At 41.3% G+C, this 576,716-nt stretch overlaps 1 protein-coding gene and 1 non-coding gene across 6 annotated transcripts; both read right to left on the reverse strand.

The window, feature by feature from the left end:
- Nucleotides 1-98,404: 98,404 nt before the first annotated feature.
- On the reverse strand, nt 98,405-357,125 carry NLGN4X (neuroligin 4 X-linked). 5 transcript variants are annotated; one of them, XM_065900330.1, is made up of 8 exons: nt 356,650-356,978; nt 300,870-300,914; nt 282,747-282,757; nt 229,516-229,575; nt 226,142-226,294; nt 112,570-112,755; nt 108,187-108,976; nt 98,405-99,254 (listed from the first exon to the last, which is right to left on the reverse strand). In XM_065900330.1, exons 1-8 carry the CDS (start codon nt 356,757-356,759, stop codon nt 98,405-98,407), a joined length of 2,205 nt encoding a protein of 734 aa, XP_065756402.1. In that variant the 5' UTR covers nt 356,760-356,978. The 5 variants fall into 5 exon arrangements, with proteins under 5 accessions (XP_065756402.1, XP_065756400.1, XP_065756399.1 ...); XM_065900328.1 differs by lacking the exons at nt 282,747-282,757; nt 300,870-300,914 and having other exon boundaries at nt 356,654-357,125; XM_065900327.1 differs by lacking the exons at nt 282,747-282,757; nt 300,870-300,914 and having other exon boundaries at nt 108,187-108,992; nt 112,559-112,755; nt 356,654-357,125.
- A 190,873-nt stretch (nt 357,126-547,998) lies between these two features.
- Nucleotides 547,999-548,103, reverse strand: LOC136143179 (U6 spliceosomal RNA). The gene has a single exon (XR_010657874.1). It is a non-coding gene; the product is annotated as a U6 spliceosomal RNA (small nuclear RNA).
- Between the last annotated feature and the right edge of the window lie 28,613 nt (nt 548,104-576,716).

Below are 576,716 nucleotides of genomic sequence, written 5' to 3' on the forward strand. Positions count from 1 at the left end.
TCACCTCATTTAATGTTTGCTCTTTGCCCCCAAATTCATCATCCTGTGAGATGATGGGTCCCTTTGTGACACGGTCATTGTCACATGCTGAGCTGTTACCAAGGAGATGCTGAGATGGAGGTTGAGTAAGGTATTTGGGGGTCAAGGCAGAGGAAGCAGGACTCAGAAAGAGTCCTCCCAAGGGAGCTTGGGAAATGGTTTAACAAGGTGTCAGCCAATCCAGGTGAGCTCTGGGGTCTCTGAGATCTTGTCTCTGAGACTTGGGGAGGGGGGCTGGGATGATGAGACTCTTATGCCCCTGACATGGAAGGAGCATAACTTTCTGAGGTTACTCTCTACAGAGGAGTCAACCATGAAGTTGCTGAAGCTGCAGTGTTGATAGCTCAGAAACAATAGTACTTCCCTAAAAGGGGCATCTAAACGTTACCCATACCTGCTTAAAAAAGAAAGGACTCCCCCATACTAAAACTGAAATCCTAGCAAAATAATGGTGATAATCAAAATGACTGATGCTCATATATAGCTCTTACTATGTGTTAAAGAAGAGGTGGGTAGGATCATTATCCTTAATTTTTACAGATGAGGAAACTGAGGCCCATAGACATTGAATCACGTGTCCAAGATCACAGAACGAGTGACAAACTCAGGAAGGCTGACTCTAGACTCAATGGGCTTGACCACTACGCCATCCTGTCTCCAGGATGGAGTTCCCTTTGCTCTGTTGACACACCTAAGGGGAGGTGTCTTCATTTCATCCCACTGGTTTTATCTCTTCCAAATATGGTTCCAAACAAGAGTAGTCAAGATCATTATCTCTGGAGTCTGTCCTTGTCCCTCTTTTCTCTTTCCTTCCCTCTAAATTCTCTCCTGGGATCATGACACTCATTCTTACGACTTGAAAGGGACCAATATTCTGATGAGGCCCCCAAAATGTGTCTCTAAGCACATCAACTCTCCAGGGTACCAGACATATACAGCTCCTGTTCCTTCAGGGGCTGCCGACACCTAGAAATGTCGATGTCTGAAAATGAAATTTCTACAGCCTCCTCGAAGTTGGTCCTCGTGAACTGCCTTATCCTTGGTGAACGGCCCCGCTGTCCACAAAGCTGCTCAGTATCACTATGGGTCATCATTGATTCTTCCTTCTCCATCTTCCTACATTCAGATGACCATCGTTTCTCATGGAACCAACCTTTTGTTCCCCTATATTTTGAATCTCATGGCTCGTTTCCATCCTTGCTGCTTTGATGCAGGTTCTCATTACTCCACCCTGCATCCCTGGATGGTCTTCTTAAATGCATCCCTCTGTCCAGTTTTTATCCCATCAGTTCTTCTCCACAGCAGCCACACAAACTCAAAAGGCAGCTCTGATCATGGTACCCACATGACGGTAAGTATCTCAGGGTCCCAGCCCCGGAAAATCTTCAGCAAGATGCTCTTTCAGGATTTGTCCCTTCCCTTCCTCTTAATCTCGTTTTCCTGCCAATTCTGCCAAGTCTCTGTTGTACCACCTCTCAAACTGCAACTGTACTAAATTATTTGCATATCTTAGAGTGGGACATGTTGTATCTGGCCTTATACCCATGCTATTATTATACATACAAAACACATGGGGGTCTTGAAAAAATGCGGATTCTGACTCAAGAGGTCTGGCATAGAGTTGGGGCATCTGATTTCTAATGATCTCCTGAGGGATGCTGATGCTTGGTGTAGTGAGTTGAACGGTGTCCCCCCCAAAAGACGTGTTGAAGTCCTAACCTTAGTGAATATGACCTTATTTGGAAATAGGGTCTTTGCACATGTAATCAAGTTAAGAAGAGGTTATACTGGATCACAATGGGCCCTATATCCAATGACTAGTGTCCTTCTAAGGAGGGGAGATTTGGACACAGAAACACAGAGGGAAGAAGGCCAGGTGAAGATGGAGGTGGAGATCAGGGTGATGTGTCTATAAGCCAAGGAATGCCAAAGATGCTGGAAATCACTACACAATGGAAGAGGCAAGTAAGGAGTCCTCCTTAGAGACTTTGGAGGAGCTACGCACTGCCAACATTTGGATCTCAGACTTCTGGACTCCAGAATGGCAAGAGAATACATTTCTGTTATTTTAAGATCCCCAATTTGTGGTAATTTGTTACAGCAGCCTAGGGGATTTATGCACTGCTGGTCCTCTGGCCATACTTTGAGTATCAAGAATCTATACCTTGCTACCAAGAAGCTGGACTAAGGTTTTCCTTTAAACCCTCCACATCTGTGCCCTGGTTCCCAGGACACACCTGAGTGTTGGTTCCAGGAAAGACACACACTCTAGGAAATGTTTCCAGACACACTCCTGATGGCTTTCAGGAAAGCTTAGCAACTGTCCAATTACTTCTGAGTATTTCCTATATGCAAGACTCTTGAAGTCAATGTCCTAGACATTCCCATCTTTTCATGCACTGTCCTTAGCACAGGGCTTGACACACCATAGGCTCCCCAAGCCTTTCTGAATAAATTTATGTGTATAGAAGCTCAATAAGAAGCACAGTTGATTTCTACAACTAAGGAACAGTAAACCCTTTTCTCTCTTATGCACTGAAATGGTTAAAGAATCAGGGGGAAAAAAGTACTACTAAATTTATGAAATCATTAGATGTCAGAGTATTTTGAATAGTGCTCCAATTATGGGATTTTAAATCTCATTCTAACCCTCTTCCTCCCGCAATAGTGCTAAAATCGTCCTTTGAGGTTGAGCGATATGGCTTTGTTATTTCTAAAAGTCATCAAGCACTTACGAACGTATTTATAAATACAGATTGCATCACGGGATATTTACTGCATACAGTAAGTAAGATGTCATCCACTTTCCATGCCCGGAGAGCTGAATGATCATTTGTGAAAGCAATCGCCCTTTGAATATTGCTTCTAATAATCCCACCCTTCAATCATATATTTTTTTTCTTACTTCATCCGTACACCATGTTAAATGCAAATACAGATCACCTTCCCAATATCTATGAAAATTAAATCCCAACACGAATGAAAATTTACAGCCCCAGCTTATATAGAGCAATATTCCTGATAGTTAAAGCATTCCAACACAGTTAAATAAAGTTAAGTGAGAAGTCTAACTGGCTGTTTTAGTTCAGCCTTGCAGTCTTTATGGCTCTTATTCACTGTGTGAAGTGACAGTCACCAGGTGCCTGCCTTGGCTGTTTATGTATTTTGAGCTCAGAACTGGGAATGGCAGACAAAACCCTAATTCAGAAAGACACATGCACCCCTATGTTCATAGCAGCAGTATTTACAATAGCCAGCGCATGGAAACAACGTAAGTGTCCATCGACAGATGAATGGATAAAGAAGATGTGGTAACTATGTACAATGGAATATTACTCAGCCATAAAAAAGAATGTAATATTGCCATTTGTAGCAGCAGGGAAGGACCTAGAGATGATCATACTAAGTGAAGTAGGCCACACAGAGAAAGACAAATATCATGATACCTCTTATATGTGGAATCTAAAATATGACACAAATGAACTTATCTACAAAACAGAAACAGACTCACAGACAGAGAGAACAGGCTTGTGGTTGCCAAGGGGGAGGGGAGGGGAGGGGAGTGGAGGAGGGATGGATTGGGAGTTTGGGGTTAGCAGATGCAAGCTATTATATGTAGAATGGATACACAACAAGGTCCTATTGTAGAGCCCAGAGAACTATACTCAGTATCCTGTGATAAAACATAATGGAAAAGAATCTGAAAAAGAATAGATATATGTATGTATAACTGAACCACTTTGCTGTACAGCAGAAATTAACACAACATTGTAAATCAATTATACTTCAATAAAATAAATTAAACACAAAAAGAACTGAGAACGGACCTGTGGGGGGAAAATAACAACCCTCAAAAATGTGCACATCCTAATCCGTGGAACATGTGAATGGCTTACCTTACTGGGCAGAAGGGATTCTGCAGATGTGATTAAGGACCTTGAGATGCTGAGAAGATGCTGGATTATCCAGGTGGGTCCAGTGTCATCACAAGGGTCTTTCTAAGAGGGAAGCAGAAGGGTCAGAGTCACAGAAGGACCTGCAAAGACAGAAGCCGAGGGAAGAGTGATGTGCTCTGAAGTTGAAAGTGGGGTTGGGAGCCACGGATTACCGGCACCTCTAGAATTACAGGCACCTCTAGAAGCCGCACAAGGTAAGAATATGGATTGTCCCCTAAAGCCTCCAGGAGGAATGCAGTTCTGTGGACACCTATATTTTAGCTTAGGGAGACCCCATTTTGCTTTGCTTTGTATTTTTGAAAGATTTTTAGTTTTTTGGATGTGGACTATTTTTAAAGTCTTTATTGGACTTGTTACACTATTGCTTTTGTTTTATGTTTTGGTTTTTTTGGCTGCGAGGCATATGGGATCCTAGCTCCCTGGCCAGGGATTGAACCCACACCCCTGCATTGGGAGGCAAAATCTTAAACACTGGACCCCCAGGGAAGTCCCCAGGGAGATCCCAGTTTGGACTTCTGACCTCCACGACAACATGATAAATTAGTGTTGTTTCAAGCTGTTACATTTGTAGTGATTTCTTACAGCAGCCCTAGGAAACTCAGGCAGACCAAACCCCAGATTGCCTTCATTTTGGTGGTTTTAATCTCCAGTGCAGATGTCAAGGATGACTCGGATGGCATGCATCACTCCTCAGCTGATACGAGAACATGCAAGAAAACAGCGAAATCTAACTGTCCCTTTAGGCTTGCAGTATGTCTCTCTACATGGACTGAAAACCCCATCATCGGTGGGTAGGACGATGTGGAACCCAATTACTGTGTAAGGAGAAAGAAACACAGAGCATGAGAGAAAGGAAAGACCATTGCATGGTTCTGTCCAGATCTGAAGTCTCATGCAAGGAGAGATTCCCCTTTACCCTGTTGCCCATCTTCCACTGACAAGCATCCTCTCATGCTGGAGAGACTGAGGTTGATTTGTGTCTTTCTCCTCAGTCAGGTGTTTGCAGAAGGCAGCATGAAGATTGATATCCCTTTATTTTAACCCAAGCAGCATAATCACAGGTTGACGACCGTAGCCCCACCTAAATCCTTTTCCTAACGCTTCTGTGCACCCCAAGGCAATTCAGCCCTTTGGCCACCTGCTTGGTTGTAATTAGAGCTTTGATGAAGATAAAGCATGTTTGGGTCTTTCTATTGAACAAGATATTATCCAGCCATGAAAGTATCACTCTCCCCAGAGCCAAAGGTCAGTGTACCTTGGGAGTGACGGATCTCTACTCCGCTCACTGTAGATGCTCACTCGGCCAATATTAAAGAGCTAGAGGGCTTCCCTGGTGGCGCAGTGGTTGAGAGTCCGCCTGCCGATGCAGGGGACGCGGGTTCGTGCCCCGGTCTGGGAAGATCCCACATGCCGCGGAGCGGCTACGCCCGTGAGCCATGGCCGCTGAGCCTGCGCGTCCGGAGCCTGTGCTCCACAATGGGAGAGGCCACGGCAGTGAGGGGCCCGCGTACCGCAAAAAAACAAACAAAAAAAAGAGCTAGGAACCTTCTCGCTGACAATGGATGGTTTCTAACGGCAGGCGGATTGTCTCTTGAGAATAATGTGCAAGGCAGAAAAAGCACAAAGGTTGATTTTCTGCGCTCCAAAGTAACATAGAGCAGGGGAAGGGATTATTCAGAAATCATCTAGCTCCACAAAATATGTACTTTTCAATTACCGATGATAAATTCTTATATTTACAATGTCATCTCATAGCTCCTTGCACAACTGTCTGTGGGAAGGAAGCATTGCACTCAAGTTAAATAGCCTAACAATAAATCATGGTTTTAAATGATTGGACCAAATACGACCATTATGTTCAGTAAGCAACATCTTTTTCTTTTCCTTAAAAGGGTAAACTGTATAAAAATAATGCGATTCTAAAAATATGAGGACTGTACAATAAAGCACACTTATAAAATAATGTACCTTTTTGGTGATTTTTCTTTCTTTTTTTTTTTTTTTTTTTTTTTTTTTTGCGGTACGCGGGCCTCTCACTGCTGTGGCCTCTCCCGTTGCAGAGCACAGGCTCCGGACGCGCAGGCTTGGCGGCCATGGCTCACGGGCCCAGCCGCTCCGCGGCACGTGGGATCTTCCCGGACCGGGGCACGAACCCGCGTCCCCTGCATCGGCAGGCGGACTCTCAACCACTGCGCCACCAGGGAAGCCCATGATTTTTCTTTTTTTAAAGGAGGGGATTGGGAAGAGGAAATCGGATTTTTGTTACGGAATTGGTGTGAGGTCACTGCATGACCCTGGCCACGTCAACAACTAGAGAAAAGATTCTCAGCTCTAAAATTCTAATATTCTCATTTGCAAAACAATGGCTTTGAAATTAAAATTGCAAAGTTCTGCTGTTTATGCAGAACTCAATGGACCCACACACTGGACTGAAAAATATATATATTGTGTGAATACATTCTACATACATATACATATTTATAATGCCATTTTATATATAATACATATGTATTTATTTACGTATTTTCTGCACTCCAAAATAACATACAGCAGGGGGAGGGATTTTACATATTTACATATGTAAAATATTCAATCTATGCATGCATATTTATATCAAATATTAGTTTATTAATATATTATGCTAAAATTACATTCATATTATATAGAGCAATATACAGTGTAACTTTATATTGCATATATATACATATATATTCTTTAATTTCATTTGATCCTAATATTCATACAAGGCATTGTCATAGTGTCTTCCCATTTTGTAGATAAGGAACCTGAGGCCCAGAGAGTTGGGTGAACTTTCCATTGAGATGGAACTGAAAAGGCCAGAACTGGAATATAAATACGAGATAGCTGGGCTTCCCTGGTGGTGCAGTGGTTGAGAGTCCGCCTGCCGATGCAGGGGACACGGGTTCGTGCCCCGGTCCGGGAAGATCCCACACGCCGCGGAGCGGCTGGGCCCGTGAGCCATGGCCGCTGAGCCTGCGCGTCCGGAGCCTGTGCTCCGCAACGGGAGAGGCCACAACAGTGAGAGGTCCGCGTACCGCAAAAAAATATATATATATGAGATGGTACCAGAGCAGCATCCTCTTTGATCAACCTGTCTCATTCATGTACAGGTGTCTTAATCTCACTCCAGACCTACAGAATCAGACTCCTGGGCAGGGCTGGGATCTATAATTTTAATGCATTTTACAAGTAATTCCTAAGTATCCCACAAATCTGAGAATCGCTGCTTTCCCAGTTAAATTGGTTTCAAAGCCATTTTATGTTCTAAGGACTTCAGATGTTCAGTGACAATTTTGCAATGATATTTGCAGATCTTTTGGCTAATTATACACTATATTTTTCATAGAGAGATTTACAAAATGTGACTGTTAATCCTCTTAAAATCTCCACAGGGAAGATAAATGATGAGAACTGTATCACAGATTTGCCTTAATATATTTTTAAGGAAAGATAAAAACAGGAAAAGACATTGAAATTCTATATCGATTTGTATACAGGGAAGAACTTATTCTTAATCTGATGCAAAATTACTTGTTATTATATAGATCCAACATTTGCAGCAACATGGATGGACCTGGAGATTATCATACTAAGTGAAGTAAGCCAGACAGAGAAAGACAAATACCATATGATATCACTTATATGTGGAATCTAAAATATGATACAAATGAACTTATGGTTACCAAAGGGGAAAGTGACTTGTGGTTACGAAAGAGGAAAGTGAGGGGGGATAAATTAGGAGTTTGGGATTAACATATGCACACCACTACATATAAAATAGATAAACAACGAGGTCCTACTGTAGAGCACAGGGAACTATATTCAATATCTGGTAATAACCCATAATGGAAAAGAATCTGAAAATACATATATAACTGAATCACTGCTGTATACCTGAAACTAACACAACAATATAAATTAATTATACTTCAATAAAAAGTTGTTTGGGGGACCTATATTCAGTATCCTGTAATAAACCATAACGGAAAAGACTATGAAAAAGGATCTATGTATATATAACTGAATCACTTTGCTGTACAGCAGTAATTAACACAACATTGTAATTCAACTATACTTCAATAAAAAATAAATTTTAAAAAAGTTGTTTGTTTGGAAAAGAAAGTAACTGTGTTAGTTTCCTAGGGCTGCTTTAGCAACGTGCCACACACTGGGTGGCCAAAAAAGAGAGAGAGAGAAAGAGAAAATACGACATATTCCCTCACAGTCCTGAAGACCCGAAGTCTGCAATCAAGGTGCGGACAGGAAAGCACCCCCTCCAGAAGCTGTAAGGGGAGACCTTTCCTTGCTCCTCCAGCTTCGGAGGGTCCCTGGTAATCCTTGGCATTGTAGCTGCATCACCCCAATCTCTGCCTTCACATTTACATGGCTGTCTTCCCTCTGCAGGTCCCCATCCAAATTCCCACTCCTCCTAAGGACATCAGCCATTGGAGTAGGGTCCACCCTGAGGCGATACAACCTCATCTTAACTTGATGCCATGTGCAAAGACCCTCTTTCCAAATAAGCTTGTGGATGACCATGAACTTGGGGAGACATTGATCAACCCAACAGGTTGATCTTCAAGGTGAAAAATAATTATGGAACTTTTGCATCATTGTAGAAAAGTCTGGGAAAATGGATGGTGGTACTTATTTTGTAGAGGTGACTGTTTTAAAAAACAGAGCTCCCCAGTTCTAGAGGTATGCAGTAGAGCAGTCCCTGCAGTGAACAATATTTTATTACACGCTGAAAAATTTGTTCAGAGTCGAACTCGAGTTAAATGATCTTATCATAAAAACGGGCAGGAGGAAACTTTTGGAGGTGATGGATGTTTATTGCCTTGGTTGTGCTAATGACTTCGTGGGTCCCTACAAATGTTCAAACCTATCAAATTGTATAGACGTATTATATATGTGCAGTTTTGGGTATATCAATGACAACTCAATAAAGCGTTACAAAAAAAAAAAAAGAAAAGAAAACCAAGAAGAAAATGCATATGCTCATAGGTCAGAGGTGAAGCTATGATGGCATAGGTCAGGAACAGGGGTCCATGTGTGTACGCTGGATTCCTATGAAGGTGGATGGAATGTGTATTGGGGTTCATTTTCTGATAGTATGCACGGTTTTCTGGGTGTTCCACTGACCTTTCCATAAATCCGTTATTCTTCTCACATTCCTCTCCACAGACCTTTTATTTTTTTGATGGTATTTCTAGAAGGAAGGCACAGAAATCTATTACATCTTCCTTCCTGTAATCTTTTACGTAAGTGATCTTTTTCCTTCCTTTCTGCAGTGTGATAGCATCCTTCCTCTAAGTACAAACCGTGAAAGCATGTCACGGCCAAGTCACTTCCTTGAAGGTTAATTACATAACCAGTTCTACTGAAGTTACGTAACTCTGTTAATCAACATACATCACTGAAATAGGACTTAAGAGTAGAGCTACATCTTCCTGCTTACTGACTATTTTCCTTTGCCCACATTTTATCCGCCCGTCTAGATATATTCGGTGTAATTTGTTTTATCACGGTAACTAATTTGTTGTTCCGTAAGGCAGATGCCCACTGCCCTTACTGTCTACCTCACAAAGTGATTCCCTTAAGTGTGAAATGGCAACGTCACATGAACAGCAAACTTTCACCAATGGCTTGGCATACCTTCTGATGGATGCTCTAGACCCACCTCCAAGTCCAGCTTCTTCTGCTTCACTGACAGTAAGATTACCAATGATTCACTTCTGAATACGGCAAACAGTACCCTTCTCTATTTTCTAGGAGAAAGTTAATCCTACACAAAGTAAGCCTATCTGTCATGTGGCAAAGTGCTATTTAAATTCTGAACCAGGATTTTGTTACAAAATGTAGTCCTTTGGGACCATGCTTTTTTCCCCTGATGGGAGGAAGAGACCATTGTAAGTGTTGATGGGAACGACTGCATGCAAAGGTGCCAAGGAGGATGGTCTATAACATGGGACATCCTACATGCTTATCTGGTCCCATGTGTACAGCCCTGAGTTCAACTCCACAGGGATGAGCAGCCTGCAAATGAGATCAGGTCAAAAATACCTCCCACTGCAGGTCTACGAGTATTAGATTTGCTCCAGAGGCTTAATCCGGCTCAGCAAGAACATTCATGCTCCTAAGGACGACTGGGCAGATCACGCAAAGCCTGAAACCCTGTTATCACCATCAGGAAGTGTCAACATTTGCAGCGTTGCTAAGGACTCCAGGTGGAATATACCCCCTTTTCTACAAAAAGAAGGTGACATCCTGGAAAGACCATGGGCTTCTGAAGGCTTATGACCTCCAGGGGCAGCCAGTTTCTTGGCTTAAAAAAAAAGATACAGAAGAATTTTTACTTCTTGCATCTATATCTTAGGTAATCACATCTGTATCAATGGTAATACATGCTTATTAAATGCACTATCTTTTTTTTAATTCTTTTTTTTAAATTGAAGTATAGTTGATTTACTACATTGTGTTAGTTTCAGGTATACAGCAGAGTGACTGTCATATATATATATATACTTTTTCAGATTCTTTTCCATTATGGTTTATTACGAGAATTTGAACATAGTTCCCCGTGCTATACAGTAGGTCCTTGTTTTTTTTATTTTTTTTACCTATTTTATACATAGCAGTTTATATCTGCTAATCCCAAACTCTTAATGTATCCCTCTCCATCCCTTTCCCCTTTGGTAACCATGAGGTTATTTGCTATGTCTGTGAGTCTGTTTCTGTTTTGTAAATAAGTTCATTTGTATTATTTTTTTAGATTCCACATATAACTAATATCATATGACATTTGTCTTTCTCTGTCTGACTTACTTCACTTAGTATGATAATCTCTAGGTCCATCCATGTTGCTGCAAATGGCATTATTTCATTCTTTTTTATGGCTGAGTAATATTCCATTGTACATATGTACCACATCTTCTTTATCCATTCATCTGTCGATGGACACTTAGGTTGCTTCCATGTCTTGGCTATTGTAAACAGTGCTGCTGCGAACATTGGATTACATGTATCTTTTCAAATTAGAGTCAAATACATGATCTTATGTTGTTAAACTATGTAGTAATCTAAGAGCAAAAGAAATGGATAGGTTTCCATCTCAACCATTCTGTTGACTACCCTCCTGACTTTGAACAATTTAATTTTTCTGTGCCTCAGTTTCCTCACATATTAAAAGGGGAAGATGATTGGACTTTTCTTATCATGTGACAAATAAATGGGATAATACGTATTGAATGCATTGAATCGTGTCTGCCATATTTTAAACACACACATATCTTGTTTATTAATTTTACAGAGGAAACCCTAATGGTGACAGCTTCCATCATTTGTCAGTTTTCTCAGGGACAAAAATAAAGGCTGCATGGAAGGAGGGTACATTTTTGCTGTGGAGTCCCAGAGGATACCTTTGAGATCTTCAAAGGCAGATAAAAGACAAAATATAGAACCCAATCAAATCACACTTGTTATCAATGGTTATACTTGGAGGATGCAATTGGAGTCCCTGTTATGATCAAATAATGGAAACCCTTTTTATCATTAAATTTTTATTATGGATATAGCTCTCCCAAAGGGAAAAAATATCATTATAGAAGAAAGTATTATCATTTAATTATAAGATAAAAATCTAAATACATGATTTGGCAATAAGCTCACAGCAATTGTTAAACATTAAAATGAAAATTTAAAAAAAGCACTGTTTCCAAATAATGATTATTTCCAAAGTATAGTTTTTTAGTTTGGGTGTTTTTTTTTTTTTAATTGTCCTTTTGAGAGAATGATTAAACTGAATCAAGTTCAATACTTTGCAATGTTTCAATAAGCAAATAGAATTTCCCCAAAGGGCACTTCTGGGACTAAATTGTTTGTTTATAATTTGTCCTCAAAATGTTTTTACAAAGGGAAGATATGTCCTATTTAATTTCCTATTTAAATGATTCTTGAATCCTTATGAAAAGCGCATTATACTGAATTTTTATTCTGGTATTCAGATGTGTACAGGCACAGGTATGCGTACACAAACACTGGCCACTAAGTTAATTTTTAAACTATGATCGACTTTTATTTTCAGCATCCTTTCACCGCTGGCTTTGAAGTTTCTTCGATACTCCCTTTCTTGTATGTCCATGTTGAGCAATCATGCTACTTAAAATATTAATCATTTAGCAAATGGGAAAGAGACAAGGCATCAGAAAGTTAAGTTGTATAGCTAACACTAGTTATTTCTGTGGTGGTAGGATAATGTTGATTTTTTTTTCCTTTGTATGTTTTCTGCATTTCTAAAGTGTTCCCCCTTTAACTTACCTTTTAAAATAAAAGATCTGTTTTTTTTTCCCCTACAAGCTCTTTGTCTTCATCTGGTAGTTACAGGATTTCTGTCACATTATGATCATTTGGCATTAATATACTTTTCCCCTTGAATTCTTTACAATATTAACTTATACTTCCACACACACACACAAAAATCAAGGGCAGTTTTTGAGCTAATGATTGAATATCCTGTATCAATTTACACAACTTTATTTTACATGTATCTAACAACCTGTTTTACCTAAAGTCTTTTTTGTCACCATTCCTTTCCATTTTTTTATGTTTATGGCATTTGATTCTATTTTTTTAACTTTTTATTTTATATTGGAGTATAGGTGATTAAGAGTGTTGTGTTAGTTGCAGGTGTACGGCAAAGTGATTCAGTTATCCATACACATGTATCTCTTCTTTTTCAAATTCTTTTCCCATTTAAGTTGTTTCATAATTTTGACCAGAGTTCCCTGTGCTATACAGTAGGTCCTTGCTGTCCATTACATTTTGTGAAATGCCCTCTCTCTTGCTTTTTCTAGAGTGTGCTTGGATATCTAACATAGAGTATAAACCGTCTTACCATGAAATTACAAGTCTTAATTAAAAGAAAAAAGTTTCTCTCACATACACCCTTTATTCAGGATATAGCTCTTTTGCTAGCATCACAGAGCCTTTGTCTCTTCCAACTTTATACTGGGAAGGTAGACAGAGAGAAAGAGAGAGAAGTGTCACTAAACGTTATAAATATGACGGAGAACCTGGTGTGAACACATCTGGGAAGAATTCAGAACAGGAAGCAAAACAAATGAGAAAATCTACACGGTTTTTGCTCACAGCAAACCCCAGCTTCATCTTGCAACTTAGAAAAAGGATTTGCCATATTTTTCTACAAGGGGACAGATTAACAGTGTTTTTGGCTCTGGGGGCCAGGTGATCACCTCTGAACTGATAAGATAAAAGCAGACTTTGGCCACAGGCAACAGAATGGGGGTATCTGGGTTCCAGTAAAACTTTGCAGAAACAGGTCACAGGGCCTGAGTGCTGCGAGTAGATGCTCAACCTCTGCTATGGACGCCACCTAAGAAGAAGTGAAAACAGGCTTCTCACCACTTACGCAAAGCTGAGGCTTAAATTAAAAACCACCGCACGAAAAAAACCAACTGTGCAAAATTTCTCCAACCCTCCAGAGCAGGACACGGGGTGGTTCTTTACCCAGAGTATCTGCCACCCGTTTCTGCTTCTGCTTCTCTACATCCAGGGAGACGGTGCAGATTCCAGGATGCTCCGTGCACAAGGGTGCAGAAAGCGATCAGCGGCACGGGGTAGGGGAATTTCACTCTAAATAGAACGATGCAAGCGCAGGCAGAGAAAAAGAACCCTGGGGGCCATGCATGCTGTGAGTCTGGGAGTAGCTTTAAAAAAGTGTACTAAGTTCATCTCAGAAAACCACGGAAACAGAGTAAGCAGTAAGGAGGATAATGAACCAGCCCAGGAAGTCATTCGGGGAGTGACATTTGGAACAGCGAGGATGTGAGGCTGTCCATGGCTGCTCCCACGGTTAGAGCAGCTGTGAAGCCCTGAGGCTCAGGCACTGCCCTTCTCCAGCCTGTTCACAGCTATCACCTTACCCAAGATGAGTAAGGGAAAAGCACACACACAAATACAGAATAAAAGAATGGGAACTACATACAGGGCATGCACTCCAAGAACGTAAATCTAAAAATAGCCCATCCCATCAGAATAGGAAAAAGGAATCAAAAAACTGCATTAGAATCAGGATTTCATACGTCTAAATTAAACCTCAAATGTGGAGAATAAAATAGGACATTTCATTACTTTATTCAATAACTCTTTGGCAGCATCCACCGGGTGCTGCTTTACGTCCATGAGGGACCGGGAAGACACTATATCAAATGAGGTATCCCACCCCTCCTGGGAGGGTGGGGGGCTTCCCGCCTAGTAAGGGAAGCACACAGGTAAGCAACTGGTCATGACCCAGGGTTCTAAGGGAGCAGACAGATGAGGGAGACGAAGGGAGATTTCATTGGTGGGATAAAATGCTTTTGCTGAGACTTGACAGATGACACATCAGACAAAGCCAATCTCTGGGCAACCAGAGAGCTTGTCAGGTCAAGGGTCCAATTATGGGGAACGTGATATGGACCCAGTTACCGGACTTTGCTGGCAAAATGAAGACTGTAAGAAATGAAGAAGAATCCATGTCATCAGATTTGGAGGTCCATGAAAGATGGTGTAACCTGATGGTGAAAGCCACGGTTAAAGCTGCGGCATGTTCAACAGCTGGTCCAGATAAGCATCAATGAACTCTTAGATAAGCATCATTGACCTCTTGGATAAGGGTCCGTGACCTCCTGGATAACGATCCATGATCTCCTGGATAAGGGTCCATGATCTCCTAGATAAGGGTCCATGATCTCCTGGATAACGATCCATGACCTCTTGGATAAGGGTCCATGATCTCCTGGATAAGGGTCCATGACCTCCTGGATAACGGTCCATGATCTCCTGGATAAGGGTCCATGATCTCCTGGATAAGGGTCCATGACCTCCTGGATAAGGGTCCATGACCTCCTGGATAAGGGTCCATGACCTCCTGGATAACGGTCCATGATCTCCTGGATAAGGGTCCATGACCTCCTGGATAAGGGTCCATGACCTCCTGGATAACGATCCATGATCTCCTGGATAAGGGTCCATGATCTCCTGGATAAGGGTCCATGATCTCCTGGATAAGGGTCCATGATCTCCTGGATAACGATCCATGATCTCCTGGATAAGGGTCCATGATCTCTTGGATAAGGGTCCATGACCTCCTGGATAAGGGTCCATGACCTCCTGGATAACGATCCATGATCTCCTGGATAAGGGTCCATGATCTCCTGGATAAGGGTCCATGATCTCCTGGATAAGGGTCCATGACCTCCTGGATAACGATCCATGATCTCCTGGATAAGGGTCCATGACCTCCTGGATAACGATCCATGATCTTCTGGATAAGGGTCCATGATCTCCTGGATAAGGGTCCACAATCTCCTGGATAAGGGTCCATTTCTTCCTGGACCATGGTCCATGATCACCCGAAGTAAAGAGGATAAATGGTGAAGACTGAAATCCGTGTAGCCTGATAAATCCATGCATTGGTATACAGTGGAATATGTTCATTGGATACATCTCAGAAACATTTAACCATTTTTTACTCTGTTGAGCAATTGTGCAAGTTGCAATTCTTCTCCCATATAAATAACATGTTTTAAATACTGTTATTCAATAGAAATGACTATACTTCCTAATTATCCAGATAGCAGCTCATTTCCTGTGGAATCCACCTCCAAGGTGTATTATTCGAAGACAGCCTGTAACTAAGGAAGTGGGATGAAAGAAATCATAGAAACAGGTCAGGTTTTAAAAATTAAATTTTATCCTATGGCTTCAGGGAAGCTAACCTAGCAGAAAATGAAATCCCAGACCAAAAAAAAAAAAAAAAAAGAAATGGAAAATGAAGTTTTAGCCTCAGGGGAAATATCAGAAAATGACTAACAGGATGAAAAAAACACAGCTCAGATTGAGAGGGTGGGAAAAAATAAAGGAATGGAAATCATTCCATACAAAATGTATGACCTAGTCTTCAATAATGTACGATCTGTAAACACTAAACTCATGTGACCTGTGCATATGGTGGTTTTTAAAAAAAAAAAAGAAAAGTCATGAAGGGTAAGAGGAAATAGGTAGTACAAAAGAGGTGATTGCATTTGCCAAGGAAGGTGATATGTTGGCTACATAGGTCAGACAAGGATAGTTCCTTTTATCACTGGGCTTCTGTCAGATGGTTCTGTTACTTGTGATTGAAGATGCTCTTTCCCCTAAGACTACTGGTCTCAACAAGGAACATTTACATCCCCTTTCTCCTTAGAACTGCCTTGTTATCCCACCTGAGAACTGTTCAGGTTTCTTGGAACCTGGATTTCCACAAGAAAATTTCGGTAAGAGTACCATAAACTCAGCCGAGTTATGGGTAGCTTTGGTCGAAGACAGCTAGAGCTTCCTCTGTCTTGATTTTCCTGGTGACTTCGTTGAATGTTTTGCATTCTTCAGACAACCAGGTGGGAAACATTTGGGAAAACTCTTCTAGTCATTAGGGCTAACCCTTCAAACAGCCCAGGGTGGGTTAGAAAGACTTGTGAACTACTGAATCTGATTGTTTTGGGTACAGTTTTGCATAGACCACTCATATTTCCTATCAGCTCTTCATATATTGCTACTCTTTCTTTGAGAGCCCAAATAGATATATCTCATACCATCTGTATTCATCTATTTTGCTTCTAACCTTCTGCTTGATGGTTGGACTATTTTTGTTTCTGTCCCCCATTCTCTGCAAATTCCTTCATAATCAGTTTCATGTTCTTCTCTTCTTTTCTTTTTTTACCATTCTATTTCAATTTCCTGAATCTTTCTTAGACACTTCTACACTAAGTTTAATTCTCATTATCGAAGTATATATTTTAAAAATAAGATTTCTCGTTTTTCTTTCCAACATATCTGTTTGGCTCACTTTCAGATATATCATCTCGTTTTAACTCTGCCTTCTTCTGTATCTGTCTTTTTTTTAGATGAGCCTGAAATATTTTTAGCAATAAATCACTGTAATTATAGTAGTGATGATCACCTTGTATTACAGAATAAGGGTACATGATTACTCCAGTAAAGATCTTTCAAGAACTTCACTCAGATCTGATTTTGTACCCCAAGCATAAAGCATGATTTCAAGTTGTGTGTGCAACGTTTTTATTTTAGTGTCTGATGCTTTGACTCATGGTTTATCACAGACTAGAATCTCTTTGTCTCATTTTCTCTTCAAATCTTCATTTGCCTCTACTTTTCAGATAAAATGCTCACATCCCTAAGAATCTATACCCACCTCTTCCAAGGTTTAGTCGCTTCTTTTTTCCTTTTGTATATGTGGTATAAAATGTCTATTTTTTATAGACTTTATTTTTTTAATTATTATTTTATTATTTATTTGGTTGTGTTGAGTCTTACCTGTGGCAGGCGGGCTCCTTAGTTGCAGCTTGCTGGCTCCCCAGTTGTGGCACACAGGCTCCTTAGTTGTGGCATGTGAACTCTTAGTTGCAGCATGCATGTGGGATCTAGTTCTCTGACCATGGATTGAACCCAGGCCCCCTGCACTGGGATCGTGGAGTCTTAACCACTGTGCCACCAGGGAAGTCCCAAAATGTCTATTTTTATAATTGATTTTAACTCATCACTTATATATGCCATCATCAATGTACATCAACCAATCAGGGGCAGGAACTACACAGGGGTTTTCTCCACTTGTCTTATAACACAGAACTTTCCACACAGTACATACTCAAATGTTAGATGAATTGAATTGTAAGTTACATAAATTCTTTTTGAAAATGTTTATATATAATCTTAATCTTAGAGGATTTCAATATTTTGAGTCATAATAGGAAACAAAACAAAAAGAACACTATTTTTTGAGAGAAATCTAAATATTTCTTCATGTAAATACATAATTAAAACAGATTTAATTATATATATTTTGAAATTTTCATGTGGCAGAGACAAAGCTAGTACTTTCTGAGAAATTGCAGGAAGGAAAGGCGGGAAATGAAGACAATAAAGTGAAAATAATTATTTCATGGAATGAAATGAATTCATTTTAACAAACTAAACAACTGTATTGGACTTTTTAACACTTTACTCCATCCTCACTTTATCTGACAGGATTGCCAGCAATGTGGGTTTAAAACAAAGGTAGTTTTACTTAGAAATAAATATCACCTTGTGCCAAAAGAGAAAATGTGCGTGATAGAAACAAAAGCAAAAATAAACAAGCAGGACCTAATCAAACTTCAAAGCTTTCGCACAGCAGAGGAAACCACCAACAAAACAAAGAGACAACCTACAGACTGGGAGAAAATATTTGCAAATGAAGCAACTGACAAAGGATTTATCTCCAACATATACATGCAAGTCATGCAGTTCAATATCAAAAAACCAAAAAACCCAATCCCAAAATGCGCAGAAGATCTAAATAGACATTTCTCCAAAGAAGACATACAGATGGCCAACAGGCACATGAAAAGATGCCCAACTTCACCAATTCTTTGAAAAATGCAAATCAAAACCAAAATGAGGTATCACCTCATACCTGTTAGAATGGCCGTCATCAAAAAGTCTACAAACAATAAATGCTGGAGAGGGTGTGGAGAAAAGGGAGCCCTCCTGCACTGTTGGTGGGAATGTAAATTGGTGCAGCCACTGTGGAGAACAGTATGGTGGCTTCTTAAAAAAAACTAAAAATACAGCTACCATATGATCCAGCAATTCCACTCCTGGGCATATATCTGGAGAAAACTAATTCAAAAACATATGTGCACCCCAATGTTCATAGCAGCACTATTTACAGTAACCAGGACATGGAAGCAACCTTAGTGTCCATTCACAGATGAGTAGATAAAGAAGATGTACATTTATACAATGGAATATTACTCAGCCATAAAAAAGAATGAACTATTGCCATTGGCAGAAACATGAATGGACCTAGAGATTACCATACTGAGTGAAGTAAGTCACATAAAGATAAATACTATATGCTACCACTTATATGTGGAATTTAAAAATTAATACAAATGAACTTATCTACCAAACAGAAACAGACTCACAGACATAGAAAACAAACTCTTGGTTACCAAAGGGGAAAGAAAGGGGGAGAAAAATTAGGAGTATGGGATTAACAGATACATACCACTATATATAAAATAAACAGTAAGGATTTACCATATAGCATAGGGAACTATATTCAATACCTTGTAATAACTTATTATGGAAAAGAATCTGAAATATATATATATATATATATATATAACTGAATCACTTTGCTGTACACCTAAAACTAACACAATATTGTAAAACAACTATACTTCAATTAAAAAAAAGAGTGGAAAAAAGGTACAGGGAATGGATATTATTCAAATTCAATCAAATACAGTTGCTAAATTATAAGGCAAGTACAATAAAGGACTAAAACTTAGCTGGCTATAATTAAAAGGCACATACTCTTCTAGGCACCATGAAAATATCCCCCTTGAATCTACACATCAAATACGAGAGGGAGAGATTATTTTCTTCCATTTACTGTTGAACAACTGAGACAAAAACATACTGCATAGCACAGGGAGGTCAGCTCGGTGCTTTGCGACGACCTAGAGGGGTGGGATAGGGAGGGTGGGAGAGAGGCTCAAGAGGGAGGGGCTATGGGGATGTATGTCTGCATGTGGCTGATTCACTTTGTTGTACGACAAGGCTAGCGCAGTACTGTGAAGCAGTTATACTCCAATAAAGATCAATTTAAAAAAAAAAAAGGTACCCGGTAATTGTCCCAATCACACAACCAGTAAAGCGCAGAGCTTCTGCAAAAATCCAAGTCTTGCAAGCTATTATATATATAGGATGGATAAACAACAAGGTCGTACTGTACAGCAAAGGAACTATATTCAATACCTGGTGATAAACCATAACGGAAAAGAATACGAAAAAGAATATGTATGTATAACTGAGTCATTTTGCTATGCAGCAGAAATTAACACAACACGGTAAATCAACTCTACTTCAATAAATAAGTTTTAAAAAATCCAAGTCTTTTCCATATACTACACTGCACTCCCCCACCCTCCATCATCCCAAATTCTTTTTTTCTTAAATTTTAGAATTTTATCTATTTTTTTATACAGCAGGTTCTTATTAGTTATCCATCTGATACATGTTAGTGTATATATGTCAAGACTTGCCTCACGCACTGCATTGCTCTGGAGTTCTGATGTAGAGAGAAGTAATAAGATATAAAATTATTGGTTTCTGTTCATCTACTCTCCATGTTTTCTTCTTTCCTCCCTTCCCTCTTTCCTTTCAACTTCCATAGTAACTGTTGATTCATAAGTCGCAATTCGAATTAATCTTACAGAGGATTCAAATGTCAAGTATCTTCGTGAGGATGCATCTTTTAATAGCAGAAAATACTTTCTTTCACAATATACAAATATTACATAAGATATGTCCTCAAGAAACATCGGGGTTTTCTTTTTTTCAGGAAAGAAACAAAATAATACCTCCAATATGTATTTCTTATCATTGCTTATTCTGAATAAATAAATGTATATGTGTGTGTGCTTTTATAAATAAATATGCTTTTATAAAACCAGATAGATACGATATAATGCGCTTAAGGTCTAGAACATCAGGACGGTCCACACATACATATACATTCTTATTGCTGACATGAACTGAAAAACAAACAAAAATATGTAGATATATAGGCTCCTTTTCTTGCACAGATAAAGTGGATTTTTCCAAAAACACCATCAAATCCGTTGTCTTAGGATGCCAAGCGGTTGCAGGACAAAAGGTTCTATTACTCCTTCTCTGCCTCTCTAATTTCATACCCCGTGTCATGACGTATTTATGTACAAATGGTCTAATTGTCACTAGACCATCTTCATACTTCAGTATGTAAATCTCCACGACAGAGTTCAAAGGAGGCATTTCTTATACAGACATGTGCTTTAGAGGTACTGCTTTCTACCCCATCTCAAATATACTTTCCTTTTGTTCATAAAACGCTCACGAATTTCAAGGGCAGAAAATGACATTCAACTGTGTCAGGCAGAAAGGGCCCCAGCAAAGATGATTCCTGGGCTCTTCGCGTTCATTTATGGCGTTTTAGGACATTGATCATGTAAATGTGTGTTTGCGGAATTTTAAGGTCTGATGTATCCTGTTGGAGGGGGAACGGAAATATTTACTAATCAGACTCAGGTCATTACCTGCCTAACTTAAACATTTACTTGGATGATCTTTTTTTTTTTTTAAATAATCGAAAGCTGATAGAGAGCAGTGAAGGGCGATTTATAATAGGACACAAATTTCATTTTTAAGCCTCTGAGGGCACTGGTAGAATCAAATACTTCTGCGTTCTTTGAAGAATATAAATTGTTTCATGGCTGGCCGTTCCCTGGGACTTGGTTATTCACTGTCGGGGATCAAAGATAAGGACTGGGGTGCTCAGCTGAAATGAGAGATGTGTACAGTGTTGACAAAAATCAGAGGCCCTTCTGATACTAATGGGCCCATCAAACAGCTCCCCAATACAAATAGCTTCCCCAGCTCTTTGGAATCAAGCGACTTCACTTTCTTAGAGGCGAAGGAATTGTCCTACCTGTCCTGCCTTCCAAGATGGGGCCAGGCTTCGGGGTATTATGCAGCTAGCTTTTCTGGGGCACTGGGTAGCTTTCCTTCAATACATCCCCTGGAAACAGCAAAGACTTTTAGGATTCCACTTTGGAATTCTGCCATCATGTACTGCTCAGACCAGGGGAAAACTAAAGGAAACTCTTAATCTTTCATGCTTCTTCCCAATCTAGCACTTGTAAAAGATATGTGTTTCAGGTGAAGTGGACGGGTATGGATTCCATACCCGATTCTAAATCAGTTTTGCTCACAGTAACATGTTCAGATTTGATTAATAATGAGATGACTTGAGCATAGCACAGAGAACTCTGTTCAATATTACGTAACAACCTAAATGGGAAAAGAATTTGGAAAAGAACAGATACATGTATATGTATAACTGAATCACTTTGCTGTACACCTGAAACTATCACAACATTGTTAATCAGCTATACTCCAATATAAAACAAAAAGTTAAATATATATATATATATATATATATATAAATGAGATGACTTGTAAGGGAACATTGTTACATGTGGTCCACTCTGGCCCACAGTGCCCTTCACTAATCAACCCCGAGTATTTGGGAAAATGTTGGCGTGTCCCTCCTAAAGAGTTATTAGCAAGTTTCCTTAGCATTCGTCCTAGTTACCCTAAGTCCTATGGAAATATTTGCTTTTGTTCTATATTTATTTTTCTGACCCAGACAATATATTAGCATTCCTCTGCTTAAAATGAAAGATGGTATTCTTTGGGGAATTTTGTAGCAACTTGAGAATAGATACAGATTTAGATGTCCATATACAAATATTAGGCTACATACACAGAGCTGCACACAAAACCTGGTATAAACCACTCAAAGCAAACCACAAACATTTACCCCCACTCCGTCTCCATCAAAAGTCTCAACTCCTGTGCTTCCATCAACCACCCAACCCCATAGAAACAGGCCCACATCACTTACCTAAGGCAGAATCAGCACTATTTGCTTTGCTTCAGGACCTCAGGCTTGTCAACACATATGGTTCACACATGTGGAGCTGGGGGGCCCGGAGCAATACAGCTGGAATCTGCGAGTTCCTGTAATTAGTCTTCATCCCTCAGAGGACAGAGGAGGAAATTACAGTAAGTGAGGTTTCCTAATTTTTCCAAAGTTGCAGAGTTCATCCCATTAATAAGAGGGCAAACTGAGACAGCGTACACCTACAACGAATATAATGTGATATGTCAGTTATCTCTCAAGTAAACCAAAAAAGAGCAAAGGTATTAAAATCTAGTTCTTAGCCTTCCAGCTCTCTCTCTCCATTCAGAAAAAAACTGACTGAGTTTCTCATGTGTGTGAGGTCTTTAGCTGAGTTCCATTGATGAATTAGGTAACTAAAATAGGACCAGTCCCTTTCCTAATGGCATTTGGGGAGGCAGACGATAAACAAGAAATTAAAAGGTCATTTAAGTTCCATGGTAGGAGAAACACTGATCTCAGAGAGGGCTACATGCCCCTGTATGGCTTGAATGGATTGTAGGAGAAATTATAATGCATGACCACATATATTTATTCTAATCAGGGCACTAATCCTATGTGAGGACCCCACCCTCATGAACTCATCTAAATCTAATCAGCTCCCCATGTCCAAATACCATCATATGGGGGGGTTAGCACCTCAAAATATGAATTTGGGGAAACACAGATATTCATCCAGATCATGTACATAATGTATGCCTGTTCCTCAGAAAACTAAAAATAGAATTACCATATGACCTAACAATCCCACTCTTGGCCATATATTGAGACAAATCTATAAATTGAAAAGATACATGTATCCCTACGTTCACTGCAGCACTATTTACAATAGCCCAAACATGAAAACCACCTAAGTGTCCATCGAGAGATGGGTGGATAAAGAAGATGTGGTACATATATACAATGGAATACTACTCAGCCATAAAAAAGAATGCAATAATGCCATTTGCAGCAACATGGATGGACTTAGAGATGATCATACTAAGTGAAGTCAGTCAAAGACATATATCATCTGATATAATTTATAGGTGGAATCTAAAATATGGCACAAATGAACTTATCTACAAAACAGAAACAGACTCACAGATGGAGAGAACAGGTTTGCGGTTGTCAAGGCATTGTGGGGGGAGGGTGGGATGGACTGGGAGTCTGGGATTAGCAGACGTAAACTAGTATATATAGGATGGATAAACAATGAGGTCCTACAATACAGCACAGGGAACTATATTCAATATCCTATGATAGGGGCTTCCCTGGTGGCACAGGGGTTAAGAATCCGCCTGCCAATGCAGGGGACACGGGTTCGAGCCCTGGTCCGGGAAGATCCCACATGCCGTGGAGCAACAAAGCCCGTGCACCACAACTACTGAGCCTGCGCTCTAGAGCCCGTGAGTCACAACTACTGAGCCGTACACCTAGAGCCCATGCTCCGCAACAAGAGAAGCCACCGCCACGAGAGGCCCATGCACTACAACAAAGAGTAGCCCCTGCTCGCCGCAACTAGAGAAAGCCCGCGTGCAGCGACGAAGACTCAACAGAGGCAAAAACAACTAAATAAAATTTTTCTTTTAATTAAAAAAGAGAAAAAAGAATGTCTCTATGTGTATAACTGAGTCACTTTGCTGTACAGCAGAGACTGACACAACACTGTAAATCAATTAGACTTCAATAAAAAATGTATGTCTAGATACATTGGATATATTTATTTATCATAAATATAACTATTTTATGCATAATATGTATTTATACTTAACACAAATGTTTGTGTTTTATTTATATACATAAGTATGTATGTATATGCAATATGTATGGATATACATACTTATACATATTGTATAAAACATATATGCACACATCACATACATATGTGTACCCTTGCACGTGTGCCATAATGAATCAAGCTTCATGCTCTCATGGGGCCACCTGGAATGCAGCTTTCTGAATTAGATGAGACAATTCCATTCTAACCCGATATACTGAGCATTTCCATTCTGCCCAAATGCATCAGACAGAAGGCTGAAAAGAGCACTTTTGCTGATCCCAATGTGTTCACAATCTCCTGGGCAGAAAGAGCCTTTTCTGTATTGCCTGGACATGCACATGGATGGACTTCTAGCAGAAAAAGGATGTCTGAGGTTAGGGAGTGGGGCGGACCCAAATTGCCCAGTTAAAATAAACCAGTATTTATTTACGAAGGCCCTGCTATGTACCAAGTGTTTTCTATGTTTCACCGCATTCTATAGATTTTGTACTCTTGGAGATATTACTATCCTGGTTTTACTGGAAAGGAAAACACAGCACAGAGAATTGACGTAAAGTTGGGACTGGAGAACTGCTAAGTCGGGGCCTGATTAGAATGCAGCTGTGCTTGCCACCAACTGCCATCAGCTTCCCTCCACCAGTGGTTTCCAGCCTGTGCTCCTCTGAGCCTTGAGATTCCACAGAGGAGGGAGACCCAGGGACCGGAGAACAAAGCCCTTGACTTTTCTGTCACGTGCTTTTGGCTCAGTATCAATCCAATTGGGAGAAACTCCCACTGCTACGTTTGCATTTGGAATCTACGTGGCTGCACCATATTAAGGTCTGAGAAGCACATCCCATACCCATCTGTACCCCGGCTTTCTGTGTCCTTTTAGAATCATTGGATCCATGCTATCTGTATAATACAGCATTCTAGTTTTCATTTTATGAGGATCCTTCTAATCTTCAGGGTCCCTACTCAATGATTTATTATCGGTCAATAAGATATGCTTTTGTTTCGAAACAAAATCAGGGACATAGAGAACAGACCTGTGGTTGCCAAGGGGGAGTCGGAGTAGTGGCAGGATAGACTGGAGGGATGGATTGGGAGTCTGGGGTTAGCAGTTGTAAACTAGTACAGATAGGATGGATAAACAACAAGGTCCTACTGCAGAGCCCAGGGAACGACATTCAAGATCCTGTGACAAACCATCATGGAAAAGAATATGTGTATATATATATATATATATATATATATATATATATATATATATACACACACACACACACACACACGCATATATACATATTTAAACATGTATAACTGAGTCACACCGTAATTCAACTATACTTCAATAAAAAATTTTTTAAAAATAAGGTATACTTGTCTCCCTTTTTCCTATAAAAACTAAGACATGGTCCCAACTTAATGATCCAAGGGAAAAGATACATAAAAACAACTTAACCAAAGAACAGAACTGACACGAAGGGTCCTGCTGATGTGATGCGCTCTAGGTAACTGTCAGAGCCAGGCTAACCACCGGCCTCTTTGAATTTGTCTTAGCTGATGGATTATCAGTAAGCACTGGAGGGGTCTCCAAGGAAACCATGGTGTCTCCCCACAGCTACAGCATTCTCTTTCCCTACCCTCACTTTGGAGGGTCTATTTTATAAACTCTGTATCTTCCATCCCCTCAAGGTAAGTGAAAGGCATCACTGATTTGTTTCATGTTCTAAAGCAGAAAGTTCTCCTGGGGTCAGGGGGCAGGACAGAAGACACTAAGATTTTTCTTTCTTTCCTTTTCCTCCTTTATAAACTATTTTAGTCCTATTTCCACGACTCCTGCCCCCTGAACGCCAGTCTGGAAATACTAGTGGCAGTGTGGCTAAGAATGTCGCCTACCATAACAGCAAGCAAAGATGTTGCAGCCATCAAGCCCTCAGTCACTGCAGCCGCCCCCCTGAGGGGATTCAGGATAGAGAAAAACAGGATATTGGCCCCAGAGAACTAAGGTGCATATCAAAGGAATGATTTCAATGAGACCAGACTCTCGCATCTTCCCATACACAGAAATGCGCTACATTCATTAACTTGAGATGTCTGGTTCTCTCTAGTTAAATTAACAGTGACCTTTTGACGTTGGCACTGCTAGGTCTTTGTGGCAGAAACCCCTACATATCCAGGCTCCTCCCCTACCTTTTTGGAGCAGTCCCTCAGAGCTATCTGAGATGCTGCTTGCTGGGCTTAAGTCCTCAGAAAGTCCGCCAAACACAACATAATTCTCAACTTTCAGGTTGTGCATTTTTTTTTTCACTTGAGAGCAGCAACTGTCTACATGGGGATCAGAAATGATTCCATGGACAAATGCATTTGAAATGTTTGCTGATCAGACGATGCTGATGGATTTTGTTTGGTTTTTTAAAAATTTTTTTGGAGTATAGTTGATTTACGATGTTGTGTTAGTTTCAGGTGTACAGCAAAGTGAATCAGTTATACATATACATATATCCACTCTTTTTTTAGATTCTTTTCCCATATAGGCCATTACAGAGTATTGAGTAGAGTTCCCTGTGCTATACAGTATGTCCTTATTAGTTATCTATTATATATATAGTAGTGTGTCTACGTCAATCCCAATCTTCCAGTTTGTCCCTCCCACCCCTTACCCCTTGGTAACCGTAAGTTTGTTTTCTACATCTGTAACTCTATTTCCATTTGTGGATAAGTTCATTCGTACGCTTACCATATGATCCAGCGACCTCACTCCTGGGCATATATCCGGAGGAAACCATAATTTGAAAAGGTACACGCACCCCAATGCTCATAGCAGCACTATTTACAATAGGCAAGATATGAAAGCAACTTAAATGTCCATCGACAGATGAATGGATAAAGAAGATGTGGTACATATACACAATGGAATATTAGCCAAAAAAAAAGAATGAAATAATGCCATTTGCAGCAACATGGATGGACCTAGAGATGATCATACTAAGTGAAGTAAGTCAAAGACAAATATCACATGATAGGACTTCCATGTGGAATCTAAAGAAAGGATTTTCGTTTTATAGAAAAAAGGTATGTACACATGTCCCTAGTTGTTCACTGTCGTGTATGAGGTAGGTTTTGAACGCTGCATTTAATATCACTAATACATCTCCTTAGAAGAACTGTTTGCATGAATTAGAATCCATTCCCACCAGCTCCCCAGCGTGGAAAAACACAAACGTGAACATGACATTTACTAAAACAAACTAAAACAGAGGACGATGGATTTTTTTTTTTCTTTATAAATAATTTAACAGGGCTTCCCTGGTGGCGCAGTGGTTGAGAGTCCGCCTGCCGATGCCGGGGACGCGGGTTCGTGCCCCGGTCCGGGAAGATCCCACATGACGCGGAGCGGCCGGGCCCGTGAGCCATGGCCGCTGAGCCTGCGCGTCCGGAGCCTGTGCTCCACAACGGGAGAGGCCACAACAGTGAGAGGCCCGCGTACTGCAAAAAAAATAAAATAATCATAATCATAATAATTTAACAGGATAATTCACTTTTACAGTCTTAGTTGAATGTATTATCGAAATTCTCCCACCGAAGACTGCTTGAATTGAACATGGAATACGAGCAGTGTGTTTAGTGCTCTCTGCAAAGTGTACTGATTCAGTATGTGGGCAAAGAAGTCCTCCCGTTCCTGACCACAATCAGAGGATCATCAAAGTGTCTCCCTAGCGTTCTGTTTTGTTAGCCAGTACACAGAAGTACATGGTGTAATTACAAGTCCCCTTTTTTTCTAGGACAGGAAGAGGAAGGAAGGGGACAAAAAAATATGAGAGGCAGGAGGTAGGAAGTCAGGAGGGAAAACAAGAAAAATCTCTGGGAAGCTATTTTTAATAACGGGAGAGAAACAAAAACAAAAACAGACATACCTGCACGTTTGTGTCCAGATGTGGCATGATTCATTGGCCCTGGCTTTGGAAATGAGTTTCTGAGATGCGCTGACTGTTGTAACGGTCTCTTCCCTTGGGGCTACCGTGGACTCCACACTCCGAAGTCCACCTGCCCACAGGGAAGTGATTACTTCTGTGTCTGCAAGTCTGAAAAACCACATAAGGTTATCTTTAAAAAAACACCTGAAATCGTTTTGCTGAATGAAGGGCAAGTTTTAAATTTACTCCAAATAATAATTCTATAATTAATTAATTCTAGCTAATTTCATGGCTTTTTGATCTTTAACTGATATTCCAAAATTATAACACTTATCAATAGTAAACTTTAGTATATTTAACTATAAACATTTAACTATATACGTAATTATATATATAATCTATCAGTCATCTATCTATACGTCCATCTTATGTATCCAGCCATCCATCTTATCTATCTTGTTTCTATCTATATATATATCCATCTATCAATCCATCTAATAATCTATCTATCCATCCATCATATCTATCTATCTATATGCATACACATCAGCTACATAAAGAAAATTCACTCTCGAAATGACTGCCTATTTCTTCAGCATGCACGTGTCCCAGGAAAGATTTCCACAAAATCTGCAGAGTGTTTGAAATATTCTGACCAAAACTACAGGGGATGTGGCACACCAGAAGCCATTTGGGGCACTCTGAGGGCCCCTCGAAGAACCCAACTGCCTTTGCAACCTGGATTGACATGGAGAGAGCAGTCCCCTTCTGGTCAGGAGAAATGTGCTCATTTTAAGCCTCTCTGGGCAGAGAAAACCATCCAGGAGTTCTTCTAGGGGCCCTGAATCACAGGGTCTTACCAGGGAATAAGCTCTGACTTGCAGCTGCTGGTGACTGAGCTGATTCCTCTCCATCCCCTCCCTGCATCGAGGCTGCCTTAGGGAAAGCAGCAGCTGGATGTATTTACGAGGCATCTGTAAATGATTCTCCCGGGCTAACACTAGCATGGCCCGCTACTCAGTAAATAAAATGCAATCTCTCCAGGCTGCGCCGGTTGCCTCGCAGGACTGATTTCTACCTGGAGGCTAGCAGAGTTCTATCCAATTTTGACCATGAGGAATTGTATTCCAGATTTGATTTGAAGCTGGAATAACATACTCTTGAAATAATGGCCTGGATGACCGTAGTTTATGTTATAACTCTATCTCCTGTTGTTAGAAATAAAATCTCTTTCTCAAAATAAAGATACAGTGGTATCAGATCAAATGTGGCAGAGAACAAAGAGAAATACGCTGGTCCAGGGACAGCGTCGAATGAGCACAGGAGGGCACGTAGAATCTAGAAATACAAAGAGCTTGCTCGCCGCAGAAATGTAGCAAGTCAGTTACTCTGGTTGTTTGTGGATCTTAAAGAGGGAGATGACCCTAGATATAAAAACATGAACCAAGATGACTTCAACCCTCATTTACCTTCCCATTAAAGAGAGATCACTTCTGCATGGTGAATTAAATCAGGGGGCTGGGAGCTCAAATGTAATCACGTTTTGTGGACCTCGGGACCTCTTGCATAGAATCACAGCAAACAAAGGGTTCAGTTCAGACCCTAAAACTAATTACTGGACAGTCTCTCTGCAAAAACACCACCCCGCAGTTTCTGAATGTGAAAAAATGGGCACAGACTTCAGACCTGTGGATATTCATATGTTTTCACGTGCAACCATATGCTCCTTGCTGAAGTTTTCAATCCATTTTATGAGAGCACGCACGCACACACGCACACACACACACACACACGCATGGTAATGCACGTCTCATATATTTCCTCCAATGAATTCTTGTTCTGTCCTGAAACAGGTACTTGTCTTTAGAAATAATCTTTGTATACTACTAGAATCTAAATAGGAAGAGATGATCAAGATAGTTATTTGTGGGAAATACTGTGTGTAATTCATTTTTTACTAAATATGTGCCCGTTGTCAGGTAGCAAAATGAACAGCTAATGGGTAGGGTGCTTTAGAATTCGCACAGTCCTTTGGCAGTGCTTATGCCCAGAATTATTTTTCAAATGTGGATCCAAGTCACCTCCTATGTGTTACGAATCAGCCATAAGTCCATGGGCGAGTTTCTTCCTCCTTCTAATGTCCCCTGTTCTAAGGTATAGACATGCTATGTAGATAAGAATTAACATGTGTAAAATATGTGATGTAAAATCTGGTGATGGAGCCTATTTGGATGATGAGGAGATGAGAAGGAAGAAGATACTGAAATACATTTGCTCTCTTGGGCAGAATTCCTGTGAGGCAGCACCTGATGCATATGACTTATTCATAAAAGATTGTAAGCAAGACATTGCCAGGAGATTGATTCAATATGGCAGAGTAGAAGGACATGCTCTCACTCCCTCTTGCGAGAGAACCGGAATCACAACTAACTAGTGAACAGCCATCAACAGGAAGACACTGGAACTCACCAAAAAAGATACCCCACAACCGAAGACAAAGGAGAAGCCACAATGAGATGGTACGAGGGGTGCAATCACAGTAAAATCAAATCCCATAACTGCTGGGTGGGTGACTCACACACTGGAGAACACTTATACCACAGAATTCCACCCACTGGAGTGAAGGTTCTGAGCCCCACATCAGGCTTCCCAACCTGGGGGTCTGGCAACAGGAGGAGGAATTCCTACAGAATCAGACTTTGAAGGCTAGTGGAAATTGATTGCAGGACTTTGATAGGACTGAGGGAAATAGAGACTTCACTCTTGGAGGGCACACACAAAGTAGTGTCTGCATCAGGACCCAGGGGAAGGAGCAGTGACCCCAGGGGAGACTGAACCAGACCTACCTGCTAGTGTTGGAGGGTCTCCCGCAGAAGCGGGGGTGTGGCTGTGGCTCACCGTGGGGACAAGGACACTGGCAGCAGAAGTTCTGGGAAGTACTCCTTGGCGTGAGCCCTCCCAGAGTCCACCATTAGCCCCACCAAAGAGCCGGGGTAGGCTCCAGTGTTGGGTTGCCTCAGGCCAAACAACCAACAGGGACAGAACGCAGCCCCACCCATCAGCAGACAAGCAGATTATAGTTTTACTGAGCTCTGCCCACCAGAGCAACACCCAGCTCTACCCACCACCAGTCCCTCCCATCAGGAAACTTGCACAAGCCTCTTAGATACCCGCATCAACCAGAGGGCAGACAGCAGAAGCAAGAAGAACTACAATCCTGCAGCCTGTGGAACGAAAACCACATTCAGAGAAAGACAGACAAAATGAAAAGGCAGAGGGCTATGTGACAGATGAAGGAACAAGATAAAACCCCAGAAAATCAACTAAATGGAGTGGAGATAGGCAACCTTCCAGAAAAAGAATTCAGAATAATGATAGTGAAGATGATCCAGGACCTCGGAAAAAGAATGGAGGCAAAGATTGAGAAGATGCAAGAAATGTTTAACAAAGACCTAGAAGAATTAAAGAACAAATACCTAGAAGAATTAAAGAACAAACAGAGATGAACAATACAATAACTGAAATGAAAAATACACTAGAAGGAATCAATAGCAGAATAACTTAGGCAGAAGAATGGATAAGTGACCTGGAAGACAGAATGGAGGAATGCACTGCTGCAGGACAGAATAAATAAAAAAGAATGAAAAGAAATGAAGACAGCCTAAGAGACCTCTGGGACAACATTAAATGCAACAACATTTGCATTATAGGGGTCCCAGAAGGAGAAGAGAGAGAGAAAGGACCTGAACAAATACTTGAAGAGATTATAGTCGAAAACTTCCCTAACAAGGGAAAGGAAATAGCCACCCAAGTCGAGGAATCACAGAGAGCCCCAGGCAGGATAAACCCAAGGAGAAACATGCCAAGACACATAGTAATCAAACTGACAAAAATTAAAGACAAAGAAAAATTATTGAAAGCAGCAAGGGAAAAACGACAAATAACATACAAGGGAACTCCCATAAGGTTAACAGCTGATTTCTCAGCAGAAACTCAACAAGCCAGAAGGGAGTATCATGACATATTTAAAGTGATGAAAGGGAAGAAACTACAACCAAGATTACTCTACCTGGCAAGTATCTCATTCGGATTCGATGGAGAAATCAAAAGCTTTACAGACAAGCAAAAGTTAAGAGAATTCAACACCACCAAACCAGCTCTACAAAAAATGCTAAAGGGTCGTCTCTAAGTGGGAAACACAAGAGACAAAAAGGACCTACAAAAACAAACCCAAAACAATTAAGAAAATGGGCATAGGAACATACATATGGATAATTACCTTAAACGTGAATGGATTAAATGCTCCAACCAAAAGACACAGGCTTGCTGAATGGAAACAAAAACAAGACCCATATGTATGCTGTCTGCAAGACACCCACTTCAGACCTAGGGACACATAAAGACTGAAAGTGAGGGGATGGAAAAAGATATTCCATGCAAATGGAAATCAAAAGAAAGCTGGAGTTGCAACACTCATATAAAATAAAATAGACTTTAAAATAAAGAATAAAGAATGTTAAAGTATGTTTAAAATAAAGAATGCTACAAGAGACAAGGAAGAATGTTACAAGAGACAAGGAAGAACACTACATAATGATCAAGGGATTGATCCAAGAAGAAGATATAACAATTATAAATATATATGCACCCAACATAGAAGCACCACAATACATAAGGCAAATGCTAACAGCTATAAAAGAGGAAATTGATAGTAACACAATAATAGTCGGGGACTTTAACACCTTACTTACACAAATTGACAGATCATCCAGACAGAAAATTAATTAAGGAAACACAAGCTTTAAATGACACAAGAGACCAGATAGATTTAATTGATATTTATAGGACATTCCATCTGAAACAGCAGATTACACTTTCTTCTCAAGTGCACATGGAACATTCTTCAGGATAGATCACATCTTGGGTCACAAATCAAGCCTCAGTAAATATAAGAAAATAGAAAGCATATCAAGCATCATTTCTGACCACAATACTATGAGATTAGGAATCAATTACAGGGAAAAAAAACATAAAAAACACAAACACATGGGGCTAAACCAGACGTTACTAAATAACCAACAGACCACTGAAGAAATCAAAGAGGAAATCAAAAAATACCTAGAGACAAATTACAATGAAAACACGATGATCCATAACCTATGGGGTGCAGCAAAAGCAGTTCTAAGAGGGAAGTTTATAGCAATACAAGCCTACCTGAAGAAACAAGAAAAATCTCAAATAAACAACCTAACTTTACACCTAAAGGAACTAGAGAAAGAAGAACAAACAAAACCCAAAGTTAGCAGAAGGAAAGAAATCATAAAGATCAGAGCAAAAATAAATGAAAAGGAAATGAAGGACACATTAGCAAAGATCAATAAAACTAAAAGCTGGTTCTTTGAGAAGATAAACAAAATTGATAAACCATTAGCCACATGAATCAAGAAAAAGAGGGACAGGACTCAAATCAATAAAATTAGAAATGTAAAAGGAGAAGTTACAACAGACACCGCAGAAAAACAAAGCATCTTAAGAGACTACTACAAGCAACTCTATGCCAATAAAATGGACAACCTGGAAGAAATGGACAAATTTTTAGAAAGGTGTAACCTTCCAAGACTGAACTGGGAAGAAACAGAAAATAAGAACAGACCAATCACAAGTAATGAAGTTGAAACTGTGATTAAAAATCTTCCAACAAGGGGCTTCCCTGGTGGCGCAGTGGTTGGGAGTCCGCCTGCCGATGCAGGGGACGCGGGTTCGTGCCCCGGTCTGGGAGGATCCCACATGCCGTGGAGCGGCTGGGCCCGTGAGCCATGGCCGCTGAGCCTGCGCGTCCTGAGCCTGTCCTCCGCAACGGGAGAGGCCACAACAGTGAGAGGCCCGCGTAACGCATAAAAAAAAAAAAAAAAAAAAAAAAAAAATCTTCCAACAAACAAAAGCCCAGGACCAGACGGCTTCACAGGAGAATTCTAGCAAACATTTAGAGAAGAGCTACCACCCATCCTTCTCAAACTCTTCCAAAAAGCTGCAGAGGAAGGAACACTCCCAAACTCATTCTATGAGGCGACCATCACCCCGTTATCAAAACCAGATGAAGATACTACAAAAAAAGAAAATTACAGACCAATATCACCGATGGATATAGATGCAAAAATCCTCAACAAAATACTAGCAAACAGAATCCGACAACACACTGAAAGGATCATACACTATGATCAAATGGGATTTACCCCAGGGATGCAAGGATTCTTCAGTATACACAAGTCAATCAGTGTGGTACACCATATTAACAAATTGAAGGAGAAAAACCATATAATCATCTCAATAGATGCAGAAAAAGCATTTGACAAAATTCAACACCCATTTATGATAAAAACTCCCAGAAAGTGGGCATAGAGGGAACTTACTTCAATATAATAAAGGCCATATATGACAAACCCACAGCAAACATCATTCCCAATGGTGAAAAACTGAAAGCATTTCTTCTAAGATCAGGAACAATAAAAGGTTGCCCACTCTCACCACTCTTATTCAATATAGTTTTGGAAGCTTTAGCTACAGCAATCAGAGAAGAAAAGGAAATAAAAGGAATCCAAATCGGAAAAGAAGAAGTAAAGCTGTCACTGTTTGCATATGACATGATACTATACATAGAGAATCCTAAAGATGCCACCAGAGAACTACTAGAGCTAATCAACGAATTTGGTAAAGTTGCAGGATGCAAAATTAATGCACAGAAATCTCTTGCATTCCTATTCACAAAGCATGAGAAATCTGAAAGAGAAATTAAGGAAGCACTCCCATTTACCATTGCAACAAAAAGAATAAAATACCTAGGAATAAACCTACCTAGGGAGACAAAAGACCTGTTTGCAGAGAACTATAAGATACTGATGAAAGAAATTAAAGATGATACAAACAGATGGAGAGATATACCATGTTCTTGGATTGGAAGAATCAACACTGTGAAAATGACTATACTACCCAAAGCAATCTACAGATTCAATGCAATCCCTATCAAATTACCAATGGCATTTTTTACAGAACTAGAACAAAAAATCTTAAAATTTGTATGGAGACACAAAAGACCCAAAATAGCCAAAGCAGTCTTGAGGGGAAAAAACAGAGCTGGAGGAATCAGACTCCCTGACTTCAGACTATATTACAAAGCTACAGTAATCAAGACAGTATGATACTGGCACAAACACAGAAATATAGATGAATGGAACAGGATAGAAAGCCCAGAGATAAACCCATGCACTTATAGTCAACTAATCTATGACAAAGGAGGCAAGGATATACAATGGAGAAAAGACAATCTCTTCAATAACTGGTGCTGGGAAAACTGGACAGCTACATGTAAAGGAATGAAATTAGAACACTCCCTAACACCATACACAAAAATGAATTCAAAATGGATTAGAGATCTAAATGTAAGACTGGACACTATAAAACTCTTACATGAAAACATAGGAAAAACACACTTTGACAAAAACCACAGCAAGATCTTTTTTGATCCACCTCCTAGAGTAATGGAAATAAAAACAAAAATAAACAAATGGGACCTAATGAAACATAAAAGCTTTTGCAAAGCAAAGGAAACTACAAAGACGACGAAAATACAACCCTGAGAACGGGAGAAAATATTTGCAAATGAAGCAACGGACCAAGGATTAATCTCCAAAATATATAAACAGCTCATGCAGCTCAATATTAGAAAAACAAAGAATCCAATCAAAAAATGGGCAGAAGACCTAAACAGACATTTCTCCAAAGAAGACATACAGATGGCCAAGAAGCACATGAAAAGTTGCTCAACATCACTAATTATTAGAGAAATGCAAATCAAAACTACAATGAGGTATCACCTCACACCAGTTAGAATGGGCATCATCAGAAAATCTACAAACAACAAATGCTGGAGAGGGTGTGGAGAAAAGGGAACCCTCTTGCACTGTTGGTGGAATGTAAATTGATACAGCCACTATGGAGAACAGTATGGAGGTTCCTTAAAAAACTAAAAATAGAACTACCATATGACCCAGCAATCCCACTACTGGGCATATACCCTGAGAAAACCATAATTCAAAAAGACATATGAAAAAAAAAAAAGACATATGCACCCCAATGTTCATTGCAGCAATGTTTACAATAACCAGGAGATGGAAGCAACCTAAGTGTCCATCAACAGATGAATGGATAAAGAAGTTGTGGTACATATATACAATGGAATATTACTCAGACATAAGAAGGAATGAAATTGAGTCATTTGTAGAGATGTGGATGGATCTAGAGACTGTCATACTGAGTGAAGTAAATCAGAAAGAGAAAAACAAATATCGTATATTAACGCATACATGTGCAACCTAGAAAATGGTACAGATGAACTGGTTTGCACGGCAGAAATAGAGACACAGATGTAGAGAACAAACGTATGGACACCAAGTGGGGAAAGTGGCGGGGGGGAAGGTGGTGGGATGAATCGGGAGATTGGGATTGACATGTATATACAAATATGTATAAAATGGGTAAGTAATAGAACCTGCTGTAGAAAAAAATAAATAAAATGAAATTTTCAAAAAAAAAAAACCTAAAAAAAAAAAGACATTGCAGGGGAAGAAGTTAAGGCACATTGTAGCTTCAGCTGGAGTTCAGCTCCACCCTGATCCTACAAGGAGCTCTGGAGTGTGAAGAATGGGGATGCTCGTCAACAACCTATAATTCACTAAGCAGCCCCCAGCACCACGAATGATGCAGCCTCAGATGCCAATAGCACCAAAGCTGGAACACTCTCGAAGGACATTTTTCTGGAGAAGAATGATGTATGTGATCAGCACACAGGGCAGCTGGTGATTACGTACAATGACCCCATGAAGGGAATCCGGAGGGGTGACAGAAGTAGTGTTCACTAGCGTTGGTCTGTCTGTATTGGGCAACTATTTCAGAAGGGGAACCATTTTTACAATAGTTTCCAATAAACCTCAAGGTTGCAATTCTTTCAAAGTAATGAACTTACGTTCATACTCCATGAATGGCTTCTGAAGAGAGACAGCAAGGTGATGGTAACCCAGCGTAGCCAGAAACTTCGTTTTGCCAAGGACTTGACCCCAAATGCAAAATTAATGGAAGTGCTGCAGGGAAATTCGGGAGGAGCTGATGTACCTTGAGGAAGCAGCGACACGTCACTGCTGTGAGGGGGTTTCTTTGCAGAGTCCGGATGGTTGTTCCCCTAGGGATTCCATTAACATAATTGAAGGGAGGATTATTGTGTTCTGGTTAAGTGGAATGAAAGGGGCTAATTAGAAGCTGCCCTTCTTGGGACATTAATTTAATCTTGAAATTCTTAAGAGCAGAGAGGGGACAGGCTTAAATGTTATACACAATATACGTCTCCAGTTCTCTTGAAGAGAGGGACCGTGGCTTCAGTCCATCTGAATTACTCATGAGTCCATAGTATATTTTTATGCATTTAAGTAGTGAGACTATTTCCCGTTTTTCTCCATGATTGATACATCAGAAGCATGACAAAATAAAGCGAAGAGTACCTATTTGGAAAACACGTGGATTTTCCAGAATGATATAACATCTTGGTCTTTCTTCTGTGACTTTGAGAATACACAATAGAATGTGCAGTAACACATTTTCCATATTAAAGGGTGTTCAGGTTAATCCCCCCGATCATTTGTGATTTCATTCATTTCTAAGCCAACATGTTAATTTAAAAAATATATGTATTAGGGGCTTCCCTGGTGGCGCAGTGGTTGAGAGTCCGGCTGCCGATGCAGGGGACACGGGTTCGTGTCCCGGTCCGGGAAGATCCCACGTGCCGCGGAGAGGCTGGGCCCGCGAGCCATGGCCGCTGAGCCTGCGCGTCTGGAGCCTGTGCTCTGCAACGGGAGAGGCCACAACAGTGAGAGGCCCGCGTACCGCAAAAAAAAAAAAAAAAAAAATGTATGTATTAAATATATAATATAAAATATATTAAAAATATATTGATGGAGAAATCAAAAGCTTTACAGACAAGCAAAAGCTAAGGGAATTCAGCACCACCACACCAGCTCTACAACAAATGCTAAAGGAACTTCTCTAAGTGGAAAAGAAAATGTTACAACTAGAAATAAGAAAATTATAAGTGGGAAAGGTCCCTGGTAAAAAATGATACAAACAAACTTATTCATAGAACAGAAACAGACTCAGATTTCAAAAACAAACTTACGGTCACCAAAAGGGAAATATGGGTGGTAGAGATAAATTGGGAGCTTGGGCCTAACATATACACACTACTATATATAAAATAGATAAACAACAGGGACCTACTGTACAGCACAGGGAACTCTACTCAATATTCTGTAATAACCTATGTGGATAAAGAATCTGAAAAAGCATGAGTATATATAAATATATATATGTATATATATTTGAATCACTTTGCTGTATACCTGAAACTAACACATTGTAAATCAACTATACTTCAATAAAATAAATTAAAAAAAAATATGTACATGAAAGCTAAATTGTCCCCTGCTTCTTAAAAGGAAATGTTTTTGCAGAAACATATCCATTTTATTAAACAAATAAAATTGGAACTACTCTTCTTGACTCACGTTCAAGAGGAAAAAAGAAAGAAATCAGCATTAGATAGCATATCCAGCAAGAGGGAGACTCTTCTAGAAAAGTATTGATGCAAAGCAAGAAAAAATTGCTTCCAATTTTATCATTTTCTGAAATGATAAGATTCAGATTGCTTGTGTCTCTACACAAATGACCCGGCTTCTCTCAGAAGTCTAGCTATAATATGTTGAGTTATGGTATCTTCTTGCTAGGATGGGCTACTCTAGAAAAATTTCAGAGAAGCAGGGATGCACAAAAAGTGATGTCATAGGGTTGCAGAAAAAAATAATAATTTAGAAGAACTAACAGGAAAAGGATCAGGCATAGGTGATGCTGAAAGATGTTCGTTGAGGTGAAGTACTGTGAAAAGAAGGAGTGAAAAGAACACCCAGGGAATGAATTGTTAAACTATTAAGTCTTCCTGAGATAAGCAACATTTTGATTTTAACAGGCGAATTTTAACTCCTTAGTAGCTGAAAATAACCTATGTTTTTGTTTTTTTTGCGGTACGCGGGCCTCTCAATGTTGTGGCCTCTCCCGTTGCGGAGCACAGGCTCCGGACGCGCAGGCTCAGCGGCCATGGCTCACGGGCCCAGCCACTCCGCGGCATGCGGGATCTTCCCGGACCGGGACACGAACCCGCGCCCCCTGCATTGGCAGGCGGACTCTCAACCACTGCGCCACCAGGGAAGCCGTAACCTATGTTCTTGACTCAGGTTTCGATGTAATCATATTTCTGATGAATCATATTTCTGCGTTTGTACTTAAGAAGTGTTATTGAGTGTGGCCGGCGTTTAGGGTAACATATAAATAAGTAAATGGTCATGCTACCTTGGGGGACGGGTTTGGGCCCTGGCTCCCAGATGGCAGGCCTTAAAAGATGACTTCATCAGTCAATCAGCTGCACTTTATCAGGTATGGGGGTGAGAGGGAGGGAGCTTTGGGACGCAAACACCATAAGGAAATTCAGCGGAGACCTCCACATCCAACAGAGCGTGCTTGCCGTGAACTTTCCTGGTCTTCAGAATTGCTGTAGAGTTAAAATGGTCATCACACCTGTGATTGAAGAGAATAAAATCAAAACAAAAGGAGTTAGCACAGACATAGAGAGCAGACTTGTGGTTGCCAAGGGGGAGAGAGTTGGGGGAGGGACAGAGTGGGAGTCTGGGATTAGCAGATGCAAACTAGTATATGTAGGATGGATAAACAACAAGGTCCTACTGTAGAGCACAGGGAACTGTATCCAGTCTCCTGGGATAAACCATAATAGAAAAGAATATTAAAAAAATGTATATATGTGTATAACTGAGTCACTTTGCTTCAATAAAGAAAAAAATGTATGTATCTGTCATGTATCTCTATGCTCAGCTAGGGGCAGTGCTTAAAATTTGGTTTGTTTTTTAAAAAATATTTTTAAAAATTTATTCTTTTTTTTTTTTTTTTTTTTGGCTGTGTTGGGTCTTTGTTGCTGTGCACGGGCTTTCTCTAGTTGTGGTGAGCGGGGGCTACTTTTCGTTGCGGTGCGTGGTCTTCTCATTGCGGTGGCTTCTCTTGTTGCAGAGCACAGGCTCTAGGCACGCGGGCTCCAGTAGTTGTGGCATGTGGGCTCAGTAGTTGTGGCTGGCAGGCTCTAGAGTACAGGCTCAGTACTTGTGGTGCACAGGCTTAGTTGCTCCGTGGCATTTGGGATCTTCCCGGACCAGGGATAGAGCCCTTGTCCCCTGCATTGGCAGGTAGACTCTTAAGCACTGCGCCACCAGGGAAGCCCCTAAAATTTGTTATATAAATGTGTGAACAAGTAAATGAATGGTTAAAAGAGTATACAGCAGCGGAGGGCACTTTAAAAAGCTCTGTTCAGGGATGCATTTGCAAATCTTTGCCAGTCCGGTGCCTGGGCCACAGAGTAATAGCTATACTTTACTGAAGAGCTTCATTGTACCAAGCATTTTAGCTTCATTAAGTCAAATTCTCACAACAGCCCAAAAAAATAGGTGGAGTTTGGTCCATTGGCCAAGAATCCACAGCTAGTAAGTGTCAGCATTTGACTTGGAACCCAAGACTAACGGGCTGTTATATGTGGGGGGTTATAATTCATCCCTGTTTCTTTGGGGAGATAACCCAGAAAATAATTTATATAAAAATACATTCCTACATCCTCAAATCATCATCTCCACATATGAGGAAACCCTAAGTCAACTCTAAGGAATCGATGGGCATTTTTCTTTTCTTTCAATCCCAGCACCTCTTCTGACCGATATTTTTATGACCTTGTTATTACAGGTTACATTTTGTGCGATACAACTAGATGGGTATTTAAAAGTATAGGCGTTTAAAGGTCCAACTCTCTTTTCTCAACAGTAAACAGTAATGCCTTTCATGACAGTAGTGACAAGGAGATTAATTAGCCTGCGTTTGTAAAATACTTTGTGCTTCGGTGCCGATTCATTTCCTTTGGTGTGTTTCCAGTGGAGAGCAGAGAAAATGATGAACTCTGGGAACAATGCCTGGAATATTATTAAATTACCCTTGTCCTGTGCACTGATTTGCAACCTGTGGGACTTCAGACCTTCAGAGCATTTGTGTTCCAGTGATATTCCCAAAGTTCCACCATTGTATCCGTTTCCCTCCGATTTAAAATGTCCATTCGTGTTAAAGTAAAAGGTTTCTTTAAAATATGGCATGAGCTGTAATCACCATGATGGCTCAGTTTGCTTCTGAGTAAATTTAGGAGCTCACGCAGGACATAATAAATGAAGCTGGAAGTTAAAATTATGATAACTGAAATTATTCCATTTGTATTTTTAAGAGGGTGGCTATCATTTATTTCATATTTACCTAATTTTGTCATTATTCATTGGATTCTTTCATCTCACCCTTATTCTGTTGGACTTTATTTCCTATTAGAGGCACTGAAATCATGAAATAACTCACACCACAGGTAATAATGAGAAGTTAATATGCTCCAAAAAACTATCTTTATTTCCTCTGAAGTTATACCCAAAGATATATACTATGTGCCACCAGCCAACAAAGTAGGAAAACTACTTTCCTCCAGACACACAAAACACAACTTTGACTAGCTATTGGAGTTTCATGGTAAAACAAAGCAAAACAACCAAAACAAAAACAGCCCAGTGGGTTCCATACCACTGTTAAAATGCACCATGGTTGCTCCGGTTTTTAGGGTGTTTTCTTTTTCTCATCTTATTCCACTGTGAGCACATTACACTAACATGAATAATATATGTGGTTAACAGATTTATATAGGAAACTGAAGATCTATGTTTACACACAAAGTATCTCAGAGGGTTTCAATGAAAACCTGAATAATTGAATTTTTTAAAATTAAAATTCCATTGATTGCTCTGAGCTTGAGTTTTTATAGGAAGAGTAGGATACATGCTTGTTTCTTTACCTTTATTTCAAAGTCATGAGTGGATTCTCAAGTATTTTCTAAAGATGATCAGTGTGGCTATTTTTAGCATCATACATGCAATACAATTTGTATTTTAATACATTAAAACTGCTATCCTTATTAATGGTCAGAGTGTGTCATCTTTAGCCAGTGGGAGCCCATCCAAGATGGCTCTAGAATCCTTTTGACACCGTCCTAGAAGTCTTAAGACAGATTTGCTTTCTCGTAACTGCACAATTGGTGAAGGAAATTCTCCTTTACAGATCAATTCCAAGTGAAAAGTTAAGAAAGATGGGCATAAGGAAAGTATCCTTATTTTTCAGCCCCTTATGAACAAAGGGATCTCGGCAATGATCATCAAGGTCTTGTAACATCCCCCAAAAGAGAGACAACCATGCCTTTTGTTGATCCTGGTGGAAGAACTCAGTACCATTAATGAAGCAGTCTTGCTAAATTCAAGCTAGTCTTGAAACTGATCAACATTCTAGACCCTGCCATGTAGTTGCAACATAGGTTCAGCCTACCTGATGGGAAGCTCTGGGGCTAGAATGGCCAATCAGAGTTCTCCCGAATTGAAGTAAGTGGCTACCTGTTTTTATCCCTACACCAACCAATCATGGATCAAGGTCCACCCCTTGGGGAGAGGTACAGACTGGAGGGTAGGCAATGCCTTGCAGTCTAGGGTAGTTCTCAGGAAGGGAGTCTAGGAGCCGCCAGCAGCCAAAATTTTCAGCAAAGAAGGATGAGTATGCCAGTCTGAAGACGGGATGCATTAGGAACAGAACATCACCTCTTCAACCAGTCCATAGTAAGTTCTCCATATCAAGCTCTCCCAAGTCTTTGAGATTTTCCTTGATAAATCTCATTGCCAATCACTCCCTGGCAACCATTCCAGGCCAATTTAAGGATATTCTGAAAGCCACATGTATAGTGTATAAGAGGAGAAGTCCAAAGGAATATTAATGAAAGCAAAGAAAACATGAGCTTGGGGAGTGATTTTTCAGGTTCATAGGCTTTGCAGTAGAGTCTAAGTTAATAGTTACCTCTTCTCTGTGGTGTATCGCCAGTCTGATACGACTCTGATTTTTCTTTCTTACCTTTAATCTGGAAGGTTTTCAACTGTGCATCATCTTTTCCCCTTCATCACCCTCCAGGTATCCGTGACCAGGAAGGCAAAGTTGACTGTGAAAATACTAAAGAAAAAGTGAATATTATTGTCATTGTATGTTAAATTACAATATACAACCTTATGTTTCTAGACCCACGATCCTGTAACTGTACTCTAAGCTGTTCAAAATAGTGGCAATATACATTTCCAAAAACATATTTTTAATGGAATCTCATTCTTTTGTTATATAAACATAGACATTGTCAAAAAATCCATATTGCACCAAAAAGCCCAAAGGAAAAAAAATAACCTGCCTACCTAAAGATAACTACTCTTTTTTTTTAAGAGATATCTATTCTTAACATTTTGTTTTATATACTGCCAATCATTCTCTGCATGATACATACTATATGATGTTTTACCATAATATTTACATGCTGTACACATTTTTTGAAATAAGCATTTTTTCAATTGATACTATAAACAATTTCCCCTTTGCTATGAAATATTTTTCTGTCCAACCATAGTAATTGATGGAATATATATATATATGGATATATTACAAATAATTTATCCAGCAATCTATTGCTATCTATTTAGAAAGTTGAAGTATCCTTTTTATAAGCTATAAAAGGTGGTGGGGCTGGTGGTGAATATTCTCATTAAAAACCTTCACACTCTCTCCATCATTTCCTAAAGGAAATTCCAAAAATCAGTATATCATCCCTTTTTTTTTTAATGAAAAAATTACGTTGATAATTCTTCCAGAAAGGGCAAACAACAAATCTCACCAAACCTGAACTGGGATAGAGAGCTCTCATCTACAAGTCTTAGGGAAATAGATGCTTAAAAAATTGTGATGTATTAGCAAACGCACCAGATTTTGATTATTTTGAATGACAGCAATATATATTATTTTCTTTTATTATTTCATGGATGTTTGGAGTAAATTAATATGTAAAAATGGATGTAAGGCATTCACCGTCTAATTTTCCTGTGAATGTCAAAAAGGTTAAAGACCACTTACTATGTATGAGTTTGTCTGTAACAGGAAATTAACTACTCATACAATTAAGGCCTCTGCTTGGAGTTCTCCATCTGACTTTCAAGCGCTAATAAGACAAAATTACCCAAATCCAGGAAAGGAATTAAGAAATGTAAAATGTTAATTAAATTCAGAAACAGAATTAATAAGAAAACCAATGTGAAATGGAAATTAAACAAGGGGAAATAAATACATATATATCTGTTTAGACAGCAGGAAAAAAGAATCCAAGAGAAGTACAGAATTAAAAATAGATCTTTAAAAGGTCTTCGAGTGATTTGCCCACCTTTAATAGATTCAGTGATGGTTTCTGAGAAGGTAAATAAGCATCCAATTTCAATAATCTGTGGATGTTTCCTTCACAAAACCAAAGTCCCATAATCACATCTAATTGAAACAGAAAATCAATTTATTTTAAGATGTCATTGAAATGCCTTTTTTGGATGGAATTTGGTAGCTAGGATTATGGAATAATCCTTAACTTCCTTTCCAAGAAGGGGAATCATAATTCAAATTAAACAGAAGAAGAGAGGCAAGATCTACTATATTAACTTCTCAAGGAAATCTAATCCCTGATAACAGTTCCGTAAACTCTCCAGGCAATTTGGGTTTTGACCAAAATTCAGTGGTTTAGGGATCCTTCCAAATTGGCAATGGGCATTGCAGAGAAATGGCATTTACTGAGCGTTTCCTGATAATTATCTTGTGTTACCACCTTTACCCCTTTTAACCCAAATCTGTTTTTAACATTCTGGGTTGTTCTTTTTTTTTTATTATTAGTGCTTTTAACACATGGTGAGCAAGAAGAACATGCAATTACATTTTCCTATTACCATATATTTCTGATGAAAAATATTATTGAAGAGGACGATGGATTACATTTTTTATATTTAACATTTGATAATGTTACTAAGATCCAACCCGGGATGATAGAGCTGTATCAATATTTCTTAATAAATGTTGTGTCTTTTCAATATGTACTTGTTTTAATTTTTACTTTGATTTACTACATTTTGACTTTTCATACTTAAGTGTTTGTTAACACTTTAAATATGATTTCCTGATGAAAAAATCGTATGTCAGGAAATCGTATTTAAAGTATGAAATTTTGCTGTTTCCCTTGTTCTTCGAGGTCATCGGATATGTGTGTGAGACAGCTGTCTCACCTCAAGAATTTGTGTTCTCTGTTTATTTTGTCCTATTTTTTCTTCTTTCCCTTTGAGATGCCAGTTACAGGTGTGGTTACTGCTTCACAGGTAATGGTACTGTAAGCACACCTCGTAATCAAAGTGGAAAAGGATTATAATTAATGAGATTGATGAAGCTGGGTCCAAGAAAATATTTCAGAAAAAAAAAAGAGATTTAGAGAGTCAGTGGTATAAACCTTGTCTTTTTCTGGATGCATCTGAGTACTATACCCCAGACACAAGCTCTGTAGCCCAGGTGAGTAGAAGGTGAGTGGACAACTCAGATACATATAAGCAAATACATATTTATATTTATATATAAACATTATATATAATATATATAGCAATAGCAATGGGATATCTATATCGATATGGTGTCTATGTAGCAGTGATATCTATCTATATTTAGAGCAATTGTATATACATATATGTTATATGTATACATGTACAAATATATACAAATATATGTGTATATTTATTTATTATTATTTTAAAAATATTTAATTAATTAATTATTTTTCACTGTGCTGGTCTTCACTGCTATATGTGGACTTTCTCTAGTTGCAGCGAGCGGGGGCTACTCTTCCTTGTGGTGCGTGGGCTTCTCATGGCAGTGGCTTCTCTTGTTGCGGAGCACAGGCTCTAGGCACGTGGGCTTCAGTAGTTGTGGCACGTGGGCTCAGTAGTTGTGGCGTGCAGGCTCAGTAGCTGTGGCACACAGGCTTAGTTGCTCCACGGCATGTGGGATCTTCCCAGACCAGGGCTCGACCCGTGTCCCCTGCACTGGCAGGCGGATTCTTAACCACTGCACCACCAGGGAAGTCCCTATCTGTATATTTATAATATATATTTGTATATGTGTGTGTGTGTGTGTGTGTATATATATATATATTTCATCATGATATCATGATGTGCTTCCTTCAGAAAGTATAAATATATAAGTATAATCCATTTTTTATTCTCAAGTGGTATATATATTCCTTTTCCTATTGAATCCATCCATTCGAATCCCTCTCAGTGAGCTTAGGAATACTCTATCTTCTTAAGGATCATGAACAGATCTGTCCATCTGAGACAGAAAAGAGGTGTAGTCTGAAGGATGTCCTGTGGATTCATCATCTTGGACCATTCGGGGACATAGTCTGGAGAGGTAGGAATAATACGGGTTCATTGGAAGCTGTCACTCTCTAGGGAAGGTCGTGATGGAGTCAGGGTATAATGTACATCCATGCTTTCTAAAGTGTATTATGACTCAGAACACTCATTTAATGAGATTCTCTGGGGGAAGAAGGTGAGGGTAGGTTCTGGGGTCAAATAAGATTTACAGATTTGCAATATACATTAGAATATTAAAATCTCCTAAATATCCTGCAATGAAAGATCCTGCTTTTCCAGCACCCACACATTTATGTAAATTGAATTTTCTCCTCCCTACTAAAAATGGGCATAACTTTTTGAGAAATACAGTTAGAAAATGAAAAAATTACTGAACAGTAATTATTTTTATTATTGAGAATAAAAATACAACACAACGTTTGTCTTCAGTGTTCTCATCTGTACATTAAGTCGGTTGGATAAAACAGTTTCTAAGATTCCTTTCACATTGGAAGATTCACATCTGATGACAATAATTACCTGATTTGACTCTAATTAATTTTTCTGCAACATAACAGTCCTTTGCCTCACTTTATCTTTTTTCCATTATGCAGATTTGTTTTTGATAATAGGATGTGTTATCTGGAAACACCTGTATATTATATACAATGTATCCTTTTTCCATATGGCCTTACCGTCCTCCAATTTAGTAAGAACACAAAGAAATGCAACCTTTAGAATATCTTCAGTTGAATTTTGAAATCTATCCATTAATGCTAATTTTTCCAGCTGCAATTCATACATCATGAACACACTCATATATAGAGGGGTCTTGAAAAGATGCGAGACTTCGAAATCTCCCATCCTTCTGGAAGTTGCCAAAAGAACATTGTCTTTAGTTTCAAATTTGCTTCTCTCCCGGAAAAAGAAAACTGCTGACAAAATGAAAGTCTAATTAACTCTCAGGTTTGTAGGAGACATGTGTGAAATTTTTAAAAATGTGAAAGGTGGCACTTTTCTATCTTCATTTATAACATGTCCTGTCATCCACCTGCAAGGTTAGTCATTTCTAAATGTCTCACCTGGAAAATGCACGTCGGCTGTCACGAAAGTAGGCAATGATGCTCAAGGTCATTTTAAGTGGAAGGAGTGGATGAAGTTGAAAATGCTTCTTACAAAAATGCAGAAAACAACTGGTTCTACCACATTCTTTAGTCCACTGCAAGCAACTTCATTTAGATTGGTGTAATATGTAGCTGAACTCCAAAGCAATCTAGCAATCGCAGTGTTTCTAAAAGGTCTGGACAAACATTTAAGGAAAGATATCAGAGGCAACTGCCCATTACAGGGAAGCATTAATATCCCAGATCTATATGCAAGTGGTGTATCGTCTGATCTAGCAAGATGGACAGTTTAATACCAAGGGGTGAAGAAGGAGTGGTGATGAGATCGGGATCTCACAGGGGTACCTGCATTACCAAGTTCGTCACAGCCGTATTCACGATAGCCAAGACGTGGAAACAACCAAAGTGTCAGTGGATGGATGGATGGATAAAACAAAGATGAGACAGACAGGTTGATTGATAGGTAGATACAAAGATAGATAAGATAGATAGTAGATAGATAAGATAGATAGACACTTAGAGACATAGTTATAGATGATAGATAGACACACACACAATGGAATATTACTGGGTCTTTAAAAATAAGTAAATCCTGACATTTCTGACAACATTGAGGGACCATGAGAACATTATGCTAAGTGAAATAAGCCAGATACAGAAAAACAAATACTGCACGATCTCACTTACATGTGGAATCTAAAAAAAAATTGAGCCATAGAGAGAAGCAGAGAGTATAATGGTGGTTTCCAGGGGCTGGGGGCTGGTAGAAATGGGAAGATATTGGTCAAGGGATAAAAAGTTCCAGTTATGCAAGGGAAATATGTTCTAGCAGTCTCATGTACCGCATGGTGGCTATAATTAATAATACTTCACTGTGTACTTGAAATTTACCAAAAGAGTACATCTCCAGGGTTTTACCACACATGAAAACATCGTAACTAAGTGAGGTGATGGATACGTTAATTAGCTTGACTGTGGTAATCAGTTCAAATGGATACGTATCTCAGACCATCACGTTGTACACATTAAACACATAGAATTTTTATTGGTCAATTACACCTCCGTGACGCTAGAAAAACAAAAGAAATGGTAGGGCTTCCCTGGTGGCGCAGTGGTTGGGGGTCCGCCTGCTGATGCAGGGGACGCGGGTTCGTGCCCCAGTCCGGGAAGATCCCACGTGCCGCGGAGCGGCTGGGCCCGTGAGCCATGGCCGCTGAGCCTGCGCGTCCGGAGCCTGTGCTCCGCAACGGGAGAGGCCACAGCAGTGAGAGGCCCGCATACCGCAAAAAAAAAAAAAAAAAAAAAAAAAAAAAAAAAAAAAGAAATGGTAAATTGCACCAGACTATACTAGCAGGATACGTTTGTCACAGAATTACATCCAAATCAATACAGTGGGAGATTAATGACAAAGTACTCACACTCTCTCTTTTTTTAAAAACAAAAAATTTATTTATTTATTTACGGCTGCACTGGGTCTTCGTTGCTGTGCACGGGCTTTCTCTAGTTGCGGCGAGCGGGAGCTACCCTTCGTTGTGGTGCGTGGGCTACTCATTGCGGTGCCTTCCATTGTTGCACAGCACAGGCTCTAGGTGCGCGGGCTTCAGTAGTTGTGGCACATGGGCTCAGTAGTTGTGGCGCACAGGCTTAGTTGCTCCGCGGCATGTGGGATCTTCCTGGACCAGCGCTCGAATCCACGTCCCCTGCACTGGCAAGATCCTTAACCACTGCGTCACCAGGGAAGTCCCCACACTCTGTCTTAAAAGTTGTATAAAGAAAAGTCCTGGCAAGCAGAACACATTGTATTTTCTAGAATTATCCGGAGTTCCAGGTATGATCGTTTGCCTTCTTTAAAGGCATCAGGAAGCATCAGTTCCATAGTTTGGCTATTCCATTAACTTCCAGAGCGACGTCAGCAAACTCATGAAGCTCTAGGGGGTCTCAGTATCAAAAGTATAATTTACCAGTTCCTCCATCAAACTGTGAGTCCTGCTTTAGAGTACGTAAACCCTAGAGCGTCATCTCACCCAGATTTACTATTCTCATGGACATTTGATATGAAAAACACTGAGTCCCAGTGGAATTATTTGCTGAAGGCTGACCTAGTATCCCAACATTCATCTTCCAGGTTTGAATCCTAGGCTCCTTCTGAAACGGCATTCTGCCTCTGAGTTTCCATATTTTGTGTAAATGTACATCCTTCTCTTGTAGAAATCCCCCTTTCCCTTTACATCAGTTCACGTGTTCATGTTTAGATCCATGGAAGTGTTGGGTCAATGCCCCTGCCTTGGACTTTTCTCTGTCTCATGCTTGACTCAGAACAGTTCACTCAGTGACTTCAACCTAATCCTCTGTGATGTCCCCTTACCCATCCATCTCTCAGAACGTAAGTGTATGTTTGACTCTCGTTGATCAGTGAATATTTTATCATCCAAGTTACATGAGAAAGTGCTTATGGAAGATTCTATGATCTGTCCCATTTTTTCCACTTCCTTGCCATGAATCGTATATCCACAACCTTGTCATGTAAGGGTGAAAAAAAGGCCAGCACTGGTAGAATTATTCTTGAGTTCCAGTGGTATGCCACTGTCACCTCTCGCCTGGGCTCCAGGAGAAATACAAAAAGGACATACCGGAAACAAACTACAGACCTGACCCTAGTTACAGGCTGGAGCAGAGTGGCTCAGACTAGCCCATGTCGACCATCCTTTTCAGAATTCAGAAGTGAGGTCAGGTTGAAAAACTGATAGCAAAGGTGACAGAGTGGCCATAAATGTTTTTGGAAGTAATTTACATGTATTTTCAAGGAGTGGCCTTTACTCTTAGTACCTTGCATAGAATATCAACCTGCACTTTTGCCCTAACAAGTGGCCACTTCAAGGCAAGAGAGCACATCAGTGACCAGGATCTACAATTGCGTTTCCAGGAAATCTTACGAGCGAAATTAATGCATGTGTAATCTATCTCAAGTCTTCTTAATGCGCCAGTGTGTGTCAACCATTTTAGCTTTGGCCTTTATAAAAATCAGGTCTTAGAAAAGAGAAAAGGCTTATGCATTCTCCGTGTCACAGGCAGTAAATTGATGTAAGTAGCTTACCTAATGGGAATACTTTTCATGATTTCACAATTAGGGCCAGCAATGGCTGTCATACTAATGTTCCATTTTCCTTCTATTACTTGCCAGCTGTTGCTTTTAAGTTCTTAAAGAAAACATCACTAGGTAGTCTGAAACATCACCTGAGAAAGCAAGTATTAGACTATAGCATCCCCTCCTCAATTTTCCCTGGACTTAATCCCCTTTTCCAAAAGACTGCTCTTAAGACAGAAGCTAATCTCTCCCTGGATCCACCCTCCATGTAAGTCCATCTTTAATTGGGCAAAGTCTTCCAGTCAACGACTCAGTCCTTTAATCTACATCGGAAGGCGAGATCTGTCAACGTGAGAAAGAAAAATAGGATTTCTCCAAACGCATCAAAGGAATATCTAATTTAACTCACTGACCATTTAAATCATCCAAACCATGCATTTCTGAATGGCACGAGCTTCTCTTTTTCAAGAGGATACGAAAACGGTCCTTGAAAAATCTGCAAAAGAATGATTTACCAACCTGCATTCCAAGGATGTCTGGACAGCTATGTCACAACTTTAAGAAATACTGTCCTCAGACAGAAAGAAGGCATCTATCCCAGGACCAGCAAGAAGTTAGTGATGTATAATGTTCAGTTGAACATCAACCTGGGCATACAATGCTCCAGCTACTACTAGTCTATGAATAAGACCAAAATTGGCACCAAAGTCCAGCTTGATTTCTCTATTACATGGGTACTACTCAGAGTCCACTGAAAATCATACTTCACTGTTAACTTACTATTTGCTAACAACTGAAAGAGTAATTAGGGCATAAAGCAGACCAGCTCATGTGTGAGAGCTAAGGGTCATTTTTGAGGACCAACTGTCAGCTCTTCAACAGATTTAAATTATCCACCTGAACAATTTCACTCTAAATCATGTATTAACTACAAGGACAACATCACTGATAAGATTGTCCTTTGAATGGAAACTTGCAATCCACAAAATCATATTTGGGGACTAGTAGGGATATACGTTTCACACCAGGGAGAGGTTAGAATAAACAGGGAAATCTGGGATGAACCAGAGCATGGAAATGAGGTAGGGAGTACAGAGGTGAAAGGTATGAGTTGGTCAAGAATACCAGCTGGTCTAAGGGGGTACACAGCCTGGTAGATTGACTATAATCTTGGTCATGCTTTTTCATCCTTTTCTGTATCCATGTCCTTTCAATATAAATTCCTTCTATAAGGAGGTGGAGTCTATTTCCCCTTCTGTCTCCTGAATCTCTGCTGTTCCTTGTTCCATCCATGCCATCGTAGACAAGGAATCCCTCAAGCAACTGTGAGCCAGCCTCCAGGAGGAAAGACAAGTGTCTGATGTGAACTGGCCAAAGCCAGGAGGCAACTCAGCCCAGCCTAGAACTGGAAGAACCAGGAAGATGAACGCTCCCTGAAGGAATCACTCAAAGAAAGGGCAAACTAAATGATAATCGTTGACGTTTTAACAGCAGCAGGTTAAGAAACACCACCGATGGACGTTTGTCTAGGCAAATTTCATCAAACAAGGAAGAGTATTAGGCAATGGTCGTGTTAAAATGAAAGTATAAAGTATCGGGAATTCAGTTAGGAATGTCAGAAAGTGGATGACTGCATGGAGGAGATATCAGTTCAACCTCTGGTCTTGGGAAAATGTCTTTTTCACTTTCACAGTGTCTGAGCCAGGAGGGCATTGTTTCTACCTGCTCCTCAATAGAAAGGATCGTAGACACTGTAACTCCCAAGAGATTCTTCTTCAAGAGAAAATTCTTAATACCTTTATCTTCACTCTACACGTGCATCCTTCAATTTATAAAGTCAAATATGCCACCTGCCATCACTGTAAAAATATAATTGTTTGGACATTTTAATACGTGAGGTTACAAAGGACTGAATGCTTTCCTAAGATAGGAATTTTGAATAAAACCTATTAATGTAACTTTATAGAGACCTGAATGAGCAGGGATGACAAAATAGTCCGGGAAATGGAAGGGTCTATTGTGGGAAACTTGAGCCTCTTTCTTCTGTATTGCTCAGTTATATAATACTACGAACGAAGGGAAAGGTTTCCATTATTGGACCTTCAATATTCATTCGTTGGACCTTACCTAATGTCGTAAATATAAAAGACTTCACGGTAGATTCACAGGTATGAATTTATGTATAAGTACATAACCATGTATGTGAGTGTGTCCCAAAGGGACTGTGCATTTCCCACTAACTCCTTCTTTTTAATTAATTTTTTTGGAGTATAGTCGTTTTACAGTGTTGTGTTAGTTTCTGCTGTACAGTAAAGTGAATCACTTATCCGTATACATGTATCCCTTCTTTTTTAGAATTCTTTCCCATTTAGGTCACCACAGAGCATTGAGTAGAGTTCCCTGTGCTATACAGAAGGTTCTCATTAGTTACCTATTTTATACACAGTAGTGTATATATGTCAATCCCAATCTCCCAGTTCAACCCACCCCCCCTTCCCCCCTTGGTAACCATAAGTTTGCTCTCTACACCTGTGACTCTATTACTGCTTTGCAAATAAGTTCATCTGTACCATTTTTCTAGATTCCACATATAAACAATATTATACGATATTTGTTTTTCTCTTTCTGACTTACTTCACTCTGTATGACAGTCTCTAGGTTTATCCACGTCTCCCCACTAACTCTTTTTTTTTTAAGTTCTTAATTTTATTTATTTATTTATTTTTGGCTGCGTTGGGTCTTCATTGCTGTGCGTGGGCTTTCTCGAGTTGCGGTGAGCGGGGCCTACGTTTCATTGCGGTGCGCGGGGTTCTCACTGCGGTGGCTTCTTGTTGCAGAGCACAGGCTCTAGGCCCACAGGCCTCAGTAGTTGTGGCACGTGGGCTCAGGAGTTGTGGCTCATGGGCTCTAGAGCGCAAGGTTCAGTAGTTGTGGCGCACGGGCTTAGTTGTTCCACGGCATGTGGGATCTTCCCAGACCAGGGCTCAAACCCGTGTCCCCTGCACTGGCAGCTGGATTCTTAACCACTGCGCCACCAGGGAAATCCTTCCCCTCTAACTCTTAACAGCAGGCTTTTGCTACACATACTTATCTGGGGCAGAGCAAGAGAGTTGCTATATATCCTCTACGAGGTATTCAGGCTCACGCAGGTACTATGTAGCCGCATACCAAAGGCAGGAGTATGGGATGAGACCTAACAGAAATTCTCCAAAGCATCCCTGGTCTTCACACACTGTGAAGCAACTGTCCTCTAAAGGCTGTAGGAAGAGCCTCAGTACAGAGAGAGGTCTCTCCAAAACAGAAATATAGGAGTAGGACTAGGAAACAAAGGGAAAGAAAACAAAGGGGAAATCCTCAGCAAACCGAAAAGCTGGCTGATGCTGGGCCGTAAACAAGAGAGACCACCCATGGAATGAAATCATGCCAGTGCTCTGCTGTAATTGATGCTGAAAAGAAAGCCTGGAGCATGCTTTCAAAATGCTTGAAGCCATTAGTAAATTAAATCCAACCAAAGCTTCAAAAAGCATAAATTTAGCTAAACTAGAGGTCATATTGGCATGGCTCCATACTCCAAGGGCTTGATAGAAAAAAAAAAAAAAAAAAAAGGTGTGTTTTTTCCCTGGAGTAAAAGATTATGTATTTCACACTCTACTATTCTTTTATACAAAATAACTGATATGCAAAATAAAGATCACGAGACATCCAAAGAAATAAAAATGGATAACTTGTGCTGAAAAGAGAAAACAGTCACTGAAAACAGACACACAGATGGTCCAGATGTTAAAGTTATCAGACAGGGTATTTAAAATAGCTAAGACAGAAAGAGAGAGAAAGAGAAGTGGGGGGGAGATGAGAGATGGATGGATGGATGGATAGATAGATAGATGGGACTAATGTAGAAGACAAACAAAAGAACGAAACTAGACAAACAGGAAAATAAACAAATAGGGCCTAATCAAATTAAAAGCTTTTGCACAGCAAAGGAAACCACAGGTAAAAAGAAATGACAACCTATCATTTGGGAGAAAAAATGTGCAAACACTGAGACCAAGAAGGGCTTAATTTTGAAAATATACAAACAGTTCATACAGCTCAATATCAAAAAACCCAAACAACCCAATCCAAAAATGGGCAGAAGACCTAAATAGACATTTCTCCAAAAAAGACATACAGATTGCCAAAAGGGTAATGAAATGAGGCTCAACACTGCTAACCATTAGAGAAATGCAAATTAAAACTACAATGAGTTACCACATCACACCAGTCAGCGTGGCCATCATCAAAAAATCTACAAATAATAAATGCTGGAGAGGGTGTGGAGAAAAGGGAGCCCTCCTACACTGTTGGTGGGAATGTAAATCGGTGCAGCCACTGTGGAGAACAGTATGGAGCTTCCGCAAAAAAGTAAAAATAAGGCTTCCTTGGTGGTGCAGTGGTTAAGAAAACGCCTGCCAATGCAGGGGACACGGGTTTGAGCCCTGGTCTGGGAAGATCCCACATGCCACGGGGCAACGAAGCCCATGTGCCACAACTACTGAGCCTGTGCTCTAGAGCCCACGCTCCGCAACAAGAGAAGCCACCGCAATGAGAAGCCTGCACACTGCTACAAAGAGTAGCCCCCGCTCGCCGCAACTAGAGAAAGCCTGTGCACAGCAACGAAGACCCAACGCAGCCATAAATAAATTAATTAAGTAAAAAAAAAAACTAAAAATAGAGTTACCATATGATACAGCAATTCCACTCCTGGACATATACCTGGAAAAGATGAAAACATTAATTTGAAAAGATACATGCACACCTATGTTCACAGCAGCACTATTTACAACAGCCAAGACATGAAAGCAACCTAAATGTCCATTGACATATGAATGCATAAAGAAGACGTGGGGTGTGTGTGTGTGTGTGTGTGTGTGTGTGTGTGTGTGTGTATATATATATATATATATATATATATAATGGAATACTACTCAGCCATAAAAAAGAATGAAATAATGACATTTGCAGCAACATGGATGGACCTGGAAATTACCATATTAAGTGAAATAAGTCAGACAGAGAAAGACAAGTATTATATGATATCACTTATATGTGGACTCTAAAAAAAGGATACAAATGAACTTATTTGCAAAACAGAAATAGACTCACAGACATAGAACACAAACTTATGGTTACCAAAGGGGAAGAGTGGGGAGGGATAAATTAGGAGTCTGAATTAGCAGATACACACCACTATATATAAAATAGATAAACAAGGGAATTATCTTGTAGTCCAGTAGTTAGGACACGGTGCTTTCAGTGCTGAGGGCCCAGGTTCAATACTTAGTCAGGCAACTAAGATTCCACAAGCTGCGTGGCATGGGCAAAACAAAAAAAAAAAGATAAACAATAAGGATTTACCATATAGCACAGGGAACTATATTCAATATCTTGTAATAACCTATAATGAAAAAAGAATCTGAAAATGGATATATATATACATATAGTAAAGCAACTATATTTCAATTTTTTAAAACAGTAGGTATTTTGGTAAAGATTTGGAAATTATAAAAAGGCACCAAAAAGAAATACTGGAAATTAAAAACTATGGTATGAAAGATGACATATTAACTGGATTCACTCCACAGGAGACTGGAATAGCAAAAGAAAAAGTATATGTACCTTTGACATAGACCAGAAAAGTATCCAAACTGGTCAACAAAAACTTTAAATAAAAGAGTGGAAAACAAACCAAATAGAGCATCTGACATCTGATGGACAACATCGAGCGCTATAACATATGTATAATTGGTATTTCAGAAAGCGACGAGACATGAGAAGGGGCAGAATAAATACGTGAAAGCAAAATGGCCAAAAAATTTCTAAAGCTGATAAAGTACATCACCCAAATAAGGCAACAAGCTTGACAATCACCAAGCAGAATAAATACATAGAAAACTATACTGGCTACTGCATAGTCACACTGTTGAAAATAAAGATAAACCTCAAAGCAGCCAGAGAATAAAGACACATTTATATTCAGGGAAACAATGAGAAGAATGCAATGTAACAATTCCATTTATACAAGGGAGCCTGGAAGACAGAAGAATAAAAACTATAAATTGCTGAAAGAATTGCTCTCGTACAGACTTGCAATAAAAAAGATGCTAATGATGGAGGTTTGAAACGTAGGAAATAATGCTGTTCTAAATGGAAAAAACGCACTCACATTTAGTAGCACAGAGCAAACAGTAAAAATATGGAGGATTTGAATTATGTGATCAATAAAATATACCTAATTGACATAGTTGTAACAGTACATCCAGGAACTTTATTTTTTTCTTAAACATCTTTATTGGAGTATAATTGCTTTACAATGTTGTGTCAGTGGCTGCTGTATAACAAAGTAAATCAGCTGTATGTATACATAAATCCCCATATCCCCTCCCTTTTGCGTCTCCCTCCCACCCTCCCAATCCCACCCCTCTAGGTGGTCACAAAGCACCGAGCTGATCTCCCTGTGCTATGCGGCTGCTTCCCACTGGCTATCTGTTTTACGTTCGGTAGTGTATATATGTCCATGCCACTCTCTCACTTTGTCCCAGCTTACCCTTCCCCCTCCCCGTGTCCTCAAGTCCATTCTCTACGTCTGCGTCTTTATTTCTGTCCTGCCCCTAGTTTCCACAGAACTTTTTTTTTTTTTTAGAGTCCATATATATGTGTTAGTATACGGTATTTATTTTTCTCTTTCTGACTTACTTCACTCTGTATGACAGACTCCAGGTCCATCCACCTCACTACAAATAACTCAGTTTCGTTTCTTTTTATGGCTGGGTAATCCTCCGTTGTATATATGTGCCACATCTTCTTTATCTATTCATCTGTTGATGGACACTTAGGTTGCTTCCATGTCCTGGCTATTGTAAATAGAGCTGCACTGAACACTGTGGTACATGACTTTTGAATTACGGTTTTCTCAGGGTATATGTCCAGTAGTGGGACTGCTGGGTTGTATGGTAGTTCTATTTTTAGTTTTTTGAGGAACCTCCATAGTGGCTGTATCAATTTACATTCCTACCAACAGTGCAAGAGGGTTCCCTTTTCTCCACACCCTCTCCAGCATTTATTGTTTGTAGATTTTTTGATGATGGCCATTCTGACTGGTGTGAGGTGATACCTCATTGTAGCTCTGATTTGCATTTCTCTAATGATTAGTGATGTTGAGCATCCTTTCATGTGTTTGTTGGCAATCTGTATATCTTCTTTGGAGAAATGTTTATTTAGGTCTTCTCCTCACTTTTTGGATTGGGTTGTTTGGTTTTTTTGATATTAAGCTGCATGCCCTGCTTGTATATTTTGGAGATTAATCCTTTGTCAGATGCTTTGCATGCAAATATTTTCTCCCATTCTGAGAGTTGTCTTTTCGATGGTTTAGAATATATATTGCTTTTCAAGGGCACCTGGACATTCGCTAGCGTGATGTTCTATGCCTTACTATAAACCTCAAAAACCATTAAAGCGTTGCAATCATATTAAGTATTTTTGCTGACTAAAAGGATATTAAATTTTATATCAGTTGCAACTAAATATGTAGAAAATGTCCAAGGCACTTTAACAAAGCAAGAGGTATGTCTGTGTATTCTGTCTCTGTGTGTGTGTGAGAGAGAGACAAAGAGAAACAGAGAAAATTCATATATTAGGAACTTAAGACAATATTTTTTAAAACCCAGAGAATGAATACGAAATGACAAGAAAGTTAGGAAATGTTGACATCTGAAGATGAAAAGACCACATATCAATATGTGTGTGATGGAGCTAAACTGTACTTGGACTTAAAGAAAAGCATAAAACCAGCAAAGTAAGATTTGACATTAACAAACTAATAAAGAAGAGCATGCAAAAAAAAAAATAAATAAAATAAAATAAAATAAAAAAGAAGAGCAAAATGAAGCCAAAGTTGAAGAAACTAAATAATAAAAATAAATGTAGAAATTAATATTTTAGAAAACATGCAAAATAGAGATATCAAGATCGTTAAATGTTTTCTTCTGAAAATTTAATACAATTGATAAATGTTTATGAAGACTGCTCAGGAAAAACAGAGAAAACACATATTACTAATGCCAGAAATGGTAAAGGGATAATAGATGTGCAAATGTTGATGAGGGCACACCATGAATAACTTTATGGTAATGGATGCAAAAACTTAGATAAAAATAAACATTTCCTAAAAATATCACCATTTATCAAAACTGACATAAGGGGAAATAAAATTCAAACAGATGCATAACTACCAAGTTAGTCTGAAACATAATAATTTTAAAATACCATAAAAAACTTCCTTCAGGCCAATAGATTTACTGGTAAATTCTCTAAAATATTTAAAGGAGATATGACACTAATACCACATAAACACTTTTAAAAAATAACATGAACACTTTTCCTCTTGTTCTAAAAGTCAGCATTACCTTGATACCAAAACCTGATAAAATTTAAAACCAGCAACAATACAGAACAGTAAGTTCATGAACCTATTGGCAAGAATGCCCAATAAAATCTTAGGCAGTTGAATCCAGCGACATTTAAAAAATTTGTTATATTACGACATTGAAAAATGAGAACAAAGGGAAGATTTACACCGTCTGACATCAAGAGATACTATAATATTACTTTCAGTATAGTAACACTGTAATAGTGAGATGGATAAGTATACCACAGGAAGAAACAGAATATTTAGGAACAGACTCAAGCATATATAAACCATTTTCAATAAACGATATTGGAAAAGAGAACTTAGATTTCTACCTCACAACAGCTAATAATTAATTCTAGATGTGATATACACCTGAATTTAAAAGAAAGACTCTGGAAGAGAATACAGAAGAATTTCACTTTACCCATAGCGTAGCAAGATTTCTTGGACAGGACAGAAAAACAACCAACCATAAAATACCAAATGGAAAAATTGTATTCGGTCAAATTGATCATTTCTTCTTACCACAGAGACCACTGTGAAAATATTTAGGCTAACCATAGACTGATAAAAATTACACATAATATATATAAAATATTATATATATATATAAAATATAAACTCCTACAAACAAGCAATAAAGGGTAAACAATGCAATAAAATGGTTAAAGACTAAAACGTGTCATTCGCAATTCAATACATAAAAATTACCAATAACCATATGAAAATTTGCTCACCATTCAATTCAAACCGTATCTACCAGAATAGTCTAAATTATGAAGACGGATGATTCCATGTTGGCGACTACTGTGGAGCAACTGGAATTTTCTTGCTTTGCTGAAGGAGTACAAAATTAGACAACCTCTTTGGAAAACTAGTATTTTCTTACAAAGTTAAACGCGTGTCAATCCTACAACTCAACAAGTCCCAGTCACATGAAGAAATATGTCCATGCAAAGATATGTGCATAGATGTTTATAGAACGTATGTTTGTAACAGCCCAAACCTGGAAACAACCCACACGTCCAACATTTGGAGAAACGTTAAACAGTCTGTTTGTCCAAGCCAGTACTAAAATGCAATAAAAACGCATGATCTGTTGATACACACAACACCATGATGAATCTCAGAAATGTTATACTGAGTTTAAGATAAATGACAAAACATATAATGTTATCTAATTAATAAAAAGTATAAGAACGGGGAAAACTTTTCCAGAGCGACAGAAGCTAGGTTCTGGTGGGGAGTAAATTGATGGGGAACGGTCGTAGACAGGGACTTTCTAGAATTATAGAAATATTCTGTGCATATATCAGGTGATTATTATATAAACACATAAATTGACAAAAAAGTCCAACTGAGCACTGAAAATCAGTGCATGTTCTGGGTGTCAAAAGGCATCTCAATAAAAATGCGTTTTTGAATCCAACCTTCAATACCTTTTATTGTTTTTAATTTAATATTTTTAAATTATTATTATTATCATTTTTTTGGCCACGCCTTGCATCTGGTGGGATCTTAGGTCCCAGGCCAGGGCTCGAAACCCGGGGCCACGGCAGTGAAAGCACCGAGTCCTAACCATTGGACCACCAGGGAAGTCCCCTAACGTTCAGTACCTTTTAATAAAACCTGAAAGAAAATTACCTCTTTCAAACACAAGGCAATGAAAGAACAAAGGTTTAATACCTAGTTCAAATTCTATTTAAGAACCAAAGGTAAATTGAGTATAACTACTGTGACGGATCTGAGATTTTAGGATGAGAAATAGCTCGCAAATAGGAAAAAAAAAAAAAAAATCCAGTCGGAATCCTACCAATATCTTTGGGGAAGTTTCCATGCTTCATTGGTTTATATTTTTCTTCAAATGATTCAAAAGACACACTCTTTTACCTATTGGCATGATCTGCTGTGTTTTAGGAGTTAAAAAGAAAAACAATAAAGATGACTATGGTCTTTATGGGTCAACCCACAGCCAAAAGATGGATGGAATTACTGGGAATTGGTGGGAAGGAGTTTAGCTCCAGAATTCAAATTCTATTAGATTATATCGCACTTTTTATTCGAGCAATGTCAGCCTCGTATATTTCATTTGATTCTAATTTGATGCTAAAACAAGCCACAGGACTTAAATGGTTTCTTGTTGAATTTGTGACGACCACTATGATATCACTAATCACTTCTGAGTAAGCTGGGTGTTTAGACTCCAGGGAGAATGGATCCCTGACCCCTTTCCAAGTGCAGGCTGTAGCTGGTATAAATAACAGACCTATGTACCTGTGGCAGACAAAAATGGAACTGCAGTCCTAGTTACAAACGTCAGAGAAAAATCTATTGAGACAAGTGGCAGGAGGCAACACAAAGATCATTAAGTTAAACGGGTCTGTCACACTCCTCACCCCACATGGCTTTGCTGAGAATGTGTCGCAAAGCATTTTGGTCTCATTTGGAAGCCTTGAAGATTTCAGATTTAGCATGTACTGAGAGTTTAAGGGGAAAAAATCCACCTCCATGAATTTTCATGAAATGAGTAGGCTTAAAAACTGAACCACTACAGATTTAACCCATTCATATCACAGAATCCTCCAATTTAAGATGCTCTCAGGAGACCCACAATGTTATGTAATAGTTTCTAAGGAGTTGAAAGTTTCATGTTTTTCTCCCCCAATAATTACACTTATTTAAGATGTCTACAAAATGGAAAGATAGTATTTTTCTAGGCTCTCACGACGTTGTAGGTATGGACAGAAAAATGTCACCTGCCATATGAGTAAACAAAGGATGTTGCAGCCATCAAGCCCTCAGCCACTGCAGCCTCCCCCAGCTACGCACCCTGAGGGGATTCAGGATGGAGAAAAGCAGGGTACTGGCCCTCAATAGGTAAGGTGCATAGCAAAGGAATGATTTCAACAAGACCACACTCTTGCATCTTCCCATACATAGAAAGTGCTAAATTCGTTAGCTTGAGATGTCTGGTTTTTCTTTAAATAACAGTAGTCTTTTCAAACTCTCAATGTAGTAGGCTCTACACTGTTTCTCATCTCCCAATCAGCTTTACGCAAAGGCAGAAGTGAACTGCCTGCTCATTTTGCCCATGGTCAAAGGAACGTAAGGAAGAGAAAATGACATCTCTCTTTGGTTGTGAGTTTTCTTGCATATAGTCTCTATATGTCTGTCCTCACTGCTTTTCAATTAAGTACCATTATTGTGCTTGTTGCAAAAATAAAAATGCTTGCACTAAAAAAAAAGACAAAAAAAAAAAAAACACCCCACAAAACAGTACTCTTTTAATGTTCCAAGTACCTAGTGTTTGTTGCAAAAATTCCTATATATCCTGGCTCCTCCCAGGTGTCAGTCCTCAGGATGCCTGCCTAAGAAAACATAATTCTCAACTTTTAGGTTGTGCATTTTCTTCAGGCGACACAGGTAAGATATTCGAATTAGATTAGCGATTGAGTCATGCCCTGCATTTCAATATGTATGACGCACTATATGACATTTCATTATGTCATACATTTCCAGGTGTGTCGTTATTGGTGTCGATGTCAAGAATCGGCAAATCACCTCTTCCTATGCCAGAGCGTGGGCAGTTCTCAGTGAATTTGAAGAGAGAAAAATAGATTTTTGTAGCATCATTAAGAAAATAAACCACCAGATTTTCTTATACCACTCTATTCTATGTGTCCTGTTAAGTTAGTGGATGAAGCAACTAAAGACATTTTGTACCACCGTTTGATCAGTTCTGTTCGCTGAGATTTACTTTGAGTTTTATAGTTCAAACAGTAAAATTAAAATCTCTCCTCCATCTTTCTGCAGGAATGTGTCATTTTTAATCATTCATCAGTGAACTCTTCCACCCAAGCCAGTTTTCCAAAATCTAACCATTTTGAAGGGAAACACTTCTTAAAAACTAGGTTCTAATTTAATATCTTCTTTAAATACTCAGAGCCATTTAAATGAGTGTTTCCCAAATTGTATTGTCGGGCATACTAATCCCACTGGGTGTGATTTGATACCTGAAACATATTGCATAACACCTAGTAAAACCCTGTGGAACTGTTGCTTCCATAGATACATTTTAGCAGATGCTAACTTATTATCTTTAGAAAATAATGGAATTTCAATAAGATACGATATACGCAAAATAGAATGCATACGTCTTAAGTATGCAGCTTCATGAATTCGGACAAATAGATGTATCCATGGAAGCATCAACAGAATAAAATATTTCCATCATCCCAGGAAGGTTCTTCCTGGCCACCTCCAAAAATTTTTATATCTCAAGATAATCATGGATTAGTCTCACCTGATCTTGAACTTAGTAGAATCACCTAGTAGGTATTCTTTTGTATCTGCCTTCTTTCATGGAACAAAATGTTTCTGATGGACATTTAGGCTTCTTTCCAGTTTAATTTCATGTATGCTTGATAACTCGGCATCACAATCATGGAGATCATTGACCGTATGGTGTGCTGGTCAACTCTAAGAGGGACACATTTAAGTATTGCTTTTGTACCATCATGTTAATCCAACTAACTGAAACTGAATTATCTAACTGTATCTGATTTTAATATGGTGAGAAGCTATAATACGAAGCAACTCAAGGAAGTGGACACAGTATCAAAACGGTCCAAAGTAAAGAGGAACCCAGTTAAAGCTACTTTTATAATAGACAATTTTATCTATTGGTTCAATACTCTTAAACAGAACTTGGTAGACAGTCTAAAATGCAACATCAACAAACAAAAAGACAACCCATCACTCTGGCACCCACCAGGAACCAAAAAAAGAATCCACTGGTATCAGATTCTACCTAAGCGTTCTACCTAAGAAACATCCAGCTTTAGAAAATTCTGTTTGAGCATTCAGAATTGTACATTATTCTTATAACAACTTCATGAACGCTAAGGTCATGAAAAATTCTTATGCCTGGAAATCATTTTCCTTAATGCACAGGGATTCAGGATAATGCTGGTAAGATATCATTTCCATTGTGAAGCTTTGCTGGTAGTTTTCCCTTTAAGTTCTTCTTTCTCTCAAATTAAGAAAGGCAGCTCGGGGCTTCCCTGGTGGCGCAGTGGTTGAGAATCCGCCTGCTAATGCAGGGGACACGGGTTCGAGCCCTGGTCTGGGAAGATCCCACATGCTGCGGAGCAACTAGGCCCGTGAGCCCCAACTACTGAGCCTGCGCGTCTGGAGCCTGTGCTCCTCAACAAGAGAGAACTCAACAGTGAGAGGCCCGCGCATCGCGATGAAGAGTGGCCCCCGCTCGCTGCAGCTGGAGAAAGCCCTCGCACAGAAACGAAGACCCAACACAGCCAAAACTAACTAACTAACTAAATTTATTAAAAATAAAAAAAGAAAGGCAGCTTGTTCCTCTGAGGATAATTTACTTTCTGAAGGAGGCACTCCTAACCACTGATCCATATATGAGTTGAAAATCCCTGAAATTGTGTTATGTGCAAAGGCACATATGCCCATTTTTCTGGTCAAGGTCAATCATTTTGATCAGATACTCATACGTGTTTGTGACTCAAAGGATGTTAATAATTGCTGCTTAAATAATGATATCTAACCCTGCCAATACCTTCAGAAATGTCAGAAAAAAATAATTTCTTGTAATTCGGGGAACCACGAAGTTCTTAAACTAAAGACGAGTGATTCCTGTTTTCAAATGGCAGCAAAAATTTTTGTAAAAGCAAAGTTTTCATATTCTGATAAATCCTTTCAAGGTTCAGACTGTTCAAAAACTAAGTAGAAAAATTAAAGGAAACAAAAACGTTTGACAATTTTTGAATCCATGCAATTGCACAACTATGGTTTCATACTTTCTAATCACAAAGAAGATGTACAAAGTACATTCATATGTGATGTTACATCGGGACAGAGTAGAAAAGTTGTACTCATAGATGTCCTTTTAGGAAAACATAGAATAGTTTCATTAATATTATAATATCATACTTGGCAGGGGGGGTATTAAAATATTTTTCAGTTTAATTTTATTTCGAAGATCTGGTTTACTCTGTCAGTCCACTGACTTAGCATGAACCTGGTTACATTTCTATCTGGTCTTTGCAAAAATAACAAGTGAGAACATTTGGGATTACAGATCTTATTTAAAGAACTGTATCACTTGAAGCTGAAATTAAATATGTAAATGGTTTATTTTACACAAATCAAAGTTGCATAAATAATTTCATATTAACATATGTACAAGTAATTTGCTCTTATTGACCCTGATGGGCTTATCAACTCTCATAAACGTTGAACCACTTATTGGACACATACACACAGTTTTTTTTTTTTAATCATGAAAGCGTAAGAAGTCTTTGATTGAATTCAATCTGGGGTGAAGGAAACCACAATATTAAAATTGCATTTTAAAATTTCCTGACGAGAAAAAAAAAATAATTTGAAAACAGGGATAACCCTGAATCCTTTGGTCACACAAGCCCCAGGGCCAAAATAATGGGTTGATTTAGCTAGAACAAATGGTACTTACTTAGATGCTCCTGAAGCATTCCAAATGTTTAAGAAACTACATGCAACATGTACTTCGGAGGAGCCAAGTCTCATTTGTAACCAAAAGCGGGGAAAAAAAAAAGGATAAGGCATCTCGTTCTAGAATAACAAGCTTCTTCTGATATGACCACGCTTATGTCTGTAGCCTTACCTAGCTCCCTTCTGGAGCAACTAACTTCTGTCTCAGCCATGCCAGTAGGCCAAGGCAGACAACTTCATTCTTGAAAAGAATGTCATACGGATGGGCTCCCTTCTCCTTGTGAATTCACTGTCATTCTTCAAAACACACGTTAGGTTTCTTTCTTTTTTTTTTTTTTTTTTTTGCGGTACGCGGGCCTCTCACTGTTGTGACCTCTCCCATTGCTGAGCACAGGCTCCGGACGTGCAGGCTCAGCGGCCATGGCGCACAGGCTTAGCTGCTCCGCGGCATGTGGGATCTTCCCAGACCAGGGCATGAACCCGTGTCCCCTGTATCGGCAGGCGGACTCTCAACCACTGCGCCACCAGGGAAGCCCCACTTTAGGTTTCTTACTCCATTAGCTGTGCCCTGATCCCCTCTACCATCCCACTCCAAGCTTGGTTAGACAACATTTCTTTGTAGTCCATTAACACCCAGGTGCACCTAAATGACAGTACTTTCTATGATGTATTTCAACTCTTTGTTGGCTCCTAACCTTTACATCGTATATGGCTTGAAGGCCGGCCCTGTGTTTTTCATCCTTACATACATGGTGCTCAACACAACGTCTGGCCATATACTGTTTTTCACCATGAGTTTAAAAAAATGAACAATAACTTCATTGATATCTTCCTTTTATATAAAGTTTAAGAGCATTGAGGATACTTAATTTCTTTGGAATTTATTTTGTTTTTGGAAAAGCTGTTAATCAAATCCATATTTATTGACTGTGAGAATTTTACCTGCATTAATAATCCTTGAAATAAAATGACCCTAAGCTGAATGGCTTTTTTTGAAATATTGATAATTTGAGTTGCAACAATATCTGAATTATAAATTAGATGCTTTCTTAAAAATATTAAGAAATTGAATTGTTTTAAGGAAAGACCTAATTGTGGACAATTTTTTAACACTTTTTCTTTCTTTCTTTGCTCCTACCCCACTCACTCTGTCTTGTGGTTTCTTATATTCAAGTGAATTTATCCCAGTGTCTTATTTTCCATTTCATAGACTTGCATCCTCTATCAGGTTCTTGATACTTGAATTTTCAATTATTGCATAAATGCTTTCAGTTATCTGTCTGCATTTTGTCTCACTTTCCTTTAGTTCATCTCAAAATACGTATTCCTTTCTAAGCAACACTCCAATGTTTAAGAACTTCAATTAGTCCTCGTTATAAGATTCCTTCCATTCAAGACTCCCAGCAATCTGGACTCCAGGAACTTGTCTCAACTTACAACCCAGATTACACATAACTCCATTAATGGAACTTGTACAGACTGCAGTGCCTTTGGCTGAAACAAAAATTACCAGTTCAAATTGGCTCTGAGTATTAGAACTATGTATTATCTCACAAAGTATTACATGCCAAATCAGGGGAGCTCCCGAGTGACAAATCCAGAGACCCAACGATATTTGCAAAGATTCACACTCCTTCCATCTTTCCATTCTGTCAGCTTGATCCTTAAGCTACTTTCTTTCTTTTCTCAAGATGACGGTTGCAATATTACACATCATACCACATATCATAGAAGAATACAACACATCCACAGTACACACAATAATGTCCGGTGACAGAAGAGAGGCTATTTCCTCATACTTTTCACCAAAACTCCCAATACAAGTTATTCAAACTTTCCACTGGTTTCACTCCCTAACTCATTTCAAGAGAGAGTCATGAGACCTCTGAAAATGGCTCACACCAAGAATAATGATCCTTGGATCCAAGGATAGGGTCATGAAGTTTTGAGACACTTCAGGTTGGGTTCATAGTTAAGAAATACCAGAATTATGAAAAATATCTTTCACCTGCCTGTTCAGAGTCATTGCCTATTCTTCCCTCTCCCTTGAGGCTAAACTGTGTGGATAAAATCCTGCGAAAGCTAGAAGACACGTTGGTAATTCCAATGGGATTCTTGATTCTGAATCACTCAAGTGGCCTTAGCATGGTTTTTCAGAAGGTCACATCACAGCTTGACCCACCCAATGAATAACTTCTCTCTTTCTTTAACTCCTTGGGCTGAGAGATGCTGACAGCTCCACTACTGCTAGCCCTGGGTTCCTGCAGTAAGTTCTATATCTCTGAATATAATTCAGCTTAATGACCCAGTTACTTACTATTTAAATGAATCTTCTGAGCTGCTTGTATCACTACCTATAACTTAGATATGGCATTTGGCTAGGTGTTAGAGAAAGAAATATTGCTGTACATATAAGGAAAATGTTAAAAAGAATTAAGAGATTCTAACATTCAATATAAAATGCCCATTAGAACACAAAATTTAGAGCAAATGTAACTAGGAATAAATAAAGGGTTATAATTATGCTAGGGTAAATTCCCAGTCAAATAAGTCAAGTTGTAATGCTACAGTTAGGAAATTAAAAATGCAGACAACCCTATTTGTTGAGTAAATTGAGATTAACGTTAGGGATTACTATAATTTAAAAAGACACCAAGTGTATACACTGTACATTTACAACCCATACAACGAAATCTGAATACTACTGTCAAGGGAAAACTTATAAAATGTAGCCAAACAATTGATTTCAAGGCTTAAACTAATGTAAACTAACATGTTCATATAGCCAAAACGTGAGTAGTTTTTGGACCAAAAAGATCTAAGAGCACTGATAGAATATAAATACTGGCTAAGGGGGTTAGTGGTAAGTGATTTGGGAGGGTTTGAGAGAAAAATCACTTTTTAAGGGCAAAGGCATGAGGAATGATTTTGAGGATATGTCTTGTTCTTTTCTCTATTTTTACAATATTTTAGAGACTAGCTTAATGGTTATTCTTGACTTGATTGGACCCAGCTGTGGTTATACATATGGACAAATAGTAGAAAACAGCTGGAATTTATGTAATGTGATAAATCTGAACTATTTCCAGGGCCATTAAATGCTATGTTAATCAGATGAATGTGAAATGGGTCTTTGAGACATTGTGTTGTGTTTAGGTAAAACTTAAATCTTCCTTTCTTCAATGTAACTTCTGAAATTCTGGGTTCAAAAAAAAATCACTCTGTCCAATAAATTAATTTATTAATTTCTCAAGACTTTGTCCCTCAGAGCAAAATTCTGTTAGACCAAAAATTACCATCACCGTTTTGGACTACAGCATTTGACAAGCACCAATCAAAGTAAAACACTGGAACTGCGTGTTATCTGGAGAGCAATTGGCAATCTTTTTTTTTTCTTTTTTAATGGTGAGATAGTAAATATTTTTGGATTTACGTGCAAACTACTCAACTTTGCCATCTTTGTGAGAAGGTGGCCATAAATAATATGTAACCAGATGGGTATAGCTGAGTTCTGATAAAACTTTATCTATAAAAACAGTTGGTAGATTGGATTTGGCCCACGGGTCTTAGCTTGCATACACCGACCCCCAACTAAAAAAGATGTAAAAAATTACAATCCCAACATCATTTTGTTTTTATAAGTTCTGAAGGTGGAACAGGGATTGCTTTGTTGATAAAAAGGGTTGGAACGCCAGTCCTATTGACTAGAAACGAGTGTAAAGTATTTCAAAGGAAGCTTTAATATTTTCACCAACGTCCAGATAGTCTATGCTGACTCTTCCTAATTTCTAAAAAACAAAAGAAAACCGTTCAATTCTCACTAAATTGCACTCCAAAATCATCAGGGGTCAAGACTTAGTTGGAATTCCATTTGAAGACCTTCCAGTGATGAGTTTCAAGGATGCATAACAAAGTTAACGTTATTTTACATACCAGAGAATGTTTTTGCTTTTTCCTTCTGGAACCATCCCTCCACCCTTTGGGATTCTACTGGCTTTTATCTACTTACAACATTTAATTAGGAATCTTTTCCCCCTTCTCACCAAGGGTTGAGCAAATGACCTGGCTGGGTCAAGAGACTGATGCCTAACATGTTTCATCCATTAAATAGGTGATTGATTAGGCATGCCTGAGCACAGACTGACTTAATTCCACCAACCAGAGAGAAGCAAACTCAGAAACACATGTGACAACACCACTAATCATTAGAGAAATGCAAATCAATGAGGTATCACCTCACACCAGTCAGAATGGCCATCATCAGAAAATCTACAAACAATAAATGCTGGAGAGGGTGTGGAGAAAAGGGAACCCTCTTGCACTGTTGGAGGGAATGTAAATTGATACAGCCACTATGGAGAACAGTATGGAGGTTCCTTAGAAAACTAAAAATAGAACTAGCATATGAGCCAGCAATCCCACTACTGGGCATATACCCTGAGAAAACCATAATTCAAAAAGAGTCATGTACCACAATGTTCACTGCAGCTCTATTTACAATAGCCAGGACATGGAAGCAACCTAAGTGCCCATCAACAGATGAATGGATAAAGAAGATATGGCACATATATACAATGGAATATTACACAGCCATAAAAAGAAACGAAATTGAGTTATTTGTAGTGAGGTGGATGGACCTAGAGTCTGTCATACAGAGTGAAGTAAGTCAGAAAGAGAAAAACAAATACCGTATGCTAACACATATATATGGAATCTACAAAAAAGAAAAGTTCTTAGGAACCTAGGGGCAGGACAGGAATAAAGACACAGACGTAGAGAATGGACTTGAGGACAGGGGGAGGGGGAAGGGTAAGCTGGGACGAAGTGAGAGAGTGGCATGGACATGTATACACTACCAAATGTCAAATAGATAGCTAGTGGGAAGCAGCCGCATAGCACAGGGACATCAGCTCGGTGCTTCGTGACCACCTAGAGGGGTGGGATAGGGAGGGTGGGAGGGAGATGCAAGAGGGAGGGGATATGGGAATATGTGTATACGTATAGCTGATTCACTTTGTTATACTGCAGAAGCTAACACAACATTGTAAAGTAATTACACTCCAATAAAGATGTTTTAAAAAAAAGAAAAAAAGAAAAATGTGAGCTGCAGGTCAAGTAGTTCAGGGCTCCCCTGAATGCCTTCCACTGGAGGTAAGTTGACATTGACTGTGCGAAAAAGGGCTGTTACTAGGGTAGAGACACAGGAGAGATGAGCGCAACTTCCATGGAAGTTAAAGAGTTTGATTTTATACAGATTTGAGGTAACATCAAAGCATTCACATGGCAACGTATTTTAGGCAGTAGAATGGGCACAGGACTGAAATTCGAGAGGATGTTGAACATTTCAGATGGCATCTTAGGCACCTGCTGTTTTGTAAAGTGAGTAGAGCCGTGCTGAGTCATGTTGGAGACATTCCTGGGGAGGTGATTGCATCTGAGGTAGTGAATGCCTGTGATAGATGTCAAAACCAAGGCCAAAACAAAGGATACCCCACAGTCGCGGCCTTTTCTTGCATAATAAAACTATTAAAATTATAGAGGACTACTCTTTCTGTTTTTCCACGAAAACGTATGGATGCAACACATAATTTGAAGGACAAATGAAAACATCTATTTTTGAGATTGTCCTCATTCCTTTGCTTTAAAAAAATAATCTTGATTCAGGCTTGGATGTTAGTCCAGGTGCGTGGAGAAGCAGACAGGACAGAGTTCAATGTGCAAAAGATTTATTGGAAGGATGCTTCTGAGAGAAAACAGGGAGGCAGTCAGGAGGGACTGGGGGAACCAGTTCTCTACTTGAGAACCTAAGAGACTATTAGCCTAGAGCTGCAGTAAAACATTTATAATTGCAACTAGAGATTATCATACCAAGTGAAGTAAGTCAAAAAGAGAAAGACAAATACCACATGATATCACATATATGGAATCTAAAATATGAAACAAACGAACTTATCTACGAAACTGAAATAGACTCACAGACATAGAGAACAGACTTGTGATTGTCAAGGGGGAGGGGGAAGGGGAGGGAGAGACTGGGAGTTTGGGGTTAGTAGATGTAAACTATTACATATAGAATGGATACACAACAAGGTCCTACTGTACAGCACAGGGAGCTATATTCAATATCCTGTGATAAACCACAATGGAAAAGAATATGTATACATGCATATAACTGAGTCACTTTGCTGTACAGCAGAGATTAACACCACATTGTAAATCAATCATACTTCGATAAAAATATTTATACTGATACACAAATTTGTGAGGTGAATAGGTTTAAATGACCCCCACTATCTTAGTCCATTCAGGATGCTATAACAGAATACCCTAGACTGAGTAGCTTATAAGTAACAGAAATCTATTTCTTACAGTTCTGGGGACTGGAAGCCCAAGACCAAGCCTCCAACAGATTTTGTGTCTGGTGAGGCCCCTCTCCCTGTTTCATGGATACCATCTTCTCGCTGTGTCCTCACACGGTAGAAGGTATGAGGGGTCTCTCTGGGATGCCTTTTACAAGGGCACTAATCCCATCATGAGGGTGCCACCTTCATGACCTCATCACCTTCCAAAGGACCTACGTCCTTTGCCATTCATTCTGTGGCATCCAAGGAGCAGCCTCATTGATAGTCTTGTAATAATTTCATTATATATCAACACTGTATATAATATCCCCTTTGGCAAGAAGGAGTGACATCCTTATAACCTAAATCGTTAATATGTCTGGAGAAATTGCTTCTTTCTCTGGCGATGATTTCCTCAGACTTTGAGCTGTTCATTTGATGCCTGTTGTATTTTTCAGCATGAATATCTGATAGGACAGCAACATTCTAAGTCACTGAGGCTTTTTCATGCTTGGATCAACACTGACTATTTCTCTGTCTAGCTAAAGAGAAACTTTATTTATTTATTTATGGCTGCATCAGGTCTTCATTGCTGAGTGTGGGCTTTCCCTAGTGGCAGCGAGCGGGGGCTACTCTTCATTGAGGTGTGTGGGCCCCTCACTGCAGTGGCCTCTCTTGTTGCGGAGCACAGGCTCTAGGCGTGCGGGCTTCAGTAGTTGTGGCTTGCAGGCTCAGCAGTTGTGGCTCATGGGCTGCAGAGCGCAGGCTCTGCTGTTGTGGTCAACGGGCTTAGTTGCTCCATGGCATGTGGGATCTTCCCGGACCAGGGCCCGAACCCATGTCCGCTGCATTGGCAGGCGGAGTGCCAACCAGTGCACCACCAGGGAAGCCCCGAGAAACTTTTTTGATTTGTCATTTAATCTTCTGAGATTTATAAGTTTGAACTGAAATTGGCATAATTCATAGTTATCGTCTAACTGTGGATTTTGTGGTATGTACCATTTCTGGTTACTCCCGTATCCTATAGATATAATTCTGGAATTTAAAAAAATCTGCCATAATTAAAGATTAGTTGTTAGTATAATAAAGACAATATTAAGGTCGTACGTATTAGGTATTAAGAGGGTATTAAGTAAATGAACAGATCTGAACAGATCTGTTCCCAACTCAGCCTTTGCATATATATATAAACTCTTAGTTTGCTGTTTCATCATTGGGAAGAAAAGGAGGTGTAAGTCACTCTAAATTCTGGTATTCGAATGAATATTCAACACAGATGTGAATGCAGTATTTTCCATAGGACTCAAAATATACTCATTAAGGTCATCCACCTTGAAGCCTGAAACAATAACTAAGTAATAAGGAAATGAATTACCACTGTAAATAGAGCAACAATTTTGAGGTGCCGTAGATGTGAATATCAATCTCAAATTGGTCCTATAACTTCAGGACACAGATCATCTCTCTGAATATTTATGATCTCAGAAGTATGAAAAAGTTAATAATCCCAATATGATAAGATAGTGAGGACTAGATATAAAACAGAAGCAAAGTTTCAGGCATGTAATCGATGCCTGTTAAGATGCTTTTCTTGTTTTTATTGAGAAGATGAAATCATGACCTCATCATGACTCTGGTTTCCTTGAGTGGAATTGTGGACTTCAAAGGAAAATACAGCATTATCATAAACATCTTTTCAACATGCGAAGGAATTGAACGGTTTTGGAGGGCACGCACAGCATCAATGATTCCTTGAGGCTGTTCCTTAGAAATATAAATGAAAACCAATTTGTTCACTGAAAACCATGGACAGATGCTGATAATAATTACTGTATTTCCTCAACATGTTGAAGAAAGAATGTGATATTTCCCAGACTGTTATGTCATTGCACTTGGACTTTGTACATGTTAGATTGTATCATTATACACTCATAAAGCCTCCATCCAGAAGTAACAACAGTGGAAAATACATCTTCTTACTTTTATTTTTCCTTGCAGGTGCTTCTGGTTAGCCCAATAGATGAAGAAGAGTCTAGCATGGCCCAGGCTGGGGAAGGCATTGGGACAAGACATGGTACACGAGGCACCTGAAGTCTTAGAGAACCAGACAGAATATTTAGAGCTGATTTGCAAGTCAGTGGTAACCTCTCTGATAACCCAACAGACTTCCTTTACATTTCATTATATAAATATGAAAATAATCTACAGAAGAACAACACCACCCTTCAGTTTTCTGTGGACAAACCTCAGCTCATGTACCTCCACACAACCGTAAAACCCTTTTGGTGCTGATGGAGAACACAGAAGATGACGTATATTATCCCCAGCTGACAGGCACTCTTCATTATATGATTCGGTAGAAATGTCACCTTCTAAATAGAAAATTTAAAACTTTGACATTTCAGTAGACTGCAACGAACTACATACATGGTCAAGATGGGATGATGTTCATATTCACTATGTAGAAACACAGAAGTGGCGCTGAGATAGTTGCACGGCTAAAAATGACACGAAATTTACATTAATTAAAAGAGTGAATAATCACTTTAATAAAATGCGTAAGAAAAGTGTACCACAGAATAATCACAGGACACGGATTTTAGAGGAAGCGTCACTCTGACACTTATTTTTAACGTGAATTATCTCAGAACTGGGATGTCTGGCTATAGTCTTACAAAGGAGTGAAACGTCACTGAAAATTTTACATGAAGAAGGGTAACCAATGTTCCTTTCAAGAACTGATAGTGGTTAAGTAGCATTTCTCATTTTCTTGCAGTGATTTGTAAATGTTTTTCTATCTTCATTACCATAGGTATTCTCTTCTAAATTTTTAGTGACTGTTAAAAATGGGAGGGCTTTGGGACTTCCCTGGCGGTCCAGTGGTTAAGACTCTGTGCTTCCACTGCAGGGGGTGCAGCTTCCATCCCTGGTCAGGAAGCTTAGATCCCACATGCCGCACGGCGCAACCAAAAAAAGAAAAAGAAAAACGGGAGGGCTTTGTTTGTATTGGTATTATTAATACTAAATGTCACAAAGTGTTAAGTATTTTGAAACAATCGCAAAGATTTTATCTGGAGAGGGTGAAGGGCAGAATCGATCAGTTACCATCTTTCATAGCATGTTACACAGAGGTGTGGTTAACAGTCTTCCGATTCTGAATTATATATGTGTGGTTTGGACTCCATCATTTTCATATGCTCTTTGGTTATCTTCTTGGCTTCTGGAGCTACTCCCATAGTAGATGCCAGGCTAAGAAGCAGATGAAAACTGGGAATATCTTTCATCTCTTGTTCAATTACAAACCTCAGCCAGATAGTATCGAGCTGGAGGGTCAAGGAAGTTCCCCACGGGAGACTCATTCTAAAAGAGTCCCTGATGGAAGTAGAGTCACTGATGTAGAAAACAATCTTACGGTTACCAGGAGATAAGGGCAGGGGGGAGATTGGGATTGACATATACATGCTACTATATATATAAAATAGATAACTAATAATAACCTGCTGTATAGCACAGGGAACTCTACTCAATAGTCTGTAATGACCTATATGGGAAGAGAACCTTAAAAAAAAGAGTGGATATATGTATATGTATAACTGATTCTCTTTGCTGTACACCTGAAACTAACATTACCATGTAAATCAACTATACTCCAATAAAATCTAAAAAAATAAAAATAAAAAAAAGAGTCCCTGATGATCCCCAAGTATTGGTGTTCACATCTTTATGAACATTAAGTGTTGGCTGTGCCACTGATTTCCCAGTAATAGGATGTCACTTTTGTGATTAATTCATGAAAGATCTGACTTCTATCTTGTGTGACTCTATCACCTTCTTGACTTATAGGCATTGATGAAATATGCAGCTATGTCTGAGGAGGTCCAAGTGACGAGGAAATTAGGGTGGCCTCTGGCCAATTTTTATGGACTGAATGTTTGTGTCCCCTCCAAAATGCATACATTGAAGCCGTAAGCCCCAGTGTGATGGTATTTGAGGTGGAGCCTTTGGGAAATAATTAGGTCTAAACCTAATATGAGGTTGAGGCCACCATGATGGGTTACTATCCTTATAAGAAGAGAGACCCAAAGCACTCTCTCTCTCTCCCTGCCACTCCTTCTCCCAATGCACACAAAGAAGAGATCATGAGAGCACACAGAGAGATGGTAACCAGCTGCATGTCAAGATAAGAGGACAAAGAATGAAACCTTACCTTGATGACACCTTGACCTTGGGCTTCCCAGTCTCCATAACAGTGAGAAATAAGTGTCTATTGTTTAAGCCCCTCAAGTCTATGGTATTTTGTTAAGGTAGCCTGAGTAGTCTATGACACCAGTTGAGACCCTCCATCCAACAGCTCATGAGCAACTGAATTCTTCCCATAGCTTGACTGAGCTTGACAATGGACCCTTCCCCAGTCAACCCTTCAGAGGAGACCTCAGTCATGGCCACCACTCTGATGGCAGTCTCGTGAGGGACCCTAAGACAGATGACCCAGCTAAGCCATCCCCGGACTCCTAACTCACAGAAACTGTGGGATAATACGTGTTCTGTCTTTTGTCACACATATGTTGTAATTTGTGATACAGCAAGAGATAACAACTCACAAGGATGCACGAGAGCAGAGAGAATCATGGGTTTCGGGTAGAAGGATGATAGTGGCAGGTGTTTTGGAAAAATAAAGTCTACCAGGTAACTATCCAAGGTGGTAAATCAGAAGTGGGGAATGGCTTCCAAGAATCAAAAACATGTCTCATCACTGGCTCCAACATGAGTCTCGACCATTTTCTACTGCATTTCTCCCTTACTTGGTTCATTATTCACAATCCTGACACACGCAAATCCCCGAATTCAAAGTATCTTGTATGCCAGTGCAGCCTTGCTGAATTCCTGTAGTCACTCGGGTCATTCCCTTGAACCTTTGGTTCTGGAGCTCCTTTCCAAAGTTGGGGGGGAAATCAAGAGAGTTTTGGTGCTGGAAAAAAAAATTGGGTTTGGAAGATAGGTCACATCAAGGAAGCAGCTACAGCGGGTTAGGTTGGCGTAACTGCTACTATTGCTGGAAAAGAAGTTCTCTAGAGTTCAAATCAATCAATCACAATCTTCATCTGATAAAATTATTGTTAATTAGGTCTTTTCAATCAACAAGAGGCATCATACATTTGTGAGGCTATGAATACATTCTGGAACAAACTTATGCAAATAGTGATTTTGTTCCTTTAATCAGACGTACTCTGGTCGGGGATAGCACTAAATAAAACATTAGATATCTTCCTTCCTTCCTTTGATGTTGTAAGTCTCTTGTTCATTATTGCAATAACAAGCTCAAAGCACTCACTACATGAAAATCACATAGAACTGAATTACGATAAGCAGGCATAACTCGGTTTAGTCCACTAAATAGCAAGGGAGACTCTGTTCTCATTTATATTTCAGTGGCATCTATCTGTGGAGACCACAAATGTCATCGCTGGCATTTAGCATGAGGATAAGAAGAGATATTAAGGGTGTAGAAGAGAGCGTTTTCTTTCAGCTATGGCAAAAGGCAGAATGAGGAAGGTTGGTCTTACATTTCAACACAAATTAGTTAAGCTGGATTGCATTGAAAATTTAGCGTTCGGAAGGGTGGCCAAGTCCTAGGAATCTTCATATGGCAGAGACAACTATAACTCTTTCCTTTCCAATCCTACACCAATAAAAACAATGAAAGAGGCATCATTCATGACTCACTAATATAAACAGATGTTGAGTGATAAGTTAACTTCTCTAGCACAGGGTTCCAGATTGCAGAGTGTAAACCTGATGCAGCAGAAACAAAAGTCAGCTTACATTGCGAACAGTTAGTTGAGTGAAATCGCTAAATGGGTCAAGTCGAGACACGTGATAGAAAGACGATGGGAAGTTAGAAAATAATGGGAGAAATTAATTCATGTGAGAATTTTTTCCCGGTAATTCTGCAACTTAGCAGAGGGCTAATAAGGAGGCAGTTTCTCATAAAAGGATGATTTGTTAATGATGTAAGGTCAGACTTATGGGTCTTGTCCATCGGTGCAGGGGGTTGGGGAAATGGTTTCTTTGGGGCTACACCCTAGCAGCAAACAATGAGATCAAAAATACTGTTCTACAAACGTATGGACACCAAGGGGGGAAAGCGGCGGTGGGGGGGCGGGGATGGTGGTGGGATGAATTGGGCGATTGGGATTGACATGGATACACTGATGTGTATAAAATTGATGACTAATAAGAACCTGCTGTATAAAAAAATAAATTAAATAAAATTCAAAAATTAAAAAAAAATACTGTTCTAAAGAGTTACTAAGTTAAAGGAATCAGCCCATGGCCGTGATAATACAATAAAAGCATTTTAGAATACATTATTTTCTTGCGAGCATGCATTATTCTATGGTAAAATCACAGCTTGCACTGTTGGTTTCTCTCCAAGCCCAAACTACATCAAACTATGGCATGTATTAATAACTCTGCTTTCCAGTCCACCCATGATCCAAAAGTCTGGCCAGTGTCCAACTTAAAAAAAAAAACAAACGTATTTGATTTACCAATGAACGTAGTAGTCAGGATTGGGGATGGCTATCCAGCTATATTTTACAAACATCTTTCAGGTGTTCATATTTTATCACCATGCCCATTGCTTTATCTTTATTCCATCCACTCCAATCAGTTTGTTCTCCCACCAAAACTACCTTTAAAGTAGTTAAAGGTACCTTTAAAGTAGTTAAAGTTACCTTTAAAGTAGTTAAAGACTTTAAACTTTAAAGGTAGATTCATTCAGCAATCAAAAGACAAATGGCCCAATTTTTAAAGAAAAAGGAATCGAATAGATTTTTCTCTAAAGGAGAGATAAAAATGGCTACTAAACATATAACAAGATGCTCAACGTCATTAGGAAAATGCAAATCAAAATTGAAATGAGATATCACTTCAAACCCACAGTGGCTAAAATTTATTTTTTTAAAAAAGGTGATGTGTTGAGAGGATGTAGAGGAATCAGAAAACCCTGATAACAGTGCTGGTGGGAATGTAAAAGGGGGTATAGCTGCTGCAGAAAGCAATTTGGCAACTTCCTCAGAACGTTAAATCCTCCTTCTTCCCCTCCTAACTGAACACTGTGCTTCTTTAGAAATGACTTCTAGATGGCCAAAAAGCACATGAAAAGATGCTCAACATCACTGACTATTAGAGAAATGCAAATCAAAACTGCAGTGAGGTATCACCTCATACTGGTCAGAATGGCCATCATCAAAAAGTCTACAAACAATAAATGCTGGAGAGGGTGTGGAGAGAAGAGAACCCTCTTGCACTGCTGGTGGGAATGTAAGTTGGTGCAGCCACTATGGAGAACAAGATGCAGTTTCCTCAAAAACTAAATATAGAGCTACCATATGACCCAGCAATCCCACTTCTGGGCATATATCCAGACAAAACTATGATCTGAAAAGATACATGCACCCCTATGTTCATGGCAGCACTATTTATAATGGTCAAGACATGGATACAACCTAAATGCCCATCAACAGATGAATGGATAAAGAAGATGTGGTACATACATACAATGGAATATTACTCAGCCATGAAAAGAATGAAATAATGCCATTTGCAGCAACAAGGATGGACCTAGAGACTGTCATACTGAGTAAACTAAGTCAGACAGAGAAAGACAAATACCATAAGATATCACTTATTTGTGCATCTAAAAAATGATACAAATGAACTTATTTACAAAACAGAAACAGACTCACGGACATAGAAAACAAACTTACGGTTACAAAAGGGGAGGGGGGACGGATAAATTAGGAGTTTGGGATGAACGTATACACACTACTATATATAAAAGAGATAACCAACAAGGACCTACTGTATAGCACAGGGAACTCTACTCAATACTCTACAATAACCTATATGGGAAAAGAATCTGGAAAAGAATAGATACCTGTATATGTATAACTGAATCACTTTGCTGTACACCTGCAACTAATACAACATTATACGTCAACTATACTCCAATGCAATAAAGAAGAAAGGACTTCTAGGCACCTCTGTCTTGGGTATAAGCATCCATTCCCAGATTAGATACCATACACTGTTGACATCTGCCAATTTCACCTCTTCGCTGAGCTCTGGTGTCAAATCCTTGATGTAGACCCTCAAATATCTCATGGGTTCTCGTATTTTTCATGTCCAGAAAAGGCATTTTGATTTCTTCCCTGGAGTTCTTTCCTCCCTTCCTAATGACAAGAAGTCATACTCAGTTTTTGTTTTTTTTTTTTTCCAATGAGTAGACTTTTGCCTTCTTCCATATCTGCCCTTGCCTATCCAAGGGCAAGCCCATGGGCTTCTATGCCCACAACAAACACAGAAGCCATCGTTTCTCTTCTGTATTATTTCATGTAAGCCACCTCTTTTCCCCCTCCCCTCCTTGGCTTGAAACGGATCTCACAACCCGCCTTGGCCTCCCCACTCCGCTTCTGCCCTCTGCCAAGTTTCACGGAGTTCTGTTGATGTAAGCCTCATGTCACTGTTCTGCTAAAACCAGTCATTTCCCTGTGAATTGTCAGCAATCTACCCATCTCTCACCAGAACCACAGGTCATAGATTTCACTCCCGCTCACATTTCCAGCCTCACCTTTTAACCCACCTATTCCGTCTGCATTCCAGCCCTCCAAATCTTCCTTCAGTCCTTATAAAGGTTCTGACCTGTCAATCTATCCCCTTCTATCTTCACCTTTCCTCTCTCCTATCCCTAAACATTTGCACGATGGGGTCTTTCTCATCCTGCAGGATTCAGCTCTGATCAGGCTGTCTCTCTTTCCAGGCAGCTCCTGTCCGAGGATGCACCCCACACACCTATTTTATTCCATCATCAGGTCCTGTACAATTCAAATCACAGTTTGAAACCCAATCCAGAAATGGGCAGAAGACCTAAATAGACATTTCTCCAAAGAAGACATACAGATTTCCAACAAACACATGAAAGGATGCTCAACATCATTAATCATTAGATAAATGCAAATCAAAACTACAACGAGGTACCACCTCACAGCAGTCAGAATGGCCATCATCAAAAAATCTACAAACAATAAATGCTGGAGAGGGTGTGGAGAAAAGGGAACCCTCTTGCACTGTTGGTTGAAATGTAAATTGATACAGCCACTATGGAGAACAGTATGGAGGTTCCTCAAAAAACTACAAATAGAACTACCATAAGACCCAGCAATCCCACTACTGGGCATATACCCTGAGAAAACCATAATTCAAAAAGAGTCATGTACCACAATGTTCACTGCAGCTCTATTTACAATAGCCAGGACATGGAAGCAACCTAAGTGTCCATCGACAGATGAATGGATAAAGAAGATGTGGCAAATGTATATAATGGAATATTACTCAGCCACAAAAAGAAACGACATTGAGTTATTTGTAGTGAGGTGGATGGACCTAGAGTCTGTCATACAGAGTGAAGTAAGTCAGAAAGAGAAAAACAAATACCGTATGCTAACACATATATATGGAATCTAAAAAAAAAAAAAAAAAGTTCTGAAGAACCAAGGGGCAGGACAGGAATAAAGATGCAGACGTAGAGAATGGACTTGAGGACACGGGGAGGGGGAAGGGTAAGCTGGGGTGAAGTGAGAGAGTGGCATGGACATATATACACTACCAAGTGTAAAACAGATAGCTAGTGGGAAGCAGCCACATAGCACAGAGAGATCAGCTCAGTGCTTTGTGACCACCTAGAGGGGTGGGATAGGGATGGTGGGAGGGAGATGCAAGAGGGAGGAGATATGGGAACATATGTATATGTATAGCCGACTCACTTTGTTATACAGCAGAAACTAACACACCATTGTAAAGCAATTATATTGCAATAAAGATGTTAAAAAAATAACAAAACACAGTTTGAAACTTCAGCTCTGTTTCCTGATTCATATTATTTACCTTCTCAGCTAAACTGTAAGCTCTGCTTCTACTTGAAACTGAGTGTGTCCCAGAAGCACGCAGGAAATCAGACACATAAAAATCACCCAATAAAGATCCCTGGAATAGACCAATTTTAAGAAACAGCTTTTGGACTCAAATCATTTAGCACTTTGGGACATAAGTTCTCCTCACCTGTGAAAATAAGAACATCTCCTAAGGGATGCTGAGTGTCAATATATTCTAATACAGAACAGAATTATTTTAGTGGTGCCATGCAATAAACTTCATGATAAAATATAATTTCAAATGAAATTTCCAATGAGAAACGTTGTAGAAACTAGGCATTAGAGCTTTTACAGAATGTGACCTATATGATGCAAAGCCCATACGTCCCAACTGAGGGAGTTACATCACATAATTCACTTCTTTCAAGAACCATAGTTGAGAATGATATATTTGTGTGTATTCCTCTGCCCATCCTTTTGAAATGATTACCATCTTTTCCTAGATCCGATTTTACAAGAACCAAATACAATAATAATTCTCCAATTTGTATCTGAAGCAGTGGAAATTTCTCCAACTGAGATGTCACAAATTCCCACTGTAATATTTTGGAGATTTAAAAAAAAATTTTCAAACGATGTAGTGTGAATCCAAGGATATTAACTCAATAGATGTTCATAGACGCTTGTCGAAAGCTCTAGTTCGCTGCTGATTGATAGTGAAGTCTAGGTTGGGATTTTGCTCTGGGAGACTGAGTGAAAAAAGTGGTCGTTGAGCGGGAAGGGAGTCTACAAGACCAGAGGATCTTCCTCTTTCAAATAAGTTTGACCGTCATGAGGCTACATAGGAAGGATGGTGCTGAGTGCTTTAACAGAGGTTTTGGGAATACTGGTGGGGAGCCTGGTCCCCTGGGTTGCATTTCAGGTCAACAGGGCACTGCCTATGTCACACCATTGACCGTCCTTCCCTGACGTTTTCTCAAGATTTTGCTGTCAGTCCTGACACAGAGCGGATGGCGCCACCTACTGGGCCACTCTTGTGGTTTCGTGGACCACGTTTCATTTCATTTGTGTTTTTCTCTGTTAAAATGTATAGTTTTTCTGATGATACTGTTCCTACACATGCACTGGAAAAAGAAGGAAACCTAAAGATATTTATAATATTCCTATGATTTATATGTCATGATTTACCATAGGAAGGAAGAAATGGAGGATATAAATGGAGGTATCCAAGGTTAAACAGCTAGTCAGTGTGAGAACTGGAATAGGAATCAGTGTGGTTTGAGACCAAGTTCTCTCACCTCTCACAAAATATTGTGTTACAAGAAGAGGAGAAGGGAATGGATGAGAAAATCCTGTCTAATGTTCTTCTAGTGGCACCTTTGCAAACGACCCTGGTCAGCTTCATAGAAAGAACTTTTAATGGCTTAGTAAAACATATGGATGGATAGATAGATAGAAAGATAGATAGATAAAGATAGATAGATAGATATAGATAAAGATGATAGGTAGATGATAGATCGATAGATGATTGATACAGGATTTTATTAGAGAATAAAGATAGATAAGCTAGGGCTTCCCTGGTGGCACAGTGGTTGAGAGTCCGCCTGCTGATGCAGGGGACACGGGTTTGTGCCCCGGTCCAGGAGGATCCCACATGCCACGGAGCGGCTGGGCCCGTGAGCCATGGCCGCTGAGCCTGCGCGTCCAGAGCCTGTGCTCTGCAACGGGAGAGGCCACAACAGTGAGAGGCCCGCGTACCGCAAAAAAAAAAAAAGATAGATAGAGATGGATAGATGATAGATTAGATAGATATTGATAGATATAGAGATATAAAATTTATAAGTATATAATATACATTTATTTATATTTACATATTTCCATACATACAAACATAAATAGTATATATTTACCATCTACCGTATATATTTTACACACACACACGTCCTTAGCCCTACAGCATATAGTGTGTGTGTGTGTCTGAGTACCTCCTTAAAATCTAGTAAAAATATTTTCTAAAGCCGGAAGCAGAAGCTGGCCTCCAAAAGACAGATATCAATCCAACTGGACTGAGGAAAAGTGACCTCGGTACTATCACCTTTTTACATTTTCAAGTAACGGCTTTTCTGTTGCTGGGACAATAACGTGCTTATGAGGGCTTTGCCCCATTGGGTGTCGACTTACGTCTAAGCTGGTGCTCTCTGTCTTTCACAGAGGCATATAGAGACATTATCAAGACCTCTAGTGCCCACACGATGCTCACATGAAAAGACCAAGCTCACGTCCCAACAGTCTTCTTTTGTCTTAGGACTGCTGGTTTAAATGACGCTGAAATGAACGACACAGATTGTGTTTATCTAAAGATCATTCATTAACTAGTCCAAGAAAAGTAAAGATTTATGTTCAAGTATTGGACGGAGCATTTATAAGAGTAAATCTGAAAAAGTAGACAATTGGTGTGCTTCAAAAGTAAAGGCTGAATCAACTATACCCGAATAAAAGTGAAAAAAACGTTTCTATGCCCTATAGACATTTTTCCCCACCAACAGTTGAGTGTGTATATATATATACTGCATATATGTATGTAATACGTATAATATTTATTATATACTACATCTTTATATATAGGATATATTATATATGCACATAGTATATATTATATATATTTTTGTATTAGATATATAGTATTTTTCTATTATATATATAGCCATCACAGATAATAAAATTATATATATATTTTTAATAGCCAGTATAATACTAGAATATATACACCTATATATGTGCACATATACATATCTTTTATAATGTCTCACAAAAGTCTCTTGATGAAAGAAATGAAGGTGTATATATAAATTATAAGTGTATCATACATATTATACTTACTACTACACATGGATATATATTAAGACTTCCTACTGATCAAGAAACATGAGGAAAATTTTCCAATAACTCTTTGTTCCGTAAAAATCTTGGAAAATTGCCAAGGTCAGTGCCATCCCTTCTCTTTAACCACCCCTCACACACCAAAGAGATTATTAGCATTTACACATCCTAACATAGTGTGTGTGCATAGATGTGTGATAACCATGGGCGGACATGTGAGGGCTTTCTTTTTACCATTCACATCTGCTTCCTTTAAGATCAGAAGCATCATGTCTGAGACGCACCCCGCCTACTAAATGCACCTTTCTCTTCATTTTCTCTCCTCCCGTAAATACCAGTTGAGTAGTATTTTCAAAATATTCTCTTTTTCCTTATGCTGTGTCTGCTCCGTCTCCTAAGAGATAAACAAAGCATGTTCTTTTCTTTCTCATGTATCCCCACAGGACCTAGTTGTGTCTTAGCTGTAAAGATACCAGACGAATAAAGAGAAAACAAAACACGAATGATGCCAGGTTGTTAAGCAGAGTTCCTAGAAGTCAGCAGGATAGAGTGGCATCTTTCTCCAACTATTGCCTGGGAACAAACTTGAAAGAGAATTAGACTACCCAGGACCCTTTGAGATTTGTATGCATTTATAACGAATTCTCAAATCTTCCATCTTGTTTTATCTTTAACTGGACCCTGAGGTGCAAACCCTGTCCCTTTGTAGCAGATAAACACATAGAAATTAAGTAACCTGTCTAAGGTCGCTTGACCTTCACTTGGCCAGTGAAGGACAAAGCTCTAGCCCCTCTGATTTTGGTCCCTGGCTCCTGGGTGCTTCCCTATTATTTTGATGCATGCCTTGCAGGTTAACATAACAGGATTCCTTAGCAGAAAGCTCCACGTCTTTCCCTTGGGAGGTTGAATGCAGATTGTTTATACAGGAAGATGGGTTTTATTTTACGCGTCAATGCATCTCCTGTGATCATTCACTGAAAATTTTTAAAAATGTATGTTCTCACACAGAGAACAGACTTGCAGTTGCCAAAGGGGAGAGGGGGTAGGGAGAGGGGTGGATCGGGAGTTCGGGGTTAGTAGATGCCAACTATTACATTTAGAATGGATAAACAAGGTCCCGCTGTAGAGCACAGGGAACTACATTCCATATTCTGTGATAAACTATAATGGAAAAGAATATGAAACAAGAATGTCCCTATGTGTGTACCTGAGTCACTTTGCCATGCAGCAGACGTTGGCACAATACGGTAAAACAGGTGTACTTCAATAAAAAACGGAAAAAAACATGTCCTCAAATTGCTTTTCCTTTATTTGCGATTCTGCAAGAACGTGCCTGGCCACCGACCTTTCTGCACACATATCTTAAGAAACTCAGAGGAGACCACTGTTGGCATCATCATCCATTCCCGCGAAGATGAGTGCAGCCCTTGGGCTCATCTCAGGCTGGAAAGTAGTTTCCACCAATAGCTTGATGCTAACTACAGCGTCAATAAGAGGCTACAGTGAACTACATTTTTCTCTCTTTTTTTCCCTGGTTGGCTCATTAGAGATCATACTGTCCTCACCATCTCTGCAAAGGAGACAGGCTAGCAGCTGGCTTTAGAATGAAAAGGGGCATCACGGAAAGAGACATTCTGCATATATTCTACAGAGAAACGTATATTATTTCAACACCTGACCCTTGGTACTATAACTTCTTTGCAATAGGCTAGCCACAAATACGTGGTTTTTGAAAATTAAAATCCAAGAGGGGTCCGTTCAGGTCACAAAATGCATTCGATTGTCTCTTGGACACACTTCTTTTCACAGTGCTGTTGACAGATGTCCTTTTCTATAAATTAAGGGTCCTTTCCAATCTGATTCACCTGGCTGGGAGAAGCAGCCTTGCTACCCCAAGCTGGAATTGCTATTGGAAACTGCAGGCAGGAGCCACCTTGCTTCCGTGTCACTTTGACGCACCATTGGTCTGATGGAGCCATCATTAAAATTTTAGGCTAACACAGAATAGGGTTCATGACAAATTTACAAGTATGCCTCCTGTAAAACTCCCTTCGGAGGCGATTCTGTTATGGCGGCACAAGAGAAAATAAAAAGGAAGATACTATCCAAATAGGAAGTCTTGCACGACGGAAAAAAATGCTGGAAAGCACAGAGACTAGAAATATAGGTTTGGGTTTTGTGGAACTAGAATATTCAGTGAGAAAAATCCCCTTAAGATATTCAAGAGAAAGAGTGCCACATTCATTGAAAAGACAAAGGATCACTGTTATCCACTTATTTCTGATTTCCTCTCTTAGATATCCATCATCGGAACTCATGATATCCTTAATAAAGTGCTTAAACATCATGCAACAGGGATAAAGTCTATAGGTAAGGGAGGAGTTGGGAAATCTATGAACATCAAAAACAAAGAATTTTTGTCTGTATAAGGATGGTGTATCTTTGATTTGTGACATTATTACAAGGAAAAGAGACCCGTCCGATTAGGGTTGTCATAGATATGCAAACTGCAGCTGAAGAGGACATTTCAATCAGAAATGCTCTCTCTTCAGAATCTTCTCTCTCTGCTTTGCCCCAGCTTTTCCTCCCTGGGTTATCAGTTTTCTACCACATCTTGCACTGGCTTGATCTGGCAATGGTCCTAATGTAACATGGCTGAATCTCTTTGCCTTCCTGTATTCAAACATGCCCACTCTGTGTTCCGTTTATGTCCTTCTTGTGAGAGGCTCTCTGTGATCTGGTCATCATCTTTGCTGTTATTATTAATCATTCTTATTTTGGAACGGAGACTTTGAGCTTTTCTTACTGAGAAATTCACAGGCTACGCCAATGAAGGGAGAGGAAATGGGGGTAAAGAAATTAACATTTTCTTACTGAGAAATTCACAGGCTATACCAATGAAGGGAGAGGAAATGGGGGTAAAGAAATTAACATTTTATAGTCATTAAAGCTGAGAAAACAAGCACTCTGCCCACACACACACACACACACACACACACACGCACACTGCATGATCTGCTTCTCTATTAAAGGAAATAAGAGAAGTAACTTAAAACATGCATGAAATTGAACTGCTGTCCTAAATTATATTGAATTCGAGACAGTTGATATAGCATGTAACTGTAGGGAATTCAGTAAGGGGTCCGCCCATCTAGGATGAAGAAAGGTAGCACGGCTCAAATCATACACTATTTATTTGCTACAGGATTACTATGGTCTTTGTATTAATCATATGGTATATTATATAAGGAAAGTCAAATATTGCATTATGTGGTTCCAACATTTCGCTCAATGTAAGTGAGCAATAAAGTATGTTATGGTAAATGAAAGAATTAAATATAGGGTACCCCAAATGTAAAACAGATAGCCAGTGGGAAGCAGCCGCATAGCACAGGGAGATCAGCTCGGTGCTCTGTGACCACCTAGAGGGGTGGGATGGGGAGGGTGGGAGGGAGATGCAAGAGGGAGGGGATATGGGGATATATGTATACGTAGAGCTGATTCACTTTGTTATACAGCAGCAACTAATACACCATTGTAAAGCAATTATACGCCAATAAAGATGCTAAACAGATATATAAGGTACCCCATGACTTTTTGGTGTAGACAAGAAACCATCCATTTTAGGAATCTTGGCCCCCAAGTGGACACTCTTTCTACTAAATTATTTTTGCGATAAATCTAGGAGCTCAAAGCTCCTATGACGAGAAAGGTACATGCAACATTTGATTTTCATGCCCCACAGCTGAAGGTGACATTTCCTCCGATTGCGGACACTAAACACCCATAAAGATGGCATAATTTTGAAGTTGCACACCATTTCTTCAACATCAGAGGAGTCAAAATTGTCCATTTCTCTCATCAGCCTAATACTGGAATAATATTTCCGGGGACTATTTTGAACAATAACTGTCATCTGCCACATTTTTTTATAAAGGGAATTTTCATGTGTTTTGCTAGCATCTGCAGATCAGCCAATGCTCATATACTTTTGCATATAATCTTTGCAGACATGATATAAATTGTTATTTTCCCTGGTCACCCTGATAATTAATTCAAAATACAGAACTTTAGCTCTCCACATTACATAATATCTTATAGAAGCCCCCAAACTGACAAAGAGACACATCCTAAAACGTCAGTGTGTGCCTTATTTCTGCCGGTATGTAGAATACATTCAAACGTGATCGAAAAGCAATTGGGAAAAACAAGGTGAAATCTTGTTATTTGATGGGTAGCATTTAGGTCTATAATAAAAATGGGGCTCAAGGTTGTCAAAGGTGACCATAGGTCCTGTTAAATGCTTTTTCTATTAGAAACATGACAGCTCATAGAAACATGAGTTGCAGATGTAGGGTGGGAAAAACTGCATAAAAATAGAGGAGAGATATTAAAGGTGGCATTATACTTCCTAAATGACAACATTAAACAAAAGTAGGGTTTTTGTGTGTTTGTTTGCTTGATTTTTACAGAACCTGAGGTCTGGTGTCACTTGGGGTCTGCATGCTCTTCCAAAGATGTGAGGACCACAGAAGGAGTTTTGCAACAGAACCGTGGGACTGGAGACTGCAGCCGCATCAGATAACGAAGGTTTCTGACACTGTGTAAGTCTGGGGAGATGGGTTCCTCCTGCGATCCCATGTGGATGGGTCAGTGCATTGGGACTCATGAGGTTATTAAAACAGACACTTCACAAAGCACGTGCTGAGGCCACATGGGCAGGTGGCCGGCCACGAAAGTCTTGGGCTGTGAACAGGTTTCTCCTTGCTTTCACATCTTTCCAAAGCTGTTTTTTTTTTTTTTTGCGGTACGCGGGCCTCTCACTGCTGTGGCCTCTCCCGTTGCGGAGCACAGGCTCCGGACGCGCAGGCTCAGCGGCCATGGCTCACGGGCCCAGCCACTCCGCGGCATGTGGGATCTTCCCGGACCGGGGCACGAACCCGTGTCCCCTGCATCGGCAGGTGGACTCTCAACCACCATGCCACCAGGGTAGCCCCAAAGCTGGTTTTATAAGGCATTTGGCCAACATGTTGCAGCCAGCACGCCTTCCTCTCCTATGTTATAAATGATTTACAATGTTTCCCCATGTAACTCTATCTCCTTAGATTTTCTAACCTTCCTATGCCGAGTTTCACGTTCTATGTTTACCCACTGAGGTGAGAGGCAGGCACCGCTGGCGTTTTAAAATGTTATTTCAGCAAAAATGAGATTCCAAATGTTTAACGACCCCATATCGTAACTAAAACAGTAGATGAAATTGATGACTTGTGTTTTTAAATCAACCGACGTTCTACAAAAATTCGATAAGCGCACGGAAGGTGATGAGAGTGTGTGTACCAGGGTGGATGATCGGTGGGGTGTGTGTGTGACCGTAGGTGTACCTTAAAAGCATTTTAAAATTCAAGGCTATCAGTTTCCTCGAGGCATAGAAAGATGATAGTGCTTTTTTTTTTTTCTTCTTTTAGATTTTTCAGAATCCCTACAGGGGACATATCTTTTTCTGTACTGACGAGGAACAGAGCAAAACTACCTGGTGTCAAACCCTGGTTATTTTATTTCCTTACTGCGACTTTGAGGAAGTCTTTGAACCTCCTGGGTTTCACTGCTCCCTTTGGTAACATGAAAGCATCTACTCTAGGAGGGTGGTATAAAGATGAAGTGACTTAGTACATCTAACTTACTTAGAACAGCACGTTTTGATTATCATTTGAAAGTTTTAAAATTCAAAACAAGTATGGGTAGATCTTGAAGATACTGTGGATTGGGTCCCAGACCACCGCAATAAGGCAAGTATCAAAATAAAGCGAGTTACAAGAGTTTTTCTGGGTTTCCCAGTGCATGTAAAAGCGATGTTTACACTATACTGTAGTCTATTAAGTATGCAATAGCATTACGTCTAAAAAAAAAAAAACACAATGTACAGGCCTTAATTTTAAAATATTGCTAAAAACTTCTCACCATCCTCTGAGCCTTCAGCAAGTCATAGCAGTAACACCAAAGATCACTGATCACAGACACCATCACAAATATAGTAAGACGTTTGAAATATTTCGAGAGTTATCAAAATGTGACACAGACCCCAAGTGAGCAAATGCAGTTGGAAAAACGACACTGGTAGAGTTATAGACTGTCTATAGACTTATAGACAGTGATAGGCAGGGTCGCCGCAAACCCTCAATTTGTACAATAAAATGAGGTCTGCCTGTAATTGCTCTTTAAACCGTTGACCCAATAATTTAAAACATCTCTAAGCACTTGCTGTAAGAGTTTCTCTGTAAGTGGTGCATTTCCTCCGGGAGTGTTACATATTTTGGCTGTCATAACTTGGAAAAAGTAATTTCAACATTGTCTATGTAACAGCTAAAATAATACCTAAACAATCCCTAAGATAAACCCTGACAATACCTAAAATTCAATAATATGGAATGCCTTGAGATATCTGTTTTCAAGCTGTGTTCACAAACAAATCGTAAAGATTTGACAGATGTTACCACTGAAGCGTAACAATGCTTCTAATATTTGGAATGAGGCACCATCTAAATTCCCAGTTTTATGGGACATTTTTTAGGGCTGTGTTTTGGGGCTCCAGAAATTCATCTCCCCATTTCCCTCCTACATCCGTGGAAACACCCAAGTGCACAGTTCTCTACTGGTCCCTGGGACGAAGCGCTTAGAATAATTTTCCTTTCTGGGCTTCTCCCAGCTGAACCCCGTGGACATTCTTCTGTTTCCAGCAGCTCTCAGTCCCATCCTATTAGAAGCTAATGACCTTAGGAACTAGTCTGAAGACCTCCCTTTCAGCCAAATGTGGAAGAGCCCTCAATCTCCCCTGTTTTCCCTAAAGCTCTTGCCTTGAGAAAACACAGTTATTTGTAGGTTTTGCAAGTATTTGGGCTGGTAGTCACCTTATAGAAAGGTAGACATGTAAAAGACCATTCTCTATATATCCATTTCTTTTTTTAAAAATTTATTTATTTTACTTATTTAGTTTTGGCTGCGTTGGGTCTTCGTTGCTGCACGTGGGGTTTCTCTAGTTGCGGCGAGCGGGGGCTGCTCTTCGTTGTGGAGCACGGGCTCTAGGCGCGCGGGCTTCAGTAGCTGTGGCACATGGGCTCAGTAGTTGTGGCTCATGGGCTCTAGAGCGCAGGCTCAGTAGTTGCGGCACATGGGCTTACTTGCTCCGCGGCATGTGGGATCTTCCCAGACCAGGGCTCGAACCCGTGTTCCCTGCATTGGCAGGTGGATTCTTAACCGCTGTGCTACTAGGGGAGCCCCTATATATCCATTTCTCTAAATAATAAGAACCTGCAGAGAAAGTACCACTTTCCTCCCTTAGCAGAATCTAATTTTTAATTTTTTTTCTAATCAGGCAGCCCAGAAAAGGGGAGGCGATGAATACATTTGGAGGAAGTTGTGGGAAAGAAAAAACACCTCTGCCATCTGACTGCTAGTAACTAGCCTGATAATGACTAAGTGGGGTGGGCCCCACTGTATAATTTGAGGTACCAGGAGATAAAAGTCGTCCGCAAGCACGTGGGGATAAGATGGAAACAAGGACAGTGTGCAACCATGAAAAATGACCCAGATGACTCACCATCCTTGCGTGTAAGTTACTCAACTCCACCAAGATGGGCTTGGTCATCTCTGATGGTGGTGCTTTATCACTTCTGGAACATGCAACTCTAAAACTATTCCATCTATCTATCCATCTATCTATCCATCTATCTATCTATCTATCTACCTACCTACCTACCTATCCCATCTTTCTTCCTCTCCCTTCCTTCCTTCCTTCCCTTCCATCCCTCCCTCCTTCTTTCTTTCCATCTATCTATCCATCTCTCTACCTATCATCTATCTCAACTATCATCTATTTATATCTACCTACCTACCTACTCACATCATCTCTACCAACTATCTGTGTGTCTATGTATCCATCCATCCATATCTGTCTCTATGTTAATAAATCATTATCCATCTAGCATTCATGTTTATCTATCTACAATCTATGTATCTGTATCCATCCATTCATCCAACTGTTCATCCTTTATATCTGTCCATCAATCATCTATTCAATCTATCTATCAATCTATCTATCTATCTGTTTTTTGGGTTTATCATTCCTACTGTGTCCCCACCTCCCCTGACAGGATGATAGTAATTATCAAACAGGCTGCTCTATCTGCTTACTCAGCGGCTTTCACTGCACCCAGCGCCATCCCACCACATTCACACCATCCCCACAACTGCTTCTGGAGGGAACACTCTCGAATCTTGCTCCCCAAAAGAGTTGGGGATAATTGGGAACCAGAAACACTGGCATCATTTTGCAGGCTTGTTGGAGATGCAGAGACTCTAGCCCATGCAATCCCTGCTGGATCAGAACCCGCCCTGTAGCCTGATGTCAGCACATCCTTGGAACAACGTTTGAGAAGCACTGATAAAAATCGCAAATATGGACTTCCCTGGTGGCGCAGTGGTTGAGAGTCCGCCTGCCGATGCAGGGGACGCGGGTTCGTGCCCCGGTTCGGGAGGATCCCGCGTGCCGCATAGTGGCCGGGCCCGTGAGCCATGGCCGCTGAGCCTGCGCGTCCGGAACCTGTGCTCCGCAACGGGAGAGACCGCAACAGTGAGAGGCCCGCGTACTGCAAAAAAGAAACAAAAAAACGCAAATATGCTCACACCACTTTTGCGCCATCTTTTACCGTCTGCTGCTTGAAATCAGGACAAGGTGCACACGGCATGCCTTGTGACTTGAGGCTTGTTATCAGCTGGACGCTATTCCCCTCCTTCCCCACACCTTTCCCGGTGACACCTTCTATTTTTCAGCCAGGACAGAAAAAAGCCATGGTTCCCCAAACTTCCCGAGTCTTCTCACTTTGAGGGTGTGGAGTTCTGCCCTCCCGAAGCATCCACCATCATTGGTTTGTCTGCGTGGATGCCCACATACTTGGAGGGATGTGGTTTGGGGTAGCTTCCTACAGAGCACTGCCCGCCCCTTGCAGACGAGGTTAAGGGTCTGTGTCTAGACTCCCACTGGCACCCTGGGTACCATCTCCAGCACCTCCTGTTGCTTCCTGGCTGTACTTCCCTGCTCTCCGTTTGGAGTCCTAGGATGGAGAGAGCTTCTTCTTTCATTTTTAACAGAAGCCCCAGCACAGAGCTGGGGTGATGGAGAAGCTTGGTAAACATTTGCAGAAATAGATGAATGAATGAATGCATACATTTTTACCATCCGTTGAGTTATTCAGAATGGCCATTCAGAATGAATCAAATGGTGAAAAAAGGAACGACTCCACTATTTCAAAAACTGGCTAGAGATCTAATTTTAAATCCACAAAAATGGCTTTTCCATTAAATAGATATGACATATGTTTATGTATTCATGAAATATTATTTACATATTTATAAAATAGTTACTTATTTACTTATATGTAAACACATATTTTGTATTAATGTAACTCATATGCACTAGAATTATAATATGTATATATAACATGATGTATATACATATCTGCAATATATGTGTAATATAAAATGTGTATGTTTTAAATATATAAAATATATATTACACATTATATCACACATATGGTATGATGTATTATGTATTTTATATACAAATGCTTCATATAGTATAGCTATTATATATGTATATAAATATAAAAATATAATTATACTTTATAAATATATTTATTAAAATTCAATTATACACAATATATTAAAATATTTATTTGTATGTAATATATAAATGTGTATGTATATATACGTGTGTATATATATATATCCTGTGTACGTCACATTCAGCAAACGACCTGAGCCCAACATGTAAAAAAAAATTCAGAGTTCGAATACAGCAGTCACAGTCTTTGCTGTTTTCCTCTACCTGATAATTAGCTAATATTATCATGACATTCATGAACTTGAGTTAGAAATTTTTGCTGCATCCTTCATTGCTGAAGAGTTTGGGCTCTGAACACACGATCTTCCTTTGAATCTGAGTTCTGCTGTTTCTGATTCTCAACATCTTCAGTTCTAAAATAGAAGTAATACAGGTGCCTGCCCCTTAGGGTTATCGTGACTGTTACGATAAGGAATGACCAGGTGCATATGAGGACTGGACAAGTTAGGTCGCATCAGTATGGTAGTAATTTTCTGCCTCTCCAGTTGTATTCAAATGAATTACTTGCTGTCAGAGATTTACTCAAATAAGGCTACTAGAAAGATTTAAGGCATGACAACAAACACAACTCAAAACCCAGCAACATAAGAAGCAGCAGTGGCTGAACTTGATAAACCCAAGTGTTCCATTTCAGGAAACATCCTCTTGTTATGAGTTTCACCAACCAGAGTGCCTTTCTCCAATGTCAGGCCAGAAGAAAACCCCTAGCGGGGACACAAAACCTGTTCATGAGGACGAACCACAAGAAACTGATCTATTACCAACTGAGTGTGCCGTTTATCACCTACGTCAGATGTATCGCTTAGTTTTTAAAGTGAAAAAGACATCTAAAGAAGGAAAAATAAATATGATAGGCCACCTACAAAAAAAGAATGGACGCGTAATTATTTGCACAAAGCATTAGAAAATACTGTGATATTTTATTATTAAAAATGCTGCTGAAAAGTTTATACATATGTGTCCAGCCATATATATCTTCTATCATTACTTAAGGCAAAATCAAAAACAAAATCGCAAAATAATAATCCAAGAAACCATTAAACCCTGCGTGCCAGTGAAGGTCAAGAATAAAAGCCTAGGAAAGTTTTTTTCTAACTTATGGTTTTTTTTTTCTGTTTTTTTTTCCCTCTTTTTTATAGATAGCAAGTATATTTTATTCTCATAGAACTCTATGAAGATTCTATAACTTCTTTCCATGTAGAAATATCATTTAAGGTGTATTAAATTGCTTTTGATCATAATCCTTTGTAAAAGCTAAAGTTATTCACTTAACAAGAACTCTTTTTTTTTTTTTTCCTTACCCAAATGTCACAAGCCTGATACATTACTGTGCATATTGCTAGCAGAAGACAATTGGAAATACTAAACAAATACTGGAATTCACATTACAAACATACCGGACCCACATTGGTGCCAAGCATCACGTCCTTCGTAGTTTCCTGGAGAGCCTATTCGTCGTAGCTTAGCTGGGGTAATGCACAACTTGCAGAAATGGCCTGACAATAGCTTTCAAAAATGATGAACAAAAATCGTACCCATGACACCTCTAGCTGCAGGAGTGATGCTTCTCTCTATGCAAAGTTGGGGTTATATTTCACCTATGTATACACAGAGAATCACTCTTAAATTTAAACCAAGATGAACAACAGAATTTATTGGACGATCTGTATGCATTTTTAAAAGCACTCTCTTTTTCTAGGGGGGCCATTTTCAAACACTTTGATAGACATTGCTACAGTTTTAGTTTAGGGGTTCAATCATCAAAGATTATACAAAGAGACAAGGAATTTGGACTATCTTTGTGGACAATGTCCACCTTGGCAAAGACATATAGTGCTGGGTTTCCATGAGAACCATGCCCAGAGACATCTTCAAATATCTTTGGCTACTATTTCCTGGTGTTGCAATATACTTTTGAAAGACAAAACATGAAGTCACCATGGTTACTATTTTTTTTTCCTTCCACTTTAGGACACTTGCAAAAGATTCCTTAAGGAAAATTAAAAGGACGATGAGAAAATGACAAAGTGTCAGAGGGACAAACTTCTCATCCCTGTCTCACCAATTTAAAATGACTGAATATTTCTGTGTGTTATCTTGACAGCGAAGCCATCCTAACTTCCCGGAAAACCCATGCAAAGCACTTTTAATGTTCTATCCTTTTGTTTGTTTTCTCTCTGTAATACTCATGGATCAGTGACTGATACACAAATGCACAAATGGTAATAGTTTCAGACAAGCATATGTTTTATCCCATAAATGATATAAAAAATAAAAATCCCTGCTTACTGATAAATAAGGGACTTACTGCTTAAACAGAAAGGAAAGACACATGCCCTCTTTCAATCTGATTAGCTAAGCTGAGCAGGTATTTCATCAGCCAAACCCTTCTGCAGCTGCTGGGGAATACAGAGCTGTATTGACTCAGCAGAGCTTGGCCCTACCAAAGACAAGCTTTCTTTTCCTTTTTGGCAGGACCCTGGGATGGGAAGCAACTCTTCCTCAACGGATTCAAAGAACCAGAACTACAGAACGAGACTTGTATTCTGTTTTCCCCCCGCGGTCACTCTGCAGGTGCGTGCGTGTTTCTAATTCAACAAGCTTTAAATAGGCTCCACGCTGGGGATCCATCCTGGGGTTGCAACTTCATGAAGCCTTAACACACAAAAGTAAAAGTTTTCCTAAAAATAACGGTCTCCTAAGAATGCTGTCGCATGCACTTTCCAGCCCAAAAAGGGGAGAGAGAGCCTAGTCGAACAGACGGTCTAGGTCCGCTGTGTGACAATCACATCCTCCTACAAATGAAACACGTTAGAAAACCCCATGTCTGTTGGCCACAAGGAATTAAGAAGAAAATCCTCCTTTGTCCTGGAGGAGACAGAGGTGATATGACTAATGTATATATCGATTTATATACATACAGACCACAATGGAAAGCACAATCTTGCTAAAAGCTCTTTCAAACTGAAAACACCAATAAAAGCTTTTTTTGTTGTTGTTTTTGTTTTTGTTTCTGTTTTTCTCTCTGTGTGTGTTTGTTTAAACGCACAGCTATATACATTTTTTTATTTTTATTTTTACAAAGTTTCTTAAATAGAGTTCAGGCTGGCAAAACATCTCTTTGCACAGAACTCTACGTATGTAACTGCATAGTCAGTTCTTTTATTTTAATAATAAAATTCTACTTTTCCTTCTCTCTGGATTACACCTCCATATGCTGGGTAAAAGCCCATAGATTCTTTCTTCACTTAAGTAGAGCCATCTGTCGTATGGCACAAAAAGAACTTTTATTTATTTCAATTGTAATTAAAAAAAAAAAAAATGTGTCCTCGGCTGAGTTCCAGAAGTGTCAGCTTCTATGGTCACATTGGAAACATCCAGGTCCTTGAAACTTCGATGTCCTAGTTGCACTAAGGTTTGCCGGATGGTGGAGATCTTAAAGCGGTATTGTAACAGCAATGTATACGTTTCACATTTCGTAGGGTCAGAAGTTGATCTCGTTGTACCGGGAAATGCCAATGGAAAGGGTCTGCAAGGACACAGTGGCTGCCCTTTTGCTTTTGTTTTGTCTTAAGCCAAACATTCCTTGTTTGGAGATGTTGCTTCTTTCTTTCTCTCTTCGATGTGGCTGAGGGGAGGCGCAGAGGGAGGGGAAGAAGACGGCAAAGCTATACTCTAGTGGTTGAATGCCCGTGGGGTAAATTTGTACTGTTTTGTCCTCCACTGAAGGTATTGAACGTGTGCAAAGGCTGCATCCCCGTCAGTGTGTTGGGAATCATAGTGATGGTATTTGGTGTCATAAGTGGGATGTCATCGGGGGATCTGCGCAGCGTGAGGGTGTAGTCTGGAGGGCAGGTGAGCCTCAGCGTGTCATGAGCCTGCAGGGACTCACACTCGTGATCATGCTCCAGCTGTTTCATCTGCAGGGACATGATCTCTTCGTTCTGGATGTGAGCAATGTCATTTGTGGTATTTCTCTGGGGACTGGGGCGCCTGTGTGTCTCATGGCGCCTCTTGTCCTTCTTATAGTACAGCGCCGCGAACGCCAAGATGTTAAGGAAGAGTAAGGATGCCCCCACGGCAATGGTGACGCTCAACTCAGTGGAATAATCCCGTTTGGTTTCGATGAGGACGGTGGTGTCCTCGGGCCCCGTTTTATGAGGGTCCTTGGAGTGTTTGGGGTTGTTGGCAGGAGTGATCGCCGGGCGTTTGGTCGTGGGCCATATCTTGGCAGGAGATCGCCGAGTTCCGTAGGGAAAGGAGGTCATGTCCGGAGGAGGAACCTTTGTGGTTGTGGACACATACTGGAATATCTCATTCAAGTTGTGCAAGTGAGGTACGAGTTCCAACCAGAAAGCCACTTTTGTGGCTCGGTAATGGTCCCTCACTCTGGGTTTCAAGCCAATATGCAGATAGAGCTGGTCTTTGGGGTTATACTTGGACCAGGCCACTTCCTCAAAGCGATTGGGTTTTGTGTGAATGAACTTGGTGTCCTGAGGAACTGGCTGATTAGGATCACTGGGGACAGAAGGGAGAAAAAAAGAGAAAGGTCACACTCTTCCACATTTCCCAAGTAAATTTTAATCAAATACAATGAAATTACAATCAGATAATCTCATGTGTTTATTGATATGCACAAAGTACTCAAGTAGCAACAAATACATGATGTTTTAATCCCGATGCGCTACCATTTTGCCTTTTCTTTAAAATCCCCTTACCTTTATTTTAAAAATAATTCCTGATGGCAGTATGATAGCATTTTCGTAACACTTCTACATTTTTTAAATGCGCCCAATTATCTTCCATGATAAAGAAGGAAACCAAAAATGTGTCTTGCATTTCAAGTTTAACTACTTTTGAGTCAGAAATCTCAACCAGGGTGATTTGCCCCCAAGAGGGCATCTGGTAACATCTGGAGATGTTTTTTGGTCGTTATAAGTGAAGGGTGGTGCCATGAATGGGTAGATGCCAGGGTGACCGTTAAATATGCTCCAGGGCACAGGACAGCCCCTCCACAGCAGAGAAGTACCTGGTCCCAGGTGTCAGTAGTATTGAGGCTGAGAAATCCTGATTTAGAGGCTATGGTCCAAAATTTGTGCCATTCTCTTTCTTCCTCAAGAATTGCTTCTTAGGTAAATGAATAGATACTGTGGTTACAACTAAAATGTATGTTAAAAATCAAATAAAAACTGGCTTTTGTAATTACAAGATGTTAATAAATAGAATTATGCATCAATTGTTTGTTCTCTCTCAGAAAGAGAAATATGTATGTACTTGGAAACCTTCTGAAGACTGAGTCACGTAAAGATCAAACAACATTCCGTTGATTTAAGAAGTTTGGTCAGACGGTGCTTTTAGATATGCAGAGATAAGGATTTTAGGAAAAGTACCACACGATGCAAGAAACTGAGGGTTTTTTATAGATTTCAAGTGTGCATGGCGACTATGAACCTAAGAAGTCTCCTATGATTTACATAAGTGGACACAGGCAGAAGGAGAATCACCAAAATGGAAAGATTCTCCACAAAACATGGTACTTGAAACATCTTTGCAACTAACTCTTTTAAGATAACAAACAACCTCCCCCCGCCCCGCAAAGATATATTCTCATTTCTTCCATTTTTTTTTAGGCTTGGTAAAGTGAGCTGTAAAACGGGTTTCATCTTAATGTGTACTGGTTTGGAAAATTTGAGATCATGCATGATATAATGCCACCTAGTTGACACTGAACATTCAGACATGATGTGCAGACCCAGTTTGCTTAGATCTATTGCTCCAGGTGTTCTAACTTCTATTTTCCAGGTAACACTTTTATGAAGCTGCCTTCAGCCACTGCCTGTTTGCTCATGTATCAGAAGGCTGGGGAACCAGAAGGTCCCACTGGAAGACCTAAAGAGTCCAGACATTCCCAAGTAGTGTGCAGGATGCAAACGATGCACTTGACCAACAGATGCATCTGCCAAAGGAAGGACTTTAGCCCTCAGTCTGAGGCTGTCAAAATCATTTCCATACATTAAGTTCTGCATCTCTCCTTCTTTACAAGCTGTGAAATCTTGAGCAAATCCTTAAGCCTCTCTTAGCCTCATCTTCCTCATCTATAAAGTGGATAAGAATACTGGGATGGAAAGGAATATTCCTGGCATGTAGTAAGAGCTCAATAAATAGTATCCCTCTCTGCAATGCATAAATTAGAATACCTACATATTGCTAGCGAGAGAGGACTATAAATAACATACTGTATATAGCCACAGAATATACCTAATACTATACATTCTACATAGTATATGCTACATAAAAGTATACTATATACCAGTATACATGGTACACTAGATATAGTGTATGTTGCATAGCAATATACTGTATATATGGTACACTGTTAATTATATATAGTATATACTGTTTAAAAGTATACTGTGTACATCAGAGCATACATGGTACAGTATATACTGTATATAGTATATGCTATATCAAAGTATACTATACACTGTGTATAGTATATACCACTGTATACCACAGTATATATGGTACACTGTATACTGTATATAGTATACATTGTATAAAAGTATACTATGTATATCATGGCATATATGGTACACTATATACTGCATATGCTGTATCCAAGTATACTGTATACCACAGTGCATACATTATATTATACACTGGGTACAGTATATACTGTATAAAAGGATACTGTATACAACAGTACATACTGCATACTATATACACACAAAGACATATATATATATAGATGCATAGGTATATATATGATCGTAGATGGGATTATATATGTGGTATGCAGGATAAAGAAATTTTACCACTTAACTGAGTACACACTAACTGCTGTGCTCTTATTAGTGAGATGATAAAATATAAAAAATTATAGGTCTTAATACTATGAGCTTTCTTATTTATGTGTTCATTTATAAACATTTATATACTTTAAAATAATCTGCTTTTAATTCATTTTTATATTCTTATATGTTTTCGAAAAATGTTGGATTTAATATAGCACCTCATGTTTTTTTATTTGAGTCTTCTGAAATACATTGTTGGAAAATTCCTATTCAACTGGAATCTGTCATGGAGAAACTTGTCATCGATTTTTATCGTTCTAAAAGCAACGAAAGGGAGCGAGGATTCCTACTATGTTTGCATTGATCTGATTTCACGGAATTGGGTCTTTTAGTTGTACTGACCTTTTACTGAAGAGAGGGCATCTAGGAAAGAGACTGTCTTTTCATGTAGGATATTTGTCGATTTTTTTATGGAATTCGGTGTACATTTGAAAGGTAAGGAAACACATTTATTTTTTTCTCAGAGAATAGAGGATTTTGAAAATCCGGTTAAGTATGCTTTAGCCCGATACAATCTATCAAAGTTCTGGGAGATGCACAGTCAGAAGCCTTAAACCAAGATAAACTCACGGCGCTTATGAAGGCTCATCATTTCCCCTTGTCAAACGCCCCAAAGACAGTAAGATCTCTACGTGGGATACCACTGCCTTGTTGTTTAGACTTCGCTTCAGCACATGGCGTGTTCTAATTCCCATGAGTAAAATTCAGGATGATAATGATTAAGGAGAAATGAAACAGACACACCTTCTTTCTCTAGTAAAAACCTCAACACCTATCCATACTCCTCGTCACCTACACGTACATTTTCACCTGTCATATTTCATTTGCGATATCATCTTAGAAGTGGAGGGTTAAATGCGTCTCCAAGGTCTTGTGGTTCACCTTATTTGTGAGAGATGGGTAACATGATCCCTTTAAAAATACCAGTGAACCCTCTGATACGCTCCTTTGGATGGTATAAGGTTTTCCTTACCCCTAAAACAATGTCGTGGTTGACCATTTGTCCCTAGACCTCTAAGAAGAAAACTACCCCCTGCACCAAGAAGTATGTGTTCAGTCCATCCTATACAACCGGTAGAGATGTTCCTTCACTGAGCTTAAAATACTTTGGGGCAATAAACGTCACTTTTAAAACCAGGCTTTGACTGCAACTCTATCTAACCCATCTTTCCTGTCTGTTTCCTGATTTTTGCAGAGATTGAGCAAAAGTTGAAATAGAAATCAATCACAAGATATGAACAAAATCAAAGTAGAGACGGAATCTGAAAACCAATGAAAAATACGTCATCCCACCCACTCGACCTATACAACTGTATTTCGACATACTGGAATATATGTTGCTCTTCTTACATCATATATATTGGCTTATCGGCCAACAGCCTTCCCATCTCTGAATTCCAAGAGCCTCCGAGGCCTTCCATACAGAATGGTGAAGGTACTGTTCACAGCCATGTCTTCTGCAGACACCCTAATTCTACCCATGTTATCCACCTCTCCTCACACAGAACCCAAATTGCATTGGTCCTTGATCAATGGGCACCTGATTTCTACTGAGTGGCCAGGACCAACGCCTTCCCACCTATTCCCAAAGAGGTTGGATGTGACAAAGAGTTGAAATCTGTGTAATCATTCGTAAACCTTGGGATTAGTTTTCATTTTTCCCAGACATAACTTCTCCTTTATCAAAACTCTCCAAGTAGCCTGATTTCTAGCCTAATACTTAATGTCCTGGCTTCACTGTCCTTTCCCAGCGCTGTTCTGGGTTAGTCTTCTCACCTGGATTATTGAAACAGTCTCCTAGCAATGTCCTTCCATCCTTCTATCCTTCCTTCCTTCCTTCCTTCCATGCCTACCACACACACCATCCCCACATTATCTTTTCTCTACTTAACAACAACAAAAAATTTAATATGACAACAAAAAAAATAATATGAATGATTACACAGAGATTTACACAGATATGTCTACACTTAAGCCTACATGTAAGGTCAGAACCGTTAGCTTCGGTCATATAAAAAGAAGCCCCAGTGTTCACCTCATCTCAGCAAACGTATGAATAGTCAGGATCATCGGGGTGCTGTTTACGAGGGGCAGCAGATGTGAAGTTCCACCCAGCGATCACGGCAAAGCATGTTCTGACACAACATAATCCTTTCTTCTCAGCCACGTGTTGTGATTAGACGTACGACAGGATATTCTTATAACCAAACTCCTGTCTCTGTAGTGCTTACAGGGAGCAGTGGATGGTACTCAAGTGTATTCCATCATATTCTGTGGGTCACTGCCTGAGTATGGGTTCTGGAGAACAGCATTAAGCATCTCACCTCACACTGTGACATCAGGGATGGTTTATCCTATGCTCTTCCCTTGCTGGCATCAAATAAGTTATGAGACCCTTAATGACATGAGAGATGGCTTAATCCCATGCTGTTCCATTACTGGCACCATACTGCCTCATTCTCCTCAGCTAGACCACTTTGGCAGCCCCCTAGGGACAAAGAAATCCTCCACCACACAGGGCTGATCATGCCACTACCCTATTTAAAATCAATCAAGGAATAACTAGCAACCACCTCATAAGCCATATCATCCACTGGCAAACACCTAAATCACTGGACTTTGCTCAATCCCCCATTTTCTGTTAAACCATAAGCTACTGAAATGTGATCCTCCTGACTTACGTTTGAAATTGCACACTGCGTTGCAGGTTAGAGGAGGTTCTGAGTAACTTCCTTAAAAGATGATTTGAGGGTTTCCCTGGTGGCGCAGTGGTTAAGAATCCGCCTGCCAATGCAGGGGACATGGGTTCGAGCCCTGGTCCGGGAAGATCCCACATGCCACGGAGCAACTAAACCCGTGTGCCACAACTACTGAGCCTGCGCTCTAGAACCCGCGAGCCACAACTACTGAGACCACGTGCCACAATTACCAAAGCCCACGCGCCTAGAGCCCGTGCTCCGCAACAAGAGAAGCCACCGCAATGAGAAGACCGTGCACTGCAATGAAGAGTAGCCCCTGCTCGCCGCAACTAGAGAAAGCCTGCGTGGAGCAACAAAGACCCAACGCGGTCAAAAATAAATAAAATTAATTAAAAAAAAAAAAAAAGAAAGATGATCTGAGTCGTTCCAACGACCTTTCCAATGTGTTGTGAAAACTCATTGCATTAATATCCCCAAGTACGATTTCAGCTATGCTCCACATGGACCACAGAAATAAAAATAGCTCCTGCTTGGATAAAATCCAGATTTTTCAGACTGACATCCGAGGCCATCCATTAGCGATATCCTGTTCCCACAGTGAGATCTCTACCTGGACTCCGGTCAGATGATGGCTATTCCTCCAAGCCAAGTCCTTATTCCTTCCCCATCTGCTACTTTAGCATCTTTATGAAATCCAAAAGTATCCTAAACACGCACCACTAGTGGCCACAGGAGTATACTGGGCCAGGGATTAAGCCCAAGCTATCTGACATCTCCACCGCTGTGTTCCCCAGATGAGGGGCGTGAACCACGAGCAGTAAGCGAAGTGATTTTAGGAATATAGAGTCATGAAATTAAAAAGCACTCAACATCTTAAAAACCATTTTAAAGAACACTCAACATTTTCAATCCTCACTTGGTCGTTGACAGGTCCTGGTCACCTATAGGTTTGGTGCTGGCATTTCTCTACCATCTCATGACATTAATTTCCTTTAATTTTTCTTTGTTTTTTTTCTTTTTAAAACAACAAGAGAAAATCCATCTCAGAGCCTTTGGCAGGCAAGCACAGCTAATGAGAATTTAATGGCTTTATTTGGATTTTGTAGTTTTCTTTAATGGTGCAGTTAAGTTGATGATGAATGATCCTGGATTTCCATTTAAGAAAATCATATAAAGTTTATTCCCAAAACACGTGAGAGAAAAAGAAAGTAGGTGGCTTTAACAAAAGTAAGTCATGATCTGTGTTCAGATGTTATGGAATTAACGATGGGTTTGGATGGTGATGTAGTCGATAGGCATGGCCATGGTGTGGGAAACGCTCCTGTGAGTTTTTTTGCTTCAAAAGAAGGCAACACTTTGCAAGGGCAGGCATTACCTATCTGAGTTCTATGACACAATTGGGCATTGGTCCTGCCTTTAAAAGGGGTTATGCACTGAACTGTTTCCCTCTCAAATTAAGATACACTGAAGTCCTAACACCCAGGACCTCACAGTGTGATCTTATTGGAAATAGGGTCATTGCAGATGTAGTCAGTCAAGTTAAGATGAGGTTATAGTGGGAATTCCCTGGTGGTCCAATGGTTAGGACTCTGCGCTTCCACTGCAGGTGGCACTGGTTCGATCCCTGGTTGGGGAACTAAGATCCCGCAAGCCACGCGGCCCGGCCAAAAAATAAAAATTAAAAAAAAAAAGATGAGGTCATACTGGAGCAGGATGGACTCTTAAACCAATATGATTGGTGCCCTTATAAGAAGATGGTCAAAATAAAAAAAAAAAACAAAATAATGCCATTTGCAGCAACATGGATGCAACTAGAGATTATCATACTAGGTAGAATAAGTCAGAAGGAGAAAGACAAATACCATATGATATCACTTATGTGTGGAATCTAAAATATGACACAAATGAACTTACCTACGAAACAGAAACAGACTCACAGACAGAGAGAACAGACTTGTAGTTGCCAAGGGGGAGGGGAGTGGGGGAGGGATGGATTGGGAGTTTGGGATTAGCAGATGCAAACTACTATGCATAGAATGGATAAACAATAAGGACCTACTGTACAGCACAGGGAGCTATACCCAATATCCTGTGATAAACCATTATGGAAAAGAATATGAGAAAGAATGTATATGTGTCTATAACTGAATCACTTCACTGTAGAGCAGAAATTAACACAAGATTGTAAATAAACTATACTTCAATAAAGATAAAAAAGAAGAAGATGGCCATATAAAGACAGACGTGCTGGGAGAGTGCCATGGTATGACAGACACAGAGCTTGGAGAGATGCAGCTACAAGTCAGGCAACACCAAACATTGCCAGCAAAGCGCCAGGAGCTAAGAAGCAGCATGGAAACATTCCCCTATGGGTGTCAGAGAGGACTCAGCCCTGCGGGCACCTGCATTGTGGACTTCTAGCCTCCAGAACTGTGAAATACACTTCTGTTGTTTTAAGCTACATCATTTTTGGTACTTTGTTGCTGCAGCCCTAGGAAGCTGATAAACAGGGGTTACTTAAAAATACTTGCTGACTTGACCTCAATCACCTCCCTGTCGAAAAAAGAACCTCTTGGGGACAGACAAGCATCTCTCCCCTGCACAGTTGTACCGTCTCCGTTTCCCACTGTTTTTCTTAGGTCAAACTTGTAAGATGGGACAGTCCAAAGTGGGTATCGGTACAACATGTTTTCCACTCAAGAAACGTGCCACACTTTTCCTAAGACTGCAAAACCATGAAACCACTTCCCACCAGAGTATTTGGAATCATTGTAAAGAATGATACCTGCTGACCCCCTACACATCCCCGGCATCCCCACTTCCTCTCATGAGAGCTACATGAGGCTCAGGCACTGCAGGGCTGCTGCAGTAGGGGGCCTAATTCCACCCCGCAGCGGCCCACAGGAAGATTCTCCATCCTCCAGAGCCGGGAGGACCTTCACCGTAAATTCGGTACGAGAAGCTCAAGGTTAATGACAGAAGCGCAGGCAGGTAGAACAGAACGATACCTCATTAATTTCCGCAATTAGGTTATTCGACAAGAGCAAATGAAAAGATGCTCTGATATTTGTAGCTCCTTAAGATGCTGGGGAGTCTTTTCTTTCGTTGTTTGCAGAGAATCTGCTCAGTGGAATATGGGTGGACCCTATTGTATATGTAACGCTTGTATACTTCCTACTTTATTTAGCCAGTGAGATTTCTATATGTGTCTATAGATAGATATACAGCTAAATATACACACGTATGAAATTTATATTAATGAAATAAACATGTGTAAATATTTATATATAAACAAAATAAATATATTTTGTGTGCATATGTATATATAGAAAATAAATCTCACAACAGTGGAGAAATCCTATGCATGTACATAGACACATATGCATATATATATCTTACATACACACACACACGGGATTTCTCTACAGTTATGAGATTAGGAGTTATTACATGTGCATATACACATATAATATATATATTATATACACATACAGTATTTCTATATATTTATTATGAGATTCATTTCATTCCTTGGCTATGAACATTCCATGTGGCACATGTATTTTGATAACCCTATTATTTACCAAAGACCAGGTCCTACCTAGATTTGAAACTCCAGGATCAGTTTCCCATAGAATAGCCAAATATATCTAAGTCTGACCCCTGTAGCAAGTGTAGAATTTTCAATATGCATCTAGCACCTTAGCGAAAATCTGACTCGACAGCAAACAATTCAGGGGTAAAGAAAAAATGAGGTCTCCCTAGATGTTGGGGGGAAAAATGACTGCTTTTGTTACTGTGTGTGGATACCTGCACACCGCAGTCTAGCCAGTCGCGGAAACCACACTTACACGGAGGAACCAGACAAACAACCCCCTGATGGGGAGAAGAACATACCCGGTTTTGGCGAAGTTTGTCCAGTACGTCATGACCACCGCGCTGAGCATGACATCATTCTTGGAGAAGTTGCAGCTGAAGAGCTCGGTAGGGCCGATCATGGGGATCCCGAAGACGTAGGGGACTTCGTCGCCATGGGCTGAGTCCGCCCAGCTGGGCTTCATCTCGCTTTGGCAGTGGTGGTAGAAGGCGTAGAAGTAGGTGGGTGAGCCGTACTGTGCGTGCAGGTCCGCGGTGGCCACGGCGGGGGCCACCCACTGGTGGTCAGTGAACAGAGCCACCAAGGTTTTCCGCCGCGTTTCGGGGTTCTCCTTATCTGCCCAGTCCGTGTACATGAACTTGATGGTCTCCCGCAAGGTGTCCTTCCCCTCCGGGTAGCCGTAAAGGTTGTCCACGAAGTTGGACACCAAGAAGTCAAAATCGTTGGGCGTCACACCATCCTCGTTATCCACGACGCCGTCCACGAACTTCAGCCCCTCCCCCTGGTTGACCCCGAGCATGATGTCATAGTTAAGGAATTCCCCCTGCTCCATCAGGATCTGAGGGTCGTCGGGGATGACATCCCCGTCAATGACGGGCCCGAAGGAGATGTGGTACGTGGCCGGGGTGATGGTCTGCTGAATGAGCTCTTTGTAGTTCCTATTCCGAAGGCATTCCACCATATCCGTGGTATCCAGCATGTTGCAGCCGGCTTTATCTGCCAATATCCGAGTGTACTTGGCAGGCTGGTAGTTCACGGCCCAGCTGGACAGGGCAGTCCCGCTCTGGATGATGGCCTTCTGGAAGAGACCTGCAGGTGCAAAATTGTGGACATGCAAATGAAAACCCGCAAGACAGAAAAGCAGCTTTTACTCAGCAAAGAAGGCTCTGATTGTCTCTCGGGCATGTGAATTTCTGGATACTGCAGCATTCAGCGCATTCGGCATCTCTTTCTCTCATTTCTATCTCGTCTTCCCCCTCCCCCACCTGCTGGACAGTGGTCTTATAGGATGCTCTCAGACACACACGCACGCGTGCACACACACACACACACACACACACACACAGAGTTTAGAAAACGAAACTGCGTTTACACTTTAGCTGCAGTGCTAAAAACATACAACCTCTTTCTCCTTCCCCAATTTTGTGTAATATTAGTGTCTCCATCCCCAGAATTCGTAAATAAAGAGTCTCAGAGTAATCACAACCCCCCAGCCTCTAAGAATATGCTTTGTGGCCATTAGAGGTCAAAGGCTGTTTTCTCTTACTGGCAAAACCAGGTACCACTTTATTACAGGGGGAAGATCCACTGAAATCAGTTTCAGAGTATAAATTCTGGAATGCATTTTTATTTCCACGCTCCATATACCGAAGGTACTAAAAACATGCAATGTTTTTAATTAGCTATTCCTAAAGAAATCTTCCCTTGAATGCCCCGCTAAAATGTATCTTTTTTTCCAAAAAAAATCATTAATTTCAAAGTTGCATCCACTCAAAGCCCAGACTTTTGTACAGTTCGTTCTGCCACATTTTAAACGTGTCTGCTTGGTGAGAAACTGGGAAAATATTGGGCTGTTTTATGAGCAAAATTCTGTGTAGCTTAAAATTTCCTATCTGAACAGTCTAGTATGTGGATGTCCAGAAGTAAATGAAAGTCTATTTTTAACTGCTCCAGTATGAGACGGAAGGCCATAAGATCATGGTGTTCTATTCCTTATCTCTTCCTGCCGCTTCCTTGAACTCCAGCATGATCTAGCTGTGACGCCTCGTAATTCACTGGGAGAACAAAAGCATTCAGCGGGGAGTCCAGAAATCCGTGCCCTGTCGACGTTTAAGGCCATACAAGCAATCAGGGATGAAGGAAACATGACTGCAATCAGGAGGATGTGATTCTAAAGACTAGAGGATTGCCTGCCGATGGCACACAAGAACGAGCTGCTTAAAACGATCTGGCTTTGCCCGACACAACATCTAGCTCGTTTGGGGTCAATTTCCCAATGTTTACCAGTCCGTTGGAAATGTGCGAGTACTGACTTGTGTGTCTGGCTCTCAAGGTGAATGTTTTAAAGCACCTTAAGGAAATGATGTCCATATTGGATCTATTAAAAGATTCATAACTGAAGACAACCAGAATTAGAAAAATGTTGCTGGAAGTTACACATTTTCTCTCTGTGTCATAACTGTTGGCCGTGATTGAGGTAGCCATGTATGTGTGTGTGTCTGTGTGTGTGCGTGCGTGCGTGTGTGTGTATGTATGTTTTGGTAGGCAAGTAATACAGTGTGGGATAAAACTTGAAAAATTAAAGAAAAAGTCACCTATAATTCATACTACAAAATAGGAGATACTTCAATATTTTTAGTATCATTCCTTCTTGTTGCTTTCCCTCCCTTTGGTCTGTTGTGTATAACTGTATCCCATATCTGCATAGTATACTGATGTCCTAATTAAGGAACTCCCCCCTGCTCCATCAGGATCTGAGAGTTGCTTGGAATGGCATCCCTGTCCATGACAGGGTCAAAAGGGAATGTGGTACCTGGCCAAGGTGATGGTTTGCTGAATGAGGTCTTCATATCATGCCTCCCAGGTTAATGCATATCTTAAGCACAATTCTTAAATTATTGTTCCTTCGAGTAAATGCACGTGTCATTAACAATGTTCTTGTCTTTCTGGTCTTGTAGCTTTTCCTTTTATTCTTTGCTATGAGAATGCTGTGGTAGAAAACTCCAGGAAAACACCTTTTTCCCACGTGTATGATGACTTCATTAAGTTATATCACGACAAGTGAAATTCGTAAGGCCAACAGTCTGGGTATGTTCATTAATTCTTGATTCTACTGCTGGGTTGATTTTAGAGAGCTACTTTGCAGAAATGATGTAAAGCATTACCATATTCGTTTCTGATCTACTGATTTAAGGAATTAACACTCTTCCCCCATTAGTTTTAGCTGACATGTGTTTGATTACTACTAGAGTTGGTCCTGACTATTTTGTAAAGGGAGAATCATAATATCCATTGAGAAATGGGAAAATACAGGTATTTTCTAAAACGGTATAGGAACCGTTATCACTACTGATCTAATTTACTCGCTGTTTCCTTTTTTAATAGAGGGTTAATACAAACATAAGCTTTTCATTCTACCTCTTCTCAGCCATTACGAAATAAAGAATCAAGAAATTCAGACTTCACAAGACTTAAAAATCATCGTCAATCATATCTTGCTAATGAAGCAATCAGGGCACAGAGTCAGCAACTTGTCCACGATAGTGTAGGAAGAGAGGAAAAAAATGGGATGCTGTCATATGGCACGATGATACATTCCCCCCCCCCTTTTTTTTTAACATGTTTAGGGTACTTTAAAGAAAGATAATATAAGACTCTTTAAAGAAAAATAATTCCTTTAAAGTTTCAGGTGCTTTTCATAAAAATGGTTCAAATAGATGTGGTAAATCCTTAAACCAACCAATGACACAGAAGGGAACATAACACGACCTTGATGATTTAGACTGTTATTATGAATATTCACTTGTACTTGCCAAAGTGCCCCAGGGCTGCATTTTCTTGTTTTGTTTTTATTTTTGTTCTATTTTTGAAGGGAGAGCCAGGAAGTTATTAAGGTGCCTCCAGGCCCACTGCACCCAATTTCTGTTGATTTTTCTCTTAAAAATCTCTCATCTGATATTGCTGGGAACCTCCATCACCAATGGACCAGAGGGAATCAACCTGAATTAGTCCACATCAAAGACGTGGCTTTATAACCATATGGCTACAAGCTTTGTTTATCACGAAATCTAAAACTCTGTAACCATCGTCCACATACTGATTCCCTTTCGTGTTTCTTCTCCCAAGATGAAAACTGTAGTTAATAAAATTTAAAGTTGTCCAAATAAGCTCAGACAGGCAAAAGCACGGTGTAGGCATTTCTAAAGAAGTCATTTTCCTCCAAATATTGTAAGCAACGCTCTTTGCCAGAAGTCTAAGTGAGAAAAATATATCGTTAGGATAGTTAATAATACTGTATTGCGTACTTAAAAGTGGCTAGGAGAGGAGATCTTAAAATTCTCATCAGAAGGAAAAAAATTTGTAACCAAATGGCGACAGGTGTTAACTGGACGTCCTGTGGTGACTGTTTTGCCAATTGGTATATTGTTTATACCAATAGCGAATCGTTATGTTGTACACCTGAAGCTAATCTAATGGTGTATGTCAATCATACCTCAATTTAAAAAATCAGAAAGCAAGCTGAGTTAAGAGAAGAGGATGTGCATACATGTCATCGGGGGGATTTTCTGTGGAGGTTTCAATAGAGACTATGGCCACCCTGCATGTGCCTTGGATAACAACTCAATACGGGTTCATTTCTGGGTCCCAGGGTTCCCTGCGCACTGTGGGGATGCTTTTATTACCTTCTGAATAGTGAGACAAGGTCAAGAGGCTGACACAAGAAGCACCCGCGCCGGAGCCGAAGATGGTCACTCTCTTGGGATCCCCACCGAAGGCCCCGACATTCTCCTCAATCCAACGTAATGCTTGGATCTGATCCAGGAGCCCGTAGTTGCCTTTGGCCGCCTGGTCGCCGGTACTTAAAAACCCTGCGAAAGAACACAGGATATTTGGGGTTGTCACCTACAAAATATACGTCAACATCGCTGCTATCTGGAAAGACATTCCACGGTTTCCTTTTTCATTCTTTACTTTTCCTTCCTATAAATGAGAAGCAACAGTGTAGCACCTTTTCCATGGCAGAAAGGAGTATATTATGTAAATAAGAGTTACAATGGTTTTTGTTTCTTCTGACACTATAATAAAGTGTCTCATCTGGGGGTTTGTATGGGGTTAACATATAAGGCGAAATGAATCTAAAATATTTACAATACACGACAATATCAGAAACCTATACACTTTACTAGATTTAAGCTATCACTCCTGTGTACATGTTGGTTTTCCTTGGGAAAACAAAAAAGACTCCTAGAAGAAGTTTTTCAGTAAGACTGTATGCACCGTATATAAAACCAGTATAGGTTTGCTTTTCCCCATTGAATTCCTCATTAATATTTTCATTTAACTCCTTTTAATGCTTAAATTTCAAAGTAAATTATAGCCATCATGTCATGCCACGCTTAAATAGTTCAGGATGCATCTCTATTTTTCTATATAAGGAAGATATCACAGTTACATGCAGGAACTTATAATTCTTTAATCTCAGCCAAAAGCCAGTGCATATTCAAATCTCCCCAACTGTCCCCAGAATAGCATGGGCTGGTACATTTTATTTTAAAAAAATAGGAGGATTCTGTAAATTAAGCAATTAGATTTCACTCAAGGCATCAGATTCTAAATTCGTCCTTTTTTAAAAGCTGCAAATAAGGCGACACGGGCATTTAATTGTGGCAAAGTGATCAGTTTTCGAGATCTATCTCATTCCCTGTTCCTCTCACACTGCAAAAAGATCTTGACCTGGAAACTCTGTTTTCCTCTGATGTTTGAAGGCATTTGTGTGGAAGAGACACTCTCCCACTCAGATTCAAAACTATGAATATTTTATAAAGCATCGTCCAAGCTTAAATACTTGCACAAACTTTAATCCAACTTTATGTCCAAATCTGTCTTGAATAAGCCTTCTGGGGGGAAAAAAAGTCATAAAACGTTGGGTTTTTTTTTTTTTTCCCCACTTCCCATTCTTACTCGCCCCTACACCAGAGCCCCAATTATATTTTTCCTTTCTGCACCATTTCTTTATTCCAAGGGTCATGACGTTCACCCATTTCAACGAATGCTTATTCAATAACCATGGAAAGCAGCCTCAGTGTTTCTATGAAGACAGACTGATCCAAGCCCTAAAGTAACAGAAATGAGAACCAATGCCTTCCAACACATCCCTAAGCAAAGCTGACAGCAATCCAAGAGGTCCTCGGAGTACCAGCTTCTCAAAACCTAAAACAAAATCATAAAGGATGAGATCTTACACCTACTGAGGAGACTGAGGCTTCCCTTCCAGAGCCTGCCGGAGTACCTGTGGGAAATGGGGGATGGGAGCCAGGAGGGGATTAGAAATGGTCTGGTTCAAAAGAAAGCAGCCAGAAGGGTTATTGTTGCTGTTATGTTAAAATCACAATAATCGGGACTCACGATGGCCTAGCCCTACAGGTAGATGCAAGATGACAACTGCCAAGTTGTACATTTAGGGCACATCGCACAAACCCGCTCCCCTCTTAGGTTCCTGGGGATGCATGTGAGATTAGCTAGGATGAGAGGGGGGGTTCAGATGTTTCCAGGTCCTCCTTGTTTAATTAGCAATTACTAATCAGTGTTTCATGCCTGTGAATGTTATGGGGCCTCCACATTCATCCCTTTTACGTTTTAACGTGCTTTCTCATAAAATGAATCACGCCCTGCTTGGGAGAAAAGCCTCTTTCACCCAACTTTATGGACGGAACGGGCTTATAATGGCAGCCTGGGTGCCGTGAAAGAACCATAAGACAAGCCTCTCTTCCCGCGTTCAGGAAAGAGGTGGTTGATTTCTAAAGGCTCCAGGAATTTTCTGGCAGAACTGTTCTGTTTTTAACTCATCCCGCCTCTGCCCACCTCCCTCCTACTCTCTGCTCTCACGGAATGACCTAGTCGCTTACTGTTTATGGGGAGGATCTGCAACAGCCGGTAAATCGCGAGGCTTTATGAAATCAGAGCCCCTCCGTCCCCAGGAATACATGATTTGTAAAACCTCTCCAACGGCGGGCTCATTAATCTTCCGTACCCTGGCAAATCTAACTTCTCCTAAGAGCAGCCCACGGAAAGCCTTGATCGTGGCAATTCTGCTCGCCTTTCCAAAGTCCTGAGGGAAACAGCTCTCCACGTGTCTCTGAACTTGAGCAAAGGAATGTGGGTTTTTTGGAAGCTGGTGTTTCCATAGCGTCTGCCGTGGAATCTTCATTTATTGCAACATCCAGGGATTGCTTTTTTTTTGTTTTGTTTTTTTTGGTTCTTTTTTAAAATTGAAATGGTAAGCAGGTCAGAGTCCCCACTGCAGGGACAGAATGAATGCAAGTCATTTTATGTTCCCTATGACAGCATATTCCTTTCCGATTCTGACTGTCAAAACACAGTGTTCGATATAACCCAGACAGAGGATGTGTGTGGGTTTCCTAGCGTGGGACTGTATGAACAACACGAGAGCAGCGCATCAACTGGGAAACAAACACACACAGTACCAAACATCGAGCACCCGCAGAAGTCAGTTTCCCAGATGAGCAGATAACTTTCTTTGACTGGCTAACGCCAGTGACTTTAAATAAACAGCTCCTTTCACGGACAAACATTCTTGGGCCCCAAATCCTCTCAGTGTTTCAGCTGATGAAACATTGGTTTTTGAGATTTACTGTCTCTGAACTGAAGCTTGTAAAGCAGTAAGCCGTTACCACTCCCCACACACAACTGAACAACGAAAGAGACGCACAAAGGAGACCATTTGAATTCACACGGATTAATGACGAGATTGATGCCGAGTTTCGTTCAAGGTAGTGGAAGGAACAAAACACACACACAAATGCACGGGATATGCTGAGGGGCTGCGCGGTTATTTTAAAACTCGGCTCATGGAAAAGATGCTTAAAAACCCCAAATCCCATTTCCCACCTGCAGGTTGGATGAAATGAATATAACGTGCGCTGTATTTGGTTTTAATATTGCTCTAGAATAGAAAGTTTCAGGGTTTTAACACAGTTAATCACGATCTAAACGGTTCTCGTTCATTTGAATTGCAGGGGTTATAGGAGAATGAGTCCGGGCCACATGGTTTTCTGTCCACTTCAGGTCAACGGTAAGAACCCAGAGGGGTCAGATGTGGCTGGATTTTGGTTCCTTTTAACATGACTTTAATGCCACAAAGGACTCTATCTCTTAGGAAATAATTCATGACGTAAACACAGTAGGCATTTTTTTGAGGACCATTACACAGACAATAATTACTAAGTGAATATAGAAAAGTATCTTTTATGTTTTCAGGGTGTGTATTCACCTGTAATTCGCAGAATTAATCTAGGGTCTCAACTATATTTCTAAAAGAATTCTATGTATGCGTGCATATATACGTATACATTTGCATAATGACCTATGTTGATTATTTGGTTTCTCTGCGGTAGCAGGAGCATTTGCAAAATACAGCAAACCACAAGCCTTTATTATATCAGAATCCCTCCCTCATATTTGTATAGATATGTGTGCAGACATATATACACACACACACATATACACATATATATATACATACACACATATATATGTATGTGTGTATTTGAGTGTGCGTGTGTATTTGAGTGTGTGTGTGTATTTGTACACATAATATTTAATTTAATAGAGTAAAGGCAAATGTTTAAATGAAATTGTTTCAATGAGAATAGACAGGATTTACTTTAGGTCACACAAATGAGCCCAATCAGAAATCTGTGGGATGAGAATTACAGCAGAGGTAGAAATGTGAAAAACAGGCCAATAAATGCACATCTATATTCTTGGATGTTTACAGGAAATTACTCCCTGGGTGCGTTGATTACAAGGTGAAAGTGAAGTTTTCTTACTGGAAAACCATTTATGACTTAACAAAAGGGCACAGATTCTAAAGGATAGGATGAAAGGGAAGGGGGGTATACATTCAAACTCTGCAGGCGTGATAGGCAAAGCTAATTGAAATTGTGTCTGTTTTTAGTTTTCATTCTACTTAAAAATGACACGAGTCATAACTGATGCTGCTTCCATGGTATCTCTTCATCAGCTCAGTATCACACAGAGCTACCTCCAATGTCAGTAGAATAAATGGAACACACTTATGAAGGACCCATGATTTCTACAGCATAGGTTTCCAAACCTGGGGCCCATGATGTTATTACTGGGATTCCCTGCACTGTTTTCATGAAGTATATTCTATCCCCACAGAATGATTTAGGATGAGGCTGCATAGGTGTCTTAAAGTACTTCAGTTGAAATTATATGGATTCATAAAACTAAGACCAGTTATATTCTGGAAACAAAATACCAAGTGATAAAGTCTGTTTATTACACAACGCCAATGAAAAGGTGAAGATAATTGGTAAACGTGTTTCATGATGATGAAAATTTGGCAACAGCCAGTCTGGAACCAAACCCCCTTTGAGCCAACCTTAGATTCTTTTTGGTTCAAAACCTCATCCTTGGGGCTTCCCTGGTGGCGCAGTGGTTGAGAGTCCGCCTGCCGATGGAGGGGACACGGGTTCGTGCCCCGGTCCGGGAGGACCCCACGTGCCGCGGAACAGCTGGGCCCGTGAGCCATGGCTGCTGAGCCTGCGCGTCCAGAGCCTGTGCTCCGCAACGGGAGAGGCCACGGTGGTGAGAGGCCCGTGTACCGCAAAAAAACAAAAATAAAAAAATAACCTGATCCTTGATCATTTCTCCAGATTTGTTGATGACTCAAGCTCTGCTGGCTCCCAGATCCTTTTGGTTTGATTTCTTGAATAGCTCATATACCTCATCACTCCTAGGATTCTGCACCCACAGTGTCCGAGATAAGACCTCCAGTTCATTGCCTCAACTTTGCTGCTTCCAATGCATTTCTACAGTATCAGTCTAATCACGGCGCTCCCCAACGTATACAAATTGACAAAACTCGTGAAAATGGAAATCTGAACGCCTTTGACCCCCCAGTTCTATTTCCATAAATGCTTTTTCTATAAAACATCTCTATCTGGATGTACAGAAATAAGTCATGCAAGGATCTACAAATAGAAATAGTCATGTAAGAATCCAATCAATTCTTACTGATTATAATTTTGAAAATAAGGATGACAGGAATCTCACCGTCCATGAATAGGAGATTTGTTGCATGAGTTCTGTTGGCTGAATCCATATAACGGGAGGCTCTTTGTGTGTATAAAATGATACAGAGTATTTAAGTGTGTAAACACAAAGCCACATCCAAGTTCTCCTCACAGAAAACTGTGAGTTGCTGAATACTGTGTCTTATGATCCGATTTTTATGAACATCATCAAATGGGTGTGTGAAATACAAACTCCGAAAGGAAATCAAGCAGTTCATAGCATTTCTCTATAGGAAGGCAGCTACAGGTGATTTTCACACTTAATTTTAAATATCTGTGTGCTTTTTCTTCCAACTTGTAACTGCTTTTTTAGCCATCACACACACACACACACACACACACACACACACACACACACACACAGAGCAAGCTTGCTTTAAAGTCAAATGCATTAGTGGGATGTCCAGGGCCATTCCCTGCGGTCCCATCTCTACATCTCTGGACATGCTCTACACACGCCATTTAGCCTACAAATCTACCACATTACACGTAACTGCCCCCTGGGATATGCCCGGCCTTTCTATCTCTCTTTGCCTTTGTATATTCCCTCTTCTCCATCTCTTGCTAGGATGTTCTTTACAGGACTGCTGGCATCCTGAAAGCTGTCTTCCTCCTGTAGATGTGGCCTCACATCCAACCCCACTATTTGCCCATGGGGTACAGTGCCACCCGGAGACCAGCTCTGTCACCTCCCTGGTCCAACCCCTTAGGCAGGAATCACCTGCAGATACAGGCACTGCCATTTTATCTCTTTCCCTCCACCAATGCGGGTCCCTTTTCAACATTTTCCTAAGGGTCTCAATTCTCTCAAGTCAGTAAATTGCTTTAAGTGAGCGTCTATGATAGAACTGACCACTCTATAGGAAGGGTATCTGCCCGCAGGTCTGTAGCCCGGTTATTGCTTGTACTGCAATCAGTCAAGTCAGCCTTGGATTTGAGTCTACAGGAAAGCATATTAGGCAAGATTTCAGAGCCCTTTTCATTTTGTTTATGGTTTCCTTTACCGTGCAAAAACTTGTAAGTTTGATAACTTACAGAATGGGAGAAAATATTGGCAAAGGATGTGACGGATGAGGAGCTTAACTTCCAAGGTAAACAAACAGCTCATCCAACTCAACAACAAGAAACAACCCAGTCAAAAAACGGGCGGCAGACCTCAACAGACATCTCTCCAAAGAAGACACACAGATGGCCAAGAGGCACATGAAAAGATGCCCAACATCACTGATCATTAGAGAAATGCAAATCAAAACTACAATGAGCTATCACCTCACACTGGTCAGAATGGCCATCATCAAAAAGTCTAAAACAATAAATGCTGGAGAGGGTGTGGAGAAAAGGGAGCCCTCCTGCACTGTTGGCGGGAATGTAAGTTGGTGCAGCCACTGTGGAAAACAGTATGGAGGTTCCTCAGAAAACTAAAGACAGAGCTACCATATGATCCAGCAATCCCACTCCTGGGCATATATCCAGACAAAACCATAATTCAAAAAGATACATGCACCCCAATGTTCACTGCAGCACTATTTACAATAGCCAAGAGATGGAAGCAACCTAAGTGTCCGTCGACAGATGAATGGATAAAGAAGATGAGGTACATGTGTACGATGGGATACTATACTCAGCCATAAAGAAGAAGGAAATAATGCCATCTGAAACATCATGGACGGACCTAGAGATGATCATACTAAGTGAAGTAAGTCAGACAGAGAAAGACAAATACCATATGATATCACTTATTTGTGGAATCTAAAATATGACACAAATGAATATATTTACAAAACAGAAACAGACTCAAAGACACAGAGAACAGACTTGTGGTTGCCAAGGGGGAGGGGGTGGGGGAGGGATGGATTGGGAGTTTGGGGTTAGCAGATGCAAAGTATATATAGGATGGATAGACAACAAGGTCCTACTGTAGAGCACAGGGCACTATATTCAATATCCTGTGATAAACCATAATGAAAAAGAATGTATATGTCTGTATAACTGAATCATTTTGCTGTACAGCAGAAATCAACACACTGTAAATCAACTATTCTTCAATAAAAAATACTGGAAAAAAATAAAAGATCTCAAAGCTTCATTCTTCTCAGCTGTGGAATGGAGAAGAGTAAATATCCAGCACATAACATAGCTTGGGGAACGAACAGCACTGTGTCTGATGGACAGTGTGTGTTTAAAGACAGTCACCGACTAGGCTGATTTCCTTGATACGAGAAACACTGCTAATTATTTCTGTTTCACCTACATATAGCAACTGAGGAGAGGTGTCTGTTGATAAGTAAAATGGGTCCGTAGGGAACACGGATAACTGGTCTACTTAGACTTTGCCTTTAAGATGAGGCAGATGATAAACCTCATGGGCTCTCTGACTGCAAATGTGGCTGGTGAATAACTGTGCGTGAAGGTGAGAGATATTTCTTTACAGTCTGTTTATTAAGTTTTAATGAGGTGCTTAAAGTCTAAAGAGAAAGGCAATGCAAAAAATATATCGCAGGCTTATGCATGCTGGGAAAATCATGGAGATGCTTATTCAAACAACATTTATGATATACCACAATGACCCAAGTAATGTGCTAAAAGCTGAGGGAAGATGATACATTAGAGTGGATTTCCATAGATATTTTAAAAACTTACACAAAATCTTTTTTTTTCATTTGTGAGCTTCAATTTGTTTTTAATAAGAATATTTTAAAACCTATTAGGATTGAAAGTCATACTTTTTGCCAACACAATATATTTATGAGACATACGTAAGATATATATTTAGTACCTATATGGTATTCAGGGCACTGTAAATTGCATTTAAGAAAAAGGAGATGACATACACCTCTATGTGACAAATGTGAAACATGATTTGGGTAATTCCTCTTAAAGTGAACAAATTTAAAGTAGGCTCCTCTGTTCTATCCTCAATTGCAAAACAAGCATGATGGTAGTGGGGTTTCCTAGTATTTACTGTTGGATATCGTCTGTGGGCAGACAAGAATTAATCTGATTTGTTCTCATTTATCCATAACATGATCACAACAACTGAACATAATAAAAAACCACGCATTCATTTTCATCTCTATCAAACGTCAGCGATGTCTACTCACTCACATAATGTTTTCTGGGTCCAGAAATATTCCCAAGCTTTCCAACGCTGGGAAACTTGGAACACGATTAAGAAGACTGTTTGTTGATGGTTTCCTTTGCTGGGCAAAAGTCTCATTAGGTCCCATTTGTTTACTTTTGTTTTTATTTCTATTGCCTTGGGAGAATGGATAAAGACGATGTGGTATAGATATACAATGGAATACTACTCACCCACATAAAAGAATGAAATAATGCCATGTAAAGCAACATGGATGGACCTAGAGATGATCATACTGAGTGAAATAAGTCAGACAAAGACAAATATCACATGATATCACTTATATGTGGAACGTAAAAAACGGATACAAAAGCATTTATTTACAAAACAGAAACAAACTCACAAACATACATAACAAACTTATAGTTACCAAAGGGGAAAGGGGGGGTGGAGATCAATTAGGAGTTTGGGATTAACATATACACACTATTATATATAAAATAGATAAACAACAGGTCCTACTGTATAGCACAGGGAACTCTACTCAATACCTTGTAATAACCTATAATGGAAAAGAATATGAAAAACATATATGTAACTGAATCACTTTGCTGTACACCTGAAACTAATACAACATTGTAGAAAAAAAAAGAAGACTGTTTTAATTAAGAAAACCACGGGGATGATCTTAGAGGATATAACACATTAACAACAAGTGAACAGAATGACCTATAAAAGAGCTAAAATCCCAACAGAACGTTTAGTTTCAGTTCGGAAAGGTTATTGAAGAAAGAAGGTGATATTTCCCAGCAATGAGTGTGTATATACCGTCCATGTTTCACACATGAAAACTGTCCCTTTAGTTGGATGCTTTGACCATGCTCTTTGCCCTGTTCTCACTTACTATATATTATAACTCTCCTAATATCAGTGTTTGGGGGACATTTCTGCTATTTTTCTTTCCAAGGATGGCTGGTTCACATGCCCATGACTCTCAAACTCCTGTTGTCCTCGACCACAATGCATACTTGGGACGCCTCTTCTAAGCCCCATTAAAGTACCTTTTCTTCTTACAAGACCCCAAACGGTAGCTAATTTTGAAAGTGAATGCTTTCAAATTGGAAGAGGATTTCACCAAGCGCTCGAGATGAGATTTTGCAATTCTGTGTCCACGAAACAGGACAGACTTTTGATTTGTGAGCAGTTACAAAATCCTATTGTCTCTCTTACTGTACGAATATTTACTGCTATAACTGCCATTGTCATTTTTGATAACTCTTTCCTAGGGGCACATGGAGATGCGGGGAAGGCTTTACTGAGAAATTTGGATGTTAGGAATTAAGCCTCCTCCCTGAAAGAACATAACAAAAAACACAAAATGGGTCACAGAACAACACTGATATGGGCAAATTCATCTCAAGAAGAAGATAACTCTCTGTTCTTACAGATTAGATGTTAAACTACTCTAATTGTGCCAATTTTCTATTCAAGAACTTTTTACACCTCACAAACTTGTGCTTCAACAAAGCAGTTCTCCAGAGTCAAAAACGTCAACTCTCTCACACACAGAAGGCACAAAGAGCCACCTTTGGTCCATTAAATATTGACCATGACCCTTGGGTTCAACAAATGATCATTTACCTCGCAGTGGCCGAAAAGCAAAAGCAGAACCAGAACTGGAGTCGACGGTGGGAAAAGTACAGATTTTAAGATAATGAAAATGTAATCAAGATTAAATATTAACAAGCACATGGGGTTAACTGACAGTTCATTCAACAGAACTTCATGGGTGTCTGGAATATTCCAGGCACTGCTTGGCCTTATGGTGAAGAGAAAGCCATCATTTATGAAGGGGATAAAACTAGATCTTGGACCACCTGAAACTCATATTCTACTGTGTGTAGACAGACCATAAATAAAAACTAAATAATGTCTGTGGTATGAGTTTCCTACTGCTGCTGTAACAAATCACCACCAACCTAGTGGTTTAATACACACATATGTCTTTCTTTATTATCTTCTTTTTAAAATTTATTTTTCATTTTAAAATGTTTTTTAATTAATTATTCTTTGGCCGCGCCATGTGGGATCTTAGTTCCCCGACCAGGAATCAAACCTGTACCCCCTGCAGTGGAAGCAGTCTTAACCGCTGGACCATCAAGGAACTCCCTACACACTTATTTCTTAGATTACAGTTTTGGAGGTCAGAAGTCTAAAATGCTTCTGGAGGGATATTTTCTCGCTGAAGCTTAATGGAGAAAATGTTTCCTCTCCTTTCGTTTTTTTCTAGGTTCAAGAGTGTTGGCAGTCACGATATAAGGGGCAGAGTCTCTGGTCAGGGAGGTCACTGCAGACTTTGGTATGTTATTTTTAATGTCACCTGTGAACCTGCCAGCCTCGGCAAGAAAAAAGGGCATGGAACCTTCCCTCACCACCTCCTCTTTTATCAGCAACCCTATAGCTGCTCTTCATGAAGAGGCAGGAAGAAAAGAGAAAAGTTCTCTCTACCCAGACACAAAAATCCTGGAACCGAGTATGTCTCTCTCTCTTTCTTTTTTGCTTCATCTGCCAGAAGTTGTGACCAATTTTATGCTCAACTCAAGTACCAGAAAGTCTCTGTTCCTTTTGTGTCTCTAGATGGAATCTGGACTCTTATTTTTGGGAAAAAAATGCATGGGGTACTATATTCTGATGTTGCCTCCTCAAACAGTCCTTAAATTGAGTGAAATCAAGTGAACATACATACATATGTGTGTGTGTACCCCTATACATTTTGATGTTCTAATCATTTCTAAGTGTACAACTCAATGGGATTAATTACATTCACAATGATGTTCAACCATCACCACTGCCCTTCTGCAAAACCTTTCATCACCCCAAAGAGAAACTCTCTAACTATGAGGCAGTAGGTCCCACTGAGTCACGTGTCCATAAGATGTGTTACCTACATATTGGGCTAAGTCTGCTTAAGTAGGTGTGATATCTGTATTAATGACCAATGCCACCCCCTACCACTCCCATCTGCAATGATGGAATGGATCCTTTTGTTCCCCTCAAATACATATGTTGAAATCTTAACCCCCAATGTGACGGTATTAGGTGGTAGGGTCTTTGGGAGGTGATGAGGTCGTGAGGTTGGAGCCCCCATGAATGGGATTTACGCCCTTATAAAAGACACCCCAGAGAACTAGCCATGCGAGGATACGACTTTAAGAAGTCGGCAGTCTGCCTCCGGAGAGAGGGTCCTCCCTCGCCCCCAGAACTCGACCACTCCGGAACCCACATTTTCCAGCCTCCAGAACTATGGGAAATACATGTCTCTTGTTTATAAGTCACCCAGTCTGTGGTGTTTTATTATAGCAGGAAATCAGTCTGAGACACCACTACAGCCTGAAACCCAGCAGGACCTTGTGGGACCTGCCCAGGGACAGATCCCTCCCTGATATCCCCTGCCTCTTATATGCAAAACGGCGTTAGCCTCCGAGGCCTTCAAAGAGCAAATTTAATTAGAGAAGTGAGAAAATATAGAAACAAAGGAAAACAGTCACGCAAGACAAAAAAATAATAATAGTTTAGCCATTAAACAAAGTCAAGGACCTTTGGTTTCTCCTCAAGGACTACAGATCATATTCTGAGCCACGTCCTTTGAGCTGTTTTGCAGATACCGAAACCTCCACCAGGTGGAAGAAGTTAACTGCATGACGCCCACCAGCACGCAGACCCCAGACCAACTGGAACCAGAGGGTTGATGATTGAGATTTCTGAAACATCACCCTGTTACCTCACTGTCAACCAATCAGAGAATTGTGCACAAGCTGATCACATACTCTGCAACCCACACTTCTAATGCTGCTTTTGAAGAGCCTTCTCTATTTACAACAGCCAGGACATGGAAGCAACCTAAATGTCCATCAACAGAGGAAGGGATAAAGAAGATGTGGCACATACATACAATGGAATATTACTCAGCCATAAAAAGGAACGAAATAGTGTCATTTGCGGAGACGTGGATGGACCTAGAGACTGTTATACAGAGTGAAGTAAGTCAGAAAGAGAAAAACAAATATCGTATAATATTGCTTATATGTGGAACCTAGGAAAATGGTACAGACAAACTTATCTGCAAAGCAGAAATAGAGACACAGATGTAGGGAACAAACATGGATACTAAGGGGGGGGAGGGGGGGCAGGATGAATTGGGAGATTGGACTGATTGATTATATATACACTACTATGTATAAAACAGATAACTAATGAGAACCTACTGTAGAGCACAGGGAGCTCTACTCAATGCTCTGTGGTGACCTAAATGGGAAGAGAATCTAAAAAGGAGGGGCTATATGTATATGCATAACTGATTCACTTTGCTATACAGTAGAAACTAACATAACATTGTAAAGCACCTATACTCCAATAAAAAATGATAAAAAGAAAGCCTTGTCTAAAATCCACCAGGGAGTTCAGGTCTTTTGAGCATGAGATGCCCATCCTTGCTTGGCACCTGCAACAAACAACGTACTTTCCTTCACTAAAACCTGGTGTCAGTAAACTGCCTTTACTGCATGTCAGGCAAATGGACTCAATTTTGGTTCCATAACACGCCCTTGCTGGCTAAGAGATCTGAACATCCATTTCTCCAATGAAGAGTCCTTCAAAACGTCCACCGTAGCATTCAACTTGTCCGACCCCTTCACATTATTTTGTTGTTACTGTGGACGTTGTTTTGTAATCCACATTTACGTAAGTAAAGCAACTGTGAAATGCATTTACTTTAAGAGAGAAAACAGCAAATGATGGAAAACGGAATACTTTTCGTCTAATTATCCAAGACTGGTTTAAAAAGCAACTACTATTCCCCAACCTAGTGAGGTCTTGGGTCAGCCAAAATGCTTCTCTATCTACAGCAATTTGCTGAATGTGGAATCATGGCGGCTAATTTTCAAAAGCATGACATTGAAATGTGGCATAAAGTTCAGTTTCCAAGAAAGATCCCATTATGTCGATCCCATTACATTTTTTTCCCATAGCTAAATTCTACACTCTTACACACTGAAATGCTTTCAAGGGAAGGAATAAAATGGAAAAAAAAATTTAATTGACCATCACATTTAAATAGAAACTTCAAATAACGCCTAACATCTTTACCCAAAACACCTTATAATTAACAAATTCACTTTGTTTGTGTTTCTTTCAATTACCAATATTTCTGGCTTCTTGAGTTAGGTCTGTGGCTAAACCCTCATATTATTTTAAAAGCCTAGGGTAACACCAAACAGTTGATTAATAACGAGTTATTTTTATAAGAAAACTAGCTGATTCTCATCTAGATTTATTTTTAATCACCCTCCTTGCCCCGGCTCCATATTGTGTACCTGGTAAACTGGGTTAAAAGATTTTTCTTCTCTACCCTCCCTGCCTGCGTTAAACATCTAGAGATCTTTTAAGAAATGCTCATGCCTAATCCCCAGTGGTAGAGATTTTTTTAAATTAATTTTTATTGGAGTATAGTTGCTTTACAATGTTGTGCTAGTTTCTACTGTACAGCAAAATGAATCAGCTAAACGTATACCTATATCCCCTCTTTTTGGATTTCCTTCCCATTTAGGTCACCACAGAGCACTGAGTAGAGTTCCCTGTGCTCTACAGTAGGTTCTCATTAGTTATCTATTTTATACATAGTATCAATAGCGTACATATGTCCATCCCAATCTCCCAATTCATCCCACCCCCCTCCTTGGTATCTATACATTTGTTCTCTGTGTCTGTATTTCTGTTTTACAAATGAGATCACCTGTACCATTCTTCTAGATTCCACATATATGCGTTAATATACGACATCCGTTTTTCTCTTTCTGACTTACTTCACTCTGTATGACAGTCTCTAGGTCCATCCACGTCTCTACAAATGACCCAGCTTCGCTCCTTTTTATGGCCGAGTAATATTCCATTATGTATATGTACCACATCCTCTTAATCCATTCCTCTGCTGATGGACATTTAGGTTGGTTTCAGGTCCTGGCTACTGTAAATGCTGCTGCTATGTCTGACGTACTTCACCTAGCATGATCATCTCTAGGTCCACCCATGTTGCTGCAAATGGCATTATTTCATTCTTTTTGATGGCTGAATAGTATTCCACTGTATATATGTAGCACATCTTCTTTATCCATTCATCTGTTGATGGACGCTTAGGTTGCTAGCCAAGACCAATGGCCTTATTTTTTAATTATCTTAAGGGTTCCTGATGATGGCTGGTGACTAATGCCAACTTTTACTAAAAAAATATCTCCTAAGTTTTTCAAGTGATAGTTTACAACCCCTTGGTGATGATCTTCTAGATCTGTGACTTCATTTGGGGTTTCACAGACTGGAGATTGCCTCTTGCCCTGATTTCCTCTGCATTCATTATCTGGAAATCCAGGCTCCCTCGTCGATTTCTGCAGGTACTCTGAAATTCAGGAGGTACAGGGAGAGTGGAGGGGGCAGCGTGCTTCTGTGCGGACATTTACTGGTGTTCAGAGAAAGGGGTTGTGCTCTGGCAATACGAACACGAGTTGTTTTGTTTGGAAGGCTATTTTTTTAGAGCGGTTTTATGTTCACAGCAAAATTGAGAGGAAGGTACAGAGATTGTTTCATATACCCTCTGCCCTTCCCCCAGCCTCCCCCTTTGTCAATATCCCCACTAAATGGTGCATTTGTTACAATCGGTGAACCTCCATGGACATGTCATTATCACCCAGATCCCATGGTTTACATTAGGGGTCAGTCTCTGTGTTGTACATTCTATGGGTGTGACAGACGTATAAAGACAGGGATCTACCATTACGGTATCGTACAATGCAGTCTCAGCGCCCTAAAAATCCTCTGTGCTCTGCCTGTTCACTGCTCCCTCCCCCCAACCCTTGTCAACTACGGTTCTTTTTACTGTCTCTATAGTTTTTCCTTTTCCAGAAGGCCACAGAATTACAATCCTACAATATGCATCCTTACCAGAACTGGCTCTTTCACTTTCGTCATAGGCGTTTAAGATCCCTCCATGTCTTTCCATGGCTTGGCAGCTCATTTCTTTTTATTGCTGAGTAAGAGTCCATTGTCCGGATGGACCAGTTTCTTTATCCATTCACCGACTGAAGAGCATTTTGTTTGCTTCCAAGTTTTGGCAATTATGAATCAATCTGCTAGAAACATTCCTCAGAAGGTTTTTGGATGGACATATCTTCATCTCCTTTGGGAGATGATTGCTAGACCTCTTATACTATTAGTTTTATAAGAAACCACAAAACGGTCTTCCAAAGTGGCTGCACCATTATGCCTTCCAATCAGCAATGAGTCAAAGTTCCTGTCGATCCAAAATCTTGGAAATAGAATAGACAAAATGCAAGAAACATTTAACAAGGACCTAGAAGAACTAAAGATGAAACAGACAACGATGAACAACACAATAAATGAAATTAAAAATACCCTAGATGGGATTAATAGCAGAATAACTGAGGCAGAAGAACGGATAAGTGACCTGGAAGATAAAATAGTGGAAATAACTACTGCAGAGCAGAATAAAGAGAAAAGAATGAAAAGAACTGAGGACAGTCTCAGAGACCTCTGGGACAACATTAAACGCACCAATATTCGAATTATAGGGGTTCCAGAAGAAGAAGAGAAAAGGAAAGGGACGGAGAAAATATTTGAAGGGGTTATAGTTGAAAACTTCCCTAATATGGGAAAAGAAATAGTTAATCAAGTCCAGGAAGCAGAGAGAGTCCCATACAGGATAAATCCAAGGAGAAACACGCCAAGACACATATTAATCAAACTGTCAAAAATTAAATACAAAGAAAACATATTCAAAGCAGCAAGGGAAAAACAACAAATACACACAAGGGAATCCCCATAACATTAACAGCTGATCTTTCAGCAGAAAATGTGCAAGCCAGAAGGGACTGACAGGACATATTTAAAGTGATGAAGGAGAAAAACCTACAACCAAGATTACTCTACCCAGCAAGGATCTCATTCAGATTTGATGGAGAAATTAAAACCTTTACAGACAAGCAAAAGCTGAGAGAGTTCAGCACCACCAAACCAGCTTTACAACAAATGCTAAAGGAACTTCTCTAGACAAGAAACACAGGAGAAAGAAAAGACCTAAAATAACAAACCCAAAACAATTAAGAAAATTGGAATAGGAACATACATATCGATAATTACCTTAAATGGAAATGGACTAAATGCTCCCACCAAAAGACACAGACTGGCTGAATGGATACAAAAACAAGACCCATATATATGCTGTCTACAAGAGACCCACTTCAGACCTAGAGACACGTACAGACTGAAAGTAAGGGCATGGAAAAAGATATTCCATGCAAATGGAAACCAAAAGTAAGCTGGAGTAGCAATTCTCATATCAGACAAAATAGACTTTAAAATAAAGCCTATTAGAAGAGACAAAGAAGGACACTACATGATGATCAAGGGATCGATCCAAGAAGAAGATATAACAATTGTAAATATTTATGCACCCAACATAGGAGCACCTCAATACACAAGGCAAATACTAACAGCCATAAAAGGGGAAATCGACAGTAACACATTCATAGTAGGGGACTTTAACACCCCACTTTCACCAATGGACAGATCATCCAAAATGAAAATAAATAAGGAAACACAAGCTTTAAATGATACATTAAACAAGATGGACTTAATTGATATTTATAGGACATTACATCCAAATACAACAGAATACACATTTTTCTCAAGTGCTCATGGAACATTCTCCAGGATAGATCATATCTTGGGTCGCAAATCAAGCCTTGGTAAATTTAAGAAAATTGAAATTGTATCAAGTATCTTTTCTGATCACAATGCTATGAGACTAGATATCAATTATAGGAAAAGATCTGTAAAAAATACAAACACATGGAGGCTAAACAGTACACTACTTAATAACGAAGTGATCACGGAAGAAATCAAAGAGGACATAAAAAAATACCTAGAAACAAATGACAATGGAGACACGACGACCCAAAACCTATGGGATGCAGCAAAAGCAGTTCTAAGAGGAAAGTTTATAGCAATACAATCCTACCTTAAGAAACAGGAAACATCTCGAATAAACAACCTAACCTTGCACCTAAAGCAATTAGAGAAAGAAGAACAAAAACACCCCAAAGTTAGCAAAAGGAAAGAAATCAAAAAGATCAGATCAGAAATAAATTGTGACAAAGAAATGAAGGAAACAATAGCAACGATCAATAAAACTACAAGCTGGTTCTTTGAGAAGATAAACAAAATAGATAAACCACTAGCCAGACTCATCAAGAAAAAAAGGGAGAAGCCTCAAATCAATAGAATTAGAAATGAAAAAGGAGAAGTAACAACTGACACTGCAGAAATACAAAAGATCATGGGAGATTTACTACAAGCAACTCTATGCCAATAAAATGGAAAACTTGCAAGAAATGGACAAATTCTTAGAAATGAACAACCTGCCAAGACTGAATCAGGAAGAAATAGAAAATATGAACAGGACAATCACAAGCACTGAAATTGAAACTGTGATATAAAATCTTCCAACAAACAAAAGCCCAGGACCAGATGGCTTCACAGGCGAATTCTATCAAACATTTAGAGAAGAGCTAACACCTCTCCTGCTCAAAATCTTCCGAAATATAGCAGAGGGAGGAACACTCCCAAACTCTTTCTACAAGGCCACCATCACCCTGACACCAAAACCAGACAAGGATGTCACAAAGAAAGAAAACTACAGGCCAATATCACTGATGAACATAGATGCAAAAATCCACAACAAAATACTAGCAAACAGAATCCAACAGCACATTAAAAGGATCATACACCATGATCAAGTGGGGTTTATTCCAGGAATGCAAGGATTCTTCAATATATGCAAATCAATCAATGTGATAAACCATATTAACAAATTGAAGGAGAAAAACCATATGGTCATCTCAATAGACGCAGAGAAAGCTTTCGACAAAATTCAACACCCATTTATGATAAAAACCCTGCAGAAAGGAGCCATAGAGGGAACTTTCCTCAACACAATAAAGACCATATATGACAAACCCACAGCCAACATCGTCCTCAATGGTGAAAAACTGAAAGCATTCCCACTAAGATCAGGAACAAGACAAGGTTGCCCACTCTCACAACTCTTATTCAACATAGTTTTGGAAGTTTTAGCCACAGCAATCAGAGAAGAAAAGGAAATAAAACGAATCCAAATTGGAAAAGAAGAAGTAAAGCTGTCACTGTTTGCAGCTGACATGTACTATACATGGAGAATCCTAAAGATGCTACCAGAAAACTACTAGAGCTAATCAATGAATTTGGTAAAGTAGCAGGATACAAAATTAATGCACAGAAATCTCTGGCATTCCTATACACTAATGATGAAAAATCTGAAAGTGAAATCAAGAAAACACTCCCATTTACCACTGCAACAAAAAGAATAAAATATCTAGGAATAAACCTACCTAAGGAGACAAAAGACCTGCAGAAAATTATAAGACACTGATGAAAGACATTAAAGATGATACAAATAGATGGAGAGATATACCATGTTCTTGGATTGGAAGAATCAACATTGTGAAAATGACTCTACTACCCAAAGCAATCTACAGATTCAATGCAATCCCTATCAAACTACCACTGGCATTTTTCATAGAACTGGAACAAAAAATTTCACAATTTGTATGGAAACATATAAGACCCCGAAACGCTAAAGCAATCTTGAGAACGAAAAACGGGGCTGGAGGAATCACGCTCCCTGACTTCAGACTATACTACAAAGCTACAGTAATCAAGACAGTATGGTACTGGCACAAAAACTGAAAGATAGATCAATGGAACAGGATAGAAATCCCAGAGATAAACCCACACACATATGGTCACCTTATCTTTGATAAAGGAGACAGGAATGTGCAGTGGAGAAAGGACAGCCTCTTCAATAAATGGTGCTGGGAAAACTGGACAGGTACATGTAAAAGTATGAGATTAGATCACTCCCTAACACCATACACAAAAATAAGCTCAAAATGGATTAAAGACCTAAATGTAAGGCCAGAAACTATCAAACTCTTAGAGGAAAACAGAGGGAGAACACTCTATGACATAAATCACAGCAAGATCCTTTTTGACCCACCTCCTAGAGAAATGGAAATAAAAAAAAAACAAATGGGACCTAATGAAACTTCAAAGCTTTTGCACAGAAAAGGAAACCATAAACAAGACCAAAATACAACCCTCAGAATGGGAGAAAATATTTGCAAATGAAGCAACTGACAAAGGATTAATTTCCAAAATTTACAAGCAGCTCATATAGCTCAATAACAAAAAAACAAACAACCCAATACAAAAATGGGCAGAAGACCTAAACAGACATTTCTCCAAAGAAGATATACAGACTGCCAACAAACACATGAAAGAATGCTCAACATCATTAATCATTAGAGAAATGCAAATCAAAACTACAATGAGATATCATCTCACACCAGTCAGAATGGCCATCATCAAAAAATCTAGAAACAATAAATACTGGAGAGGGTGTGGAGAAAAGGGAACACTCTTGCACTGCTGGTGGGAATGTGAATTGGTTCAGCCACTGTGGAGAACAGTTTGGAGGTTCCTTCAAAAACTACAAACAGAAGTACCATATGACCCAGCAATCCCACTACTGGGCATATACCCTGAGAAAACCGTAATTCAAAAAGAGTCATGTACCACAATGTTCACTGCAGCTCTATTTACAATAGCCAGGAAATGGAAACAACCTAAGTGTCCATCATTGGATGAATGGATAAAGAAGATGTGGCACATATATAAAGAAGATGTGGCACATATATAAAATGGAATATTACTCAGCTATAAAAAGAAATGAAATTGAGTTATTTGTACTGAGGTGGATGGTCCTAGAGTCTGTCATACAGAGTGAAGTAAGTCAGAAAGAGAAAGACAAATACTGTACGCTAACACATATATATGGAATCTAATGGGAAAAAATGTCATGAAGAACCTAGGGGTAAGACGGGAATAAAGACAGACCTACTAGAGAATGAACTTGAGGATGTGGGGAGGGGGAAGGGTAAGCTGTGACGAAGTGAGAGTGGCTAGGACATATATACACTACCAAACGTAAAATAGGTAGTTAGTGGGAAGCAGCCGCATAGCACAGGGAGATCAGCTCGGTGCTTTGTGACCACCTGGATGGGTGGGATAGGGAGGGTGGGAGGGAGGGAGACGCAAGAGGGAGGAGATATGGGAACATATGTGTATGTATAACTGATTCACTTTGTTATAAAGCAGAAACTAAGACACCATTGTAAAGCAATTATACTCTAATAAAGATGTTAAAAAAAAAGAACGTATATATGTGTATAACTGAGTCACTTTGCTATATAGGAGAAATTAGCACAACACTACATCAACTATACGTCAATTTAAAAGAACATTAAGGTTCTACTGTTTTCTTTCAAAGCTACATATACAATCTTGTTTGTTTCATCTACTCTTTACTATCCCTTCTCTGTTCAATCAGGTTACTTCTATAAACTATATGTTTCCATATTCATATTATGTCCATTTGATGCTCTCATTACATGAATATTGAATGGATAAATAAATGTTCTCTTAACAGGTGACAGGTGGCCTCCCTACCTTCCCAAAATTCAGGTTTCCAGTATTGGGGTGATTTGAGTGTTAGAAGGGTACAGGGATTGACTGAGAGGATGGCAGAGGTGATTAAACGTACAAAGGTGTACTCCTATCTTAGACTCTTTGCTCGCCAGAGTCATTTATTTTCAACAGATGGTGCATAGCAGAGCTTTAGAGATGTTGTTCATGGATTGCGCAATTATGCATTTAGCAAGAATGCGTGGCATACGTCCTACAGCAGTGATTTCCAGCTGAAAGCGCTGTATCTGGTCTTCTGCAGAAGCCCCTGGGAGCCTTACCTTCCGCTGGCAACAATGTAACATGGATGGAGCTGGCTGCATGGAAAGGGGGACCGCTTCCAACAATGTCACCTTAACCTTGTCATAAAGTTGACTCCCTTGAGCTACTAATTAATCTGCTGAATGGAAAACACAATGCTTGTTGTCTGTCAAGCTTTGTTTTAGAGATACAAGCTTGTCCATTCGGAAGCAAAATGTATATGAGTCTTGTTAACAAATGATTCTACATTAACTTTTGTTTCATATACAGGTATTAGTATAGATAACAGAGACTGCAGATACCTTGTTATACATCACAATGTTTTATAATATATACATATATTCCTATGCTACATTGATATTCTATACAACTGAACTTAAGTGGGCGTGTATAATCAGGGAATTATAGGAGAAAAATCACTAAGTAGGCATCTCTTTATAATTATAGGCTGGAATAAATTAACTTTTAGCTAATATAATACAGATACAGATTTTATGAAAGAGTGGTGGGGCAAGAAAAGGGTAGGGGATTAAGAGGTGCAAACTAATATGCACGAAATAAATTGGCTATAAGGATATAATGTACAACACAGGAATATAGTCAATATTTTATAATAACTTTACATAGAGTACTACCTATAAAAATGTTGAATCACTATGCTGTACACCTGAAACTAATATATTGTGTCAACTAAACCTCAACAGCAACAAGAAAACTTGGTTCTTCAAGGAGCAGATGCACAGATACTGTATAATATCACTTATTTGTGGCGTCTAAGAGATAAAACAAACTTGTGGATATAACAAAAGGAATCAGACTCACACATACAGAGGAAAAACGTGGTTCTCAGTGGGGAGAGGGAAGGACGAAGGGGTAAGATAGGGGGAGGGGAGTAAGAGGTAAAAACTATTATGTATGAAACAAATAAACTACCAGGATATATTCGACAGCACAGCAAACAGAGGCAATATTTTATAGTAACTTTAAATACAGTATAATCTATAAAAATCTTGAATTACGATCTTTACACCTGGAATTTAATCAATATTATAAATCAGCAACAACAACAAAAAATTAACTGGCACTTGACCAGCAATACAAAACAGATGACAATTCACAATTCCTATGATATCAGAGGGTTATATGCAGCGCTATTCAAAGTGTGTCTAAGAAATTGCAGTGACCATAACATAAGGGAACCAGTGAGATGTGGAAATCCTCAGGTCACACCCCAGAGCTACCGAATCCAAATTTGGTGGGGTGGGCTCAAGAATCTGCATTTCAATAAGCCCTGCAGGAGATGCTAATAAATGCTAAAGCATTTGCGTATCGTGTCTTTGGCCATAACTGTCACTACCTGTCTATAACTATATGGTCATACCGATAACCCAAATGCAAGATTCGGATAAATACATTTAAAAGACACTTGATAGACCTAACCACTGACTACAGTTCCACGAACAAGATAAAAAACGTGCGTGAGGATGTCTTCAAACTTATGAATAAATGTGACTGTATTCCATGCTGTTGGGGAAGCAGGGTACTCCCTCCTCCAGATGATACCATCTGAATCTGACATTTGTCTTTGGGAGTCTACATCTAGACGCTTGTATGAAGTCTATGGGATCGAGCTGTGAAGGAACCACCTCTGTAAAGAAGAAATATTCGACAATCCAGGAATACTGGTTTCATCTAGATGGCAAGATAAAAAGAATTTGCTCCAAACATATTGGTCACCTTTTCGATTGCCCTACCTCCTCCTTTGCTGTGTTTTCTGATGTATTCCAAGGTCCTTGGTCCTACTGTTTTACCTTTTCCTTTTCCTATTTTGCCAAATTTCTTCAAACTTCCGGCTCAATGACCTACCCGTCATGAGGGGCTACAGACTCATTTCAGGAAATGCTCCATCATTCCAATCCAAACTCAAGGGATGTTATATTTTTTTTGCCTTTTCACATGGAAAGAAGTTACATATTTCCCCACAAACCAATGGTTTCCTATAATTGTTATTTTTTGGGGGGGGGGGAGGTGAGCGGGGAAGGAGACAGAATGGGACGAGTATGCCCTCTAGAGCTCATCACAAGCCGTTTGTTAAAAAAATCATATGGCATTTTGCTAAGTGAAATAAGTCAGACAAAGACAAATACTGTATGGTATCACTTATATACGGAATCTAAAAAATACAACAAACTAGTGAATATAACAAATAAGAAGCAAACACAGATATAGAGAACAAACTAGCGGTTACCAGCGGGGAGAGGGAAGGGGAGAGGGTTAAGGTAGGGGTAGGGAATTAAGAGGTACAGACTATTAGGTATAAAAGAAGCTGCACGGATGTACTGTACAGCATGGGGACCACAGCCAATATTTCACAATAACTATAAACGGAGAAGAACTATTAAAGCTGTGAATCAATATGCACACCTGTACCACACAACACTGCAGAACAACTACACTTCAGTAAAGAGAAATCATATGGCAACCAAAAGCGTACCGGCTGACTTTAACATATGCTCCCTTGACTGTCAAAACTGCGTAACTGCGTTACGAATAAGTAACCAGGTTTGTATCTGTAGTCATAGCTATGGTATGTGAAATTCTAAACCTGAGCATTTAGAAGCCGTCCATGGCATGGTGGGATTCCTTTGAGAAACAGATCAAAGCCCTTTAGGAAGTTTTTGACAAGTGAATAAATAATAAGGATGCACAGTTCATTTTCTGGGTCACCTTCTACGCTGATGTATATTAACTAACTACAACCCATTAGGTCTACGGGGATGAAAGGAGCTCCCTGCCAGGGAAACACTTCATCGTGTGTCACTCCATGCTTCTCAAAACTCCTTGGGAGAAGGGTGCAGATTTGTTTGGAGGGTTTTGACTCCTTCCTTTAATATACACAAGACAGGAAAAATCATGATAAAATAAGAAGACATTTCTCCTCCTTGTGAGATACTGAATAGCATGGAATGATGCTTTCCCCCCAAAAGTCTACTTTTGAGGAGTTACAGAAGTTAAGACAAAGCATGAATTGGCTGAAAGAATAATAACAACAGAGTCAGCAACGTGTAAGCCACCCTGGAGAGAAAAGAGGTTGGTGACACCCTATAAATGGCGGGTGGGATTGGGTGCAATTTCTGGCAGAGAGAAGACACGGTAACAGAAAGAGGTCAGGTGGGAGGAAGGTCTGAGGCTGACTCCTGTCTCTCCCCATCGATGCTGTGAGCTAACCCCTGTCTAATTCCTCGTCCCTTCTCCTCTTCCCCACGTGACAAAGAAACCTTGAACAGCCATCAGGTAGTGGGACCCTGTGAGGACAGAGAAAAGCTGGGCTGGATTGAGAAACTTATTAAAAACAGGAAGGTCCACCAGCCACTTATGGCCACATGTGGGCGTGTCCTCTTTTATGTCCTACCCATCTGCACTCCCAGGGCTGGTGGAAAGCAAGCAACTGAAGCTGCCTTTTCCCGGCACTGCTTTTCCCAGAGAGTTTAAAGCTAAATTTTGAATGAGAAGCTCTTCCCAATAGGTACTTACTTCACCAAAGGGATCATCAATCATTTATTGTATGTTAAACATACAATACAGATAACTAATATGAACTATATAGATAACTATATAGAAACACACAAAATAGATAACTAATATGAACCTGCACAGGGAACTCCACTCAATACTCTGTTATGGCCTATATAGGAAAAGAATCTAAAAAAAAGAGTGGATATACATATATTTATAACTGATTCACTTTGCTGTACATCTGAAATGAATCTCACATTGTAAATCAACTATACTCCAGTAAAAATTAAAAAAAAAAAAAAAAAAGAAACACACAGACTTGGACCTGGCCTCAGGTCTCAGCAAATCTACAATTACAGCATGCAGTAATGGTTGGGTTTATTCCCCTAAAGGGAATTTAATGTTAAAGGCAAAAATATAACTATAAACACGAATATTGAAGCAGTTATCAAACACAGACACACACACACAGACACACAGACACACACACACACACACGATCTACAGAGAAATGTCTTCTACATGAGACATAATTATAGGAACAGACCAATGTAGAAATCTCAGTAGACTAAATAAATACATTCGGTTATATTACTGCATTATGATTACTGCATGAACAGGTTAAAGAGAAAGCAAAGATAATCTTAAGAGATGAAGAAAATGCCTCAGTGAAACAGATTTATGAATTTCCAAACATCTTATCAAATTAAGAAAGAGAAATAAACATTGCTTAATATGAAAAAGGTCACTGATCAATATTCTACTCCAAACATTGCACATAATGACACAACATTAGAAGCTTTTCCCCAAAAGACAGAAGTCAAAGACACCCAGTCTCATTTCTATTCAACCTTATATTCAGATGCCCTAGTCAGCTCTGTAAGAAAAACAGAAAGTGTGATACAAAAGGAAGATTCTCTACATTATTACAATATTATAGAGATATAATGTTCTCTAATACATATGAAATGCAACAATTTAAAAATTATTAAGACCAATGATAACATATGACAATATATCTGGAGTATTAACATACAAAAGCCAATATTATTTTTATGTATCACTAACAGAGTTTAGGGGGAAAATATTATTTTAAGATGTCATTGCCGAAGTTATAAAATATTGATATAAAAGAAACTATACAGCTTTGGAAGCTCTAAATGGAGAAACCATAAAACTACTTGTTAAAATTTTTGGTCAAAAAACTTTACTTAAAAATTGTCCAAGGGCTTCCCTGGTGGTGCAGTGGTTGAGAGTCCGCCTGCCGATGCAGGGGATACGGGTTCGTGCCCTGGTCCGGGAAGATCCCACGTGCTGCGGAGCGGCTGGGCCCGTGAGCCACGGCCGCTGAGCCTGCGCGTCCGGAGCCTGTGCTCCGCAACGGGAGAGGCCACAGCAGTGAGAGGCCCGCGTACCGCAAAAAAAAACAACAAAAAAAAAATTGTCCAAAATTTTTCAAAGCTCATGGAAATGTACACTGAAAAATCAGTGGATTTTGTATGTAAATGAAACCTTGAAAAAGATATAGAAGTTTACAGTCACAAGATTAGAAAAGCAAAATAAAACTTAGACAATACCTAGTCTACTGAAGATAAAGAACAATGGAAACGCATATACTGTTCTTGGGTGGACGAATGTGCCCAACCGTTTAAAGAGTTTGTGACATTTAAAATATGCAAATATAACACAGCACATACAGTAAATCGATTGATCCATAAAGACATTTCTACAGTATTTCAACAAGAGGTATGCACGGAATATTATAGCTGCCCTGTTTACAAAAGTACAATCTGGAATAAATTTCCGGTTTCAGAAAGCGAGTGAGATATATGAGGAGGTAAGTATATGAGGGAATTCTGTGTCATCAGTGAGCGTAAGTGAGCTACAGCTTCAACCATCACCCTGGTTGAACACCAAAAACATGGCATTCCATGAAAAATGCCAGGTGAAGACTAATAGACAATGATCCAATTTATCGAAAACAGTCTACACTTAGTATATGAATAGGGTCATGCTGGTAGTGACGATTTTGTGTAAGTAAAACGTAGCAATAGAACAAGATTCAGACAGGTTATTACTCTCCTAGTAGGGCCAAAGGGATACAGTTTAGAAGGGGAAAGGGAGGTATCTAAAAATCTTCACTGAATTCTAAGTTTATTTTAGGTGGTGTGTACAAAGATGTTTGTTTAATTATTCATGCCCATGGATGAAACCTTCTCTAATAATAGAAAAGAAAAAAAGAGATTAAAATTGTCTTAAAAAGCTGGTTCCAGGACTCCATGAAGCAGCGAGAGGTATTAAAAAAAAAAAAAAGATAAATCCTTTGTGTATCGCAGGTCAAATTCAGCAGTGCAACCATCAGTGAAATCACCAACCTTAAATTTTCTCATCCAGAGAAGTCAGTGGCTTTAAGTTTAAACAATGGTTGATCTGGAAGGAAGAAAATGATGTTCTAATTCTTCCCTGTCTTCTGCCAAATGCTGTCTCTCAGTGACTAGAAAAAGGGAATCTTCATTAAGTCTCAATCAGTATTTATGAAGGCATTTAGTACAACTTTTTAGAAAAACGAATGTTCTACCATTCTCAGTTGACACATGTGGAGAATTTATGACTTATTATAAATTTTACCAGCAGTTTCCAGACACAGCTGAACACCTGGGATGTTTGTGCAAGGAAGTCCCAGACTAAACCTCCTGGAGATTCTGACCTATTGACTGGGCTCCTGGAATTGGCAAATAATAAGTATTCAGATGGCAAGAACAGTTAAGACAGATGATACACCTTCTAAGAGGATTCCGTCTGTCTGCTGAACTATCTTAATAAAGGCATGACTTCAGTATTATTTTGATGCAGAGAAGCAAAACTCATCTTAGGGAGAGAAGGGACTTAACACTGTATTCTTGGTGACTTCCAAAAGAAGAATAGATCATATACATGCTTCAGCAAATCGGCCAGTTTGATGAGTTGAAACATCCAGAAAAAAATCTCCCATTGTAGGATGCCCGAAAGGTAGTTATCAAAAGGGCCAGGAGATATTCCACTTGAAAGGTTTATCTTCCCATTATTATGATAAAATGTTCTCAGTTTCTCCTCAAATCCTAAGTTAAATCTAATAAATACCAAGTGACACACACACACAGATGAGTGGATTTCTGTATAAACTGAGTAGTAGTTGAGTTTTTCATGTTGGTACCCAAAGTGGAAAATAAACCATCCATATATAGAAGTAGAGGAAATTGGCTCCAGAAATGAACATGTTATTTCTGGAGCCCTCATCCATGCTCTGTAAGAAATTGGCAGAAATGTTTGGTCAGGGGTTCGGACTTCAATGTAGAGTGAAGCTTGGATTTGAGTGGGTGTTAACTATGTCCACTACAAAAATGTCCATTCTGCTGGGCCAGGCACCTCGGTCACTTGTGCTCCTGGCTGTATCCAGGTCGTACCTCTGGTACTCAATAAATATTTGTTGAAAGAATGGATTTTCAGGGATGTGAACATCCACAACTATCTCTCCATCACACAATTACACAAGTATGTAATTGGGAAGATCACAGGTGAAGCCATGTCTATTTCACCTTGAATTCTGTACCAACAGAGGTTGACCATGAACCATTTTTTTTTTTTTTTTTGCGGTACGTGGGCCTCTCACTGCTGTGGCCTCTCCCGTTGCGGAGCACAGGCTCCAGACGCGCAGGCTCAGCGGCCATGGCATGGGGGATCCTCCCGGACTGGGGCATGAACCCGTGTCCCCTGCATCAGCAGGCGGACTCCCAACCATTGTGCCACCAGGGAAGCCCCGACCATGAACCTTTAACACCTGGTTCTCTAGTGGTTGAACCTTTTTCCAAAACTGCACGTGAGAGTCTGTCCGAGTCTGTGGTATCTGTAGGGCTGCAAGTCTGCAAATCCCATATCCACCCTCCAGGACCCAGACACTCATCTGCCCGTGTCAGGGTTAGGGATGGGTTCGGGGTTCAGATGTGTGGTTTTTGGGTCAGGGTTGGGGTTCAAGTTTGGGTTTGGGTTAAGATTCAGGTGAGAAGAAGGTTTTCAGAACAGGTTTGGATTTCTGTACAGGTTAATGGTTCAAAGTCAAGAGTCAAGGGGGAGAAGGTAAAGGGTTGAATATCAAATGTCCAGGGTTAGGTCTATGTTTTGAATATGGATTCAGGTTCAGATTAGGGCAAGGCTAGATCTGTGTTTGGATGATGAGTTAGGGTCAGAGGTCAGTGTTAATATCAAAGAACCGTCTTTTGCGTTACGGGCAGGGGTTAAAGGTCATGACTAGGATCAAAGGCCATGGGGTCAGAGTCTCTCTTTGAAGGTTGGGTTTGGTGTTTGACTCAAGGGTCAGTTGTCAAGGGTTTTGGTCATGGGTCAAGGGTCAATTCAAAGGTTTACATTAAAGTTAGGGGTTTGGTTTGGTTTTGGGTTTTTGTTCAGGTTTGGATTCATGATCAAGTTTGGGTAGAATTAGGATTCATAATCAGCTTCCATTTAGGGTTTGGCTGAGGGCTTAGGTTTAGGTCCACATTCACTGTTTGGGGTCATGGGTCAACTCAAAGGTCAGGAATCAAGGGTTCAATGTCCTGAGCTGGTGAGGGTTGGTGTTACGTTTCAAGTTCAGATGTGGGTTCTGGTCAAGTTTCAGTGTTCAGATCAGGGGTCAAGAGTCAAAGGTCAAATTTCCAATGGGAGGAGTTAGAGTTAAGTGTCAAAGGTTAGAGGTCGGGTCAATAACCTGCATTTAGTTTAGGGGGAGTTTTCACATTTGAGTTTGGATTTGTGTAGATGCAAATTCAAACTCAGTATATTTTTTATTGTGATAAAATATCTATAGCAGAAAATTTGCCATTTTAACCATTTTAAAGGTACAATTCAGTGGCATTGAATACTTTCACAATGTTGTACAACTATCACCCCTAACTACTTCTAGAACTTTTCCATCACCCTCAACACAAACTCAATATATTTTACCTTTCTGCATGTCTATGTAATTGCACGTGTGCCTACATTCTGTCTAGATATATAAACAAGATGTACAAATGAGTATATGTGAGTATCTATACATATGTACAGGCACACATGCATATACGACTGATTTGTTCACTCAGTCGTTTGTTCATTTATGGACAGGATGCAATGCTAATAAATGACCTTTTCCGTACTCAAAGACATCATTTCGGTTTCAAGTGCTCTGCTAACATAAACTGGTCATAGGTCAATGGGAAGAGAAATTTATAATTCATAAATTTATAAATGCATTTTCAGCGTCCTGGTATCAGGATTTATCTGAAAATATGTACAAGGATGTTTCTAAGTGCCTTTTAGGTCCTTTGCTAAAGACCGCCTCGTTCGGCCCTTATTTCTAGCGGGCAGGATGTTTCCAAACCTCTGAAGTCCTCCCAGGAAACTTCTATTCCGCGATTCCAGGGGTGTCACAACATAAATGTTCCAGCTGGGTTTAGCGCTACAGCACATACGGGAAGGGAGCAGCAACGGGAGCGGGCAGGTCAAGGAACTCAGGGAAGCTGCAGGACTTGAGAGGAAATTTGCAAAACACTGCACCCAGAGGAAGGGAAAGTTTGGAAATACTTTACGTAAGTGTGTAAATATGTAGAGGGAATAGTGCCAAAATATTTACAATAGGAATATTGTGAAAAACCTGACCACCGTGATGGGTTATTCATGCGTGTGTGTGCGTGCATACACACACACTCACACACACAATCTCTGTAGCTCCCAATGGCCTGGTCTAGGAAGAGGCTCAATTTGCTCTTAGCTACAAATAGGTCAGAACATCCTTATGTCATCAAGTCAACTGGCTAAATTACTATATTTATAGAACATCCCTTTCCTGATACCTCTTCTGCTCCAAAAATAAACCAGAACAATCTTACTTTTAAAAATAACCTTTCCCCTACCATGCTTAATTATCATATGCTTGATCTCTTCCACTATTTCAGGCTCATACAAATAGGCATCGGTTGTTAAGTGTTCCCCTTTTCCGTGCGTTTTGCTAATTAGGATTTTCTTTCGTAATGATGCAAGTGATAAGGATGCCCTGTGGTGTGCTCAGTTCCCAGTGGCATTCCAAAATTAAAAGAACACGAGGAAAAAAAAAAAATGTCAGAAGAAACATCTAAAATAGTTGGGTTGACTTAGCAGCACGAAGCATATAGGATGTGGTATATCGGCAAGCCCTCTTATTTTTAAGTACCTGGAGGCTCTTTCTGCTTAGACGCTGATGTTTTCGAGTCTTCCCTGGACACCTGCGTTTACTGCCCTGGTAAGATAGCTCTGGAGGCCACAGATGGAAGGGAATGAGCACATATGTGGGGAAGAATCCGAAATGTCACCTCATCACTTTCCCTGGCTCAGCCAGCTGCAGGGCACCGAGACCACACTGCTGCAGCGTTAAATACACCAAAATACGCAGTTTCCCATACATTTCTTCTATTCCAGGCTGCACTTCATGTAAGAAAAATAACTTTTTCTTATACTCATTTGTGGAAATGAAGCCATACTTTTCAGGGATTCAATCAGCACCTACAACTTTATTTTAAATTTATTTGTCTCTCTTATACCAGGGGCAGATTTAAAAGTCACTTCCATATCTTATAACCACATTTTTATTAAAATGTCTATTTTAGGCTAATTCTTTTTTTTGGGGGGGTATAATCGCTTTACCATGGTGTGTTAGTTTCTGCTTTATAACAGAGTGAATCAGTTATACATACACATATGTTCCCATATCTCTTAATTGAACCGCAATTTGAGAGGACGGAGGGCTAAATAGATGAGTCAAACCCTTTCTTAGAGTTTGTCTCCAATTTACTGTCTTGTAAGAAGCTAATTTTGTTGCCTTTAGTAAAATGGCTTAACGGCTATTGTACTGTTAATAAACGGGACGAAATGGTAGAATCACATCCTTGTGAAGATTTGGTGCTGCAGAGTATTTCCATTAACGTTCAAGAGACGACGAGGAATATATAACACAGTGGCAGTGCTTGGTTCTATTTTCTAGGAAAAGCAATTTTTTGTAGAGCTGAGCAAAATGAGATCTGCAGTCAGAAATTACTTTAAACTACCTTTCTTCCATGACTCCATTATAAGCTACCCTGGCCCTGGAGAAGCTGTTAAAACATAAGGACTAGATCTCTAAATCAACAAGGCCAGGCTCTTACTTTCAAAGTCTGAGATGGCACAAGGCGATGGAAAACTCAGATCCAAAGATAAAATGTTGGTCTGGATGTTACGCTAACATTTATTATTAGTCATGAGAGGCGACGAAAGACCATTTCCCACCCAGAGCTCCATTTCCTAAGAAATTGCATCAACCGTACCAGAATGACCTAAGAACCCAAACCGGCAGAGGAAATATAAGGAAAAACAAATATCAGAGAACTTGGGTAGGTCGGATAGAATTTTACAATTAGCTGTCCTTACAGAGCCGTCTCAGGTTGCAAAATGACTGTGAATAAAATAGGTAAGCGTACAGATGCAAGATAAGGGGGCACTGACTCTGAGTTGCAGCGAGAAAACACGGTAAATATTAACAGTACAGACATCTGGGGCAGAGACTGAGAAAAAAGGCAGTGCAACTGTCTTCCTAAGAACAGAAGACTTCCAGGGAACAGAGTGATCTCCCAAGGGCTTGCCTTGTTCTTTGATGTGACTGCAAGCTGATTAAAGATGCAAAGGTTGCCAAACGGCTGATTGATGAAAATGTATCCACCTTTGGATTCACTGCTGAAAACTGATGAAGGAGAAGTTGTAACCTGGGATGATCCAAAGGAACAGAGGAAACAAGGTGGGAATTCAAGGACCCTCCATTACCAAGTCCCTTTAAGATGAGGTGAAAATCGTCCCCTAAACAGAAATATTTAAATCATCACCACCATATCGTCTGAGTCAGTTGATTTCAGGGAGCAGAATTTTGAGAAAAAGACAGTAAAGAGACCACAAAGTTACGGGGTGAAAGGATTTTTGAGTCTTTTAAATAAGAAGGCAGAAACAATTGGGATGGTGTCCAGTCACAACAGAAAAGCATGGAGAACAACTGTCCCGTGACTGTACGCAGTGCCCCCTGAGAATTATTATTTAGACTGGGTCAATGCATAAAAATATGGCAGTACTTTTCTCAGTTGGGCTCTTCTCGGAGATCCCTCAGAGTGAGAAGCATCTAAGCTAGTCTGGTGGGTGCCCTAAGTCAGTGCCAGGGGTATTTCAAGCAATGTCGACATTTGTTTATATAGGGGAACGTGGTAAGCAGAACCGTAAAGACGCCCTCCCAAGACTCCTGCCCCCCTCCCCCGGTTATTCAATCAAACATCAATCTAGGGGCTGTTGTGAAGGGTCTCTGCAAATGTAATTAAGGGCACTAGGCAGTTGATAAGCAAACTACCCTGGCATATCTAAGTGGGTCCAATGCAATTACATGGCTTTTAAAAGCAGGAGATAGAGGTAGGACCATCCGTCAGAGTGATGCCAGGGAAGACGCGCAAGGACAGAGGAGGCAGAAGGGCCGTCAGAGTGATTCAAACCATTCGATGCCGCCATTGTGGCTTCAGAGAAAGAGGAAGGGGTCCAGGATGTAGGAAATGGTGAGGTCCTCAAGAAACTGAGAAAGACCCTCAGCCAGAAGCCATCAAGGAAGTGAGCGTCTTAACCACAGGAAACTGAATTCAGCCAACAAACCAGATGTTCCTGGAAGTCGATTTGTCCCATAGTCACAAGCAAGGAACCCAGCCCAATGCACACACTGATTCAAGCTTTGTGACGCTTAATGTAGAGAAACCAGCCAACCACTCGTGCTTCTGGTCTACAGAACTGGGAGATAACAAATGTGTGTTGTTTGAAGCCATGGAATGTGGGGCTTTTTGTTACAGCAGCCCTAGGAAATGGATACAGGGAAATGCAAGCAGAGTTGAGCCCAAAGATGACCTTGAAGTTGCAAAGAATGGGATTTGGAGAAACAATGTGGAAATGCTCAGAAATATATATCCATGGAGTCTGAGACTCTCAGTACCCAGTGGGTGATGACTTTTCCTTCAAAGGTAGAGAATTTAAACATATAGGATTATCAATTCTTACTAAGTCACTATGCCTTCCCAGTAAGATATAACATGAGTATTGGCAGCTTGCCATAATTGTTTAGGGCTAGAACTGTCTCATTACTAGATGCCTAACTGATAATCCCCAGATAATATCCACAGGGACTCAAATAGGACAGGGGGATTTAGGAGGAAAATGCATTTGTAGGCACCTTCTCTGACAAAAAAGGTTATAAATGCATTGATTTCTTATCTTCTCTACTTGATGGAGGTGACCCAGAAGTTCAATGAGGAAACCCACCTAGTTTGGGGGCACCCCACCTTCAACATCACCCCCCTAATCCTGAGTGAACAAGAGGAGTTCAGACCATCTGATTTGCCCGTGAGATCTGTTGTGTTCCAAGCCCAAGAGTCATTTGTGGTCAGTCTAACCGAGAGAGGAGGCTTCCCTAACTTCTGCAGAATGCTCAGAGGGATAATGTTCCGAAACCCTTGAGACAATTAGATATCCTTTGCTGTGAACGAACCAGTGGGCTGCTTTATGTTCCCATTTTGCAGCTGACCTCACCCCGCCACCCAAGAGGACGCTGACGGTGCGCTGTTCACATCAAGACACAAAGGAATAAAGCACATCCATCGGAAAGAGACTTACATCAGTGGATCACCCCAACCTTGGAAACCCCTCTGGTCTGAAAGAAGAAAGGGGCCAAAGGAGAAACGCTATTGGAGCTCTATTTGAGGGTTATTTTTAGTAGGATTAGAGCAAAGAGCACGCAAAGCACAATCAATGTGGAGCCAGAAGACAGATGTCAGATCCTTAGTTTTGTTGATTCCCAGGTGAGAATTCCTGGCAGGTTATGAAACGTTCTTTTGTCACATGAAATATGAAGGTAATAATAATACCTTTATGTGGAGGAATAGTTGAGGGAACCAATAAGACAGCAATGTTGGAATATGAACCAAAATGGTACAAATATTCCTGTTCCATTCTAAATGTAGGAGGACGAATTCTTTTGGAAAACCGGGTTGAAGGCGATGCTAATCGCATGTCAAGCGTTTGATGTGATCGGCAAAATCCCTATTAGAGGCAGATTTGAGTAACTACCGGGCATCTCTTTTCACTGTCCAACATGCAGGAGTCAGAGTAAGTAACGATAAATGCCATGTCGAGGGCAAAGGGAAACTCATAAAGAGCGTGGCAATGCGGTGAGGAGACCGGTGTAGCGGTCAACGGTTTATAGACAAGACTGGAGGCGGCAGTGAGACCGATGGGTTAGGTCAGCAAGAATCCTTACAAGAAACCACTCTGAGGAAGGACCACTACGAAGGCACTGGAAACAGCAGACGCACAGCATGACTCAAGCTCCCAGAATAAAAGAGAAGGGCATCTGCTTCGGAAAGGGAAAGTGCCATATGATTCATTTTGCCAAAGGTCTCGGCAGAAGGAGGTAGGCTGCCTGAACGCCTTGTTGGTCTGCCCGGAGCGATCCAGTTTGGAAGGGAGTTTTGAGAGGGTGAAGAGGTATTTAACGTTACCACGCAAGAGCATACACACAGAAATGTACGGTGGCAGGGTCATGGCACTCTTGATGAATCAGGAAAGCTGTGTCCTCAGGGAATTTCGTGGGCGCCATATTGTCATTAACACGGAAGATTCTGGAAAGTACCTTACCCCATATCCAGCTCTGTGCTCCAAAGAGAAACTGCAGAAGCACATGGGCAAAATATTACTTGTGAATAACATACAACCAAAGGTTTATTTCTTCCCAAGATCATTTTTGAAATTGGGCATGAACCATGTAAGATAAAAGTCAGTTCCTAGCTGTACTTTGTACTCATCCATATTGTCCTCCATCATCAGTCCTCAACCTTGCCATCACTGACCTTCGGAGATGGGTAATTTCTTATCAAGGGGGGCTGTCTTGGGCAATATAGGATGTTTAGCTGCATCCCTGGTCTCTATTCTCTAAATGTCAGTAGCATCTCCCCTTCCATCTATAGCTGTGGCAACCAGTAATGTCTCCAGATACTGACACACTTCCCTGGCTGGGAACCACTGCCTAGACAATTAGACATCTGTTTATCTACTTTAATCCTTTTAAATTATTTTTCAAAAATGTACTCATCCTTTTTGTAAGCACTGAATACCATTAGACAACCCCGATATTTTTTTTTACAGTCTCTGAGCATGCCCTAAAATAAAACTAAGAGAGCATGACAGTATTGTGTATAGAGGATTAAATCAGTAAGTAGAGCTTCTATGGTTGATAAAGAATTCAACCAGGCCCAGGAAGCACAGCAACGCAGTAAGACGTGAGGAGACAGAAAGACTGAGTGACTTGTAAGCATGAAAAAAAATAATTTGAAATTTAGGAGAGTATCTCTAAGGCTAAACGAAAGCATGCATATATATATATATATGTATATATATATATATATATATATATATATATATATATATATATATATATATATATATATATATCTCATTCAGGATTAGGCAAGGATTCAGAGGGATAAGGGAAAGATTCCAAAGTGTTCCAGGTCTGAGGTACATGAAAATTCTTAAATACCTGTTAGGCAGAGAGAGACCAAAAAGAATTTGAAGAGTATTTTTCAACTTTACAAGAACATCAGGAATAGTTGGGAATGAACTGAACAAAAGAGTTAAGTAGACAGATGCATGCAAACTCATGAAAAACTGGAAGACAGGAAACTTGAAAGCCTTTAGAGAAACAGAAGGAGCTCCAAGTGATTGTTAGACCCTGGGGATGGCTTGATATTTGGGACAGAGGATGTGTTCCTTGTGGGGGAAGAAGATACATTATGTGGATATAATGACATTTTGATGGAGTAGTTATTTTGCAGAAGTTAATGGTATTTCATATATATATATATATATATATATATGTATATATACACACACGTAATACAAAATCCATATCATTTACAAACACACGTGTGTATGTGTTTGAGATGGTCAAATAGGAAAGTAATACACATTTATGAAAAGAAATACACCTTCTGCAAGAAGACACAGATGCCCTTTCTTTACATATGTCTCATCCTTCGAATGCAGATGTTTTTCTACACTAATTTGAGCTGGAAAATGGAAATACGTATCTGTAAGTAGACAATGAGATAAATATGTAACTTAAATACTTGTTAGGCAGGGAGAGACCAAAAAGAATTTCAAGAGTATTTTTCAACTTTACCAGAACATTCAGGAATAGTTGGGAATGAATAGAACAAAAGAGTAAGTAGACAGACACACAGCAATAAAAATGAAGGAAAACTAGTTAGAAATTCACTTTGAACTGAAAGACAGCCAGAACCTGCATATTCTATAAATTGTTACTTTCTGTGGGAATATGTTTTGCAAAATTCATAATGTAAAAATCAATCTCTATATGACTCAAACAATGGAAAAGGCATGGATTATAAGTCAAAAGAAAAATGGTGTTGGGACTTCCCTGGTGGTGCAGTGGGTAGACAGCCATGTTCCCAATGCAGGGGGCCCAGGTTCGAGCCCTGCTCGGGGAACTGGATCCCACTCGTGTGCTGTAACTGTGAGTTCACGCGCCGCAGCTAAGATGCAGAACAGCCTAAATAAATAAATATTTTTTTAAAAACCGGTGTTGACAATTTACATGTAAGTGTAAGAAAAAGAAGTAAAAAGAATCTATTATTATAATTGCATCCCTGACCTTTTGCTATACAATGGAAATTATATTAGACTGAGATTATAAATAACATATACCTCTGAAATTCATGTTCACTACTATGGTCCTTAGGAACTATTAATGATAAATATGTTCATTGGGAAGCCATCTTTCTATTTTAAAAGGCAAATATTTTGGGCTTCCCTGGTGGCGCAGTGGTTGAGAGTCTGCCTTCCAATTCAGGGGACACGGGTTCGTGCCCCGGTCCGGGAAGATCCCACGTGTCGCGGAGCGGCTGGGCCCGTGAGCCATGGCGGCTGAGCCTGCGCGTCCGGAGCCTGTGCTCCGCAACAGGAGAGGCCACAACAGTGAGAGGCCTGTGTACCACACACACAAAAAAAAGACAAATATTTTACGTGACATGGTAAGGTGCTAAAAGCTTTTTTTTTTTTCCTGTACGAGTCTGAATAAGTGAGTCTTTCATAGGGTTCTTTTGATTCAGCCCATTTTGCCAGTCTCCAATTCTCCTCCCTTTCCTTCAAGCCCTTTACCTTTCCAGCTTCTATCAACCATCTAGTCCCAAAGCCGACACCGTATGTTTTTGTTTCATGTGTTTGTTACAACAGCTTCTCACGTCTGGTCTCCTTTTTTTTTTTTTTTTCTGGTTTAGCTAATGCTGTGTAAAAAAACGGCCCAACGTGGGAAGGTTAAAACAATAGCTTGTGATTTCTCTCTCACGATTCTGTGGATTGACTGGGCTAAACTGGAAAGTTCTCTCTTGAGATCTCTTGGGTGCTAGTCAGCTAGAAGTTAGGGATGGAATCATTTAGGGGCTCAAGTAGGTGGCTTGCCCGTGATGGTGCAGTTGCATGGTTGGCAGCTGATGTTGGCTGTCAACTGAGCGTGCAAGCTGAGGTTACTGACAGGGCTAAGTATTCTGGTGTCTGGGTTCCAAGAAGGTTGGTCCCAAGAGCCAGTGTGCCAAGTGGTCTGAGCAGAAACCACATGGCTTCTTACGACCCAGCCCTGGAAGTCTCAGCACTTGGCTACAAGAAGCTTCTACTGGTGAATAAAGCCACTGAGGCCAGCAGAAGATGCAAAGACTCCATCTCTAAGATGGAAAAACAGCTGAGTATGAGTATTTTTGTCAATTTCTATCTATCACACCCAGTGTGTGAAATCCGTTTAATCCCATGGGGTGCTGCCAATTGATGGTTAGTAGGGGCTATAAGCAGAGTGCCACCTCGAGAAGAATTCGCCTCTTGACTCAGATAAACTAAATGCTACGATCAAACAGTGATCTCTGCCAGGAGCAAGAAGGACCAGTGTATCCACTGAAGACGCCGAATTATTCTAAAGTCGTCCCTTTATACACAGGAAACTTGAGATTTAGCACAGATGAGTGTCTGGCCTTCCAACTGCCCAAAGGCATACATTATACACCGAATCATACCTAGGGTGTCGATCAAGAATAAAACTCAAGCCTTCATCAAGTAAATCATGTGTGTTCCAACCTATTCACTAACCATAAAGTTCAGCCACATTGCTGTTAAAATATGGTAGATTCATTTCTATAGCAGTAATGAGGATATAGATGGAATTTGACATTCGTTTATGGTTTTTAAAAATATAGAGACAACAACAGTATACATCTGCACCATCTGTTTCACCTGCAGATGTAATTTTTCATATACAAATTCAACACCGTTGAGGGAGTATTGGATCTGCTACGTTTTGAGCCCCCTTCTAGGCATGGCAGTTGGCTGGGTAGTGAACAACGCAGGCACAGCACACACTGACATGGAGCTCACAACCAAGAACGGAAGCCAGATACACGCTAGAGACCAAAAGCATCACCGTAGATGTGAGGTCAAAGTGCAGGGCAGTGGAGATTTAGTCCAGAAAACCTAGAGTGCAGAGAAGGAAGGGGCAATGGTGTGGGAAGAGGCAAAAAACAGCTGAGCGAGGAGGAGACCGTTTTGAGTCTTGAAAACCACGTGGAGGAATGAGTGTCCAATTGTAGCACTGATCTAAAGATACAGATGAGTTTTGATCACGCACTGCTTGAGACATTACGTGGTATTTCTAGGAGGCAATGGACGTGATGGGGCAGCAGTGGAGGTCTAATAACCATTCAGGGATTGTGTGTGGCTGACCGTTAAAGGAGAAGGGATGATTAATGATGGCGGAAATGTTCAGACTCTCTTTCTGTGATTTCGGAGATGGTAGCCGTGACCACGTGTGGCTATGGAGTCCTTGGAATGTGGCTTGCACAAACTGGCATGCAGTGTAAGTGTAAAATACACACTGGATACCAAATATTTAGCGAATACACGCAAACTATCTCATTAATAGTTTTGTCTCTACTACATGTTAAGTTACCATTTTGGAACCTCTGGGATAAACTAAAGGAAGTCTTAAAATTAATCCTACTGGTTTCTTTTTACTCTCTTTAATGTTGCTACTGGAAAATGGAAAATCATGCATGTAGTTCACAGGACATATCTATGGGACATTGCCACTCCAGAGAAAATTTGTGTTTCTGAGATGTCTTGGTTTCCTACGGCTTGCATAGAACGTAGAACTACAGGGTGCTGGAGTGAACCATGAACCATGGAAGTGACTGGTGTGTGTTCTGACCTGCCTTCACTCTAGCAAAACGCTTCTTTCATTCTCAGAAAGGAGGATGGAGAAAGGACAGCCCCACCCAAGGTGAATGTAAGAAGGCTCAGATTGAGAGTTGTCCTTATACGTCCTTTTCCTTGTGTTTCTATTCACGGCACATCAGAATAATCTCTGAGAACCATAATTAACCTTCAGTGATTAGCATTCCCCTATGTCCAAAATAATATGTTTATTTCTTCCTTGATCGTGAAGGTTACAATGACTAACGGTGTTTTGCACTAATTATTCTTTTACAAGAAGACGCTCTCTCACTTCATAGGAGTATCAGCTGCCCCAAATTCTTTGGCACCAGGAATGTTATATTTATTTACAGCTCAATAAAACAAGAACTTCCAAAGGAAAAAAAAAAAAAGATGTGAGAGCATAAATGACATCCACAGAAACAAACAAAACACAAGAACTTCCAGTCCAAAACTGCACCAGGATCTGACCCCTTTCCTTTCCTTTTTCTATTCCAGAATCCCAAAGAAGCTATTTGATTCATTTTTCTGACATGTGAGCAATTTGGCAACTGATTAGAAGGACCATGACAATTAGAAACAGAAAGCATCTTATCTGTCCTACCTTGTAGGCAGAAAGGCATTGAACTTAAGACAAATTAAGCCCCGTCCTCCTTAGTCTGTCTGTTGGGAGAATAGGGTGTGAGGAACACATGATTCGAGGTGTTTGTGGAATCCTCCAATCCTTCCCAGCATGTCCTGCAACAAAGTCCAACCTGGCTACTTTTCCAAATGCTTCAAGATGGGGCTTCTCAAGCGCTGTCAGTGGAGTGGGATGAAGCTTGAGGGTTAACTTCTGGATTTAGCAAGTGAAAGCCCAACGGTGAACTTGGCCAGAGGAATTGGATGGAGTGGTAGGGTATATATACTAATTGGAGTGGATTCAAGAGAGGATAGGAGAGGACTTGAGATAGTGAACGGGGAGAACTCTTCCAGGAGACTGACGCTACAGGCACAAAGATATGGGACCACAGCAGGAGACCAAAGTGTGGTTAAGTATTTGCAAATGGGATGAATATGAGAATGTTTATGTGTTGCCAGGTATGTCTGGTAGGATAGAAAGAAGGAGAGGATGTAGGCACGGTGGGGTCATCGTGGCAGCAAGGTTCTTGAGTGGGTGTGAGAAGGATGGCGTTTCCAACATAAGATGGTCTATGTTTGGGTCTCCTTTCCTCTATGCATTGTCTATTTTTATACTGGGTTGTTGTTAGATCTCTTTTTGAGTTGACCTGTACATCTGTATGAACATATATGCCAGACAATGAGTTCTATTTTAGTGTCAGTTATTCCAAGTTCTCTGAAAAGCCTAAAATACAAGTGGTACCAAGGTGTATCAAAGTTCTCTGTTAAGTGCATTGGCCTGTATTGGTGAAGTTGATTAAATCCATCTATTTTAAGGAATGGGCTCCTGCCCCTGAGTGGGGTGGCAGGCTGGAAACTCAGGCAGGAGTTGATACTATCGATTTGAGGCAGAATTCCTTCTCTTCTGGGAAACCTCAGGTTTTGTAATGAAGGCTTCAACTGATTAGATGAGGCTCACCCACATTATGGCAGGTGATCTGCTTTACTGAAATCAACTGCTTTTAGATATTAACCACACCCACAAGACGATCTACACAGCAACACCTAGATGACTGTTTGATTAAATAACTAGGTACTGTAGTCTAACCGAGGTGTCCCATACAATTAATTGAGCATCGTACAGGGGACAAATTAAAATTCTGTTATTGGAACTTCCCTGGTGGTTCAGTGGTTAAGAATCCATCTTGCGATGCAGGGGACGCCGGTTCGATCCCTGGTCAGGGAACTAAGATCCCACATGCCGCGGGGCAACTAAACCCACGTGTCACAACTAGAGAGCCCGCCAGCTGCAACTACAGAGCCCACGTGCTATGGAGCCCGTGCGCCACAACTAAACAGGAGACCACGTTTCTCTCAACAAATTGGGCTGTGGAGAGTTTCTGGTGGATTCTGGCCATATGTACTCAGCTGAATAAAGTCATAATTTATGCCTGTATCCCAGAGCTCGAAGAAGAGGACACCACTGGCGTTTTGATTCCAGGCAATGCAGACAGCTGTTGTGAAAACCCAAATTCTGAACTCCATTTCCCCTCAATTATCTGGGAGCTTTAGAGAGAAAAATCGATACTTAGGAAGACCGCGGGATATTTGGGGGAATAGAAAGGGCTGAAGAATCAGCCCATGGTATAGGCAATTCCCAGCTAAATTCCTCCCCTCTACCCTTTACCATTCTCCTCAATTGAGAGTGGATTTGTAAAAGAAATAACAGCTGTCTGTGCCTAACTCAGAATCCACCACTTCAGAGGGCCTTGGGATCATTTGTGTCCTCTCCTTTATCTCTTCTATTTAATACCTGTTTTTAATTTTTTAACTTCTCAACGCTTGTAAAGATCACAACGAGAGACCCAGCTTCAAAGAACATTACCACAGCTAGTATCTTCAGATCCCCACCAGAAGTCGGTCGTGCTGTTTCTTAGATATCTTGTCAGTGATTGTCTTGAAACATGAAAACGCAGGAACGTAAGGTAAGTCACAGACGCCGTCATCAATTTTGATAAACTGATTAATTCAATCCAGTACTCGAAAAACATAAAATTGTCCTGAAACATAGTCTACAAAGTTGCAAAGGTGCACTGGGCTCTGCAACATCTGAAGTGCACCCTCTACCACGATGGGCTTCTCGTCACGCAAACCTTATCATCCAGCAGCACCTCAGGGTTTCACTCAAAGTAACCAGACTGTGGGACGACAATCCACTTAGCACCGGAAGAGCGTCCTTTGTTTATTTATCAGTAATTGACAGAGGCATAGTTCACTGATTTTAGCCACAGCCAGGTTACAAAATCAACCAATCGGATCACCCGTGAGAATTTCAAACCCCCATCTTGTACAAATGGATATTGAAAGCTTCAGTTTCATCTAAAACATATCTAATCACAAAAGGAAATATATTCTTTAGGAAGTAAAGTATTCGCTGAACCAGTAGAAAAGGATGGTAATTTCTAGGCACAAAGGGAAGAAAAAAAAAATTTAGGCTTGGGCTTAATATCTCAGAGGAAACAGGGGTCTCCGTAACCAGTCCAGTCAAATAAAAAAAGTCCCCAGTGGTAGAACCAAAAAAGCGTTCTGAAATAATAATGTAACCTAATGTGACAGAGAATAGCCAAACAGTGACAGAAAGATATTTCATCAGAACATTTAAAAATGTTTTGAAAGTACTGTTCTTTCAGAAATGCATGTTATGACATTAACTTGCCAAAAATAACTCTCGTTCCCAGTTAAGACCAACCTTAAAAATTTGAAGTATTTCAGTATTTATTGAATTAAAGCAAAAAGGAATATAAAGTAAAACGACGAAACGACGGGGTCGGGGTGGGGGGAGGGGAGAGACGGGGAGAGAGAGAGAGAGAGGGGAGAGGGGGGCAGGTGGATAGAGAGGAAAACATACAGAGAGAGTAACAGAGGCACACAGAGACGGAGACAAAACAGAGAGAAATCATTCATTTCTAAGGGACGTCTCAGGACCAGTTTCTCAAACCTCCACAAGCATCTTTCCAGAACCCGGGTGTTTAACAAAGGCCAATTAACAATAAAAATGCAACACAGTCTATAACCGCCTGCCTTTGAATGTGCATGTAAGTAAAATATTAACATGTGCTAATTTATGAGTCCCTCTGTTTGGAACGGGCCCTGCTTTCAAGGGTTGCTTCCAATGCCCATTTTTAGCATCATAACTGCAGGGAGAAACCGGAGGGAAGAGGAAGCACCCGGTTCAGGATTTATTTATTTTTTCACACAGTAAGCGTTCAGTCGCTCTCACATTTAACATATATGATGTGAGGATATCACCTTGGCATTGACACGATCAGGACCAAAGCCCTCCCAGTAAATGTTTATTTATTTAGGAAGAAAATGAGTCATGATGTGAAGTATTCATTCAAACCCCCTTAATTCCACCCCTCACCCCCGCTATCTCCCATGTATATATCCAAACAGCCATGGGTCAGCTCTGCCTGATTTCCAGGTCCCGTGAGTGAACCAAACAGAGCAAGGTAGTGGTGAGGTAAAATCGAAGATATTGAAAAGATTTCAGGATTCTGTGAATTTAACTGGAGCCCTGGAATCACCAGGTGAGCTACTGACAAACAGACATGTGGACGGGTCACAAGTCACATCTGAAAAACAACCCATGTCCACTACAGTGATCAAACAGCACTGGTCCCTCTGTGTGGTCGAAGAGTTTTCACATAGTTTCATGAGTAACTTAACTTCTCCCAAAGAGGAGACGGGGCTTAATTCCATGGAGTTCATCTTCCCAAGAGCATTTAAGACCAACTTTTCCCCCATGTTGGAGGGAAATAAAATATTGGTCCTTTCTTTTTTTTTTTTTAAGTGAGTTTCTTTTAAATGGTCTTTTCCTGGTATTTATTAGCATTGGGTGATAACTGTTTCATACATTTAATATAGTAACACTTTTTTCCTTCTCTCCCACAAGGAAAAGCTTCTATCAAACCAGTCTTGTATACGGCATCTCATGAATGTGTGAAATGCAGTCAGATGATAACTGCTGAGAAACCCCCTCAAACTCAGGGTCTGCTGATGGTGGGGAGCACAGCGCACTGAGGGAAAACGGTGAAAGTTTCTACAAGAGGATAAATGCATTCGATGGGGTAATAACAATTCCAGAACTTTTACAGACTTCTGGACAAAAGAGTACACTATTAGAATTAGAATGTATTAGAATGAGTTTAAATAGGTTTTATCTTTCCTAAAATCAGCGTTATTGTCTATCTATCCCTCATCCATCATCCATTCATCCATCCATCCATCTAACCATCCATCCATCCATCTAACCATGCATCCATCCATCCATCCATCCATCCAACCATCTATTCATCAATCCTTTCATCCATCTACACACCCACCCAATTCATCCATCCAACCATCCATCTACCTGCCCATCTCCCTACCCACTCACACCTACCCATTCATCCACCCACCCATCCACCCACACATCCATCCACTCATCCTTTCATCCATCCATCCATCCATCCATCTATCCACCTACCCACCCTCCTATTCACCTACCCATCCATCCATCTATCCACCCACCCACCCACACATTCATCCACTCATCCACCCATCCATCTACCCATCCTTCTTTCCATCTATCATTAAATAGAGGCAGTAGAGATTCAGGAAGAAAAGGCAGAATGACTAGAGCTACGGAATGATTAACACTGCATCCTCCCGTCCTCCTGTTTCAGTGTCATTAAGTGGTTAAAGAGGTATTTTTTGCTACCTGGGGTCTAAGGAGCAATGCTAAGACCATGGACTCTATACGGCTCTGACAGGTGATACTGAGCGCGTGACACCTCATTAGCACAGTCTTACACATGGTTTTCCAATGTAGTGAGGCCTCCTAAATTTGTAATGGAACAAAAGTATTTGTATCATTTGGCCTTACATTGAATACTCCTGCCTCATCTGTTCCCTAAACTATCCCTCCCCATAATTTTATCACCCATCTCACTCCCTCATTATTTATTTAAGATCTGCCTGTAGCAAATGCATGCACCGTTTCCCTACACAGAAAGAGACTGTGGAAAGTCAAGAAGGACAGCATAGTGCAATTTTATGCAGCCTGGCTGAGTTTCATGCTGTTTAGCTCCGGGGACAGCCCCGGGTCAAACCATAAAGTCAGAGATGCAAAAAGCTCCCTAAGCGAATATGTTTTATGCAAATTCCTAGATTCATTTTGATAGGTAACGGGAACTCCCCCAAACGAAGGAGGTGATGGTAAGTTATTCTTCCCCTCCTGTAAGTCTTGAACCCAAATCAGTCACACATACAATGATTTAGTAGATGCTCATAGCAGAGACACAGAACAGTTGATGCGAATTGTCCTAGGAACCTTCAAGAGGTCCAACCTCTATCTTGTAGCTCCTTTAACTCCCACCTCTCTGAGGACAGCCCAAGGGGTGGTCCTTTAACTCTACAGGCATCAGGAAATGAGGAATCTTCCTTAGTCAGTGGATTTGCACAGCTCTAGTGGGGCTTCAAGCCATGGGTTGTAGGACCATGTCAAAGCTACAGACAGCTGTGGATGTGTATACCTTGATCATGCAAGTGGGGAGATGGTCTCTAAAATATTTCAGCCAATCCATCTATCTTGCATATTTTTAATCCCACCAGTGAGAGTGCATCCTTACATTTATCCCGACTTAACAAGCAATTCATTTCACGAATACAATGCATTTCTGATAAGCTGAGCATCTTCAGCCGAGCTGAAGAACTAGGGTGTGAATTTTCTTTTTTTTTTTTGCGGTACGCGGGCCTCTCACTGCTGTGGCCTCTCCCGTGGCGGAGCACAGGCTCCGGACGCGCAGGCTCACCGGCCATGGCTCACGGGCCCAGCCGCTCAGTGGCATGTGGGATCTTCCTGGACTGGGACACGAACCCACATCCCCTGCATCGGGAGGCGGACTCTCAACCGCTGCGCCACCAGGGAAGCCCTGGGGTGTGAATTTTCTGATGCAGGGCTAGCTGATCACCCCTGGAGTGTGGACATGCCATTAAAATAACTGTACCCTCCTTAAAATAATTAGCACACGGATAAAACCGTACTGTCTATGCCGTTTTTTGTTTTATTACCTCAACTTTCCTTTCAATTGTAACAGATACCCTGAGTTTCACATCATACAAACTACAAGGCATAAGGCAAGGCTGTAAAAAGAAAATGGTCAGATCCTCTTTGAAAGCCTAAATATGAAATATTTTAGGGGTTTGGGGCTCAAGACCCTCAAGGAATGTTTTTGTTAGTTTCTCAGTGGTTTGCTTGTTTCATTATGATTTACATGGCTACTCCAGGCACTGCCAACCTTGCACGAGAAAGATTAGTCTACATTTTATCAGTAACGAAAAGGGTACCTATGGAGACCTGAGTTAATGGGCCCTGTATGTCCAATTTATTCCAGTGATGTTGTAACGTGTCACTGACACTGTGAGAGGGTTAGGTCTAAATCAGATTATTTAGAGAACTCTCACGAAGTACCAAAGTATAAAGGGAGGGGTTTCATTGCAACGTTGTCCATAAATGCCCTCACACAAGGGATCAAACAAGGTGTTAAAAACAAGACAACAGGTCCAAAATGGAGTCACTTATGCTCGCCAGGTCACCCAATCAAGACTGAATTACAGTCTTGGCTCTGCCAGCAATGGAATCTTAAACCATTCAATCAGCACTACTTAGGTAATTTGCCTGATAGACTCCTAACATATTTTATTTATTTTATTTATTTCTTTTGCGGTACGCGGGCCTCTAACTGCTGTGGCCTCTCCCGTTGCGGAGCACAAGCTCCAGACGCGCAGGCTCAGCGGCCATGGCTCACGGGCCCAGCCGCTCCGCGGCACGTGGGATCCTCCCGGACCGGGGCACGATCCCGTGTCCCCTGCATCGGCAGGCGGACCCTCAACCACTGCGCCACCAGGGAAGCCCTCCTAACATATTTTAAAGGGAAGTAACCTCGCAGTAACCAACCGACTTCGCTGCTCAGTGTAACTTCCTTGCTCCGCTGCTTCTGGACATAAAAGCTGTTTCTTTTCTATAGCTTCTCAGAGCTCCTTTCTGTCTGCGTGATTGGATGCTGCCCGATGTGTATCAGTTTTTGCTCAAATGAACTCAGAATGTTAATATGACTCAGTCTATCTGTTATACAGACAAGCAGTTAAATAAACGATACATTCAGTTGAATATTTCTGCAGTGGTTTAAAAATGATTTATTTCCGTAAACTTCCATAAGATGTGGATTTTTGCGAATAAAGCACGTGGTACAGTAGTATGAAGAATATCCCAATTTTGTGAAAAGACACTAAAAGCAAAGCCGGGTATATAAATGCAGGTGTGTGTGTGTGTGTGTGTGTGTGTGTGTGAGAGAGAGACAGAGAGAGAGAGTGTGTGTGTGTGTGTGTGTGTGGTGGTACAACAGCTGTATGTGATTCAAGAAAGAAGTGGATATATATACAGAAAGTACTGATGGAGGAATTTCACTGTGTACATTACACAGTGATGGAGGAATTTCACTGTGTACATTTCTGTATTGTTTAAACATGCTTAGGGCTGAATATGTTTTAAAGGGATATTTTAAAGAACATCACCAAACAATGTCATAATAGAAGTGAGAAATAATGAGCTATGGGAAGGCCAAAGGATGCCTCGTTTTGATGGAGAATAAAGAATTTATCTTGATTATGCTGTTGTCTCTTATACATCACAGTAAAGTAATATAAACTATGTGTGAGAGGCTTAATTTACTATCTCTTCTATGGGGCACATTAATCAATAACCTTGCAAAGGCATGATTTTTAAAGTAATGACAAAATCGAGGGGGATTTCAGGTAAAAGAGTCTCTCAGGTGGGGACGTTTTTGGAAATCAGTGCATATTCATTGCAAAAAAAAAAAAGTAAGATGTCATTTCTTGTCCTCTCTAGCCAGCATGCCATCTGAGCCTGGTCATATGGTCCAACCATTAGTTCATAATGACTATAAATGTTCTACCCGGTTAGTTGAATTCACATTTTACTGCGGCATTTTCCATAACTTACAATATCATTTTAAAACTATTTTCTTCTGAAAATGCTTACTATTTTCACACTGATAACAAACTTTAGACTTTAGGAGGGCAATTTTATGGTATACAAATGTACAGCAACACTGTAGAGCCTTCTTTGCGAAAATAAGTTAAATTTTTGAATAATGATTTTTGTAACGAGAGGTTAGCTTTCAGAGTCTAACAAATACTTTGGTAGCCGTGTAGTAATGTAATGCAATCATGGCAAGGAAAAGCTTCTGGAGCTCTCAGTCGAAACCTACTGTTACTCCATTAATAGAATCTTTTGACTTTTAAAGCAGTTCTTATTACAGTAAATTATGTAATGCCTTCAGAATTTCACCTTTGTTCTCAATGGGGACAGACATGCCTTTCTTGAAATTGATATTCGCAGGCACAGAAAACCTAGCAGAGGCTGGATGGTTATCAACATCTATATTTTAACACCATATCCCTTTAAGCTGTAAAAATGAGGAGGTTAACTTGTTTTATACTAGGTTTCATGACATTTTCTAGAATATTCAATGCCATAAAAGTCAGCACAGCCATTTACATAAGACATGGGAGTTTAAACAGAAAAAGCTAATTCTGATTTACCAAAATGTCAACGTCAATCTGAAATCCTATGAAGCTTGGGAAAGAAGTTCTTTGCCATGGATACCGGAAACCGTGAGTCATTTCACACTTTAACCACGTTTCTACGTTTTTGTGAACCTCTGAGGTACCTTGAGGCGGATTTATCACCTGAACGTCTTACAACATAAAATAGGTATTGAACCACTCAAAGGAGGTGTTTAAGGATAGGCTTATGTCAACTATGGATACGTGAGCAGGCACGCGCCACCTCTCTAAGACATGGGATAAGCCAAACAAAGAGGAACTTGGAAGATCCAGCCTCATTTTACTCAGCGCCACCTTCTACCTGCTTCCCCTTCTGCTCTACATCAAGTTTCTCCGTTTCCACATTCATGTAAATGTGAATCAAAAACTCCTTTTATCTTGAGTTCTTAGGGGGAGGGGTTTCCAAACAATGAGATGAATAGAGACTGCTTCTCCAAATCGGCCAATAAAATAATCCATACTATTTCACAGCAATATTTATATATTGTATGTTTCCATAGAAAGAGGAAACGGAGATTCAAATGGATTACAATAATGCCTAATACTGGGATTCTCTACTCAAAGATATGCAAATTGGATGGATCATTCCATGTATCCCCTTATAAGGCAGGTAGGACCAGAGTCATTGCACTTGAGAAGGGGCAGAATGGGCCACCCCCAAAATGTGTTCTGGGGCATATGGATTGTCTTGAGCTGATTATTTTGAGAAACAGGAGATGCTGAAGGTCTGAAAACAGAGTAGAAGTTACTCTTTTGTAAGAGACATTTACATTTATAAGGGAAACCTCCGTTTGTAAGGGTGTTTCCCTCTCTGTACCAGGAAGGGAAGGATGCTTCTATATCACAAGAAACTCTCATCAGTGAGGAAGGCGCTTAAATCTGCTTAACCTTACACTTACTCACTTTAATTTTCCTGGTCACCTCCCGCCAACTGGTCTCTCCCAGCATTTGCCTTCTGCTGAAGATGGTATTTACGCCTCAATTCTAAGCCACCTCCACAGACTTACTCACTTCTCGTGAGCATCTTCCACGTAAACATAAGGCATACATGTTCAACACCTTCTGGTTGATTTTCTCCTATTAATATGTACTTGGTTACAAGGGTCCCAGCCAAGAACCTAGAAGGTTAGAGGAAACACGTTCTTCCCACACTCATTTTAAGACTCAAGAGACCAAGTTCTGATATATTGGGTGACTTTCCCAAGCTCACATAAAGTCAGAGATGAGACTTCCAGAGAATCCAAAGCCACACGTTGCCCAATACACTGTAACATAATTAAATATGACTACCTACATTCTTTTTCTGAATAAAGGATAACATAGCAAAGGTGAAAGTGGTAGAACCAAAAGCATACTTGAGTGCACTTTAATAAACACAGTAGAAGAGTGAATGGATTTCCATAGTTTCCTTATAACATCTCCTTAGCTCTATAATAAATAACTTAAAGACAAAAATAAGATAAATGTTATCTTAAGACCAATACAAGTAAGTACCTTTAATAGAGGGTTCAGGAAATACCATGTACTCTGGCAGAGGTGGGCAGCGTACCCAGTTCTGAATAACTTGCCAACCATGCAAAAATAAATGAGAGGAAATCCCTTCCCTGGAGGAATACTTGATTTAGAGGGCTGTTAGCACATTCGGGTGATGGACTTATCCAACATAAATCATTAAAATATAATGCAAAGTTACTAACGTTAAGTCATTATACGGGATGCGGAGAATGGCATAATTTAGTCTTAGGTAGTCTAAAAGGATTACGAATAAAATAAGAATGGGCTGCCGTCCAAAGAGTGACAGAAGGAGAAAGGGAAGCAAGCTGGAACTGGCAAATTAATTTCTCCAAAGAACACAGTCCAGCCACCGGATTTCGTTTTAGATGTGGGTCTTTTGTACGAAAATGTAAGTTAACACGTGTAGCTACGTTAATGCTATGCAACTTCAAAAAGAAGACAGGATTCTCTCGGTAAGACTTTCCACAATAAGAGCTAAATTTGACAAAGATGTGAGAATTTCCCCATTACCCTTATGAAATTATCTAATATACACAGAACATCAAATAGGTCTCAATCAATTACAGGCAGCTACGTTATATGGACCATAAGGGTAAGACATACATATGCTGAACTGAAGCAAGAGCTGGGCAGGGATTAGTTGAAATGCCTTCTAACAACATCCTATGTAATTGCCACAGACTGAATGTGTCCCACGTAAAATTCATATACCAAAACCTACTCCCCCGAGGGGGAGCAGAATACATGACTCCAAGACACACCACTTTGGCATATGAATTATTTTGAGGTGAACACAATCAAGGCCCAACAGAATCAGGAGAAAGAGAAGCTTATCTTCCCTTTAACTGCCTAAAAGAATTTGGACAGGGCAGGAGTCCTATGCCAGGACAGTGATATTAGCAGAGGTCTCTTATGTTTGTTTTAAACTGGCTTGCCCAGGCAGAAGGCTTTTATTTTATTCATTCATTATTATTGGAGCACAGTTGCTTTACAATGTTTAGTTTCTGCTGTACAGCAAAGTGAATCAGTTATACGTATACATACACCACTCCTTTTTAGATTTCCTTCCCATTTAGGTCACAGAGGTAACTTTTATATCAGAACAGCTTATTGGCACGGCACGGCAAACATTTGTTTAGCAAACGTTTGTCCTTCTCACCTTCCTGTGAATTGCATCCCTCCCCTTTGAAGCCCCCTTCCGCTTTCCCCTTTCTTCTTAGCTCAGGATGGCATAGAAGGCCCAGTTACCCGACTGCCTTTGGGTCTCCTGTCTTTGGGGCTTCCATGTGTACAAAATTTTTCTCCTGTTCATCTGTCTTATGTCAATATAATTATTAGATCAGCCGAAGAACCTAGAGGAAGGGAGGAAACAGTTTTCCTTTCCTATTCCACCCATCTGTTAGGATCAGGAAGTGAGGTCTTTGGGAGGTGATCAGGTCATGATGGTGGAGACCGAAGGATGGGGTTAGTGCCCTTATAAAAGAGGCCCCAGAGAGCTCCTCCATGTCTTCCACCATGAGGACACAGGGAGAACCAGGAAGTGGTCCTCCCAAACACCAAGTCTGTGGGCACCTTGAACTTGGTTTTCCAGCCTCCGGGACCATGTAAAATACATTTGTGTTGTTCATAAGTCACCCAGTCTGTGGTATTATTATAGCAGGCTGAGCAGACTGAAACACTAATTGAATGCTTTATGAGAGAGAAAAAGGAATGAGAACAGTGCTGGACAAACTTGATGATTCATACTCATAGGACAAGACCATGCAAGCATCACACGTCAAACTTCTGACCTCTACGTCTACCTTGTCTTATTTTTTAAATATATATTATTTTTAAATTATTTGTTACTTTTGGCTGCGTCAGGTCTGAGTTGCGGCACGTGGGATCTCCGTTGAGGCACGTGGGATCTTTTGTTGTGGGGTACAGGCTCTTCGTGGTGGTGTGCGGGCTTCTCTCTAGTTGAGGCGTGCGGGTCTTCTCTTCTCTAGTTTTGGCGTGCAGGCTCCAGGGCACATGGGCCCTCGAGTTGTGGCATGCGGGCTCCAGAGCACGTGGGCTCTGTAGTTTGCAGCACGAAGGCTCTCTAGTTGAGGGACGCGAGCTCAGTAGTTGTGGCACATGGGCTCAGTTGACCCGTGGCATGTGGGATCTTAGTTCCCTGACCAGGGATCGAACCCACGTCTCCTGCATTGTAAGGCGGATTCTGTACCATGGGACCACCAGGGAAGTCCCTACCTTGTCTTATCGAAGGTTACCCTAGAAGCAGCATGTGAGAAAAGCACCAGCGTGCAAGTGGTTTATTTGGTTGGGGTTAAAGTCCGTAAAAGGAGCACGCATGAGTGTGTTTCCAACATGGCCAACTGGAGCTCGGTTCCTGTGGAGAACCTCTGAGGAGCTCTGTAGAACACACCTCAGAACTGTCCCACTAGGGACTTCCCTGGCCGTCCAGTGGTTAAGACTCTGCACTTTCACTGCAGTGGGCCTGGGCTCAGTCCCTGGTCAGGGAACCAAGATCCCACATGCCATGTAGTGTGGCCAAAAAAAAAAAAGTTAAAAAGGAAAAAAAAGAATTGTCCCACTGTCTGACAGGAGACTGAGTGAGGCACTTCTCTACCTGAGCCACCCCTCGACGCTGCTGGCATTATTTCAGCTGCATTTTTGCTGGGTTGTTCCTGCAATGTGCTGTGGTCCTCAACAACTTCACAGCAAGCACTGCAAAGAAAACCACCAAGGCCCCCCCCTTTTTTGGGGGGTGGCGGTGGGGACAGGATGATAATGCAATGCAGTGTTTGGAACTGTCCACGGGCTGGTGCTGAAATCAGGGCAGCAGGAGATGAGTGATAGTACATCATGCTTGCCAGCCACACCGCTTCTCTGATCGGGATATTTGCATTACGAAAGTGATGGACACAAGGACACAAGGACAAGGTAAGCCACTGACCCAATGTGGAACTTTTCGTGAAGAAACCTCATTTCAAACTAAATGTTCTACAACTCCATGTAGCAATGACCCTCGCTAAACAAACGTGTATTTTTGATGGCACAGACGTTTTACAGTGTCACTCAGTTTGAATGACAGGAAAAATTACGTGTGTGTCGCCCAAACCCCACAAAAAATCCAAGGAGCAGGTCTGAGTACCAGTGTCACTAGGCCAGAATGACCATCTTTTTCAGTTAATAAAACGTAATGCCTCATTGGCGGCAAGGGGCCCTGAGGGGGGATGTGTCACAGGCTAAAGGTAAACAAGCCACATGCTGGGATCCTTACAAATGTTACTGATCCTTGATCAGCCTCTCCAGAGAAACTGAAAAGGTACGGCTTTGCCATTTTCTTCGTAGTGGTTAAACAACAACAAAAAGGCATCTGGCGACATGCGCTCACTGGAGTTCTCGAAAGGGTAAATTGTGGTACACTTTTATTGCTCTTTTAATATGCTGTCACATAAAACACGACAGGCAGTTGGGAAAGTAAAGAAGCAGATTTGAGCGTGAGTAAGATGCTGAGTCATGCATCAGCTTAACTTAAATACTAGTAAACACTTAGTAAATTAATCATTTCGATTTTCTAGTGAGATGGCTTAACCTGTCGTGGCATCCTTGGTGGCTTCTTTACAAAGCTGATCTATTCCTATGCCTCACAGGTCATGAAAACTCATGGAGAGAGTATGCTCTGTTGGACAATGTGCAGATGCTGTGCTTGGAGCCTAAGTGGAACAGCCAATAAGGACTCTATACTTTAGAATTCTGAATAGGGGTGATTCTCCATATACCCCAATGGTCAGTTATCATTAACAAACAAATACACTTAAGACCAAATAAATACAGCCAAATGTCCACAGGCTTTTATGTCCCATTCAAATATACTCTGCAAAGATGCTTTCGTGTGATGTCCGAGAAGATAAAAGTATGACAGCAATATATAAAAATTTTAAGTTTGAAATGACCCCTTTAAGATGGCTTCAGCCGCTAAAGCAGAAGATCCATCATTTAGTAAAATGCCAAGGTTCCACTGAATTCCCAGAATGCAAATTCAGGTCATCCGGGAAATCAGCCATGGCACAAAACTGGAAATCAGAAGGGCTTGTTGGGAAACTTGATGCCTTAAAACTTGCAGGGAGAAGGGAACCATGTAATAAAAGCTACACCTGAAACTGGATGAAAAATCTGTAGGATCATTTCCATTTTCACTATTCCCATAAAACACAGTGCCACTACACATTTCTCATCATAACCCTAAATATGGTAGGCTGATGGCTGCAAAGGCAATAAAGATCCCTATCAAACCGGGGATAAATTCAGTCTGCTGCATAAGAAAAAATTCAAGACGACTTCAGCTGACAGAATGAGGCCACTTTGTCACGGGGGAGAAAGTACCGAGTATTCACCACTGACGCAGGGTAAGCTTGATGCCATAGGGGGCCATACATTTATTACCTTCTCGTGGCTTGATCCAGGATGAAATAGGAATTTCTATGGCAAAATGTATTGAGGATTTATTTTAAAATATTATAAAACTGATGACTCTCAGTAGAACGTTTTCGAAACATTCCCTGTCCGGTTCATTTTTAAAAGACCACCTATCTAAAAGCACTACCGTGCTTCATCGTGGAAGCCCTGGGTAATGTAGGATAGAAGAAAGATGTTTGTTTTCCCTCTGTGTCCCGGTCCCTGTCTGGATTTTCCTGTATTTGTTTCTGTAGCAGCACATGAGAGGGCCCTGATAAAATCAAGAGACCTAGAGCTACAGAAAGCTCAAGGAATTCAGAAAATAAAATAAAATACAAACTGAGTCACTCCGCTTCCCTTCGCCTTCTGGGCAGGAAGTCTCCTTGTCACTCAGTGTTACTCAAGGGAGTTGAATCTCAGGAGCTGGGAAATCAGTTCTAAGAAAGGGTTATTTTTATCTGCATCAGCGGCACGATGCCCGACACACCTGGGGGAGAAGCAGACCAGACTGGCTCTCTGTTCTGCAAACCTCAGAAACACTCAAAGAAAAGCACATGGTGGACGCCCAGGAAAGATGGTACCCTAACCTCTGTACCCGTCAGCCCCGAAGGATCAAGCCTCTCCTACTTCCTCCGATTCCCCGGGGAGTGAATGACGTGTGATTTGCTAATGAGTCAACCCTGCATCCATCATAGCACATCGCCTTTTCCCTCTTTATGTACTTAACTCCTAGAAGTCCTGAAATTGACAGCCCTGAAAACTGATTTCCAGTCTGGGTTGGATGTCAAGGAGTATTTCATCCCGCGCTTACCTCCCGAGTGCAAAAAAATCCATTTATGGATATGCCTCCACATCTGACTGTGACCTGAGTCTTTGAGAGGAGAAGCCACAAGCTAAGCGGCTGATCGATAGATATATTGTTTTCAATGAAAGAATCAATGAATCATGCTAAAAGCAAACAGCAAAATCCCTCATGCGGTATTTTTATTCCGACTCTCAGTTCACTGCGCCCTACTGTCCCAGACATTTCATTCTTTTCTGAAAGGGACCGGAATGGGAATTGAGACTCTAAATGGACGTTTGGATAGAAAAGAAGCTTAGTGGGAAATTTATCTTTCTCCCCACTTCCTCCATCAAAGCACATGCTTTCAACGTGGCTCTGCGTGTCTGCAACCTTCTTCCACGTCCTGTTATCTTCTTTGTCTTGTTTGTACCAACTGGATCTGGGAGTGTCATCTTTGATTGCGATGAGGTTCAGGACATGATACCCCCAAATATGGCACCTCTGTACGGTGACTATTTTAAGGTGAAGAGTTTGAGGAAAACGCAGAAGCAGGAAGGTCACTCAGACCTCCCCCTTTTCCCCTGAAACGGGTCGTAACACCCTCATGGGAGAGGGGCCTTCCCTGTACCAGGAGGAAGAAGCATCCTTATCTCCAAGACAAGGGGACATGAGAAGGAGCCTAACAGGCCTTGCTAAGTTTCCCCCAGTTTACCTCACTCGCCTCACACCCCTTAACCTACCATATCCCACCACGACGGTCCATTCTTCATCAAACCTGGCGTGAAGTCCTCAGGTCTGTTTCTCTGGTTCTTCAAGTCCTTAAGAAGGCTCCCGGGTCATGTAAAATACATACTAACTCGATCGTATGCTCTTCTACTTTTATCCTTGTCTTCGGCAGTTTAATTTTCAAACCCTAAGCAACCAAGGAAAACTTTTTCCTACAACTTTGAGTATGTGTAAATACGGTTTATCTAAAATTTCAACTTATTTGAAAGAGAATAAACTCAGATGAATGAATTGAAGCTTCTGACTAATCAAAATCATTCCCAAAGAGCTAATTAAATCTGAGTTCCAAACCTCCAACAGAACGGTTTGTGAGGTTTTTTTTAAAGGTGCATTTTTCAATCTATTATATATAGAATGGATAAACAACAAGGATGTATTGTATCACACAGAGAACTATATTCAATATTCTGTGATAAACCATAATGGAAAAGAGTATGAAAAAGAATACACACACAGACACACACATGTATACACACAACTGAAACACTTTGCTATACAGCAGAGATGAACACATTGTAAAAATAAACTGTATTTTAAAAAAAAAGGTGAAAGCTCTATTCATACTGAACACACAAACACAAATAAAAGTGCATTTTTTAAAAAATTGGCCAGACACTGTAAAACTCTTAGAGGAAAACATAGGCAGAACACCCTATGACATAAATCACAGCAAGATCCTTTTTGACCCACCTCCTAGAGAAATGGAAATAAAAACAAAAATAAACAAACGGGACCTAATGAAACTTAAAAGCTTTTGCACAGCAAAGGAAACCATAAACAAGACGAAAAGACAATCCCCAGGATGGGAGAAAATTATTTGCAAATGAAGCAACCGACAAAGGATTAATCTCCAAAATTTACGAGCAGCTCATGCAGCTCAATATCAAAAAAACAAACAACCCAATCCAAAAATAGGCAGAAGAACTAAATAGACATTTTTCCAAAAAAGATATACAGACTGCCAACAAACACATGAAAGGATGCTCACCACCACTGATCATTAGAGAAATGCAAATCAAAACCACAATGAGGTATCACCTCACACCGGTCAGAATGGCCATCATCAAAAAAATCTACAAACAATAAATGCTGGAGAGGGTGTGGAGAAAAGGGAACCCTCTTGCACTGCTGGTGGGAATGTGAATTGATACAGCCACTATGGAGAACAGTATGGAGGTTCCTTAAAAAACTAAGAATAGAAGTACCATACAACCCAGCAATCCCACTACTGGGCATATACCCTGATAACACCAGAATTCAAAAAAAGTCATGTACCAAAATGTTCACTGCAGCTCTATTTACAGTAGCCAGGACATGGAAGCAACCTAAGTGCCCATCAACAGATGAATGGATAAAGAAGATGTGGCACATATATACAATGGAATATTACTCAGCCATAAAAAGAAACGAAATTGAGTTATTTGTAGTGAGGTGGATGGTCCTAGAGTCTGTCATACAGAATGAAGTAAGTCAGAAAGAGAAAAACAAATACCGTATGCTAACACATATATATGGGATCTAAAAAAAAATCGTTCTGAAGAACCTAGGGGCAGGACAGGAATAAAGATGCAGACGTAGAGAATGGACTTGAGGATGGGGGAGGGGGAAAGGTAAGCTGGGATGAAGTAAGAGAGTGGCATGGACATGTATACACTACCAAATGTAAAATAGATAGCCAGTGGGAAGCAGCCACATAGCACAGGGAGATCAGCTCGGTGCTTTGTGACCACCTAGAGGGGTGGGATAGGGATGGTGGGAGGGAGACGCAAGAGGCAGGAGATATGGGGAGATACGTATACGTATAGCTGATTCACTTTGTTATAAAGTAGAAACTAACACACCATTGTAAAGCAATTATACTCCAATAAAGATATTTTAAAATTTTTATTTATTTATTTTTATTTTTGGATGAGTTGGATCTTTGTTGCTGCACGTGGGCTTTCTCTAGTTGTGGCAGGCGGGGGCTACTCTTCGTTGCGGTGCGCGGACTTCTCATTCCGGTGGTTTCTCTTGTTGCGGAGCACAGGATCTAGGCGCGTGGGCTCAGTAGTCGTGGCGCAAGGGCTTCGTTGCTCCGCGGCATGTGGGATCTTCCTGGACCAGGTCTCGAATCGGTGTCTCCTGCACGGGCAGGCGGATTCTTAACCTCTGCACCACCAGGGAAGTCCCCAAAGGTGCATTTTTAATCGTAAGTTTTCTGGCCCTTTTATGATCCAGCCCCTCAGATTTAGAGGGACTTAGAGGACACACAGGAAGTGCCATTTTTGATGCAGCAGGAACACCACCTGGGGCCGTGCCAGTAGGATCCTCATCCATTTAACCCCCAGTGCTGTCGAAGCTTTCATGGACTTTTCCTCTCAACAAGCTCCACCCACCTCTTCTTTCCAGAACTAGCACGGACCCTGGTACCAGCTCAGTGGAAACACACAGAGCTTACAATGATTGGAATGATTAAGGAAGAAAATGAACAGTTATCGTGAAGTCCTAGCCAGGTAACAATAACTAAACTCTAGAAGCTTTACTTCCTACTGGTCACAAGCACAGTTTCTTTCTCCAGGAGCCAAAGCATTTCCCGTGAGAGCCTCCACCATGTTCGTTCCTGGTTTCCTACGAGGTCTTTTACCTACAATGCCTTATTATCGATACCCGTCTTATTATGTGCCTCAAGCAGTTTATTAAAATTCTGTCTCTTCTTTAGATATTTCTTTCTTCTCTTCTGGCTCTAAGAAGGAAGACCCCTTCAGCTCTACCTTAAGAAATGCACTCTTCTTTACCGACCACACTGAAGTACTTGGAGTGACATATTTACATTGAATAATGTGTGTCTCTTACCTACCCAGAAGCCTCTGCTTTCCACTGCAGCTTTTCACCTTTAGAAGGCAGGACCATACCTTAAGTCAATTTTTAATCAATATAATTGGCAATAATGAGGAACCATGATGACGGGGACTTAAAGAATCTTAGAATGCCAAAGAACCACAGACCTAGTGCAATTCAAATCTTCTTCCAAAATGAGAATCCACTTTGTACCATCTTGGCCACTGTGTCCTTCTCTGTGTCCTGGGGAAGCCCATCCCATGGCTAGAGAGCTGAATTATGAGAAAATAATTGATAGTTATTAGAAATAACTAATAATTACTGGAAACAGAATCATTATTAGAAATAAAATTTCTATTCCTAGAAAGACCCCACAGGCCAGGCAGAGGTTGCGTTTAACCTTCCAAGTAACGGGCAAACCATTCATCACTCTGTCTCTCATCAAGTGCCCCAAAGCACCGGTGCCGAGACATTTTGACCCCATCAGGCGCCAGATCACAGCTTCTCAGCAGATCAATGCTACGGTTTTTTGGGTGAATAATTCCAGGGCTGGAGAACTGCATCTTCTTCCTAGGCACCCTGCACGGGACCAGCCCCTGGACAGTTCTCTAACCCACACCCCATCAGTGCCTGTTCCCACGCTTGGTAGACCAGCTGCTGAGGTTCCCCCCGTGTTTCGGGCGCTCAGAAAAACCACAATTCCTGTGCACTGAGTCTTAACGAAAGCCTTGAAGATGTGCTTGCCGTGATCAGCAATGATTTTCTTCGGCTACAGGAAGCCTGCAGTCATGGATGTGAATCATCACCTCCTCTCTGACTTTGAAACTGTTCCTAACAGAAGGGTCAAGTCATGACGGGTCCGAGGATGATGGACTTAATTTCTCCTTCCCAGAAATGCTTTCAGAGGACAGATGCTCATTCAGCCAAGAAGAAGGGCACGGGGAGTGATGTCAACCCTTGAGTCCTATCAGTCACAATTGCTTCAATGACACTCTCCTTTTTGCAAGGGGATGACACACTTCTGTAATCAACTTCAGCTCAGCTGCCCGAATCATGTGGGTGTGATTCACACAGCAACAGAGACAATGGACTCTGGGGAAATTATGTTTGACAGAATTGGGATTTAAATGCAGCCGCCCCGCTATGCTGCTTCCTCAGTATTTCCTGTCCCGCGTCAGAGAGGTGAAACTCTTAGCTGAATCATAAACTGTGTCCTGAAAGCAAAGACCGTTCTTCGCAGGTAGGAAAAGTGAAGCAGGACATTACTTTAAGAGCGCAACTTTAATGTTGTTTTATTCCCATGTTCATCTTTCTGGCCAGATGCATGAACATTCTGAAAGGCAATGAATTGATTTTTGCTCTGAGAGCAGTTTGAGACATCTTTTAGGGAACGGTAATCTGCTAATCTATAGCACTGTACTGTCTCAATAAACACTATCTAGTGAATGATAAAATTGTTTAGTACACAGAAGTAATATAAAATTTAACACCCCAGACTCAGATTGGTGTGTGTGTGGGGGGGGGGGGGGGACAGGGGGCGGGGGGTATGGGCGTGTCCACAATGTCTCATCCCATTGACTTGATTCACTACAAAGTCCTCAGACTTGAAACACAAATGCAAGCCAGCAAGCCAGGAGAAAATAACTTGGAACGTGTACCCCATTTATCATATTGATTTAACTAAGGAAAACAACCCCCCAATCTAGTTACTCTGTGCCTTCCCACACTCCTTCTGCAGTTTTTCATTTACTCATGAAAATTGGTATTTTGAGAATGATTCCTTAGGGTTATATCCTTCTTATACTAAGAAAGAAAAGATTTGTCACTAAAAATCCAAAAAAAAAAGAGTCTACTACGTATCTAAACAATAATCCCTTACTAAACATATGAAAGGACCATACCAAAGCATTAAAATGAATGTAAAATTAATAACTACTGTAGAAGTTAGTCAACTGTATCCACGACCTATTCTGGGAAAACCTGAATACATGATCCTTGTCAATTAAGAGATCGACATACACATGAAAGGATGCTGTGCCAAACAGAAATGGAAGGACCGAAGGAAACCTTGGTCGGCGTAGGTGGTAACACCCACGGTTGGCTGTCCCAGGGGAATGGTGAGAAACCTAGAAAGCCTCACTTCTGTGTGGGAGAGTGCTGTGTTATCTCGCCTCAGGTAACCGTATCAACAAGTGTTTCCAAATCCCTGCTGTTATTTGTGTCAGCACCCACGTACTGTCTGTCACTGTCACTGCCACATAGGAGGAAAGGTAAGTGGAGGAAAAGAAAACTTTGCCAGAAGGGAAGGGTTTTGAAGAGGACCCATGGCTGGGGAGTGGCCTTGGGAAGAAGACAGGATTTGTGCAGGGTTGTACCGACACGTGACAAGAGGGACGGTTTTAATCCCTATGGCAACCAGCAGCTATAGCTGGGAGAAACAAGGAGTAAGAGAAACCTACACGTGAAGTCCAAAATTGAGCTGTAGCCTCAGTGCTATGCTTATAACTGATAATCTTGCTCAGATTATCAAACTAAATATTTCTGAACCTCAGTTTCCATCTCTAAAATTACAACACATCTCAAAGGAATATGACAAGGAGCACATCAAACACTGCTGGTTGAAAACCCTTAGAAAAGTGTAAAACTGAACACCAATGAGGCACAAATTTTTTATGTCCCACATACCAAAGGGACATAAAATGATTTTTACTTAGTTCTATGTAAAATAGGAATTTATAGGAAAGCCAATACCTGAGACAACAGATCATTACAATTCAAACATGATGAGGTTTCAAATATATAAAGAGCTCTTACAAACCAATAAGAGAAAATTCACTTACAATATGGAAAATAAGCAAAGGTATAGATAGTGAACAGATAATGATACCTAAATGTAGCTTGAACACATGGACGGATTCTCAGATTATCACGCTAAGTAAAATAAGTCAGACAGAGAGAGAAAAATATGCTATCACTTGTATGGGGAATCTAAAAAAAAAAATGATACAAATGAACTTATTTACAAACAGAGACAGACTCACAGACATAGAAAACAAACATATGGTTACCAAAGGGGATAGCATGGGGCAGGGATAAACTAGGAGTTTGGGATTAGCAGATACAAACTACTCTATGTAAAACAGAAAACCAACAAGGACCTACTGTGTAGCCCAGGGAACTATATTCAATATCCTGTAATAACCTATAAGGGGAAATAATCTGGAAAACCATATATATATATATATATATATACACACACACACACACACACACACACACACACACACACACACACACACACACAAATATTCTGAATCAGTTTGTTGTAACCTGAAACTAATACAACACTATAAATCAACTATACCTCAATAAAAACTTGTTTGTTTTGAAAAAAATATTATTATTGTTCTACTGGATAGACCAGGGGTTGGTAACTACAGTCCACAACCCAAATACGGCTTGCCACCTGCTTTTGTAAATAAAGATATATTTGAACAGAGGCATATGTGTTCACTGACAAGTCATCTATGATGTTATCACACCATAATGACAGGGTAGTTATGACAGGAACCATATAGCTCACATGTCTAAAATATTTACTATATGGCCTTTTACCTAAAGTGTGCTGACGTGCTATGGACACATATTACATGCTTTATAATGCTCCCTTGGCAAGAACTTGGTTGAGATGTATTTTCATAGACCATGGTTAGAAGCTACACTGGTTAAACCTCTTAAATTCAATATTCCAGTATCTGTATAAATTTAAAATAGATACGAAATCCAAATCCTGCTCAAAGATGCATGAATTCTGTTTCTATTGCACCATGATTTAGAGCACCAAGAGTTTGGAAAGAACCTAAAAGTCCAACCATGGCAGGCTGGTCTGTGAATTACGCTATGTCCATATACTGGACAGTCATGGAACATTTCTGAAAATGAGGTAGGTTCTTATGTGTCAAAATAGGCAAACTCAATTTTACGCTACTAAGCGGAAAAGGCAAAATGTAAAGGATGGTGTATTGCAGTGGCATTTAAATGTTATTTATGCTGACTTATCTTGGGAAGGAGATCCTCTAGACAAAAGAACAGTGGTGTTTTCTCTGAGAACTGCACGAAAGATGTGCTGGAGGGCCGGCAGATCCAGGCATATCTCTTTTTATTGCTCTTCGCTTTATTGTGCTGTGCAGATACTGCATTTTTTTAAAAAACAAATTGAAGGTTTGGGGCGACCTTGCATCGAGAAAGTCTACTGGCACCATTTTTTCCAACAGCACTGGCTCACTTCCTGTCTTGGTGTCACATATCGGTAATTCTTGCAATATTTCAAATTTTGTCATTACTTTTTTATAATGAAAAAACTTTATTTTATGTGATTACCTAACTCACCAGAAAGTGTTTTGTACACAGTGTTTATATATTTTGGGGTAAAATTACTTTCTAATTTTCCTGCTTATTCTATCCTTTATCACCTTTAAATGACACTAAATTTGAAGCTGGATATTAGATTTTTTAATTTTTATTGAGGTATAGTTGCTGTACAATATTACGTAAGTTTCAGCTGTACAACACAGTGATTTGGAATTTTTAAAGGTTATACTCCATTTATAGTTAGTAAAAAATACTGGCTATATTCCCCATGTTGTACAATATATCCTTGTAGCTTGTTTTATACCCAATAGTTTGTGCTTGCTACTCCCCTACTCCTGTCTTGCCCCTCCGCCCTTCCCTCTACTCACTGGTGGTTACCTTTAGTTACCATTAGTTTGTTCTCTGTATCTGTGAGTCTGCTTCTTTTGCTACATTCACTAGCTTGTTTTATTTTTTAGATTCCACATACAAGTAGAATATTCTTTCAATATTTAAAACGCTGTCATTATTGCTATGTTTGTTATGGTGTCTGTGATCAGTGATCTGTGATGTTACTGCTATGACTCTCTGAAGGCTCAGGTGATGGTTTACATTTCTTGGCAATGAAGTATTTTCAAATTAACGTACAAACATTATTTTTTAAGGCATTATGCTATTGCACACTTAACAGACTGTAGTATAATGTAAACACTACTTTTATATGCACTAAGAAACCAAAAACTTCACGTGACACGCTTTACTGCAGTCTGAACTTGCATTATCTCCTAGGTGTGCCTGTGTTTTCCTGTATGCCTTCTGTTATATTGGATTTTTAACCACAGGTACAATGAACTGTTCAGAAATAAAAACAAACACCTGGTGCACTTGGATGAAAAGTCGTTCAGCTTCGGATTTCTGAAGCGCATTTGTGGATGCAATGGAAGAAATAGTCCATAAAAACAAAGACAAGTGAGGGCTGCATCTAAAGTCCTGAAATGAGTAACGGGAGGAGACATAAGAGCCAGTGAGGATTCAGGGAAAGCAGGAAAGGGGGAAAGAGGAAATTTAAAGAGAAAATGAACCCATGAGTTTCATTTCATACTGACTGACTTAATGATAAATTAAAAATTCTTCTGCAGGATTATCAAGGATCAAGAATTAAAACAATTAAGTTGTGCAAGTACCAATTCAAATTCACCAAAGCAGAAAAGGTGTTTGGGGAGAACACCACCCTTCCAACTAAATCCCTTGAAATATAGCAAGGATATTGTACAAAGAAGACTTACTATAGTTTAATAAAACATGCAGGTGTAACTGTCATTCTACATGGCCATCTTGGGCAGAATTCACATTCCACAATTGTTCAGAGAGACTATCATATAACTTGCTTGACAAAAGAGTGTTGTATGTTAAAAGACAAAGCCTGCTAGTTTCTATTCCTTAGCTGAAACTTCGTATTTTGTATCTCATTTTTTATTTTAGGACAAGGCTCTAAGGGAAGCAACAAGGGGCTCCCAGCCGCAGAATCCCTCCCTCTTTATTAACCCCATAACTGAAATGTTCCTTTTGGGAAGGTCTGTTGGCCAAGAAAGGAGGCATTGTCAATTGAAAACTTCGGTAAACAGAAAGCAACATCTATGGATTACCATGGGATTTCAAAGCAAGGGCATCTTCTTGTAGATATCCACCCTGAGTTAGTAATTACAATGTTTCCAAGAAACATACAGTCTACTTTTAGGATGCTACATTTGAAACTGCAAACACATGACTGTATCCCTTAGGTAGACACAAAGTGACTTTATGTTGCCTAATTACCAAAGGGCACCATATTGAGTCTGGAAGATCAAACCAGTAAAGGCAGAGGTAGGGACCTTCTAGCAAAATGAGAAAACACAAGAAAAATACAAAGGTTCTCCATGCTTCCCATCCTGTGAAAACACATGTGGTAATGGAACCTCTCATTACAAGTATGCTTCTCTCCTGCTGTGAAATTACTCATTTTGGGAGAAGGAGTAATATACACTGATGAGTTTTACCCTTTGGTTAATGTGTTTTGGTTTTTTTTTTGGCCGAGTTGGGTTTTCATTGCTGCATGCGGGCTTCCTCTACTTGCAGTGTGTGGGCTTCTCATTGAGGTGGCTTCTCTTGTTGCAGAGCACAGGCTCTAGGCGCGTGGCCTTCAGTAGTTGTGGCTCGCAGGCTTCAGTAGTTGTGGCTCACGGGCTCTAGAGTGCAGGCTCAGTAGTTGTGGCGCATGGGCTTAGCTGTTCCACGGCATGTGGGATCTTCCCGAACCGGGGCTTGAGCCTGTGTCCCCTGCACTGGCAGGCATATTCTTAACCATTGTGCCACGGGGGAAGCCCCCCGTTAATGTGTTTTTCTGCTCTCTTGTTGCTCAGAAAAGAAACAATCCCCTTTCATGGCTCAGCTGCTTATATCATTGCATTTGAAAGTGAACAGAGCACTTCCAATCCCAACATTCTTTACTTTGGACCTCACAAATGATTTTGCTTCTGAAGATCTCTGCATTAGTATGTTGAAAGTACTTCATTCTAAGTCTCCATCGCCTTTTCATAAAGATAAAGAGTACAATCTGTCTATGCCTCTTGGTTCTCAGCTTCTATAGAAACATGCCCTATGATAGCAGGTTCTGATCATGTGTTTTTCTCAGGATGATAAAAGAAAGATGAACAATTTCATAGAATTATTGAAATTTTCCCATCTGCCTGTGGCATTCAAATTTTTTTTTTAATGTGTCCAAGAGCATTGCCTCACATCTTTCTTGTGAATATGAATGTTAGTAAACACATTTTAAGGCAGATCCACATTTCTTTTCTCAAAATTAGTCTCATGTAGGGGAACATTAAATTCACATGAACGTACGAACTAAAGAGAAAGGCCCAACACTTTTCCATAGATCCATTTCTGTTCCAATATGCGACATAAGTAGAGAAGCAAAATTGCCTTTTATAAGGTAACTAATTACATAATTTAATTTAGTCTCTGTTTAATTACACAGATTATACAGAAAACAATGAGATGAAAATAAAATTGTCTCACTATTGATTAATTTCTAGATATGCCAGACTTCATGGTGAGAGTGATGATCAGGGAGAAATAAAGAAATATTGGCCAATTTTATACCTCAGTAAAGCTGAAGAAAAAAAGAAAAACTGGCAGAGATACAAAAATGTATCCACTACATATTAGGTAGGATTTTTTTTTTCTTTTTTTTTTTTTTTTGAGGTACGCGGGCCTCTCACTGCTGTGGCCTCTCCCATTGCAGAGCACAGGCTCTGGACGCGCAGGCTCAGCGGCCATGGCTCATGGGCCCAGCGAGCTGCTCCGCGGCATGTGGGATCCTCCCGGACCGGGGCACAAACCCGTGTCCCTGCATCGGCAGGCGGACTCTCAACCACTGCGCCACCAGGGAAGCCCTAGGTAGGATTTTTAACTGAAAAATTTAACAAATATTCCTAGATAAATAAATAATTTCAAAATAATCTAGATGCTCTTGAATTAAGAAACATTTTGTAGGAGATTCCTGAAAATCACCTGCTTTGTGCCACATTTTTATCCTTCAAAGATTTTAAACTGTTAAACTTCTGAATCTATTTCACTTAAACCATTCTCAGTAAATACTTGCAACTGGACTTTTCAAAAGAAATTCAATTAAAAAAATCATATGATCAAGTATACTAGCAACATTATGCTATATTTTAAGTTTTTGCATGATTTAAAGATGGTACTAAAATAGAAAATTTAAAGCTAAAAATTAACTGCATTATTCAGATTTAGTATTTAAAATGTTTATCTACATTTTAGTAGACTCTCTTTATGTTATTTTAATAGTTCACATTATACAGTTTTAGGCTAGAAATAACCATTCAATTCAACTCGTTCATTCAGTTTTCAATGCACTGACCTTGCACATATTTTGTCAGATTTATCGCTATATAGTTTGCATATTCATATATCAAATTACCTTTCTGTGATGGATTGGAAATAAAAAAACAACCAAAAACAAAACAAAAAACTACTTATCCGTCACAGATAGTTGAAAACTGTTATGCTATGAAATTTTCTTGAGAAATAGTAACATTTTGAAATGTCTCCATTTCTACAGTATTTGTTAACATTCTGATAACATCTTATGTTGCTCTTGTTTCTGCTTTTCATTGAAAACCTGATAAAAGTTCAACACTTGCTCCCCTGAGCTAGTTTACAAGTTTCATGTTTCACATGTTGGTGTGTGTTCATTTGCTGTGTATGTTTCACTAATTTGAATTGAAATTCACTGCTATTAAAACATACTCCATCAACAGATCAATGGATAAAGAAGTTGTGGTACATATACACAATGGAATACTACTCAGCCATAAAAAAGAATGAAATGATGCCATTTGCAGCAACGTGGATGGATCTAGAGACGACCATATTAAGTGAACAGAGACACATATCCTATGCTATCACTTATATGTGGAATCTAAAAATAATACAAATGAATTTACTTACAAAACAGAAACAGACTCACAGACATAGAAAACAAACTTATGGTTAACAAAGGGGAAAAGACAGGGGGAGGGATAAATTAGGAGTTTGAAATCAACAGATACTCTAAGGTAACAGATACCTTAACTACTATATATAAAATGATAAAGAACAAGGACTTACTCTATAGCACAGGGAACTATATTGAAATCCCTTAATAAACCATAATGGAAAAGAATCTGAAAAAGGATGGATATATATGTATAACTGAATCACTCTGATGTACACCTGAAACAGACACAATATTGTAAATCAACTATACTTCAATTAAAAAAACTTTTTTTAAACCCTCAAAACTGAAAAATTTGGAAGTTGCTCTGCATTCCAAATAAGGCAACTAAATTGTGAAAGGATTCCCAGCAGTCAAATATTGAAAATCATCAAGATAAAAGCCTAATGTGCATTCCTCGAAAAATATATTATTGTTAATATCCCGATAAATTTTAATTTTTGGCATAAAAGACACCCTTATTCTTTTATACTGTGCCTGGATTTCAAACATAAATTCACTGCTATGGGACTGGTCAGTAGATCTACCATCACAAAACCATTATTTGTTGATTATTTAATATATACAAGGAAGCTTGCTAGGTCCTGGGATATACACTGTCTCACGATTTCTCATACTAACTCTGCAAATTAGCTCTTGTGATTGCCACATGACGGATTTAATTCACACACACTCACCAACAGCTGGGAATTACTCTACCATTAATCTTTATGGTCAATGATCTTACATAAAATTATGCAAATATGAATGAGAGCATTTTGATGGGAAAAATTTAAATACCTGAATTTTCAATGAAACACTGGCTTCAGTCATTTCTATTTAAAACACCCATGACTTTATATCTAAAATGGCTCTTCATCACGCATTTTAAAAGATCAAACACTCTCAAGTAAACCAACGGAGTCAAACTCTCAGTTCCCAGGAAATGCTCAAATATTGACTGAAAAGTAGAAAGAAACTTGTGAAGAACTCAGAGTATGACTCGGTGTTTCACGGAGAGACGTTAATGAAAATATCCTCTCATCCATAACTCTAGCAGTAACATAAATCCTAATTAAAATCCAACTTGCATGCGCTGTCTTGTTAAATGATGATTAACTGTCTGAAATTTCTTCGAAGTTTGAGTTGTTAGGAATGAGACTGGCTATTCAATGCCTGTAAAATAAAGTAGTCATACTCTGAATTCTGAACTACTCAAGAGAATATAGCTCTAATACAGTGTTTTGCATTGTCTCTATAAATTGGTATCTCCTACCTTCTCATTTATGTTAAAATTAGAATAAATCAGACATCTACATTAAGTAGCAACAGACTTGGGAATTCAAACCAACCCCCCTTTTGAGAGCAAATTAAAACGTTCATGATCAAAAAAAGTATTTTGAAAAATTTCAATGCTAAAATCGTACTTGGAGATTACAGCACCAACACTGATGAGAAAGTGACGATCCAGGTAGGTAGACCAGTAGGACAGCCCCCACACAAAGCAGCTTTGCCCTAAAGAATTCTCCATTCTGGAAGAAAACATTGTGTAAGGGGGCAAGGGTCAAAGCCCAGTCTCTGTAGAAAGTGTGCAATCTGATAAACTCCTCCCTGATATCTTCCTCCCTCCATGCGTTTCACCCTCAGGGCAAGTATGAGACAAACGCAAACTCAGACTTGAAGGGGCTTGCAACCCACCTCCACAACATCTAGAAAATGGAGAGGACAGCAGGTCTTCACGGATGAAATATCCTAGAATTTTAATGTCCACAGGTCATCTGCCCTGGAGGAAGAAACCACTAACCTATATCAATTTATCACTATTAACATTTTCTTTTCAAATACCGTGTCAAGTTCACAAAGATGCCCAAGCACATAAAGAAAGAAAGAAGCAGAAGTAACAGTCACTAAAACGAGGACTCTCTGCAAATAATTAAGATAGTGTAATTATCAGGCCTATATGATAATCCAGTTTTTAAAAACAATGTTCACAGAACGACAAAACTCTGCAGGGAGTGAGAAATGATTCAAAAGTTGGGTAAAAGATATCTTAAAAGACCAAGTGGACTTCGCTGGTGGCACAGTGGTTAAGAATCCGCCTGCCAATGCAGGGGACACGGGTTCAAGCCCTGGTCCGGGAATATCCCACATGCCGCGGAGCAACTAAGCCCGTGCGCCACAACTACTGAGCCTGTGCTCTAGAGCCTGCAAGCCACAAATACTGAGCCCGTGTGCCACAATTACTGAAGCCCACGCACCACAATTACTGAAGCCCACGCACCTAGAGCCCACACTCCACAACCAGAGAAGCCACCACAATGAGAGGCCCGTGCACCATAATGAAGAGTAGCCCCTGTTCGCTGCAACTTTAGAGAAAGCCTGCGTGCAGCAACGAAGACCCAATGCAGCCAAAAATAAATAAATTAAAAAAATAATAAGACCAAGTGGAAATTCTAGATCAGAGTATCAGAAGAATGAAAAAAAATTTAAGAACTAAAGGATCAGCTTAAGAGAAGATCAGCTAAAGTTGAAGAGAAAATGAGTGAACTTGAGGAAAGGTGAGAAGAAATTATCCAGAATGTGTCACAGAAAGATTTTCAAAAGGTACGGAATATAGAAAAGACAGTTAGAAATAGGGAAAGCAAAATGAGAATTTCTAAGATACTCAAAATCACAATAATTCGCACATGAAGGTATCAGACAGTGAGATCGACAGCCAAGAAAGAGAAACAGACCCAGGAGCGATTGAGATAAAGGAAATGTGACATGCCGAATTTAAGATAACTAGGAAAATACACTCAAGAAAATATAAAATTGAGAACTTCAAAAATGTGGAAATTAGAAGGAGGAATCAAATTCTAGAAGGGAAAAAATATGTAACAAAATTATAAATGTGGTGCACTGCTTGGACGACACGTTAGATACAGAATGAAAGACGATTAGTGAAATAAAGGTCTGGAGAAAAAGTAATGCAGAATGAAGCTTGAAAATAAAATCAGATGACAAACAAACGAAGGATAAAAATGGAGTCACAGAGATAAAGTGTAAGAGATGTGCAATTAGATTACCAATAGGAGAAAAGAAAAAAAAACATAGCAGCAGTATTTGAAGAGGTAATGACCAAGAATTCTCAGAACTTGAGTAAAACACCACTCCAAAAGCTGAGATGATTAACGAATTCTAATTAGATAAATTAAAAGAATACCATACCTAGCTGCATCATAGTAAACCTGCAGAAACTCGAAGGCAGACATTCCTGAGATTTAGATCTAGAGAATGTATCATTTTTAAAGGAGTAACTTTTAAACTAACAGCTAAATTCTCTATAGCAACAATGGAACCCAGAGACTAGCAGAATGATTTTTCTGATGGCCAAAAGCGCATAATTGCAAATTAAAATTCAGCAAGGATATTCTTCAAGAAGAGGGTATGAAAAAGATATTTTTAAGCAAGCTAACTGAGGTTTTCAACAGCTCCCATGCCCTGAAAACCTATTTTACATCACCATTATATGTTTTTAAAGAGAATGCTCACAGATCAAGTTAGCGGCACAAGAGGTAATAACAAAGTGATATAACTGGGGAAATCAAAATTAATGTTGACTAAATTAAACACATTTCCTATAAGATTCCTAAAAAACTCACAAAATCAAATGGGAGTTATAACAGGTAAATTAGATGAATATGGCATTAAAATATATTAATTGTGCAGTATTTTCAGAGCAGTAACAATTGTATTAATTCAAGTTAGTGATTATATTAAGGATCCATGCTGTAATTTCTAAGCTTCTCCACTAAAAGAAAACAGGAAAAGTATATTTTATCTCCCCACAGAGTGGGGAAGGCAGGGAGCAAGAAAATGGAATAATTAAAAAGGAATAAAAACCAAGTAATTTACAAGAAAGCAAGAGAGGAGAAAAAAAGTGTCCTAGTAAAAGCAGAAATTTGGGACAGAAGATTTAAACACAAATATATTCACAAATGTGAATATAAGTGGATCTACAGTTAGGCACAAAATAAAAGTCTGTAAAATAGATTAGAAAATCCATACCATCCCGGGAAAACTTGATGAGCTTATTCTAGTAACTGATGGAACACGCAAATTATCAATAAAATTACAGTATACGTTGACAAAATAAACAACCTGAGTCATTATGTATGTAGACTACTGCAAATCACTACTGCAAAATAAACACCTTCCTCAAGGATACAAAACACATTCCCAAGAAATAAAATCTCAAAATGTACCTTGAGAAAAATACATATATTTGGAAATTAAAGAATTCTCTCAGAAAATTCCTAAGTCAAAGGAAAATCATGAGGGAGACGCAAGAGGGAAGACATATGGGAACATATGTATATGTATAGCTGATTCACTTTGTTATAAAGCAGAAACTAACACACCATTGTAAAGCAATTATACCCCAATAAAGATGTTTAAAAAAGAGGAAAATCAATGAGAGAAATTACAAAATATTTGATGTGAATGAAAAAATATCACTTACTTAATTTGTGAGTGTAAGAAATGCTAAATGGCTAGTGCATTTCTTGAGCCAAGTTTAAGGTACATATGAATAGATTAGAAATTGAGGATATCTGAAAATTAATAAAATAGGCTATTTCAAGAAGATAATAAAACAAAAGTATGATTAATGAGATGGAAATAATAAAGATAAGAACAGTAATTAATGAGTTAAATCAACATACAGTAGACTGAAGAAAAAACAAAAGTTGGTTCATTGGAGAGTGTAATGAAAGAGCTAAACTGATGAGTTATACCAATAAAGTGGGAAGGCATGCATATTTTGGGAATAAAAAAAGAATACAACACCACTGTATGGTTGCAGACACAAAAAGATAAAATTATTAACTTATGTATTTTGATAACTTTGAAAACTTAAAAGAAATGGAAAAACTTCTAGAAAACATATTACACAGAGTAATCTACAGATTTAACATGATACCTATCAAATTACCCATGACATTTTTCACAGAACTAGAATAATCCTAAAATTTATATGGGACCATAAAAGACCCAGAATTACCAAAGGAATCCTGAGGAAAAAGAACAAAGCTGGAGGCATAACCCTCCAAGACTTCAGACTATACTACAAAGCTATAGTAAACAAAACAGCATGGAATTGGCACAAAAGCAGACACATAGATCAATGGGACAGAACAGAAAGCCCAGAAATAAACCCACACACTTATGGTCAATTAATCTATGACAAAGGAGGCAAAAATATACAATGGAGAAAAGACAGTCTCTTCAGTAAGTGGTGCTGGGAGAACCGGACGGCTACATGTAAAAGAATGAAATTAGAACATTCTTTAATACCACACACAAAAGTAAATTCAAAATGGATTAAAGACATAAATGTAACACCTGATACTCTAAAACTCCTAGAGGAAAACATAAGCAGAACACTCTTTGATATAATCACAGCAACAATTTTTTTGAATCCATCTCCTAGAGAAATGGAAATAAAACAAAAATAAACAAATGGGACCTAATTAAACTTAAAAGCTTTTACACAGCAAAGGGAACCATAAACAATGAAAAAACCTACGGACTGGGAGAAAATATTTGCAAATGATGCAACCGATAAGGGATTAATTTCCAAAATGTACAAGTAACTCATACAGCTTAATATAAAAAAAAACCCAAAAAACACCAACCCAATCAAAAAATAGGCAGAAGACCTAAACAGACATTTCTCCAAAGAAGACATCCAGAAGGCCAACAGGCACATGAAAAGATGCCCAACATCGCAAATTATTAGAGAAATGCAAATCAAAACTACAATGAGGTATCACCTCACACTAGTCAGAATGGCCATCATTAAAAAGTCTACAAATAATAAATGCTGGAGAAGGTGTGGAGAAAAGAGAACCCTCCTACACTGTTGGTGGGAATATAAGTTGTACAGCCACTATGGAGAACAGTATGGAAGTTCCTTAAAAAACTGAAAAATAGAGTTACCATATGATCCAGCAATCCCACTCCTGGACATCCATCCAGAAACTCTAATTTGAAAAGATTCATGCACCCCAAGGTTCACAGCAGCACTATTTACAACAGCTAAGACATGGAAGTAACTTAAGTGTCCATCAACAGATGAATGGATACAGAAGATGTGTGTACACACACACACACACACACACACACACACACAATGGAATACTGCTCAGCCATAAAAAAGAATGAAATAATGCCATTTGTAGCAACATGGATGGACCTAGAGATGATCACACTAAGTGAAGTAAGTTAAAGACAAAATATCATATGGTATCACCCAAATGCGGAATCGAATTAAAATGACATAAACTTATTTACAAAATAGAAACAGACTCACAGTTTTCGAAAACAAACTTATGGTTACCAAAGGGGAAACGTGGAGGGGAGGGATACATTTGGAGCTTGGGATTAAAATATACACACTACCATATATGAAATAGATAATTAACAAGGACCTACTGTATAGCACAGGGAACTCTACTCAATATTCTGTAATAACCTATAATGGGAAAATAATCCAAAAAAGAATGAATATATGTGTATGTATAACTAAATCACTTTGCTGTACAGCAGAAACCAACACAACACTGTAATTCTACTATACTTCAATAAAAATTTAAAAAGAAAATCGATAAGAAAAAGATTGATAACCCAATAGAAAAACTGAAAAAAGGACACTTCACCAAACAGGAAATAAAATGGCAGGTCAAGAAACCATAAATAAAAACACAGTGAGTTTCCATGTATACTCACTAGATTTAAAAAAGAAAATAAAATTCTGAGAGTGACAAATGTTGGTGCAGATTTCACAGTGCTGGTGAAAACATTTATTCCCATGTGGAAAACAGCTCATTCTTATCTAATCTCGAAGTGAAGATTTAAATTAGCAATTCCGTAATGGGTAAGTACCTCAGAAGACCCACTCACATAAGAACTGAGAATGTATTTCAAAGAACTGTTAAAACAGTAACGACTGTAATAGCCAAGTCTGGAAATAATACACTCATCTATTAACAATAAAATGGACAAATGCCTTCTGATATAGTCACGCGATGGAATACTATAGAGGAATTAAAATGAAGGAAGTAGACCTACATAAAACAATACACAGGGACTTTAAAAACACAATCGGGCGTGAAGACAACACATCAGAAAAGAACAGAAAGTTCCATCTATTTAAAGTCCCCAAACATGTCAAGTTTAATTTATGTGATTTGGGGATACCTATATTGGTGGGAAAAATATGAAGGATGCAAGAAAGTGATTTGCATGAAAGTCAGAATAATGGTTCCCACCTGGGTGGGGAAGGCATGAAGACCGGAAGAGAGCAGATGCCACTTTCTGTTGCTTGGCAGGGTTAATGGTCATGGGGATATTTGCTTTAAGTTTTTACACCGCACAGAATATTGATGCTTATGACCTTTCCTGTGTGTTCTGCTTCAGAGTTGTTTTCTTTTTACGGGAGCGTAAATTGAGCTGCAGGATAAACGTTGACCAATTTACCTTCTATATCGGTGTGTTCCTCCATTATTGGTGCCTTCTGATGGGTGCCTTTAAATGGTCCATCTTGCCATGGAAGAAGATACCGTTAGAAACATGGCCACATCACTTGAGAGCCACTCACGCTAACGGGGAACACTGAACGTGGCAACTCTGTCCTCCTCTTCCAGTTACTCAGGAATGGTGTGTGGGAAGCTCCCACCCTGAGTCCCCTCAGGCATCTCTAAGTTGGCACATTTTCCTACAACACCAGCAGCTGGTTGAGAGCCCTGAGTCTATTCATTCCCAGATGTCTAACTCCAACATAAACTGAACCATCTATACATCCCATGTGTATACTGATAACGGTAACATGGCCTGAGGCTTACGGGAAAGTTATTTTTTCTGACTGCATGTCTGCATGTGTGATAATTTATTAGTAGTCTAAAAAAGTCTACAGCAAGGACTACCGTATCTTTAGAGATGTATCTAGCCACATGAGATATGCAGAGTTATTTCTATGGAAATGATGTTATAAAATTTTTAATTATTCAAAGACTTAAAAAAAATTATTATTTTTGGCCATGCTGCACGGCTTGCGGGATCTTAGCTCCCCAACCAGGGACTGAACCCGCGTCCTCAGCAGTGAAAGCGTACGGTCCTAACCACTGCAGCCCCAGGGAAGTCTCTCAAAGACATTTTTTTAAAAAAATGACCTAGTTCCATAGAAAACTCATTACCTAGGTTTTAACATGGACCAGGTACCATGATGGGTTATTGGCAACTGTGTAACTGGCCAAAATTAGGTTGAAGATACATGAAAAAGGAACCACTTCATTAAACAGACCTTTAAAGGTGAGGCTGCAAAATGAGCTTTCTAAAAATAAGCATGGTGCAAATCACAGCTCCAGATGAATGCCCTCACTCAGAATAGTCAACTTGGAAAGGTGTATGGGTGGCACTTAGGTGGTTCAAAGCATTTTGATTTGCTCTTTTCAATGTGCCTTAAGAGCTAGTTGAATCAAGCTAACATTTATTTATAGCTGTACCTTGTTTTTGAATTAAAATTGCATCATACAATTTTATTTCAATTGAAATAAAATTGATCGTACTCAGCAGAATCTTGGCTGTTTCCAAATATAAATCCCTCCTTCAGGATTAAGAGCTGCCTCATAGCAAGATACTGAAAATAAATTACCACGGGCTTTCAAGCAATCTAAAGCGAGTAGAAACAAAATAGGTTCCAGCAATCTTATTTAATTGCAATTAGAGTGTTGCCTCTGAAGTGACTCATTTGTATATAACCATGCCGCTTTGGGGTACAGAGTTTCTGATATGCCTGCTAAATTGTATCAGCCTAATTATGTAACAATCAACACTTATAAACCTTCAATATTTTACTATTACTTATTAAAATATTTATCAACTAACATTGTCTTCAGTAGGTGAATGGATTAATAAACTGTGGTCCATCCAGACAATGGAATATTATTCGTTGCTAAAAAGAAATGAGCTATCAAGCCAGAAAAAAGACATGAAGGAACCTTAAATGTATATTCCTAAGTGCAGGAAGCCAACCTGAAAAGGCTACCTACTGCATGATTCTAACTATATGACATTCTACAAAGGGCAAAACTATGCAGACAGTAAACGGATCAGTGGTTGCCAAGGGTTAGGGGGTAGAGAGGCATGAACAGGTGAGCACAGAGGGTTTTTAGGGCAGTGAAACCATGCTGTATGATACTGTAACGATGGATACATTGTCCAAACTCATAGAACGCACACCACCAAGAATGAGCCCCAAGGTAAACTATAAGCCATCGGTGGTGATGATGTGTTGTTGTAAGTTCCTCCTCGGTCAAGAATGTGCTCCTCTGGCAGGGGATGTGGATGATGCGGGAAGCTGTGCATGTGAGGGGACAGGGGTTTTAGGGGAACTCTCCGTGCCTTCCTCTCAGCTTTGTTCTAAACCTAAAAATGCTCTTAACAAGTAAAGTCCTTAAAAACAGACAAATGAACAAACAACTGAACACCAGCCTTTGGAGGAAATGGAGACTCAAGTAATCCCTGAAAAAAAATATTGCACTTTATGAGAATAAGAGAAAATGGTGCATCTATAAAACAAACTGATGACACACACACACACACAAAATCCCTAAAATGTTCTTAAAGTATTTAAATGTAAGAAATAGCATTTTGTTTTATTTAAAAATTATGATTTTTAAAAAATTATTTATTTTAATTTTTAAAATTTAAAAAATTTTCTTGGTTGGCTGTTGCATGGCATGTGGGATCTTAGCTCCCCGACCAGGGATCTAATCGGCACCCTTTGCATTGGAAGCATGGAGTCTTAACCGATGGAGCCTCCAAATGGTTTAAAAAAATAAAAACTCATGCCTAGCCATGCCACACTGAAATTTCTTGACACTAGAAGGTTAAGTCCAAGATCACACGTTTCAAAAAAGAAAAACTCAACAAATTAAAATAATAATTTATGAACAAAGCAAGAGAAGCAGAATCAGAATTATGTATAAAAGCAGGGCAAGACAAATGGACATATTCATTCTGGCTTCCGTGCACTTGCTATTTCAACCAGTTTTTAACTGAAGTATAGTTGCTATACAATATTATATAAGTCACAGGTGTGCAATAGTGATTCACAATTTTAAAGGTTATACTCCATTTATAGTTATTATAAAATACTGGCTATATTCCCTGTACTGTACAATATAACTCTGTAGCTTGTTATTTTATACATAGTAGTTTGTACCTCTAAATCCCCTCCCCCTATCTTGTCCCTCACTCCTTCCCCTCTCCCCACTGGGAACCAATAGTTTGTTCTCTGTATCTGTGAGTCTGCTTCTTCTCTGTTATATTCACTAGTCTGTGGTATTTTTTAGATTCCACACATAAATATCACACAGTATTTGTCTTTCCCTGTCTGACTTCACTAAGTATAATGCCCTCCAAGTCCATCCATGTTACTGCAAATGGCAAAAAACGCGAATTCGAAAACACACATGCACCCCTATGTTCATAGCAGCACTGTTTACAGTAGCCAAGACATGGAAGCAGCCTAAGTGTCCATCGACAGATGAATGGATAAAGAAGATGTGGGGTGTGTGTGTTTATATATATATATATATATAATGGAATATTACTCGGCCACAAAAAAATAATCAAATAATGCCATCTGCAGCAACATGGATGGACCCAGAGATTATCATACTAAGTGAAGTGAGTCAGACAGCGAAAGACAAATACCATTTGATATCACTTATACGTGGAATCTAAAAAAATGACACAAATGAACCTATATCTACAGAAAAGAAACAGACTCAAAGACATAGGAAACAAACTTATGGTTACCAAAGGGGACAGATGGGGGGAGGGATACATTAGGAGTTTGGGATTAACAGATACAGTACAAAAGAATTCCGCCACTTACATAACCATAAAAGATGCAGATTCTAATTTGAAGAGATACATGCACCCCTTTGTTCAAAGCAGCACCATTTAGAATAGCCAAGACATGGAAACAACCCAAGCGCCCATCGACAGATGAATGGATAAAGAAGATGTGGTACATTCACACAATGGAATACTACTTGGTCATAGAAAAGGATGAAATTCAACCATTTATTCTTTTGTTCAACAAATCTTTGCTGAAGTCCTGCAAGGTTCCAGGGATTGAGTTAGATGCTGAGGATGCAGCTGAATCCAAACTGATCGAGTTGTGGGTCACAGACGGGAAGCATGTTAACACAGCGACATGCACCACGCTGAGTCTGCTAGGTGCAGGGTAAGGGAGGGGAGCCTTCAGCCAACGAGGCACCCGTGGCTGGGTGAGTTATGATTAGGTACACCTCCAGCCAGGGAACGCAGCTCCACAGGTGCATGGCTTACAGAGCATTTCTAGGGCTGAATGTCAGGCTCTTTTGTTCCCCTGGCCTCCTGCCTTTGCATAGTGCACAAACTGTACAACCAAAGATGCCCACAGGTGGCCTGTGTGCACACTTTTTAAAATTTTGAATTGCAACGAGAGTGACCTTCCTTGGGTTATAGCCTAGTTTGCCTACCACCGAAACAGCAAATCTGAGTGGGCTGGCACCAAAGAACACAAATGCATCGACCATCTTCTCCCTGTGAGGCTGTCACCTGTGAGATTGGCTGGCACCCAGATTCTATAGGAAAGTCAGAAGCAAGTGGAAATGGTCCTTTATGTGTTGGTTTATTTTGCCAGGGATTAGGAGACATCGTCCTTTGTAGGGAGCGCCTCCTGTCTGCTTTCCTCACGGCTTAATCAGCGCAGACATGCTAGAATCTTCCATCTCAGAGCCCAGAAAAGTGACGGGAGAGTGGAGAAGTTTCTCCCTACCTCGGATGTCCTCCTCGTTTCTAAAAGGAGAGGCAGACCTGCATCCCTAAGGTGCCGGCAGCTGAGAGCCATGCTGGGAGTTTCCACGGGCTAGCGTGTTCTCTGTGAACACGATGGAAACAGGTTAAGTCGAGAAACCTGCTAGAAAATAAGATCTTTTCCTTGGGATGCAGTATTCAGACCAAGACAAGAGATGCTATCCATCCATGCTAATAACAAGAAACAAGTGCACGATGCCAGCCATCAATGAGAAATCCTTACAAGACAGGGGAACATCGACAGCGGCTTGATAAGGCCAATGAGTTATAACTGAATTCGATGATGAAGACACTAGCCATTGCATGTCCAATGAGAAGACAGGCTTCTTGCTGCTTTATTTTACCTTCGCTTTCAGGCTTGCCATCTGATACTGTTTAACGAACAGAGGAAGGTAAAGAGAAATTTAATAAATCTCGATGCGCCGGATTATCTGACAACAGATGGACTGCCTCCAGAGAGACAGAGGTTTGTGTGTAAGGGATCCTCATACAAGCCTTTTCCCACTACCTAGGTTTCAGTTGAAGTCCCAGAGCTGGAAACAGAGAGCTATTAATAGAATAACACTTCCAAAGTGGCCACTCCTGCTCAGGCACTCCTGTCAACTGCACTGACACCTATAATCTGCTTATCTTTAGTTCTGGACCTCATGAGGCTTAGAGAAACAAACAAAGGTTTTCAAGGCACAGAAAGACTAACTTGCGTAAGATCACAGATAGAGCCACAAGTGCCCAAGCTGGGATTCCTTAATCAGGGAGCGTGGCTTTAAAATCTGTGCTCTTGGTTCCTGAACCTTCAACGCCGTCCCCAAGTAGCAGCTTAATGGACACCCCCATATGCATCCTCGTATTGTAAACCAAGCTATCTCAACACTAGTGACACTAGGGCAGGGATGACTCTTTACTCTTGGGGGCTGTTCTGCGAATCGAGGGATGTTTAGCAGCATCCTTGTTCCCTACCCTTTCTACATGCCATGACCGACACCTAGTTGTGACAACCACAGATATCTCCAGACAAAGCCAATCGTCTCCTTGGAGGCAAACTTGTCCCCAGTGAGACCTAATGGCTTAGAATAACTGTCTCTTAAATGAGTAAGACAATACTTTGGCTTGGAGGGTGTCGGCACCGCTGACATCCTGAAGCAGGTAAGTCTGTAGGTGGAGCTTCCGTGTACATTGCAGGAAACGATCATTACGCCTCACCTCCACCATCCAGAGATGCCTGTACCACTCTCTGCTCTCACAGTGACAACGGGAAATGCTTTCTTTTGTTGTTCACCACTGCAGGGGTGGAGTGGGTGGGTACAACTGCCATGGTGGAGAACCACGGTTCTTAATCAACGAGATGGTCCAAAGATGCAAAGCTGCTGAGAGACTTGAGTCTGGCTCTGCCGTCCTAAGCCATCAGCCTTGTTCCGGTCTTACCAGGAAGAGAAAACAATATGGTGGAGATTGAAGGTGCCAGAGGGTTTGCAGAGAGAGGGCCCCTGGGAGCTGTGATGGTGATGGACCTCCTAGGTAGAAGTGTTCTGTGGTCAAATAGAAAGAGGATTACTTCTAGAAACCAGGTAAGTGCAAGAGACGAGATCCACCATGGATGTGAGAGTTCAAGACAAGAGATTTAACGCAAGTCAAACAAACTGCGGTGGGTAGGACCCACCACCAGACCTTGGAAACCAGAAACGCCTTTTGGACACCTGCCATTCCCAGAAGACAGCAGCATCAGATTTTAACTCCACTGGCTGTGTCAGAGTTTGCTTTTTTTCTCTTATTCCTTGTCTACTGTTGATGAGAAAAGGGGCCAACGTGACTCTCCTTTCTTATGGAATGGTTCTCCTGTCTGGGGTTGGCCCAAGAAAACAGAGTGAAAAAGCGTTACACTGCAGGAGACACTGCCATAGACTGAACTGGATAATTACCATCTGTTGAGTGGCCAGAACTGCTATGCCTCTTGCCAGGTATTTCAGACAAAACTGAGGAAGAAGTACACAGAGTGGATTGAAATGTAAGCTGTAGAAAGAATAAACTTGCTTCCCATTTCTGCTATACTGAATAGTGCTGGTCTGCACCATACTGGAACCCATTAGTGGAAATCTACCCACAGGAGGTTGGAGAGTTAATGAACTACTAACGGGATATTTAACCCAGATACCTACCAAGCCTTGAGGGCTGGAGTAAGACAATCCGTGGGGTCCCTTGAATATCTTGTTTTGTTTTGAACTGTCTTTTTAATATAACAGTGGTAAAGATTACATATCCGCCAACCATGACCAACCTGGTGGGTGCATTCTGTCGTTTGCCATGGAGAACCCTGCCAGCAGACCTACCCCTGAGACCTAGTAATATAAGGATGATATCATGTATCCCGGGTCCCTTCTCTGAACGCATGGCAAACCCACGGGGAGGGACCATGAGAGCGTCGGCTCAGTGGGAAGAGCCTCTGACCTCCCGGCCATGCCCTGTAGAATGCAGTGGCCCCAACGGGACTTGCAGACCATTCTGACCTGTCTGCAACATGAAAACGATGACGCAGGAGCTGCAGTGTCCTGATGTTGGCTCCACCCAATATTTGGATATTTTATAGTTCTTTTAATGATCCTTTTTGATACTGTTCCTTTGCCCCTGTTCCTCCAATGAATAGGTATATATTTTTAATAATCCCTCTCAATTTCATTGCATTTTTACAAGGCCTTCTCCACCTCACTTGGTAAACTGAAGTAAATCCCTTGGTGAAGTGCATGAATCCTATTTAACAGAAAAGAACATTCCATGAACGTACTGGTCTCTTCTCTGCTTGAGGAACCTCGTGTGCAAAACTGCTTCCGGGCTTCCCTGGTAGCGCAGTGGTTAAGAAACCGCCTGCTAATGCAGGGGACACGGGTTTGAGCCCTGGTCCGGGAAGATCCCACGCGCCGTGGAGCAACTAAGCCCGTGCACCACGACTACTGAGCCTGCGCTCTAAAGCCCGGGAGCCACAATTACTGAGCCCATGTGCCACAACTCGTGAAGCCCACGTGCTGCAACTACTGAAGCCCGCAAGCCACAACTACTGAGCTCGCATGCCACAACTATTGAAGCTCACGCGCCTAGAGTCCGTGCTCCGCAACAAGAAGCCACCGCAATGAGGAGCCCGCGCACCGCAATGAAGAACATGTGCCACTCGCTGCAACTAGAGAAAGCCCACACGCAGCAATGATGACCCAACACAGCCAATAAATAAATTAATTAATTAAATAAATTATTTAAAAAAAAACTGTTTCTGGGTGTAGAAGGCAGTCTGATACTATAAAAGAAGAGTGGGGTGCAGGAACAAACAGATGAATCAGGGAGAAATCGGAGAGGTGGAAGGTTTGGGTAGCAACCCTCTGGAAGAGCCTCAATCAAAGCATGCTGATTATGTCTGACATTTTTCACCTTTGATGCAAAAAAAAAAAAAATGTAGTGCAGTGGCTAATGCATTTTGCAGAGCGGAAATGGAGGCCCTTTGTGAGGAGCTGGAGAGATCTGACCTCATCCTGGCAAGATGCTGACCGACCGCAAGACTTGGCCAGAGTTTAGGAACTATGGGTGGACTGGGCTTTGTTTCCTGGTTAGATGCTGGCTGGGGAACCAGTCGACAAATGAACTGATGCTGAGGACAAGGCAGGGACACAAAGTTTAGCGGCCGCGATGGCAGACTTCTGGGGACCTCCACGTAAAACACCAAAGAGGAGCGACCTCAAAGAAGCTACATTATTCATTGCTCCGTTGTCCCTGACTTGAATTCCTTAAAAGTTAGGTGTAATTACTTACCCTATGATTGAGGAAGCAGATGGAAGAGAAAAAAAAAACAAAAAAAAAGGAGGAGTCCATCCGGATGTGAAAAGATGAGAAAAAAAAAAAAAAAACCCGAATGAGATTCTATTGTCTATGGTGGAGCCCAAGGCTAATATGTTAGTGTCAGATTGAATTTTTAATGAAATCGCTTTTAAAAAATTCTCCCTACATCTACTGATTCAATTCCATCTGAACATAAAACAGGACAGGGATAGAGGAAGTTCAGAGGGTCAGAGAATGAGATGATAAATGATTAATGGCAAGGTATCGTTGGAAGGCGGTAGAATAAAATGCTTTTGCTTTTCTCTTTCCTAATCCTGTCCCCACCCCACCTCCTCCTTCCCGATGTGATTTAAATAAAGCAAAGTTCTTAGGCAACTAATGTTAACTGCACGCATAGTGCAATGCTTATAGTGGGGCTCTGTTTAAAAAATAAAATAGGGCCTGTGGGATTCTAAAAAAAAGTGATTTATTGAGCAGGGGCTAGCATCAGGCAGGGCTAAGATATAGGGTGCGGCTAAAATGAAAATAAAACATTGCATTCTTTTGACAGCAAGAGCCCTGCTGGGTCCCCCAACACCTGTACCAACGTCCATCCTCATGGCTTCTTTTCTGAGACCTTGATCTCTAGCTCATAATCCCAGAAGAGGTCAGTGGGCACCAGCTGTATACACAAATCCAGGCAGGCAGCACCACCCATACGGCTATATTTCTGTGAAGGAAACCTTTGTCTTGTATTTCAACTTTCTATAAGCCTGGAACAGGTTTCTTTAGAACATGTCACAGGGATAGACAGCTAAAGGTATCCTGTCACCAACAAAGAACGGTTCTGCCATCACAGCAATGCCACAGATGCTTCTGAAAGGATTCCCTCAAAAGGGGGACCCAGTTGACTCATTCAAGACAGCGCCTCTGTGGATATGAAGAAAAGATCAAAATGAAATCAATAAAGCTCATCTGATGTCTAAAGGTGTTCCAGAAGCTCAGTTCTTGAGCCTGAAGTCCAGGGAGCCCCCTTAAGGTAAGAGTGTGGTTTTGACAACTGTGATTATAGCCTCTCTTCCATCCTTGTCTCTGGGGTGTTTTTCTTTGCTGCTGAGTTTGATTTCAGCCCCTTTTCTGTCCACCTGGGTCACTGAAGTCCTGGAAGATTAACAGAGAGCAAAGGATCTAATCCCACAGAGCCCAGGGCTGCAGGAAGCAATTCAGGAGATAATGAACAACCATTGCTTTGAAGCTGGGTCCGAGGACATGAGGGATATTCACAAGTTCAGGGGCACTGTCCAAGGAACAGAATTGTGTGGACCTGCCCTTCAGAGATACCAATAAGAACCCGTGTCTCTTTTTTTTTTATGCAAAGTGAGGCAGTACATTGGAAGAACACAGATAAGTAAAATAATGTCCTCTTTAACACAGTGTGTTTCTAGAAAAGCCCTAAAGGAAATACTGTGTAATATGATCATGCGGTCACCATTAGCCCAGTTTGTTGATCCTACAAAAGTCATGTGGGACTGGAAATTCCCTTTCTTTCAGTTTCCACTTTTTGGGGGGAGGGGGAGGGAGAGGGTTGTGTTAAAATAACAGAGCCAGACTCTGTGAAAATTATATATATATGTATGATATATAAAATACATATGCATGGCATATGTATTACATACATTTAAATGTTATATAACATTTACGTTATATAAAATGTTATTTACATATAAACATTTATATATAAATGTTATTATATGTTATATATAATAACAGAGCCAGACTCTGTGAAAACAATATATATATATATAATATATAAAATACATATGCATGGCATATGTATTACATATACATATATTTATATGTTATATAAAATGTTATAAAACATATTTATGTTATATAAAATGTATGTGTATATATAGAGAGATATCAGTATATACATTCTATTTGTAACAAAATATTATATATATTTTATATACACATATATAAAAAGGCTTGGGGAATTTTATATATATTTATATATACACAACTTAGAAAAAATATATACACGCATGTATATGCTATGTATTTACATATATACATGTGTATATATATTTATGTATATTTAGCATGTATATGTTTATATAGCATATCTACAGCATATATGTATACACATTCACGTGTGCTTATGTGTGTATATGTGCGTGTGTGTGTGTCTGTGTGTGTGTGTATATGTTTCCAAGTCTTCTGCCTAAGCAAGTGTTTTCTCCACAATCGCCTGAGACCCCCCAACATCTGCTGCCTATTCTTTATCTGTTAACCAAAAGGACATCCCTGCACAAAACTATTATTTTCCTTCCCTGCAGGTGGCTCTTGGAAGTTCTCCTATGCAATGGGGACATGAGAGGTTAGTCTGTGGGAACAGAAGAGCAACGAAGGGCTCTGAGCTGGGGACCAGGTGTGGCTGTCAGGGCATCACCCCACTGGCCCAGCGGAGGACAGACACGAGAGGAATGCTTCTGGAGAACAGCAAGGACCCAGCTAGGGGGATGCTGGGAACGGACCACGTGTGGGAAGGTGGTCAAGGGAACCAGGGGAGAGAAGGGCAGGCAGGGCGGGGAGCAGGTGAGGGGATCGGATGAACGCCCAGCCCAATGTCGGCACTTGGGAGTGTTCTCCCAAAGGGCACGTGTGGGGCTTTTTAAAGTATTGCATTTTTCTAATTACAGAGAATTTCAAAGAAGGATAAAAGCAAAATATTAACTCTCACCCAGAGATATCATCTGTGAATATATGGCTATAGAGCTTACAGTCTTGTTTTTACACATATATGTTATTTAAAACTATGAAATCCAGAGAGATAAAGGGGGATAAATAGAGAGGGGTAAATTAGGGTAAATTAGGAGTTTGGGATTAACATACACACACTACTATATGTAAAACACATAACCAACAAGGACCTACTGTATAGCACAGGGACCTCTGCTCAATATTTTGTAATAACCTATAATGAAAAAGAACCTGAAAAAGAATATACACACACACACTCGCACACACACATATGTATATATATGTATATCTGAATCACTGTGCTGTACACCTGAAACTAACACAACACTGTAAATCAACTGTACTTCAATAAAAAATATATATATTTAAATAAATAAATACTTAAAAAACTATGAAATCAAGATCATATAATATACATTGCTCGTTATTTCGATTTTTTTTTTTTAATTTGGAAGCCTATTTTGAAACTTTTCGGTTGCTTTTCTGGATTGGAAGTCTTTCCCCACTTAAAGATTAATTGAAATGCCCTTTATCTTACAGGAAAATATAAATTAAATGGAATCAAGAAAAAGTAAAATAACCTGGAAAGGTTTGGGAGTCGGGGGAGAGAATGGGATTAAAAAAAAAGTTATCAAGGAACTACCTAGAATAAAGTCTTTTAAATCTAGACCAGTTGGGACAAGTGACCTCTTTCAAAGTGTAAAACGAGAAATGGCTTCCATGCTGTATGATCTGCTCAGATCACTAAGAGGAAGGAGAGCTTCAGCCACACGTGAACTTCACTTCCATCTGACAGCTACTAACCAGGTATATGATTTGGGCACATGACGTATCTCAGCTGAACATCTGTAAAATATGGCTAATAATCACTAGCATTTATTTAGCCTTTCCATGCGGCAGGCGTTTTTACTAGCACCTTCTGATTCACTCACAAAGAATCAGAGGAGGGACTTCCCTGGTGGTCCAGCGGTAAAGAATCTGCCTTCCAATGCAGAGGACACGGGTTCGATCCCTGGTCAGGGAACTCAGATCCCACATGCCACGGGGCAACTAAGCCCATGGGCCACAACTGCTGAGCTCGCGCTGCCTCAACAAGAGAGCCCGCGTGCCGCAAACTACAGAGCCCACGCTCCCTGGAGCCTGTGCGCCACGACTAGAGAGAGAAAACCCTCACGCCACGACTAGAGAGAGAAAACCTGCACGCCACAACTAGAGAGAAGCCCCCGCGCCCCAACAAAGATCCCGTGTGCCACAACTAAGACCTGATGCAGCCAAAAATAAATAAAAAATAATAAAAAATAATCAGAGGAGTGCTCTGATCATCTCCACTTTACAGAAGAGACAGTGAGGCCCAGAGAGGTTAAGTCAACTGCTCAGCATTACACAGATCATGGGGCCATAATAGGGCGCTAATTTCACCACAGGTAAAGGCATAAAGCAGGGGAGATGCACTTTCCAGCTGCCTTAATCTACCTTTGCTGAACACTACATCTTGAAGCTCTCTGCATCTCTTCTGATATTTCACAAACACTCAGCATACGAAACTTGCTTGTGCATCTTCTCACGTCCCCTAGAGTTATTTCAAGAACACTTTTATTCAGACACATTTCTCAGCACTGGCACCATTTGTAAAGAACTCTCGGCTGACACTATCCCAAGATACGAAAGTGATTTTGTGTCATGTTTGTATCATGTTTTGTATCATGTGTCAGCAACCTATGAAAATGCTTCTGTATCAAACATATGTTAAAATGTTTGGAGAAGATGCTGAAACATTTTCTCCAGAGTTTTTTCCCCAACGATTCAGGCATACAATGAAAGCACATTGGATTTTTCTTCCAAGAGCTACAATGGCACATTTTAAATTGCCATGGTTCCATTTTAATAAAGTGCAAGCACCTATATCCCTGTGAGGTAGATCCTGTTGAAAAATCTGTTCAATTTGCCTACTCGGTGCTATAGAAATTACTGCACGTCTCTGCCCTCTATTCACAAACATTCTCGCTTTTACGGGCAAGGCTTCTCAGCAGCTTTTTCTAGCAGTGAGCTTTAAAGCAAACACAAATCCAGCTAGGCCCCAGGATGCAGCGGACCCAGCCCTGAGTTCTCCCACTGATCTTTCCTGGTTAATAAGGTGTGGTTGGTTCTGCAAGAGAAGAAATACACATATATTTCTTTCTACTCGTTGCCCACTACTGCTATCTGCCTGCCAGCCCTGCTTGCAGGTTGAACACCCCTGTGCTTTTGTAAACACTCCCAGCTGTGGTTTAAAGGCCAGAGGATTAATTATCAACCTAAAGAAACCTAAGTATAAAGTTCTGTACCTAAAAATGTTAAATCAGTCCACCAGCTTCTTTCCCAACCTGGTCCTCTTAAAATCTTTAAACAGAACTACCGTACAATCCGGCAATTCCACTCCTGGATATACATCTGAAAAAAAAATGCAAATGCTGATTGGAAAAGATACACACACCCCAATGTTCACAGCAGCACTATTTACAATAGCCAAGATAAGGAAGCAACCTAAATGTCCACTGACAGACGGATGGATAAAGAAGATGTGGTACATATATACAGTGGAATACTACTCAGCCATTAAAAAGGAACGAAATAAGGCCATTTACAGCAACATGGATAGACCTAGAGATGATCCTACTAAGTGAAGCAAATCAGACAGATACTGTATGTTATCACTAATATGTGGAATCTAAAAAATAATACAAGTGAATGTATATGTAAAACAGTCTGTATAGAGAACAGACTGGTGGTTACCAGTGGGGAGCAGTTGGGGAAGAGGTGGGAGGGGATGTATGGAATTGAGAGGTACTACCTGTTAAGTATAAAATGCATGGGCTTCAGGGATATATTGTACAACACAGGGAAATGTGGCCATTATTTTGCGGTGAATTTAAACAGAGTACAACCTATAAAAATGTTGAGTGGTTATGCTGTACACCTGAAACTAATACAATGTTGTAAATCAAGTATACTTCAGTTTAAAAAGAAAAATAAACAAATAAATAAATAAATAGAAAGCTATTGTGTTTCTTGAAACCTTAGCAAAAATGAGCTGTATTCACTCATCAGAAACAAGAAAATGTAGACTTCATTTGCTAGATAAACTAAAAGTTTCTTTGTACATACTTGCTGGATCTCAAAAACTAGAATCACATACATTAGAAAACTAATGTTGAACTTGTGACAATTCACGGCTTTACAACTGCAAATAAATTGCAGGCTATCTTTTGCCTGTATTTTCCTTTTGCATTTCATCTCATTCTTTAAACTCAAGAAGCAATGCAGGTGAATGAACGTTCTCCTTGGGCTTTCAGCTACACGATTTGTCTCTGCAGGTTGCATTCCTGTTGCCAGCTCTTGGTGAATTTCAGACCCTTCTCCCCAGTAGGCTCACAACTTACATAGTTTCAATTGGAAGGAAACAAGAAATGGGGGTCACAGGTTGCTCTATGGAATTCAGCTACATAGCAGAGAAAGCTATTGTTCTGCAGTTAACCGGGTACCACTGACCTTGGAAGACTTGACCACAATTACTCAAATCAGAGAAAAAAATTGTTCAGTGTGGTTGGGTCTTAACCAGCCAAAGAAAATATAACAATTCAACTAAAATTCAGAGACATTGGTGTTGACCATCCCCACCCAAGCAAGGTCTATGGGAGAGGTTGTCTGGGCTCTACAAGGAATTCCGCCGTACTAGACATTCTCTCAACCCTAGAATAGACACAGCACCTGCGATCAGCCACAGAGGTGTCTCCCTGCACGTGAGCTACACGACTCTCTTTTGGTCAGCTTCCTGAAATCTTAAACAACAGTCTGATTAAGACTGCATTCCTCTAGAGAAGGTACTGACCATATAGGAGGTCTCATTTCTGCAAATAACACGTTGGCACTCAGGTTCCTAAAGGAAATCTGCAGGTTAATAGCTGAGATGCTGCTGGACAGTCTTTGCTGAGACTTCGACACTGCTTCCTTAGTATCTGGTTTATTTTATTATTGGTTACCCGAGAAACAGCACAGCTGCCCCTGACACCTGGCCTCTCGCCAGATGTTACCACCTAAACCGGAGCACTGCGGACAGCCAGCGTGGCTGGTACAGCCAGGCTGTGTTGCTCTCCTCGGGAACATCAGTCACGTCGTGGGACCGCTACATCGTGCTAAACCACAGAGCGGCACTCATTGGTTCTTTGTAATGATAGCATCTGCCTCCATCTAACTTTTCCTCTCTTTAGATAACCTGTCATAGAATTACCCGTACTTCCTTTTCCTTTCTTTTTTTTTTTTTTTTTTTTGCGGTACGCGGGCCTCTCACTGCTGCGGCCTCTCTCCCATTGTGGAGCACAGGCTCCGGACGCACAGGCTCAGCGGCCATGGCTCACGGGCGCAGCCGCTCCGCAGCATGTGGGATCCTCCCGGACCGGGGCACGAACCTGCGTCCCCTGCATCGGCAGGCGGACTCTCAACCACTGCACCATCAGGGAAGCCCCATTTGTACCCTTTTTTAAGATTTCACATATAAGCGATATCCGATCATATTTGTCTTTCTGTCTGACTTACTTCACTCAGTAAGACCATCTCTAGGTCCATCCATGTTGCTGCAAATGGCATGATTTCATTCTTTTTTAACCTCATGGGATCTTTGTAAGAATGAAGTATGATAATACACGCAAATGTTGGGGAAAGTTCTTGGGAGTTACAAAGTGGATGATGAGGACGGTATTACCCTTATGAGAGCAGTAATAGAGCATCAGTGCTAATTACATGCACTAATTAGAGCATCTTTCACTGGAGAAACAGGTTAGCCAGTTTTTGCATCCCCAAGTCCAGTCAACGCTGTGCCTGGGCCAAGAAAACATTTATGTGTCTGCAGAGACACAGGGTTTTCATGAACAGCTGTCAACTCACCCCACATCGTGCACCTTGCTGAGGACATCTCACTCAGCTTTCTCTAACCGGTATTAAGCTTCCTCTCATATTTGGGCCCTTAACTGAATCAGAATGTGTGGCCTCCGTGGCCCAGAACTTCACCAACACTGCAGAGGATACTATGCTACTATGAGCATTAATACACACTGGGCACCTCTACATCCTCCAGGACCTCTGTGGTTTTAAGCCCAATGGTCTGACTAATTAGGAAAGCGAGATAAAAACCCTGACATCTTAGAATTTTTTTGCCTAAAAAAGATCCAGATGGATATCAACCACGGAGGCAACAAATCTTAAGGGTTATCCGCGTCGCTCCGGAACTGGATCCTGTAATAGGGAAGAACAAAACTGACTCCATAGTAGACCTGTTCCTTTTCCTTTGGTGCTTTGTCGCCTGTGCTTTAGTCACACTGGCTCCGCACCTTTTGTAAAAGAATGCTGCCTCTAGCCTGAAACATACAGGAGAGCCATTCTCAGGGCTCTGACCTTCTAAAGGTGTAACTTTAAAGGTGTAACTTTCCGTTCATATAGGGATAAAGAGTTGCAGAGCAGAGACTACCATGTGTCTTGTTGGAGGTTTACAGGACCATCTTGACCTGACCTGACCTATGTGGAGAGCAAAGGATTCCAGCACCAAGAAGTCTGCAACAGCTAACCATGCCCCTCCCTCACCTTGTCTAAAAATGCTTTGCTGAACCCTTCGGGAAGTTTAGGGTTTGGGGGCACGAGCCACCGGTCTCCTTGCGTGGCCATGCAATAAACCTCGCTCCACTCCAGACTCCGATGTTTCACTTTGCTTGGTGTCACGGTGCGATAGGCACAGAAACTTGCGGTCAGTAACACTTCCAACCGTATCTGCGAAGATTACTAGCCAGGTGGTCGGCAAGGATGCACTCAAGCCCTGAGCCTTGCTGTACTGTTTGGTAGAGGAAAGAAAGTAGCATCTTTATTTTGGTCTTGCGTAATGAATGGGGCAACACAAGCAAAGATCTTTACAACAGGATTGAGGGAAAGAGTAGGAACCATCATTATAATGATTAATCTTAGTGTTATATGGTGACGAAATCCCCAAGGCAGTAGATTTTCCTATTTAGATTTAACTATGCATCATAACCTCTAAGAAGGCGGAAAACATCAAAAGAGATAAACCCTTTTTCCTACATCATTTAAGCATAACAGCAAGGAGGAGTCATCCTAAGGAGGCTGGTTTAATCTGGCTGTTACAGAATATAAATTCTAATGTTCTCATGGATTGATCTGGAATATACTTAACTATTGAAACTTGATATAAAAAGCTTTTATATCAAGAATTCTGTCATAGTTATTGGTAAGTGGAAGTTTTTGGGTCTTCTGTTTTTGTTTTAACCTTTTTGCAATTCACTGGAATCTTTCTCTAAAAAATAGATACACAGTTTGGAAGTTCTTTTTTATTACTGTGTTATTTTTAGTAAATCATGTTAGTAAGAGTAGGATTTTTTTCATTCTTTTCTATGTAACCAAACACCTCTAATAATGAGGCAGGCTGGGACCTGGGACCCTTTATAGGAGGGCTTGCACCTGGACAGCTGTCTCCTCGAGCAATAGATACAAAGAAACCAACTCTAAGGGACTAAAAATAACTGCATATGCTTGCGCAGTTGAGGCTAATTATGGACAACAAGATGCAAAAAGACCAAAAACCCAACGGCCACTTTTGAGAAGCTGGGAACAAAACCAGGGTCCTGTGCACGATCCCTGCAAAGGGCACCACCAAGGGGGTGGGCAGTCCACCTAAGCCACCCTCTGGATCCACCCTCCCTACCCTCACCCCATATAAGGAACCGACCAGCTCATTTCCCCCCCATTACTCGTTCTCTCCCTCATGCTGCAGCAGGAGCCCCAGTAAGCCTTCCCTGAATTCCTCGTCTGACCTCTTATCAATTTCTATTGATTAAATAGACCAAGAACCCAGATCATTATCAATAAAATTTGTTTATGGCCAATAAACAGTATAGTCAGCAAAATTTCTTCGTTCTGTTTCTTCTCTTTAGGTCAGACAGACAATTTCTAAGACCAAAGATCAATTCTACTTTGGAACAGAGTGTGGTAACTACACACATATATGCTTCACGCCCCTTCACAGGTATCCCACGAGTTTATGTGATGGATGGGACACTTGGGTTGCGTCTGAAGAGCTAACCGTCACAACGTGGCAGGCACTACGCATTTATTACATATTGAGTGCTGACTCGTATCGTATGTAAGGACACCTCAGAGGAGGTCTGATCTAGGGAAATCGCCTGCCACAGCAAGCCAGGATCTTACCTATGAAATGACTTACACGTGAATCCCCGTACTTCTGAGCCGAAAAATGTCCTAAACCTCGCTCTTTAACCCCAGCAAGATTTATGTTGCAAACATAAATCAGCAAGAGCCTTTCGCCATGCAGACGTTACCCAGTGAACTGTATAAACCAAATGAAATGGAGAGAAAAGAAAACAGAGCCTACAGTTAATATAGAACCAGCAGACATATGCGGGGCTCACTTAACATAGTTCACTTAAGAAATGGCATAATTTACCATTTGCAGCAACATGGATGGACCTAGAGATGATCATGAAATAAGTGAAATAAGTCAGACAGAGACAAATATCATATGACATTGCTTATATGTGGAATCTAAAATATGACACAAATGAGCTTATTTACGAAACAGAAACAGACTCATAGGTATAGAAAACAAACTTACGGTTACCAAAGGAGAAAGGGGGAAAGGGATAAATTAGGAGTTTGGGATTAACAGATACACACTACTATATATAAAATAGGTAAACAGCAAGGACCTACTGTATAGCACAGGGAGTATATTCAATATTTTGTAATAAACCATAATGGAAAAGAATATGAAAAAGAATATATATATACACACACACATACACATGTATAGTTATATATATGTATATACATATATACGTATGTATATATAACTGAATCACTGCTGTACACCTGAAACTAACACAACATTGTAAATCAACTCTACTTCATTAAAAAATAAATAATTTTTAAAAAAGAAAGGCATAATTTAAAACTGCTTTTTATTATGCTTAGAAAGAGGCAGGCCACATTCATGAAAAGAGAGTCCCAAATTTCTTACAGAAAATTGCTGATTCATGGATCACAATCATAGTTTTGAGAAGATTTTCACCTGCAGAATGGGAGCCCTGAGGAAAGGCAGAGCGGCTGGGTGCACATCTGAGAACACTGAAGGGAAAAGCATTGCATTCGAGGGTAAAAAACCCCACCCCAAACCATTCTCGGAACCAAGTAGAATGACCTGATCCTGGAAGCTGTCTGAGAGTCTTGGCTTTTCAATATTAAATCCACTACCTGTATGTTGAGGTAAACACCAAGTCCTGCCAGAGCCCTTGGGAAGGCAAACTGGTTGCTAATTCAACTTAGGATGAGCCAAAACCCTATGAACGAAATTGAGGACAAATCCAAGATGCAATACATTAGGTTCTATTTTCGTAGAGTGGAAGCTGTTCGATTTTCTTTTTTTTTTAATCTTATTCTAAAGCAAAGGGAAATTTCACACCATGGACACTCACTTAAAGGATGTGGGACATACAAAATTAATTGGCTAAGGAACTTGTAAGGAACTACTAGGAACTGTCTATTTATTTGCTGCATTGAGCTGGAAGTGTCCTAAAATCAGGGAGCACCTGCCATCAGTTGCCTGTTTCTAACCAGCCTGGCACGTGCGTGGTATGAACTCGACAGGAATTTGTGTTAAATGCATGAATGGAGACTTAAAAAATTAAATATTCTTTTAAACCCAGACTACTGTCTTGCACACCAAAAGTATATACACAAAAACACCTTTACTGACAATGAATTGCTGTCTTTCTTTTGGATTCGTATTCACTCAAAATGCAAATACACTTACATTATAAAATTGATGGAGGGCTTCCCTGGTGGCGCAGTGCTTGAGAGTCCGCCTGCCGATGCTGGGGACGCGGGTTCGTGCCCCGGTCCGGGAGGATCCCACATGCCGCGGAGCGGCTGGGCGCGTGAGCCATGGCCGCTGGGCCTGCGCGTCCGGAGCCTGTGCTCCGCAACGGGAGGAGCCGCAGCAGTGAGAGGCCCGCGTACCGCAAAAAAAAAAAAAAATTGATGGAATAAAAAGATAACACTTGTTACGATGGGCTACATGTTTCTCAAACTGGATACTGTCTATTTATATGAGACCAAAAGTATCCCTAAGCAAAAAGAAAGGGAAGGATTTTAGGCACATCTACTCCTAGAAATACTACAAGGTACACAGAGGAAATGAAAACAGCAGTGCTTCATTTGATGTGAAGGGTGGGACAGGAAATGGAAGACAGGGAGGAGGGGGCAAAGATACGCTTTCCTTTTTCTGTCACTCAACATCAAGCCAATTTGTTTGTTCTTTCTGGTTCATTAGGGTTTGTGTTTTTTGTGTTTTGTTTTTTTTTTGCGGTACGCAGCCTCTCACTGTTGCAGCCTCTCCCGTTGCGGAGCACAGGCTCCGGACGCGCAGGCTCAGCGGCCATGGCTCACGGGCCCAGCGGCTCCACGGCATGTGGGATCTTCCCGGACCGGGGCACGAACCCGCGTCCCCTGCATCGGCAGGCGGACTCTCAACCACTGCGCCACCAGGGAAGCCCAGGGTTTGGGTTTTTAAAAGAGGAATCTCGGGTTACCAAAGGGAAAAGGTGAAGGGGAGAGATAAATTAGGAGTTTGGGATTAACATATACACACTACTATATATAAAATAATCAACAAGGACCTACTGTATACACAGGGAACTCTACTCAATATTCCGTAACAACCCATAACGGAAAAGAACCTGAAAAACAATGGATATATGTATACGTATAACTGAATCACTGTGCTGTACACCTGAAACTAACACAATATTGTAAATCAACTATACTCCAATATAAAATAAAAATTAAATTAAAAAACAAAACAGGCATCTCTTGGGGCCAATGAGGTACGTGGCTTACACACTCAGGGGTGTGTTACCCCATTCTTGTGGGTTCCACCACCTTTTACATGAAAACACACCCTTTTTAGATATTAGACAACGCTGATGGTCATTTTCTGCACAGATTTCAATGTCCCCGAAGGTTTAGAGAATACAGCTGTTTATGGCTCACTGTAGCCAGACAAGAAGAAGGTCAAGACAAAGTATCAAGATGTAACTAGATGTTTCAGGATTTATATTAGATGCTGCCACAGTCGGGTCAATATTGCAATGTGACAAATATGGCATTTGGATCAAGGGTGTCAAGTTTCCAGAACCACGCAATGTCACAAAGCCCGAAATAACAACTGAGCAGTCTTTTAAAATTACATTTTACTTTCGAACTACCTAAACGTTTGAAAACTTTTTTAAAAACTATTCCTTCGCAAGAATTATACTGGAAACTTTAAGAAGAAGCTATGATGGAGATCCTGTAGAGATGCACACACCCGCGTTCTCTCACAATGTGATATATCAATATTTTGGTGTGCTGCATTTGTGACTAAAATGAGTCCCCCGCCCCCCCCCCAAAATGGTCAGATGATATTTATACATTTCTTGGACCTCTAAGGGCATATTAACAAATGGTTGAAGTCACACCGCATACCCATTATGTGAGTGCCCAGAGTCCTAGGTGTGTTACAAAGGCATTTGAGATGGTACACCTCTAAGCAGCGTTCCCTGTCTTCATGAACAGGGCAGCATTTATGGTCTGACTTGGAGCCCTCATTATACAGTTCTTGGTCATCTTCAGCGCCCAGCCCTGGCCAGTTCTTCTGGGAAAGGTCCTTGCCTGGTTTTCAAGCCCACAGGTTGATAAGGATAAGAAAATGACAGGTTTAAGGGATGGGAATAGGGCCACCCTTTGGTCTCTCACTGTAGTGTGGGGAAAGAAAAGTGAAGGAAGATTTCCAGTGGTTGGAGAAGGAAGAGAAAATAAGCACCAACTCTAAATGCCCAATAACAATTTTACTAATGAAAATCATCTTTTCACTAAGAGTCCCAAATTTTATTACAACCCAAGCAAAAGTAAATAACATGTTGGCATTTGGCTCAAAGCCTGAATAACCTGGGGGTTATGAAGAATACATTAAGAAATGGTAGAAAACGACACCAAAATGGGATCTCAAAAGACTTAATCATTCTGAAAACATATTTACCTTCCCAAATGAATTTTGTTTGAACCCTGTCCTATTTTATTCACCTCTTTTTAGTACGGGGCTTAAGCATGCCTTTGTAACTAGAAATCATATGGCATTAGAAAATAACTAGCAAATTTAATTTCCCTTCTCTTTGTTAAGTCATCATTTTAACAGGTTACAATACAAGCAGAAATGAATGACCACTGACTACCAAAAAGATGAGTTGAAATTCTTTCCCTTAAAGAATATTCCTTATTTTTTAAATAATCACTAAGGATGCCGCTGCATTTCTTTTCTTCAGAAACAGCAACAAGCATTCCAGTGGTATATATTGGTAAATATTTAAAATCACTACTTTAGCAACTGGTTTTGTCATTTCTGAAGGAATTAAAGTGGGAGGTGAACAGTGGTAAATGCAAACCATAAGTGGTTAATTTTCTCCGCAAACTCTGAATGATTTACATTTATATGGACTCTGAACATTACATAAATTAAAACTATACTTGCTAACAAAACAGTGGAGGCAAATGCAAAATGAAACATGCAGATACGAGCCCAAGATCCCTGTAACTAGTATGCTTATAACATGTAATTGCTGAATGGATACATATAACATTCTCTCTTTTCCATAAGTTTGCAGTTTTAAGGAAATTTCTTAAAATGAGGTCTTTACCTGGTCAAAAGCATAGAATTAGCAACTCAAGTTCGCTCTGAATTCAAGTTGAGACATTGGGGTGTAAAAGGTCAAGTTCGGGGCTTCCCTGGTGGCGCAGTGGTTGAGAGTCCGCCTGCCGATGCAGGGGACACGGGTTCGTGCCCCGGTCCAGGAAGATCCCACGTACCGCGGAGCAGCTGGGCCCGTGAGCCATGGCCGCTGGGCCTGTGTGTCCGGAGCCTGTGCTCCGCAACGGGAGAGGCCACAACAGGGAGAGGCCCGCGTACCGCAAAAAAAAAAAAAAAAAAAAAAAGGTCAAGTTCGGCCCCGTAATAAAATGTGGTGTGCGCTGCCAAGTCCTGTTGGTTTGCTGTTTGGTTTGTTTATATGTTCCTTTTAAGAACTGGCTTCAAACTGGGCTCCTTTTACACAGTTTTATAGAGGGGAGCTCAATGAGGCATGGGCCAGCTTCAAACTTTTTGTCTTGTACTGAGGTGAAATTTACGTAACACAAAATTAACCATCTTAATGCGAACGATGCAGTAGACACCGGAGGTCCCTATGGCAGCTCGATTCAACCCTGACCTCAGGCAGTCTCATCTGCCCTCTGCTAAGAGAACAGACACCTCTGAATCATAAGTCTCCATCTGTACTTTTCTTCTATTACTTCTCTTGTTACATTTTAACTTTCATGGAGATTTGGACTTGAGACTCAAAGTCTAAGTGGGTCCCATACCTAGTTATTCCAACGGGACAGAGAATCAATCAGTGAATGAAATATTGCTAAATATGGATAAGGAATTGCAATTTCATGTCTTGGTTCAGTAAGATGAATCCATGAGCACTAATGCCAGGTGAAAGTAAGGCAGGTGTCGTCTTACCTGTCACGTACACGTTAAGTGACTCACCTGGCAAGCGCCAGTGTGCTGCAGTGTGGAATGCTAACATCAGGAAATACTTCTCTGCTGGCTGGTGAAATGCTGCTGCCCGGAGCCCTGAAAAAGGTTTCCTGCTTGCTGCCCCTATAAGACCACCCCCCATCTCCTCCACGATCCAGAAACGCAAAATGTTAACTCCTGGCTCACTAAGTCAGGACTCTGATACAGAGCCTACCATCCGAAAGAACTGATTGATGGGTTGGTAGGTTGGTGAGTCTACTGTCCTCTGCATTAAATATTTTGATCCTACCTTTTAGGTACTGTGTACATCACAGAACTCTTTACTACATCGGTTTAGTGATTACTGATTTTGAGATGTTATGATCTTTATTTCCCACAGAAGGATAGGAAAGTTCCCACATTTGAACTTCAAACAGATGGCCTCAGGATAAATGATAAAAGGCTAATCTACTAACTTTACACCACTGATGTCTTCAAAAGTTAACAGACAGAAATCCCACGGCAAATTCAAGAAATACTAAATTCCAATGACCAATAATACATGTTTACAGTTCCACCTCTATCTTAAAATGTTTAATGTTCTCTAAATTTATACGTGTGCCAAAACTTTTATTTCCCCATAGTAGACCTTAAAAGTTCTCATACAAGAAAAAAATAAATGTAACTATGAGGTGATAGATGTTAACTGATTGTATTAAACATTTTGCAACATAGACAAATACCAAATTGTCCTGTTATACACCTAAAAGGAATATAATGTTACTTGTCAATTATACCTCAATAAAATTGGAAAATAACTCTCTCAGAGTAAAGAGGCTCTTCATGTAAATTAATTAAGGAAGGAAGATTAATGAATTGGGCCAGTCGTATCAGACACTACTAGGAATCTTGCCCACACTACCCCCTTATATTGAAACCAATCATTTGGCCAATCTGGAGAAAAGAAGAGTATAACTGTTGGCCAAAAGGAAAGGAAGTTTATTTCCATTCCAATGAATCTCTCCCAACAACTACCATCCCCAATTCAGGAATACATATCTTTGCTTCGCAAGTAGGATTCTCTGGAAGTATCCTAGGAAATTTTCTTTGAAAATCTAAAGTTAATTTCCTTATAATGGACACTTTTATTTTCACTGGCCAAAGAGTCTGCTGGTATAGCAATAAGATGAGGTCACCTTTCAGAAAAAACATCACCCCTCCGCGAGCAGTGGGCTAAGGTCTCATGGGGTTTAGGCATCTTTGTTCCCCATCTTGTCCTGTTATTCATCCTCTAAGTTGGACCTCACCAGAGTGCAGGTCCCACCACCAGTGACGGTCACGCCGGCATCCGTGAATCAGAGAGCAAGGGTACCAAATTCTTCCACGATACCTGGTTAAGTCTCTGTGCAAGAAACAATCAGCACTCACCAGTGTCTAAAACCAGAAAAGCGTGTTCAGTGATCTCTTTGAATTAACAGGGAGCAAGTGTGAAAACAAAAAGTAAATAACACCACCTCCCAAACCCTGGACTCCAGCAAACCAAATCTGCTCTAAAGGGCAGTGTGTGAAGCCCCTGAATTTGAAAAGTAACGGCGAGGCATTAGAAGAAGGTCGCTCATTTTTTGACAAGTCCAGGAGTCACTTTAGAACTTGAGATGTATTTAAAATCCCTTCTTAAAAACCCACATGAATCAAAAAAAAAAAAACCCCACATGAATCTTCTTTGTTAATTTTTAGGAGCCTCCACTTAGAGATGGCTTGTGCCCACTTTGCAACTCCCAGATAGGGCATCAAGGAGCATTTGTAATTGGATTTCATAAGAGAGGGAAAATGTGGAGAGAAAACAGCACAGCAACAGTTTTTGCTTTATATTCACAGCTTCGTAATTTAAGAAGAAAATGTGAGATATGGCCCTATGCATTGCTGGGACAAAGGCATATGTTCTGTAGCCAATGAGGAAAAATGCTTTTGCTTCTTTTAAAACTAGTGGGGAAGTTCTAAAGGTTCAGAATGATAATTATCTGAAATACCCATGCAAAGAGTTGAAGAAAAAAAAACCTCTATTAGACACCTCTACTGTTTTGGTTTGTTTTTATAACTGTCAAAATTTGATAAAAATATAAAGATATGCAGATTTAGGGCTTCCCTGGTGGCGCAGTGGTTGAGAGTCCGCCTGCCGATGCAGGGGACACTGGTTCGTGCCCCGGTCCGGGAAGATCCCACATGCCGCGGAGCGGCTGGGCCTGTGAGCCATGGCCGCTGAGCCTGCGTGTCTGGAGCCTGGGCTCCACAACGGGAGAGGCCACAACAGTGAGAGGCCCGCGTACCGCAAAAAAAAAAAAAATTAACTCAAAAGGGATCTGGTCTAAAACAAGATCTAAAACTGTATAACTCTTAGAAAAAAATATAGGAATAAAGTGGTGAGCGCTTAGGTTAGGTGAAGACTTCGTAGAAGCAACGCAAAAAGCAAAGGCAGAAAGAGAAAAGAGATACATTGAACTTCATCGAAATGAAAAACATGTGTGTTTCAAAGGGCACCATCCCAAAAGTGGGAAGAAAACAAAATGAGAGGAAATATTTGCAAGTCCTGTATCTGCTAAGGAACATGTATCCAGAACACGCCATTTTAAAAAAACAAGCAAACAGACATAAAAACCCTCTTAAGTCAACACTAAAAAGGTAAATACCCCACTCAAACACAGGGAAAGAATATGAGTACACATTTCTCCAGGGAAGATATATGAATAGCCAATACTCACACGAGAAGGTACTCAATGTCATTAGCCATCAGGGAAATGCACATCAAAAATGGCACCTTACACCCACTAGGATGGCTGTAGTCAAAAAGACAGACAAGAACTGGTGTTGGTAAGGGCGTGGAGATATTAGAACCCTCATGCTGGAGGGAATGTAAAATAGTGCAGCCACTTTTCTGGAAAAGAATTTGGAAGTTACTTAGCTGATTAAACAGCTTTATCCTACGACCCAGCAATTTTACTCCTAGGTTTGTACCCAAGAGAAGCGAATACATATATCCCCACAAAAAACGTGTACGTGGATGTTCATGGCATTGTATTCATAATCTCCAAAAAGTGGATACAAACCAGATACAAATCAGAAGACAAATGGATAAAGAAAACGTGCTATATCCAGGCAATGGAATAAATATTTGGCCATAAATAATAACCAAGTACTGATATATGCTACCACGTGGACGGATGTCGAAAACATCATGTTCAGTGAAAGATGTCAGACGCAAAAGAGCACACAGCCTATGACTCCCTTTGTATGAAATGGCCAGGAAAGGCAGATCCATAGGGAGAGAGTAGATTAATGGTTGCCTAAGTCCCTGGAGACTGAGAAGAATAAATATTGGGTTTCTCCTTGGAGTGATGAAAACATTCAAAAATTAGGGGGTGTTGATGGTGGTACAACTTTGTGAATATACTAAAGGCCATGGAACTGTACATGTTCAATGCACAACATGGTACATAAACCATTTTAAATAAAGGACACAGACAGCGAAAGGTGGGAGTGGAGACGAACCAGTGGTTCATTTACAAGAAGATGAAGAAAAACGAGGATGCCGCAAAGGCCACTGAAAGAATTCGGACTGTCCTAGAAAAGGCTAACAATGTATGAGTGGTCCTCAGGAGAACCGTGGGGGTGAAGAACTAGGATTAAAGTCGAGGAAGTTAGCTAACTAGAGATAAAGCGGGGAGAAACAGATAAATACGACTAAAATACATATAACTAAAAAAGTGGATAGCATGGGGAAAAAAGAAATGTAGAAATGGATAAGGCCATTTGCACAAGATTCTTTTTTGGAAAGATGTGAACTCTTATGCCTGGTTTAACAAAGAAGTATTACAGGAAAAGATGGGTGGTATTTCTACATGGTATTATAAGTTTATGTTATAAAGAAGGGACAAGAGGATATATATATATATATGTATATCCACATATCTCTCTCTCTATATCATATATATACCTATCCCTCTACATATATCTCTCTACATATATCATATATATACCTATCTCTATTTATCTCTATAATATATATACACCTATCTCTAAGTGTATCTTTACATAATATATACCTACCTCTCTATATATATCTAAACATTTTATATATATATATATATATATATATACCTATCTCTCTATATCAATATCTATCTATCTACCTATCTGTCATATGCCTAAGAAAAAGCACAACTGAGTCATCTAAACCATTATTGGGATATATTAGCAAAGATGTAACAGCCACTTTGAGAGACAGAAAACATTTCTCAATCCAAACTGGAAACAGTTCTTTATTCCAAAATTGTTTTCCCAGCTCCAGTCCAAATCTTAGGTGTCTTTGGTAGAACTGGTAATGTTTCTCTGGGAGATGATCTCATACGTCTGTCTAGAGTGAAATGTGTATCTTTAGAATAATGCGTGTATTCAAGCCACCTGTTGACGACTAGCCCCACTGCACAGGACACAGCCTTTTCCCCCATAATATCGGAGCCTAGAATAAAAGCCTCTGTGCTGAATGCAACAAAAAGCAGTGCCTGCAGTCTCAAATAATTAAAGGGATCAAGAGTCTTGCAATTGATTTATTTGCATGAAGACCCCAGCTCATCCATGTCTAATGGCTGTTATGTCAGAGGAATGTTGCATTTACCATTCTAAAATAGTTCTGGTTTTTTTATACTGAGAATTGCACACTTCTTTCCAAAGAGCTATTATTTTTTTTAATCAAAGGAAAAGCTGCCCTACCCATTAGATGGGACTTACCCAATCCATATGTTACTAAGTAATCTTATTTGAAAAATACATTTTACATGGTTAAATGCACGGCGTATCTGCCGTTTCTGCGTTACGTTTTGATCCCTCAGACATTCACTTTCAGCCTTATGTCCCCAAGGATTTATTTTCATAAAGCCCATGACTGACTGATGTATGACTGGACATACATCAGTAGGAGAGTTATATTAGAACAGAATATGCCCTTTTGTGGTATCACTGCCGTGGTGAGTGTGGACATGTGCGTATTCATTCCACGCTTCCTGTAAAATGTGCAAGCCATACTTTCAGGCAAATGTGCGGGGGAAAAAAAGAAAAATGACCTGCAGGCCACGATTTGTATAGTCCTGGAGTGTTTCAGCCTCTGTGGTCTTTAAAAGTCCCACTCTGATTGCCTTTTAGAGATTTTTCAATGATCTGACTTGGAAGGATTAATTCCTTGAATACATCTAGGGAAGGAAGAAAAGGTACATAGGAAGAATGCAGGTATTTCTCTTTCAGGCATTGTTTTAAAACCATTTATCTGATGGAATGATTGCCAGAGGCTTAATATCTAGCTCACCCCAATCAAGCTAATGTATCTTGGCACTTAAACTGAATACTCCTCCTTGGAACCTTCCAGTTTCTCCACTGCCCGATACTCAAATGCCCATCACACCTTTCCCTTCATTCAGAGTGATGTTCATCTGTGTTCTTCCCCGTTACGACAGACACCACTTTATCCTCATCAACGAAAAATGATCGAGCCTTCTTTTGCTAGGTGAAAAGCAAAATGAGGAAAGCACGCAGAGCAGAGAAAGTGGCTTCTTTCACGTAGAATGGATCATCTTAAGAGACTCTGTTTTGGACGTAAACATGTCCAGGAAAAGAGCATTTTAAAAAAAATGTATACCCCGTGCGATTATTACTGACACGACACCCTGGAATCAATTAAGTGGAAAATATGTACTGACGAAATATAATAAGAGTATCCGAGCATCAAATGTATCGGGGCATTGTGATTTCCGAAAATGGCTATACATGTACAGGTAACAGGCCAACTTCTTTTAAGAAATTCTGAATCGTTCACAAAGAGGTCAAGGAAATTCTCCGTCATAAGGCACACGCTAGTCGATAATTTTGTGCATTTGAGATTGAAAAAAAACGTCTCTTCTGCCTCTTCATCACCACCCCGCATCCTTTCACATTGTCTTTATTTGCTGCAGACTTTTACTTTCCTGTGGCCCTCTGTCACCTCACAGCGAGGGACCCTCTTTGTTCTGTGGCTCATGTCAACCTCTGCATAAAAGGCATCTGTCTCATGTCAGGGTCTTTATTCCACCACAGGGGCTTCCATCTCTACCCCCCGCCGTGTGCCTGCAAAATCCCAGAGGCAAGAGAGATCCTCCACAACCAAGCCAATTCCTTAATCGCAGAACAAATCGAATTAATGCAATGGGCATTTTTGGCCACCAGGAGGCAGAAGAGGAAAACCCAAGTAAATGATCATTGATACAAAACCGGGCTATGATGTTTTTGTCCAGAGTTCTGGTTCTTAGCAACACACGAGCAACAACAGAGTCCAGATTACAGCATTTCCGAATGAGTATTAAATGCACAGAGAGCTACTGATGAAGATGATGAAAGACACTGGGGGGAGAGGCAGGGCAAGGGGGAAGCATCTTGCTTATTTTCTTTTTTGCATAACTTTAGGATCAGGGAAGCTACGCCAGCCCTCCCTTCCCCCATGGGCTGTGTCCATCCTATGACTGTGTTATCTAGGGGGTATACCTCCCTCTAACCCTCAGTCCGTCTTGAGACACATCAGGGAGCTTTGCAGAAATGAGTCCGGGAGCCTGCTGCCAGGTTGGCCGATCACCTCCCCCGCCCACCACAGAGGGTCTTATTCTAAGGGCTTTCAATCTTTCCTTCCACCCTCTTTCCGTTCTGGGGTTGTGACTGGTCCCACATCAAGTGCCTGGCCTCTGCCCCCCATTTTCTCACACTCCTCCCAAACTTCCTGTACTCTTCCACTTTATCTTTTCCCTCAGTGCAATACTTCATCCTTCCTGTCTACCCATTTAGCTTCTTACAGCATTCTTCCATCCCTAAATAACGCGCGGTTTCTCTCTGAGGATGGATAAAGGAAGCTTTTCCCGGTCACAAATCTCATCAGGGGAAATCTGAGCACAGAGGGAACAGGATGGACTTAGAGGGTAGCAGGGAGATCCTTGAAAGGAAAGATGATATTTTTTTCTTTATAGATGAACTTTTTTTTTTTTAATAGATGAACTTTTGACTTGATAAGGAAGATGTGTTCCATGAGTGATTTAAAAGAAAATCCAACCCAATCCAAAAATGGGCAGAAGACCTAAACAGACATTTCTCCAAAGAAGACATACAGATGGCCAAAAAGCACATGAAAAGATGCTCAACATCACTAATTATCAGAGAAATGCAAATCAAAACTACAAAGGTAGCACCTCACACCGGTCAGAACGGCCATCACCAAAAAGTCTACAAACAACAAATGCTGGAGAGGGTGTGGAGAAAAGGGAACTCTCCTGCACTGTTGGTGGGAATGTGAATTGGTTCAGCCACTATGGAGAACTGTATGGAGGTTCCTCAGAAAACTAAAAATAGAGCTACCATACGATCCAGCAATCCCACTCGTCAGCATATATCTGGAGAAAAACCATAATTCAAAAAGATACCTGCACCCCTATGCTCATAGCAGCACTATTGACAATGGCCAAGACTTGGAAACAACCTAAATGTCCATCGACAGATGAATGGATAAGAAGTTGTGGTGTGTACACACACACACACACACACACACACACAAAATGGGATAGTACTCAGCCATAAAAAGGAATGAAATAATGCCATTTGCAGCGACATGGATGGACCGAGAGACTGTCATACTGAGTGAAGTGAGTCAGACACAGAAAGACAATATCATATGACATCACTTACACGTGGGATCTAAAACCATGGTACGAATGAACTTACCGACAAAACAGAAATAAGAGTAACAAATGTAGAAAACAAACTTATGGTTACTGGGGGATTGGGGCGGAGGGATAAATTGGGACATTGGGATTGACATATACACACTACTATATATAAAATAGATAACAAATAAGGACCTACTGAATAGCACAGGGAACTCTACTCAATACTCTGTAATGACCTATATGGGGATAAAATCTAAAAAAGAGTGGATCTATGTGTATGTATAACTGATTCACTTTGCTGTACAGCAGAAACTAACACAACACTGTAAATCAACTAGACTCCAATAAAAATTAATTTAAAAAAGAAAGAAAATCTGTAGTAAAAACAAAGGAAAAAAAAGAGAAAAAAAGGATTTTTAGGGGGAAAAAATGGTGAAAGTACCAAATAGTAAACATCTTTAAATCCCAAGTGAAAGAAAAATATAAATCGGAAATCGACATTTTTCAGCAGCGGTACCTAAGGCATGTTAGAACCACTAAATACCCCTGATGTCATCTGCTTGCGCACACCTGGAATTCAGATCACAGGTCTTTGAAGGCAGGTATCAAGCCCCTCCTCCAGTGATTCCGGACCCCCTTTATGAACGGAAACTGACGTGGAACAGCAATGTATCAAACAGGTAAGGGTGAAACTGCTCTGGCTGACGTCAAAGGGCTTCCTCCCAATGCCAGCCCACCCACCTTCCATTTCAGTGGAGACTAAGACCCCACAAAGGAGACCAGAATGCCACGTGGCCAAGCCATTACAGCACGCATAGAGCTCAAGTCATGTGCCTTTCATTCAAATGCTCTTCCTGCTGTGCGTTTATTTCAAAACCATTTCCATCTTACATTTAAAGTTATGACACCCATGAAGGAAAGTAGTCTTACGCAATTAATAACCTTAAAGAGAAAGGCAACTTCAGAAACACCATTACACAACCTTCCCTGAGATAAAAACTTTGAAGGTAGCTACACTTCTTGAAAAATGAGTAGGTCTTTCTGATGCTTTTTTAATCCTTGAAAAAGTCAGTTATATAAACCTATGGACAACATTTCAAAAGACTGTAAGATACCTGTCAGGTGAGAAGTCCACTGAAGTTAAAACAGCAGGGAAGGGGACAGGGCAGAACCTCTAAAAGAATGACATAGCCCTTGAGGATTTGACATAAACTGATTAGAAGCAATTAGGTCCAAGATGGTGCAAGGTTTGACTTCCAGTGGACCTTGAGCCTCATTGAATGCCCACTGTAATACATTAGCATCTAAATGACATACCTATAGGCGCCAGGACAGTTCCAAGGCCAACGTAAAGGGCCAAAAAGTGGGTGGTGGCCCAATTCCTGGAAATCTCCAGCCCCTCTCCCAAAAACTTGGAATAATACTCCCACTCATTAGCCTATGAAACTACCCAGCCCATAAAAACTAACCACCCCATATTTCATGGCCTCTTGCCTTCTGAGATGGCCCACACTCTGTCTGTGCAGTGTGTTTCTCCCAAGCCTGCTCTCGCCTTTTGAGACAGACCGCACTCCATCTACGGAACGTGTATCTCTCTAAATAAGTCCACTTCTTACCTATCACTTTGTCTCTCACTGAATTCTCTCTGCACTGAGACATAAAGAACCTGAGCTTCATTCAGTTCTGAGACCAGGTGTGTGATCTCAATCAAAGGACAGTGGGTTCAAGTCCCAATGCGGGTTCTGGCTGAGTTTGAGTCCCGGTCCATAGGTTCGAGTCCCAATGTGGGCTGTGCGGTTTCAAAGTCATTCTCTGGGTCAATTGTCTTAATTCCATGGATTGGCCACAGACAGCAACAAGGCAACAGAATGGGCGTAAGAGGTTAGACACCTGACTAGCTGATACAGCCTTAGATCTACTGTGTCTGAGAGCTTTGATTCTACAGATGCCATCGTTGGGGCCGATACCACATCACCATGCACCATAGTAGACCATCCATGATGATTTGATGAAAATGCATCAGCGATGGAGGACCCACTTTGAGGAACATAAAAATACAGTGTAAGCATCGAATTGCAATTTTGTACCTAGATCACATCTGACGTTTTGTGCGATTAGAGAAGCTGGATCTGATATAAAGATCTGCACTGTTTCCTACGGCAGTTCACCTCATTAATACTGTTAGACCAGGGCTCCAACCCCGCTCTAATCCCTACAACCTGTACCACTGTGAGTCCGTCCCATCACCCCTGAGCCTTTGTTTCCCCAAAAGTAAGATGAGGGAACCCTTCCAAGAGAGTGTATGAGGATTAAATGAAGGGGCAGCTACAGTGTCCGGTGACGGCCACACTGCGGGCTCTCCATGAGTTTCGTGCTGAGGCATATAGATAAGATTGTTTCGAAGCAAAATAGTTTAAAGCCTGCATGAAGCATCAAATCATAGGATAACCAAAAAAGTAATACCCTCTCAGCGAAACTAAAATCAGCATTTGAATGGAGGCCTAATTAACCAACTGAAGATGCAAATTAGAGACGATTAATGAAGGAAAGCAAAAGTAAGAGCCACCCATAAATAAATCCCAGGCATTTCCATCAACAAGCCTCAGCGAGGAGATTCCTCTTATATAGCAATGGTCTTTGAACAATCATCACGAAAAAAAATAGAGGGAGATGTGATAGAACTCAACTTTTAGCTATGTATGCTTTCCTAATGACAAAGGTATACAGCAGGACAAATAGGAAATACGCTTTAAAAAGAGATCTCCTTTGAAAATAAACGGACCACCAGTTTGTTCATTAGATCTTGTGTGGGTATGAATAATTACTTTATAGCTGTGATGGTACATCCCCATTTGCCTGGAATAATCCCAGTTCATTAAGAGCATTATTAACAATTTTCAAAGTGTCCTGGATTAGATAATAAATTACATGCTCAATGGCTAGCAAGGTTGTGTGACGCAGTTCCGATTAAAGAAAATATTCACTGTTCAAAAAGCACGTGCGAAGATCCTGTCATCTGTGTCTTATTACGAGCGTCTTATCATCGCTTTTGTTTAATTAAGGTGGTTCCGTTTAGAAGTCAGTATTTGACAGACATTACTGTTTTGGCCAGTTGCAATTTTTTCCAGTGGATCAACAGTCATGTTAATAAGATGTCCAAGGCTATTAATAACACTGGAAATGATCACCCGTCTGGGTTTACTGGTTCCTAGTGCTGGGCTATGAAACTTCACGTACATAAACCCATAGGATGTTTATATGGTATGTACAATAACCTTGCCAGAGAGAGAACGGGACCACCTTTTAGAGAGATTCCGAGAAAATCAGCTGACCTTCTCAATGTCACACCACAGACACCAAGTAGTTCATTCTTATCTCATTATAAAAATCTATGTTCTTTCCACGCCAGCCTCCTGCTTCCCTCTGACCATCGTCCATCTTCCTAAACCTTTCTTTTGGGTAGGAAAACAGCATTTGTTACTCTGTAAAAGAACGGTAATCATCTCAAACAACGCTTTTCCATTCCTTGGGCAGAGAAACAGCATTTATGCATTTCTTACTTTTGAAAAAAAAAAACTCCAACACTATTTCAACATTTTGGTAAAAACATCTATTCCTATCAGAGTGCTAGTGAGTGGTACTAGTGATGTCCTGCAAGCAAAAAGTAAATGGCCACGGCACAGTTTTCCAGAGGATGGTAGCCCATGCAAGATCCCTGATAACAATAAACCAAGTCCCATTTAAAAAACCTCTATCGCCTTGTAGAATCAGCAAAGTTGGCACACTGCGATTCATCAGATAAAAGGGGGTCTGTGGGACAGAGCTTCACACTAACTCATTCGTGGAATGTAAATAGACCGGCTTGGAGAGCCTAAACTGCTTCTTTTATGTCCAGGCCACAACTCTCACAGCCCTCTGTTATCTTACCAAGATTTTTTTTCTTTTTAACTCTCAGCACAAAAGGTAAAATTAAAATTGTTCAATGAGAAAAGTTCTCAAAGCAAGCTATGTTTTTTCTTCTTTTCTTAAAAAAAAAAAAAGAATGAAGGTGTGTATAATTCCCACAGTACTTTTCTAGATTCACAAATGGGCCAAATAGATAAGAGAGCACTGTGTTAAAGCTGATTAATACCAGTCTGGCGTTAAACGGGGGAGAAAATCGATTTCTTTTGAAATCTAACCTTTTAAGTCACGTCACCACCATGTTGTGCAGGCAGGAGGACGCTTTGTTATCCCACTGAAGCAAGGACTCACCCAAAGCCCACTGCTTTGTTCAGAAAGCAACGCCCAGAGCTGGTGATGCTACCGAGGGACGCCCACACTGCCCTCTTTGAAAGGGCTGCTAGCAGCAAGCCCTGGTCCGTGGCTTCCTTTGCCCACCTCTTCCTTAGAATGGACCTTTTGTAAAACATCAAGAAACAACATCTCCGGTTTCAAACACCAGTAGCCAAATCAACTAGCCAGGGGCTTCTGAAAAACATTCAGAGAGGCACGCCACCCTTGCTGTGCGACACGAACGGAAATCATTCCACGAAGATCTGGCTCCTAGCACCAACAAGAAAAGAAAAGGAAATAAAAACCACAAAACAAGAAGGCTCTAGACTCTGAGGCTTTTTGTTGTGTTTCATCCTAAAAACCTGACATTTCCAGTACTTTACCGATGCTCCAAAACGCCCAACTTTGCAAACATCTGTGGGTGATGTGCATTTCTAAATTAGAAGGTCATCTACAACTCATCCCCTTGCTCCGGGGTCTTCTATAGGTGAATGTTTTCAGTAGTGAATGAAATACAATGCTCAAAACAAAAGTAAAACCTCAAGTTGAAAATAAAATATTCTTAGTGATACTCGCCTCTTTGGAGAAAACATTTCAGCCCAGTTTCTTATTTGAAACAGGTCCGTTGGTCCATTTTATTTGTCGTAGCTTTTACCATAACCATCCTATGGCATACAGATCTCATTCTCATAGCCACGCTGCTGTGAGCAATTTTCTGCACCCTCTCAATGCAGTTTTGCCTTGAAAACGAACGTTGTTACATAGGCTAGGAATCTCATTCATGAACTGACCAAGAGCAGGCTAAACCACAGAAGAAGGTAAGCTTCGAAACATTAACTTCAAAATACGTTCTTTATTTTTCCAACCCCCCAGCTGGGGAAAAACGAAGTTAACACCGAAACAACGGAGAGCTGCTCTTGAATTCCTATGCACCTGGCCAATGTCCTTTCATCATAAATCATAAAATTTACATAAGATGAAAAGCCATCAAATTACAAAATTCAAATAGGAGTATTCCATCTCACGTAAATGCAACAGCCATGCAACTCTTCAAGATACAACAGACACAGACAACGCATTAAGGAATTAAGTAAAAGATTTTCCGACAAACGATTAACCGGTTAACACACCTACAAAACCACAAAAGAAAGCTAACGTCTATGGCCATTATCTACCATTACCAAGTTATCACCTATTACCAAATGCGTTCTCAGACACGTCTCCAAACTGTGTTCCTTCCACAGGGTTATGCTAAGCCCACAGAAAGAAAAGTGCTTTCAATAAAGTATCATGTACATCTGATCACCTTGGAGGCTGCATGTGTTTGAGGCGGATCCTAGGAAATGAAATTCCTGGATTAAAAAGTGCAAACTTTGAAAAACAACAACAACAACAAAAAACAGACCGCGCTGTGTGAACGTTAAGGGACAAATATATCTTGCAGCATGAAGTGAGCTCTGTGTAGTAGAGATTTCTAGGAATTAGAGTAACACAGTTGGAATCAACGAGCCCCAAACCGAAAGCAGAACTTCCTCGTGGCCTCCTGTGCGGTGATCAGCAAGACGGAATCACTCACCTAGAATCCCCAGGCGGTAGTTAACTGTGATCACGATGACATTGCCGTAGCTCGCTAGAATACTGCCGTCGATCATGTTGCCTGTGCCCTCCATGTAAGACCCGCCATGGATGTACACCATTACCGGCTTCTTACTGTTCTGATCGTGGATGTCTGGAAAAAAAAGCCAAGTAAGGAAACACAATAAAACAGCATGCTGATTAACTGATGCTAAGTCAAGGGCAAAGGACGTGGGTGACTTTTCCTAGTTTAGATTGGAATCAATCGCATGGCCCCTTTTTAAATTAGGTATGTTCTTGGTAAGATGGCCTAAGGAAAATGGTCCATGTTGTTATATTCTCTACTCATAGAAATGATGCAGGCATTGGAAGGATGCAGTTGTAGGTTTCTGTATGTATCTACAACACTAAATATGCGAGGATGGAGATGAAATACATCTTCCCTAAAGAGTGCTCAAACCCTAGAAGGGCATCTACTACAAAATATATTTTTATCATCTAAGTAAGTGTGAAATCAACGTCAAAATGATAATTTATTTTTACTGTAACTTCTATCTTCAGTCAAAGAGGAGCTTATAGATTCATTTTCAACTTAACAACGAGAACATAAAACTAGTCATGAAACTGTAAGCTCTCAATACAGGGCCCATGATGACAAAAAAACAAATACATGGTTAAAAATGATCAACAGGACAGAAATGTGTAAAAACAAAACAAAATGTCCAAGCAAGTGTTTTTTCTCTAATTTACTGATTGCAGTAATATCCCAACTTAAGTGACAAAAAAAAAAAAGGGAGAGAGAGAGAGAGAGGAGAGCTGGGATAAAAATGGCACAAGATTCCAACCTCAAGGTGAAAGTTTGGCAACGCTACATATTTTTACAGGGCATATAAACTCCCATCGTGCTTTGCAACCAGAGTACCCAGAGTCATCATTATCTTCTTTAACAATGATGTGAAAATCCTATTTTGCAATGTTCTGTGACAACAGAAGTTTGGAGGCCATATGTCTATTTGTAGAGCCTACTTTCTGAAAAGTTGTGATGAAATAACTTGTTTGGTGGAAATCATTCCTTGGGCTTTTTTACCTTGAATGCTGAAGAATCCTGACCTTGATTCTAATGATTTCTGGATATTTATGTATTGTATATACACATATATGTGTGTGTCATTTAAATATCTGTGTATCAGAAGAAAACCAAATGTATCCATGTACATTTATTTTCATTTTTTCTTAAATAAAAACTTTTTTTCCCTGATTCATGGAGACACTTTTGAACTATCAGAAAGGAATTTTAAGGAAACAAACCACCCTTTGGATGGTGGCTGCGTATAAAATGAATTACGATCATGATCTCAGAACAGGCTCCTGGGTGCCACCATAGAGCAGCCCGAAGGCAAAAGAAACCCAGTGGTCACAGTCAAGTGCAGAAAAAGTGTCAAGCTGCCCGTGTCTGCAGTTATTTCATCTGTCGCAGAACACTATTTTCTCCTGTAAAACTTAAATAGGGGGCTTCCCTGGTGGCGCAGTGGTTAGAGTCCGCCTGCCGATGCAGGGGACACGGGTTCGTGCCCCGGTCCGGGAAGAACCCACGTGCCGCGGAGCGGCTGGGCCCGTGAGCCATGGCCGCTGAGCCCGCGCGTCCGGAGCCTGTGCTCCACAGTGGGAGAGGCTACAACAGTGAGAGGCCCACGTACCGCAAAAAAAACCCAAAAAACAAAAAAACTTAAATAGGAAGTAAAAATCATTTTTTAATCCTTCACTCATCATATGCTACATGGAATTTTTAAATAAATCACCGTCCCTACAGGGGTCTGGCGTTTTACACTATCCACCCCTCTCTCTGGACTCTGACTTGCTGTGTTAGCCCTTATTTATGTTACCATTCTGCAGGAGGCGGCACGCTACTCCACTGTGGCAAGGGAAGAAGTTGAGATTTTGAGGGCTGCTTTATGGGGTTCCCTCACAGAAAACGTTAGGTTAGCAGCTCTTACCTCCGAGACACAAAGAACAAGGTTCTCGTGAGGTTGAGGAAGAAATAACCAGATGCCAGATTCGTGCAAAGTTAAGAAGATGATCGTAGTTTCTTGGTATTAAAGGAAAACTAGACGGAAAAAACTAGAAGGAAAATTACTGTTAACAGTAATAAAGGTGACTGGTGAGCACTGGGAAAACAGATCCTAACGGTCAAAAGGGAATAACACACTGAAAAGCCAGAAAAAAGTAAGATGCAAACTAACACTCATAGTTGGCTATACAGGGATATGGACAAAACTACAGGTGTCCTGAGGCCTCATAAAGGAGAGGCTAGGTGCTGCTTCAGGTGCAGGTATGATACTCCAAGGCAGGTCCATCGAGGGCCTTCAACGTTTTAAGGTAAATAAATGGAGATCCATGCATTTTGCTACTCAGATGGGAAAAACATGTTTTCACCCAGCCTACACAGCCTTAGAGCCAGCAAAGGCTGACATGAAACATGTTTTTTCTTTTCTTCTAAACCATTTATTCTGCTGAAGGAAGAGGATACAACGTGCTAATGATGGTTTAGATGTCATGTCAGCTTCCATCTTTAAAAAAAAAAAAATCACTTTACTTCTAGTGTATAATCTGTCAAACAATTTGAGATCCTTCAAGAAGAAACTCTCCACAGCAGCTAAACATTTTTCGGGGAAAAATGTTCTTAAAGCAGCTGTGGTGTGAAGACAAAGATGCATAGAGCTAACTTTTTGAAAAATTTCAGTTCCATCCCCCCCCTTTTTTTCTTTAAAGCTGATAAAAGGCAGTTCTGAAAGAAACAACTTCTCTTTAAGACACTTTTTCATGTATTTTACTGTGAGCCAGAGAAGATTCTTTGAAAACCCCATTTTGGAATCAGTATGTTTGAAAAGAAAAACAAAACACTAAAAACAAACAAAAACAGAAATGCCAGCCCCCTGAAAAGTTCTACTGAGGTGTCTCACTGTCCACAGAAGAAATTAAGAAGACCAAAGCTCCAAAATACAAAATTATAAAATAACATTTGGAAGGAAGAAAAGAAAGCATACATGCATGTTTTAAAATTTCATTTTCTCTTCCTGTGACCAAGCCAAAAAAAAGAAAAAGAAAAAGAGTTTCCTTGTAAATTGTATTTTGTTACTCACTTCATACTGAGAAACATTTATACATGTTCTCCCAGGTGATTTGCAGTCATCTACACCGTCATTGGGACTAAAAATGACAGTGGTTTCCAAACAAGAAGAAAATAAAGCACACAAGAGTGTACTCACTTCAGATAAGGGAGGAAAAACAGGTTGAGATGAAAAAAAGAGAAAAAAAAAGAACGAAAGATACAAAATCATGCACCAAGGTCGAGCTTTGAAAAAAAACAAAAAATACCTTCATCTTCACCACGGTCATTACTGGTTATATCATCAGCGTTTTTCTTTGTGTTGGCTCCTGGTGTCATATTGAGAAGGAAAATAAAGGGAAAAAAGAGAATTCAAAAACAACAGGTTTGCAAAAAAGTCAGAAGAAAGAGAGATACTACCCCAGTAAAAGAAAAAAAAATAATGTCATACAAAAAGTTGAAATCTGTTACATTTGGATTTCAAAAACATGAAATAGGGAGATGCAAAATGCATATAAACATAAATATGTCAAGAAGAACAAATTCAAAATGTTACTTGCAAAAACTATTAGATACTCTGTGAAAATGCAGTGTGAGGGTTAAAATGATACTACTGCAAAAAAAAAAAAAAACTAATGTGAGTTGAAAAAAAGAGAAAATTATTTTAAAAAAGGTTTCCCACATTTTATAAAGAAATGCATATGAAGTATTCAAATGTTCCTCTAGCTTTAACATGTTATAATCTAGATAAATTTTTGAAATGTCACTGATACAGTTTGCTTAGGAAATTCCATAATGTAAGAAGAAACACATTTAAACAATAAACATGAAAGCACTTTAATCAAAATATCTTAAAACCAACATTAGTTTCATGCACAAGAATTTAAAAGCACAACACTTATAATAAGAATCAGAAATGTTGCTACTTTATTTAAATCATGAAGACTCACCTATCCCCAGTAGCTAGAATACTGCACATTATTTATTCCTTTTGTCTACTGTAAACAAACTACCACTTTCAGTAAGTATTTCTGAAGTCAAGATAAAACAGTATAAATAATTTTTTTCTGTGTTTGAAACACTTATTAAATATTGCTTGAATGTTATTGCTATTTGTATAAATAAATAAATAAATGAAGTCACCTACCTGGATGACCTGAAACATAAACCGCCTTGAAATTTCCATGTAGGCAAAATGAACAGAGGGTCCCTTAACCACGCCAAAAAAAAACGGAAAAAGGGTAAAAAACAAAACTCTCCTATGCTCTCCGTATGCAGTGTGCCATTTTGGTTTTTCTATTTTCCAGATACAAGAAGCTAAAACATTCAATACCACTTGAGGTGTTTAATTAGCTCAACTGCCTTCTTTTTATAGACAGGCACAGCCCACAGGTATGCCTATGGCACTTCTGGATAACTCGAATTGTGGCCATCAGTTAAAATGGTCTTTGCCTTCCTCCACGGATACATGGGTTAAGGGAGAGGAAATTTAGTCACTATCACCCACAACACTTGTGGCTGGAAAGCTTCCTTCAGTTCTACATACCTCAGAGGGGCTTAAACATATTTTGAAACCAAGATCTGCTGTTGCTGGTTTTATAGCTCAGTACCGGTTGATTATGGTCAATTTCATGTGGATAAACAAACAGAACTGGGATGGTAGGTGGAAACCGGATCCCTTGTGTTTGTTGATTTTTGAGATTTAAATTTTCCCACTGTAGACAGCTTCAAGTTACCAATCTAATCTAAAGTCATTGACAAGAGCTTGGAACAGAAAAGCCCAAGACCCTTTGAAACTCAAGCCTACTACCAGTTTCACGTCATCTACTTGAAAGTAGAATGGAGTCTTCTAGGAGACCACCTGTTTTCCTTACAGCACGTTCAAGTCCCATCTTTTAGAAAGTACCATGACACAAACGTGTCTGCCTATTAGAGTCATCAGCTTAACATGGAAATCAATTCACGTCCAAGAATTCCACCATGCTGAAAGAGCTTAAACAAACTAAAAAAGAAAAAAAAAATCTCATCAATTTAGCTCCATTGTCTTTTGGGCTGTTTTGGTCAGAGTTTATCAATATAAAACTGATTTCAAAGCTATCTCATGGGCTGAATTTATGGCAAAATCATGTTAAGAAGCGTGTAAGAAATGCCCTTCTCAGAGAAACAGGCTACACAGATGACAGAACTAAAACCCTTCTCATTTCTGAAAAACATTGCAATTTTTTGAAGATTTTCTAAGTTTGTAGAGAAACAGGTCACCTCTTTCATGAAAAAAGAGAAGACACTAGAAAAATAAAGGTGTAGTCAAAACACATGCAATGGATTAGGGGAGAGAAAATGTTGTCTGATGAAGCTGATTCCCTCCCAGAAAATGTGTCCCTTTAAAAACTTTGAGCGGGGCTTCCCTGGTGGCGCAGTGGTTGAGAGTCCGCCTGCCGATGCAGGGGACGCGGGTTCGTGCCCCGGTCCGGGAAGATCCCACATGTCGCGGAGCGGCTGGGCCCGTGAGCCATGGCCGCTGAGCCTGTGTGTCCGGAGCCTGTGCTCCGCAACGGGAGAGGCCACAACAGTGAGAGGCCCGCGTACCGCAAAAAAATAAAAATAAAAAAGTTTGACCAAGTCTGCTGAGCACCAGCCTTCCCACAGCAGTCGGCATTAAGAAAGGTCTTTAATTCGGACTCCATACCTGGACTTTGCCTTTCCCACGAGCCTGTCCTAATATCCCTGCCTTCTTCTGGATTTTCTTCTCATAAAACTTTCTGTCTTCCCAGCTGCCGCTGGAAACTCAGGCACATGACCGCTGGACTGGCTCAAACTCAAACAAAGGCCTTTCTGCAAGGTCTGGGGTGAGTTAAACGCCAGAGCTCTTTCCCAAGACCCAATTCTCAATGTCTTCAGGCTCACCAGCAATGCGTGAAATTTGAATAATCTGAAATTCTCCCCGGGGCAGGAGGAGAGCTAGTATTCAAGGAGACTTCCCTCCAAAGATGGAGGAAGACGTTCTAAAGATCGACGATGCTTTGAAAATTGGTATAACCTAGATACATCACTGATTAAATGGTAATCCAGGGTAGTCTCTTTGACTCTTTACCAAATGCCTTTGTTCAACCAAGTGTGATTTTTAAGGGCTCTACTGAGGTATAATTTTAAATCATAAAATCAACTCATCAAGCTGTAAAGTTCAAGGACTGTGTTCTTAGTCAATGTATGGAGGTGTGCAACTATCAACATAATCCGACTTTAGAATATTTCCTTCACCCCAAAATGATCGCTGGTGCCCAACTGCCGGCATTTCATGTTCCTAACCTCAGTCTCACTTAGTCAACTGGTGACTTAGTCTAGATTTGCCATTTCTGTGCATTTCCCATAAATAAGTTCATATAGTATGTAGTCTTTTGTCTTGCTTCGTTCACTCAGTATAATGTTTTCAAAGTCCACCCGTGTTGTAGCGTGCATCAGTATTTCCTTCCTATTACTCATACAGATGAATAACAGTCCACTGTATGGCTACACCGCATTTTGTTTATCCACTCATCTGCTGACTGACACGCCATTTGTCTTATTTCCACTTGGTGGCCGGTATGAATAACGCTGCTATGAACATTTATATGCAGTATTTTTTATGGATGTATATTTTCTTGCATGTACATCAAGGAGTGGAATTGCTATGTCACATGGCGCGTTTATGTCTAGTACTTTAAGAAACTGACAGACTGTTTTCCAAATCAGCTGCATCACCGTATATTCCCATCGGCAGTATATGCAGGTTCCAATTTCTCCACCTCCTACCCAAGACGTGTTATTATCTGTTTGATTATATACATCCTAAGAGGTGTCAGACGGTGCCTCACTGTGGTTTTAATTTGCATTTCGCTAATGACTTAATCACGCCAAGGATCTTCTCCTGTACTATCTTTGGCGGGATGGCTATTCAAATATTTTCCCCGTTTTTTAAATTGGGTTCTTTGTTCCTTACTCTTGAACTGTAATTATATTTTTTAGAGACAGGTCTTTTGCCAGAAAGATGATGTGCAAATCTTTTCTCCCGGTCTGTGTCTTCTCTCTTGATTTTCTCAATGGTGCTTTCGGAAGTGCAAAATTTTTTAATTCTGATGAAGTCTAACTTACCGACTGGTTTTATTTTAAGGCTTGTGTTGTTGATATCACATCTAGGAAATTCCACCTAGTGAAAGGCCCTGAAGAGTTCATGTTTTTTCCTAGATGTTTAAAAGTTTTACTTCTTATACCTTTCATTTGTTTTGAGTCAATGCTGGCATATGATATGAGGGAAGGTTTGAAATGCATCCTTTATTCAATTGTCTCAGCACCACGTATTGAAGACACTCTTTCCTCAGTGAATTGCTGTGACACTACTCTTGCCAGTCAATTGCATATAAACGTGAGGGTTTGTTTCTGAACTCTTTAATTATATCCCCTTCTATATTTCTATTTTTTAATATTTATTTTATTTATTTAATTTATTTATCTGGTTGCACCTGGTCTTAGTTGCAGCTGGCAGGCTCCTTAGTTGTGGCATGTGAACTGTTAGTTTTGGCACGTGGGATCTAGTTCCCTGACCAGGGATGGAACCCGGGCCCTCTGCATTGGGAGCTTGGAGTCTTAACCACTGTGCCATCAAGGGAAGTCCCCCCTTCGATATTTCTATCCACATGAGTACCCTACTGTCCGAGCTTTAGAGTACGTTTTGAAACAGGGAAAGGCAAGTCCTCCAACTTTCTTCTGCTTTTTCAAGATAGTTTGGTTTTTCTAGGTGCTCCGCCACTCCAGGCAAACGTTCCAATGAGCTTGTCGACGGAAGCAAAAAACACCTGCTGAGATTTTGCTGGAAATTATTTGCCAAACTACAATTTTAAATTAATTTTATAGAGTAGAGTCTAACCCAGAAACATAATTAGATATCGCCTTTAATGTTCTTTGTATATTGAATTTCCCACCCTTTTGTTCTTTTTTCCATAAGCTGCTGCAATATTTGTTCCCTCAATTATAACTAATTAAATGGCCTAAAAACCAACTGAGTTCTCTTGAGTATCTCATTTAGTTACAATCATGAACTTTGTAAACACAGGTGTTGGAGGACACAGGGAAAATGATTCTGCTGTAACTTATTCCAGAGTAAACCCATCCCGCGGCTGCTGAAAAGGCATTTCAAAGTCCAGACAGGCCATGAGTTTTCTCCTGGTCCCCAAAAGACCAGAACAATATTCCTTTACATCTAATAATTAGCATCTCCAGCAAACCTCAGTGGGGAAATGGCTCTAAATATTAAAGGGAATACTGAAATAACTTCAAACAAATATATTCCATTATTAAAATTTAAATATGATTTTATAAATAAAAGATCTCAATGTCCCAAGTCCTGAAAGATGTCCATGGTTTTTTATACCTGTTCTTCTGATGTTCTCTTTCAGTACTTTATCTAAATCATTTTCAAAAGTCAAACTATTTAAAACAGTACTTTGTATCATAAATGTAACAGGAACCCTTTGTAGACAATTCGGAAAATGTAGACCAACCAGAGTCAATGAGAAAATAAAAGTCTATAGAAAACTTCTAGATGCTGCAGTTAACATTTTGAGGCAGGAAACTAATTTTATAAATGTTCTTTTTAACATACATTAAGTTATGGCGCCATCAAAGTGTGCAAATCATGAAATAAAGTCACCAGTGGTGTTATGTGATCACGTTATCTACACAATATAAAGAAATGACAGAACCCCCAAAAAACCTTTCCAATTATTGCTCTTAATGCAAGATATCCTATTAAAATGTATTTATCAGCTCATATTTATTATTTTTTTTTTTCCGGTCCCTTCCAAGGGCAAATTCCAAGTCCTTCTTAATCTTGTTATCTCAAGGAAACATCTTAAAAAGAGCCTGTCTGGCTAAATGCATTGTTCTCCATACAGAGGAAGCTGTATACTGGGGAATGGGAGAGAGAAATGCTTTCTTGGCCATCACAGATGTGATTGATTAGTTAGCCACTGGGCCACGGAGGACCACTTCTTTAATGTAGTCAATCCTGGTAGGAGACCAGCAAGCAATTAAGATACCCTGGGTTCACTCCAGCAATGAACTGACTGGGACTGCCCCACCTCAAGCTGTCCTCATTAGTTTATTCACTGGCACACCCATTCCTCCTGCAAACATGTACTGACACTTCAAGTACGCTGGCCCCGGCCCGGGGAGGAGAGGCAGCTGAGGTAGACACACCCATCCTGAAGGAGGTCACTCCTTGCACCTCCTTGCATCTGAGATCGACTTGCACAGGATGACTCGGATGGGCCTGATGAATGTCTTCATTCATTTACTCTCTTGGTTGGGAGTTGTCTATGATGGGAAGGTGCTTGCTGGCTAAGGACGTGGTGGGTACCAATAAGTAAGCTAGGGTGAGGGCTCACTTTCTATAAGCAACGGAGGTGGGCTGCTCTGAGTGGGAGGGGAAGGGGAACAGGGGCAGTCAAGACCCCAGGAGAGGGAAGCAGGGCAGGAACCCCACTGGGATACCTCTTCTGTCACCCCTACACCTTGATGATGGGCTGTGACAGAGATAAATACTTGTGGATGATGAATGTCGCCTGCCATATCAGTAAACAAAGGATGCTGCAGCCATCAAGCCCTCAGCCACTGGCATCCAGATGGGATTCAGGATGGAGACAAGTTGGAAACTCGCCCAAGACAGTTAATGGGATATCAAAGGAATGACTTCAGTCAGCCCAGACTCTTGCATCTTCCCATACATAGAAAAATGCTAAATCCATTAACTTGAGATGTCCGGTTTTCATTAATGAACAGTCATCTTTTGATGCTCTGACTTCCTGGTCTTTGTTGCAAAAACTCCTATACATCCAGGCTCCTCCCCTACCTCTTTGGGGCAGCCCCTCAGAGCTATCTGAGTTGCTGTGCCCCACACTTAGGTTCTCAGAAAGTCTGCCAAAGAAAACGTAATTCTCAACTTTTAGGTTGTGCATTTTTCAGTCCACACTCTCCACACATAAATCATAACATATGCTCTAACCTCCACGTTCACATTAATTAGCACAGTGAATCTCAAAGACAACATGAAACATTTTATCTGTGGGTCCATCCAATGTATGTGCTGCTTGAAAACTTGGCGCCTACAGAAAAGTTCAACTTCTGCACTTGAAGAAATCAGCATAGCTGACCTACTCCTTCATGTCTGCTTCTCCCTGAAATCAGAATATCTAAACAAGACCAAGTTACATGACTAACAAAAATATGTGTACATCTGGGAAGCTTGTCTAATGGAACCTTCAATAAAGTGATTCCCTGAAACCAGCATTTGGAATGATTTATCTCTCTTTTTTTTTTTTATACGTGCCATGGCAATGCAGGAAGGGCACGTTTGTGATCAGCCCTGAAGGCCACTCTTTCATAACGTGGGGGAAGGGTTTTGGTGACCAGAAAGCCTTAGAAAAAACAACACCTACAAGGGGAGTGTAAGGAAATTTATTGCCATAAAGTCATCAGCAGAGTTATACTTTGAAAAAAAAAGTTCAGAAAGCTATGTCTGAATTTGAAGATCTCTGCCCCAGAATATATAAAGAGATATAGAATCACGGAGTTATAGGATGTAGTTGATTGGCAAAAGTTCCCCAATTTTACAATCCTCCCTGTGATTTTGTGAGTTTGTGTTCCCACCATTTGGATCTTGAAAAGGTTTTATGATTTGTTTTTCCAACAGAAAAAAAATGATGATGGACCAGTTCCAAGCCTGGGACCCCAAGGTCCCCACACCTGTGGAGTTCATAATCCACGTGTGTCGGTCAAGCACAGATGAGCATCCTTGTTGAGAAAGACCTTGCCCAGTGGGCACCTGTGACCTGCAAGCTGATCCCAGACACAAGAACCTCCCAGCTGAGGACACTCAAGATTTCCAACCCAAAGCACCATGCACTAAATAAAGGATGATTTAAAAAGCTGAGATTTGGTATACAAACAGCTCATACAACTCAATAACAAAAAACCAAAAAACCCAATGGAAAAATGGGCAGAAGACCTAAATACACTTTTCTCCGAAGAAGACATACAGATGGCCAACAGATGCTCTGAAAAAGAAACAAGGGCTTTTTCTACTCAGGAAAATCTGCTTCAGGCAACACAAATCAAATATTTATTTAAGAAGAATCTTTCTAGAAATACAAATAGACAAAAGGCACATGAAAAGATGCTCAACATCACTAATTATTAGAAAAACACAAATCAAAACTACAGTGAGGTATCACCACACACCAATCAGAATGGCCATGACCAAAATGTCTACAAACAATAAATGCTGGAGAGGGTGTGGAGAAAAGGGAACCCTCCTACACTGTTGGTGGGAATGTAAATTGGTGCAGCCACTATGGAAAACTGTCTGGAAGTTCCTCAACAAACTAACCGTAGAGCTACCACATGATCCAGCAATCCCACTCCTGGGCAAATATCTGTAGAAAACTCTAATTCGAAAAGATACATGCCTCCCAGTGTTCAAGGCAGCACTATTTACAATAGCCAGGACATGGAAGCAACCTAATTGTCCATCAACAGAGGAATGGATAAAGAAGATGTAGTACATGTATACAATGGAATATTACTCAGCCATAAAAAAGAAGAAAATAATGCCATTTCCAGCAACATGGATAGACCAAGAGACTGCCATACTAAGTGAAGTCAGAGAAACACTAATATTATATAATATCATTTATATGTGGAATCTAAAAAATACTACAAGTGAATCTGTATGTCAAACAGAAACAGACTCACAGACGCAGAAAACAAACTTATGGTAACCAAACAGAGAAGGGGGTAGGGATAAACTAGGAGTACGGGACCAACAGATACAAACTGCTATACATAAAATAGAAAAGCAACAAGGATTTACTTTATAACACAGGGAACTATATTCAATATCTTGTAATAACCTATAATAGAAAATCATCTAAAAAATATAGATGTTTATATATATACTATATCTGAATCACTTTTCTGTACACCTGAAACTAACACAATATTGTAAATCAACTATACTTTAAAAAAAGAAAAGGAAAAAAAGAATTCTGCCACTTAATTTACCTTGGATTGTCATTTCAGGAAAATTAAAGGCATATTTTTGCGATTACACTAAAAATAGGTCTAATTCTTTCTAACATTCTGGCACTTCAAAATGCCTCACTGCAATAATGGGAATAGTAAGCGCAGTGGGTTCTTTTCGTGGGTGGGGTATGTTTACTTTCTCTCTGACTGGCTTTGGAAGCAGATGGAGAAAAATATGAATAATAATTTTCCTTTCTTGTTTAGCTGGAATTAGGAAGCACTGATTTCATACTTTGCCTGGTAGGAATCAAAATAAATCTAAAACTTTATAGGTGTCTGATATATGTCTATGCTTCTTATTAAAATCTCAGGGCACTGCACAGACTTCCATAAGCATTTTTTTTTGGCTGCATTGGGTCTTCGTTGTGGTGCACGGGCTTCTCATTGTGGTGGCTTCTCTTGCTGCAGAGCACGGGCTGTAAGAGCGTAGGCTTCAGTAGTTGCGGCTCGTGGGCTCAGTACTTGTGGCACACGGGCTGAGTTGCTCCGCGGCGTGTGGGATCTTCCCGGACCAGGGCTCGAACCTGTGTGCCCTGCATTGGCAGGCTGATTCCCAACCACTGCGCCACCAGGGAAGCCCCCATAAGCAGTTTTTGTTATGAACTGTGCTACTGAAATATTTCTGCTCACAGGAATGATAGATCCAATTAGATTTACATCAATCTCCCCCAATTTTATTAGCACTTTTACCTGATAGAATGTATTCCCCCTAACAGTCTCTGTGAGTTTGAGATTAAATGACAATGTATTTAAAACTGGAACTAACTTAGTATCGAATTATGCTTGACGTTTTTTATGCATCTTTATTCAGAAAACGCGTGTTGAAAATGCAATTGGCTTTGGTTTGCCCTGAGACCCCTCTTGAAATATAGTTGTACTAAAAAAAAATAAATAAACCTATGTGTGTGTGTGTGTGTGTGTGTGTGTGTGTGTGTGTGTGTGTGAGAGAGAGAGAGAGAGAGAGAACACACACACACACATTCTTGCCAGGAGAGTCTGGAAGATTTTCAGTGGTTTTCCTAGTGTTAACTGTGATCAAAAGCTTCTTTATGTAGCCAGAACACACACCACTGATAATGGGTGAAATCTCTATGTGAGTTTTTGGTGTGGAGGGCAAGAATTACGAGGAACTGGAAGCTTCAGCTTATTCTTTTTCTGTCTAGGTAAAAGAATAAACTGAAAACGATAGATACATAAGTATGTATAACTGAATCACTTCGCTCTATGCGTGAGACTGACACAACGTTGTAAATCAACTGTACTTCAACAAAATAAATAAATAAAATAAAAGAATAAACTGTCTGCCTCAAAAGTGGCTTGTCTATCTTTACCAGGCAAATCCCTCAAGCGGTCTTTGGCTTTCCTTGACTCTGCGTCTAACATGGGGACCTAGCAGGCAATCACGTCCTCAGAATCAAATGAAGTCTAGATTTGTACAAAATCATCCCACTCTTCAATGCCTGACCCTGTGGAGCCAGAAGATGCAAATGATATGACCCTAGTTAAAGGCCCCAAGAAATAGATATTTTTTTAAGAATCACAAAGTCACTGAGGAGTCTTTGGAATGTATGATCGTTATTACTTCAGGTAAGGACTACGGCCACTTCATCCACTTTTGAACTTAGCTGACTGGACACCATAGAGCTGTCCCTTGTTCTGCTCAGTTAGAAACTAAAGGATGTACTGATATAAACAACAGAGATGTCAACCAGAAAACAAACTTAAGGGAAATGACTCTCAACCCTTTTTTTCTTTTTCTTTTTTTTTTGGCTGTGTTGGGTCTTCACAGCTGCACGCGGGCTTTCTCTAGTTGCGGCGAGCGGCGGCTACTCTTTGTTGTGGTGCGCGGGTTTCTCATTGCAGTGGCTTCTCCTGTGGGGCACGGGCTCTAGGTGCACGGGCTTCAGTAGTTGTGGCACGTGGGCTCAGTAGTTGTGGCACATGGACTTAGTTGCTCTGCAGCGTGTGGGACCTTCCCGGACCAGGGCTCGAACCCATGTCCCCTGCGATGGCAGGAGGATTCTTTGCCACTGCACGACCAGAGCACTCATTCACATTCACACACACACACACACACACACAGACACACACACACACACTCAGCCATGTGTACACGCAGACTGGCACACAGCCTCCTAACACCCCAACATACACCTCCATCAAAGAGGTCGTTTTAGATCAGAAACGTGTCTGGTTCTCCAGCATGCTTGATATTTGTAAACCAAAGCCAATGTGACTGTTTTCCCTTAGAAGTACATGCCTCCTTTTCCTATTAACACCCTAATTTTGTTTCTGTGTTATAGAAAATTAACATTCCTGTACTTGGTACTAACTACCGTGTGACTAGAGTAGAATAAAAAAAAAATGGGAACATCAACACAGAATATGAAGTACCCAAATATTTATGGTGACTAAACAAAACGCTACCAGGATTACACCCTAAAATAATGAAGACTAGGAAAGCATTGTACTCTTTCCTTGAATCCAATCGTCAGGAACTTTCTGAAGGGGGAGCTTAAAAGAATCACTTAACCAGAAATACCTCGCCTAAGAATCTACTGGTTCCCTAGTAAGATGTGAACGCTGCCTTGCGCACAGCCGGTGATTCGTAAGCGCTGGCTCATATGAGTGCCAGCTGGTGTTGTTTTAATGGCTCCCCAAGTATTTGCTGCATGTTTCTGCCTCCCAGATTCTCTTACTAGATTCCGAGGCTGTGATCCATCTAAATCTCCCTCCTGGGACTCACTGTCTAACTTCGAAAACCTCAGAACACCCAGTGCAAGTGCCCGCAGCTGTATGGCATGCACCCCAGGGTCTACTCCACAGGAGGAAACCACCCCTCGATTCATGTGTTCCAGCAATGTTTCGTGGGTGTCCCTGAGGACACTATGCCTTGCATGACAATTACATGGGCGTGTCACTTATATGCCCCACAGTCCCCAAGGATGGCAGGTGTATATAGACTCTTTCCTGTGCAACCAAATCCACTTAGCAGAGGAAGACCCTGATCAGGGAGGTGCCAGCACAGTGCTGTGTTAGCATTAAGCGAATCATAATCACTTGTTTTCTACAGGACTCAAGGCTGATGATATGGAAGGCAAGATGTTTTTTTAAGCAAAATCCCATTTGGATTTTAAATGCAAGATATTTTCAAAGTATTTTCATGGGTATCGTACACTAGGATGCTCGAAGCATCTTTGGGAATTACAGACGAAGGTTTGTGATCTGCACTTTTTGCTTTCTTTTTTTTTTTTTTCTCATAAACTTAGATTTTAGGGGAGTTTCACATGTCAAGAAAGATTGTAAAGACCGTAGAGAGAGCTGCCATATACCTCATACCTCTCTTATTAACATCTGGTCCATGTGTTATAATGAGTGAGCCAATACTGAAACATTATAATTAACTGAAGTCCATACTTTATTGAGGTTTCCTTCATTTTTACCAAATATCCTTTATTATTTTTTTTCTGTCACAGGATCCTACATTCTATTTTAGTCATTATGTCTCCTTAGATTCTTCTTGGCAATGACAGCTTCAGACTTTTCTTGTTTCTTCTGACCTCAACACTTTTGAAGAGCTCTCACCAGGTGTTTTGTAGAGTATCTCACAATTGGTTTTTGCTTTTTTTTTTTTTCTTGACGTTTTTCATGACAAGACTGGGGTTGTGAATTTGGGGAAGGAAGCCTGGAGGTCAAGTGTCCTCATCGCATCATATCAAGGGTGCATGTTCTCAATATGACTTATCACTGTGAATGTTGACCTTGATCACCTGGCCAAAGTCACATGTGTCAGGTTTCTCCGTCATAAAGTGACTCGGTTTTTGATATTGAGCTGCATGAGCTGCTTGTATATTTTGGAGATTAATCCTTTGTCAGTGGCTTCGTTTGCAAATATTTTCTCCCATTCTGAGGGCTGTCTTCTCGTCTTGTTTATGGTTTCCTTTGCTGTGCAAAAGCTTTGAAGTTTCATTAGGTCCCATTTGTTTATTTTTGTTTCTATTTCCATTTCTCTAGGAGGTGAGTCAAAAAGGATCTTGCCTGTGATTTAGTGTCCATGGACAGATGAATGGATAAAGAAGATGTGGCACATATATGCAATGGAATATTACTCAGCCATAAAAAGAAACGAAACTGAGCCATTTGTAGTGAGGTAGATGGACCTAGAGTCTGTCATACAGAGTGAAGTAAGTCAGAAAGAGAAAAACAAATACCGTATGCTAACACATATATATGGAATCTAAAAAAAAATGGTCATGAAGAATCTAGGGGCAGGACAGGAATAAAGACGCAGACTTAGAGAATGGACTTGAGGACACGGGGAGGGGGAAGGGTAAGCTGGGACGAAGTGAGAGAGTGGCATGGACATATATACACTACCAAATGTAAAACAGATAGCTAGAGGGAAGCAGCCGCATAGCACAGGGAGATCAGCTCAGTGGTGCTTTGTGACCACCTAGAGGGGTGGGAGAGGGAGAGTGGGAGGGAGATGCAAGAGGGAGGGGATATGGGGATATGTCTATACGTAAAGCTGATTCATTTTGTTACACAGCAGCAAGGAACACACCACTGTAAAGCAATTACACTCCAATAAAGATGTTTTAAAGAAAGAAAGAGACTCTTTTCTCCTCCTTGAATTTTAGAATCTCTGAAAGGCAGTCGGTATGCACAGTCAAACCCAAGGAGCAGAGATTCATGCTCCAATGCCTTGAGGGAGAGGATCTCCATAAATCATTTGGAATGCTTCTGCATGGGAGGTGTGTCTTCTCTCCCCAGTGGTAGGGAGAATCGTGCCACCCTTTCCTCAAGAGGTCCACGCCCTAACCCCCAGAGCCTGATAATATGATATGATGCACAGCAAAGGGAATTCAATTCGCAGATGCCCTTAAGGATGATAGTCACCTGACCTTAAAATAAGGACATTTCCTGGATTATCCCAATGGAATCCCAAGAGCCCTTTAGAGTGCAAGGTGAAGGCAGAAGACAATCAGAGTTAGAGAGAGACTGGAAAATGCTAAACTGTTTGGTGGGTTTTATTGTTGTTGTTTGTTTTGTTTTGTTTTTTGCAGATTAAGGAGGGCGCCTTGAGCCAAGGAGTGCAGGTGGCCTCCATAAATTAAAAAAAAAAAAATTATCAAGAGATGAGTTTTCCCCTAGATCCTCTAAAGGAACTCAATCCCGCCTACACCTTGATTTTAGCCCAGTGAGACCCATTTGGACTTTTTTTTTTGCAGTACAGGGGCCTCTCACTGTTGTGGCCTCTCCCGTTGTGGAGCACAGGCTCCAGACGCGCAGGCTCAGCGGCCATGGCTCACGGGCCCAGCCGCTCTGCGGCATGTGGGATCTTCCCGGACCCGGGCACAAACCCGTGTCCCCTGCATCGGCAGGCGGACTCTCAACCACTGCGCCACCAGGGAAGCCCGGAGGTTTTTTTTTAATACATTTATTTATTTATATATTTATTTTATTTTTGGCTGCTTTGGGTCTTCGTTGCTGTGCGTGGGCTTTCTCTATTGCAGCAAGCGGGGGCTACTCTTCTTTGCGGTGCGCGGGCTTCTTATTGCCGTGGCTTCTCTTGTTGCAGAGCACAGGCTCTAGGCGCACGGGCTTCGGCAGTTGCCGCACGTGGGCTCAGTAGCTGTGGCTCGCGGGCTCTAGAGCGCAGGCTCAGTAGTTGTCGCACACGGGCTTAGTTACTCCGTGGCGTGTGGGATCTTCCCGGACCAGGGCTCAAACCCGTGTCCCTTGCATTGGCAGGCAGATTCTTAACCACTGCGCCACCAGGGGAGTCCCCCGATTGGCCTTTTGACCTTGAAAACTCTAAGATAAATTTGTGTCATTATAAGCCAGTAACAATGTGGTCATTTGTTACAGCAGCAATGGGAAGCTCACATTTCCTGTTTATTTTTTCAGTGATTTAGGACCATATGGGATTGTAGGTATATATGTATGGGATTGTATGTCTTTTACTACAACAGTACTTAATTTTGTTCCTCAAATTGTTCTAGCTTTGGCCAGTGAGAATGCTTTCACGTGGTTTCTGTACCCCTTCAATATACCCCCATCGTTGTGGGTGTTTTCTTTGTTTTTTAAGCACTGCCTTGCTTCCGGGCATGATAAGATGCTTCAGGATCCTCTTGTATCTTTTCTGCCCCATTTCTAGAATCAGACATTTCTCCAAGGAGTTCCAGATCCTTCTATGTGACATCTTTAGTTTGTAGGTCAAGAAGCTGAAGGAGATCAAATGAGGATGACTGGCCTAAAAGATGCTACGACTACTTGGTGACGCGACTAATATTTACGTAACAGGCTTTACATATATAGCTGGGTCTATGATACATGCTAGTCAGTTACAGAGTGAAAATTACCACATGGCGCTCCTTACCCACACCGTACTGGTCCTCCTATTACTACAACGGTTATTTCAGTAGGACGCTATGGTTAACTAAATTGCCATGTTGGCTTAATACATGCAGGGCACTGGTCCATATCCTTTGTAACCGTACGCAAACTTGTCAGCAACTATTTTTGCCCCAACCATAGAGAAGAGACAACTGTACTCCAAAACAGATACGTAAGTTGGTCCAGGAAATCAACTCGCCACAGTCTGGGGATTCAAACCCAGAACTCAAACGCATCCTGGCAAGGCAACGTCACCATTTAGCAAAGAGTAAAAAGCATTGTACGCAAAGTGGTAGGTTAGTCCCTGACAAAGTGATTCCTGTTTTGCTCCCCTAAATACTGGGTTGGCCAAAGCCCTAACGAACTTTTTTGGCCAACCCAGTAAATTATGACTCACAGATGAAAAAGCCAACGATGACATCCACTGGTCTAGTAAAGAAAATGAAAATTATATCTAAATAACTATGTAGATGAAGGACAACTCTTGTTCTGGGAAAGGCAAGAACCAGATGTCGGAATTTGAGTCTCAAAGGAGGGATGGGGAGGAAAGAGTACATGCAAAGAGACCCTTTTGACTAGAGGTAGAACTCTTAATTATCAGAATATCCTTTATCAAGGAAAGCCCATTCTTTAGGCGAGATTGTGGCACTGCACTTGAAAAAAAAAAACGCTTGTGTTTTGAATACAGCCCTAGTTGTTACCGATAAAGGGATTCTTAAGCTTTTCAAGCCACCGCCCCCAAGGACTCAGAATCTACATAAACAGTAGATCACAAAATACGACCCAGCTTTATTAAACACATTCCGATAAGCTCTGATTTACTTCCGTTTTAATATTCTTATATATTTACATTACCATGATAATTAGCATGGCATTGCTTCAGAAAATAGTACGGGGTGGTGATTGCAGGATGGGATTTTCTTTAATACAAACGAATCCCATAGGCTTAATGACTCTAAGCCAATCAATCCCTTCTATTGTAAGTCCATAAAGCGTTTGCTTCAGGCCAAGACGTAAGCTTACTAACTCCCTAGGTATTTACGGATTTACGCTAAATGAGTTTCGTTTTTGAAAGCATGATATTTTGAGAGCCACAGACAAAGTCATTGCGAGCCTGACGATTTCATTTCTTTGGTAATTATATGCAATTTCAGGTATCTATGAAAATCTCTCCAGGTTATGGATTTTGATTATTACTATTCTTACTTTCAATTGAAGAAATAGGGAATGACTAAGTCCAGCTCAAAATATTTAACAGCATGAAGTGAGTCAATAAGAAGATGGTAAATAGTGTTAAAATATATTCAGTTGCCATCCTTCCCCGAGAAAAGCCATTCTCGCTCCCATGATTCCATCTGCTTGCTGGTCAATATCCCAACCAGCTTTCACGATTTGGATGAAACTTCTCTGCAGGAACCTCTCTAAAGAAGTGACTTCCTAGGGACTTCCCTGGTGGTACAGCGGTTAATGCTCTATGCTTTCACTGCAGGGGGCACGGGTTCGATCCCTGGTCGGGGAACTAAGATCCCACATGCCATGCAGAGCACGGTCCAAAAAAAAAAAAGAAGCGACTTCCTGATATGGTGTCCAGGTAGCACCCTCAGATGCAAATTCCCCAACTTAAACGCACATGAAAACAAACACGAAGATCTGAACGTCACAGCGAATCCACAACAGCAGAAAATCCAAGGCTGCTTCTGGTGGGTTTTCTATGAACCCATTAACGACACTGCAGAGAATTCAGTCTACTGCTCAGGAACCTTCTGATGGCATTAGGACACTGGGAATCATTCTATAAACCTTATAGGAAATCAATCAGTGAATCACTGAAATCTCTCCCGCTGAATTCAGCCACCCATCACAAAGAATAGTGTGTGTACAAACCGCAAAACTGGGGAGACTGGTCATTATTTCAGGAAACCTCACTCCAACATCTGTATATATATACCTTCAAATTAAACAAATTTTACATCAACCAAAACAAACAGCAAAGAGGTAGGGCTGGTGCATGGAAACGGCCAGTTGCTCACTGTTGCAGTGTTGGACAATTCAGGAAAAGTCTTAGACGTCCAGTGAAGTTTTTCACACACTCAGCAAGTACAGAGTAGTTGAATGTTAACACGTACTGAGACTGTCTTAGTAAGGGACCATACTGCCTGGAGATGAATATCACATTAGAAATTTGAGAAGGAGTCAGACAGATCAACAATTGCAAAGGGTCTGCATTTCTAAGGAACGCCCAGGTATGTGTGCAGGTGCTCTGGGACCACCCTCACTGAATGACGAGGACAGCTGGACCCTTGGCAAAGGAAAGGACCGTTCACATCTATATCCCTTCTGTTGGCAGATACCTTATCTGGGTAAATCCTGACTTACTCCATGAGGAAAGAGAAAAAATGAAAGACAGTACGTGTTTTGTGTGGAAATAAAAGCAGTGCGGAACAAAAGATAACTACAGCCTTTGGAAGACTCCATGGGAACATTTAGATAACCGCTTGCAGTTTTTCACGGAGCAAAATAAGATGCAGTTTCCTTGGTTCAGAGGCATGTAAAGGGACCAGTCTGAGATAGAAAGAAAAGGGTGAGGTGATAAAGGCTGATGGGAAGGAGTAGCAAGTGGAATGAAGGAATTAAAATCCAGACTCTGTGGGAGGAAAAAGGTGCAGATATGTACCTTAGATCTGAATACAGGGAAATGGACACCAATACACAATATACAGGAACCACATCGGCGTTCCCTCAGGTGTAAAGTCCTTCAGAGTCTCCAGACACAGAAGATCCCATTGGATTTTTCCTTCTCTGCCCAAAACGTTAACACAAATGGCAACAAAGAACTAGAAAGTAACCTCACACGTGGTGATGCCCTCCGGCGACCAGTTTGATAAACAACACAAAATGTTAAACTGAACAACAAAGAAAGAAAAGTATATTGTAATCCAATAAGGAATTAGGGTTACTCTACAGATGGTGGAGACCAGATCCACAGGAAGAAATGTAATACTTCGCTTGCTGTCAACAGTGGAAGGAGAAAAGTCAAATGCCAAACAATGGAATACGGTCAAAGGAGAAAAAAGTATTTGCAGGATGGCGAATAGCATTTGATACAATTAAAATATTTAATGAAAGGATCAGCGGGTCGGCAATATCTATTTTGACAGGGAATCCTTTTTTAATCCAGTTAGTAAGGAGCTGATGTAACACTGCAGGGAACAGGCTTCGGGAAAGGCTGACTTTTCTGAAAATATTAAAGAGGAAGAGTGATTCCTGCCGAAGATGATCTAACCAGAGAAAACCAATTTAGATCATCAACTAAGTAAGTTAGAATGGATGACTTCTTAGTTCGAACTGGATGAATACAATACACAAAATCAACTTCCAGACATATGAGTGTTAACATGTTTAGAAAGAAAGACTTTTCATAGTAATAATAAACCATCTAGTAATAACCTTAAGACGTATATAACTTAACACACTGTATAAAATATACAAAATTATGAGAGATATAAAAGAAGACTTGTACACATGTGGAAGCATTCAGTGGCAGAAACTGAGTAAAAACATTAACATATTTTCAAAGTAACTTATTAGTGACAAAATTTGGGGGTAACTGAACAAAATTATTCTAACGTTGATTCTAACAAAACTTGCAAGTGTGAGTAATTTTGGCTCAAATGAGGTATAAGGTTTTGCTGCTCTCATTATATTATTTATTGTATTACTACTAACGTTACAATGAGTATGATAAAGTCCTTCTTTTCAAAAAGTACCATTAACTAAATATCTGAAAAGAGAGAGATATAAAAACGTCATCGTAAGAGAAAATTAATTCTGGATTAATTAAATATTTATCACGTAAAAAGACAACGAGCGTGTTTGTGAGACGTAACGTTGAGGTTCGTATTCTGAGCTGAAATACATTTACTAATAAAGAGAGGCAGCACTTGGTAACAATGATGTTTGTGTTATATATATGCACAAAAATGATTACGTAGCTTTTACAGTGACATTCTTTGAAAGCGGCCATGACTGAACACACACGCACACACACTTATAGAATGTATATACACATACATATGTAGGCGTATACTTTTATCATTTACTAAAAATTATACAGGAATACCTTGTTTTAGTGCACTTCACTTTTTTGTGCTTTGCAGATATGGCATTTTTCACAACTTGAAGGTTTCGGGCAACCCTGCATCAGGCAAGTCTGTTGTGCCCGTTTTCCAACAGCATTTGGTCACTTTGTGTCTCTGTCACACTTTGGTAGTTTGTTACGGGGATCTGTGATCAGTGATCTTTGATGCAGCTATTGTAATTGTTTGGGCATTTCTTAGCAATAAGTTATTTGTAAGGTCTGTACATGTTTTTTTTTTTTTTTTTTTTTTTTTTTTTTATTTTGCGGTACGCGGGCCTCTCACTGTTGTGGCCTCTCCCGTTGTGGAGCACAGGCTCCGGATGCGCAGGCTCAGCGGCCATGGCTCACGGGCCCTAGCCGCTCCGCGGCATGTGGGATCCTCCCGGACCGGGGCACGAACCCGTGTCCCCTGCATCGGCAGGCAGACTCAACCACTGCGCCACCAGGGAAGCCCTGTACATGTTTTTAGACATAAAACTATTGCACACCTAATAGACCACACTATAGTGTAAACAGCACTTTTATACGCACTGAAAAACCAAAAAACTTGTGTGACTTGCTTTATTGCATCATTCATTTTGTTGTGGCGGTCTGGAACCAAACCCACAATATCTCCGGGGTCCGCCTGCATATTTATAGGTATACAAACCTATATGTATGTGTATATATATAAATATATATTATTTAAAGGTAAATGATAGGGACTTCCCTGGAAGTGCAGTCTTGAAGAATCTGCCTGCCAAAGCAGGGTTCACGGGTTCGAGCCCCAGTCCGGGAAGATCCCACATGCCGCGGAGCAACTAAGCCCGTGCACCACAACTACGGAGCCTGCGCTCTACAGCTCACAAGCCAAAACTGCTGAGCCCGTGCGCCACAACTACTGAAGCCCGCGCGCCTAGAGCCCATGCTCCGCAACAAGAGCAGCCACCACAATGGGAAGCCCGCGCACCGCAACAAAGAGTAGCCCCCGCTCGCCATAACTAGAGAAAAGCCCGCGCAGTAACTAAGTCCCAACGCAGCAAAAAATAAATTAATTTAAAAAAATAAAATAAATAAAAATAAATGATAAAAGCAAATGTTTATAAAATGTATATACCTTTAAATAAATAACTGAATCACTCGGGAAGTATGTATATAACCATATATATTTGTGCACATACATACATATGTATACATATATATTTAAATAAAGATTAGCATCACTTAGGGAATATACATATTTATATATATTTAAATTTTTAAAATATACATATGGTCAGAAAAGGAAGGGACTCAAAGAAGAAATGATATTGTTAGTAAGTCAGGAAGACAGCAAAAGGAATCAACCCGTAAAGAACATAAAACATAAGAGGGAGGATGCAGAAGAAAGACCCAGATCTGTGTGGAATTAAGATAAAGATTAAAGACCATATTCCTGAGATTAACAGCCCCGTCATTTCCAGAATAATACAAGAAAAGAGGTAGATGCGGAGACCTAGCCTGGTAACTTTCTTCAAAATTAGTAACGCAAAGAAAACCAAACAGAATGACAAGGATCCCGGAGAAGAGCACAAATAGCTTCTGTGCAACGGCAGACATCTCTGGAGGCATCCGTCTCGACTGCGTGTCCCCGCATCCCAGTGGAGGTGGGCCACGTCAAAGGCTATGCTGGCCCTCCCTGCCCCCACTCCCAACCCCGCACTTCTGGCTGTGATGTGAGGGTCAGGCGTGCAGACACCCTGGGATACTCATTTTCCCAAAGGAGCTGGCCAGTCAGAAACACGCAAAGAGTCATGAGGGTACAGGTGCCATGAGGAAGCATCAGACTCAGGACGGGCAGAGAGCATTCTAGGCGGTGTTGGCCCACCCATCCCTGGTTCTTGGTCCTGTGACACTCCTCATGGACCCCCATCCTGCACTCCAATGCACTTCTACATTCTTCATACAATCTGGCGTCTCTCTGTCTGCTTGTGATAGGCTCCCCAAAATGTCTTTAGGACCATGACAAACATGAAAAGAAAAATCTCTCTCACCTTAGAATTCTCTGGAATAGTTAATGGAGTCAGATCTATCATATTTTGGCAGAAAAACCCTTGCCAAGCTGTCCTGTGAGAAAGTATTTTCTGAGATGCAAGTGTGAAGAAACTATATCCTTCCTGAGGGCATCTTGTAAAATTCATATGAAGAAATGTTCCAATAATGGAACACACTGAGGAGAATGAAACTCCATCGAGCTCAAGAATTCAAGGAGAATCAAGTCAGAATTAAGGTTAAGGATGGGGAAATCATGACAGAGAAGTACTGAAAATTATGCACAGAAGAATCATCGTTCTAGATTTCTTATGAAACAAAGTAAGAATGTCAAATAAACATTATTTGCAAAAAAGAATATTTTAGCTAATAATGTAATAAGAAACCATGTATAAAAATCACGTGTAGGGCTTCCCTGGTGGCGCAGTGGTTGAGAGTCCGCCTGCTGATGCAGGGGACACGGGTTCGTGCCCCGGTCCGGGAAGATCCCACGTGCCGCGAAGCGGCTGGGCCCGTGAGCCATGGCCGCTGAGCCTGCGCGTCCGGAGCCTGTGCTCCACAACGGGAGAGGCCACAGCAGTGAGAGGCCCGCGTACTGCAAAAAAAAAAAAAATTCAAAAAAAAAAAAAAAAATCACGTGTAGGGCTTCCCTGGTGGCGCAGTGGTTGAGAGTCCGCCTGCTGATGCGCGGGACACGGGTTCGTGCCCCGGTCCGGAAAGATCCCACATGCCGTGGAGCGGCTGGGCCCGTGAGCCGTGGTCGCTGAGCCTGCGCTCCGCAACGGGAGAGGCCACAACAGTGAGAGGCCCGTGTACCACAAAAAAGAAAAAAAAAAAAAAAAGGAAGACCAAAAGAAAAGTGGGAAAAAAAAAAAAAGGTTTCAGAAAAGGGGCAGGAGAGTCTGATGCAAGATGAGAGAAGAGGGTTTGGGTAGCATCAGACCATGGGCAATGCTTGGTCACTGCAGTGAGCTCCAAAGCATCCCCCAAACTCATACCCACCTAGACGCAGAGTGTGACCTCCTTGTTAGGTATGGTCTTTGCAGATGGGATTAGTTAAGGATCTGGAAGTGAGGTCACCCCAGATTCAGAGTGGCCCTAAATCCAGTGATGGGGTCCTTCTAAGGAGAGGCGAGGCCAGTGGGAGACACACAGAGAGGAAGATGGAGAGAAGATGAAGGTAGATCAGGATGTGCAGCATCTACAAGCCCAGGACCACCAAGAATTACTGGCAGCTGGGAGAGAGGCTGGACCAGAAGGAACCAACCCTACAGACACCTCGATATTGGACTCGTGGGCTCCTCAGCTGTGACAGAATACATTTCCGTCACATTAAGACACCAAGTTTGTGCTCATTTGCTGTAGAAGTCCCAGGAAACGAACATGCCAGGCATTTAACAACAGTGAGGTGAACATCCCTTAAGGCATCCCCTAAGGAGTCCTGCCCTCCTGCAGTCCCAGCTGCGTGGATATGAGCTGGGTCTGCAAAGATAGTGCAAGAGTCATCCCTGGAGTAGGGACATTACCTGGGAAATGGGATGGGGTGCCATGTGCTCGAAGAGGGCATGCTGGATCGGATCCTTTCCTAACCAACTGGAGCAGAAGAGTCTCCTGCTGGCCTTGAAGAAGCAAGCAGTGGTGTAGGAAAGGGGCTTCGAGCAGCCCTCCGTGACAGCCCGCAAGAAAGGGGGCCCTTCATCCCACAACTACAAGGAACTGGATCCTTCCAACACGTGAGCGAGCTTGGGAGAGCAGCACGGGCTCCAGAAAGGAGGGGAGCCCAGCTGACACCTTGATGGCATCTCTGTGTCACCCTGAGCAGAGGACCCAGCTAAGAGGTGCCCAGATTCCTGGGCCACAGGAACCATGAGAGAATTTGTGGACGTTGTTCTAAGCTACCGCGTTGGTGGCCTTCGTTTAAGTGGATGGTGTCTTTTTTTCATTTCTTCTCTCTGACTGCACGTCTCAAATTGTAGGAGGACTCTGTTCAGCCAACCCCATGCATTCCCTCAATTTCCAGGTAATGGGAGCTCTCTTACAGACCCAAGGACGGCACGACTTGAAGGAGTGCCAGGGGGCACCAGCCAGCCATCTGGAGCCCAGCCGTGTGCTGGGGCATTTGGCCTGCCTGTCAGCTGCCCTCCCGCAGCCTGGAAGAGGCCCCAGAGCAAGCATCCCCGTCTGTTCAAAGCACACCCCATGGGGCACCTCCAATGTCCATGGGCCAAAGAGTGATGTGCGTGTTTCTTGACTGGAACTAAAGAACACTGCATACTCCACGATCCAGCCACTGCTTCTAAATGCGTAACAGATCAGGGGCATAGCCACTGTGCAGTGATTTCTGAGCAAAGGCATAAATCCCACATGAGCCACTGACATATTAAATTATAACACGGCTGAAACATGGAAGGCATCACTGGATCCCGTCTGAGTTTATCAGCATTCAAGAACCTGGCCCCCCCCCCGCCCGAGGCACTGTCCTCACCCAGACACCCACCCACCCCAAAGTCCACGGGAGATTAACTGTCAAGGCTGGAAAGCCTGAGACTGAGGTTGAGAAAGGAAAGAAAGGTCCCAGGAGCCGGCATGTCCCCTCATGTGCCAAGCCCCCTGTGCCCTTTTGGTCTATAAACACAGAAATCTGGCCTAACGTGGGAGGCTTCAGTAAGGAGGCCTCCGAAGGCACAGAGAGCAACCACTCGGTGAGAAGCCAGCATCCTCGCTTACAGCATGAATTCGAAGGGAACACAAATCACTCAGCAGCTTGTGAGCAATTTGGGAAGACGGTGCGTCTGCACTTGCTGTTCATGCAGCAGACTGGAACTCCAGAAGCCTGCTGGCTCGGGGCACTGCAGAGCTGCTGCAAGCATCCCCGGCCAAACACAAGGGGAGCCAGGCCAGTGGGTGCCCTGCCGCTCAGATGGCACAGAATCATCACGTCAGGGAAGGGGAAAAGAGGTTCTTTATTTTTTAAAGGTCTAATCCCTGTATTTACAGGCGTACGACTCTACGCTTCCATCGGGAGAGATGGCAACTTCTCAGATGTACAGCATAATCCCGTTGCCCTGAAGATCATTTAGAAAACACCACCAAATTTTCCAACGGCATCTCGTAAACATAATCCAAACGAACTCTGGCCTCTGACCAAAGAATCTGTCCGTGCCTGGCACCAGGCTTTACTGAAGAAGCTTTCCCCCCACATGGCGAAGCTAAATAAGCCATTTAAAGCAGAAATATTTCATTTCGGTTGGATGCTTTCACTGCAATTAAAACGGAGCATCAGGATATGATGGCTCCAGGCACCAGGCAGTACCATGCATGTTTTACGTTTCACCTGGAACGCTGCCGTTTCTTTTATCATTAGTCTAGGTGGACCACCTTTGTATTAAGATGCAATCTGCAAAGGGAAAAATGATCTATATTAAGGGATGCGCAGAAGTTACTAAAAATCAATAGATCCCGTTGGCACCGTTGGCATTGGTTACGAAGTAACTAACGATTATTTTCAAATAAAATAATTTTAGCTGCCATTTGTTCAAAAGGGGGTTAATACAGCAATTTTAATGTTTGTCCCCCAATTAGAACATCACATATTTTTTGGAGGAATAACAAGGTAAGCTGCATTCTGAATTTCATCACGTTGAACCATAGATCAAAAACCATTCTTCCAGGGCTTCCCTGGTGGCGCGGTGGTTGAGAGTCCGCCTGCCGATGCAGGGGACGTGGGTTCGTGCCCCGGTCCGGGAAGATCCCACATGCCGCGGGGCGGCTGGGCCCGTGAGCCGTGGCCGCTGAGCCTGCGCGTCCGGAGCCTGTGCTCCGCAACGGGAGAGGCCACAGCAGTGAGAGGCCCGTGTACCGCAAAAAAGAAAGAAACAAAAAAAACCATTCTTCCAGCCACCCTTTTAGAATTCCTGGATGGGGGCAAAGGTACACATTTGGAAACAGCAGTGAAAGAGGCGTTGCATTTTGAGTGTGGATCTCCATGTTGATTCCACGCCTGATAAAACTGCAAGGCTTGCCTTCCTCTGCAGGCTTCTGTGGTTCTCCCGTGACATCAACCGAACATCTTCCGTTTGCCAAGAGGCATCGGCCCACATCATTCAGGTGTGGGAAGGGTCAGCTGTTCTGCTGTTAAGGCAGACACACGCTACAACGACAGAGGGCTGGTGGCCAGTAGCTATCCTCGCTGAGCAGGAAGAAACTCTTTACTGCCTACAGCTCTTGAGCACATGGCATCTGGCCTTTTTTGCCCTGCCATCTCGGGTCCAAATCCAGCCAAATGGAACTATCCCTTCGCCCACCAGACTGGTCCAGTCCTGTTTGAAAGGATGATCGTGCCGACGCAAACAGCCTGATGCCAACATTCTGCTTGTCACGTGCCAACAAGATCGTGAATGAAGGACGCAGTCATTTTGCTATTCATGACCTATCCCTAGTTTACTAAACCCAAACGAAGCGTTTTTATTCCATCAGTAAAGAGCTACAGTTTTAAGTGAGCAAACTCGTGCTGTGGAAAGATGGGTAAGTGAGACATGGGATGAAGCTTAGCCTAAGAGACTTAAAATGAAGCAAACTTCAATGTCATGCAAGTGTCTTTTTAAATTTTTATTGAAATATAGCTGATTTACAGTGTCGTGTTCGTTTCTGGTGTACTTTTAGCAAAGGGAACTCAATATCATGTCAAAACCTATAATGGAAAAGAATATAAAAAGGAATACACACACACACATATATATATAACACATGTATAACGTATACATATATATATATGTGTATATATAACTGAATAACTTTGCTGTACATCATGTAAGGTTTTTGATTTGTTCTCTGTGGGCTGAAGGATGAAGAGTCAGCCTCCCTGTCAGAATGGTGGAGCAATATGTATTAACTGGACAGAGAAATGATTATGTGTGATGTGTACTATTGCTTTGAAACCAAACAATTAGGGAGAGACGACTGGCCATGAGCCAACAATGCATGAGCATCTTTTCAGCGACATATTATGAGCTGACAGGCTGAGCAAAACAGAGCAGATTGGGACCAGTCCACTGTGAAGACAAATTCTATTAATGAGTCTAACACGCACTGCTTTGGATACAAAGTCACAAAATATTTCATACGTCTCCAAGGAAAGGAGGCTACTGACAAAAATCAGCAGAAAGAGACGCACACCCTCTAAATCCAAGCAAATGTCAACGGTAATTGGATCGGCCCAGAAAGCAACACATTCCTTAGCTACTGGGGAGTGGCTTCAGGGATGCTGTGAATATTTTTAACGATACGGATTTAATGAAGTGAAGCAGCAAAGGAAAACAGAAACAACAGGACAAGACACTTAGCATTATCAATGGAGCTGGCTTAAAACTTTCAGGTCATGTGAATAAATGGAAGATGTCTTCAGAGGGTCATAGTGGAAAACACGAAATACGCCAGAAAGCAGGTGCATAATGTTGATTAAGTAAGGTGCACGTGTAGTGGGTTTTTGCCTAGACCAAGCAGCGGAGCTTTGCCAGCTTTGGAAAAAGGGCTCCAGGAACCCAGTCAAAGGAAAATGGGTTCGGTTGGCTGTCGCGAGAGAGTTTGATTCTGCAGAATCAGGTTCAAGGAGTGAGGGCTGCATGGGGTCACGGGATAACCAATGATTCTCAAGCATACCAAGGTCAACATGCCTAGACAGACACCCAGAAGAAAGAGTTGAGATGAAAACCACTAAGAGATTCCAAATTATTTAGAATAAGAATTAGTAAATGCCATGTTAATTGCTCATCAAGCAGATTAAATTACAAAGTGCCTAGATGGATAGATGGATAGATTAGATAGATAGATAAATGGATAGGTAGACAGAAGAATGGATGGGTGGGTGGATGGATGGATGGATGGACAGACAGATGACAGAGATAGAGAAATAGAGATATCTTTTTCATATTTAAAGTTCAATAAAATGCACAGGTATATGTATAAGAATCACAGACTTTATGACCATGGGGTCACCGCTGCCGACCATCAGGCTAATTTAACTTCATGCATCTCCATGTACGCTTAACGTTCTAAGTGTAAAATAATCTACTTAACTTCTTCTGTCATTAATTACACGATGTTACCTAACAGAAGATGTTACATAAATTGACAGAACTATTGACAACCACCACCAAAGAAGACTTTACTTGCAAATAAAAGAATGAAGAGTGACAGGCAAAAAAGAAACAAAAACAAAAACAAAAAAGCCTCCAGAGGAGTCAAAAGCAACTCACCGACACCACACTGTAAGATTTTAGTCAGACAAGTTCACGTTCTTACCTAAAAAGCTCCCAATGTAATCTATCTGATCAACTTACCATCACAAGATAAAACTTGCATATATGGGGTAATGAACATTTCAAATTTTGAAATACCACGAAAAGATGTTATAGACACATGGAAACTGTCCAGTGCAACACAGAATCCTAGGGTATGGGGCAGAATTTCAAGTGTTACAGTCGCAAGGAAGAGAAAAAGAGGCCTTTCGTTTACTAAAAGTGAACTATTACGTCAAAAGTATGTGTATGTGTATATACATCCATTCATGTAATAACTGGAGCACTGACAGCTTGGGTATGGGATAAGTTACAGTTTTCACCTCTAAGACAAATTTTTAACAGTTGCCATTTGCTGTAGACAATTTTGATATCCACATACACAAAATACAATGTAATGCGTTCAACGTATTCAACTGTATGACTGAAGAAAATATATGATACAAATGTATTTACTTAGAAACAGAAACAGACTCACAGACATAGAAAACAAACTTATGGTAAAAAGGGGAAAGGAGGGGAGGGATAAATTAGGAGTTTGGGATTAGCAGGTATACACTAGTATACATAAAATAGATAAACAACAAGGTCCTACTGTATAGCACAGGGAAGTATATTCAATATCTTGTAATAACTTATAATGGAAAAGAATCTGAAAAAGGATATGTGTGTGTGTGTGTGTACACCTGAAACTAACACAACACTGTAAACCAACTATACTTCAATTTAAAAAATACAAAGAGGGTTTCCCTGGTGGTGCAGTGGTTGAGAGTCCGCCTGCCGATGCAGGGGACACGGGTTCATGCCCCGGTCCGGGAAGATCCCACATGCCGCGGGGCGGCTGGGCCCGTGAGCCATGGCCGCTGAGCCTGTGCGTCCAGAGCCTGTGCTCCGCAACAGGAGAGGCCACAACAGTGAGAGGCCCATGTACCGCAAAAATAAATAAATAAATAAATAAAAAGAAAATTAAAAAAAGAAAATGAATATACTCCTAAATTTACTACAAACAGATCATTAAAAACTCCATGAAAATTATTTACCTGAGCATAAAACAAAAGCAAAGGAATATGGAACAAAATAGTTACAGTATTTTGTTAAAATCCTGTTACTGAATTGCCTACTTGTGTTTTTTGCAGGTTTATAAAAATGACCCATTCATTATTAGAAATTTTTATTTTTAGTATATGAGACACGGAAGGAGTATTATGTTTTCTCTTTTAGGAAAAGGCCTATTAAATTAACAGTTATTTAAAAAATAAAAAACTGACACTGGGCAATTGATACAAGTGTTTACTTGTAATTAAAAATCACTGAACATGGGACTTCCGTGTTGGTGCAGTGGTTAAGAATTCACCTGCCAACGCAAGGGACATGGGTTCGAGCCCTGGTCCGGGAAGATCCCACATGCTGTGGAGCAACTAAGCCCGTGCGTCACAACTACTGAGGCTGCACTCTAGAGCCCATGAGCTACAGCTACTGAGCCCTCGCGCCACAACTACTGAGCCTGCACTCTAGAGTCCGCGAGCTACAACTACTGAGCCCGTGAGCCACAACTACTGAAGCCCGTGTGCCTAGAGCCCGTGCTCTGCAACAAAAGAAGCCACCGCAGTGAGAGGCCCACGCATTGCAATGAAGAGTAGCCCGCGCTCGCTGCAACTAGAGAAAGCCCGCATGCAGCAACAAAGACCCAACACAGCCAAAAATAAACATAACTAAATAAATTGATTTTTAAAAATCACTGAACATGATTTTAAACACACAAGAAAAATTATGAGCACTGTAGTTTTTATGTCAGCTATTTTGTCCATCTGAAGTCTGTGCCAACCGCATAACCTGCTTAAAAATAATAAAAGACACGTGAGAATATACAACCAAACGTGCTATGGATTTAATATGAGGGATGTGTCTATCTCTAGCAAAGGATGAATCATTAAAGATTTAGTATTACTGTAATTCCCAAATCCCTGACCTTTGCTCTACTGAAATATTAATCATGGAAATATAGAGAAGAAAACACGGAATTCATATGAGATTACTGATCTAAGTGAATTACATTTTGGAATTGGCATGAAAATATGCACAGGACCACAGTACTTAAGTACACAGGACCTAAGAACGTAGTTGGGCAATTTTCAGAAAAGCAGTGAATATGCTTTGGTTTTGTTGGTAGCTCTACTTCACCTACCACAGAAATGGAAATTCATGACCCATGTGTTTATCTATGAATGAATCTCTCCATTTACGGCATGGAGCAATTCTCTGGTAAAGGAAGAGGAGCTAAGAAACAACTATTTATGGCAATCATGTGAAACTCAGCTAACACTGGTTAGAGGGTAACAATGCAAGAGAAACACAAAACACCCCCTGACAATTTCAGCCCACGTGAATATTTTCTTCAATTTTCCATTATTGTCTAAAAACCACCATCAGCACCTTAAACTATCTGTGTCACCTTCTTCTCTAATTATGTACCCCACACACGCTTGGTGGTTAATTATACCTTCTCTTATTCCCTTAATTGCAGCCTTGTTGGTTTTCCCGACGAGACTCTACGCTTCTCGTGAACCACGTGGAAATCTATGCCCCTTTTCTAAGCCACCGCCTCACCTGCCCAGCACGATATATTTTCAACAAACAGTTTGGGCTAAATAATAATTCACTGTCACAACACTCCATGAGTTGTGACGAAGGCCAACTTCGGCTGAGACACCAAGATAAGATCTGGACCGAAAATGATGAGAACTTACGCCGGCCACTTCTTTACTGAGAACATACATTTTCTGCTCCTTTCTGTCTCCACAATGTATGGCACAAGGACTCTTTCCCGACTCAAGGCATTTCAACCAATCACCGACTAGTTTAGCAGTCACCTAACTGATTATATAGCTGCCTTTATCACAGTACTCTGGGGCACAAATCGAACCCACGACAAATTTCTCCCGTTGGTGTGCAGAAACAGCTGTGACCACTCTCTCTATTTATGGAAAATACAAAAGTGTATCCTCATCCCTTTCTCTTATTTATTGCCTTCGTTCCAAGAATCTACATGGTTCACATTTTAGGGCAAACCCTGAAAGGCGTTCCAACTTACACATGGAGGATTATATGGGAAAAAGGCAACCTAGTAACTCTCTCCAAAGTCCTGTGCAAACTGGCAAATACATTTGTTTCATTCTTTTGTCATTTCCAAGATGGGAAGAGCGATATCTGATCATTCCTTCTTCCAGTTATAGAGGCATAAACTTGCATAAACCCCAATTCCCACACATCACTCTCTCAAATCTTGATTTTTGTTTGGCAAAACCCTAAACCTAGTGAAATCCAACTTTCCATCCAGTGCACACCTACACCTTTGCTGGTGAGCAAAAATGAAGGAAAATGTAGACCCAGGATGGCTGGTCTCACTTTCAACTGCTGACCAAACATCTCCAGTAGGTTCAACCAGGAGATCATACTAAATATCCCTAATAAATTTCCTTTCAAGTTCCCCTAAATCACTAACACCTGCTTCCCGCATCCTCCAATCTCTGATGCCCCTGGTCCCATCTTCATGGTTGGTGTATGAGCTCCCTTCCAATTCTAATGAAAAAATTACAAAAATTTGAAGAAAATATCCATACATCTCCATCCACCCATTTGCCCACATACCAGTAACTACCACAGCTGCAGTGCCTACCTCCTTTCACTATAGGGAAGAGTGGGGTCACCATCTAAGGCTAAGTGTCACACAACAAATCCCATCAACTCTTGCCAATCCAACAACAAAACACCTCTCTTGCTATATGACGGCTGTTTTCCTCTTGTGTTATTGTTATACTGTGTTATTTTTCAAAGTGCTTTCTAACTCTCTGGGTGGGAATATACACCCCCATCTGCTTGATGGCAGGGGTGGCCATGCCTTGCAGTGTCTCTCCCTGGGAAGAGAGTTTACTGCCTCACCTCAATGACATCAGATATAGTTATTTGATTTGCTTTGGTCAACGAATAGAATTTAGGAGTGTTACTTCTACGGAAAAACCTTCAGAACTCTGATGTGGTTCCACCATGTTTTCCTTCCCCTTTGCCAGAAAGTCTGAAATGTGTCTGCTCCCTCGGCCTGTGTCCTAGAATAATGACACGGAGAAAAGCCACAACCAATCCCTAGAGAACATGTAACATGAGAGAGAAATAATACTTTGTGGTCACGTGTCACTGACATTTTAGGGATATCTGTTAACGCAGCATGACTTATACCAGATTGATAAAAGATGTTGCTAGATCATTCCGACAGCCTGTAGACATGCTGTGAGACCTTCCAAGTTGAAAGAAATACAATCATTTTCTCTTGGGTCTGTATATCCCTCCAAGGACTGCCTAGTTCTCTACTCCCTTATAGACAATCTCCTCAAAATTGCTGTCTTCACACCCTGGCTCCAATTCCACTGCTTGGACTCTCTATTAAACCTGTTACAACCAGGCTTCTGTACCTAATAGTCTGTCAAATTTTCTATAGCTCCAGTAAAAGTTACCAGTAGCCTCTGGTTTGCTATGTTGGTGAACTTTTTTTTCATTCCTCTATGTCCAGAACTCTCCCGGCGACCTCATTCAGTCTTGTGACTTTAAATACCATCTATGTTGACTAGTCCAACATTCTTCTCTTTACACAGATCTCTCCCTTGAGCCGCAGACTCTGACATCCCCCTGCCTGTGGGAGGTCTCTTCTCTGACGTCCCATATACGTTTTCAACTTGAACTTCCAAACCCTACCGAATCCCCAAGATTCTCTCCACCAGATCCTTCTCCAATTTCATTCGTGGGGATCTTGTGCTTGGATCAAAAACACTGGGAGTCCTTTCCTTCCCCCACATTCCACATGCAAATCATTTGCAAATCTTACTTTTTAAAAATCCAACAACTTTTCTTCCCAGTCTCCACCGCTCCCATCACAAACGTGTAGTCATAATTTCTCATGTTGACTCTGGTGTTCACCTTCCAACCTATCTCCTGCATTCTGTTCTTGCCCCTCCAGGCTAGTCCCAACAAGGCAGCTAAAGTGGTCCTTGAAACAACACCTCCCCTTATCATTCCTCTGCTCAGTCCCTCTAAGTGTTCTCCTTTGGTTCTCAGAATTAAAACCAAAGTTCTTCATGGCCTCATCCCACTTTGATCCCCGTCTTTCACCCTGGTGTTCCCCGATGCAACAGCAATGCTCCCACCCCAGGGACTCTGCACTGGCTGTTCCTTCTGCGTGGAACACCCTTCATGTACATCATCCTGGCTTCCTTCCTCACCTCCTTCAATTTTTTACTCACAGTCTTCCTTCTCACCGAGGTGTATGTTGACCACCCTATTTAAAAATGCACTTCCCAGTGCAACCCTAATCTACTTTGTCCTCTTCTATGCTTTTCACAGCACTCATCACGTCCCCCAAATAATACCTAACGTATTTAATCCTTAAGTGTATTTTCCATCCTCCGCGTAGAACATCAACTTCACAAGGCAGGCAATTTTGTCTGTCGTGTACATTGATGTACGCGCAATGCTTAGAACAATACCTGACAGACGCACGATAAGCCCTAAAATATTAGTTGAAAGAATCGACAGTAAAAATCAATTATTATAAGACAGTATACTGGGAATATTGTTTGGGGAATCATACACTGCTATACCAATGTATAAAGCATAAAAATGAAGGTTTAAAAATTTCAGAGACCGATTTATTTGAAAAGTCAAATTTTCACATTAGTTGAGAGATAATCATCGAAGGACAATTCAAGAAAAGGTACAGATGTGCTTCACCAAATATAGAAATACTTGAGAAGTCCTTCCAAGGTTACTGAAGCATGACGCAGACGGCTGCTTCCAGGGCTGCAGGTGGCTTCTTGTTTTTGTCACAGGTGAACTTATATTTTCTTTTACTTCTTCCCCATTTCTGTCCTATTTTTAGATATCATCAGTGAATCTATTATGTTCCTTCAGCGTAGACATCTAACAAGTTGCTGAACTGCATCCATTTTCTGGTTTTCTAACAGTTGTTCCTTTATTTCTGTCACCTCCACCCCATGCTGTGCCTACCTACCCCCAACTCCTCCCTCCAGAAATCTGAAGAGTCCTAAAAGGCTCTTGAAAAGCAAGATTCACACTTGACAAGATTTGATCACCGTGTTCTCTGCTGTCCTGCAGATCGGTAGTGAAGGCTTTCCTGGGAAAGGTGTTTCAGTGATTATGAAGCCAACCTCTGACTTTCACAGGAGGACAAATGTCCACATTGCCCCTGAAACACAGGAACCTCTGCTATGCCTCACCGTTTCTGGGACAAACGTTCTAACTTTTTCCTGGGAGGCATTCCACTCCAGGAAACACATGTAGAGTCATCTCATCTTGACACCAGGTAGGGAGGGGCGTGCTCCAGGCTTGACAGAGACCATGACTGGGGAGAGAGAGGTGGCATCTTTAGGTGAGGTGTGTGTGCCATTTGTGTTTGTGGGGACATATGCGGAAACAGGGCCCAATGGTGTAACCAACAAGGGATGCCAGGGTGTGCAGACGAAGCAGGCAGAAATACCCAGGGCAATCAAAAGATGGATGAAAACTACCAAGACACAAATGGATCAGCAAAGAGGAAAACATCTTAATTGCTTCCAGTTAAAAGCCACTGTGTTTTAATTCAAAACTTTATGAAATACACAAAAGTAAAAAAGAAAGGGCACTGAATCGCACACAATGATCACTTTTTTCTTTGGCCACAGCACATGGCTTGCGGGATCTTAGTTCCCTGACCGGGGATTGAACACAGGCCCTCAGCAGTGAAAGTGGCAAGTCCGAAATCCCTGAACTGCCAGGGAATTCCCAATGATCACTTGTATCATATTTTATCATCCAAGTCTTTTGGGGGGAGGGTGGAAGATTTAGACACGGTTTCCTCTTTAAAGCTGATTTCCATATATAATCTCTGGAAATTCTGCTTTGGAGCCCGAAAAATAGAATCTGTTCTTTCTTTAAAAAAAAACAAAAAAAACTCTCCATCCAAATCACATAAGACAGGTCAGAAAACGTGGCCTCAATGATTTGGTGCCTAAATATTTATCTTGCACTTCTTGACACGCCAAGATTATTTTCCTGTTGTTCTCTAGGATGCTTTTCAAATAATTACATTTCTAACTTTAAAATGTCAACAACAACCACAAAAAACAACAAAATAAAACATGCCAAATTTTTCCACCATCCAATTTGATTATATGTTCACCGAGGAAATAGAGTAGATGGTCTCAAATTATAATCATAATCTTAAAATGGATTATTAAGTATACTACTCATTTTTTAAATGACACTATCTGTACCAGGTTTAATATTTAATGTCATGACAGATAAGAGGTTTTAGTAAAGTATCTGGGGTTTTAGTAAAGAGAAGAGGTTTTAGTAAAGTATCTGTGTTTTAATATGGCGTAGAATTAGGTGTGACGTTCGCCATTCACACCCAGGGTTGCTCTAGTCAACAGTGCAACTTAATTCTTCTTCCTCGGTGATTACCTTTCCTTATGGACTTCCTCTACTTTTGAGATGCTCAGTGTTCTATCATTTTTGCCATTTGCAATTCTTTTCTTTTCTTCCTCTGTCGATCTTCTGGCCGTAACTTTAATGTCACTCTCAGACCCTACCGATTTATCTCCATTTTCTCCTCCGCATCCCTTCTTCAGATCCTTGGTGGTCTTCCCACATGGGTCTACCCTGTTAACAGTCACTTTCACTGTTTAAATACTAGTCAAGACCATAAACAAGCAAATGCATACAATTTTGCTTAAGTAGAAATCTCAGGGGACATGTAATTTGACAACCATCCCACACATCAGCCTGACAGTTCTCAGTGTTCATCCTTAAGTGGACATGGCCTTCTGGTGAGTTTCAACTTCCCTGGGTTCATGTCGACAGTATGCAATGACCCTGTGGTCCTCATACCCTTCAGAGATGCCCATTCTCTTCCCATCTTCTCTTTTTTCTCATCTTTACATTCCTGCTTTGATTGTTCCTTCTCTTCCCTCTTACCTTTTCACCACTATTATTTTCATATTATGGTGTTCTCCTGGCACCTTGACCCCAGAGAGACCACACACATATACATACACACACACACACACGCTTATAATAAAGGGTTTGTCTTTGTAGATCCCCTCACTCCAGTGTTACACGCAGATTGAGCTCACTGGAGTCAACTTCCATTGCAATGTCGTGTGTCCCTTCACAATCCAGTGACACTCCAGGTCCTGGCGTATCTCTGAGCACATGCCTGGGTAGACTAGCTCCCCACAATCCGGTGATACCGTATCAGAGACCTCTGCCCTCTCCTCTCACACGGGCAATAGATGGAGGACTTGAGATGATGTGCATTTCATGTTATTATTTTTTATCACTTTCATGAAGTCTAACTCATTCTGTTTGCAAAAAAAATTAACACAGATGGCACACACGTTCATGCTGGAATCACTCATTTAAATGAACACTGCAGTGACAATCCTCTTCCATGTTCTGCCAGATTCTGTTCTTCTCCAAAGCTAAAGGGAGGAGAAATGATCTGTCTTCTGGCTCCATTTATTTTGCTTAAAAACGAAAACAAAAGCAATATCCCGTTTCAAATCCCCCATAATCCATCCACATATTCATGGCATTTTGCCCTCTCTCTGATCCGTATTTTGAAATCCAGTCTCTTTGTGTTTACCATACAGTTGATGTTAGCACATAAAATCTCATCTCTGAGGAAAGCTCACAGTCACAGTCAAGAAGTATTACGCAGCATGTATTGGAAAGCCCAAAGGACTTTTATAAAAGAAAAAGGCGACATTGTTTTACCTGATGAGAAGGCCAGTGAGACATGTTTATGGATCGGCTGGTCAACTATGCCCACAGGAGCCCCGGTCATCTCTCTCTTGCTTGTGACACTGCCATGTTTGGTGTTGAGTCTTACCCTGTCTTCACGCTTGCAGCTCCTGATGTAAGATGACCCTGCAGGTCACCTACATCCAGGTAAAGGGAAGGGAGGTAGTTGGTGCGAGATGTCTGTGTCCCTTTTATTAGAAGAAAGGAAGCTTCCTGAGAAATAGCCCCCAGAAGAGTCCACAGGTGTCTCCTCGGCCCCATGCATCTCTGATGCTCCCCGCCCCCCCGACAATGTACACAGGTCAAGGGAGTGTATTGGGCCAGCCGACCAAGGTGTGTCTAGTCCTAAGGACTGTTTTGCTCCAAATGGGAAATGCCACTGTAATGCCCAAATGCCACTGAACTAAATTTGGATCATTTTTCCGATTCATCACATCCTTCGTCTGAAAGCAACAATGTAAATGAATGCTCCAGCGCGAAGAATAAAGTCAAATGACACAGACGTATCTAACATGCAGTAGGGAAGGGTATCCTGCTTAAGTGCTACGTGAGCTGCAAAAGAATTAGACGGAGAGCTCTGGTGCTGAGCTTGAAGGGACAAGACTTCCGAAAGCAAAAAGTTGACTAAAAATTAAATAACCACAAAGATCCAGACCAGTAAATAATATTATGAAAGTACTAACAACTGTGAAGAGAAACTGCTGTTACAAAGAAAGGTGACCTATCACTAATTAGTATCAGTACTCTTTTCTTGTAGATTTCAAGCTTCCAAGATTAATGTTCCAGAAAGTAACACCAAAAATTTAAGTGAAGCGCCAAGAGTTTAAAAAACTCACCTGGGAATATATCAAATAATCCAGTAGCTCATTCAGAAAGAGAATGTATAAACCATCTCGAATCATTTTAGAGAAGATGACATCCGTTACATGGATGTGATTTGCGGTCGTAACAAGACATGCCCTTCGGTGAGGTGAGAAGCTTCATTGTGAAAATTTATAATAATTTTATCGTGTATCATACGGAAAGGCAAAATGGAGGGAAACTTCCTGGATGCCTACGATAAGATAACTGAGGTAACTGCCCAGAACTGTCGTTTCCATTGACAGAAAATCAGGATGCAGGAATGAAAGAGGCATGAATCTAATACAATAAAAAGCCACGATAATCATCAAGAAGCTCAAACTTAATATGCATTAAGTTTCTTCCCCCTAAGCGCCTGAGACCACACTGTTTGTTAAAGTGAGACAATGCCCCCATTCTTGAGACGTTTCCAGATTAACAGGAAACGTCAATAGCAGAAACAACTATTTACAGTTTATATATTTACTATATATGCATATACACATGTATACACACGTCTGTATAACCGAATCACTGGGCCGCACAGCACAAGTTAACACACATTGTAAACGCACCATACTTGCATTCAAAAAATTAAAAAAGCCAAGAGCTGTAGCCAAGGGTTGGTATTCGTGGTCTTTTTGGATCGCTGGTGGTGGAGGGAGGGGAAAATATGCCCCGTTAAGACTAGCTTAAGCCGAAAGTTAAAGCCTTTATAACAACAGTGAAATGTTCTAGAATAACATCTAAAAGCAGTGAAGCCAAAGTTGTCCAATAATGAGAACTGTCCTTACTGTGAGGAAGATGTGCACTGAAGATGCAGCCATGTTACATGTTTGCAGTCTCGCTCTTCTCCCCGCTATGGCGATGGGACAGGAGGGGACCCCTCATCAGATGGATACCGCCCTAATTCTGGACACAGCCAGCCTCTCTGCACCTTCTTATACAGCATGACGTCACTTACATGCATTGTGCGCTTCACGTGGCTGGCGAATTGTCGGGATGTCTGTTGAAATCCTGGCCGAACTCTGTCACAAGCAAGATCTGAATTTGAACAGGGACAACAAGACTTCCTGCCCAACATCATCGATGAACATACTTGGAGAGTGCTTTTTAGCCTGGCTGCTTGAGAGCATAAAAGCAGCACCCAGGGAGCCTCTGGAGCAGCCCAAGGATTAGGCTTGTCAACGCGACATCTCCATTATAAATTCAGCACCACAGAGAGCCAATGACTGCTCGACAGACTGCAAAAACAACCACAGCAAATGCATGTCCTTTTGTTCCCCCCTTTGCCCCATGAGCAGAGACAAGTACTAGGGTCCAACGGACGGTGTGGAGGGCTTACGTGTCCTCTCGTTTTCAGGGGCCGCGAGAGGAAGCTGGACATAGACTTCCCTGATGTGTGAGGGAGCTTTGGCTGCCTGCATAACCTAGATGTCAGGGATATTTATCTTCAGCTTGACTTTGTCTTTTCCCTTTAAAACAGACGGAACTAATTAAGACCACAGGTGTGAGATTCTGAGCAGCCACTAGTAGCCATCCAACTGTTCCATTTCTAGGGGACTCCTCCATTTTTCTAGCCTTCGGTTAGCTTTACAATTTATGTCCAGTTATCTGCTAATTCGAGCCGCTCCTCCCGACATGAGTATGTGTGTTCGCTTCCCCTTAGCATCTGCCTTTGCCCCTCCCTCCCGCTTGCTGAGGTCACGTTGGGTCCACCTCTGGAATCATCCTTGTGCGTATTAGCTCTTCCCCGCAGAGCTTATACTCTAGCAGAGGAAGCAGAGAAAAGAGCTCCCTTTCACGGCTGCCTTTTTATCCTTTGTTACTCGTGCCTAACTCCTCACTGAACTTCTTGCCCTAAGATCTTGAAGTGAGGTCTCCAACCCCCTCTCCTCCACCTTGGCCCCTGCTACTCAGTGTTGACAGAGCCACCGTTCCAGAAACTAGGGCCAGTCACACCTGCAGCCCAAATTAGCCCCAAACTCTTTACTCTCACATTCAGTGTACTCTGGATCATTCTATCTACTAGATAGTGTCTATCTAATCAAATCTAGCCCCAGGTTCACATTCTGCTCCATCCTGGAACATACTCCACGTTCGACAATAAAGACCCCTTGGTTCTTCCCAAATTCCATCTCACGCTTTCTTCTTCTGCCACTGTCCCACAGTTCTGCTAGAAACCAGTTAAAACGGCACCTTTTTATCACTTCTTTCCTAGTGCTACAATCTAAACAGCGCTAAGCCTCCCCTGTATCCCCACAGCACGAGTCCAGATCATCCCCTTGCCCTATCCTAGAGTTGGTGACATCTGTATCTTAGCTCCCTGACAGCAGAAAGTGAGTTTTTCACTTTCTTCCCCACGGGCGCCCACTGCACTGCTTTGCACAGATTTGGAACTCCATAAATATTAGCTGTTGGAATGAATTAATGCCTCGTATAGAACGACAACAATAGCACCAAACTCATATATTTCAAAACTAGTACAAATTAGAATTAGACTTAAGACTGTTGGTGGACATTGTCCGCGATAGTGAAATTTTACCCAGAGGACCTACGCCATCTTTGCTAAATCTGTGTTACTGTGTACAAACAAAAACAGGATGGAGGCTCATGAAAGGAAATTGTGCCATCACAGTATCTTACGCTTTGAAGAAGAAAGATGAGTAATACGTGCTCTCGACCCTCATGATTGCAGCAGAGGAGGAAAGCACACAAGGATGAGATGAATCAGGGGCGGTTAGGAGACGGTATACAAGAAGCTGTGTCATCCATTAGGAAAGAGTAAAGTGAAGAGACAGAGGGAAAAATTTTCAAAGTGTGGGGTGAAAGAAGACCAAGAAAGAATATTGCAAGAGGTCAAGGTTGAGCTGAGTTTAAAAAGTGATTACTGGGGAAGTACTAAAGTGATTACTGGGGAAGTACTAAAGTGATTACTGGGGAAGTACTAAAGTGATGATTACTGGGGAAGTACTAAAGTGATTACTGGGGAAGTACTAAAGTGATTACTGGGGAAGTACTAAACGGTTTCTCCAGAAGCGAACAGGCATCGGAGAGGAAACTAACTGTTAAGCCAGGATGCTGTGACAGGGACTCTGCTCGGTGTTCTTGAATGCCCACTGAGGATCTTCGTGGGTTCATCCAAGGCCATTGGGATGCCAGCCAACGTAGAAGGACACAGGAGAGGAAGCTGAGCTGGTCAGCAGAGCTGCAGCAGGCATCTGGGAGCTGTTCACTCACAGGTGACAACTCAGATGCAAAGAGCCAAGATCTCTACAAGGTCCGCATCCATGGGGCTTAGCTCCTCCCTAGCGTAGAAACCCCAGATTTCACAGGAGCCAAGACTGCCTACAGGTACCCCACGAGCAGAGACTCCAGGACCCCATAGGGAACCTGACAGTTACAGAAGGCAATGCCCTCGGAGAAGTCTAAGGTTGTGGCATCCCCTGTGAATTCTTTCTGTTTTTTATGGTTCCTCCCGGTCCAGATGTAATTCACGGTATGGCAAGTGGCCAAGATCATTGTTGCCATGCCCTTCATCTGGTGGAGAGGAAAACAGAACTAGACAGTCTAATGAAGGCCGGATTCTCGTGCAACAGAATGAAGGACGTGTTATCATTTTACCGCAGATACTCTGCGTGTCTGAGCCCATTCGATCATCACAGCGATGGCAGACAGTAGGGACAAGTATCACAATTATACAGATGAAGACACTGAGAATCAGAGAGAGGAAGGTATCAGCCCTTGGCCATGCAGGAAAAAGCAGTGAAATCAGGAATCGGGAATGAAACCCAGGTCTGTGCGATGACAGAGCTCTTAGTCATATTGGTTCACACAGAACCAACAGTAAAGGTACAGAGGAAGGATGCTCAGGAAAAAGTGTGATAGCAAAGGGACTTCTCGTAGCTACAGAATCATTTCTGGAGAGCTTGCTGCATGCCAGGCACTGGACTGACACACCTAGCAGTCCATAGTTGTACACGCAAGATTGTCAAGGAAGCAAGTAATGCAACACAAATGCAATGCCTTTGGAAGTTACTGAGAAAGATGCACTTGAGTTGACACGGCTACCCTGACCAATGTGGACACAGAGACCTTCACAGAGAAGGTTGCCTCTGTTAAGAATGTTGAAAAAAGGGATCCAGGGTCCATTGGATGCTGCCCTGGTCCTCACAGACTTGCTCAGCAGGGATGTAGACAGAATTTGATGCTATAAAGAGCAGGGAAGCACTAAAGTGTTTCCAGTGGGAAAGAAAGGGACCACGCCTGCATCTTGTAAAGATAACTAGGTGAGTCACTGAAGATGGAGGTTGCAGAGAGGGAGACGTGGCAATCACATAGAAGGAAGGCGATGGGAACCTGAATGAGAGCAGCAGAAGAATACAGGGAGGAGAGAGAAGAACTGAGGTCACGGGCTTCCCTGGTGGCGCAGTGGTTGAGAGTCCGCCTGCCGATGCAGGGGACGCGGGTTCGTGCCCCGGTCCGGAAGGATCCCACACGCCGCGGAGCGGCTGGGCCCGTGAGCCATGGCTGCTGAGCCTGCGCTCCGCAACGGGAGAGGCCACAGCAGTGGAGGTCATTCTAGGAGCAACCTGTAACTCCAGGGGTTTTCATTCTCTCATGGAATGGTTCCTCAAGCCAGAAACATGAAATCTTCCTAGACGTAGTTCCTTCTTTCCCTCCCAATGCTCATGATCAAAATCAGTCTCCAAGACACACCAGCTCTACCTGCAAAAATCTCTGCATGAGTCTAACTCCAATAGGATACCACGATATCTACACTACAGACCGAAAGGTTGGTTTAGCATGAGTGTCTGGGGGAAACAAGGACAGATCTTGCTTACCCTTTATAAACTATCACAAGGGGAATTAATCTTTAGCATCATAGGCCTCTTACAATGTAAACACAGTGCAACAAAAATGGCTTGATAAACAGCCCCATGAACTGGTGTTACATCAATTCTATCAAACTCAGCCATGACTGTTGGGACTTCCCTGGTGGTCCAGTGGTTAGGACTCAGTGCTTTTGCTGTCCTGGGCCCGGGTTCAATCCCTGGTCGGGAACTAAGATCCCACAAGCCGCGAGCCGTAGCCAAAAAAAAAAAAAAAAAAAGGTCAGCCATGATTGCAACAACTCCGAACACATACATGATCCCAAAAGAGATTAAAAGGGCTTAACGCAGTATCACTTAGGAAGGCAGAGCTTGTGAGTGAATGTGGCAATGTTTCTGGTGCTTCCGATGTACTGTTTTAGAGTTTCATGGGAAGCAAATGTCTTACATATGTAGAATGGTCCAGTTCTGCTCATTTCTTAGCAGCTAAGCCTGGTCGATCGATGATGGAATAAACGCTCTGGGGCCAGAGCTGGGACCCTCTCTTCACCAACTCACAGATGAATTCCACGTGAAACTTTACCACGCAATACATTCTGCCATGTGATTTGAAGAAAGTTGCAGGTGGAAATGCTGGGTGTATTCAGCCACACTCATTATTTCACCACTGACATAAAATACCAATCAATTAGACTAACGCTATTGGTCTTTCTTATTTCCTCGACACAGGAAAACTGGGAGAAAGGAAGTCCCTTAGGCTAATGCTCTTTGCTTTTTTATGTTGCTGCTTCTCGGTGTTTAGCATTTATTCCGAATGCATGCCAAAAACAATTGAGGGACTATTTTTAGAATCACCTGTGATCAGAACCGGAAAGAACGAAGTCCTAAAAATATTTTCATACTAATATGTTCTTTCCTTAAAATTCTAAATTTAACATTTTTTTTTACCTTTCTCCTTTCACTTCCACCTACCTCTTAAATATAAAAAGGGATGTACCACCTGCCATGCCTGACATTTGCACCGATGTGTGTTTGAAAATGTTTATGTTCAAATGTTGGTAACTAACGCATAGAGAGAAATTTATATAATGTGGTTCAACATGTTTTATATGATCTTATTTCATAATTCACTTTAGCCTCATATTATCACATTCTGAAATTTTACAGTTTCATACACCAATATCACCTCATTCCTCCTTAAAATGTTATCCAATCAACTTTTTTTCCCAGCATTAAACAGGAATTGCCCTTTATTGTTTTTCTCATGCACCTTCTTCTTATTTCAGAAAAACGGAGCTAATTATCCATCCAACCACCAACCCACTCAACCAAAATGGAAATTAATATCGAAGTCTGGCTGAAGAAAAGACAAGGAATTGTAGGAAGACACTTCTTCACTGCATTTTTCTTTGCTTTTGGCAAATTATAAGATACTCTTAGTCTTAGCCCATCACCAGCTTTGGAAACTGTAAATGGGATTTACAGCAATGCACCTTTTCTAATCCCAAGAGCCACGGAGAAAGTAGCGTTCTCCATAGAGTGACCCTGAACTTTTAACCGTCAAGTTTATTAAACTTCAGCAAACTTGCAAGGCTCTTTCACATGGCGAAAAGACAAATGTGTAGCCCAGAATCTCTGTCTGGGATATATTTGCCCTGCCCTTTGCATTGCTATATTTTTGTCCTTCACCCATCACCATAAATTCCCCATCTTCATAGAGACCTTCCCTGGTCAGGCAATCTTAAGTATCCCCATCACTCACGTAAGTTACTCTCTCAGCTCTCAGTTCCCTCATCACGGCTCTTATCACAAGCTGAAATGTGTTTTTCTTCAAATTTTCATCTTTAAGTATAGTTGATTTACAATGTGTTAGTTTCAGGGGTACAGCAAAGTGATTCAGTTACATATATGTATGTGTATGTGTATGTGTGTGTGTGTGTGTGTGTGTGTGTGTGTGTATACACTTTTTCATATTCTTTTCCATTATCGTTTATTATAAGATAGGGACTATAGTTCCCTGTGCTATAGAGTAGAACCTTGTTATTTATCCATTCTACATGTAATAGTTTGCATCTGCTAACCCCAAACTCCTAATTTATCCCTCCTTCACCCCCTTTCCCCTTTGGGAACAATAAGTTTGTTTTCTACGTCTGGGAGTCTGTTCTGCTTTGTATTGCGTTGGCCAAAAAGTTCGTTTGGGTTCTTCTGTAAGATGTTATGGAAAAACCCAAAGGATCTTTTTGGCCAACCCAATAAATAAGTTCATTTGTGTCATATTTTAGATTCCACACGTAAGTGATGCCATATGGTATTTGTCTTTGCTGACTTACTTCACTCAGTATGACAATCTCTAGGTCCATCCATGTGGCTGCAAATGGCACTATTTCGTTCTTTTTCATGGCTGGGTAATATTCCATTGCATACATGTACCACATCTTCTTTATCCATTCCTCTGCCGATGGACATTTAGGTTGCTTCCATGTCACAGTTCCTGTGAATAATGCTGCTATGAACATGGGGGTGTATGTATCTTTTCAAATTATGATTTTTTTCTGCATATATGTCCAGGAGTGGGATTGCTGGATCATATGGTAACTCTATTTTTAGTTTTTTAAAGAATCTCCATACTGTTCTCCATAGCGGCTGTACCAATTTAAATTCCTACCAATAGTGTAGTAGGGTTCCCCTTTTCTCCACACCCTCTCCAGCATTTGTTATCTGTAGACTTTTTGATGATGGCCATCCTGACCGGTGTGAGGTGATACCTCATTGTAGTTTTGATTCCTATCTCTCTACTGATTAGTGATGTTGAGCATCTTTTCATGTGCCTTTTGGCCATCTGTGTCTTCTTTGGAGAAATGTCTATTTAGGTCTTCTGCCCAGTTTTGGATTGGGTTGGTTGGTTGGTTCAGTAAGTGGAGGGGCTCCAAAAGGTTCGTTTAACCTGCTCCCATGCATCTGTGTTCTCTCTGTTATAAGGTACTTTGCTCCTGGTCCTTCTCCACTAACTTCTGATCTCTTGTGACTTCTAGCATCTCACTACTGAGTATGTCCATCCTTGCCATGTTGGTTGTGACGGGGGATGAAGGAAAAGGCTTGTTTCCATGACTACAAAGCATTGCAACTCTAACTACATTCTCGTAACCAAGTATCATCCCCAATGTTCGCTCTGTTATCCAATGATCCCAGCCACTGAGACGAGGTTCACCATTTCCTAATTAACAACAAACTACAAGTACAGTACGGAGAACTTTTAAATTTCACTGAAACCATTCAGGAGTGTTTTTCTATTGCTCCCTTAGAAATGGCTTGGGGGCAGCTGAGCGAGGTAATTAAATGGCGGACATGCCCTTGTAAAGAACACTGAGGTGTGCTCTGTTCTTTTATCCTGGTTGCAGGTACGATGCTCACTGGACGTGCACAGTAGCCAGAGGGTCTAGCTGTTAAAGCTGTTAGTCCCAGCCCTACTCTGAAGACTGCTGAGTCATTTCCTTGCCCTAATTTTCCGTTTCCATGTCTATAAAATGTAGTCAATAAATAACCTCATTTTCTGGCCCTACTATGAAAATTCTGATAAGGTTGCCTTTCACTGTCTACTCAAAAGCCAACTAGCAGAGACGCACGTCCTAACTTCCTTATTTAATCTAGCTCCACCTTAAGCCCTGCCAAGCCCCATCCTTCCTTAATAATCACAAGAGTCCCTTATGACCACCTGACCCACTTTATAGTCCTGAGTCTACCTTTTCAAGTTCATTTCCCCACAACAGAACATGCAAGTCAGGACAGCAGGGAGCCATTGGAGCTAAGGCCAGCTCTGTCCTCAGTGTTGGGCACATAGTTGCAATTAAATAAACCCTTGTTTCATATGAGAATAAATATCCTAACACACTTAATCGTATCTGGCACATAGTAAACAATCGATGTGAGTTGCATTTATGTGTCTAAAATACCAAGGAGACCACTGGCATCATTCTCTATGTCATCTTTGTCACACAAAGGGAAAAAGGAACTTATACTTATTGTAAAATTCACAGCTTCAAGGAATGCTTACCACAATTCTATGATGTCTTATTATCCCAGTTTTCCGGGGAGTTGCATTAATTCACCCAGGATCGCACAGGGGAGATTTCAAACAAGATCCATCTGACTCAAATGTACTCTTTCCTCAGGGTGAAAAGGCTCTCTGTTCTAGGCCATCTTCTCTACAATGAGTTGGGTGAAGCAGATATATCCCCATGTCATCTTCAGGAGCTATCTACTTATTTAGGAGGGGAGATGATGCAAATGTATGAAAAATAGAGTATGAGTCCTGTGAACGTGAAAATATTTGAGTTTTAGGTCCAAGCAAATGTCAGTTCCATACAGTTCAATCTCATGTGTACCAAGAAGGAAGTCTTATGTTTCAAGTGAGTGGTCCTGACATTCAGAATCCAAGTCAGAGATTCTTCATCTTTTCTGGGTCACAGACTTTTTTGAGGAGACATTCCTTTCAAGGGAAAATACATTCTCACTTACTGAAGTGCCATAAGTGTTATAGGGGGGGCTTCTTAGGCCCCCTGGGGATCCATGGGGCTTAGCTGACAACATCTAGTTCCAAGGATGCAAAATTATCTTCGGTTTGACTGAAAGGTGATATATAAAAGGTTCATGGTGTCAGACTTTTAGGACTAAATGGAAATTTCAAACCTAAATGAACACATTAAGAGGTACAAACTACCAGATGTAAAGCAAATAAGTCACGGGGATGTAACATACAGCACAGGGAACATGGTCAATAATATTCTAAGAACTTTGTATGGTGTGTACTCTATAAAAAATATCAAATTACTGTGTTGTACACCTGAAACTACCATCATATTGTAAGTCAACTATACTTTAATAAAAATAAATAAATAAAAGTAGCACATCTTTCTTTTCTGATCTAAATGTCTTCTCAAGGGGTCGGCGTGTTTACTGTTAGCCATTCAGGCCATAGAGAATAAAAGCAAACTCCCTATTATTTGGAAGGAATATATTTAGCCTGGAAATTCTCCCTAGGAAAATAACAACCACGGTGCCTTTCTTTAGAAAACAAATTGACCTAGTTGATACAAGATTATAGTATTTAATGTCATACTGAAGCCTTGATAAACAATTGTCCGAGCGTTTCAAACCTCACAGACAGAAAAAGTGACTGCAGTAGATGGACAGATGGGAAGATCTTGGCCAAGGATTTCAGACCAGAGGCTTGTCCATAATACTTCCCTCCCCGGCTACCAACTACTCGTTTGTCTATAGGTAGGATCCACATCTTTATGATAAGGTTTAGACTACAGGATCTTTAGAGATGATTGGAAATCACAGTCTACAGTCAGGGGTGCAGAGATCTGCGTCACTTTTAAGATAATCAACTCATAAGAAGCCTGTTACACAGTTGGTGGGAATGTTAGGTTGGTGCAGCCACTGCGGAGAACAGTAGGGAGGTTCCTTCCAAAACTAAGAACAGAACTACCACGTGATCCAGCAATCCCACTCCTGGGCATGTATCTGCAGAAGACCATAATTTGAAAAGATACATGCACCCCTATCTTCACAGCAGCTCTACTTACAATAGCCAAGACGTGGAAGCAACCAAAATGTCCGTCGACAGATGAATGGATAAAGAAGATGTGGTACATGTGTACAATGGAATATTACTCAGCCATTAAAAAGAATGAAATAATGCCATTTGCAGCACCATGGATGGACCTAGAGATGATCATACTAAGTGAAGTAAGTCAGACAGAGAAGCACAAACATCATATGATATCAGGTGTATGTGGAATCTAAAATATGATACAAATAAGGTTATATACAACAGAGAAACAGACCCACAAAACATAGAAAACCAACATGGTTACCGAAGGGAAAGTGAGGGAAAGAGATAAATTAGGAGTTTGGGATTAACAGATCACACTACTATTTATAAGAGCTAACCAACAAAGACCTTCTGTATAGCACAGGGAACTATACTCAATATTTTGTAATAACCTATAAGGGAAGAGAGTCTGAAAAAAAATAGCTATTTATGTACGTATAACTGAATCACTTTGCTGTACACCTGAAACTAACACAACATTGTAAATCAATTATAGTTCAATTTTAAAAAAAGAAGGCAGATAAAAGATGGTCAAAAAAAAAAAAGGATATATGTAAGAGTCACCACCAAAGCAAAAAGTCACCTGACATTACAGTATGAAATAACAGAAGGTTGTGAATGTAACAGTAATTCTCTTTACCCAATGCCTCCATGCACACTTTCACAAGCAACATGTATGTTGTCTGCAATTATTTTCCTTTTTGCTAGGTTATATTTGTTCTGATGGCCTTTACTGAAATGCAATTAGGTGTCTGTTCAGTCTAATAAAAACATTTAGCTTGCTAAAAAAAAAGTCATCTGATAAAGTAAAAAAAAAAACCAGACTGCCACCAATTAATATGGTAAATATACTCTGCATTTAGACTGTTAGACTACAACTTTAAAATTTTTATTTTATGTATTGGGTTGGCCAAAACCCAAATGAACATTTTGGCCAACCCAATACCATTCTACTTAAACAGTGTGGTTATCAGGTTTTCTTTGCTAACAGAAACAAAATACAAGGTGGGCAGAGCAGCAAACAAGAGAGCTGGTCTACCTCATGGTGGAGAGGTGGCTAATGCTACCTCCAAACTCCATGGACCACTTGATACTGTTCCCTGTGGGGGAAGGTTCCAGAATCACTCCAGGTTGGTAAAGTCCAGGCATCAGGGTGCGAAGATATGTCTGGGCAAGACCTTCCTCTCAGTCAGCTGGTCTGCTGGACAGTGTGGTCCTGACAAGGGGAAAGGATTTGCTTCCCTGGGGAAGGCAGCTGAGAAACATGCCAGAGGCAAACCAATGTCAAGGGCACAAAAGGACATCGGGTCTGGAAGGCATGCCGCCATCTCCTTAGAGCAAATAGTTTCCTTTCATCATTAACTCCACCTCCTGCCCATGTTCTAGAAACCAGAAACCCAAAACCTGGAACAAACCCCAAGAGAAATCAAATGCGAGGCGATGCAAGAGAAATGAGGAAATGTTACTTTCCAACATTTGGACTGTGCTCCCAACAGGCATTATTCTTATTGAAGACTGAGAAGAAAAACCAAGAGACCCCCTACGTTTCTTCACCTCTGCTATGATGCATAAAGGCTTGCACGATTCATGTCTCATTCTCTTAAATTCTCAACACTTCACACAAATAAATATTTTAATAATTCACTGAGTAATTTTCCAAACTAACTCCACACACACACACCCTCTTTTTTGACCTGAACTCACCCGAGGGGATCCTATGGTTCTAATATTCTGTAATTTGGCAAAAAAATGATCTCTCTCATGCATTTGTCAATCCAGATATTATTTGCTAAGAAATATTTAAGATAAATGAGCTAAGCGTCAGAAACACAAACATACATCAACACACACACACGCACACACGCACACAAAACCCCTTTATCTGTCTCAAAAAAAAAAAAATTCTCTCTCTCTCTCTCCTGCCTCTCTCTCCTTCCCTCTCCCTCCCTCCCTCTTCTCTCTCCAAAAAAAAGAAAAAAAATGAACAGGAAAAAACCTTTTCACTGGATTTAATAAATGACTGGGAGCTTCCCAGATGGAGAGTGGGGTGAGGACATCTGAGTACAGCTCAGCCAAAGGAAGGCTGGGGGCGTACGGGAGAGCAGGGTGTGCTCAGGGGCCTGTGAGCTGTTTGCTCGGAAAAACAAGAGCACAGGGTAGATGGGAGAAAGTGGAGGGAACCCAACTGGAAATGGGAGACACGGGCATATCTTAAAGCTCCTTCTGTCTTGTGCAGGGTTCTCCCAGGTGGTAAACAGGGAGCCACTGGAGAGATTCAGTCATGATTTGCCTCCAATTAGGAAATGAAGTCATCAGCTCTGAGAAGCTGGAAGATGCTTATGATGGGAGCACGGAGGATGGACTGGAGGGGCAGGAGTGACAAATTAAGAAGCCACCCAACTGAGATAATGCAAACTAGAAGAACAGCAGTCCCCATGGGCATTGAGCAGGGAGCACGTATTCAGGGATCTTTCCCAGGGTAGAAATGATGGGATAGCGAAGCCATTTACATGAGAAGTAAAACACAACTGAGTTCATATCTTGGACATGTTGATAGATTGGGTACCAATGACCAACCTGAGGGTGCAGAGAGGAATAGGTTTTAGGAGAAAATAATCTGTCAACATACGGATATGTTGAGTTTGGAGGGTCTATGGAACCTTCCAAGAGAGGCTTGTAAGAGCACTGAAGGATGCAAACACTGGAAATGAAGTTGGTAGTCTGGGTTGCAAATAGAGACAAGAATCGTTCACACAGAGGTGGCAGCTGAAGCTACGTGGATGGAAGGAATCACTCAGAGATGAAAGATCAAGAGGAGAATGGAGACAAGAACAGAATCTGGGCGAGGCCAATATTTACGAATAAAATCAGAAGAAAGTGAAGGACCTCTCAAAATTGTGGAAGAGAAACAGAAGCAGACTGACAGACACAGAGAACAGACTTCTGCTTACCAAGGGGGAGGAGGGGTTAGGAGGGAAGGATTGGGAGTTTGGGGTTAGCAGATGCAAACTAGTATATATAGGATGGATAAACAAGGTCCTACTGTAGAGCACAGGGAACTATATTCAATATCCTGTGATAAACCTCAGTGGAAAAGAATATATACTCGTATAACTCAGTCATTCTGCTGTAGAGCAGAAATTAACATAGCACTGTAAATCAACTATAATCCAATAAAATAAGTTAAAAAAAAGAATTGCGGAATAGAACCAGAACACAGCGCTACTATGAAAACCAAGGAGGGAAGACAGGGCAAAAGTGACAAGTGCCCATAAAAATGAGATTTTTAAGACCAGGACTAAGGAGTTGTCACAGGGTTTGGCAGTGTAAACTTTCCTGTCATGCTGCAATGAGATTATTTAGCATGAGATGGGGGAGGGGAGCCAGTTTGGAGGAACTGGAAGGGGAAGAATGAAGTGAAAATTGTGATTTCAAAGAATATGACTATTAATGGAAGGAGAAAGATATGTCATCATGTAACATGGTGCAGCCACTATGGGAAACAGTATGGAAGTTCATCAAAAAGCTGAAAAGAGAGCTACCATGTGACCCAGCAATCCCATTCCTAGGCATATATCCAGAGAAAACCATAATTCAAAAAGATACATGCACCCAAATGTTCACTGCAGCACTATTTACAATAGCCAGGACATGGAAGCAACCTAAATGTCCATCCACAGAGAAATGGATAAAGAAGATGTGGTACATATATACAGTGGAATACTACTCACCCATAAAAAAGAATGAACTAATGCCATTTGCAGCAACATGGATGGACCTAGAGATGATCATACTAAGTGAAGCAAGTCAGACAGAGAAAGACAAATACCGTGTGATATCACTCATGTATGGAATCTAATTTGAAAAATGATACAAATGAACTTATTTACAAAAGTGAAACAGACTCACAGATCTCAAAATCAAACTTATGGTTACCAAAGGGGAAACATGTGGGGAAGTGATAAACTGAGAGACTGGGATTGACACACACACACACTACTATATATAAAAGAGATAACCAATTAGAACCTGCCGTAGAGCACAGGCAGCTCTACTCGGTACTCTGTAACGACCTTTATGGGAAAAGAATCTAAAAAAGAGTGGATATACGTGTATGTATAACTGAGTCATTTGCTGTACACCTGAAACGAACACAACATTGCAAGTCAACGATACTCCAATAAAAATTAAAAAAAAAAAAGAATTCGGAGTGGAACTTGGACTTCAGAGATGATCTCCAGGGTGATGATAAAGACAGCTCAATGCTGGGGAAGGGGTTAGGAACAGAAAGGGGAGAAGTCTGAGGAATGATCACATCCCAATGAGGATGTGGGAGATGGCTGAAATCTTCCAAACAGACATCAAGAAGCTTATATGTGTCCATCCTTTCTAGTTTCTTTGAGTCAATGTTGATTTCGGAGACAGAACACCAACGTTTCAACATCCCTATTAGGGACTTCCCTGGTGGTCCAGTGGTTAAGACTCCGCGCTCCCAACGCAGGAGGCCTGGGTTTGATCCCTGGTTAAGGGAACTAGATCCCGCCTGCCACAACTAAAGATGCTGCAGGCTGCAACTAAGACCTGGTGCAGCCAAATAAATATTAAAAAAAAAAAACCCATCCCTGTTAAAGGACAGAGGGACCCTCATCCTTTAGTTGTATGATGAAAGCACCCTTGCTCCAACTATTTATGTTATAGGCGGAGTTTCGGGCATTTATTGTTATCTGAGGTTCCCCTAGCCAGAGTTCACACTGCACTATTCCAAGTCTGGACAGAGACTCTGTTAACACAGGCTCGGGGAGTGCTTCCCAACATTTTCAATACCGTCTCTGAAGATGCTCCTAGCTTGCTGGACCACTGAAGCACATGGCGCCGGGCACAGAGCAGGGCCTGAAACATGCTCTGGTTGATGATGTGGATCAAGGCAGGCTTCAGAAAGCTAGCGATGCTGATTTACGGTGCCCTTTCTCAGGGGTGACGGACAGCTCAGGACCACTCTTCTTTAAAGGATCTGAGCCAGGCAAAGGGCAGGGTCAAGGAGCAGCCCACACACTGCAAGGTTAACCTGGAAGAGGGTGAGGGTAGCCTGGGGGGTTTTAGAAGACCCAAGCACTCGGCTTGGGCGTGCTCTGCCATTTCTTAGCTCCAGTGTCTTTATTTTTTTTAACTTTTTACTTTATAGTGGAGTAGAGTTGATTAACAACGTTGTGTTAGTTTCAGGTATGCAGCAAAGTGACTCAGTTACACATAGACGTGTATCTATCCTTTTCCTTTTAGTTGTCTGGGTTGTTACATGGGTTCCTGGATGTGACACAGATTCACACGGGCTATTTCACAGCAGCGCTGTAAAAAGCAAGCCAGGAAACTCACAAAAGGACTAAAAAATTTTAACTAGTATTGTTACCACCTCTATTACTATTACTTGCTGGAGGGTGGAGTACGTTTCCATAAAGCTCAGAGGGAATCTGTCCAACAGACTGGATGCTGCTGGAATTATGAGAAGCATGCAGATGTGCGTCAACTCCCTAGGTCTGGGAAAGACAGACTGATGTAGAAGTTAGAGTGGCTTGGGGGAGGCCAGGGAAATAAGGTTTAGGGAAGAAAGAAAATGTTTTCATGTGTAATGGCTGCTTTCAGGATATGAAATATCATTTTTGAAAGCTAAGATGTTATAAATTATGTAGTACATTGCTCATTTCTGCAAGGACTGAGCCAAAAGAAGCAATGAATAATAGGAAACGTTATAATAAAACAGAACTACGTGCAAGCCATAGGGTCCCCTGAGTTGATTCCCCTGAAACGACGAACCACAGGAAAACTTCTGGGAACTTCTGAGATCCCTTGCCCAAATCTCAAAATCAGAGTGATGGATACAATCCATCAACCTTTCTCCGTACTGTTAAGGGGTTGGTCTCCTTTATTGCAATGTATGGCTTCCCTCACGCACAGAAAATTTGACTAAATTGATCTGGGCGGGTATTATCCCATCAGCTGTGTCCAAATCCTAACCTGTGTTATTCTTCTCTGACCTATTAAAATACCTGCCCTGTCCATGGGTTCTCACACACACATAGATCTGCAGAGCTTTCAGTATGATCTTAAAAATATTCACATTTATTGTGAAGAATTCAAAAAGTGCATAGGCGTAGGAATAGTTACAGTTTTCACTTTCTCTGCCAATCTCTACCTCTCCCCAGTGCAGAATACCTTACTCCACTTCATAGAGGTAAAAACCGTTAAGGCGTTTCTGGGCTTTTTTCTAGGCAGTGACATGCACAAACATATTCATGCATGGAACATTTAAAATATGTATGTGTACCTACATGCACGTGCATGAATTTGTATATGCGTACGTACACAAGTAACTCCCTATGCACATACAGATTTCAGAGGTTTATATGAATATTATGTATCTTCATATTTTGCTTTGTTTCTTCCCTTTCAAGTGAAAACTAGTTTATAAGTGTACACAGTAATTCATTTACTCATTCCCTGATTGAGAGAAATTTCAGTCTCTATGGACACTGAGGTCCATGCATGCTACAGACTGAATATTTGTGTCCCCTCAAAATTCGTATGTTGAAATCTAATCCCCAGGGTGATGGTATTTGGAGGTGACGTTTTGGGAAGGTCATGAGGGAGGAGCCCCCATGAATGGAATTAGTGCCCTTAAAAAAGAGATCCCAGAGAGCTCCCTCACCCCCTCCACCATGTGAGGACACACTGAGAAAATGGTCTCTGTGAACCAGGAATCAGGTTCTCACCATATACCAGATCTGTGGGCACCTTGATCTTGGACTTCCAGCCTCCAGAACTGTGAGACATAAATGTCTGTTGTTTATAAACCCCCCAGTCTGTGGTAGTTTTGTTAAAGCAGCTCAAATGAATGAAGACAGTGAATCTTTGCACTTAATTATATAGGACAGATTCCTGGGAGAGAACTGCTGGAGAGAAAAGTAATCTCTTTTCAAATTTTAATATATAATACCCAATTTCCTTCAAAGTTCTCCATCAGTCCATCCACCCAACTAGCAAAGTCTAAGAATGCTCATTTGACCACGCCCACAGATAAATGAATTTAGCTTTGCCATTAAGCTAGGCAAAAGTATACCAGCATAAAGTAAAATAAAACAAAATTGATTTGCCTTTTTCTTTAAATATGAATGTGTTCGGGCATTTCTACTGATGAGTTTTAGACATTTTGCTTCTTCAACTATGAGCTTCCTAATAGCTCTGACAGAGTCACTCACAAGCTATTCCTCTATATATTTTTGGTGCTATTTAATTTCCTGCTTTGATTCTCAATTTGCTGCTCTTATCTACACACAACTTCCATACCTTCCCGGTAGCATTTCTCTGTCTACAATTCACAGTGGGGCAGGTATTTTGCACAAGCCAAAATTTGCAAATCCAGGAGAGGGGAAAGGTGAAAGATGGCCAAAAATGCCAACTAAAGCAGTTTCGTTCTCTATGTGACATTTGTCATTGCTCCACGCATGGAACGTTTTAAATTTCACATCCGACCTTTTTAACAATAGCAGCAAATGCCAAGAGGAAATGTTACTGTCTTCACTTTGTATCCTGACGCCCCTGCAGATGCCATTTTTCACGGTCCACGGCTAGAGTTTATGACAAGACCATCAAGGTGCCTGAAACTAGCCATCAATATGTGAACAGTTTTCCATCAAGGGGAACGGGAGGCACACGTATGGCACCGTGTCGGGGAGCGTGCCTGCCTTCCTCTGCTTTTATTCAGGAACGGTGCTGCGTGATACCACACAACTTGATCCGTGATAAAAAGGAAATCAGCTCTCAATATGGTGTTACGTAGTATAAGCCAAGCAAATCCCTCTATCACCATTTTAAGAACAGAACTATTTTATGCTATTAGGTGACTACAGAGGGCTTGTGGAAGTCTTTCATCAATGACCCTTAGGGATTTAAAACTGGAAAGGAAAAAATAATCTTCCACTTTCTCCATCCAAGCACCAAAGCTACTATTTTATATGTAGCTTTTTAACCAAAGTAATGATAGATGCTGTTGAGTTTTGAAAATGTTTGATGATAATATAAAAATATATAGATATCGAATATAACGCCAGGTTCACATAGATAATGATTTTAAATTAACGAACACATCTCTTTACAAACAATGGGACAACAATTCACATCATACAATGAAGAAAAGGAATATGTCTGGTCATTTACATTTGGGTACACTTAACAAGGAAAGAAAAATAATTTAACTGTAAAAATTGTTGTGATTTAAGAATTAATGACCTAAAATGAAGTGTTAAGAAGTGCCTCTCAATTATTTGGACTACATTGTTTTAAGGAGAATAGATTTCTAGTTATATGGACTTGGTATTAAAGTAATTTAACGACACTGTGTAATAATCTAAATGGGAAAAGAATTTGAAAAAGCATAGATACATGTATATGTATAACTGAATCACTTTGCTGTACACCTGAAACGAATACAACATTGTTAATCAACTATACTCCAATATAAAATAAAAATTAAAAAAAAGATAAAATAAAAAGCCCTATCTGAGTTTAAAATAATAAAATAATCTATTTTTTTGAAATATTGAAAAAATAAACTAACATGGACATGCATTCTAAACTGTGAATTTTCATGTGAAATTAAGGAAAACACAACTATTTAAAAATGTTTAAGTTTTCTAGGAAAACACACCTTGACAATCATTTTTTTCCCAAAATGTTTATCCATTATTTCTTTCATGTATTTTAACTTTCAGTTCATGAAGCTAAAGCATCAGTGTAGGCACTGAGATTTTGTTTTGTTATAAACTGACCGTGAAATGCAACCTTTTTTTTTTTTTTTTTTTTTTGCGGTACGCGGGCCTCTCACTGCTGTGGCCTCTCCCGTTGCGGAGCACAGGCTCCGGACGCGCAGGCTCAGCGGCCATGACTCACCGGCCCAGCCGCTCCGCGGCACGTGGGATCTTCCCGGACCGCGGCACGAACCCGCGTCCCCTGCATCGGCAGGCGGACTCTCAACCACTGCGCCACCAGGGAACCCCCTGAAAGGCAACCATCTTGATGATGACAACAATAATTGCAACGTCAAGAATCCCAGGGATGGAAATTCTCAAAGATGATCATTATTCAGCATAAAGAAATAAGCCATTCTTTTGGTAACTGGCAGGACAGGACTCTAAGGTCTGTTTTGATGCTTCTTAGTAGCCAATCAAGTTAAAGGTTTAAATGACTGCTTTCCAGAAGAAATAAACTAAAGAGATATCACCTTACAGAAGTAAACCACGTACAGCATGTATCAAGTAATGCCACAGATCCTTCAAACTAACAGGAGCATCTGTCATGATACTGACCCGTAAAGGTCCAGGAAACATGAATTTTACATCTAAAATGTTTCACCTATCTTCATTTCCTCATGTATCAGAGGAAGAAGGTCAGCACCTTATATGACATGAAAGGGCAGCACCATCTTGCCCAAACCTACTTTCCCATTGGGGATCCACCATCCTCCCACTGCCCAGAACTATGTACCACCCTGGGTTTGCTCATGTCCGGCATGGGAACTTCACCCCGTTTATTTGTTTGCACTCTGTTCTTTCCACTGAACCCTTCTTTCACTGGCTCATCAAAACCTGATTCAGCCATCAAATCTTAGAAGATAATGTACGGAGCCTCCTGTCTGTCTCCACAACTCTTGTTACATGGGTTCACGCATGACGTATAATGCCACATCTCATTCACAAGACGATCTCAGCCTCAGAACTGTCTTGATCTGTCTTATGACCAAACTCTCTGCCCTACACCACGCCTGGTACCTAGAATGCGATGCATACATGTCTGTTGCCTTGGCTTTGTTTTATCACAGAAGTTAGATGTGAGATTAAAGGAAAATAAAACTACCAAACCATCTTTCGGTTATGATCAAAATGCTTTGCTTATACAGGGAAGAAGTAAATACACCATGTCCTCCAAAAGTATAATTGAGGGAACTTCTTTTGAAATGTTCACTGGGTGACAATGATTATGTCACATGGCATCGGGGTTCATCCTATCTGAGACAGTGATGTAACCCATGGCAACGCCATGCACACATCACGGGGCATTAGTGATGGAGACGGACAGCTGTTTGGCTTTACCATCCAACCAGTCCAGGGGGTCACTCCGCTCACCATGAAAAATGTGCTGTATCTCCTTTATCCTAGTTCCAATATCACATTTTCAAAGCTTGCATTGAGTTCTTTTGGTTGTATCCTCACAAATACAGTGGCAAACCAGTAAAATCTGTACAACCCAAAACATGCATGTTTCTGTACTATGTTTTATGATTTTCTATTAACTGTTACCCCCTTAGGTATCCTATCTTAAATTATTATTTATCATTTATATTATTATGTGACATTTATATATTATATAGGTATATTATTTGTTATACATACTACGCTTATTGTTGATATTATCCTACTTAAAATACTACTACTAATATTTTGCAACGAGGACGCCTGTCATGATGGAAAAGGTTTTCAATGTCGTATGATCATCGAAGTTTGCCAAGGTCCCTAAATCATTAGCACTTCCCTGATTTTCCTTTCAAATACGTATCATTCCTATGAGCATTTATTACAGAAGATTTTCATAATATATATTTATTTCTTTATTTCTCATATATACACTATTATTGATGTTACCATATTTAAATCATTATTCCTTGAGTAATATATCGCACCAAGCATGACTGAGAGGGCGCTGGCCCTAAAGGCAATAGGTTCTGAAATCATAAATCACGACGTTGCATGCGGTAGCTAACAATGCTTTTTTTAAATTTATTTTTTTAAATGGAAATACAGTTGACTTACAATGTTTTCATTTCTGGTGTACAGCAAATGATTCATAGATATACATTTTTTCTTTTTCATATTCTTTTCCCTTATGGTTTATCACAGGATATTGAATAGAGTTCCCTGTGCTCTACAGTAGGGCCTTGTTGTTCATCCATTCTATATATACTAGTTTGCATCTGCTAATTCCAAATTCCTAGTTTATCCCTCCCTCACCCCTGTTCACCTTTGGTAACCATAAGTTTGTTTTCTATGCCTGTGAGTCTGTTTCCATTTCAAAAATGAGTTCATTTGTGTCATATTTTAGATTCCACATACAAGAGATATCACATGGTATTTGTCTTTCTCTGTCTGACTTACTTCACTTAGTATTGATCATCTCTAGGTCCGTCCATGTTGCTGCAAATGGCATTATTTCGTTCCTTTTTATGGCTGAGTAGTATGCCATTGTATATATGCACCACATCTTCTTTATCCACTCCTCTGTCGATGGACACTTAGGTTGCTTCCATGTCCTGGCTATTGTAAATAGTGCTGCTATGAACATAGTGGGTGCATGTATCTTTTCAAGTTATAGTTTTCTTCAGATATTTGCTCGGAAGTGGGATTGCCGGATCATATGGTAGCTGTATCTTTCGTTTTTTGAGCAACTTTCGTACTGTTCTCCACAGTGGCTGCACAAATTCACATTCCCACCAACAGTGCAGGAAGGTTCCCTTTTCTCCACACCCTCTCCAGCACTTATTATTTGTAGACTTTTTGATGATGGCCATTCTGACTGGTGTGAGGTGATGCCTCATGGTGGTTTTGATTTGCATTTCTCTGATAATTAGTGATGTTGAGCATCTTTTCGTGTGTCTGTTGACCAGCTGTGTGTCTTCTTTGGAGAAATGTCTATTTAGGTCTTCTGGCTATTTTTTTTTTTTTTTTTTTTTTGCGGTACGCGGGCCTCTCACTGTTTTGGCCTCTCCCGCTGCGGAGCACAGGCTCCGGACGCACAGGCTCAGCGGCCATGGCTCACGGGCCCAGCCGCTCCGCGGCATGTGGGATCCTCCCAGACCGGGGCACGAACCCACGCCCCCTGCATTGGCAGGCGGACTCTCAACCACTGCGCCACCAGGGAAGCCCCTGGCTATTTTTTTGACCGAGTGGTTTGTTTTTTGATATTGAGCTGCATGAGCTCTTTGTATATTTTAGAAATTAATCCCTTGTTGGTCTCATCTCTCCCAGTCTGTAGCTTGTCTTTTCATTTTGTTGATGGTGTCCTTTGCGGTGCAAAAGCTTGTAAATTTGATTAGGTCCCATTTGTTTATTTTCGCTTTTATTTCCACTGCCTTGGGAGTCTGACCTAAGAAAACATCGGTACGATTTAAGGGCAATGCTCTTTAAATCTCAGTTCAGATAGGAATTTAGAAAAGGAACACTTTTGATGTGAACCTCTACTTGTGTCTGTTGCAATCGTCCAATGTTTTCTATCTGACTTTCCCGTGCTAGGAGGTGGTCTAGACAGAAACCAAGGGGAGGTTCAACCTAGCTTTCCATTCCCTTTCCCAAAGTCTAAGTAAGTCATTAACACCCCTCAGATTTCCTTCCAAAAGGTCTGTTAAATGACTCCATCCGCTCCCCTTCTTGGCCGTCCTGGTCCAGGTGAGCAGCTCCCCTATGCACTAAGGTCGTCTCTCCTGGAGACACGAAGCTGGAACATGTTCTAACCTAATTTTAGTTTATACTTTGTCACTATTTCTAATAATCTTAGGGTTGAGCTAAACTTTTAGTGTTCGGGCTTCCCATATTCCACTGTTACTATAAAAATCAATAGACAGGTAGGCAGATAGATAAATAGGCAGATAGATTCCACTATTAATATCGATTATATATTCCACCATTAATATATTTAGAGAAAAGCTAATTAAAATTATTTTCATCTTAAGAAGTCCAAGAAGCTACCAGAAATAATAGAGTATAAGGTCAGTATCTCATGCCTGAGATGGAAAAATCAGTGAATAATTATAATGCCATATCTTTACCATCCTATTTACTTTTGTCCATGTTTTTTCTCTTATCACGGCCTCACTTTAAGAGATGTAAAAGTAGTTAATATAATTAGATTAAGGTGCACGCCCATTCCCATAAAACACCAAGTTTATGCTGCTATATGAGGGGATATAAAAATAGCAATACAATTTCCTCTTTTTTCCATCAGTGGTGGAAGTAAGATTTTAAGATTCAATCAAAGAGCATCTCTAGAAACTCTGTACAAATACCAACATCTTATAGTCTTACAACTTTAAAGTGAGTGAAATACCTAAAGCAGGGTGTTTACAATATATGGTATATTTTAGAGCAGGGGCTATCAAACAGGGATGAGTTCGCCCCACGGGGGATATCTGACAATATGTGGAGACGTTATTGGTTTTCATAACTTAAGGTGGGGGTACTATGGGGATCTGGTGGTAGAAGGCAGGGACAGTGCTAAACATTTTACGATGCACAAGTAGCCCCTCCCCCCATACTAAAGAAACAGCCAGGGTAAAATGTCAGTAGTGCCAAGACTGAGAAATCTAGTATTACAGGGAGGAGGTGGAGGGAGGGAGGGAGGGAAAGGGAGGAAGGAAGGGGGGAAGGAGGGAAGGAGGGAAGGGAAAAAGGAGGGAAGGAAGGGAAGGAAGGGAAAGAAGGAAGGAAGGAAGGAAGGGGGGAAGGAGGGAAGGGAAAAAGGAGGGAAGGAAGGAAGGAAGGAAGGGGGAAGGGGGGAAGGAGGGAAGGAAAGAAAGAAGGAGGGAAGGAAGGGAAGGAAGGAAGGAGGGAAGGAGGGAAGGAAGGAAGGAAAGAGGGAAGGAAGGAAGGAAGTGGGGAAGGAGGGAGGGAGGGAGGGAAGGAAGGAAAAGATGGAGAGAGGATGGGGAAATGGAGGGAGAGAAGAAGAGGACAAACAACTTGGTATTATGATAGTCTAATATGTGTAAAAAACAGATCATTTATTCCTAAAAGTAACACTGAAAACCAGAAATTTTCATCTCCATTTTACTGTGAGGACATTAATACCTTGTGAGATCAATGACTTGCCCCAAGTGTTGCCGGTTCCAAGATTCTCCTACCTCAAGACATTCTATTTACATCAAGTCAAGAATGAGAGTCAGTGACTTGACATCCTCACTGTTGTAAGACTCGTCCTATGTCTCTTGTCTTTATGTTCCAGAAAACAGAACCCCCACAAAAAGAATATACATTTTCATATATGGACACAAAAATCTGGTTTCTAAAAATGCCCCTTCTTTACAGGATATTAAAGGAGATGCTGCTAACGGTGGAATATCTGCTCCTAGAACTTAGGCATTATGCAAAATCAATACTGGATGAATTTTATCCACACACACAAAAATGGAATTACCCTTTTAATGCTATTTTTCTTCTCAACCTCCTATTTGAGATTAATATTCATCAGTACAACATGGAACTCTGTTCCTGCCAACTGCTTATTACCACAAAATCCCTTTTCATGAAACCTATCCTCTTATGGACCTGTATTACAGGGTACGAGACAGTCCAATTCTGTTCGAAAAAAAATAAGTGGCTCATAGGGTAAGAGCTTATGAGAACTGGTTTTCACACCTGGCTAGGATAAACACCATTATTTCTCCCTCCCTCCCTTTCTTTCTTCCTTCCCTCCCTCTCTCCCTCTCTCTCTATTTCTTTCTCTTTCTTTCTTGATATGGTGAAACTTTCTGAAATGAAAAGCTTCCACTTACATCATCAGCAGATTAAACAACCTTCCAAGAGAACCTCCCTCTGTAGAACAAGTGCACCTGGGTAAGACATGTTGTTAGTGAATTTCCAGGCTTTCTCACACAAGGGAAATATCCAAAGTTGATCTCCCTGACATATGCTGCCCCAACAGCATGGGCTAAAGAATACGTGAGTGTCCTGAATAATGAGAGAACTGGAAAGGGGGATTTGCCATCAGAGAGCACGTCCATGGTTGTACTGACATCAGGGCATGCGAGCAGGCTCCTAAGGGTAGTCAAGTCAGTAAGACGGGAGGCGGGGGGGCCTTCTAGCAAGTTGGAGAAGCTGGATCCCCAAACAGGCTCACATCTCACCCTCGAGCTCCCATCAGAAGGACTAGCAAACCTGTCTGGGGAAAGAATCACCAATGGAGTCCTGCAAGTTCCCATACATTAAGAGCAAACAAACATGAACTCACAGTCAGAGATCAGTGAGCACAAGAGCACTGAGACTTTTAAAGTACCGTATATAAACCATCAACAGCTATGCAGGAAATGTTTAAGGCAATAAAGGATGGAATGTAAGAAGATGAGCAAGATGTAGGAAATTACTGGGAAAGACAAGATGTGAAAAACGACCACGTGGAAATGAAACAAGGGGAAACTACAACTGTTGAAATAAACACCAATCCATGGACTAGTCAAAGAGAAGATCAGACACAGAAGAAAAGAGAATAAATGGAAGATAAATCTGAGAAAATTTTACAAAACACGGCAGAGATATGGAAATTAACAATATGAAAGTGAAATTAGGGGACACGTGTGAAAGTGAGAATGTGTATGATATATGAGGTTCCAGAGTGAGAAAATAGAAAGAACGGAGAAGAGACATTATTTCAACATTCCTTCAATGCCTAGGTATTTAGAAACTTCTGGCTTTTTATATATATATATATATATATGTATGTATATATATACACACATATATACATATATGTGTATTATTTTATATATATATAAAATACACACGTGTGCATTTAATAACTTGAAAAAGTTGAACTATGTTTCCCAAAGTAGATACTTCCTATTATTCATTTATACATACACATCCCAGCACTGAAAGGGGTGACCTTAGTGTGTTTTATAGTTCACAAATAACAGAAATACCCTATTGAGAAGATAAAGCCAATAACGAAAGAATAAAATACTCTTTTTTTACGACCATCCATTTTTTCACCCTAGTCGTAAATAAACATCAAACACGTTCCAATGTTCTTACTTGAAAGTTACCGAAGTTTACAATTCTAGTTCTAATCCATATTCCACTGACTGTGCGCCACACGAAGTGATTTAAGGCATGGTCTCATGCACTGTCAGCATAACCCTCAGAGAAGGCAGGATTCTCTTCTCATTCTACAAATACCACAACTGAGACACCAACAGGTTAAACAGGTTTTTCTAGAGTCACATAACATGTAAGTTTTGCTACAGAATATTTTATTTTTGTCATCGCTCTACCTCAAAGTGTTAGAAATGAAGTAGGGTACCTAAGGGAAGAGAGTTCAAAGTCACTGCCGAATTTCAGACAGCTTTATCTGAAAGCTGTAGGGACCCACTGCTGCTTCCACCAGACCTAAAATTAGAATGACCCCATATACCCAAGTTTGTTTGGGATGGAGGCACTCCCCGCGTCACAGGGCTTTCACTGTTAAAGATGGGAAAGTCTCACACAAACCATGATAAGTAAGTCACCCTCCTGGAGATTTCCATCGTAGGATGGAGGAGATGCTACAGGGTATGCGTTTCATCTCAAATATGCCTGATAATGGGTGAAGCAAATATCCTGTAGGACATTTACAAAGAAGATCCCAGGGAATCGATCTCAGGATTAAATAGCTTAAGTCATTTCTCTTTGTGGTCAGGGACTTGAAGACATAAATTTGGTAAGGGGTCAACAGGCAGTCTCACAGTGAAAATGGAAATCAGTACAACCTCTGTGGATACAAATTTGGCAATATCTACACAGATTTAAAATGCCGTTCCAGGTCTAGGATTTTCCCACAAAAATATATAAATACTCCTGGGTTCATTGTCATGGTTTGTGATAACAAGAGAAGTTAGTGAGGAGTACACACTGTCATGGTTTGCAAGATTAATTTTTTAAACGTATCAAAAAGTAAATGTCCAGTAGTAAGGTGAAGGAACCTTACCAGGGACTGTGGAAGAACCCTCAGCTGTGCGTGTCTGTGTTGAAGTGTGAAGGAAGGCGCGGCTAGGGAGCGTGAAGTTCCCAAGTCAGGGTGTGTACTTCCAGGATGCAACCCGAGGTGGACCACGTGTAAAGGCGTAGAGTGTTCATGAAGAAAGTTGCATCCAATTAAACAGAAAGAACAGGTAATCGCTTCAAATTTTCAGTGGAGTGTTATTTCCTAGGATACGTTTGCCCTACTAGAACATCCAAAACAGTGCAGTGTTCCACGTTTATGAGGTTTAGTTGTTACATTCTATTAAAAATTAGCTAAGGCTTTAAGTGTATGTGTGTGTGTGTGTGTGTGTGTGTGTGTGTGTGTGTGATTAAGGCAATGTTGACAAGTGCATAAACGTAGGCTCTGAATTCCAGGTCTGAGTACACTGTACTCTGGCTTCACACTCTCCATGGATAACGTTCTACCCTGGAGAATACGTGTCACTCTCTACTCTTGAAGCAGGTGTTTAGATGAGTAGGAGGGTAACGATGCCATTGAAGAGTTAACAGGTTCAGCACGCAATGTCTCAATGCAGTGCACAAATCCGCGCCTGTTAAACTCATCAAGGGCACTTTACCTTTCAAGCAATGGCCACCTTAAGGAAGACGGAGCCTTTTCACAACCCTCATTGCTTCGAGACTAAAAGAGCTGTTTTTTGGTTTTTGTTTTTACTATGAAGTGCTATTGTCTGGTTTCTGTAAAGAAGAGATTTTTACCTTTTGAGATGATGTCATATAATTGCAATGACTATCAATAATTATTCAAAGAAATTCATGATCATGTAGGGTTTTAGACCAATTCTACCGACGTGTGCTGAGGAATAATAACAGAATTCGATAGGTTATTGGTGCTCCATGTGTCAGAGGACAAAATACTGCCCTCTCAGCTGACAGGAGACATTTCTGGTTGTTACAACTGGGGGGTAGAGCAGGTGTGGGCAGAATCTAGTAGGTAGGGTCATGGATTTGGCATGGAACCTGCAACGCTCAGGACAGCCCCCTCCACATGTCACCAGCACCCATGTTGATAAGCCCTGCATTTGGGAAAGAAATAGGTGGGAAAATCCCAATGGCCCCTGGCCTGGCTGTACACCTCCCCTGTGTGTAGCATCTGTATCTGGCCATGGAATCTCCAATGTCCAATGATTTGGAGTTTCAGATAGACATCTGGAAATATTCCTCACCATGAAGCTAATTATTCATTACACAAGTGAAAAAATAAAATACAACTGTCTTATATACACAAGACAACAATCATGTCTTCCAGCCCAGGAAGGAGCTAAGTTTCACAGACAAATCCAGATTGCAGGGGACATATCTAGTTGACTCCAAATGGGATGCTGCTTCTAAAAGTTCACCCTAGTGAGGGTTTGGAGAGCAGAGAGGTCAACCAGCTGTGAATCTAACATAGTCAAAGCCTGTCAAAGGGCAAGTCCTTCTATCTCCCTCACACTCTGGTTTTTTTTTGTAATATATATTTATTATTTTTTGGCTGCATCAGGTCTTAGTTGTGGCACGTGGGATCTTTTGTTTTGGCAGGGAGGCTCTTCTTTGCGGTGCGCGGGCTTCTCTCTAGTTGTGGCACGTGGGCTTAGCTGACCCGTGGCATGTGGGATCTTAGTTCCCTGACCAGGGATCGAACCGGCATCCCCTGCATCGCAAGACGGATTCTTAACCACTAGGCCACCAAGGAAGTCCCTCCCTCACACTCTTTTTTGTGTTGTCGCGGTCCATTAACATGGGTACTTCCCTTCTCATCCAGCCACACCGCCTGCATATCAGAGCCAGCCTCTCCCAGGGATTAGCGGCTGAGCTGGAGTTGGAAAATGGAAACAATAATCGCATTATTTGAAATCACTGGCATCAAAAATCCACCCTGGAATGTCCCTTGAGTCAATGTCAACCTTTACCGTGTCATGCCCAGAATTCACCTAGAATACGCATCTCTTAAAAATACATTAATGCCGGTAAGTTATCTCCCAGCACAAGGACTGAATGGACAATGCAATCGGCATTCTGTTTTGAAAAGGAAAGCTCATGTGTCCCGAGACTCCCCAAATGCCTCTCGTAGAAGAATGGACTGTGTAAGTCATTATGTGAGGAATTTTAGGTCAAAGATGTTAGTCTGCTGAGAGCCTCTGTCTGTCTGTCTGTCACCAAAATCTCCTGGACAGAAGAACATACCATACAACCACGAGAGTGTCATCTTACCAAAAAGAAAACGTTTCAGAAATGGTTGGCTAAAACCAACCACTTCTGACCCAGAAAAAGGAGGTTTCCAAATCAAGTTATAAATAAAATTAATCCCTGAACTCATATGTTCTACTAGTTATGTAAATGCACCTCAGGAATGCTTTCCTTATTCCCGAGCAGCTGGATTCCTATGAAGGATGGAAAGATTCTGTCTAATCACTGGGATCTGAGCTGTAACTGCATTGACTAGACCTCGTGTGAGTCACTCACCTCACACACGGTTACCTCATCTATTAATGACGGATTCACACCATCCACCTGCTATGAAGTGAGTTAATACCATTGAAACACTTATGTGGCAGTTGGGATATTGAAAAGTTCTATAAAAATGTGACCAAAGATGGTATAACTGAATGAATTTATAAAATGCTGATTTCAAAGACACTTGTCCTTTTAGTCTATGGAGCTGTATAATACAGGGCTACAGAAGACACAGCATAGATTTTAAGATGTATTTATTTCAAGAAAGGATGATTGTGAAAAGACAGCCTATGGACTGGGAGAAAATATCTGCAAACGATGTAACTGACAAACAGCTCATACAACTCAACATCAAAAAAAAAACAACCAAACAACTCAATCGAAAAATGGGCAGAAGACCTAAATAGACATTTCTCTAAAGAAGACATACAGATGGACAAGGGGCACATGAAAAGATGCTCAACCTCACTAATTATTAGAGAAATGCAAATCAAAACTACAATGAGGTGTCACCTCACACCAGTCAGGATGGCCATCATCAAAAAATCTACAAACAACGAATGCTGGAGACGGTGTGGAGAAAAGGGAACCCTCCTGCAGTGTTGGTGGGAATGTAAATTGGTACAGCCACTATGGAGAACAGTATTGGATGTTCCTTAAAAAACTAAAAATAGAGTTACCATATGATCTAGCAATCCCACTCTTGGGCATACATCCGGAAAAGACAAAAACCCTGATTTAGAAAGATACATGCACCCCTATGTTCACAGTAGCACTATTCACAATAGCCAAGACATGGAAGCAACCTAAGTGTCCACTGACAGATGAATGGATAAAGGAGATGTGGTACATATATACAATGGAATAGTACTCAGCCATCAAAAAGAATGAAATACTGCCATGTTCAGCAACATGGATGGACCTAGAGATGATCATACTAAGTAAGTCAGACAGAGAAAGACAAATATCATATGATATGACTTTTATGTGAAATCTGAAAAATAATACAAATGAACTTATTTACAAAACAGAAACAGACTCACAGACATAGAAAAAAACCTTACGGTTACCAGAGGGGAAAGGGAGTGGGGGATGGATACATTAGGGATTTGGGATTAACAGATACACATTACTACATGTTTATAAAATAGATAAACAACAAGGTCCTACTATGTAGCACAGAGAACTATATTCAATATCTTGTAATAATGTATAATGGAAAAGAATCTGAAAAAGATACATATATATATATATACACACACATATATATAAATCACATACATACATATATGAACGAATCCCTTTGCTGTACACCTGAAACTAACACAACATTGTAAATTGACTCTACTTGAATGAAAAATGTTTCTTTTGAAATTATTGGTCTCAGTGTAGAAGGAAAGGCAAAAGACTCAAGATATCAGGGGTTAAGGATGAGCTAGGTGGAGAGACAGAGAATAATAGTCAACTAAAAGCCATGAAAAGAGTATTCTACATGGTAGAAATCTGGGAAAGCATAGAAATTATTCAGTATTATAAAAAAATAAAATCTATACAAACGGGGGGGTACAGTGAATTTGGCCCTTTGCTATAAAAACCAAAATAAGATGTATAAGACTGGTTTCAATAAGGATTATTAAATTTTAAATACATGACTGTTACTTAGGGATTAATATTTCAGAAGAGACAAATTCAGTAATAATATTAGTATATTAGTGTATCCAATTTTACATCATTTTCAGATATAAAATTTAAGATGTATTATTAGTTTAATTTTAGTTTCAGCAGGAATATGATGACGGTTTATACATGTCTCAGAATTGCAGTCTTATTGTGTGGATACACTTTGATACAGGAATAAATTTAACAAAAGTGGGCAAGATTTCTACATTGAAAATGACAGATTTCCTCAAAATAATTAAGAAGATTCAAATAAATACAGCGCTAAAGCATGTTAATGAATTGGAAGGCTCAACAGTCTTAAAAGTTGTCAAATTATTTAGAGTCATCACCATTTTAATTAAAAATCCCCCAATCCCATTTCTTTGTTAAAAATAATATACATTCTTTAAACCTATATGGTCTTACACAATTTTTGCTAAACTTATTTCCAATATTTTATCCTTTCAGTTGCTATGATTAATAGTTTATTGTAAATTTCATTTTCCAATGGTTTTTTGTTGAATACAGAAATAAAAATGTGTGTGCATCTTTAATCCTGAGATCTTGCTAAAATCACTTAGTGTTTTAGCTGTTTGTAAATGCCTTAGGAGTCTCTATATAAACAAACATGTCGTCTGCACGTAAAGTTGACCGCACATATGTAATTCCCAACTGCATATAGGTAATTCTTTTTTTTTTTTAACCTTACTGCCCTGGTGAAGACCTCTGACTCACTGTCAGATAGCAGTGGGGAGAGTGGACATCCCTGCCCTGTTCCAGATCTTAAGAGGAAAACAATTAATAGCCTATAATTATGTTTTTGTTGGTTATTCTCTTGAAAATGCTTAATGTTCCAAAACGTAAGCCATAGGACAAATCAACTCTAACAAGCAAGTCTTAATGGTATTGCTGTGATTGTTAACAATTGGGATTCTGGAGACTCCCCCACCCTAATCCCAACCAGCTAGCCTCTCTATGTTGACCCTAGAGCAAAAAATTACGGAACCCCCAAAATGAGAGACGTGGTTTAACAAGATGGGGGAAGAGGTAGTGAAAAGCTAAAAATGAAGGGAAACACAGTCAACTCTGAGCTTTTGCCACAGATATGTCCCACGACCTTCACGTACTCTAAGAGGATGACTTTATCACGGCCACTCTCAATTTGAAAAAAAATCCACATCATGCGTCAGTTCAGAGAGGCACTCACACACGACAGCTTAGCAATCACATACAAGTCTAATCAGTTCAACCTCAGGCTTCAAAAAAATGACAGAAGTCCTCAAATCAGGACTCTTAGCAAGATGCCACCTGAAGAATCAACATCTAGCATTTCAAACGCGTGACTGACAAGGTTTGATTGTTTGCCATCTGCCTTTGGAATGGAAAAAAAAGAAAAGAAAAAGGGAACACTTCCACAGTGAGGACTCAATCACTCTGACCTAAACATGTGAAGAAAAGAAACCAATGGAAAGCTAGAAAAGCACCAGGTATGAGGATGAAATTACATGCATTTGAGATTCATGAATCCGGCCCAGCAAAGGTCTTCTGAGAATACCAACTCCCTGACACAGGCAGCATTTTCTAGCTGCCTCTGCATCCCCAAGGCTTTTCATTGGGTTAGATGGTAGTAGACACACAACAAAAAATGTTGATCCAAAGATTGAATATTACAGGAAAGAGGACAGGAGTTCAAAGAATCACGTCTGGGCCCTACACTATTAATGGCAGGCAAAATTCAAACATCTGACCCCTCCCCGCTTTTCTACTTTCCCCTCTTTGCCCAGCTCCACCTCTGCCCTTCTACCACACCTGTACTCTCAGATCCTGGATTATGCCAGCCCCTCTCTGACCCCGGGGTCTTTGCACATGCCAGTCTGTCTGCCACCAAGACCTTCCTACCCTAATGACCCACCGCGATCCTTTGGCCTCCCTCTTTTTCTCATTATCAACGCATGTCCTGTTGACCAGACCCCTGAAATGAGCCCCACCAGCACCAAATACTTATTAAAGTTTGTAATTATCCTTGTGGGTAATTAGTTGATTATTTTTCCTCCAAAACTAGAGTAGAGTTTCTTAGCTTCCCTTGGTGCTATGGACCTTTGGAGTCAGAAAGTCATCACTTTTTAAAAAATTTTATTGAAGTACAGTTGATTTACAATGTTGTGTTAATTTCTGCTGTAGCGCAGAGATTCCATTGTACATATATATATATATATATTCTTTTTTTATATTCTTTTCCATGATGCTTTATCATAGGATATTGACTATAATTCCCAGGGCTCTACAGTAGGACCCCGTTTATCCATCCTGTACATACTAGTTTGCATCTGCTAACCCCAAACTCCCAATCCTTCCCTCCCCCACTGCCATCACCCTTGGCAACCACCAGTCTGTTCTCTACGTCTGTGAGTCTGTTTCTTTTTTGTAGATAAGTTCATTTGTGTCATATTTTAGACTCCACATATAAGTGATATCCTATGGCATTTGTCTTTCTCTGTTGACTTACTTCACTTAGTATGATCGTCTCTAGGTCCATCCATGTTGCTGCAAATGGCATCATTTCATTCTTTTTTATGCCTGAGTAGTATTCCACTGTATATATGTACCACACCTTCTTTACGGGTTGGATCATTCTTTCTTGTGGGAACTGTCTGGTAGCTTGAAGGATGTGAAGTGGCATCTTTGGCTTCTACCCACTAGACGCCAGTAGTAAACTAGATGGCAATGCAAACTGTCTCAAGACATTGCCAAGTGTCGCCTGGGGGCAACATCACCCCTGGTAATCTAAGGTACAAGCTACATTAAATTAGAAACTATGTCTGTTTTGTTCAATGTTCTATTCTCAGAGTGTAGCTCCACAGGGAACACACAGGAGGCGCTCATGACATTCTGGTGGGCAAAGGAATCAATCGGAAGTGACCGTGGGTTCATTTCAGATCTGGTTATAGCTGGTGGAATGTTCTGGGACAGAAAACTCACAGAAGCAAGTTTTATTTTATCAATTTCTACCAAGGTCTGCGCACTGAGTGGCTCTGAAGAATATACAAAAATGCACAAAAGCCTGGCTCGTCTCCTCCCATAACTTCTGTGGTTGCCACAAGGATTCTGTTCTTCCCTCCGCTCTACCTGGTTCCTGATCACTCTCCCTGATGGCAGAACACATCCGCTCATTCCCTCGAGTACTCCATGCCATGAATCCATCACCAGGCATCTGCCTTTCAAAGGAGATGGGGATAAGAAGTCCCCCGCCCGCTGTGACATCATGCAGAATGATGGACATCAGCATGTCTTGTGCAAAGCAAGTGCTCAGTATCTACAGCCCTGGATTGAACTGAATAAATCAGCAGTACTTAGACTTCCACACGAAGGAAGTAAAGGATGCTGGAAAAATGATCAGGGGACCGTGGGATGCAGTCGATATGAAGGGAAGAGACTTGTCTCTGCTTACTTGTTGGGAAAAAATTCCTGCTTCATCAGACTCTCTGAGCTTTGTTTCTGACACCTTTTAAGTCAGGTGAAGGCCTTCCACACCTCGTTCACTGCGTGCTGGGCAAAATCTCTGTGAGTGGCTTGTGCCTTGGTTTTATGAAAACAAAGCCAGGATCTTCAAGTAATCAGGTGTAATCATCTGGAAGGATGGAGTGTTAAAAAATACAGCATAACGTATAGATGCACATAAAAGTCAATGGGAGTTCAGTGGAGGGAGACCTATCTCTACCCAGGAGCAGCTGGCAAAGGCATCTTACAGAGGAGTTATCGGCCATCAGTCTTTTGTTTTTTTCTTTAATTTGCGTTCTTTGTCTTTTTTGTATTGTTGAGTAGTAAGAGTGCTTTATTTATTTAAAATTTATTTATTTATTTTTTGGCTGCGTTGGGTCTTTGTTCCTGGGTGTGGGCTTTCTCTAGTTGTGGCGAGTAGGGGCTACTCTCTGTTGCTATGCATGAGTTTCTCATTGCTGTGGCTTCTCTTGTTGCAGAGCACGGGCTCCAGGTGCGCAGGCTTCAGCAGTTGTGGCACATGGGCTCAGCAGTTGTGGCTCGCGGGCTCCAGAGCGCAGCCTCAGTAGTGGTGGCACACTGGCTTAGTTGCTCCGCGGCATGTGGGATCTTCCCGGACCAGGGCTCGAACCCGTGTCTCCTGCCTTGGCAGGCGGATTCTTAACCACTGCACCACCAGGGAAGTCCTGCCATCAGTCTTAATGTGTGGGAACGAGATACTGGAAAGCAGGGAGGGGAATCGAGGTAGAGGAACATCAGCCAGACCACAGCGATGACAATATTCTGATTCATTTATCCATCCGTGCACTCCACACATATTTATTAAGCACTTCATATGGACGAGGAGCCACAAGTACGGTACTGAAGAAGAAAACAAAACCCTATCGCCTTGGAGTGTAGATTCTGGCGAGGACCGGCAGAGACGACACACTCATACAGTAAAGTGCTCGCTCTCAGGAAAGATGAATGCCTTCATCCTGGTCCTACTCTACATCATCCCCATGACTGACATGTTGACACCTGACACAGACTAGAGACTGAGTGTATTTCAGAAGACAAGGGACTTGTAGGAGCCCCAGGCAGCAGGCAAACTGTGTCATCCAGCGGGGGCATTTGAAAGGAAGAGGGGCATACAGCTAAGTGAGAAGAAAAGAAAAAGAAAAGCAAAGATCAGCAGAGCTTTTTAAAAAGGAAGGCTGATGTGGCTGACACAGGGCCCTCACGTGACATCTGTCACGGTAATCTTATTCTCACATCAAATATTCGGGGATGGATAGATAGATATGATAGAGATGATGGATGGATGGATGGACAGATAGATACATAGATAGATGATAGACAGATACATAGATAGATACAGAGATAGATGGATAGACAGATAGATACAAAGATAGATAGACATGATGGATAGATGATAGACAGATAGATATGATAGAGATGATGGATGGATGGATGGATGAATAGATAAATGATAGACAGATACATAGATAGATACCTAGACAGACAGACACAGAGATAGATGGATAGACAGATACATAGATAGATGCCTAGATAGATACATAGACAGATGGATAGATGGATAGATAGATACAAAGATAGATAGATATGACGGATAGATGACAGATAGATATGATAGAGATGATGGATGGATGGATGGATAGATACACACAGACGTATGTATGCCTGTGTTTGTAGATGAGATCATATATATGCAAATATAGAATCCTGTATATACATATGTATTCATATAGTATATATGTAAACTTACATACATATATGCACATACAGGATCATATATGTGTGTGTGTATAGAGTGTTACGAGGTTACTTAACAAAGCCCTGTAACTCATGTGCTCATCTAAATTAACAGTACATGTATAAAGACTCATTCACGTGCAGAGAGGCTACTTATGAGACAGACAGGGCCAAGATATTCAACCAATTCTGTAAGTAAACACTGTGATCATCAGCAAGTCCCTCAGCTGACATCACGTACGGGTCTGACTTGCTGTCTGAGGAAGCTGCGGACTTTCTGTTTTGGGAAATTATTAAGGTTTGAAAAGACGAGAGAGCACTTCCCGGAAGTATGCAAGGCTCAGCTCCAGGGGGTACGAGTCGGGTGTTCCGAAGCCCCTTCCTTTGGAGGCTTTCTGATACTAAACCCAAGGGAGTAGATATTCATTGAGGCGAATGTTAAGGTTTACTTACTTTGGTTACACACATAAAATACTTATCGACACAAAACAAAGGAAAACAAAATGACATCGTGAAGCTCATGGGGTCGCCCGCTCTACGAGGTCGGGTGATTTGTCCGCTGTGTCCCTCTCTCCCTGGAGGACGCCCTGGACTCTAATGGATCCTTCCCTCCAGTTCCTGAGAGTTGGTACAGATTCCAAATTTCCCTCACCCTTCTTCGAGGCTGAAAATCCAGCTTAGGGTAACTGGTATCCAAGATAAACGCTTCCCCCAAAAGGGTCAGGACCCTGAGGCGAAAATAAAAGTGGTTACACGTCATTCCGGATGGTCTGAGACTCAGGAAGCAGGGAGAGTTCACGAGCCCAATGTCACTGCCTGCAACGTCTGCCCAGCTGTCTTAGAGCGGACGGAACCATCCGTGCCAGGTCTAACACTGCCCTGATGCAGAACGCGAGCACCGTCACCAGGACGGACAGGTGGTCCGCCATCGGGACACAGGGCTTTCCTGCAGGATACAGTTACAGGAGGCCACCTGCTAAGTGCTTCTTCTCACTACAGCTCAACACCTGTGAAACTGGATTTCAAGACGTGAATGCTTCGGGGTCGGGGAGGGAAGGATTGGGAGTTTGAGGTTAGTAGGTGCAAACCAGTATATAGAGAACAAATACACAACAAGGTCCTACTGTAGAGCACAGGGAATGCTATTCGATATCCTGGGATAAACCATCATGGAAAAGAAGATGAACAAGAATGTATGTATGTGCGACTGAGTCACCCTGCTGTACAGCAGAAACTAACACAACACTGTGAATCAACTATACGTCAATAAAATAAATTTTTTAAAAAATGTGAACACTTAATATGTCATTATTTCATTTCAAAGTGTTATCGAATTTTAATTTTAAACATTAATACTTTATAGTCCAGCACTGCAGGGAAATCCACACTATCTCTACAGTATATGAACTGTCAGGGTGTTTCTACCCAAACTGTAAGGTTGGTATACTACACTTATTCCAGGATTGTGTGCCTATCAGAAAACAATAGTTATGGACTGTATCTGTGTAAGGGGTGTGTGTGTGTGTGTGTGTGTGTGTGTGTGTGAGGGATGCCTTTGTGTCTGAGTGGAATGGGTGTAGGAGTGCTCTGTGTGCAGGCATGTGGGAATGCGTGTACGTGTTTGTGTGTTTGAGTGCTCTGTGTGTGTGTGTGTGTGTATATACATTCCTACTCACTTTAAAATCTATTCAATGTTTTTCAGATACTACAGAGATCTCCACTTTAGATTCCGAAACTTGTAGCATTTATCCTAAAATTCACCTCCTCTGCAAACCATTATAATTGCACATTTATTTTCTATGTATTCATAACCAGATTAAATGCATTCTTGGAATTGCAAGTACCTACACATTTCTAGAAATACAGCGAAGAAACCTTATGTTTCCAAATGAGTGAAGAGAACCTACTGCAGAGCTGTGAAAGCTGTTAGCTTTCTTTGTAATGTTCCGTAAAGGCTTCAGACAGTATTACACATGGAGAAATATATTGTTCGCTACTTTCACAGGTGGGTCATCTCTAACTACACGTACCCCTGAGCTGGCCTGGGAGGGTTACATCTGAGCGTATTCATCACATGTCTGTTTCCTTCCTCCTCTTCTCTGTCACTTGCATCCTGCAGGTCTTTCTGAGAAAGATACCCACAGGAATGCCTTCAGGACCTGGTTTTCTCCTGGGGATGTTTACATGGTGAGACTAGTGTTAGGACAAGAAGAGAGGAAGAATGCACAGTTAAAGGGAGAGCGATGATAGACCATCTGGAGACACCCAGAGGTCCCATCATCCCTGGTTCTCTACATATTTCCGGGGGACACGCACTGTCACTGGTAGGTAGACAGTTCTGAGCCACCTGCATGGCGGGCAAGGTACAAAAAACAACTTATATGGGGATGGAAGCGGGATCAATGACCCTCACGCACCGACCGAAACGGAACCAGATCTAGTGGGTGGATCGAAAAGGGTAGGCACGAAACACAACCGTTAGACACGTGTGCTGCCTGAGCTGGAGCAATAATGCATGTGAGCGGGAGCAGAAATTGGATTAACAAGACCGAATCTCTTTAGAGCATTTAATCAACGCTAGTTTACAAATATCTGCAAGCGTCTACCTCCGTTTTATAGGAACTTAACTAATAGCCTCATGTGTGTGAGTCTATCCATATACGGCTTAGAATATGGAATAAAATGTTTAAGCTGATGTGATTTAAGGAAGTCAAACCACAGCCAAAAACAGTGGCTTCAAAGAAGTCTTGCGTTAAGGCTGTAGGTTAGCGTGTTTTAAATAGACTAATGGCCTAAAGATCCTCTGTGCGCCCCTTAGTTATGCCCCACCCCCCACCGAAATCTCTGGCATCCACTGATCTTTTTACTCTCTTCATAGTTTTGCCTTTTCAGGCTGGCTTCTTTTACTCAGTGAAGCTCATTTCTTGTGAGCAAAGAATAATATCCCACTATGTGAATGTACCACAGTTTATTTATCCATTCACCTACTGAAGGACATCCTGGTTGCTTCAAAGTTTTGGCAGTTACGAACCAGGCTGCTATAAGCATTGGTGGGTGGGTTTTTGTGTGGACCTAAGTTTTCAACGTATTTGGATAAAGGCGAGAGAGTGGCATGGACATATATACACTACCAAATGTAAAGGAGATAGCTAGTGGGAAGCAGCCGCATAGCACAGGGAGATCAGCTCGGTGCTTTGTGTCCACCTAGAGGGGTGGGATAGGGAGGGTGGGAGGGAGACGCAAGAGGGAGGGGATATGGGAACATATGTATATGTATAGCTGATTCACTTTGTTATAAAGCAGAAAGCAACACACCACTGTAAAGCAATTATACTCCAATAAATAATTTAAAAAACAATGACTTTCGAATCCTCTTATTTTTAGCTTACCTGTGCCGTTTTGTTTCAGATGTGCCTTTTGTAAGCATCATGTAACTTGGCATTTTTAAAAGCCAGTTTGTGGAGAGACAGATAAGCAAATATAGCAAAATATTAATTGCAGAATCTAGGGAGTATGTGTATGAGTGTATACTGTATAATTCTTTCCATTTCTCTGTATGTTTGAAAAACTTCATGAGAAACGTTGGGGGGGGGAAATGAAAAAAACAAAAAAAATTGAAATAAATAAATATTGTACGTGAACAGATGTAAGTGGGTCCAACACTCCTTGGTGCTTCGACAGTATCATCTCACCTGTCTTATTAAGTTATTACTTTCTTAATCAACGCGAATGGGGAAATTAGCATCTTGCTCTAACTGCCGTGGAATCCCAGAACCATCCCTTGGATATCCTTCCCAACAATGAAGCGGGAGCTTAATTTACAACGTGAACTGCCGTGGAGGCTCATCCCACACCTTTCTCCACAAGGAAATGTCATTACGTTGATGGGTGCCACGTCTATTTTTAAGCTGGCAAAACGTTCTATCAACACCGCCCAGACATTAGTCCTCAGAACTCAGGGAGGGAGACACATTACTTGCCACCTTTTGGAAATCAGCAAATATGACTTCTTACTGCAGCTACTGCCTGATTTCCAGGCTCTGTTGCCTCTTTCTGCACATCTTATGTGTCCACTTGACCACTGACCACCAAGACGCTGGACCTGGTACCTCAGGTCCACCACCGGTGATCTAAAACCCTTGAGGATGAAGATGCTTTGGGGGAAAAGGAGGGAATTTAGAAGTTTTCACTTTTTTCATGCAGAATTGCAACAGACCTAAAGGAACCTGGAACCTCATCCCGTAATCAAATTCATTACTAATTCCACAGCAAACTATCTAAATGTCCACCACAAGTTGGAAAATAAAGACCGTTAATTGACATCTGTCAGGTCGATTTTGCCCTAAATGAGTTACAAGATCATTTGCACGTTTTGAACGGGTTTTGATCTCAAATTGTGCACAAGGGACTCAGGAGGTATATATCTCCTGATCTCCAGGGGCCAGCCCTAAGAAAGCAGGCAAAGTAAGCACCCAAGAACATCCCATTTAGAAAAAGGGCTTTAGGTTAGGATCATCGAAGTTGGTTTAACACCTTGACAGTGAAAAGCCGTGCACGCTGCATGGGACCTGTTATGATGGATATGAATAATTAATTAGGCCATATGAACTTTCTCCAATCATGCTGTAAACACACACACAGGTGGGAAGCAGCAGTGGTCACGGGCACAGTTATCCCTGCCTCAACACTTCCTGCATCTGAGTCCCTGGACAGAACATAGGACCACTCTGAGCCTCAACTTCACCTCCGCAAAGGACAAGACACACGTAGCAGAGGACCCCAAACCACTGGTTAATCGTTCAAATAGACGGAAATGAGTGATCCCCAACTTCCCCAGGTTATAAGTGTACTGAACACAGTAAGCCCTGGAGCAATGGTAGCTGATGTCGCTCTTGTTGTTATAGTAATATTTTCATTATTCTCTGTGATTACGTTTTAGCAGCATCCAGAAAACTAGATGTGGAATCAGAAGACCAGGGCTTATAATAAATGCTGGAATGGGTGTGAAGAAAAGGGACCCTTTGTACACTGTTGGTGGGAAGGTAAATCGGTGCAGCCACTATGGAGAACAGTATGGAGGTTCCTTAAAAGTCTAAAAATAGACCTGCCATATGATCCAGCAATCCCACTCCTTGGTATATATCCAGAAAAGGTGAAAACGCTAATTCGAAAAGATACATGCATCCCAATGTTCACAGCACCACTCTTTACAACAGCCAAGACATGGAAGCAACTTAAGTGTCCACTGACAGATGAATGGATAAAGAAGATGTGGTACATATATGCGATGGAATATTACTCAGCCATAAAAAAGGAACGAATTAATGCCATTTGCAGCAACATGAGTGGACCTAGAGATTAGCATACTGAGTGAAGTAAGTCCGACAGAGAAAGACAAATACCATATGGTATCACTTATATGTGGAATCTATAAAAAGGATACAGATGGACTTCCTTACAAAACAGAAGCAGACTCACAGACATGGAAAACAAACTTACGGTCAGCAAAGAGATAAATTAGGAGTATGGGATTCACAGATACACACCACTAAAACAGATAAACAATAAGGATTTACTGTATACCACAGGGAACTATATCCAATGTCTTGTAATAATCTATAATGGAATAGAGCCTGAAAAAAATACAACATAACTGAATCACTATGCTATACACCTGAAACTAAAACAACATTGTAAATCAACTATACTTCAATTAAGAAAAAAAAAAAAAAGACCAGAGTTTACATCCCATCACGTCTTGTTTCCATGCTGCCCACTGGGAAATTGATTTCCCTAAGACCATCTCCTCCTATGTCAGCACCGATGGACTCAAAAGAGCCTTGTTTACTTGCCCTGAAAGTCAGTTCATCGGGGCCCTGATTCCTTCGAGAGACGGTGACAAGCAATGGGAACAGAAAACGCGGTTCCTGGCGTTTCTGAGGACATGTGAAACATCCCGTCTTCAGGCAGAACGTTCATTTCTCTTTAGGACAAACTGGAAATTAGAACACCTTGAAAGGAAGGAGTTTATCTAAGGCTGGGCTTGCTTGGTTACTATTTTTGGGCATATACTCAAGTCACTCCTTCAAAGTGAGGCTGTCTCTCATTTCTGTCAAGGGATCTGCTAAAATACTGGAAGATTTTTTGATTTTTTTTTCATTTTATTGGAGTACAGTGGATTAACGATGTTGCATTAGTTTCAGGTGGACAGCAAAGTGATTCAGTGATCCATAGACATGTATCCATTCTTTTTCTCATATAGGCTTTTTTGATCTTCTCACTGTCTAAAACATGGAGCTGCTTTGGGGACTTCCCAGGGCCAGAAGCACTGCTTCCCTAACCAGAAGGCTATGGTGACAGATCCAAGAATCGCCATTGAAAACACGTGCAGATACCTGGAAGAAACTGAAGAATTCTTAGAAGTCACTGTGGTTCGAACGACCTAAATTCTGAAGTGTGGATTTATCGTTTAGCCTCTCCTGACTCACACAGGGGCCCGCGGGTCTAAGGACAAGTCAGTAATGAGCGTGAACTCAACACAAAGCATCTTTACGGTGAGCTTGAATTCGACACAAAGAATCGATTAGACTTTGATACATCTGAGCCTCACTCAACCACAGCAAGCAGTTCTGGCTTCACTGGAGAGGTGCACTGGTTACCTCCTGGCCACCCGGCTTTTCTCAGCCATTCTTGTGGTAACCGAGGCTGCCCAGGCTTCAGCCAGCTTTCTGGAGGTGCAAACTCATCTCGCACCTGCAAACCTGTCTCTCTCTTCACGCCCTGAGGTTTCTCTGATGACTCCCAGGGAACCCCCGTGGAAACCTACTTCCACTGCCCAACAGGCTTGGGGGAGATCACCCCCAGTGGACTCACGAGAGAGGAAAGTTGTTGAGGAAACGGTCACTCCATTTTTCCCCTGGGAAGGTCCTTCAGGCCGCTGGGTCCCTCATTGCTACGCTTGACATGTTATTCACAATGAACTCGTACAACATTTTCCCCTAGGCTTCTGCTTTTAGGGGAACCTGGGCTGAGAACCTACTCTTCAAGTCAGCATTTTCTGTATTGCCATGAAAATAAAAAATCAGGAAGGATTGGATTTCCGAAGTGACAGCCACGTAGCCACGTCAAACACCCAAGTCTCATTTTGAATTGAACTTCCGGGCAAATCCAGTTTTCACTAAAATGTAAGCGTACGTTCACTTCTTGTGGAACTTGCACTGGGAGTCATTGTTTCATTAAAAAGACTGTTAGTGCGTGTGTGTGCAAAATAGGATTCCACTCCTGGTTATATGTCCAAAAAAACCAAAAACACTAACTCAAAAAGAAACATGCATCCCAACGTTCATAGCAGCAGTAGTTCCAACAGCCAAGACATGGAAACAACCTAAATGTCTGCTGACACATGAATGGATAGAAAAGATGTGGTACAGGTAGACAATGGAATATTACTCAGCCATAAAAAAGAATGAAATAATGCCATCTGCAGCAACATGGATGGACCTAGAGATGATCATACTAAGTGAAGTCTGCCAGACGGAGAAAGACATATCATATGATATCGCTTATCTGTGGTATGTAAAAAATAGAATAAACTAGTGCATAAAATGAAAGAGAAGCAGACTCACAGAGATGGAGAAAAACGAGTAGTTACCCCTGGGGAGAGGAAAGGAGGGAGGGGCCAGACAGTGGCAGGGAGAAAAAAATAGTTATTATGGGATTATATGAAATCGTGTGTGAAACCTCTAAAAACTGTAAAGCACTCTAGAATTTAAAGAATCTTTAATTAAAAAGAAACAGAAAAAAAAATTAAAACAAAAGAGCAGAGGAAACATAATGCTTAGATGGAGAAGTCCCTTTTCCAGACCATCCAAGGTATTGACTGCAGAATTTTGTGTGTGTGTGTGTTTATTGCCTGGTACTCCCATCCCTTCTCAGCTCTCAGGTTTTGGCCAAAATTGTTCTTCCTCTAGGAAGCCCTGCAGGCTGTCTCCAAGATCAGCTCAGATGTGGCTACTAGCTGCTCCCAAGCAGATCGTTGTTTTAAAAGCAGCATGAGACCAACCTCGTTTTAAACTAGTATTTATTTACTGTCTCTCTTCCCTTCTATCAAGAACTCTAACACCCGATGCAACACAATGACAATGTTATAGACCTTCCAAAATCAAGTTAACACCTGGCTGCATACTGTACGTGTGGCCCAAAGCGTTGACTCACATAAAAGATGGGCGTTATGTAAGGGTGAAGCCAATAGAAGGAAAGCAAGAAGTACATAGAGGATGGGGTTAGACAGGACAGGACCCAACTTTCGTAATGATGGGAAATATCAACAGGTTTTCCTGTATTAGTTGTCTGGCTAATCCTACTGAACAAAAAGAAGGCAGGAATCGATTCATCGATTCGTTCTTCAGTCTCCTGATCTCTAACTTTTGGGCCCATCAATTACAAACCCAGACTCTCAATAGCGGCAAACATCAGATGTGCGTTGATGACACGGGCACTTTGGGTTTATTCTCTAAGCAGTCTGGGTGAAAAATGATGCCAAAGCCACCCTCCCCCAAGCAAAAAAGAAGTAGAACGTGCCAACACCGTAGCTAAATCTACTGTCTATTTCTCTTTTGAAAGGAATGTTTTATTTTGTGACTGCGAACCTTTTCCGGATCCGTTGGTAACAAGTCTCCTAAAGAGAGTAGTAACACCCCAAAGGGAAGGTTTCAGAACTAAGCCAGGTAAGATTCCAGCACCCCCTGATGGGTAGACGTGTCCTGGGTCTGGCCACTCAAGCAGCAGAGAAAACACTTTTCTGAAGCAGAAAAGGAAAAGTCCCAGGTTTCACTCCACCACATGCAGGGCTGTGGATGTCTATACTCTCTTCAGCCAAGCCACATGGAAAGGGAAACGTGCAGCCCCAAGGAAGAGACCACGAGCCACTGGGGAATGACAGCAATATCTCTATTAGCAGACAGGTGTGTTGCTGAGATAGATGGCACGGCCAGAAGCTTCGCTTACAGGTGAAGAGCAAATCTCGGGTTAGAGGGAGCTGGAAGGATGCAGTGTAGACAACAGTTTCCAGAGTGCCCTGGCATGGAAAGGCATCCGCAGTGCTCTCCCCTGCCAGCCGAGGTCCCTCTGCCCTCACACCCCCCACGCAAGAGAATCCTGCCCACCAACAGTGAAGGCTCACAAGGAAGGATGCTGGGGACCCTCGCATGTGTACAGCTGAGCTATCAGAGTCCTGGGTGTCTCTGAGTCCCCCATAACTGGGCTCCCACCTTACTGGCAGGTACCCCTGGCAGGTTGGTACTTCCTAATGTGCTGCTCTAGCCACAGGGAACCTTCATTCCTGAAATATATTTAACTGTAGAATCCTGAAGTAGCGAAGCAGCAGTGAAAAGAATCATCTTCAAAGCCCGGGTTCTACAGAGGTAAGAAGAGTCAGAAGTACCAGTCTCACTAGGAGAAGCACATCTGGGCAAAAATGCTGGCAAGAAAGAATGAAAGAAATGCTGATCTCGGTCTTGGAGGTGCTCCTAGTGTCTAGCCAAGAGAAAGAGGTTCCGTGTGCCTTTGGGAGTCATGGTTCCCAAATCTTCGAGGGTCTCCTGTTGGGTGTAATTCTGAATAAAGAGGTTGCAGGGATTGGGAACAGAAGTGAAAGGGAAAGTGGGAGCGGAGATACAGGTTTCCTCCACTCTCCAAAAGTAGAGCTCGCCTATGGAACCTTCCAGAACCCGAAATGGCATAAAGCCAAGAAGCAAGGCCCTCAGGACACACCTTGCTCAGGGATGCACGCGAAAAACCCAAGCAAAGCACAGACGTTCACAGACACAGTTCAAGGTTATGGCGGCTGGATGCTGGGATACGGAGACGCTGAGTGTGGTCCCCGGGGAAAGTGCTCGGCGGCGCCCCCTGGCTGCTGGGGAGCACGCTGCCTCTTTGCTCACGCTGAAGGCCATTTTGCTTTTCGCCTTTTCTCTTCAAAACTGAAAATCCTCCTCGAATTTCTTTAGGTTACCGAAAACAGGTTCTGGTGTAGGTCTTCCGTAAAAACACGGTGGTGTAAAGTGGACTTTCAAAAGTGGGGAGGCGGGCCGGTCCCTGTACTTATTCCACTTAACAAAGCCAAGCACCTCATGACACCCACAAGAGGGGTAAAGCCCTGAAGAGGTCGCGACGCACATCCCGGGGCCATTCCCAACTGTTATTTTGTGATTTACAAAGTGCTGTTGATTTCCTCATGTGGTTGTGTTTCAGGGAAAGAAAAAATATCTGAAAGCGCACTCAAGTCCAAGACACCCGTAACCTAACGTACGCCATTAGATCTTAAATTCATCATAGATAAAATGTCATATGCTGGGGATCTGTAGAACTCTAACCACATCTAAACTATGACACCAATGAACTTCATGTATGAAACAGACTCAGAGACAGGGAACAGACTTGCGGTTGACAAGGGGGAGGGGGGTGGAAGACGGATGGAGTGGGGAGTTTGGGATGAGCAGATGCAAACTGTTACATATAGGATGGATAAGCAACAAGGTCCTACTGTACAGCACAGGGAACTATATTCAATATCCTATGATAAACCATAATGGACAAGAAAAAATATACATATATAAAAAATTTTCGTTTCCAGATTATTTCCTAAAACCTGCTGTAGATAAATAACACAATACTGGATTATAACCCAGTATAAAATAAATATCCATTGGGTCCACCTTTGCAGAAGTAAATGATTGAATAAATAAATGGGGGAAGACGGACACATCTCTCAGGCAGCAGAACTTCAAATGATTTAGCTCATGTGAAGATACTCTGTCCTCAAGGAGAGAGAGCATTAGGTCCCATTCCTGAAGTGTGGAGCGCACACTACCGCCTTCTTTCCAAAGAGGACAGCAGGCAAAGGGGGAAAAGTCCCGTCGTAGTAGAGAACCTGAGGAACGTGACCTCAGCCAGGTGATCAAGGTCACACCATCAGCGATAAGTCGTGTTGAGGACAGTATACCCCTTTGATGCGATGTGACCAGAAGGGCAGTGCACCTCTGTGGGCTTCCTTTGCAGATCCACAGCCCCAGTCTAAGCATGAGGAAAACATCACACAAACCCTGATGGAAGGATATGCTACAGGATACCCGATCGGTCCTCCTCGAAACTGTCAAGGTCACAAAAGACAAGCAAAGGAGAGACTGTCACAGCCGAGAGCTGTCTAAGGAGCTATAAAGGCTAAATGTATTATGGGATCCTTGAACAGAACCACATAAACGATGAAAACTGAAGCAACCTGAAAAATGTGTGAACTTCAGTCAGTGACACCGTATAAACACAGATTCCCTAGTTGTATCAAATGTACCTTAGTACTAGAAGATGTTCATAATAAGGGAGTCCAGGGTGGTATATGGAAACTCTGTGTCTCCGCAACAACTCTGTAAACCTAAAACTAGAATTGAAAGTTAAGTTTAAAAACAATTTTTGACAATATTTTCTCAGGAGTGTAATTCTTACATAGTTTGTTTTCTCAGGAAAGTAATTCACATACCTAAAAACCTAAAAGAAATATACTTCAATTTTATATTTCAATTTATATATAACATATGTCTTTAAACTTGAATATTTTAGTAGAAAAGAAGAATCTAAAAATAGAAAGTAGTGGAAAAAAGTATTTATAAAGGACATCGGTGGTTCAGGTTTTTAAACTTACTAAGTATTACAGGAAAAAAAAACCTAGAGGAATTTACAACTTTGCAATAAATCCCAAATTCTGAAAGAATAAAAAAGACCCACATTTATAGCACCTAGCATCATCAGGGTCCTTTTGAACACCCTGGCTCTGACCAGGTCACTAAGGGTTACTTAATTCAGGTTGGGACATGCTTGGGTTCTCAAAAAATACCTATGATACGATTAACAGATAGACTTGAAGACTCCCCTCAGATCTGAGCTATTGCAGATTTTCACAGAATTAGAGCTGCTTCTCTTAAACCTATGAATCTTAAGGTGGTCAGCATTTTCATATGCCCTCGGTTTCTTCTCCCCTGTTTCACAATCTAAAGCTTCAGAGACTTTAAACTGCTTTTGACAAGAAGCCTGTAGGAAAGAATAGTCTCAGCAGGATATGTGTCGCTTTTGCTTATTTATTGAATATACATTTACTGATGGAATTCATTATTGAGACAAATCCCAACACTCAGCTCTTGTTTATAGCCTGAGGCAAAAGCGTCCTGTTGACCCATTCCCATCTGGGTCATTACCAGATGCTGCTGACTTAAGTTAAGCCACATCCTCCCATCTTCCCTGACATACGCCATCGGTGTTACAACCAAGTTAAACCTCTAATGTAATGGAAAGCTCTTAACAAGAGCTAGCCTCTGTAAAATCTCTTCTTATCCGATTTGGCAATCTCGCAATCTCTCTCTCTCTCACACACACACACACACACATACACACTCCAAAATTTGATGACCTGAACTACTGAAGTTGAATTCTTCTGTTCATTATTGACTTTTCTGCTTTGTTACTGTAGCGTCAGGGAAACTAAATATCAAATCACAGAATCTTTTCCTTCATACATACAATTACTAAAATGAAGATACTTGGTACGGTTGTCAGTGCTGACTGCAGATGGACAACGTTTTGGTGAATCTGTGAATTACTTTATCCTACAGGAAGTTCAGTAAACATCCTGCCCACGTTCTAAATGCCTGCCTTCTCAGAAAGCACCATCTTCATCTTGCAAACCACACAAACCCTGCTGATAAACTGCTATACGACATGTTCTCGCCTTCATTCCATCCAGAAAAACAATCCCTAACAGAAATACACACCAGTCACCATGTCTACAACTGTTGCCATCTGTAACCTAGTTCTGAAGATCAACCCATTTTCTAAAGTGGGTCTTCATCTCTAAGTGGCTTCCGGGAAGAAAAAAAAAATTGAGGGATAAGGACCCTGTGATGAAAGAATGTGCTCTTTTATGAGCGAGCGGCGGAGAGGACCGTTTAATAATTCAGCAACAGGTACTCCAGGACACACTCATTACTAGGAGTGGAGGTGGGGCTGGGAGCAAAAGGGATGAATTTCACATGGTTGCAGCAGTACAAAGGAGAACAAAATCATCCCACGCCGGGTCTTGAAAATAGAGGCTGTGGCATGTGTGCTTTTCTTTTGATAAAGAGCTGGAAAGGGAATCTGAGTTCAGTGCGTGCATTTCTCTAACAGAGCTTATGGAACGCCTGTGCTATTTCAGGTGAAGCTGGGCAAAAACACGCCTGTGTTTTCAGGGGCTTTGAGTCTCCTTGGACAAAAAGACAAGTCAACCCAAGACCTAGCATCCCAGTGATCGAGTGCGAGCTGGAACAGTAAATACTAGAAAGAAGCATTCAAGAATAGGGACGTGCAGAGACCAAAAAAAGCACAGAGATGGATGGTCCCCGTAGCGAGAGAAATGCTTGGAGAAGTGGGGAGGCTAGGAGGCCAAGGAAGGCATTTTGGAATTCGTCAGAATGTTTCCAGGCAACACTCAGAATCGCCCCTGCATCAGGCACATCTGACCATGCAACCTCCCTGCCCCAAGGCATGCCACCTGGGTGAGATGTCCAGTGGCTTCCTGTAAGCTGTTAGGATGTAGGACAGGGTCTACAGTAGGGTGGTCCCACCATCCAGTACAGTTTTACCTTGTCTGTCTGCTCGTTGAGTTAGGGTTATTCTTACACAAGTAATAAAGAAGTTGATAAACACTATGAAAGAACAGAAGTTGGATTCACACACGCACCCTCATTCAACAAATGTTTATCAAGCCTTACTAAAGGCCAAGTTATCCAGATTCTGGGGCTGTGAGTTCGACAATTAGCACACTTCATTGTTCTAGCTGTGTGTGTGTGTTTAAACATTATAACTGTGGTTTAATGGACTAAATGCATTTGTCTCTTAGTACCTTTTGGTGTAATTGTGTGGCGTTGGCTTTTCCACATAACAACATCACGACTTTTCTCTGTTATTCTACGAGGACATTTCTACCCCAACTGCACTAACGTATCAGTTTAACAGCATCAGTCAGTCACTCTGAGAAGCTCACCTGCATCCCATACCTTCCAATCCTACCTCTTCCTGAAAGTGTGCCACTGGCCACAATGTGGATGGGCCTAGAGGGTATCAGGCTTAGTGAAATAAGTCAGACAGAGAAGGCAAATACTCTGTTACCATTTCTATGTGGAATCTAAAAAATAAAACAAACAAAGGTATCTGTCAAAACAGAAACAGACTCACAGAGAACAAATTAGTTTGTTACCAGTAGGGAGTAGGAAGGGAAAGGAGTAAGATAGGTGTAGTGGACTAAGAGATACAAACTACTCTGTACAAAATAGATACAAGAATGGATTATAGGGCTTCCCCGGTGGTGCAGTGGTTGAGAGTCCGCCTGCCGATGCAAGGGACGCGGGTTCGTGCCCCGGTCCGGCAAGATACCACATGCCGCAGAGCGGCTGGGCCCGTGAGCCATGGCCGCTGAGCCGGCGCGTCCAGAGTCTGTGCTCCGCAACGGGAGAGGCCACAGCAGTGAAAGGCCTGCATACCGCAAAAAAAAAGAAGAATGGATTATACAACAATACAACATAGGGAATCTAGTCAATATTTTCTAATAATTTAAATGGAAAGTAAACTACTAAAGTATTGAGTCATTAAGTTGTACACCTGGAACTAATGTAATATTGTAACTCAACTCTACGCCAATATAAATAATTAAATAAATACATAAGTAACCGATACGAAAAGAAGAATCCTAGCCTTTCCCCTCCCCTACCTGCCTCGAGTCTGCCCACATCTTGGTTAGGTTTCCTGATCCATCCTTCTGGACGGCTCTCAAAGCATCACCCGTTGCTGGTTCCACCCAGCTCCTGCCTCCCCAGCACCTGAGTAGGAGGGTGTGGCCGGAGAAAGACCTCATCTCAGGGCACGTTCCAGAGCCTGTCACAGTGCGCTCTATCAATCCGTCTCGTAGAGGGACTATTCTACACCCTCTTGGCCAGCTCCTCCGCAGCCTCAGTCTCCGCTGAAGCTCTGAGAAAGCAGAAGCAGTCAGAAGAACACTGCTCCAATCTCCTGCCAGCCCAGCCTCCTGCCTCTCAGCCAAGCGTCCCCTCCCCTCCCAGGCATGCGCAGAAAGGTCCCTTCTTTCCGAGCGCCCCACTCCGTGGGAGCATGCAACCCATCGAACTCAGTGACGTCACCCTGCAGTGGTCTCTTTCCTCCTGTATCTTAACCTCCTCTCTTGACTCGATCACACAAACGCGCTCTAGCCTCTTCCACCTTTGAAAATCTCCCCTCCTCCAACCCACCTTCCCTACAGCTACTGACGGGCCCATCTCTCTGCTGCCATTTACGGCACAATCGCTGGAACGGGTTGCTTTCAGTTTCTGTTCTCTACTCTTTGCTCACCCCTTCAAAGACACTTTAGCCCTGACAAATCGATGACGTAGCTCCTGCCAGGTCACCACGACCTTCAAGCAACAGGCTCAGTGGTCAGTCATTCCTGCCCCTCAAACCGTTATACTCCGAGGCAGCATTCAGCACAGTCAATCCTTTTTTTTTTTTTCCTAAAACACCGCAGGCATCGCATCCTCGCATGCCTGCCGGAACCTCATCTGTTGTTCCCCTGTCGATCAACACCCACTGCCAGGCTCCTTGCAGAACCTCCCCAGAGGAGGGGCACGCGGTCTGGGCAACCTGAGGTGCGTGGACACGGCACACCCCACACCGAAGCAGAAGCTTGGAGGATGCTTGCACGTTTCCCCTCTGCCACAGGTGCAGTTTCCCGGATTTGGGCGGTTCCCCCAGCTCAGATTCTGGAATGAAGACAAGGTGCAATGGGGGGAGGGCTGACACCAACCCATCGCCGGGGTGGCATCAACAGAAAGGAAATAAACCACCCATACTGCAAATAATTGGGCTGTTGGTTTGGGGTTAGTGCAGTTAGACTCCACGCGTCTCTTTCTCTTTCCCTCTCTCCCCTTCCTCTTCTTCCTTTCTTCTCTTCCTCTTTCTTTTTCTTTGGCCACACTTGCTTCTCTACACTCATTTCTCTTGAAAATATGATTCGGTCTCGTAACGTTAAATCCCACCTACTTTCTGACGTCTCCTCAATGAGCATCTCCAGCCTATGCCTCTTTCTTCCCGTCCACACTCTTACAGCCAGGTACCAATCAGACACCTCTTGTGGTTGTCCTTAATTTGCACACAGTCAGTCCCCTTATTTCTACACTGCTCCTCCTACAATGTCCCTGCCCTCAGGAAATGCCAACTCCATCCTTTCAGATACTCTGGACAGAGGACCTAGTGTCAGCCTTGAGTTGTCTCTCATTTCACGTCCACCATCAATCTCTTGGTTCTGCCTTGGAAACACTCCCAGAATCCGAACACTTCACCTGGCAGCTCCCTATACCTCCATCATCTCTTGACTGCATTAGCACAAGGTCCACCTAAGTGGTCTCCCTACGTGTGCCCACACCTCCTGAGAGCTCATTTTCCAACCAGAACTCACAGAGCTCCAAGAAAAATGGAAGTCATAGCTTGTCCCTCCTGTGCTCGGAGATCGGCCGAGGCTTCCCATCCGCATCACTGGAAAACTAAAGCCCTTTCAATGGCTTGGCAAGGTCGTGCACGGTCTGACGGCAGGCGTCTTGTCTACTGTCATCTCCACTGCCCCACCTTCATCCTGCAGCTCCAGCCACATGGTCCGCGCGATAGTCCTTGAACAACACATCATGGTCTGCACCTCTTCAGGGACTGCGCACATGCTGTTCCCTACTTCCAGAAAGCTCTTCCCCCACTTCCTTCAGACCTCTCGGGGTGGCTTCCACCAACCTCTGCGCTTAAAGCAACAACGCGTCAGCCCATTCGTGTTGTGCCGCCTCCTTTAATCTGCGTTATTTTCCTCCACAGCATGAATCGCTATTGAAAATACTAGATATTCTCTTCTTTATTCATTTAAATTCCCTAAAGGGGAAAGACACTGTCCACGGTAGTCTAATATTTTACTATCTAGGAAAGTGCCACGCTCACAGTAGGTGCTCAATAAATACTTGGTGAATGATTAACTGAATGTCTATGCTTAGGAATAAAGTAGCTCACAGATGGAAGATACAGGACGATAGGGATCTTAATCATACTCAGTGTCTACTTGGATAATTATATATTTATACACGTTAGGTCTCGATGAAAATATCAACAGAAATGTTGTACTCAGTGAAGCGAGCTGGTGGATATGAAAATTTTTGAGTCAATACTTGGTGCTGAATTACTGATTTTTTTTTTTTTTAGTGCAAAACAGCCATATGAGAAAAACATAAATTCAGAGATATTTTCACAAGAAATACAAGAGTCAGGTAAGAATTAAGGAGAAAAATATCAGGCAACACACATTCAACCTGAGTGCTGGTAACACATTAGGGAGTGGTGGGGAGTGTGGCTATGTGGCAAAGGGAACGCTGCCTCTGAAGGAAACACTCCCTCCTCATCCCCAGTCAACCACTGGCCCAGAGTTGCCAAACCTTACATAGTTTCGACACATGTTGTAAATGTGGATTTTTTTTTTTTTTTGGCCAAAATTTTCAGCATCTACATATGGCCAGAAATTTTGGTTGTGTACACTGCTTTTCCAGGGCTTGCAAAGTTATGAAAATGTGGCCTCTTTACGATACGATCAGGGCACCGTTATAGAGATCTGCCTCAACTTATGATGGGGTTACATCCCAATCAACCCACCGTAAGCTGAAAACGCCAGAAGTCGAAAATGCGTTGAATACACCTAAGCTGCCCGACATCATAGCTTAGACCAGCCTACCTTAAATGCGTCCACAACACTCACAAGAGCCTACATTTGGGAAAATCAACCAACACAGAGCCCACTTTACAAGGAAGTGTTCACTATCTCATGTAATTCATGGCATACTGTGCTGAAAGTGGAAAACAGGATGCTTGGATGGGTCTAGAAGGGTTGTCAGTGTATCTCTTGTTTACCCTCGTGACCACATGGCTGACAGCTCACCACCAATGCCCAGCAACACGAGAGAGCACCAGACTGCATAGTGATAGTCTGGGAAAACCCAACATGCAAACTGTGATTTCTACTGAATGAGGATCGCTTTCACACCACCAGAAACTCCAAAATTTTTTGCATGTTCAACCACTGTCACATCGGGACCATCTGTATTTATGTTACCGTTGGTAGTGCTGGCATATGTATTATGAGGAGAGCGACACTCCAGAAACAGCCCTAAGTGAAGAGGAGAGCAGTTAATTAATCCCCAGGAAAAAAAAAAAATGCATTGTATCCTGTTACTGATTTGCAAAGTTGCTACCTAAGCTTCACTATACAGGACAGAGGCAGGAATCAACATCTAGAGTACAAACGGGCATCGCTGAGCAGGACAGAGAAAGGCCAGTCCACAAAAAGATGGGCACTTTGAATGCAAACACTGTTTTAGTTGCTGTCACTCACCCAGCCCCCAGCACAACGCCTGGCACTTACTTGGAGCACAAGAAAAAAATCTGCGAGTCAGTTGAGTGAAAGAACAGTATGGGAGCAGGTGAGTTCCTCAGTAGCGGAGACAAGTCATCGTAAGGCTCATCGTTGCTAATAAAATGAGTAACTTCTGGCAGATGCAAACTAGTATATGTACGATGGATAAACGACAAGAACTACTGCATAGCACAGGGAAGTCTATGCAGTATCCTGTGATAAACCATAATGGACAAGAACATGAAAAAGAATGTATATATATGCATAACTGAGTCACTTGGCTGTAGAGCAAAATTAACACAACACTGGAAATCAACTACACTTCAATCAAATTTTTAAAAATATTAGTAACTGCTGGCATTAATTAGAAACCTCCCATGAGTCAGGCGCTGTGCTACGAATTTGCACAAATTACCTCAGGAATCCTTACAAAAGCCCTGTGAGGTAGGCACAATTTTTAGTTTCCTTCTACCATCAGATAACTGAGGTTTTCAGAAGGCATCTCATCTGCTGAATGCCAGGCCTCAGGAGAGCAAGGGTATTCAAAATCGGACTCCCTCACCGCATTTCTCCTGCACATTTTTTGGTTTTTTTGGCTGCGTCGGGTCTTAGTTGTGGCAGGTGGAATCTTAAGTTGCGGTGCGTGGGCTTCTCTCTAGTTGTGGCGTGCAGGCTCCAGAGTGTGTAGGCTCCGTAGTTTGCGGCACACGGGCTCTCCAGTTGAGGCGTGCAGGCTCAGTAGTTGTGGCACGCGGGCTTAGTTGCCCCGCGGCATGTGGAATCTTAGTTCCCCTGACCAGGGATCGAACCCACGTCCCCTGCGTTGGAAGGCGGATTCTTTACCACTGGACCACTAGGGAAGTTCCTCTTTATTCTATGTCAAGTGGGACACTGGTGAGCTTACTGATCAGATTTGGGGGCACAGATCACGTTGGGAAGGGTGGTGAGCACTTGTATGAAAGCAAAGAAGAAGAAAGAAAACAAGTACAAGGCAGGCATGAGAATGACAAATCCGCACTTGTCTGACGCCATGTAACACACGCCCGAGGAACTTCAGGGAATACAGCTGGTCCCGCAGGCACCACTCACAGTAAGTAGTATCTATGATGACAAACCTCAGTCAACAAGACTGGGTCTTCTATCTTCTCACTTCTCGCTAAGGAAGCATGAATGTATCTTTCAATGAATTACAAAAAGCTTCATCCAAAGTCTTTACATTCCAGGGAAAAACCTGTTTAAAGGGCTAAGGCCTCTAAAAACATACCTAATTGAAATAAAAAGCGTATTACGCTAAGGGTTTCAGGTAGGAGAAATCTTACTGTAAAGCACCGCCTGGGTTTCAACGTATAATATTCTAGAATACTCAAAATGCTTTCTGTGGTGATTATCTTACGACTAAAGCCCACTGCGTTGTTTGTCTCAATTCAGGTCTTTGAGATGGTCATCAGGTCATTAAGTGCAGGATATGCAGACACCAATAGTAGGGCAACGATAAAAACACAACCTGACATAAGACAGGCATGTCAGGTTCTAATGCAACGAAAACTGTTGGCAATCCAAAAGCCCCAGATTTTTGTAGGTCTGTTGGCTCACAAGTTTTTTTTTAAGACATCTGGAAACTGCTTCTTTTTATTTACAGAAAGTGCAAAACCACTCTCCAAAACCCCTTCAGTCACAGAATTTTCCACTCCATCTTCTGAACAAGCCACTTCAATTCCTTTCTCTGTTTCTGTGACCCAACTCGTTACCTCTTCTGAGATCACTACCAAAATTGAGAAACGCTTGGAGAAATAAATAGCAGCTGCGTTCTGTGGTGAGACGAAGGTGGTGCCTAAGACCTGAGCCGCCCAAGGTGGGCATGACGGGCGAGCTTCTGGATGGTGTGTTCATCCTTCCCTCTCGTTGGGTGTAGGGGTCGTGGCTTTTCCTCTCATCAGGACCCTGAATCAGGAAATTCATGGGGCAGACCTGGGAAGACCAAAGGTCCCAAGGTTCCCGGGCACTCGGCAGACATCTGGTTTCCCACTGGAGTTGTAACCGAGCAGGACCCTACAAGGCCTTCCCAGAATAGACCCCTGCCTGTGTCCTTCACCTGCCTTTTGTCTGTAGAAAAACTTCAGTCGTAGAATACATTTAATCCGAGAAGTGAGAAGATGCAGAAAGACAGGAAAACGGTCAAGGAAGACAAAAGAGTAATATTTAGCCATTCAGCAAAGTCAAGGACCTTTAGTTCTTCCTCAGGGTTACAGATCATATTCCGAGCCACGTCCTTTGAGCTGTTTTGCAGATACTGAAACCTCCACCGGGCAGGAGAAGTTAACTGCGTGCTGCCCACCAGCACACAGACCCCAGACCGGTTGGAACCAGAAGGTTGATGATGCTGACTCCCGATGACCTCACCACCAACCAATCAGAAGAGTGTCCACAAGCTGACCACGCCCCGTTCCTTGAAGACTGTAAGACTTCTCAGGACACCCTTCAGGGCGGGACACACAGTCTGGAGGGCGTTAGTCCACTGTGGCCCCCTTTGCCTGGCAAAGCAATAAAACTATGTCTTTGTACTTCACCCAAAGCTCTGTCTCCGAGATGTAATCCGACCCCGATGGCAAATAAAACAACAGGCTAGTTAAACACCGGAGCATTCTCTCCCCACGCCCTCCATGCAGCAGGCTGCATATTTACGACTCAACTTTGTGGGTTTCTCAGAGAAGAACCTGCCTGTAGAGGGGAGAGGGGAGATGGCAGAAAAGGGTACAAAGTCCTTGGTTCAGGAGCCAGAACAAGGATTCCAGAGGCCCTCCTAGGGGGACCCCTCTCCCTTCTCCAATATACCCAGAGGCATTAAATCGAGAGCAGAGCTTTCCAGTAGTCAGTGTATATAAATTACCCACCAAGGTATCTGCTAGCCCCAAGGAAATACATGATAAACTCATAGGAAATACTGTGGAGCCCGTCAGGAGCACAAACATGACAAAGAAATAGAATCATCTATTTATTAGAAAGATGAATGACTGGAATAAATATAAGGCATTCACTAAAAGTATATTAAATACCCCCCAGTGAATGGCAACAGAAACAGGAACAGTTATGAAGGGGGTCAAAAGAGACACCGGGAAAGAAAAGCAATATGGTTGAACTGAAAATTTCAAAGAACTGGCTGAAATGAAAGAATCCAGTGAAATCAGCCAGTGAATACATGTTATTCATGTATTATTCATGAAAATAAAGTTATTTTCCCAGAAGACATCTGGGATGGAGAAATGGGAAAAAAATCCCTTATATGCCAAGATATGGAAGACAAATATACACATCATCTAAGAGGACATTCATAAAAAGACAGCAATACAGATTGAAAGGCTGAGAGGAATTCTATTAGAAATAATGGCCAACACTCAACTGTACACTTTTTAAATGATTAAAGTGACTCATTTTATGTTTACATGAATTTTACCTCAATAAAGAAAAAGACAAAAAAAAAAAAAAGAAAAAAGAAAAGGAATAACAGGCTGAGACTTTCCAAGCAGTAAAGAAAAATGTGTAAGGCTTAGGCTTGAAAACTCGCAAGTTAAAGAACGAGCTTATTTTTAAAATAAAACCGAAAAATCAACTTCTGGACCAATTACCACGATTTTTAGTAATATTAAGGACACACAAAATATGTTTCAAACTTCCAGTGAGAAAAACAGCAAATAATGTGCAAATGAAGGGAAATCACAGTAATACGGGCTTTTTCACACCGACGCGGGATAGAAACAGCAGCACAGGATCTAAGTGGAGTATTACTTTCTACAAGTTAGAGGGAGAGGAAGGAAACCTAGGATTTTATATCCAGTGAAAGCATCTTTTAAATGAAAAGGAAAACAAAATTTGCAAAAGTCTTATACAATGTACTGCCTTAAGCCCTCTTGAGAATACTCTTGGAACGATTTATTTCTGCAAAGAGAGACATGGGTCCAGAACAAAGCATTATAATAAAGGTAAACATAGAGCATTAGTAGCCTCAGAAAACAGTCACTTAGAGCCAAAATTCCCTTAGCATCCAGCATGGTTGGGGGTGCAGGGAGATTGAGGAGAGACATGCAAAGAACATAGTAAGTCTGTATCTTGTTCTGGGGAAAATTATGAATACTGAAATGTTTGATAGGTAATACTAAGAATAGTTATAGGTCTTAGGTTAAAATCTAATTGTACACCACAACTTTCAAGTAAGGAGAGGAAAACTTGATGAATCCACCCTATAAGACGACAGAGGAAAAAAAACAGTATAACAATGAAGCTAGCAATAGAAACTCAGAGTTATACAATGCACGTTAGGAAAAGCAAAGAAAATAAATGAAAATCAGGCAAGCGTGGTAAACAGACTATACAAAAAAATGACATGAATTATAAGCTCTAGAAGAACTATCACTGCAAAAATATAAGTGGGATAAACTGATACATTAAGATTACAAGCAGTTTTATCAACCTATTGTTGACAGTAGATATATTTAAAACCGAGGGCCACGTAAACGAGATAGAAGAGACTAAAACGATAGAGTATAAGATAAGTTCACTGAAAAAATATCTGGGATGCAAATTTAATACCAGATAAAAAAATCATAAATGTCATGACGGGATATTAAATGCTGGGGAGAGAGCAGATGAGAGAAAAGATGTAAACGACATACTTATGTAAATCCCTCATAATAAAGCCTGAAACTGTGTAGAAAAGTAAATAATATATGTTATACATGTATATGAAGTATATGTAATTTATATTATTAAATAACATATTTATATATTATTTAAATATTATATTTGTAATATTATGATAATTATACATAGTTATATGTGTAATCTATAATCTATCTATATAGTATATAATACATAATTTAATTATATATTTATAGATATTCCATTTATTATATTATATATTACATATAACATATATTAATATATATTAATGTATAATATTATTATATAATACATAACATTTAAGGTAAAAGAAATGAAAGAAAAATAAAATATTACAAGAAATTAAAATAGCACCTTCTTGGAACCGATCAAGTTAGGAGAGAAAACATGATCTGGGGGCTTCCCTGGTGGCGCAGTGGTTGAGAGTCCGCCTGCCGATGCAGGGGACACGGGTTCGTGACCCGGTCCGGGAAGATCCCACATGCCGCGGAGCGGCTGGGCCCGTGAGCCATGGCCGCTGAGCCTGAGCGACCGGAGCCTGTGCTCCGCAACGGGAGAGGCCACAACAGTGATAGGCCCGTTTACCGCAAAAAGAAAAACAAACAAACAAAAAACATGATCTGATAGATATATATGGAAATCTATGCCCCTCCAAACACACACGCAGACACATATTTGTAAATATGCATATGCATGTGTATAGCACGGTGTATGTGAGTATGTGTGTATGTGTGTGGCTTTCAAGCACACACAGAATGTTTACAAAATGTTCCACTCGTAAGTCGTACTTTAAAGAAGCAGCACGATATACCAATATATTCTTTGACCATAATTCAAAAGAATTAGAAACCAATGGCTTAAAACATCCCATGAAAGTGTTAGGACAGGGCTTCCCTGGTGGCGCAGTGGTTGAGAGTCTGCCTGCCGATGCAGGGGACGCGGGTTCGTGCCCCGGTCCGGGAAGATCCCACGTACCGCGGAGCGGCTGCGCCCGTGAGCCATGGCCGCTGAGCCTGCGCATCCGGAGCCTGTGCTCCGCAACGGGAGAGGCCACAACAGTGAGAGGCCCACGTACCACAAAAAAAAAAGAAGTGTTAGGACATTAAATATGTCTTGTGTGTACACCTTTAAGGTAAAGTAAACTTACAAAATACTTGTCATTCAATGATAATTTAGGCATCAACTATAAACATTTGACAGGTCTAAAGAAATGCTTACAGGGATAATTAAAACTTCAAATACATTTACAAGATAACAAGAAAGATTGGAAATAAATGAGCCATGGAGGCAAATAAAAGACTAGAATGCCAGTAAAACAATAAACACCAAGTGAATAACAAAATCATGTCTGACACAGATGAGTAGAAATCTGTGAAATAGGGAACAAGAAAACAGTTGAGTTAATTATGAAAATGAAACATAATTTATTGAAAAGCTTCGTAATATAAGTGAACATCTGGTAACACTATTCGAGGAAAATCGAGAAATAATGAAAATAAATGAACGAAGGGGGAAATCAGTGTAAGTAATCCTAAATAAAGTAAAAATACAAACAAAGAAAACTAGAATAATATAAGCAATCCTGCTAGAAAACCTAAATTTAAATAGATGTTTGAGAACATACTAATAAAACTTACACACCAATAGATTTAAATAAACTAGCTAAGGACTATTAATAACATGAATCTCCCACATAAAACTCACCAGCCAAGATAATGTTCAGGCAATTTGTAGTACATGCCTTTCTATTGACATTTTGTTCAGAAAATATAAAATGAAAGGAAGGAGCCAATATTTTCGTAAGATTAGTTTAACTTAGGTATCGAAAGCAAACAGGGACTGTGCGAGATCAGAAAACCAAGTCTAGAAAGTGTGGATGAAAAATGTCGCCTGCCATAGCAGTAAACACAGGGTACTGTAGTCATCAAGCCCTCAGCCACCACAGCACAGACCCACGCCCCCCACGCCCCCCCACCCCACCCCCAGCCAACCAAGTTGAGCCCTGAGGGACTCAGGATGGGAAAGAACACGATGCCCGCCCCAGGTAGCTGAGGCGCAGATCAAAGGAATGCTTTCAAGGAGCCCAGACTCTTGCCTCGCCCCACACACAGAAAAGTGGTAAATTCATTAACTTAAGGTGTCTGGTTGTCTTTAATTAACAGTAATCTTTTGATGTTCCAACTGCCTGGATTTTGCTGCAAAAACTCCTCTGCATCCAGGCTCCTCCCCTGCCTCTCTGGAGCAGTCCCTCAGAGCTACCTGAGACACTGTCTAAGAGAAGTCCTCAGAAAGTCCACCGAATAAAACAAAACACAACTCTTAACTTTTAGGTTGGGCATTGTTTTTTCAGTCAACAAAATCAAATCAAATTCAAATAATATTATAAATCAAATTCACTTAAGAATGTACTGATGTAAACATCCTAAGTGAAATATTAACAAACCAAATTTAAGAGAGTACTGGCCGTTTTTTTAAAGTTTGCATTATAATCAAAATGGGGTTGTTTCCAAAATGCGCTAATACAAAATAAATATATTAAATCAGGTGAATAGAAAAAAGAAAAGAGAGAAATCATGTAATCAACTGCAGATATGCCAAGATGTGTTTACAACATTCACTACCTATTTATACTTAAAAAAAACCTTCAACTTAGTAGAAAACTGGAAATCAAAGGTAATTTCTTTTATCTGATAACAGCCATTTGTAAAACATCTCTAGCCAATATCACATTTATTTATCAAAGAGTGTTAGGCTCATTTCCTATGAAATCATGAACAGGGATATAAGTTTGCGCTAATGTAGTTCAATACAACACTGGGTGTCCACGGTCAATGCAATGACACAAGGAATAAAGGCAACAAAAGTATAAATATTCAAAAGGAAGGGAGCAACTGGTCGTTATCTGTGGATAGTTTGAACACTGTTTTGGAAATCACGCACTTTAATAGCTAAGGCACTACAAATAGTAGACAATCCAAAAAGATTGCTCAATATACAATCAACGTACCAAAAGTCAAGACATTCTTTTACACCAGGAGCAGAACATGACATAGAAAATAAGGTAGTATTTACCAAGAAAATAAATAGCCTAACATATAATTTTAATAAAGCTAAATTCAGAATTCAATCAGCAGTGAACTGTGCCAGTTCATGGATGGGACTACATGAATTTGGAAAGGTATCTGTTCTTCTTAAACTAATCTTTCAATTCAATACAGCTCACAACAAACACAGCAGAAGTTTGCAGAATTTGACACATTGATTTTCAATTGTATGTGAAAGAATAAACATCTTACAAAGAGGAAAGAGAACAGTAAAGAAGAAAAAATAGATTATTCCATTTGATTCACATCTTGCTCTACTGCAGGAACTGACTGACGGATGGGACCAAATACAAAACCCATAGGTTGCCCTATGTAGTTTTGGTGGACGTTAGTTTTTATTGCGTTATTTTTGGCAGGCTCTTTTTTTGAAATTTATTCTCTCAGCTTCACAGGGAATCACTCTTGCCTCTGGCCTCCCCTGGGTTCAGCCAAGGCAGATAACAAGCAAGCAATCTGGAGGGCAGGAGAGAGTTCCCTATATATGCAAGACCTCCTGGCAGGTATGCCCAGCACAACCTCAATGGGTATTTGTAACTTCACATAAAGGCTCCCTACTATAGCTAATTCAGGGTTACTGCATGACCCTGTGCTGGTTTCCCTATATCCTGCCCCTAATCTTTTAATATACTCCTTTGCACGTGGGTCATCTTTCCCTATCAGGACCCAGGCTGACACCACAAATCACTGGGAAGGGATACATTGTTTACCTTATATGTTGAAAACACTGGTTCACGATTTGGAGGAAAATAACCCTGGATCCCTACCTCACACCATACATACAAATAAATTCTGTTTAGATTAAAAATGCATGGATCAGGGGGAGGAATTGGGAGATTGGGAATGACACATATACACTACTGATACTATGTATAAAATAGATAACTAATGAGAACATACTGTATAACACAGGGAACTCTCTACTTAATGCTCTGAGGTGACCTAAATGGGAAGGAAATCCAAAAAAGAGGGGATATATGCATATGTATAGGTGATTCATTTTGCTGTACAGTAGAAACTAACACAACACTGTAAAGCAACTATATACTCCAATAAAAATTAATATAAAAAAGGCTAGGACAAACCCTAACACTCCTAGAAAATTAGGCAGGAAAACAATTTTGTGATCTTTGGGGAGATCAGGATTTCTTCAATATGTCCTGCTTCGAAAAAAGGTAAGGGAGAAAAAACATGTCAAGGGTTCGTCACTAAATCGAAACTATTCATCTTTGTTTCAACAAAGGGCATCAGAAATAGGGGTCATGATGGGAGGGAACTGGGGGAAGATATTTGTACTGGAGAAAATTATCGACGGCTGACCTTTTAAACCAGACCATGCTCACCTGTGCGCCTGGCGCCCTGTATGTCTCAGCTGGAGAACCAAGACATGGGTTCATGAAGGCAGGTGTGGCCGGAAGGATACACAGCCGCCTGGCAGGCTCCTCCTATCCCTGGCAGCCTCTCCTGTTTACACCACTGTAAATATTCTCAATACATACTGTGCCACCCTGTCATCGTTTTCTACTCTTGTCATAATAAGAAATAAAACTGAGAAGCCCTGGAGTAGATCATACAGGGGAACTTAAAAAGACTGCAAGTGCAATAGAAAATAATACTATTAAGATGCTTTTACAGAACAATCCACTCTGAATATTACCCCTATCACTAAATATTATCCTATAATGCAATTTTAATGGCTTGTATTCTATGCTTATATTGTATCTATAATTACATAACAAATTCTAGACTGGTAAAAACTGTTGCATCCATTTTATTTTTCTTTTTGCTATCCTAAGCGCTTGGCAATGAAAATCCCATATACCGGCGTGTTTCTGCACATGTCCAAAGACCTCCTGAGAATAAAATTCCTTGTCGTGCAATGTATTCCTGGCACACATTCCTAGCATTTGCTACCTATTGCCATGCTTTCTCCCAGGAAGATTATGACAATGCGCAAACCCTCCGGCACTGCGTGTGTAGGCACTTCACCCTGTCCGCAGCTCATGGGGTTTTACGGGATGGAAGAGGAAATGATTCTGTGAAGTACAACAGCTGCAGACAAAACTGAAGTCCTCCTTCCAGACACAAAAAGAAAACACAGGTCTGATATTTACGCAGAAATTTATGTCTATTTAACAGATAATTAGCATCAGTTATACTTTGCATGCCTCGGTCATTAGCAACTTCAAAGACTTATAGGGATGAATACAACCCTTGCCTGTTGGTAGAGTACTACTTGTTGGTTTAGAAGGGAGGGAAGCAGGTCACCTAATGAAAACAGGAAAGGATGGAGAACAGTTCAAAGGGCAGATAACCTCCCACACAGACAGGAGGTAGCTTTGAGGTCAGAGAGGCAGAGAAGGCATTTTGGAAAGAAGCTTAGTTGAATCCATTTACTGACGTGTGATGTTGCCTGTCTACATTTACAAGCTACACAGACAAACAGGCATCCCTAAGTATACTTGTGCCTCCAAAGCTTTCCATTCACAGGTAGCAGACTGCTTTTTAGCAAGGTCTTTACCTTGTCCTTATTTTTTGCAACGTTTCTCTCTTTCCATTAAATGATAACAGATGGCAAGTGTAGGAGTTGCATCTCTGTGCCTGAAAGAGAACTCTGCTTGCTTTCTGGGTCTCCTTCAAGGGTGGGTGAGAAACTGAAGAAATCTGTCTGTGCGGAGTACTTTGTGGCAAAAATGTATGCTAACATTTCAAGATCCAATGAAAGAGTTCCCTCCCCCCAAAAAAAGCCCACAAAGCAAATATAAAACAAAATCATACACAAACACCCAAGACTGACAATTTTTCAATACTAAAATGTTTAAAAAATCCTATTTGGGGAAGGAACCCAAGTGCCCATCAACACTTGAATGGATGAAAAAGATGTGGACTGTATACAATGGAATATTACTCAGCCATAAAAAACAGTGAAATAATGACATTTGCAGCAACATGGATAGACCCAGAGATAGTAAGTCAGACAAAGACAAATATTATATGATATCACTCATGTGAAATCTAAAAACATGATACAAACGAACGTATTTACAAAGCAGAAATATAGACATAGACATAGAAAACAGTACGGAGGTTCCTCAGAAAACTAAAAATAGAACTTATCACATAATGCAGCAATCCCACTCCTGGGCATATATCCGGACAAAACTCTGCACCCCTAGGTTCACAGCAGCACTATTTACAATGGCCAAGATACAGAAGCAACCTAAATGTCCATCGACAGAGGAATGGATAAAGAAGACGTGGTACATATGTATACAATGGAATACTACTCAGCCATCAAAAAGAATGAAATAATGCCATTTGCAGCAACATGGATGGACCTAGAGATGATCATACTAAGAGAAGTAAGTCAGACAGAGAAAGACAAATATTGTATCACTTCTACAAGGAATCAAAAATATAATACAAATGAGTCTATATACAAAACAGAAACAGACTCACAGACATAGAAGACAAATGTATGGTTATCAAAGGGGGGAGGGATAAATTAGGACTTTGGGATTAACAGATCACACCACTATATATAAAATAGATAAACAACAAGGACCTACTGTATAGCATGGGGAATTCTACTCAGTATCTTTTAATAGCCTATAATGGAGAAGAATGTGAAAAAAGTACACACACACATATACACACACACACACACACACACACACAGCTTTATATATATATAAACCTGAATTACTTTGCTGTACACCTGAAACTAACACAATATTGTAAATCAACTATACTTCAATTTAAAAAAACCTATTTGGGGCTTCCCTGGTGGCGCAGTGGTTGAGAGTCCGCCTGCCGATGCAGGGGACGCGGGTTTGTGCCCCGGTTCCAGGAAGACCCCACGTGCCGCGGAGCGGCTGGGCCCGTGAGCCATGGCCGCTGAGCCTGCGCGTCCGGAGCCTGTGCTCCGCGACGGGAGAGGCCACAACAGTGAGAGGCCCGCGTACCGCAAAAAAAAAAAAAAAAAAAAAAACCTATTTGACTATCAAATGTATGGTATTCAATCTCTATACCAATCGTGAAAAAAGCTTCCTAATCTTTACAATATTCCCCATGCCACATTTGTTTCTAGAAGTGTCCATCTTATAACTGGATTTTGCCTCAGTCCCTCATACAACAGTGTCATTATATTTTACCATATTGAAATTCCACAAGAAACCTTCTGAAATGGAGAAAAGTCCTCAGTGTGAATTCACTGTTGCTGCTGTTGTTAAAGGCCAGACGCTTACCTAAAGCAGACGTGCTGTTGCAACCAAGCTTTCTTTTCATTTTTCAGATTCTGTACCTCAGCTTTTTCCCACTAAACTCTGCTGCTGGTGGCATTAATTCTGTTTCACGCACTGCTAATAAATCACTGCGGCTCCACTCTCCTGGCTCTTCTGTAAATCTGGCAACAATGATGTTAATCGTGCATGAAAAATATATTAAAACCGTAAATCATCGCTATTTTCAAGCAGGATGCGAGTAACAAATCTAAAGTAACAAATCAGTCCCTCTTCCCTTTGTCCGTATTTGGCCAGAGGCCATTATATTAAAAGCACAAAATCACAGGCTGTCTTTCATCAATTAGGCCTTATTGCTCGTTTCTGAATCTAATCAAGAACAATATAAAATGTACCACAAATCCCAGGATAATGAGCACTGACTAATTTTGTTAATGCTGGTGGAAGATTCTCTTTGTATGGTGCATTCTTTGGAGTATTCTGATATGGGGACATTTTTGTACCAGTTGTATATAAAAGGGCCAAAGTATTTCTTTTTGATGTTTCCTGCTAGCTATAATCATGGCACAGAGGAAGGAGCTCTTGGGTAATTCTCTATCACTTCCTAATGGCCACAGCTGAATTCTGCTTTACGTTCCAGGCAATAGTAAATAGATTATTTTTTCTACCAAGGATGAAAGATGGATCTTTTATTTTTAAGTGTACCTATAGGTACACGCCTGCTATAGGTACTCCCTTCGAATCTTGCTACACTGCCCGATGTAGACAGCAGCACAAAAAAAATTCTTATAACCTAACTTGGGAAGCAGAAGCGACCATATATAATACCTACCAATAGACTTTTCTATGCCAAAATTAAAAATAAAAAGTAATTGAGACAACAGTCTCCTATTTTTCTTGTATGCACTCTCTCCTCCTCTAAATGCTCCATGTCTGGATAAAGAAGCTTGGCAAACTAATCATCAGATAAATTAACCCATCCGTCAACTTGCTGGATGGATCATCTAATCCATTCTCGCTTCTCTGATGGTCCCTGGCAATGAGGTGCCACAATGGACACAAGTAAGTCTTTCATGGTCAGAAACTCAGGCATGAGGCCAAGTCAACGACGGGACAGATCACCTCTGCAGAATACATCAAATGACACCATCTAGATGTCAGCTGAGGCCAAGATGAACGAGTGAACAAAGAACAGGCCGTCTGAGTAATTAATCTCCAAATGCAAATCAGAGTTTGTCATCTGACTGCTTAAAAACGTTCCTTCATGGGACTCTGGCTGTCAACAAGCCAATGCCCAAAGAGGACAAAGGAGATCATACGTGAAACACGCCTGCTGTAGTGCCCGGCACTTGTGCACGTGGTCAGGCAACGTTGGGCCCTCTCCCCCCTTTACTGCCCCGCTGGAAATCTACTGCAGGTTGGCTGCAGTCTGCCTCTGGGGGACTTTATCTGACGGATCACACTGTTCTCTGTCGTCAGTGTTTCCCAAGCACTCCAGCAGGTGGGCATCAGGGAGACCCCTAAACGTGCACATTGCACACGACAGAGGATGTCAGTAGTCCTGAGGCTGAGAAGGGCCAATGGCGGGACAAACAGTGGCTGAACGCTGAGATCATAATCACTTTGCCACCACTAACGTTTCAGGAATGTGTGCATTTATCCATGAGGAATATGCACTTGCTAAAAATACTAGACCTACACATATATACTCTGCACACGTAGGTTTCTTTGATGCTGTTGTTCAGTGTTCTGCGACGAAGTTACATGAAGAGTTGTTGCAAAGATGACAAGAATGTGTTCCACCAAGAGCAGAGTGAGGTCTCGCTCCTATATTCCACACTGACATGGTCTCACCTTACTGATGCGGCCCCCGTGCAGAGGGCTGCGGAAGAAATGGGAGACATATATTTATACAGTCACATCTCCCGTGCACCACACGTTAACCCGGGTACAGAGGATGTAGGGATCTCTAAAACGTGAAAGAACAGCGCCCGTTGAATATCCTCTTATCCTCATAGCAACCCCGTATCCAACACACCAGCCCTGGGTTCACTCCTAAAGCTTGCACGTCAAAGTCTGACATCTATTATTTAATCATCTAATCATTTAGAACCAAAAGATGGTATTACTGACGGAGCCGTGGATTATGCATGTTAGAGGTCATGGGAAAATGACACAATGGGTCTATAATCTGTCCATGGTGTGTCTCAGGACATGCAGCTACCCATGCCTGAGGCAGGTTCTGAACACAGACCTCAGCTCCTTGTTCCTTCACGGTCAAGGAGTTCTAAGGAGACCCCTCTGTGTCAACTGTCAGCAGTGGGTGTGACCCCAGTTACCACCTTCCATCTTCCATAGCTTCCGTCCATCACCTGCTAAGCTCCGGATTTGCTGGTGCCAGGGCAGGCATGTGCTGGTTAGACTCCCTGGCTGGATGTGCTAGCCACAGAAGGGCCCCGATGGACTCCAAAAGGATCCACGCTATAGAGCCTGGATGCACAAGCTGTGGTCCAAAAGGAAGAAGAATTCAAGGCAGACTAGTTCTGCTCTCTGCCCTCGACTCTGGTTATAGCCAACTTGCTCCCGTACTTTATATATTATTCGTAAGCGTGTACTTACATGCAATAAATGAAAGCAGGCTACAGTACTTCATTCCATGAATATATCATAAATTACCTCTCACCTGTTTTATTTATCTTTTATTTCCCCTATCACAAATGTAAATTCTTACCCATAAATCTCTAGGCGCATTTTAAAAAATTATTTTGTTAAAATGGACTGCTTGAGGCAGAGCTACTGGTTCAAAAGTTATGGACATTTTTATTCTTTTCACACAACCTGCTATGTTGCTTTTCCAAAAAACATGCTTTTGCATATACCAATTTAGAAAAATGCTTACCAAGAAAAGTCATGCATACACCATAAAACTCTTAAAAGAGAACACAGGCAAAACATTCTCTGACATAAATCATAGCAATGATTTCTTGTATCAGTCTCCCAAGACAAAAGTAACAAGAGCATAAATGAACAAATGGGACCTAATCAAACTTAAAAGCTTTTGCACAGCAAAGGAAATCATCAACAAAACAAAAAGACAACCTACGGAATGGGAGAAAATATTTGCAAACAATGCAACCAGCAAGGGGTTAATGTCCAAAATATACAAACAGCTCACACAACTCAATATCAAAAAAAAAAAAAAAGTAAAAAAAAAAAAAAAAAAATGGGCAGAAGACCCAAGTAAACATTTTTCCAAAGGAGACATACAGATGGCCAACAAGCACATGAAAAGATGCTCAGCATTGCTAGTTATTAGAGAAATGCAAATCAAAACTGCAATGAGGTACTACCTCACACTGGTCAGAATGGCCAAAAAGTCTACAAATAATAAATGCTGGAGAGGGTGTGGAGAAAAGGGAACCCTCCTACACTGTTGGTGAGAATGTAAATTGGTGCAGCCACTGTGGAAAACTAAAAAACTAAAAATAGAACTACCATATGATCCAGCAATCCCACTCCTGGGCTTATATACAGAAAAGAGGAAAACTCTAGTTCGAAAAGATATATGTACCCCAATGTCCACAGCAGCACTTTTTACAACAGCCAAGACATGGAAACAACCCAAGTGCCCATCAACAGACAATCGGTTTAAGGAGATGTGATATATACACACCAACACTGAAATATTACTCAGGCCTCAAGAAGAATGAAATATTGCCATTGGCAGCAACATAGATGGACCTAGAAATGATCGTACTAAGTGTCGTAAGTCAGACAGAGAAAGACAAATATTATATGACATCAATTATATGTGGAATCTAAAAAAATTGTACAAATGAACTTACAAAACATAAACAGACTCAGACATGGAAAACGAACTTATGGTTACCAAAGGGGAAAGGTGAGAGGGACAAATTAGGAGTTTGGGATTAACAGATACAAACTACTATACATAAAATAGATAAACAACAAGGACCTATTGTATAGCACAGGGAACTATATTCAACATCTTGTAATAACCTATAATGGAAAAGGATGTGAAATGTATAAAACGGAATCACTTTGCTGTACACCTGAAAGTAACACAATATCGTAAATCAACAAAAAAAGTCATGCATACACATTACTTTGGGCATAGAATATTGTTTTATTACATCTTTGCTGACATTATAGGTGAAACTGTGTTTTCTTTTATTAAATCACATTTAATTACTCTTAAGAAAATTACATAGGCAAGAGTCAGACAGACTTAAAGCCAAATTCTGGTTTTTTCCTTTTACAAACTGGCCAATTTAGATAAAGTATGAACCACCCCCGGCTTCACTTTCCTCATTTGTGACATGGTATTCTGGAGTGCTATTAGGTGTCCTCACTGATAGAGGATGCCCAAGTTTTAATGCAAAGTGTCTGCTATACAAGCTCACTCACTGAATGCCACCTACTATCACCTTCATTACCACCACCATCAACACCCTCCTCACCTCTCTCACTGTCATTATCATGTCCACCATCACAGTCATCATCACCATGACCACCACCACAATTATCAACACAAAAGCATCATCTTCATTGCCATCACCAACACCACCATCAGTAGCATGAAAACTATGATCATCACCATCACCACCACCATCATCATCACCATCACGGTATCACCATCTCCGTCACCCTCATCTCGTCATCATCACCACCACCATCATCGTTATCAACACCATCATCTTTTTCATTGCTCTCGTCCTCAGCATCACCACCAGTATCACTACCACCAGAATCATCTATTATTATTACGACTGCTACAATTATTATCTATATTTATTCATCTATGGGCTGGTTGTTCACTTTGGTCACTGGGACGTTAGTCTTTTATTTAAACGCATTCGATTTTAAAGATCTACCCAAATAAACCCTTGTTGCATGTCCGTTAATTAAACTGCCTACAGATACAGTTTACAACTAGATCCCCTAGGAAGTCACTTCAAAAAGTTAACCTGGGGTAGGCTATTTGGACCATGGTTTCTTTAACTATTTCATCGTTTTTTCCTATTTTTTTCCTAATGGCAGAAAGGAGTATTTGTTTACACTTGGTTTAGAAATGTGTCAGGTCGAATTTTCTGAGGTCCTTTCTGTGCCTACTATTCATACAATTTCACATATCACGAAACATATGATATTCAAGTAGTGATATAACAGGACTATTATTATTATATATAAACACATCTTGTTCATGACTATTATAGAAAAGATCTTTGTCAGCATCACCTTTGGGGTCATTACAATGCATATTCTTGGGGCCCATCTGTCATCATCGTCTTCAGGGTCATTAAAATGCAGATTCCTGGGGCCCACTCCACCAAGTTAGTGAGCCAGTGGGGGCCTGGATGAAGCCCAGGAATCTGCGTGTGAAAAACTTCCTGGTTAGTTTGGGAACAACTGCTCTGTAGCATGAAACTCTGGACTCTGTCCTGCACGTCTGCGTGTTAACTAGGAGATTCCCAAACGACTTCATGAAGGTATTTCTTTACATCAAAGGTCAGCAAACTTTTTCTATAGAGGACAAGATAATACGTACTTTAGATTTTTAACCTATATGGCCTGTTTTGCAGCTATTCAACCCTGCCACTGTAGTGTGACAGCAGCCACAGAAAATGGGCCAATTATTGGGTGACGTTTTTTGCCGAGAGAGGCAGTAGCAGCCTCTGAGTTATACTGTCCACTCCTGCTTCACGTTTTCTGCAAGGCAGTGAGGTTCTCTTTTAGCGCAATACTTGTCCTTGCTGGGCTTCTCAATTTTCGTAAGAGCACATCTGTCGATATTCTCGGTAGCCCAGTTGATGACAGAGCACGTTGCCGTGCAATTAACTGATCACAGGAGCTGCGCTTCGCGTGCTTGAGCAAAGACTTCCAATTCACTCACTCGGTCTTTTAAACAATGCTCAGCTCAGAGGATCAAATGAACATCAGCCTCTGGGCTGCATCCCTGAACACGTGATTCATGCTCCGCACAGCCATTCGGTCAATCACGTGTCCTTCCAATTCCTCCTTAGCGTATTCTGACCCTGTGAGTCTGGAGCCCGCGTCCCTTTCGATAGTTCCGTATCTCCCCAACTTGCTACGTCATAGCGTCGATTATACCTAGTAGTGATTCCAGTTGGTTGTCCATCTTCTCCTGTGTGTTTGCAAGACAAGGGATGGGACCACATTCAGCAAAGTGGCCTGACAATTAGAAGCTGCCCAATAAGTAATCCACTGAACGCATGAATCCGAGGAAAAACTGTGTATGTGTTAATGTCAGGGCCCGTAGAGTAGGAAATGTTAACAGAGAGTCAGTGATGTAAGGTTACTAGTGGTGCCTCCTTGGATTTACAGAGCTGCAGGAGAACAGAAGACCAGGTTTGACCACCATCCTGAGAAGCCGCCCACCTCAAACCCTCGCAAGAAAAGCTCAATGGGCAGCAAGCAGCAGCGGGGTATGACCTCCTGTGCTTCTTGCAGAATCCCCTAATAGAGAACGGAGGAAATGAACTAACTTGTCAACCAATTTCCCAACAGCCGCCCACCCCCGCCCACTGCAGCTTTTCCGTTAAAGGCTTAGGCTGAAATTCGTTCAAATACAATTTCACTTTCCACCAGATCAACTCCCTAAACTGGCTGATCCTTTAGCAAATCCAACCCTTTAGCTGAAATTTTTTTTTTTCTTTGGCTGCACCAAGCGGCCTGCAGGATCTTAGTCTCCCGACCAAGGACGGAACCCGCGCCCCCAGCAGTGAAAGCGCACAGTGCCAACCACTGGACCACCAGGGAAGTCCCTAGCTGGAACTCTTAAAATAAATGGTGGGCAGATCAGGTTCCACCCTGTCCTAACCCGTCTGCCCCATGTCAGGTCAAGTTTTCCATCTGGAGTTACAGCGTACGTTACCCCTGATTTTGCCATCAGCGAACACATTCCAGACCCAGAAGTGTCTCTGGAGTGTTGATGCCCAATGTGGATCATGACTCAACTTCCTCCTCGGCTGGATGTTCCTGTCACTTTATATTTATGTCACCAAGAGGTTCAGATACTCACAAAACAGCAGTTAACGCCTCATAAGCGAGGTTTCTCATTTTCAAATCTCTAGGTCCTTCTTTTGGCTGAAAAGAAACCAGTCTAGGGAAGGCTTTGCCCCCCTGCTCACTTCCTATTCCATTATGCCATACTACTCTGTCTTGTCTGGTTACTATCCCGAGTATGAGGAATAACAATGAACATCAATGAGTGCTGCTTGTTCAGCATTCGATTTCCCTTTGGAGAACCATCTTTTCTGAATCTACCGTAAGCTAATTTCCTGCTGGACTCACCCATCCCTCTTCCCCATCCAGAAATGTCTACCTAACCCAGGCCATGCCAATCCAAGGGACTCTTGCCTCTAGATATGGAAATTGGTTCAAAGTTGGCCTGTGACCCAAGGTGGGTCAAAGAAGATCATCCCCAGGCCAATACGCTTCTCTGAGTTCAATGGTGACGTCACAGGGAAATGCCGGGGACCATTTTTTGCCACCAAATGAAGACAGCCTCTCTGAGAAGAAAGTCAACATAGAGAAAGAAAGATGGACCCAACCTTTCCGGTGACTAATGGCAATGATTCAGATCTGAGAGCACCACCTCTGAAGCTACAACCACTGCTAGAACTCTCAGTGCGCAGACCCAACGAACCCCTTTTTCCCCTTAAGTGAACTGAACTTGAATTTACTTCACGTGCCATCTAAACATTTCTAAGTAATAACCAGTTTGATGACCTCAAAATCCACATCCCTCCAACCAGTGGGACTTGAGTTATAATTTGGCCAAGTTTTGAAATCCATTTATTTTTCCTATCACGTTTGCATCCATTATTGAACGCTTCACATAAAATGAGCACACACCTAAATGGCTTACAGCAATCTATTTTTTTTTTTAATCACAGTTTCTGTGTATCAGGAGTCCAGGTACAGCTTCACTGGGTTCTCTGTTTGAGCATCTCTCATGAGGCTTCAAACGAAGGCGTTGGCCAGAGCTGGGGTCTCTTCTGAAATCCGAGTGACCGGGCAAGATCAGATTCCAAGCTCATGGTTGGATTCAGTTCTTTGCAGCCTGTTGAACTGCGGGCTTCAGTTCCTTGCTGGCTGTCGAGCAGACGCAGCCTTCCGTTTCCTTCCATGGGGATCTTTCCGACATGGCAGTTTATTCCAACGAAGCATGAAAACCAAAAAGGCAACAGAAATGATCTGCTAGTAAGACATAAATTCCAAGCCAGTGCCATGTAATCACGGCACTGACATCCTATCCCCTCCATCGTGTCCCATTGTGTCCCATTGGTTACAGGGAAGTCCTATGTCCTGCCCACCCGCAAGTAGAGGGAACTCCACGAGGGCATGACTACCAGGACACCGGGGTAACGCGAGGCCTTGCTGAGTCAGTCCACCACACACGTCTACACCAAGTGGTGGTGATGCCTGGAACTTTCCAGGGAAAGATGAGAACACTTAGGGCCCGACAGATATGGACTGAGATGTCTCAGAGGGAAGAGCTGGGCCTGCTGATAGCCTGAAGTTGATTCTCAAAGAAGAGAAGGAAGTATAGGATGCAGTAGTAGGATGAGTCCTCTCAGGAACGAGAGTTCAGTAGAAGGACGTCACATTCATTTTCTGGATCATTAATGCATAGAATCTTCCATGTGGAAAACCACTGCCTTGGGGGATGGGAAGCCAAGATGTTCTTCCCTGGTGAGGAGAGGGGGAGAAGACATCCAGGAGACCACGAGGGTGTCAGAAGAGCTTCCCAAAGACAGAGACGGTTTTAGGAACCGTGAACGTGGACGACAGCTGTTCTAGCTTCTTCTGGCCGAGGCAGGAGGTAAAGACAGAAAACAAAAAGTCCACGTTGTATTAAGATTGCTAGCACTATTGGGACAAATGACTGCCAACTGGGTGGCTTAAATCAACAGAAATTTAAAGGTCACACTGTACTGCAGGACAGACATCCAATATTAAGGAGTCAACAGGGCTGGTTCCCTCTGTAGGCTCTCAGGGAGACTCTGTTCCTTGCCTGTGTCTCAGCTCTGAGTTTTTGGTGTTTTTCATCAATCCTTGGTGGGTTTGGGCTTGGAGGTGCATCTCTCCAATCTCTGCGTCTCTGCCTCCATCTTCCCGTGGTCTCCTCCCTGGGAATCTCTGCTGTCTTCATTCTGTTCTCCTCTTCCCCCCTCTACTCCCTCTTCCTTCTCCTCCTCCTTTTTCTCCTCCTTCTTCCAATTTAAGCACTCAATACCTATTTATTAAATTCACCATTTGGTCACAGTGCAGCTGTGAACACCTGTGCTAAGATTCTAAGATCCAGTCTCTTACTTTTAAGAGCCTTTTTCCCAAGAGAGACAAGAAGGGCAAAGTGTTCTTGGTGATGTGTTTGACTATCTTTCCTAGGAAGGAAAGATTTAGTTTCTTTCTGACACGTTGAGGAAAACTCCACTTGGATTCCACGGGCGAAGCTTCACAGAGAAGGTATGGCTTCCCGGAAGTTTGTTTTTTCTTTTTATGGAGTCCTAGACATGAAAGAAGTGAGACTTACAGGGCTCTTTTTCTTCTTCTCCCACTCCCAACACCCACCTCTGGTAACCATCAATCTGTTCTCAGTAACTATGAGCTTGGCTTTTCTGTTTTTTGTGGAGTTTTGAGGGGGGGGGTTAGATTTCACATATAAGGGAAAAATACAGTATTTGTCCTTGTCTGACTTACTTCATTTAGCATAATGCCATTGAGATCTGTCCACATTGTTGCAAATGGCAGGATTTCCTTCTTTTAATGGCTGAGTAATATTCCACTGTATATATAGCACATCTTCTTTATCCACTCATCCATCAATGAGCACTAGATTGTCTCCATACCGTGGCTATTGTAAATAGTGCTGCAATGAGCATGGGAGTGCAGATATCTTTCCAAGTTAGTATTTTTGCTTTCTTTGGATAAATACCCAGAAGTGGGTTTGCTGGATCACATGGCAGTTCTATTTGATTTTTTTAAGGACCCTGCATACTGTTCTCCATAGTGGCTGCACCAATTTACATTCCCACCAACAGTGCAGGAGGGCTCCCTTTTCTCCACGCCCTCGCCAACACTTTGTCTTTTCAATAGTAGCCGTTCTAACAGGTGTGAAGCGATATCTCGCAGTTCTGATTTGCATTTCCTTGATGATTAATGATGTTGACCATCTTTTCAAGTACCTGTTGGCCATCTCTATGTCTTCTTCAGAAAAGGTCTATTCAGATCTTCTGCCCATTTTTAAACTGAACTTTTTTTTTTTTTTTTTTTAACAAATATGGTGTCTTAAAAGGACACCAGTCATAAGGACACCAGTCTTAATAAGGACACCAGTCATAATAGATTTAGGGTCCTGGTTAATACAGTATGACCTCATCTTACCTTGATTACATTTGCAAAAGCCCTATTTTCAAATAAGGTGACATTCATAAGTACTGGTGGGGGGGTGGTTAGAACTTCAACATATCTTTTGGCGGGGGACACAGTTCTACCCGTAACTCAGGTCAAGTCAGAGCCTGTGACAAGAGAAAAGTCTGAAGACTACATACCCGTGGCATGGTCTGTAAAAGTCTTTAAAAGATTCCGACTGGTATTCTGCAGTCTTAGAATAACCATTTCATATCTCACAAGCCCCCAGATTCCTCACAGCACCTTCTCATAGCTGGTCTAATTTAAATCATGAACACAGTAAGAATAAAAACAACGACACAATCTTCATTTGAAGAAAATGCTAGCGGAAGTTCATTTCCGCCTAAGTCTAGAGAAAGGCATATGAGATGTTGAACTCTTTTCCAACCTGTGAACTTTAATTAATTTCTTGGAAATGATTCTACCTCCATTAAATCAAATTATAGATGATTGCGTTTATTTTTTTTAATTTATTTTTGGCTGCGTTGGGTCTTTGTTGCTGCACACGGGCTTTCTCTAGTTGCGGCGAGCGGGGGCTACTCTTCGTTGAGGTGCGCGGGCTTCTCATTGCGGTGGCTTCTCTTGTTGCGGAGCACGGGCTCTAGGCGCACGGGCTTCAGCAGTTGTGGCAATGTGGGCTCAGTAGTTGTGGCTCGCAGGCTCTAGAGTACAGGCTCAGTAGTTGTGGTGTCCAGGCTTAGGTGCTCTGTGGCATGTGGGATCTTCCCGGACCAGGACTCGAACCCATGTCCCCTGTGCTGGCAGGCAGACTCCCAACCACTGCACCACCAAGGAAGCCCAAGACGACTGCATTTAAAATCAGGCAACCTATGGCGTTCCCCAAACTAGGAACCCATTACTGTGTTGGCCATTCCGTCACAATTTTCCACCTCCTTCCTTTGTAACACCTCTGGGACTTTGTATTTCAGGGAAACATGCAGTAAAGAGATTTTGGCTGGGCTGCAACTGGTAATTCTTGTGCAGGCGACGCCCTGTGAGAAAATCCAAGCCTCAGCTGCAAATTTCTTCATCCTGGTGCATGCGATTCGTTTGCTGTAGGAAGCAGAGGGATCGTATTTTCTTTCACGTTCTAAGTCATACTGTAAAATATATTATTGTTTTCTAAAAAAATTATGAAAACATGCAGTTTCAGGTTCAATATACATGAGCCAAGAGCTGAAGGCATTTGCCAAAGAAAAAAACTAACATGAACTCCAGGTATATACAACACATATCATGATTCGAGAGCAAATGCATGCCTATGGGTTGACATCGGCAATAATTCTTGGTACCAAGACATCCACCTAAGAGTAAGACACTCAATTGATAGGCTCCCCACAGTTGGCTAGGGAAGAGGATGAGAGGGTCCTAAAGGCATCTGCAGGAGGTGGAACACAGTATCTTGGCTTCAATGATTTCCAAAGCAAGAGGCTGGGAGAGGAAGGAATCCAGTTGGCTTTCCTTTAGCTCTGTTGGTAGAGATGGCACATGGACAGATCACCAGCCCTTTCCAACGGTGAAAGGAACTCCCTTACAAACCTGCAAACGTCTTCATCGGCCACCTCCAAAAAGGGCTGCATGTCCAGGAACTGTCCGTCGTCCATTTGATCCATACATTTAAGTAGATGGTTCATTAAGTTCACAAATGCTTTCAAAGGTTTACAGTCTCCTGGGGGTATAGCCTTGTAAAATGATTGGAGTGAAGCTCTAGGAATACGGAGAAGGATGTTTCACCTCTGCTTACGGCTTCAGGGGGTTAATGACCAGAGGAATACTGCATTGAGAAAGTCTGGGTGAAATGGGTCCCACAGCTCCTTCTATGTGGAAGATTTCACAATTCTGTGATTTATGTGCTAGTTGATGCCATCACTCACCCCCAGGTAATATGATGATTGGGTAGTAGGATATTCAAGGTACCACAATCCCTTTCTTTGAAAAAATTGCATGAGATGCAAACATCCTTGTACAATGTGCTACAGTGGAATCTGATCTCATTATCTGATTTAAACTCAGAAGGAAATATCTAATCTAAGCTAATATGTTTTTACCAGTGTAATTTTCTTAGGGAAGATACAGTTTTCTAAGGTTTAATACTCTATTTTTAAATCTAAACTACTTTTTTAAAACACACAAAATATTATAGCAATATCACATTAGCTATCCAGAGGTACACATTATAAAATATAGAGTTACGAAAGTATTTCACTAGGTAAAAATTGGGGGGACGCAGTAAAGCTTTTAATGATTTTTTAAAAAAAATTCCAGGCGATAAGTACATCTGACTTTGGTAAGAAAGGAACCTCGTGTTCCTTGATTTAACTTTATTGCAGTCTGTTGAGAAGAAAAATATGCATTAGCATTCCTTTGGATGGAATTCCATTTATGAATCCTCCAATGTCGAAAATATAACAATGCAAAAAACACCCAAGTGAGTACTCTGCATGTTAAACTATACCATCAAAGCACCTTCCTATAGTTCTGTCATGATTTTATCCCTCCCTCTTTCCCCATTTTATTCTTTTTATGTCTTGGTCCATCTAGAGAAGCAACATTTAATAAGCTTCATTTTGGGGGATTCAGAAAGCCCTTCTTCATTCCACAACACAGGAGTATATGCCTTGGATATTCATCTCAAGATTGGTGGAAACCTTTCCATCATGGCTCCTCAATGGAAAACATAACTTTCAAACTGTTTTCTTTTTTCTTTTTTTTTTTTTTCGTGGAAACGTAAAGCATTCCCTGCTTGAATTCACTGCGCCAACTGATCCGTTTCTGAAATTTTAGTTTTTGTTCGGACTCATTTACTTTCCCGTCAAAGGGCTTACATTTCTTTACATCACCTCTTGGACTTACCCAAAGCCCTGCATATGTTAAATGCAAATAGTGATTTATCAATATTCTTCAATGAATCACCTAAAAAAGGTTGTAAAGAGAATAAGGAATGGAGGAGAGAAGAAAACACACAAAGAATCAGAGTTGGGACCTGGAGATCCATCGACTATCTGGCTGGGGTTAGAACTACAGTGAACACATGGGATGTGTAGATAGGGTAGATGGGATGTCAGGTGAATACGCTCATTTTTTGATGGAATGATGGATTATGTCATGTCGTAAAACAGACAGAACAGAACATTGCTCAGAGCATACATTTTAAAGAAAACTGATAGGAGTGTTTCGGAACATGTAATTTTCAGATTGTGTCAAAACCAACTACGAAAGCTCCTTTGCTTGAGACAAATCAATACTTGCAGTGTTCCTCTCTTTCTGATGGGAACACACACTCTTCCCCAGGGCAAACTTGACTATTGTACACACAATCACATTCACAATGGACGAGAGACCACCTTGATTAAGGAAACTTCAGAGTGCCTGGAATTCAGAAAGGACAGCAGAGTCTTGTCATCTCCATGTGCTTTTTGGCTTTTTCCAGAAAATTGTAACACACTGGATCTTAAGGGAATCACGGATGTTTTTTCCTGTGGGCTTTCTTCCAACATCCTACACACAAACACAGCCACGCAGACACACACACACACACACACACACACACACACACTACAAACTATATACCAATGCCAGTCATCACCTCTCAAAATAATCAGACATGTGAAATCTAACCAGAAAAATTCTTTTCATTTTTTTTTCTCTGTTTCCAATTGTGGAAACTCACTTTGCCAAGCTTAAATAGAATATTCGATTGAATTAATAAGACAGAGACTACCGTGTCTCTCGTCTTCATTTTGTCTTAACAAGTGGTTAGCACATGAATAGATCACTCTTTTTCAGACTCTCTCTCTGCCTTGGTTGCCTGTGAGTTCCTGGATGATTTGTAGGTCTGATTTATTTATGCAGGGCTGCTGAAGACAGCCTGGTTTAGGAAAACCAAACAACAGACTAGATAGACAGGAGCCTACTCCCCATCTGGGCACTCAAGGAACTTCAGTGCTCGAATGACAGATACTGTAATGAGATGAACACTGAATTACCCAAAAATTAAAGTTATAAGAACATACTAATTTTTTTCTATTTTATAATCATTTCTTACACAGTAGCTTACTCCAAAATCACTATAACCCTGATATTCACAGGAAGTACAGTACTGTTGTTATTCATAACTGAGGTCACTCAACGTTAAAAAGGTTGACGGCTTTGCCAAGACAGTAAGCCAAAGAAACAACAGTGTCCAAACCAGCAGTGTCCTTGGCAACAAATGAAGCTATTACATGTCCTGGGGGCGAGACTGCACGAGTAAATAAGGAGGAGATTTCTGGACACCGATACATACTCTAGCAGACTAACTGCACCTCAACTTTCTATCTTGAACAGTTTGTTTGCGACGTTTATAATACGCATGCATAGCAAAGGTTTTTTTTTAATACATCCTACGTCATTTGGACTTGTTCTAATTGTGAAAAAAATTACAAATTGCTAATGGAATTGAGTTAAAACTCTTGTTTTGGAAAATGACAAGTGTAAGGGGAAATTCTCTTCTTTACACAACAGTTTTTCTGAATTACTCTAACAAGTATAAGGCCCATTGACCAAACAGCATTATTCATAATATATATAATTTCTAAACCCACCACAGGATTATTTTTCTATTGGTGAATCTCTTAAGCTGGGAGAGAAACACATGTTGTCAGAAATCTACTCTAGTTTAACCGTGTTCACAAAATACTAAATTCTTTTCAATTAATCCTCGTCAGGGAGATACTTATTAAATAATCTTTCCTAATTATCTTCACTTACAAGCCACGTCTACACGGCATCAGAAATCCCCCCTGACAGATGAAAATGGGAATCATTTAATGATTTTCACATAGCTGCATGCTGATGTGGATTGGCTAAAACATCTTTCTCACTGTGTTAACTTGGTCAGCTTTTAGGTTTTGCCGCTAAAACTAAACTTTGCCACTCTGCCTACAACTGAACTAGACTTTGCCACTCTGAATACAACCGAACTATTTGTGACGTGATGAAAAGAGAAAGGCAATTAATTTTTCCGTTATCTCACAGAAAAAAATAGTGCTATTGTCGTTGGATGTTCTCAGATCCTCTTCCAAGAAATGAATTTTAATGCTTTCTTGATGATTAATTTCTGTACTTCAAACAGGATGCTAAAAAATCCATTTGACAACTCAGGCTAAAAAAGATAAAGCTTAGGAATAAAGCAGAACAAGATAATACTCTGCTCTTTAAAAAAAAATGCCATTCCTGAAATAATGCCATTTGCAGTGACATGGTTGGGGCGAGAGATTCTCATACTAAGTGAAGTCAGTCAGACAGAGACAAATATGATATCACCTATATGTGGAATGTAAAATACGACACAAATGACCTTATCTACAAAACAGAAACAGACTCACAGAGAGAACAGACTTGTGGTGGCCAAGGGGGAGGGGGATGGAGGAGGGATGGTCTGGGAGTTTGGGGTTAGCAGATGGAAGCTATCATATATAGAATGGATAAACAACAAGGTCCTACTTTAGAGCACAGAGAACTATATTCAGTATCCTGTGATAAACCAAATGGAAATGAATATGAAAAAGAATATATATATATAACTGAGTCACTTTGCTGTAATGGCGGAAATTAACACAACATTGTAAATCAACTATACCTTCTATTTTAAAAATGTCACTCCTCAAAATTCCCTTTTGTTAAAGCCATACTGGGAACTGTCAGAAGTGATGGATGCTTGGTCCTGTTTCTTAAGCTGACCCCTCCAATACTATAGTAATTACTTATGTTATAGACAATACACATTTATTATGTACTGGACATTATATTAGACCAATATGCATATGCAAATTAGCTGAAAAGTTCTGGTTCTCTTTTCTACTATTAACTATGCTCCACCAACATCAGATTACAGAGTCATTATAGGTACAAGATACTAGACAAAGCACTTCATATGGATTAATACCTAAAATCTCCCAGCTCATCTTTATTTTACACACAAGGAAACTGAGGCATGTACTGGCCAAGGAACTTGTCCATAATCACTCAACTGGTAAGGGAACAGGCTGGCATTTGCCCCCTGGCAGGCAAGTTCCTGACCAATCCTCCAACCTGAGCTGAAGGAGTGAACTGAATTGACGTTAGAAAGGGTACAGAAAACGTGTCTGCACCCCTCATGTTCATAGGGGTTCATAGGTTGTTTCCAAGCAATGGACACAACCTAAGTGTCCAACTATGCATGGACAGGTAAAGAATTTGTGGTGTAGATACATAATGGAATATCACTGAGCCATAAAAAAAGGAAATTCCTGCTATTTCTGGCAACGTGGATGGACCCTGATGGCATCACGCTAAGTGAAGTTAGGAAATGGCAAACACTGTATTCACTTCTATGTGGAATCTACACAAAAAACACATGATATCATTTACACGTAGAATCTTAAAACTATATTACAAATGAACTTATTTACGAAACAGAAACAGTCACAGAGGTAGAAAACAAACTCATGGTTACCAACAAGGGGGAAAGCGGGGGAGGGGTAAATTGGGAGATTGGGATTGACGTATACACAAATATATATATAACAGATAACTAATAAGGACCTGCTGTAGAGCACGGGGAACTCTACTCAATACTCTGTAATGGCCTCTATGGGAAAAGAATCTAAGAAAGAGTGGATCTATGTATATGGATAACTGACTCACGCTGCTACACACCTGAAACTAACACAACATTGTAAGTCAGCTATACTCCAATAAAAAATGGATTGAAAAAATAAACGAAAAACGAACAAAACCACCCAACTCGTAGAAAAAGAGATCAGATTTGTTGCAGCCAAAGGTGGGGGTAGAGGAATGGGGGATTGAATGAAGGTGGTCGACAGGTACAGACATCCAGTTCCACGACAAGTACTAGGGGTATAATGTATAGTGCCGGTGACTCTAGCCACCACTGCTCTATGAGACACAGCAAAGTTGCAAAGAAAGTAAATCCTAAGACTTCTCATCATGAGGAAAACAACTTTTCCTTTTTTTCCTTTTTCTCGTACCTGTATGAGAGGACGTATGTTAGCTGAAACTACTGTGATCGTTTCACAATATGCGGAAACCATACCATCATGCTGTCCCCCTTAAAACTGTACAGCAATGGATGTCAACTATATCTCAATAAAACCGGGGGGCGGGTAAGAATTAACTGACATTCTGTCAAATACATTCATCAATAAATTATTTTTTTAAAGGATAGAGAATCACTTTCCCCATAACAGATCAGATCTTGAGGTCTAGAGGGAAGGAATGGGGAGCCCAAAAGATTTTGCTAACACAGAAGAAGACATTTAGAGGTACAGCTGCCTTCCTGAGGGACATTTTGCAGAGACAGATGAGAAAAGATGACCATTTGGATGTTTTGCTCTATGCCATTCACTGACACCTACTCTGGACATCTGTTTTAGATGCCTGGGAAATCTTAAATACTCCTTCATTATGTTCCTGTGTAAAATCAGTGAATCTTTTGAATATGACATTTAGTAAGAGCTGCCATAAATCTGTTCTAAAACGAGGAACCAAAAGTTGGGTGTCTACTTTCTACAGGTTAAACCTCAGATCTGCAAAATATCCACCCACCAACGGGAACCAACTCTGTCTCCTTGATATATATAAGGGAAAGCAGCACATGTTAACGACCCACTGTTAAAATGAGTGTGTGGGTTGCTTGTTTTTTAACCAGTTATTCTGGAGGTCGAAAGGGTAACAAACGAATTAGCATCTCAGAATGGGGAGCAACTCAGAAAGCTTAGAACAACTCTTCAGTGCTGTGTATGTTGCTTTCAATTACGGTATTTATATTAAAGGCCGGCAAAACTCTATGAGCTTCCGTTGCCGCTGTGACAAATTGCCACCAATGTTGCGGCTTCGAGCGGCAGATGTTCAGGATCTTCGAGTTCTGAAGGTCAGAGTTCCACTGGGCTAAAACTCAGGGGTGGGCAGGGCTGTGCTTCTCTCTGGGGCTCAAGGAGAGAACCCATCTCTTGCCTTTTCCAGCTTCGACAGGCTTCAGGGTTCCTCAACTCTTGGTTTCGCCTTGTCCTCAAAGGCAGCAATGGCCACTGTGCCTTTTTTCCATTGCTTCCCTCTGGCCCTCATCACCTTTTCTGCTTCCTTATTCACAACAAAGCGTCTTTGTTATTAAATATGGACCCACCCAGATAAACCAGAATATATTCCCTCCATCTTAAAGTCAATGGATAAGCAAATACCATAACCATAGGGACAGAGTAAAGGGACAAAGTAGGTAATTTAATAGTTAATCCCACTAGGGGATTGTACATAAAGGAAAAAGTATGGGAGACCCCGTAAGTTAATGATCATTCAAGAAAGCAGGCGTGCTGAGCCACAAAGCCAAGCAGCCTTATTAGCAACAAAACCATGCAACAGAAGTACAGGACATGCCCCAAAACAATAAAAAAAAATGGTGGTATGAGACCCACATCCTGCCCAGTGAGCTCAGTAAGTTAATACCCCTAGGACATGCTCTCTGCACACATAAAAAGCAATAATTTATGAAACGGTGACATTTCAAAGTGAAAGACCCTCACTGTACTGAGACCTGAAATAATTCTTCCATGTGCCATGACAGTCCCAGCTTGACCATGTGGGGGGACAAGAAAACTCCCCTGCCTGATGTGGTGGACAAGCTAAGGACGGAAGCCTGACGTCTACCCAAGAATGAGGAAGAGGGTGGTCTTCTCCCCTTCCCCACTTTTCCTTTGATTATAAAACTGCAGCCCAGGGATTCCCTGGTGGCGCAGTGGTTGAGAATCCGCCTGCCGATGCAGGGGATGCGGGTTCGTGCCCCGATCCAGGAAGATCCCACGTGCCGCAGAGCAGCTGGGCCCGTAAGCCATGGCCGCTGAACCTGTGCATCCAGAGCCTGTGCTCCGCAACGAGAGAGGCCACAACAGTGAGAGGCCCGCGTACCACCAAAAAAAAAAAAAAAAAAACTGCAGCCCACTAAGTTCTCAGTGGCTCATGGCACCCTCTCGCCTACCTTCTTGTAAGCCTCACAAGTGTCCTATTCTAATAAATCACTTCTTATCTATCACTTTGCCTCTCACTGAATTCCTTTTTTTTTCTTTTTAATATTTATTTATTTATTTGGCTGTTCTGGGTCTTAGTTGTAGAATGCAGGATCTAGTTCCCTGACCAGGGATTGAACCCGGGCTCCCTGCATTGGGAGCACGGACTCTTAACCACTAGACCACCAGGGAAGTCTCTCACTGAATTCTTTCTACACTGAGACATATAGAACCGGAGCTCCTCAGAGCCCGCCAGAAAATGCCACCTCGCGGTTTCAATTCCATCAGCAACCTTCATCCCCTTGGCCCTGTATGGTAACATATTCAAAGGTTCCAGGGATTAGGACGTGCCCTTCTTTGGAGAAGGCATTGTTCTGCCTACAACAAGTCTCTGTGTGTCTCTCGAAATTAAGCATGCTTGCCTCTGTTGCCATGCCAACATGTGAAGCTTGACTAGCACAGGATAGGAACTCAGAACTACCATTGGTAGGGAAGTCAGATGGCCACACCGTTGGATGAATGCATCACGACAAACCTGAAAAAACTAATGGAGCACCAGAGTGGAATACTGAATTCCAAATAGCCAATATGGCTGTGCACACATTTAATGAAATGCACTGTTATGAATTAAGATATGCCCTAAAGCAAGGTCTTCGGAGACATCAGCACGACGCCGTAATTTCCATGTGTTATTGTACAAGTGGGGTTTATTCATTTAGCAATAACCAATAATTAAATATCTAAACCTCCATGTTGATTCACAAATGGATGCAAATCATCTCTTTTTAAACCTTCAAAACTCCTGACCCAATAGGCTGTGATTTTCTGTTTCTGCAAACACACGGGCATATAGCTTCCCTCGCCGGCAAAATTCCATTATGTATCTATTGTAGGGAGATCAAAGTTACCTATTCAGCCCCTATTAGATTTCTGATTCTCCCGCCAAGATGCTGTGAGGTATCGTGTGCCAGAGTGCTCTAAAAAGCCCAGAGGAATCAACAGGTAGCAGTGCCTTTATTCTTAAATTTAGATTGCTTCTCTATTAGGCAGCTTTTTTCGCGTGTTCCTATTCCCAAATTCCTATTCAGTCCTGAACCACAAAGAAACGGCCGAATCGTTTACGGGGTCAATCCACACAACTGCACATCTATGGGTCTGTCATCAAGGAAGCTACTGATTTGTCTTCCTGGGCGGTGTAACTGCTTCTCAGAAGCAGGCCTTCTATGTGAAGTGTCCTTGTTTGGAAGGTGAACGCTATAAAGTCACCGGTTCAGAGACACCAGCATATCAAATTTATGATGAAAGCAATTTTATTTTATTTTTCTTTTATTTTTCTTTCTTTTTTCTTTTCTTTTCTTTCTTATTTTTCTTTTATTTTTCTTTTAAAGGTTTTTTGTTTGATGTGGACCGTTTTTTAACATCTTTATTGAATTTGTTACAATATTGCTTCTGTTTTATGTTTGTTCGTTTGGTTTTCTTTTTTGGCCATGAGGCACGTGGGATCATAGCTCCCTGACCAGGGATCAAACCGCACCCCCTGCATTGGAAGGCAAAGTCTTAACCACTGGCCCGCCAGGGAAGTCCCATGAAAGCAATTTTAATCCTTTACCCTGTTTTGTTTCCACCACCCTGTCTTTGCTTCTTTGTATTCCTTTCTTTGAATAGTTCATGATAAGGAAGACCATGACCCAGGTGGCTTTGAACTGAGAACTCTAATTGGTTTGGGTGGGGTTATCCATCCTCTTACATATGCACCAAGCAGCTACTGAGCACTACGGCAGCTCAGCGCAGGGCATGGAAGTAAGGCGTCCAGTGTCGGTTTAACCCCTTGAACCCTATTCAAGACCTAGACTTTACAAGGTAATTGTGAGATCTGTCACCATCGTGACAATAGTCACATGCCAGACACTACTAACGTAAGGAAACTCAACCCTTTCACTTTCTCTGGGCATTCCTTGTCATCTCCCTAACAGACTGCCCCCATCCCGGTTTCTCGAGAAAGGTACCCACGCCACCTCTTTGCATCTGCACGGAGAAAGAACGATATGGCAGATGCGATCCGACTTTGGGTATCACTGAATAATGTCATCATTTATGGCAGACTTTCAGCCAAAGCTCACTGACAAACATCTCCCAAGGATTAAAGGTAAAAAAAGGAAAAGAAATGTCTGCATGAAAGTTACCAAGGACAAGGACACACTTCAGTTTCTATAGTAGACAGTGGTGGCTATGATTCCTCTCAATTACTTTTTTTTAAGTTCCAGGAAGATTTCATTCTATGTTTTTCCTTCTCCTTGTATAAAAAAGAGCACATGCAAACAAGAAATGAGAAACGGACTTTCATTGTAGACGAACTTGAGTCTGGCTGGTCTTTAGCAAACATTTTAATTTAAGGTCTACTTGAACAAGGAGGTATCCAAGTTTTACTAGTATTGGATTAAGTTAATATATGGAACATGACTGTTTTCACAGATTTTCACTGTTGTGTTATCCAAAAGAAAAGGGGCATTTTGTTCAAGCAAGAAAATCATTTTTCTAACGTAGTTCGAATCATCTGACGACACACATTTGCCATTTGATTGCAGTGGATATTGGCAGGAAATGAAGTCCAAATTTATATCAACAACATGGATTCTAAACAATCAAGTCCAATGGTTTTATCAAATATCCCTTGCTTGTGTATTTAAAACAATCCCTTTAAGACTCAAAAAGTGCTAATATCTTAAGGCATTAGAGCCAAAGGAACCATTCCTTGTATAATCTTCAGGCGCTCACTTCAGCATGCAAATGTTCTTAATTCTATTAGTTTCTCTAGATCCATTCCTTTACAGATGATTCAGGTATGACATAGAACACTATATGCTCAGACTGGTAATCACCTGCAAATAAAGGCTACAGCAATGCTAAAAAGGCAATACATGGAAAGAATTAAGTCATTAATTATGGTACTCTCCATCGATTAGACACTGCGTCAATTCAAGTTGAACAAGTGGTACGTTACTGAGATAACTGAATATGAAAAAAAAAATGGTTATAGAAAATATCACACACAGGACATTATATTGGCAAATCTGAGGCTGAGCGAGCAGGTGTTTTCTGTTTAGAATAAGTACTTACCATCCTCCGTGGGCACATAGATATTCAAATAAAGGCAGTCTTCATTCTGATCTTGAACGTAGGTCATCAGAGTATCCAGATTGGCAGTAAACCAGATGGGCAGCATGTCATGCAAGAGAGACCGCTCATCCAGGTGCTGGGGGCACACGGCAGCAAACTGAGTGGCGTTCCGAACCCCAGTCCACGAGGAGGGGGGTTCCGGGGGCTGAAACCGCCTTTCCCCAGTAGGAGGCGAGGCATAAGGGACCCCCAAGTATTGCTCCACTGGACCCAAAATCTCATTGGGCAGCGGTGTTCTCAAGCCCCGGATTTTGCCATAATTGGTGTTGACCACAGGATACTGCGCCTGGCTGTCGATGAGCGTGAACTTGATGGCCAGGGCGGTGATCCACAGCAGGACGTTGGAGTTCACCATGACACAGACGGGGGTGAAGACCAGCGGAAGCCATAACAGTCCCTGGGGTCTCGACATGGTTCACCACCACATCCGCGGGCGCCCGTGCGATGCAACTCCAAGCAAAGCAAGCCGTGAAGGGAGCCTGCAGAGAGAGACGGCTTTCCAGGGACCAAGACCCTGGAGAGGGGAAGGGCTTGCTAGGAAGCCTCTCTGATGGGTCATAGACAGAGCCCAAGGTTAACAACAAACCCGGCGGTCTTCTCGGCAGCCCATTACGGGACAGCAGCCCTCTCTTAATCCTGGTGCCGAATTCCAGCCCGTGCGAGGCTCCAAGGAAGCGGTGACCATCCAACACCTCCCCGGGGCAGCGATCACTTAGGAGACCTCCAAGGCAGAGCGGTCAGCCTAATGGGAGAAAAAAGCAGACAAGGCTAAGGAAGGCAAGACTGCCACCAATGGCGTTTGCTGTGTCTTCCATGCAACCCTCAACATCACGCAAGGAAATTCTCATTCACCGATGAATTTGTAGAGCGGCATCTGCGGGCAGTAGAATTTCGCCAGACAATCACTTGTCTTAATTTCTACAGTGAGTCCCATCAGCGAGAACGATGCCAATACTCCGGAAACATTCAAGTCTTTGTTGAATGAACAAACAGACTGCCGAAAGTTACACACATTGCACAGATAACTGTACTGATGTCTCCAAATTGCACTATTATTGATAATATTAGCCCAGCAATGGATAGGCACTCCCAAAACACTGTTTCTCAGATGTTTAAGAAAACTGTCACTTTATATATAAAATAAACAAGGACCTACTGTATAGCACAGGGAACTATACTCGGTATTTTGTAATAACCTATATGGGAAAAGAATGGATATAGGTATATGTTTAATTGAATCACTGTGCTGTATACCTGAAACTCAACATTGCAAATCAACTATACTCCAATATAAAGTAAATATATTTCCTCCCATTCTGAGGGTTGTCTTTTCGTCTTGTTTATGGTTTCCTTTGCTGTGCAAATCCTTATAAGCTTAATTAGGTCCCATTTGTTTATTTTTGTTTTTATTTTCATTACCCTAGGAGGTGGGTCAAACAAGGTATCACTGTGATTTATGTCAAAGAGTGTTGCAAAGCAGAAACAGAGACACAGATGTAGAGAACAAACAAACAAACTTCCCCAAGGGGGGAAGGAGGGTGGGATGAATTGGGAGATTGGGATTGACATATATACACTACTATGTATAAAATAGCTAACTAATGAGAACCTACCGTATAGCACAGGGAACTCTACTCAATGCTCTGTGGTGACCTACACGGGAAGGAAATCCGAAAAAGAGGGGATATATGGATACGTAGAGCTGATCCACTTTGCTGTACAGTAGAAACTGTAATACAACACTGTAAAGCAACTGTACCCCAATAAAATTTTTAAATAAATTCATACATACATAAATACACAATAAAGACATAAATAAATGTAAAAAAAAAACCTGTCACTTTTTCCTAACGTATTATGAGTGCAGCTCTACAAGTTTTCCAAGACGGGTAAAGGGAAGTGTGCATCCAGACCAGACTGGCTTCACGCCAGGTGGATATTTACCGGCGAACATAAAGGGAGCAACATGCAGTGGAAAGAGCATCTACACTGGACACTCATCCTCCTCAGGCTACGCAGGGGCACGTGTCTGTAGGCTCCAGACATCATCGCCCTGAATCTCAGCTTCCTTGTAAGAAATTGAACAAGATGCTGTATCTCAAGTACATGCTGTAGTGCTTGTCACATCAAGACACCATCCACAATTAAGAGTGTTGATACAGCGATCCCGATTTTCATGTAAAGCACTGCATGCCTTCAAGGGTAAACCCTGCAGCCTATTAAAGAACCTTCTGGTACAACTGAGTCACCTTCCTACTGAGTCTGGGAGGAGTTAACTTTTAAAGAGTGACCTCCTTGGGAATTCCCTGGCGGTCCAGTGGTTAGGACTCCGGCGCTCTCACTGCCAGGGCCGCGGGTTCAATCCCTGATCGGGGAACTGAGACCTGCAAGCCACGTGGCGCCACCAAAATAAAAAAAAAAAAAAAAAAAGGACCACCTCAATTTGTCCCTACGGGGATCACATGACGACTCTTCCCAGATAAACCACTGCGCATAGGACATTCAAGAATGTCGCACATGAGTACTATAAATGATGCATTAGAAACAGAAAACACTTCATGAGGTGTTGCAAGGACTCTACCTTTTTTTAATCAACATTTTTTTTACTGAAGTATAGTTGATGTACAACGTTGTGTTAATTTCTCTTGTCCAGCAGAGTGATTCAGTTATACATACACATAGTTTTTTTATATATTCTTTTCCATGATGGTTTATCATAGGATACTGAATATAGCTCTCTGTGATACACAGTAGGACCTTGGTGTTTATCCATCCTATACATAAAAGCTCACATCTGCTAACCCCAAACTCCCCCTCCATCCCTCCCCCAACCCCTCCCCCTTGGCAACCACCCGTCTGTTCCCTACAGGACTCTACCTTTAAATATAGCATTCTTCAGCTGAAAATAGACAGATGTGTTTCTAAGGACACAGATTATTCTGGGTTATTCAGAGTCTTTCTGGACTGGAATATAATTATGCATTTCATTTCAGGGAATGGTTGAGTAGAATATGTCAAACAGATAATTTATTTTCTAATGAAACATATCTGAGCCAGACTTATCACGGAGCTAGAATACGTCTGGGGGAAATTTTGTCATCCATGACATCCTGGGCCAAGTTAATCAGAGTTGGATGAAAATGCACTACAACACGGGATGGTAGCATTGAGAGTGAAAATTCGCATCACACCCAATGGCTGATTTATGTGTTTGCTTTTATCTTTGTACTGGAGACAACATTTGGATTTCTGCCACAGCATGATCCAATTGCTGAATAATTAAGAGACAGACAGAAAACGTGAAAGAGGTGCTGACTTGTCTGAAAGCTTGTGTTCTGAAGGCCCTTCTGGTTTAGAACCAGCATCAGTACTTCCTTCTCAAGCCTTCCTCATGGTCATAGGAGATACCAGTAATTTCTGATTCTGATAGACCTGGGTCCCCAAATGCTACCTCTCTGTGAGCTGGAGAAGTGAGCCAACCTCTCTGAGCTTTAAGTAGATGGCATGTCATGCCTCCTTTGTGGGGCTGGGCTGAGCCACAAGGGAGCAAAGGGGCAGGGCAGAGAAAAGGTCTCCTCAACACCCATGAAATGCCGGGATTTTGAACACAGACCTGCTCAAAACACTCCCGGGTATGGAGACAAAATGCACTGAAGTCAGCCCAGGGTTGGCATGAAGCAGGTATAGAGCGAGTAGTTTAAATTCTTTGAGCCTCTCTTTACTTATGTGTTTCTAACTCTCTGGGAATTAACTGAGCTGGTCCACACGAGGCATCACATAGTCCCGGGCCCACAGAATTCCATAAAGGTAGAATTCAGTTGGCGGATTTGTCCCAGGACTTACAACGTGAATGCCTTGAGGAAGTCTGGTCCACTCCATCATTTCTCCAGCTCCATGTGGAAGACAGCACCTCTATGTCACATATTCGTTAAGATTGAGCAAGTGAGGGCACACGTACACTTCCTGCTTCACCTGTATGATCAAGCCTACCTCCCCGCAAGGTTCTGAAGGCCAGAGAGAGACCATGAACCAGCCGGACCTAAGAGGAGGGGAATGGGGGGGGCGGGTATCTGGACACTCATGAAGCCCAGGCTAGGCATTCAAAACAATCATACGTTCCGAGCTATCTTACTTCCCGATGCTCTGGAATTCAGCAGTTTGCACAAATGGAATACCACCAATGCCGAGCACTGTTTCTCAGACTCTGCACTGCTGACATCTGGGACCACACAGCTCTTTGTGGCGAGGGCCATCCTGAGCCCTGTAGGGTACGTAGTAGCACCGCTGGTCTCTACCCACCTGAGGCTGGTAGCACCCGCCTCTCATTTTTAACAATCAAAAATGTCTCCATTTGTAAATGATTTGTAAATCATCAAATATGGGATCATGGTGGCCACGTAAACGACTGAGCACCTGTGGGTACATTTGAAAATTATCAGTGGCACTAGATTTACGTTTGTGTGTGTATATATATGTATGTGTGTGTGTTTGTGTGTGTCACATTCAAACATCTGGCAACTGTAAAAGTTTTAGCAATGAAGGTTTAAAAAATAAACCTATTTTAAATATGCATCCTCATTTAAAAATCATTATAAATTTATTTTGGGGAGGACCAAAAAAAGACTTCTCAGGTAAACGTCACACTGAAAATAATTTTACAAGGAGTGAAATGCTGTTATAGCTACACATAATATATGTGTACAGTTAGGATATGTATAATACACATATTTATAAATATGTTACCTATTTTCTCTATAATATGTATTTATATATTTTCAAATTTTTCCACAATAAAAACAAGATACTACAGGGCTTCCCTGGTGGCACAGTGGTTGACAGTCCGCCTGCCGGTGCAGGGGACGCAGGTTCGTGCCCCGGTCCGGGAAGATCCCACATGCCGCGGAGCGGTTGGGCCCGTGAGCCGTGGCCGCTGAGCCTGTGCTCTGCAACGGGAGAGGCCACAGCAGTGAGAGGCTCACATACCGCAAAAAACAAACAAAAAAAACAAGATATTACAAAGGAAATTCTTGAAGAAAAAATTTTAATGAAACAAATGAGAACAAAAACTGTAACTTCACTGCATACATACAACTGGGGAGTTAGGAAGGCCTTGATAGCATGTTCTCCCTGCAAAAGTTTCACACAGACTAATTTCTCAGAGTGGCATTTCGACTTGATTTATAACTCGATTAGGTAGTTTAGAATGATCTCTACAGGACAGTCATTCTGTATGAGGCTGTAATTGAGACTTGGCTCCAACTACTCAGGCAAGCTAAACTATAAATGAGTCAAAATAAAAATGGCAATAAATTTCTTTCCAAAGTGCAGATCACTCAAATTGAGATTGGTTTAATTTTACAATATATATTTAATTTAGGTGAGCCCTGATCAAATTTATCTTGGTGTTTTGGCCTTCCAAGGAATAAAATCATGTCTCCTGGGTGTTCACGGCCTCACCTTTCTGTGGCTGCGAAATACATTACAAGACAGAACTCTGTGGATGCATCTTCCAAGGAAAAAAAAAGAAAAGAAAAGAAAAGAAAGGAAAAAAACATGAGAGGATTAATGAGGTGGCACAGCCCTCCCCTGATGTGACCCTCAGCTCCATCGAAGGTCTGGGACGCGCGATCTGCTACCAACAGTCTGCTGACACCAAGAGGCACTTGGAAGATTCACTTTCATCTCACATCCCAAAGCATCAGGGAACCAAGAACAATAGATGCTGGTAAAATTAATGAGCTTGTAAAACAATCCTGCCACACTGTTTCCTAGAAAGTCTGCAACAGCCATTCCCCAAACTACAACCTGTAGACCTCCCCGGTTTTATTTTTTCTTTTATTTTTGGTGAGGCCACCAATGTTTCATGGTACCCAAGGGGGGTATGGTTCATCTTTTATCCTACAACACAGATGTCTACCGTGAGGTGGCCCAGGGCACCTGTTATCTACGTGAACAACCTCGACATTCTGCACATGGGCTGACAACACACACGTGTGTGCACACACACACACACACTCCCTATTCAAGATTCCTTGATGCTGGCAATCAGCCAGTTATTACATTTTTGTGTATTTTTTAATATGCTGGCTTTGATTTTATCTCCTGGATGGGCACAGTCACAATCTACTGTGTCTTTTGTCAAATCTTCTAGCTCTCTGCACATCTATCCCTGTACTTCCTTTCAGTTCTAAAAACCAGATCCCATCCAAATCCACCCTTTTGAACCAAGAAGTTTAGATGTAAATAATTACAGAGTGAAGATGCCATATGTACTATCTTCAAGGTTGCTGTATGCCCAGTGGGGGCTTCAAAGCATCAACTCCATCACCTCCGTCACCATTTCGGTTCTCACACTGAAGTTTAATGGCTCAAGAAAACAACAGGGCCACAGTCGTAGGAACTGGAGTTTGCAATAAGAGCCAGAACCCAGACTAAACCCAGGAAAAAGAGTTAATGGCTTATAGGTGGTCCAGTCAAGACACTGGACAGACTGGGCATATATTTGGACAAAATTATAATTCAAAAAGATAGATGCGCCCCTATGTTCACAACATCACTAGTTACAATAGCCAAGACATGGAAACAACCTAAACGTCCATCAACAGAGGAATGGATAAAGAAGATGTGGTCCATGTATACAGTGGAGTATTACTCAGCCATAAAAAGAACAAAATAACGCCACTTGCAGCAACATGGATGGACAGACCGTCATACTAAGTGAAGTAAGACAGAGAAAGACAAACACCATATGATATCACTTACATGTGGAATTTAAATATGACACAAACGAACTTACCTATGAAACAGAAACAGACTCACAGACATAGAGAACAGACTTGTGGTTGCCAAGGGGGAGGGGTTTGGGGGAGGGATGGATAGAGAATTTGGGGTTAGCAGATGCAAACTATTATATATAGGATGGATAAACAACAAGGGAACTATATTCAAGATTCTGTGGTAAACCATAATGGAAAATATAAAAAAGAATGTATACGTATGTATAACTACAGCACTTTGCTGCATAGAAGAAATTAACATTGTAAATCAACTATACTTCAATTAAAAAAGGATTGACTGGATAGAAAGATACACCATGGAGATGTAGGCCAGAGATATGATCAGGAATAAAGCATGGATGTTTCTTCTAGAGCAATGATGTGGACAACAGAATCTACAGTGGTCACCGAAATAAAACACCAGCACTTAGTCATAGATCAGTATTTCATAAAGATCACTATTCTAAGTTACTGGGACATGGCGGGAGATGAGACAGAATTCCTGCCCACTTGAAGATTATACTCTCATGAAAGTGTCCCTAAAAGCGGTGCTTTTTTCCTTATTCGTTGTGTGTACATCTAAAGCAAGCACAGGGACTGGCATGTACTAAAAGCTCATTAAATGCTTGACTTTCTGTGTCTAATTCGACTGATACCTAACCTGATTTCCAAATCTATATCAAATGTTCATAGAAGCAATACTACTTACGATAGCCAAGACATGGAAGCAACCTGAATGTCGACAGACAGATGAATGGATAAAGAAGATGTGGTACATATATATACCATGGAATACTACTCGGCCATCAAAAAGAATGAAATAATGCCATTTGCAGCAACATGGATGGACCTAGAGATTATCAAACTAAGTGAAGTCAGTCAGTCAGAGACAAATATCACACAATATCTATCACTTATATGTGGAATCTAAAAAAACATGATACAATTGAACTTACGTACAAAACAGAAATAGACCCACAGACAGAAAACAAACTTATGGTTACCAAAGGGGAAGGGAGGGAGGGATAAACTAGGAGTTTGGGATTAACAGATACACACTTCTATATATAAAATAAATAAACAACTAGGTCCTACTGTATAGCACAGGGAACTGTGCTCAATATTTTGTAATAACCTATCAGAGAAAAGAATCTGAAACAGTATATATATATGTATATATATGTGTGTGTGTGTGTATATATATATATGTATATATATATAAAACTGACTCACTGTGCTGTACACCTGAAACACAACATTGTAAATCAACTATACTTCAATAAAAAATAAATTTCAAAAAATCTATTTTGATCACTGTAGCCCTAGGGCAAAGAAAAATGTTCAACACTTAACAGAAAATTTAATAAATACATGTTTAATTTTTTAAAAACTATTTATTACCAAACGTGATTCCCAAATCTAAATCAAGTAATTTGCAAATATGTCCAGGGTTTGTGTGGAGCTCTCTCACCAAACTCAAGTCACAGATCATCAAGGTCAAACTGTCATGCCTTCAAGACAGCCGGTCTCTGAAAAATCTCATTTCTGTGCTCCTCTAACTGTCTCCATGCTTTTGTTCCACAGTTCAATAATTAGTACCATCCTTTTTCTAGTTATTTAGGTAAATGCAAAGCCACCTGTGGTGGCTCCCTTTCCAAGATTCCACATACACTAAGTCCTCACATCTGCTGAGGGTCTTAACACAGGACCAGAGACGTGGTTACCGGTAACCTCACTGGTTACTGGTCAAAGAGAGGAGAGATCACAAAGGGTTAGCGAAAATGCAAAAGCCCAATGGCACCAAGTGTTGGGCACGGATGTTGAGCCCATCCCACGCCACGCCGGTGACAAGTAGTGTGGCCACACAGGACACAAATTTGTGTCACGGAGGAAAGTCGAGCATGCAGAAGACTTTGGTGTAGATAAGCATACACACACCTATATACAAACTATATAGTTTAAATCGTTTGTATCTGTCCCATAGAGCTTCTTGAATATTCATGTCGGGAGATAGACATTTCCATTTGCAGCCGTAGTCATAGTAAGAAAAGAACAGGAAGAAGCCAGACATTCACGAAGAGGTGAATGGATAAATGCTGGCATATTAAAACAGAATACTACACACAGTGAAACATAAAAAACGGATCTGTAAGTTAAAACGGATAAATCCCCCAAATAAAAAGCAAGTCACAGAAGAATACATATGGTGTGATGTTACTGATATGATATTGCATAAAACTAAACAGTACATTACTTAGAGCTGTATTTGTACTGAAATACAAAAAACAGGAAGGGCATGATTAAAACCAAATTCTGGGACAGTTAACTCCTATCCAGGGTCACAATTCACAATACAAAGATATAGGTAATGTTCTATTTTCTAGTAGGACCGTATGTGTATTTGTTTAGCGTCTATGTGGGTATTTATATATTTCCATGTAGTGCACATTTTATGAGCATGGTTATTTCACAGTGCAAATTTCCATCAAGAGATGCATGTCTATATAGGTTTGCCCTCACTTTATTTTCCCAAGCACTTAATAAAATATCTGAGGGGGCTTCCCTGGTGGCGCAGTGGTTGAGAGTCCGCCTGCCGATGCAGGGGACGCGGGTTTGTGCCCCGGTCCGGGAAGATCCCACATGCCTCAGAGCGGCTGGGCCCGTGAGCCATGGCCGCTGAGCCTGCGCGTCCGGAGCCTGTGCTCGGCAACGGGAGAGGCCACAACAGTGAGAGGCCCATGTACCGCCAAAAAAAAAAAGAAAAAAATCTAAAATTTTAAATGAAAATATCTGAAATTTTAAAAGGGAAGGAAAAAGATCAAGGCCAAGGTTACATGCCAAGCCCAAGGCAATGGGCCATCCGCCCACACAATCCATAAAGAGCAGCAGTGGCTGACAGCATCGCTAAAACTAGAGTCAGGTCACCTAAGACGCTACTGCCTAGGTCGCTAACTAGCCAGGCGACCTTTGACCCATCACTCAGCACCCAGAGCTTCAGCTCCCTGGACCGCGCCATGAAGACCTGGAGGACGTGCCCTCTGCTGTGGCCTTCAGCCTGAGGATCCCCGGGAACCACAGACGGCTATCCTCAAAACTGAGTGTACGTGACATAGGGAAGCGGTGGGAACACAAAGTTCTCCAATGAGGCAGAAAGCCATAATTCAGGGGAGACCATTGGCACTGAAGAACACGGGAAGATGTGCGGTGTCAGAAGCAGATAAAACAGGCTTACAACCCTATTTCTAAAAAATGTACTCTTCAGGACCACAAAACCTCTATGGGCAGGATAAAAATGTCACTAGATTTACATTCACCTGAATTCTACACCCAGATTCATAATGAATATTAATTCTTGTTTTCCCCGATATTCATGGATTCCTTGTACTCACTATCCTATACAAAGAATCCATTGCCACCTTCTCATATCTGACTATATGGGGTTATTTTGCAAGAGTTCGTACTGGAAATTATGCATACATATATATAACTATATGTATATAGTTTTAAAATATACACATATATAACCTAATAATATAATATGATGCACGTGTGTGTGTGCGTGCACGTATGTGTGTGTGTGTGTGTGTCTCCAAACCAACCCACTGAGGTATTAAGTTCCTTTTGTTCAGGTACTATGCCTTCTCCATTCTTTGTAAATCTCTCCGGCACCTTGTGCAAGGCCCTTCATGTTGTACGTGATCAATAAAACATATTATACGTGATGTGGATTACCCATTGCTAGATAGTTCGGTCTAAGTGTGAGCAACCTGAAAAACAGGCTCAAATACACACCGCTGGGCATCGCAACATCTACTCATCCGGCTGTTAAATATCTGGAAGGAGTACGGGCAAGGGTTAGGGACGTGCCTTCTGGACTTGGGCTGCCCAGAATTCAACGCCGTCAGCAACCACTGAAGGCTGGAAACCATTGATGCCTCCACACTCCTACCTATAAAATGGGCACAGCATAGGATGTAACTTAAGGATATTACTGCACGTAGGTATAGGGGCATATACGTGTGTGTGAATACATACACCACATATGCATATGTACGTGTACGTAAATATATATACATGTGCAACAAGGAGTGTTCTCCAAAGAAACGAGAGCTAATTATAACTACTTCCTGAGGTTTTACTCAATGCTTCCACCGTGACCCACTTTGATCAACATGACGATACATAATCAAACTCCCATCTGAATATAGTCTACATTCCAGATGATGAGGTCAAGGCTGTATTTAAATCTCTACAATTAAGCAAATGCGTGCTCCACTTCTTCCCAGCCCCTCCTTCTGTGGCACTGTGGGCTTCTGCAGGTTGGAATTTGGAATGGAGTGTCTAAGAGACGCATTGAAACTTCTAGATACATAGAGAGAACTGGCCCCAAGGGCTTCTGTCAGATGGTAAGAGAGGAGTGAAGGACTGAAACTCAAGAATGTGAATACAAGCCTACCAAGATTTACAGACAGTGGGAAAGTTGTACCAGGAAGGAACACACATTATTTCAGAGTCAATTCACATTAATTGCTAGACGATGAGCACCTGAAAGGCAAAGACCACAGATGATTAACCGTTAAACTTGGGAAAGAGAAGGTCCTCAGCAAAGGTTATTTAATCAAAAGGAAGAGACAAGATACTGAAGGAAGTCATAAGGAACCTGGACAAGAAAGGCAGAAAAATGGCAAGTCAGCATCCACGATGCTCTCGTTAGCTGATTTCCTGTGGGTACCATAGTAAACCCCCTACCAGCGACTCCATTCATACCCCCAACATAAACCTCCTGTGGGCCCCATGCTTCAGCCCCTACGGTTTTTGCCTGTATGAGTTTCATTGTGAAGACAGAGTGTCTTGGGTTTGCCCTTTGACACAAGAATGAAAAGTGTTATTCTGTGGCCCTTTACCAGTCTCAGTCAATTTTGATGGAACCTAACTTTAAATACTAAGGTACAGATCCATTTCCGAGGATCTATTTGTGAGATCTCTGCAAGTAAAGTAAGGAGTCCCAGATGTTAAGCGCTCTATTTTTTTTTTCTGCTTATTATATCTCTTTTAGTCATTTTTAAAATTGAAGTATAGCTGATTTACAATGTTGTGTTAATTACTGCTGTATAGCAAAGTGATTCATTTATGCATATATATATATATTTTTTTTAATATTCTTTTCCATTATGGTTTATCATTTATGGTTTACTGAATATACTTCTCTGTGCTATACAGTGGAACCTTGTTGCTTATCCATCCTATATGTAATAGCTTACATCTATCTGCTAACCCCAACTTCCCACTCTATCCCTCCCCCAACCCCTCCCCCTTGGCAACCACCAGTCTGTTCTCTATGTCTGTGATTCTGTTTCTGTTTCATAGATAGGTTCATGTGAAGCACTCTTAATACCATTCACTATAAAAGGCGTTCCCAGAGTTGTATAACAGGGGCTGAAGTGATCTTGATCAACAAAAGGAGGTATTTATGACAAGAAGTTGAGTGAGTTCCCCTGCAAAGGAAAGCTACTAGTGTGAGCAAAAAAGAGGAGTCTAGACAGCCCAGTTTGACCTGGGGTTAGTACCTTAGATGTGGTGGGACCTCACCCAGTCAGATGGGGGGGCCTGCCGATCGAAGGCTGAACACCTGGACACTTTGGGGTTAGTCTGGATGAGAAGAACCAAGTCTTCCCAAAGGAGACAACGATCAAGAACCATTTCAGGTGATAATGATAAGTGTGTGTCTTTAACAGGTAGCTTTGAAATGGCTGCTTATAGCCTCTACCAATGAACTGTACAGTGTCCAACAACAGACAGTGTCTTCAGGATGTTTCCTGAGACACCATCCACGACTCAAGGACTGGCTACAGCTTATATAGACCCCAGCTGGAGTGTCCCACTTCTCCTCTGAAGCCTGTATCCTATTTGCCTAAAGCATACTTCATCTTATGGGGAAGGCTGTTTCATCGTATGTGGAAGACCCTGCATCTTGGAAATTACTATTTTCAGTGTGATGCTCACTGTGACAGCTGTAATTCTTCTCTCCTGTGTTTCTGATGGTGTAGAGTCACTTCAAGTGATGAAAGCTGATGTGCTTATACACTGTAGGACTCTGGGTGATTAAACAATCCTGTTCCCACACACTGTACTCGCCAAGCACAACTCTATCTAAGCTCCCAGAAGAGGCGGGTTTGTTTTCTGTCTTGACCACCACCATCTCCACCCATTCCCCAGCACGTTTCCTCTGTCTTCCTCAAACAGGAAGATTCATGTGTGAAAACCAACCCTTTTCCCAGGGATTGAGACACTCCAGAGAGGTTTCCTGTCTTAGCATCAGAAACTACCTGAGTTGAGACCTTTCATCTCTAGGAATTGACTGGATGTGGAATGTAGGCGAGGGCTCTTCTTCCCTGAAAACCTTTGTGTCTCACGTTAGTGTAGAGAGGGAGGAGATGAAGGAAGAAAAGAGATGCAAAAGGAAGGAGAGAATTCACAAAGGGAGGAAAGAATAAGAAGTCTGTAGTCAGAGACAGATTCAGGGTCAAGGCTCAAAGGCATCTCCTCATTAATCCCTCAAAGCCCTACAAGCATTATAACAAAAGTACAATTCATGCAAATGAAATGTATTGTGCCAATAAATGCAGTAAATAGCGTTCAACTATCATTGCCCCTGACACCTTTAGTTTTTAAATAAAAATGAGGGAAGATTCGAATCCACTAGATTCCTTACTTTATCTTCACATGCAAACACTCTCACACTGTACCCTCTCTATTGGAGCCTAATTACTCTCTCAATCCCAGCCTGTGGCAAAATTCCTACCTACACATGCAGGTTTCAAAAAGAAAAGCTGAATAAAGTAAATTTTTAAATCCTTTCCTCTACGCACTTCCAAATTCAGAGTTTCTCTACCCAGAGTCCCTGATTCCCATGCCCACTCAGGTGCCCCTGAATAGAACCCAGGGGTTCTATAAACTAGAACAGATGAGAGAGATTACATCTTTGTTTTCAGTAAATGTAAACTGAAATTTAGGCTTTGCTTCTTATGAATGTAGGTGTAACAGACACACACACACACACACACACACACACACTCAGTAACAGGAGAAGTCCCTGTAACTTTCCCCCAACAGAAGTCACATATTTTCTTATCAAATTAATGCTATGGCAGATATCACAAAATGCTGTCTAGAGTCACCACTACTTTCCAGTTGTGACAATTATCAGCCTCTTAACTAGATCTGGTTACTTAATACACAAAAAATAAGCACATAAAATACTATGACACATTTTACAATCCAGCAATCCCACTCCTGGGCATACATCCAGAGGAAACTCTAATTCAAAAAGATACATGCAGGGACTTCCTTGGTGGTCCAGGGGTTAAAACTCCGTGCTCCCAGTGCAGGAGACCCGGGTTCAATCCCTGGCCAGGGAACTAGATCCCACGTGCTGCAACTAAAACAAGATCCCACCTCAATGAAGATCCCGCATGCAACTAAGACCCAGCAGTCAAATAAATAAATATTAAAAAAAGATCCATGCACCCCAATGTTCATAGCAGCTCTATGCACTCCAATGTTCATAGCAGCTCTATGCACCCCAATGTTCATAGCAGCTCTATGCACAACAGCCAAGACATGGAAGCAACCTAAGTGTCCACTGACAGATGAACGGATAAAGAAGATGTGGTACATATATACAATGGAATATTACTCAGCCATGAAAAAGAATGAAGTAATGCCATTTGCAGCAACATGGATGGACCTAGAGATGATCACACTAAGTGAAGCAAGTCAGACAAAGAAAGACAAATATCATGTGATATCACTTCTATGTGGAATCTAAAATATGACACAAGTGACCTTATCTACAAAACAGAAACAGACTCACAGACAAAGAAAACAAACTTATGGCTATCAAAGGGGAAAAGGGGGGAAAATAAATTAGGAGTTTGGGATTAGCATATACAAACTACTATATATAAAACAGATTTAAAAAGGTCCTACTATAGAACACAGGGAACTATATTCAATATCCTGTAATAGACCATAATGGAAAAGAATATGAAGAATAACGTATATATATATGTATACCTGAGTCACTTTGCTGTACAGCAGAAATTAACACAAGGTTGCAAATCGGCTATACTTCAATAATAAAATACTATGGCACATGTAAAGAATATCTTGATAACTACGTCAATAAAACTGGTTTCCTTTTAAGGTTATTTATCTTATGACTTAAAATACGCTTTTCAGAAAGGGTGTATATTTTTCCCCAAACTGACAAAGGGATCACACACACACACACACACACACACACACACACACACACACACACCAAGTAGGCATGGTTAAAATCCCTTGACTAATTGCCAAACTACTGATACCACCTGCATCTCCAGCTACACTGAACTGGTTATAGAAGGGCTTTCTGCTGGTGGATAAAGTACATGTGGTTGAGTGAATAAAGATCACACACTCAGCAATCTTGCAACAAGGCTTTTCTGGCTCTTCTGCCCTCCCTTAGGAAAAAGTGCCCTTAGCATAAGTCCCCTGTGAGAAGGTATGACGCCTCCACCTGAAGGTCTTGCTTTGCTGCGGTCACATCTGTCCAGGTCAGGGAAGTCTTCCTGGGCATCCCTCCCCACAGACCTTTGCTGGAACCTGACACCACCTCAGCCTGGCTCCCCTAGTGGTCAAAGCTATGCCCACAACAAGTGACTGATAGGAATACTGGGACCAGGAATTCATCCTTTATCTACACCACTTGTATACGGAAGAGGCAGGGATCAGCTCCAAGGCCAGGGCACCCCTTCACCTCTGGAATGATTTCAACAAAGGCAGGGTCCTTCTGCCTTTCTGAACCAAAGCTGCTTAAATTTTAAACCTAAAACTTGAGAATAAAGGAACGCTGAAAACTCACACGTCTTTCTAATCCTAGATACATAGAACACGATAGCTAATGTGAGTTTCCATTTGAAATACCACCAGTGGACGGAGGAAGGGAAAGAGTCAGAAGAAGAGAAGTTAATTAATTTGCCACTGGACTCAAACCGGTCAGAGTGGCCATCATCAAAAAGTCTACAAACAACAAATGCTGGAGAGGGTGTGGAGAAAAGGGAACCTCCTACACTGTTGGTGGGAATGTAAATTGGTGCAGTCACTGTGGAAAACAGTATGGAGGTTCCTTAAAAAACTAAAAATAGAGTTTCCATATGATCCAGCAATCCCACGCCTGGGCATATACCCTGAGAAAACCATAATTCAAAGATACATGCACCCCAATGTTCACTGCAGTGCTATTTACAATAGCCAAGACATGGAAGCAACCTATGTGTCTACTGACAGATGAATGGATAAAGAAGATGTGGTACATATACACAATGGAATATTACTCAGCCATAAAAAACAAACAAAATAATGCCATTTGCAGCAACATGGATGGACCTAGAGATTATCATACTAAGTGAAGCCAGACAAAGACAAATAACTTATGATATCACTTATATGTGGAATCTAAAAAAAGGGTACAGATGAACTTATCTACAGAACAGAAATAGAGTCACAGATGTAGAAAACAATCTTATGGTTACTGGGGAGAAACGGGGGGAGGAATAAATTGGGAGACTGGGATTGAAATATACACACCACTGTATATAAAATAGATAGTTGATAAGGACCTACTGTAGAGCACAGGGAACTCTACTCAATACTGTCATGACCTATATGGGAAAAGGATCTAAAAGAGTGGATATATGTATATGCATAACTGATTCACTTTGCTGTACACCTGAAACTAACAACACTGTAAATCAACTATACTCCCATTAAAAAAAAAATTGCCATCGGATGCTGGGTAACCAGAGTCTGAACTCATTAAAGCCACTGAGAAGAAATCCAGGGATGAACAGCATTGATGGAGGCGTCCATAAACCCACTGCTTCTCTATGTGTCCTACCTGTTCCCTACGGTCCATTTCTAAGACAAAGGATGCGGGAAGACTCAGTGTTACATAAGCTCCAAAGTGTTTAACAAATGACAAAATCCTGAAACTCTAAAAAGGTAAGTCTATCCCTTCTGACTTACAACCTGTACCACCTCCCTTCTGCATCTGAAAACTCTCTGTTGCTTTTCTTCAGTGTACATGTGGGAAGATTTCTTTCTTCCCTTCACCTCTTTCTGTACAGAGAAGGATATAAAAAGGTTGATTTTTTTCCCACTACAATAATCAGATGCCACAGGTGTTTTTTCTGCGATGAATGCTTTCCTTGGCTATTTTCAGACCTCCTATTAAGAGCTATTCTCTCATTGTGGCCTATTCCTCTTAACCCAATTAAACCCAATTAAATCCTCTGCCTTGATGGTTCTATTTCCCCTACATTTAATTGCGCTTTAACTAGTCTGTTACTGCATGTTCTTTTCCACTGGCCCACCCCTGACGGTGTCACGAAGAGGACGTGATACACACACATATAAAACCTTGATGTTAAACTTTCACGTGGCAAATTCCCCTGAGTGGAAATTTACCAACAGCCAAGGGTGCCATTTGAAGACTGAATTCCTCTGCAGCTTCAAATATTGGAGGAGCACAGGCTGATTGCGTCCAAGGGGTTTTAAAACGACCACATGCAAAACAACCAGCCTCTGTTAAGAATGTCCTTTGAGTTTATTAGGTGATTAGGAAAACACTGAATTTATGGCCGCTCAGATAACTGCCTTCAATATGTATAATAAACTTCACGTGTGTACATGTGTACGTGTATACGTGTGTACACGTGTGTGTGTGTGTGTGTGTGGCTGCTTTCCCCGAGATTTTTACAGACTAGATTAAAATTAGAAGCCTCCTTCTGAGGAGGCCCATTTTGATGCTTAATTTTACTCACAAATTAAGAGCTTTTAAAAATATACTCAAGAACATCAGAAATTCATTAGCTTTAAGGATATTCTAAGAGTAAAGTTAGGAAGCCCGAACTCTTCAAAACAGGTAAAGGAAAATCAGAAGAGGCAGGATGAAGACACAGCCCTGTATCCAAGGAGAACCGTCTCCTGGAAATGGGCTGGTTTTCCAGATCATAGGACGGGACCTCAAGGCAGGAGGGAACACAGATGTCTGTAACCGAAGACCAAGTACATAAGTTCTAGTGACATTCATCACTTAAGAGACTCAAGGATTAGATCATATCACAAAGCCAGCTCTGTCAGCACTGCACGGATTTCGTGAGTGGGCTTCTTCTGGAATAAAAGGGACTTTTCAAAAATAAACACTTTGGGGATTTCCCTGGAGGTCTAGTGGTTAAGAAAGACTGCGCTCCCAATGCAGGGGGCAAGGGTTCGTTAGATCCCTGGTGGGGGAACTAAGATCCCGCATGCCACGTGCTGTAGCCAAAAAATAAAATAAAATAAAAAATAAACACTTTGGTGAGCCCCTGGCTTCTCAGCTAATAATATAGAGACCTACACACCACCTGATATTTATCGCGTATAAAGTGCATTGAAGAAATGTAGGCTATACTAGCTGCAAAAGATAAAGCATGCTATTCATAATGGCCAGTGCTGACTGGTAGAAAATACTCCTCATTGTAGAAGCTCGGAAAGGCCAGGTTATACTGAAAGGAATTCTGGCTTCCACGCAAGCATGCTCAACCACTGAACACATTTCTAGGGCCAGTAATGATGTCCCTCACTCCCGAGTGAAAGGGCCTCATGGAATCAGACCAGCGCAATGCAAGGAGCTCCTCCAAGGAGGCACTTAGGATGACCGGCTGCCCGGGAAACACGAACTGAGATAACTGTATTTAATTCAACTTCATGCGCCATTCCAGAAACAGGAAAAAGTGGAACAATTAAATCGCAACGGTGCCATTTAAACCAGCCCAGTGGGCTTCCTGTAGGACAGACAAAGTGCTCCACAACGAGAACATTCTGTGACTTCAGTTTAAAAAAAAAAAAAGAAAACAACCAGAGAAATGAAAGGCTTTTTGAGAGAAGCATTAGGTCATTTTTCAGCAATGACTGCCTTTCTATAAAGAACACATCCGATAATAAGGGATAAAAAACAACTGAGTAATGAAGTTTGCTCAGGTTATATCCTCATTTTATCTTTTAAGGGAAAGAGCCTTACCTCGGTGAAGGGAACCGTGGATGTGATTGTTAAAGAGGCAGGAATCTGTGTGACTGTAGGTCCCTGGTTCTCAAAGGTAGCCGTTTACTAGAATCCTCGGGGAGAAGTGAAAAATGCCACCACTCAGGTTGCACTCCAGACCCACTCTGTCAGCATCTCCGGGCTGGGGGCGGGTCGAGGCACAGGTGTTGGCATTTATCAAATCCTCCAGGTGATTCTAATGGGTCGCCCGATTGGCCAAATGATGCTTTAGAAAAGGGGTATCCACCTACACACCCTGGGAAATTTGGGTCTTGTTTTATTTTATTTTTCCTTTAGAAAAATTTCCTTTCAACAAAGAAAGACTGGTATGCTGTCTTCAAAGCCAAACTATAAGTATGATTTCAGCAGCAACAAAAACATCAAACAGCAAATTCCTCCCCCAAGGTCCACCCCCTCCCCCATCACCATGGCTACCTCAGGAGGGGAAAGATTTTCAGGTGTCTCAGCTTTACTTCTTAAAATATGCTCCATCCTAGTTCTAAACAGTTTGCTCCTTTTTCTTGACAAGTCTTTTTTAGATACTACCTAGAGATGATCCATCCTATTTGCCTCTAAATTTCCCAGTACAGTTCCAACACTTTTGCTTACCTCGTTTTCTAGTACAAACATCATTGTAACCATGCAATTAATGGTCACTCTTGAACCCAGCTCTGTACTCTGACAGAATCTTCCTTTTTGAATCACCTGTTTTAACTGGAGACAATAACAGCCTCAGTTTCACTTTCATACTTTCTGGGAATCTACTGTCCATTTTTCTAAATGCTCCCACAGAACGCACGCTCATCTCAAGGACTGTCTCCGCGGGATCAAATGCATCATTTCCTTTTCGTTTATCTTTTTTCCTAGATGTCTCTCGGGAGCATCCTTTTGTGTCCCAGTCTCCGCCCGGAATGCACTGGGGACTCAACTCCTCTGACTATTTTCTGTGAAGTCCATTGTTTCTTGGAAACCATTTCCATCCATTACGTATTCTGCTATTTGAAGGAACACATTATCGCACGGCCTTCTGAGAAACGAGGCATGAAAAGTCGATCTTTGGAGACCATGCACGAGTTCAAATTCTAGACTCTGACCTCACATGGATACTTCGGTTCAGAGTGGAGTTCTAGGTGGGAAATCAGTTCTATCTAGGGTTGTGGAAGTTTCTCTCGTTGAATCTTTGGGAAAGACTTTGAAGGGCCTGTGGCATTCTAACTATTGATTATTCGGGGTTTTTTCTCTTTTTCTACTTGCCCTTCCAACGGCTCTGAGGATCCCAAGCTCTTAGGATCTTCTCTGTGTAGCTGCTGTTCTGAAATTTCACAGCAATATGCTTCGGGCATGAATTTCATTTCATTCTCACTCTGGGCATCCGATGTGCCATGTAAGTGTGAAAGCTTAGATCGTTCGAGGATGGGGGTAAAATGAAAATTATTTATAAGCCTTTTCTGCCCCTTTTATTCTTTGTCACCCTTTGCTGGAACCACTGTTTGGGTGATGAATTCCTAGATTGAGACTTAATTTTCTTTCTTTCCTTTTTTTCCCATCAGGTTTTATCCATAGGAAATACCTTCATATTTACGTCTGGATCCATTTTTTTAAAAATTTGGCTATTATGTTACTTTTTCATAGGATTCCCACTTTTTTAAAGGATTGGTATTTTAGCATATCTCCCACAAGTTATAGATGAGAGGGTTTTTTTTCTTTTTTCACGTTTCTAGTTGCTGCTGTGTATGTTTCCTCCAGATAACATTTTTCCATTTTTCATTTTTTTTAAGACTCCCTTATTGGAAGCGACCCTAAAATATCTAGGACGTAAGGCTATCTTTTCTCATTGACGAATAAGCTCTGTGTCAGTAGGCTGTGGTCCTCAGCAGGTGGGCTTCTATACAGTGAAAAAGCAAGTTACTCAAATGGCTTTCAAATGCTATTTATGGAATTCCTTTCACTGCTCACTCAGGTTCCCCATAAAAAGGTGCCTCCCATACGTGTTTGGACAAGTCTAGTGTCTTTCAACTTGGGAGGGAAGTAGGGTGCAGTAGGATACCACTTGCCACTGGGATGCAGAATGTATGTAATTCCCTAATTGTTCTGTCTGGAGACTGAGTCCTCACTCCACTAATTCTGAAGTCCCTGGGTCCTTCTCTCTTGCATTCAACTCCTCCAAATAAACATCTTCTATGTCCTTGGCAGTAGGGGGGAAAACAGTACTTTGCCACATGGATGGAAACCTCTGGTCTAACAGGAGATCAACTGAGCTTAGAGTTTTAAAAGAGGTTAAAAAATGCTTGTGTTCAATCTAACTTGGATTAAAAAAAATAACGTGTGTTCAATCCAAATTCTATACCATCCAAGGAAGTCATTTATTTTTCTTGCTCTGAGAAAAATACCACTAGACAAGGACCTGGATTTAATATAAACGGCATATAAATGGCAGGGTGGCATAAAATTAGGTAGTATTAACAAACTAGTGAATACAACAGAAAGGAAGCAGACTCACAGATATAGAGAATAACCTAGTGGTTCCCAGTGGGGAGAGGGGAGGTGGGAGGGGAGAGATGGGAGGAGGGCGGTAAGAGGAACAAACTCTTAGGTATAAAATAAGCTACAAAGTTATATTGTACAGTACAGGGAATATAGCCAGTATTTTATAACTATAAATGGAGTATAACCTTGAAAATTGTGAATCATTATGTTGTACACCTGTAACTTATATAATATTGTTCAGCAACTATACTTCAATAAAAAACAAATTAGGTGGTATTACACCACCTTGAAGTAGGGAGAATGCACTCCATGAAATAGAATTCATTACATTGAATTAAATGCTTTCCAAAGTCATTGAATAAATAGCTTGATGTAATGTTTTTCATGTACATATCAAATCCTAAAGCATTTAATTTCTTTTCTTCATTTTTATCTGGCAAAGATGCCTCCAAGAAAAAAGAAAAAAAAAAAAAAGGGAATTCCCTGGCAGTCCAGTGGTTAAGACTCTGTGCTTTCACTGCAGGGGACGCAGGTTTGATTCCTGGTCTGGGAACTAAGATCCCGCATGCCGCATGGCCAAACAAAATTTTGAAAAAGGATTAAAACTATTTTTAAATAAGTAAGAAATAGGACATCTGCAGAAACATGGATGGACCTAGAGATGGTCATACTGAGTGAAGTAAGTCAGCCAGAGAAAGACAAATAACATATGATATCGCTTATATGTGGAACCTAAAAAAAAAAGGGTACAAATGAATGAACTTATTTACAAAACAGAAATAGAGTCAGAGATGTAGAAAACAAACTTATGGTTACCAAAGGAGGGGGAGGGATAAATCGGGAGATCGGGATGGACATACACACTACTATATATAAAATAGATAACTAATAAGGACCTACTGTAGAGCACAGGGAGCTCTACTCAATACTCTGCAATGGCCTATATGGGAAAATAATTTAAAAAAAATAAAAGAGTGGATATATGTACATATAACTGAATCACTTTGCTGTATACCTGATATTAACCAAACATTGTAAATCAACTATACTCCGAAAAAATATGTTTTTTAAATGGGGAAAATAAAACCAACCTCAAAAAAAGTAAGAAATAGGACTAAAAGTGAAAATTTACACAGAAAAATTATCTGGAAGCAGGAATGAGGGTAGGTATATTAGATGCTCATCAAAATACATTTGGCAACATTGAGCTCTGACGTTTCCTCAGTGAATTTCCTCACGTTCCGCCATGTTTGTCATCCAATCAATTCAAGATCACAAGCTGTATCTTCTCCTGTTCATTTTACTTCTAAAGCGTTCATAATGGCCATGAGTGTTTTCACTCAGCCCAGGGGTCTTTAATCAAAAATTAAGTCAGCATAAACATAGAGAACAGATTTGTGGTTGCCAAGCGGTGGGGGGAGGGGGAGGGAAGGATTGGGAGTTTCGGGTGAGCAGATGCAAAGTAGTATATATAGGATGGATACACAACAAGGTCCTACTGTAGAGCACAGGGAACCATATCCAATCTCCTGGGATAAACCATCATGGAAAATAATATGAAAAAGAATATATATGTGTATAACTGAGTCACTTTGCTGGACAGCAGAGATTGGCCCAATGCTGTAAATCAACTACACTTCCATAAATTTTTTTTTAAAATTGAGTCAGAATCTCATTTATATCTCTAGAAAATACAATATTCAGGGACCTCCCTGGTGGCGCAGTGGTTAAGAATCCGCCTGCCAATGCATGGGACACGGGTTTGAGTCCTGGTCCGGGAAGATCCCACACGCCACGGAGCAACTAAGCCCTTGAACCACAGCTACTGAGCCTGTGCTCTAGAGCCCATGCGCCACAACTACTGAGCCCGCGTGCCACAGCTACTGAAGCCTGCAAGTCTAGAGCCCGTGCTCCGCAACAAGAGAAGCCACTGCGACGAGAAGCCCGCGCACCTCAACGCAGGGTAGCCCCCGCTCACTGCAGCTAGAGAAAGGCCACGCACAGCAACAAAGACCCAACGCAGCCAAAGATAAATAAATAAATTTATATATTAAAAAAAAAAAAAGGCACTTGGAATAGGTGCTAGCACAGAGGAAGAGCTATGTAACTGTTAGCCTCTGCTATGACGGATAACCCAAAGAGAGAAAGCTGAATTCAGGAGGCAGAATGCTAGGGTGGCAAAGTCCAAGGGGAAATGATGATACGGGGGCAAACACGTACTTAAATGAAAGTGATTCATTTAAATAAACACCCTATTTGGAACCCTCCTGCACTGCTGGTGGGAATGTAAGTTGGTGTAGCCACCATGGAGAGCAGTATGGAGGTTCCTCAGAAAACTAAAAATAGAGCTACCATATGATCCAGCAATCCCACTCCTGGGCATATATCCAGACAAAACTCTAATTCAAAAAGATACAGGCACCCCTATGTTCACAGCAGCACTATTTACGATAGCCAAGACATGGAAACAACCTAAATGTCCACTGACAGATGAATGGATAAAGAAGATGTGGTACAAATATACACTGGAATATTACTCAGCCACGAAAAGGAATGAGATAATGCCATTTACAGCAACATGGATGGACCTAGAGATTATCAATACTAAGTGAAGCAAGTCAGACATAGAAAAACAAATACCATATGACATTGCTTATATGTGGAATCTAAAATACAACACAAATGAACCTACCTGTGAAACAGAAACAGACTCATGGACATAGAGAACAGACTTGTGGTTGCCAAGGGGGAGGGGCGTGGGAGCAGGATAGACTGGGAGTCTGGGGTTAGCAGATGCAAACTGGTATATATAGGAAGGATAAACAACAAGGTCCTACTGTAGAGCACAGGAAACTATATTCAACATCCTGTGATAAACCATAATAGAAAAGAATATAAAAAAGAATGTATGTAAATGTATAACAGAATCACTTTGCTGTATAGCAGTAGTTAACACAACATTGTAATTCAACTATACTTCAAGAAAAATAAATTAAAAAGATAATACTCTGTTTATCATCATTTTTGATGACACAAGCGTAATACCTTGATGTGTGGTCAAGATCTATGAATAATTCTAGTCAATGGTCAAATCACAGCAGACAACGCAGGCAGAATCATGTCCTTTGAACACGAAAACATTGCTGGTTGATGGTAGGAACTCCAGAACTTTGTGAGAACACCAGGAGGCATCTTTTAAATTTCATACACCCAGCATTTAAAAGGGGGGAAGATGACTGAGGCTGACAGAATTCAGAGGGTTTCATGGAGACAGGTAAGTCTTAGCTGTCTCCCTATGTGTTCTCACATATTACTGCGGATTCTGTGCCCGCCTGCAATAAAGCACGGATGCCCATCTTTTGGTCACACAAATGCCGAAAACTTGTGACTCCAAAAATAATGGCTGGGGTACGGATGAGGATACGTTACCAGAATTCCATGTTGTAAAACATCTTAAGAAGGGTAGTTAGCCCATCTTGCTTATGTGACATAACTTAGCGTGATTAAATGTGATCATGTTTACCGACTGAGTTCTGATACTTGACTCAGTATCACAACGTGTTTTACTGTGAATACAGGTGGATTCCTATCTGCATTAATATAGTGATTTTGTCACTCTCAACTCCCTGCGGGAAGGCACCATCTCCTAGGATCCTTCTGTACACAATGGAGAAGATAATCACTGGAAATGAGCCCACGGTGACTTTTTTCCAGCAACCATTTCAAGCCCTTACACCTCAGGATGTACTCCTGGAAAATGGACAAGATATGCCATCCTAACCTGTTGCTAGAATCCAATAAATCCATGACTATGAAGGCAAGTTTGAGAACTGTCAAGCAACACATGCATGTAACATTATTCTAGTGGGCACTGACTCATTTATTTGAAATAAAGTATTGCAATGTAGTGGTGGCATGATTCCACATCATGCTTGGAGTCCAAAAGAGCTTGGGAAGAAAACACTCCTTCAATGACTTTTTCTACAAAAAGGGTAAAGTATAGAAATACTAAGCATGTATTCATCTTTGTAGGTGTGTGGTGTGGTGTGTGTGTGTGTGTGTGTGCGCGCACGCACACGTGTGCTAAAATAGTTTACTAGCTCAGGTAAAACGGCGGAAACCTAAATTCCACGGGACTCTGGCAAAGACAGAACATCGACTCAATCTTTTGAAGTCCCGAGCTAAGAAAGCTCCCACAGACTAGTAACTAAAAGACACCAAACCACTGATTATAGCATGACAAAGGAAAAAGGCAGATTTTGTTCACCAAGGTTACAAAACATTCATAAACTCAAGGGTTATGGATAAGGCTTCAGGTCATGTCATCTTACCATCAAGGTCATTCCAGACACAGGGGACTGGAGTATCCTAACTGTCAACCATCTCCTGTGAGTGTCAAGGGCTCAGAGTAACTCATTTTTTAAAACCATGACAGTAGGCTAAAATTTAGAAAGTTGCTACTTGTGTAAATTTCGTGGCATTCCAATACGAGGAGAGCAATCTCGTGGTGTGCATGAGGGGGCACCTTGGTCTGATAACTGGATGAGGGTGCCCTGACTGTAATGTCCCAATGCGATCAGTGCTGGGTTCCCACCCTATTACATGGCTGTCATTGATGGTAGGTTTATCCATCATGACCACTGGGCACTTGAAGCCCGACCTCTCAGATCCGTCAGCTGGAGGGAGCAACTACGTCTCTCTCAGGACTAAAAAGCAATGGCAAATCACAGAGATGCGAGCAAAGCTCGGGTTCATGTCGTGGGCAGAAAAGAAGACGGAGAAAGAGGTGGCTTGTTCTTGCCGTACAGGGTTGGGATGTGGTCTCCCTTTGATCTTCTCTTCCTTCCCAGAGACATTTCCTTATTACTCCCTGTCATCTAATAGTTATCATGCTGAAGGCAGCTACCTTTTTTTTTTAAAATAAATTAATTTATTTAATTTATTTATTTCTGGCTGCGTTGCGTCTTCGTTGCTGCACGCGGTCTTTCTCTAGTTGCGGCGAGCGGGAGCTACTCTTCATTGCGGTGCACAGGCTTCTCATCGCGGTGGCTTCTCTTGTTGCGGAGCACGGGCTCTAGGCACGCGGGCTTCAGTAGCTGTGGCTCGCGGGCTCTAGAGCGCAGGCTCAGTTAGTCGTGGCGCACGGGCTTAGTTGCTCCGCGGCATGTGGGATCTTCCCGGATCAGGGCTCGAACCCACGTCCCCTGCACTGGCAGGCAGATTCTCAACCACTGTGCCACCAGGGAAGCCCGGCAGCTACCTTTTTAAGAGCACATAGGAAATGACTGATAAGTTAACGTCCAGACACTAAGAGCCCTTCAAGTTTTAAGTAAATTTAGCTCCTTTTGTCTTAGAAAATTAAATGTGTAGCTTTAATTCCAATCCTGGCTCCAGCACTGTGTGCTGTGTGCCCTTGGGCAAGTTGATTAACGTCTCTGGGCCTCAACTCCCTTATTTGTAAAATGGGAATAATAATAATAATAATAGCTCAAAAAAAAATGTGTACCTTTATGAAATAAGTTCAGTTTAGAAATTAAAACAAGAGCCCTCCGAGAGAACAAAAGGACTAATTGAATTTCCACATGGGAGAGGCCTCAACTAAACCTTCCTTTATAAAACTGCACCAGGGACTTCCCTAGTAGCGCAGCGGTTAAAAATCCGCCTGCCAATGCAGGGGACACGGGTTCGAGCCCTGGTCCTGGAAGATCCCACATGCCACGGAGCAACTAAGCCCGTGTGCCACAACTACTGAGCCTGCACTCTAGAGCCCTCGAGCCACAACTACTGAGCCCGCGAGCCACAACTACTGAAGCACACATGCCTAGAACCCATGCTCCACAACAAGAGAAGCCACCGCTCACAGCAACTAGAGAAAGCCCCCGTGCAGCAATGAAGACCCAACGCAGCCAAAAATAATAATAATAATAAATAAATAAGTTCATAAACAAACAAACAAAAAACTACACCAGGATACAAATTAAGATGAACGTGTTCCAATGTAATGTGCCCGTTTATTATCATTAACATCGGACATGTCTGTTTACTATTTACAAAAAGAAAGTTAGCAGCAGAACTGGGTTAAGAAAAAAAATCTTTGCCTAGGCCATTCCTCAAAAAAGTTAGTGCTCAAAGCTACAATTACTCCAGTGAAGCAATTCTCCTCATGACCTTCAGAAGGTCTGAATTGCTGACAGAATTTTTTTTTTTTTAAAGTTCACTTCCATCTCCCGATGGTATTTTGAAAATATTACTCTTTAGTATCTTCCCTGGAGCAGAGTCCTATCCGCCAGCACAAGGTTATCCGTTCATTTCCACCATCCTGGCCGACATTTTTCTTTAAGTAAAGTGAAGGCAAAGCATTCTTGGAGGAAAACACTACTGCATTAGGAGACACCAATATTTTGCCTCATTCCCTTGGAGTGACAGCAACAATCATTCTCTGTGCTCAGGACGGAACATAATTCTCACCTCCCTTGGGCATCGATAGTGCTCAGGAACATGAGGACCAACCCTCATATTGGTGCGGAATGTATCAGGTCATTTGGAAAACCTGCCCTCTTTTGACAACTCCATATAGACTTTTGCTCAATTTTAGCAGGAGGCACAAAGAACTCTCAAGAGGATCGTGACTTCTTCAATAATCTGTTATAATTTACACAGATACACGTACGACGGAAATAATACAAATACATAAAAGTATAAGAGACTGAGGGCAGCGCAGTGAGATTACCTCTAAACACAGTCTTCGTCGCTACTAGTTTATCATGACATTAATTTGATCAATCATTTTTCACTGTGTAGGGGACACTGTGTCAGATGAGGTGAGGGTTACAGCAATATAAAGTATTTCCAATACTTAGATTTTGAGTCTAGGAGAGAAGTGAGACACTAAAGAGGCAGGGGGACCCCGTTATCATGGAGATGCTCTCTTCAGTAATGGATTTTAGGGGAGGAGCGAGGCTTCCCTGAGAAGTGATGTCCAGGTGCAAATGGAATCAGAAGGTTGAAATGAATTTTTCTAGCTGCAAGAACGGTCAGCTGAGGGAGGAAAGGGGGGGCATCCCTGCAAGAGACATGGAGGTCTGAAATGGAACAGGGCTGGGTCTGGAAGGTTCTGAATGGTATGACATGCCTGGGACAGAGTGTATGTGGAGGGATGTCAGAGATGGGGTAGAGAGGGGAGCCTGAGGTCAAAGGCCCCCAGTCTTTGTTCACACACGTGAGGATCTCGTACACACAGCCTCCATCAAGGGCAGAGGGCGAGATTCCAAAGGGACAGGAGCAAAGAAGAAGGAAGGGAAGAGGATGCTAGCAAGGGGGGAAAACGAGAAACAAGGATGTTGTCAAAGACGTGGAGGAGAGGGGACCTCCCCGGCGGTCCAGTGGTTAGGACTCCGAGCTTCCACTGCAGGGGGCGCTGTAGGTTCGATCCCTGCTCAGGGAGTTAAGATCCCACATGTCGCATGGCACAGTCAAAAAAAAAAGAAAGAGAGATGGAGGAGAAAGCATGCCAATGAAGGAGATGGATGGTGTAGAGGTCCCTGAAGGTGACAGGTGAGATGTATCTCCTGGCACTCACAGGATCATAGCCTTCTAAGTGTGGCGGGTGGAACAATGCCCTCCGAAGTCATCCGCTTCTGACTTTCCAGAATCCCTGAGAACGTACAACCTTCCCTGGCAGAGAACTTTACATGGGCTGTGCAGATGGGATTAAATTAAGGGTCTTGAGATGGGGAGATGCCCCCCAAGCCCAGTGGAATTACAAGGTCCTTCAAAGGACGGGGCAGGGGCCAGAGTCAGAGAAGGAGATGTGAGAACTGAAGCAGAGAGAGGTGCTGATGGGATGTGGGACCATGAACCAAGGTACACTAGAAATGAGAGAAGGCAACACAATAGATCCTCCCCTACACCTTCCAGAAGGAACCAACCCTGCTGACACTGGTCTTTGCCCCAGACATCTGACCTCCAGAACTGAATTTGTTCATAATGTGTCCTGTGTGTCAAACCATTAAGTTTGAGATCACCAGTTACAGTGGCAGTAGGAAATGAATAGATTGCAAAAAGAGTGGGAAGTGAGGAAAATGCATTTTGACTTCTTCGTCCTTCAAGAAGACTGGCTGAGAAAAATACAGCAGATGTAGCAGTGAGGCTTCAGGAGGGTGCCTTTCAGATGTGAAAGACTGACACTGCATCTCCCAATAGAGGGGCCTTTAGAAAGAATTTGATCAGAAAGATTCTCAACCAGCAGCTAGCGGAAAACGTTTCTGAGAAAGTCTACATCATCAGAGCTTTACAGTGGTCTCCCTAACTCCTGAAACATCACATCATTTTGATGTTTCTTTCCAAAGCAGTTTAGCCATTTCAACATGAAAAAGAATTATTCCAATTTATCCCGAAGATAGAAGACCAATTCACTGATCTTCAGCTGTGCAGAAACAAGATGGCGCCACTGTGGAAAATGACTTGCACTGTTGTCTCTGTACTTTGAAAGGCAATGCAATGATATGGACTTTATCCTCAAATCAGTTCAATTCTGGTCAGATATCCCTGGATCCTCACTCATCCTGTCCTACTTTACTCCCTTCAAAAAAAACTTTTAAATGGTTCACGTCACATCATTTCAGAGACGGGTTCAAAGACTTGACCACTGAAATGGTAATGATTTAAAAATACCCGAGGAGATTAAGCTACAGTAAACAACGGACAATACTGGGATTGGTTTCAGTAAAATGCTCCAACGACAATCTGACATTTCCAAGCATAAAATAACAAATGACCACGATTCCACGTTCAGCCTCCATTTACCCTCATTCATTACTTTTTGAGCAAGTACTTGGTTTAAATATTTTAAAAATATAACTTACAATATCAAAAGAATTCAATTAGTTGAGATTTTTAATTAACTATGGATTATAAAAGACTCCATGTAAATACCAGCCGCAAAAGAGACCAAAGGACGTCCGCCTGCTAGGAAATTTAAACTCCGTGGCTGATGTATTTCCCATTTTCCCAGTTTACCCTCATGATGAACCTGCAAGTTCGGGAAGGTGAGAAATTAATCAGGACACGTATCCAGGACGCAGAGTGCTCATTGGACACCATTTGCGTATTACCTTGCCGGATTTTGTTAACCTTCTTCCCAGAACAGCATAATGTGAACAAGTCAGTCAATTACTATTAAAAGGACAAGTGAAAGACTAACCATTCCCCAAGGAAGGCTTACGTTTTCTAAGTAATTGAGAAGAAAATATATCAGCTAAAAGTCAAAGTCTATTTCGAAGACTTAATTACAGATAAGTCCATGCTAAATAATTTATATTCTTCCTTGCATATTAACCAGACCAGAACAAATAGCAGGAAAAGAAAAAAAATCTCTAGAATCAACACTCCACTGCTTCCAAGTTATCACCCGTAGAAAAATGTCATGAGCCACACGGCATGTATCTTCTTCTCCACCCAGATTCACAAAGTGCAAGGAGTAAAATAATACCGATTCATCCCTGGGTGAAAAGAAGATGTCTGGTATCCTAAAGCATAACTAACATGGGCTGGAATGACTCTGTTTTCTCCACCTGATATGAAAGGGTCTCAGAAGGATTTTCTGCACGATGGAAAAGAGCCGCATCTACTCAGAGGCTGGGCAGCTCTGGACCAACGTGCAGGGAAACGTCTTGCACAGGACAGGACCTTGTGTAGTTGGATAAAGCTGCCATGACGCAGGCTGAGGGCACAGGAGGGGGTAAGAGGACCAGTCCAAGGTCACTTGCCCATTTGCACTCCTCAGCCCGAGCTAGACCTTATGGCTACTGGTTTCCAGGAAGCACCTGTCCCTGCTAAACTACAGTGTGAACCATGCTGACCGGCATTTATCCAGCATTTACTGAGAACCTTCTACATGCCTTGTGCTGTGACAGGAACAAAGGAGACTGAATTTTCTCTACTTAAATTTCCAATCGCCTGCCAAGAAGGAGCCTGGGAAGGTTCACGTAAGGGAACGGGACCATGTCTCCAGCTCCATGAGCTAACAGTTCTCATGTAGATTATGTTACATGCTGCCTCACTGAAGTCCTACGTGTTCCATGTTCCCCAATGCCCCACATCATGCTTAAATAAATATGTAGGAACACAACGGAAAATCTTATTTCAGCAGTCATCGTGGAAAGGGAAAAGAAGTAGGGCATATTAAAGGCGTGTGCTTAGGCAAACGATCCTTAATCATCTACAACAAAAATATACTGGGTTAATATTTACTACAGGTCCACAGCACGCCCAAGTGTGTGACATTCAACTGCCTGCCAGAGAAAGACAAAACAATTCCATTCCCTCTTGATATTAATTACCCACTTCAAGGAAGCGTGCCGATTCAGAATTACCTGGCTTGCAAATGCTCTCACACACACACACAGATGGAATCAGTGAACTCCCTGGTTTTAACGGTATGGAATGCACTTCATTAAAAAGTTGAGCAAGGGACTCCCCTGGTGGCACGGTGGTTAAGAATCCGCCTGCCAGTGCAGGGGACACGGGTTCGAGCCCTCATCCTGGAAGATCCCACATGCCGCGGAGCATCCAAGCCCGTGTGCCGCAACTACTGAGCCTGTGCTCTAGAGCCCGCGCGTCACAACTACTGAGCCCACACGCCACAACTACTGAAGCCTGCGCGCCTAGAGCCCGTGCTCCACGACAAGAGAAGCCACCGCAGTGAGAAGCCCGCGCACCGCAACGAAGAGTAGCCCCCGCTCGCCACAAATAGAGAAAGCCCGCGCGCAGCAATGAAGACCAAACACAGCCAAAAATCAATAAATAAAATTAATTTATTTTTTTAAAAAAAGTTGAGCGAAGCAAAATTTAAAAAATCACAATAATTGCTTGTACTTAATCAAGCATTCCCTTCCTCTAGATCATGAAACACACGAACAAAGGCATGGCAAAACCAGTCAAGATGGTCAAGGCACCTAATTATGAACCTCAGCCTAAAGGATCGGAGAGCCATGCGAAGCTACCACTACAACAGCTAGAGGCGACCCACGCTAATCAGTGTGGCTGCGCTGTGTACACTTTCTTGTGGATGGCCATGGGTTCTCCCCCTGGTGCATATACAGTCGGTTCACATGTAAACTTCCAGAGAGCTCCCAGACCCCAGGGACGCATGCATCCCAGATTCCCGATTCCAAACACCTGCTGTGTGAGATGGTAGCGGTGCATTCACAGAACTCCTAATATGAAAGCAGGTATCTACAGTATTGATAATTTGTTATATGTTAATATTTGTTAGCAATCTGCGGATCCAAAATAATCACCATGAACTACCCTCCCGACTCCCCAGAGAATCCGATCGTGGCCTTGAGCACGGATCAGCACACTCACTGTAAAGGGTCAAAGGACGTAAAGGGTCAAGTGATGGCCAGGCCGTCTCTTCTGCAACCATTCAATTCTGGCACTGTCGTATACAAGGCGCTACTCCTAAAAACGGAGTCACCCACAGGCCACAGCTGGCTCACCTTAGCCTAGGTCATGTTCCATGGTCACTTACTCAAGACTGAGTTTATTGATCGCCTCCAAAAGCCAAACAAAATTAGCTTATGCATAAAAAAAAACGTATAGGGACTTCCCCGGCGGTCCAACGGTTAAGGCTCCGTGCCTGCACTGCAGGGGTTGCGGGTTTGATCCCTGGTTGGGCAACTAAGAACCAGCATGCCACATGGCATGCCCAAAAAAAAAATTATAAATAGTGTAAGATGATCTCTTTAATGATACATTTGCCCCATTTTTCCAGTCTAACATATACCTTTTCAGCAGAGAGGAAGCATTAAACTAATAAAAAAATAGGCAGTGTAGTATTGGTACGAGGTAATATTACGGGTTTGGATAATAGTTAAGAAGAAAAGGATCAAGGAGGCCCCCAAATAATTTCTATTTATATTAGTTTATTGTTATATTTGTAAAATATTTATATCATACATAATTATATATTACCTATATTATTATTATTTTTTGCAGTACGCGGGCCTCTCACTGTCGTGGCCTCTCCCGTTGCGGAGCACAGGCTCCGGACGCGCAGGCTCAGCGGCCATGGCTCACGGGCCCAGCCGCTCCGCGGCATGTGGGATCTTCCCGGACCGGAGCACGAACCCGCGTCCCCTGCATCGGCAGGCGGACTCTCAACCACTGCGCCACCAGGGAAGCCCTATAATAATGTTTTTGTTTAAGCAAATTCATATGGATAGTTTCAATATCAACAGTACAAATAGCTAACCTTGTTATGGAGGATCCAAGTTTAAGCATTCCATTCAAGATAATAAGGAAGACTATATTATTCACGGACACCTTTTTGAACAATAAAATTTGAGCTCATGGGCACAACAAATTCCTTTTGCGATGGCTGAGAAATTAAATATAAAAGTAGTACTATTTTCTTTCTTTTTTTGCGGTACGCGGGCCTCTCACTGTTGTGGCCCCTCCCGTTGTGGAGCACAGGCTCCGGACGCACAGGCTCTGCATCGGCTGGCAGACTCTCAACCACTGCACCACCAGGGAAGCTCTATACTATTTAACATTATTATTATTTTTTTATCATTGTATTTAAGTCTATAACTCAGTTACTATACCAAATTGATTTACATAACTAATCTGTGTCCCTCGGAATCACAAAATGTTTTAATAAAAGATTTGGACAATGTGTGTCCAGAACTAAGTAGCGTATAAACAAACTACCTCAATGTTCCAATGTATTAGCCCCTAGCATAACCGTGAATGTCAGGATCTTCAATAGACTAGCAAATTCAGTCCAAACATAAAATGCCAAACATCCTAATTCTGGTTCATCCCTCGATCCCTTCACTTAGAAATGAAAACCATGGTTCCAGGAGTGCCTTGAAAGGCATTGTTCTTGGTTGTCAGTTTTGAACTGAACTAAGCCATCTTTGAGAAAAAATTAAGGAATGTCTAACATCAGTTCACCAATAGCATCCCCGATGACCACGAAAATCCATTGCAAAGCATTTCCTTTAACAGGGTTACAAAACCAGAAAGGGTTCCGTCAGTGGTGTATGCAAAATTAGATCCACCGGGCATAAGCTGGAACGTTCAAGTATTCACTAGGCTTAATGAATTCTTTCTGCTTCCTAAACAGATGTTTTTTTTCATTTATAACCACAAATTCTTCATAGTGAAAAGGGAATAAATACATACATCTCTATTATTTAAACATGTCAGAAGCCTGACCATTGAAAACATGCTAATGAGCAGCAAACCTGGATAACAACAGAAATGCCCTGATTCACAGGTCTTTGTGTTTCCCCACTGAACCCTGTACCCCTTGTAAATGACAATCAGTCCAGTTAAAGAGTCACAGAGGGCCATAAAAAGAAACGAAATTGAGTTATTTGTAGTGAGGCGGATGGACCTAGAGTCTGTCATACAGAGTGAAGTAAGTCAGAAAGAGAAAGACAAATACTGTATGCTAACACATATATATGGAATTTAAGAAAAAAAAAAGTCATGAAGAACCTAGGGGTAAGACAGGAATAAAGACACAGACCTACTAGAGAATGGACTTGAGGATATGGGGAGGGGGAAGGGTAAGCTGGGACAAAGTGCGAGTGGCATGGACATATATACACTACCAAACGTAAAATAGGTAGCTAGTGGGAAGCAGTTGCATAGCACAGGGAGATCAGCTCAGTGCTTTGTGACCACCTAGAGGGGTGGGATAGGGAGGGTGGGAGGGAGGGAGATGCAAGAGGGAAGAGATATGGGAACATATGTATATGTATAACTGATTCACTTTGTTATAAAGCAGAAACTAACACACCATTGTAAAGCAATTACACTCCAATAAAGATGTAAAAAAAAAAAAGAACCTATGGGTAAGACAGGAATAAAGACACAGACCTACTAGAGGATGGACCTGAAGATATGGGGAGCAGGAAAAATAAATAAATAAAAATAATAAAGAGTCACAGAGATTTTAGTTGTCACTTGGGGTCTTGAGGTTTCTGGGAAAGGAAAACTCAAAATTTTGTCCTTAGTTTTTCAGCCAAGCCATCCTTGGGAGGCAATACAGTTCCAACATAGCATCACCACTCATCAAGCCCACTCCAAAAGCGGCACTCCAAAGGGCTCCCCTTATCAGAGAAGCAGTCAGACTCTAGCACAACCGCACAGATGGATAAACACCCAGTGCTTTCAAATGCAGAGTATGGACACCAAGGGCAGGGAAAGCGGGGAGGGGGGTGGTGGTGGGATGAATTGGGAGGTTGGGATTGACATATATACACTAATATGTATAAAATAGATAACTAATGAGAACCTGCTGTATAAAAAGTAAATTAATTAAAAAAAAAAAAAAAACAATAAGGAGTCTTCCCCAGTTCATAAGTTCTCATTTCCTTCCCCCTATGGTGTGCTTTATATCACATTCCCTTCGGGTTTCATAATCCAAGCTGTCATGTTCGGAGCTGTGCTGTCTACAGCTGAGTCTGATGCCAGACACATTACTACCACTTCTCCTCAGAACCAGGATGGGCTGGTTACGTTAAACTGACTGCTCCTTGCACGGCAGCTCCTGAAATGGTTACAATCAAGGCCGCAAAGGCCTGTTGCTCGAAAGGCTGGTGGTGCGACAAGGAAGACAAATACTTGTGCAACTTCATGCCTTGTTTATATATCAATGCTCCTCCAGATTGAAAAAAGAAAATGACAGTAAAAAAAAAAAGGGGGGTTCGAAATTCAGAAGACAAAGGGATTTACATAGTGTGCTCTTATGGATTGTTGAACTGTATATCCTCATCTGTTTCATCTTCCAAATTTGCACGTTAACCACAAAAAGGGGGACAGTAGTAGTCTTTCTTTATTCGTTACAAATTACCTTTGGGGAAAAAAAACGTAGCACTTTTTTAATAGCAGGAAATAGGAAAAGGAGTTTGGAAATCTAGTTTTTAGAAATAGGAGTTCAATGAAGGACGTGACCTTGACAATCTTTTAGAATTCAGGAAAGGTGCAGAAGTTTGTTACAGAGTAAAAATAGGGAAACTTGGTGGAGCCACTGGTGGTCTAAATTTCGAAAAATGTTTAGAAGTTATCGCACTCAAAATGGTAAGAAAGTAGGTAAACAGCCAGTATTTAATCCATGTAATCATCTAAACGGCCTCAGCAGGGCTTGAATTGACAGCTGAGCCATGAAAAGTCTTAACCATTTACTTGAAATATATTAAAACACATCCTTTCTGAAATTTAAATGGGGGGAAAGGGTCCCAATTTTGACTTGTAAAATATCTTCATTAACGTATGCTCACAAACATAGATCGTCAAAGTATTCTACCCATTTCCCCTTCCTTGGGCTGTGCTCTATTTCTGGCTTTCAGAGAAAGAGAAGGATCCCGTGGCCTCAGTGGGCCCACAGCCTGCATTAGAAGCACGTCTGAGATTTTGGGTCGCACTCTTCAGGGGCTACACACAAAAGTGATAAAATGAAATGCTGAGGCCATTCAAAGGCCCCAGTGGCTTGAGATGCTTACTGTAGAAGAAAGTGGGTTTTCAGTGGCCAGTAGGGATGAGGGTGAATTTCAGAAGGAGGGCTGACTTTCTTGTCTCATCAATGAGATATACTCTGCACTGTGGCTATTTGGAGAAACAAATAATTCTTATGAAATCCTAAATTCACAAAGCATGCCAGTATGTATACTCCCAATGAGCTTGAAATCTCTGCTTTGTACTTCGGTGAATTTCAAATAGATTATTTTTAAACAGAAAACAATTTTTACCACCAAAGTAATCTGAAAGCACCGCCAGATTTGAATTAACCAGGCTGTAAACGCATCCACAAAATAAGCCAGCGGAGATCAATGATTATGTTTTTCATACTTACCATGACATTGTCTTTCTAAGAAGATACTTTTAAAAATGCCACCATGGAAATCCACTTGATTTCTTTTCCATCTCAGCACATTTTTCCCTGTAAAAATAAAAGAGAGAGAGAGACAGACAGAGACAGAGAGAGAAACAGACAGACAGACAGACAGAGAGAGAGAAATACACTTAGTAAAAGAGCTGGTGCCATTGTTTCCAAACCCTTGTCACATTCCTTCTAAGCTTTCTTTTGGGTAATTACAGAAACTAGCTAGTAGTGTCATAAAGTAATTCTTGACTGATTCCCTAATAATTCAAGCAACTAGTCAAGAAAGGGCACCTACACAGCTATGGCAAACTGCAGATTCTATATCCAACCAGTTGAGTCCACAGGCAATTTGAGAATTCAGAATAAAGCGAGACAGCTGGAGGTCACCAATCTACGTCTCACCTGCTTTCACCTGGCCACCATTAAATTTTCGTCCAAGATGAATAATCTATTTAGTCCATGTCTATGTTCGATGTAGTTTATTTAAATTAAGAATTTAAAATCCTTGCACAATTTAATGTGCGAAAGCCACTCTCTGTGTTAGACGTTGTTTGTTTGCAAGAACTGATCCTCAGCCTGCAGAGATGTTTTTTTTCCCCCTTACAGCAGTGGGTCAGATGGGCAAGATCCACGCTGCCTCCTTCTCTCGGCTCTCATACGACAGAACGAGGCTCTAACTGACCAAGCACGGAAAGTACCAAGCACGGAAAGTCTTTGGGTTTCATAGCTAATGAGTCAGCCCATTTTTAAGTTGTAGGAAGGTAGGGTCATAGTCTGATTATGGTTTTGATAGAACATGTAGTTACTATTTCATAAATACTGTGTTTTTAAAAATTTTTATTGGCGTGTATAGTTGCTTTACAATGTTGCGTTAGTTTCTGCTGTACAGCAAAGTGAAACAGTCATACGTACACCTAAATCCCCTCTTTTTTAGATTTCCTCCCCATTTAGGTCACCACAGAGCACTGAGTAGAGCTCGCTGAGCTATACAGTAAGTACTGTTGGTTAAAATATATTTGTGGAAATGACTTCATATGTACCAACAATCTTAATTGCATTCATCATTCCTGACCCTTCTACAGCCGCGCAGGGTACGTAGCATAGCATGTATTTTGCATTTAGGAAAACTGATATTCGGACGTTAGCTCACACAATACGTTGAAGCCATAAGGCAGAGTCAGACCTACGTCTATCCTGCGTTCAAAGACCACACGCTTTTCACAGAATCAAGCCGCCTCCTCGTCCAAATAGAATAGGAATTGTTACAAGTAACACGTATATGGTGCGTCAACCTTTAACACACCGTCTTATACATGGACTCTCTACTTATTTATTGATTTATGTGGCTACACAGCATGGCTTGCGGGATCATAGTTCCCGGACCAAGGATGGCACCCGGGGTCCCCAGCAATGAAAGTGCTGAGTCCTAACCACTGGACCGCCAGGTATTTCCCATACGGACTCTTTTTAATCTTCTCAGTGAGCACAAGAGGGAGCGTTATCTCCATTGTTTTAAAAAAGCAAATCCGGGGCTTCCCTGGTGGCGCAGTGGTTGCGAGTCCGCCTGCCGATGCAGGGGACACGGGTTCGTGCCCCGGTCTGGGAAGATCCCACATGCCGCGGAGCGGCTGGGCCCATGAGCCATGGCCGCTGAGTCTGCGCGTCCAGAGCCTGTGCTCCGCAACAGGAGAGGCCACAGCAGTGAGAGGCCCGTTTACAGCAAAAAAAAAAAAAAAAAAAAAAAAAAGCAAATCCGGGAGGTATTAGCGAACTGGCCAAGACCACAGAGCAGTCACGAGTGGGGTAGGGCTCAAAGCAGGTAGTTCGGTGATCAGCATACATCGTCTCAGGTGGAGCCACTAATATCTTTTCTCTTCCCCATGCTCAGTCCCCAGTCTGTGGGAATCTACACCTGACGCAGTTTTCATCAGGGACGAAAAGGTCATTTGGTATCAAGACCAAAGACGGCCTCACTGCATGAGTGATGCATACAGCAAACACTCACGAATATTAGCTATTCTAACACTGCATGATTAATATCACAACTTCGAAATTGGCTCTGTTTCTGTTTCACTTCATCAGAGGTCATATCTTGGTTCACACCCACAGGTAATTGTCAAATTCACAGCTGCAAAGTTAACTAGGTGTGTGTCAAGAGAGGTCTACAAAAATTAGCGAGTTATGTCTGGTAGATGACTCTTTTCTGCCTTGGGATAGTGTTGAGAAACATGTATTTGAATTATTATTTTAGGGTGAGTTTTCGTTTGCCTCTTGGCTTGCTGGATTTCATGTATGTGTTTTTGTTTGTTTCTTTCTTTCTTTTTGCGGTACGCGGCCTCTCACTGCTGTGGCCTCTCCCGTTGCGAAGTACAGGTCCCGGACGCGCAGGCTCAGCGGCCATGGCTCACGGGCCCAGCCGCTCCGCGGCATGTGGGATCTTCCTGGACCGCGGCACGAACCCATGTCCCCTGCATCGGCAGGCGGACTCTCAACCACTGCGCCACCAGGGAAGCCCCATGTATGTGTTTTTTAGGTGCACAAGGGAGAGAGAAACATTCAGTAACTAGTATGTGCGTGAGTTTCCTTTTTTTTTTTTTTGGCAAATCTGATACTGATGGAACAAAATATTCACATCCTGTAGGGTTTAATTCACATGTCAGGAATGATTCCATCCACCCTGCTTGCCTATCTCACCAACTCCACTTCTCTTACTGGGCCCTGGTCACTACCATCAACACAGATTCCGTAACCAAGCAGGACCCTAGGGGCCCTTCCCGGGACAGAGACCCCTCCCCCACATCTCCTGCTGCAGCTCCTCTCTGAAGTGCCTAGTGTATCTCATGCCTATTTCCTGAGCTTTTTCAGATGCTAAAAACCACCACATGGAAGAAATTAACTATCTGACGACCACTAGCACACAGCCCCCAGACCAACCAGTACCCCTGTGACACTGCCCTGTGACCTCATCATCAACCAATCAGAGAACTGTGCGTGAGCTAAACACACACACCCTAGGATGCCCCTCCCTCACCGGGCCTTTAAAAATGCGTTGCTAAAAGTTGTGGGTTTTTTGGAGAGAAGCCACCTGGCTCCTTTCATGGCCCTGCAGTAAACCTCTGTCTGCTCCAAACTCCGAAGTTTCAGTTTGTTTGGCCTCACTGTGCACAGAGCAGACGAATCTGTGTTCGGTAACAATTCTACTATTTTTCCTGCTATGCACGGCGAAATACATTCTAATTTTTATTATTAATTATTATTTCTTCTCAAAGGATAGCCCCACGTGTGTGAATTTACAACATAACCTTCTCCCAGACGGCTTTTGGTAGTAGAAACCTCCAAACACCAAAGGGTCAGAGAAGGGCAATGACCATTTATTACGCCCGCCTACTACGGGATTTTGCTACTCATGACTCTGTTATCTAAGCAGAACGCTGATCACTAACACTGACCTATGTTCAAGTAATCACGTGTTCATTTTTCTCATTTGTTTTCTGCTACATGATTCATGGGGGTCCATGAGGTAATAATAAGCTTTGCTTCATGTATCGGACGCTAAGTTATAAGATAGAGTCGTGTGGCTAATGAGATATTTCAAAGGTTAAAGGCTCAGTTCTCTAGATTAAAACACCATTGATGTTACCAGTAAATTTGGGCTGGATGACCTATTACAGAAGTCCTGAAGACAGGTAACTAGGATGACAGGTAGCCGATTATTCGGAAATTGATAAGAAATTACATTTTATGATTTGTCTTCATGTGAAACTACACCCTACCGTATACAGACCATTTGTGAAGACTTACGCTATACTTAGTATGTTATCGATTCATCTATAAAAGCTTCTTGTAAAAACAAATATTGCCTGAGATGATTGATATTAAATACTCAAGGCAAACCAATATTTATGAGTTACCAATATATTAGTAAACATTACCATAAATATCTCATGTCATTTTATTGGAATTTTACCATACAGAGAATACACTAGTCAAAGCATACAGACCTTTGGCGGAATATCGGACGTAGAAGCTAAGAATGATCTATTCCACGCTATGACAATGCTTCAAAGAAGCCTCTCCATATAAGTTCACCTTTACAACTAAAGACTTGGGGTTTCATAGAGACATTCACAGCCATTCCAATTCGCCCTGGGTAGGAGGTCAAACAGATACCTAGAACATAAGGTGAAAGTGTATAAATATTTTCATAAAGGAGGACATTGACGGAGTTAGGACTTTTCAGTAGGTTACGAATATGATTTTATTCTCTGGTACCTAAATAATGTACAGTAAACTCTGTCTAGAAATCCTAAGATATTTCACTTCGCGAATGTGCGTTGAACACAGGCTGTGCACAAGGTATGAGGATAGAAAAGAAATTCCAGAGATGAATGTGGCACAGTCCTTGTTCTCAAGGAGCTTGTGGTCCCCTGGGGGAAAACATCATCAAGGCGAGGACTTAGATATAATTGCAGGAGCTCCCATATCCAGAGATAAAGGAATAGAGAGGGCCAGAAGCTGCTACCTCAGAAGAGGTAGCAGCTCTGGGAAACTCTTAGGATATGGCATGGAAGATGGCTTTGAAGGAGGAGAGAGAGGAGGCCCATGTTTGTCATGGGGAAAGAAGGAGATGGTAGCTACACTAGACTCTCCAGGGTCCTCACGAAGTCTGTGCCAGGATTACACCTAAGGGGTCCCAAGGTTTCGACAGCACTCATGACCAGGGTCTGCATCTAGCCCTGCACACACATACACAAAAACAGGAAAATCTAAACTTCTTTTTAAAACCTAAAGATATTTCAGAGGTATTTTAACTTAAAAAAAAAACAAAAACTACTATCATTCATCATTTATTTAGTTGTCTTTTGAGTCACAATGACCTGCTAAGTTTCTAAAAGAAAAATGGGAGAAATAAGTTTAATTTTGATAGACGTACATGAGTAGCTAAAAAAATAAAATAAAATGCACGCTCAGATGGGAAGAGCACTTATCGGTAGGTTTTTAGCAGGGTTGTCCTGGATATGTCTAGATGTATATATAAATGTTCATATTAACATAAATCACTTGAACTTGCACCCAAATTTATCTAACCCAGACTTTATCTTTCTCTCAAACAGAACAATCTTCCAAACCACATTCATTTTTGAAAAGATGCATATTTAATAAAACATCTGTTTTCTGTCTTGGATTTGCTCCCAATTTTATGCAATGCTCAAATTGTTTAATTTTTAGCATTAGGAAAATCCGGGGGGTGGAGAGAAATAGAGAAAAAATTTCCTGAGAATTTCAAGTGAGTAACTGAAAATACAGATCATCAACTTTACACAGTTCTACTCCTCCCGAATCACCCCAGAATTCGGATGAACTCTCAAGAAATTCATTTCCTGTCCACGTTTCTAATTTTGATGCAAATCTTTACAACAAAATTAAAAAGCACTAATGTCATCATCCAGTGAACCGTGGAAACAAACAACGCCACAGAGTATATTTACAGCTTTCGTGTAAGACTTAAACTAGTCAAGGTCCAAAATCCTTGACATTCCTAAAACGTATGCCTCGAAATTTTCTAGGCATGGACTAGAATGGGAAACTTTTCTATGACACTGTCTTTAAAAGAAAAAAAATACAGAAAAAAAATGTGTACAAATTCTAGGGATGTGAATACCGGCAAAGATTTTAAAAGATAAATAGGCATTTAGAAACAAATCACGGAAGTACGTTGAATGACCCATACGTTTCAGTAAATCATGCTAGCCTATAACCAACCTGAACCATCAAGGAAGAGCCCATCTTCCCGTAGATGAAAGACCGAGTCCTCCGACCACAAACTGATTCAATAATCAAAGGTGTTCTCTCAGTCCCTCTGACTTGGCTACATGTCTCAAAAAACGGTGATGCCTCGGGTGCTAACACTTGCTAACACACAAGATTTGATATTCTCATTCCCTCAATGAATATTTATAGAGTGCCTAACAACTATTCATTTCTTCAACAAATACCCGATGAGTACCCCATCTAGGCTGGACTCATGAAACACACATTTTAAGGAAAAGCCGAAAAACATTTAAACACACACCACACGTGGTCAAAAAGGAAAAATGCAGTCGAGTGTGGGTGAGCACAGAGAAGGAAGTCAACAGCAGATGAAATATGAAAAGGACAGAGCATGCAGCCCACTCGGAGTGGGAAGAGGGCAGGGGGAGTGGCACAGGCCGTGTCCTAATTTGCTTAGTTGGAAACCGAAAGACAACTGGTAGACCAGCAGTGCCGTCATCAGAGAACACTGCAGGATGGAGCTTGCAGGTAGGTAGAAAGCTAGCTCATTCTGTGCAAAGCCAACAGGTCACTGAAAGGAATCTGGAGTGAATGCTAAACACAATACGAAGCCATTCTTTGTGAAATATTTTAGGCTGACAAGGAGGAACATAAGGTCAAAGATAAATAATCTGAAAAGCCTGCCTCTAGGGGCTGTGTTCCTCTATTTTAAGGCACATTCGATGCTTCATGAACTTATTTTGCAAACATCTCTAGAGGTAGGTACTCTCGTATAACCCTCTTAACAGAGGAGAAAACAGAAACGTGAAAATATCAGCTACTGCAATTCACACAGCTAGGAAGTGTCAGGTGGTCTGGCTCCTCTGGTGGAAACTGGTGAGTACCAAAGAGGACTGCCAATAATGCACGTCAGAGTGAGCGAGTGGAGGGCTTCCCAGATGGCGCAGTGGTTGAGAGTCCGCCTGCCGATGCAGGGGACACGGGTTCGTGCCCCGGCCCGGGAGGATCCCACGTGCCGCGGAGCGGCTGGGCCCGTGAGCCGTGGCCGCTGAGCCTGCGCGTCCGGAGCCTGTGCTCCGCAACGGGAGAGGCCACAACAGTGAGAGGCCCGCATACCGCAAAAAAAAAAAAAAAAAAAGTGAGTGAGTGGAACAGAATCGTGGCCCCATGTGATAGACAAAGGGTGGTTATGTGTGAAATAGTGGAAAATATACATACAAGTCCTGCCCCCTGTTCTAGCATGGAGCTCCTAAAACCCTTGTAATTTCCCAAGTGACAAGAATACTAGCAGCGTCTTTTGTTCTACTACTTGGTCTTTGCCTCTGGTTCCCGACTCAGAGCTCCTAAGTCCCTTGGAATTTCCTGGGCGACAGGAGTGTGTTTTGTTCTAATGAGATGACTCCTGGTGGGGTCCTGGGTGGCTTCAGGATGGGGGCTGAGCACCACAGAGTCCAAGCCATAGTGAGAAGCCTGGAACTTTCGGCCTCACCATCCACACTCTGGACAGGGAGATGGGCTGCAGGCTGAGTCCGTGATCAGTAAAGCCCACATGACGAAGCGTCCATGAAAATCCCCAGAGTTCAGGGTGCTTCCTAGTTGGGGAACACATCCCCACGCGGAGAGGCTGGTGCACCCCAACTCCGCGAGGACAGGAGCTCCTGCCGTCAGGCTCCTTCCACAGCTGGCTTTCTGGATCTCTTCATCTGGCTGTTCATCTGTATCCTGTATCCTAGCCTTTATTATGAAATAACCGGGGAAGCATTAAGGAAACGTTTCCCTGAGTGCCGTGAACTGTTCCAGCAAATGATGGAATCCAAGGAGGAAGTTATGAGACTCTCCGATGTACAGCCAAGTGAGAGGAAAGTTGTGGGTAAGCTGGGGACCCACTGCCTGCACTTGGCTTCTGAGGTGTGGGTAGCGGGGGGCCATCCCGTGAGTCCTTAATCTGTGGGGTCTGTACGAACTCCATATTAGTGTCAGACTGAATTGTATCACAGGACACCCAGCTGGTGTCACAGAGAATAGCTTGGTGTGCGGGGACCCGTGGGGGAGGGGGGAACACCACACACATCTGTTGTCAGAAGTATTGTCGACTCTATGAGTAAAAGAATCACAGGAGAGTTTTTCCCAAGTAGTATGGGAGAGGGGAATGCAAGAGCAGAAAGTAGAGACGTGGCGGTCTCCGGGGTGGAAGGCACTGTTAACCAGGAGTAGGTACAAACCTATGCGGGATGGTCTGGAAGCTGGAATTTAAGGAGCAACGTGAACTGAAGAACTCAGAAAAGCTAAGTAAAGGAATGGAGAGGCAGTAGAAGAAAGCCAGAGAGGAGAGTTTTGAAATGCAAGGAAGGATGAAGTCCCTTAGCGGAGGGTCAATGAACACGTCAGAGGCTACAGAGAAACTCCAAGGAGGAAGAGGGCTTTGTTGAGTGGTCAGTCCCTCCAGAGGGCAACTGATGGGGTCCAGGTGTGCTGTCTGAAAAGAAAGCAGAAGGGATGTGAGGGTAAATAAAGAAATGTTTCTTCTTAAGAGTCCCTTCAGGGCATATGTGTCAGGGCACCAAAAGGATTTTGGAAAGACGATCAGAGCCGCTGAGAAGGTCTTGATAATGAAAACGTCAGACCAGTTTCAAAAGGAAAAGACTATCAAGAGAATAGGTAGGATTAGGGACTTTCCTGGGGGTCCAGTGGTTGACTCTGCACTTCCACTGCAGGGGGCGTGGGTTCGATCCCCGGTCAGGGAACTAAGATCCCACGTGCCGCAAAGCGTGGCCAAAAAGAAAAAGAGAGAGGGAGAGAATAGGTAGGATTAAAAATTGATCATCTGGGACTTCCCCGGTGGCACAGTGGTTAAGAATCCGCCTGCCAATGCACGGGACACGGGTTCGAGCCCTGGTCCGGGAAGATCCCACACGGCACGGAGCAACTAAGCCCGTGAGCCACAACTACTGAGCCTACGCTCTAGAGCCTGTAAGCTACAACGACTGAGCCCGCGCACCTAGAGCCCGTGCTCCGCAACAAGAGAAGCCACCGCAATGAGAAGCCCGCGCACCGCAACGAACAGTAGCCCCCGCTCGCTGCAACTAGAGAAAGCCCACGCGCAGCAACAAAGACCCAACGCGGCCAAAAATAAATAAATAAATTCATTTAAAATAAATAAATAATGATTATCTTTTACAGTCTATCCATTTCATTCTAATCACCAAAAAACAGCACGTTCCCCATCAGTGTCATCGACGTGAGGATGTTGCATCTGACGATGAGCGCCTCCTTGGCTTCTGAGCCTTCTCTATTCCCTTCGTTAAAGTACCTAAAATATCACCCCAACTTCCAACAGTTACTTCCTTGGCTTGTTCTCTGTCCAACAGGAGGCCAGGTCCCGTCAATACCATATTCCCAACGCCTCTGGGAAATGTGAAAGCTTCTCCGTTTCCGCAGTCTCTGCCATCACTCCATCTTAATGTACATTATTAGCCTGATGTCTTCAGTGTCTACCAACATTGCTACCTGCCTCAATCATATTCACCAGCACCAAGGTGGTGTTCCATAAATGATTTCACGCTGCTGAAGCCCTGACAGGGCCCTCCACAGCCTACAGAAGAACATCCATTGGCTTGACCACTGGGTTCCACCACCTACAATGCTCTGATTTCAGTTTAATTGTCTGTACCCAATAACAGGCACTTGAAAGCGCACTCAGCCCATCCCTTCACTCAACACTTCCTGCGTCCACATGTTCACCCACCGTCCCCTTTGCCCTTCTGAAAAAATCCTCTCCATCCTCTGAGATGCAGCTCACGAGCTGTCTCCCTTGGAAAAGCTTTGGTGCTAGCCTAGCTCCCAAGGTATATCAACACCCTCCCATTGACCAGTTCCCCAACGTACCTGGTCTGGACTGTGTGACCGGCAGCATGCAGCAGAAGTGATAATGTGTCTCTTCCAAGGTCAAGGTATCAAAGACTACGGCGGGTCCTAGGATTCCTCTCAGCCACTCCGTCTTACTCTCCCTTCTCTCACTGCCCAGAAAGCCACTGCCAATGCCGTGTGACCAGCCCTAAGGTGACGTCCACAGGACAGCTAACTGAAGCCCTCTGCTGATGTTCACACACGTGAGGCTCTCTTATGCCTTCAAAGAACTGCATCCCTGGTCCACAAGTGGACGGCAGCATCCCGAGAGGCCCTGCATCAGAACCACCCAGCTATGAAGCTCTTGAATCCCTGACTTACAGAAAATGTATGAGATAAGAAATACTGGCAGTTTGGGGTCATTCTTTAAGCGGCCATAGGCAAATACGGAACTGTCCTACGTGATACCAGTTTTCTAGCGGAAAATAAGATTCTATACTCCCAAGGTCTGTGTGCTTTCCCTTTTCATGGCACATAGGATGTGCTTGCCTTGTGGTGTAGGTGTTTTCAAGGATTATTTTGTCTTCTCTATTAAGAATGTGATCTCGCTGGGATCAGGTCAGGGGTTGAATTTTAACAGTGTTTCTATGTTCTCTGGTATCTAGCACAGTGACCTTCTCCAAATAAGATGTGAACACATGGCTATCAAATGAATGAAGGGATGGATGGATGAATGATGAGAAATGAATGGTGAGAAACTCTATTCAGTTTCTCACTCTCTGAAGGAGGAATAGCTCCACACAGCCCAGAATGACCAGAACTTTAAGACAGAAAGTGCTCTCGGATCCCTGAAACGGGAAACAATCACTGTCTTCAAGTTCCTCCACTGTTTTGAATTACGAGCCAAGCATTTGGAGGCCACGGAGGAATAAATAACGTCTAGCCTCTGATGAGGTTTTACGGTGGTTATTATTAATCTTTACACCCCTCACGGTCCATAGCACATGGCAGACGTCCAATAAATATGCATTGGCTTGAATGGTCCGGGGACCTGAGAACATTAAGATAACCTGTAAATCCAGAGCGAGCCTGAATGCCAAAAGCCAACGAGGAGACCCAGAGATTTTAATGCCACCTTCTGAACAGGAAAGACCAACATGGGAGGTGGCCATCAAAAATCAAACAGGATGTCTGTGGACACGCAACCTGAAAGGACTGGAAGGCAGCGGTCCTCCCCGTGTGGCCCCTGCAACAGCAGAAGCAAGTTCACGTGGGAACATATTGGGTCCCACCTTTGATCTGGCGACTCGGAAACTCAGATGCGTGGATCGCAGGGGTCTGTGCTCAACAAGCCCCCCAGGGGCTACTGATGATGAATTTGGAGAAACCCTGCATTCCATCATCTGCTCCAAAGGCAATAAAGATTTAAGACTTCTTCCAGGAGTAATCTTTGCAACAGTATTATTCTGAAATCAGATTAGAAAATGGATGGGAATTGATCCCCAGGCCACGGACCTAAGGACACAGCAATCAGGCAAAACCAGGAGACCAGAAGCCAACTCTTTCATCCACATCACTTAGGTTTTTTCAGCACCTGCTCTGAACCCTACCCGCTTCTGTCCCTCAAGTCTTCCCCTCTCCCACCATCCCTTCAAGACCCTCCCAATTGGTGGTCTCAGTTCCTTCCGAAGACGTCCCGTGAACCAGACCTAAGGCAGCATCCCCTACCAGGAACCTTCCCGTCCTCCTGGCTCTGTACACACTGACTTTGCTACCTTCATTAAAGGAATGATGTCACCTGCACGTATGTCATCACCTGAGAAGTGCCATGCTCCTCCAACAGACCACGTTATCCGTGACGGAGCTGGTGTCTCCCTCTTACCTACCGACCACCATGGGAAGTCCAGAGCCTGCCAGGCATGAGACACTCAATGCCCCAGGTATTAAACATACGATCGTGCTTCTAAAGGTTCTGACATTCATGCCGATTGGGAGATTTTTAAAGCTCCCATTCAGCCACTTTATAAAGGTCAAGAAATACCTCCTCAGGGAGAAGAAAAGAGAAGGCCTGAATAACTGGACAGTATGTCACGTCGTGCACACGAGTAGGGGAAAGACAAAAGGCTTGCTCTCTCGCTTAATTGTTTACAAAGCATAAGCTACAAGCGGAAGATATACTGAGGCAAACGGACGTGGGACCCTATATTTCCTCAGCACCAGACACAGCAGAAAAAGAGGCAAAGACGAAATACGACGAATCGTACCTCCCTCCAGTTTCGATTTTAGTGCCATTTCGATTTTCTAACATAAGCGCCACCCTACGCTTCACGATCCAGGCTTTGGACAGGTTACGTGTCACTCAGAGGTCCATCCCTCTGAATTCGCTTTATTTTTTTTTTCCTTTATTTATTTATTTGCTCTGTATTTTTTAAATTCATACCTGATTTACAATGTGTGTTACTTTCAGGGGTACAGCAAAGTGAATCAGTTATACATAGACACGTATCTATTCTTTTTCAGATTCTGTTCTCCTATCGGTTATCACAGAGTATTGAGTAGAGTTCCCTGTGCTACACAGTAGGTCCTTATTAGTTATCTATTTTATATATAGTAGTGTGTATACGCCAATATGAATTTGTTTTAAATGACACAATTCTGAGTTGCAAACCCCCTCCCCTCCCAGTTTGCCTCTGACGTTTCACCAGGTCACAAAGAAGTTTACTGAGAAAACTCCCGGGAGCCTGTGGTCTCCCTAGTTATGGTGTAAAATGAGCCGTATTCACATCAAGAGTCTTAATTACAATGACCATGGCTCTCGATTCAGGTGGAATTAGAATGGGAAAGGACATGGAGATGGGTCCCACCCACTCACTTTACAGTTGAGGGGCAGGAACTTGTTTCCCTTCCAAGGACTGTGATTAAAAAGGGGGACCCCACGCTGTCCCAGAAGGTGTGATGCTGTGATAGGATGAGGCAGCACCCTTAAAATCTGGATGAAACGGAGGTGATCGTGGGAGACAAGTATCCCCCCGCACCCAACCCCCCGACTGGAGGAATGTATCGGAGAGACAGGACCAGGCTGAAAATAGGCACAAAGCTGGCTGAGGGGTCTGCACTTCACCTCAGCGCTACCCCAACGGGCTGCGGCAGTTTGGATAAATCCTACAGAGAGCTTTGCATGCTGGTGTATGAGATTCCTAAGGGCCACAGGCTTGATGGTTTAAAACAACAGGAATTTATTCTGGAAGCCAGAAGTCCTAAATCAAGGTGTCCCTGGGTCTCCCGCCTTTTTGAAGGCTCCCGGGGAGGGTCCCTCCTGGTCTGTTCTAGATTCAGGTGGCTGCTGGCCATCCTTGGCGTTCCTTGGCATGTAGCTGAGTCCCTCCAATCCCCGCCTCAGCACTCACGTAGCCGTCTTCTCCCCCTGTGACCCTGCCTTCACTCTGGCTCCCACTATGCGTGCCTGTGTCCTCTCGCAGCAGTTTCCCCTCTTAAAAGGACCCCAGTCGTATTGGATCAGAGCCCACTTCGATGACCTCATCTTCGTTACATCTGCAAAGACTCTACTTTCAACCTCACATTCTGAGGTCCTCAGGGTTAGGAATGCATCACATCTCTTGGAGAAACACAGTTCAACCCACCATACTGGGTTTATTTGTTAAATGAGATGGTCGGGCTCATGAAGTTTTGGCATTAGTTTCTAAGTGTTAAACCTGAAAAGAAATTTATGAACACTGCTCTAGTTCTCTCTCCTCCTCTCCTCCTCTCCCTCCCTCCCTCCCCCCCACCGCACCTCCCACACACATTTGGAATTGTGGAATTGGAACACTCTGACAACTGGCTGGATGTATTTACCTTCAACCAGGTATTTATTGTATTTTTTATACAAAAAACACCTTCTACACATTTGCATGAAGCCAGAATGTGTGCTCTCTGCAGAATTCACATCCACACATGCATCCACGAGAAATGTGAGGATAACTGTCACCAGATTGCACGTGGGAACCATATACGTACAGGCATCAAAAGCTCTTTGCAATAAGTGCGTAAGAAATTTACTTTTCCTTGTCTCTTTGTACTTTCCTGGAGCCCAGCTTCTTCACCTCTTTCCTTGTGGAGCAGACACTTATTTTAAGTCTGTTCCGTTGATTAATTTAAACATTGTAGCCATGGCATCAACATCTCAACCATATAACCCAGTCTTAAAAATGTAGACAGGGAAAAGTAAAACATTGCTATTTAGGAACTATGAAATGAATACAATGAAATACTATTCATTGTAGCAAACATAAATACTGAAGGAATGTGTAAGGAAGAAAGAACAGCATACATCTCCACAATCTAATTTTACAGAATCAAACTCTTAGTCATTAGTTAGGGTATCTCATCCATTCTTTCAGGAACAATTATGGAGTTGATATCAGCAGTTTAAATGAAGCACGGCATCTGAAGAAAAATCGCTGTTTTTGCATAATCCTTTTATCATAAAAAATGTAGACGGTGCTCATTTATTATTGAAATTTAAAACAATAATATAAAGCAACCTATTAGGCAGTCATTTATGACAAATCTTACACTGCCTTCTTTGGGGTGCGTGATATTAACTCTGAGCCTCTAATGTTAACAATACATTTCTCAAAAACACATTCCTCCGTACAAATCCATCCTGTATTCACTCACAGAATATTAACTCTTCTTATGTTGAAGGATCTAATTTTAATCCATCAATGCAACAGTTCAGAAAACATTAACACCATTTTCAAGGAGTCTGAAATTCTCTGCACAGAACGTTTCTACCGTTTCCACTGATGTCAATAACTTCTCAATAACGGACAGCGCTCACCAACTTGTGCTCATCCATAGAACTGCAAATCATATTCTGGGCGTCAAGGGTTCACATACTGTCTCCCCATCTACTGAGCTTTCCAACTGCAATGCGATTTTGCCCAATTTTAGATAAGCTAGCTGCATTTATCTCGGCCCTTTGTTCTGAAAGATACCTATCGAGGATTTTTCTGTTCTTGTTTTCTGTTTTTATTTGCTCGAAAGCTCTCCCTTACATAAATCAATTCCATCTTCCTCTGTGATAAAGTGCACGGTAATCACTATCCCCAAACATCACCCTCATTACAACCGACACAATTCACAAAGTCGACTCTGTATGAAAAAAGAGCTTCCAAAATAATACGGTTACTACCTCTCATGGTGAATAGTTTGCCCAAGTGTTCTGATCACACCCAGCACACATATGGGCTAATAAAATCCCAAAGACAATGAAATTCCCTGTGTAAAAACTCATTTTATAACAGAGGTCCTTCACTTTGATGCGTTTTTACCCCCAGGGGACGGATGTGTCACTGACACCTCGAGGCTTGAGGGACACGACTAAGCATGTGACAATGCACAGGCCAGCCACCTACAAAAACGAATTAGCCACCCCAGTATCAAGAGCACCAAGGTGCATACGTCTTTCATAAGAAAGGTGTATTCCTGCCATATCTGAGTAAATCAAATCACATTTTAAATATTATACGGCACCTACTAGACTGCAAAATTCTCTAAAGCATCCTTCTGTAATAGACTCCAGTGATCTTCTACCAACGGTAGTTTAACATCCCTAATCTATGTTATGGGAACTTGGGTTCATGAAGCGTGTGCATGTGTACACACACACACACACACACACACACACAAATGTACAAATATGTGTAGGGCATATCTTGCTGTTTCTTGCAAGACCATTTTTTAGAAAGGCTGATATGGCATTCATTTTATTCTGCTCTATAAGTTAAATATCTAGTAAGTATCATTTTTATCAAATATGCAGTCTTTTACCGAAAGGGTCTATGCGCTAAAGGATGAAATAAACTTAGAAACAAAGAGCACAACGGTAGTTGCCAGGGGCTGGGGGGTACAGCAAGTGGGAAGATGGTGGTCAAAAGATACAAACTTCCAGTTAGAAGATGAATAAGTCCTGGGGTCTAACGTACAGCATGGTGACGCTAGTTAACAATAATGTCTTAGACGTTTGAAAACTGTTGGGAGTAGATCTTCAGTGCTCTCACCACAAGAAAAAGACATGGTAATTATATAGCACGACCGGGGTGTTAGCTAATGCTGGGGCGGTAGTTATTTTACAATATATAAGTGTATCAGACCATCACATGGTACACCTTCCACTTACAACGTTATGTGTCAATTATATCTCAATAAAATGGTGGGGGGAATAAGGATGAAACAAACCAAGAGTGATGCGAGACCACCTCGGTCAGACACCTGCACCCAGACCGTCTTAATCTGGGGCATAACTGTGGCAGCCTGAGAATGATGGCCAACTATAATCGTGTAGATTACGTTGCTACTGGTTAGTCTTTATTTTTGTAAATGTGATACGTAGCACGGACTTCAATCAAACTGATATAATTTGGTTAAGTGTGAGTTGGCTAAGGGGAAAAAATTGCAGGTGTGTGTGTGTGTGTGTGTGTGTGCGCACGCCTGTGTAATGATGGAACAAAGGTTACCCTCCCCCTCTCTCCATCTTTGCCTGTCCACAGTACTATGGGTACCAGATTAAATGAGGTCCAGTAAGCCCAGAGGGCACCCCCGCACACCTGGCCATATTTACACAGCCTTCCTTCTGGGGACAGCACAGCCTCAGTTAAGGCAGGCTTCCTCCCTAAGGAGCTGGTAAGCTAAGACCAAGTGTTACGGAAAACACTCAGGTTCTTTTAAAAATAACTTGAGTACTCCATTTTGCTGAATCTATAACCTACTTTCATAGAGAGTAAAAAGAAAGAGCAGTTCCTTCAAGAAGAATTTGCATGAAAATGATGGAGAGGGACACAAGCCCATGAAAAGAAACTCAAAAGATAAATCAACCTACTGTGACGCACAGACCTTGGGTGAGCTAGCAAAGTAGTAAAAAAAAAAAAAAATCATCTTTGACTTTTATGACTTGATGGTGATACTGCGGAATTGTTGATAATTTTAGGAGTGGTAAACATACAGCGGCTATGTGGGAAAAAATTAATTATTTTAAAGCAATATACTGACATATCGTGAGATGAATTACACAGTGCCATAATGAGAATGGGGGAAAAGGATGAGATTAAATAGGAACGCTTAGGTTAGGCATTCATAATTGTTAAGGGTGAGTGATGGGTACATGGGATTCATTATTCCATTTCCTTTCCTTTATTTCTCGCAAGTACTTGAAATCTTCAACATTAAAAGATTCCATAAGATTTCAAGCACACACAAAAGTTTTTTCTTAAAAAAAAGACAAAAGAAAAAATGTTTACGAATCAAAACAATATACACGAATCTACAAAACAAAATAAGTAATGCCCCTTTGATGAAGAATGTGGGATTGATATAGATGACTTTGAAAATAAGTTATAGGTGCAAAACTATATAAACCTGTCAAAAAATAAGGAAACTGCATATAAATCAATGAAGTTAGAACACTCACTCACACCATACACAAAAATAAACTTAAAATGGCTTAAAGACTTAAATTTAAGACATGACACCATAAAACTCCCAAGAAAAAAAACATAGGTACAACATTCTCTGACATAAACATAAACTGTAGCGACGTTTTCTTTGGTCAGTTTCCAAAAGCAAAATAAATAAAAGCAACAATAAACAAATGGAACCTAATCAAACTTAAAAGCTTTTGGACAGCAAAGGAAACCACAGACAAAATGAAAAGGCAACCTACAGAACTGGAGAAAACATCTGCAAATGATGTGACTGACAAGAGCTTATTTTCCAAGATAAACAGCTCATACAACTCAGTAACAGAAAAACAAACAACCCAATCGAAAAACGGGCAGAAGATCTACACAGACTTTTCTCCAAAGAAGACATACAGATGGCCAACAGGCACACGAAAAGATGCTCGACATCGTTAATCATTAAAGAAATGCAAATCAAAACCACAATGAGATACCACCTCACACAGGTCAGAATGGCCATCATCAAAAAGTGTACAAAATGCTGGAGAGGGTGTGGAGAAAAGGGAACCCACACTACACTACTGGTGGGGCTGTAAACTGGTGCAGCCACTATGGAGAACAGTATGGAGGGTCCTTAAAAAACTGATAATACAGCTACCAAATGATCCTGCAATCTCACTCCCGGGCATATATCCGGAAGTGACATACACCCTCATTCGAAATGATACATGCACCCCAATGTTCATAGCAGCACTATTTACGATAGCCAAGACATGGAAGCTACCTAAGTGTCCATCAACAGATGAATGCATAAAGAAGATGTGGTGCATGTATACAATGGAATACTACTCAGCCATAAAAAAGAAGGAAATCATGCCACTTGCAGCAACATGGACGGACCTAGAGATGATCATACTAGGTGAAGTAAGTCAGACAGAGACACACAAATATTATATGATATCACTTACACGTGGAATGTAAGAAACTGCACAAATGAATTTACATACAAACCAGAAACAGACTCACAGACATAGAAAACAAACTTAGAGTTACCAAAGGGGAAAGTGGGGGGACAGGTAAATTAGCAGTATGGGATTAAGCAGATACAAACCACTATACATAAAATAAACAAGGACCTACTATACCACAGGGAACTCTATTCAATATTTGTAATAACCTATAATGGAAAAGAAAATAAATGATTTAAGACATAACTTCCTGAGAGAATTAATCATGAAAAATAATGCTTATGAAGATTTGCACCAATCCTAAAGAGGCTTTTGCTATAATATTTTGGGAAATGTAAAGTTCAGAGTGGCATAGATATATTAGGTTGGCCAAAACGTTCGTCTGGGTTTTTCCGTATCATCTTACGGCCAACCCAATAGATATATAGTATGTACCTAAATAAAGATATGGATAGAGATAGAAATATGGATGTAATTCAGACATAAATACAGGTAGGAACAACATGATATAAGTAACAGTTACAGATATGATATGGTTATGATATAGATTGATATAGATGATACAGATACATAGATACTGATGGAATATGCATGCATATATATACACATGTATTTATACACACATACAAAGATGTACATATAGATAGATAACTAAAATATTCAGATAATTAAAATATTAAAATATATGAAAATTTCTGAGAGAAATTATACAAGTTGTTTAGTGTTTAACCACTGGTTTATGGAACGAAGATTGATGTTTACATTTTTTTTCCCCAAACTTCTATATTCCTATAACACTCTTCATCCCTTCTTCATAAAGAAAATCACACTGTCCTTAAAATCTCCTTGAAAAGGCTACAGTGTGCTTTGATGACTTATTCATAAAATGGACCCACAGAATTCAAAAGAGAAGGCTTCTGAAGATACACTTAAGCGATAACCACCTGTGTGCATATTAAAATTTTATATTAAAACCCACACCATAATATTAAGAGGATGAGATCACTTTTTAAAATATCGATCATGGTGAAAAGATGGCCACACGCCTGTGGGCATTTCGGAATCTAACCTCCACGGGGTGCCAGTGGAAATCTGGTCAGGAATATGTTCCCTCAGCTTTATGCCTTTTGATAGAAAAAAATTTGGACGAGCTGTGAGAAGGCGTAAAGCCCAGGCCACTCTGAAGCTGTGGAAAGGGCGCCTTGCTTGTTGCCCAGGAGGGCTACAGGTTAATGCAATGAGGGACCGTGCAAAACACTGTGGACTCTGCCAGTCCGCTGAGGTTTCCAGATGGAAGGCGGCTGTTCTGTAAGCTGAATACCCCCCAGTCCAGCGGGCTGAGCAGAGCTGACCCACACAAGCGAGAGTCTCAAGCAAACAGGAGAGTCACGTTTGCCGCCCCAGACCTTCCACGAACAGAATCCTCCTTCCACGTCCAAACCCTGGATGGGAGTTTTCCTCTTGTCCTTCTACAATAGAGCATCATTTAGCAAGTATCAAAACGAAAAGACTCTTAGGTGTCCAAGCATTAGCAACAAAGTACAGTAAGTAACAAACAGAGTAACAGCAACACAGTATTGGATTGTAATCCTACGATGTAGTTAGTATCCCAAGTATACAATAAATATCCATGAGTCTCGACAGATATAAAGGAATGAGTCAATGAATCAATAAATGAATGAGGGAGAAGGGACAGATCTCCCTTTCAGAGGAATTCTAAATAATTGACGTCAATACTCCGTCATCCAAGACATGCAGCTGAATCGCCCCACCTCCCCACCTTCAGGCACTTTAAATGACTGGCTTCCAAAGAACAGACTATGAAAAGGTGAGGGGGGTGGTGTGAGTCCACAGTGGAAAAACCCACTACCTCGGCCAGGGGATCAAGGTCAACATCAACATGTTGATAGGCTGTGCCCTTGACAGGATGAGAAAGGCAACTGACTTTTGCGGGTTCTGTCCTCCAGAAATGTACTCCGGCCTAAAACATCACACAAACTCCAACGGGGAGACTCCCTACATAATATCGCAAAACTATTAAAATCATGGAAAACAAGGTCACAGAACAGAGGAGAGGGAAACGTGACGGCTAAATGCACCGTGCTGTGCTGGAGGCGATTCTACGACAAAAAGGGAGCATTAGGTAAAAACTGGTGAAACTCACATCAAGTCTGGGGCTTACTTAAAAGTATTGTGGCAGCGCTGGTTCCTTAGTTCGAGCAGATGTCCCACAGCAAAAGAAGACATTAAGAGGATATGGGGTAAACAGGCACTCCCTGTACTTTCTTTACAGGCTGTTTTGTACGTCTAGAACTATTTTTAATTAAGCTTATTTTTAAAAATGAAAACAGTACAGGCATACCTCGGAGATACTGCAGGTTCGGTTCCAGACCATTTGTGTAAAGCAGGTCACACAAATGTTTTGGTTTCCCAGGGCATATAAAAGTGATACTTATACTACACTGTAGTCTGTTGAGTGTGAGACAGCATTATGTCTTTAAAAATAATGTACAGACCTTAATTTTAAACTAACTTACTGCTAAAAGATGCTCTCCATCCTCTGAGCCTTCAGCGAGCTGTAGCAGTAACATCAAAGATCATGGGTCACGGATACCATCATACATACAGTCATAATGACAAAGTCTGGAATACTGTGCGAATTACCAAAATATGACACAGAGACACAAAGTAAGCAAATGCTGTTGGAAAAATTGTACCATGAGACTTGCCCGACACAGGGTTGCCACAAACCTTCAATTTGTAAAAAAAAAACAACAAAAAAAACACAGTATCTGTGAAGTACAATGAAACCAGGTCTGCCCGTATTGCAAAACTGTCCTAAAGAAAATAGGTTTCTAGTTTGTGAAATTCATCAACATGGAAGAATCGGAGTGAGCATTATAATCTCAGTGAGGCTGGGACGCTAACTTCCCACCCTGAAATGTTTTGTCCAATGGAAAAATCAGCTTGTTTCATCCTGCAGAATCAAAACCCCATATAAGCAATAACAACATAGTTAAAATTTTTTAAAAATGCTTCTTACTGAAGTGAGAAAGGATTCGTCTCAAGTGTGTTTACTTTAAAGCATCAATGGAAAAACAGCGGGTCTCAGACACAGAGATCTTTACGTAACCCTAGCTCTGTGCTCAGGTTCTTAGGTGGGTAAGAGTAAAAAAGCATAAAAGGGCCATGACAAAGCAGGTGCACAAAGGGGTGACACTAACACTCCAGGCTTCTTGGACGCACATTACAACAAACCGTTATCCAAACATACGGGGGGTCATGGGGACCTCCGTGGTGGTCCACTGGTTAAGAATCGGTCTTGCAATGCAGGCGACACCGGTTCGATCCCCGGTCAGGGAACTAAGATCCCACATGCCGCGGGGCAACTACTGAACCTGCGCACTGCAACAAATGAGCCTGCGCGCTCTGGAGCCCCAGTGCCACCACTAGAGAGAAGCCCACGCGGTGCAACGTAAAGCCCACGTGCCACAACTAAGACCCAAGGCAGCCAAAAAATAAATAAATAAATATTTAAAGAGAAAAAACAAAAACATGGGGTTCATGAGGGGACCATGTTGATGCATAAGGTAGAATATTATGTTCATGGTAAGTCAGCATCCCCTTATCCTAATGCCTGTTTCCCTTTGGATCAGCCCTCGGATACAGGTGAGTCCTCATAAAAATACACATTTTACCGAGTCACCTCCCTACTGGAGAGTCAACAATTGCCCTGGAAACTCCTCAAGGTGAAATGACACAGACCAGCCCCTGTGAGTTGACTGACCTTCCTGTTCTGCCTTCTCTCCCTCCTTGCAGAGGAAGACCCCTATGTTCACCAGAAAGAGGGGCTCCTGGTGCTTTGTGCCTCTAGGACCCTTTGGCTGCCTTTAAAATTTAGGGGATGGTAGATGTTTCTTTCCTCTTGAGTCTATCTCAACGGACTAGAAAGACATGAACAGAGAAGTAGAATCCACTAGCGTTTGCAGAGATGAAAGATACAAAGTTCTCATCTTGGACAAAACACTATGGGGAGGGACTTCCCTGGTGGCATGGTGGTTAAGAATCCGCCTGCCAATGCAAGAGACATGGGTTCGAGCCCTGGTCCGGGAAGATCCCACATGCCACGGAGCAACTAAGCCCATGTGCCACAACCACTGAGCCTGTGCTCTAGAGCCCACAAGCCACAACTACTGAGCCCACGAGCCACAACTACTGAGCCCACATGCCACAACTACTGAAGCCCACGTGCCTAGAGCCCACGCACTGCAATGAAGAGCAGCCCCCCACTCGCAGCAACTAGAGAAAGCCCATGCGCAGTAACAAAGACCCAATGCCACCAACAACAAACCAAAAAACAAACAACAAGAAAATCCTATGGGGAGAGAGGAGACAGCATCCCTAAAAAAGTTTCATCCCTTCCTACAAATGTGTGAAACATGGCAAGGTGTAATAAACAAGTGCAATTAACTAACGTTTCAAAAAACTGGAGAGGCATTGGGTTCTTACAGATAATAATTAAGAATCAAGAGACAAGGAAGATCAGAGGCAGCTAAGCTGCTTTCACAGTAACTCAGAAAAAAAAGAAAAAAAACACCTGCGTTTCAAGTAACAAGTTTTGCTTTCAATTTTGGAGGTTTTTTTTCCTGTGTCCTCCCCTAGTTCTTTGGGTCAAGAGATTTCTCTTTTTCAATCGCTGTGGCACAAAATACAGAAAAGTAGGTTTTGAAAATGATTATGTGCTTCGCTTTATTAACGTGTTTGATGATGCCTCTGATTTCATATGCTTCTCATAAAACTGGCAAAAATACAGATATCAAATCCTGAACTTTCAGGTACTTAATCTTCATTTCCAGAAGAGTGTTTAAAAGTACTGTCCAGCTGTGTGGTTCGGGGATAGATCACTGGACCTCTGTGTGACTCAGTTTCCTTCTGTGTAAATGAATGAATACAAATGATTATTCAGTTTCTTTCAAATCCTCATAACCTGTGATTCTAAGGTACTTTCTTATTTTATCATAAATAGCCCAACCAACTATATTTTTTATATTTACTATAGGCAAGTCAATCATGGTCTAAGCTCATTTTTATATTCCTGGAATTAAAGGTGGATAAAAAGGCATACTTTCCTAGAATTATTGCATCTTCCATCTCCCCACCCCATAAGCTGTAATAGCCCCCCCAAAAATGTATAGTATCTGCTTGAATACTGTTTTTGTTTTGTTTTGTTTTTGCAGTACGCGGGCCTCTCACCGCTGTGGCCTCTCCCGTTGCGGAGCACAGGCTCCGGACGCGCAGGCGCAGCGGCCATGGCTCACGGGCCCAGCCGCTCCGCGGCATGTGGGATCTTCCCGGACCGGGGCCCGAACCCGTGTCCCCTACATCGGCAGGCGGACTCTCAACTGCTGCGCCACCAGGGAAGCCCTTGAATACTGTTTTAAATTTGAAGAGAGGATTTGTTTTTCCTGCTGAGTAGGTTTGTAAGGATAGCAGACCAGAGGAGGGCCAGCAAGGAGGGGAAACAGCTGTGTTTCGTCTGACTTGCTCCGGGGAGAATCCCAGCAGCACTGAGACCCAGAGGGAGCCACCTGCTCCCCTACCCTGGCCGTGACATCCGCAGCAACATGTGGGTAATTCACTCTGAAGAAAGGCGACGCTCAAGGGAAACCGGAAGAAGTAAGGACCATCGCTTGGGAACAGATTGTTGTTTCAACACCAGTAAATCCGGGGATGCCCACCTAGGTGTGACTAAACTCCCCTGGGCTCCGCTCCACGCTTCAGGGATGCCCTCAGGCCCCATTAGATGCTGTGGTTTTAAGACTGGGCTGTGCAAGGAACACCAAAGATGACAGTCATCCACCAGAAGCTAGGAAAGACGCATAGAACAGATTCTCCCTCACAGGCTCAGAAGGACTCAACCCTGTGGACACTTTGATCTCAGACTTCTGGCCTCCAAAACCTTAAGACCATAAATTTCTGTTGTCTAAGCCAATCTGTGGTATTTTGTTACAACAATCCTGGCAAATGAATACAAACACTGTGTTCTTTTTTTTTTTGCGGTATGTGGGCCTCTCACTGTTGTGGCCTCTCCCGTTGCGGAGCACAGACTCCGGACGCACAGGCTCAACGGCCATGGCTCACGGGCCCAGCCGCTCTGTGGCATGTGGGATCCTCCCGGACCGGGGCACGAACCCATGTCCCCTGCGTCGGCAGGCGGGCTCTCAACCACTGTGCCACCAGGGAAGCCCAAACACTGTGTTCTTTAATTCTGGAACCTGATAAAAATGTTAATCGCATTTGGGGCATTTTCAAAAGGAGGTTTATCTCCAAAGCAATTTCAATACCCTTCTTTCATTTTACCTTCATAAGACCCTATTAAATAAATAGATACTAACATTCCAGTGTTAAAAAAAAAAAAAAAAAAAGACTGGGTTGTGATTTCTCTAAATTAACAGTATACAGGGAGTAGGGGAGGGGAGATACAGTTCACAGTGAAATATAATTTTTCAAATTCCTTCCCCTTTCACTTTTCTCTTCCTTCAGTGACATTTAAAGAGAGAAAAGGTAAATGCACATCTTGGAATGATTTAGCAATAGAAATGTTAACAGTCAAGTTCTGTCAATACAAATAATGCATTTGGATTTTTCTGCTGATTCCGTTACGGTACTGTACAGTGCAGAGCAACTATTGTCTTTTTATTTAAATCTTCAGGAAGACATGTGCCGCGATAAAAAGTTAGCTATTAATATTTATACATATGTCAATATGTATGTATGTGTTTATATAATTTATATGTGTCAATTATATATAGACATACATCTATTGATTTAATCCGGTCACATCTAAATGAACAAGAAATTGGCTGGCTCTACAAATGGCCAACATGTATCCTGGTATTTTACACACATATTCATAGAACTGAGTCATTTCTTATCAATTTGGATGTGATCAGATTAAACACCCCAAAACCTGTGAAATTAAGACACACGCTTACTGATGTTATTTTAATATAATTTTGATAAATTTTAATAGCTGATTCTTGTTATTCATCAAAGGGAGACTTTTCAATCAATATAATCATCACATAAATTCGTGGACATCACTTTATCTGTGAAATTGTCTTAGCAGAATCATCACGAAACACCTCCACTCAGATCCGAAGCGAAGCAATGTGTAAAGTACGCGTTTCTCCCCATAACATGCTGCTGTTTCCATGATTCCCACCATGAACCAAAATTGTCCGAAGACGTGTGCTGCGGGATTTTTCCCGGGATAGGCGTTAAGACTCTCCTCCGTTGCCGTATTTTTATAACAGCTTTACTGTGATGCATCTAAAACTCACCTACCTACCACCCTTTCGCTGAGGCTGGCTGGTCTTATGTTCGTAACACACTCACATTTCTCCCCCATTCTGTGTTGCCATCATAGTGTCTCTGTCTGATAACTTCCTTTGTCTTCTCATTTTAACTACTATTTAACTTTGTGTAACTGTTACTTTTCCCTGACCCTCGTATTCAGGGAGAAGTATTTTCTCCTGCCTGGCCTGCTGGGTGACTTCACAGCTGCCAACCCTCAGCTCTGCGCTAAGAGGCAAAGATCAATCCATGAGGAAGGTTTGTGCCTTGTGTTCTGTATTTGGTTTTTGTTTTCAAAATGTCCTCTCCTTTTCCATGGTTCTGATTCTCCAGGAGTACCAGTTCCAAATAATTTTCTGTACTGTGATCTGAACTATTCCAGCGTAAGCTTGGCTCGCGGGTAATGATACAAGATGTAAATGCAGACAGACGCAGCCTGCTAGCTAAGGGCTGGGATACAGGTGCCATCCCGGGCATCCACTAGGACATGTAGCCTTCTTTTCCCCAAAGCCCCTGGTTAATCCTCTGATCCTTTATCAAATCATCTCTTTGCTAATTAACCCTAGTAGCCTGTGCTGTTGAAGAAGCTAAAAATTTGAAGGTATGTCATCTCCAGCTGAAAATTATAAAATTCCCTACCTTCTCAATATTTCAGCTATATGGCCCTAATGATCTTGCTTTCAACTACTTAAAAAAGATTTGAATTATTTTCCTTAATACTGGATATAGATCATGAGAAATTCAACACACACAATACAACACACTGACACACAGACACACACACACACCCCAGAAGGGAGATTCTGATAGAAAACTTCTTTGTTGTTAACTTTGAGTCTGTTTCCTGTCTTGTCATGCCCACCCATCCCCCTCACACTATTTTTCCTGGGGAGCTTTGTCACACGGATAGTACATGAAAGATAAACAACCTGGTCTTCATCTGCCCCATGTCTCAGCCCTCAATCAATGCTGAATAAGTGAATGAAACAAACAAACAAAACTACCAATAAGTTCATTTTTCCAGATTACCTTGGCAATTTAAACACTTTCAAGTAATCTTAGATCCCCTTACCTCTGTGTCAAAAAGATATCATAGAAGCCTGCTATGTGATTCCAGTTAGGTAATTTGGGTAACACTTGTTCCAAAGAATCTCAAATTACGCTACGCCTCCTGAATCCATCAGTGTGAGGCCCTTCAAGTCCTTAATGTGTCTGTTTTCCGTGTAAAAGTCAAGACAGGGGTATGACAGGTATTAGAGAGGCTCCCAATTATTTGATCTGGGAGCCTCTCTAAAAGAGAATCACTTAACGAAGATGTGGTATATATGCATAATGGGATACTACTCAGCTCTAAAAAAGAATTTGCAGCAACATGGATGGACCTAGAGATTATCAAACTAAGTGAAATAAGTCAGAAAGAGAAAGACAAATATATAATATCACTCTGTGGAATCTAAAATAATACAAATGAACTTATTTACAAAACAGAAACAGACTCACAGACATAGAGAACAGACTTGTGGTTGCCACGGGGGAGGGGGGCTGGGGGAGGGAAAGACTGGGAGTTTGGGATTAACAGAGGCAAACTATTATATATGGGATGGATAAACAACAAGGTCTGGGCTTCCCTGGTGGCACAGTGGTTGAGAGTCCACCTGCCGATGCATGGGACGCGGGTTCGTGCCCCGGTCCAGGAAGATCCCACATGCCACGGAGAGGCTGGGCCCGTGAGCCATGGCCGCTGAGCCTGCGTGTCCGGAGCCCGTGCTCCACAACTGGAGAATGGGAGAGGCCACGACAGTGAGAGGCCCGCATACCGCAAAAAGAAAACAAACAAACAAACAAGCACAAACAAAAAACAACAAGGTCTTACTGTATAGCACAGGGAACTATACTCAATATCCTGTGATAAACTGTAATGGAAAAGAATACGAAAAAGATTGAATATATACGTTTAACTGAATCGCTTTGCTGTACAGCAGAAATTAACACAACATTGTAAATCAACTGTACTTCAGTAAAATAAATTTTAAAAACAGACAATCCCTGATTTGGGAGCTCTTGACAAAGACCTTAACTAGCTGAAAAATAGATTATACGAGGGGTGGTGGAGTTTGAGAACATTATCTGTGATTTTACTATCTTTGAGACTCCAGTACATCAGAATTCATGGTATTTTTCATTATCACAAAAAAGCTGAAATGTCTAACTTGCTTATTGATTTTTATAACGACCATAGAATACAGTCATTAATTAATGAGGCTCGATCCACTACCTTATGTTTAAAAAAATAATATTTGATGGGCCCTCAATTCTTTGTTGAATCAAAGTAATCTGTTTAAATATGTATTCGCTCGCACAATTTACTTAAAATGAAAATCAATGTTTCACAAATATATGGTTTGACAACTTTTAAAAATATAAGCAGCTAAACAAATAGGGCATGTGAAGAATTCTATTAAGTTGTCCTGGAAAATCTTCTTTGCCATTTCATTTTTCTATTCTTTCCTGACTGATGGAAAGAATTATTCTCTATCTAGTTACCTTCATTGGTCCTTTAATGCTTTAGGGACCTCTGAGTTCTCATCAGTCAGCAAACAGAAGAAAGTGAGGGGGGAGGGGGGAAGGGGGAGGGAGGGAGAGGAAGAGGGAGGGAGGGAGAGGAAGAGGGAGGGGGAGAAAGGAAGGGGGAGGGGAGAAGGAAGGGGGAGGGGGAGCGAGGAAGGGGAAGGGGAGCGAGGAAGGGGAAGGGGAGCAAGGAAGGGGGAGGGGGAGGGGGAGGGAGGGGGAGGGGGGAGAGATTAAAGAAGGAAAAGTCCATAACACGTACCAGAAAACGGGAAGGGGTGATACACACGTGAACTAAATATCTTAACAACTTATTTATGAACATTCACACACAGGCAAGGATTTTTGAGTCACCATATGCCTAAATCATCTCAACATTACCAGGGCTAAATTTCCTTCCAGGCTTGCAACTTGGACATGCTCAAGAAAAGTGATGAATGAAAGAAGGAATAGGAGTCAGAAGCTAGTTTCCAGAAAAAGATGCATATACCTCAGTCACCAAATTTCTTTCTTGCCAAGACTAAGGAGCTCCATTCCCGAGCCTACCATATTGATTTCCCATCTTGAGCAAGGCCACACAAGACACCTAGCCCACAGGATCTCGCCCACAGAATCTAGCCCACAGATGCTCAGATGGAGAGCCCCGGCAGCCACCACCACCAACCCGTGCCCGTGGTGGGCAGCACTGATTGGCTGTGGCGTCTGTCCTGCTGAGATAGATTCTCGGGTCTTGTGTTCTAGGGGCAGAAGACGCCTATCCATCCAGGCAGAAAAGATACAGGGCTTGACTTGATACGTATGTTTCCACTGACATGAGGGTGCTTACTAATTATGTTTCAGTGAGGGCTCTAATATGCTTGTTACCATAGTAACATTAATAACGCCTCAACTTCACTTGAAGGCGAAGAGGTAGTTTCTGAGGACCATTAAATGTAGATTCTGGGGACCAGCTTGGAAGTGGTCTTACCAGATATGACACAGTTTCTTCTGGAAAATGCACATCAAACTATCTATTCATCCATCTATATATGTAGTCTCTACTTGTATTAATTTTTTTTTTTTTTTTTTTTTTTACGGTACACGGGCCTCTCACTGTTGTGGCCTCTCCCGTTGCGGAGCACAGGCTCCGGATGCGCAGGCTCAGCGGCCATGGCTCACGGGCCCAGCCGCTCCGCAGCACGTGGGATCCTCCCAGACCGGGGCACGAACCCGAGTCCCCTGCATCGGCAGGCGGACTCTCAACCACTGCGCCACCAGGGAAGCCCTGATTTTATATATATACATTTATTTCTTATATAAGTTAAATATGTATCTACATTATGTAATACACAATTATATTTATATAATACATTGCATGGGTAAATGAATTATTTTCATTATCTATATAAAGGCTCTCCAATGAATTTTAAGATAAAGCATGTCTTGGGACTTCCCTGGTGGCACAGTGGTTACGACTAGGCACTCCCAATGCAGGGGGCCCGGGTTCATCCCTGGAACCAGATCCTGCATGCCGCAGCTAAAAAAAAAAAAAAAAAAAAAGAGATCCCGCATGTGACAACGAAAGATCACGCCACAACAAAGATCCTGCACATAAGACCCAACCCAGCCAAATAAATAAATAAATAGATAAATATTTTTTATAAAAAATAATAAAGTAAAATAAAGCATGTTTTGATGAGTCTTTGATCAATTATATAAATTGTATGCAAATACAAATATATAAAATGCATAGTGTATACTATATATAGATAACCAACAAGGACCTACTGTATAGCACAGGGAACTATACTCAATATTTTGTAATAACTTATAAGGGAAAAGAATCTGAAAAAGTGTATATATATATATGTATATATATATGAATCAGTTTGCTGTACACTTGAAACTAACACAACATTGTAAATCAACTAAACTTCAACTTAAAAAATGCATAGTGTATACACATAATTATATAAATATATTAAATACAACATAGCAATAATTATATACATACATAGTTAAATGAAATTTAGCTAGTTCAGAGGATGAAGTCTTTCTAGATATGATCTGACAATAAAACGACCCTGTGCAAGAAATAGCTTTGTGATGTTGTGGCTCTAACTGTCCTGAGACCACTTGGGTCTACACGCCAGCCTACTGACATGTCAGGGACCTACGTCTGTTTGCAGTCTACGTGCAATCCTAGTTCCAAAGAACCTGAGCCCATGGGCAAAGTGACAACCCAGGACAGGAAATCCTCTGGCATCAATTCACGGCTGCCATGGCCTTCCTGTGAGCTGGGGTGTGTCCGTGCTTCTCGGTAGGTGCACCGTGGATGAGTGCTGCATGTGAAACTGGGATGCGAAGGGAGTGCGGGAAGGCAGGGACCCCAAACCACAAGGAGACTATTATGAGCTCCTCAACTTTGGGGACTTCCAGCTTCTCGGTGTTCATGGCAAGTGAACTCTGGGTTCGTCTGCTGTGCTGATACGATGCTTCTTCGACTGCGCCAGGAGCTTTCGATGGCGACAGCCTCTCCACAGAGCCCTTACCTACCAAGAGACACCAAGGCTTGCATCTCCTACCAGGCAGATAAGAGGGCTATTTAGTTTCGCCTTTTTAAAAAAGAGTGTCCAGTGTGATCCTTGCAAACATTGTCAGTTTCTCCATCCCAGTATGCAACCTGGAGGAATATGGACGGACATTAAAGGGCAGCATGTTATCACTCCTACCATATGGATTATTTCACCCTGGACCTTACGACGATACCTTGTAAGAAACTCTTACTCACATCAGAAGAGAAAGCATCAAGGAAAGTTAGAGAAAGCAGGTGCTTGCCCCTCAACATACACTCGCAAATTATTTAGGTCTCAGTATCCTGTCATAAACCATCATGGAAAAGAACATGAAAAAGAATATGCATACATATGTATAACTGAATCATTGTGCTGTACACATGAAACTAACACAACACTGTAAACGAATGTCTTCCCCCTCCAATGAGGAGTCTTTTCAGGTCCGTCTCAGGTAACTTACATCATGAATTTTCTAATATCACTTATGTGTGGTGAATGACGGAGAGAAGAAATGGAAAATGACAAAGGCAAAAAATCCCATTTTTCATTTTGGTACTTTGTTTTTTTGTTTTGATCTAATGTGTTGCCGTGGCTGAGAAAAAACATTTGATGCAAGAAATGGCTCTTGGTTATGTGGGTGCATACAGGCATACCTATGTGTATAAACATACACAGACACACACAGACACACTTCCCTTCTTACCACATGCCTTTAGGCCATGAGGGAGTATGCATCCCAGTGAGAAAAGCAGTTAACAGTGACATACTTTATTTGCTTGAAAAAATGTGTTTCCTCAGACTCAGATACAGAGAGAACAAACGAGTAACCAGTGCAGAAAGAGAAGGGGGAGGGGCAAGATAGGGATAGGGGATTAAGAGATACAAACTACCCTCCTATACCTTCGGTGGGAATGTAAATTGGTGCAGCCGCTGTGGAGAACAGTGTGGAGGCCCCTCAGAAAACTAAAAATAGAGTTACTATGTGAGCCTGCAATCCCACTCCTGGGCATATATCCAGAAAAGACAAAAACTCTAATTCAAAAAGATACATGCACCCCAATGTTCATGGCAGCACTACTTACAATAGCCAAGACATGGGAGCAACCTAAATGTCCATCGACAGATGAACGGATAAAGAAGATGGGGTACATGTATACAATGGAATATGACTCAGCCATAAAAAGAATGAAGTAATGCCATTGCGGCAACATGGATGGACCTAGAGATGATCATACAAAGTGAAGTATGTCAGACAGAGAAAGAGATATCATATGATGTCACTTACACGTGGAATCTAAAAAAAGGATACAAACAAACTTATTTACAAAACAGAAACAGACTCACAGACATAGAATACAAACAGAATACACTTTGCTGTATACCTAAAACTAACACAACATTGTAAATCAACTACCCTTCAATTAAAAAGACGTACAAACTACTACGTATAAGATACATAAGCCACAAGGATACATTGTACAGCACAGGGAACTATAGTCATTATTTCAAAATACCTTTTGATGGAGTATAATCTGTAAAAATATGGAATCACTATGCTGTCCACCTGAAACTAATAGAATTATGTAAATCAACTTAAATTTTTTAAAAATGAGTTCATAGCTGCCCACCACCTGGCCCATTCACAGAGGGTACTCGAGTAGGAAAAAACTGAAAACACTATAGGCACTCCATCTCAGTGGGTTCTGGTCTCCACACACACACCTCCCCAATGCCCCCGCACACCCCCATCCCCCTTGGTTGTTTCTGAGACCACGGTTTGACACTGCGGGCTGAGTAGCTAAAGCTGGCGGACCGTCAAGGTCACATAATCCACGTCCCTGCCACGGGTCTAAACCGAACACTGATGATGTTGATAGATGAAACCCAGAAACTGACACCATGTGCAAATCCCATCACCGCTGTAAGAACACAACCAAAGAGATCTTTTCCATGCCTCGCAAAAATAAACAGCGACTCACGGTTAATACACCTCTCATCACTGCCCATCACAGTTTCTTTCACTTTCTTTTTTTTTTTTTTTAAGGATCCAAAAGCTTAACCAAATTTCTTTTTCATGTAGAAAAATTGGAGGTGAAATTCCCCATTTCAAAGAAATGCACTTGGCAAAATATGACTTCTGCCCCCAACACCGCCCCCACCCCCCCGGAAAAAAAGTTCCAACCAGCCAGACAAAAGCAAAAACGGTTACCAAAGGGGAAAGCGGTGGGGGGATAAATTAGGAGTTTGGGATTAGATACACACCACTATATATAATAGATAAACAATGAGAACCTCCTGTAGAGCACAGGGAACTCCACTCAATGTTTTGTAATAACCTATACGGGGAGAGAATCTGAAAAAAGAATATACACATATATATGTATAACTGAATCACTTCGCTGTACGCCTGAAACACAACAACTACACTCCAATTAAAAAAAAAAAAGAGAGATGAGTTGGGATGAGGGTGGATGCCTGCAGAAACCTAAGAGAGCCAATTTCACAGAACGAAGGAGTAGAATGGGGGTTGTCGGGGGAAATGGCGAGTTACGAATCAAAGGTCATAAAGTTTAGATAAAGCAAGATGAGTATCTTCTAGACCTTCTGTACAATATTGGACCTACAGTCCACAGGACTATACTGTGTACTTCAACACGTGTTTAAGTGCACAGTATATTGCTTTTTACCACAAAGCAATAAAATAAAAAAACATACCCTTGGGATGATGACTTTGCGATCGAAGGACGACTTCATCATCCAATCAGGGATTAGCCTCTGGAAACCAAAATGATCACCGATATCAACACAGCAAAACAAGAAGGTCCAGGTGCCATCCAAAAAAGAGCGTTCTGTTACCTTGGTAAATCACTATTCATACCACACACATTTTAAATAAAACCACCAAACAAAACTCTGGGTTCTTTCCCTTCATGTCCAAAGAGCTGTGAAAGCACCTGCCATTTCATTAATACCATCCTGAAATAAAGATCTGCCTCCAGTGAGGCCCTGTAGGGTTTGCCCTTCCTCACTTCTTCCCTAATACGATTACTCTTTTCTCCTCTGGAATCAATTCAGTAAAACCTCACCTTACTGTACATTTCACGTTTGTTGGGGTTTGGTTCGTGTTCGGTCAGGCACCCCTTCTGGGAGGTGCGGGGGGGGCGGGGGCTGGTGCAGAGAAGATGCTCATTCTGGAAACTGGCCAATTTCCACAGGCAGGTGGCGCTCAGGGGTTCCACACACACCTGGGGCAGGTGACCTCAACAGTGAATGTCTGAAGTCTGAAATCGGAGCCCTAAGTGGGCTGGCTATTCTCCACTCATGTGCTGATTTTATGAGTCCTTTATTTCCTTTTTGCGTCGTATACCCACTGCAGACATCAATCCTTCTCAGAGGTATTTGTTCAAAGCCTATAAATGGCCAACCTCAAACTTCTAGGCGGTCCCACAGTTTTTTTCTCCCTTATTCATTTGTCCTACTCTGCCCACCCCCAAGAAAAAGGAGGAAGGGTTTCCCATCCCGCCACTCACGGAGCACAGAACAGAAGAGGCTTTGAAAGGCCAAATGTAGGTTGTTTAGAGAAAAATGACAAAACTGGAAAATATTCATGGCGTGAATGGCCCATGAATGGTTTGCAGCCCACAACAGATGACCTAATGGCCTAGAACCACGTGGGCTCAATTTTGAGATTTTTCACTGTCTCCCCTTATCCGGCCCAAAGCGGAATATCTGGTTTGAAACTGGTAGCTGACAAGTTTAAGAAATCAGCTGTCACTGCATCCAAGGCCTAGTCTGTCTTCGAATTTTTTAACATAATTAAGCGGAAAATGAAGTGTCTCTTCTGAAAAGATACAGTATCCAGGATATTTTTTTTTTAATTGGGCAACTGACTTAAACTAAACCCTGAGCGTATTTTTCTCATTTGGGAATAAATGTATACTTTTAAGCATCAAGAGCATTATAGAAAGTATACGGTTGTGGTTCATATACTAAAACTCCGTTCCTTGCCCTTGACTTTCACATACAAAAATCAGTTCTCATCGGGTTTGGAATTTAAGTATATTTTAACCAGAGAAGCCTGTCATCAGGGTGACGGCATTAAAGGACTTTAAATATTTTCATACGGTGGCTTCACTGGAATCACGTAAATTCTGTCAACAGGTTGTATTGTTGACAATACCTAGCTGTGCAATAATGGTTTAGAATCTGGAGTACCAATTAAAACGGAAGAACAGTAAAGCCACGCCAGACTCCGCGCACTTGAATATTTACTTTTGTGAGAACCCTCTCTGGGTTTTTTTGTTGTGGTCCAGGCATCAAAGCACAATATTCTAAAGAGTTCTTAAAGAGATGCTTGCACATTCTGAAAGCAATGTAATGTGTATAGAGAGGAAACACTCTCATCTTTGTACAGAGACCAAGAAGCTTTCCACAAATTACTACAAAGGAAAAAACGTGAAAAGGCCAAGTTCAGAAATAAAGAAAAACCCCACATACTTACTGCAGGTCTACATTCCAGGCCCCAAAAAGAGAACTTTTATATTGCCCACGTCTATTCACTTGTAAATTTCAGAGCATGGAAATACCTGCTTTATCTACCTTATGTAGCAAATCATCACTTATCAAGTATCTTATGTCTATTTTTAGATTTGGGTATAAATTAGCTGGGTTTAGAACCAAATGTACATTCAGCACCCTTTTTTTAGGGGAAAAAAAAAAATACAAAGGAAAGCAACAATTCTTCCACCAAAGAAAAACGTGTCAAAACACCTTGAAAACGGCATCAAAGCACAGCCATTAGTACGAAAATGCAATTATCATTAACTCCCTGCTCGAAATCATTGCGGTTTCCAAAAAATTAAACCTGTCATTTTAATCCAGTAATTTAAAACTGATGAAGTAATTTTCCACTTGCTACTTATTGGCCCTCATGATTTTCTTACATGTGAAGGAAAATATTCTTTAAAATTGCCAAATATATATCTATATATAGAGAGAGATAGATATAGTATAGATATATAGATATATCTCCAAGTACATTTCTTTGGGTAATAGAATATTGAAGTTTTAATCTAGAAAAAAAATAAATATTTGCAGAGGCCTCTGTGAGATTCTTATGTTCTTACTTTAGGGATGCATTTTTAAAATCCACATTTTTAAAATCTGGAATTAAGGGGTGAATGCAGCCATGTGCCAAAACACTCACCCCCCCCTACACACACACACACACACACACACACACACACACACACACACACACACACCTTCTGCTGCATCTACACGAGGAAATCTGCCCTGAGGATTTTCAAGGCTGGCTGTTAACCTCTTTCCAAAGCCCACTAAAGGCAACTAAAGGCATGAAAAATTCCCCAGCCCCTCAATCTGCCCCCAGAAAGATGCGGATTTCTGTGCCACAGGACCCTTTCTCCGGGCTCTCTCATTCCCTAGGAAAAACGCTAAGCATCGCCATTCAAACTACGGCCGTTCTCTTAGCAGCTGAGGTTGCTTTGTTCTGATGCAAAGTCAGGTCTTGAAGCCCCGGTTAATTTCTAGCTGAAGTATATACCTACCAACGATGCCTTATGCACGCACTCCTACGTTGCCTGCAGAACCCTACACAAACTGGAAATTCTGCTCCCTCAGGATAACTAAGTCTCCCCAAACTTTCTTTTCTTTTTTCTTCCTTTTTTCCTCTGCGCCCCGTCCCTTCAATCGTGGTAAAGGCTGACTCCGAAAAGGAGCTAGCTCGTACCACCTCGCATCACAAAATGCGTTAAACGCAGCGCGCTCAGGATGTGGAAGCCGGGTCAGCCAGGAGACCCCTTCAGACAGCCTAGGCTATGAGCACAGAAAGCCGTTTCCCCGCAACTGAACAAGTAGGAAAAAAAAGAAATCAAAGGAAGAATCCACACTACCACCTTGTGGATTCTGCTCGCAAGAACAGTACCTGCTGAGTTCGATACCCGCCACCGGACACACCTCACCCCAAATCTCCCAAGTTGGGTCCACATGACGGAGGGCGAGCCGCGGGCCCGGCTCACGGCAGGCGCGCGCGCGCTCTCGGCTTCACTCCTGACGCGCGCTCCCAGCGCGGGCGCGAGCCGCCTTCCTCGGCCCCCCGACGCGGCCTCCTGCACCCCGCCCCCCTCCCGCCGGCTCGAGAGAGCGGCCTCGTGGCTCCAAAAATAGATGAAAAGAGGCCCACACCTGCTGGTCGGTTCAGAGAAGGGAGTGACACCAGAGGAAAACCCGCAGCCAAAAAAAAAAAAAAAAAACCCACAAAAAAACAAAACAGAAAAGGGAGAGGGGCGGGAGGGAGGCAGAAGAGGTCCTCCGGACGCCCTCGCCCTCCGAGGGGGACTTCCGTTCCCAGGGCGGCCCCGGCCAGGCCCCGAGTGTGCGCCGGGGGACCCCCGGCTCCCGCCCCCGCCGCTTCGGGGAGAAAGGATGCTGTGTCTGGCGGCGGGCAGGCTCCGGAATGGTGGGCCGGGCCCAGGGATGCGCGGGGCCCCGGGCCCGGATCCGGGGGCGCACCGCTCGGGGGGCCGCCCGGGAGGGCCGGGCGGAGAAATCCAACCTACCGGTTCTCGGAGGGACGAAGAAGCCGGGGGAGGGGAGGGGTGCGGTCGGGGACGGGCGGGGAAAGAGGGGGCGTCTGGGAGACTGAAGGGTGCCCGCGCGCCCTGAAGAGGCGGCGGGCTTCCCGGAGAGCCGGAGCGGGAGGGAGGGAACACTCGTGGGCTGGGGTCGGGGTGCAGCCGGGACCTCGGCCTCTCCTCCGGCCGCCGCCGGCCCGCGACCCCCGCACCGTCTGCGGCCGAGCGGTACGCCGGTTCGGCCCTCTGGAGCGGGACGGGGGTCAGGCCGAGCCGCGCGGGAAAGGGCAGGGGGCGGCGGCGGGGCTCCGGATGAAATCGGCTGGAAAAGCGTGGGAGGCGGGCGGGATCTGAAGCGCGGGACGACTGTGAGCTTTGAGAGAAGGGGGGGGGGATGGAGCGAGGGAGGGGGGAGGGTTGTCTGTTACGTGGCCCAAGGCTCTGCGGGTGGTCCGCACCTCCGAACCGAATCCCCGGCCCTCCTCCCCCAGCCTCCGGCGAGAGGACCGGCCCGCCGTGCTTCCCGCGGGCTCTCCTCCCGGATCGAGGGTTCTCGATGGGCACCGACGGGGGTCCGCATCCCCGGAGACCCCGGCTAGGACGCCCAGCGCCGGTCCCCGCAGCTACCAACTTTTGTGGTCCTCGGGGAGAAGCGGGCAGCTCGGGGACGGCGCTCGGGCGGCAGCTGCGTGCCCCGCGCAGACGTGCAGGCCAGACCCAAAGGCTCCCGAAGCAGCAACGCCACCAACCGCCCTCACTCCTCCTCGCGCCCTCCATCTCCCGCCGCTTGCCTTCCCACAGCCCACACGCACGGGTGAAGGGCGGATGGCAGTGGGAGGGCAGGTGGCCCGCTCCCCAGCTTTGCAGAAACGGCGCTAAGCTATTTCGTCTTCACCCGGGGTCTCCAGCGCGCCCGGGTCGCTCCCCAGCAAAGCCCAACCAGCCCCTAATCAATCACGTGCGTTATTTCGTGCATCACACAAGCCGTCATCTTATCCAAGGCCAGCAGAGGAAGGAGGGGGAAAAAAAATCGCTTAATGCAAACCCAGCCAAGCCTGTTTTCCTTTTTTCTCTCTGGTTAACCCATAAAAATGCACCCCGGGAGGTGGTAGCTGACAGTTTCCTTAAAGAAGAAGGAGGAGAAAAAAGCCCGTGATGGCTCACAGTTTCCAGAAGTGCTCCTGGCTTCCCCGCCAGTCCTGCTTTGCAGACATCTGGCACTTCGCTCTTTCTCTCCCTGTACTGCAGATGTATTTTTTTCCCTCCTGTGTCCGCCACACTCTTCTGTTTATTTGTATGTAACAGAGCGCTGTTTTGTAAACACATCACACACGGCTCCAGAGCCGTTCAGATACCTGATTGCAGCAAAACGCTTCCAAACCACGGTGGTCCCAATTTTTTTAAGTCATAAGAAAAAATGTACTGTTTCTGTAGAGATGTGCACGAAGCTTGCACAGGACACGCCGTACATATATGTCCACACTCCCACCCACACCTAAGAAACGGAGCGACCGATGGAAGAAAAAGTGCTATGCAAATTTTCAAAATTTAAAAAAAAAAAATTTTTTTTTTAAATGTCGGATGAAGTGGAGCGCAAACGTTAGCAGTCGGGCTTATCATCTTTTGCTGGGAAGCACACGAGTCAAAACGTTAAATAGGCTTAAAAAAAAAACCCCACAGACACATCTTAAAACGGCACCTACCTTAGCCGTGGAAAAGCTGCATCGGCTGTAAGTGTTCTTTTTATGCATCCAGATTTTTCCAGGGACCGAGGCTATGATTCAGGAGGATGTACTAAGTCCAAGCGCCTTGGCTTTCTCGAATCTCAACTGGATTTGCTCCCTCGAAGAAATGCGAGGACCACCGACACTGCCGTTTGCAGGAAATTCGTTGTTTCTATCCTAGTCTGATGGGGAAGAAGAAACAGGAACACAGCCGGAGAAGGAAGGGCAGCGTTACGTCTGAATAAGAGCTCTGTATGTAGAGACAGAGACCCGTCTGCAAGAAAAAGAGAGATTGAAGCGAGAGGTCCTGATGGTTCCCAGCTCCCCCTCTGCTATTGGACCAAACTGAATGAAATTTACAAAGCCAGCAGCCAATCGATCCCCGCGGTCGGCCCCATCGCTACAGAAACCACATCCACGGCTACAAGCGCATGCAAAGAGCAGCTAATCCCAGTGCAAACCAGCTGGAACAGAGAGATTCTGGTGCCGCCGGGGTGGTGGAACAGGTGAGCGCGCGTCTCCCTGGGCCACCGTGCCAGAGCGCACGGGAAAGCTTCCCTGCCCTCTCCAGATACCCTTCAGAGACACCACACACGGTGCCGTATTTGCAAACACCATTAACCCTTTAAGGCTATGCTATCCAAGGGTGAGTGCCAGCCGTGCAAGCTCTTCCCCGGGGGTCAGGCTGACAACTGTGTTACTGTTTCTGGCTGGTATTTGGCTTGTACTGGGAAACAATGATAGACAGATAGATTAGATAGATAGATAAATTAGCAAAATTAGAATGAAGACCTGTAAAGGACAGAACCTCTTTTATGCCCAGGTGATGGGTTAATACCTTTTGGGGTTCTTTTTTTTTTTGGCTGCGTTGGGGTCTTCGTTGCCGTGCGTGGGCTTCTCAATGTGGTGGCTTCTCTTGTTGCCGAGCACAGGCTCTAGGCGCATGGGCTTCAGTAGTTGTGGCTCGTGGGCTCTAGAGCACAGGCTCAGTAGTTGTGGCACACGGGCTTAGTTGCTTTGCGGCATGTGGGATCTTCCCGGACCAGGGCTCGCACCCCTGTCCCCTGAACTGGCAGGCAGATTCTTAACCACTGCACCACCGGGGAAGCCGCTGTTTGTTTCTTATACAGTAGTGGTTTTGATGAATAAAATATTGAAGAAGTTTCTAGCATCTGCGAGTTGTATTGAAATACCCCTCTTCACTTTGGGGATCCAGGATTTCATCTTTTCCAGCCAACTCAGAATTTGGTAATAGGACCTGGTATTTATCACTGGGTTAGAGGTAGCTGGCTGTCAGTTGCGTGACGTCTGAAGCTCCTCTCTGATAAATCATGGAAGGCTATAGAGTGCTGTGGCAGTCTGAACACAGATTCTCAAACTAGACTGCTTGGGTTCAAGTGGCTTATGACCTTCGCTGTGTGTTTAAATACTTCGTCTGGGTTTCCGCCTCTGTAATGTGGAGAAGACAAAAGTAATCACCTTGTGATATCCTTGTGATGTGATATGTGATACAGGACTAGGGATGCAAGAAGCTCCAAATAAATGTCTGCTTTTCTTAACCTTATTTCACAGGCCTAGGGACTTATTTCCTGAAGGAAAAACATAATGTCTTCTATCCATAGGACATCCTCACAATTGCTTCTGCATTTAGGCAGCAAACTCAGGCATCCAACCTGCTGTCATTATTTGGTGTGATGGCACAATTAGGGATTCCTCAGGAGTTTGAAGAGAAGGGCTCTTGGGGAACATAGCCAATAGTGGGGAAGGTGATAAACACTGATTTAGGAGACCTAGTTTCAGACCAAGTGTCTTAACCCTGCTAGCTTTAACCTGTTGGAAAGTCTGTTAGGTTCTGTGAACCTTAGGGAATAGATCCTTTAAACAGTGATTGAAATAGCTCTCTGTGGTTCCTTGGGACAAGTAAATGAGATAATAGGCACGAAAACATGCATCACCAAAAAATGTCTATATATATATCATACATACAGGTACAGAGAGAATGCTATTTTCATCACTGTTATATATACACAAAATAGATATATAATCTAATAATAGAAGAAACATACATGTTTTATATAAATATATTTTTTCTTCTATCATTTAATAATTATTTAAGATCCAATAACATAATAGTATCGCTAATAAGTATAGTTTTTCCCCCAAATTAGTAACATACATAACTGTAGACACAAAAATATAGATATAGACAGATATATATATATATGTATAGACATCTATTCTTCCCAAAGTAGGGTTTAGAAGCAGAGACTTGAGTTAAACACAGTAACTTAGAGCAGGCCAGAAAGTCACTGGCTTTGCCAAGAAAGTGTGAATTCACTGATTTATTTATAAATTTATCAAGTATCTCCTGAGCACAGGCATAATCCCGAGCACTAAGAATGCATTTGTGAGTAACACACATCCACGTATTTTTGAAGCAGCATACAGTCTAGTGGATAAGGGAGCCAACAGTATAAGAAAAAAATCATCACCAGAAGGTGTGAAAATACCTATGATGTATGAATTCACAGGCATCCATGCAGATGGAAATGACGGAGAAAACAGTCTCCAGAGAAAGAGTGCTCTCAGCAGAGAAGGAACCGTAGCAGAGGAGAACAAACCTGACTCCCTGTTCAATCTATTCCATTAGCTCTAACCTTTGTGCTCTGCTGTCTGTGTTTAGTCAGGCTGGCTCTGCACCTTTTGTAGAAGAAAGCTGCCGAGAGCCTGAAATATACATGACAGCACATTCTCAAGGCTCTGCCTCCCAGGCTTGACGATTAAAGGCGAACTAAAAAGTTGCAGAACAGAAAAAAACAATTGTGGGTTGTTCCCTGGCGGTCCACTGGTTAGGGCTCAGCGCTTTCACTACCGTGGCCTGGGTTCAATCCCTGGTTATGGAACTGAGATTCCCACAAGCGGTGGCCGTGCACATTAAAAAAAGAAAGCAAGAAAGTAACAATTGTTGAAGTTTTTTTGGAACATTGTATTGTGACCACAACCTGCCAATACCTTCTCCCGTTTTAGTAAAAAAGAAGCCTGGATTCTATTCTAACTCCGGTCAGATGGTGCTTTGGGACACTTCTCAGTCTCCTGGCTTCCCGAATAAAGTCCTTATTCGTTGCCCCAACACTTCCTTTCTAGATTTATTGGCCTGTCGTGCAGTGAGCAGTGCAAGCTTGGAATGGGTAACAGAATGGTAAATAAACATGCATCGGGTGCAGAAGTTGGGGGGGGAAACATGGAAACAGCATGGATAAACTGTATGTGGGGATCTGGAATACACAGGGTTTGGTATGGGCAGGGTAGAGAGTGTGAAAAGAAGAGAGATAAGACGAGCGGGTGAAGAATTCTTCTGAGACCTATTTATGGAGGGCCTTGAATACCATGCTGAATGGCTGGAATTTATCTAGCAGGCAGTGGGTAGGGGAGGAATCATTAGATTTATATTTTAGGGCAACTGCTCTGATGCTAATGAGAAGAAGGGGCCACAGGAGCAGAAGGCAGAAAGCAAAGGTGCACTTTCTGAGGGTGCTGCAAGGACGGATCCTAGAGAAATGAAGTCCTGAGTAAGAGGGAGAGAGACAGAGAGATGGAAAGAGAGAGAGGAAGGGAGGGAGGGAGGGAAGAAAGAGAAAGAAAGAAGGAGAAAGAAAGAAAAGGAAGAAAGAAAAAGAAAGAAAGAGGAAGGAAGGAAGGAAGAATGACCCTGTTGAGATTTTTTAAAAGTACTTAAAGAGCCAGAGTATTATTTTAAGAAAAAGTGAACGGATACTTTTATGAGTTTATAATTTCCCCTAATCCCGACTTCCTCACATAACGCCAGGAAAAGCAAGAACCCAACTTAACCACTGGGAGAACAGATTGTACAATAATACTACAACAACAAAGTTATACAGTTTTAAATCCGGGGTTCTTGGAAGAGAGAATTCTTCATGTTTCCATTTGAAATCTAATTATGGAGTATGGCAAGTTGGGGAGACGTGTCATAAAAAGGTATTAAACAATAAGGTCCAGAGAAGGACCCACTGCTCTAGGGGCTGGATTTGATTCACAAGAACAGGAAGGAGCCTGAGAAATAATCTATAAAGTACCATAGCTCCCTCTGATGAGTGCAGCAACCTTGAACGATTCTAACCTACATTCTGATATAACGTTCGTGTTCCCATGGGCCTGACATGTTCAACCCTAAATGCAATACTGCCTAAGCCAGGTAGATGATCAGGCAATATTAACTCCTATTGGCTCTATGAGTACAATGGGAAAAATAAAATAGAACTATGATTATGTAGGATAAGAATTATTAGTGCAATAATAACATATACTACTTGGTCTTACCACACACCATTGGAGATACAAATATGAATAACCTGTAAGGTGCTTAAAATCTAAGGCGGTGATAAAGCAGGCTCTTCGATTACTAAAACCCAAGGTAGTATATGGTCTGTGCCATCTTAGAAGCATATGAGAGGCATAGAGGCTTCCTGTAGGGATGATGAGAAAATTCTTCAGAGATAAACAAGGTTTTCACGGGGAACTGGAGAGCAGAGGTGGGGAATCCCTCCAAATGAACCAAGTCTGGAAAAAAAAAAAAAAAAAAAAAGGAGTAGGTAGGGGCTCTGAAAGTTGAAGGTACCTAACTGTGAGCCAGGTGGCTTCTTTAGCTAGTCTCATTCCATCTTACTTTACACTCCAAAGTTCCCGAGAAACCTTGTCCTTCCAATGATACAAAGTAGACTTCAGACCAGTTGAACTTGAATTATCATGAATTCCAGGTTAACGTCAATCACTTAAATGAGGTTTTCACATACTAGTTTACTCGTATGTACCTTTGCATACATGTAAATATCATTATAGAAATTTAGTTAGAAGAGACACAGAGATGGACCCCATTGGTTTTGTGGGTGAAGTGTTTTCTAAGCTTTAAGGAGAGAAGTTCAAGTTTATATTTTCCAACAAGAAGGTTGTACATTCCCCTAATTCAATTTTTGCATGTGAGAAATGAAAAAAAGAAATCCTCTTGGGTCGGAGTCTGCTCCCAGGCCCTACCATGCCCTTGTCCTTCTGACCGTTATTTTAAACCCCCCAAAACAACATTAATTATGTAAGACGCATATACTGTGTGGCAATATGCTCTGACTTTCCATCTGATTTTTAAAAATCCTTTGCTAGTTATTATTTCATCTCTGGACATGATTAGCCGAAATGACTTTTAAACGGCCCTGGTTTTTTAAAACAGGGTTCAAGCTCCTGAATTTCAGTACATTCATTGAGGCTGGGAAACCCATTAGCTACTGCTTTTGTATGAAAACCAAGGACACTGAATCCCAGTAAGTGGCCCCAAATAGAGTTTGTTTATTTATTTATGGCTGTGTTGGGTCTTCGTTGCTGCACGTGGGCTTTCTCTAGTTGTGGCGAGCGGGGGCTACTCTTCCTTGTGGTGCGCAGGCTTCTCATTGCGGTGGCTTCTCTTGTTGTGGAGCACGGGCTCTAGGTGCCTGCGCTTCAGTAGTTGTGGCACGCGGGCTCAGTAGTTGTGGTTTGTGGGCTGTAGAGCACAGGCTCAGTAGTTGTGGCACACGGGCTTAGTTGCTCCACGGCATGTGGGATCTTCCCAGACCAGGGTTCAAACCCATGTCCCCGGCATTGGCAGGCGGATTCTTCACCCCTGCGCCACCAGGGAAGTCCCCTAGAGTTCTCTTCCTTTTTTCCCCCCCGGTACGCGGGCCTCTCACTGTTGTGGCCGCTCCCGTTGTGGAGCAACAGGCTCCGGACGCGCAGGCTCAGCGGCCACGGCTCAGGGGCCCAGCTGCTCCGCGGCATGTGGGATCTTCCCACACCAGGGCACGCATCCGTGTCCCCTGCATCGGCAGGCGGACTCTCAACCACTGCGCCACTAGGGAAGCCCCTAGAGTTCATTTTTTAAATGAACTTGCAGCAACTTTCCCACTGTTATTGCCTAAGTCTTTATAAACTTCTTATTCCCGGGGTACTTATATATTTAAGTATATACACTTATATACACACACACACACACACACACCAATACAAACACACACATATATATTCAGACATACATACATACGTATACAGATGTATATATATAATACATAAAGTATATATAATAGAGAGGGGTTATATATTATATGTAAGGTTGTATAATATATATATATTATAGTTTATAATTTTTAATATATTTATATAATGTAAATGGTTCTATATAACACATATAATATACAGGCACACCTCTGAGATACTGTGGGTTCAGTTCCAGACCACCACAGCACAGTGAATTTCTAAATAAAGTCAACAGGTTGTTTTGGTTTCCCAGTGCCTATAAAAGTTACGTTTAGAGTTGACTGTAGTCTATTAAGTGTGCGATAGCATTATGTCTTAAAAAACGTCCATACTTCAGTTAAAAAATACTTTATTCTAAAAAATGATAACTATCACCTGAGCCTTCAGCAGCCATAACAGCAACACTAAAGATCACGTGGGTCACAGACACCACAACAAATAAGATCATAATGTGACACAGAGACACGAAGTGAGAAAATACTGTTGGAGGAGTGGCCCCGACAGACACGCCTGAAGCTCGGTTGCCACCAACTTTCAATTTGTAAAAGAACAAAACAAAACAGTATCTGTGAAGTACAATAAAGCCAAGTGCAATAAAATGAGGTATGTTTGTATAGCATTCTATAGGACACACACAGGGTTTTATATATACATATGTTATATATAATCCCTCTCTATAATATGTAAATATATATACATCATATATATATATATATATATAATACATTATAGAGATGTTTATATTCCCAGAATCATTGATTGATTCCTGATTCTGTCCTTGTATGCTTGTTCTGTGTCTACACACAACCTCACTTCCTACTTTATACCTTATACTTCAGGTCACCTGTATTTAAAAAGAAAGGAGTTTACTACTGCAGGGACAAAATAAGAACTGGCAAAGATGTGCTTTGTTTATTGATGCAAAGAACCTTCTGTCTTATTAATGACTTGTACCAGCTATACCAGTAGGGAAATAGAACTTCTCTGGTGAACAGAACATGGGCTATAATTTCAGTTTAAATAAGATGAGGTTGCCCAAAATATTGTTAGCACCATTACCCTCTTGTATCCTTTCAAACTCAAGGTTTATTTTGGAATATTTTCTTTAAAATCATCATTTCAATTTTTTTTATCCTTCCTTGAGAGAAGAGGGAAAGTATTGCCAAATGTGCTTTGCATGTGACATGTAAACATATGTGGATTTCCATACATGTGGAACAAGAGCAGGAAGAAGATGTATATTAATACGAATGGACTAGTTTTGAATAGAGATCAACTTCTGTTCTAAGGCATTGGTACAAGAGTAATAAGATAATGTTTTCCTGGAATAGTCATGAATGACCCAAATTACACAGAAAACGGTCACACCTGTGTAATATCTTCATATCAAGAAACTGATGTAAAATATGGCACAAAGGAACCCATCTACAAAACAGTAACAGACTCACAGACATAGAGAACAGACTTGTGGTTGCCATGGGGGAAGGGGAAGGTGGAGGGATGGATTGGGAGTTTGAGATAAGCAGATGCAAACTAGTATACAGAGAATGGATAAACAACAAGGTCCTACTGTAGAGCACAGGGAACCATATTCAATATCCTGTGATAAACCATAATGGAAAAGAATACGAAAAAGAATGTATATCTATACATATAACGAGTCACTTTGCTGTACAGCAGAAATTACAACACTGTAAACCAAGTATACTTCAATTTTTAAAAAAAAAGGAACGAAACTGATGGTATCTTTTGGCCAAAACTTGGTGAAGAACTCAAATCCTCAGTCCAGCAGCCTGTGAGAAACTGAATCCCACCAACCACCATGGGATAGAGGAAATGGATTCTTCCCCACTCGAGCTTTCTGCTGAGACTCCAGCCCCAGCTGACACCTGGATTGCAGCCTATGAACACCTTGTTGCAGAGGACTCAGCCAAGCTATGCTCCAGCTGTAGCCACTGTGTGTCCCAGCCTCTACATCTGATAATTTGTTACGCTGTGACAGACAGCTAATGTTACTTAAACACATAGGTATGCCTGCATGGATGCATGGATGTATATGCATGTGGAGGGCTGTAAACAAGCTGTAGCAATCAGGATCGTAAAAGAATGTTGATCAGGTCGAACCAAGAGGCTGAAGATTTTACAGTTTGCAGATGGTTGGGACAGCTCTTCGAGAGACACCATAGATGAATGAACCAGAGGAAGAAGTACGTCATCTGTTCACGACGGCTGACAAAAGGTATCAACTTAGGAAGAGGCGGAACTTGACAACCAAATCTGTACTTCCTGCATCTAGCAAAATAGATTTTCTGTGCTCTGGCTGAGAATTGTTTAACACTCATCAACACCCTTGATGTTTGCACAATTTGTCACATCAGGGAATGATTAGGGAACCCACCCTCTATATGGTCAGCTCTGTGCTAGCCAGGACGTGAGAGTCTTGGAGATACTAAGCAATTCCAAAGGATTTATAATTCCTTGATATAATCACTCATTCCCTCCACATCCTCCTGCAGAAAAATTCATCATTCCACCCCCCCTCATTTCAAAGTATGTTGACCTTCTGAGAGCACTTAAACCACCTACTCTCGGTGGCACACAGAGGGTGTGTGTGTGTCTGTGTGTCTGTCTATGTGCATGCATCTTGTCCACTGGACTGTAGGCTGCATTTAGATATCTATCCCTAATGCCTCGCTTTAAAAATGTTTGCTATTTTTTCGAGTTACCATATGATCCAGCAATCCCACTCCTGGGCATATATCCAGAAAAAGACAAAAACTGTAACTAGAAAAGATACACATACCCAAATGTTCATAGCAGCACTATTTACAATAGCCAAGACATGGAAGCAACCTAAGTGTCCATCAAGAGATGAAAGGATAAAGAAGATGTGGTGCATATATACAATGGAATATTACTCAGCCATAAAAAGAATGAAATAATGCCATTTGCAGCAACATGGATGGACCTAGAGATGATCATACTAAGTGAAGTAAGTCAGACAGAGAAAGACAGATATCATATGATATCACTTATCTGTGGAATCTAAAAAATTATACAAACTTATTTATAAAACAGAAATAGAAAACATCACAGACATAGAAAACGAACTTATGGTTACCAAAGGGGAAAGAGGGAGAGGGATGACTTAGGAGTTTGGGATTAGCATATATAAACTACTATACATAAAATAAACAACAAGGTCCTACTGCATAGCAACAGGGAACTAAATTCAATATCTTATAATAAGCTATAATGGAAAATAATCTGAAAAAATATATATAAATGAATTACTCTGCTGTACATCTGAAACTAACACAACATTGTAAATCAACTATACTTCAGTTAAAGAAAAGGTGTGTTAGTTTTAACATAACAAAATGAAATGTAACAAAAGTTGAATTTTGTTTCCTCTTTTTCAGTTCACTTTCATCACATAAATTGGGCAGATTCATCCAAAAACATCAGTGGAAATTTACTGGGAAGGATAGAGGTTACCTTGTCTTCCTACATCTCATTCCTGAGGGTTGAGATTTCCACCTTGGGTAGACCACAATTAAGTCATTTGCCAATGTGATCTAATCCCGTCTTACAGTCACGAGCCTTCTGATATAAAGTCACATGACCTTACTAATAACATGAAAGGGCCGAAGTCCCAGATCCACACAATCCCCTTGCCCACTGCACTGCCATTTTCTAGTCACGCTCGAACATAGCTAGCATGATTAAGGATTATAAACAAGGCCTCTCTGTTAGCAACTGGGGATCAAGAGTCTTTAATGGGGGCACCCAGCACATGGGTTGCAAGACTACAGAGCAATATATTTATTCCAAGTTGACCAATTTAAATAAAGTAAGAATTACTTATAGATCATATTTTTTGTTATAAATTTATTATTTTTTTTTATTTTACTTTTGGCTGTGTTGGGTCTCCGTTGCTGCATGCAGGCTTTCTCTAGTTGCGGCGAGCGGGGGCTACTCTTGGTTGCGGTGCACGGGCTTCTCATTGTGGTGGCTTCTCTTCTTGTAGAGCACAGGCTCTAGGCGTGCAGGCTTCAGTAGTTGTGGCGCGTGGGCTCAGTAGTTGTGGCTCGCGGGCTCTAGAGCACAGGCTCAGTAGTTGTGGCACATGGGCTTAGTTGCTCCACGGCATGTGGGATGTTCCTGGACTAGGGCTCGAACCCCTGTCCCCTGCATTGGCAGGTGGATTCTTAACCACTGGGCCACCAGGGAAGCCCTAGATCATATTTTTTAATTCACATGAAAAGTGTGTTTTATAGTACTAAGGACAAATAATCTTTCCCTCACTCTCTCTCTTGGTCTCTCTTGCTTCTCCCCCTTCTCTCTCTCTCTCTCCCTCACTCTCTCTCTCTCTCTCTCTCTCTCACACACACACACACACACACACACACACATTTTTTTTAAGACCGGGCAGCAGGAAGCAGGGATTAGATCTTTGAGCAAGTTCTCCTGTTTCTTGCAGGGACCTCACAGGTCCTCCAGGCTTCAGGATGCATCTTGTTTCTCCCTTGAGAAGCCCTGGACAGCCTCAGACCTCAGCCTCTCTCAGACCCGTCCATTTGTCCATGGGCACTTGGGGCTGCCCCTTCCAGGACAGCCTTCCCTTGGCCAGTCTCCAGGCCCCTGCAGCTACCCTCCCAAGCCTATAATGGTGGGGGGAGGATGAGACTCAGAGGTGGAGGGGTCCCCAGCCTGAGATGCTTTTGGCCATAAACAATCACTGTGGGACCTCCCTCATGGTGCAGTGGTTAAGAATCCACCTGCCAATGCAGGGGACACGGATTTGAGCCCTGGGGTGGGAAGATCCCACATGCCATGGAGCAACTAAGTCCGTACGCCACAACTACAGAGCCTGTGCTCTAGAGCCCGCGAGCCACAACTACTGAGCCCACGTGCCACAACTACCAAAGCCCGCGTGCCTAGAGAGCGCGTTCTGCAACAAGAGAAGCCACTGCAATAAGAAGCCCGCGCACCGCAACGAAGAGTAGCCCCCGCTCGCCGCAACTAGAGAAAGCCTGCACACAGCGACGAAGACCCAATGCAGCCAAAATAAATTAATAAATAAAAATTAAAAAAATAAAAATAGTAAACATTTAAAGAAAAAGAAATGGGAAATGATAGTGACAAACAGTAATGGAAATTACAAGATTTGCATTCTCAACAGGGGTGATATGTATCACTTTCAAGGGGGTAAAAACTTGTTCTTAAGGGGCAATAAAAATCTTACTCTTTGAATATATATATATATATATATATATGTATATACACTCAGTTATATATATGTACATTTATATATACACTCAGAATAAGACATATATATATATATATATTCCATATATATGGATATATATGTATATATATTCCATAAGCAAATGTAGAGAATATCTGTGATCCACGGTATTAAAATAACATGGGGATGGGAAATTTGGAGAACATGTTTACAAATTCTCCCTAGGGGTAATGGGTGGATAATTAACAATACTTTGATAAATACTGCTACAAGACATCGAATCTATGAGAGAAGGGACAAATTATATATTAGTTTCTTCAAACAGCATCAGTAGCCACTCGCCAAAAGTAAAGGAAGAAGAATTTATTAGTGTGTACAAGCTCCATACACTGCAAGACACTTGAATGAGTTCCAAAAGTGGTATTAAGGCACGGTCCTCAAGAAACGTTAATTTATACACATGGAAAACACACAGGTGAAGCATGACATCACGCTGAAAAATATTTAACCATCGGGTTTCTGGGAAACCTGATATATCGATGATTTCCATGGTGAAATACTTGGATCTTGGCCAGTTTCCTATTTGAACATGAAGTCCCAGAGCTTGGACACTGGAAGATGTTCAGGAGTGTTTAATGACAGAGAATTTCCACCATGAAGCTATAGTAGACTTAATAACCTCAAGAGCATGGAGAAGACCAAAATGCAGTAAAATAATTAGTCACTGATGAGTTTCAGGCGTTTATTAGCATTTTAAATAATGTATTTAATTTTAAGATTATACAATTAAGTTTTTAATGGAGGGCTACCTTTATCAACCGCGTTTCAAAATTCCTAAAGAGTGAGCCATTGGTGATCTCAAGCCAGAATGAACTGAGTCAGCCACACCTGCAGAGAATCAGGAGATGGTGTCCTTCATTGTATAGGATGTCCTTCGAGAACTTAAAAATTAATTAATTGATGCATCAGCTGTTCAAATTAATAGAAGAGTTCCAATTCTATTCCCTTCTGTCCTACCCATAGCTAACTTTTTGTGGACTTTAACTCTTCTTTTGCCGAGTTTCTTTGGGTTTTGATGGTTTTTCACAAACTGACCTTGTTCCAGGTAGTTTTATTATTATATTATGTAAAATATTCACATGAACGTGACTGGTCTTGTGTAAATCCTTTTAATCTGATATCTGTGTCCTTTCAGTATGGATCCAGAACTTTTTTTTAAAGCAACCATTCTTTCCAGTAATTGAGTTTTCATATTTAAAAAGACAGTCTCTTTAGCAAGTGGTGCTGGGAAAGTTGGATAGTCACATGTCGATCAATGAAGTTAGAGCACGCCCTCACTCCATACACAGAAATAAACTCAAAATTGCCTAAAGACTTTAACATTAAGACATGACACCATAAAACTCCTAGAAGAGAGAGAGCATAGGCAAAACATTCTCTGATATAAATCATACCAATGTTTTCTTAGGTCAGTTTTCCAAGACGACAGAAATAAAAACAAAAATAAACAAATGAGGCCTAATCAAACTTACAAACTTTTGCATGGCAAAGGAAAGCAGAGACAAAATGAAAATGCAATCTACGGAATGGGAGAAAATATTTGCCAATGATGCAACCAACAAGGGATTATTTTCCAAAATAAACAGCTCATACAATTCAGCAGCAATAAGACAAACAACCCGATCGAAAAATGGGCAGAAGACCTAAGTAGACATTTCTCCAAAGAAGACATACAGATGGCCAAGAGGCACATGAAAAGATGCTCAACGTTGCTAATTATTGCAGAAATGCAAACCAAAACTACAATGAGGAACCTCCTCACACAAGTCAGAATGGCCATCAACAAAAAGTCTACAAATAACAAACCCTGGAGAGGGTGTGGAGAAAAGGAAGCCCTCCTACACTGTTGGTGGGAATGCATATTGGTGCAGACACTATGGAGAACAGGATGGAGGTTCCTCAAAAAACTAAAAATAGAGGTAACATATGATCAGTCTCACTCCTGGGCATATATCCAGACAAAGCTTTAACTCAAATAAATACATTCACCTCTATGTTCATAGCAGCACTACTTACAATAGCTAAGACACAGAAACAACCTAAATGTCCATCAACAGATGAATGGATAAAGAAGATGTGGTACATATATACAATGGAGTATTACTCAGCCATAAAAAAGAATGAACTAATGCCATTTGCAGCAACATGGATGCAACTAGAGATGATCATACTAAGTGAAGTCAGTCAGAAAGAGAAAGACAAACACCATATGATAAAACATATGTGGAATCTAAAATATGACACAAATGAACCTATCTCCGAAGGGGAAATGCACTCACAGACATAGAGAAGAGACATATGATTGCCAAGGGGAGGGGGATGGGGGGAGACTGGCGCTAGTAGATGTAAGCTATTATATATAGAATTATAGATATATGGATAAACAACAAGGTCCTACTCTATAGCACAGGGAACCACATTCAATACTCTGTGATATACCATAATGGAAAAGACTATTTTAAGAAGTATGTATATATATGTATAACCAAATCATTTTGCTGTAGAGCAGTAATTAACACATTGTAAGTCAAGTATACTTCAATTTAAAAAGTTAGTAACTCTGCAAAATGAAACTTCATCAAACCTACCATGTGAACATGCACATTTAGATTTAAATAAAAATGCAGATTTGGTTATAATGTGATTGGTGATTGTTTCTTGTCTTCTCCTGAGACCCCCCAATTCTCCAAAGGAGATGGGGTCAAATTCTTTTGATTTCGAGGATGCGAGTGAGGATGATATGGGTGAGGGAGCAACTGAGGCATGGGATTTTATTAATAGGTTTAAGGAAAAGGTATTATTAGTTGCATTGGTAGTTCAATGCATTCGATAATATCATCCTATAGTTTATAGACTGCACTTCTTCTTTTTAAGGATAATGTCTGAAGATTTTATAAGAGCCTACTTTAGAAGTTTTATATTTCGACACAATGGACAAAATGCAAGTGATAATTGTTCTAGGCATACAAAAGCTCTCTGTGTATTGATGATTCCAGAAACAGCTCTTTACTCCAGTGAAACAATCCAGAATGAGAACGCTGACCTGCCTCTCTCCAATTGGGGATGAATCAGGCATGGTTACAGCAGATATTCGGACTCAGCTGGAGTCATCACAAGAAGATTCTACATCTGTCAGTCTAACTCGAGGGACGTCCCTGGTGGCGCAGTGGTTTAGAACCCACCTGCCAATGCAGGGGACAGGGGTTTGAGCCCTGGTCCGGGAAGATCCCACATGCCGCGGAGCAACTAAGCCCATGCACCACAACTACTGAGGCTGCGTGCTGCAACTACTGAAGCCCGTGCACCTAGAGCCCGTGCTCCGCAACAAGAGAAGCCACTGCAATAAGAAGCCCGTGCACGGCAAAGAAGAGTAGCTCCCGCTCGCTGCAACTAGAGAAAGCCCGTGCACAGCAATGAAGACCCAACTCAGCCAAAAATAAAAAAATTAATAAAAACAAAATCTAACTTGAGGGTTGGCAAACTTTTCAGTTTTAATCATAAGCCAACGATATTAAATGATAATTAAAGAACACAAAATTAAAAGCAGTTTTTTTTCCGTGAGACTATGGAGGTTTGTTTTGTTGATGGAGAGGACTTGAAACATGTATCTCACACTTTAAAGGGATTAATAATGACAACACAGAATTTCAGTTGATTTTAGTAAAATCTTTTACACCATTCAGTTCTTACAATATCTCCCTCTTTCTCTTATTGAAGTAGACATTTCAGTAAAAGTAATGTCATGATTGAATCTGAACATTTGCAATTAATGATTATTTCATTGCATGAGTGGGAAAAAAAAAAAGACAGGCAGGAAACAACTGGTGAACTCACCTATAGGAATGTGCTAAATTTGATTTCTTCCATTCAGTGATACGGAGGATAAAATGCAGGAGGCTTTCACCGAGAAGACCAAGACTGTTATGCAGATTGCAACGCTCTACTTCTACAAGGTCATTCATATTTACTTTCATATTTCATAGAGTGTCAGTAGAAATGTTCTGTTGGTCAAGTTTGATGTTTTAAAAACACTTACAGAAAGACACAGATGTAGAGAACAAACATATGGACACCAAGGGGAGAAAGCAGGGGATGGGGGCGTGGGGTGGTGGTGGGATGAATTGGGAGATTGGGGTTGACATACATACACCAATATGTATAAAACTGATAACTAATAAGAACTGCTGTATAAAAAAATAAAATAAAATAAAATTCAAAAAAAATACGGAAACGATATTACTTTTTTTTTTTTTTTGCTGTACGCGGGCCGCTCACTGCCGTGGCCTCTCCCGTTGCGGAGCACAGGCTCCGGACGCGCAGGCTCAGCGGCCATGGCTCACGGGCCCAGCCGCTCCACGGCACGTGGGATCTTCCCGGACCGGGGCACGAACCCGTGTCCCCTGCATCGGCAGGCGGACTCTCAACCACTGCGTCACCAGGGAAGCCCTACATTTTTAAAAAAGCTGTGCAAAGCCCTTGGTTTTTCAATGGGGGATATTTCTGGGAAGGCAAATAACTGAGATCAAAGATCTTTCTGCTGCTTTTAATGGCAAGCTTATTATTTCTTTAAATGTGTTCTCATTTACCTGTGATTCACGGTGCATGGTTAGCCATCTTACTGGGGATGAACATCAGAGAGCTACAGTTAAGCTACGAATGTGTTTAAAACAAAAAATGTGCTAGAGGCTATTTTGTCTCTATTTCCACAACAATGTAGAACCGCAGTGAAATATATGTCTGTATGGTGATAAAGTCAATGAGCTTATAGCAGCACTTTGTGTGTGTTAAGAATAGGTAGGTAATGTGCATTGTATGTGTTTATTTTAGGGTGTGGATAACCTTTGTGTAACAGCAATTTTCCACCAGAAGAATCAGTCACGGAATATTTCCACTGCTTCCCAAACGTTTGAGCCCTTAACCATCTTGAAATAATGAGCTTCTTACTGCTGTCAAATTGGTTCCCTCTTGGCAACATTGCATTTGCAGCAGACTTGAAGTTACAGAAGTGCCCTCAAATGCACGTGGGTGAGTTTTAGCTGGGAACCAAAAGATTTTCCCAGTCTGCACTGGTTGTTACCATATGGATGGAGTTGGCCACATGTAACCTGGGAACTGGAGCACTACCCGTTTTAAGGATGGACAAATAAAAGGACTCAGCATTTACCTGAGAAAAAGAGTTTTCTGAAACCTACACAGCCACCAGGAACCCAGCTTCATTTTAATGTTTGCAAATCTCACTGGAGCTGGTGGCCACATTGCTCTGTGCATTTTCATGGCACCTCTTCCTATCAACATAAACAAACATATAACTTATTATAATCATTTGGAAGAGTGTCTTCCCTTGGGATTTGGAAAATAAGGAGGAGAGGACAAACGATCTCTTATAGTCCCATCTCACACTCAAGAGTCTTCTGGCTAAACCATGGGTTGAAAGACTCAAGTGTTTAATCCCCAAACAAATCCATACACAGCCCAAAGAAATACTGCCCTGAAAGACAGTATTGGGGATTTATCTTAGAAAACCTGAAGCCAAAGACAGTCGATTCTGTTTCCGGGTAAGTCAGAGCTTACCCAAAGCTAAAATTAAGGTGTTGTTTTGTTTTGTTTTGTTTGTTTTTTAAAGAAGTGGACTGGCTGTCCTAATAGGTCTTCAGTGATCTGGATGGAAGATACACTCAAGTTGTTTTGGTAGACCTTGAAATTGAATAACCAATTTGGTCTGGCCGTTAAGTCAGTTTTGATTTGGTCTGGGCATTAAGAAAAGCTTCAACCAATTTGAATGATTTAACAAAAAACAAACAAAATAAACTTTTAAACTCAGTGTTGTGCACCATTTACAAAAAGTTTTGCTTTCAAGACTATAGAAAAAATAATAAACCACATTAAAGCTTTTTCCCCCAGAAACTCAAATATGAAGAACGATGTGAAGAACTCAATTTAAGAACGTTTTTCTCCACTTCGATGTGGTGGGATTTCCCACCCTACATTTATGCTTTTCTTCCTCCCATTTCATTCTTTAAGAAATTTAGAGACGGGCTTCCCTGGTGGCGCAGTGGTTGAGAGTCCGCCTGCCGATGCAGGGGACGTGGGTTCATGCCCCGGTCCGGGAAGATCCCATGTGCCGTGGAGCAGCTGGGCCCGTGAGCCATGGCCGCTGGGCCTGCGCATCCGGAGCCTGTGCTCCGCGACGGGAGAGGCCACAACAGTGAGAGGCCCGCGTACCCCGAAAAAATAATAATAATAAATAAAAATAAAATAAAAAATTTAGAGACAAAAATAGAAGAAACCTCTACCCATAGTTACACTGCGCCTTAAACACTTAAGTCATTCATTTAAACAAGGATTATCGCTGTTAGGCTAGATAAGACCATTGCATGCATCCCCTGTTCTAAATGCACTACCTGTTCCACTCTGCGGACAAAACATCCAGCATGAGAAATTGACAACCCGATACCTCTTCATTCCCCGTGGGGCACTGCGTTTAACATAATTAACATGCATTTCCCGGAAGGATGGGTTTGCTCTATGCCATAAATTCCAACATAAACCGTCAGGATCACCATAGTTACCTGCAGCAGTAGGCTCAGTGATGTGTGTGCCTAAAATATCTAGGAAAGTTGACTGTGGGGTTGGGCAGATTTTTTTTTCAGCCACAAGATAAAAGGGTAATGAAAAAAATTTTTAATTAATAAAAAAAATTACAATAATGTAAAACAAAAACATCAAGAGAGACTGGCATCATAAACTTTCAAAGTCATGGATTTATGCTCAAACGATGTGTCTGTTGATCATGAGAAAGAGGGTGCTTGCAATCTGCAGTTGTTTACGAGGCCAAGGACGGGGAAAGCAGAAGTTTCTAGGGCAAATCTGGTTCCTTTAAGCACCCCTTTATCAACTGACATCAACCTCTGAATTGAAGATTGAGTGCTGACCAGAGCATTGGCAGAATGACTTTCACCTTGGGGGCAATCCCGTAGTGGCAACTAAAACTTGCGAATGATACCGTATCCATTAATTACTTATAAAAGTCAGAATGAAGGACAGTCAATAGAGTCAAACTCCATGTCTCTCTGGGGGTGCTTTCAGCAATGACTGGAAGACATTTCCTCATTCGAGGATCGAAGAATCGTATCCGAGGCACATCCTTTCCGTAGACTCTGCATTTGCAGGAAACGGCACATAGCGCAAAGATGGTCTCTCTTTACGTGCCTTTGGGTTTTCTGCTGAAAAATCCACAGAACTGGGCAAGAGAGGTATTACTATCATCATGTCATTTCACAAAGGAGTTGTTTCTTGAAGGTACACAATAAACGTGTGTGAATTAGGTCTCAAATCCTGTTTTTCTGATTGTACCACAGAAATGCTGTTCCTCTTCAGGTTGTAAAATTTTTTTAATGTTATTTAAAAAATCAGCCAGCAGTGATCTTCACATACCGGGTGTCGAGAATCATAGCAAAGGACCTTATCCTTAAAAACAAGGTTTGGAAAACAATGGTCCCTGGCAAAGTTTAACATCTACCTGTATCTGTATGGCTACAAGCTTGGAAAGGATTGTACGTTTTCGGTGGTGAAGAACAAACATAAGAATCTTTGCTGACCCACGAAAATCATATGAAATTTTAATTCTGGCGTCCACCAATAAAGCTTTATGGGCACACAGCCATGCCCGCCCATGCTTCTCTGTGCTGCGTGGATGCCTTCATGCTTCATGCTGCCCTGGAAATTGAGAAGTTGCAAGAGACCAGAAAAGTCTAAAAGAGTCACGATTCCTGCCTTCACAATCCAGGTTTAGGGAAATACCTTGAAATAAATACCTCCTCGGGTGTGAAGGGTGGTATCTCTGGGCCTGACCTGGAAAGAGAGAGACACAAGAAAGCAAAAAATCAAGTGTCCTCCATCATTGAAGGATCTGGGGTTTCCAAGGACAGGTCAGAGGGCGAGTGCCGGGAAAACATACGTCAGGGACGAGAGTCGGGGTGGGGGAGTAGCTTGGGAAGATGCTGGAGCGGAACATCCATCCAAGTAGAAGGAGGCGGACAGTGTAGAAGTTCATGGTCAGCATGAAATTCCCGAGTTGCCAAGGATAACCAAAGATTGTTAAGATCAGAGCTTCCAATATTTATTCCATAGGAATTGGTCCTGATGTCCGCTCTCCTCAATGCCCTACACTTTCCATGGTCTTGGAAGACACCTTCCATTGGAAGGTCTTGTCGACTGGAAAAAAAAATGCACAACCTAAAAGTTGAGAATTAAGTTTTATTTGGCGGACTTCCTGAGGTCTTAAGCCCGAGACGCAGCCTCTCAAACAGTTCTGAGGGACTGCCCCTAAGAGGTGAGGGGGGAGCCAGGATATACAGGAGTTTTTGCAACAAAAACCAGGTAGAACATCAAAAGATTACTGTTGATTAAAGAAACCAGGCATCTCGAGGAAACGGATTTAGCATTTTTCTCTGTATGGGAAGATGCAAGAGGCTGGGCTCACTGAAATCAGTCCTCTGATACGCACCTCAGTTATCTTGGGCCAGGAGCCTGCTTTTCTCCATCCCGAGTCCCCTCACGGTGCCCAGTTTGGGGCAGCTACGGTGGTTGATGCCTTGATGGCTGCAACATCCTTTGTTACTGACAGGGCAGGCGCCAGTTTTTGTCCACAGTCTGAAGTTACTGAGGAAGGGGCTGTGCGTGACAAAGAACCCATGGCAAGTGCAGCTCCAGCCCCAAGCACTGACTGCTCCGAGTCTGCAAGGCCCCGCGACCCTATGAGAATGGTGATGGGCCACCAAGGCAGAATATGGGATGAGCTCCCTGATCCCTCAAGAGGTGCCTCAAAAGACGGGAGGATTTAGGGGCAGGCTTGTCGGTGATCCCAGTTACATTCTGCGGTTACAAAGTGGAAAATACTCAGGTACATGGCCTGCATGATGGCAATTATCACCCAATATCCTCCAATTATTAACTTGAATTTGACCTCTTCCCTTAGCTATTAAATGTCCGGAGCACCTACGCCTGAATCACTCTCCAAATATATTTCTGGATACAGAAAGGAGATAGGAAAATAATCATGCTTTCGAAAAGTACCAAATGGATTCTGAAGAAAATCTAATTTCAGAGAAAGTAATTAAATGAATGTTGTTTTCTCTTTAATTGCTTACACTTACAATCAAGTGTGCTTGGGTTAATACTTTTCGACTTCTAATTGAATTTTCACTGTTCCTTTTTTTGTTTATTTGTTGTTTTTGCGGTACGCGGGCCTCTCACTCTTGTGGCCTCTCCCGTTGCGGAGCACAGGCTCCGGACGCGCAGGCTCAGTGGCCATGGCTCACGGGCCCAGCCGCTCTGCGGCATGTGGGATCTTTCCCGACCGGGGCACGAACCCGTGTCCCCTGCATCGGCAGGCGGACTCCCAACCACTGAGCCACCAGGGAAGCCCACAGTTCCTTTTATTATAAGATGAGGTTATAAGGAAAGGTGCTGACTTTTCAGGTACCATATGGTTTCTCTAGACTATTAGGCAATGTTTGAGGGGCCCAAAAGATGTTTCTAAGACTAATGCTTGTTTTGAAAAGGAAGATTCTACAGGCAAACTTGTGAGAAGCACAGCAATGAAGAGCAAATGCTTCTATCAGAGAAGAAAATGAATCAATAACCCAAGTAGTAACAACTGGGCAGCCCTGTTTCCCTATGATTTCGAAGTCCAGAGCCCAGGGAAACATAACATGCTGACCATGCTACGCTATACTCAATACAGATAAACATGTTTCAGAAACTATGATCCAACCTGTGGAAAATCAGAATTTATGAGAAAATCTGAATAATTTTAGGTCTGTATGAACAGTAACAGTAGGTAGTCGCTATAATTGCCCTGAGAAATGTGTGAATTTAAGTTTCCAGAGGCTTGTCCTCAAACCAAGAATTTCAAATCATTCTTCCATGTTTCCGAATAATGACTCAAACATTTTTTCTCCATTCCATCTTCCATCCAGTGCGCCCTGCATGTTTTCATATGTAGCAGTGGCACTATGATACATTTAGATTCTGTATATATTTTACACTTTTTTTTGGCCACATTGCACAGGTTGCAGGATCTTAGTTCCCCGACCAGGGACTGAACCTGGGCCCCTGGAAGTGGAAGCACGGAGTCCTAACCATTGGACCACCAGGGAATTCCCTACTTTATACTTTCTGATTGTTGATATTTAATTTAATTGTACAATGGATAGTAAACGATGTCTTGATGGTTTTGATTCTTTGGATTTTTTTTTTTTGAGCTGTCTTTTGTTTTGATTCTTTGGATTTTTTTTTTTTTTTTGAGCTGTCTTTTGTTTTGATTCTTTGGATTTTTTTTTTTTTGAGCTGTCTTTTGTTTTGATTCTTTGGATTTTTTTTTTTTGAGCTGTCTTTTGTTTTGATTCTTTGGATTTTTTTTTTTTTTGAGCTGTCTTTTGTTTTGATTCTTTGGATTTTTTTTTTGAGCTGTCTTTTGTAGCACATGATTCAGATCAGCACAGGTTAAATTCTGTAAATGATGCAGATGCCTTGCAAAAATAATACGTAACGTCTTTTTTGGTTATATATATATTTCACTATCTTTGGGGGAATCTATCAATTAGATTAAGCTTCTTAATTACAACCTTCCAGGTTTTATCCTTGCTTTGTTTTTTGTTTCCTTTTCGAAATACTTAAGATGCATTTAATTCTCCCACTAAAGATATGTTTTAAAAATACCTTTGGGGGATTCTGTCATTTTAAGCTTTATGTACGTCAAGACCGTTGTCACCGTTAGAAAGCAAGTTTGAGATTACCATGATTTTTAGGAGGATGATTTTCAGACTATGTGATATCCCTAATCTCTATTCCCTGCTTTTGGTTTCAAGTCAATTGTATGTCAGTTTCATTTTGGTTATTTTTTTTTCCGGGTGTGAGATTTCCATTTCTACCATTTTCAAACTCTTTTTGTCATTTTGTTATAGGTACGTCACCAGTAAATCATTTAGAGATGCGTTATTATTTTATTTAGTTTTAATCCAAGCAGAGTATGTGTGCCTTTTACTATGTCGAAGGGGTTTAAGCTTTTATATCTATGGTGATGACTGACGTAATTGTACATATTCCTACTATTTCAAATTGTGTTTTCGTGTCTCCCCCTGCCCTTTATCTGGCTTTTTTTTTTTTTTTTTAATATTTATTGGAGTACAGTTGCTTTACAATGTTGTGCTAGTTTCTACTGTACAGCAAAGTGAATCAGCTATATGTATACACATATCCCCTCTTTTTTGGATTTCCTTCCCATTTAGGTCACCACAGAGCACTGAGAAAGTTCCCTGTGCTATACAGTAGGCTCTCATTAGTTATCTATTTTAGATGAAACTGGGTCACTTGTAGAGACGTGGATGGACCTAGAGACTGTCATACAGAGGGAAGGAAGTCAGAAAAAGAAAAACAAATATCATATATTAATGCATATATGTGGAATCTAAAAAAATTCGTACAGATGATCTTATTTACAAACCAGAAATAGAGACACAGACATAGAGAGCAAATGTATGGATACCAAGGGGGAAGGGGGATGGGTGGGATGAACTGGGAGACTGGGATTGACAGATATACACTATTTTTATTTTTATTTTTTGTGGTATGCGGGCCTCTCACTGCTGTGGCCTCTCCCGTAGCGGAGCACAGGCTCCAGACACACAGGCTCAGCGGCCATGGCTCACGGGCCCAGCCGCTCCGCGGCATGTGGGATCTTCCCAGACTGGGGCACGAACCCGCGTCCCCTGCATTGGCAGGCGGACTCTCAACCACCGCGCCACCAGGGAAGCCCAGATATACACTATTGATACTATGTATCTGGCTTCATTCTATCGGTCTTCTTGACGTCTGGTGATTTTCTTCATTGTTGGCTTGGTTTCCTTACTTTTTCCTACTTGTTGTTTTAAATATTCAAATTTCCAATCTCTTAATGAACCTCAAAGCTCGTAAGTATGGTGATCCTCTTTCTGCAGCAGACAAGGGTGGCAACAGACTCCACCTAGTCAAATACCTACCCCCGCCCCCATTCCTTATTCGTATTATTTGGCATTTCTATTCCAGGTTAGATATTAGTATAAAAAAATTTATTTTTGTCTGCACCATCCAGCATGTAAAATCTCAGCTCCCTGACCAGCGACTGAACATGTACCCCCTACACTGGAAGCATGGAGTCTTAACCACTGGACTGCCAGGGAAGTTCTTTTTATATATATATATATATATATATAAAATTTAAATATTGTATTACAACTTTTTTTGCAAATTAATACGTATTTATTTATAGATTTACCACCACAGCTCATAGTGGTCTTTCCTTATCTTTCACCTTGAATCTAGTATTTCCTATCATGTTTATTACTCTGGGCTAAAGTGTATCTTTTCATAGTGTCTTTATAAAGGATCTTTGGGTAAAACATTTTTTAGAGTCATTTATGCATGAAGAATATCTCTATTTCTTTTATTCACTGTTGCGTTATCGACGGTTGTGACTGGAGTTTTATATTCTCAGGTTTTGTGCACACACATTTCCAAAACACTGGCTGTTTCTAAGGTGACCCCAATGACCCCCGCTTCCTGCTGTTCATAACTTTGTGTGATCTCCTTCCATAGAGTGTCGGTGGTCAAGGAGATTTGTTTCTAGACATGGAAAATTTTAAGGGAGAATGCAGACAGTTCCACATTAACTGACTTCGAGTCCATCTACAGGAAGGTTATCACGGGTGGGTCTGACTTTATCCCATGGAAGGTTTTAAAGGAGAGAATGGGTCCTCCCTAAGAGAAAGGCTCTCCCCGTGGGTTGGTGAAGTTGAAGACATACTGGAGATGTCTTGGGCTCCACCTGTGCTGGACAGATTGTAAGAAGACCCCCAGTGACCCCCCATCTTCTGGTCTACCTTCTTGTATTCGGCCCTGTGCCTGGGCGTGCCCAGGATCTCAGGATGTGACTTCCCTCTTTCCTGATGCTACATCACACTCCATCTTGCTAGCAGACGCTCTTAGAGACATTGTCTTGCTGATGCTGAAGAAGCAGGGGGTCATGATGCTGGGCCCACACGGTGAGCTAACGAGTCTGGCCTCTAGGACATGGGCGTGGCCTCTGCCTGAGAGTCAGAAATGGCCAGAGCGTTCAGTTCTACAGCCACGAGGAAAGTTAACTGGGTCCTTCTCCTCTTGAACCTCCAGATGAGAACACAGCCGGCCAAAGGCTTGATCGCTCCCTTGTGAGACCCTAAATGCCACACTCACCCGAGCTGTGCCCACATTCCTGACCCGTGGAAACTGTGAGATGATGGATGATTTAATTTAATAAATGCTTTAAGCTGCTATGTTTTGGGATGACTGTCACACAATTAGCAATAGTTAAGGAGTCCATGAATGATCCCATTACAACGTCCGTGAACCAGAGAGTGTAAGACCTTGGTTCTGAATCCAAACAGGCTTTGCTTCTCTCTGACTTATTCTGCTCCATCTATCAACTGGGATAAATAACAGCCCCCCCATCCTAGAGTCATTATACAGATAGTGTTGATTTTTAGAGCCCTGCCAGAGGGACCTAGGGTATATGTTTAATAAAGCTATCATTATTATTTCATTGTGATTATTATTCCAGGAACTGAACACGCAGAGTGGTTAACGTTGCTCCACTAGTATTTTTTCTACTTCTTAGATCAAACAGGAATCTTACTCAGACAGGGAGGACTTCCCTGAAGAGCCATGCTTTCAGAACATGGGACCCTCTCTGGGTTATGTGATAGGTTTAAATATCAGGTCTCTACTCATCCAAGGTCTCTGTAATTATGTGCCTTTTACACTCACCCCCAGACTTCAACAATCTATTGATGTTTGAAGTGAGCACATTGATTTTTTTCTCTCTCTCTTATATTACAATGCCAACGGCTTTTAATAAATGAGCGGTGGCCTTTATGTGAACTAACACAAGTCCCCTTGATGGAGCAGCTATTAAGATAGCAGCCAGACAGATAAGCAGAATCATTGCTAAGGCTTTGGCATTGAAACTCTGGTCATCTAGGCTTGTAAATGCTTTGACCGTGACCCCGACCAAAATCTAAAATATAATGCTCTCCTCTAATTATGCAACTCTTAACGTCATAAATTTTTAAAACTTCTAATTGCTTGTGCATGACTAGCCTTTGTGTTATTTATGAAAATTTCTTATGTTCCCAAGTTACTTGATTTTATAAAAGGAAATCTTCAACTTACCTTATGTAAATTAGTACAGCCACCGTGGCAAACAGTATGGAGGCTTCTCAAAAAACTAAAAATAGAGCTACCATATGACCCAGCAATTCTATTCCTGGGTATATATCCGAAAAACACAAAAACACTAATTTTATTTCATTATTATTATTATTTTTGGTCACACCACGTGGCTTGTGGGATCTTAGTTCCCCAACCAGAGATTGAGCCCACGCCTTCAGCAGTGAAAGTGCAATCCTAACCACTGGATTGCCAGCAAATTCCCCTAAAACACTAATTTTAAAAGATACATGCACCCCCGTATTCATAGCAGCATTATTTACAATTGCCAAGACATGGAAGCAACCTAAGTGTCCATCAATAGATGAATGGATAAAGAAGATGCGGTGCATATATACAATGGAATATTACTCAGCCATAAAAAAGAATGAAATAATGCCACTTGCAGCAACACAGATGGACTTGGACGGTATTATGCTAAGTGAAATGAGTCAGACAGAGAAGCATAAATACTGTATGATCTCACTTACATGTGGAATCTAAAAAATACAACAAACTAGTGAATGTAACAAAAAAGAAGCAGACTCACAGATACAGAGAATGAAGCAGTGATTACCAGTGGGAAGGGGGAAGGGGGAGGGACAAAATACGGGTGGGGGATTGAAAGGTACAAATTATTAGGTATAAAATAAGCTACAAGGATATATTGTACAACATGGGGAATATAGCCAATATCTTACAATGGCTATAAATGGAGTATAACCTTTAAAAATTGTGAAACAGCATATCATATACATGTACTTATATAATAAGAAGAAAGAAAAAGAAAGAAAGAAAGAGAGAGAAAGGGGAAGGAAGGAAGAAGGAAGGAAGGAAAGAAAGAAAGAAAGAAAAGAAAGGGAGAGAGAGAGAGAAAGGGAAAGGAAGGAAGGAAGAAAGGGAAAAAAATCATGCTATGTTGTGTCTGAGGCTAGGACTTTCTCTTTAGCTCTCAGCCACTGTTTAATTCTAAACATGAGACTATTTTTTTACGTTTTGAATTTTTATTTAATTTTAATTTTTATTGGCTGCACCGCATGGCTTGTACGATCTTAGTTTCCTAACCAGGGATTGAAACCATGCCCCCTGCAGTGGAAGCGTGGAGCCTTAACCTCTGGACCACTGGGGAAGTCCCTACACCTGAGACTATTTTTAAAAAAATACTGATATGTATGACCTCTGCCTTACCTTGTTTTTCCTAGACACAGGCCGACTTCTCTTGTGACTGTAAAGATATAATAATTCCTAGGGTGCCTTATGCTTTCACTCAAACTGGATCCTAATCATTTTTGAAACAGTCATGGCCCCAGAACGGAGAAAAAGAGTCATTTGAAAGTTGACGGCTTTTTTTTTCTCTCCCTGAATTGATGGAGCCTTAACTTCTCATTTGATGGAGAACAGCTCCACCTCTGGAAAAACAGACATGCTTTCTTGCATGGAAGTGCTTAAACACAAGGATGCCTGGGTTCTTCTGGGTTCACTGAGAAGGAGATTCCAAGATGCACCCTTGCAGAAGCAGACAAGACGTGACTCAACTGGAAAGGATTGTTTCAGGAGAAAAACCCATGTGAGGGAAGATGGCAGAGGATCTGGGTAAGGCTGGGAGACCCAGCAGAGCTGAACGCAAAGTCTGACTTTTAGCAGAAGAGAGAGGAAGGGGGTAGGAAGATTGGGAAAGGTGGTCTGGGGGTCTTGAAGCCAAAGGTGATCATCAGAGGAGTCTTTTGTCTCCTCAGAACTGTCCTGCCTGACACACTCAGGCATTAGGGGGCAACTAGTCTGGGGGAAGTATGGCCACCATACAAACGAGGTGATGGCTTTCGGAGCACAGCAGCTGGAGCCCCTGGCAACCACTCTCTCTGCAGTGGAGGACTTGAGAACCACATTTTTATAGCTCTTCAAGGGGCATTTAGTCGCAGAGAGTTTCTCCTGGACCCACAGCACCTGATTCCAGAGAGTGGAATTGCAATGCAGGTGCACCTAGGAAGCTGATTCCTTTCTTCTTTTATTCTGTATTGTCAGCCTCAACTGCTTTAACATCAAGTTTTGTGTAGTGTCCCAGCTTAAAATTTGCTGAGCTGTGGGAATTTGAGGGTCCAGCATGTGTCCAGGCTTGGTATAATGGCAGCCCTAAGGATGCCTGGCCTGACAGAGCGGCAGGAGGGGCCCATACAGAAGCTGAAGGCTGACCACTCACCTGCCCTGCTGGCAGGGGCTGGGGGAGACGGGGCCAGACCTCCGGGGCTGGGTGCCTGCTCTTTGCAGATGGCTAGCTTCGGGAGAAATGCAGTACCATGCCGGACTTCCTGCCAGACCCTCACGTGTGAGTCTCCTGGTTATATTTTGTTTTATACTCTCCTTTTTCCCAGTAGGGGAAACTCACATACATCCATTGAAACTGCTTCATTTATTCTCTAAGATTGTGTCTACCAGAAATAATAACATCTCACTGGGCATGCACATTTAAATTCTTATCTAAAGAGCATGGTTTTCTTCTAGAGACTGCTCTATTTTGTGAACTTCCACACAGCTGGGCGGTGGGGTCCGTGTCAACCTTTCACATTTAGGTTTTGCTCTAACATAATTTCTCCAGGGAGGTCCAGCATGTTTTTCCTGAAATTTCTTGAGCTTAGCCTCATCCGCAATTCAGATGTTCTGCCCATGACCGAGCAAATCGATTTCTCCTTCTTCACTGTCAGCCATAGACGTTCTGGAGTGATATCACAGTCCTGGCTGAAATTTATCCTCTCTCAGTTCTGGAGGCTAGAAGTCTGAGATCTAGGTGTGGGCAGGGTTGGTTCCTTCCAGAGCTGTGCCAGAGAATCTGTTCCGTGCCCTTCCCCTAGATTCTGGTGGACTACTGGCAATCTTTGGTGTTCCGTGGCTTGTAGAAGCATCACCCCGATATCTGCCATCAGAGTCACATTGCATTCTTCCTGTGTCTGTGTCCAAATTTGTTCTTTGTATAAGGACAGCAGTCCTATTGGACTAAGCCTGTCCTAATGACTTCATCCAAATTTAAATACACCTTCACTGACCCTATCTCTAAGTAAGGTCACTTTCTGAGGGACCTGGAGTTAGTTAGGTGTTCAAGTATGAGTTTTCAGCGTTAACCCACAACTCCAGTGAATCAGACATAACTCACCATGTCAGGACCCAACTTCAGCCGTGACTGGGTTGCCCAGGGATGCTCAAAACTTGGCAAAAGAGCGGCTCGATTCCATGACAAAAGTTGGCTCAACTTTTGAAAGAAGCATCCTGCTTCCGCCTTGCCAAGCTGTCAGATTTCCTGAATTACACAGCACGACGACCTCCGAAACTCACTTGGTATCTAGACATTATCCCAAGTCTGGCTGATCAAAGAAGCTGTGCCGAATGCCAAAGGTAATGAGTTCAAATTTGCATCCCTGCACTGTCCACCTTGGGAACTCTTCACTTTTTAACGCAGCATGACCACATAGATGTCAGGTGCTTTATTTTCTGCACATTCCTCACGTGCGTTCTTAACAATTACAGCCTGCCTCCTCGGCACCGGCATTGACAATTGTTGGCACTTGAGAATATTTTAAGTTTGTTGTGCTTCCTGGCAGAATGTTTAGAACCTGGATCAAAACCCGCAAGGCTAAGAACTCACGATTTTCCCTTAGTAGTTATTTAACCCATGTTTTATGGTCCATATTTACTACTAATGATTCCTTGTGTATCTATAAGCATAAAGCACAGCTTTAAAAGTGTGCTCAGTAATTAAGTCAGTAGTTATATAACCGTGTGTGTGGACGTGGCAAATTTTAACCCAGGCCTCAAAATGTAGGTTTCTTATGTAAAAGGTAAGAGGTTAGGATGTAGGTTTCTTATGTAAAAGGTAGAAGTTAGGATGGGTAATCTTAAGAACTGGATGTTTCCGGGATATTTCACACCTTCAAGGAAAGGGTGAGATTTTCTTTGTGCAGAGATGAACTCATGATTTATCTGTATCATACATGGGCTTGCATGTGAAGCAGCATTTAATTTTAAATGACTACTTCAGCGAGAGGGATGCCAACGAGCAGAATCCACCCACAGAATCCAGCAAGTCTCTTCTGTAGACCGCCATAGAAAGTCCACGGCTATTTTATTGAAATGGAACCCAGTGTGGCATTGTGTTAACTGAAGGAATTCAAGAGTATTTAACTGGCCAGTGTAACTGACAGTCAGAGCACAAATGGGAAAATTAAAAGTCCAAGAATACACAGTTATATAAGCAAGAATTAAACATTCTTGGAGAGCAGATTCAGTTACTGTCCTCTAGAGGCTGATACAAATTTCTCTCCTAAGCTTCGGGAAATAGTGTAGGTTAGCATACGGTACACACGTGAATGCGTGCACACACATACACAGGCCATCTTTTTCATGGCTGCCTAATATTCCATTTATGAATGCCTATCATTGGACTTCCACCAATGGTCATTTTCGTGTTTTTCTGCACTATTACAAAACAGTTCTGTAGTGTATGCACCCTAAAACATAGATCTGTCACATGGGTGTGTGTATTTCTGAGTGCGTCCCTAGAAGTGGAAGGAGATGCTGACTCACAGGCCATGTGCGTTTTTTTAAATTTTATTTTTATTGGGGTAGAGTTGTTTTACAAGGTTGTGTTAGTGTCTACTGTACAGTGAAGAGGAGTTCCCTGCGCTATAGAGCAGGTTCTCCTTAGTTATCTGTTTTATACATATTAGTGTATACATGTCAATCCCAATCTCCCAATTCATCCCAGCACCACCACCCACCCCCACCTTGCCTCCCTTGGTGTCCATACATTTGTTCTCTACATCTGTGTCTCTATTTCTGCCTTGCAAACTGGTTCATAGGTACCGTTTTTCTAGATTCCACATATGTGTTAATGTACGATATTTGTTTTTCTCTTTCTGACTCACTTCACTCTCCACATGACAGTCTCTAGGTCCATCCACGTCTCTACAAATGACCCAGTTTCATTTCTTTCTATGGCTGAGTAATACTACATTATACATATGTACCACATCTTCTTTATCCATTCATCTGTCGATGGACACTTAGGTTGCTTCCATGTCCTGGCTATTGTAAATAGTGCTGCAGTGAACACTGTGGTACATGACTCTTTTTGAATTATGGTTTTCTCAGGGTATATGCCCAGTAGTGGGATTGCTGGGTCATATGGTAGTTCTATTTTTAGTTTTTTAAGGAACCTCCATACTGTTCTCCATAGTGGCTGTGTCAATTTACATTCCCACCAACAGTGCAAGAGGGTTCCCTTTCTCCACACCCTCTCCAGCATTTTAAATTTTTTATTTATTTATTTTTGGCTGCGTTGGGTCTTTGTTGCTGTGAGTGGGCTTTCTCTAGTTGCAGCGAGTCGGGGCTACTCTTTGAGTGGTGCGCGGGCTTCTCATTGCGGTGGCTTCTCTTGTTGGGAGCGTGGGCTCTAGGCACGCGGGCTTCAGTAGTTGTGGCACATGGGCTCAGTAGTTGTGGCTCATGGGCTCAGTAGTTGTGGCTTGCAGGCTCTAGAGCACAGGCTGAGGAGTTGTGGCACAGGGGCTTAGTTGCTCCACGGCATGTGGGATCTTCCCCGACCAAGGATCGAACCCATGTCCCCTGCATTGGCAGGTGGATTCTTAACCACTGTGCCACCAGGGAAGTCCTGCAGCATTTATTGTTAGTAGATTTTTTGATGATGGCCCTTGTAACTGGTGTGAGGTGATATCTCACTGTAGTTCTGACTTGCATTTCTCTAATAGTTAGTGATGTTGAGCAGCTTTTCATGTGCGTCTCAGCCATCTGTATGTCCTCTTTGGAGAGATGTCAACTTAGGTCTTCTGTTCATTTTTTGATTGTGCTGTTTGTTTTTTAAGTGTGACTCTTCTTTGCCAAATTTCCCTCTCAAGGGGCTGAATCACACTTTTACACACTTATTATCAAAACATCTCCTAAGTGTTATCAATTTTTTAGTCATCTATTGGAAGGTTAAAAATATGGGTTCCCACCCACGTTTGGATTTGCATTTCTTCCCTTATGAGGGAAAAAGAGAATTTTTTCACTTATTTAAATTTATGTATATTTCTGTTTTTCTCAAACTCTCTGTTCAGGCTTTGTTGTTTGTGGTTAATATTCTGGACATATTTTAAGTATGGTAGCCCACAGTCTGTTATACGGTTTAATGGTTAGTGTTACGTGTTGCATTAGTCTGCTAGGGTTGTCATAACAAAGTACTCCAGACCAGGTGGCTTAAACAACAGACATTTATTTCTCTCCGCCCTGGAGGCTGGAAGTCTGAGATCCAGGTGCGGGCAGGGCTGGTTCCTCCTGAAGCCTCTCTCCTGGGCATGTCGATGGCTGTCTTCTCCCTGTGTCCGTCTGTGTCCTAATCTCCTCTTCTTTTAAGGACACCAGTCCTATTGTATCACGATCCACCCCAGTGACCTCATTTACCTTCATCCCCTCTTTAAAGACCCCATCTCCTAATAAAGCCACATTCTGAGCTTCTGGGGCCTAGGACTTCAGCCTGTGAATTTGGCGGGGGTGGGCACAATCCATCACCTCACATGTTAGCTGGGTTAGGCTATAGTTCCCAGTAGTCTAATCAAACACTAGTTTATATGTCATTGTGAAGGTATTTGATCAATGTGGTTAACATCCAGAATCAGTAGACTTTAAGAAAAGCTGAGTGGCGGGTGGGGGGGATAAATTGGGAGATTAGGATTGACACATACACACTACTATATATAAACTAGATCACTAAGAAGGACCTACTGTAGAGCACAGGGAACTCTACTCAGTACTCTGTAATGGCCTGTATGGGAAAAGAATCTAAGAAAGAGTGGATCTATGTATATGTATAAATGATTCACTTTGCTGTACACCTGAAACTAACACTACGTTGTAAAGCAACTATACGCCAACATAAACCATTTTAAAAAGATGCAGGAAAAGCAGGTTACCCTTGACAATGGAAGGGGTTCTTTCCTGGTCAGCTGAAAAGCCTTAAAATCAGAAGTGAGATTTCCCACAGAAGAAGATATCCTGTCTCAAGACTAAAACATTAGCTCCTGCCTAACTTTGCAGCCTGCCTTACCGATTTTGAATGTCACAGCAACCGCAAACGTGGGAGACAATCCCTTGAAATAAATCCTAGGTGTGATCTATAAAATAAAAAGTGTATATAACGTATAATAGATAATATACTTTTGTGTTTATAATATAAATATACGTGATATGTATATACATCTTTAGATAGATAAATAGAGTTATCTCCTACATATATATAAACCACATATTATATGATATAAGATACGGATCAAGGTGTTTTGGGGATTGGTTCCTTCTGGGGGCTGGGAAGAAGGACAAGTCCCAGACCTCTGTCGTGGGCTTGTTTTTGGTTTTATTTTCTTAATATATTTATTTATTTACCTATTTATTTATTTTTGGCTGTGTTGGGTCTTCGTCGCTGCGCGGGCTTTCTCTAGTTGCAGCGAGCGAGGGCTACTCTTCGTTGCGGCGTGCGGGCTTCTCATTGCAGTGGCTTCTCTTGTTGCAGAGCACGGGCTCTAGGCATGCGGGCTTCAGTAGTTGTGGCATGGGGGCTCCGTAGTTGTGGTTCACAGGCTCTAGAGCGCAGGCTCAGTAGTTGTGGCGCACAGGCTTAGTTGCTCCACGGCATGTGGGATCTTCCCGGACCAGGGCTCGAACCCATGTCGCCTGCACTGGCAAGTGGATTCTTAACCCCTGAACCACCAGGGAAGCCCTGTGCATGTTTAATATATAGAACTTAATGACAGGTGGAGATGGTGTCTACTCCCATGAAACCATCGCCACAGTCTCTGCCATAAATGCAGCCATCACCTCCAAAAATTTCCTCCCATTCTATTTATTACTACTATTTTTTGTGTGTGATAACACTGAACATAAGATTTATCCTTTCAGTACATTTTTAAGTCTATAATACAGTATTGTTAGCTATAGGCTCTATGCTGTACAGTAGATGTCTAGGACTTAATTTGTCATGTATATGACCAAAACCCGGTATCCTTTGAACCCTCCTACACTGTTGGTGGGAATGTAAGTTGGTGCAGCTGCTGTGGAGAACAGTATGGAGGTTCCTCAGAAGACTAAAAATAGAGCTACCATATGATCCAGCAATCCCAGTCCTGGGCATATATCCAGAAAAGACAAAAAGTCTAATTCAAAAAGATACATGCATCCCAATGTTCATAGCAGCACTATTTACAACAGCCAAGACATGGAAGCAACCCTAAGTGTCCATCAACAGATGAATGGATAAAGAAGATGTGGTACATATATATAATGGGATATTACTCAGCCACAAAAAGGAATGAAATAATGCCATTTGCAGGGACATGGATGGACCTAGAGATGATCATACTAAGTGAAGTAAGTCAGAAAGAGAAAGACAAACACCATATGATATCACTTATATGTAGAATCTAAAATACAACACAAATGAACTTATCTACAAGAGAGAAACAGACTTACAGACATAGAGCACAGACTTGTGGTTGCCCGGGGGAGAGGCATGGGGGAGGGAAGGACTGGAAGTCAGCCTCTGGACAGAAGTCTGCCCTCCTCCCTGGGTACTGACATTGCAAACCGAGCAGACTTCCCTTTCTACCAACCTTGCCTCTTTACTGGCTTTGGAGCAGCGGGCAGCCAGACCCCACTTTCGGTAACAAAGAGAACAGTCTGAAAGCCGCTCAGCATTCTCTGAGCCCCTTGGGTGTAGGCAGATGTCTGCAGGTGTGCGGGTTGCTTCTTTCAGGACCTTTGAGCACAAAATCTGCACGCCCAGAGAAAGGAGGAACTTGGTCTGGAATTCCCAGCCCTACTGAGTAACAGGGCTTTGGTCTCTGGAATCAGAGCAGTGCAATGCTCACCATGAGAGTCTCCCTGTGTCCTGTTCAGCGGTTACCATCTGCCTGTGGCTGTCCCCGCTTGGCATCTCTACCACGAAACTCGCTTCTTCTTGTAACGTGCCCCTCACCATCCCCATCAGTGGAGTTAATGTTTCTGCAATATTAGGAAACATAGAGCTTGGTGGTCACGGTAATGTCTTTTCCTGCAACATCCTAAATGGAACGGTGGCCACGGAACAACTGTGTTGATTAGCTCCTGCCTGCTGGTCTCCAACGCAAGCAGGCTTTGGGAGAACAAGAACACCTGGAGGACAAAGGGCAACAGGAAACTGCACTGATATTTACCGATTCTCTACCTTATCTGGAGAAGAGTGAATAAAAGGCAGGTACCGGAACTGCTCAATACAGGGATAGTAGTTGAGCATGGCTGCAAGAAAAGACAGAGGACCCCAAACTGGTGACGAGAAACCCTTCTGTAAACTACTGGCAGCCTGAATCAGCACACCGCTCCCCCTTCTTTCAGCGACTCCCAAGCTCGGAAATAAGAGGTGAAAACGACGTGACTTTTGCTCTGCCTTGTCAGCCATGACATGTTACAGCAAGGCTGACCCTCCGCCAGGCTCCTTTTGTCGATGCAGGGGAAGCAACCCCACTGCTGGGAAAGCTCAGCGGGTTACTAGGAAGCTGGATGCACGTTATTAATTCCTGCCTCAGTTATTTTTCACACCACGGAAATGATTCTAAAAATAACCTGGAGAATTATGTAACTCTCTTTGCCATTATACTCTTGCTTCCCTGATTTTTCTTTTTTTTTCTTTTTAAACGAACTTCTAGACGGATCCAGCATGGGCTGCTTTCGCTAGAAGCAATATAAAAGATGTTTATTTCAGTGGACCCTTCTTCTTCATGAAGTTCTAGAGCTGCACTGCTCCTGGGACTTATGACTTAATCTCTGCAGTCTTGGCTGTGCCGTTGAAGCAGTGGGTTAAGTTGTAAAATGAGTGTTTTAACATCTAGTGCTCTCTACCAGTGAGATGTAAATGTTTTCACTGCCTTTCTACAGCCCAGATTCTCCAAGAAAGTAAAACAGGAGAGAGACGGTGAGCTCATCATTTTGAGGATGTGATAGACCAGGCTGGGTTCACAGAAGAGGACAGACTGCAGGGGGAAAGCCCCCGAGCTAATGGCGTTGGAAAATTTTGGAGGGATTGACATCTTCTGAGTCTACCCTTCGATACCCACTGGTATGAAATCCAGACTTCAGGGGCACTGTACAGCTTGGAAGTCAAGATTAACCTTCCCTCACCATGGTTCACCTTGTTTCAAAAAGGTTTTCTTCCATTCCTTTTTAATGAAAGGAAAGTACTCAAAGGCATCTTATTACGACAAGGAAATCTCAAATTGCCATTCAAATATACCCCGAGGTACCGGGTACTGTGGATTTAAGTCATTGATGGAACCAGAATGGGCTGGAAAAACAACTAGAAGCCCCCAGGAGTGCCTTGAGAGCTCCAAACGAGATAATTTACCTTCTTTATTTTTCGTAGATGGAGCACGATGAAGCCATTGTGCATTCCTTTTAAACTCCACGTGAAATGCTCTAGTGAACACAGGATTTTCGTGAGTAGACAGCTGATCTATGATTTCTGTGTTTGCTCAGTTTTACTTATCATTGGAATTAAATCATTCAATGGAATCTATTCAGTTTGGTGAGAATCGAAAACAGGTGGCAGTGAAAACATGTGTCGTGTTTGAAATCTGCTTTTTCTAATGCTTTCGAGCTTCAGGGTCCCTAAATAGATCTTGTCGAGTGCTTTTTTTTTTTTCTTTAATTCCCATCTGTATTTAGTGTTTGTTTTTAAAGTAAATTCATTGAGGGCAGAACTCTACCTTCCTTCATCCATAAAAAAAATAGATTATTCTCATTTTCCTTCTTGAGTGAACCATGATAGCAATTGAATTAAGTTGACCCAGGTACACATACTTCATCCAAAGTTCAGTTTAAGGGATTAGATGAAAGCGGGTATGTTGTACTTACTAGTAAAATGGGCAAAAAAATCTCTTAGAAGTATCTTCTTAAAGAGCATATATTCCAAAGTGATGTGAATGTGAAAAGACACTGAATATCAATGAAAAATTTGGCCACACTGACTCAGAGCAAAAGCTGGGAACATATGCAAACCATCTGCTTTCAATTCTTCCTCTAAGTTTAGGAAGATAGGGTTTTTGCTATCAAATTCCTATTCATCTTATAACTAGGAATGATACTTAGATTAATGTAGCATCCTGGCCAACTCTGCTCGGACCTTTACCAGGTATGCTGCAGAATTCCACTGCTGATACACAATAAAATCAAAGGGAAATGTTAAGGGTCAGAACAATCGAAACCCTTTGAAAAATTATGGCCAATTTTCTATTTTTTTTTAATCCACAGAGTCTATTACCATGCTTGGCCCAAATGATGTTCTCAATATACAGCTGAACCTTGAACAACATGAGTTTGAACTATGCAAGCCCACTTATACATGGATTTTTTTTTCAACAGTACATACTACAGTTCTAAGTAATCCGAGGTTGGTTGAATCCCAGGATGCAACCGGGGACACAGGGACCCAACTGTATGTTATAGGTAGACTTTTTACTGTGCAGAGGGTCACTGCCCCTAAGCCCCATGTTGTTCGAGGGTCAACTGTGTCATTATTGGGTTGATGACTGAATGAATGACTTCAAGTTATACTGCATCTTGCAATTTGCGAGACCACTAGCCATCGAGATAGACATGAAGAGTTCTCTCCCTCTACTGAAAACCCCTCATAGCAGGGAGCTTACCATTTGTTGCCTTTCTGCAGGAGAGTAATAAAAATAATAAGAAAAACAATAGGATGCCTGGAATAGAAGGCCCCAGATTCATCTTGTTTTCCAGAGCACCGTAATGGAGGGTTTGCTACAGTTAATTAATACTGCTCCTTAAGAAAAGGGAGCCCTCCTGCACTGTTGGTGGGAATGTAAACTGGTACAGCCACTATGGAGAACAGTATGGAGGGTCCTTAAAAAACTAAAAATAGAACTACCATACGACCCAGCAATCCCACTCCTGTGCATATATCCAGAGAAAACCATAATCCAAAAGGATCCATGCACCCTTATGTTCACAGCAGCTCTATTCACAATAGCCAAGACATGGAAGTAACCTAAGTGTCCACTGACAGAGGAATGGACGAAGAAGATGTGGTGTGTGTGTGTGTGTGTGTATATATATATATATATATATAATGGAATATTACTCAGCCATAAAAAAAATGAAATAATGCCATTTGCAGCAACATGGATGGACCTAGAGATTGTCATACTGAGTGAAGTCAGTCAGATAAAGACAAATATCATATGATATCACTCATATGTGGAATCTAATTTGAAAAAAAGATACACATGAACTTATTTACAGAACAGAAATAGACTTACAGATACCAAAAACTTAATGTTACCAAAGGGGAAACACTGGGGGGAGGGATAAATCAGGAGCTTGGGATGAAAACACACACACACACACACACACACACACACACACTACTATATATAAGATAGATAACCAACAAGGGCCTACTGTACAGCACAGGGAACTCTACTCAATATTCTGTAATAAGCTATATGTGAAAATAATCTTTAAAAAGTGTTGATATATGTATACATATGCCTGAATCACTTTGCTGTAGACCTGAAACTAACACAACATTGTAGATCAACTATACTGCAATAAAATTAAAATTTAAAAAAAGTCAGAGATCCACCATAGAACACCGTGCCTAGAACTAACAACACTGTGTTGTACATTTAATTTGCTAAGAGAGTAGATCTCATGTTAAGTGTTCTTAGACAATAAATAAAAATACATATATTTTAAAAAATGCTGCTCCTTAATACTTCTGGGAAGAAAGAAAGGGAGTGAAATCACCTTGACCAAGCTCCTAGGATACGGAGAACAACCTCCAGTGCTTTCAGAGGTGCCTGCCCACTGCCTACTCTGGGTAATCACCTCTCCGTGACGTATGATTATCTGCACTGTTCAAATAAGGAGCTGGAGACTGAAGAAGGTTAACTGTGCTGGTAGTTTCAAGCGGTTGATAAATGGAAGCACTGGGGTTCTAACCCTTATCTTCCACGCCCAGGTCCAAAGCTGTTCCCTCTTTACTGATATCTATTGAATGAACACGAATTAGTTCATGCTACACTTGTCTTCACTTTAGAGATTTCTCTGGCGTCAGAAAGCATTTAGAAACAAGACGATGCCCTTTGCAGAATGCAAAGCAATTTGTTTCCAACCCACGACTTCTCCCTTCTTTGCTCCTTGAAGGCATCCTTCCCATTCAAGACATCGTTAGTATACTGTGTCCAGGGTTCACACTGAACTGAGCTGGTGGCAGTAAGCAAAGGGCTCTCCCTTCTCTGAAAGAGACTGTGACTTAGCCCGAACGTAATGTGCACGCCTGATCTCACAGTTTCTGCAGGTCAGGAGTTCAGGCACAGATGAATCCTCTTGGTAGAGGTTGGCAAGGCTTCCGTAGAGGTGCTGGGCTGGGCTGAGCTCTCATGCGGAGGACTGACTGGGGAAGAATCCATTCCCAAGCTCAGGCAGGTCACTGTAAGATTCTGTTGCCTAGTGGCTGTTGGTTTGAGAGGCCACCATCTTGCTGGTTATCACCCAGAAGCCACCTGCTTTTCTGGGCCATCCTCAGCTCACATGGCCTCCCAGCATGACCATCGACTTCTTCAGCATCAGCAACAGAGAAAGTCTCTAGAGGGAGTCTGCTAGAAAGATGCAGTTTTATGTTGCAAAAACAGAGGAGTGACATCATAAGCCTGGGGGCACTGGCGTATACAAGGATACAAAGGCCGGAAGTCAAGAAGTCCAGGATTATTGGGGTGGTTTCCTTAAAGTCTGTCCAGCATAGGAGGTTGACCAAAGGAGTTATCAGTCTGCTTGTCATTATACACATTTGCCCAAACCCACAGACTGTACATCACCAAGAGCGAACCCGAATGAAACCTACAGACTCTGGGTGATGCTGATACGTCAGGGTAGGCTCATCCGTTGTAACAAATGCCCCACTCTGCTGGGGGATGTTAATCATTAATCTCCCAAGTCTGACTTTCAATTCTTCCATCATCTGGCCTTGACCTACATTGCCAAGCTCTCAGCGTTGGGTGCAACACTTCTTTCCTTTCCCACACAAGTCCTGCATCACTTCATGTCTTGCCTTTCCTTCCTTGTTCATGGGGCTGTTCAGTGTCAGGTCAGCGGGTATGCATCCTTGCCCTGTCGCTGTCACTGACTGGTGGTGTCTGGTGGACACCCGTCTTGGTTCCATCTAGTTTATCCCAGTAACTACAGCTGTTTCTCTTTGGGGGACCAATTGTTTTCTGCCCTTCAGCTCGACATTTCTGATAGACTTGAGTCCAACTCACGCTCCACAGTGGAACTTACAATCTAGATTTTAGTCAACCAGGAGGTTACACTTCCTGACCACGGAGATCGCTTCACAGATCATCACGTGACCCACAGTGAAGAAGACCCAATGAGAATTTGATGGGAAATGCTGACATACAGATCCTTAGTCAAGTGTGAAAAGATACAGCCCTTGATGCTACTGGTAACCAGAACATTAACACTTCGCTGTTTAAGAAGAATTTAAAAAATACTATTATTTAAATACCCTAATACATATGTATCCTGTTTATTTATATATCTATATTTATGCATGCATTGTATAGAGACCACATAACTGGATAATTTATACATTTTAAATATGTAAAAACATATTTAGGTACAGGTTTCCCTGTATCATCTGACACTCCAGTACCATGTGTTCCCAAAGAGAAGAATTCTCAGTCAATGGTTACTTTTTGATAGAGTTGTCATCCATGTACAGTGATGCCGATATGTTTTTTAAATATCTTACTGATTATTGCCCTTATTATTTTGTTTTTAAAAGGGTAGAAAAGGGAGCCATGAAGGTGTTAGTATTATAATGTGAAGTACAGGGAAGTTCCTGGTGGTCCAGTGGTTAGGACTCAGCGCTTTCATTGCCGTGGCCCAGGTTCAGTGCCTGGTTGGGGAATGAAGATCCCGCAAGACACGCAGCAGAGCCAAAAAAAAAAAAAAAAAAAAGATGTACATGTTTCAAAAAGTTAGTGAGATTGAAGACCAATGTGAACATCATTCAGTGAGATGAAAAAATGGAATCTCCAGCTTTTGGGACTCAGATTTGCCAATGGTGTGTGCCATTCTGAAGGAAATGAACACCAAAAAACCAAAAAAGTGTGAAATGCTGGTCTACTGTTACTGGTGATTTTGCCTAAAATAAATATTTCAGTGTTCATTTTTTGTTTTATGGACCTACAGTTCTCTTTTCAGCGTGGAGTTTGTTATCCGATTTTCTCACGTTCAAATGCTGTGGGGGACTTCCCTGGTGGTCCAGTGGTTAAGACTCTGTGCTCCCAATGCATGGGGCCAGGGTTCGATCCCTGGTCAGTGGACTAGATCCTGCATGCATGCCGCAACTAAGAGTTCACATGCCGTAATTAAAGATCCCGCATGCAGCAATGAAGATCCCGCATGCTGCAACTAAGACCTGGCACAGCCAAATAAATAAATAAATAGAAAAAAAACCCAGAAAAAACAAATGTGTTAATTTTTAGGAACATTTTGTGTAAGAAAGGAAAAGCTGCCTATGTTACTTAAAATCATACTCACATTATGCATGACACATACTCTACTCGGCTACTAGCACATGCCTGGGATTTTAAGAGAATGCATTTTATGATGTCCATGCCCTACCAAAAAAAATGTCCTGGCAAAGAATGCTACCTAAGTTTTTTCTATGTTGGGGGACTTCCATGTGTTTTTTAAAACAGTACCATTTTCCTGTTATTTTTCCCTTGTTCCCATTAATTCTTTTCTGCAGGAGGCTGAAGGATCTAAGCTGTCTTTAATTCTCTGTCACAATAATGGTTGCCTCTTTTTATGTTATCAGTGTGAAGTATTACCAAGAAATAAAAAACTCCTCTTCAGGACAGACAAAGCAGCAGGGAAGTAGTTTTTGTTTTCTTTCTTTCTAATGTTTGTCACGTTATGAAACCCACTTTGGTTGGATACAGGTCCATCCTGAATTTCCTCCATTTAAAGTAAGTTCAGGGCTTCCCTGGTGGTGCATTGGTTGAGAGTCCGCCTGCCGATGCAGGGGACACTGGTTCGTGCCCCGGTCCGGGAGGATCCCACATGCCGCAGAGCGGCTGGGCCCGGGAGCCATGGCCGCTGAGCCTGTGCGTCCGGAGCCTATGCTCCGCAACGGGAGAGGCCACAACAGTGAGAGGCCCGCGTAGCACAAAAAAAAAAAATAAAATAAGTTCAGTCAGACTTGTGGTTGCCAAGGGGGAGGGGGTGGGGGAGGGATGGACTGGAAACACGGGATTAGCAGATGCAAACTATTATAAATAGGATGGATAAACAACAAGGTCCTCCTGCACAGCACAGGAAACTCCATTCAATATCCTCTGATAAATCATAATGGAAAAGAAGATGAAAAAGAATATACGTGCCCCATCTTCTTTATCCATTCCTCTTTCAATGGACACTTACTTAGGTTGCTTCCATGTCTTGGCTATTGTAAATACGGCTGCAATGAATATTGTGGTACATGACTCTTTTTGAATTATGGTTTTCTCAGGGTATATGCCCAGTAGTGGGATTGCTGGGTCGTATGGTGGCTCTATTTGTAGTTTTTCAGAAACTAACACAGTATTGTGAAGCAATTATATTCCAGTAATGATGTATGGGGAAAAAAAGAAAGAAGAAGAGTATCTACAACTGAGTCGCTTTACTGTATAGCAGGAATTAACACTGTAAAACAACTATACTTCAATAAATAGATTAAAAAATAAAAGGGAGATTCAATCAACGACATGGCTCAGAAGGCCAGTGCTCTAACAGACTTTCACTCTAAAACAAGAGAAGAGGTCCACAGATGATAGGCAACAAGCCAAATCTAGGCCACTGCTTGTTTTCCATATAGGAGCTCAGCCTACTGAATAAGACAGACACATAAGAGTTGCCATATGACCCAGCGATCCCACTTCTGGGCCTATATCTGGACAAAAGTATAATTCAAAGAGATACATGCACCCCAATGTTCATAGCAGCACTATTGACAATAGCCAAGATATGGAAACAACCTAATGTCCGTCAACAGACGAATGGATAAAGAAGATGTGGTATATACACAATGGAATAGTACTCAGCCATAAAGGAGAATGAAATAGCCATTTGCAGGGACATGGATGGACCTAGAGGTTATCCTACTAAGTGAAGTAAGTCAGATGGAAAAAGACAAATACCATATGGTATCACTTACATGTGGAATCTAAAATATGACACAAATGAACTGATCTACTAAACAGAAACAGACTCACAGACATAGAGACCAGACTAGTGGTTGCCATGGGGGAGGGGAGTGGGGGAGGGATGGAGTGGGAGTTTTGGATTAGCAGATGCAAACTAGTATATATAGAATGGATAAACATCAAGGTCCTACTATATGGCACAGGGAACTATATTCAATATCCTGTGATAAACTATCATGGAAAAGAATATGAAAACATACATAACTGAGTCACTCTGCTGTACAGCAGAAAGTAATACAACATATTGTAAATCAACTATACTTCAATCAAAAAATAAATTTAAAAATAAAGTTCAATCTACTAACCACCTCCTTATGCATATTCTTGTTAAATTATTTAGCCGTTTGCTTTTTTATAAAAATTCCCTAAAATAAATACCTTGCCCTTTATCAGTACTGCCATCCTCAGACTCCTTAAGTTAAAACAAAAAAAACAAAAAGTATTCTACTCAGGAGGAAATGGGTCTGCTGTAGTCCTGCACATTTCAATGAAATTTCTCTGTATATTTCAGGATTCGGAAGCCACATTTTACCTTTTCAAGGCCAGTAGATTTTCTGCAATGGAGTTCCTGCACCCCCGAAGGTTTTCTCAGAGAGGCAATGGGGTATTTAGATTGGTGCCAAGTGCAATGGCTAGCAAAGGATCCCATATCATATGACTTCTCATCCCACTTGATTTAAGACAGGCTCCATAACAAGCACATCTAGATGCAGAAGTAGTACACTCCGTCCTTCCATCATAGGCTCTGTCATTTCCACGTTCCAATAAGTATATCAAGGAACTCTGAGACATACAGATGACCAAGAGGCACACGAAAGGATGCTCAACATCCATTAGAGAAATGCAAATCAAAACCACAATGAGGTATCACCTCACACTGGTCTGAATGGCCATCAACAGAAAATCTACAAACAATAAATGCTGGAGAGGGTGGAGAGAAAAGGGAACCCTCTTGCACCATTGGTGGAAATGTAACTTGATACAGCCACTATGGAGAACAGTATGGAGGGTCCTTAAACTAAAAACAGAACTACCATACGACCCAGCAATCCCACTACTGGGCATATACCCTGAGTAAACCATAATTCAAAAAGACACATGCACCCCAATGTTCATTGCAGCCCTATTTACAATAGCCAGGACGTGGAAGCAAACTAAATGTCCATCAACAGATGCATGGATGAAGAAGGTGTGGTACATATATACAATGGAATATTACTCAGCCATAAAAATAAATGAAATTGGGTCATTTGCAGAGATGTGGATGGACCTAGAGTCTGTCATACAGAGTGAAGTAAGTCAGAAAAACAAATATTGTATATTAATGCATATATGTGGAATCTAGAAAAATGGTACAGATGAACCTATCTGCAGGGCAGGAACAGAAAGGCAGACGTAGAGAACGGACGTGTGGACACAGAGAGGGAAGGGGAGGGTGGGATGCATTGGGTGATTAGATTTGACATACACACACTACCATGTGTAAAACAGATGGCTAGTGGGAACCTGCTGTATAGCGCAGGGAGCCCAGCTTGGTGTTCTGTGATAGTCTAGTGGGATTGGATGGAGGGGTGGGCGGAGGGAGGTCCAGGAGGGAGGGGATGTGTGTATTCATGTGGCTGATTCACTTCGCTGTGTAGCAGAAACTAACACGACGTTGTAAAGCACTTACACTCCAATAAAAGATAAAAATTAACAGAAAAGGAACTCTGAGCTCCTGGGTGGTGGCATTCAGCACAAGTGCACATGTGCGTTCTGTGCATCGCTATACAGTAAGTCCCTTACGTAGGAACCTTCAAGTTGCGAACTTTCAAAGATGCGAACGTGCGTCTGGTTCCAGCAAGGAACCAGAACCTGTGCCAGCAACGTCAGGAGTGAGTGACATTGCAGCTCGCCCTCCGTCTACTATTGCTGACGATCCTTCAGCTCTACATCTCCCACCTCCTCTCCCTCCTGCAGTCAGTAATTCTTCTTGCCTGTTCCCTCGATGCCAGCCCCTGGATGCCAGCTACTGTACTGGACTGCTGTGCTTTTCCAGGTACTGTGCTGTAAGATAAATATGTTTTCCTTATTGTGTTTGTTTTTTATGTATTATTTGTATGAAAAGTATTATAAACCTGTTACCGTACTACATAGCCCATGGTGTTAGCTGGGTACCTAGGCTGACGTTGCTGGACTTACAAACGCTCTCTTGGAACGGAACTCGTTCGTATGTAGAGGACTTACTGTACATCCTCCAAACTCATCATGAGATACAGGCAGCACCTGCTCCCTAGTTTAACATCCCCCCCCTCCAAACTCTACTTTGGATTTTCCCACTCGAAATTTTGTGCAAGTGTAACAGTTGTTCCACTGGAGAAAACTGCCTCGTTGTAAAAACCCTTCAACTTTATCCGTTATCATTGCAGGTTTTCTTTAAGGGATCATCAAACAGAAAAGTGTCCCAGGGGATAATACTGGCATAAAATAGCAGATAGCCAAGTAGATAAAATTTTAATCAAACCTTTCTGGGCTTAGATGGGAAAATAAAATGTAAATCACTGAAAAGTTAAGTTTAAAAAATTTAGATGTAAACTGCTCTCTTCAGAGGCCGTCCATATTTAATTTTTATGTTTTATAAAATAGAACCATGTTTTAATTAGTTGTACAAACACAGGTTAAAACAATCTTCTTGAAGAGCCATATTCAAATTCATTGGGCTTGCTGATTCTGCATTTACAGACTTCTAAACCCCTAGCTCTTGGCACAGAGAGGAAGCATGGACTTTTTTTTAGAGGGAATTTACAGACTTCTAAACCCCTAGCTCTTGGCACAGAGAGGAAGCATGGACTTTTTTGTAGAGGGAATTTTCTGGACATAGCTGAAAACTATGGAACATGTTATGCACTTTGAGTGAATCTCTATGGGGCAGGCCTTACAATTTTTTTAAAAAATATATTATTGATTTTTATTGGAGTATAGTTGCTTTACCATGTTGTGTTAGTTTCTACTGTACAGCTCTTACAATTTTAAGGGTAGCAAGATTTGACTCTCTTTTCCTTAACTTGCGATATGAAAATAGTTTTCACAACTGAGAACGTTCTTTCCAAGCTAAATGCATGCACCTAACATACCTACATTGAAAAAAAGACCCCCAATAAATATTAACACGTAAGTATCTACGCCGCAGACGCTGGTTAGGTGCTGAGTGTCGCCATTTGCTTTTCCTGGGAGCACAGCAAGACCATCTGCTAAAGAGACCCGCATTACTTTGCTTGTAACCTTGATGTTCAAAATCCGGTCCGTGGGCTGTAACATCAGCACCGTCTGGGAGCTCATTTTAAACAAAGCAGACGCTCAACCTCATCTTACACGTGCTCAGAGTTTTCATCACAACAAAACCCTCCCTGCGATGCGTGCGCACATTATCTTACGAGAAGCCGCGTGTAGAGAAAAACGGTAGACATCTAGGCATCCAAGGGAGAGTCAATGTTGGCAGGGTTGAGTCACTGAGAGACGGAATTCTTTGATACAACAACTACAATTAATCACACTCACCAATACCTGGTGAAAGTCATACTGTCATGTGACTCCTCAATTCTATACCTGTGTTGGGACAAAGAAGCCTGGGCTTTGGGTGCTTCCTTAGTGAAGAATCTAAGCAGAGTTGGGGCTTGGGGTGGTCGGTTAATGACGTTACAAGGTTTGTTTTACAGGCTTCTCAACCAACTTCCCCTGTCTCTGGGGATAAGGGTGTCCTTCGATCTCCAAATGGTGGCTGGGGGGCACCTTTCACTGGGGTGATGTCTCTCCTGCTTCAGGGAGACCGAGAGAAGGGTCAGCATGTCCCCCTTGTATCGGCCATTTCTTAAGTAACTTTAATTAAAAATAATCAGTATGCCATGGAGGCACATTTTGGGGGTGGCCTGCCCTGGGCTCCAACACCTGTAATCGTCTTACTGTTTTATGGGTGTGTGCGGAAAAACCCACATTTACCCACACACAAGATCCCGCCCCCTTCCCCTGCCCATCTCAGCTCACCTGGCGCTGGGTCTTGATGCCCATCATCCCCACCTACCTTCTCCGAGAGCACAGAAGAGAAACAGGCAACTCTTCTGCAAGCTCCAGAACATGGCATTTGTGTCTTGCAGATTTAGAAAGGATGGGGCATTCAGAGCTAAGAAGGGAGGCGTCCTTTCTGAAGGTCTTATCAGGGCTCATCCATAGAGTCTCAAAGTCAACACAAATCAGCCTGGCGAGACAGAATTGAACCTTTCCCCAATTTTTATTTTAGGGAGCAGGCAGGAAGCCACCTGCTCTAAGTCAGCAGTCTCCATCACTTTTGACCTAGGGAACCACTTTACCCTCTTAAAAGTGACTGAGGACCTCAAACACCACCTTTAATGTCCGTTATATTTATCGATATTTCCCAAAGTAGAAGTGAAAACCTAGACACGCTAAAAAATATTTACTTATTAGTCTATTAACTTTACATATAATACAATGAACCCTCTGTATGCTAACATAAATTACATTTTTCATTAAAAATGACGATATTTTAAGAAATAGTGATTAGAGCCCCACTGCTTTGTGTTTGTGCAAATCTCCCAAGTGAGCTTGGTAAAAGACAGCTGGAGCCTCACATCTGCTTCTGCATTCAATCTGTTATAATATCACATGGCATGCAGCTTCTGGAAAACTTTACTGTCACCTCACGAGGGAATGAGGGGGGAGAAAAGGCAACAGTGTCTGAGAGTTATTACGAGAAGTGTTTTGTCCCAAGGACCCCTTGAAAGGGTCTCGTAGACGCTCAGGGTTTCCTGATCGCGGTATGGAAAACATGTGTTTTAACTGGTTGAATGGTGGCTCTCGCAGAGACCAGGATCAGCTCCATCATTTTCAGGGATCAGGGCAAAATGAAAATGGGGAGCCCGTGGATCAAACATCATCATGCATTGCAAGATGGCGACAGGAGAGCGTGAAACCAAGTGGGGAGCCTTCTAAGAATGGGTCATATGCAAATGAAGCTAGACCACGTAAAGGTGGAAATAAATTGTATTTTGCCCTGTAATGTCGGGGCTGAAGAGAGCTGGGTTTGAGATAACTTCAGGACACCACAAGATTCAAATGCGTCTGGGGGTGAGGGCTCTTATTATGTGCTTAGGCAGGAATCGAGGAGGCTGGATGGCTTTCTCCTGGCTTCTGTTTTGCCTTCAGCTTTCGGCTTCCCTACCCTCCTTCCCCTCATAGAGGGGATATCTCCATGCTCTTCATTTTCTTCCAGTATTCCATCGATGTTGCGTGATCACAGACGCTAAGCTCATGGCAGGGATGGGCAGGGTGAGGGGAAGGTGTAGTGCTCTGTCTTCGTCATCCAGCCTCACAGTTAGGCAGGTCCTATGCTCACAAAGTTTGCACCTGAGACATTCTCAGCATCCCTGGCTTCCTTTCCATGGCAGCCCATGGATGTCTGGGCTTCACCTGGCATTGATGTTTGGTCTTGGGTGGGACAGAGCTGATGCCCGATACCTGAAGGTAGCAGAGCTCTGCTTGTTATCAACACAGGATCCTCGACAGGATGAGAGGGTCTGTCTGCCCTCTCGACCCAGCTAAAAAAGGGTTTTTGCCTGGGCCCTGGGGGTGACAGCTTTTGCCGCACCTGCTATCAGCGGTTTAATATTTTTCTTCCTAGGAGGAGTGCAGGAGGCCTGTGGTGTCCGTGCCTTTCCCCAGGCAGCTGTTGGTCATTTCCTTCAAGCCTGCAGCACTGAGGTGAGCTCTCTCACCTCTCCCACACTGCCTCTAACCTTTCTCATGAGGAAACAACAGGACCAGCTGAGATTCTCTAAGTGCCAATTCCCCTTGTGTTCGGGGTCCAGAGAACACCAGCAAAATTGAAAGGTACATTCATGACTTTCATTAAGATGTAAACTAAGCAAGTACCAAACAGCTTACCCGTGAATGAGGGAATTAGTAAGACACACAGTTGTGTTGTACCTTTGGACATCTACTGTGCGATAAAGAACGCTGCAATGTATTTCCAAATGGATGTCAAATTGACCACCTGCTTGCATGCGTTGGCTGCTGTGTGGCTTAGCCAAGCTGGCACATCGGAAGAAAAAACATCGCACTGGCAAATTCTACACGGTGAGAAGCATTTGCATTCCACTGGACATAATTTACATTGCTTTGGGCAGGAATTATTTGCACTGCTATCAATTTGCTATAATGTAGAGAGTTGTAAATAGCCTGGTCAAAGGCCAACAAAGGAATAAAGGACCAAGATGAATGAGGCAGTTTGGACATTCATGACATTTCAAATGGCTGCACCATTCTGCATTCTCACTACCAGTGAACAAGCGTTCCTATTGCTTCACATCCTCACCAACACCTGGTGTTGTCTGTGTTGCAGATTTTGGCCATTCGAATAGGTGTGTAACGGTGTCTTACCCTTGTTTTAATTTCCACTTCTCTGATGACAGATGATATGGAGCATCTTTTCATTAAATCCCTTGCTCCTTTTATTGCAGGCAGACAGGTTAGCTGGTACCCAAAGCCGTGTTAGTCTTTGGTTACAGTTAGAAATAAAATGGGACCCAGAGGCTTACTTAGCTCTCTCAAGGTTGCAATTTTGTTCGCAGCAGACAAGGTGTTAAAACTCAAAATACTTTCTCATCTCTCATCTTTCTGTTCTTTCTGATTGCAGAACCTTGCCCTTCGTATTAAAGAAAACATTTTAAGATGGATCTAAGTCACCTGTAGAAGAAAATATCATATCCATATGGGTGTTTTATTTCCTTTAATTCAAGATAAAATACGGCAGGGTCAACATACGAAGTTGCTATTTCTGGCAAACTCTTTTGTGTAACGTCTGAGTTATTTGGACAATTATCTCCAATGTTCTATCCTACAGTTTTTATGCACGTAGAGTTTAATCTCCAGTTGTTTGCCTTGTCCTCTGTACTGGGGAAACTCATTCCGTTTAGCTTATTTCCACTAATTGGTTGACTGACATTTTCTTCAAGGGATGACTCAAACCTGAAGTAGTACTTTGTTGTTGCTTCAGGTTCTTCCTTGGTTTTGCTTTATCATGGCATTGTAGGGCCTGTGTAGTTACAGAGCGAAGTTGTTTACTTTTTTTTTTAATTTTTATTTTATTTTTTGGCCGTGCCGGGTGGCATGCGGGATCTCAGCTCCCCGACCAGGGATCGAACCCACGCCCCCTGCATTGGAAGCGTGGAGTCTTAACCACTGGACCGCCAGGGAAGTCTATACGAAGGGAATTTGAAAGAGCAAAGATAAAATGATGGGAGGCCATCCACATGCACTTACCGTACACACTCCCTTTTTACTGAGCACACACGAAGGTGCCCCAAAGACACGGAATATACGCCCATCTTGATATGCCTGGCTAATTACTGCTCTGCCTTTGTCTTGACTCACAAGTAGGTGCCATCATCTCTCACTCTGCACTAGGTCCAAGTCATACCAATTTTTCTCTAAGAAAGTGATTAACAACTTCATTTCCTATAGTCAAGAGTGCACAGAGGATACTGACGTGGTATGTGTTTGTGACCTGATGGGGAATACATAGAAGGACCACACTTGGCAAGTAAACGAACCCTGAGCTCTAGCCACGACTTGGCCGTGATCCCAATACTGTTAGCCTCCTGAGATTTTTTTTTTAAGTACTTATTCCTTTAATTAATTATTTGTGTCAGGTCTTAGTTGCGGCACGCAGGATCTTCATTGCGGCGTTCAGACTTCTCTCTAGCTGTGGTGCACGGGCTCCAGAGCACGTGGGCTCAGTAGTTGCAGCGCTCAGGCTTAGTTGCCCTGTGGCACGTGGGATCTTAGTTCCCCAGCCAGGGATCGAAGCCGCGTCCCCTTCACTGGAAGGCGGATTCTTAACCACTGGACCACTAGGGAAGTCCCAGCCTCCTGAGATATTTAGAGTAATTAAATGAGTGACATGCATACAGCGCATTATTCAATAAAGAGTATTATAGTTATTTTCAGGAATTCATGAATCCAATGAACATATACTTTTAAAAATCACCCAGTGGTTTCAAGGGGGAAAAAAGACGGGAGAAAAGAACCAGATGTGACTTGAAGCCAGCATTTGTTTTGCTCCCTTGCCGTGCGATGCCTTAAGTGATGACAGGATGATTCATCGTGAGTACTAAATAATAACTAAAGGTCTATTACTAAAATGTCGATGGTTTTATCCATTGATTTTCATTCTCGGTGACTACCATGCTCACGGCCCTGTCTACAATCCCCTGTTTGAAGGACCTGCTATGAAGAGTTTTGTTTTAATGCCCTGAATACTGTTGATTGGACCAGAGGAGGGAATCTGACCCAAGAGTAAAAGAGAGCTTGGATACCTCAGATGTAGAATGGGGTGCAGGGGCGAGACAGGCGAGTAATATGCTCCTTTCGGACATCTCAACTAGATAACTCTTTGAAAATGAGATCTGGAAGAATGACAGCTGCGTCTGTAAGAATGCAGAAGGAACATGAGGTCGGAAGGGGATTGTGGCATGCAACACAGTGAGGACGCCCAGGCTTAGGAGTTAGTAGGAGAGGTTAAGAGGTAGACAGTAGGGGCAAGGAGAAGAGGAAAAAAGTAAAGGTGCTGGTAAACAGGGAAGAAAGAACCAGACACGAGACACAAGCATAGGGGCCGTCAGTGTCAAAAGGAAGAAAGAAGTGGGCAGGTGTTCATGTAGTTAGGCCGGTGACAACCTGACAACCAGGTCCAATGTCTTTTTTCTTTTTTTTTAATAAATTTATTTATTTATTTCTGGCTGCATTGGGTCTTTGTTGCGGCATGCAGGCTTTCTCTAGTTGTGGCGAGGGGTGTCTACTCTTCATTGCGGTGTGCGGGCTTCACATTGTGGTAGCTTTTCTTGTTGCGGAGCATGGGCTCTAGGTGAGCGGGCTTCAGTAGTTGCGGCACGCGGGCTCGGTAGTTGTGGCTCATGGGCTCTAGAGTGCAGGCTCTGTACTTGTGGCACGCAGGCTTAGCTGCTCCACGGCATGTGGGATGTTCCTGGACCAGGGCTCTAACCCATGTCCCCTGCATTGGCAGGCAGATTCTTTTTTTTTTTTTAATTTATTTTAACATCTTTATTGGAGTTTAATTTTTACAATGGTGTGTTGCTTTCTGCTGTATAACAAAGTGAATCAGCTATAAACATACATATATCCCCATATCCCCTCCCTCTTGCATCTCCCTCCTATCCTCCCTATCCCACCCCTCTAGGTGGTCACAGAGCACCGAGCTGATCTCCCTGTGCTATGTGGCTGCTTCCCACTAGCTATCTGTTTTACATTTGGTAGTGTATATATGTCCATGCCACTCTCTCACTTCGTCCCAGCTTACCCTTCCCCCTCCCTGTGTCCTCAAGTCCATTCTCTAGTATATCTGTGTCTTTATTCCCATCTCTTGCCCCTAGGTTCTTCAGAACCATTTTTTTTTGCTAGATTCCATATATACGTGTTAGCATACAGTATTTGTTTTTCTCTTTCTGACTTACTTCACTCTGTATGACAGACTCTAGGTCCATCCACCTCACTACAAATAACTCAATTTCGTTTCTTTTTATGGCTGAGTAATATTCCATTGTATATATGTGCCACATCTTCTTTACCCATTCATCTGTTGATGGACACTTAGGTTGCTTCCATGTCCTGGCTATTGTAAATAGAGCTGCAGTGAACATTGTGGTACGTGACCCCTTTTGAATTATGGTTTTCTCAGGGTATATGCCCAGTAGTGGGATTGCTGGGTCATATGGGAATTCTATTCTTAGTTTTTTAAGGAACCTCCATACTGTTCTCCATAGTGGCTGTATCAATTTACATTCCTACCAACAGTGCAAGAGGGTTCCCTTTTCTCCACACCCTCTCCAGCATTTATTGTTTATAGATTTTTTATGATGGCCATTCTGACCGGTGTGAGGTGATACCTCATTGTAGTTTTTTTTTTTTGTTTTTTTTTTTCTTTGCAGTACACGGGCCTCTCACTGCTGTGGCCTCTCCCGTTGCGGAGCACAGGCTCCGGACGCGCAGGCTCAGCGGCCATGGCTCACGGGCCCAGCCGCTCCGCGGCATGTGGGATCTTCCCAGACCGGGGCACGAACCCATGTCCCCTGCATCGGCAGGTGGACTCTCAACCACTGTGCCACCAGGGAAGCCCTCATTGTAGTTTTGATTTGCACTTCTCTAATGATTAGTGATGTTGAGCATCCTTTCATGTGTTTGTTGGCCATCTGTATATCTTCTTTGGAGAAATGTCTATTTAGGTCTTCTGCCCATTTCTGGATTGGGCTGCTTGTTTTTTTGATATTGAGCTGCATGAGCTGCTTGTAAATTTTGGAGATTAATCCTTTGTCAGTTGCTTCGTTTCCAAATATTTTCTCCCATTCTGAGGGTTGTCTTTTCGCCTTGTTTATGGTTTCCTTTGCTGTGCAAAAGCTTTTAAGTTTCATTAGGTCCCATTTATTTTTGTTTTTATTTCAATTTCTCTAGGAGGTGGGTCATAAAGGATCTTGCTGTGATTTATGTCATAGAGTATTCTGGCAGGCAGATTCTTAACCACTGCGCCACCAGGGAAGTCCCTCCAATTTCCCTTCTAGGCATGAACACCTTTAGAGTAAAATGATCTTTATTTCGACGGCCATTTGAGTAAATATCTATTAACTGCTGACAAATGAAACATAAATAAATCAAATATTAAAGTGCGATTTTCCTGTATTAAATTAACGCAGTCTAAATGTGGAAAGCTTTACATTTCAGATAATTAAGAACGGGGGAAAAACAGCATAGTAAGTTCCATGATATAAAATTACTATTAAGTCATGCCTATTTTTCATCCCACAATTTTTTCAAGCATGTTTTGATATTCTGTCATCTTTATATCAAATTGAATTTATTTAATACTTAATATAGTATATGACATTTTCTAAACTTGTATATGCCTTTCACAGTCTTTATTTTTGATATATAACAACCCACTAAGTTGATATGATATGATTTATTCGAACATGTACCAACAGTCGACATTTAAATTATTGACCTTTTTGCACCCTCACTTTGTTTTATTTTCAGAGATGAACTGCAAGTACACATGACACCATACAACCATTTTCCTTAAAGGCTCTGCATTATTTTTAAATAATCTTTTGGTATTTGTTGTGGAAAAACCCTGAGGATAATCTATCTTTTCCTTCCATTTTTTAGGTCATGTATATTTCCTGCTCGAATGCATACAGGTTATTCTTGCCTTTTCCATCAATTCTGGGTGAGCCTTCTTAGTCACCAAACTCAATTATTTTCTCAGCTTAGAAAAATGTCTTCTATGATGTGTTCAATATTTTCCTGTCTTCCATTGGTCTTTATTTTCCTAAGTTCCAACTATATTATTTGGAGTTTAAAGTAAGGTTCTAGAAGACATTTTAGCCTCGTGAAATCAAATAAATTCCTCATTTCACTAAAAAAAAAAAAAAAATCATCCATTTCCTTTGCATTCATGTACAGTGTGTCAAATTATCTTCCAAAGTACCAAGCTGATCTCTCCAAGTTTCGCTGTTTCTTTCTACCCATTACAAGCGAATCTCCATCTTGGTAGAGCATTTCTGAATTCCACAAACTCTCTCTCTACATCTGCATGCTATTCATCCATCTCAGCCTATCGCTTCCTTGCCTGTTGTTTTTTTTATTCCTCATAAGCAATCTGATTCTATATTTAGCACCTCAGAGCAGTCATTCTCCAACAATCTCTGTTCTTGTCACTCCAATCCATTCACTAAGAATGCTTCCCTGCATCCCTCTGAGAAGTGCAACCCTTCCTTCACAGGCGGAGTTTTGTCCTAATCCCCGTGTAATTCTCCGACCCCAACCATTGACTCTTTCACCTGTTTATGTCTCCACGTTCACCTCCTGGGCCCTTTGCCTCTCACTTCACACTTTAGGTATTCTTAACTACTTGAACTTAGAAAGCACACCAGTCATTTACAAGAACATCTTCCTCACAAATGTGAGGACCTCAAAGACAGCGGCAGGACCTTCCTCACTGGTACATCCTTCATATCCAGCTCTTACTGGTTGCTCAGAAACCTCATTAAATCCATGAATGAATGGACACATGAATGAGAGCAGGAACTCACACTTACACTGTTACCATATACTGGTCAGGATTCTAAGCCCTACAACCAATAAGGAGGGTAACGCAACTGGGACCGCCAATTAGGAAGCGCTGGAGCCAGGGCATAAACTCACAGCATCGGAGAGGCATTTGCTAAAGGCATAACAATAATATTTCAAGACTCACACAATTATGGATGGAAATAATCTAAGTACTCACTGATGGAGGAATGGGTAAAGAAAATGTAAATACACACACACACACACACACACACACACAGGAATTTGATTCAGCGTGAGAAACAAGAAATCATTTGTGACAACATGGATGGACTTGGAGGGCATTATACTAAGTGAAATAACTCAGAGAAAGACAATTACTGTGTGATCTCTCTTATATATAGAATCTAAACAAAACAAAACAACAAACTCATGGATACAGGGAACAGACTGGTGGTTTCAGGGAGTGGGGAGCGCATGATGGCTCTGAAGGGGGTCAAAAGGTACAAACTTTCAGTTATAAAATAAACTAGTCCTGCTGGGAGAAAATATTTGCAAACGATGTGATCAACAGGGGCTTAGTTTCCAAAATATACAAACAGCTCCTACAACTTAACAACAAAAACATGAACAACGCAATCCAAAAATGGACACAAGACCTAAATAGACATCTCTCCAAACAAGACATACAGATGGCCAAGAGGCACATGAAAAGATGCTCAACATTGCTAATTACTAGAGAAATGCAAATCAAAACTACAATGAGGTATCACCTCACACCGGTCAGAATGGCCATCATCAAAATGTCTACAAACAATAAAAACTGGAGAGGGTGTGGAGCAAAAGGGAACCCTCCTACTCTGTTGGTGGGAATGTAAATTGGTGCAGACACTATGGAGATTTCTATTTTTAGTTTTTTGGAGGTTCCTCTAAACACTAAAAATAGAATTACCATATGATCCAGCAGTCCCACTCCTGGGCATACATCCAGAGAAAAACGGTTTGAAAAGATACGTGCCCCTCAATGTTCATTGCAGCACTATTTACAATAGCCAGGACATGGAAATAAGCTAAATGTCCATCGACAGATAAATGTATAAAGAAGATGTGGTAGAAATATACGATGGAATATTACTCAGCCATAAAGAAGAATGAAATAATGCCATGTGCAGTAACATAGATGGACCCAGAGATGATCATACTAAGTGAAGTCAGTCAGACAGAGAAAGACAGACATCATATGGTATCACTTCTACGTGGAATCTAAAATATGACACAAATGAACTTATGAAAACAGAAACAGGCCATTTGTGATTAATCAAAACAGAAACACAACTGAAAACAGAAACAGGCCATTTCCAACCATTATTTTATGATTGATGAAGTGTCACTGATTTCCTTATTCAGTTGTGTTTCGGGAAAAGTAAAAATATATAAGTGAGATTTTGAAGATTCACTCAAGTCCAAGATACCCCTAACCTAATGTATGTCATTAGGTCTTAATTCATCATAGATAAACTATTATATACTGCGGATTTGTAGAAATCTAACCACATCTAAACTATGACACCAATGAACTTATCTATGATACAGAGACAGACTCACAGACATAGAGAACAGACTTGTGGTTGCCAAGGGGGAGAGGGGTGGGGGAGGGGTCGACTGGGAATTTGGGATGAGCAGATGCAAACTAGTATATATAGGATGGATAGACAACAAGGACCTACTGTAGAGCACAGGGAGCTATATCCAATATCCTGTGATAAACCATCACGGAAAAGAATATGAAAAAAGAACATACATATGTATAACCGAGTCACTCTGCTATACAGCAGAAATTAACACAACATTGTAAATCAACTCTACTTCAATAAAATAAATTTTAAAACGTTATAAAAAGGAAAATAAACTAGTCCTGGAGATACAGTGTACAGCATGGTGACTACAGTTATCAAGACTATGATATATTTGAAAGTTGCTCAGATGGTAGATGGTAAAAGTTCTCATCGCAAGAAAAAAAATCTGTAACTGTGTGGTGATGGATGTTAACTAGACTTCCGGGGGTAACGATGTCACAATATATACACATATCAAATTATTATGTTGTACACCTGAAACGAATATGATGTTATATGTCAATTATACCTCGCTTTGAAACAAAAAGAAAAAGAAGAAACCAAGCCTTTGACATCTTGATCTTGAACTTCTGGCTTCCAGAATTATGAAAAAATGAATATCTATTGGTTTAGCCGAAAAAGAAAAGTACAGCAAGGTCCCTTCCACCCAAAGCTTTGGTCCATACTAGCTGTCTGGGTCACTCTTTCCTCTTCCCTCATCCACCAGGCCCATCCTTATTCTTTCTCTTTACAGATACATCATCCCTCATAAGAAGCCTTTCCTACTGTCCTAGGGGGATGTGCCCTGACACCCTGTTAGGTGTTCCTCAAATGTGTCCTGGGGTACTCTCCATATGAACCAGCAGAATGCCCCCAGTACAGTTTAATCTCTACAAAGGCAGGAAAAATATGTCTTGTTCATCAGTCTGTTTACAGGGTCGAGAGCATTATCTCATTGCATCTTAAGCAAGGATGATTCACCACCTCTCTTGCAGCCATTAAATATTTACGAACATCTCCTTTGAGTGAGGGAAGAGCTTGAGTGAGGTAAAAGCCATAAAAGCCTGATGTCTGCAGAGACTGTATCAGCTCTGAGCCTCGTCATTGGCAGGTTTGCTTTCAAAGTCCAATTAGCCTCACCAAAGTACCCGATGCAACTTCTAAGAATAGGTTTGAAACAAATCAGCATTTCTGAACCAAGTTTCAGGATGCTGGGCGAGGAGACACCTCTATTTCCTGAGGTGTTGATGTCTGTCAGAAGCTTCTCAAATACGGTCTATTTAAATCTTCAGAAATAATGTGTAACGGAGATATGCATAGTTCCATTTTGAAAATAACGAAAGCGAACAATGAGAGAGGTCACCCAGCTACTGCTATGTCCACCAGGTTTCGACTACCCTTGCTCTGAGTTACTCGGTGCTGTTTTAATTATTTAAGGTTGAAACCCAGATTTTGCACCTCCATGAAAAGCTGGGGCTGCACTTTTTTAGGAGCTTTCCTTGATTTCGACCACTGTGTTTGCCTTACTGTCTCCCCCCTGGGCTCCACATCCTTCCAGGTTGTGACTGGTCTGAGAGCATTTCCCCTCAGAAGAGAGTTGAGATTCATCTCTCCCTGTCTCCATTCATTGCGGAGGAGAACATCCCTTCCAAAGGCTTCTTCTTCTGCATGGAATGGTACCCACCTGGCTTCTAACACCACCCGCCCCTCTAAGAATTACCATGCGCAAACATAGAAGTCTTCAACTCAGCCATGACATTTTTAGTTAAATTCACATGGAGTAAATGATCATCTTTCCAGTCAATGACTATGATGCCATAAAAAGTTTTCCCCTTCAGTATTCCCTACATGTTACACTCTAGTCCATCTTTATCAGGACTAAATAGAAACATGGAGATCATCTACTGTGAGGTGGAAACTGTTTTCTCCATGAACTTGGTGCTCATAGGGAATTCTAGAAACAAGACTTGCAATGACTCTGGTCATATATTTGCACTCGTGTGGAGGGGTAATGCAGCAGCCGTAGTCAACTGGAGAGACAACACGGCTGCTCATGTAAAACTAATGTAGTTGTGCAGGTGATTGGCCAGGACTCTCCATCTCTCATGGTAGAAATGCTGTCCACTTGATACCAGCTTTGGGTGGAGCTCTGTGACCTCTGTCTTACTTCCCCTGATTCCTCATCCTTTCTCAGTTAATCTCGATCTTTGGACCAGACCCTCTCACCCCTTACTCTTTCGGAGTTGACTTACTGACTGGCAAAGTCTGGTGATGCTAGAGTCTCAAAAAAAAAATATATATATATATATATATATATATATATCCTTGAAAATTCTTTCCTCAACAGCAGTTTTGTACTTTAAAAATATTTACTAACACTTAGTGCTATTAGTTTTGAATCGATAATCTATAAAAAAATGTACTGAGCTACAGATCTTACCACTTAGTTCTTTCCTGATCTACAGACAAAACTGATCTGCTAGATATGATCCATTTAACATGAGGAAAAGGAAATGTTTCCCAAGAGACACCAAAGGACTTGGAACAAAGAAAGTTAGCACATGAAGTCCATGAATCCTTTCCTTTAGACAGTACAGCTCCCAGCCTAAGCATTCAGTAAACACAGTCACTGTCATGCTTTACATGTTTTTCTTTTTAAAATTTACACATTTGACACTGTCTAGATAATATTGGTTTCCAAAACACATTCATTGGAAGCGGTGTTGGCAAGAAAATAGACAAGGTCATCTGAGTTATCCTTCCTATCACTCTACCCTGAGATTCACTCCAATAAAAAGAGGGTGTAAGCTCCCAGAAACTTGGCTTGTGCCAGGAATCTATACTTTTGATAGCACTATTTTTAATGAGTCCTTGGGTTTATGCAAAATTAACGTGCTTACGCATTTTGGTCAACAAGCATTTATTGAACTTTCTGGCCAAAGGTGGTTTAGTAAAGACTCTCCTTCCTTAAAATTTCCATAAAGAAAATAAATAATGAAAACTAGAGGGAAAAAAAATAACCTTTCTCTCTCCCTCTATTTTTTATAATAACCTTTCTCTTTAATATATGAAAATTTCCACAGACCCCCATCATAATGAGTCATGCCTGCAGACTGAACATGAAACCTGGATTTCCAAAAAATAAAAAAAAAAAATGATGGGTCCCTTGTTCTTGGAGAAGGAAACACAGAAAAGCTAAGAAAATTCTCCAGGGTCATACTGCCAGCAAGGGAGTTCATCAGAAAGTCTGATGCTAGCAAGAAGGTGGGGAGACGGGAATAAGGAAATAAACCACCAAAGAGATGAAAGCCACCTTAGAAGGAAAAAAGAACAAACAAGACTCATACAACCAAAACAGCATTAAGATTCTTTCTTGCACAGAACGACCAACCCTCATTCTTTCATTTATTTCTGCAGCTCTACCAATGTGCCTGTTGTTTCATTTCTACTTTGTCTGTCTTGAGCCTTTGAGAGACCACATTTTCTTTATTTGCTTTCGTGGTGACTAAGAATATTAATGCTTGACGTTATTGTAGAATGACTATCGAACACAATACATTGGAGAAAGAAATAAAATATGTACCTATTATAAAAGAGGAGGTGAAGTCATTATTTTTTGATGGGTGAGTTTTATAACAAAAACCTAAGAGAATCAACCAGAAAATAAAAATGAAGATATTAAGACATTAAAGGAACATGGTTATTTTTGATGTTAACACAGAAATTCAATATTTTCCCCAGATATGAGTAATAATATGGTAGGGAATAAACTGACAGGAAGATAACTCATATTACCATAAAGTACCTCAAAATTAACTTAACAAGCCATGTACAATATAGAGAGAGAAAAATGTTGAAACATTATTGACACATAAATAAGAATTAAATAAGTAGAAAAACATGTTATTTTTCCTTGACTCAGTATTGTAAAGATGTCAATCTCCTTAAATTAATTTGTAAATTGAAGGTGATCTCAATAGAAATGCCAACAGGATTACTTTGAAACTAGAAAAGCTAATTCTCAGACTAATGAGGAAGGACCAGCCCCTCGAGATATTCAGACGTATTTATAAAGCTACATTTATTAGAGCTACTTGATGTCGGTACAGGAATATATGCAGAGAGCAACAGACAGGACAGAGGCCATAAGTAGACTGACACACGAAGTGGAGTATAGTATACGTCAAAGAGAACATCCTAAATCGGTGAGGAAGAGAGTACATTTAACAAATAATAGTGGGCTAGTGATGCGGCCATCAAGGGGAAATACATATATGTGCATATGTACATGCATATATATGAGTGTATATGCTTATTAAACTATATTTGTTACTATATATAGTAACTATATACTATATATACACAGACTATATACTAAATAGCATCTGTGTGTAGATAGACAGACAGATAGATAGATGATAGATATTTTCATTTCCATCTATTTACCTATGGCTTATTTTATTCCTTATATACATTTAAATATGAGGGTAGAAATTCTAGAAGGGAACAGGGCTCATTTTACAAGCACAGTGCTGAAGTGGAGACAACCTTCAAAGCAAGACATAAAACTGGGCGCCATACTGAGTTATTGATTTAGCCACTCTAAATGTACAATTTGTGCATTCAAAAATAAGCTATACTGAAATTAAAAGACAGATTTTTAACAAGACTTATCTCTTTGCCTATTCATACAGGATTTGAGGGCAAAGATGCTTCTCTTTGTTCATTTAGTTATTTAGTATCGTCAAAAGCCCTCAGCACAGCACGCTGAGTAAACAATCACTCTATACACATTTAATCATCAATTCATCGTGTTGACCAGAACTCCGTACTCTCAAATAGGAAATTTTTTCTCCAAATTCAAGCAGGAAGGAATTGGTTCACTTATCCTAATAAAGTAAAAGAAGCTGAAGTTTCCAGAATTTGTCCTCTGTCTCAGCTTAATATAAGCTGTGGGATACAAGAGGAAAAATAAAACACCGAGAACTGAATCAATTATAAAAAGTGATCCAAGCTACAGAACTCTTTGATTTCCGCAGGTTTTTGCTTTTGGTGGTTTTTCTGGTAACACCTTTATTGAGATATAATTCATGTACCACACAATTCACCCATTTAAAGTACAAATCAATGATCTCTAGTACATCAGAAGAATCGCTCAATCATCACAGTAAATTTTAGAATATTTTCATCATCTGAAAAAGAAAACCTATACACTTTGGCTGCAACTCCTCATTACACCTCTTCCCAAACCTAGGCAACCACTAATACACTTAACATGTCCATCGATTTCCCTGTTCTAGACGTTTCATATAAATAGAATCCCACCATATGTGGTCTTTTGTGACCAGCTTCTTCATTTAGCATAATGCTTTGAGGAAACGTCCAAATGGTAGCATGAGTTAATTCTTCATCTCTTTTTATGGCTGAATAATCTTCCACTGCACGGGGAGACCACACTTGTTTAACTATTTATCCATCGATGGACATGTGAGTCCTTCAGCTTTGTTCTTCTTTTTGAAGAGTGCTTTGTCTATCCTGGTTCCTTACGAGTCCATATGGATTTTAGAATCAACTTTTCCCATTACTGATATGGGCCACTGAGATTTTGATGGGGATTTCAATGAATCTGTAGATCACTTTGGTGAGTATTGCTTACCTTAACAATATGAAGTCTTCCAAATCATGAACACAGATATCTTTCCACTTACTGGGGTCTTCCTGGCTTTCCTTCAGCAATGTTTTGTAGTTTTCAGAGTGTAAGTTGTATATTTTTCATATAATTTATTCCTAGGCACTTATTTTCAATGCTATCATAAATGGGAATTGTTTTCTTAATTTTGTGTTTCATTGAAAATGTACAGAAATTTGATTGAGTTTTTATGTTGATCTTATATCCACAGAATTTTCTATATACAGGATCATGACATCTTCAAATAAAAATCATCTTACTTCTTCCTTTCCTAGTCTGCATGCCTTTCGTATTATTTTCTCCTTTAACTGCCCTGGCTGTAAGGTCCAGCACAACGTTGAACAGAAGTGGCAAAAAAAACCCTGTCATGTTTCCAACCCTTGGGGGAAAGAATCCAGACTTTCACCATTAAGTAAAATGTTAGCTCTTGTTTTTCGGACATGTCCTGCAGAGATTTTTCTATACGTGTAAGAAGAGTACTCAAGTCGAGTTAATGGTCTGTGTTCAAATTCTGACATATATACAACCACTCATTCTTACAAAATATAGCCACTGTGCTACTGTTTAACAAATGATCTTAAACTTGCATTAATAAACTGAAAATTCCCAAAGAGCATTAGGAGAATTTGACATTTACCAAAGTTCAGATTCCATTTTAATACTTCCCCCAAACTAAAAAAAATTTAAAAATAACAACAGACATAAGATTGACCCCATGATATTCAAATTCTAATCATGATATAGCAATACTAACAGCATTATTGGTAATCTTAAAAATTACTGAAAATAGGTTAAGAAAAATGTATTTTTAAATTGTACTAAGTGGCTTAATTCACTTATCAGTTTCAGTTGAAAAACAGTAATGCTATCCTACAAACATAAAGCACTTTTTTACAAAGTACTTTATAACCATTATCTCATTTTAACGCTCAGTTTTTTGCTGTTTTTGTTTTTGTTTTGTTTTTTGCGGTACACGGGCCTCTCACTGTTGTGGCCTCTCCCGTTGCGGAGCACAGGCTCCGGACGCGCAGGCTCAGCGGCCATGGCTCACGGGCCCAGCCGCTCCGCGGCATGTGGGATCTTCCCGGACCGGGGCACGAACTGGCGTCCCCTGCATCGGCAGGCGGACTCTCAACCACTGCGCCACCAGGGAAGCCCTTAACTCTCAGTTTAAAAAAAAAATTATTTTACTGAAGTCTAGTTGATTTATACTGTTGTTAATTTCTGCTGCATAGCAAACTGACTCAGCTATACATATTCATACATTCTTTTTCCTATTCTTTTCCATTATGGTTTATCACAGGATACTGCATATAGTTCTCTGTGCTGTACAGTAGGGTCTTGTTGTTGACCCATTCTAAACATAATAGTTTGCATCTGTGAAGCCCACACTCCCAGTCCATCCCTCCCCGACGCCCCTCCTTGGTAACCCCAAGTCTGTTCTCTATGTCTGTGTTAACTCTCAATTTTGATAGTAGTAAAGCACATATTCATTTGAGGAATGAGGAAACTGTGTTTCAGAGACATCTATTAGCTAATGGAAAGGACAGTGTTCTAGTGGTGAAGTTTGTCCTAGAAATTAACTTTCCTCATCCCCCTCCCAGAGTTCTCATCTCCACTCAGTGCTCCGGCACTTCACCTGATGTTGGCAGAACTGCTTGTCAACCTTACCACCACCTGTAGTTTTCATCAGAGAGCAAAAAGGGGGAAAGTTGAATCTGTTATTAAAAAAAAAACTAAAAGCTCAGGAATTCAAAAGAGCATTCAACGGAAAATAAAAACTGTATTTAAAAGTATGATTATGGGCTGTTGGCACTAATTAATATTAATTTATTTTTACTGTTCAGGTGCTTAGCTGGGGTGAGTTAATTGATGTAGGATGCCAGTTCAAAACTTTTCTAAACACAAATTTTAGGTTAAAAAACGCTCTAGGGCTTCCCTGGTGGCGCAGTGGTTGAGAGTCCGCCTGCCGATGCAGGGGACGCGGGTTCGTGCCCCGGTCCGGGAAGATCCCACATGTCGCGGAGCGGATGGGCCCGTGAGCCATGGCCGCTGAGCCTGCGCGTCCGGAGCCTGTGCTCCGCAACGGGAGAGGCCACAACAGGGAGAGGTCCGCGTACCGCAACAAAACAAAACAAAACAAAACGAAAACGCTCCAATTTCCAGGATGGAAACTATTTTCTCAACAGCTGGAGATCAACTATTTTCTCAACAGTTGGAAATCAACAGTTCATCATTAAATCAATTTTAAAATGTTTAAAGAGACAGAAACGAACTCTAGCGAGAATTCAATATATAGTTCTGTCTTTAGTTTCAAGACCTCTAGATCATACTAAATAACTCGAAGACATTAAAAAAAAGAAAGAGTTTTTTTTCCCTGAGAATTTTCCTTGTAAAGAAGGCATTTCATGAGTTACCATGAGCTATAAAGTGAAAATGATCCATTCAGTAATAAAACGGGTTGACAAGATGAACTGTTATTCATCCATGATGGAAGCATTTTCAGATTTAGGGCCAGGAGGCATTTTTGAAAGCGACACTGCTTGTAAACATGCAAGTAAGGACACCTGCTTGTTAACGGAAAGGTAAATGATGACCCTGCAAATTTCCTGACAATCCTTTAAGTCTGATTTGTCCCAAACACTTTTCTTATGCCTGTGGCATTATAATAGCCAAATGCCTTCCTGCTACCTAGCCAGCCACATGGGGCAAATTCTCCTTTCAGGCACCATGGAAATGGCCAAAGAACTGGTGCAGCGCTTGGGGACCTGGTACTGCAATTATCAGAACCACCAGTGACAGCCCAAGAGCTACCTGTTTGCACTGAAATCGTACACACATCCTGCAACCCACACAGGCATAATCACATGTTAGCTCGGACTTGCTGACGGCAATACGTGGTTTTGTTTGGAAAATATCATCAGAAGACGGCATGAGTCACATCTGGCTTGTGTTTTGGGTTTCCAGACAGCAATCTGAGTTGGTCTGAGAAATAAATGGGGAAGTTGGCAAATATGCTAGTTCATTATTCTGCAGGCCTTTTCCCGTGGTTTATCCCTTGGCACACCTAAGTCATGCCAGGGTTAGCTTAGGGGAAGATTACAGGATGCTTTGGTCAGGATTCTCCAGAGAAACAGAACCAATTTCACATATATACACATATAATTCTCTGCTATATGTACCTATATATTCAATTAATATACACACTATATTAACATTAAATACTGGTGTCGTCCAGGGGAAATAAGCATATCTAAGGGCTTCTGATGGGAGGCAAGTTGTTACAAACTTTCCGGAAGGAAATATACAGCAAAGGCTTTAAGCAAATGAATATCCTTTGACCTAGCAATTCCATTCCAAGAAACACATCTTAAGCAAACAATCGCTGATGTGGGCAAAGATTTAATTGTATGTTCCTTCACGTTCTATTTATTAACAGTGAAGAGATTGTCAGAAGCTGAACGCCCCAAATGGAGAACTGTTAAAAGAAAAATGAGTTGAACTTCAAGGCACCTGTTTAATGAAGATGTTTCAGGACAGCTAATGACGTAGACCAAAGGTTCAGTATATGAATTAACAAAATAAGTGAAAACTATTGGCTGGATACAAATATAGAGATACAGACACAGATACATTTACCCCTATAGGGGTAACTAAAAAAATATATACCCAACATGTAACAGTGGCACAACTACAGCTAATATAACTTTCTTCTTTGCATATTCTGTGTGTATCAAATATATTATTAAACAAAAAACAGTAACTTTACGGTGGAGAAACCTAACATACCACCTCAGCCAGGTTACGAAGTTTAACAGCAATTGTGATATCACGTTGATACACTGTACCCTTCCTAGGATGTGATGAAAACTGTAGCTGCCTTTCTTCCAAACCTTACAACCCTGATTATAACATGAGAAAAATCCCAACTGAGTGACATCCTACAAAATACCTGAGAAGTCCTTCTCCAAACTGTCAAGGTCATCTGAGAAACTGTCACAGACAAGAGGAGCCTAAGGTGACTGAGGACTGAATGGAATGAGGTGTCCCGGACAGGATGCTAGAACAGACAAGGGATGTTTGGTAAAAAGGAAATAGGAAAAACGTACGGACTTGAGTTAATGATCATGTATGCACATCAGACCGTAAGTTGTGAGGAATGTACCATAACTTTGCATATGGAGATGAACTTTGTGAAGGAGGGGGACTCCTTCAGAGTCTGTTTTCTAGTGGTAAAGGGTCTTCCGGCTTCAATCTCTTCACCTACATATTCCCACTGCCACGACAGATGGCACAAGGGACGGTACTATTTGAAATGAAGATCCTTCTGGGAATCCAATATAAACATCTTTGATGAGCATCCAGTCTGGAGTGTGCCCAATCCTTGAGCAGCCTCCATCCATAAACACAGTTTCTATGAATTTTCTTCCATTTCTGTGCCCCCATGGATGTCTAACACCAGCCATGGGAGGAAAAGAGTGGTTTCTACTTCCTGTATCCTACAATGATCATTTTCTACAACAGGTCCCAGCGCAGGTGAGATGACACCTGTCCTGAACCTTCCGCTGGGCTGGACAGGACCCAGGCTGAGAGGCCTCTCTCATCTCTCAGTTGGGGCAAGTCCCAGCCCATAGTGATGTCATGGTGCTGTAGCCCTGCCGTCTGTGATGTCAGCGGTTTCCAGGAGATGGGCCATGATGCTCACAATTAGGAGGACGGCCACCTTGATTCATCTACAGTGTTGACAAGCAACAGTGGTCCAGCTGCTGAAGCACACTGCTGAAAAGCTGTCCTCCTAAAATGATGCCGATCTGTACTCCGATTAGCAACAGAGCTAAGAGCTCTCCTTCTCCCTCTTCTCCTTCCTCTCCTTCTCCTTCCCCTTCCCCTGCCCCCCTCCTTCTTCCCCTTCCCCTTCCGCTGCTTCTTCTTCCTTAAACGGAATTTTTTAAACTGCCTCTTAATATATTTTGATTATTCCTTTCTTGTTTGGATGGTCTGAGAGCTCCACCTTCCTGGAGCAGGTTTTTCTGGTTTACCTAGGAGACTGGGGCTGGGGGTGCAGCCAACATAGCAGGTATGGGCTCCGGGCAGCCCAGGCAGAGGGGTGCAGGAATAGATGGGACAGGGAAGGCTTGGTAGGAAAGGGGAGAGAAGGCAATCAGCTGTTAATGGGCAAAATATCAGAGTATGTTTCAGGGGAACGGACGTCAATCCTTACACCTTAATGATATCTTCAGATCAGCCAATCGTGGGGCTCAGCTTTGCCTCCTTACACTGCGGGGACTGAAAAGTCACCTCTGGTTTCGGCTCTACGACCAAGTTCACAAAGATGCCAGGGACTGGTCCTGTCCAAGAGGGAGCTAAACCATTATTAAGTCAAAAAGGCCGTGTAACGGCATTCTCACGGGATTTGGATTATCTGCTCAGTACCTGTCAGTACCTGTACCTTCGGGCATGATTACGTGGGAGATGATGGAGCAGAACCAGGAAGGATATCATGAGACATGGTGGGATGAGCGAATCGTGGCTGGTGTGTTCTTTCAACAAAAAATGGATTCTTAAATCTTCTGTTCAGCCGTCCCTCTGTTAGGAGGTGAGGATACATCGAAGGATCAGGAGAGATGGGAGGGAAAAGAAAAGAGGAGAAAGTGAAGCACGGTGTGGAAATGACACAGGGGAAGTAGGAGCAGGGGGGAAGAAAGCAGAAAGTGCTTATCTCTGACAGGGAGGGCAGAAGAGTTCATACATGACTGAACGATGGGGCTGACTCTTGGTGAATAACATTCTTTCAAGTGCAACGGTTGGGGAAGAGGTTTTGTGGTCCATCTGAAGAATGAAATTCACCACCCATAAAGCTTGAGAGTAGGATTCACATAGAGGTTGTAGGGCTTGAAGGTCAACCAGTAGGTCAGGTCAGATCAGAAAGGACAGACTATAAGATACTGAAGAATTTAAGTGATGTCTTGCAGGTAATGGAGAATTTAAGTGTATTACCCACGATGATTGGAATTATTGAGATTCTGGCAAAAATGTGGAGATTAAGAAGGAGGCGAGACTGGACAGAAGCTGAATATTAAAACTGCATCAGTAGAGGAAAAGTTAACAGTGTGAGAACTTTATATTTAACTGATAGCATGCCCGGCAGGTCGGGCTCCCTGAAAATAGCACAGCTTTGAACAGGTTTACAGCCATATCTCAGAGATAGCGTGGGTTCAGTTCTAGAGCACAGCAGTAAAGCAAGTCACACAGATTTTTTGTTTCTCAGTGCATATAAAAGTTACGTTTGCACTAGACTGTAGTCTGTTAAGTGTGCTATAGCATTATGCCTAAAAAAAGTATACACTTTAATTTAAAAATGTGTATTTATATATATACATACACACGTACAGTAGAATATCACTCAGCCATAGAAAAGAATGAAATAATGCAATTTCCAGCAACACGAATGGACCCAGAGGTTATCACACTAAATGAAGTCAGACAGAGAAAGACCAATACCGTATGATATCACTTATATGTGGAATCTAAAATATGATACAAATGAACTCATTTACAAAACAAAAACAGACTCAGACAGAGAAGACAAACTTATGGTTATCAAAGGGGAAAAGGGGGGAGGGATAATTTAGGAGTTTAGGATTAAAATATACACACTACTATATATAAAATAAACAACAAAAGGACCTTCTGTATAGCACAGGGAACTATATTTGATACCTTGTTATAACCTATAATGGAAAAGAATCTAAAAGAATAGATATGTATGAATCTGTATAGCTGAATCACTTTGCTGTACACCTGAAACACAACACTATAAATCAACTATATTTCAATAAAAAACTTTTAAAAATGCTTTATTGCTAAAAAATGCTCACCATCTTCTGAGCCTTCAGCAAGTCACAGTAGTAACATCAAAGCTCACCGATCACAGATACCACAGCAAATGCAGTCATGATGAAAAGGTTTCAAATATTGTTAAAATTACCAAAATGTGACACAGAGGCATGAGCAAATGTTGGAAAAATGGCCCCCATGGACTTGCTCGAGGCAGGGTTGCCACAAACCTGCCATTTGTAAAAAGTGCAGTATCTGTGAAGGACAATAAAATGAGCTCGGCCTGTATTAGCAAAAATAAATGAAGATAGGCAATTCGGCATCCATTTAAGAACGTTAAAGACAGAGGAGAACAAATAGAAAGAATTAATGTAAATCATAATGTAAGTTAATGAATTAGAGAAGAGGACAATGTATTTTTATAAAATCATGCTATGGGACTTCCCTGGTGGTCCAGTGGTAAAGAATCCACCTTCCAATGCAGGGGATGCAGGTTCTCTCCCTGGTCGGGGAACTAAGATCCCACATGCCACGGGGTAACTAAACCCACGTGCCACAACTACTGAGCTCACGCACCTCAACTAGAGAGAAGTCCGCCTGCCGCAAACTACAGAGCCCACGTGCTCTGGAACCCGCGAGCGACAGCTACAGAGCCCACACACCCTGGAGCCTGCATGCCACAACAAGTAAGAGAAAACCCACATGCCAAAACTAGAGAGAAGCCTGTGTGCTGCAATGAAGATCCCACATGCCGCAACAAAGATCCCGTGTGCCGCAACTAAGACCCGATGCCACCAAATAAATAAATAAATATTTTTAAAAATTAAAAAAAATCATGTTAGATATGATTATTTTGAACATTCAAAAAAATTTTTATTGACGTAGAGTCGATTTACAATGTTGTGTTACTTTCAGGTATAGAGCAAAGTGGTTCAGATATTCTCTTTCAGATTCTTTTCCATTCTAGGTTATTATAAGATATTGAATATACTTTCCTGTGCTATACAGTACGTTCCTGTTGTTTATTTTATATATAATGTGTATCTGCTAATTCCAAACTCCTAATTTATCCCTCCCCACCAGTTTCACCTTTGGTAAACATAGGTTTGTTTTCTATGTGAGTCTATTTCTGTTTTATAAATAAGTTCATTTGTATCATTTTTAGATTCCACATAAACGTGATATTATGTGATACTGTCTTTCTCTGGCTGACTTACTTTACTTAGTATGACAATCTCTAGGTCCATCTATGTTGCTGCAAAAGGTCGTATGTGACAAACTCACAGCTAACATCATGCTCAATGGTGAAAAACTGAAAACATTTCCTGTAAGATCAGAACAAGACAAGGATGCCTACTCTTGCCACTTTTCTTCAACATAGTTTTGGAAGTCCTAGTCATAGCAATCAGAGGAGAAAAAGAAATAAAAGGAATCCAAACTGGAATTTAAGAGTTAAAACTGTCAGTGTTTGCAGAGGACATGATACTATACACAGAAAATCCTAAAGGCACCACCAGAAAACTACTAGAGCTCATCAAGAAATTTGGTAAAGTTGCAGGATACAAAATTAATGCAGAGAAATCTGCTACATTTCTATACACTAACAACAAAATATCAGAAAGGGTAATTAAGGAAACAATCCCATTTATCATCACATCAAAAAGAATAAAATACCTTTTTATTTTAGGAAATAAAATAAACCTACTTAAGGAGGCAAAAGATCTGTACTTTAAAAACTACAAGACACTGACGTAAGAAATTGAAGATGACACAAAACAGATGCAAAGATATACCATGTTCTTGGATTGGAAGAATCAAGATTGTTAACATGACCAAACTACCCAACGCAATCTACAGATTCAGTGTAATCCTTATCAAATCACCAATGGCATTTTTCACAGAACTAGAACAAGTAATTTTACAATTTATATAGAAACACAAAAGACTCCAAATAGCCAAAACAATCTTGAGAAAGAAGAATAGAGCTGGAGGAATCAGGTTCCCTCACTTCAGACTATACTACAAAGCTACAGTCATCAAAACAGTATGGTAGTGGCACAAAAACAGACACATAAGGTACGACTTTCTAGGGAACAAATGACAAAATATAATGTCAGATATATAACTATAAAATATTTGTTTTTAAACTTAACAGATATCCAAAAAGAGGGAAGGAAATTAAATATCAAATAGAGAAATTAAACCACCAAAGATCTTTCACATATTATAGAACATTTGGAAATGAGGATGAATTGGGGTATTATTTTTGCTGAAACATAAATTATCAAAATTGACTCAAGAAGACCCATGATTTAGACCAATGACTCCAAAAGGAACTGAGAAGGCTGTCAGAGAATTATGTCATAATATATAATGAGTTGTTTTAAATTTTGAAGAAGCACAGGATTCCTATGTGTTTATAAATTTCCAAGAATAGAGAAAGTAATAATACCATTAAAAGAACAATGTCATTACCAAACATGGCTTAATTCAGGACTGCAAGGCAGGTCAATATTCCAAAATCCAAATATATAGCTCAATGTATAAATGGCACATGACAGAAAGAGTAAGCAGTTTCCTTTACAAATTAGATAACATTAATAAATTTGATAAAATTCAATATCCATACCTAATAATTCTTAATAAAATAGCAAGAGAAGGAAACTTCCTAACATGATTTCAAAAAATACTTATTTCAAAAGTATAGTCATGTTAAAGGTGAAACACCAGACATTTTCCCTTAATGTCAATCAATGATATGACAAGCATTCTCACTCTGCTTTTGTTTATAATTTTTCTTCAGAAAATGATAATGGGACACATCTGATAGGAGAAGCAAAATCACTGATATATGAAGATGGTCTAATACTTAACCAAAAGGCTCAACTTAAAATAGTCAAAATGATATATGTTCATGATGAAGCCCAGTGATAAAAGAGTTCAGTGTTAAAAAAATAGTAACAGTAATAGTTACTGTTACTATTATAAAACAGAAAATCAATGTTTGTTTATGTTCAACCCCTAATCAGTTAGGAAACATAATGTTAAAATGTTACAATAGCTACAAATAGAGAGAGGAACAAAATTAATAAGTTTCAGGATCTATATGAAGAAAGATGGATTCCTAACTCAGGGGGAAGACAAAAAAAAAAAAAAAGACCTGACTGAATAAAAATCCCTGACTAGATAGGGAGAGATAGCTCCTGCAGGTCTAGGAAGGTCTTAATATTATAAAGATGAATTCCACTGAAAGCAAATTAATGCAAATTCATCCAAAATATCAAAGTACTAACTTGAAGAAGTGTTTTAAAATCCACTTGGATGAATACGTTTTATAGATTATTCAAGAAATTTTTGAAAAATTAAGCAAGGAGACACGTTTAAGACATTAAGATATTTTGTCAAGTTAAAACAATATATAGGGACTTTGCTGGTGGCCCAGTGGGTAAGACTCCACGCTCCCAATGCAGGGGGCCTGGGTCAGGGAACTAGATCCCGCATACACGCTGCAACTAAGAAGCCCGCGTGCCGCAACTAAGGAGTCTGCATGCCGCAACTAGGAAGTCCACATGCTGCAACTAAAAGATCCCTCATGCTGCAACTAAGACCCAGCACAGCCAAAATAAATAAATTTTAAAAAATATGTAGAAAACTACTTGAGTGTCAAGGAGAGGGGATATTTATTTCCTATATATGCTTGCACAGATATATAACAGAATACTGTGTACTCATCCAATAATGAAAGAGCTCTAAACTGACATGGAGGGTCAGAATATATTAAGTGAGGAAAACAGGGAAAGGCACAGTATGTACAGTATGATCCAGTTTTGATTAAAAATACATATATACAAGTAAAGTAAGTCAGAGAAAGATAAATATCATAAGCTATCACTTATATGTGGAATCTAAAATATGACACAAATGAACTTATTTACAATACAGAAACAGACTCATAGACATAGAAAGCAAACTTATGGCTTCCAAAGGGAAAAGGTGGAGGGGAGGGATAAATTAGGAGTTTGGGATTAGCAGATACAAACTACTATGTATAAAATAGGTAAACAACAAGGTCCTACTGTAAAGCACAGGGAAGTATATTCAATATCTTGTAATAACCTAGAATGGAAAAACATCTGGAGAAGAGTATGTGTGTGTGTGTGTGTGCGTGCATATATACACACATATATATATATAAAACTGAAACACTGTGTACATCACGTACTAACATGATATTATAAATCAACTGTAGTTATATAAAATTATATGTTAAAAATTATATAAGAATGAAGCAAATTATAGGCTGTCTCTTCTCAACAGCCTCTTTTCTATCCAAAACAGAAGTCAAATGAGGTAAGAGGTGACAGCTAATTCTGCCAACTAGTTCTTTCATGGATCTATAGAACACCATTTATCAGGAGAGAAGCCAGCAAAAGTGAATTAATGAGGTAATATGAAGCAAACAAACCCGCTTGCTCTTTGCCAAAGCCTGCCATATCCTACTAGAATCTGTTGGGAAAGGGATGAGATTAAAGACATGGCCCTATCTCATTCTTTCCTAAGACTGGCTGGTTATGTTTCAGTTTGTGGCAGGCAGGAAACTGGGGACCCCAAAGACACTTGCGCCCTGATCCCTAAAATGTGTGAATATATTACTTTACATGGCAGAAGAGACTTTGCATTTATTTTTGAGACTTTGCAATTTTGATTAAGCTCAGGATCTTGAGTTGGAGAGATTACCTTGGGTTATACTGGTGTCCCCAGCGTGACCACAGGGATCTTATAAAGATAAGAGGGGGGCAAGGGGGTGATTCAGAGTGAGAAGGAATCCAAGTTCTGTTGCTGGTTATGAAAATGAAGCAAGGTCCCCCTGAGCCAAAGAATGGAGGCACCTTTTGGAAACTGGGAAAGACAATGCAGTAAATTCTCCCTTAGAGCCTCTAAAAGGAATAAAATTTTGCCAACGCCTCGATTTTTAGCCTGGCGAGACCCATGTCAGAATCTCGACCTCCAGAAATGTAAGATAATAAAGTTGTGTTGTTTTAAGCCAGTAAATTCACGAACCGTTTCTCTCCGCCTATGAGAAAACTCCCCTTTCTGTAAAGGAACGAAACTCTAGAAAGCAGTCCGGATCAGGATGGGCCACTGCCACATATCCAGATATATGGCATCGGGCATGGCCTCATCAATCGTGTTCTGCGGGACCAGTTTTTGGATACAACCCCTGCTGTGAATTCCCTGGGGCCAAGAGATGTTAAGAACTGATTGCCCTTCATGGTACCTTGAATCATACCAGATTTCTTCATTGAAAATGGAATATTTTAATACCCAAAGTGGTATGTTAGGAGGGGCAACATCAATTCATTTTAAGATGTAATGAAATCTTAGGCAGCGTTTTTCTCTTAAATGGTTACAAATCCTCTGAAGATTTTTCTATGAGCTCTTCCTTCGATAGAAAGCCTCAGCTACCAATTTATGTATTTCTAAAGCAACGGAAGGTTTCTCTTTATATTGAAGCCATTTCTCTTCCTTTTTTTTTCCTTTATTTTCTTCTACAGCACACATAGGTATGTATTTATAATTTGTATCATACAAGAACAAGAAGAGGAAAATTGAGAACTGCGAATTGGTAATTACTTCCTGCATATACACGCCAACACACAAAAAGGGTAAGAACTTCTAAGCAACCAATTGGAGATGCTATGATATAAAATAGTAGTTCTCAAACTGTGGTCTCTACATCAGCAATATGAAAATGGTCCTGGCAACTTGTTATAAAAGCAAATTCTCAGATCCCATCGCAGGCTTACTGAATAGAAGCCACAGAATTAAGATGTAGAAGGAACCTTGGCTGTTATGCAGGATAGCGTGATTCCTTGAAAGATAGGCTCAAACACATCATCCACGGTTTAGGTGGCGTCATGCCATTAAATTGAAAATTAGAACCACGTCTTTGATTTTCAAATCTTACACATACTTGCATCCCCCAAGTGGGAACCATACTACTAGAATCTCATTTCTCTTTACCCTTTAAGAAGAAAAAATACATATTTTAAAAATTTATACATCACAGGTTATTTGCTCTTTGTGATCCTTTATGAAAACTAAAGGATAATTAATTAATGAATACCATCCTCAATCCAATTACCATTACAGACTTGAATATTATCACCACTTTTTAAAGAAGTATCACTGTTTTTTCTACCTTGTGTTTACTGCCAACTGCTTGCAAAATACCATAGAAATTATGGGACTCATGGAAGCATTATTAGATTTTCAAAGAAAATAAATGAGGAACTTCCATCTTTACAGAGGCATTTTTAGAGTTATCTTTAAATTTAAATCACCAACAGATTATGGAAGCAGCCTGGATTTCATATGTGTTTATTCTTAATCTGTTATCTTGTTTCTAAATATCACTGTGGTTTGTGAATTTGCTTTGTCTTTTATAAAGCACATTTTTTTCTTCCCCTTTGCCTTTTCTATGGCCAATCTGTTGCTTTTTTCTTAAGCCTTCGGCTGTTAATTTGATTTGTGTCAAAATAACCTTACCTCATAATTCAGGTCTCAACATGGCTTGGGCTCTGAATTAACAGAATAATTGTTAAATTTCCATTTCACTTTGGGGTACTGGAATGTAACTAAAGAGTGTTTGAAAATCAAACATGTTTTGTGACAATTTCTTTTAAACCCTAGTCTTGAAAATTCTGCATGGGGATAGGTAGATAAATTGGCTTCTTAATTGAAGAAAACAGGTACACATTTTACCATGAATTACAAAGAAAGCTTTGCAATGCACATCTAAGTCAGCTGTAGAAGAAGTAAAGAATATCCAAACTATTCATCACAATCCCAAATCCTTTATTGTGAAGTCACAGAGAAAAAGTTTAAAACATTCGTAAAAGCAGTGCCACCCTACACTGGCAAATAAATATGCCTTGAAGATACTACTTATGATATAATTTACTCACCATACCCCTCACTTAAAAAGAAATACATTGGGACTTCCCTGGTGGCAAAGTGGTTAGGACTCTGTACTCCCAATGCAGGGGGCCCAGGTTCGATCCCTGGTCAGGGAACTAGAACCCCATGCATGCCGCAACTGAGAGTTTGCACGCCACAACTAAGGAGCCGGCAAGCTGCAACTGAGAAGCCTGCCAGCCGCAACTAAGACCCGCGCAAACAAATAAATAATAAGGTAAATAAAATTTAAAAAGAAAAGAAACAGGGCTTCCCTGATGGCGCAGTGGTTGAGAGTCCGCCTGCCGATGCGGGGGACACGGGTTCGTGCCCCGGTCCGGGGGGATCCCACATGCCGCGGAGCGGCTGGGCCCGTGAGCCATGGCCACTGGGCCTGCGCGTCTGGAGCCTGTGCTCCGCAGCGGAAGAGGCCACGGCAGTGAGAGGCCCGCATACTGCAAAAGGCAAAGCAAAGCAAAGCAAAGAAACACATTTAAGGAACTTATGAACCCACGGTCTTTAAGGTTTTGCTATTAAGAAGTATGCCTCCTGGACCAGTAGCATTGCCATTGCCTGGGAGCCTGTAAGAGATGCAGAAGCTTAGGATGCCTCTTCCATCTATTACAGAATCTGCATCTGGATAAGTTTCCCAGGTGACTCATGTGCCCATTAAAATTTGAGAAGCACCTCTTTAACGGAAACTATTTTCTGAAACACTGAAGATTTGGGGATTCCCCTCTTAAACATCTGACTAGCTATTCTGGTCTTGTAGGAACTGTCGTGCCTATTAAAGCGTCATCAATCTTTGGTGCTAGGACACATGAGACGTGTGTCAGAGATGAGAGACAAACTCTGGACTTAAAGTTGCCACAGCAATAAGAACAAAAAAAAAAAAAAAGGAAAGAAAGGGATTTGCCTTTCTGAATCACAGCCAAGCGACTCCCCTTTTTGGAAATATGAGACGCTGAGTTGTCACCTTCTACCTTTGGCTACTTCCTGATCCAAAGACATGGACATCCCTATTTATTTTTTTCCTCTTATTTTTGAAGAAATGCAGAAAGATAAAAATCTTTAAAGACAGTCACTCTCATTATCTAATTTCTGGCTCTTTTAAACAAATCTATAATTCATGATTGCCTTCATTTTACCGTGTGTTTACTTTTAAAGGAGTAGGAAGAAAATCCTCTTCTTTGTTGTTTCTTGAAGAATATAAACCAATGAATCTAAAGAATATTGTCTAGCGTGAAAAAAATGCATTCTTCAGACACTCAAAAGCGTTTCTCTTTTCATTATTTATTAAACTAAAGCATCCCAGCGCTACCTCCAGTGGCGATCATTTCTCTTTCGAAATCGTGGAAAAATAAACCCACCCCGGTGTGTACTTTCATTCGATGTGTGGGCTTAACGAGAGTCTCAAGCTGCACGGCAATGAAAGGAAGGTATTTACTCTCACTGCCGGGGCAGGATGCTTATGCATCTGTTGACTGTGACTCCTACTTTTTTTCTATTCCTAAAAATCAAACAGGGTGCTATCACAGAAGCACACCGCATATAGAATGCATGTAACTTTGTTACAGAGCTTTGATATAAGATACACCTATAGATGGTATCAATATCAACAATATATTGATAGATAATATATAATCATATAAGTATATCTATAGATATGTAGATTCATAGGCTGATGGATATATATAGGATATAGAAAGATATAGATATTACACATATCCCATATAAATACTGGGTTGGCCAAAAGGTTTGTTCGGGTTTTTCCTTAAGATGTTATGGAAAAATCTGAACCAACTTTCTGGCCAACCTTATATACATAAGGCATATCCATCTATCTATGTACCACATATATTCTCTATATTTTATATCTACATCATATATATATATACACACACACATATATCTCCCTATCCAATATACCCTATAGATACAGATAAACTGATTCTACATATAAGCTATACTTCTCTCCAACACGTCACAGGCGTTGTAGAGTTACACGCAGTTAGAGGGATTTGTTCCAGAGCTTTGCTGACACCCCTGCAGGGCTGGGCGAGCTGCTGCCATGAGGCTGTTGTCTCTGCGTCCGATGCCTCCAGCTGGAGCCGGAAGCCCACAGGGCAGCAGTCAGGAAGGGAAGAGGAGCCCCAGGTGGGAGGGATGGGAAGCAGGCTGAGCCCACAAGCACTAGCGGAACCACACAAGGGTGGACCGACGCTGGTCATGATTGCCGCCTCGACCCTGGCGATGAGGGCTTCCTGCAGAACGCGGGGCCCCTCCTCAGGGAGCTGACAGACATCCACGCCTGACCTGCGACTTGGAGAAGCTGCGGGGGGAGCCGGAGAAAGTGGAGGACGTGCAGACCCAGCCGCTGCTTCACACCAACACGGTGAGTCAGTAGATCAGAGACAACGGGGGTGACGCGCAAAATGGCTGCTGCTTCCCTCCCCCCTCCCCCAAGGATGATCTCCTTTGTGGTGATTCATACAGGGAAGGGATTTCTGGGAAAAGCCACTGAGCAAAGTCAAGATGACACATTACAAAGGCAAGCCTGCCTTCTCCTATTTCTCTGAGCTCATGTAGCATTCGATAACCAGCACCTTGCCTCTTGAGACTGGAGAATCAGAACTTACATAAACCCAAACTTCCTGCTGCAAGAACACCGGCCTTTCAGAATACAGACAAGAGAAAATGCCCAAGTAAGTGTCCTACTATAGCACCCTGTTTTCCCAACCCATGTGTCCAGTTCTTTCTGATCACCTGAGGTAAGTACCTTGAACTCACGTCTCCTCTAAATCCATAAGTATCCTACATCTGGATGATGTTGTCTTATAACCACTGAATTGGAATTATAAAGACGTTACGGAGATGTCAGGATTAAGCTTGATATGCAAAAGGATTCAAGGCAGAAAGTGACTGGGTAACTCTGGGACAAGAATCTGAACAAATAGATACATGTACATGTATAACTGAATCACTTCGTTGTACGCCTGAAACTAACAGAACATTGTTAATCAACTATACGCCAGTATAAAATAGCAAGTTAAAAAAAGAAATTAAATAAATAAAAATAAGTTAAAAACTAAAAAAAAAAGTGATTGGGTAATTAAAATGCTACCCCTAGTTCTTCCCACGTTTGGATTATACCATCATGGTTGGGAAACCTCACCATTCTGTCCTGCCCTCCTGGGAAACACATGATATACACCCAGTTTCAATTGCTATACATTCAATTTCAAACAGCAAATCTTAGAAAATGTGCTCTCCTGAATCCACCAAATGTTTGAGTTTCTGGACACTAACCTGAGTCTTCCGTCAGATCATTTAACATTTCCCTTTTAAGTACATGTTCATCCTTTATCCACACAAACACAAAAAAAAACCTTTTCTTTTTTTCTTTTGTTAGTGAGTAGCTGGAGGGTTGGTAATTACTCTATGTATTTAGCAAGTATCATTAGAATTCTGAATTAAAAATAAGATTAATGATTTAATTTCAGTCTTGTCAAGATGACTCATTTAAAAAAAATACTGATGTGATATAATGCTATAAAAGATTTAATCATAATTTATTGATAAAACCATTACAACCGGAATGAGAGAGCTATTTGTCTACATAATGGTTCCTGAAATCACAGACAGTACTTTCCCATTATATCGCTGCAACATTTGTAATTCCTTTTTGGATTTACCTTTTTTTTTTTTTGTTTTTTAACAACCATACGTGGTACTTATTAAGTGGCAGCCACTGGCCCAAATGTCTTACAAACAGCACTCACAATTGCCTTACAAGGCAGTTTTACTGTTACTCCTACATTATGCATAAGAAAATGCAGGCGTGGAGACCTTTGGGAAGTTCCCCAGGGGAACACAGCAGGTGAGTCTGGGAGCCACGACAGATTCTGGACCCTGACTCTACAGCCTCCTAACCCTTCCTCCACATTCCTTCTCTAAAACCAAGGGAAACTGGGCCTGAAGACAGTAGCAGATACATCTCTGCATCTGGGAAAGTAGCCAGGTGGCAATACTACTGGTGTAAAAAATGCTCTCAAATACAGAAAGTCAATAATCCTCATAGCCAGATCAAATGTTACAGAGATCTTCTCCTAACGAGGAATTATATTACTTGGGGTGTAGAAAGTTAAGACTTCTACTTCTTGCAGAGTTACTTTCCCAACAGAAACAAAAAGTAAAGCAATGGCTTTCAGGACACTGGATATCAACGAATGGGTACTAGTGATTCCAGAAAGATGGGGAATAAATGAGATGAGCGCTCTGATGGTGAAGCTGCTGCACTGAGGGGGACTCTAGGTCATGGTGCCAGGAGGAGATCCAGGCAGAACCCAGCAGACGCCGTGATTTGAGGTGATGGACCTGAGAGTTTAGAGAGAACAAGGCAATGAGAGTTGCCAAGATAGAGTTTGCAGGAGAAGCGAGAGCTGCACAGAGAACCCCAAAGGATTGCAGGGTCCCCCCACCGGGTATTTAGCAGATGACTAACAAGCGAACACATATGACTAACACATTGCATGCATATGACCCACGGATGGGGATATGCCCCTCCAAAAGGACTCGGTAGAGCACTGCTCAGTGCTCACAGAGGACCACAAATACTGCCTGTCCCCATCGGCTGGAAGGAAAAAAATCCCACAAACCATAAGACATTGCAGAGTGTTGAGGAAGGCGCAGCCTTGGTAAGAAGGAAATCATTCACCGTAGCCTGAGCACTGCTCAGGGTCTGCCTGCCAAACGTGCCAAGCAAGACTTGAAGAGCTCAATCTCCCTCCAAATAGCTTAACTACAGCCCAGAATAAAACCTAACATTTTTATAGGAATAATAATTACTCAACTCCGAAGTGGTAAAATCTACAATGTTCTATCAATACATTCAAACATTTGAGAATTTGAAGTATAGCAACAGACACTATCCAAAATGAAAAACAGTTGGCCCTTGAACAACCTGAGTTTGAACTGTTCGGGGGCCACTTATAAGTGGATTTTTTTTTTCACTAAATACTACAGTGCTCCATGATGTTTGGTGGATTGAATCAGCAGATGCAGAACAATGGATATGGACAGCCAATTATAAAGTTATAGGGGGTTACCCAGGAGTCAGTGCCCCTAACCCTCAAGTTCTTTAAAGGTCAACTGTACATAGACAGAAACAAAAGCATAAATTAACTGTAGTACAGCATCAAGTATCCTTATATATTGGTGTTTGGAATACACAAAGGAAACAGAAGAGGACTGAAAAATAATTTGAATAAATAGCCAGAAATTTTCAAAACTTAAAAAAAGCTAGAAGCCTACATAGATCCAAGAATCTCAACAAACTCTGAGTGCAAGAATCGAGAAAAATGTTACCAAGACACATGATGAACAAATTGCTCAAAACCAGTGACAAAGTCTTCACAAGCACCAGAGGAAAGAAGCATGTTTTGTATAAAAGATAAAGATCAGAATAACTTTAGACTTCTTAACTAGGTAACAAACATATCTAAGGTACTAAAAACCACAACAAAACCAGTCACGTACAGTTCTATACCCAGCAAAAATATCTTTAAGTCAAACAACGGTGGAGAAAAGACATATATATAAATCCAGAAAGAATTCATGACCAGCAGACCAGCACTACAATAAATGTCCAAAGAATTCCTTCAGGCGTAAGAAAAATGATATTAGATGGACACCTGCATTTACATAAAAGAGTGAGGAACACAATAGTAGCTCCTTGATAAACCTGTATTTTTTTCTTATTTAAATATCTTAAAAAATAACATGGTTTACATAATTCAAAAAGACACATGCCTCTCAACATTCACTGCAGCACTCTTTACAATAGCCAGGTCACGGAAGCAACCTAAGTGTCCACTGACAGACGAATGGATAAAGAACCTATGGTACATATATACAATCGAATATCACTCAGCCATAAAAAGGAATGAAATTGCATCATTTGTAGAGACGTGGATGGACCTAGAGACTGTCCTACAGAGTGAAGTAAGTCAGAAAGAGGAAAACGAATATCGTATATTAATACATATATGTGGAATCTTGAAAAATGGTACAGATGAACCAGTTTGCAAAGCAGAAATAGAGACACAGATGTAGAGAACAAATGTATGGACACCAAGGGTGGAAAGGGGGGGTGTAGGATGAATTGGAAGATTGGGATTGACATATATACACTAATATGTATAAAACAGATAACTAATGAGAACCTGCTGTAGAGCACAGGGAACTCCACTTCGCGGTACAGCAGAAACACAACACAGTAAAACAACTATACCCCAATTAAAAAAGAAATGATGGTTTAAACACAAGTGATAGGAATGTACTGTGAAGTTTATAATACATGTAAAACTGAAACGTGACAACAATAGTATATGCTGCCACCTACGACTGGAAAAATGGAAACATACTGTGCTACAAAACTGGACAGAGCGCAGAACAGGAAACGACAGACCAATATTCCTCATAAACACAGAGTCAGAAGCTCTAAATGCATGTTTAGCAAACTATTAAAACAGCGTCACAAGGATAATATATCGTGACCAAGGAGGAGCATTTCAAAAATGTGTGTTTTAACATTCAAAATCAATGTCCTATTAACTAGTTAAAAAAGAAAAAAAGATCATCAGATCATCTTAATATTTTCCCCAAAATTTGCTGAAATTCAAAATGTAGTCCTAATTTTTAAAATTATGCTCAAAAAAAAAGAAGGGCAGGCGGGCTTCCCTGGTGGCGCAGTGGTTGAGAGTCCGCCTGCCGATGCACGGGACACGGGTTCGTGCCCCGGTCCGGGAAGATCCCACACGCCGCGCAGCGGCTGGGCCCGTGAGCCATGGCCGCTGAGCCTGCGCGTCCGGAGCCTGTGCTCTGCAACGGGAGAGGCCACAATAGTGAGAAGCCCGCATACTGCAAAAAAATAAATAAATAAAAGAAGAAGGGCAAGTGCTCCACACAATAAAAGGCATCTACATAAAACATACAACTAATAGCGTTCTTAATGGTGGATTCTTCGCCCATAAAATCAGAAACAAGCCAACTATGTTTGCTCTCAGCACTTTTTTTTTTTTTTTTTGGATTCCCAGTTTTAATTTTTTTAAGATGTTCAGGTCCAGTGAGTAACGTTTCACCAAAAGGAAACGGTCTTTTCTGAGTCTTAACTGACCGAAACAGAAGCAGCACAGGGAAGGGGACCTATGGGGACAAAATATGCAAGAAGATTTGAAAAGGTTCTGTTACCTGGCTAAGCACTGCACTTATAAGGTACAGGGGAGAACTGGTGAGGTCATGGGAGGGAAAAAAATCTTATTAATAATTCCGAAGCTGTCAGCACAGAGACTGTCACTACCATATACAGAGAAAGTATGCAGACATGATATATTAATTTCTGGGTGAATGACCAGACCGCATAGCTCTGGGTATTCTAAAACGTGAAGGCAACTGTTGTCACAGCATCCTTGAAGTGATAACTCATGTGATGTTGCCCTGTTCAGATGGTGTTAACAGAGGATGAAACAGGAATAACATCTCCAGAACGTCCCCCATGGTCCAAATGACGGCTGCGCCTGTGAAATTCTCTGGTCTATGGCTCAGCCATGGGGTCGTTGTATTGAACCCTCTGTTTTGAATGCATCCAGCCTTGGATATGAAATGATGGATCTCCTTAGATTTTAAGCCCCTGACACTTTATTCTATTAATAAATATTCATTTTCCTTTTCTCCCTCCAGTAGCATTTTCTCATCAATCCCGGCTGAAGTCACAGCTGTGAAAGCCCTTTATCCATTACTGTTCATCTCTACACGATTCTGTGCATCGTTACAAAATTATGAAATTATTGAAGACTGAGTCTGAACCTGCTGTTTGGTGCTTTTGTTTTAACATCTTTATTGGAGTATAATTGCTTTACATTGTTGGGTTAGTTGCTGCTGTATAACAAAGTGAATCAGCTATACATATACATATGTCCCCATATCCCCTCCCTCTTGCATCTCCCCCCAACCCTCCCCATCCCACACCTCTAGATGGTCACAGAGCACCGAGCTGTTGTCCCTGAGACACATCACTTTTATGTCTGGATGATCTGTCCATTGGTATAAGTGGAGTGATAAAGTCCCCTACTATGACTGTGTTACTATCGATTTCCCCTTTTATGGCTGTTAGCATTTGCCTATGTATTGAGGTGCTCCTATGTTGGGTGCATATATATATTTACAACTGTTATATCTTCTTTGATTGATCCCTCGATCATTATGTAGTATCCTTTCTTGTCTCTTGTAATAGTCTTTATTTTAAAGTCTGTTTTGTCTGATATGAGTATTGCTACTCCAGCTTTGATTTCCATTTGCATGGAATATCCTTTTCCATCCCCTCACTTTCAGTCTGTATGCATCCCTAGGTCTGAAGTGGGTCTCGTGTAGACAGCATATATACGGATTTTGTTTTTATATCCATTCAGCCAGTCTATGTCTTTTGGTTGGAGCAGTTAATCCATCTACATTTAAGGTAATTATCGATATGTATGTTTCTATTACCATTTTCTTAAGTGTTTTGGGTTTGTTATTGTAAGTCTTTTGCTCCTCTTGTGTTTCCTGCCTAGAGAAGTTCCTTTAGCATTTGTTGTAAAGCTGGTTTGGTGGTGCTGAACTCTCTCAGCTTTTGCTTGTCTGTAAAGGTTTTAATTTCTCCATCAAATCTGAATGAGATCCTTGCTGGGTAGAGTAATCTTGGTTGTAGGTTTTTCCCTTTCATCACTTTAAATATGTCCAGCCACTCCCTTCTGGCTTGCAGAGTTTCTGCTGAAAGATCAGCTGTTAACCTTATGGGGATTCCCTTGTATGTTATTTGATGCTTTTACCTTGCTGCTTTCAATATTTTTTCTTTGTATTTAATTTTTGATAGTTTGATTAATATGTGTCTTGCCATGTTTGTCCTTGGATTTATCCTGTATGGGACTCTCTGTGCTTCCTGGACTTGATTATTTCCTTTCCCATGTTAGGGAAGTTTTCAACTATAATCTCTTCAAATATTTTCTCAGTCCCTTTCTTTTTCTCTTCTTCTTCTGGGACCCCTATAATGCGAATGTTGGTACATTTAATGTTGTCCCAGAGGTCTCTGAGACTGTCCTCAATTCTTTTCATTCTTTTTTCTTTATTCTGCTCTGCAGTAGTTATTTCCACTATTTTATCTTCCAGGTCACTTATCCGTTCTTCTGCCTCAGTTATTCTGCTATTGATTCTTTCTAGAGAATTTTAAATTTCATTTATTGTGTTGTTCATCATTGTTTGTTTGCTCTTTAGTTCTTCTAGATCCTTGTTAAATGTTTCTAGCATTTTGTCTATTCTATTTCCAAGATTTTGGATCATCTTTACTATCATTATTCTGAATTCTTTTTCAGGTAGACTGCCTATTTCCTCTTCATTTGTTAGGTCTGGTGGGTTTTTATCTTGCTTCTCCATCTGCTGTGTTTCTCTGTCTTCTCATTTTGCTTATCTTACTGTGTTTGGGGTCTCGTTTTCACAGGCTGCAGGTTCGTAGTTCCTGTTGTTTTTGGTGTCTGACCCCCAGTGGGTATGGTTGGTTCAGTGGCTTGTGTAGGCTTCCTGGTGGAGGGGACTGGTGCCTGTGTTCTGGTGGGTGGGGCTGGATCTTGTCTTTCTGGTGGGCAGGGCTGCATCAGGTGGTGTGTTTTGGGGTGTCTGTGAACTTAGTATGATTTTAGGCAGCCCCTCTGCTAATGGGTGGGGTCGTGTTCCTGTCTTGCTAGTTGTTTGGCATGGGGCGTCCAGCACTGGAGCTTGCCGGCAGTTGGGTGGAGCTGGGTCTTAGCGTTGAGACGGAGCTCTCTGGGAGAGTTCTCGGTGATTGATATTACGAGGGGCTGGGAGGTCTCTGGTGGTCCAATGTCCTGAACTCGGCCCTCCCACCTCCGAGGCTCAGGCCTGACACCCAGCTGGAGCACCAAGACCTTGTCGGCCACACGGCTGTACAGAATGCCCCATCAAGGTCACCTCAGGATGTGATCCAACTACATATCTGGCCAGCCACTGAAGTATCAAGAAGTCATCAGGGCCCTTGAAACAACGTGTCCACTGTCCAAGAACAGGACCGGAGGGATTGCACTTGATGCCTGCTCTCCAAGGAGGCCAGTCTTTTTTTTCTCCTTTGTGCTTAGTGTAGTTTCACTTGCTCATAGGGTGCCGAGTGCAGAGGCCTTGCACCTTGCACTCTTCAGACCAGGGTTTCTCATGTGAAATGGCTGTGTCTGACACTTCGGCTCAGCAGACAGTGTGTGGAAGCACTCTCAGCCCTTCTATTCACCAATGCACTGAAGATTCTACCCAGTAAAACAAGGAAGAAAAGTTTTTAAACCTCCAGATTGGAAAGGAAGAACTAAAACTGCATTTGCAGATGACATGATCATCTGTGTAGAAAATCCAATGGTATATACACAACTACTAGAACTATTATGTGCATTTAGCATGGCTGTAAGATAAAAGATGAATATCTAAATTATATTTCTATATACTAGCAATGAACACTCAAAAACTGAAATGAAAAATACAACCTCAGTTACAACAGCATCAAATGTATGAAATACGTTGGGATAATTTGGACAAAGGTGTGCAAGACCTGTGTACTGAAAACTACAGGAAAATTGCTGAGAGAATTTGAAGAACACCTAAAGAAATGAAAAGGTTACTTTGTTCATGGGTTGGAACATTATGTATTGCCAAGATGTCAGCTCTCCCCAAATCAATCTATAGATTCAACACAATCCTAGTCAAAATCTCAGCAGGATATCTTTTTGTCAAAATGGCAAACGTATTCTAAAATTTGTATGTAAATTTAAAGAACCTAGAATAACTAAAAACAAAACAAAACACCTTAACAAAGAAGAACCAATTTGGAGGTCTCTCCTACCTGGTTTCAAGACTTATTCAAGCTATAAAAATCACGACAGAATAATATTGGCATTAAGACAGAGAAACAAATCAACAGAATAGGTACTTGAGGAATAGACGTACACATATATGGCAAACTTCCCTTCTACACACACACACACACGCACGCACACACACAGAGTCAACATGTGGGGTCATCGGGAGCAGGTGTTTGGGGCGCACACCACTAGATCATCTTTCAGCTCCCATGTAGACTAAATGGTCAATACTGTTTCCAGGTAAGCCTTCATTCCTTCTCGGCAAAGAATATGACGAAGCCATTTCTACCTGATGACAAAACCAATCCACTGTCTGGGATGTTGACCAGCCCAGATGTCATTTTACGGGTGAGAAAACAGGGCACTGGTAATTGGGGATCATTAGAGGTTGATTCAGAACAAGAAATCCATCCCTTAATTCCAGTCCAGTGTCCTGTAGATGACGGGCCAGAGGACAGAATAACTCAAAACCCAGTAGGACAGGTGCAAAATATGGTGCAGATAAACATAAACAGCTAAATTGTCCAAAATTAGCCTGGTACCATAGGACACTTTTATTTGACCTACCTTTAAATTTGCTGGCTTAAGACATTTATGATCTAATAAGCATCTTTAACAAGAATGAAACTAGGAAGGCTAATCATATTTTTCCGGAAAAAAATAACCAATTGAAAATGTACTCTTTCATTTTCTTATTGGTTTATCCTACTATCGAAGCAATTTTCCAATTCTGTAAGTCATAAGCGTAAAAAGATTAGCTTGTTTTTATAAATGTATTTTTCCTTATTGGGTTACATGCCACCAACATGTTCTAAAATGATGTGTCTAGGGACTTCCCTGGTGGTGCAGTGGTTAAGACTCCGCGCTTCCACTGCACGTGGTGGGTACGGGTTCAATCCCTAGTTGGGGAAGTAAGATCCCACATGCTGGGAAGCATGACCCCAAATTTTTTTTTAAAAATGATGTGTCTAGATCAAATACAATTAATATCGTTCTATAAAAGAAATTAAGGTATATTTATAAAATGAAAATACAGCCATTCTGTGGCTTCCCTGGTGGCACAGTGGTTAAGAATCCGGCTGCCCATGCAGGGAACACGGGTTTGAGCCCTGGTCCGGGAAGATCCCACATGCCATGGAGCAACTGAGCCCGTGCACCACAACTACTTAGCCCACGTACTGCAACTACTGAGCCTGTGTGCTGCAACTACTGAAGCCCACTCACCTAGAGCCCGTGCTCCACAACAAGTGAAGCCACCGCAATGAGAAGCTCGCGCACCGCGATGAAGAGTAGCCCCCACTCGCCGCAACCAGAGAAAGCCCACGTGCAGCAACATAGACCCAACTCGGCCAAAAATAAATAAATTAATTTAATTAATTTTTTAAAAAAAGAAGATATGGCCATTCTATACGTTAATGACAATTCATTAATGATATATATCCATTTGTAATATTTTCAGAATAAAATTCAGTCTCAATTTTTTTTATAGTAAAGAAAACTGAAAAGACTAGGAAGTAGTACAAAATAGGCATCCTGGTCTTTTAGGGTCTGATTTTTTTAAACCCTAAAATATTTTCCTGTTCCTTATAAATCTCTTTAAATAAAAAGAAAACATTTTGGGGTTTGATCAGTGCCATTCCATTAGTCAGGATTTTACTGCATTTACGCATTCCTAGTCATTGTCAACAGAAAATTTATCAGAAAGCTTTTAATGATCCATTGACTGGGACAATTAAAAATAAGAATTAAAGCATCTTAATTGCAAAGGAATTTTCAAAATTAGTTACTAACAATTCATGATCAATTTTACCTATGGTAATAAACTAATGAGAGCTTTTAAGAGAGTACATTTTACAGCGAAAAACATACTCTAAATCTCTCTTACACATTTAAAAATTCTCGTGAAATATCTGTTCTAGACATATGGGCTACTTGGAGACAGAATGTTTGGCTAAATATGTACTTCTTCTTCATTACAGTTCAGATGAGGTTATTACTTGATATAATACATATAAATTGGCAACAGGGGACTACATGAGACAACACGTCCCTCCTCCTGAGATTAACTGAACATTAAATTACCTTTTGGTTTGACAGTGGAACAGAATATCAGCAAGCCTTATAATTCTCTATCATGTCTTCATTTGTTTATAAAAGACAATCCTAAAGCATTTCCACCTAAAGCCCTAATGCTCGTTCTGTTCAATTACAGAGGAGAAAATTTAACAGCCTGTGTCATCAGTAATTAAGAAATCAAGGTACTGCTGTTCGTTTGTACAGTGCAAATATAGAACATGGATGTGTATTCCCGTGGATGTATACAAATGCATTCAGAGGGACGTCAGTGGACTGAAGAGTGCTCGCGTGGGCTGATGCCTCTAAAGTTTTTTTTTTTTTAAGCTTCCAAGTTCAGCAGCAGTTTTGGACCTAAAGGGTCCCACCAATTCTGATTGCTTTCATTAAAAAAGCATGTTTTATCCAATCACCATGGAAAACAATAGGGAGGCTCCTCAAAAAATTAAAAATATATCTACTATATGACCCAGCAATTCCACTACTTGGGAATATACCCAAAGGAAAGGAAAACAGTTATTTCCAAGAGATATATGCACTTCCCTGTTCACTACAGCATTATTCGCAATAGCCAAGACATGGGAACAACCCAACTGCCCATCAGCAGATGAATAAATAAAGAAGGTCTGGTATATATAAACTGTGGGATATTATTCAGCCAAGAGAAAAGAAGATATCTTGCCATTTGTGACAACACAGGTGGTCTTTGAGTACATTATGCTAACTGAGATACGTCAGACAGAGAAAGACAAGTATGGTGTGATTAATCTTATACATGGGATCTAAAAATGTCAAACTCGTAAAAATCAGAGAGTACAATGGCAGTTACCGGGGAATGGGGGTGGGGGATAAGATCGATGATGTTTAAGGTCACGAACGTGCAATGAGCAGTAAATAAGCCACAGAGATTTAATGTTCAGTATAATAAATATAGACAACAGTACTGTGTTATAATTATGTAATGTGATAAATATCACTACAGTGGCAATCATAGCACATTATGTAAATGCATCAAAGCAACAAGTTGTACACCTTAAATGTACACAATGTTTTACGTCAAATATATTCAATAAAAAAAATGCTGTAAAGGAAAAAGGAAGCACGTTTTTATACTGAAAAGGAAGATCTATGAGGGGGGTGGAGTTACACTGGATAGTAGAATATACAAAATCTTTATAATGATGATGATGTTGAAATGGCACAAAAAAACGAAGAATGGAATGGAATGGAGGAGAAAATAAGAGAAACAGACCCAAGGATATACAGAAATCTAGTATCGGATGAAGCCGGATCTCAAATCATTTGGGGAATAATGGATGTTTTAATGAATGGCTATATTGTAAATGTCTGCAGCCATTTGAGAGAAGATAAAAATTAGATCCATTCCTTACACCATACCCAAGAATGAATCCCCAGTGGACCCAAGATCTAAATGTTAAAAAGAAATGAAACCACAAAAGTACTAGAAGAAAAAGTGGGAAAATTCTTTTATGAGCTGGGTATAGGGAAATGGCTTTCTTAACAATGATGCAAAGCCCAGATTTAATAAAAGAAGGGATTGAGAAATCTGACTACATAAAAAAAAAACAACCTTCACATGGTATAAAATTCCATAAATAAAATCAAAGACGAATGAGGAGAAAATATTTTCACTATTTATTACAGATAAAGGACTAATACTCCTAATATACTAACATATTGAAGAGCAAAAATAAAACAAACGGGGCAAAATATCACGCTAGATAAATCTGGACAGAAGGTATGCTGATTGTAGCGTTCTCACAACTTTCAACTAATGTCAAGCTACAAAAAAAGAAGGCTTTTTTTAAAAAAAAATTATGCTTTCCCTAGGAATAGTTTGTTCTTAGCACACAGTACGCAGTCAACAAATGTGTCTTAAATCAGTATTGTAAAATGAATAAAACTTATATAGAATTTAGATTTATATAAAGTTGAATTGGAATGTGCATATCATAAACTGGTCTTCAATAATGATTCCATTTAATTTTTTAAAGCATGTGTTTATAAAGGAATGTCTCTTTGCATATTATCATATGGATGAGAATCAGAGCTAAGAGTCCTTGTAGTCTCAAGTTATCCTTTCAATGTTAGTAACTGTCAAGAGTCTCTGATGTTCTGACGAGGGGATGGACCGACGAGGGAATGGACTGAGGTCTGAACTCCCCGTAGGGAGTGAAGACCCAGCCGTGACTGGCGTCCCTTTTATTGCACGTTACTTTCCCAAGTTTCCAATGAGACTTCATATCTAAGGAGCCATCAGGAGTATGTCAGCATCAATTACACACAAAGATGACGGAAGTGCTGTCTCACCAACAACCATCAGCATCGTCGCTGAACGTCCTAGTTCACGGTCTTAATTGGTCATCACCAGAGGCTTTGCCCAACACTGTAGCCACCCTTCAACTGGGTCGGGTCCTCTTTCCCCTTTGCCATCATCATTTTAGTAAAATACGGGTGAATATGATGAAACTTACCCAGGCAGCCAGGAACTTCTCAAGGCTTGGTAGAACTAGAGGTGCTCGGGGAAAGAACTGCAGTGTTTGTGGGTAACACCAAGGCTTTCTAAAGAAAGAGAGAAAGCGAGAGAGAAACAAACGGGAGTTACAACTATTCATATGGAAGAGGGAGAAAGGACAAAAAGAGAGAAACTGGAATTAGTCACATGGAAACATTCTATAATTATGAATCATACATCACCCAGAATCCATTCAGAGATGCACTAAGAATAAAGTAAGATAACGTCATTGTCTCGCGTCTTAAACTCTCTCTTATCAAATATTACTTTGGAAACGCCCAGCATCTCCTTTTCAAGACTTCTGCAGCTGTGACATTCCTTCTCTGATAAGCATTAGGGGAATGGAGTAAGATTCTTTGTTGCCTAGTTTTATATGTTTTAGCTAAAAACCACAGCAGACAACTTTGAGTTTTACATATTTGGATCTTCTCCTCAAATGCTGGACATGCTTTGTGTTTGGAGAAGCGTCATCTTCCAGAAAAAGAGAGGCTTAAAGGCCAACCAATGGAACCGCCGACACCTGGAATTCTGGCTGCGAGCCGGGGCATGCGGAGGAGTTTGCCAGACCAGGGGGAGCTCAATGACCACATTGGGGTTCTGTAGAAATACTGTTGTCTTGGAATTTCCTGGGATTAGGACGTGCTGGAGAGTTCTGCTACTTTTACTTTTCTGCTTGTAGTGAGAATTTTCATCAGCTGGTTCACATCTCCTGTCTTCATTTGACAGCACTGTTGTTTCCTTGGATTTTTCTTCCTGTTCTTGGCATTTTGTGAACACAGCTTCTAGGTCTAGATCCCTTTCTACGGTGACTGTTCTAAAATGTGGTCTTTTTAATGGATGACTGTGGTGGGGTGGTAGCATTTGGGATGGGGAATCAGTTTTCCCTCCTTGCTCCGTTTTCCCCTAGGTGGCCATGCCTTTAAGGGGACGTTATTTTGATTATCTCCCCAAGGCAATGCTGCCCTGCAGCCGCTACACCTGCAGCTGAAGCCTGTTTCCTCTCATCACGTTTTGGGAGCCACAAAGACCCCATGCTCAGTACCGGGGTGCTTTTAATTTTTATAATGTATATAATGTTTATGTAAAACCTTTATTTTATAATTTACATAACATTCATATAAAATGTAAAATCTTTGTTTTGTAATTTATATCCTATTCACACAAAATGGAATGGTTATAATTTATGGTTTAATGTTTAGAACTACATTGTGGGTCTTCAATCCATATTATGGACTGAAGAATTTTAATGGAAGTGGAAGTAACACACCCTCAAATTCCAAATTCTTTGACAGAACTGTGAATTTTCTTTTCATTTCAGAGTCAATAAAACCGCTCATCTTATTGAAAACTGAAGCTAGTAGGTTACACTGCTTGGGAATCAATACAATTCATTTTTGATTCAAAATGGAAAGTGAAAAACAAAAATCAGTGAATTCTGGCATGAGATTATGGGCGTGCAGTCGCAGAGCTTATTAGCTAAGAAGAGCAAGAAGTTTAATAAATAAAATGAGAATGATTTATTATCATCCATCCTTTGGGAAAAGTGTGGAAGAAACGTATTAAAAAAATAAGCAAATGTGAAGGGACTTCAAAGAAACAGCAGCCACCTCCACAGCTATGCTACCGTAACAATGTACACAGCATAATACAAGAGACGCAGAATCGGTATTTTTCAAGTGAGACATTCCACTAATATTTGAGTTCCAATATTTTGACAACTGCCAGTGATGGCAGGTGCCTATAAAACTAGAATAAATGTTGTCGTAATATGTTGTTGTAATTTTACATTTATTTTTTCACAAATGGGAACTATGTTTTGGTGTTTTCCGAACAGAAAGACAAATGTTCACCATCCGAAGAACGAAGACACAGCTATGCTACAGAGAGTACTGACCTGGAAGACACGACAGCAACTTCAACCACTGGGGCTCTTTGCCTTAATACCTCTGGCTCGTCCAGTGAACAATACACAGATCAATGGTCCTGCCTCATCACCTCCCCATCATAAGCTTCACGTGCTGACTCTTCTTGCTCTCACCTACCTTCCCTACTCAAAGAGACTCCCGCGTATCTGAATTCTAAAATGCATTCCTAGTTCACGTACCCAGGGCGTTCTATAATAAAATCAATAACCCTCAGACGCACATACATCTGTAGTAAGTATCATACCCAGCACAGCCGATCTGTAGCATCCTTGATAAATAACAAGTGCCGGCTTAGTATTCAAGAAAAAAAGCAGGTGAGTTTCTATGACTGCACCTCTTACATTGTAGAGAACTCTTCACCTCTAGAATATGACTTCACGGAAGAATCCCTGACCCATCTCTCAGGTGCTATTTTGTCCCGATGTCTTGGCTGCAGCAGGGGTTGCAGATTTAGAGGCATCTACCCCCGGCTGTAACCGTGAAAGTCACTCTCAGGAGAACATTCAATTTTCAGGAAAATAAATGTGGAAGATACAGACACCGGAAAAACGAGCAACATTTACTTTAAGCTGCAACTGCTCTTATTCTGCAAGAAGTCATTTACGTGACGGAGCCCTGTAGCTTTTCCACATTTCTAGGAATTATTCTTCGCTGAGACAACTCCCCCAGAGGCTGGAGAAGTTTGCTTTTATCGCACCTCCCTACATGCATCAGCTCAACAAAATAATTTCTACAGGTCACATGAAGTATGTTCTTAGCCTAAGTGAATGAGAGCTCATTACATTTTAAGATGATTTAAATAATTTGTAAGGCCCCTTGGGTTAAATGGCCACGCCCAGCTATGTTGTAGAACTGGGGGCGAATAAATTATATGGGGGGAAAATGGAGTTGTCATGGGAACCAATGGCTTGAAATAATATCAATATAGTCCCGCCTAGCCTGCACATGAAGGTCAAATAGAGATTTAGTTCAGGGATTCTCGGCTCAGAGCGGTAGCAGGCGTTGACAGAACCACATGTAAGTGGAAAAACCCAAAATCAGGAGGATGAAGATGCGGTCCTATTCCTACTTCCGTTATTTCTTACAGGAAAAAAAAAAAAAAATCCCATTTTTCAGATAAGCCAACTCATTTTGTAACTCCACACCCTCCCCACGTAATTATTTCTCCTCCAACTTTCCCATCTTCTTCCAGCGCCACTCAAGCCCCTGCCCCATCAATTTCCTCTGGAGCTCAGTTTTTAAATATCACCCTTTCATCCAGACGCTGCTAACCTACTCCAGGGATGTCTAGATGCTCCTTCCTTTTGATCTGTCCTTGTTTTATCGTGTCCACTGCACTGCCTTTTATTTTAATTTTACATCTCTGCCATGCTGGGTATGTGTGTGTGTATGAGGAACATTTATTTATGCAGTAAGACGACATACAAAAGAAAACGAGAAAAGGATGAACGCAGGATTGAGGACAGCCGCTTCCCTGGAGAGAGGAAGAGAAGGAGGTGGGGTGGGGAACCAGATAACAGTATGTAGGTTATTTTTAAGGTTCCGTTTTTGTGTGGTTGCCTCTTTGACGACTATAAACACACGAAGAAATGCATGAGCCCTTTCTAGACTAATGATGAGAGTAGGTCGTGAGTCAAGACTCATGTTTCACATATGTTTTTGGAACTGAGGTCCAAAAACAAAGAAGGTGTTACATTCTTTATGTATTTTCTACTTTCCCATTGGGCAAAGCTCTTCAAAGATATATGACAAAATTCTTAGTTCCTGTGTTAATGTGGGCTAACACTGCATTTCCTCATCTGTCAAATGGGCATAATTACAGCATCTACTTCATAAAGATGTTGTAAGGATTAAATATATTAGTAGAGGAGAAGGTTCTAGAGAAAGACCTGACACAGAGTAGACACTGAAGGAAAGATAGCTCTTGTTCATGGGATTATTAAATGAATTCTGTTTCTGTCGTCATTTAACCCGAATTCTGGAGGGAGACACGCATCTACTTTGGCTCAGGGGTCCTGGAATGTCAAAGTTACATGTGGTGCCATTCTCTTGGTCTCTCTTTCCTTGATGGTCACGACATGTCAGCTGTAGCTCCAGCCATGTCTCCATCGCAGGCAGGAAGAAGGGAAAAGGAGAGAATAAAAGGGAGAAGTCAGCTAAATCCAGTTCAGGTCAAGGCACCCTTGTGGAAGCCAAAGCAATGATACCACCTAGCTTCAAGGGAAGATACATCATGCGGTCCTCTTCTACTGGGAGACATTACCACTCAGAACAAAGCAAGAGGACCACTCAGTTTGAGAGAAAGAACAATGAACGTTGGGCAGGCCACTTTCAAGAGCTCCCCGACTTCCACTCCTATCTAACCAGGCTCGTTTTATCCTGTCCAGCCCCACTGAAGAGAAGTTATAGACCAACTAAGCTTTGTTCTCTTCACCTGCAATGAAGACCATGTCTTCTACAGCAAGCACTAGGTCGTGTTATTGGGAGAACTATAAAATTCTACCAAAATGCTCAGGTAGAACTATAAAATTATGAACATGTTCTGTTGGACTCAGCATTTACGTAAGTGCCAACTTATTCTGAAACTGAGCTTCCTTGACACCCAACTTACAGTCCATGCCTGTCTGTCGTTTTTCCCTTGAGGGCTTGTCAGAGAATGTGGACATAGTCTGTGAATATGCCAAAGTCAGAAACCTCCGAATCTGCAGCCTCAACGATTGGGATTTTATGGGCAAAATTTCATTTCCAAGAATATCTATTCTGCCTGAGTAATTTTCTGTGGAGAACCTCAAGCTACAAAAACATAGTATATCAATTGATCGTTTGCCTAAAATCAAGTGGAAACACTCAAAGTTCCCCCTTGTATGAGTAAGAGCGACTCTGCAAAGTGTCTGAATTGTACCTAATATCAAAATGTGAACTTTATTTTTTTTATTTATTTTTTTTTTTGCGGTATGCGGGCCTCTCACTGTTGTGGCCTCTCCCGTTGCGGAGCACAGGCTCTGGACGCGCAGGCTCAGCGGCCATGGCTCACGGGCCTAGCTGCTCCGCGGCATGTGGGATCTTCCCAGACCGGGGCACGAACCCGCGTCCCCTGCATCGGCAGGCGGACTCTCAACCACTGCGCCACCAGGAAAGCCCTGTGAACTGTTTTAAATCAATTCTTCCACCGTAGTCAGAATTACGTCCGACTAATGGATTTCCACGAGAATTCTAGGAATTAATAATTTAACCTACCGCTTTTTTAAAAAAATCACTTTTACATACCACTTTTTAAATTTCACTTAATGTTAAAATGAGTGAGACATCCAGATAATTCAAAACTCATGAATGTTTCTTTTGATATTTCATGCTCGTACTTTTGTTTTCTCCAGGTAAGATTTTTATGCACCCATCCAGTGTTTCCTTTATGCAAATAAAACATGAGTAGATAATCCTTTTAACCCCTTTCTAACACAAAAGTTACTTTTCTACATACATTAATTTGCACCATATTTTTTCACCTAATATATCCTAAAGAATTTTTATATACTTAGCAGGATTTTACCTACTAGTTTTCAAACTTTTTAATCTGTCCAGTCCTACTCTGCTAAACATCATTTACCCTGCACACCAACATCCATGGCTTTACCTCTCCTGGGCATGTACTTTGCATTTCTTTCACCTAAAACAGGTTTCATTACCCTTAAAGACCAACAAAGCTAGGCTATGCATTGCCTCTTACTACCTTCAGAAAGTTTTGCAAGAGATAAACTCCATGAGCACTTAAAAGCCAATCTGAAACATACCTGATAGTAGTCCCGAATCTAAAATGCATTCCGAACAGCAAAAACAGTATGATTTCAAGGCCCTCTGACATTAGAGAATCACAAGCCAAAATTTATGTCTGCAACACTCAAGATACGAAATCAACAATCTGAAGAATATTCAAGGTGCCTTTGCATCAATTTTTCCCTGGGAAAGGTGACAGGGTAACAGAAGATTGATTTTCTTCTACCAATTCAGTATAAAATTGAAAAAACAAACAAAGGTCATTAGGGAGCTATAGGGTAAGTGTTGATCGTTCTGGAAAGTTTAAGGAAGCAATAAGTCATGACTATTATAAAATCACGGCATTGGAGACACATATTTTCTTGCTCATGTATTCCAGAATTCCAAAACCAGGACACGTTCCTGAAAGCTGGAAGGTGACAGTTTTATGACAAAAGGACTCACTGTTTACACACCAGGCAGGGAGGATGTAGAACTCATTTCTGGAAGGGTCTATAACAGATGGAGAGTAGAAGTAGGCATAGAAGGACCGTGATAAAATCGGAGAGGATGAATCACAAGGAACGTAGAAAAATAGTGATGATTTATATGTCTATCTACAGACACAACATTACGTAGGATGTTTGCTTCATCTAAGCAAGAGTCTTTACACAACTGTCCAAGATGGAGCGCCCGATGTCTCGTGTAGTTGGTCTGAACTAGTACCCTGTGTGCTAGGTTCTCATCCAAGGTGTTCATTTCCCTTCAAAGACTGGAGACCCCTCTGTCCCCATCACTGGACCAGGGCTGTGGCTTTGCCTGGCTTCTTGGCAGTAGGTTGGTAAACAGCTCATCTCAGGACTCAGCCAACCTTGGTAGTCCAAGCAAGTATGGCTGGACCAAGGGAGGCAGCTAATGGATGCAATGAGGCTGTAGGTGAGAACATGGTTTCAGAAGGTACAGCTGCCCCAGTCATGCAATCGTCCCCAGGAGAAAGAGTTTATTGGGGACAGGATGATGGAAGTGGGTACAAAGAGTTTATTGGAGAAAGATAATGAAAGAATTTGATATAGTTTATTGGGGACAGGATGATGGAAGTGGGTACAAAGAGTTTATTGGGACTAGTGTGATGGAAGATGGTGTAAATATTTTTTAGGTACAGGGCAAAGGAAGTTACTATAATTTGTATAAAACAAACATTTTATTGGGAGTAGGATGAAGGAAATTGATAATAGTTTACTGGGGACAGGACGATGGGCATGGTGCAAATATTAATTTCTTAGAGCTCTCACCTGCTGTTTGCTTCTACAGCTAACTCTTGCTCCTAGTAGCTTGTCCCCTTGTGCGTTTTGTAATTTGGGTTTGTGTACTTATGATAATGTGTGCTTTATCTGTGAGAAGCCTTCTGCTCAGTTTGAGCATACATCCTTCTAAGGAAGAGTCACTATCCAGGTGCCAGGCACCCTGTGTCCTCACACACTAGGGCATTTTAAGGTAATCATGTTATTATTGTCTTGGGTCTTCTTAAATGGTGCAAGAAATGTAAGGTCTAACTTCCCAATCTCTGCAACGACAGTTCTATAGTTACAAAGTCTTGGAGAAAACACTTTTCTAACCTGGATTTCAGATCAGAAGAGTAATTTTCTTCTTCTTCTTCTTTTTTTAATATTTATTTATTTGGTTGCACCGGGTCTTAGTTGCGGCAGGTGGCCTCCGTAGTTGCAGCTCGAGGGCTCCTTAGTTGCAGCATGAGGGCTCATTAGTTGTGGCATGCAAACTCTTAGTTGCAGCATGCATGTGGGATCTAGTTCCCTGATCAGGGATCGAACCCAGGCCCCCTGCATTGGGAGCACAGAGTCTTAACCACTGCGCCACCAGGGAAGTCCCCTGCGTACATTTTCTTCTTACTTCCTTGTTTTAGCAGGTGGGTTTTTCTTTTCTAGTGCAATGTTTGACTGGCAGAAGAGCCTTCTGAGATCCTGGCTGCAAAAGGGATCTGAATTTCTACTCCATCCTTGGTATAAGATCAAGGTCTTGTGTACTCCCTTTGTTACAAGTGGAAATGTCTAATCCCCTCAAAGAAGTTTTGAGTCCTCCGAACACTCTTATTCCCTGTCCTGTTACATTTATCCCCCTGGCAATTAATTACTTCCACTTCCTTATAATCTGATGTGCTTTTTTTTTTAAACATCTTTATTGGAGTATAATTGCTTTACAGTGGTGTGTTAGTTTCTGCTTTATAACCAAGTGAATCAGCTATACATCTACATATGTTCCCATATCTCTTCCCTCTTGCGTCTCCCTCACACCCTCCCTATCCCACCCCTCTAGGTGGTCACAAAGCACCGAGCTGATCTCCCTGTGCTATGTGGCTGCTGTGTGTTTTAAAGAACGTTTGCCACGCCTTATCCAGAATTTTTATGTATTCTCCAGCGGGAATGTTGCTTTGGTAGAAACAGTCTGCCATCTCGGTAGCAACAAAAATCCTACACTTCTTCCTGTCCGTGCAACCTGCCTTTACTTCTCCTCCTCACGTTCTTGAGTGAAGGACGCCAGCAGCCTCCCAATGAACTTCACTGACTACAGACTTTTTCTTATTTCTGTCTACTGGCAATGACCTCTGACCTGAATTTTACTGAAGTTTTATTTACGTGCCAATAGCCTGCTCCAAACCTTACTATGCTCTTCCATTGTCCAATTATGGAACCAACTTTTGAGATGTCTAGGTCTATTTCAGTTTTTACGACTCTACTTGGACAAACTCATGTTGACTGCATCTCCATGACTGGGCTCTTTTTTCATCAGTCTGATTTAAGTGAGGTCTCTCAAAACATTCCCTTCTCGTTTTCAGGGCCGTTGGTCATTTTATCCTTTTCTTCGGTGAAGCAACTTCTCTTCTTCTTTATTTTGGAGGTAAATCCAAATCATTCTGCGAGTCCATCCTTGTTTACGAGGCTTTTTACTAATCAAGGTAGCTCTGACCCCAATACTACCCTGAAGCATTTTTTGTAATTGCTCCGAAGGAACAGGTAAATACTGAGACTTTTACTGTTTGTTGTTTTATGGGCATTTACCTCATGCTCCCAATTAGTTTTAATTGTGACAAAGATTTTAAACAATGGTTCATTCATCACAAAGTGCCTATCTGAATGTTCACTGTACTTAACAAAAGAGCCACATAAGGCATGCTTTAAGAATGGTCTATGTAGTTTGTAAACTAATGTTTAATGATCTCTTTTCTGAGAATGGAGAACACGGCATTTCTTCAATTAATTAGGATACTGCCTGCTAGGATTGGGCACCACTGAGCTCACAGTAGATCCATCACTCAACATGCAGTATGGTGGGCGGGGGAGGTAAAGCATTCTCCATGCTCCCAGATCTTTAGGTCCATTCTTCTCTCCAAGACCATGAGCTCGTCCAGCAGATGCACCGTGTCTCCATGTGCCGTATCCTAAACAGGAGCAGATGACACAGTATCCAAGCTAAACTTCTCTGCCATTTGGTGCCATTCAAGAAAATGTTGTCCAAATAAAGTGGAAGAGAACAGCAAATCCTTGATGTTTCAGAAATCTAGAAGGTAGGTGGGCTACTTCTCTTTTAATTAATCCTCATTAAAGTTAATTCTTCAGAATGGGTTTGATGAGAAGTTGAGCAGGAGATACTGTGGGATTTTTTTTTTCTCATGCGTAATTAGAGTTCACTCTTCCCTGATACTGAAAGACAGTGGATCTACACACTTCAAGGATCATCAAACAGTATCCACATCCTATATTGCAGCTTATAGATTCTAAAGAAGACTCATTTGGGTTGACGGAGGGCAAAAAGGAATTACTTAAGCTGATGAGAACCAAAGAATAGGAAAAAAACCGTAAGCGATCTATATTCCTTCAGGAAGGTGAATATACATAACTAACAAAATTCCCTGGTTCTATTTCCTAAAACAGAGCCAAGAAAACAATGCATGATTTGAGTTTTATAACAAGAAGTTATTTAATCCATGCCATTTCTCAGAATCTCTTTGGTCTAAAGGTTGCCAACTTTTACCAGCAGAAATCGAAGATCATATTTGCTTCTCATCAAGACAGACTGTGCCACACCGAGATGCTGAAATATCACCATTTTAGTAGGTTGGGTGCATTGGGGACCCTAGGAGAACACAGAGGAAGAAAATGATTGATTTTAACACACTGTTGGTGGGCGAGGTTGCAATCCCAGTGGCACGTGAGGCAAGCAGACATGGTAACCACAGACGTCATGAATAGCCCCGTGCAGGAAAGTGGCATGGCCGTTGTTTGCAGGGGACTCCAGGAAGTTTCTTTTGTTGGAGCAAAACTGTTTTTCAATACTGAAGGCAAAAGACATCTCTGGTAACAAAAACCCTTTCAATCAACGCTTAGTAAATGTGAAGGAAATGGACTCACGTACCGAGTCAAAGAAAAGAAGAATGTTCTAGGTTGGAGGAACATTTCAATGATGTCAAGAACAAAACAAATTTCATGAAAGAGGAGTAAAGTATGCCTGTCTTGTTAAAGGTAGGACTTAAAAAAAAATTAAATCTCTCACTACAAGGCAATTTTCCTAAAACCTCTCAACATGGGTCTACCTAAATTCTGAGAAGAGTTGTTCTAAACCTTAAGAGACAAAAATCTCCCATGTATAGACAGTATTTTATATATTGCTTGCATATTGTTACATAAAATATTTGAAATACACCTCTTATTCTCACATTGATATATTAATTCATATTAATAACTAATGATAACGATATTGACGGCTAACTTTATATAGTGTTTACTAGGTGTCAGGCACAAATGTTTTACACACAAAATAGTAACTCACTTAATTCTCAAAAGCTCTAAGAGGTAAGTCGTTTTTTATCATCATTCTATAGATCAGGAAACTGAGGCACAAAGGTAAAGGAATTGCCCAAGACCGCAGAGGTTATAAATGATGACATATGAAACCACCACTCTTACTCATTATGCTATAACTTATTATTTAATAATAACAGTAAATTCCCTAATTACAGTATAAAAAAGACATAAATGGAAAGTAATATGTGATAATATAGTGCGTATTTTCACCATGACATAATGAAGTGGTCCAAAGCTTTGGGGGTTAAACTGCTTGTGTCAGTGACTCAACTACCATGAGCAGTGTTGGAATTCTTCTAAAATTGTTAATGACTCTTGGTAAGTTTCCAAACAAATAAACTACAATTTTCCCTCTAATTACTTGGCAGCTGTGCTCTTGGAAAATTCAGTGCCTATTGTAACTGTGCAAAAAAAAAAAAAAAAAAAACGCCTTGAATTTAGATATAAAATGCAGTTAGGTTCTAGGTTCAGATAATTATGGAGAGCTTTTTTATGTAAACAAATACTTAGAGGGATATTTCAAAGTTGTGTGGGAAATGGTACAATTCTTTTTTGCTTTTTTAAAATTGCGTTCTGTTTCAATGTTATGGACACTGCAGCACTTTTTATCATTCCTGGCTGCCGCCTGCTAAATGACAGTAGTGACACTAAATTATCGTAACAACAGTAGTAACAATAAAATGCCATAACCATCTTTGAAGAGCTACCGTCCTAAGGAATCAATGGCTAGAATTCAGGATGGCCTGAACTCTGCGATTCTAGGCAAAACGTTGAGTGTAGGTGCATTCTTCTTGGGGAGCTCTCAGTAACTTTCAGCAAATTCTCAAATCATAATTAACATCTATTCCCCCAAAAGTTAAGAACCACTGATCTTGGGTATTCCACGACATTCTACTCTTTCCAATCCCTTTTCCATCTGGTAACCATTCTTTCTGGTTTGCAGAGGACACTCTGCAGGTTAAAAACTTGCATGATTTTGACTGTTGCCTCAGCATCCTTCTCAATTTAGCATCCATCATAGACTTTGTTTTTTTTTGGCCGCACCGCGGCATGCGGGATCTTGGGTTTCCTGACCAGGGACTGAACCCACACTCTCTGCAGTGGAAGCACGGAGTCTTCACCGCCGGACCACCGCGGAAGTCTCTATTACAGACTTCTCACTTCCAGTAAACGATGCCAAACGCTGCCCACAGCTGCATTAAAATGAGCTAGGACAGGTGGGGTTGAGCACCACCCTGAAGTTCCCAGATTCTGCCGTGATTTTTCTGCTGGTTCTACGTGCAATACAGAGGTGATCTGCAGACTCATCGCTTAAACATACAGTTACATTTGAGAGGCAAGCTGCAGAACCTCTTTCCCCAACCCTTTCCAGGTGCAAAGTCATGAGCATCTCCTTTGAAGGGCAGTACGCAGGGTGCTAATAATGCAACTTGTGTTGGGGCAGAAGCTGGCGCTGTGGACTCTTTCTGGTCTCCGATGATGGTGTCCAGTAGTACTGGTTATTTGGTATACCAGCTGAGCCACGGCTGCTGCCAGGACCCAGACTATACGTGAAGCCATCAGGGCCAGGTTCAGGGTAGCAACAGGACATTATTGCGAATATGGCAAATGTGTGCTGGAGAAAGGCAGGCTCTGTCTTAGTGCATATAAATATTCTGTGAATTCCTGTGATGGTAGTTTCGCCATTAATGCTATAGTATAAATCCACTGCTATTTATTTGTGTTCGGCCATTCTGATAGATACGTACTGTCCATTTCACGGTTAGGGTCTTCAGCTACCTGTCCAGATTTTGTAGCTGCATTCAGTGGGGGTTACTACATACTGTTCCCATGTGTTACAGGTTAAATGAAGTCATTAGGGTGGGCCCTGATCCCACAGGACTAGTGTCCTTATAAGGAGAGGAGATTAGGACACAGATACACAAGGAGGGATGACCATGTGAGGACACAGGGAGGAGACGGCCATCTACACACCAAGGAGAGAGGCCTCAGGAGGGACCAGCCCTGCCCACACCTTGTTCTTAGACATTCAACCTCCAGACCGTGAGAAAATAAATTTCTATTTTATTAAGCCACCCAGTTTGTGGTACTTTATTATGGCAACCCAAACAGGCTAATCCACCATTTTATTGAGAACTAAAATGCAAGAAACATATATATGTATGTGTATATATATATATATATATATACACACACACACATATATATAATTTTTTTTTCCTTGTGATGAGGACCCTTAGGATTACTCTCTGTTAAGAAATATTTTTAATGATATGTGTGTGAGAAGAAATCCTTTTTTTTTTTTTGCGGTACGCGGGCCTCTCACTGCTGTGGCCCCTCCCGTTGCGGAGCACAGGCTCCGGACGCGCAGGCTCAGCGGCCATGGCTCACGGGCCCAGCTGCTCCGCGGCACGTGGGATCTTCCCGGACCGGGGCACGAACCCGCGTCCCCCGCATCGGCAGGCGGACTCCCAACCACTGCGCCACCAGGGAAGCCCAGAAGAAATCCTTTTTAAGAGAATATATAGTTCCATCAATTCAATAAAATTTATTTCGCAGTCAATAACTTTTTAAACAATTAATCATCAAATTAATAAATTTATGCTTTTGTTTTTGTGTCCCCATTTCTCTCAAGAGACCTAGTGGAATGGTGAAATTATATAGTCACCTTATTCAAATTCCTGTTAACCCAGACACTCCCGAATTCTAATTCCTTTCCTCCTCATTTCTCTCCTTTAAACGGTTAGTCGTTTACAGAGAATATCGAACACCATTCTCTGACAGTCCCCTCGTGTGCGGCCTTCCCATAATGGCATTAACCATCGATTAAAATTTTAAAACGTTCCCTTAATGTTTCACAATATTAACAAAGTCTTTAATCCCTTCTGGAAAGTTAAATCCGTATTTCTTCCTGGTGGACTGTGTGACAACTATCGAACCAGCTCCCCAGTAGCCAGGCTCCTGGGGTTCCTCCCCGGGCATCCCTGTTGGTCCTGTCAACCCTAATAAATGAATCCCGGCTGAGAGGGATGAGTCATACAACCAACTGGAACACGGTTTTGTGTGGACGGTGACCTGTTTACACACTGTTCCCTCCCAGGGTCGATGGAGGAAGGTACTCAACACAAAGGAGTGAAATTTCAGAGTTTTGATCGGCAGTAGGACTCTCTGTGTACGGAGACTTTGAAGGAGAGATCACAGTTGCCCTCGAGAGAGTCTCCCTCGTGCAGCGACCATTCACGTCCACCCTAAAACGTGCTGGGGTGGGAGCCTGAGGAAGGCTGGAGGCCAGGACCTGGGGCAAGGAGACGATCTCCAAACCATCTATGTGACCTTGGGTAATGCCTCGAGCATCAGAGCCTTGGTTTCATCGACTTGTCTGTAAAAAGAATTATAGGCACCCTGCCTATTTCCTAGTGTCAGAATGAAATAAAGACGTAGGCATAAAAGTGTTAAGTCCATTATAGAACATTATACAGTGATAAAGCTGAATGACTCCCTCCTAATAATAATTACTAAGTGGTACCTTTTTGAGAATGGAAGCGGGGCTGTTTTAAATTCTGCCTTGTCCTTGACGTCTGGGATCCAGTATTATTATTGTACATTTTTCATGCATTCTCCTGGTGATTGCATTAGTTCTCCTCTGTAACTGTCAATATGCGGGCAGGCTTCCAAACTCCTCCAAATGCATGTGTTTAGGATAACCATAAATCAACAGATTTTTACTGAAATAATGAGTTCTAATTATGAATATGAAATGGATTAAAAGACAAGACATGTCTACCCAGCAGTTGACCAGATTAGTGAAAAAAATAGGACTTTATGGGGATTTATTGCAAGGATCCATAAATCTGTGCTTTAGAAGTTTGAACTATATATTTTGCACTTGATTTATAAAACCTGCTAATAAATCCAGTTCAGCTTCTCATTGAGAAATCATTATTCTAAGCGTCAGCTCCAGCTAAGTATGAGGACTTATAAGCCTGGAAAATACGTGTACAAAAGGAACCCCAGGGTTTGAAACTGGACCAATAAATCTTTAAAAAAAAAAACAACAGAACTTTTTTAAACAAATCCTTACCTTACAGTTGGGATATAAGCGAAAGATTCAGAAATCATGACCTTAAATAGATACAACGATGACCAGCATAAGCCATCACCTAATCTGAATTGAACACAGGAGAATTTCCGAGTGGTAAGTATTAGGAATCACAGCGTGAGAAGTATTATTTTAAATGAACGTTTAAAGAGATTTCTACTTGCAGGAGTTAGTAGGGGGATCAATGCTGTTTTGACCCCTTGCCCAGATCTTTACAGGGCAGATGGAGATCTCTTCCAGCCGTTGGAACTGGGTGCTATTAACAGGTCACAGCTGCTCTACTCTGTAGAGAACTGCCCTTGGTGGAGAATAAGCTGCCCTGCCTGGAAAGTTGCCCCCTACCTACCCACCCTGAAGACCCCACAGCCAAAGACCTCCTGACGTGGGGGCTACAAATGGTGGTCCTTCTTGCTTCAAAGCCGGATGGTACAATCTGTGCTCCAGGGGCCCTGCCACCATGACATCAGACCAAGGCTCTATTTTACCAGGGGCTGGTCCTTTCTCATTTCTCTGCACCTTCCTTGCTGGTTTTTCCTTCAGTGAATCAATGGCACTCAAATTCCTGTCTCAGGTTCTTCTTCGAGGGAACCCAACCAAAGACACCAGCTATTTCCAATGATTCTTTTACACGCGTCCTGCCATTCCAGTTCACCTGGATAACCAACACCCATTTAAGATAAGCGGGATCACCTTTCAAGTTGCAACCAATTCTTTCTTTTCTAGTGAAGCTCCTTGGTCAGAGTCTCAAGATCTGAACGTATCAACAGGATCTTCTTGTTTTCCCATTTTGGAATTGCTCATACAAAATTCAGAGGTGACTGTAAGTGCAATTATTATCCTAAAAAGGGATATTGATGTTTCATTTGGTTTCAGTAAATGAAGCGAAGTCTTGGTCATTTGAGCTTTACGTATCGGTGTCTGTTTTTTTTTTTTTTTTTTTTTTTTGCGGTACGCAGGCCTCTCACTGCTGTGGCCTCTCCCGCTGCGGAGCACAGGCTCCGGACGCGCAGGCTCAGCGGCCATGGCTCACGGGCCCAGCCGCTCCGCAGCACGTGGGACCCTCCCGGACCGGGGCACGAACCCGCGTCCCCTGCATCGGCAGGCAGACTCTCAACCACTGCGCCACCAGGGAAGCCCTCAGTGTCTGTTTTAAGAAGGGTGAAGACGTCTCCACCTGAAGAAGAGGCTGCAACGAGACACGGGCTTTCTGACTGCCAAAGCCCCTGTTCCCCATCACAACTTGGAAGCATCACTAAGAAAATACATTAAGAGCACAAGACGTTCTGAAATGGGAACACAGCACTTTGGTAGCTAGCAAAACATTTCCCATTACTTGGCCAATGATGATGAATGTAGCTATGCATGAGGATGCTAACAATGGGGCTTAAAATATTCAATACGTCAACAACGTTCCATACAGGAGCTACTTAAACAGATCCAAGGCTATTGGTGACTCTCTTTGGCGATTAACTTAGAGGCATCTCACGTTTTTCGTTTGCAACATCTGTATCCCTAGCAAGAGAAACAAGATCTACAGAGCATCTTCTGTCATCCTCTTTTGGCTCCGAGGTGCACGTGCAACTATTATACAGAGATTTGCTTCCGTACATGTAAGAGCAGGAATGGATGTTGAATTTACAGGGTGAGGATGAATCTTGAATGCTAAGTTCAACATGGCGGATTTCTGTGGATATCTGTATCCTCTTGAGGCGCCATCTCGCTCTTGGGGAGAAGTGGAAACCAGTGGTGACTTCTGACAGCACGAGCTGGCTGGGGGAGGATCTCTGGACCACACTGCCTAGAATCAAAACACTGCTTGCACTCAGCACTTCTTACTTGGTACAGATGCCTCTCTGGGCATCGGTGCTCACTGTAAAAACGGGTGTTAAGAGTAACTTCTGGCTCGTGGCTGTTGTAAAGATTAAATTGTGAAGTTAGCAAATGTAGCATACTTAGAAAGCTATGTGATGTGAAACACTCTAAATTCTGTGCAAAAATATTAATCAATATACTAATTATTACATATACATTATTGTGTACTATATTCTATATACATGTATAATTCTACATATTATATGTAATTATACCTTATATATTATAGTTATAAACATTATATGTAATTATAAATTATATAGTGTTATATATTATAATTATACATTATATGTAACATAATTACAATATAATTATCAATTTGTTAATATACAATACAAAATATATATATTAACATATAATATATGAAATATACAATAATATAAAGTATATAATAAATGTACGTATATAAAAAGAGGCAAAGAAGAGATATATAGACATATGTGTACCTGTGTGTTGTATGTATATAAACAGTACATGCAGTTAACAAGTCTCTTGCATTCTTCGTTTTCAAACAATAATGACCTGACAAGGGCCTGTATGAGCTGGTACCATTTCTAGGCTCCTTGTCACAGGACATCTGTGTTCTCTTCTCACACATACTCCCTGAAACATCCAATTTTATACTCCTTTACACTGTATGAAGCATTAGATATGTTCATCACTCCACTGTCAAGATTACTCTACTCAGAGAAAGGAAGAGAAAGTCCAGACTAGAACATCTGATCATGGGAAAGAAGTGACTTAGTAAGAATAGAGAGATACCATGGACAAGGATGTAGGTTTGTTAAATTCATGGATAATGGATACTTACACTCCTGCAACTGATGCTAGGAATGAAATCAGCGCAACTCAACTGCCACGACTGAATCTCTTTATCTAAGTACATGAGCATATGCCCACGTGTCTGAACATATGTCCGAGATTCCCAGGGGCCTTAGTCCTTAAAAAAAAAAACTTTACATTTTCAAATGGGAAGATCTCTACTATTTATTGCTTGATAGAGTGTTTGCTGATATATAAAAATGACATTTAAATAGAAAAAACCATGAAATGAATGAAAGAGGAAAATAGGAAATTATTAATTGGATATTTCTCATGGCAGTTGAAACTTAGGAGAAACTATGTCACACGAGGAAAATAATGCATGCAATTTTCCTCCTGTTCTAAAAATATGGTTTTGAAAAGATAACTTGAGCTGTTTGATATTTTTGGAATGTAGCCTTGTATGTGCAGGGAGGGGGTGAAAAGAGTTCTGAAGTGGGTGGAGGAACGAATGGTGTGATCAGTTTTGCCGTAACTCCTTCATGCCTTATTTACTTATTTATTTGGTTGCACCGGGTCTTAGTGACGGCAGCCAGGCTCCTTAGTTGTGGCTCACCAGCTCCTTGGTTGTGGCATGTGGGCTCCTTAGCTGCAGCTGGCGGGCTCCTTAGTTGTGACATGCGAACTCTTAGTTGTGGCATGCATATGGGATCTAGTTCCCTAACCAGGGATCAAACCCAGGCCCCCTGCATTGGGAGCACGGAGTCTTAAACACTGTGCTACCAGGGAAGTCCCTCATGCCTTCTTTATGTTGGTTTTTAAAACATAATAGCACATTAGAAAAGTATTGTATTTTGAAGTCCCCTGTGTACCTGCCCTCAATTTCATTTCCCTTCTTCTCTTCCCAGCAAACTCAATTTGGTTTTCACAGTATCCTGGATCTCTGAATTGTCTTATCATTCTAATACATATGTGTCTGCCTTTCTATCAATATTTATCTATTCATTTTTGTTTCTTTCTTTCCTTCCATGTATCTATCCACCTACCATCTATCTAATCTATCATCTATTTATATCTATCTATCCATCCATCCATCTCTCCTTCCTTCCTCCCTTCCATATATCTACCCATCTATCTATCATCTATCTCAATCATCTATCTCATCTATCATCTAGTTTTTTTTTTTTTTTTTGCGGTACGCGGGCCTCTCACTGCTGTGGCCTCTCCCGCTGCGGAGCACAGGCTCCGGACGCACAGGCTCAGCCGCCATGGCTCACAGGCCCAGCCGCCCCACGGCATGTGGGATCCTCCCAGACCGGGGCACAAACCCATGTCCCCTGCACCGGCAGGCGGACTCTCAACCACTGCGCCACCAGGGAAGCCCCTATCATCTAGTTCTATCTATCTGATCTACCTACCTACCTACATCTATCCATCCATCATGTACATGTCTATCCAACCACCTTCCTTCCTTCCTTCTCTTTTCTTTCTTCCTGTTTCTTTCTCTCCTTCCCTATATCTATCCATCTACCTATCATCTATCATCTATCTCATCTCTCATCTATTTATATGTCTCTACATACCTACCTACATCTATCCATCATCTATCTATCTACCACCTACCTATTCATTTTTAAAACTTAAGCAAATGGTATCATGCTGAAGGTCACTTCTTTTATTCGTCATTCAACTTGAGACTCATTAAACTGATACCTATAACTACAGTTTATTTATTTTATTTATAATTATTCCATCGTGGGTAGTTTCTAATTTTTCATTATTACGAGCAAGTTACTGTGAACCTTCTTGTCCATACTCTGTGCACATGGCCTGAGCTTCTGTGGAGTAGACAGCTGGCTGGAGAGCTGAGTGCATCTTCAACTCAACTGATGCTTCGAGAAGTCTTCCCAAAGTGGTTTGGTCAATCCACACGCCCTGTAACAGTACGGAGATCCATTTCTGCTTCACGATTTCCTCGGTGCTTGAGACTACCTGACTTAAATTTTTGCCCAACTTGAGGGAGTCTTATTCATGTTTTAACTTGAGTTTCCCTGTCCATGGTAATGCACATGGAATGTTACTGCCATTCAGGTTTTTGTCTTCTAAGTGCTATGCATTTCCTGTTTTCTGTGGAGGTTTTTTCCCTCTTCTTTTTGATCTGTCGTTATCTGTGCCTGCGTGTACTTTTATAAACTCTTACAAACACGTATGTTCATTTACTGCCATTTAACCTTTAGGTATGTGAAGACTGTCGTCAGCATTGGAATGCAAGTTTCAGATTATTATGGATTTTTAGCGGGATGTCTTTAGGATGATGTGATGTCCCCAGCCTCTACTCCCTGCTTTGGTCTTCAAGTCAACTGTGTGTCATAGACATATAATACACGTATATTCTTATATATAAGAGCGTATTATAATATATTCTCGAGAGTCGTCATAAACATTTGGGGTGAATAGTCTTCACAGATTCTTGGCTTTTCTCTCTGTTGATGGTATATTTTATTTTGAGAACTATGAATCGTCTGCGTATTCAAATTAACCAATTAAAATAATTGGTTCTTTTTGTGTCTTAAGTTCAGGAAAGACTATCCCTTCACGATGCCGCGGAACTCTAGCTGTTCCGTATCTTTCCTAAATAGCACGCCTGATAAGGCTTTTCCTATAAGGACAAAAATGGGACGACCGCTTAAGAAGATGCCGACATTAAGAGGACGTTATGCTGTTGCTCTGGACTGAGCACGTGTGGCTATTACTGGAAGCAGCTGCTCCATAAACACCAAGCTCGCCATGATCACATTACACAGATAGATCAGGGGATGTTTCCAAAGTACTTTTAAATCGTTTTTATTTGTTATTACCCTGTGCCCTAGTTTTTTTATTTGGAAAGCATTCCCTCTCTCAGTACTAAATTCCTAATTAAATCCCCAGACTACACTGTGAAATCTGTCCCCACCTTTTTTTTTTTTTTTTTACAGGAAGTAGACACCATTTGAAGGAGGAATGCGTGCATCTTAATTATGTTGTTCATCTTTGCACAACTAGAAACCCATCACTGGATTTTAGAAAAATAAATTCTCCCCAATCTTGTTCTAAAGGGTTCTAAATTGGGGTTATTGTATTCTATAATTCTATGCCTTGTGAAACAAGCTTTACAGAATTCCCTTGGCTAACCTTGAGTAATAAGACAGTCACAAAAGGACACAGTGGTATGACTCCATTTATACGAGGTGCCGAAAATAGTCAAAATCATAGAGGCAGAAAGTAGAACGGTGGGGGCCTGGGCCTGGGAGGGAGAATGGGGAGGTAGTGTTTCATGAGGCCAGAGTTTCAGTTGACTGAGAAGAGAGTTCTGGAGATGGACGGTGGGGATGCTTGCACAACAGTGGGAAGGTACTTAATGCCACCGAACCGTACACTTCAAAACAGTTACAACGGTTAACTTGTATGTTATGTGTATTTTACCACAATTTGGAATATTTTCACTCCCTTTAAAACCGATCAGTGCACTCTCATTGTACAGAGATAGCATAGGTGAGCAAAAGAAGAAATGACGTCACCTGAAGAAGTGATTTCCACTGGTCATTCCAGCGTCCTCACGGTTTACGTTGGTCAAGTTTGTACGGGTCACACACAAAGAAGCAGGCCCTCGCTGAGATATTTTCCATGAGCGTTTTCCTTACTGAAAGATACTGCCCTGTAACACTGTGTACACTTAAGGTGTACAACATGTTCTTCTGATATATTTCTGTACTGAGTATGGCCGCCACTGTAACAACAGGTAGCACCTTCATCACATCCCATAATGATCACGTCTTTTCAAGATATTTTCTATGGAATAGTTACACTGCTGCTATTTCAAGAAGTACAGACCAGGTAATGGGAATCGAGTCCTTCGTGTGCTAATTTCTAAAAGCAGGAGTTGGAGAAAAGACAGGCATCATAGCGATGGTTATACCTGGCCAGAATCTTAGAGCTCTTCAGGTCCAATTTCAAACTCCTGGGTGTGGAGTAGAGGGGAAAACAGGTTAACGACCACAGGAAGATGGCTGGTGGGTGAAGAGGCCGGAGATCCGGATCTTCCGACCTTGGGGTTAAAACTTGCTCCACCTTCAACATCCAGAAACCAGTGATGCGTCTTCTGCCATGGCCTTTACTGATCTCCCGTCTCCTGGCACTTTGATGAGATGACACTGGACATCTCGCCCATTCTTTTTCTCTATAACATCAATTTTGAGGTTCTGCAGGGCAACTCTTTCCTGACCTACTTTTTCTTTTCTTCGATACTCAATACTTAATTTGACGATGTCGACTGTCTCACACATGAGGATGATTTCTGCAAGAAGAGTTTGGGCGTGCTTTGCTTGGGGCTTCCAAAAAAACGCACGGGAGTGTCTGTGATATAAGCTGTACCTGTTCAGCAATCTTTAAAACCCGCTACTCGGTAGAGGATCATCAATGCAAACCAGGGAAAGTCTAAAGTCCACACTGGAAACCTGGCCACACGTCTTCTATCCTTGACACTCCTTCTGAGGATTACGTGGTATTGTATATTGCTTGCTGTTTTTCTCTAAATCCTGTCTTGTCGAGGGCAATGTCAAGAAGACAGTGCACAGGGCTGCTTGGCCATCATGCCCGTGCCAGCTGATCCCACAAATCATGTGCCTTTTATGAACACCTCGGACAAAAGCTGATTCTGTCCTCGTTGAGTTTAATCAGATCGGTTCCCACCCGCAAGCTCCCGATGGAAAAGCACTTGGAAGGACAGTCGGGAGGCGGGGAGCCGGCTGAATCACACAAGGTAACGCGTGTGAAGTGACTGCACAAGCTTTAACATGTGGCTTTCAGGGACTGTGATTATGGATGCTATTATTACAATTAAAATCACTACTAATAACATATTTTAGACCATTTTTGATACTTTAAAAATAGGTCTTAGCAAACTACAACCAGTGTGCCAAATCTAGCCAGCTGCTTGTATCTGTGTGTTTTAAGGGTTGGTGAGTTAAGAATGGTCTGAACATTTCCAAATGGTTACATTTTTTTTTTTTTTTTTTTGCGGTACGCCGGCCTCTCACTGTCGTGGCCTCTCCCGTTGTGGAGCACAGGCTCCGGACGCGCAGGCTCAGTGGCCATGGCTCACGGGCCCAGCCGCTCCGCGGCATGTAGAATCTTCCCGGACCGGGGCACGAACCCACGTCCCCTGCATCGGCAGGCGGACTCTCAACCACTGCGCCACCAGGGAAGCCCCAAATGGTTACATTTTAAATGGTTGTATATATGCCTGTGTTAATTTCCTCAACTCCGCATCTTGGTTCACCAAGTTGAATGTCTAAAATATTTACTTTTAAAATATTTAGGATTTTAAAATACTAAAATATTTACTTTAAGAAGAAGTTTGCAAAACCCTGCCTTACATTTATACATATTTAATTCAAAATGGGCATCAAAGGATATTCTATAGAACCTGCAAGGAGCGGGATGAATATTACACCCAGGTCAAATATTATTTTGAGGGCTCCCCTGGTGGCACAGTGGTTGAGAGTCCGCCTGCCAATGCAGGGGACATGGGTTCGTGCCCCGGTCCGGGAAGATCCCACATGCTGCGGAGCGGCTGGGCCCGTGAGCCATGGCCGCTGAGCCTGCGCGTCCGGAGCCTGTGCTCCGCAACGGGGGAGGCCACAGCAGTGAGAGGCCCGCGTATAGCAAAAAAAATAAAATAAAGTATTATTCTGAGCGTTTGTACAGTAGGGCCCATGTCATTGAAGGATTACAAAAGAAATCCCCAAATATGTGAATGTGCTTTTTCTCTAGAGTCTATAAAACACATTTTGTAACTTAAAGAGTTTCACTTTTGTTCTGCTCCAGAGATAATTTCTCAAATAATTACTAGTAAAGTGGTTTAGCTGCAGAGAAGTTAATCTTCTGGAGGAAACCATTTGTCATTCTCCTAATACTATTTACACAATTCTTATTAACGTATCAGCCTAATAACTCTCCTTTTTTTTTTTTTTTGGCCTCTAAGCATTTATTTTATTTATTTTTTTGCATTCAGAATCTTTATTTAAAAAATATGGAACGCTTCACGAATTTGTGTGTCATCCTTGCGCAGGGGCCATGCTAATCTTCTCTGTATCGTTCCAATTTTAGCATATGCACTGCCGAAGTGAGCACCTAATAACTTTCTAAACAGGGTGACGGGTAACAGGAGGACGATTTCTAATCACTCAGGAGCCGTTTAAGTCCCCTGTGCGCTTTAAAGCACAGCTACGCATTCCTCAAAGTGCTTGCCGAGAAACTTCCCTCTATTTCGGGGGCTCTGATTTTCAAACATTCACGTGTGTCTGTTGCTGAAACATCTTCTCTCACCCAACACTTTAACCCCCTGAGAGAGTGTGCACAGACAATCATGAAAGGGTTTAAGCAAGAAATCAATTCTAGAAAAGACACATATGTTTGGCTTCTAGGTAACACATGTGGCCAGTTTGAACTGAAATCTGTATGAACAGAGACCCCATGAAGGTTCATCATCCACAAAATTCTTTACTCGTTTGTACAGAACTGCTGTTTTACTGAATGTTAACAGCATTTTGATCTGAACTGATAATTGTTTCTATCGCGGTTGTTTCTTCCAGGTATACTATGTCTTAGCGCTGTGCTCTACGTGCAGACATAACAACAACAACAAAACACCCCCACAAACAACCCAATCAAAATATGGGCAGAAGACCTAAATAGACATTTCTCCAAAGAAGAGATGCAGATGGCCAAGAAGCACATGAAAAGACGCTCAGCATCGCTAATTATTAGAGAAACGCAAATCAAAACTACAATGAGGTAACACCTCACACTGGTCAGAATGGCCATCGTTAAAAAGTCTACAAATAACAAATGCTGGAGAGGGTGTGGAGAAAAGGGAGCCCTCTTGTACTGTTGGTGGGAATGTAAGCTGGTGCAGCCACTATGGAGAACAGGATGGAGGGTCCTTAAAAAAGTAAAAATAGAGCTACCATATGATCCAGCAATCCCACTCCTGGGCATATATCTGGAGAAAACCATGATTCAGAAAGATCCATGCGCCCCTATATTCATAGCAGCACTATTCACAATAGCCAAAACATGGAAGCAACCTAAATGTCCATCAACAGAGGAATGGATATAGATGTGGTACATACATACAATGGAATATTACTCAGCCATAAAAAAAATGAAATATTGCCGTTTGCAACAACATGGATGGACCTAGAGATGATCACACTAAGTGAAGCAACTCAGAAAGAGAAAGACAAATGCCATAGGATATCACTTATATGCGGAAGCTAAAATAGGACACAAATGAACATATCTATGAAACAGAAACACAGACATAGAGAACAGACTTCTGGTTGCCAAGGGGGTTGTGGGGTAGGGGAGGGAAGGACTGGGAGTTTGGGGTTAGTAGATGCAAACTATTCCATATACAATGGATAAGCAACAAGGTCCTACTGTAGAGCACAGGGAACTTATTCATTATCCTGTGATAAATCGTAATGGAAAAGAAAATGAAAAAGAATATATATGTATATAACTGAGTCACTTTGCTTTACAGCAGTAATTAACACAACACTTTAAATCAACTATACTTCAATGAAAAAAAAAAAGAAATGTAATGCAGACATGTAATTTCAGGGCTCACAGGAACCCCTATGATATAATGAGCGTCATGTCATAGGAAGAGGTCCGCATGAGAAGACCAAATTCTGTTTATCCATTGCTACCTGTGTCCCTATATGAGTTTGCTCATCTGTAAAGGAGAAAGTAAGAAAGAGGTGATGGTGGTACTAAAAATACCACGTAGTTGAAAGCCTAGACAAGTGCTGGAGGAATAAAATGCACCGATGTATATAGGAAAGCCTTAAAGCTGGAGTAGGAGAAAGTGAAGGAGGTCTGAAAACCTACACAGAAGGGTGTGTCGGGAAGGGCAGCCCAGCTCAGCTCAGATGACACATCAGACGACACAGTCCAAACCACCCAGATGGGGATTGCACGCTCGGACGGTGAATCTGATGCGTCAGCTTGACGGGGCCACAGGTGCCCAGACAGCTGGTTAGACATCAACTCTGGCTGTGTCCGTGTGGGTGTTTCTGGACGAGGTTAGCATGGGAATCAGTGGATGAGGTACAGCAGACGCCCTGACCCTAGTGTGGGTGGGCGTCACCTAGTCCCTGGAGAGTCTGCGTGGAACCAAAGGCAGAGGAAGGTTGACTCTGCTCTCTTCCCGACTGCGTGAGCTGGGATGTCCGTCTTCTCCTGCACTGGGAGTTACAGCATCAATGTTCCTGGTTCTCTGGCCCTGGGGCACACCCATCTCTGGCTTCTGTCTCACCAAGTCACTGTCACTTCCCCCAAGACGCCCCGTGCTTCGTCACCTCCAGCCCCATCACTCCACTTTTCATCCCTGCATCAACTCCCCTATATATTCTGCCTCACCTTATGAAATCTCAAGGCTCTCCCATCCTTCAGAAAACCAGAAGTCCCATCCTGAAACGAAAGCTGTCCCCTTCAAAGCATAAGAGGTCAGTCACCCATCCAAATCTTCATAAACGCTGTTAAAGGAATGAGCTCAGGGCTTTTGTATGCAACACCCAACACAGGATTTCAACTTTTACCTGCATCGTCCTTGAGCCTTTTAGTGTGTGTTCATCTCATCCTTGTGTGCTCCTTGCAGGTTCCTGCGTGGCAGGGTCCCTGGGTTCTGCTTCCTTGTACACCCCACCCTCTGCAAAGCCTTCCGCAGCTGAAAGGTACACAGTACGTGCCTGTCAACGGACTGATTCATGTTGTGATGGATAAGACCCATTCCCTGGTAACCATTTAAGGGCGCTGAATCTCTCCTGCTGTTAGCAGCCATTCAATAATAATACCCAATCAGCAGAGATCAGAATCTCACCCCTGGTATAAACATTTCTCTAAACGGCACTGTTTCTAGGTCTGCATGGCAGGCTCCTTAAGACAGGACCACCCAAAACTCAAGGGCACACAACGTGTGCCCTGACTGTTAATTTTGTTTCACTGCCGTGCTTTTCAGTAAAGCCTGTATTTTCACATCTTGCTACTGCTGCAGGGTCCGAGAAATACCTCCCTTGGATGGGATGGCGATTTCCATGTTAGGCTGGGGCAACTGAACCGAGGGCAAGGTCACGGCCTGAACGCACTGTCTTATAAGAATTACAGAGTGGCTGTCAGCCTGGGCCTCCCGCGTGTGAGAGGTGGTACTGAGCCACGGGGACCCACTTGGAGTTCCACAGACAGGGCATCCCCTCTCTTCCTACTCTGCTTGCGTACCTGCATCTCCATCCATTGGGAGCATCCCCCATGCACCTGTGCCCTTGTCCACCAGGCGTGAACTCAGATGCACCCGCTCCATGGATTCTGAGACAGGGCTGGGGAATGTCATACAGATTAATATAATAGAAAAGGCTTATATATTGCAGGTTGTCACCCCTCCTGAGGCTTTTTAACGCCACTGGTTCCCCCTCATTTTCTTGTCGCTGTTGCTGCTTTCTTTTCAGTAACATTCACTTTTTGGAAGAGACCCACACACCTCTGTACCGGGTGGTGCACGTGGCAACGTATGTCATCATTTTACTTACCCCCACCAGCCCTAATTTCGGGAGCCCCTTAGCAGCCTGCTTCATTCTAAAGCCATATGCGATGTGGCCAACTCTGCTTTCCCTCTATATTTATGAACCTATTTTACTTTCAACAATTTTAATTTTTAAACATGGCTGATTAGCCTTTTAAGATAATGGTGGATGTAATGGTGTGTAACTGAACATAAAGGTTAGAATATTTCCTTTCCAGTCCCCCCCGCACCACCGGCCCCCAGGCTCATTCTGCATGTATCAGGTATTCGGTAAGATTTCTTTTAGCTTCCAGCTTCCAAAGAAATGCCTATGGAAAGCAGAAATGGTGCCTGAGCAGAAACATCTAAAAATTTATTTGGGCATCTCACTAAATACCTGGAAATTGGGTCTAATCTAAAAATAATTCGGTCATAGTTTTTCTTTCTGTCCTTTTGAGACCCCATCATTCTATAATCTTGAAGCCATGCTCACCAATAACAAAAGGAGTATTCTTTTTGGTGCCATTGTTCGCTCTGCTTAAATCATCCGTTTATTCAATCCATGTCTCAGGAATTACGCAGTGGTGGAAAGTAGCTACGATTTGGAGGCATGGTGTCTATTAAAAATTAAGCAAGCGTTCGCCCCTCTTGATCACCAGTGACCTTTTTGTATCTAATCTTTTTCTCGGCACCTGTTAGCAGAGCAGACGCTCTTCACTTAACTACTCAAGGCTTTCTAGAAAAACCAGCTTGCCATGGCCCAACTTCCATAGAACCCAGGCTGCTAGGAAAGCGCAGGGCAATCTGGGCTTCATGCATTTTGGGCAAAGCTCTTACAGCGCACAGGTGTACACAAAGATGCTCCAAACGGGGGCTTTCCTGAAGCTTGAAACTAAACAACAAGCTCCGGAAAATTAACTGGTCACTTGACATTTCAGAAAAGATCTCGTGCAGATACCGATCTGTCAGCTGGTCTCGTTCAGAAAGTTATTGATCCAGCAGTTGTTTATTGATTTTTACACCACTCCTGCTCTTAAAAAAAAAAAAAAAAAGGAAACAAACCCTGCAACTAACTTACTTTATCTCATATGCGAATAATCCAATTGTAAGAAAAAGCAGGATGCTTCCCAGAATTCAAATCCTTTGCATTTGTCTTATCGTTTCTCTGCTTTACAGTTGTGAAGGAAGCCTAGCTTACCTAGGAGAGGGGTCTGCATGTAGGGCTGCAGCCTCCCTCTGCCGTAGGTTTGGGATATGTACCACACGCAACAGACACAGAATTATGAAAACGGAACCCTGGGCTGTCAGACTGCATCACATCCATGGTGCTCTTGTACGTTCCTGACGAGTAATGCCTCCTCTTACCTTTCTCTGCTGTGCACAGAATTCTTATGTGGGATTTCCCACAAATACACGTCTCGAGGGGCTACAGGAAGCGGCCGTCTTTCCCAGAGGCAACCTGGAGTACTCCAATAGTGGTGCAGTTGCATTGGGTGGAGCTACCAATCTCAAGCCCCTGAACACATCTGCCCCAAGGCCAAGGGCCTCCCGTGGCCCTCTGTCCTCAAAACTGTAGCCGCCCATTGCCCCTGGAAACCCTGTTGGTGTCCAGACTTCACAACGGGGTGGTCTGCCTACTCTGGGGATCTTCTCCTGTTGGGAGGAGACGAATGGTCTGGTGAGCATGGAAGGTTTCCAACCGTCTCCACCAAGAGGAGCAAACGCTGATAGGCACGTGCGCGTGAGAAGGTGTTCACCGAGACCGGCACGCGCGCGTCCGAAGGGGCCCTCCTAGGCCGCAGAGCAAGACGCCTGATGAGATTTAAGACAGTCCAGGAGGAGGCAGGGATGAGGGGATGCTGGGGAGGCTGGGAGTCCTCCGCCATAATCAGAAATGTGCGAATGACATTTAAGCCCACGAAGGGTCCGGGGATCAAAGGGGTGACAGAAGCAAGGCCCGCGAGCAGGATTTGGGGTGCCAGATGTTTTCATCCAGCTTCAGGGCGGGGAGAAGTGGGGAGGGCACCCAACCCTACAGCCTTTTACAAACGCTAACGAACCTCAGTGGCATGGAGGACGAAGGGCTTCGGTAGCATCCCCCATCTTCCTCTTTAAAGGGGAGGACTGAGGACCACACAGTTCATCATCTCTGAAAGAGAAAGGAATTCCACGTTCAAGATGTAAATCAAAACCCCTTTAATCCCATTCATTCGCTCCTCTATGCAGAGGACCCAAGCTTTGGAAGCATTTTCACAGCCACTCCCCCAAGCCCCCCCCTCCCCCCCCCCCCCCCCCCCCCCCCCCCCCCCGCCCGGCACCGAGCAGATAGCGCACAATCGTTGCACATCCGATCCCTACTGATGGGGGGGGGGCGTGGTTTACGGAGCACGTGCGTAAATGCGCGAATAGCAGTGCATCTTCCAGGGATGCGCAGACACAGAAGGCCGCTCCCGGGAGCAGAGGCGCCTGGGCTTCAAGGATCACGTTTGGCGAAGCGATGTGCTGTGCTGTCCGGCGTTTGAAGGATCCTGAACAGCTTTACTTTCAAGGCAGAGGAGAGCGTGGAGCTTTCCAGGCCTCCCTACGAGCAGGGGGATCCTCGGGCTTTCAGGTCTCTTGCTCCTTTTCCTGGCCAAGAATGCCCCGTGGGATCCTTTGAACGCCCTGCCAGTTGCAAAGTGCCCTCATTTTCATGGATGCCCTTGAATGAGCCCATTCACGGAAGCTTTCCCACAGCCCGGAAAGCCATCTGGGCGCGCCCGCTCGGGTTTCGTGCGTCTTGGTGCCAGAAAGAGAAGAGGCACAGGCCTCTGCTTGGCTCCTGAAAGCATTCCTGGGCTGGTGCGTCATGGGTGTGAGAAACCGCCTGAGAGGAACAGAGGGAAAGCTGTCCCCCCCAAAACAGTCACCGAACCCACTCTGAAACGAATCTTCTTGGAAGAACCTTACAGGATGGGGAAAGCAAGTCTTTCAGAGACTTAACACTGTTTATCAAAATGGTGTTTATAAATAAGGGAAATGAACGGCAACTTGTCAAAACCCTATTTCTTCTGCAATTTTACGTCCCAAAATATTGATGGAAGGGGTAGGGCTTTTCTTGCATAAACAAGGCCACCTAGTAGAAAAACGTTAACGCCTAGACTTTTCCCGAATTATCTCTGTGTTTCTAAAGTCATGGGGGACAGACGAGGGGTTGGAGGGAGCCTGGCATTTAAAGTATTGTCACTATTAGGAGGAAAAACAGGTTATTCATTCCTTCATTCATACAAATGTAAGGTGTCTGGCTGTGCTTAGCAGCTAAGGGGGAACCCAGCAGTAGCTCGGCACCCCTCCCCAGGGGACTTTGACAAAGTCTAGAGACAGGTTCCACTGTCTGAACGGGAAGGCTGTCACTGGCTTCTAGGGAGTGGAGGCCAGGGATGCTGCCGAACATCCTACAGTGCCCAGGACAGCCCCCCAGGGCAAGTGGCATCCGACCCGGAAAGTCAGTAGTGCCGAGGTGGAGACACCCTGACGCTGAGTAAGGAGGAAACAGCCATCTCAGTCTTTAGGAGTCACTTTGGCAGGTGTCATCGTGATATCAAAACGCAGTTTTTCCTGTCTGGCGAGAACTGTGTGCACCATGCAGAGGAAGGATTATCTAAATATCCCTCATATTTAGATCAGAGATGCAACAGGTATGTTTCAGTGGCTAAAATGTGGCTAAATATGCAAGGTTAGGGAAACTGCGTTTTCTACCTAAATCCTATCTGGATCCCACCCCCTGCCCCCCAGGGCAGAGCCAGCTGGACCAAAACCCAAGCCGCTAAGACTAACGCGTGCTTTGTCTTTGTTATTCTGTTTGCTCCATCCGACCAAACTCCCTGTCTTCCTGTCACATTCCTGTGGTTTGCAGGGTACAAATATCCCCTGCTTGTTCTCTTGGCTGCTTTTGGTGTAATGTCTTTCTGAACCTGTACAGGTTCAGCCGATACACGACACATTAAATATTGTAATTCTACTGGTACCCTCTCCTCTTCCAGAAGTACACCTCTACCTTTTACATCTATTTCTAAATTTCTTGTCTCTGTGTGTATAAGGCATCCCCCCCCTCATCCTTTTCCCCATATATTTCTCTCCTAATCAGTGGTAGATAGCGTGTCTCCTTTTAAAGCTCACAGACAATTTGAACATTACATAGGAAATCACATTTCTACATCATCCCGCTTTCTGAATCCTGCAGGGGTGGGACCTTTAATCGCTCTCTGCGCTGCATCGCTTCCTGCCTATTCCTACATATCAAGGATTAACCCGTTGACATGTCATCTGAGGCCACGTGAGATCTGGAAAGCACGCGTGTGTCAGTCTTGCCGGCTTTTTACCTCTCGGTGAACGTTCTCTGTTGAACTGAGGCTGTCTGAGGATCTCACACACCAACAGTTCTTCCTTAGCTCTCTGCTCGTATTCTCACCCACAGAATGAGCTCCTCGCTTCCCTCTCTCTACCCAGATGCTACACAGCTTTGAGTTCCAACCCAAGGCCATGGCTTCCTTCTAGTTCTAGCACCTGTGTGGCCCCGGATGATCACAGAATTTCAGAGTTGGAAAAGGATCTTGGGTGTGATCTGCTGCTATTCTTTCCTTCAGTGGGTGAAAGAAAAGTAAGCAAGAGAATGTTATCACGTTGTCAAATATCCGGCCCTAGTACCGGCAGCTTTTGTCCCGAGCTTATTTTTGGCTGCCCTGTTGGAAGGCGGGGACGGTGTCACATCCATCTTCCTCTGAAGCTACATCTCACCGCGCTGAGCACGTGATGGGTGCTCATCACTCAGGCACTGCGTGCTTTCTGTGTATGTGCTTCGTTCTTCTATGCATGCTTCTGCCAGAGGAACTCACCCTACAAACCTCATGCCAGGCAAATGGTTAGAGGGATTTGGAAATAAGCGGTGAATTCAGCCATCAAAAGTCAGATTCAGGGGCTTCCCTGGTGGCGCAGTGGTTGAGAGTTTGCCTGCCGATGTAGGGGACACGGGTTCGTGCCCCGGTCCGGGAAGATCCCACATGCCACGGAGTGGCTGGGCCCGTGAGCCATGGCCGCTGAGTCTGCGCGTCCGGAGCCTGTGCTCCGCAACGGGAGAGGCCACAATAGTGAGGCCCACGTACAGCAGAAAAAAAAAAAAAAAGTCAGATTCAAAGCGGGGATGCAAAAGAATGCTCTTTCAGACTACTGCTTCTTTGTCTTGGTGGGCAGATTCATTTCTCCTGCCGTGGAAACTGCATTCGTTTGCATCAGCTCTTAGCTGCTTCCCAGAGGCAAACAGCTGGAGGCCACTGTCACCCTGAGATATACTTGCTTAAAAGTGTGCATCCAGTTTACAACCCCTCCCACATGATTCCCTTTTCCCCAAACCAAGCTACTTGCCATTTTTTCCCATCTTCTGACGCTCATTACTTAAATGTGTTGAGTCATGACTTCTGTTCTATTTCTGGAGAGTCGAGCCTCCCTCTTGCCTAAGAGTTATTCTCTTACGTAACACATGAGTTTTGACTCATTGTATGTTTTTCTCAAAGAGAATAGAGAGTTCGTGACTCAGGTGTGGTCATTCTGGTGTAATAAAATCAGTAACTTGTTTTCTAGCTCTTACGTTATTCTGATATTCAGGGCTGCTGCAAGAGCATCTGGGAACTGGTTTTAGGGTATACACGTTATTTCATCCAGAAATTTTAGAATATTCTTTATCTTCTTTAGGGGCCATGGTCTCAGCTGCCGCTCTGTCCAGTTCAGCGTCCAGCTGCCTTCGATCCCCATCTCACACACTACAGACCTGCTCTTTCTTGAGGAGCCAGAGAAAGGAGGTCTGGGAATTTTCTCTTCGCTCTCCTTCTGGATAGCTCAACCATGCTCCTCTGAGAGCCTCAAGACAGAACCGAGCTTTCAACACCCACCCCAATGGAGAACCAGGCATCCGCTGTGTACATTTGTTATTCTAGAAATCTACCTTGAGCTTATGCAACTTACACTGCTTTTCAGGAGGAGGAAAACCACCCGAAGCATTAACATTTGTAGCCAAACCTCAGCTTGGAAGAAGCGGCCCACAAAGATGCGATCATCCCCAGCAGCTAAGCTTTGCCCTCACCTGTCCTCCAAGCCACTCACATAGTAAGTTAAAATGCATGACTCGTAACCTCCCTGCAAACAGTTCCACCCGGGAGATACACTGCTGCTGCCACTCCCCTTAAGCTGTGAAAAGAAAAGTGCCTACGTCGGCCATTTATAAAAATACCAACAAATAGAATTAATACAGCATCAGCCAGGAATCTGTGTCCCTCCTGAGCCATACTTTAGGGAAGATATACCTCTCTCTAGTTTTTACCCTTTTGTCTACGCAAACTCAATTCCTCTAACACGTACTCATGAACCATGTCTTATACATGTTTTCTATCCCTTTACTGTGTGTGTGTTTTACACCCAAGAAAATATCATTTAATTTCCAGGTAAAGTATGAGAGAAACTAAAATGATGAAGAGAAAGACCGTGACATGACTGCAACCAATCCTGCTAACTTAGCCCCCAGTTTAACATAGTACTACTACTGGGCTTCTCTGGTGGCGCAGTGGTTGAGAGTCCGCCTGCCCATGCAGGGGACGCGGGTTCGCGCCCCGGTTCCGGGAAGATCCCACATGCCGCGGAGCGGCTGGGCCCGTGAGCCATGGCCGCTGAGCCTGCGCGTCCGGAGCCTGTGCTCTGCAACGGGAGAGGCCACAGCAGTGAGAGGCCCGCGTACCGCAAAAAAAAAAAAAAAGAAAGAAAAGAAAATAGTACTACTACTACTACTACTATTTGAAAATGTACTTTCATAAATAACTAAGCTTTGTCATTACTTGAGCACGGGCTATCTATTTTTCGCAGGGTGAAAGGTCAAGCTTAACTGTCTGTTAGTAGACAGTCTCTTAACTCCTGTTCCATACAGGAAACACTATACCCTGTGTCAGAATTTTCCTTTAACCTATTCCACTTGTGGACCGGACTCAGGAAGCTCAACAACTACTGCAAACCACACAGAAATGCAAGAGCCGGCAATCCCAAAGAATTCCAACCTAAGACATGCAGGGTTTGTTCTGGTCAAGGCAATAGTGAATTAACTGTGGTCTTACCTATTCTTTGCCTGGAAAAGAAGACACCAAACCCAGCTGCATGAACGACCTACATCCTTGTTACCATGCAAACCATGGAACTAAAAGGGTTCTGGTGACAGGGCCAGCACATATTATTTCTAGCAAACACACACAACTGGACTCTAAAAAATGTACATACAACATCATCACTGTGGAATTAGATATGCTTGAACGGGATTTTAAACTGTGATGTAGAACACAGTAAATTCTGAGTAAGTACATTCCTACTAAAATATACCTACCCGAAGATGAAAGAAACTAACCCCCATAATTAGTGAACACTATGGTTAGTAAAGTTCCTTTGAAAATATATGGAACACAAGCATTCATAGGGAACAGAAGTGCATAAATAAGTACATGATATTTTATACTGAGAATAACTGCCTTTCAAAATTTTCTCTGTATTTATTTTACATTGGATCAATTTAAGATGTTTTATGAGAGATTCACTCTATAGAACAGAGAACTATATTCAATATCTTGTAATAACCTATATTAGAAAATAATCTTTAAAAATATCAATATATGTATAATTGAATCAGTTTGCTGTAGCCCTGAAGCTAACACAATATTATAAATCCACTACAACTTCAATTTTTTAAAAAGATAATTTATAAGAGGAACATAATAAGAGGTTAATAAATTTATATTGACTCAAAAATTAATAAACAGATATACTAAAGTTGGTTATTTTGGAAAATATGATCATATATTTTTCTCAAAATTCCCAAATTGATCAAATTCCAGTAACGAGATTTAACTACAATTACTACATTGGCTATTATTATTATTTAATATCTAATTAGTGTTAAGAAAAATAACCTAGGAAAGTCATATATGTTCTTTCTAGAAATAAATAATTGCTAAAACAGAGTAAGTTTCCCCAATCTAAATATAAAAGGGGGCAGGTTAAAAGGTTAAAATCCAGTTTTCTACTTCCAACAAAAAGTGAATGGCTCATTCACAAAAAAGAAAACTGCAGGCCAATATCACTGATGAACACAAATGCAAAAATCCTCAACAAAATACGAGCAAACAGAATCCAAAAGCACATTAAAAGGATCATACACCACAATCAAGTGGGGTTTATCCCAAATATGCAAGGATTCTTCAATATACGCAAAACAATCAATGTGATACACCATATTAACAAATTGAAGGATAAAAACCATATGATCATCTCAATAGATGCAGAAAAATCTTTCGACAACATTCAACACGAATTTATGACAAAAATCCTCCAGAAAGTAGGCACAGAGGGAACCTACCTCAACATAATAAACGCCATATATGACAAACCCACAGCCAGCATTGTTCTCAATGGTGAAAAACTGAAACCATTTCCCCTAAGATCAGGAATAAGACAAGGTTGTCCACTCTCAATACTATTATTCAACATAGTTTTGGAAGTTTAAACCACAGCAATCAGAGAAGAAAAGGAAATAAAAGGAATCCAAATCGAAAAAGAAGAAGTAAAGCTGTCACTGTTTGCAGATAACATGATACTATACACAGAGAATCCTAAAGATGCCACCAGAAAACTACTAGAGCTAATCAATGAATTTGGTAAAGTAGCAGGATACAAAATTAATGCACAGAAATCTCTTGCATGCCTATACATTAATGATGAAAAATATGAAAGATAAATTAAGGAAACACTCCCATTTACCACTACAACAAAAAACCTAGGAATAAACCTACCTAAGGAGACAAAAGACCTGTATGCAGAAAACTATAAGACACTGACGAAAGAAATTAAAGATGATACAAAAAGATGGAGAGACATACCATGTTCTGGGGTTGGAAGAATCAACACTGTGAAAATGACTATACTACCCAAAGCAATCTACAGATTCAATGCAATCCCTATAAAACAACCAGTGACATTTTTCACAGAAACAGAACAAAAAATTTCACAATTTGTATGGAAACACAGAAGACCCTGAATAGCCAAAGGAACCTTCAGAAAGAAAAACGGAGCTGGAGGAATCAGGCTCCCAGACTTCAGACTATACTACAAAGCTACAGTAATCAAGAAACTATGGTACTGGCACAAAAACAGGAATATACATCAATGGAACAGGATAGAAAGCCCAGAGATAAACCCACGCACACAGGGTCACCTTATCTTTGATAAAGGAGGCAAGAATATATAGTGGAGAAAAGACAGCCTCTTCATTAAATGGTGCTGGGAAAACAGGACAGCTACATGTAAAAGAATGAAATTAGAACACTCCCTAACACCATACACAAAAATAAACTCAAAATGGATTAAAAACCTAAATGTAAGGCCAAGCACTATATAAAACTCTTAGAGGAAAACACAGACAGAACACTCTAGGACATAAATCACAGAAAGATCCTTTTTGACCCACCTCCTAGAGAAATGGAAATGAAAACAAAAATAAACAAATGAGACTTAATGTAACTTAAAAGTTTTTGCACAGCAAAGGAAACCATAAACAAGACGAAAAGACAACCCTCAGAATGGGAGAAAATATTTGCAAATAAAGCAACTGACAAAGGATTAATCTCCAAAATTTACAAGCAGCTCATGCAGCTCAATATCAAAAAACCAAACAACCCAATCCAAAAACGGGCAGAAGACCTAAATAGACATTTCTCCAAAGAAGATATACAAATTGCCAGCAAACACATGAAAGAATGCTCAACATCATTAATCATTAGGGAAATGCAAATCAAAACTACAATGAGGTATCACCTCACACCTGTCCGAACGGACCTCATCAGAAAGTCTACAAACAATACATGCTGGAGAGGGTGTGGAGAAAAGGGAACCCTCTTGCACTGCTGGTGGGAATGTAAATTGATACAGCCACTATGGAGACCAGTATGGAGGTTCCTTAAAAAACTAAAAACAGAACTACCATAGGACCCAGCAACCCCACCACTGGGCATATACTCTTGAGAAAACCATAATTCAGAAAGAGTCACGTAACACAATGTTCACTGCAGCTCTATTTACAATAGCCAGGACGTGGAATCAACCTAAGTGTTCATCGACAGATGAACGGATAAAGAAGATGTGGCACATATATACAATGGAATAGTACTCAGCCATAAAAAGAAACGAAACTGAGTTTTTTGTAGAGAGGTGGATGGACCTAGAGTCTGTCACAGAGAGTGAAGTAAGTCAGAAGGAGAAAAATAGATACCATATGCTAACACATATATATGGAATCTAAAAAAAAAAAATGGTTCTGAAGAACCTAGGGGCAGGGCAGGAATAAAGGCACAGACATAGAGAATGGACTTGAGGACATGGGGAGGGGGAAGGGTAAGCTGGGACGAAGTGAGAGAGTGGCATGGACATCGATACACTATCCAAATGTAAAACAGATAGCTAGTGGGAAGCAGCCGCATAGCACCGGGAGATCAGCTCGGTGCTTTGTGACCACCTAGAGGGGTGGGATAGGGAGGGTGGGAGGGAGATGCAAGAGGGAGGAGATGGGGGGACATATGTATATGTATAGCTGAATCACTTTGTTATAAAGCAGAAACTAACGCACCATTGTAAAGCAATTATACTCCAATAAAGATGTTAAAAAAAACTGAAGGGCTCAAAGTAAAAAAAAGCATGAGGCCTCTTACATAATAGAATATGTGAGTCCTGAAGTTAAAGCAGAAAAACAAAACAAGTGGAAATAATTACGGATTTGGGGCTACATCTCTTTCATATCTTCATTCTCTGAAGAGCAAATGAAATAGGATTATCATTGAAAAATATCAGTCAATTAATTAAAGATCCACAATCCAAATGACAAAAGTTTAGAAAGATGAATACCAGTACTGTCTATTTATAATTACCCTGGAGCCTTTTTTAAAAAATTATTTAAAGTAGCTAAGCTCCCTGTAATTCCTGTGGGTAATCTAAGAACGGATTAAATTTTCAATTATAAATATAAACATCTGTGTCAGGAAAAAAACAACTTTATAGTTTATGTTTTTCTTCTTTATTTAGGGTTGATTATAAGTCTATTTCTTTTTTTTTATAAATTCATTTATTTTTATTTTTGGCTGCATTGGGTCTTCGCTGCTGCATGCGGGCTTTCTCTGGTTGCGGTGAGCGGGGGTTACTCTTGGTTACGGTGCGTGGGTTTCTCATTGCAGTGGCTTCTCTTCTTGAGGAGCACAGGCTCTAGGTGCGCGGGCTTCAGTAGTTGTGGCACGTGGTCTCAGCAGTTGTGGCTCGCGAGCTCTAGAGTGCAGGCTCAGTAGTTGTGGCACACGGGCTTAGTTGCTCCGCGGCATGTGGGATCTTCTCAGACCAGGGCGCAAACCCGTGCCCCCTGCAGTGTTAGCACAGAGTTCTAACCACTGGACCAGCAGGGAATTCCCATGGTATCTTTAAAGTACAGGTTCCAAAAGCCTCGGCGCTTTGCCAAACTTAGTACCACAAGGAACATGCTCGAAGCCATTATCAACACTGAGCTAAACGTCAGAGAGGCTGAACATGGTAAGATGGGGATTAACGTGTTTGGTCTAACAAGTAGGTAGCACAGCAAACATCCGTCAACACCAGCACCCATGTAACAAGACTTATTAAGGACAGCAAGGGCTGCATGAGAAGAAAGCAGCATGTGTGCACTACAGGAAGAAAATTTCATGCCCACAGATGCCTCCCTGCTGGACATCACAGAAGGGTGAACACAGGTAAGACAGATGCTTCCATGAAGTTGGCTGCTAGTATGAAAGGAAGAAGAAAACAAAATGGGCAAATGCCCAAAGTATATAGGTGATGCCCTTGAATTCTGCTGATTCCCGACGACTGACATGGTTGGGTCCCTCCAACATCAAGAACTAAAAAAGCAACCCTGAGCCATTTCAGATAAGCTACACTCAGGAGCGCTCTTTATAAAGTTGATTGTTCTGACATCTGTGATTCCTAAGACCCCGGGGACCGGGGTGAATTTAAGCTTGCCACTCCCATGGTCACCTCCATCAGAAAAGCGTATGTTCCAGTCCCCGAGCATTAAAACTGGGCACTAACCTCTTACTTGATGACAACTGCCCTACCTTAGCCCATGACAAAACCATGCCAATGTCATCGACACTCGCTTTCTGCTAAGGCAGGTAAGTGGTCCTCCTTACTGATCCCTTTAGGGAATTTCTGTAGAGTCATTCTCAATGTTTGTGGCATCACACTGGCTGCTGGGACACACTTTTTGTTACTGGGCAGCTTTGAAGAGCCCTCAAGTCTTGGACATCAAGAGAATACCAACAGAACACAGACCAATCTGAGCCTTGATAAACGCCCAGGTGTTCTTAAGTGGCAACGGAGCTTACTCCACACTAACACGGGTCTGGTCTTACACTGAAAGGTAATTTGGACACGAATGGTCAACTGAACGCGTGATTCTTATATGAAGCTACCCGCCTGAGATTAGCGATTACAAAGAAACAAAATTACTTCTTGTTAAAAACCCTACAACTCTCCCTATTTGATGTGGGATCACCTAGCACCAGACTCTGTAGGCCATGTGAAAATATAGACCCCGTGTTGTCTTCCAATTTTTAAGAGAAACATAAAATCAAATTATAAAATCAAAATTTAACCAATTTAAATGCTAATAAATTACATTTATATAGATAGCAGCTGTCATCAGGGAAAAATGGGTAAAGGGTACACAGTATCTCTGTACTTTTCCTTGCAACTGCATGTGAACTTATGATTATTTCAAAAAAAAAAAGAAGAAAAGCTTACGTTAAGAAAAACAACAAAATACGCCAAGACACATATTAATCAAACTGTCAAAAATTAAATAAAGGAAACATATTAAAAGCAACAAGGGAAAAATAACACGCAAGGGAATCCCCATAAGGTTAACAGCTGATCTCTCAGCAGAAGCTCTGCAAGCCAGAAGGGAGTGGCAGGACATACTGAAAGTGATGAAGGAGAAAAACCTGCAACCAAGATTACTCTACCCAGCAAGGATCTCATTCACATTTGATGGAGAAATTAAAACCTTCACAGACAAGCAAAAGCTGAGAGAGTTCAACACCACCAAACCAGCTTTACAACAAATGCTAAAGGAACTTCTCTAGGCAAGAAACACAAGAGAAAGAAAAAGCCTACAATAAAGAACCCAAAACAATTTAGAAAATGGGAATAGGAACATACATATTGATAATTACCTTAAATGTAAATGGACTAAATGCTCCCACCAAAAGACACAGATTGGCTGAATGGATACAAAAACAAGACGCATATATATGCTATCTACAAGAGACCCACTTCAGACCTAGAGAAACGTACAGACTGAAAGTAAGGGGATGGAAAAAGATATTCCATGCAAATGGAAAACAAAAAAAGCTGGAGTAGCAATTCTCATATCAGACAAAACAGACTTTCAAATAAAGACTATTAGAAGAGACAAAGAAGGACACTACATAATGATCAAGGGATCGATCCAAGAAGAAAATATATCAATTGTAAATATTTATGCACCCAACATAGGAGCACCTCAATACATAAGGCAAATACTAACAGCCATAAAAGGGGAAATCGACAGTAACACAATCATAGTAGGGGAGGTTAACACCCCACTTTCGCCAATGGACAGATCATCCAAAATGAAAATAAATACGGAAACACAAGCTTTAAATGACACATTAAACAAGATGGACTTAATTGATATTTATAGAACACTCCATCCAAAAACAACAGAATACTCATATTTTTAAAGTGCTCATGGAACATTCTCCAGGACAGATCATATCTTGGGTCACAAATCAAGCCTTGGTAAATTTAAGAAAACTGAAATTCTATCAAGTATCTTTTCCGACCACAACGCCATGAGACCAGATATCAATTACAGGAAAAGATCTGTAAAAAATACAAACACATGGAGGCTAAACAATACACTACTTAATAACGAAGTGATCACTGAAGAAATCAAAGAGGAAATTAAAAAATACCTAGAAACAAATGACAATGGAGACACGATGACCCAAAACCTATGGGATGCAGCAAAAGCAGTTCTAAGAGGGAAGTTTACAGCAATACAAGCCCACCTTAAGAAACAGGAAACATCTCGAATAAACAACCTAACCTTGCACCTAAAGCAATTAGAGAAAGAAGAACAAAAAAAACCCCGAAGTTAGCAGAAGGAAAGAGATCATAAAAATCAGATCAGAAATAAATGAAAAAGAAATGAAGGAAAGGATAGCAAAGATCAATAAAACTAAAAGCTGGTTCTTTGAGAAGATAAACAAAATAGATAAACCGCTAGCCAGACTCATCAAGAAAAAAAGGGAGAAGACTCAAATCAATAGAATTAGAAATGAAAAAGGAGAAGTAACAAATGACACTGCAGAAATACAAAAGATCATGAGAGACTACTACAAGCAACTCTATGCCAATAAAATGGACAACCTGGAAGAAATGGACAAATTTTTAGAAATGCACAACCTGCCAAGACTGAATTTGGAAGAAATAGAAAATATGAACAGACCAATCACAAGCACTGAAATTGAAGCTGTGATTAAAAATCTTCCAACAGGGGCTTCCCTGGTGGCGCAGTGGTTGAGAGTCCGCCTGCCGATGCAGGGGACACGGGTTCGTGCCCCGGTCCAGGAAAATCCCACATGCCATGGAGCAGCTCGGCCCACGAGCCACGGCCACTGAGCCTGTGCATCCGGAGCCTGTGCTCCGCAACAGGAGAAGCCACAACAGTGAGAGGCTTGCGTATCGCAAAAAAAAAAAAAAAAAGAAAAATCTTCCAACAAACAAAAGCCCAGGACCAGATGGCTTCACGGGCGAATTCTATCAAACATTTAGAGAAGAGCTAACACCTATCCTTCTCAAATTCTTCCAAAATATAGCAGAGGGAGGAACACTCCCAAGTTCATTCTACAAGGCCACCATCACCTTGATACCAAAACCAGACAAGGATGTCACAAAGAAAGAAACCTACAGGCCAATATCACTGATGAACATAGCTGCAAAAATCCTCAACAAAATACTAGCAAACAGAATCCAACAGCACATTAAAAGGATCATACACCATGATCAAGTGGGGTTTATTCCAGGAATGCAAGGATTCTTCAATATATGCAAATCAATCAATGTGATAAACCATATTAACAAATTGAAGGAGAAAAACCATATGATCATCTAAATAGATGCAGAGAAAGCTTTTGACAAAATTCAACACCATTTATGATAAAAACCCTGCAGAAAGTAGGCATAGAGGGAACTTTCCTCAACATAATAAAGGCCATATATGACAAACCCACAGCCAAACGTCATCCTCCATGGTGAAAAACTGAAAGCATTTCTTCTAAGATCAGGAACAAGACAAGGTTGCCCACTCTCACCACTCTTATTCAATATAGTTTTGGAAGCTTTACCTACAGCAATCAGAGAAGAAAAGGAAATAAAAGGAATCCAAATCAGAAAAGAAGAAGTAAAGCTGTCACTGTTTGCATAGGACATGATACTATACATAGAGAATCCTAAAGATGCTACCAGAAAACTACTAGAACTAATCAATGAAGGTGGTAAAGTTGCAGGATGCAAAATTAATGCACAGAAATCTCTTGCATTCCAATACACGAATGATGAAAAATCTGAAAGTGAAATCAAGAAAACACTCCCATTTACCACTGCAACAAAAAGAATAAAATATATAGGAATAAACCTACCTAAGGAGACAAAAGACCTGTATGCAGAAAAGTATGACAGTGATGAAAGAAATTAAAGATGATACAAATAGATGGAGAGATATACCATGTTCTTGGGTTGGAAGAATCAACATTGTGAAAATGACTCTACTACCCAAAGCAGTCTACAGATTCAATGCAATCCCTATCAAACTACCACTGGCATTTTTCACAGAACTAGAACAAAAAAGTTCACAATTTGTATGGAAACACAAAAGACCCCGAAATGGCAAAACAATCTTGAGAACGAAAAACGGAGCTGGAGGAATCAGGCTCCCTGTCTTCAGACTATACTACAAAGCTACAGTAATCAAGACAGTATGGTACTGGCACAAAAACAGAAAGATCAATGGAACAGGATAGAAAGCCCAGAGATAAACCCACGCACATATGGTCACCGTATCTTTGATAAAGGAGGCAGGAATGTACAGTGGAGAAAGGACAGCCTCTTCAATAAGTGGTGCTGGGAAAACTGGACAGGTACATGTAAAAGTATGAGATTAGATCACTTCCTAACACCATACACAAAAATAAGCTCAAAATGGATTAAAAACCTAAATGGAAGGCTAGAAACTATCAAACTCTTAGAGGAAAACATAGGCAGAACACTCTAGGACATAAATCACAGCAAGATCGTTTTTGACCCACCTCCTAGAGAAATGGAAATAAAAACAAAAATAAACAAATGGGACCTAATGAAACTTCAAAGCTTTTGCAGAGCAAAGGAAACCATAAACAAGACCAAAGGACAACCCTCAGAATGGGAGAAAATATTTGCAAATGTAGCAACTGACAAAGGATTAATCTCCAAAATTTATAAGCAGCTCATGTAGCTCAATAACAAAAAAACAAACAACCCAATCCAAAAATGGGCAGAAGACCTAAAGAGACATTTCTCCAAAGAAGATATACAGACTGCCAACAAACACATGAAAGAATGCTAAACATCATTAATCATTAGGGAAATGCAAATCAAAACTACGATGAGATATCATCTCACACCAGTCAGAATGGCCATAATGAAAAAATCTAGAAACAATACATGCTGGAGAGGGTGTGGAGAAAAGGGAACACTCGGGCTTCCCTGGTGGCGCAGTGGTTGAGAGTCCGCCTGCCGATGCAGGGGACGCGGGTTCGTGCCCCGGTCCGGGAAGATCCCACATGCCGCGGAGCGGCTGGGCCCGTGAGCCATGGCCGCTGAGCCTGCGCCTCCGGAGCCTGTGCTCTGCAACGGGAGAGGCCACAACAGTGAGAGGCCCGCGTACCGCAAAAAAAAAAAAAAAAAAAAAAAAAGAAAAGGGAACACTCTTGCACTGCTGGTGGCAATGTGAATTGGTACAGCCACTGTGGAGAACAGTATGGAGGTTCCTTAAAAAACTAAAAATAGAACTACCATACGACCCAGCAATCCGACTACTGGGCATACACCCTGAGAAAACCGTAATTCAAAAAGAGTCATGTACCAAAATGTTCATTGCAGCTCTACTTACAATAGCCCGGAGATGGAAACAACCTAAGTGCTCATCATTGGATGAATGGATAAAGAAGATGTGGCATATATATACAATGGAATATTACTCAGCCATAAAAAGAAACGAAATTGAGATATTTGTAATTAGGTGGATAGACCTAGAGTCTGTCATACAGAGTGAAGTAAGTCAGAAAGAGAAAGACAAATACCGTATGCTAACACATATATATGAATTTAAGGGGAAATAATGTCATGAAGAACCTAGGGGTAAGACAGGAATAAAGACACAGACCTACTGGAGAACGGACTTGAGGATATGGGGAGGGGGAAGGGTGAGCTGGGACAAAGCAAGAGAGAGGCATGGACATATATACACTACCAAACGTAAGGTAGATAGCTAGTGGGAAGCAGCCGCAGAGCAAGGGATATCAGCTCGGTGCTTTGTGACCACCTGGAGGGGTGGGATGGGGAGGGTGGGAGGGTGGGAGACGCAAGAGGGAAGAGATATGGGAACGTGTGTATATGTATAATTGATTCACTTTGTTATAAAGCAGAAACTAACACACTACTGTAAAGCAATTACACCCCAATAAAGATGTTAAAAAAAAAAAGAATAGAACTGAATCCTACTGAATCTTCAAAATTATATTGAAAAATTTTGCATATACCCAACCTCAGAAGGAAAAACAGAAATTACAAATTTATTTCTTTGAGAGTCAAGAAAAGTACAATATAAGAATGTTTATTCAATAAGACTTTAGATGAAGCTTCCAAAAGTGAATAAATCCAATAAAAGCTTTTTTTTTTGTTTTGTAAAAAAGAAAGAAAAAAAAGGAACAACAACAACAAAATACTGTGAAAAACACCTCAACACTGTTAGCTGGGAACTCTGTAATCTCTGATGTATGAAATGATGGCTCTGGCTGAACTGCCATGATATGACTGTTCTCTTTTTTGTGGTTACTGTTGACATACATTTGCTCTGGCAAATAACTGATCTCATGAAAGGTTTTACCTTTAAATTTGGCAAAAAGCATCTTATATTTGTAATGTGTACCCATGATTCACTGAATGATAAAGTGTGTGGGTCTTGGAATTCCCTACTGGTTCCCAAGGAGGCATGTCCTTTGACACTCTGTAATAGTGCTTTTTAACAAAAATATGGATTTGAGTACAAAAAATGAACTCAGGCTGTGTAGGTAGAAGCTATAAGGGACTCTTACCCAAGGTTCAAAAATGCTTGTCCAGGGCTTCCCTGGTGGCGCAGTGGTGGAGAGTCTGCCTGCCGATGCAGGGGACACGGGTTCGTGCCCCGGTCCGGGAAGATCCCACATGCCGCAGAGCCGCTGGGCCCGTGACCCATGGCCGCTCAGCCTGCGTGTCTGGAGCCTGTGCTCCGCAATGGGAGAGCCCACAACGGTGAGAGGCCTGCGTACCGCAAAAAAAAAAAAAAAAAAAAGCTTGTCCAAAGCTAACTGTAAAACAAATTAAAATTATATTTGAATTATAGACTTTGTGCATCATAAAGCAGAATTTGGGAATCCACTTTCCCATGCCAAGTCTAAACTTTGTTTCCTGCGGTGTTTATGTAATTTTCACATTTAATAAATTTGGCTGGTCTCTCTGAGGAGCTTCTGGCATCGCTATTTTTTGAGATACATTTTTGACTTTCTAAGTTTGCTCGTAAATGTGTGGAGGATTCCAGAGTTCTGCTGATTTGGATCCTGATGGTGCATATACCTTCATTTGTATATGAGAATAGCAGTTTTATCAGTTCACTTAGTTATGATTAAGGTCCGGGCCATCAGTTCCTATTAGCCAAAATCTAAAAGGTGATAACACCAGTGAAAATGGCCATCATTAAAACACTCTACAAATAGCAAATGCTGGTGAGGGTGTGGAGAAAAGGGGACCCTCCTACACTGCTGGTGGGAATGCACGTTGGTATAGCCACTATGGAAAACATACATGTAGGTTCCTCAAAAAACTAAATATAGTTGCCATATGATCCTGTAATCCCACTCCTGGGTATATATCCAGAGAAAACCATAATTCAAAAAGATGCATGTGTTGGTGGGAATGTAAATTGATACAGCCACTGTGGAGAACAGTATGGAGGTTCCTTAAAAAACTAAAAATAGAACTACCATATGACCCAGCAATCCCACTACTGGGCATATACCCTGAGAAAATCGTAATTCAAAAGGAGTCATGTACCAAAATGTTCACTGCAGCTCTATTTACAATAGCCAGGACATGGAAGCAACCTAAGTGTCCATCATCGGATGAATGGATAAAGAAGATGTGGCACATATATACAATGGAATATTACTCAGCCATAAAAAGAAATGAAATTGAGATATCTGTAGTGAGGTGGATGGACCTAGAGTCTGTCATACAGAGTGAAGTAAGTCAGAAAGAGAAAAACAAATACTGTATGCTAACACATATATATGGAATCTAGCAAAAAAAATGGTTCTGAAGAACCTAGGGGCAAGAGATGGGAATAAAGACACAGATATACTAGAGAATGGACTTGAGGACACAGGGAGGGGGAAGGGTAAGCTGGGACGAAGTGAGAGAGTGGCATGGACATATATACACTACCAAATGTAAACTAGCTAGCTAGTGGGAAGCAGCCACATAGCACAGGGAGATCAGCTCCGTGCTTTGTGACCACCTAGAGGGGTGGGATAGGGAGGGTGGGAGGGAGGGAGACGCAAGAGGGAAGAGATATGGGAAGATATGTATACGTATAACTGATTCACTTTGTTATAAAGCAGAAACTAACACACCGTTGTAAAGCAATTATACTCCAATAGAGGTGTTAAAAAAAAAAAGATGCATGTACCCCAATGTTCACTGCAGCACTATTCACAATAGCCAAGACATGGAAGCAACCTAAGTGTCCACTGACAGACGAATGGATAAAGAAGATGTGGTACATATATACAATGGAATACTACTCAGCCATAAAAATGAATGAAATGATGCCATTTGCAGGGACATGGACGGACCTAGAGATTATCATCGAGATGATCACACTAAGGGAAGTAAGTCAGAAAGAGAAAGACAAACACCACAGGATGTCACTTATATGTGGAAGCTAAAAAAAATGACGTAAATGAGCTAATCTACAAAACAGAAACAGACTCACAGACCTAGAGAACAGACTTGTGGTTGCCGGCAGTGGCGTGGCTGGGGAGAGACAAGATTGGGAATTTGGGATTAGCAGATGAAAACTATTACATACAAAATGGATAAAAAACAAGGTCCTACTGTAGAGCACAGGGAACTCTATTCAATATCCTACGATAAACCATAATGGAAAATATGAAAGAATGTGTGTGTGCCTATGTACATACATACACACACACACATTACATATATACGTATAACTGAATTACTTTGCTATACAGCAGAAACTAACACAACACTGTAAATCACTACACTTCAATGTTTAATGTGACTATATACAGTAAAAAGCACGGGAGACTATCGGAAGACGTCACTTGGGAACCGGCAGTAACACTGCTTCACGGGTTAAGGTAAACTTGGTGAAGAGAAATAACACCTAATGCTCACTGGGCACGTACTGCACCAGGCTCTCTGTTAATTATCTTTATCGGCTCATCTGATTCTTTCTTCAATCCTGAGAGGGAAAGCTGTGTCCTACATTTTCTCTCAGGGAGAAGATGAAGAAATTGTGATTCAGATGGGTTAACTGGCTTTCCTAGAGAGACTCTTCTGGGTAGCTGGAACTGACTCCAAAGTTATGCTGTCAAATGCTCCAAAAAGCTGCCTAAAAAATTGTTTCAGTTATTTCTTCATCTCCTTCTCTGTTTAAAAAAAAAAAAAAACCTCCTACCTCCTTTCACAAAGCGTTTGGGATCCAGGAATATTCCAGAAGATATGGTAAACTTCAAATCACTCTAACAATATGAGGCATTACGTTTATCATTTTAAACGTACAGGCAATTTTTTCGTTTATGTTGGAAAATGTGTCTGGTGCAAGAACCAGGACTGGATCTCTTTTCAGAACGCTCTTCCTGGTGGATAATTAATAATTCCACCCAGAGGAGTAAAATGGGAGGCTGGGAAAATGTGATATGCACACAGAGGGTATGTGTGGGTAAATGTCTTTCTGCTCCTCAGAGCTCCCGGCTGTAGGGCATACAATACTGTGCCGGCTGTAACGTGAAAAACACACGCGTTTAAGTACAGTTTACTCAGTCTTCCCAAACTTTCCTGGCAAAAGGGGGATTATTTTTTTATGGAATATTAATTTGTTAAGGCTGCTATAACACAGGACCACAGACTGGGCGGCTTCAACAACAGACATTTATGTCTCCCAGTCCCGGAGGCAGGAAGTATGAGATCCAGGTGTCAGCAGGGCTGGTTCCTCCCGAGGCCTCTCTCCTGGGCGTGTACACGGCTGTCTCCTCCCTGTGTCCTCACGTGGTCGTCCCTCTGTGCGTGTCTGTCCTGATCTCCTCTTCTTATAAGGACACCAGTCCTATGGGATCAGGACCCACCCTAATGACCTCATTTTACTTTAATGACCTCTTGAAAGACCCTGAACTCCAAATACAGTCATATTCTAAGGTCCTGATTAGGACTTCAACACATGCATTTGCAGGGTGGGCACAACGCAGCCCATCCATAGCAAATACCCACTAACACTCTTCAGAACAGTAATCCTGAGAACACACTGGGCATGCAGGTGTTGAAGACAGTCAAGACTTCCTTGAAGTGGCTCTGAAAATCGTCTGCAGGGATCTGCATTAAGCACAGTGTTTGCTCTACCATCCAAAGCAATCAGTTCCTCTTGGACGTAACTGCCAAGAGCATTAACGAGAACACTCAGGGGTTCCCATTGCGTTCCCTTATCGAGTTGGCGTACCTCTTCCTAAAAATTTATTCTCTAACAAACAGACCCTTCAAACAGATCTCCCGTTTCGTGTAAAATAAGAATCTACCATCCAAATATTCACAGCAATGCCGGCACTCTGCCTGTTAACTCAGGATCACAAAACGTCTCCAGCATACTCCTTGGACCGTTTGGTCAGCCCTTGGGATTATAACTCGAAAGATCGTTAAGTCCCGAGTTCCCTGGGACTATCGGAGGGAGAGAGATGCTTGCAGATGTGCTCTGAATCATGCACCCCTATTAAAGCAATTATTGGATCAACTATAAAGCCAGCTGGATAAACTCGGAAAGGGAAAATCCTCTTAACTTCCCTTCACCTATAATGAGTTCACGTGCCTTCTCTCCTGGAGCTCACATTTACCTGACAGACTCATGTTGAGAGCTGGCCAAGCTTGAAATTACTGAATGGAAACGTCTCATTCTGAAAGTCCACAAGACTGATTCTCCACAAAGCCTTTCTGTGGGAAATAACAGGCCGTCATTCAGAAATTATTGGTGACAATAGCTGTCCGTATCACTTCACCAGGCTACCTACTGGTGGGCTTTTGTGGTGTGTGTGCCAGTGAGTAGCAGATAAGGTGGAGGGAGATTAGAACCCTTTCAGTAAACCGTAGGAAGCTCTTGACAAGAAGAACCCTTTTCTATTCGCAAGGGTTATGAAAGCAAGTTAAGGAATGTCAACTTGTCTCTGCATTCGTAAGAGCAAAAGAGAAAGTTGAAAGTATTCCATGTGGTCCAGCAAGGGATGGAGAAGAAGTGCTTTGCACCTGCTCACCTTGGGCAACCTCCAGCAGGAGACTGCAGGATGCCACTTTCAAGTGAGGTCTTTAAAACCGCACGGAACAGCTGAATCTCTTGCCTTTTTTTTTTTTTTTTTAACATCTTTATTGGGGTATAATTGCTTTACAATGGTGTGTTAGTTTCTGTCTTGCCTTCTTAATGGACCTAAGACATCACCCTTCCCAGGAGAACCTGGATTTTCAAACCGTTTTCTCTGTTTCCCAAAGAACAGGCTTACTCTACCACCAGTTAAGTGGAGAAGCAAGAGTGCTTTTCTTTTATTTCGTAATGCTTTTTACTGATACACTGATGCAAGAACCTGAACTCCACTTTTCAGTCATGCTTTCGCTATAAGTTTAAGCTGGGGGTCCAGCCTCAGAAAGCAAACACATTTTAGACAAAATGATCGTGTATCATGGAAAACGCTGGGAATTTAGCATTCCATTTTCTGGAGAATGTAATTTAGATTGCATTATATTTCTGAAATAGTTTTTTTTTTTTTTTTTTTTTGTAGTACACGGGCCTCTCACTGCTATGGCCTCTCCTGTTGCGGAGCACAGGCTCCGGATGTGCAGGCCCAGCGACCATGGCTCACGGGCCCAGCCGCTCCGCAGCATGTGGGATCCTCCCGGACCGCGGCATGAACCCGTGTCCCCTGCATCAGCAGGGGGACTCCCAACCACTGCGCCACCAGGGAAGCTCTCTGAAACTGTTGAATGTAAAAATTCTCGAATCACTCAATAAGCCTCTACCATTTGTTTGAACCCACTGTATAGGTCTGTCATTTGTTTAGCCTATCTGAATTGATATGTAGGATTTTGTATGTCGGAAAATACAGTTAAGGCAAATAGTTCCTTGTGCATACTTGAAAGACTATTTTCTTGCATGTAAGTGATCTGAAGCAGTGCAGAATATACGAAAACTACAGGCTGCCTTAAGTGTTATAAAACTGGCCACACACCAAATGCATCCGGTATTCACTGAATCAAAGGTACGTTTTATTTATTTGCCTCCAAAGGTAATCAAAGGTACGTTTTATTTATTTATTTTTCTTTTTAATTCATCTGTATTTGTGACAAATTTTAAAGCGGAATGTGACTTGAGCACTACATTTCCATTGACGAACCTTGCTCTGAGTTAATATAACGTACCACCTTGAAAAGTAACACGACATGTTAGCGATAATATTTACATTGCTCAAATCTGTAACATTGGAAATGTCTTCTCCATCTTTTATTCTCCAATCTACTCTTCTTGTTTGTGACATGACATCAAAAGTTAGGAGAATTCGACCTTTTCCTTTTCTTGGCGGTAGGTTTTCTCTTCATCTTCGAAGCGCGCTCTCTCTCAGATGCAACCTTTGTTATTTTTATTCTCATCCATTCATTTATTCATATATCCATCCAGTTGTCGAGCCATTCATCCATCCATTTATGTAGCATTTAAGCAGTATCTTTGGGATAGGGAATTTTACGTACCGGATAAACCCAATCATTCAAGAACAGTGCTGACGTCTTTTGTTTTTTTTTTGCAGTACGCGGGCCTCTCACTGTTGTGGCCTCTCCCGTTGCGGAGCACAGGCTCCGGACGCGCAGGCCCAGCGGCCATGGCTCACGGGCCCAGCCGCTCCGCGGCACGTGGGATCTTCCCGGACCGGGGCACGAACCCGTGTCCCCTGTATCGGCAGGCGGACTCTAACCACTGCGCCACCAGGGAAGCCCAGTGCTGACGTTTTGAGCACTGGGAATTAAGTAGTTAAAAGCAAAACAAACTAGAGGACACATCCCAACTGAGTGTATCAATCAAAACCACATGCTGTCCAATACAGGACTGCTATTGCAGGCTCTATGTGGTTGCCTTTAGACGGTTGTCTTAACGTCATTTGGCTTCAGAGTAAAGATGGCTTTCATGTACCTTTAGAAGGTCAGTGATGCCGGGTGATGGTGAAATGGAGGCAGCCCCTGCACCACAGAGAGACCTTCCCAGAAATCTTCTACAGTCAAAGGGTAAGACAGCATTCTGTGCGTCGAGAGGACCAGATGCTTCTGTGGGTGCTCTGTACTGGGTGAAACACGCACCGGGAAAGTAAAAAACAGGAGCAAATGCAACTCAGCCAGAAGGTGAAAAAGACCTCGAGTCACTGACTATGTGAGAACCCCCC

The sequence above is a fragment of the Phocoena phocoena genome, chromosome X (genome assembly GCF_963924675.1).
Source record: "Phocoena phocoena chromosome X, mPhoPho1.1, whole genome shotgun sequence".
Lineage (NCBI taxonomy): Eukaryota > Metazoa > Chordata > Mammalia > Artiodactyla > Phocoenidae > Phocoena > Phocoena phocoena.

Bases quoted from the DNA above. Each gene is read 5' to 3' on its own strand.
- NLGN4X (XM_065900327.1), bottom strand. From the start codon at position 357,125: ATGTCGAGACCCCAGGGACTGTTATGGCTTCCGCTGGTCTTCACCCCC. The intron at 226,295-229,515 runs GTATTTTTTGTT...TTTTTTTTCCAG, and splicing joins TGACCGTGGTGAAGATGAAG to ACATCCACGATCAGAACAGT. The intron at 99,255-108,186 runs GTATGTTCTTCT...TTCTGTCCCCAG, and splicing joins ACAAACTTCGCCAAAACCGG to TGATCCTAATCAGCCAGTTC.